The sequence below is a fragment of the Ovis canadensis genome, chromosome 14 (assembly GCF_042477335.2).
Source record: "Ovis canadensis isolate MfBH-ARS-UI-01 breed Bighorn chromosome 14, ARS-UI_OviCan_v2, whole genome shotgun sequence".
Classification (NCBI taxonomy): domain Eukaryota; kingdom Metazoa; phylum Chordata; class Mammalia; order Artiodactyla; family Bovidae; genus Ovis; species Ovis canadensis.
In genome coordinates, this window is record NC_091258.1 from 52,904,209 (window position 1) to 53,480,924 (window position 576,716).

Sequence of the window (576,716 nt, forward strand, 5' to 3'; positions counted from 1 at the left end):
GTTTCTATTTTTAAAAATAATTTTTTAAATTTATTTAGCTGCTCAGGGTCTTAGTTGTGGCATGTGGGATCTGATTTCATGAGCGGTGTCAAACCCCCTGGCCTGCTGCATTGGGAATGCAGAGTCCTAGTTGTTGGACCACCAGGGAAGTCCCTGTCAGTTTCTTTTTTGTTATATTCACTAGTTTAATTTTTAGAGTCCACATATAACGTAACATATAGTATTTGTCTTTCTAACATATTTCACTAAACTTAATATTCTCTAGGTTCATCCATGTTGCTAGAAATAGCAAAATTTCATTCTTTTTTATGGCTGAGTAGAATTCCATTGTGTATATATACCACATCTTCTTTGTCTACCCATCTATTGATGGACACTTAGGTTGTTCCCATATCTTGTCTTTTGTATATAATGCTGCTATGAACTTTGGGGTGCATGTATATTTTTGAACTAGTGTTTTTGTTTTCTTTAGATAAATAACCTAGGAGTGGAATTGCTGGATCATATGGTAGTTCTATATTTAATTTTTTGAGGAGCCTCCATACTGTTTTTCTTAGTGGCTGCACCAATTTACTGTCCCACCAACAACATACAAGGGTTCCCTTTTCTTCACATCATTGCCAACATGTTATATGTGATCATTTTGAAGACAGCCATTCTGATTGGGTGAGGTGAGATCTCATTGTGGTTTTGATTAGCATTTCTCTGATGATTAGTGATAGTGAGCATCTTTCCATGTGCCTGTTCAGTTCAGTTCAGTTGCTCAGACTCTTTGCAACCCCATGAATTGCAGCATGCCAGGCCTCCCTGTCCATCACCAACTCCCGGAGTTCACTCAGACTCACGTCTGTCGAGTCAGTGATGCCATCCAGCCATCTCCTCCTCAGTCGTCCCCTTCTCCTCCTGCCCCCAATCCCTCCCAGCATCAGAGTCTTTTCCAATGAGTCAACTCTTCGCATGAGGTAGCCAAAGTACTGGAGTTTCAGCTTTAGCATCATTCCTTCCAAAGAAATCCCAGGGGTGATCTCCTTCAGAAGGGACTGGTTGGATCTCCTTGCAGTCCAAGGGACTCTCAAGAGTCTTCTCCAACACCACAGTTCAAAAGCATCAATTCTTTAGTGCTCAGCTTTCGTTATGGTCCAACTCTCACATCCATACATGACTACTGGAAAAACCATTGCTTTGACTAGATGGACCTTTGTTGGCAAAGTAATATCTCTGCTTTTTAATATGCTGTCTAGGTTTGTCATAGCTTTTCTTCCAAGGAGCAAGCATCTTTTAATCTCATGGCTGCAGTCACCACCTACAGTGATTTTGGAGCCCAAGAAAATAAAGTCTCACTGTTTCCATTTCCCCATCTATTTGCCGTGAAGTGATGGGACCGGATGCCATGATCTTAATCTTTTGAATGTTGAGTTTTAAGCCAGCTTTTTCACTCTCCTCTTTCACTTTCAACAAGAGGCTCTTTTTGTTTTCTGCCATAAGGGTGGGGTCATCTGCATATCTGAGGTAACTGATATTTCTCCCAGTAATCTTGATTCCAGCTTGTGTTTCATCCAGTCTGGCATTTCTCATAACGTACTCTGCATATAAGTTAAATAAGCAGGGGGACAATATACAGCCTTGATGTACTCCTTTCCCAATTTGGAACCAGTCTGTTGTTCCATGTCCAGTTCTAACCGTTGCTTCTTGACCTGGATACAGATTTCTCAGGAGACAGGTAAGATGGTCTGGTATTCCCATCTCTTGAAGAATTTTCCACAGTCATATCATTTGCAAATATCTTCTCCCATTCAGTAGAACTTTTTTTTCTTGTTGATGGGATTTTTTGTTGTTGTTGTTGTGTAAAAGCTTTTAATTTGGTCCCATTTATTTGTGCTTTTGTTTCCTTTGTAGTAGAAGACAGATCCAAAAATACATTGCTACAATATATGTCGAAGTGTTCTGCCTGTGTTTTCTTCTAGGAATTTTATAGTTTCTGGTCTTATAAATATTTAATTAAAAAAATACTTTATCAGTTTTCAGATAAGTAAGATGGTGTCTTAGTAACTTCAGGGGGTAACCAGTGCAAATTTTTAATAGTTTTTTAAAAAATTATGTTTAGAAACTTCTGGTGCTTATTTAGATGTATCTTAATGAATTACAGTTATTGTTTTCACTCGATGCTCAAGTTATCCTAATTGGCATGGGTGGGTCAGAGAGAGGATCCTTCAAGTTGATACTAGGTCATTTTTTACATAATTCAGTCTCTGATAGTTTCCATACTTTCTGGCACAACTCAGTTCCATCTTTTATATTTTCTGCCCATACCTGCTACCATCCTGACCTTAGTGGGAATGTCTGTAGTACTGTGGTTCTCAAACTTAGTCTCAAGACCCTTTTACCCTTTTAAAAATTATTGAGGAATCCAAAGAACTTTAGTTTATGGGAGTTATATCTGTTGATATTTTCCATATCAGAAATTTAAACTGAGAAACATTTTATTAATTCAAAAATAATGATAAAACTTTTATGTTAACAAATATTTTTTTATGAAAAATAATTCTCAAAACAAAAGTCAGTGAGAAGCATGGCATTGTTTACCTTTTTCCCAAATCGTTTTTTGGTTATGTGTTTTAATAGAAGACTGCTAGGTTCTCATACCTGTTCTTACATTCAGTCTGTCGCAATACACTGTTTTTGTTTTGTTGAAGTACTTAAGATCTGGCCTCACATAGTTATATGGTTGGAAAGGGAGGAATATTAACCCCTTTAGGTAGTTAGGAATGTTCTTTGATGCCACTTCAGAATCTGACAGATGATAGTTTCTTAAAATTCAGTTGCAGTGAACAAATGACCTTTTATACTCTGTTACACTAATATCCATTGGTCTGTCTTGAGCTTTGAGTGGGTCCCTAACCTGTGGTTTTGTAACCCCATGAATTTGTCCTTTGGAAAATACCAGTTCCTTGAGTTTTGCAGATTGCATATGTTGACACATCTGATTATATGGTATCAAAAAAGAATCACATTTTTAAACATCTCAACTAATATCTCCAATGTAATCTAACTACTGAGAAACTGTCATGCTCACGATAGTGAACAAAATTTTTCTTAGATTCTGATTTTCACTTGTGTGCTTGAATGTTATGGCAGCAAATATTGTCAGTTGTTTTCCTTGAAGTGATAGCTCACTTTATCAATTTTTGAGAAAATATCTGTCAAAAATACGTCTGAATAACTACAGTTTATCTGCTGGTTGTCCTTTAAAGTACAAACGGTATTCCATGAAAAGTGTAAAGCTTCAATTAACAACTCAGTTTCACAAATGCTTTTCCTGAAGACAGCCATCGTGCTTGGATATGCGGCAGAAGTGCTTTGTGTATAGTTCCCATTTCTTCTAGAATGTTTAAGATGTGTGCTCAGGGATCGAGACTTAATAAAATTCATCATGTTTATTACTTCTTCAAAGATATTCTTTTTTACAAATATTTTATTTTGTTTATTTATTTGTAATTGAAGGATAGTTGTTTTACAGTGTTGTGTTGGTTTCTGCTGTACAACAGTGTGAATCGGCCATAAGTATGTATATATCCCCTCCATCTTGGAATCCCCACCAATGCAACCCCTCTGGGTTGTCACAGAGTGCCGGCCTGGGTTCCCTGTGTTATATATAGCAGCTGCCCACTATTTATCTGTTTTACACGCGGTAGTGTGTATAGTTAGTGATGGACAGGGAGGCCTGCCGTGCTGCAGTCCATGGGGTTGCAAAGAGTCGGGCACGACTGAGCGACTGAACTGAGTGCCTAAAAGTGTATATATGTCAGTGCCGCTCTCAGTTTGTTCCCCTTTCTCCTTCCCCCTCTGTGTGCGCAAGTTTGTTCTCTACGGCTGTGTGTGTATTCCTGCCCTGCAAATAAGTTCATCGGTACCATTTTTCTAGATTCCATATATATGTGTTATATCAAAGGTACTCTTAGATAAAAATGGCCTCTCCTCCCCCCACTATAATACGGTGATGAAGAAAGACTCTGTATAGTTGCCACTATTGGTGATTTATGCTGACACCAGCAATTTTGCTCGTTGCTTTTGTATTACATTTACTGTTAACATAGTGAAAAAGGGAAATAAATAATGTCTTGGTTTGGGTCCACACACCACACTTTGAGAACTGGGGCTCTTTTCCCCATTATATCAGCTGCTGAGATTTTAAAAATTTATTTTTATTTATATTAATGAGGTAGTAGTTCCTATTTTTGAGGCTTTTAAAAGCATAAATGAGTGTTTCATTTTTCCATTTTTTAAAATCTGTGAAGATTAGCATATAGAATATTTTTCTCTTTGGCTCTACTAATGTGATTAATTGTATTAATGGATTTCCTAATAGTGAACTCTTATTACATTTCTGAAATAAGCACTGCTTTATCTTGATGGATTATTGGGTTCTGTTTGCCTTATAATATTTGCTTTAATATTTACAAATGAGATTGGTTTGTATCTTTGTCTTATTGAGCAGTATTTTTCTGGTTTTGTAATCAATATTATATTTGCTTTATAAAAATAATTTGGATGTTTTCTTTTTCCCCCCAACTCTCTGAAGTAGTTTAAATAGCATTTGCATCATCTTTGAAGTTTAGTAGACTTCTTTGTGAAACAAGCTTAGCTTGGTATGTTTTTGGCAGGGGAACTCTTAATGATTTCCTATATTTCTTTTTCCCAGGTGGACTCTAGTGGTAAAGCATCTGCCTGCCAATGCAGGAGACGTAAGAGATGCAGGTTCGATACCTGAGTTGGGAAGATCCCTTGGAGAAGAACTGGCAGTCCACTCTAGTACACTTGTGTGGGAAATTCCATGGACAGAGGACCATGGATTTGCAAAGAGTCAGCATGTGTGCATGCACACGTTTCTTTTTACAAAATTCATTTGTTTACAGCCTCTGTTTCTTAGTGTTAGTTTTGATATATTTACCTAGAGTTATGTTTATTTCATCTAAATTTTCTCAAACATTTTCTCTTGTAGAATTGTGTAGAGTAGTCTCATAATTTAAAAAAAGTTGCTCTGTTGAGTTTTTCTATTGTGTGCTTATACTCTTTTAACAATCAGGTTAACTCTTTCTATTTTGTTGATTAATTTTCAGAGAACCAGCTTTTTTGGTTTACTTACTGTTTACTTCTATTTTCTAACTCATTCATTTCTGCTTAAATTTTTAAATTGAGGTATAATTTATATATAACATTATTTCAAGTGTGCAGCATAGTGATTCAGTATATGTATATATTGCAAAATGGCCACCACCACTAGTTAGCATTTGTCATCATACATAAGTTACAAATGTTCTTTTTCTTACAGTGAGAACTTTGAAGATCTACTTTCTTGGCAACTTTCAAGATTATAGTATTAACTACAGACAGTTGACTCTTGACCAACATGGATTTGAACTGTGTGGGTCTACTTATATGTGGATTTCTTTCACTAAATACATATTATATACATACACTACACTCTCCACAGTTGTTTGAATTCGTGGTTGTGGAACTATGTATATGGAAGGCTGACTGTAATGTTATACTTGAATTTTCGACTGCATGGAGGGTTGGTGCCCCAATTCCTGACTTGTTCAAGGGTCAGCTGTAACCTCCATCTCTGCAACCACCAAGCTTTTCTCTGTATAGATCATGGGACCTGGGACCTATATTCCCTGTACAGGTCACGGGACCTCGCTTTTACATTTTTAATTTTGTATATTCTACATATAAGTGAAATCATAGATTATTTGTCTTTCTCTGACTTATTAATATTTTACTTAACATAATACCGTTTAGGTCCAACCATGTTGTCTCAAATGGCAAAATTATTTTTTTCTATGACTGAGTAATCCGTTGTATATATGCCACATATCCTTCATCCACTCATCTGTTGAGGGATAGCTTGCTTCCATATCTTGGCCATTCTAAATTTAATGCTGCAGTGAACATTGAACATGAAAGTGAAAGTCACTCAGTCGTGTCTGACTCTGAAACCCCGTGGACTATACAGTCCATGAAATTCTCCAGGCCAGAATACTGGAGTGGATAGGCTTCCCTTCTCCAGGGGATCTTCCCAACCCAGGGATCGAGCCCAGGTCTCCCACATTGCAGGTGGATTCTTTACCAACTCTGCTATGAGGGAAATGCATATATTGAATTAGTGTTTTTGTTTTCTTTGGGTATATACCCTGAAGGGACATTACTGGATTACATGACAGGTTTATTTTTAATTTTTTGAAGGCTGGGGAAGCTGGTTCCTGTTATTGATGAAGGAAGCTTTCTCAGGCTGAGGAGTTTCCTCTTAGCACTGAGCAGGGCCAGCCTGCGGGATGGCAATGATGCAGACAAAATGAAACTATCCTTCCTATCTTTTTTGTGTGGTTATTTTCAATTTTTTGGCTCCATCGTGTTGCTGAGTGTGCTGCAGTACAGGGGGTCACAAAGAGTTGGCACGACTGAGCAACTGAACTGAGCTGAGTTGCTAACACTTCTTAAGTGGACTCCTGAGCTATCCCAGAACTATTTTCATTCATGGATAGGTGTCTAATTGTTGCCCTTTGTTGGGGGTGTTTCCTACTCCACAGTCTTGATGAAGTCACTCTTGTTCAGTCCTTTAAAAATGTCACACTGTTGTTCTTTAGGTGCATGATTTCTAACGAGATGGCTATTGCAATTGTTATTAATACATTTATTTCTCTTTAGTAATTAATATGTCTTTTTTCCTCCTTTAACTACTTTAAAGATTTTCTCTTTATTTTGTGTTTTCAGAGGTTGAATTTTGATATGTATACATCTGACTTGGGTATTTATCTTGGTTGGTAGTTTGATATATGCCATGAATTTTGGAAATTCTTAGCCATTATCCCTTAAAATATTTATTCTATCCCATTCTCTGTCTTTTTTCCTTCTGGAGTTGTAATTGCACATCTATTAGACCATTTGTTGTCTTACAGTTCTTGGATACTATACACTGTTTTTATTTTTAAATGTTTTTTTCTTTGTTCAGTTTGTATATTTTTCAAATTTGCTGATTAAGCTTTGTTAAGTCTACCGAAGAGTCTGTCAGTAACAGTCTTGATCTCTATTACTGTGTTTGTATTTCTAGTCTCTCATTTTTTTTTCCTTATAGTTTCCCTTTCTGCTGAAATGATTCATTTGACAATGAGTATTGTCTGCTTTTTCCACCAGAGCCTTTGCTGTATTTTTCATAGTTATTTTAAATTCCCTATCTGATAGTCCCAATATCAATGTCATATGTGAGTCTGGTTCTCTTAATTGTTTTGTCTCTTGGCATTGTGGGTTCTTTCTCTTGCTTGTTTGAATATCATGTAAGTGGTATTATTACATAAGTGGTATTATTATTTTTTAAATAGGGGAGATAGGGAAGAAGGATCTACGCAGGGCTCCATGGCCTTCCGGCACAGCTGCTCTTGCCTTCCCCTAAGCCTGTACCGTGAGGACTGCTTCTCAGGACTCCTGTCATAATTTTTGTGTGAGTACCCCTTGAAATCTGTTGAAAGAGGGGTGTGAAGTCCCCTTTATTTGCAGCCTTTAGAGCTCCAAATTCTGTCGCCATCCAGGGCTTAACCTCCACCAATACAAATCTAGGTGAATTCTTCTTCAGTTCAGTTCAGCTCAGTCGCTCAGTTGAGTCCGACTCTTTGCGACCCCATAAATTGCAGCACCCCAGGCCTCCCTGTCCATCACCAACTCCTGGAGTTCACTCAAACGTCCATCGAGTCGGTGATGCCATCCAGCCATCTCATCCTCTGTCATCCCCTTCTCCTCCTGCCCCCAATCCCTCCCAGCATCAGAGTCTTTTCCAAGAGTCAACTCTTTGCATGAGGTGGCCAAAGTACTGAAGTTTCAGCTTTAGCATCATTCCTTCCAAAGAACACCCAGAACTGATCTCCTTTAGAATGAACTATTTGGATCTCCTTGCAGTCCAAGGGACTCTCAAGAGTCTTCTCCAACATCACAGTTCAAAAGCATCAATTCTTCGGCGTCAGCTTTCTTTACAGTCCAACTCTCCCATCCATACATGGTATTCAAATGCCCCAAGTAAACAAATGCTTGCATTTCCCACCTCCCTGTAGGCATTTGCCTCTCAGATTTGGGGCTAGTTGACATTTCTTCAACTTTAGCTCTTTGATTGGTTCAGGAAAGGTCATTGACTTGCAGTTTGTTGAATGTTTTTTTTCAATTGTAAGGTCTTTTTCCAGCTATTAATACCCAAGTAGAAACCAGAAACCCCAAACTTACTCCTTCTTTTTATCCCGCTCACCCCCACCCCCATATCTCTACTGGTAGGATGACTCTTTGTCCTGGTTTACACCAGTATAGTCCCCCTTTCACTCAAGAGTTTTCTTCATTTGAATGGTAAATTGTGTGATCACCCTGTCCTTGAAAATATTACATAATGAGATTTCACTGGGAACATATGTTGACTTTTGATGAATTTGTTTATCTTGGATAAAAATCAAATATTGAAGGTCATTTTGGCTATATTCAAAAGGACATGGAGAGAAAAGGTGTAAATGAAAGATGCATCAATCAAATCCAATGTGTAGACTTTGTTTGGGTCCTGTTTTAGCCCAAAATAATTATTTTTACACAATCAGGAGCATTTGAACATGGACTTAGGTATTAGACATTATAAAAATATTGTTATTTGGTTAAGTATTACAAAGACATTATAGTTATTTTTTAAAAATATTATTTGTTATAAATTCTGATGTATTTGGAGGTGAATTATGATAGTAGGAATTTATTTTAAAATGCTCAAAAATAAAACTGAAGGTGAAGGGAGAGAGAAATTTGATAGGTAAAAACAAGAATGACAAAATATTGATAATTACTGAAGCTAGATAATAGGTAATTATTTTATCTCATCTTTATTGTAGTTTTTGTCAACTTTCATAATAAATACTTTAAAAAAGAGGAGCAGAAATATAATCAAGAATCTCTTTTTTTTGAAGGTAATTATTCCAAAATTGGGCTTCCCTGGTGGCTCAGATGGTAAAGCGTCTGCCTGCAATGCAGGAGACCTGAGTTCATTCCCTGGGTCAGGAAGATCCCCTGGAGAAGGAAATGGCAACCCACTCTAGTACTCTTGCCTGGAAAATTTCCATGGACTGAGAAGCCTGGTAGGCTACAGTCCATAGGGTCGCAAAGAGTCAGACATGACTGAGAGACTTCACTTTCTTTCATACTTTCTATCCTAAAATTTAAAGTGGTAAAGGTGAAGTTTTCCTGTGGCCGATCAGAGGTCAGGCAACCCTGCCTTATATCTCATTTGAAAGCTTCCTGTGCTTCAGTGGGTATTCAGGTAATCAGATAATATGTTATATTACAGGTATGCTGCTGTTGCTGCTGCTGCTAAGTCGCTTCAGTCATATCTGACTCTGTGCGACCCCATAGATGGCAGCCCACCAGGCTCCCCCATCCCTGGGATTCTCCAGGCAAGGACACTGGAGTGAGTTGCCATTTCCTTCTCCAGTGCAGGAAAGTGAAAAGTGAAAGTGAAGTCACTCAGTCGTGTCCGACTCTTCGAGACCCCATGGACTGCAGCCTACCAGGCTCCTCCATCCTTGGGATTTTCCAGGCAAGAGTACTGGAGTGATATTACAGGTATAGGGAGGGGGGAAAAAAGAGGTGAAATGCCATGGTTTTAATGTAGTTCAGTCCTGCAGACCTACACTGGACCCAGAGGAGGGAATGAACCTTGCAGGTATCTTATTAATCCTGGTTCAATTTTGTGTGTCTATTTTGTGCAAACTTGAGCTTCCCTCGTGGCTCAGACGGTAAAGAATCCTCCTACAATATGGGAGACCTGGGTTTGATCTCTAGGTTGGGAAGAGCTCCTGGAGAAGGAAACAGCTACTCATTGCAGTATTCTGGCCCGGAGAATTCCATGGACAGAGGAGCCCGCTGGCAGGCCAAATCCATGGGGTTGCAAAGAGGCGGACACAACTGAGCGACTTTCACTTCACTTCGTGTAAGCTTACCTTAGAAGGGGTATGATTTGCTTTGCTTTCCTTTTATCCAGTTTCTCAATGTTGCTCTATTCTCCCCTGTTTTCATAATATGGAGAGACAAATGCCTTGGGAAGGGGATATCAAGGCTATAAACTCCATGGGGGCAAGGACTATTTACTGCTTTGAACTAGGTATACCTAGTACCATTACTGTACATGAAAAGCATTTAATAAGCAATGGGTGATTTATGCCAGCTTCATTTAAAATGAAAACAACATTGTGCAGTTGCATATAGACCACCTTTCTTTCAAATATATTTATGGAAATGATTAGGAGAGGACAGTAATTCTCTCTTCCCCTGTAAAAGTCCTTAGCTCTAGTTCAGCCAAGAAATCAAGAGACTGTAATATCCTGTCTATAGAAAGCTGAAATGACAGGTACCCTTAAATAAACAGGTGTAATTAATCATGGTGCTACTTGTTTTGATGAGCATGTGAGAGTGACAAGTTAATAATAAATCTCCAGCTCCTACAGGGGAGGCGGCTAAGGAGATGCTGTGGTTTAATTTACATCTTTGGAAGGCACCAAAGATTTAATAATCTCCCTGCCTTATATATCAAACTAACACCCCTGAGGCAGAAAAGCAAACCATTTTTAACTGTTAATTTGAGAAGCAATAAAATCTTATCTTAGGTCAAAAATAAATTGAGTTTCTGGTGGTCTCAATGGACCCTTAGGATGTGTGATTTATTCAGATTCTAAAACCACTCAGGACCCCTGGGGATCTGGGTTGCAAAACCAGGCAAGCTGGGAACATTATGGGTGATTGCCAGTCCAGTCAGAAGATCAGACCGAAGGCAGTGACTGATTTTACCTTAGATTTACCCCATAATTTATTTTACCTTCTGTGTCAGCTACAAATAGATTATGGAATACAAACCTTTGTGAATTTGAGATTCAGTTCTAAACGATTGCTTTAGCTCTGTTTATGTTAATTGTCGTATATTGTATAGTCACTCAGTCATGTCCAACTCTTTGTGACCCCATGGACTATTGCCTGCCAGGCTCCTCTGTCCGTGGGATTCTCCGGCAGGAATACTGGAGTGGGTTGCCATTTCCTTCTCCAAGGGATCTTCCCGACCCAGGGATTGAACCCAGGTCACCTGCATTACAGGTGGATTCTTTACCGTCTGAGCCACCAGGGAAACCCTCGCTTATGTTAATACTTGTTCTTAAAAGCTCAAAAACTGTTTTGAGATTTTTTACTGAGTGTAGGATTTTAACCTGACTAGAGAAACTGGGATACAGGAAGGGAAAATAATCCTTCATGGCACAATGAATCACTTGTGAAGCCTCAAGTGTTCAGACTTCCAGCTCTTTGTTTCTAAAGGAGCTAAACTATGGGGTACATTGAATTTATTAATGTGGAAAACCGCCTCCTTACAATACCAGTAGAGAAGATGCCGTCTTCCTTGTTTAAAGAATGGGCTAGAGCTAGTTGAGGATCCCAAGAGAGACGCAGAAACAATTTAGAAATAACTTGAGTCACCTACTCCCTGCCTGAAGGGAGCCAGACTCTTGGTCTTTGGGGAGCCACCCAAATTGACTGAGGGAAGATGGAGGAAAATTCCCTGGATCCCTGCAGGGTTAATTTATTCAAAAAGGAAATTGAAAAATACTCAACATGCAAAAGTCTTGTGAAGAAAATAAAGGAAAACCACAGAACATGCCACAGGCTGAGGAAGACCGCCCTTTGGAAGCTGTACCACAGGAGGCAGAAAGAAATCCTCAACCTTCTGAAGAAGGTGTAAGCCAGGAAGCAGAAGGAAACCTTAGAGGAGGGCTGACTCAGCCTGGTTAGGGGTATAAAGAGGACGGTCCTGTTAAGCATTGAGACCCTGAAGAAATGATAAGAGAAACAGATGAGTTGGAAAGACTTAGGGAAGAAATAAGAAGAACAAGAAGCAAGTTTGTGATGATGCATTGGAAGCAAGGACATCATGCAGCCGTCCTTATCCCACGTGCTTTAGGCCTTGGATTCTTTTTTTGTCCAATATTAAAATCTGGCCCCTGCTTTCTGTTAGCATTTCCTGATGTATCTTTGACTTTTGCTTTATTTTTAATCATCTGGTGGAGTTTTGTTTTAGGTAGTTTTCCTTGTTATCAGCATCTACACTTTGTATTTTGACACATTCTCTAGGTCTATTTTTCGACTGGGAAATTTCACACATATGCATGAAAATATGTTCATTCCAACATAGCAGGTTACAAAGCAGCATGTTCAGCAGCATATTCAGGTATATTCACATACCTGAATGGTCTAGTGGTTTTTCTCCACTTTCTTCAATTTAAGTCTGAATTTGGCAATAAGGAATTCATGATTTGAGCCCAGTCTATTTTTGCTGACTGTATAGAGCTTCTCCATCTTGGGCTGCAAAGGATATAATCAATCTGATTTCGGTGTTGACCATCTGGTGATGTCCATGTGTAGAGTCTTCTCTTGTGTTGTTAGAAGAAGGTGTTTGCTATGACCAGTGCGTTCTCTTGGCAGAACTCTATTAGCCTTTGCCCTGCTTCATTCTGTACTCCAAGGCCAAACTTGCCTGTTATTCCAGGTGTTTCTTGACTTCCTACTTTTGCATTCCAGTCCCCTATAACAAAAAGGACATATTTTTTGTGTGTAAGTTCTAGAAGGTCTTGTAGGTCTTCATAGAACTGTTCAACTTCAGCTTCTTCAGTGTTGCTGGTCAGGCCATAGACTTGAATTACTGTGATATTGAATGGTTTGCCTTGGAAACAGAGATCATTCTGTCGTTTTTGAGATTGCATCCAAGTACTGCATTTCGGATTCTTTTGTTGAATATGATGGCTACTCCATTTCTTCTAAGGGATTCCTGCCCACTGCTGCTGCTGCTAAGTCGCTTCAGTCGTGTCTGACTCTGTGCGACCCCATAGACGGAAGCCCACCAGGCTCCCCGTCCCCGGGATTCTCCAGGCAAGAACACTGGAGTGGGTTGCCATTTCCTTCTCCAATGCATGAAAGAGAAAAGTGAAAGTGAAGTCGCTCAGTTGTATCCGACTCTTAGTGACCCCATGGACTGTAGCCTACCAGGTTCCTCTGTCCATGGGATTTTCCAGGCAAGAGTACTGGAATGGGGTGCCATTGCCTTCTCCGATTCCTGCCCACAGTGGTAGATATAATGGTCATCTGAGTTAAATTCACCCATTCCAGTCCATCTTAGTTCACTGATTCCTAGAATGTCGATGTTCACTCTTGTCATCTCCTGTTTGACCACCTCCAATTTGCCTTGATTCATGGATCTAACATTCCAGGTTCCTATGCAATATTGCTCTTTACAGCATCGAACCCTGCTTCCGTCACCAGTCCCATTCACAACTGGGTGTTGTTTTCGCTTTGGCTCCATCCCTTCATTCTTTCTGGAGTTATTTCTCCACTGATCTCAAGTAGCATATTGGGCACCTACTGACCTGGGGAGTTCATCTTTCAGTGTCTTCTTTTGCCTTTTCATACTGTTCATGGGGTTCTCAAGGCAAGAATACTGAAGTGGTTTGCCATTCCCTTCTCCAGTAGACCACATTCTGTCAGACCTCTCCATCATGACCCGGCCATTGGCACGGCTTAGTTTCATTGAGTTAGATAAGGCTGTGGTCCGTGTGATCAGATTGGCTAGTTGTTTGTGATTGCAGTTTCAGTCTATCTGCCCTCTCATCCCCTCTCTCAGTGTCTACCGTCTTACTTGGGTTTCTCTTTTTTTTTTTTTTCTGCTTTTGTTTTTTTTTATTTTTAGTTTTTTATTTTTTACATTTTAAAATCTTTAATTCTTACATGCATTCCCAAACATGAACCCCCCTCCCACCTCCCTCCCCATAACATCTTTCTGGGTCATCCCCATGCACCAGCCCCAAGCATGCTGCATCCTGCGTCAGACATAGACTGGCGATTCAATTCACATGATAGTATACATGTTAGAATGTCATTCTCCCAAATCATCCCACCCTCTCCCTCTCCCTCTGAGTCCAAAAGTCCGTTATACACATCTGTGTCTCTTTCCCTGTCTTGCATACAGGGTCGTCATTGCCATCTTCCTAAATTCCATATATATGTGTTAGTATACTGTATTGGTGTTTTTCTTTCTGGCTTACTTCACTCTGTATAATCGGCTCCAGTTTCATCCATCTCATCAGAACTGATTCAAATGAATTCTTTTTAACCGCTGAGTAATACTCCATTGTGTATATGTACCACAGCTTTCTTATCCATTCATCTGCTGATGGACATCTAGGTTGTTTCCATGTCCTGGCTATTATAAACAGTGCTGCGATGAACATTGGGGTACATGTGTCTCTTTCAATTCTGGTTTCCTCGGTGTGTATGCCCAGAAGTGGGATTGCTGGGTCATAAGGTAGTTCTATTTGCAATTTTTTAAGGAATCTCCACACCGTTCTCCATAGTGGCTGTACTAGTTTGCATTCCCACCAACAGTGTAGGAGGGTTCCCTTTTCTCCACACCCTCTCCAGCATTTATTGCTTGCAGATTTTTGGATCGCAGCCATTCTGACTGGTGTGAAGTGGTACCTCATTGTGGTTTTGATTTGCATTTCTCTAATAATGAGTGATGTTGAGCATCTTTTCATGTGTTTGTTAGCCATCCGTGTGTCTTCTTTGTAGAAATGTCTATTTAGTTCTTTGGCCCATTTTTTGATAGGGTCATTTATTTTTCTGGAGTTGAGCTGCAGAAGTTGCTTGTATATTTTTGAGATTAGTTGTTTGTCAGTTGCTTCATTAGCTATTATTTTCTCCCATTCAGAAGGCTGTCTTTTCACCTTGCTTATATTTTCCTTTGTTGTGCAGAAGCTTTTAATTTTAATTAGATCCCATTTGTTTATTTTTGCTTTTATTTCCAGCATTCTGGGAGGTGGATCATAGAGGATCCTGCTGTGATTTATGTCTGAGAGTGTTTTGCCTATGTTCTCCTCTAGGAGTTTTATAGTTTCTGATCTTACATTTAGATCTTTAATCCATTTTGAGTTTATTTTTGTGTGCGGTGTTAGAAAGTGATCTAGTTTCATTCTTTTACAAGTGGTTGACCAGTTTTCCCAGCACCACTTGTTAAAGAGATTGTCTTTACTCCATTGTATATTCTTGCCTCCTTTGTCAAAGATAAGGTGTCCATATGTGTGTGGATTTATCTCTGGGCTTTCTATTTTGTTCCATTGATCTATATGTCTGTCTTTGTGCCAGTACCATACTGTCTTGATGACTGTGGCTTTGTAGTAGAGCCTGAAGTCAGGCAAGTTGATTCCTCCAGTTCCATTCTTCTTTCTCAAGATTGCTTTGGCTATTCGAGGTTTTTTGTATTTCCATACAAATCTTGAAATTATTTGTTCTAGTTCTGTGAAAAATGTGGCTGGTAGCTTGATAGGGATTGCATTGAATTTGTAAATTGCTTTGGGTAGTATACTCATTTTCACTATATTGATTCTTCCAATCCATGAACATGGTATATTTCTCCATCTATTAGTGTCCTCTTTGATTTCTTTCATCAGTGTTTTATAGTTTTCTATATATAGGTCTTTAGTTTCTTTAGGTAGATATATTCCTAAGTATTTTATTCTTTTTGTTGCAATGGTGAATGGAATTGTTTCCTTAATTTCTTTTTCTACTTTCTCATTGTTCGTGTATAGGAATGCAAGGGATTTCTGTGTGTTGATTTTATATCCTGCAACTTTACTATATTCATTGATGAGCTCTAGTAATTTTCTGGTGGAGTCTTTAGGGTTTTCCATGTAGAGGATCATGTCATCTGCAAACAGTGAGAGTTTTACTTCTTCTTTTCCAATTTGGATTCCTTTTATTTCTTTTTCTGCTCTGATTGCTGTGGCCAAAACTTCCAGAACTATGTTGAATAGTAGCGGTGAAAGTGGACACCCTTGTCTTGTTCCTGACTTTAGGGGAAATGCTTTCAATTTTTCACCATTGAGGATAATGTTTGCTGTGGGTTTGTCATAGATAGCTTTTATTATGTTGAGGTATGTTCCTTCTATTCCTGCTTTCTGGAGAGTTTTTATCATAAATGGATGTTGAATTTTGTCAAAGGCCTTCTCTGCATCTATTGAGATAATCATATGGTTTTTATTTTTCAATTTGTTAATGTGGTGAATTACATTGATTGATTTGCGGATATTGAAGAATCCTTGCATCCCTGGGATAAAGCCCACTTGGTCATGGTGTATGATCTTTTTAATGTGTTGTTGGATTCTGATTGCTAGAATTTTGTTGAGGATTTTTGCATCTATGTTCATCAGAGATATTGGCCTGTAGTTTTCTTTTTTTGTGACATCTTTGTCAGGTTTTGGTATTAGGGTGATGGTGGCCTCATAGAATGAGTTTGGAAGTTTACCTTCCTCTGCAATTTTCTGGAAGAGTTTGAGTAGGATAGGTTTTAGCTCTTCTCGAAATTTTTGGTAGAATTCAGCTGTGAAGCCATCTGGACCTGGGCTTTTGTTTGCTGGAAGATTTCTGATTACAGTATCAATTTCCGTGCTTGTGATGGGTCTGTTAAGATTTTCTATTTCTTCCTGGTTCAGTTTTGGAAAATTGTACTTTTCTAAGAATTTGTCCATTTCTTCCATGTTGTCCATTTTATTGGCATACAACTGCTGATAGTAGTCTCTTATGATCCTTTGTATTTCTGTGTTGTCTGTTGTGATCTCTCCATTTTCATTTCTAATTTTATTGATTTGATTTTTCTCTCTTTGCTTCTTGATGAGTCTGGCTAATGGTTTGTCAATTTTATTTATCCTTTCAAAGAACCAGCTTTTGGCTTTGTTGATTTTTGCTATGGTCTCTTTTGTTTCTTTTGCATTTATTTCTGCCCTAATTTTTAAGATTTCTTTCCTTCTACTAACTCTGGGGTTCTCCAACTCTTCCTTTTCTAGTTGCTTTAGTTGTAGAGTTAGGTTGTTTATTTGACTTTTTTCTTGCTTCTTGAGGTATGCCTGTATTGCTATGAACTTTCCTCTTAGCACTGCTTTTATAGTGTCCCACAGGTTTTGGGTTGTTGTGTTTTCATTTTCATTAGTTTCTATGCATATTTTGATTTCTTTTTTGATTTCTTCTGTGATTTGTTGGTTATTCAGAAGTGTGTTGTTCAACCTCCATATGTTGGAATTTTTAATAGTTTTTCTCCTGTAATTGAGATCTAATCTTAATGCATTATGGTCAGAAAAGATGCTTGGAATGATTTCGATTTTTTTGAATTTATCAAGTTTAGATTTATGGCCCAGGATGTGGTCTATCCTGGAGAAGGTTCCATGAGCACTTGAAAAAAAGGTGAAATTCGTTGTTTTGGGGTGAAATGTCCTATAGATATCAATTAGGTCTAACTGATCTAATGTATCATTTAAAGTTTGCGTTTCTTTGTTAATTTTCTGTTTAGTTGATCTGTCCATAGGTGTGAGTGGGGTATTAAAGTCTCCCACTATTATTGTGTTATTGTTGATTTCCCCTTTCATACTTGTTAGCATTTGTCTTACATATTGTGGTGCTCCTATATTGGGTGCATATATATTTATAATTGTTATATCTTCTTCTTGGATTGTTCCTTTGATCATTATGTAGTGGCCTTCTTTGTCTCTTTTCACAGCCTTTGTTTTAAAGTCTATTTTATCGGATATGAGTATTGCCACTCCTGCTTTCTTTTGGTCTCTATTCGCGTGGTATATCTTTTTCCAGCCCTTCACTTTCAGTCTGTATGTGTCCCTTGTTTTGAGGTGGGTCTCTTGTAAACAGCATATAGAGGGGTCTTGTTTTTGTATCCATTCGGCCAGTCTTTGTCTTTTGGTTGGGGCGTTCAACCCATTTACGTTTAAGGTAATTATTGATAAGTATGATCCCGTTGCCATTTACTTTATTGTTTTGGGTTCGGGTTTATACACCCTTTTCGTGTTTCCTGTCTAGAGGATATCCTTTAGAATTTGTTGGAGAGCTGGTTTGGTGGTGCTGAATTCTCTCAGCTTTTGCTTGTCTGTAAAGCTTTTGATTTCTCCTTCGTATTTGAATGAGATCCTTGCTGGGTACAGTAATCTGGGCTGTAGGTTATTGTCTTTCATCACTTTAAGTATGTCTTGCCATTCCCTCCTGGCCTGAAGAGTTTCTATTGACAGATCAGCTGTTATCCTTATGGGAATCCCCTTGTGTGTTATTTGTTGTTTTTCCCTTGCTGCTTTTAATATTTGTTCTTTGTGTTTGATCTTTGTTAATTTGATTAATATGTGTCTTGGGGTGTTTCGCCTTGGGTTTATCCTATTTGGGACTCTCTGTGTTTCTTGGACTTGGGTGATTATTTCCTTCCCCATTTTAGGGAAGTTTTCAACTATTATCTCCTCAAGGATTTTCTCATGATCTTTCTTTCTGTCTTCTTCTTCTGGGACTCCTATAATTCGAATGTTGGAGCGTTTCATATTGTCCTGGAGGTCTCTGAGATTGTCCTCGTTTCTTTTAATTCGTTTTTCTTGTTTCCTCTCTGATTCATTTATTTCTACCATTCTATCTTCTATTTCACTAATCCTATCTTCTGCCTCCGTTATTCTACTATTTGTTGCCTCCAGAGTGTTTCTGATCTCATTTATTGTGTTATTCATTATATTTTGACTCTTTTTTATTTCTTCTAGGTCCTTGTTAAACCTTTCTTGCATCTTCTCAATCCTTGTCTCTAGGCTATTTATCTGTGTTTCCATTTTGATTTCAAGATTTTGGATCATTTTCACTATCAATATTCGGAATTCCTTCTCCGGTAGATTCCCTACTTCTTCCTCTTTTGTTTGGTTTGGTGGGCAACTCTCCTGTTCCTTTACCTGCTGAGTATTCCTCTGTCTCTTCATCTTGGTTATATTGCTGCGTTTGGGGTGGCCTTTTTATATTCTGATAATTTGTGGAGTTCTCTTTATTATGGAGCTTCCTCACTTTGGGTGGGGTTCTATCAGTGGCTTGTCAAGGTTTCCTGGTTAGGGAGGCTTGTGTTGGAGTTTTGGTGGGTGGAGCTGGGTTTCTTCTCTCTGGAGTGCAGTGGAGTGACCAGTAATGGGTTATGAGACATCAAAGGTTTTGGGATAATTTTGAGCTGCCTGTATATTGAGGCTCAGGGGAGTGTTCCTGTGTTGCTGGAGAATTTGCGTGGTATGTCTTGTTTTGGAACTTGTTGGCCCTTGGGTGGAGCTTGGTTTCAGTGTAGGTATGAAGGCATTTGATGAGCTCCTATTGCTTAATGTTCCCTGAATTCAAGAGTTCTCTAATGTTTTCAGGCTTTGGGTTTAAGCTTCCTGCTTCTGGTTTTCAGTTTTATTTTTACAGTAGCCTCTAGACTTCTCCATCTATACAGCACCGATGATAAAACATCTAGGTTAAAGATGAAAAGTTTCTCCACCTTGAGGGACACTCAGAGAGGTTCACTGAGTTACAAGGAGAAGAGAAGATGGAGGGGGTAGTTAGAGGTAACTGGAATGAGATGCGGTGAGATCAAGAGAGGAGAGAGCAAGCTAGCCAGTAGTCTCTTCCTTATGTGCGCTCTATAGTCTGGACTGCTCAGAGGTATTTACAGAGTTATACGGGGAAGAGGAGAGGGAGGAAGTAGACAGAGGTGACCAGGAGGATAAGAGAGAGGAATGAGTAGGAGAGAGACAAATCCTGCCAGTAACCAGTTCCTTAGGTGTTCTCTACCGTCTGGAACACACAGAGATTCACAGAGTTGGATAGAGAAGAGATGGGGGAGAAAAGAGACAGAGGCCACCTGGTGGAGAAAAAGGAGAGGCCAGAGGAGGAGAGAGTGGACAAGCCAGTAATCTCGCTCTCAGGTAAACTTGGGTAGTGAAGTTTGGGTTTTTAAATGTACAAAATTGACAACAAAGATTAAAAATCTGGAGTAGAGGTTGGATTTTCAAAGATACAATATTAAAGAAAAGCAGAAGGAAAAAGGAAGAAAGAAAAAAAAAGAATTATTAAAAAACAAACAAACAAACAAAAAAAACCAAAACACCAACAACCATCCAAAGAGTATATATGGTGTTTGCCTTAAAAAAAAAAAAAAGTTTTTTTTTTAAAAAAATAGTAATACTAGGTTATAGAAATAAAAATTAGAGGAGAAATAGAAGACTTAACAATTAAAAAAAAGCTTGGAAAAAAAGAAAAAAAAAGCAAAAGGCAAAAAAAAAATGATTTTAAAAATATTAAAAAATTAAAAATATATCTGGCTCTTCTCTGATGTTATGGGCCGTGTGGGCTCACTTCCAAGGTGGTTTCCTCTGTTTAACTTCTTCTGTTTGCTGGTTTTTAGGCTCACTAGTTCAGTCGCGCTGTGGGGAGGGGGGATGCTGCAAACAAATAGCACTGTCGTGTGTACACAGTATCTCTGCCCCGCTTGACCTGTCCTTTCTCGCAGCGCACAAACCGCTCCAGCTCTACGATGCTCAGCCGGGAACCGTCTGGGGCCGGCCCTAGGCTGCGTGCACTTCCCCGGTCCAAGCCGCTCAGGTTCGGCCCTCAGGCAGCCCTCAGAGGCACAAATGCGGCTGGGACTGCGCTTTGTGCCCTTCCCAGGTCCGAGTAGCTCAGGAGTTTGGCGAGCGCAATCGCCGGGGCTTGTCACCTTTTCCGCCGCTGCTGCTCAGCTTTCTGGGTGGACCGCTGGCGCACCCCGTGAAGCAGACTGTGACTGTCCAGCACCCCCAGAAGTCTTAGCAAAGGAGCCTGCTTGCAGTTAGGTAAGTAAAGTCTCTCCGGGTCTGCAATTGCCCCTTTCCAGTCCTTACGGCTCTGGCTGCCTGTCCCCAGCGGGGAATGGTCTGCAGCCGGCTTTTTCCGCTCCGTCCTTTGTTCTGTGCTCAGTCCTGGCGGTGTCTTATGTTCGAGCTTTTCGCGTGGTAGCTATCCCACAGTCTGGTTTGCTAGCCCAGGTTAGATCGTTCTGGTTGCGCGTGGGGCATTCCTGCCCGATTCTTACAAAGCTCTGCAGCCCGCGCCTCCCGCGCGTCCCTGCCCTGCCCCCACTTCCCAATGGCGGATGCAGGCGTCTGTGCTGCTTTTCCGCTGGGGGAGTTACTGGTGGGCTTGTAATCTCTTGGTTTTAATTATTTATCTATTTTTCCTTCCTGTTATGTTGCCCTCTGTGTTTCCAAGGCTCGCCACAGACTCGGCAGGGAGAGTGTTTCCTGGTGTTTGGAAACCTCTCTTCTTAAAATTCCCTTCCCGGGACGGGCTTCCCTTCCCGGGACGGAGCTCCCTCCCCACCTCCTTTGTCTCCTTTTTCGTCTTTTATATTTTTTCCTACCTGTTTTGAAGAGAATGGTCTGCTTTTCTGGTTGCCTGATGTCCTCTGCCAGCCTACAGAAGTTGTTTTGTGGAGTTTGCTCGGCGTTGAAATGTTCTTTTGAGGAATTTGTGAGGGAGAACGTGATCTTCCCGTCCTATTCCTCCGCCATCTTTCGCAAATACCTTACTTGGGTTTCTCTTACCTTGGATGTGGAATCTCTCTTCACGGCTTCTCCAGCAAAGCGCAGCCGCTGCCCCTTACCTTGATGCGGGGTAGCTCCTCTCGGCCGCTGCCCCTGCCCTTGGGTGCAGGGTAGCTCCTCTTGGCCACGCTCATGTGCCGTTGCAGCGGACAAAGTCTCAAATTGTGTGTGTATGCACGTGTGTATCCATACATGCATATATCAGAAATTTAACTGTGCTTTTTTCTGTGTGATTTTTTTTCTTTTTGCTTATATGCATTTTTTAATGAACACATCGCACACACAAAGAGAAAGGTTTTTTTTTAATTAAATAAGAGTCAATCAAATAATTTGCAGCCAGCTTATAAGGTCAATGGGGGCACCTAAACTCCTGATGATAGAACTATTAAAAAATGTCAACCTCAAAATACCTCTGGATCTCTTAGCCAGAGGAATAAAACTGGCAATTATTACAGGAAAAAAAAAAGAATGGACCGTAATGATCTCAGAGAAATAGGAAGGTAGGATTATGTGCACTTGCTGTATGTACAAGTGTATTCATTGTTCTAATTTGACGTGAAATAATTTTTATAAAGGAATTAGATTGTAAAATATGATTTCATCTTTTTACAAATGCTGCTTATAATTTTAGCTGAATCATTGTGATGTTTAATGCACTGTTGCAGGACGTAGAACATAAAAATACCCAATTCCCCTCATCTCCTACCTCCCTCCAGCCCCCGTGGCTTTAAATTATAGCTGTAAATTAGGGTTGCATTTTGTCCTGTCTTCCAAGGGCACTCTGGCATAGCATGAGCTTCAGACTGTAACTAGCTTACCCATTCAACTTAGCAATTAGAAAACCACATAGTATCTCCCCAGACATACTTGGGCTGCTTCTACCTGCCTCTGTTTGAGGAAGGCTTTATTCTCCTGGTCAGGAGTTTGGCTTGGGCCAGGTGGGAGAAATCTTAGAGGAAGATCTCTTTCTCATTTGTAATGGACTTAGCAAACATCCTTTGACTCCCTTAGGTCATGAGGATGATGGGACGTACAAGGACAGAGGCACAGAGCGCTGTGTCAGTTCTTAGTGTCGTAAGCACAAATTTACTATCTTCCTGTTCTGGAGGTCAGAAATCTAACAGCAAGGTGTTGGCAGGTGGGTCCTTCTCAAGGCTCTAGGGAAAAGTCTGTTTCTTCGTCTTGTCCAGTTTCTAGAGGCTGCCTGCATTCCCTGGTTCGTGGCTCCTTCCTCCAATCACTTCACCTCGTGTTTTTGTTGTCACATCTCCTGCTCTTCAATATGATCTCCTCTTTCCCTCTTACAAGGATTCTTGTGATTACATTGAGCCCTGGATAGTCCAGCATAATCTCCTCACCTTAAAATCCTTATTCATACGTGCAAAATCATATTTTTCATAGAAGGTAATTCATGCATTCCAGGAATTAGGATGTGAGTGTATTTGGAGGTGGCCTTATTCAGCACAGAATTTGGCATTGGATAACTCTGTCACTCTCTCAGTTAGTTTGACTATTACGTGAGTTTCTTAATGTTTCTGAATCTCAAGTTTCTTTTTGAGAAATAAGTAAGTAGTACCATCTCCTAGGTTTGCGTGAAGGTTGAAAGTAAAAGTGAAGTCACTCAGTTGTGTCCGACTCTTTGCGACCCCATGAACTGTAGCCTATCAGGCTCTTCCATCCATGGGATTTTCCAGGTAAGAATACTGGAGTGGGTTGCCATTTCCTTCTCCAAGAGATCTTCCTGACCTAGGGACTGAACCCGGGTCTCCTGCATCATAGGGAGACGCTTTACCGACTGAGCCACCAGGGAAGTCAGGGTTAAATGCCTAGAAACAATTAGCACTGTGTCTGACACGTATTACTAGTTCAATGAATGGGAAGTTAATGGATTATTGTTTTTACTATTCAGTGATGAAAGGGCACAGTCTCACCTCTTTGAGGACTTCTCAGTCCAGTGGAGAAGACCAACAGCTGAACAAGTCTTTATGAGTCAGCATGCGGCAGTGTTACATGGGCTATATTTGTCACAGGCCACAAGGGTCCTTCATACATTATTTCATTCATTCTTTTGTAGATCTGTAACTAACATGAATTTTGGGGCAAAGGAAGGGAAAACATAAAAGGTTGTTCTGAGGCTATGACTGACATGGAATGTCAGGTCCTGGAAGACTGTGCATTTTTATTTTGATGACCTCATATTTTTTCCTAAGGAAACAATTTTTACTGCTCTTGAGATGAAATGGTAACTTTCTTGGACTTGGAGTATGTGCCATTTCACAAGTTAGGGCCTTGGACATCTCAGACTATATCATATGGTAAAAGGAGAGACAACAGTGTAGGTCTGTAAGCCAAAGTTGAAAGTCTTCCTGTTCCTCTCTCTTCTTGCTGCTGACGTTCACACCTTCCCTCCCACAATGGGAAAGAGTGCTGATCTTTCGGAAATGTTCTAGGATTCTGGTTGGGCCATGTGTGCTGGTAACTGGAGTCCCTGTGTGTGAAGAAGTCGCTCTTGAGTGGGTGCCATTTGTGTGTGTCTCATCATTGTGGCTTGGGTGGTGAGGACCAGGGTCCACTCTTTTCCTTCTGTGTGTCAGCTGGCCTGGGCACATGTGCTCTCCCTCTTCTGTCTGGTTTCCTAATTCTGCTGTCATTTCACCTGGCCCTTCAGCCACGGGTGACACCAACTCTTCGTTCAGCTTCTAGAATACCCCTTTCTTATGGCTTCTTCTACCTCATGCTCAGTTGGGTCTTTCTCATTTCCCTGACTTAATATTCAAACTTACCAAAACTCAGTCCCAAGACCTCTTCTCTTTTCTGTCTCTATCCCATTCTATGGATTTAAATACATCTACATATTGATGATGCTGGCATTAGTTTTCCATTGCTGCTGTAACAAATTACCACAAACTTAGTGGCTTAAAACAACACTAATTTATTATTTTACAGCTTTTTAGGTTAGAAGTTTGACACAGTCTCACTGGGCTACAGTAATTTGTCAACAGAGCTGTGTTCCTTTCTCGAGTTGCCAAGGGAGAATCCATTTCTTTGTCTTTTCCATCTTCTAGAGGCCTTCTACATTCCTTCAGTTCAGTTCAGTTCAGTCACTCAGTCGTGTTCAACTCTTTGTGACCCCATGGACTGCAGCATGCCAGGCCTCCCTGTCCATCACCAGCTCCTGGAGCTTACTCAAACTCGTGCCCATTGAGTTCGTGCTACCATCCAACCATCTCATCTTCTGTCGTCCCCTTCTCCTCCCACCTTCAATCTTTCCCAGCATCAGGGTCTTTTCCAATGAGTCAATTCTTTGCATCAGGTTGCCAAAGTATTGGAGTTTCAGCTTCAGCATCAGTCCTTTCAATGAACATTCAGGACTGATTTCCTTCAGGATGGAATCTACGTTCCTTAGCTTGTTTTATTCTTTATCAGAATCTTATATCTCTGAACCTTCTTCCTTTGTCAGCTCTCTCTCACCACAGCTGAGAAGAATTCTCTGCTTTTAAGGTCCCATCTGATAAGATTGGGTCCACTCACATAATCCAGGATAATCTCCCCACCCCAAGGTCCATACCCTAACCACATTTGCAAAGTCTTTTTTTTGCCATGTAAGACAATATTTTCACAACTTTAGAGGATTAGGTCATAGACATCTTTGTAAGAACATTGTTCTGCTTACTGCAGTGTCCAGATAAATGTCTCCAGCCTAGACCATTCTCCTTAACTCTTAAGACCATATATTCAGCCACCTACTTGACATCTATGTTTGGATGTTTAATAGACATTTCAAAGCTATTTGTCCAGAACTGAGCCCCAAGCAACACACATACACATACATATATATTTATGTGTATATATAAGAAAAAAACTTGTGTATATATATATATATATATATATATATATATATATGTTTGAAAAGATTTGTCTCTTGACCTTCATTTTGGTGCATGGTATACATCTTATCCCAAAGGTAGAACTGATAATTGGAGACTTCATAATGTATTCTTTTGTTGACTATGATGGCTATTCCATTTATTCTAAGGGATTCTTGCCCACAGTAGTAGATATAATGGTCATCTGAGTTAAATTCACCCATTCCAGTCCATTTTACTTCACTGATTCCTAAAATGTCGATGTTCACTCTTGCCATCTCCTGTTTGACCACTTCCAATTTGCCTTGAATCATGGACCTAACATTCCAGGTTCCTATGTAATATTGCTCTGTACAGCATCGAACTTTACTTCCATCATTTTGCTTTGGCTCCGTCTCTTCATTCTTTCTGGAGTTATTTCTTCACTGTTCTCCAGTAGCATATTGGGCATCTACCGACCTGGAGAGTTCATCTTTCAGTCTTGTATCTTTTTGCCTTTTCATGTTGTTCATGGGGTTCTCAAGGCAAGAATACTGAAGTGGTTTGCCATTCCCTTCTCCAGTGGACCACGTTTTGTCAGAACTCTCCACCATGACCCATCCATCTTGGGTGGCCCTACAGGGCATGGCTCATAGTTTCATTGAATTAGACAAGTCTGTGGTCCATGTGATCAGATTGGTTAGTTTTCTGTGATTGTGGTTTTCAGTCTGCCTGCCCTCTGATGGACAAGGATAAGAGGCTTATGGAAGCTTCCTGATGGGAGGGACTGACAGGGGGAAACTGGGTCTTGTTCTGATGGAGGGGCTGTGCTAAATAAATCTTTAATCCAATTTTCTTTGATGGGTGGGGCTGTGTTCTCTCCCTGTTATTTGACCTGGGGCCAAACTATAGTGGAGGTAATGAAGATAATGGCGATCTCCTTCAAAAGATCCCATGCATACATTGCTACACTCAGTGCCCCCAGCCCTGCAGCAGGCCACCACCGACTCCTGGACACTCCTGGGCAAGTCTGGGTCAGTCTCTTGCGGGGTCACTGCTCCTTTCTCCTGGGTCCTGGTGCACACAAGGTTCTGTTTGTGCCCGCCAAGAGTTTGTTTCCCACCTGTGTAAATTCTGGTGGCTCTATGGTGGGGTTAATGGCGACCTCCTCCAAGAGGGCTTATGCCATACCCAGGTCTGCTGCACCCAGAGGCCCTGCCCGTGCAGCAGTGCACTGCTGACCCGTACCTCCTCAGGAGACACTCAAACACAGTTCTGTCTCAGTCTCTGTGAGGTCTCTGGGACCTGGTGCGTACAAGGTATGTTTGAGCCCTCTGAGTGTCTCTGGTGGGTAAGGGGTTTGGTTCTAGACGTGATTTCGCCCCTCCTACCATCTTGCTGGGGCTTCTCCTTAGCCCTTGGACATACAGTATCTCCTCAAAGTTGCTCTAGCCCTGCATAGCCACCATGCCAGTACCTACCATCTTGCTGGGGCTTCTCTGGCCTTGGATGTGGGTTATCTCCTTACAGTTGCTCCAGCGCTGTGCAACTGCAGCTCCAGTGCCACTCAGCTACTGTGGGCAGGAATCCCTTAGAAGAAATGGAGTAGCCATCATAGTCAATAAAAGAGTCCGAAATGCAATACTTGGATGGAATCTCAAAAACTACAGAATGATCTCTGTTCATTTCCAAGGCAAACCATTCAGTATCACAGTAATCTAAGTCTATGCCTCGACCAGTAATGCTCAAGAAGCTGAAGTTGAATGGTTCTATGAAGAACTACAAGACCTTCTAGAACTTGCACACATAAAAGATGTCCTTTTCATTATAGGGGACTTGAGTGCAAAAGTACGAAGTCAAGAAATACCTGGAGTAACAGGCAAATTTGGCCTTGGAGTACAAAATGAAGCAGGGCAAAGGCTAATAGAGTTCTGCCAATAGAACGTATTGGTCATAGCAAGCACCCTGTTCCAACAACACAAGAGAAGACTACACATGGACATCACCAGATGGTCAATCCTGAAATCAAATTGATTATATTCTTTGCAACCAAAGATGGAGAGGCTCTATACAGTCAGAAAAAACAGGACTGGGAGCTGACTGTGGCTCAGATCATGAACTTCTTATTGCCAAATTCAGACTTAAATTGAAGAAAGTGGGGAAAACCACTAGGCCATTCAGGTATGACCTAAATCAAGTCCGCTATGACTATACAGTTGAAGTGAGAAATAGATTTAAGGGACTAGATCTGATAGACAGAGTGCCTGATGAACTATGGATGGAGGTTCATGACATTGTATAGGAGGTAGGGATCAAGAACATCCCCAAGAAAAGGAAATGCAAAAAGGCAAAATGGTTGTCTGAGGAGGCTTTACAAATAACTATGAAAAGAAGAGAAGCGAAAGGCAATGGAGAAAGGGAAAGATATGCCCATCTGAATGCAGAGTTCCAAAGAATAGCAAGGAGAGACAAGAAAGATTTCCTCAGTGATCAGTGCAAAGAAATATAGGAAAACAATAGAGTGGTAAAGACTAGAGAACTCTTCAAGAAAATTAGAGATACCAAAGGAACTTTTCATGCAAAGATGGGCTCAATAAAGGACAGAAATGGTATGACCTAACAGAAGCAGAAGATATTAAGAAGAGGTGGCAAGAATACATAAAAGAACTATACAAAACAGATCTTCACAACCCAGATAATCACGATGGTGTGATCACTCACCTAAAGCCAAATATCCTGGGATGCAAAGTCACGTGGGCCTTAGGAAGCATCACTACGAACAAATCTACTGGAGGTGATAGAATTCCAGTTGAGTGATTTCAAATCCTGAAAGATGATGCTGTGAAAGTGCTGCACTCAATATGCCAGCAAATTGGGAAAACTCAGCAATGGCCACAGGACTGGAAAAAGTGAGTTTTCATTCCAGTCCCAAAGAAAGGCAATGCCAAAGAATGTCAAACTACTGCACAATTGCACTCATTTCACATGCTAGCAAAGTAATGGTTAAAATTCTCCAAGCCAGGCTTCAGCAATACGTGAACTGTGAACTTCCAGATGTTGAAGCTGGTTTTAGAAAAGGCAGAAGAACCAGAGATCAAATTCCCAACATCCACTGGATCATTGAAAAAGCAAGAGCGTTCAGAAAAACATCTATTTCTGCTTAATTGACTATGCCAAAGCCTTTGACTGTGTGGATTACAACAAACTGTGGAAAATTCTGAAAGAGATGGGAATACCAGACCACCTGACCTTCGTTCTGAGAAACCTGTATGTAGGTCAAGAAGCAGCAGTTAGAACTGGACATGGAACAACAGACTGGTTTCAAATAGGAAAAGGAGTATGTCAAGGCTGTATATTGTCACCCTACTTATTTAACTTCTATGCAGAGTACATCATGAGAAATGCTGGACTGGATGAAATACAAGCTGGAATTAAGATTGCTGGGAGAAATATCAATAACCTCAGATATGCAGATGACACCACCCTTATGTCAGAAAGTGAAGAAGAACTAAAGAGCCTCTTGATGAAAGTGAAAGAGGAGAGTGAAAAAGCTGACTTAAAGCTCAACATTCAGAAACTAAGATCATGGCATCCAGTCCTATCACTTCATGGCAAATAGATAAAACAGTGAGAGACTTCATTTTGGGGGGCTCCAAAATCACTGCAGATGGTGCCTGCAGTTATGAAATTTTAAGATGCTTGCTCCTTGGAAGAAAAGCTATGACCAACCTAGACAGCATATCACAAAGCAGAGACATTACTTTGTCACAAAGGTCCATGTAGTCAAAGCTATGGTTTTTCCAGTGGTCATGTATATATGTGAGACTTGGACTATAAAGAAATCTGAGTGCCAAAAAATTGATGCCTTTGAACTGTGGTGTTGGAGAAGACTCTTGAGAGTCCTCTGGACTGCAAGGAGATCCAACCAGTCCATCCTAAACGAAATCAGTCCTAAATATTCATTGGAAGGACTGATGCTGAAGCTGAAGCTCCAGTACTTTGGCCACCTGATGTGAAGAACTGACTCATTTGAAAAGACTCAGATACTGGAAAAGATTGAAGGCAGGAGGAGAAGGGGATGACAGAGGATGAGATGGTTGGATGGCATCACCGACTCAATGGACATGAGTTTGAGCAAGCTCCAGGAGTTGGTGATGGACAGGGAGGCCTGGTGTGCTGCAGCCCATGGGGTCTCAAAGAGTCTGACACGACTGAGGAACTGAACTGAACTGAATGTATTCTTGGCTTTGGCTCAGCTTTTTGTGACATTAAAAGATTATTTGGGAGCAACTGCAAAACCTCTTCTTTGTAATCCTGTCTGTGAACTGTCAGTGGTATAGCAGGAGGGGTCAATGCAGACATAAGGACTTCCTTCCCTCACTGGGTAGGGGAGCTGGCCTCTGGCCCTCACAGCTGTTCCCTGCTAGAACAGTCATAGTTGCTGGGTGCCCTTTGATATCCTGAGCAGCTGTGACATCAAGCAATTTAGTGCAGAATAATCCATCAATTAATCTCTTTGTTATTAGACATTTGAGATGCTTGTGCCTTTGTTCATACTATAAATGAGGTGGGATGTGGCATGACTCCTGATTGTCACGCATCTCTCAATGGATGGTTGTCCCCCTGCCCAACCAGTGACCTATGGGGACCTCCAGAGCCCAGAGAAAAATAGCAACGGTGTTAGGAGTTGGTGAGACAGATTGTTGTGGTTCATTCGCTAAGTTGTGTCTGACACTTTTGACCCCATGGACTGCAGCACACCAGGCTTCCCTGTCCTTCACTATCTCCTGGAGTTTGCTCAAACTCATGTCCATTGAGTTGGCAATGCCGTCCAACCATCTCATCCTCTGTCATCCCCTTCTCCTCCTGCCCTCAATCTTTCCAGCATCAGAGTCTTTTCCACTGAGTTGACAGTTCGCATCAGGTGGCCCAAGTAGGTATCCTGTGGATCATACACAACCCCCTCGACACTGGCAGTGATTCAAGACTTTGTCTCACACTATATGAAGTACATTAGAATGATACTGAGTGAGAGCTAACTTTGGGTCCCCTTTTAAAACTGTAACTGAGAAGTACATTATTTGAAAACTTTAATACTGGAAACACTGGGGACAAACTAGTGTCAGGATATCATGGTTCAGGCTTACTGCTCTCTTGGAATACTTCTAATAAATAAAAGAAATATAAAATGGTGTCTATGCACTTCAGCAGAATTGTCCAGAGGCCTGCTTTTGCCAAAGCTGAAAAATCCCTTGGAAATCTTCAGCTTCGCACTTAATTACCACCTCCTTTGGCTGTTTCTCTTTTACTCCTTTTCTCTCTTCCCCCTGTGATTTTCCTTTCTTGTTGCCAAAACACACTTTCTCTTCCAGACACCATCTGTTTTCAGAATATATTTGCATTTCCTTTTTCCTTTCCAAAATGGCCCTATGTTGCTTCCAGTGTTTTCCTCTCAGGGTACTGCTTCCACTGGTGCCCCATGCATTGGTGGGACAGAAAGCTATGGCCTGCTAAATTGAAATATGACCAGTAAGTAACCCAACAGAGACCTTCTGGTCTTGAATGTATGCAGTCACCCTCCTAAGGACCTCAGGGTGCCAGGATTGGTTTGTGGTATGTCTTTAAAACAGCGTTTGTTTTTAACTTCAAAGAGTTCGAAAGTATCAAAAGGAGAAAGTGAAAATAATTCTCTGCTGTGCCAGTCACATTCCTCAGAGGGGCATGATCTCCTCAGCCACGCACAGTGACCCGAGTGACCGCTCAACAGTGCGGCTTGTATCCTTCTAGCTTTTTACTATGCACGTATCAAAATGTGCAATATGAATACATAAAAATGCAAAACAAATTAGATTAATACTATACATATTGTCTGCAACTTGCTTGCTATTATTTTACATAAATGTCATGGGCATCTTTTCATGTCAGTACACATATATTTTCTCCTTACCTTTAACACCTGATATTCTACTGTATGAATGTACAATGATTTATTTACACAACCCATTAATGATACATGGTAATTCCAATATCTTATTATTATTTCCAGCACCTAACACATTTATCTTTATCCTTGTGCAGCTATATTCTGTAGGACAGTTGGAATTGCTGCATCAAAGGGTATGTGTATTTTGAATGTTGCTGAGGACGAAATATATGTTTTAAAGAGTTATGTGTTTTAAACATTGATGTATACCATCCTAAACTTTAAATATAGTCACTAATAGAAGCACAGCATTTTCTCCCTTCAGTTATCAGAGATTATGAGATAAATAATATTAATTTGCAGAGTGTAAAGCATTTCACAGAGTATTTTTATTCAACTTAACACTCACAGATATTCTATAGGGAGATAGTATTGTCTATCAATTTACAGGTGAAGGAACAAGCTCATCAAAATCAAGTGATTTGCCTAAGGTAGTACCTTTGGGTGGCAGATCTGGGCTTGAGTCCATCTTTCATGTCCAAGCCTGAAATTCTTTGGCCAACAGCAGTGCTGGCTTCTCATGGAAGAGCACCTGCTGCTGTGTGAACTGACTGAGCATAGGTGCAGGGGGAGAGGGAGCGTGGAGGCAATACTGGTCCGCCCACCCCTGTGGCATACCCATGGACAGACAGACATTTCTGTCTCTGCCATCACTTCCTTGGTGATGTTGTTTGGTCACAGCTTCAGATACTCCCTGTATATCAGTAACTCCTGAACTTATATTTCCAGTTTAGAACTCTCTCCTTGACATATCCTGTATGGAACTCTTGATCTCTCCTCCTAAACTTGCTCTGCCTAAACTTGGCCACTCCCTCATCCTTTTAGTTTTTCAGGGCCAAGTTCTTTCTTTTTTAAATTAAAGTACAGTTAACTTGCAGTATTTTGTTTCTGGTGTACAGGTGAGTGATCCAATTATACATATATATTCTATTTCACATTCTTTTCCACTCTACTTTATTATAAGATAGTTATATAGTTATCTATGCTGTACAGTAGGACCATGTTTTATATAGTAGTTTGTATCTGTTAATCCTAAACTCCTAATTTATCCCTTTGCTCGCTTTCCCCTTTGGCAACCATAAGGTTGTTTTCTATGTCTGTGAGTCTGTTTCTATTTTGTAAGTAAGTCCATTTGTGTCATATTTTATGAACTTCCCTGGTGGCTCAGATGGTAAAGCATCTGCCTACAATGTGGGAGACCCAGGTTCGATCCCTGGGTTGGGAAGATCCTCTGGAGAAGGAAATGGCAACCCATTCTAGTACTCTTGCCTGGAAAATCCCATGGACAGAGGAGTGTTGTAGGCTACAGTCCATGGGGTCGCAAAGAGTTGGAAGTGTTATCGTCTGTTACTTGTCTTTCTCTGTCTGATTTAACTTCATTTAGTATGAATCCCATGGATGGAGGAGCCTGGGGTCGCTAAGAGTTGGACACGACTGAGCGACTTCACTTTGACTTTTCACTATCGTGCATTGGAGAAGGAAATGGCAACCCACTTCAGTGTTCTTGCCTGGAGAATCCCAGGGACGGGGGAGCCTGGTGGGCTGCTGTCTATGGGGTCACACAGAGTCGGACATGACTGAAGTGACTTAGCAGCAGTATGATAATCTCTAGGTCCATCCAGATTGCTGCAAATGTTCAGGTCCAAATTCTTGTTTATTCTTATTCTTTCATACCCCTCATTCACAGAGAATAGGATGAAGGCTAGATGCCTGTTACTGCCAGGTTTGCAATTAAAATCCAGGCACGCCTTGCTTTAAAATGAACCTCGATTATCTTGCCTTATTCTGATCCCACTAGCCTGAAATGTTCTGATTTGACTCTTAGAATTTGTACTCTAGGTTAGGAATGATATTTAGACATGAGATCACATTCTTAATAAATTCTTTCTCCTGGTTTCTAAGACTACAAAAATTGAAAGTCTGAGTTAAACTTATTGAAAACATAATCAATTTTAGCTCAGGAGATCATTGTGCCTAGCCTCTTGAAAACAAGTCCTTCCTAGGTCAGTTTTTCCATATTGCATGCATACGTGTTGGGGGAAGAAAAAAGGGGATGAGAGGAATTCCAGAGGGAGGCTCTTGCTCTGTTGCTGTTCTCTTCCTATCAAAAGTATGGGATCAGAACGAAGGTCTTCTAAAGGGAAGGCCGCTGATTTAGGGTGTTTAAATCAGGAGCTGAGGCAAAGTGGTGGAGCTTTCTCCATGCACAGTGAAGTGCGAACTCATAAGTAACATGGTGAGAGACTTAAATTATTGATCAGAAAGGGGGATTTATCTTGTTAGGAGTTGTTGATTTTAATTTTAGCATGTACTTTTGGTGTTTGTGTTTTTGTGCATATGTTTTTGTATAGCAAGAGATCATACTTAGAAGGCAAAAGCTGAACAGTATACGTGCTAATTCATTCTAAATGAACTGGGACCTCCCTGGCCTTAGGAAATTTAGGTAAACTTAATTCAAATCCTCAGTTTTCCAGCCTGGTTAGAGTTTGCCTGGGAGAGAGGGAGTTCCTGGAATGGGAGCTTTCCAATGCTAACATTGGAGAAGTCCTACACAAATCAACAAGTTGGTTATTCTGAGCTTGACTGAGTCCAGAGCCCTTGCTTAATTTTTTCTTCTACCTTGTTGTGATTCTTGTATAGAGGCTTTCTCAATTCTGTCCCAGGAGGACCTGCATACAAATCTCAGTTCCTTCATGGATTTCCACAGAAGATTCACTTGGCACTATGAATTTAATGAAGTAAGCACCTTTCCTGAAGACTTATTCCAATGAACAGCCTCTAACCGTTTTTGTTTGTTTGTTTTGTTTTTGTGTTTTTTTTTGTGTGTGTGTTTTAGCATCTTTCTCTTTCTTTCTGTTCCTTTCAACAAAGTAGCAAATTTATTCTCTTATTTTACCCAGAGTATTTCTGCCTCACAAGGTCCTTGGAGGCAGGGGTCCCACCTTTTATTTCATAGGGTATACCAAGAAAGGTGAGTCTCATCTAAGAGGAAGCCTCTTACCCAGCTACTTAGAGAATAAAATCGTGTCCATTATGTTACAGATTGAAGAATATTTTATATGAACATAAGCAAAAAATTTTGACCTGATTTGGAAATTATTAAGCTCCTCCCTTTTTCACTCTTTCCTAAAATCTTGTTAAGATGCAACTCCGCCCCCAATTATACAATGTCATTTTTTCCTTCTCTCCTGGAACTTAGCAGTAAAGCCTAAACTGAGGGTAGAGCTTAACTATCTTCTTGTTTTAGGGACATTATGGAGTTTTTCCCTGAGGTATGTGGCTTTATGCATTAACAAACCCCTCAGGATCCTGGCTATGCGAGGAGAATCAAGTGTGCAACTTAGAAACAAGTGATGCATCTTAACAGTAGGCATTAAAGATTCACTTCTGACTTGGACGTGATCATAAGAAAGTTGTCAAAACCATTCATCAGGAAGGAGCTAGAGGGAAGTGAGGTCAGATGGATGAGACTCTGGGTGGCCTGGAGCCTCTGAGTTAAAGGTTCTTTTTGGTCTTTTTGGAATTGACACACCTGAGCAGGGATGGGAACCTGTTTATATCAGAGGTCAGAAGTCTCACTTGGTCTCCAGTTCCTCCTACTCTGTATGTCTGGACTGAGGGAGAAACAAGGGGTATTACTGTTAGAGAAGTTAGTCAAGGGAAGTGGGAGGCATGGGGCAAGGCACCCACAGAAGATAAACAATGGGTCAAGAGAGTATAAAATGTCTAGAAACTTCTAGAAGTCTGTGCCAATGTTCCTGTTTGAAAAGTTGTGCTTTGGAGACCACAGAATAATAATAATAATAATAGCTAGCATTTATTGCGTGCTTGCTATATGCTAGTTGTTGTTGTTTAGTCACTAAGTCATGTCTGACTGTGACCCTGAGGACTGTAGACCGCCAGGCTCCTCCATCCATGACCTTGGTGTTTAATGCACACATGGAAAGGTATATAACCTGGAAAATGCAAATTGAAACTACAGTGTGATAGTGCTATAAATCCACTAGAATGTCTGAAATGAAGATGTCACAAAATTGTTAGTGAGGATGTGAAGCAACTGAACTCTCATACACTGCTAGAGGGATTTAAATTGGAACAACCACTTTGGAAAACTGATTGGTGATATCTGCTAAAACTGATACCCTTTGACCCAGAGATTCCACTTGAACCAGAAGTGTATGCATGGTTTCACCAAAAGATATGTACAAGAATTTTTGTAGCAGTCCTATTTATGATAGCCCCCAAATGGAAACAGCTGAAATCTCCATCAAGAGTAGAAGGGTAAATAAGTCATAGAATATTTGCAAAGTGGTTTAGTATACAGCAACGAGAGTGAGTGAACTCTATGTGCAGCACAGTGGATGAATCTCATTTGCTCCTCAAAGTAACTTTATGAGGTAGTTATTGTTAATTCCACTTGACAGGTGAGAGAACTGAGCACACAGAGTTAGGTTATTGCCTAAGGTCCACACAATTCGGAAGTGGAGTAACTGGGATTCAGACCCTGGCAATTGAGTTCCAGCCCTTAACCACTACACGCCACTACCCCCCAACCTCTGGCTGTATAATCAGCAGGTACTTGATGTGTGTGCTGCTTCAGTATAACACACCCAGAAGCACAGGGTGGAACTGGTGCAAGTGGGCCCTGCAAAAGGCATCTACCAGCTAATTTTGGTCACCATTTCACAGGCTGTGTATAGGCACTTCATCTAGAATATAATCCTCACAACAGCCCTTGTAGTGTGTACTCTTCTTGTGTCCATTATTACAAGTGGGGAGACAGATATGAAGGTTAACTGGTTGTCTGAGGTCATGTCACGGGCATGTGATGGAATTAGGATTCCAAGCCAAGTCTTTGTGCTAGAGTCTGTGCCCTTCATTGTCCTACCATGTGCCTCTCATCAGCACCAGGAAAGCAAAGCTGCAGGGCCTATATCCTAACAGGAGCCACCACTTCTGGTCACAGAGCTTGAGGTCTTTGAGCCATATCAACTGACAAAAACTGAAAATTTAAGACCAAACTTGAGGTTCCATGAGGCCATGTGACTTCTAAGTAAAGTGTCTGTCACAGGTTATCTTCACCCACCTTCAAGGGAAAAAGAAGCCCGCATTTCCATGGCCTTGACCACATCTTCCTAGAAACAAAAGAGATAGATGGAAATCTCTGCAGTTTTTGAAGCTTTTCCAAATTGCTCCCCTGCATACTGTAAGCATGGCCCCCTTCTAACAGCCAGAGCTGAGAGGACTAGTACTGAGAAGAAAGGGAGGTTACTTAGCAGATGGTGGGGGTGTGTGTGGAGTTCCTTGGTGAATTCTAAAACAGGCATGGGCCTACACCTCAGGGTTCTCTAATGAGAGAAGGCCAACCTCTAGCCACAAGCTGCTCGAGAAACAAATATCAGGCCTTCCTGCATTGCCAAGAGCGGAAGACATCAGGGACTCAGGTTCTTGTGCTTGAAGGTTGCTAGAAGAATGAGAAGTAGGAGGGTTGAGGACGTTTTGATATTTCTTCCTGGTTGTAGAATTTCTTCATCTCCAGCTGGAACCATTACAGTAGCTTCTTACCTGGTCTCTCCAACTCCAGCCCTTCTCCTCCCTGATTGACCTTTCTCACAGATCACAGGGAGAAAGTCCGTATCTGGAACTCTGGCTGCCTTTTCCTCAAGTACACCATACAGTTGAATGTGGCCATGTCTTTGCAAATGCTGAATCCTCTCACTTGACGTGACAGGAGCCTACTTATCTCTGAAGCCCCAGTATTAAGCTCTGTCTTTGGTATGATTCTTCCTTACCATCTCCCTAGGTAAAATTCACTGTTAACTCCTCATCCACTCCCCAAATGATTTTTCTTCCCAATTTTAACATCCCTGCTCTGACAATGTACTATCATCATTTGCCATCCTATCTCTGGTATAGACTGTGGTCATCTTACAGGCAGGAGCTGTGGCATATTCCTCCCCATATGGCTCACACCTAACAGTACACAGCCTGTCTAACCACTCAGTAAATGTCTGTTGGATGAAATCCAAAAGCACAGAGGTTTAAAGTATGTAATCATGGTGTGTTTGCAACCCGAACACAGCCACTGGAAAAGGAAGTGCTCTTCTCTGGCCAGCTTTGCCCTCTCTTGTCACATTGCTACCTCACCCATATATACCCCTTCTGAATTTCAGCATTAGTACTAGAAAGTCTTAGCACAGTGGTAAAGAATCTGCTTGGCAGTGCAGGAGATGCTAGAGATGTGGGTTTGATCCCTGGGTGGGGAAGATTCCCTGGAGAAGGAAATGTCAACCCAGTCCAGTATTCTTGCCTGGGAAGTCTCATGGATAGAGGAACCTGTCGGGCTGCAGTTCATGGGATTGCAAAGAGTTCAATAAGACTGAGCACACTGTAAGTCTAGCTTTTAAGGGTAGGTGATGAGTTTCTTTCCTCCATCGCAGTTTTCTCATTCAGGTGGGTGGTGGGAGAGGTGACAGGGTTATCAAGGATGAGATCTAATGTAATCAAGTATTTGTGGGTGGGGAGCAAGAACTTATTGGTTCAGTGGGCCCCTAGCTCCCTTGCTGCTGCTGTTGCTGCTGCTAAGTTGCTTCAGTCGTGTCCGACTCTGTGAGACCCCATAGATGGCAGCCCACCAGGCTCCCCACTCCCTGGGATTCTCCAGGCAAGAACACTGGAGTGGGTTGCCATTTCCTTCTCCAGTGCGTGAAAGTGAAAAGTGAAAGTGAAGTTGCTCAGTCGTGTCTGACTCGCAGCGACCCCATGGACTGCAGCCTACCAGGCTCCTCCGCCCATGGGATTTTCCAGGCAAGAGTACTGGAGTGGGGTGCCATTGCCTTCTCTGCTAGCTCCCATGATGGGTTCAGTTCAGTTCAGTTCAGTCGCTCAGTCGTGTCCGACTGTTTGCGACCCCATGAACTGCAGCACACCAGGCCTCCCTGTCCATCACCAACTCCCAGAGTTCACTCAAACTCACGTCCATTGAGTCAGTGATGCCATCCGGCCATCTCTTCCTCTGTTGTCCCCTTTTCCTCCTGCCCCCAATCCCTCCCAGCATCAGAGTTTTTCTAATGAGTCAACTCTTCGCATGAGGTGGCCAAACTACTGGAGTTTCAGCTTTAGCATCATTCCTTCCAAAGAACACCCAGGGCTGATCTCCTTTAGAATGGACTGGTTGGATCTCCTTGTAGTCCAAGGGACTCTCAAGAGTCTTCTCCAACACCACAGCTCAAAAGCATCAATTCCTATGGACTGAGGTTCGTGACATTGTACAGGAGACAGGGATCAAGACCATCCCCATGGAAAAGAAATGCAAAAAAGCAAAATGGCTGTCTGGGGAGGCCTTACAAATAGCTGTGAAAAGAAGAGAGGTGAAAAGCAAAGGAGAAAAGGAAAGATTTGCCCGTTTGAATGCAGAGTTCCAAAGAACAGCAAGGAGAGATAAGAAAGCCTTCCTTAGCGATCAATGCAAAGAAATAGAGGAAAACAACAGAATGGGAAAGACTAGAGATCTCTTCAAGAAAATTAGAGATACCAAGGGAACATTTCATGCAAAGATGGGCACTCTAAAGGACAGAAATGGTATGGACCCATGATGGGTTAGCAGATATCAAATGCTAACTTTAATCACCTCATGTGAAGAGTTGACTCATTGGAAAAGACTCTGATGCTGGGAGGGATTGAGGGCAGGAGGAGAAGGGGACGACAGAGGATGAGATGGCTGGATGGCATCACTGACTCAATGGACGTGAGTTTGAGTGAACTCTGGGAGTTGGTGATGGACAGGGAGGCCTGGCGTGCTGTGATTCATGGGGTTGCAAAGAGTTGGACACGACTGAGCAACTGAACTGGACTGAACTGAACTTTAATCAAAGTTTAATAAGCAAACTTTGAACAAATTTTATTTTCTAGAACAATAAGCTAAAGTGTGTCACTTACTCAGATTGCCTTAGTGTTAACCTAATGTCGTTTTCTATTCCAGCATGCCACCCATTAAATTGAGTAATCCTGTTTACGTGGGCTTCTCTCTGCTGCGACAGTTTCTGAGACTTTGTTTTAGATGATCTTGACGGTTTTGAGAAACCCTGGCCATGTATATGGGGCAGAAATGGCAACCTGCTCCAGTATTGTTGCCTGGAAGATTCCATGGACAGAGGAGACTAGTGGGCTACAGTCCATGGAGCTTGCAAAGAATTGGATATGACTGAGATGCTGACCATTCACGCGTGGCCATGTATAATGTAGGATGTCCCTCAATTGGAATTTGTCTGATGTTTTTCTCATCTTTAGACTGGAGTTACAGAATTTGAGGAGGAAGATCACAGGTCAAGTGTCATTTTCATCATGTCATAACAGTAGTATAAGCAAACTTTTAAAAATGTGAGCATATAATTACCCTTCCTTCTCCTCAAACTTGTGTTCTCTTCTGTATTTCCTAACACAATTAATACCATCATCACACACACAAAGACTGGAAACTGTATCTACTGTTTCTTCTCCATTTTCCATCTGACTAGCCATCAATTACTAAGGTGCTTCTACCTCAGTAGCTCTGTACTTCCCCCTTATCTGATTCAAACGATCTCTGGTTAACTGTTATTTTTTTCCATAAACTGTAACCACAGTTCCCTAACTAGTCTCTCTGATTGCATTTCCTTTCCTCTCCACGTCCTTCTTCCTATCAGTTAACTGTTGGTTCAACATCAGCTCCATCTAAAGAAATTTCAAAATGATATTCCATCACATACACATACTATGTTTAAATTTCTTTTAAAAAATTTATTTATTTTTAAATTGAAGGATTATTGCTTTACAGAATTTTGTTGTTTTCTGTCAAACCTCAACATGAATCAGCCATAGGTATACATATATCCCCTCCCTCTTGAACCTCCCTCCCATCTCCCTCCCCATCCCACCCCTCTAGGTTGATACAAAGCTCCTGTTTGAGTTTCCTGAGCCATACAGCAAATTCCCACTGGCTATCTATTTTACATATGGTAATGTAAGTTTCCATGTTTCTCTTTCCGTATGTCTCACCCTCTCCTCCCCTGTCCCCATGTCCATAGGTGTGTTCTCTGTGTCTGTTTCTTCACTGCTGCCCTGCAAACAAATTCTTCAGCACCATCTTTCTGAATTCTATATATATGTGTTAGTATATGATAATTATTTTTCTCTTTCTGACTTACTTCACTCTGTATAATAGGCTCTAGGTTCATCTACCTCATTAGAACGGACTCAAACGCATTCCTTTTTATGGGTGAATAATATTCCACTGTGTATATGTACCGTGACTTCTTTATTCATCTGTCAATGGACATCTAGGTTGCTTCCATGTTCTAGGTATTGTAAATGGTGCTGCAATGAACAGTGGAATACATGTGTCTTTTTTAATTTTGGTTTCCTCAGGGTATATGGCACCCCACTCCAGTAATCTTGCCTGGAAAATCCCATGGATGGAGGAGCCTGGTAGGCTGCAGTCCATGGGGTGGCGAAGAGTTGGACACGACTGAGCGACTTCATGTTCACTTTTCTCTTTCATGCATTGGAGAAGGAAATGGCAACCCACTCCAGTGTTCTTGCCTGGAGAATCCCAGGGACGGGAGTCTACGGGGTCACACAGAGTCGGACACGACTGAAGTGACTTAGCAGCAGCAGGGTATATGCCTAGGAGTCAGATTTCTGGGTCATCTGGTGGTTTTATTCCTAGTTTTTTAAGGAATCTCCATACAGTTTTCCATAGTGGCTTTACCAATGTAATAATGTTTAAATTTCTTGATGTGGAATTCAAGGCTCTTCTGGGGCTAGCTCCAAATGACCTCATTTCCTATATTAAATATTAGTTCCCTTACTCTGTATTTAATGGTTTTTGAGAATTTATTTATCTCAAAAATAAATGGGTGTTTTCTTAAATCTGCCCCCCTCCCCCAGAAATAAATGAAATGATATGTGCGTGTATGTGTGTGCATGCACAAGTGATGTGCACACCTCCCTGGGTGTGTGTACCTCTTCCGGTCATGACTTTAGCTGGGAGAAAGAGCTATGTACATGGCTTCAAGTCTAGAATGAAGAGGACCAGTTCATTTGCTGCATAGTTTGTATCAAGTTAGAAAAGATGAGGGGGGGAAATAAGGTGAGGAGAAAATACCCTTTCCCAGAAGTGTATGTGGGTGGTTAACAAAGCACCCACTCATTTTCCTTTTCTGTTTTTTTTTGTGGCTGAAAACCACAGCATCTGTCGTCTCAGTTTATGTGGGGCAGGGGTGGTTCGGGGTTTCTCCCAGGGCTGTACTCAAGGTATTAGCGTCTCTACTCTTTGTTTGGCACTTCAGTCACAAACCCTTTCTAAATTCACTGACTAAACTTCAACTACTTCAAACTTCTTTACCACAGAGAGCTTTTGTCACACTGTGGGAATGGTGTTTAAATGTAAATTAAGTTCTTCCCTGCCTGGGAGAGCCAGTTATCCATGTCACAAGATGTGAACTGAGTCTATTATGCTTGATTGTATAATATGGCTATCCTAAATTTTAATGAGCAAAAGAAATTAGCTTTCAAATTCCGTTTGCAAATTATTTATGTAAGTCTACAGTCTTCATTATTAAAATTTAAAGTGCATAAGGAATTTGTGAAAGTCTCTAGGGCAGTCTGCTGAGGAATGCGTAAGGCCATCTGGGTCAGGGACCACTTTTGTGCCCAATGCTAGACAGAGAAGGGCTAACAGAGATGGAGAAACAAGAATGGGGAAAGCAGGGGCCACGGTTCTGAGAGTGTTCACACCCAAGACTTTGGATAAGTCCTTGGATTAGTCAATCAGGAAGGCCATTGCTGTTTTTGCATATTTAGGCATATTGAGCTGTTTGCAGCTCTGTTATGGGGAAAGGCAGAGATTGTGCAGAAATTGTCACCACTGGTTTGGAAACTTTTCATTTCCTGATCTCCTAAATAATGAAACTGTTTTATGAGAGTGGAACAAAAACTATGATTCTGGGATGGAAAACAACCGCAGCTCACCTGATAAGAGCAACAGCTGTAACCAAACCACCAGTGTTTCTGCACTCTTTGGGGATCCCACTTGTCCACAGTATAGAGTCCTTCGGTCTCACATGCTTTTGATAACTGTGTCGCCAGCAACAGAGGTAAGGGCTGTTTATTAGGAGTTTAGGTGGTGGTGTGCAGACACTGACAGGCCAAGACAGCTGGTGAGAAACAGGAAGAATACATAGAACACATCATTTATTAATAATTTCACTTAATCCATGCAGACGTAGTCTCTATGTCTTCATCTTCATTTTGGCTTTCAAGAAACACACAACGCACACAGCACTATCCACCATGTATATGTCAGTCATGCTCCTCTACTAGGTTTTGTCCACGTTAGTAGAATAGCTAAGGATATTTCCAAATACTAATTTTTGGTCTATTATCCATGCCATGACTACCTTTGTTAGTGTAGGTGTGCAATATTTGATTATACAAATGGTCAGCCATGTTGCTACTACTCTTCTAAATTTTTGTTTCTCCTGTTTCTGTCGGTGGATTATTTTCTTAAATTCTAGCATAATTTTAGATTTTACCTTGTTGTTTATTCCCCACCAAAAGTTGTTGTCCTCAGTTTTCAAAGTCATAACCATCTCCAGACGGTCAGCAGCTAGGACCAAGTCATGTCAGGGTCATCCTTGGCTGCTATTAACCTCTCTGATATGGCCATCTGCTTTCCTAATGAGGCCTGGGGCTAAGGGCTCTCTGAAGCCTCAGGGTTCGTCTAATGAGAAGACAAGGGCAATGGGTACTTTTAAACTGGACCTTCTTGTCTTGTTTCTTCTGAAGAGTTAGCCTGGACAGCTAATGAAAGACCAGTGTCTGCCTCCTTCTGGCTCCTTTCCCTTCTTCTCATTAGCCTGAAGGCTGTACCCTTTGATGTTTAGTCTAGCTGGAAAATTAACCCCTGAGAATTTTCCTCTCTTGTCCCTAGTATCAGACACAATTAATACAGTCTTGGATACCTAGGTGTTTGAGAAATTTGGGCTTAAATGAATGAATGTATGAGTTCTTATATATTCCTTTCTATTCTGTAAAAGGATATAATTATCAGAACAAAACTTTTAAAGAATTTTTATTGGAGTGTAATGGGCTTTACAATGTTGGGTTGGTTTCTGCCGTACAATGAAGTGAATCAGTTATATGTATACATATATCCCCTCTTTTTTGGATTTCCTTCCCATTTAGGTCTCCACAGAGCATTGAGTGGAGTTCCCCATACTATATAATAGTTCTCATTAGTAGTCTATTTTATACATAGTAATGGATGTATATCAAATCCCAGTCTCCCAATTCATCCCACCTCCCCTTCTCCCCTTGATATCCATATCTTTGTTCTCTACATCTGTGTCTGTTCCTGCTTTGAAAATAAGTTCATCATTACCATTTTTCTAGATTCCACATATAAGCGATATTATTAATATATGGTATTTTTCTCTTTTTGACTTACTTCACTCTGTATGACAATCTCTAGGTCCATCCACATCTCTGCAAATGGCACGGTTTCATCCCTTTTTATAGCTGAGTAATATTCTGTTGTATAACATATCCATTCCGTTGTTGATGGACATTTTAGGTTGCTTTAGGCATGATCTGTTCTAGAGTGAGGATTCAATACAATGTTTGATGAATCCATCAAAGAACCTATTAGTAAGTGAATCAGAATTCTACTTGTCTTTCAACGGCCACTTTAAATTCAACCTCTCTTAACACTTTCATGACAACTACAGCCAACCATCGTCATGCTCTTCTTAACCACTCTTGTGTTTGTTGAATGTTTTTGTAGAATTTTACAGTGCTATTTATTTTATGATGTGTTGTACATTAATATTTGCTTGTCTATGTCCCTTCTCTCCCAGTGATTTTATAGTATAATTTTCTAGAGAGACTAGATAGTTGTTTTTTTTCCCCCTCTGGCATGACTAATGTAAACTGGTATGTTTACTATTGATAGTTGCTGACATATCTATGTGTGCTATCTCACATGCAGACATATTCACTCTTTGTTGTACTGCTTGCTACACCTCTGGATCCTACAAAGACAGGAATTCTATTTTGTGAGATTTTCATCAAAGAAAGGGGAAAAAATACTGCATCTCTAATTGTGCAACTGCATTATCAACTCTTTTCCTAATAGGGGATGATTTTTACTTTGCCAGGATATTGACAAGAAGCAAAAGCTCTGCTTACAATTGATTGTCCATGCCCGATGATAGGAGGAATCTTTCACAGACTAGCTCTGGCTGCACCTCTTTGAAACTGTAGATTGTCTCTGCCGCACACTTTTCCAGAGCCACGTGACACTTACATATCATGAATCAATCCTAGATCCTGGGGATTCTCATCTACTATTTCTTCAATTATGTCTCATGGCCTACAGACACAGCAAGTATCTGCTGTCTTCTCTTAACAAGTGTTGGTCTCTGGGTCTTCTCTTGACAGTTAATCACTAGCAGTATATTTCTGTTGACCGTTCTTGGATTTGCAGTTTTAGGAAGTCCAAGTTAGAATAAAATCTGATTTTAAATTTGCTTCTAACCCAGACATTTACTGTATTGACTAAAGGCATGAAGTCATCCTCAGGACCTGAGGTAAGATATATTTCTCCCCTACAAGCAAAAAACAGTGGGTAATTAAACATGGTGTGGACAGTTTTTTATTCCAAGGCCCTGTAATAACTTTGTAATTGGTCTTTTAATTGTTGAGCTGAGTCTGATGTTCTAGCAGGAGAAGTTCCGTTCTACTAACTGAATAACTATAAATCACTGATATTAAAGGGGCAGGCATTGGAGATGGCATGCCATGAAGAGCCAGAGGGGAAACTGGGAGTTGTGTCATCTTGGTTAAGACTTTAGACCCAAGTCGGACAGACCTAAGTCCTGCCACTTACTACCTGTGTGATTTGGGGCAAGTCACTTATGCTTTGTGAGCTTCTGTTCCTCACTTGTGAAATGAAATAGAATAACCCCATGGGGTTGTGAGAATTCGTGTATAAAGCACTCTGCACAGAAGCACATAGTAAGCACTTCTGAAATGTTAGGTACCATTTATTTACTTCTAATGTTTCTGTCTCTTCTGGTTCTATATATCTAGATAGATATATCTCTCATATCTTTGGTTGTTTAAACCTTTTACCAGAACCCAACTTCTTCAGCTGTTTTTCAAAAACAACTCTTGATAGCAGGGGCCAGGGCTTAGTCATTTTCTGCCTAAATAATGCCTAAAAGCATCCCTTTGCACATAATAATCCCCCCCATTCATTCAGCAACTTACTATTTCCAAGATGTTTTTCTCTGCTGTATAACTCAGTCTTGAAAACCAGTCCCTGGTGTTCTCCGCCCTTCTGCTGCCACTCACCCAGCTGGAGCCCAGCGGAGGACCACACACTAGAGGCTCCTCCTGTGGAGATGCCCGGCTGCCCCTGTCGTCATTCAGATCTTACCCCTGGAGTCACCTCTTCAGAGAGGCCTCTGGCTCATCCCCTCAGTCATTCTCCAGCAGAGCGCCCTGTTGTACTGTTTCAAGTACTTTTCACATCTGATACATTTATTTGTTTGTTTATTTCTTATCCAACTTCTCATGCTAGAATACAGGTTTTGTGAGAGCAGAAATATCCTCTCTTCCCTTAGGGTGTACACTCTCAACAGGGATGATATTATCCCCAGGGGGCAAAATTATCTCACTCTTGAGGAGTCAATTATCTCACTCTTCTTATGTATATAGCACAGATTTATGTGTAGTACACAAACAAATATGCAGTATATATATGGCATTCAAATCTAGGAGGCAGGATTAGGACCAAAAAAGTCTCCTTAGGAGGAGCATGGGCTTCCCTTGTGGCTCAGCTGGTAAGGAATCCACCTGCGGGAGACCTGGATTCGATCTCTGGGTTGGGAAGATCCCCTGGAGAAGGGAAAGGCTACCCACTCCAGTATTCTGGCCTAGAGTATTCCCTGGACTGTACAGTCCATGGGATGGCAAAGAGACATGACTGAGCGACTTTTACTTTCACTTAGAGGAGCATAATGAAATAAAAGGTTGAGAACATTGCTTCACAGGATAGAACAATGATGAACACAGAGTAGGCTCATGAATAGCTTTTTTTTTTCTTCCTCTGAGTAACTACATTACACCCTTTAATAGCTGTAGAAACTGAGGTTCAGAAAGATGAAGCTGCTGGCCTCAGGACATGAAGGTAATAGATGATAGAATTGAGTCTGAAACCTAGGTTTCCTCAGTCTTGTGGTTTTTTTCTTAATGCTCGTTATATGCTTTCTGAGTTGACTTGAACATACTAGACATTCCTACAAGAGGAAACAAATACTTCCTAAGTGACCAATAGACAGTCTCAGAAAGTCAGTCTATTCAGAAGAATCCAGCTAACCTTCTCCAGAGGCATTAATGATGCTTGGCTCATCTTTGAAATGGGAGTTCGTTCCATCTCCTACTCTTGGTAAAATAAGAATGAAAAGTGAGCAATATTTTCGTGTCTTAGTAATTGTTTCACAACATGACTGGGCCAAAAAGAATAACTAACAACTCCCCATTTATTAAGTAAACACATCAAAATAGCTTAATAAGCACTCCTGTTCTAATAATTTAGTGCTTGTTGAACACTGCACACCTTCTCAAGCCTTAGAATCATGTCAGCCACCACCAGTCTTATTTTCTGCTACACACTGATTTTCAAGTGGTGCTTGCTTTCATCACAGCAATTACTAAAAACCATCTTTGAAAAGATTTGTTCTTTGGAAACAGTAAAATAAACTATTATCAAAACTGAACTACCTCAAGCTCTGGCTTCCCTGGTGGCCCAGATGGTAAAATGTCTGCCTGCGGTGCAGGAGACCCTGGTTCGATCCCTGCATTGGAAAAATCCCCTGGAGAAGGCAATGGCACCCCACTCCAGTACTCTTGCCTGGAAAATTCCATGGACTGAGCAGCCTGGTAGGCTACAGTCCATGGGGTCGCAAAGAGTCAGACACGACTGAGCGACTTCACTTTCACTTTCACCTCAAGCTAGCAGTTTCTGACAGATGTTGCTGTGATTTCCATGACGATTTAAAAAAACCTGAGACACCCCTCTGAGTTGATGGTGGCACCTGAGGTGCCTCAGTATATGCTTTCTGAGTTGACTTGAAACCCAGCAAGTACTGTGGCAGCAAACCAGGCAAGATCTGATACTGGCTTGAGACAGAGTGGTGGCAGGGGAGTTAGAAAGAAGCGGGAAGATTTGCAGAGAGGTAGAACTGAAAAGCTGAAGGCAAGGAGAGCTGGTCCAAAAGTGGTGAATGAACGAGATGTGGAGATGAAGGGGAAAATGATCTGAAAACTGAAGTCTGGCACCCGGATGTTTGGAGAACTCGTATGTAGTAGATGGCTTTCTGCCCAGCCCACCCTCACTTCCTGGAGAACTGACAGCCACCCTCCACACAGGAGTGGCCCTGGCAGTCATGTTCATCCAGTGTGATCCATCTCTCTGGCGGAAGTGAATGGGCTCAGTGGACATGTTGTTGTATGTGAGTTAGCCTAAACCAGTTAGATTTTCTCTCCCAGGGACGTGGAATGAAAACTTAGTGCAGTTGTTTCTTATGGCTGCTCCAACAAACCACCAATAACCAGGTGGCTTCCTGCAATAGAAATAATTCTCTCACAGGCTGGAGGCTGGAAGTCTGAAGTCAAGGCATAGGCAGGGCTGCACTTGCTTTGGCAGCTCTGGAGAGAATCCTTCCTTGCTCCTTCCAGTTTCTGATGGCTGTTGGTGGTCTTTGGCTTCCTCGGCCACATTTCTTCAGGCTTTGCCTTTGTGGTCTCACTGCTGTTTCCCTTTTATGTGTCTGTGTCTTCTCCTATTCTCTGTCTTACAAAGTCAGTGGATTTAAGGGTCCACCTGGGTAATTGAGGATAATCTCATCTTGAGACGCTTTACTTAATTACAACTGCAGAGACTATTTCTAAGTAAGATACCATCCACAGGGTCTGGATTTTAGGACACAGGCACATCCTTTTAGAGTTAGCATTTAACCCACTACACTTAGAGACAGAGATGAATGTGAACTGAGAGTATGGGTATGTGGGGCACTGGTTGACTGTTCTGTAAGATTTGGGTAGAAAAGTAGGGAAAGACAAATCTAAGGTAAAGGAGAAAAATGACATACATAGAGAAGCAGAAACAAAGGGACATTTGGGTCCAGAGAGAAATATGTAGACAGAGGAACCAGGCTTACTTTAGCTTCACTTTCTATTTTTGGTTCACTTGGTGTTTGTTCAGTTCAGTTCAGTCGTTCAGTTATGTCCAACTCTTTGCAACCCCATGAACTGCAGCATGCCAGGCTTCCCTGTCCATCACCAACTCCCAGAGCTCGCTCAAACACATGTCCATCAAGTTGGTGATGCCATCCAACAATCTCATCCTCTGTTGTCCCCTTCTCCTCCTGCCTTTAATCTTTCCAAGCATCAGGGTCTTTTCCAATGAGTCAGCTCTTTGCATCAGGTGGCCAAAGTACTGGAGTTTCAGCTTCAACATTAGCCCTTCCAATGAACATTCAGGATTGATTTCCTTAGGATTGGCTGGTTTGATCTCCTTGAAGTCCAGGGAACTCTCAAGAGTCTTCTCCAAACCACAGTTCAAAAGCATCAATTCTTCGGCTCTCAGCTTTCATTACGGTCCAATTCTCACATCCATACATGGCTACTGGAAAAAACATAGCTTTGACTATATGGACCTTTGTTGGTAATGTCATGTCTCTGCTTTTTAATATGCTATCTAGGTTTGCCATAGCTTTTCTACCAAGGAGCAAACTTGTCTTATTTAATCTTCAACAAGCACCTGTTGGGTGCTTGGCCCTATTTGATAGATATGGGAGCTACATAAGCACAGAGAGGTTAAGCAGCAAACTCCACATAAGGAATAAATTCAGAGCTGGAGTCATCTTATAATAGTAAGAAAATTCACTGCTCATGTATGGAGCAACTACTGTGTTCTGAGTCTTATACACATTTTGCTCTAAGGCCTTTTATAATGATAAGTCAGTATTTCTGCAGGTTCTTACCTCTGCATGAGTTCCGTGGGCCAGGACTGCTTGAGTGGGCTTGGTGTCTTGAGGTCCTCAGGGTTACTGTCCTATTTTGCTCTGAAGTCTGAAAAAGCCTCTGTCTTCATAATCTTGTCTGCTCGCTGACCCAATTATTTGCTCACAACTTAGAAAGAACAAGGCCCTAGCCTCATCTCTCTCACTTGATCAAAATGTAAGTTTCCTTGAGGGGTCAGGCAGCTTAAGACAAATGGAGAACTCTTCACACTTCCTGTTAGCCTTTTCGGTTAAAGAGAAGTGTAGGTTAGCAAAAATGATTCCTAAATCTGATCTACTTTTTAATACCATAATTAGCATTCAGCTGGATATCCACTTCTGCATGTTTCTTGTTTGTGTTGGTTTTCCCTAGTGTTTGCCTGCCCCTCCATCTCCCCCAGGCTTCTGTCGTCATGCAGTGGCTGCAGCGGGGCCCTATGGAGGAGCGGCCGTGGTCACTGGCCACAGCTCTCAGCAGCCCTGGCAAGGCCTTTGGGGATGGGGGCTTATATAGTCTCAGGTCTGATGCAGAGGTTCTGTGTAGACTGCATAAATGTTTTCCTCCCCGTAATAGTATATACTTTAACTCTTAACTTTTTTCATCTACTGTCCCATACACTTCAGGTATAACCCACGTTGCTGCCTATATTATAGTCTGTCTCATATATTTTATGTAACCCTAAAGTTGAGCAAGCATGACTTATGGGTCACAGTCATAAAGCTGCTTAACTGTTTTCTTCTAGTCTCCCTTTAAAATGGTCTGTGGGACAAATTGTTTTCCTGCTTTTGGGTGAACTCAGTTGGATGCCAAGACTTTTATGGACACCCTTGGGGGTCAAAACACAGCCTCAATCTGTTTGTCTAAAGGGATAATCAAAACTTTTAACTTGAAATGATGGCTTCTTTCTTTTTCAATTTGGCCCTGATGCAAACAGGAGACATGCAGGTGGGGAATGAGAGAGTGGTCACTTTCTGCTTTTTTTCCTGGTGTTTTCTACTTGGGTTCATCACCAGCCACTGTACCTGTGCCTCCGGTTGAGTCACTTTTTTCTGGCTCCTCTGAGATTAGATCAGAAGGAGGGAATAGAGAAGGCATCAAGGAAATCGTCACTTGTCTGATCCTGCTTGATTAGGTTGATACTTCCTCTTGTGGGGCACTTTCAAGAGTCAGAAAACTCATCCTCGTTACTGGGTGTCTGTACCCTGCATTTCTCTTGGTGGGGGTCAAACTCATTTCTGTTTTGGCTGGTTCTTTGCTTTTCCTTGGTCCGAAGAACCTGACAGTATCCTTAGCTTCCCTGTGCTGAGGCATCCTTGTCTCACCAATTTCGCTCTTAGAAAGGACCCCAAATAACCGTACATATTTCTTAAGAGGAATCTGTAGCACCAGAGAAAGCACTCATGCATGTTTTCACCCGTAATAAGCCCTAGGGGAAGGTGATGGCTTGTTCCCAACCAAGCAGTTCTTCCTTTGCTCTGGTCTCTGCCCACTAGTCTGCTCAGCTCTTGCTCTTTAGGACAATTAGGTAGGATTCAGACACAAGCCCACTGTGCCTCTTAATATGTTAAACTTATCTAGTGGTCCCCCCAAACCTCATTTTGTGGACTAGAGGTTAGGAAGTGGGGCTCACAGCTCTTTGAACAATTCTTCCTTAATCACCCACTCCTGCCCCTCTTACGCACTTCACTTGTTACTGTCTGCTCTTGTGTAGGTATTGTCTTCTCATGCATGCTTAGTTGCTTAGACATGTCCGACTCTTAGTGACCCCATGGATTGCAGCCGCCTGCCTCCTGCCAGGCTTCTCTGTCCATGGTGATTCTCCAGGCAAGAATACTGGGGTGGGCTGCCATGCCCTCCTCCAGGGAATCTTCCAAACCCAGAAATTGAACCGGGATCTCCTGCATTGCAGGCAGATTCTTTACCAGCTGAACTACCAGGGAAGTGTTGTCTTCTCATGTCTCAGCTCAAATACCATCTCCTCAATGTGAACTTCCCTAACCATCGTGTCTAAAGGGCTCATTGTCTTAGACATCTCCATCGTATCACCATATTTTATTACTGCATTGTAAAGTGATCTTGTCTATTCATCTGTTGTGTCCCACACCATAAGGAGAACTCTAAGAAATTAGAGAGGCTGTCTCAATGATTGCTATCTTCCAGGGGCTAGAAAAGTGTCTCTGTGGTAAATGTACAACCCATAATTAGTGATCAATAGATAATTTATTCAATGAATGAATAAAAGTCAAGAGTTAGAGTCTCTGGGAGGTGTCTCAAGGCAGGATTTGAATGAGGCCACAGTCTAAGTGGAATCTGGGAAAAACCGTACTATATTTTTATCTGCATTCTCTGAGAAGAGAGATGGGGGTAAATACGTGGAGTAGTTATTCTCCTGGACTTTCCTGGGCATCTGGCAGCATGGGTTCTGTTTCTGGCTCCTTTAAGACTCGATAGTTATGGACCATCCTACCGTACAGGGACATAAATTTTTGCAGATAACTTAAGGGTTCACAGACCTCCTGAAGAGGGAAAAGAACCCTTAAAAATTTATGGAGAGATGAAGAACCTCGCTGCAACACCGGCAGACAGGCGTTAAATAAGATAATGCATGATGCACTTTTAAAGAACTAGGACAAGTGTCTGGTGAGAGAGGGTGCCTTTGGGGAGAGAAGGTGTCTGATGGAAAGGAAATGGCAACCCACTCCAGTTTTCTTGCCTGGAAAATCCCATGGACTGAGGATCCTGGTAGGCTACAGACCATGGAGTGCAAATATCGCTGCCTGGCGGTTGCTATGGACGCTTGCCTTCTCCAATCATCGAGCGGCTTGCTAAGCTGTGCAGCGCTGCGTGGTTGCTGTGGCAACGGTGGTAACAGCTCAGCTACCAGGCGGCACAGGAGGAGAGCCAGCTGCTTGGAGCCGGGTTGGGAAGCCCTTGCTACAGCGTCTGTGAGTTGGACGCGGGGTCTTGGTGGGGAATGGGGCGCAGAATTGACAAGAGTGTGGAGGTCACCAGGGTCGAAGGCCCTCGCAATGGTCGTGGGGTCTCAATATGAGGGGTATGAGGACTGGCTGGGGCATCCCCTCGACTTCCAGCTCTTTGTCCCAGGGTTCCCTAAGCTTTCCAGATCCCATCTCTCCCCAGCCTCCTCACGCTCTTTCTCCTCACCCTCTCCCCTCAATAGTGGAGCCTCCAGTTTCTGCTGGTTCCCCAGACTACCTGTGTGCACGAGGAGCAGGCATCAGCCCGAAGGACAGAGTTAGAAGCTCACCTTGCTTCTAACTTCTAATTAGCTCGGCCTTGGGCAAGTCATTTTCTATATTTCCTTAACGGGAAAATGGGGGCCATACCCCCTCCTCCCTTATTCTCGGGATGACTCTGAGGATCAGATGCATTCCCGGTATACCCTGATATGATTTACCTGTGTGGTCTCACTGCATAGCTGCGCCTGTGAAATGACTGATGATTAACGGCCCTTTACAGTTCTGCAGTCTGGGTTCATAGAGTGCCCCGTGTTTAGAGCTGTCGGTGTGACTCTTAACCACCTGCTGTCCTGTTCTCTACGTGTCCTCACTTGTTTTACCTTAGATTTCTTGCTCCCTGCCTCTATAGAGTCTTGACCTTTTCTCTTCAGAATACTTAAACCAGTATGTATTTTATCTAGATGATTCTTCCCCACTCTCCTTTGCTTTACTCCTTAAAGTAATTGAGATCCTACTTAATGTTTAGTAGTAACCTAGATGTTTTGCAGGAAAAAAAAGACAGGATTTGTGCTCTTGATGAGCTTATTTAGTAGAGTCATGTTTTACTCCTGTATTAGGTTGGGTATGCTAAAGTCAGCGTTGAAGGAACACCTTCGTTGCTGCACTTGGGCTTTCTCGGGTTGCAGGCTACTCTGTAGTTGAGGTACGTGGGCTTCTCGTTGCTGTGGCTTCTTCTGTTGCAGAGCACCAGCTCTAGACACACAGGCTTCAGTAATTGTGGGCTTAGCCGCTCTAGGGCATGTAGGATCTTCCCGGACCAGAGATTGAACCGGTGTCCCACGCACTGGCAGGCGGATTCTTAACTGCTGGACCACCAGGAAAGTCCCTGTTCCATTATGTCTTTGTTCTTCTAAATTTTGCTGTAGTCTTCATTTCATTCTTCAGCTTCTTCCTTGAGAACATTGAGGAGGCTGTTGCTATTCATGTGGCTACCTGGACATCACTCTGCTTGGTGGACTGCTAAAGCCTTAGAATCATTCATGCATCCTTCTGGGCTCTCCTCAGTCTGCACTGGACTGACTGTTGAGCATTGATTGATGAAATGGACACAAGTATTCTCAGAGCTAATGACCATCTCACCTCATTCTACAGCCCACTGACTAAACAGCAAAGACAATCACCCAGCTATTATAAAGGTTATTTTTTTTGTCTTTTTATTTGGCTGAATTTGAATAAATTGAATTTCCATCATCCCCATTGATATAACTCTTTTGAAGTCTTGTTGTAGAGATTGTACGTGCCCTGCATAGGCGTCAACACTTGATATTATCAGTCTGTTAAAACTTTGTCTTTCTTATGGGAAAATGATGTTTACCACTTTGTTGTGATTTACATTTGCTGGCTTACTAGTGAGATAAAGCAGTTTATGACTATTTACTACTGATAATTGATCTCTGGGTTTTCACTCTTTATCTTTGTCCAATTTAAATCTGAGTGTCCTTTTTATATTGATCTGTTGGGATATTTTACATACCCTTGGTATTGATACTTTGAGATATTGATGCTAATTTTATCCCAGTATGTTCACAGCTGTTTTAAAAAGTCAGATTTATTATGTATAATTTACATACTGTAAAATTCAACTCTATTTTTTCTTCTAGTTTTACTGAGATATATATAATTGACATACAGCACTGTGTAAATTTAAGCTGAGCAGCATAATGATTTGACCTATATTAAGGATGAAATGATTATCACAGTAAGTTTAGTCATCATCCATTATCTCATATAGATACAAAATTAAAGAAATATAAACAATTTTACTTGTGATGAGAACTCTTTAGGGTTTATTTTCTTAACAACTTTCATGTATAACATATAGCAGAGTTAATTGTATATATCATGTACATTACATCCCTGGTACTTATTTATCTTATAGCTGGAAGTTTGTACCTTTTGACTGCCTTCAACAGGTTCCCCCTCCCTCAACCCATTACTACTGGTAACCTGATCTCTTTTTATATGAGTTTGCTTGTTTTTGGAGTATAATTGACCTCCAACATGTTAGTTCCTGTTACACAACACCATGATTGAATATTTCTATGCCTTTAAAAATGATCACTACAATAAATCTAGCTATCTGTCATCACTCAAGGATATTTAATTATTGAATACATTCCCCGCACTGTATGTTTAATACCCATGACTCTCTTATTTTGCAATTGGAAATTCGTGTCTCTTAATCTCCATTACCGATTGCTCTCCTCCCTTCACCTCCTCCCGTCTGGCAACCACCAGAAAAAAAAAAACCATACAGTTTGTTCTCTGGGTCTATGACTGTCTCTGTTGTGTTATGTTTACTCATTTGATTTCACATGTAAGTGATTACTTTTAGTATTCTCTGTCTGGCTTACTTCACTTAGCGCAATACCCTCTAGATCCATCCATGTTGTGCCAAATGGCAAGATTTCATTCTTCTTTATGGCTGAGTAATACTCCACTGTGTGCATATACCACATCTTCTTTATCCATTTTTCTATTGGTGGACATTTGGGTTGCTTCCACATATTGGCTATTGTAATAATGCGGTGAACATTGGGGTGCAGGTGTCTTTTCTATTTAGTGTTTTTGTTTTCTTTGGATAAATACCAAGGAGTGGAATTGCTAAGCCACATTATAGGTCTAGTTTTAGTTTTCTGAGGAATCTCCACACTGCTTTCCATAGTGGCTGCATCAATTTACATTCCCACCAACAGTGCGCAAGGGTTTCCTTTCTTCCACATCCTCACCAAAACTTATTTGTTGTCTTTTGGATCATAGCTCTTCTGAGAGGTGTGAGGTGATATCTCATTGTGGTTTTGATTTGCATTTCTCTGATTAGTGATCTTGAGCGTCTTTTCGTGTACCTGTCGATCATCTATAAAGAACCCAGAAATGAATTCACACTTATATGGGCAATTAATCTATGACAAAGGAGGCAAAAATATATCATGGGGAAAAGACAGCTCCTTCAGTACACAGTGTTTAGAAAACTGGACAGCTACATCTAAAAGAATCAAACTGGACTACTCTCTCATACTATGCACAGAAATAAATTCAAAATGAAATAAAGACTAAAATATAAGACCTGTAACCATAAAACTTCTAGAAGAAAACATAAGCAGTATACTCTGAAAATGATCTTGGAAATATTTTTTGGCCATGTCTCCTCAGGCAAGGGAAACAAAAGCACAAATAAACAAATGGGAATACTTCAAACTAAAAAGCTTTTGCACAGTGAAGGAAGCTGACAAAAGGCCACTTACAGACTGGGAGAAGATATTTTGCAATGCTATGTCTGATAAGGGATTAGTATTAAAATATACAAAGAAATCATACAATTCAACGTCAAAAAAGCAAAAGACCCAATAAAAACGGGCAGAGGAACTGAATAGACCCTTTTCCAAAATTTATTCCTTTTAGAATAAAAGATCAAATCCCTTATGATTATACAGTGGAAGTGAGAAATAGATTTATGGGCCTAGATCTGATAGATAGAATGCCTGATGAACTATGGAATGAGGTTCATGACATTGTACAGGAGACAGGGATCAAGACCATCCCCATGGAAAAGAAATGCAAAAAAGCAAAATGGCTGTCTGGGGAGGCCTTACAAATAGCTGTGAAAAGAAGAGAAGTGAAAAGCAAAGGAGAAAAGGAAAGATATAAGCATCTGAATGCAGAATTCCAAAGAATAGCAAGAAAGATAAGCAAGCCTTCTTCAGCAATCAATGCAAAGAAATAGAGGAAAAGAACAGAAGGGGAAAGACTAGAGATCTCTTCAAGAAAATGAGAGATACCAAGGGAACATTTCATGGACTCGATAAAGGACAGAAATGGTCTGGACCTAACAGAAGCAGAAGATATTACGAAGAGGTGGCAAGAATACACAGAAGAACTGTACAAAAAAGATCTTCACGACCCGGATAATCATGATGGTGTGATCACTCATCTAGAGCCAGACATCCTGGGATGTGAAGTCAAGTGGGCCTTAGAAAGCATCACTCTGAACAAAGCTAGTGGAGGTGATGGAATTCCAGTTGAGCTATTTCAAATCCTGAAAGATGATGCTGTGAAAGTGCTGCACTCAATACGCCAGCAAATTTGGAAAACTCAGCAGTGGCCACAGGACTGGAAAAGGTCAGTTTTCATTCCAATCCCAAAGAAAGGCAATGCCAAAGAATGCTCAAACTACTGCACAAATTGCACTCATCTCACGTGCTAGTAAATTAATGCTCAAAATTCTCCAAGCCAGGCTTCAGCAATATGTGAACCGTGAACTTCCAGATGTTCAAGCTGGATTTAGAAAAGGCAGAGGAACCAGAGATCAAATTGTCAACATCCACTGTATCATGGAAAAAGCAAGAGAGTTCCAGAAAAACATCTATTTCTGCTTTATTGACTATGCCAAAGCCTTTGACTGTGTGGATCACAATAAACTGTGGAAAATTCTGAAAGAGATGGGAATACCAGACCACCTGACCTGCCTCTTAAGAAATCTGTATGCAGGTCAGGAAGCAATAGTTAGAACTGGACATGGAACAACAGACTGGTTCCAAATAGGAAAAGGAGTATGTCAAGGCTGTATATTGTCACCCTGCTTATTTAACTTCTATGCAGAGTACATCATGAGAAACGCTGGACTGGAAGAAACACAAGCTGGAATCAAGACTGCTGGGAGAAATATCAATAACCTCAGATATGCAGATGACACCACCCTTATGGCAGAAAGTGAAGAGGAACTAAAAAGCCTCTTGATGAAAGTGAAAGAGGAGGGCAAAAAAGTTGGCTTAAAGCTCAACATTCAGAAAACTAAGATCATGGCATCTGGTCCCATCACTTCACGGGAAATAGATGGGGAAACAGCAGAAACAGTGTCAGACTTTATTTTTTGGGGCTCCAAAATCACTGCAGATTTGAAATTAAAATGACTCCATGACAAATTAAAGTGACTGCATGACTGCAGCCATGAAATTAAAAGACGCTTACTCCTTGGAAGAAAAGTTATGACCAACCTAGATAGCATATTCAAAAGCAGAGACATTACTTTGCCGACCAAGGTCCATCTAGTCAAGGCTATGGTTTTTCCAGTAGTCATGTACGGACACAACTGAAGCGACTTAGCAGTAGCAGCAGCATTTATGGATGTGAGAGTTGGACTGTGAAGAAGGCTGAGCACCGAAGAATTGATGCTTTTGAACTGTGGTATTGGAGAAGACTCTTGAGAGTCCCTTGGGCTGCAAGGAGATCCAAGCAGTCCATTCTGAAGGAGATCAGCCCTGGGATTTCTTTGGAAGGAATGATGCTAAAGCTGAAACTCCAGTACTTTGGCCACCTCAAGACTTTGATGCTGGGAGGGGTTGCGGGCAGGAGGAGAAGGGGACGACAGAGGATGAGATGGCTGGATGGCATCACTGACTCGATGGACGTGAGTCTGAGTGAACTCCGGGAGTTGGTGATGGACAGGGAGGCCTGGCGTGCTGTGATTCATGGGGTCGCAAAGAGTCGGACACGACTGAGCGACTGAAGTGAACTGAACTGTACAGTTCTGTGGATTTTGAAAAATTTTTATGTATGCATGTAAATATATAGAATGATTCTGTTAATTCAGGAAGTTCTCTTGTTGCTGGTTGTAGTCATTCCCAGAAAAGTCTTTGTATCAACATATGTTATTATAAGTTTTGGATAAATACCTGGGAATGTGATTACTAGGTTCTATGGTAAGTATATGTTTAATTTTATAAGAAACTGTTTTCCAAATTAACTGTAGAATTTTGCATTTCTATCAGCATAGTATGAAAGTGTCATCTGCTCCACATCCATGACATCTAGTGACAGTCTTGTTCAATTTAATCATGTTTGTAGATGTGTAGTGGTTTTTCATTGTTTCAAATTTGCATTTCCGTGATGCCTAATGATGTTGAACAACATGAATTTATCGATTATTTTATCTCTGGTGACGTTTGTGTTCGTATCTTCTGCCCATGTCTTATTCACTTGTCTTCTTATTGAGTTGCCTTTTGGAGTCAAAAGTTTTAAATTGTGATGAAGTCCAGTTTACTGTTTTTTCTATTATGTATTATGTTGTCTAAAATTCTTCACCTAACCCAAAGTAACATAGATTTTCTTCTGTGTTTTTTCCTTGAAGTTGTATAGATTTAGTTTTACATTTTATTTCATGTTTTGTATATGAGCAAATTTAGAATTATTTAGGGGAAGGCCCAACAGTCCCTCTGGCTTGTGTGGGAGAGTGATTCATGTGATCACACAGGATAGGGGAAGTTATTATTTATTATTAATTAGTGGTATAGTTTTACAAGCTTCACAGGAGCTGTAAGAATGTTTTTATATGTTAACATAAAAAAATATTTAGAAGAGGAAAACTCGCATCAAGTGTGAGAGAACCGACATAGCCTATGAGTGAGTATTGAACCTATGTTTAAACTGCTAACTGGGATCTGCATAGAGTAGAGATGCTTGACTCTGGATTTATGTTAATAGGTTTGTTTGTTGTTTGTTATGAGGTGAAAGTTTTTTCAGGGAGGAAACACACTCCATAGACAGATTTTGAACCATCTCAGAAGGCAAGAGAGGCATTAGAGGCACCAGGTTATGGGGTTGTCAATTTTTATAGGGATGGGTAATTTCATAGGCTAATGAGTGGGAGGAGTATTCCAGCTCTTCTGGGGAAAGGATGGGGACTTCCAGGAATTGGGCCACTGCCCACTTTTTGACCTTTATGGTCATGGTGACTGTGGGTGTGTCATTTAGCATGCTCATGTGTTTCAGTGAGTGTATACTGAGACTCAGAGTCTAGTGGAAGACAACTTGTCTGTCATCCTGGACCTTGTCTCTGCTGCTGCTGCTAAGTCGCTTCAGTCGTGTCCGACTCTGTGCGACCCCATAGACGGCAGCCCACCAGGCTCCCCCGTCCCTGGGATTCTCCAGGTAAGAACACTGGAGTGGGTTGCCATTTCCTTCTCCAATGCATGAAAGTGAAAAGTGAAAGTGAAGCGGCTCAGTCGTGTCAGACTCAGCGACCCCATGGACTGCAGCGTGCCAGGCCCCTCTGTCCACGGGGTTTTCCAGGCGAGAGGACTGGAGTGGGGTGCCATCGCCTTCTCCTTGTTGTCTCTACTCGGTTGCACCCTCAGGCTAGGTCATTCTTTTAAAGGTTGTACCCTGCCCACTTTCCCACCTCATTCTCCCTTCAGAGATTTTACTCCCCTAATCTTTTGGGGAATAGAAAGTCGACAGTCTTCTGTAGCTGCTTCAGTGCTGAGTAGTTACTGAAGTGCTGCGTCGACCCTGCCTGTCAGGGAGTAAGCATTTCTGGATGCCTGATCTAGGGCCCCCAGAGGCAGGATGACTTCTTGTTTTGAGTTGGTATGGCTGGAGTCCTCCCATATGGCTCTAGTTGTTATCTTAGGTTTATGTTTAGTTTAGATTTTATGTTTATTTTCATCTATCGGAGAACAGTGTTCATAGCTTTTAACTGATCCCCAGTGGGATTTGAACCTCGGAGGTTAAAGATCACTGGTTTAGGACAACACATTTCAGAGTGCAGGGCGCAGTGACACGCTCCATCACAGTTGCTGTTGTTAAAAGCGAAGAAGCAGCTGTTTCCGAGGGCAGATTTTTTCTTTCATATATTTTCTCCCAAGATCTATTTCCTCATCAACAGTTGCAAAGGAGCTTAGCATTTGGCTGCTCTTCATATAAAATGTCTTGCAAGGGGAAGCCAGGCTTGAAATAAGGCAAAAATCATTGTAGGATCATGACTACAAGAATTCGAGTTGGACACAGCATAAGTGAGGAATTGACATATCGCATAATGCCTCTACCGCAATTTAACTTCAAAAGCTGTGCAGTCAGTCTTTTTACATCTTTGAGGATTTAAAGTGCTTTAGTTCTCTGGTTTTTTTAAGGGTCATATTTATCTGTTGCAGTGGTGGAGGAGAGAGGGCTTTTTAAAAGTCTTTCGTCTGTGACTGAAAGACTTGTCAGAAAGTGTATGGTATTGTTTAAGCGGTGATCTTAATCTTAAAATGAATACCAAAAAGTGAACTCGTCTTACTTTGAGGAAAAATTCGTGTGACATGACTAAGAAAAAAATCTCATGTAATTTCACTGTCAGTTCATAAGTCTCTCCTGAATTTTATTTTTAAATGGCATCTTCTTGCTTTAATAGGCTCTCTAAAATGTCCTAAATATAGGGTTGCTCTATTAACATTATGATCTCACATCATTTATCTCTTTTTATTTTTTTAAACTACTCTTATAAACCCAAGTTAAAAAACTTTGCCCCTAGTTTTGTGTTCTGTATAACTATGTTGTTGATGCTTGTTTTTATTATAAACAATCCACCAGGTTTGCGGCAATGACTTTGAAAAATCCTTAATTAAAATAAATTTCAAGGTTAAGCTATTTTTATTCATGCCTAGAAACAATCACCAATACTTGTGGCTTTTAGAATAATAACAGTGTGGTAAGGATATTTCAAAACCAAGAAGGCTGAAATTTATGTTTATGAAAGCCAAAAAATTAGTCTTGCAATACTTTGGAATGTCCCAGGTAATTAATTATAGGTGATGTGTATTATATGAAAACTCAAAGGTTTGAACAGGAAGTAGAAAACAGGAGCCTTAGGTATTTCATTTCTGATATAATCCCTGTCACTCTCAGAGGGAATTAAAGTTTAATAAAAAGGAGTAACAGAGAAATATAATCCAAGAATACTGATTAATAACTTTAGCACCACCAGAATGAGATTCGGTAATAAATAGTAGACTGCCAGTTGCTAAATCATGAAATATTGCAGAGAGGAAAAAGGCAACACACTCTTTCACTATATGGCTTGTTATGTTAAAACTGTTAGTGGTAGGGAAGTTTTGTACTTGTTAATCATTTGTGTTTTTGCATCGCTGTTTGTAATTACAATTAAACAGATGGTTCCTAAAAAGATCGTGTGCTCTTAGCAATTAAAATCATGGCAGGCAGCTTTTCCTCTTCCCCAACATACAATTAAACTGAATAGAATCACACATCTTGTGGATTCCTCTGAGTAAAAGTTCTGTGCAGATTCAAGTAAATGAGCATTCTCTTCCCCAGCCCTGACATTTTAAGCCCTGCAAGTTGAGAATGGTGAAGCTGGCAGAGAACTTCCAAACTTGGGCGTTAGAAAGTAGTGAGCCCTCTCTGCTTTCTTCCCAAGTCCTATTCTCACCATATGGGGATTAGTAGAATTTGTTTTTAAGTGGGATCTTTGGAACAACCTAACAACCATTGGATGTATTGTTTCTGATACGGCTTTCTAAATTCTGAGAGCTCAGCTAGCCAGTGAAATTTCTCAAGGGCACAGGAAAAATTGTATTTTTTTCTTTGTCAGACAACTAATGTTGACTTTTGCTTGTGAAAAAAAAAATTCTTTAGAGTTTTTCATCTAAAGAAGACAGAATTTACTTTGGGTTCTAGGGAAAACAAATTCTACCTTAGGTTTCTGTTACAACAAATTAACTTCAGGAGATTTTTCAACAAGGACTCAGCACCCCATGAAATATTTCGCTCACTGATGTATGGCTTTGCGCCTAGTGTCCCTTCCTTGAACCAGACCTCAGCAGTGTTAATGGGTCTCCCCCAGAGAGGTGGAGTTGGAGCCTGTGGTGATTTGCTCACAGGTGAAACCTTGGAAATAAGTGTTTTGTTTGCATGAGCATAGATAGGCCCAAGTATACATTTAATGATTTTTAGGTACGGCTTTTGTGCCCACAAGTAAGCAGTTATTTGCTGGTTTAATTAACCATCTGCACCTTATTATGAGAGTGCAGCTGGCTAATTATGCCTGGCACTTGTAGGGCAGGTTAAACTTCTCTTCTCCATAAAAAGTGGATTTTCATCAAAGGACAATGACCTTTACAAATGAGTCCCTAAATTTAACTAGTTCAGTTTGAGGTCGCCACTCATGGGTTTGTTTTGTTTTATTTAGAAGAGAAATTTATATACGGGTAATATTTGGTAAGTAATGAATACAGAGCCATAGGACAGACTTCTATTATGAGTCAGGCACAAATGATATCCCTGCTGAGTTCAAATTATTTTGGTTTCTCACTTTAGAAAAGTTGTTCATTAGTTTGGATTTACAAGTGTTAATGAACTTGTATGAATGACAACTTGGATCATTCATTGGGACTTCACATGGAATGATTTGTGTATTAACCATTTCAAAATCATTTTCAGCAATAGTTGTTCATTTTTCTTGTGACTTATTGGATGGATTGTTTGAGAGAACAGCAGAATGCTAGAGAGCAGAATATAAAATATCAGTGTAGGTTACAGTTGCAGTCAATACCAGTTAACTAAGTTTGAAGTAGATCTGCTATGGGGAATCTTCCCACATTTGTTTATCCAAAATTGTCTTTAATTTACTCTTTTTTTTTTTTGTTTGTTTGTTTGAACTTATTTTTATTTTTTTTTTAATTTTATTTTTTATTTTTTTATTTTTTAAATTTTAAAATCTTTAATTCTTACATGCATTCCCAAACATGAACCCCCCACCCACCTACCTCCCCAAAACATCTTTCTGGGTCATCCCCATGCACCAGCCCCAAGCATGCTGCATCCTGCGTCAGACATAGACTGGCGATTCAATTCACATGATAGTATACATGTTAGAATGTCATTCTCCCAAATCATCCCACCCTCTCCCTCTCCCTCTGAGTCCAAAAGTCCGTTGAAAGATATTTTTGCTGGCTATAGAATTAAAATATGGCTGTTTTTTCTTCCAGTAAATTTGGTTGCATAATTCTACCATTTTCTGTCTTCCGTTATATTGGGAAATTAGCTCTCAATCGAACCATGGCCTCTTTGAACATAATTTGTCTTTTTTTATTGGCCTTTTAAATGATTTATCTATTTTTAGTTTTCTTTACCATCTCTAAGATGATTCTAGGTATGGATTTTCTCCCATCTATCTAGCTTGGGATTTAGTGGACTTCTTGAATCTACATACTGGTCTTTTTCAACATTTCGGTAGAATCCTCAGCTATCATTTTCTTAGATATTGCCTCTGACTCATCTCTTTGCTCTCAAGGCTCCAATGATATCAGATCTTTCTCTTCCATGTCTCTTAACTTCACTTGTATACTTAAGAAACTTCTACTTTTAGCTACTATACCTCTCATTGTTAGATGTTCTATTTGGATCTTATGAAATCTTCTATATGGCTTCCCCCAACAACTTCCCCCTACAATGTTTTGTTTTTAAAAGTTTCCGAATCTAAAGAAAACTTGAAATAATAGTACCTAAATGCCCTTTACTTAAAGTCATTAGTTGTTAACATTCTGCCACATTTGGTTTTGTGTCCTTTCCCATTGCTCCTTTAAATACATGAACAGATACTTTCTAAGAAGAGCAAAATTCTTTCAGGTAATCACAATATTGTTATCACAGTCCATAAGCTTAAAATTAATACAGTGTTAATAAATTCTGTTTTCATTTCCCCTCCAATTTTCAATAGTGTTTCCTTTTTCTTTTTAAATTAAATTCAGGATTCAGTCAAAGGTCTTGTGCTTCATTGAGTTTTTAAGGTTTTTAGTCTCCTTAGTGTAGAATAGTTCCCCTGATGTATTGGAGGTGGGCAGGGGGACGATGTTGGTTTTTGCTATTTAGAATATTAACATGTTTGAAGAGTCCATTTGTTTTCACAGAATTGTTGTATCATTTTGGTTATAGATTGCTATGTCCTAAAGAGATCTTCAGGCTTATCTGTTAGTACTTCAGACCCAGTAATATAGTTATTTCATAGTCTGTATCCATTAAGTACCCTCTATGAAGTCTTTGATGATCTATTGTCTGTTCAGTTCAGTTCAGTTCAGTTGCTCAGTTGTGTCTAACTCTTTGCAACCCCATGGACTGCAGCACGCCAGGCCTCCCTGTCCATCACCAGCTCCGGGAGTTTACTCAAAATCATGTTCATTGAGTTGATGATGCCATCCAACCATCTCATCCTCTGTTGTCCCCTTCTCTTCCCTCCTTCAATCTTTCCCAGCATCAGGGTCTTTTCAAATGAGTCAGTTCACATCATGTGGCCGAAGTACTGGAGTTTCAGAATCAGTCCTTCCAGTGAATATTTAGGACTGATTTCCTTTAGGATGGACTGGTTGGATCTCCTTGCAGTCCAAGGGACTCTCAAGAGTCTTCTCCAACACCACAGTTCAAAAGCATCAATTCTTTGGTGCTCAGCTTTCTTTATAGTCCAACTCTCACATCCATAGATGACTACTGGAAAAACCATAGCTTTGACTAGATGGACCTTTGTTGGCAAAGTAATGTCTCTGCTCTTCAATATGCTGTCTAGGTTGGTCATAACTTTTCCTCCAAGGAGCAAGCACCTTTTAAATTCATGGCTGCAGTCACCATCTGCAGTGATTTTGGAGCCCCAAAATATAAAGTCTGTCACTATTTCCACTGTTTCCCCATCTGTTTGCCATGAAGTGATGGGACTAGATGCCATGATCTTAGTTTTCTGAATGTTGAGCTTTAAGCCAACTTTTCCCCTCTCTTTCACTTTCATCAAGAGCCTCTTTAGTTCTTCTTCACTTTCTGCCATAAGGGTGGTGTCATATGCATATCTGAGGTTATTGATATTTCTCCTGGTAATCTTGATTCCAGCTTGTGCTTCATCTAGCCCAACATTTCTCATGATGTTCTCTGCATATAAGTTAAACAAGCAGGGTGACAATATACAGCCTTGATGTACTCCTTTACTAATTTGGAACCAGTCTGTTGTTCCATGTCCAGTTCTAACTGCTGCTTCCTGACCTGCATACAGATGTCTCAAGAGGCAGGTCAGGTGGTCTGGTATTCCCATGCTTTAAGAATTTTCCACAGTTTGTAGTGATCCACACAGTCAAAGGCTTTGGCATAGTCAATAAAGCAAAAATAGGTGTTTTTCTGGAACTCTCTTGCCTTTTCAATGATCCAACAGATGTTGGCAATTTGGTCTCTGGTTCCTCTGCCTTTTCTAAATCCAGCTTGAACATCTGGAAGTTCACAGTTCATGTGCTGTTGAAGCCTGGCTTGGAGAATTTTGAGCATTACTTTACTAGTATGTGAGATGAGTGCAACTGTGTGGTAGTTTGAGCATTCTTTGGCATTGTCTTTCTTTGGGATTGGAATGAAGACCAACACTTTCCCGGCCTATGGCCACTGCTGAGTTTTCCAAATTTGCTGGCATATTGAGTGCAGCACTTTCACAGCATCATATTTTAGGATTTGAAATCTCTCAGTTGGAATTCCATCACCTCCATTAGTTTTGTTCATAGTGATGCTTCCTAAGGCCCGCTTGACTTTGCATCCCAGGATGTCTGGCTCTAGGTGAGTGATCACACCATTGTGATTATCTGGGTTGTGAATATCAGTTTTGTATGGTTCTTCTGTGTATTCTTGCCACCTCTTCTTAATATCTTCTGCTTCTGTTACCTTCTATATTTTGTTTCTATCTTCTACCGTCTGTAGTTTCTGTTAATTTTGCTCATGGTGTCTTGTTTTCCTATGTGAGGTCTTGTTTTTTTTTCTTCATTGTCCTTGAAATATTATTTGTAGGGATTTTAGTTTTTTAGTGTCTGATAGGATGGTGCCTTCCTCCATAGGAGATTTGTATTTGCTTCTGCCAGGCACCTCAGGATTTGTTAGTTTGGGACAACCCTGAACCTAGCACATGACTTGACGTTCTGTGAACAACTTAAGTGATATGACCTGGACTGCAAATTTGAGTCAGCAGTGACCCCACCTTTATGGATATTTTTCCCCCTTGTTTTTCTTTTTATTCTCTTTTTCTTTTTAGCACCATGGTAGATTTTATTGTGGCTTTCTGGGGGTGGTGATGGAGTCGTCAGTTTTCATTGTGGGCCCCAAGCTAAGGTGAAAAAGATCTCTCATTATACTTCCCATCTTGAGTGGAGTATGATCATTGTTTCATATGTTATTGCCCAGCAAGATCAATAAAACCAAAGCCCAAATTTATCTGGATTAGCAAATGCCCTAGGGCAAAAGTTGGTATGAGTTCTAATGCTTTGCTCACTTCTCTGGTGTTTGATTTCCTTCAGATTTTGGTCCGGAAATTGTTGACTATATTGAAAACTCTTTAATACTTTAAAGGAGATTGAATTTTTTTTTTTTTAAAGATTCCCTCATAGCTCAGTCGGTGAACAATCTGCCTGCAGTGCAGGAGACCTGGGTTTGATTCTTGGGTCAGGAAGATCCCCTGGAGAAGGCATTTTTAGTTGTGTTCATAGGACTTGTTGGCTCACCTGTTAACTGCCGTTACTGGAAATGGAGGTCCTATTTAGTTTTAGAAGAAAGTTTATAGTTGTTCTTATTAGAGATATAGGCTGGATACAGATATTTTTCATACTGTTTATGGGAATCGATCTGGCCAAGCCCTTTGAAAGCACCACACTCAGAATTTTCTAGTCAATATATAACACTGTGATAACTGAAAGAAGAAAAATGGCCCTGTAGTACGCTAGACAGCTTAAGTATAGTGTTTTAGTTTGTAACCAATCTCTGTCATTGGTTTTCATTACTGAATTCTCTTAAGACAGCCATCCAATATGAATTAAAAGAATTCCATTTGACATTTTAATAAAAGGTGGACATGCAGCGTTTAACAAGTAGCTGCTTGTGAGGATGTATGAGACAGTGCTCAGTGTGGAAAGCACTCTTGAGCAGAGTCAGGCAGGCTTGCTGTTCACTTGCTTCTGGGGTTCACCACATCCTTAATGGCCAGTGGAGATTGATGAAAGCATTGGTCCCTTTCTTCACTCATGTTTGTTGAAACCATGGAAGGGTCACTGAGGAAATCCAGATTTGCTCTTATGTGAATGGCTGGCTTTCATTAAGGAGACTCTGTGAAGGAAATCTGATTCCCAGGCATTATTTTTGTCAGAGAATTTGATTAACAGATAAGATCACTTTTAAATAACGTTGCAAATAACTCTAGGTTGTTAGTACTTGGAGAAAATGATGTAAAATGTATCAATTTTCTGTAAAGGATTTTTCTGTGTAGCCCTCTATAGACTTTCATCCTTCAAAGTGTGAAAATGAAATAATTTTTGTTCTTTCTTCTGGACTCACACATTCTGGATGACCAGAATATTTGGATCCATGTGAGCTTCTGCAGAGACCTTGTTACATGCCAGTCATATTCAAATATGGGCTTGGTAAGAGCAGAATAATTTATATATAGAATTCCTATCCTGGGTTTTATAATCCCATATCTGATGATTTTTCATGATTTCCAGATTTCTAGGCATCCTGGAGAGTACATCTGATGGTACAAATGAATTAATCTATATAGTATATGTAAATATATAAAATGTATAAACTTACTCTCTCTTAACCTAATAGAAATGAGGCATTTTCTACTGGTTTTGGAAATAAAACCCATGCCTTTGCATAGTAGTTATTTATAAAATCATCCTTCTAATTGTCAGGAGTAATTTTCAGGTAAATGTAAAAGTCCTAAAAATATAACAGCTATCACTAGAGAGTGTCAGATTTCAAGTGACAGAATCTCACTTCACGTTTCAGTACTGCTCAAACAAGAAATTTATTAGTTTGTGTAGTTGGGACACTAAGACACCAGGATGGCTCGTAAGATCAAAAGATGAGCTGTAGACATCAGGGCCTCAAAGTTTAGAACTGCTTTCAATATGATTGTGATTCACTTATATTCATCTTTGTTCCCGCCTGTCATCCATCCATCCTGCTGACATTTCAGCTTTTATCTACATGGCATTGACCTGCAGAAAACTTTCTCCACGTAGTGGAGAAGATGCCTGCTGATATCTTTAAATTTATTTTCAGCCCAGAAGGTCCAAAGAAAGAACTTCCCTTTCCCAGTGTTCAACTATCACTCAAGAGAAGATTCCAGTTGACATTATTAGGGTCACATTGCTCACACTCAGGAATAGTCAGAGCATAGGAGAACAGGTTACCATGAGTGGCCAGGTCTGCCTCTGCCTCTGGACAGGGCAGTGGGTTCTTATAGAAGGAACAAGAATGGGAGGGGGAAATTAATACTGGACAACTCAAATCCTTTACAAAAATAGATTGTTAAAAAGCATTAAATACTGTTTAAAAGTATTCCTTACTGAGTATGCATTCTTGAATCTAAGTAACATAAGCAGGTTTGAGAAAATGATCCACTAAACCCGTTGTCGTGTCATATGAGAAGATATTTTCTCATGTTAGAAAAATTCTATAGAGGAATTGATACAGCACACTGGAGGAGAGAACGCTTGAATTAGGGATTTTTTTTTTTGGTTAGGAAAAGAAATTAATACACCCAAGATTTTCCTTTGCTTAGCTAGATTTCTTTCACAAAGAAGTCATTAAGAGATCATAGACTGTAGCTTATTTTTAAATTATTTTTTATTTTTGCTAAACCAGCAGGAGTGCCATTTCATCTGTTATTATCAAAATAAGTCTTCATTGATGTAATGGTTAGATCCAAAAAGGGGTTTTAGTTATCAGTAAATGATAATTTCAAAATCTCTTCTTCGCTGCAACAAATTCATAAATAAATATGCATCTGTTTATGAATTTTCTGCAATGAAAATAATATGATTGCCTAGCATTTGTAAGCGTATAAAATAGATTACTTTTGAGCGATGTGCATTTGTATGTGGATTGAAGCAAATTCTCCAAATGAACATTCATCATGTGTTTCGTGAAACCAAAGGCATTCTCAATGTGCTTTTGTGAGCCTACTGGTTTTTAGACTCTGGTGGTAACAGAATCAACGGCATATAAATTAGCAGTTATTTTATTTTAGTAAAGCAAACATGGATTGAAAATGGCTTGTCTGCCATGTTTAAATTAGTATATTTGACAAAATGAACAGGTCTGTCAAAAACTGCTTTTACATGTTATGGTCTGGAACCATAACTCTCAAGTTATTTATGCTATAGTAATACATTACATTAATTAACTGAAGACAGTAGGGAAAACCACTAGACCATTCAGGTATGACCTAAATAAAATCCCTTATGACTATACAGAGGAAGTGACAAATAGATTCAAGGGATTAGGCCTGATAGACAGAGTGCCTGAAGAACTGTGGACAGAGGTTCGTGACGTTGTACAGGAGGCAGGGATCAAGACCATCCCCAAGAAAAGGAAATGCAAAAAAGGCAAAAAGGTTGTCTGAGGAGGGCTTACAAAAAGCTATGAAAAGAAGAGAAGTGAAAGGCCAGGAGGAAAAGGAAAGATATACCCAATTGAATGCAGAGTTCCAAAGAATAGCAAAGAGAGATAAGAAAGCTTTCCTCAGTGATCAGTGCTAAGAAATAGAGGAAAACAATAGAGTGGGAAAGACTAGAGATCTCTTCAAGAAAATTAGAGATACCAAGGGAACATTTCATGCAGAGATGGGCACAATAAAGGACAGAAATGGTATGGACCTAACAGAAGCAGAAGATATTAAGAAGAGGTGGCAAGAATACACAGAAGAACTGTACAAAAAAGATCTTTATGACTCAGATAATCATGATGGTGTGATCACTCACCTAGAGCCAGACATCCTGGGATGCAAAGTCAAGTGGGCCTTAGGAAGCATCACTATGAACAAAGCTAGGAATTCCAACTGAGCAATTTCAAATCCTAAAATATGATGCTGTGAAAGTGCTGCACTCAATATGCCAGCAAATTTGGAAAACTCAGCAGAGGCCATAGGCCGGGAAAGTGTTGGTCTTCATTCCAATCCCAAAGAAAGACAATGCCAAAGAATGCTCAAACTACCACACAGTTGCACTCACCTCACACACTAGTAAAATAATGCTCAAAATTCTCCAAGCTAGGCTTCAATAGCACATGAACTGTGAACTTCCAGATGTTCAAGCTGGATTTAGAAAAGGCAGAGGAACCAGAGACCAAATTGCCAACATCTGTTGGATCATTGAAAAAGCAAAAGAATTCCAGAAAAACATCTGCTTTTGCTTTACTGACTATGCCAAAAGCTTTTGACTGTGTGGATCACAATAAACTGTGGAAAATTCTTGAAGCATGGGAATACCAGACCACCTGACCTGCCTCTTGAGACATCTGTATGCAGGTCAGGAAGCAGCAGTTAGAACTGGACATGGAACAACAGACTGGTTCCAAATAGGAAAGGAGTACATATGTTATCACCCTGCTTGTTTAACTTATATGAAGGGTACATCATGAGAAATGCTGGGCTGGATGAAGCACAAGCTGGAATCAAGATTGCCAGGAGAAATATGAATAACCTCAGATATGCATATGACACCACCCTTATGGCAGAAAGTGAAGAAGAACTAAAGAGCCTCTTGATGAAAGTGAAAGAGGAGAGTGTAAAAGTTGGCTTAAAGCTCAACATTCAGAAAACTAAGATCATGACATCTGGTCCCATCACTCATTGCAAATAGATGGGGAAACAATGGAAACCATGACAGACTTTATTTTTATTTTTACTTTATTTTACTTTACAATACTGTATTGGTTTTGCCATACATTGACATGAATCCACCACGGGTGTACATGCAATCCCAAACATGAACCCCCCTCCCACCTCCCTCCCCACAACATCCCTCTGGGTCATCACCGTGCACCAGCCCCAAGCATGCTGTATCCTGCATCGGACATAGACTGGTGATTCGATTCTTACATGATAGTATACATATTTCAATGCCATTCTCCCAAAGCATCCCACCCTCTCCCTCTCCCTCTGAGTCCAAAAGTCTGCTATACACATCTGTGCATGACAGACTTTATATTTTTGGTCTCCAAAATCACTGCAGATGGTGACTGCAGCCATGAAATTAAAAGACGCTTGCTCCTTGGAAGAAAAGTTATGACCAACCTAGACAGCATATTCAAAAGCAGAGACAGTACTTTGCCAACAAAGGTCCATCTAGTCAAAGCTATGGTTTTTCCAGTAGTCATCTATGGATGTGAGAGTTGGACTATAAAGAAAGCTGAGCGCTGAGGAATTGATGGTTTTGAACTATAGTGCTGGAGAAGATGCTTGAGAGCCCCTTGGACTGCGAGGAGATCCAACTAGTCCATCCCAAAGGAAATCAATCGTGAATATTCATTGGAAGGACTGATGCCGAAGCTGAAACTCCAATTCTTTGGCCATCTGATGTGAAGAACTGACTCATTTGAAAAGACCCTGATGCTGGGAAAGATTGAAGGCAGGAGGAGAAGGGGTCGACAGAGGATGAGATGGTTGGATGGCATCATCGACTCGATGAACATCAGTTTGAGTAAGCTCCAGGAGCTGGTGATGGATAGGGAAGCCTGGTGTGCTGCAGTCCATGGGGTTGCAAAGAGCTGGACACGACTATATGACTGAACTGAACTGGACTGATCATTGAGAAAGAAAACAATAAATGATTCAACTGCCCATTAATCATTAAATGAATATTTATTGATTCCATGCCTGGCACTGTTAATATATTAGGCATATATACTAGTGGTGAGCACAATAGTTGAGGTGTCTGAACTCAGGGAACTTGCCCTCTGGTGAAGACAGATGTAAAAATCTAGTTACACAGGCAGTTTATTCATTATATGAGAAGTGCAATGACTCTGGGAACATACAACACGGGCCCTTCAGGGTGGTCAGGGAAGGCTTTCTAGAGGCAGTGATGTTTCAACTGAGACCTGTAGGATGAGTCTAAGCAGGGGAAAGGGTATAGAATGGGAGGAGACAGTTTCAGAAGTTTTCATCCCCAAGTAACCCTATAGTTGGGTCAGGGGAAATGGAGAAGCCTGAGAACCTAGTCAAAATGGGGAGAGAGTGTACCAGTAGGGCTAATGGACTTGGTAGAAGAGGCTGGATATTCCAGAGATGAGAACAGTGCATTTCACCGTGTCATCTGAGGGTGTCTGTGATAAGTGAGTCTCATAATCCAGATCCATACATGGATCAAGACTCTTTTTGAAAGACAAAGGCCCGTCTAGTCAAAGGTGTGGTTTTTCCAGTAGTCATGTACGGATGTGAGAGTTGGACCATAAAGAGGACTGAGTGCTGAAGAATTGATGCTTTTGAACTGTGGTGTTGGAAAAGACTCTTGAGAGTCCCTTGGACTGCAAGGAGATCCAACCAGTCAACCCTAAAGGAAATCAGTCCTGAATGTTCATTGGAAGGACTGATGCTGAAGCTCCAATACTTTGGCCACCTGATGCTAAGAGCCAACTCATTAGAAAAGACCCTGATGCTGGGAAGGATTGAAGGCAAAGAAGAGAAGGGGATGACAGAGGACGAGATCATCACCGATTCAAGAGACATGAGTTTGAGCAAGCTCCAGGAGTTGATGGACAGGGAAGCCTGGCATGCTGCAGTCCATGGGGTCTCAAAGAGTTGGACACAACTGAGCGACTGAATAACAACAAAGCTCAGAGAGTCTCAATTTTAATATACCTGTTCAAAAATTTTTGCTTTTGGGGGTTCTTAAGGTGAGAAGGAGCTAGAAAAACATGCCTTTGGCTGCTTGATAGACAAATTAAAAATGTTTACTTTCGGGCACTTAAATTCTGCAAGTAGCTATTCAGTGTTAGCTAACGGTAATTGTATCTCAACTTTTACCTGAAATGAGACAATCAAGATGTCAGGATATCAGCTCTGTATATCTTGGATAAGTGGCATGAATGCGATATCCAGGTAATTTCAGACATCACGCCTCTAAGTAGACGTCTTCTTGTCCTGGGTGCTATTTGTATTGTGCTTATTTTATATTTTATCTTCAAAGTTTCAAAAAAGTTGGAGTATTGGAAAATTCTTTAGGTGTGGGTTAGGATTTCTCCCCTTGTACCATCTACACTTAGTGAATGAGGATTTCTGCTTCTAAGAATGGTAGACTAGGTAATACAGGCCCACCCGCCTGCTGAGGGTGACTGGAAAAAGTGGACAGATTATAAACAAAGGCCTGCTTCAATTCACTAGAAGGTTAACAAATAGTGAAGTTATCAGGCCATGTCCAAGGGCAACAGCAACCCAGGGACTATCCTTTTGTAATAAACCAGTGATCTATAAAGTAAAATGTTTCTCTGAGTTCTAAGGGCCACTGTAGCAAACTAATTGAACCTGAGGCTGGGGTTGTGGAAACTTCTGATTTACAGTCAGTGGGTCAGAAGCACACACGCTGGGCTTGCGACTAGTGTCTGAAGTGTGGGAGCAGTCTATAGGACTAAGACTTAACCTGTGGGATTTGATGCCATCTCTATGTAGATAAATTACTTGCTGTTGTGGGGAACACCCCTCCTGCCCCTGCACACCACACACACAAACAGACATGCATGTTGGAATCCGTGACCAGAACAAAATACAAAATACATCTCTATTTTTCTTTTCTTCAGCCCGGTCCAATAAGAGGATTCTTTCTGAAATTTGTCTCTCTTTTATCTGCCTAGGCTATAAGCCACACATCCTGCAGAGACAGATTGTTTTCAGGACGTATTTCAGGGGAAAAGAGCAAAGCCCAATGTGAAACCTATGAAACTGCAGAAATCCAATTTAAAAGAGATCTGACACATAAGAAACCAAGAAGCATAGCAGCTTTAGAAACATAAGAAAACCAGAAGAAGCAGTAGGATTAAAATATGAAAATTAATCCTTTTACTCCAAGTGCCTAGAGAACCCCTCACTGGAAACAAGTCATGTTGCATTTACTTGAGCATTTTCTGCATTTTTTTTCTTTGATATTTTCCTGTTAAAATGGTACTTTGGGGGTAAAGAAATGTTTATCAGCATCCCAGAGTATGTAATGGCCCCTGTCCTCACTTTAGCAGTAGCAGAACTTGAAGACATGTGAGCAGTTTCATAAGATGCTCTTACTTATTTTTAGCAAGCAATGTTTAATTAAATGGAATTTCCATCTTTTCTATTTTTTTAAACCAAACTTTCTGCTAATAACATTAAGAACAATTATATGCCAAGTACTGTACACAGTGACATACAGTTATTATGTCATTTAATCCTCTGCGGGAGTCGGTGATGGACAGGGAGGCCTGGCGTGCTGCAATTCATGGGGTCGCAAAGAGTCGGACATGACTGAGCGACTGAACTGAACTGAATAAACATATGAGATAGATGTGGAAGATGGCTTCCAAGAAGGCTCCCAGTGACCCTTACTTCCTGGTAATTGTGTCCCTGTGTGGCCTCTCTCATATGGAATAGGGCTGATCTGTGTGACTAATAGATCTTGCCTAAATGAGAGTATGTGACTTCTGGGCCACAGAGGACACAGTGCAGCTTCTCCCATTGTCTCTGGGACTACTCTCTGTGGAAGCAGTCAGTCATCATGCCATGAGGACACTTAATCATCCCTGCTGAGAGGCCCATGAGGGAAGGGACTGAAACCAACAGCCAGGAGCAACATGCTAGCCGTGTTGAGTGAGCCACCTTGAAAGTGGATTTTCCAGCCCTAGTCAAGCCTTCAGATGACTGCAACCCTTGCTACCATCTTTGCATCCTCCTCAGAGACTCCAAGCCAAGTTCTATTTCCTAAGCTGGATGAGAATGCATTTTTTTCTGTTTTCTCTCAAAGAAGATACTGTGTCATGCATACTGAGCATGCAACTAGACTGTTAGGTCGAAACCCTGGAAGGAGCTGGAAGTTGATGTTTAAATTAAGGAAAAAGAGGGAAATTGTTCCTCTGTGAAATGTTTTGGCCTAGTAAAAATTCTCTTTTAATGAGTATGATTTAATATTAAATTCAATTCAACAAATATTAACTGAGCCCCTTTGTGGCAGTCACAGATGGTCTGTACAATGAAAGCGCTTATATTCTTGAGGCTTGTGAGCAGATAGTTGTAGTACAATGTATTACATTCAGTAAGAGTCATGTGCAAAGGACAAAGCGATTGGCATTCTTTGAATGCGTTAGGGAAAGCCTTACTTCTGGGGACCCTTGAGGTAAGTGTTATAGGGTGAATAGGAGTTCACAAGGCAGACAGGGATATGAATGTGAAAAGAAAGGATGAGTCTATATAAAGGTATAGAGGTATGAAATAGCCTGGCACATTTGGGGATTGTGAAAGCCATTTCATTGATTAAACGTATTTATTAAATAAGCGTGTGTATGAGGCACTGTGCTGGATTCTGGGAACGCAGTGATAAGAAACAGAAAATCTTTGAACTCAAGAAACTTAACAGTCTCAGGGCAGAAAAGGAGATGAATAGATGGCTATGATAGGGGGAGCATGAGAACCTGTGAGGTCAGTAAACAAGTGGCTGCCCTGGATAGTCAGGGAAGCCTTTCTGAAAGAGGTCACATCTTGATTCCAGAAAGACAAGTTGGATTTAACTGGAGAGAGGAGGGGTGTAGGGGAGAAGAAAGGCATTCCAGGTGTTATGTATAATTCTGGAGGTGTGTGAGCCCCTGAGACTTTGTGAACTGTGAGTTGAGCATAAAGTGCAAGAAAGGCAGGTTCCTGGAATGGATGTCATGCTGAGAACCTTATGGAGTATTCTGGACTAAAGGATTTTAGGCAGGGAAATGGCATTACCTGGTTTTCCCTTTAGAATAGTCACTGTAGCTGCAATGTATAAAGTGACTAGGCTGTGGGGGTGGAGTGGGAGTAGAGACCCAAATCTGGAGGCAGGGAGGTCAGTTAAGCTGTTGCAGTCATCCAGACAAGCCATGAAAGTAACATTAACAAAGGAAGGCAGCAGGGATGAAAAGGCATAGGTGAATTTGTGAGATATTAGGGGATAGAATCTCAGGGTAGAGGCAGAATAGTGTCACCCTTGAGAGTGTGGACTCTGGAACTAGAATGACTCTTCTCCTTGTAGCTCTCCCCTTTCCTAGTGTGGGAACTGGGGCAGGTTACTTACCTCCTCTGTGCCTCTGTTTCCTTATCTGGGATATGGGGAGACTAATAGCACCCACATCTAGGTTGTTGTAGTGATACACAGGTGACTGATAGGTATGTGGTATTATTTAATCATGGTATTAATTTGTGTTTTCCTGATGTCTGCTGATGTTGAACAGCTTTCATATGCTTTTTGCGCTTGATACATCTTCAATGAAATGTCTCCATGTCCTTTGTCCATTTTTTTTTCTGTTTAAATTTATTTATTTTAATTGGTGGTTAATTACTTTACAATATTGTATTGGTCCTTTGTCCATTTTCTAATGGGATTGTGTGTTAGGTAGAATAATGTCACTTTTCCACCAAGTATGTCCATGTTGGGAGAAGGCAATGGCACCCTACTCCAGTACTCTCGCCTGGAAAATCCTATGAACGAAGGAGCCTGGTAGGCTGCAGTCCATGGGGTTGCTAAGAGTCAAATATGACTGAGCAACTTCCCTTTCACTTTTCACTTTCATGCATTGGAGAAGGAAATGGCAACCCACTCCAGTGTTTTGCCTGGAGAATCCCAGAGACGGGGGAGCCTGGTGGGCTGCTGTCTATGGGGTCGCACAGAGTCGGACACGACTGAAGTGACTTAGCAGTAGCATGTCCATGTTGAGTCTTCCAGTCCATGAACATAGATCTCCTTTTACTTAGATACTCTCTGATTTTTTGAATTGGCTCTTTGTCATTTTTAATATACAAATCTTGTATATGTTTTGTTCAACTTACACTTAGTTTTTGAAGGAATCACAGTTACAAATGATATCGTATTTTGGTTTCCACATCTTTATTGTTAGTATATAGAAATATGAATGATGTTTATATGTTTATACTCACTTGTTAGTTCTAGGAGGTTTGTTGTATATTCTCTGGGAATATCTATGTAGACAGTTATGCCATCTGCATCTAAGGAGAGTTTTTTTTCTTGTTTTCTGCTCTATATGTTTTTTATTTCTTTTTTTTCCTTCTTCTAGCACTGACTAGAACTTCCAATACTATGTCTGATAGCCATGGTTAGAGTGGATCTCCTTGCCTTGTTCTTAGTCTTTACGGGGAAAGCATGCAGTCTTTTACCATTCAGGATGATGTCAACTGGGCTTCCCAGGTGGCTCAGTGGTAAAGAATCTTCCTGCCAGTGCAAGAGTTGGGGGTTTGATCCCAGAGAAGCGAATGGCTACCCACTCCAGTATTCTTGCCTGGGAAGAGCCTGGCATGCTACAGCCCATAGTGTTGCAAAGGAGTTGGATATGACTTAGTGACTAATCAGCAACAGGATGTCAGCTGTAAAGTTTTTTGTATATTTTCTTTATTATGTTCATCTATATTCCTAGTTTTCTGGGAGTTTTTTTTATCATGAATGTTGTTGAATTTTGTCAGATGCTTTTACTACATAAATTGATATGATCATATGATGTTTCTTCTTTAGACTGCTAATGTGATGGATTACATTGAAATTTGAGTGTTGAACTAGGCTTATATTCCTGGAATTAAACTATTTGGTCATGGCATATAATTAGTTTTCATATTGCTAAATAACTTGTTAAGATTTTGATAATATTTTGTTAAACTTTTTTTTTCACATATTCATGACAGATACTGGTTTTTAGGTATTTTTTGGGTATTACTTTCTTTGTTTGGTTTTGTCTTAGGCCTCATAAAATGAATTGTAAAATGTTCCCTTCTTTTCCATTTTCTGAAAAAGATTGGTAGTATTGGTGTTAATTCTTCTTGAAATGTTTCCTATAATTCTCCAGTGAAACCATCTATGCCTAGATATTTCTTTTTTTTTGAGTTATAAAATTATGAATTCTTTTTAATAATACTTTGAGTTATTCAGATTATCTGTTCATATTAAGTTGTGGTAGTATGTTCTTTGAGAAATTGAAGCAATATATCTAAGCTGTCGTATTTATGAGTGTGCAGTTGTTTACAGTGTTTTCTTATTATTCTGATATCTATATGGTTTGTCCTTTTTTATTAAATTCCTAATATTGGTAATTTGTGTCTTCTTTCTTTGCTGGAGGTTTGTCAGTATTATTGGTTTCTCCAGAGAATCAGATCTTTGATTAATTTTCTCTATTGATTTTCTGTTTTTAATTTTACTGATTTCTGTTCTTATCTTTATTATTTGCTCTTGTTTGCTTTTGTTTTATTTGGTCATCTTTTTCTTTTTCTGGATTTAGGTGCTTAGATGACATAATTGACTTCTACTGTTTTCTAATCTAAAAAGCCTCTTGATGAAAGTGAAAGAGGAGAGTGAAAAAGCTGGCTTAAAGCTCAACATTCAGAACACTAAGATCATGGCATCCAGTCCCATCACTTCATGGCAAATAGATGGGGAAACAGTGGAAACAGTGTCAGACTTTATTTTGGGGGGCTCCAAAATCACTGCAGATGGTGATTGCAGCCATCATTTTAATTTAATGAAATTAAAAGGTGCTTACTCCTTGGAAGGAAAGTTATAACCAACCTAGATAGCATATTAAAAAGCAGAGATATTACTTTGCCAACAAAGGTCTGTCTAGTCAAGGCTTTGGTTTTTCCAGTGGTCATGTATGGATGCGAGAGTTGGACTGTGAAGAAAGCTGAGTGCTGAAGAATTGATGCTTTTGAACTGTGGTGCTGGGGAAGACTCTTGAGAGTCCCTTGGACTGCAAGGAGATCCAGCCAGTCTTAAAGGAGACCAGTCCTGGGTGTTCATTGGAAAGAGTGATGTTGAGGCTGAAACTCCAATATTTTGGCCACCTCATGTGAAGAGTTGACTCACTGGACAAGACCCTGATGCTGGGAGGGATTGGAGGCAGGAGGAGAAGGGGACGACAGAGGATGAGATGGTTGGATGGCATTACTGACTCGATGGATGTGAGTCTGAGTGAACTCCGGGCATTGGTGATGGACAGGGAAGCCTGGCGTGCTGCAATTCATGGGGTCGCAAGGAGTCGGACACGACTGAGTGACTGCACTGGTTCGATGCAGGATACAGGATGCTTGGGTCTGGTGTACTGGGATGACCCAGAGGGATGGTATGGGAAGGGAGGTGGGAGGGGGGTTCAGGATTGGGAACACGTGTACACCCGTGGTGGATTCATGTTGATGTATGGCAAAACCAATACAATATTGTAAAGTAAAAAAGAAAAAAATAATAATAATAAAAAAATAAAGTCTAAGGCCTGAGGATGAAAAAAAAAAACTTTCAACCTCCTCCAAATTTTGAACTGTTGTGTTTTCATTTTCATTCAATTCAACATACTTTTAATTTTCCTTCTTTGATTTATGTTTATTTAGAAATGTGTTGTTTAGTTTCTAAGTATTTGGAGATTTTGCACTATCTTTCTGTTGTGTGTTTCTAATTTGATTTCACAGTGGTTAACCAGCACCCTCTGTATGATTCCAGTTCTTTTAACTTTGTTGAATTTTATTTCGTGGCCTGGAAAATTATCTATCTTTGTATATGTTGCTTGGATACAGAAAAGCATGTACATTTCTGCTGCTGTTGGGCAGACTGTTCCATAAGTATTGATTAAATCATGTTGGTTGTGTTAAGTTCCCCTATATCTTGTTAATTTTCTGCTTAATACTTACATTAATTTTTGAGAAAGGAATGTTGAAGTCTCCAGCTACAATTGTGGATTTGTATAGTTGTTTTAATTTTTTGCATCATATATTTTGAAGCTTGGTTCAACTCATATATTTTAAAAGTTGTCTGGTGCATTTAAAATTATGATTGTTGTGTCTTTTTGGTAGATTCACCCTTTGACATTACGTAATGTCCTTTTTTGTTCCTGGTCATTTTCTTTGATTTGAAGTCAACTTTATCTAATATTACTATAGCCCTTCTTTCTTTCTTTTGTCCAACATTTGCATGATATACCTCTTCCCTCCTTTTGCTTATAATCTATGTATGTAATTGTTGTTGAAGCGATTCTCTTAATTCATAACTGTCGTCTCCATCCCCTCTCAGGTGCCCATGTTTGCACACAAGCACTATTTACTAGTTTAGTGAAGTGGGTCATTTTCCTGTCACATTTTCTGCATTCTTGATACAGCTTAATTATGTTTTTACACATGTTCCTCCATTTCCTGAACTCCTGTACCCTAGCTGGTAGATCTAGAGATTAATTAGATTTAGGTTAAGATTTTTGTTAATAGTGCTACACAGGTGGTGCTGTGTACTACATCACGTCAGGAGGCACATAATATGTCTGGTTTTCACTCTTTCAGTGTTAAGATTGATGTAGAGGGCTCAGGTGTTGTTAGCCTGTTGGAGCCATTAGAAAGTTCTTTAACAACATTCTTCCTAATGGTTCTGGCATTGATGATCCTTCGTTTCATTAGAGGCTGAAAATGGTGATTATTTTTCTGTCATTTCTTCTGCATTTATTAGCTGGAGTTTGTCTATGAAGAATAATTTTCTCTCATAAACTATTTGGATAACTTATGGTGTAATTTGTACAGAAAGGGACAGGATAAATGGTTGATTCTTCCCTGTTATTATTTCCAAAATAATTAGTTCTGTGTCCTAGCAACTTCCAAAGGTGACCCATGATTTTTTTTTAGTATCTTTTTTGAACTCAGAGTTTTAAAGATGAATCCATTGCACTTTTTGTTTTTCCCAAATTGTCCTGTCTTTGGTGAATGAAAACTCCTTCAAGTTGCTCTGGGCTCCTTAGACTCAAGTAAGCCTTTGATAACATCTTTTGTTTTTCAGTATAGTAGAATGTCCCAAGTTCATCTTATACATTTCATGCCCCAGACCTTGAGTTACTCATTTCTCTAAGGAGTATGGTTTCTTCTAGTGGAAAGTAGTATTTAAAGACCACATTACATCCTGGGACTGTCATCACTTACTGAGCTTTCATTGCTTCTAGGGTCTTTCAGTAAGGCAAGTTATTTAAAAGGAGAAAATAATCATGAGCTGAAACTCATATTTGCAATTTAAATTTAAGATTATAGTATTTCTTAATATAAGAACTTTTATGGCTTTATTTTTTTTTCCTGTGGGTTTTTTAAAAAATTAATTAATTAATTAATTAATTAAATTTTAAAATCTTTAATTCTTACATGCGTTCCCAAACATGACCCCCCCTCCCACCTCCCTCCCCACAACATCTCTCTGGATCATCCCCATGCACCAGCCCCAAGCATGCTGCACCCTACGTCAGACATGGACTGGCGATTCAATTCTTACATGATAGTATACATGTTAGAATTCCCATTCTCCCAAATCATCCCACCCTCTCCCTCTCCCTCTGAGTCCAAAAGTCCGTTATACACATCTGTGTCTTTTTTCCTGTCTTGCATACAGGGTCGTCATTGCCATCTTCCTAAATTCCATATATATGTGTTAGTATATGGCTTTATTTTTTTAATGTTGAAATGCTTGATTCCTAACAATATTGATATTGCTACTTGTTTTTAAAATATTATTAGTAATATTATGACAATAAGACTACTATCCAATGATGATATATAGTCAAAAATCATGTTTTAAGGTTGTTTAGAATAATTGTTTTCTCTTTGTAGTTATGACACCAACTTGATATACAGCAAGGTTTATTTGTTTCACTTTTTAACTTTTTTTTTTAGGATTATATGATGACTTTATTATTTTTTTTAATTTATTTTTAATTTTTATTTTTACTTTATTTTACTTTACAATACTGTATTGGTTTTGCCATACATTGACATGAATCCACCACGGGTGCACATGAGTTCCCAAACATGAACCCCCCTCCCACCTCCCTCCCCATAACATCTCTCTGGATCATCCCCGTGCACCAGCCCCAAGCATCCTGTATCCTGCATTGAACATAGACTAGCGATTCATTTCTTACATGCTAGTATACATGTTTCAATGCCATTCTCCCAAATCATCCCACCCTCTCCCTCTCCCTCAGAGTCCAAAAGTCCGCTCTACACACCTGTGTCTCTTTTGCTGTCTCACATACAGGGTCATCATTACCATCTTTCTAAATTCCATATATATGTGTTAATATACTGTATTGGTGTTTTCCTTTCTGGCTTACTTCACTCTGTATAATTGGCTCCAGTTTCATCGATCTTATTAGAACTGATTCAAATGTATTCTTTTTAATGGCTGAGTAATACTGCATTGTGTATATGTACCACAGCTTTCTTATCCATTCATCTGCTGACGGACATCTAGGTTGTTTCCATATCCTGGCTACTATAAACAGTGCTGCGATGAACATTGGGGTACATGTGTCTCTTTCTATTCACTTTTCAACTTTTAAGGGTTGATTTTTTTTAATGTTTTAAAATATATTTTAACAGCTTTATTGAGATATAATAATTCACATTCAATTCAGGATGCAATTCATCCATTTAAAGTGTACATACAATTCAGTTTTTAGTATATTCACAAATATGTGTAATTATTACCATGGTCAGTTGTAAACATTTTCATTTCAGAAAGAAATCCCATACCTTTTAGTTATCACTCTTCTATCCCTTCATTCCTCCCAGACCTTTGCAATGACTAATCTACTTTTTCTCTGTAGAGATTGTCCTGTTCTGGTCACTTCACGTGAATGGACTCACACAATGTATATTTTTGTGTGTGTGTGACTGGCTCATTTTACTTAACAAAATGTTTTTGAGGTTTTTCCAAGTCTCTGTGATCCAAGGGAGTGGTTCAATCTCACCCTCGGTTCTGGGATATTCACAAAAGTGTCTTGTCTATGGATAATTGCTGTTAATAGATGGTCTTTTTGTGAGTGGGACTGAAGTTGGCAACTACCTATTCTACCATGTTGGTGATATCACACTTCCCATTCATAATAATTATGTACATTGAATGTGATTTATTGTTAGTCTTTATTTAGTATGTCATCTTTGCTTTTTCTAAAATTACTTTTGGTATTTAGGAACATTAATCTTTATGTTCAGTAGTTTTGTTTGTATGTAAACCCTTTTATAGTGCCTATATTTTTATCTATTGCTGTATAACAAATTACCCCAGATTAATAGGTTAAAACAATATTTGTTTTCCCAGTTTCTGTAGGTCAGGAATCTAGAAGATGCTTAGCTGGGTGATTCCTACTTAGGGTCTCTCATGCATCCCCAGTCAAGCTGTTGGCCCAGACTGCAGTCATCTCAAGGCTCAACTGGGGCTGGCAACTCTGCCTTCATTCCCATGGTTGTTGGCAGGCCTTAGAAGATCCACTGCCAAGCCCACTCATGTCACTGCTGGCAGGCCTTGGTTCCTCACCACAGGGGCCTCTCTGTAGGTTTCTCAGTGTCCTTACAGTGTAGTAACTGGGATCTGAGAGAGAGCCAGACAGGGCCCAAGATGGAACCAGTTCTCTTTACAACTGATCTCACATGTGACATCCATCACTTGTGCTGTTTTATATTTGTTACAGTACCTAAGTACAGCCCACACGCAAGGGGAGGAGGATTATATAAGTACCTGAATGCTTAGAAACAGGTATCATTGCTGCCATCATTGGGCTTTCTACCACAAATCCCTTAATTCTTCTTTATTCTATCTCATTAAATGGTTTGATTCCTACCTCTTATACAACTACTACTCATCTTGATCGATTTTTCAGCTTTCTTTTCTTAATTTTCATGTAAAATTGTGTCCTTTTGGTTGGATGAGCCCGTCCTCTAGTATATTCGTCAGGAAGGGAACATGTTTGTAATATTCCCTGGGCTTTGGCATGTTCAAAACTCCTTTTCTGTAGCCGTGAGGATGGAAGGAGAGCTTGGTTGCTTGTAAAATCTCTGGCTCAAGCTTTTTAAAGGTTTTGGAAAATATTCCTCCTCTGTTTGCCCATTTCATGGATTGCTTTCACAAAGGGTATCGACATCCAGTTCTCTTGCTTTCATACATTATTTTGACTTTTTGTCTGGATGCTAATTTTAAAAATTCTTTAACTCTAGTAGTTCTTCCAAGATATGACTCAGAGTTGATCATTTTGGGTCAATCTTCCTGGGTAACCACCAATCCCTTTTGCTTGTTTTTTTTAATGGAAAATTTTCTTGGATTATAGTTTTAAATATTAGTTCTCCTCCAGTACCTTATTTTTCTTCTTCATTGTCTCCAGTTATAGCATGTTAGAACCTTTTGGCTGTTTTCTGTTTCAATCATTTTTTTTGATTATTTTTCTTATTTTAAAATTTCATATTCATTTCTTTGGGTGTTTTATTGCTTTATTTCAGTGAACCTTATTACATTTTCGTTCGTATCTATTTTCCTTCATGCACCACTTTCCCTTCCAGTTTGGTCTGGTAATGCCTTATTGTCTTTTGAACTTTTAGTGATTTTAAGGCTTTTTTATTTGATGTTATATCCAGTATTTCTCCCCCACGGGGTTAAAGAATCTAGCCTGCTATTACTAAAAACAGAAATTCCTACTTAGTCATAAGTGAAAGTGAAATTCACTCAGTCGTGTCCAACTCTTTGTGATCCTGTGGACTGACTATACAGTCCATGGAATTCTCCAGGCCAGAATGCTGGAGTGGGTAGCCTTTCCCTTCTCCAGGGGATCTTCCCAATCCAAAGATCGAACCCAGGTCTCCTGCATTGCAGGCAGCTTCTTTACCAGCTGAGCCACAAAGGAAGCCCCTACTTAGTCATAAATGGATTCCCAAAGTTGCAAATGCCCTGGTAGAAGTATAAGGAAATATATGGAATGGGGAAATGTCATATTTCTTTGATTTGGAGGTATTGGGTGGCTGATTAATGCCTTATTTATTACTATAAACTTCAGAACATTTTCAGAAACTTCTTCCCCATATCGTCTCATGCTGCCTTTTTCAATTCTCTGCCAGCTGCGAAGGCCTGAAGCCTTATATTTATTCTGTTTGAAGGGTATCATGAGAGAGAATTGTCAAATAAGCAGATAAAGTCGCAAACTATGAAGTATATTTATTGAGCAGTTTTTGTTTATCTGGGGAAGATAAAAGTACCAAAATGTAAGAGCTGCTTGCGTTTTCATGTCTTCCCTGGGCTTAGTCCAGAATCACTTGCTTTGTCTAAAAGGGGTCCCAGAGTTTGGGATAAGGCTAACGCTAGACTGGCTCATGGAATAGACTCCTACAGTTAAGGCATTGGTTCCAAGTACTGGATATATTTTTAAAGATCAGTATTTTCTAAACCTTCTTCTATTTGAGAAAGCTTCAAAAAATGTGACCTATATCCAGAAATTAACTGCATTTGTTCTAAAACTTTTTGTTTTTCCTTCTTAGGTAAACAGAGGAAATAGCTAAAAATGACAAGTAGAAGTATTGAGGAGTCCATGGGGGCTGTTCATATGGGGTTAGTCAGAACACTTAAAGGATTCCAAAGCAAGATTTTACCACCCCTGAGTCCAAAGGTGGTTGCAGAAGATGAAGTAAATCGAATGGTAATGTATCAGAGAATTTCAGAGTAAAGTATCTCCTCTGAGAGGAGAAGTATCTCTCAGAAAAATAGCTTTCTCCTCTGGAGAATGACAATGGCTGCCTGGCATTCTCAGAATATCGAACAGAATATCAGATATTCTCAGTTTAGTTAACATGGTAGCTTGCTACAGAGCATAGATACCTTTTAAAGCCTGGGAAGGTTTTGAAATTACATACATCAAAGTAGAGGCTTAAATTGCTTACATTAATCAGTTGAAGTAAGACTATACAGACAAAGCAATGAATAGTAGTTGGTCTTGGGTAAGCCCTTGCTGGGTTATTTAAATGATAAGTAACATTTTTTCTCATAAGATTAGAAAGTGTTAAAGCATTTTATGTTCTTATTTGGGTAAGTGGATGTGACTGACTGGCTATTGTATCTGATGATCAGCTGAAAGCTCTTTGGAAACAAGATATGAATGTGCTCTTAGGATTTCTAAAAAGTTCAAACTCATTCCTAAGCAGCACAGTCACACTTCCCAGATCCTTTACATTTTCTAAGACTGCTCTTTAACCAGGTATAACATGATAAACACCCAAAAGCTTTGCTTGCATGTTGTAACTTCAGTTGAGAAATAGAAATGTCTCAGACTCTTTAGCTCTGAAGCCCTTAAGTGATTTTAGAAACCTAGAGTTTTATGCTCTTCTGAGCATAAATGTTAAGCTCACTGGACATGCTCCTGTGCAGTTTCTTGCCCTTCCTCTCCCCAACCCCATCTTCTTTTGTGAGATTCCTTTAAAATCATAAGGAAACGGCAACCATATGTCATTTCAAATTATTGTGCAAAAAGCTCAGAAGTGCATGGGTCCTTCTCTTATTTGTATTATTTAGTTATTTTAAATGTTTTATAAGGGAACTTAGTGGCATTCCACAATTATCCTGAAAGCTATAAACACAAATTATTCATTACTGGCACTTACGAAAACACTTTTTCAGTATTACCACTTATGAATCTTCAGCTCCTGTTGTTTTCAATTCTAGCTGACACCCTCGGAGTTCCTGAAGGAAATGTCCCTCACCACAGAGCAGAGACTGGCCAACACCCGTGTGATGTGCCGACCGCAGATCATTGAACTTTTAGATATGAGGGAAACAACACACCAAAAGGTAGCTGCTTTCTGTTGTATTTGTGTATCAGGTAGATCCTGGAATAATGTGACTGTTCTAAAACAGTAAGAACTAAGCAGCACTTATTGGTTGAGGGCTAACTAATCCCTTATTCGGAGAAGGCAATGGCACCCCACTCCAGTACTCTTGCCTGGAAAATCCCATGGATGGAGGAGCCTGGTGGGCTGCAGTCCATGGGGTCGCTGAGAGTTGGACAAGACTGAGCGACTTCCCTTTCACTTTTCACTTTCATGCATTGGAGAAGGAAATGGCAACCCACTCCAGTGTTCTTGCCTGGAGAATCCCAGGGTTGGGGGAGCCTGGTGGGCTGCCATCTATGGGGTCGCACAGAGTCGGACACGACTGAAGCGACTTAGCAATTTCTTATCGGATTTGTTTTATATATTCTTTTTCTACCTCTGTTGATGTTGGTATCTATAATTTGATACCAAGAATTGCAGAGTATAAGTAACTTTTGATTAGTTACATTTCTTCCTTAGCTACTTCTGAACACTATGGTTTACAGAGTAAGAGTAATATCCTGAGAATTATATTAGTTAAGCCCAGTTAGGTTATCTTTCTAGAAAAAGAAGTCCCTGCTTAACTGAGCTGTCATTACTAGAAAGGAAAAAGGAGGAATTGTTTATTAAAACAGGCATTTTTGTCTGTTCTGGCTCATTTCCAATAACAAATACATCCTTTTAGTCTGTAAAGAATAGCTATTTTGATGTTTCTGTTTTGAATGTAAACCATATATTCCAGGCTTTAGGAACATGTTTTTAGCGTGGGACTTATTTCCTATTTTTAAATTAATTTCTTGAATTATATGCTTCAGTTTTTATGTACAAATTATGGTATGAGCCTCCCTTAGTTGAACTCCTGGAGACTAGCTCCCTCTCAAAGGGTTCCTAGCTATTCCTGAGGGGTTTTCAGAGTAATTTCCCTCAAGAGGAGTGATTGCCTCAGGCTGTTTTGCTCTCCTTGGCATGCCATTGCTTCTCCTGTCTAAGATATGCGTACAATTTCCTCTTTTTCTGAGCCCTGCCAGCTTTAGTTATTCATTGCTTCTTCTTTTTCCGATGCTGCTGCTGCTGCTAAGTCCTGTCAGTCGCGTCCGACTGTGCGACCCCATAGACGGCAGCCCGCCAGGCTCCCCCGTCCCTGGGATTCTCCAGGCAAGAACACTGGAATGGGTTGCCATTTCCTTCTCCATAGCCACCCTCTAACTTCAAGGCAGGGGACACAGCTTCTTCCAAAGCTAGTTTATCATTATTAAGGGCTATCTGCTTCATTCCTAGAGCATAACTAAAACCAGCCTGTGTGTATTGCTGTGTGTGTTACTGCTTGTGTATGTGTTTTAATGTATTTTGATCGAGGCTCTTAGTGTACCACATCTCATCTTCTTTCATCTTCTGTTAACTTGGTCAGTTATTTTTTTTTACTTTATTTTCCTGAGTTTCATTTGTTTCTTATTTAAATGAGAGTCATACCCTTCTCATTTCCTCAAGAAGAGATTATGGGAACTGTATGTCCTTTATTTTATATGTTTGACAATATTTGCTTATTGCCTCTAGCGGTGAACTGTAGACTTGTTGAATGTACAGTTCTTGGGCCACATGTTTTCCCTATAAGAGCTTTGCAGGCATTTTCTTCACTACCTTCTGGTTTTAAATGATGATATGAGGAAACAGTGAAAGTGAAAGTTGCTCAGTCGTGTCTGACTCTTTGCAACCCCATAGACCTAGTCCATGGAATTCTCTAGGCCAGAATACTAGAGTGGGTAGCCTTTCCCTTCTGCAGGGGATCTTCCCAACCCAGGGATCGAACCCAGGTCTCCCGCATTGGGGATGGATTCTTTACCAGCTGAGCCACAAGTGAAGCCCAAGAATACTGGAGTGGGTAGCCTATCCCCTCTCCAGTGGATCTTCCTGACCCAGGAATCGAACCGGGGTCTCCTGCATTGCAGGTGGATTCTTTACTAGCTGAGCTATAATATTAACTTGTGTGCCCAAAGATTGTTTATTCTTGTTTGATATCCAGTGATTTTATTAGGGAGGCTTCCCATGTGGCGCTGGTGGTAAAGAACCTGCCTGCCAGTGCAGGAGATGTAAGAGATGTGGTTTCAATCCCTGGGTCAGGAAGATCCACTGGAGGAGGAGATGACAACTCACTCCAGTGTTCTTGTCTGGGAAATCCCAAGGACAGAGGAACCTCGTCGCCTACGGTCCATTGGGTCGCACAGAATCAAACTTAGCATGCATGCAGCATGCACAATATTATTAGGATGTGACTAAATTTTTCCTAAAATATTATATATGTTATTTTTTGCTAGAAAGCTTTTCTTGGATTATCAAATATTCATGCCATTTTTTTTCCTTTAGAAATATCAGTAGTGAAGATGCTATATCTTCTTTGCCCTTCTTCACCTTGTATTTCCTCTCTAATCCATTTTAAACTTTGTTCATTCCCATTTCATTGTAATTACATTCGTCAGCATCCTCTGTATCTCTTCTTTGAGGTGTGTGTGTGTCTTAGAATTCATTCTTAAGCTTGATCTGTTCAACACAGTTGGGTCATCTCAGCATTTTACATAGTCAGTGTCTTTTTTGTATCTTTTAATTCACTTGTATCTCAGATATCACACTCCTTTGGCTTTCTGCCTACTTCACTGGTAGCTTTTTTCCTATTTGTTGGCTCTTTCTCCTTTTCCTAATCACTAAACATTGGAGCTCCCCAGTACTTGCTCTTTAAACTTCTTTCCCTTCTGCACTCACTCCTTAGGTGGCCCCTTCTAGGAATGAGGTTTTTAATTTCACCTTTTAAATGATTACTTTCATAATTATGTCTCCTACTGTGGTCTAGCTCCTGAACTCTGGATCATATATTCAGCTCAGTGTATGATTGGCAGCTCAAACTTAAAATCTTGAAGATCTAATTTTTGCATTACATTCTTTCCCTAAAGTCATGATCTTTCCTCCCTCCACCATGTAATACCTCTGTTGATCTGTTTTTTCCAGGCCAAAAACCTTGGTGTTATCTCTCATGCCTCTGTTTTTCTCACATCTTATGTGAAATCCAACAAGGCCTAGTAATCACAAATACATCTCTATAATCAAAACACTTCTCACCACCACTGCCACCACCATCCCGTTCAACCCATCATCATCTAGACTTCTAAAATAGCCTCCCTGTTTCCCTCCAATCACCCCATTATCAGTTCTCCACAAAGAAGAGTGGCTTTTTTAAAAAATGTAAACCAGAACATGTTGCTTCCGTGTTGAAAACTGCCTGGAAGCTTCCTGTTACCCTCATAATGGAAAAGTCCTGCAGCGTCTGAGCCTGCATCCTTCGCAGTCTTTTCCGTTGTCTCTTCCGCAGCTCACTCTCCTCTCACTGCACCTCCATTTGCTGCTCTTCAAACACTCACAGATACTTCTTACCCCAGGGTCTTTGCACTGGTTATTCCTTCTAACTGGAATGCTGTTTTCTCAGATCTTTGCATGACTTACTTCAATTCAAATCATTTCCCTAGAGAGGCCATCCCTTGACTGCCTATCTCCATTCATGCCGTCTCCTTGTCCTGCTTCGGCTGTTTTTTTAATAGCTTTAACACTGCCCGACCTTGTTTTATGTATTTTTATTTTTTATCCATTTCTTCAAGAATTTTATCTTCATGAGGCAGTGGTTTTATTGGCTTTGTTCACTACTGTATGCTCAACATATGGAAAGCATTAGAAATTCAATTAGCATTTATTGAATTAGCACTTGAATTTTTCATCACTTTTGATTGCTTAATCTTCCCTGGAACTCTTGAATATTTGCTTTGTACTCTCTGATTTTTATCTATTATGTTCTCTGAGCTTATGATGAAGTGGTGTAGTTAAGATTCTTATTATTTTCATGGCAACCAGAAAAGTGAATATTCATTTGACGTTTTCTTTGCTTCTCTTTTTCTTTTTTTGGTGAGTGTTTTTGTATAGATCCTGGCTTGTTTGTCATTGTGATTATTATTATCACTCATCTTTGAAATAAGGAAGGGAATTCTTCCTGGACTTGCTGTTTTCAGGTAGTTAATGTTGAGGCAGGGCTGGTAGTATTGCAGTGCAATAGGAATTCGCCATGATTCTGGGGGCAGCTCTTTATGAGAGAGGATTGTTTGTGTGTGTTTATTTGGAAGGGGGATGAGAAGAAGGGAGATGTGACAGAATCGTGTTAGCCTTTTCTTCCCCACAGAGTTCCTCAGCTATGAGTCTTCCAGCCTGTCTAAATGATGGGTTCTTCCTATAAATATGCATATTAGTGTATTTTCCACACACCTGCCAGTGGTTCAGTGTAGATTTTCTTTTTCTTTCTTTTAAAATAAAGTGATTGTGTATTTCTTCCCATTAGGGAAGTCCATAGAGTTTCTTTAGTTTCTCTCAATAATGGTTTGTAGATTTTCCAGATAAAGGTCTTACACATCTTTCATTGGATTTATTCCTATGTATTTTATGTTTTAGAATGTGGTTTTAAATGGTATTGTTTATAAATTTCATTTCCTAAATGTTCATTGCTAGTACAAAGAAATATAATTGATTTATGTTGACCTTTTATTCAGTGACCTTGATAAGTCACTTATCAATTCTAATTTATGGGTTATTTTGAATTTTTTAAAATTAATCAATTTTAATTGGAGGATAATTACTTTACAATATTGTGATGGTTTTTTGTCATACATCAACATGAATCAGCCACAGGTATACATGTGTCCCCCTCATCCTGAACCCCCCTCCCACCTCCCTCCCCACTCTATCTCTCTGGGTTGTCCCAGAGCACCAGCTTTGGGTGCCCTGCTTCATGCATCGAACTTGTACTGGTCATCTGTTTTACATATGATAATGTATATGTTTGAGTGCTGTTCTCTCAGATCATCCCACCCTCGCCTTCTCCTGCTGAATCCAAAAGTCTGTTCCTTACATCTGTGTCTCCTTTGCCACTCTGCGTGTGGGATCATCGGTACCATCTTTCTAAATTCCGCATATGTGCATTAATATTGCAGTATTTGTCATTGTGTTACTCCTTTTAAAGTATTTCCTTGGTTCTTAGTGTTAATATTTATAAGTATGTGTAGTAATTTCTTATCTTTCCCAGTCATTTCTGCCACTTTGTGACTATATGATTAATTTATTTTTTCAACTGTAGTTTCCAGGAATTGACCTGGATCAGGCATTATTCCAGCCCTTTCCATCAGAAATCATATTTCAGAACTACACACCCTGTGAAGTCTATGAGGTCCCACTGGTTTTGAGGAACAATGACACAGTGAGTATGTTTGCTGGGATGGCTGTACCTTTTATGGGTATATATGAAGGGATTAGATAGAATGGGATCCCCTAAGATCTTAGATAAGCTCTTTAATTTGATAGACCTAGGAAAATAGATGAAGACATGCCCTTTGATTATGAGCTTGATGAAGTCAGGACTATACTGGTTGGTTTGTTGCTAAATGCTCAGTCCCAGGGCAGTACCCGCCATGGTAAGCTCCCATGTGCACTAAGTATTCTGTTGAATAAAAGATTAGCTGGACGAGTATCATGAAATTCTCACCAGTGACCATTTGGGAGAGGTTTTCATTTAAGACAGTGCCATTACTATTCATGTTTACATACTCCACATTAGAGCCACTATTTCCCACTATTATAGCCACAAATTCTAGCTGTAATAAAGAAGGGGAATTAAGTGAAGTCTCTGTAAGAATTAAAGGCAAATGGGAAGACTTGCAGTTATAGTCACTACAGTAGCTCATTAAAGGAATCAGTGATGCCTTTCAGAGAAGGTATCAAGTCTACTCATATGAATTGCATTTGTTGAGCCAATGCGTTTAGATTATGCAGATTATATTAGAAAAAACTTCAAAAAAGGAAGTTCCTGTTTTCTCTTTTACATCTCCCCCCTTCTACCTCAGAGAGCCTTCAGAATTTGTCTACAGATAGATTTGGATGGCTTCTCCCACTGTCTGTTCCTTCTTTGTGGTTGCAACTGAGGATTTCTTCTCCATCATGATGCCTTTTCCCTTCAGAGATAAATTAGGGTTTATTTCAAGAAAGAGTATTAAACGACCAAAGATTTTCTTGACATATAACAATGATGAAAGAAAGAATAATGCAGTATGTCAGCATGAAGCACAGTTAAGCATGAAAAGTAATCAGATAGGGAGGAAGGCATTAGGGAGATGCTAAATATCAGGTGTTAAGGACAAGTAGAAATACTTATAGGAGACTTAGAACATTGAGACAAAAATTCTAGGTATAATAAAAGTGGGAAATTAAGTGAAGACTATATAAGAATTCAAGGCAAATGGGAAGACTTGCAGTTATATTTACTACAGTAACTGATTAAAGGAATCAGTGATGCCTTTCAGAGATCAATGAGGTTATTTAGTGACAGCAAAGTCAGACTTTGAAAGATGGAACATTTAGTTCTTCACTGCAGGAGAGTTAGCAAGAGAAGCTCATGGGATGGAAGCTAAAGGGTAGGCAGAGGGAAGAAAAAGAACCCGAGATGTTTACACTTCTGTTCACATATCTCAAGAAGAGATCAGTTACATAGGGCTGCCAACCAGTTTAGTTTCTCACTTTCAGTTCTCTTTTTCCCTTTCTCCACTGCTTTTTGACTCTTGTTCAAGTTTTTTTAGGCTATCAAAGGCAAAGAGGACCTAGAACAAAAGGTACTCCTCCCTGGCCATCAACAAGAAAAGATTGTCAGTGGGTGTAGTGAGCATGTCAAGGATAAGAGGCATGTGTTAGCCTTGTCTACCAAAGCACACTCAGTTCTTGTGGATAAAACCCACACCTCTTGGTCAGATGCTATTGGAGTATTGGACCCCATGAAAAGAAGGTTCTCATCCAAGGAAGTTCAGCTGCCAACAAGCAAACAGTTTCTCTAGGCCAGGCAGGCTTGTTCTTGGTACGTTAATCCCAGGACCCTTGTACGAGGTGCCTGATGTAAGCCTGCTTCTCTCCTTCCTGTTTTATGAAGGAACCACTGAGATAAATTTAGGACACTGAAAAATGCTCTCTGTGTCACTCACCTTTGGCTCCCTCACTGGCTTGGAATTCCAAAGACAGAGCCTGGTTGTTGTTCTTCTCTCTCTCTTGAACACACAAGTTGAAAGTGAGCCATGAACACTCTACAAGCCACAACACAATTCACTTGGGGTACAATTATAAGCACCCAGACTCCAGAGTCAGATTAATCTGGGATCAGATTCCAGGTGGGTGCTCTCCTAGCTGTAGACTTTGGGCAAGTCACTTCACTTCTCCAAGCTATGGGGATAATAATTGCACCCATTTCAATAGGTTGTTTGGAATATTAAAAGAGATAATGGATGTAAAGTATTCAGCTCAGTGCCTGTCATTAGTAAGCACTAAAGCAGTATTAGTATTATTACTAGTGTTGCTGTTGTTTTCCTTTCTAGTTTTTAATCCACAGTTATGATCTTACTGAAAGTATTCCCAGCAAGCTTATATGACATCATTTAACACATCACGAATGCCATTGAACTTTTCTCCTAACAGCAAAGCCAGTTCTATTCCCATCAGATACGCACACATCTCTTTCTTACCTCCCCAGTCTCTAGTCTTAAGATCTGTCTGAATTCTGTCTGCGTTTCTTCTTCCTTTCCACATCTGCGCTCCAGCTTTGAGAGGCTGTGGGGTTCTTGTTTCCTCATTTTTCACCTGAGACTCCTAGGACGGACTTAGCTATAGTTAACTTTCTTCTGCTGCCTTTAAATCTTTTTTTTTTTCTTTAAAACAATCCTCTCAGGTTCCTGTGTCCCTAGAACTTCTACCTCTGACCACCCCTCTTCTCACAGTTACGTTTCCTTTATTGCTGGGGGCTGTCCAAGATAGGTGTGTGTACTCTGGGTGAGGCAAGCAGGGCAGAAAAATAAGAATTTAAAAGGATGGGACTGTTTGAACCTGCTCTGAGACTGGCCTTGCGGATATTCTACTGCCCTCTATGTTCTTGCTTCACAGTAGTGTTGGGTGGGCAATCCTGTAGGGAAGGAAGGTAGAGGTAGGGCAGGATTTGATTCTGAACACCATCGCTTGGTGAAGCTGTAACTCTTAGGGAAAGTGTCTGTTTCCTCATCTGAAGAATGAATTGTAGTGAAGCTCAGAGGTTATTGCGAGGATCAAGTGGTGCCCCGTGTGCAGTGGCTGAGCCACAGCAGGAGTGCGGTGTGATTTCTTCTCCCGGAGCAGCTCTCAGATGTTGGAAAGTCCAGTGCAGCTCCCCAGTGTAGGTGGGGTTTTAGATGATTAAGCAGTTAGTTTTCAAAAAATAGTCACATATAAATAATAAAATAAAAATTTTCAATAACAGTGCCCGTTACTGGGTTTTTCTTGCAGATTCCAAGGATGGTGAAAGTTGTTGAGGAAAGTTCACCTTACTTTAAAGTAATCAGCCCCAAAGATATCAGCCACAAAGTCGCTCCAGGAGTGCCATCCGTGTTCCGAATCCTCTTTACTCCGGAGGAAAACAAGGTAACAGCAGCCCTGGCCAGTTTGCAATTCTGAACGTTCGTGGAGGTGGTGGCGGGTGGCAGTGGTGTTGTCGATGGCGTCATTGATGGTACTGCTGGTGGTGGTGGTGAGAGGAACGGTCAGGGCGGAGGAGAGGAGGGCATGGTGCACCACTGGGAATAGGAAAGAACTGTCGAACAGCGATGAGGGCTTATATGAGCTGCAGGTAGCCAGACTGTAAAGAAGGGTAGCCTTCTGGATGCTTCCCTGGCACCCACCTCAGCATATTCATGTTGGACAGTGCAGCTGGAGAGGCGCCAAAAAGGGAAAGACGTGGTCCAGGCGTTGTGAGCTGAGACAAAGGTAGAGATCACGGCTTCTTGGGAGTTTGGGATCCTAGTTGGTTACATCCTTCCTCCCCACCTTGTAACTAGTTTAGGAGAGAGACCTAAGATTCAAAGGCTGATCACAGTATCGGTCCCATTAATGGCAAAGAATGTGACCAGGACCTGAGGCCCAGAGAAGGCCTCCTTCTGCTCCCTAGTGACGGTGGGCAACCAGTCCTCGGGGAAGGGCTCACCTCACCAGTAGCTCCGCCCAAGCGCAAGTGGGGAAGCTAGAGCCGAAAGCAGAGGCCTGCCTTGTCTTCTTACCCCTGTCTGCACAGAGCCTGAGTTCAAAAAGAAGCCATTTCCGCCCAGCACCACCACAGCCGTCAGGCTCATTTTCAGGCTCTCTCTCCTCTCTCCTCAGTTGTGTAAATTCCAGTTACTTCTGGAAGGAAGAACTAGCTTGAGGGACTGAGGGAGGGTGGCTTCTCCCCACCCCTTCTCCAAGAGTGCAAGATTGCAGGTTGAGTTTTCCTCTGTAAGGGGCAAAGTGGGGACTTGTGTGGAAGAGAAAAGGATTGGGAGCTCGTATACACCCGTGGTGGATTCATATCAATGTATGGCAAAACCAATACAGTATTGTAAAATAAAATAAAGTCAAAATAAAATTAAAAAAAAAATAAAATATGAGGAACAAAAAAAAGGATTTTGCCAGTATGACTGAAAGAACAAGGACAAAACAAAAAAAAAAAAACAACAAAAAAAAACCAAACAAAAAAGACACCCCACACCAAGGCTAAAATAGGCATAACAAAATGTCAGTTTATATGTAATGTTAATAGTGTGTATGCTTATCTGTGCTGTGCCATTACAGATGGAATCAGAACATAATGGAGAGAGTGAACTAGCTTTGAATCCTTTCTTCTCTATCAGTAATACTTTTTAGCTGCTGTAAATGTCATTAGCGGTGTTCCTCTGCTGCTGCTATTGTTTGTACTTTTCTAGAGAGCAGGGATAGAGGATTTAATGTGACCTGCCAAGCATGGATCACTGTACTGAGTGGTTAGAAATTTCATTATATAATACCGCTGTTATTAATTTTCCACTTTGTAGTATTACTGTTTGTTTCTTGGATTGTGTTTATGAACTTTTCATTTTGTTTGGGGTGTTACTGAAATAACCAAAAAGATAAATAGCTCCAGAAGTAGTGCTTTTTGCTGTACATTATTAAGTCCTGATTTTTTTTTTCTCCAGGTTCTATATCTGAATATTATCTGTGAAGAGAATGGTTGGATTTAGTTTGGGGGTCAAATTCCTACACTGTCATTTTATTATAAAAACTGGCTATAGTAAGCCTTTATGCAGCTTGAAATGTAAAGCTTGCTGCATTCGAGGGGTTGGCTTTCCTTAATTTTTTTTTCTGTGCCAGAGGGAAAAAAAAAAAGTCTTCTGTTGAATAAGTATTATTCTACCTGCAGGCAGTCTGACTGAGAAAGGGTACACAGAACTTTCTGAAGAGGTGGAATGTACTGTGTCATCATAGGTGTGTGGGTTCCATGGATGAATTCATTTCTCAAAGTTGTACACTCAGTATTTATGCTTTCTAAATATCTAACTTTTACCTTAAAAACTTAAAAATGTAGTAATAGCAATAGAAAGGCGAATGGATAGAGGCAGATGAACCCCGAAGGACAGAACGTTAGTTTCTGTTGAATCTGGGTGATGAGTACATGGGGTTTGTTATACTCTTCTGTTTTATTTATAAATGTTTTTAATTTCCCCTCATCAAAAACTAAAAGCAAAGGGAGAGATTTTTAGAACTACTTATCTATACAGCAAATAACATATTTTAAGTGAATTTGTACCCACTCTATAAATATGAAATGCCAGCATTCCCACCGAGGATTACTCCATGGCTGTATTTTGTGGCTGCTCCTTCTTATTCCTAGCTCTTTTATTCCCTCTTACCGTTCCATTTCACCAACATTGCTGTGGTCTATTGGGAAAGCCCTAATTAAAAACAAATCAATTAAACGTTGCTTTAGTATTTCTTTTAGGTATTTGAAAGTTATCAAGGGTTACACGCATGTGTGAGAGGAGATGGGCTGAGAGTAGTGGCTGACTATGAGAAATTGATACCATTTTCAGTACATTAGGATTTTGTGTTGGATTGGGCTCTAAGCTGTGAAATGATTGACATAATATGTGTTTCTGAGGACGTGGTGATTTCTCCTTTTACTGACTGTCTAAGACTAATGGTGGCTATTTGGGGAAGCACCTGCTGCTAGTTTTGGTCCCCATTTTTCCACAAAGATCCTGCCAGCCTGCACCATCAGCAGGGCCCCATTGCAGTAGTTTTTCTAGCTGTCTGGCCATCTACATTCACTCTTACTGTTGGAAAACCAACAGGGTGTGCCCAGAACAACCAGCTAGGGTTAGCCCTGCTGTCTTCAGTGCTGATCCATAATGTAGCAGAGCGGTAGCAAGACTAGATTTATTTTAGGAAGAATAAAAGTCAATCTTCTCACCGTGTCACTTTTTCTCCACTTGGCCAAATTGATAGCCAAAATGCATATGCGTTTTTCTTCCTATCCCCTGCTGATCTGAACACACTTCATTCTCATTTACCCTTCTCACATCTGGAGGGTGAGATATGTAAATTGCAGCATGCCACAGTTTAATAAGCCAGTCCTCTTTCAATTGGATTTTCAGCCCCCTTTGTATATTAGCATGTCGAAGATTATAATGCAGTATACATTTTTTCCCCCTGTCATCTATTAATCTAGCTTCCTGGAGATTTAACTTGTTAAAGGATGCCAAATACCCAGATAACAGGTGCAGCAAATTCGTTTCAGCTTTCCTTATCTCTTTTCACATGGACTTGAAAAAAAAAGATTGGATATGTTATTTATCTAATAATCCTAGTGTACATGTCATGGAAAGTAGAAATATAGTGGTCGATGTTATCATAACACTATCAATTTCTGGAGCCTTGCATTTTTCTTGACCTCTTAAATTTGTATCTTTACTATTAAAAAGAATATAAGAAATAGTAGGCTTTTGTAGGAAAGCAAAACTGGGTACATCCTTGGACTTAAGACAGCATCAGTTTGCAATAGTATTGGCATATGAAAATGGCAGCAGTGGTTTAAAGAAAATATGAAGTGATCTATCTTTTTTTTTTTTTTTTTGCTCAGTTGTGTTTTAAGAAAATGCCTAGCTTATTGTCAAAATAGTTTTCTTGGTTTGTTACTATGAAATTTAAAGAACATGACCCAAGAAGAATAGAAAAACATTACAATAATTTGTTATTCAGGTGTACATATTTTTTGAAAAAGTTTTAACATTTTTAATTGGAGAATAATTACTTCACAGTGTTGTGTTGGTTTCTGCCATACAGCAATGCAAATCAGCCATAGTATACTATAGGGCTAGCATTTTGAATTAAAATATAGATATTTTAAAAATTAAATATATTTTAATATAAATATAAAATATTAAAATATAAGATTTGCCACATTCAGCAATTATTGTTGACAAAAATAATGATAGGGATTTAGTTTTCTTCCTGCCTGGAATTCGCCCTCCCTGGTTCTGTCTAGGTTCCCCTTGTAATCCAGGTGCTTAGCATAGGGCCTAACATATAGGAAATTGTGATAAATACTTGAAAAGTGAGATAAGTAAGTTCATCTCAAGAAAATAAAATGTAGTTTCTTCAACTTGAGGATGGCCTAGAGAGGATAAAAGCAAAGGCATAAGAAAAGAGGGCGCAAATATCTTTTTATGCCATCAATGTATTCAGTTCAGTTCAGTTGCTCAGTCATGTCTGACTCTTTGTGACCCCATGGACTGCAGCATGCCAGGCCTCTCTGTCCATCACCAGCTCCTGGAACTTTCCCAGACTCATGTCTATCAAGTCGGTGATGCCATCCAACTATCATTCTCTGTTGTCCCCTTCTCCTCCTGCCTTCAATCTTCCCAGCATCAGGGTCTTTTCCAGTGAGTCAATTCTTTGCATCAGGTGGCCAAAGTATTGGAATTTCAGCTTCAGCATCAGTCCTTCCAATGAATATTCAGGACTGATTTCCTCTAGGATGGACTGGTTTGATCTCTTTGCCGTCCCAGGGACTCTCAAGAATCTTCTTGAACACTACCGTTCAAAAGCATCAATTCTTTGATGCTCAGCTTTCTTTATGATCCACTCTCATATCCATACATGACTACTGGAAAAACCATAGCTTTGACTAGACAGACCTCTGTCAGCAAAGTATTAGATGTGTCAATATATTAGATGTTGACTTTTCCCCTGTCTTTTCAACCAGGAGAAAGATGTCTAAGAAGTCTTCTTTAAAAGTGTTTCTCCCCACTTGGTTCCATATCTTCGTAGTGAATCACATCACTATTTTCTAGCTTTCTGGATTTGATAAATGTCATTTTGTAATACGGCTAATGAGGGTCTCAGGTGTTCTCTTTATTAAGAACTCTTGATAGTGTAATATCCAAATAATGATATTAATATGAATATTATTTCACTCACTGTACACCAGGCTCAGTGCTATAAGCCAGGATCCAGTGGAGAACAGCAGAAGCCTGGCCTTTCTGGGGCTTATTCATTCCACAATGAATAAACAGACATATCATTTAATATCAGATAGTGACATGATAGAGAACAGAAAGTGGTAGAGAATGGAGACTGTTTCCTTTCAGTAGGAAGCTGAGGAGAGACTTCTTCAATGAGGTTACTTTTGGGTCGAGAGCTGAACTGGGCAGGTATTGTTGTCTGGGAGCAGAGCCTCACTCTTGGAGGCCCTGTGACAGAAGCATGCCTGGCAGCAGGTCAGGGAAGTGGGTGGCCAGTGTGACTGGAGGAGAGGAAACTGCTCAGAACATGGTAGGAGACAAGGTTTGTAGAGGGTGAGACCATGAGGAATCGTAGAAGCCGTACAGAGTAGAATAGGAAGCCATCATAAAATACTTAAGCTAGTGTTTATTATGGAAGCTCTCCCCATATGCAGAAGTATAGAGAATGGAATAGTGAATTGTCGTCACCCAGATTTTCAAGCTGTCAGCATATGGCCATCTTGCTTCATCATCCTGTCCCCTGCCCCAGAGGACTTTGCAACAAGTCCCATACATCATTTCATTGTACTTCATTGTTTGTCTCTAAGTGATAAGGTCCTTTTTAAAAGTTAAGTCACAGTATATTTATCACATGTAAAAAATGGACAGTAGCTCCTTAATATCATCAAATATCTGGTCAGTATTCAGATCTGCCCAGTTGAGTAATATATATATGTATATGATGTATATGTATATGTTTTTTTTTGTAGATGTAGATGTGTGTATTGTATATGTAGATTTGTATATATGTATATGTTTATTTTTTAAGTTCATTTTCTTAAATTGGGATCCAAACAAGGTACTAAGTGCATCTTCACCAGATTCCATAGAGTGATCCTCCATCCCCCCTGTTTCCTATAGACCAGTAGTTAGATCTAGAGGTTTGGTTAGATTCATGTTTGATTTTTGAGGGGCCAGAATTCTTGGGTAATGTGGTATGTCCTATTGCATCACATCAAGGCACAAAATGTCTGTTGTTATGCTTTATTTTTGTAACGCTATAGTGAACTTCCTGAGGTACAGTTCATACAGGAAAGATAGAATAAATGCTTGATTCTTCCCCTTTATCTACCCTGGTGAGTTTTGATTAGGAATTACATATCAGACTTACATTTTAAGATCACTCTGGTTGCTCTGTGGAGAATAGACTGAAGGGGGTGTGAGGTGTAATGGCTAGCTGTGTACCCTTGGCATCTATTTTTCTCTTTCCTCATTGGTAAGAGAATCACAAATTTTGATTGGATTCATACCTGCCAGAGATAAAAGGTTGCACTTCCCCAGCCTTCTTTGTAGCTGCTGTGTCTACGTGTTGGCCAGTGACGTGAGCAGCACTTCCAGCACGTGTACTTGATGGAAGCCGACCCAGTGGGAGGAGTGAGGAAGGAAACCAGGAACTCAGTTTTATAAGTTGTTTAAATTTCCCTTTAGACATCCAAGTAGAAATATCAAGGAAGCAGTTGGACACAGTGGTCTTCAGTAAAGGGGAAGTGTTGGGGCTACAGGCAAACATTTAGAAACCACAAGTCATAAATGTAAGTACCACCCTTGGTGGTCAGCAGAGTATGATGCTAAGAAGAGGTAGTTGTGAAGTAGGAGGGAAACCCAGAGACTGCAGTGCTTCATAGTCCAGATGGATTGTTGTCTTTTAGTCACTGAGTTGTGTCTAACTTTTGCAACTCCATGGACTGTAAGCCCACCAGGCTCCTCTGTTCTCCACTATATCCCAGAGTTTGCTCACATTCGTGTCCATCAAGTTGCTGATGCTATCTATCTCTTCCTCCACCCCTTCTCCTTTTGCCTTCAGCCTTTCCCAGCAGGAGGGTCTTTTCCAATGAGTCAGCTCTTCACATCAGGTGGCCAAAATATTGGAGCTTCAGTTTTAGCAACAGTCCTTCCAATGAATTTTTGGGGTTGATTTCCTTTAGGATCGACTGGTTTGATCTCCTTACTGTCCAAGGGACTCTCAAGAGCCTTCTCCAGCACAACAATTCAAAAGCATCAGTTCTTCAGTGTTCAGCCTTCTTTAATGTCCAGCTCTCACATCTATACATACTAGAAAAACCATAGTTTTGACTACACAGACCTTTGTCAGCAAAGTAATATCTCTGCTTTTTAATATGCTGTCTAGGTTTGTTATAGCTTTCCTTCCAAGGAGCAGCATCTTTTAATTTCATGGCTGCAGTCACCATTCATAGTGATTTTGGAGCCCCCCAAATAAACTTTACCACTGCTTCACTTTTTCACCTTCTTTTTGCCTTGAAGTGAAGGGACCAGATGCCATGATCTTAGTTTTATGAATGTTGAGTTTCAAGCCAGCTTTTTCACTCTCCTCCTTCACCCTTATGAAGAGACTCTTTAGTTCCTCTTTACTTTCTGCCAATAGAGTGGTATCATCTACATACCTGAAGTTATTGGTACCTCTCCCAGCAGTCTTGATTTCAGCTTTTGATTCATCCAGCCTGACGTTTCATACAATGTCCTCTGCATAGAAGTTAAATAAGCAGGGTAACAATATATAGCCTTCTTGTACTCCTTTCCCAGTTTGAACCAGTCCATCGTTCCATGTTAGGTTCTAACTGTTGCTTCTTGACCTGCACACAGGTTTCTCAGGAGATAGGTGAAGTGGTCTGTTATTCCCCTCTCTTTAAGAATTTTTTACAGTTTATTGTGATCCACACAGCCAGAGGCCTTAGTGTAGTCAATAGGTAAAGTATATTAAAAAAGAAGCACTAAAATATTTATGACATATTGACTCCACTTGTTTGACTTACTATGACTAGAATGCTAGATTTCTAGTTAAAACAATAGATATGCAACAAGCAACAAAGATTTACTCTATAGCACAGGGAACTGTAATCAAGATTTTGTAATAACCTATCAGTTCAGTTCAGTCGTGCAGTCGTATCCGACTCTTTGTGACCCCATGAACTGCAGCATGCCAGGCCTCCCTGTCCATCACCAACTCCCGGAGTTCACCCAAGCTCATGTCCATTGAGCCGGTGATGCCAGCTAACTGTCTCATCCTCTGTCGTCCCCTTCTCCTCCTGCCTTCAATCTTTCCTAACATCAGGGTCTTTTCAAATGAGTCAGCTCTTTGCATCAGGTGGCCAAAATATTGGAGTTTCAGCTTCAACATCAGTCCTTCCAATGAACACCCAGGACTGATTTCCTTTAGGATGGACTGGTTGGATCTCCTTGCAGTCCAAGGGACTCTCAAGAGTCTTCTCCAACACTACAATTCAAAAGCATCAATTCTTCGGCACTCAGCTTTCTTCACAGTCCAACTCTCACATCCATACATGACTACTGGAAAAACCATAGCCTTGACTAGATGGACCTTTGTTGACAAAGTAATTTCTCTGCTTTTTAAAATGCTGTCTAGTTTGGTCATAACTTTCCTTCCAAGGAGTAAGTGTCTTTTAATTTCATGGCTGCAATCACCATCTGCAGTGATTTTGAAGCCCCCCAAGATAAAGTCAGCCACTATTTCCACTGTTTCCCCATCTAACTGCCATGAAGTGATGGGACCGGATGCCATGACCTTTCATGCCATTCAGTTTTCTGAATGTTGAGCATTAAGCCAACATTTTCGCTCTCCTCTTTCACTTTCATCAAAGGCTGTTTAGCTCTTCACTTTCTGCCATAAGAGTGATGTCACCTGCATATCTGAGGTTATTGATATTTCTCCCAGCAATCTTGATTCTAGCTTGTGATTCATCCAGCCCAGCGTTTCTCATGATGTACTCTGCATATAAGTTAAATAAGTAGGGTGACAATATACAGCCTTGACATACTCCTTTTCCTCTTTGGAACCAGTCTGTTGTTCCATGTCCAGTTCTAACTGTTGCTTCCTGACCTGCATACAGATTTCTCAAGAGGCAGGTCAGGTGGTCTGGTATTCCCATCTCTTTCAAAATTTTCCAGTTTATTGTGATCCACAAGTCAAAGGCTTTGGCATAGTCAATAAAGCAGAAATAGATGTTTTTCTGGAACTCTCTTGCTTTTTCCATGATCCAGTGGATGTTGGCAATTTGATCTCTGGTTCCTCTGCCTTTTCTACAACCAGCTTGAACATCTGGAAGTTCACGGTTCACATATTGCTGAAACCTGGCTTGGAGAATTTTGAGTGTTACTTTACTAGCATGTGAGATGAGTGCAGTTGTGTGGTAGTTTGAGCATTCTTTGGCATTGCCTTTCTTTGGGATTGGAATGAAAACTGACCTTTTCCAGTCCTGTGGCTACTGCTGAGTTTTCCCAATTTGCTGGCATATTGAGTGCAGCACTTTCACAGCATCATCTTTCAGGATTTGAAATAGCTCCACTGGAATTCCATCACCTCCACTAGCTTTGTTTGTAGTGATGCTTTCTAAGGCCCACTTGACTTCACATTCCAGGATGTCTGGCTCTAGGTGAGTGATCACACCATCATGATTATCTTGGTCATGAAGATCTTTTTTGTATAGTTCTTCTGTGTATTCTTGCCACCTCTTCTTAATATCTTCTGCTTCTGTTACGTCCATACCATTTCTGTCCTTTATTGAGTCCATATTTGCATGAAATGTTCCCTTGGTATCTTGGATTTTCTTGAAGAGATCTCTAGTCTTTCGTATTCTATTGTTTTCCTCTATTTCTTTGCATTGATTGCTGAGGAAGGCTTTCTTATCTCTCCTTGCTGTTCTTTGGAACTCTGCATTCAAATGGGCAAATCTTTCCTTTTCTCCTTTGCTTTTCACCTCTCTTCTTTTCACAGCTATTTGTAGGGCCTCCTCAGACAGCTGTTTTGCTTTTTTGCATTTCTTTTTCTTGGGGATCGTCTTGATCCCTAATAACCTATAATGGAAAATAACCTGAAAAATAATATATGTATATATGTATAACTGAATCACCTTGCTGTGTACCTAAAATATTGTAAGTCAACTGTACTTCAATAAAATCAATTTATTATGAAAAAAATAAGTAATCCACTGTGCCCTAAGCTATTAAAAATAGAATAAAGCAAGGATGTGGATTTAGCCTTTGGGTTTGGCAAAGTCATTGGTGACCTTGGTGAGAACAGTTTCTGTGGAATGTTGGGTACAGAAGCCTGATGTGGTAGATAGAAGAAAGAATGGAAAATGAGGAGGTGGTGATATTGAGTATAAATAACATCGTTGAGGAGTTTTGCTATAAAGAGTAATTGGAAAATGGGGCAGTAGCTAGAGGTGGGTGTTGAAATTGAGGGTTGTTTATTAATATTTAAGGTGAGGCTATTTAAGCATTGTTATAAGCTGATGTTTATGAAAGCGATTTAAGCATTGTTATAAGCTGATGTTTATTTAAGCGATTTAAGCATTGTTATAAGCTGTGAATATTCAATGAAGAGGGAAAACTGCTGCTTTGGGAAAATCCTGAGGTGAGTAAGAAGGTTGATCTAGTATTCCAAGCAAGAAGTTGATCTTAGATAAAAACAGGAGTAAAGGCAGAGTATATGGATTTAGATACAGGTAGACTGGTAGATTTAAGGTAACTTAGCAAAAAAGCTCAAGAGGATATTAATTACCTTAAATGGATGATTTGTACATGAATCATGAGGTAACCACATTATTGTTATATACTAATGATAAAAGTGATCAAAATAAATTTGAAATTCCTTGGGTGTCTTCACAAGCCAAAGGTCAGAGGTTATTCCTTTTTAATAGATGGAAAAGTGTAGGTGCCCCTAGGAAGCTGGGACCTCAGCTAAATCATATGAAGACTCAAGAGTGATAGAGAATAAGGCTCATGAGACCTGATTAGTCTTGTTTTTAAACTGATTGGGACTTGAGAACTGATTCTTCCCTTTAGAAAGGTGAATTTCAGATTAAAAATATACTATAAAGTAGTTTTAACTGGATAGGAAATTTATAATGTTTTTCAAGGACAGTGAGTATTAGATGTGCTGAGTCCTAATCATACCTGGTTTTACTGTGTTAGCCATTCCACCTCAAGTTTAGGAGTGGAGAAAAGGCAGAAAGAGGATGGTGAGGGCTTAACCATGGGCTGAGCTCACTCTTGAATGCCTGGGGAGTTGTTTGCTGCAGTAGAAGACATCATTTTTCTTTGCCTAAGACCTTAAAGGACAGAGTTATTGCCACATTTGCCTTCTGTCATGGAGCTAATATAAAATCAAGATTCATTCTTTCCACTTCTCCGAGTCAAATCTGCCGCTTTCGTATTCCACTGCATTTTTTTTTCCCCCAAAGTTTGGAGGATAGGCATGTTGGAAGGAAGGCTAATGGACAAAAAACTGGATTGGAAATTTCATCTGGAGACCATTTAGCATTTTTAGGATGTAAAGTAATTCATGACTAAGTCTCTCATAGTAGAGGAGAAAGAGTGTGGAATAAATATTTTGGTTCTGAATGGTGACCTGGTTGCTCTGAATTTAAGTACAGTGGAAGGAGGTACATCAGCTAAAGCAGTTGCTTAGCTTGCAGGCTGACAAATCCTCCCAAGTCACAACACATGGATTAATTTTAAGCCAACAGAGCAATATATAATTGTATATTATATAATCGAATATAGTCATCTTAAATATAGAACTTTAGCGATTAGAATACATTTTTAAGGAGTTGTGTGAAGAATTCATATTCTTTTATGTGAATTGATTATGAAAAAGTATGTAATCCTGATAAAATTTCAAATCTTCTTCATTAGGGAATTTGAAAAGATTTGAACATATCCCTGTGAATATTTCAACTAGTCTCCTCTACTATTTTCAGCTATCTTCAGTTCCTTATAGAAGAAGACAGAGAAGTATGTAAATATAAAAAACATTACTTGTGGATCACCTCTCTTCGAGGATTCAGCAGCATCTTTTGTTCTCTCTGTCAAAGCCTCAGTTGATATTAAGTTTCCACATATGCCAGCAGCTTTCCAGTTTCTAATTCCCAACAAAACCTTTGCTTGCTGGGTTTGATCTCCTAAGAAAAAGTGAAAACAGTACTTATCTCGTTAGGATTCTGATGTAATCAGACTAGACTGTTTCATTGTTGAATTCTGTGGAGTTTTCTAGGATCAAGTATGCTTCATGTGACTTGTGCTTTCTTATATCTGAATGGCATAATTTTTGAGCCTGCTATTACTGTGCAGAAACCAGAATCAATTGACGAACTAAGAGTCCAATTCATGAAATTTAAATACATTTCATGAATAGTTCCCACTAATTTTCATGACTTGCTCCTACCTTAGGACTGGTATGTTTGCAACTCCCCTCACCAGGAGCACTGCATTTCTAGATCTTACGTGACTGGATGTTTTCCTATTCAGGTCTCCATTCAGAGGTCCCGTCCTCAGGGAGGCCTTGGCTGTTCTGACCTAAAGCAGCCCCTTCCTGTATTGTCATTTCACCATTTTATTTTCTTTGAAGTCCTTGTTGTTTTCCAAAATTATCCTGTTCTAATTATTATCATCATTAATTACCAGGATTACCATTATTATCCTAACAAGTGTACACAAATTGAGTTTTTCCTACATGCCTTATGCAAATCATTGTGTTTTATGCAACATTTTTGTAATGACAGCTAACATTCATTGAACATTTACTACTCACCAAGCACTAGGTTAAGCATTTATTGTACTAAGCCAGGTCAGTGTCATCTCTTGCTTGGACTGCTGCAGTGGCTTTCTAACTGGCCACCCTTTTTTCATCTTAGCTTCCTTATGGTTCATTGCCTACATAGCAGCTAGTCATTCTTCTAAAACACAAGTCAGGTGCATCACGATCAGCTTTTAGCATCATTCAGGTTTTTGGCCATCCTCAGGTTCTCCCAGTGGCTTACAAGCTCCTATGTCATCTGGCCTCCCACCGCTTCCTTGCTGTATCTCTAACCTCTCCTTGCCTTTTTCCCCTCTGGCCACGGTCTCTGAATTATCCTTTGCTCAAATTACCACCCATCCCCATGGTGTCATTTCTCCCTTCACTTAGGTTTCTGCTGAAATGTCACCTTCTCATAGAGGCTTTTCCCCACTCACTTATACCTCATTTCTCTTCACTCTGCATCATATTACTCACTTGTCTGTCTTCAGTAAATACCTGTTGAGTGTTTACTAAATACCAGGTCCTGTTCTCGACACAGGGTATGTGAAGTCAGTACAATGGGCAGAATCCCTGTCGGCATGGAGATATGGGGTAGGCATAAAATAGACCAAATAAATAGGAAGCATGTAAGGTCACTTTGGGAAAGCTAAAGCAAACGAAAGGCTCAGGTTGATGGGACAGGAGAGGGAGAGTCAAGTTTATAGTAGGGCAGTTGGGGGAGGCCTAGGGGAGACAGTGGACATTCTGCAAAGTCCTGAAAAAAGTGAGGGAGCGAGCAATGTGAATAACTACATGGAAGCATGTTCTTCATGGAAGGAACATTGAATTTGAAGGCTCTGAAGGGAGAGCATGTCTAAAATACTCAAGGAGCAGCAGGGAAGGCTGTAGCTGGAAGACAGGAGTCTGTGTGGGAGGGAGGTATGGCTAGAGAAATGACCGAGGTGCCAGATAATAGCACTCAGCGCACCCCACCTCTCTGTTTGGGAGGTTTTGAACAGAGGAACTTCCCGAGCTGACATGTCTGACCCTTGTGTGGAAAATAGACTTTCGGGGAGCAAGGTTTGAAATAAAGGGTCCAGTTAACCCTGAAAAGATTGGAGAGGGTAGAGTGTGGTCAGGATTGCAGAGTAGAGATAGTGAGACCTAATTGTGGTCTAGATTTATTTTGAAGGTCAGTCCTATATGTTTACTAAGAAATTGAGAAATAGAGCAATCAAAGATGTCTCATGCCAAGATATTAAATCCAGGCCTCTGGAAGGATGTGGATGCCAGTACCGAGATGGGGAGGCAGTAAAGGGACAGATTTAAAGTGGAAAGAAGGTCATGATCAGGACCTCAGTCAGCATTGTGGAGCTCTTGTGAGCATGAGAAAAGGCTGCTCCTGTAGACTGATTCAGTAGGCACTGTCAGAGTAAACTGGATTTCAGGCCCCGTTCTTTCCCTTGGCAGGGCCCCTCTGTGCACAGTTGTAGGCAATGGTATTAGTCAGGGACTTTGCTCTGGGCCATGGTAAGTTTGTAGCCATTGAGATGCTGCTGGGGCTGCTGGGTGTGAGTTTGGAGTTCAGGGAGGCAGATTTAAGGCTGTGTCTTCCATGGGGTCGTTTGCGAAGAGTCGGACACAACTGAGTGACTTCACTTTCATTTTTCACTTTCATGCATTGGAGAAGGAAATGGCAACCCACTCCAGTGTTCTTGCCTGGAGAATCCCAGGGACCGGGGAGCCTGGTGGGCTGCCGTCTATGGGGTCACACAGAGCCGGACACCACTGAAGTGACTTAGCAGCAGCAGCAGCAACATGAGACCACTTCCTAGCTGTTTTATCTTTATATTTTTTTTATATATTTGTGTATGTATTACATTGTACATTAGATATTCTTCGTTTACTCATTCATTGTCTCCGCCATCACTGTGTAAGCTTGAGGTGATCTGTGTCTGTGTTTACTACTCAGTTGTACACCCAGACCCAGCTCAGTGCCTGGCACCTGAACACTGATTAACGTGGTTGGATGAATATACTAATTGGGAGTACCACTGCTTTCCACTGGTCCTGTGGGTTTCATGAAATTGAGTGCATGGCCTTAGGGTCTAATTGTCAGTTGGTCAGACATTCCCGTTTTCTGCTCAGTACTTCAAGTCCAAAGAGGTTTTAAAACCCTCACCACTGAAAACCATTTGTTATGTGAATACCAAAAGGAAACTTGAGTTCCAAGAGGCCATAATACTTAATCAGGATTGCCTTGCAGCCAAAAACACATGCTAAAATGATGGGGAAACTTGAAGGAAAATGATTCTGGTTTGGATAGAAAATTCCTTTCACGGTGGTTCTGAGCTTCTGGCCTGTTCTTGAGGGGACTGTTAACACTCTGCTTCCACATTTAGGTTTGCTTGTTGGTGAGCGTTTATGTTTAACTTTGGTGCATTAAGGGTAAGAATTCCAATTTTATGAGAGGAGGTAAAGGGTGACTTAATTCAGTACTTCTGTTAAATTTATGCATTTAAACTTAAGACAGGGGAAGATAGATGCCCAAGACCTCAGCATTTTTATTTGGAATGGTCAGTAATGGCTTTGCACATGAGGTGAGGTTTGAAATGGCTCTGTGTTCTTATCTATTGTTGTATAATGACAGACCACTCCCAAATTCAAGTGTTAAGGCTCATAAGACTGTTGTTTAGCTAAACTTGATGGGATCCAATCATGAGTTGAATAAGCAACTGCTTACTTTGGCTGGGCTCTTTCACATACCTGGTGCCTCAGTCTGGTCTAGCATGGCCCTAGCTGGGATAACTGGGCTGCCATCCTGCAGTAGGCTAGACCAGACTTACTTACGTGGCATGATTTCAAGAGCTAGACCGGAAATGCCCAAAACTTCTTGAGGCTTTAGCCTGGACCTGGCATAGCATACCTTCTACCAAATTCCATTGGTCAGAACACAGTTGAAGAAATAGACTCCACTCATGATGGAGAAGCTGTACAGTCATATTGCAAGAGTGTGGTTAGAGACCATTAATTGGAGCTATCAGTCTAATAGATGGCTTGAAGGATAAGTAGGTAGGGTTTAGAAGGAGGACATGAAGTTACTGGTGTGAACCTCCTCTGGTCTAAAGAAGAATGCACCTCAACTATCCTGCATCCCACCTCCCTAATGTCTGAGAAACACAAGAAGTATAAGCTTCTCTATTGGCTTTCAGGTTTTAATTAATCTCATTGAATTTTAATTAATCTCATTGAAAGTATATCTTTCTTGAGAAGGTTTCATAAAATATATATATATACACATACACTACACTGTTTTCCAAGATGCTTGGCATACAGCCATATTTCTTGTAGTTATCTTGATCATGTTGATGTTTTCACAAGTAATGATTATCTCCTTCTCTTGTAGGATTATGCCCATATGTTGACCTGTGTTACTGAAAGAGAAAAGTTTATTGTGCCCATCAAAGCTAGAGGTGCACGAGCCATCATAGATTTTCCTGACAAGCTGAATTTTTCCACTTGCCCTGTCAAATACAGCACTCAGAAGATCCTGCTGGTACGAAACATTGGCAACAAAGATTCTGTGTTTCACATCAAAACTCATAGGTATGCATTCCTTCAGCTCTTGGTTTTGATTGACTCTAGCTAAATCTAGTCCACACATGTAATTTCCCAGAGTAGCAGTCAAGATGCAACTGCTTATTATAATCTTCAGTTGCAAGGATGGGAGACCTCCTTGATATGGGGCAGACTTCCTCTTCATCCCATGAGAAAACCAAAATTCAAGATTACCTGTTTGGTTAAGGTGGTTTTCTGAAATTCTGGATAAGAGACTGAGCAATAGAGAGATTGTATAACTTGCTCAAGAGCGCACAGCTAGTAAGCGAAGGTGTTCAATGTTAATCTGTTTATTTATTTGGTAGCTACAGTGTAGTAGACAGTGAGACAGTACAAATATGGCTTTCAAGGACCTCTCTTATAAGGCAGGAAAGAACAGTTGTTATGGGACATGAAAATGCTGGCTGATTCAGTTCAGTTCAGTCGCTCAGTCATGTCCGACTCTTTGCGACCCCATGAATCGCAGCACGCCAGGCCTCCCTGTCCATCACCAACTCCCGGAGTGCACTCAGATTCACGTCCATCAAGTCAGTGATGCCATCCAGCCATCTCATCCTCTGTCGTCCCCTTCTCCTCCTGCCCCCATCCCTCCCATCATCAAAGTCTTTTCCAATGAGTCAACTCTTCGCATGAGGTTGCCAAAGTACTGGAGTTTCAGCTTTAGCATCATTCCTTCCAAAGAAATCCCAGGGCTGATCTCCTTCAGAATGGACTGGTTGGATCTCCTTGCTGGCTGATTAGCAGGACCATAATAAGAGTGGCCAGCTTGGGAAGACAGGAGACAGAAAGTCAAGTTCTTTTCTGTGGCTTTTTGAAAACTAGTGCAGATCCTGGGCTGAATCATGAATTCATTTTCATAAGGGCTTTATCTGTGGAATCCTTTGCTAGTTTAAGGATACATCTCTTCAGGCATTTACTTCTGCCTGGTTAGACCACGTAGACTGCCTTTCTGGGAATTTCTTGGCTTAGGGTTTCCTGGACTGAGCATGTATGTCCAAACCCCAAACCTGTAGAAGACACACGTCCAATATGAATTCCCTGGAGTTCCTTTTTCCCTCCCGCGGAACCAAGGTAGACATTTTCCCTTGTGCTAATGTTTTGGTAGCCTTTGACGTTTCTCAGGTTTATATGGGGATTTTGTTACCAGCCCCCCTGACTTCACCATCCCAAGACCTTGTCTCCTGCTTTGGCAGGGCTGTTAAAACCCAGGCTTCAAGGGCTCAGTAGCCTACTGCTCTGGTTCTTATTTTCCTGAGGATTTGAATCCTGTGGATTTGCCTTTTCTTTTCTTATTTTTACACGCTTAGCTTACATAAGTTATTTTTTTTATCCAGACTTCCTAGGTATTTTCTGGTGGGAGAGTTTTCAGGTTACTTGGTAGCAGGGATGCCATAATATAGGTTGAGGCACATCCCACAGGAGGGAGTTTGTGCTTATTCTTACATGTGTCCCAGGAGCATCACTATCTGTAAACCAGTTCATGTAGATTCAAGTTTCTGTCTGGTATCATTTGTTGTGGCTGAAATCTACTTTAATATTTCTTGTGGCACAAATCTAGTGGATATTCTATCAGTTTTTGTCTACCCGAAGAAAAAGCATATTGTCTTCATTTTTGAAAGATTTTTTTCTCTATAGAATTGTGAATTATGTATACATTTGATGAATATTAAATTATATATACATTTTTTAGTACTGGAAAGATGTCACTTTATTGACTTTTGGCTTACATTTTTCTAATGAGATTTTAGAGATTTCTAGCTTTGTTCATCTATAGGTCTACAGGTAATTATATCTTTGTCTTGGGCTACCTTCAAGATTTCTGAAGATATTTGGTTTTAAGCAGTTTAAATGTGATGAATCTAGGTGTGGATTTTGTTTTTGGTTATTTTTTGTTTTAAGAATTTTATTTTGCTTTTATTTTGTTTTGGTTTTAATCCTGCATGACATTCCCTGAGCTTCTTGGATCTTTCACTATTTTTGGGGAATATCAGCTATTATCTCTTCAAATATGTCTTTTGCTCCATCCTCTTTCATCACTTCTTCTGCTTGTAGGAGTGCTCTATCTGCCACAGGTGAACTCCTCGGCACATGTCTCTTCTTAATTAGGAGCAGAGCATTGCCCATTTTTGTTTGCCCTGCAATGTCAGCTCTCTAATGGGTTTGAGAAAAATTGTGATTTTGTGGCTTATCTGTTTTTTTTTCATTGTTAGTGTAGGAGACACACTCTTTCAAGCTTTCTTCCTCCTGGGTGGAAGCAGGGCTCTGACCTACTTTAGATGAATCAGTCAGCAGAAGCAAAGGAAAAACTCTTGTAAATCAGTGTCTGCTGATTTGTCAACCTGATTTGTCAGGTTGTCAAAGTACTTCTAAAGCTTTTGTTTGCATTTTGTGGTAAGACTCATATTTTGATTGAAGGGAAGGGGGCAAGTTGTTCAACTGGCTCACTGTCACTTAGAAAGAACCAATCTCTTTACATTAAGGAAAAAGACCCTTCATGACCGCCATCCATAATACATGTTAAAAACTTCCTGTTACACTGATGATGCTCCAGTGAAAGAGAGAATCCACATAAGGTGGAAAAAGAAACACAGGCAGCGTATCTTCCTGAATTGTTTGGCTGATTCTTCACAACTACACGTAAACGGCAATACATTCATATAAAGTAAAACGAAATCACAGATTTAATAGTATGAAGTTGCAGGAAAAGATCTAAAACTTTTGTATTCATACAACTGAAAGTGAATCATAATATAGAAGCGCTTCTAAGGTAACATGGTGAGCTAACTCAAGGTCTAGCCAGGAATCATAATGACCTTAGAAGCTCAGAGTCCCACATTTTAATTTTACAGATGAAAGAAGTAAGGTCTGAGAAGGAAAATGACTTATTCAAGTTCTCCCAGTAAGTTAATAATAAAACTTGGATTAAAAACCAACATGGGCCAGTTCTGGCCTTGTTTACCTTAAGATCCATTCCTCGCCCTTCCAGGCTTTGTTCAACATCAGTGTTGGGCTGTGTTAGCCCCCCTCGCCTGCAGACCTGCTGGATGCCAGCTGTGTTTGTCCAGGGCGGTGGGAACTAGGAGGAGGTTGGAGAGTGGGAAGAAGTCACAGTGTTTCTCTTTCTCCCTTTCTGACTTCGGTAGAGTCCCCAGCAAAGCAGCTGCATCTCCTCTGCTGTTCTAGCTCCTGTCAGACAGACCTGCCATGGTTCTAACTTCTACCCGGTCCCCAGGATCTGCTAACACTTCCTCCACTCCTTTTGTCTCCAGCCTAGTGATGGAAGTGGCTTACTGCTGTTACCAATCCCTGAGCTAGTTTACCATCTTAAGTTGGGCTTTTCATAGCTTCCATCTTCTATATAATCAAATCTTTCAGTTGAATTTCCTATTCATTTTTGTTTTCCTGTGTAGATTCTGCACCAAATGGTACTTTAATGTTCTTTCCTCTAAATGTCTGTATTACAACCATGATGTCGATTCTGTGAGTTACTTCCAAATCCTTCCAATAAATCCTCTTTCTGTCTAAGTTAGCCAGAATTGGTTTCTGAAGAATGCAGCTGATTTTGTGGTCACATTGTATTACATCCGAATGTCTGGGGAGATCCTCTGATGACTATCCTAAAAACTGTGTAGGTGATTATGTTGCCCAGGCAGGACTGAGGACCCCTCTTTCATTGACAGCATGATTCTCATCAGACATAGTGGAGCAGTAATAGTTTGGGAAGTCAAAAAGTCTTGCTTCTTTTATGGTCATTATACAGTTAGAAATCTCTCTCAGGGAATTGTTTTAAAAAAGCAAATCATATTATTTTCATTGAAATAATAGTTTAATTAATGGCTAAGTTTATAAATAGGTTCATATAAATAACAAAAAATGAAACTCTCTTTATGTGTCTGCTGCTCCCATTAGAATATGAGCTTCTCAAATGCAAGGATTTTATCTCTTTTCATTTGTATGTCCCCAGCATCTAGCAAAGTGTCTAGAATAAATAAGTGCTCAATAAATGTTTATAGGATGCCTAACCAACAGTATATCACAACAGAGCTACAACTATAAACCTCTACAATAACTTAAAATGAAAAACATGCGCCAAGTACCATAAAAGAGGCATAATGTTTTTTTACACTATAAAAGGAGCCTCAATGTGCTGTAAAATATACAGAGAACACAAACAATAACTTTTCAACTTTATTACAGATTTGACCTAAAACTCTTGTAGGTACCAGAATAAGTTTGACTATTAAAGTAGGATTAATTTTGGAAGGTGAAATAGAAAGAATGAAGAAGTAATTTAAAAATCTAAAATCTCAATTTAGGAATCAATTAATAAGATTCTCTAAAGGAAAAAATTATTATTAATATTATTATTATTATAAAAATTTATTTAATTTTATATTCAGTGTTTAATATAATACAATCAATATTTAGTCTTCTGCTAAAATATTGAATCATTTGGATGGGATCATTTTAGTTCTTACGAGCAGTTCCTAGTGAATTGAACAAAAAACTCAAAATCTTTCTCATGGCTCATGATTTTTCACAAACCTGAATTCCCTCCCTGATCAAGTATGCAGTATTAATGAGGATGTGATGTCAAAACCAGACATTCTGGTAGACAGAGCCAGCCTTATACCCTGGAGGAACAGCACCCTTTACCTCTTTGTAAGATCATTTTCTGGTACTTGGTATTCTCTAGCCTTTTCAGTTTGTCTGCCTTTAGTAAAATGAAGTACAGAATCAAATTATAGACATGTTTAAACACCAGAACTTAACACACTCTCTCCAATTAATGTCTGATTTATTGAAGAAGCTTAGGCAGCTCTAAGTAGCAATGGCTCTCCCAGGTGACTTTCTAACCACTGAAGAAGTTTAGTGTAATATAAGCCCAACAATTAGCACAAAAAGGAAGAAACTGTTACCACTCTTTAGAATTAGAATTTCTAGAGGTCCTAAGAAGAGTCCCTTTGTCCATAGAAAATTAACTTAGGTTCTGTAATGTAATACTAATTCATTCCAAAACTGTTATTTTGCTGCTGAGAAATGTTTGAAAAGATAATGAAAACACAGTGTAGGAAGAAAAATATTAGGAACTAGGAAAGCAGAGATAGAAGAAAATACTACAGTGTTTTTCTCAAAGCCAGGAAGCTGGGGCCAGTTCTTGATCCTTTCTGAGCCTTTAAGAAAGGAAAGAACTTTAAAGACAATAAGACTCACCTTCATCTCCCATCAAGTAGAAATTCTTGAGATACCAGAAGTCTGCTCCTTCTGTATTCCACCAAAATGGTAGAAAGAGTAAGTAAAAATTAGATATATTTTAAAGTTCCCTTTAAAAGTTGATTATAATTCAATTCAACATGTTTTGAGAGGCTCTTATGAGTAAATAACTGTGCATGGGCTGGTGAGAGACACAAAGATAAATCTAACCAGGTGGTTTCCACATTCAGGGATAGTCTGGGGACATAGGGAGAACTTGAACTTGAGGGCAAGCTTCCATCCCTGCTGTATCACTCACTAGTTGGTTAGCTTTGGGCTGGTTCATGTGCTTTTAGAGCAAACATTTCTCATGTCTAAAATGCAAATAACAGGACCTGCTTTCTCAAGGTTTTTGAGGACTAAACGAATTGACATATATGAAATGCCTACTGTAGTATTCAGCATAGAGTACATGCTTTTGAAATTTTGTTTGCTTTCTCTTTCCTTTCAAAAGTCTCTAGCTATTGGGAGAGACAGGCATGAAAACTTATTATAGTGCAAAGTAAAAAGTAAAAATAAAGTTACAGCTTCCCCTGAGAGGAAGGAGACTTTATTAATAAGAGGAAGAATCTGGAAAGATTCAATTTAAGAGGTAACTCCGAGTGTGGGCTCTGATGGGTGACTTTGGAAGGAGTATGATCGGAAAACAGTGAATGTTCCTATACAACTCAAGCACTTCTGGAATGTGTATGTAGGGGACACTGCCTGGCTGGAAGGAAGAGGAGATGCAGTGCTGGGGAGGATTATGGGTAAAGAGACTAAAGCTCTCCCATCCTGTGCACCCCAGCCTGATGTGAAATGTGACAGGTATACAGGACATTTGGACAGATGTATCTGTTTCATGAGAAAGCCAAAACTGGTTGGAAACAGATTTCTTGGGACTTTAAATGTCTAGGACTTTGAACTTTATCACATAAATTACGGGGGCCACTGAAGGTGTTTGAACGAGGTGTTATGTCCTCTGTGTGTTTTTCACAATGTCTCTGGGGCAGAGTGAAGGATTGAAAGGACAATAATAAATACCTGATCTTATCTGAATTCTGAAGATCATCCTCTGTCTCCTTTTCCGTCTAAGGGCTGCCAGTGAGGCAGATAACAGTAGCAATAACAAAAATAATGACAAACATCTGTTTAGCTCTTCCTACGTGCCAAATTTATTCTAAGCACTTTACCTATGTCAGCTCCTATAATTCTCACTACAATCCTGTGAAATAGGTGCTGTCATGACCTCATTTTGCAGATGAGGAGACTGAAGGTTGAGTAACTTACCCAAACTCATGACTGATCTGGGTTTTGAACTTATTCAGTTGACTCCAGGCTAGTAACTACTACCTTATGGTACCCCTACAGCAGTGCCTGGAGCTCATCGGAGGATTGGTGCTGAAGGTACAGGAAAAGGACAGACAAAGGAATGGGAAAGTAGTGAAAGAAAAGGGCAATCCAAGTAGAGAGCACCAGAGAAAATTAACAATTGTCCACGGTAGGAAGCACTTGAGATCCTGCGGTGATAATCTGAGGTACCACCAAGTGCTACCCAGACTGTAAGCTCCGTACCCTCAAAGAAGAAAGGTTAGGTTTTCTGAAATTAAGTTCATTATCTAAGGGAAGATTTTAAGGAATGAAGACTCTTAAAAATGCTTGCATTGAAGTAAATAATCAGAAACAGCTTAGCCTGCCAGATACATTGTCTGGCACATTACTTTGAAAAATAAGCAATTTAAAGGAGTGAAGTGGACCATGGAAAGAATTAAATGGGCTGGGTTTCCTGTTTAAAAGGAAGAGCTCTGTAAGTTATTTAAGGTACATCACGATCAGATCCAACTTCTCTCTTATTGCTCCTTTCCAGGGCAATTAAACTCAATTATTTCCTGTCCCCAGATCTACCCTACCTCCTCATAAGGTCTCCTTGCCTAAATTCTATTTTCAAGAGACAGATCTCCCCTTTCCAAATGCTCTCCATCCTTTTCCAGCTTATTCTCACCCAGGAGGCTAACCTATTTAAGAGGTCAGTAGGCTCCTATGCCTTTGGCTTTTGGTTGGGGTCAGTCAGTGGGAGCCCCAGCAGGCAATCAGACAAAGGATATAAGGTCAAGACACTTTTCACCCTAGAGTCTTACGTGTGAGGCCCCCTGGAATGACTGTAACTCTTGACTAAAGCCCTTGGAGCCTTCCCTTAGGCCACTGGTGGGTTTCAAAGCCACTCCTCCTACTTGGCTGTTTGGTTATTTGTGCTCTTTGGTAAGTGTTCTACTGTTAATAACCCTGGGTGATCATATCGTCTCTTGTAGTTTCCCTATATCCCTTCACCCTTTTATTATAAATAGACCCTTTGTTAAACTGCGCTCATCTCATCCTCATGCAATTGTGTGATAATTTTCCTTTTGAGACTTTGATACAGTTTTTCCATTGTCAAACCTTCTCTTCTCTGAACTCTTCCCCAAACTTGGTTTTTATCTCTTTGAAGGTACTGTTCTTTTGCAAATTACAGTATTTGCATACATGTTATAAGTCCATTCTTCACTGGAATCAGTCAGTGAATGTTCAAAGAATGGCTAAATGGCAAGGATACAAACAAGACTATTATGCACCATTTCAGTTTTTCTTATATTTGTTGTTCTATATCTGTTATTTTAATATTAATATAAAGCTTTTCTACATTAAGGAGAAAGTATACTTCTGAATCACTGAATTGTGGTATAGAGTGTGCTCTCTCTGCAGACCTGGAACTCACATTTCCTCTCCCCTTCCCCTCACACTAGTCAGCAGTGTGTTCTGATGGTGTGTGTCTCCATGTGTGTTGCAGGCCCTTCTCTGTAGAGCCATCTGTTGGAACTCTTAATGTAGGAGAGTCCATGCAACTGGAAGTGGATTTTGAGCCACAGACTGTGGGCAATCACAGTGAAAGACTTATTGTGCATTATGACACAGGTATGCATTATCCTTTGGTAAAAGTTCTACCTGTTATGAATGGTTGGATGGAAAACATGATTAAGCAAAATAGGAAATGGTTATTTTGAATGCATTAGATTAAAGCTAAGACCCACAAGGTAAAGAACGAAAGAGTAAATGCCTCCAGCAGAAATAATGTTGAGCCACATATAAATCTCACCTACCAGTTTCTCCAATGCTTGAAAGCCTGAGAAATACAGGGCTCAGAAGAAAGGGAAGGAACCAGTTACCCAGAAGTTACTGAGGTTATTTATATGTAAATGCAAACTTGAAATTAACTTAATATTCCTTGGGCTTTCAATTTACTGCTGCCTTTGTCTAACATTTTAAAAATATAAACTCAAGTTCAAAATGTTCTTCTGCATGGCCTCTAGTCTGTGTAAGATCTGGTTATTTAATCCTTAGAATGTGCAAATATCTTACTTAGCATCTTACTTAAATCTGGGGCTTTGTTGCTGCTAGCATTTTCTTAGAGGCCCTGCCCTGCATAATAACGAATATTCACTTACTATTTTTGCAGCTATTTGCTCTGTGTTCATGTAGATTGCATGTACATTATGCCAGTCTCCAAAATTGGTCTGCAAATTAATATATGTTATCTTGTTGTTGTTGTTCAGTCGCTGAGTTGCATCTGACTCTTTTGCGACCCCATGGACTGTAGCCCACCAGGCTCCTCTGTCCTACTATTTATTATTTCATGATTTTTCTCACTTTTTCTCATTTCTTCTTTACCCATTTATGTTGATTGACCCAGATTGTCTGCATCAGAAGGGCATTGTAGGGAGAAAATAGTGCACAGTCAGGGAAAAATCAGCAAATAACATCTGGGTCACAGTTCAGGATTGCTGGCTTTGTGGATGTGTGTCTGAGCAAGACCAATCAAGCCCTTGCTTAAGGACCTGTGGGTAAGTGGTCCTGGCTCCACAGAGCCCAACATAACAGCATCTCATAACCAGTCATACAGTCTTTATTTATCTTTAAGGAGTGGCGGCTGCACTTTGCTGGAGCAGCCATGAACAGATACCCCACGTCCAAGGTAAGAGAAACCCAAGTAAGACGGTAGGCGCTTAGAGGGGGCATCAGAGGGCAGACAGACTGAAACCACAATCTCAGACAACTAGCCAATCTGATCACACAGACCACAGCCTTGTCTAACTCATTGAAACTAATCCATGCTGTGTGGGGCCACCCAAGATGGACGGGTCATGGTGGAGAGGTCTGACAGAATGTGGTCCACTGGAGAAGGGAATGGCAAGACACTTCAGTATTCTTGCCTTGAGAACCCCATGAACAGTATGAAAAGGCAAAAAGATAAGACACTGAAAGATGAACTCCTCAGGTCAGTAGGTGCCCAATATGCTACGGAGATCAGTGGAAAAATAACTCCAGAAAGAATGAAGGGATGGAAACAAAGCAAAAACAACACCCAGTTGCGGATGGGACTGGTGATAGAAGCAAGATTCGATGCTGTAAAGAGCAATATTGAATAGGAACCTGCAATGATAGATCCATGAATCAAGGCAAATTGAAAGTGGTCAAAAGGAGATGGCAAGAGTGAGCATCAACATTCTAGGAATCAGTGAACTAAGATGGACTGGAATGGGTAAATTTAACTCAGATGACCATTATAGCTACTACTGTGGGCAGGAATCCCTCAGAAGAAATGGAGTAGCCATCATGGTCAACAAAATAGTCCGAAATACAGTACTTGGATGCAATCTCAAAAATGACAGAATGATCTCTGTTTGTTTCCAAGGCAAACCATTCAATATCACAGTAATCCAAGTCTATGCCCCGACCAGTAACGCTGAAGAAGCTGAAGTTAAACAGTTCTATTAAGACCTACAAGACCTTTTAGAACTAACACCCAAAACATATGTCCTTTTCATGATAGGGGACTGGAATGCAAAAGTAGGAAGTCAAGAAATACCTGGAGTAACAGGCAAATTTGACCTTGGAGTACAGAATGAAGCAGGGCAAAGGCTAACAGAGTTCTTCCAAGAGAACGCACTGGTCATAGCAAACATCCTCTTTCAACAACACAAGAGAAGACTCTACACATGGACATCACCAGATGGTCAACACCAAAATCAGATTGATTATATTCTTTGCAGCCAAAGATGGAGAAACTCTATACAGTCAACAAAAACAAGACCAGGAGCTGACTGTGGCTCAAATCATGAACTCCTTATTGCCAAATTCAGACTTAAATTGAAGAAAGTGGAGAACACCACTAGACCACTGTGGTGTTGGAGAAGACTCTTGAGAGTCCCTTGGACTGCAAGGAGAGCCAACCAGTCCATCCTAAAGGAGACCAGTCCTGATTGTTCATTGGAAGGACTGATGTTGAAACTGAAACTCCAATACTTTGGCCACCTGATGTGAAGAGCTGACTCATTTGAAAAGACCCTGATGCTGGGAAAGATTGAGGGCAGGAAGAGAAGGGGGCGACAGAAGATACGGCGGTTGGATGGCATCACCGACATAGTGGACATGGGTTTGGATGGACTCCGGGAGTTGGTGATGGACAGGGAGGCCTGGCATGCTGCGGTTCACGGGGTCGCAAAGAGTTGGACACGACTGAGTGACTGAACTGAACTGAACTGAGCGTGTCCACAGTTCACTGGCTGCTAGCAAGACAGATCTAGCCTGGACTTAGCTTAAGCAGAAGGCAGAAGTTTCAGCCCTGGTAACCCAACGGTGAAAGATTAAGAGCAGAGTTCAGAAGCCATCATGGAAGTCAGTGTTTCAAAGCAGTGCCATTTTAGTGTCCCACTGACAAAGCATGGGCGTTCCACTTGCTTCACACCCTTGCCTGCCCGCAGTGTTGTACTGTTCATTTTAGGCATACTGGATATATAAAGTGATGTCTTCTAGAGGTTTTAGTTTTTATTTCTCTAATGATTAATGATGTTGGGCACCTTTTCATGTGCTTGCTGGCTTTCAATTTATCTTTTAAAATTGTTTCAACTCTTTTGCTCATTCTTATTGTTTTTCCTTTTATCATTAATTTGTAAGAGTACTTTACAACTTGTTATTCTGAATACTAGTCATCTGTCAAGTCTATGTATTACTAATCTTCTGTTCCATTCTGTAGATTGCCTTTTCATTTCCCTAAAGATATTTCTTGACAAGCTGACATTTTTAATTTTGATGAAATCTCTGTTATAATTTTTTTTTCTTTTAAGATGAATGCTTTTTGCCTTCTTGCCAAGAAATCGCTACCTTTTCCAGGATCATGAATATGTTCTCTTATGTCTACTTTTATAAGGGCAGTAGTTTTGGCTGCTTTGTTTAAGTTAATGGTTTATCTTTTATTTCATTTTTGCATATGTGTCAGGTTCAGACCGTACTGCTTTATTTATTTTTACCCTGTGGGTTATCAGCCGATCTCCTTTCTATTAATTTGAAATTCCACAACTACTTACTATATTATTCTCTTACATATTCTACTATTTGTCTATTATTTATTCCTTTTAACCTGTATTTTCTGTTTCCCATCTTTTTGTGTACTTCTCTGAATGCTTCCTATGCATTGTCCCATTCAGTAATTTCTTCTTCAGTGAATACTCATCTGCTGAATTTTAATTTTTCAATTATTTATAATTATTTTAATTACTGAAAGCTTATTTCGTTCTGTCAAATCTGATTGCTCTCTACTCTTATTTTGCATGTTTCCCTTTTATTTCTTTAATATAATAAATATATTGTATATTTGGTAATTCAGACATACTAAGTCTGCTCATCTATTTATTTATTTGTTTATTTTGTTGTTTGCTGTTCCTTATGGTTTTCTATCATGGTATCTGGTAGAGGAGGAAATATGTCTTTCTTCCTCTGTTTTGTTTTTTAAGATGTGGCCCCTGTAACAAAGGACAGATTAACAAGAGAAGAACATAAAAATGTTTTTAATATAAGTTTTATGTGATATGTGAGCAGCTGGTAAATAATTCACTTGCAATGAGGGAGACCAGGGTTTGATCCTTGGTTTGGGAACATCCCCTGGAGAAGGGAAAGACCACCACTCCAGTATTCTGGCCTAGAGAGTTCCATGGCTGTATATATATAGTCCATGGGGTTGCAAAGTGTCGGACGCAACTGAGCAACTTTCACTTGCAACTTACTTGAGCCTCCATAAAGAAATGATCTGAAGAAGTAGTAAAATCTGAATTTCTTTATGCTAGGTTTGCCCTTCAGGGTGGAAAATTGTGGGAAAATGTGACAGGACCAGACAGTGTTTGAACTAAGCATAGTAAATTGAGACAGTAAGGCCTATTGATTCAGATTCCTCTTGGTATCCTTCTGTATTTGGAGGTAAACATACTTTTTTCTACCTGGTATTGAAAGGCACCTCTCACATAGGGGATCTTATTACCTGCTTCAGGGGAGGTTAACAAAGTCCCTATTGCACCTGCCATTTCTTATATTCCTTCAATTTGATATATTTAATATGTCAAGGTGCCTTGTTTGTGGTAGTATGTTATGGATCTCATCATATCTTATGCCTCTTTCTGTTTTATAATTTTTGGATTTAGTGTCATCACTTTGGGCAGGTCCTGGACTTTATGTCCTGTCTTAGGCATCCAATGTGGTAGTTAAAACAGAAGTTCAGTTCAGTTCAGTTCAGTCGCTCAGTCATGTCCGACTCCTTGCAACCCCATGAATCGCAGCACGCCAGGCCTCCCTGTCCATCACCAACTCCCAGAGTTCACCCAAGCTCATGTGCATTGAGTCGGTGATGCCATCCAACCATCTCATCCTCTGTCGTCCCCTTCTCCTCCTGCCCCCAGTCCCTCCCAGCATCAGGCTCTTTTCCAATGAGTCAACTCTTCGCATGAGGTGGCCAAAGTATCGGAGCTTCAGCCTCAGCATCAGTCCTTCCAATGAACACCCAGGACTGGTCTCCTTTAGGATGGACTGGTTGGATCTCTTTGCAGTCCAAGGGACTCTCAAGAGTCTTCTCCAACACCACAATTCAAAAGCATCAATTCTTTGGCGCTCAGCTTTCTTCACAGTCCAACTCTCACATCCATACATGACCACAGGAAAAACCATAGCCTTGACTAGATGGACCTTTGTTGGCAAAGTAATATCTCTGCTTTTGAATATGCTGTCCAGGTTGGTCATAACTTTCCTTCCAAGGAGTAAGTGTCTTTTAATTTCATGGCTGCAATCACCATCTACAGTGATTTTGGAGCCCCCCAAGATAAAATCTGCATATCTGAGGTTATTGATATTTCTCCCGGCAATCTTGATTCCAGCTTGTGCTTCTTCCAGCCCAGCGTTTCTCATGATGTACTCTGCATAGAAGTTAAATAAGCAGGGTGACAATATACAGCCTTGACACACTCCTTTTCCTATTTGGAACCAGTCTGTTGTTCCATGTCCGGTTCTAACTGTTGCTTCCTGACCTGCATATAGGTTTCTTAAGAGGCAGGTCAGGTGGTCTGGTATTCCCATCTGTTTCAGAATTTTCCACAGTTTATTGTGATTCACACAGTCAAAGCCAAACAGAAGTTCACAAGATAACAAAGGCTGGTAGGGCAAAAGACAGCCTTGGCACTAGATTATTTCCTGATATTCTTCATTTTACTTTAATGTCCTTATTTTCCTATCAGGTTAGTGATCAATTTTAAAGTAGTTTGAAAAATGTTTTATTGAGTATTTTAGTTATTTCAATCTCTAGTTTAATATGCTGCTTAAAACTGACTCTAATGTATGTCTTTTTTTCACATTATAAACAGCTATATTTATACAGGAGTTAGATTGCCCATACATCATCAGTAGAATCAAAACTTGACAGAAGACTTCAGTGAGAATCTAATCTAGTCCCTAGCTTCGTTTGCATGTGGAAAACTGACATCCTAAGAAATTAAGTGGCTTGCCTGTAGCTCATAGAAGTAGTCAGAAGCACAGTTAGAACCCAAACTCAGACTCTCAACTCTCACGCAGTGCTTTTTCCTCCATAGTGGATCATCTCCCTAATCTCTTATATTACTACATACACATTTTTACTCCCTTAATCTGTTGACTTTAAAATGCAACTATCTGTACATTCTCCTAGCAGTCCTCAATCTGGATTTTACTTTTATGTAAGTATTTGGATTTGACACACATACTTACATTTATAGTCTCTTGCTAAAGAAAGTGAATATTTGTATATTAAAATTTAGTCATGCATAGAAAAGTTGATTTCTGTACACTGAGGTTCTGGTGTCAGCTTTGATTTTTGAATAAAGTCATTTTCTAAAGATTGCAGACAGAGATAAACTGTCTTGTAGCATTTTCCTTACATGAAAAGAACTGCTGATAAGAATATGTTTTCATCTTTATTGTGGGTTATCAATGACCAGGACTTATAACCTTTCATTAGTGAAAAACAGTAATGACTACCTAAACACAATTAATCACAGAGCTTTTCCAAGCAGCCTTGATCACATTGGCTTGTCATCTCACTAAATAAGCATCTGATTGAACTTTCTGCAGCTGTTTGAAGTATGAATTGATTTGAGGAGGGAAATTTAGCATCATTTTTTCTTCATACTTCTTCAAACAATGTTCCAGAAGGAGAAGCAGGGCTACTCCTCAGCAGGAAGTACTCAATCACTTTTTTAACAGTTGTGTTTATGCCCTTCCACTGCTGGTCCTCCGCTGGATTTAATTATTGATTAAATACAGCTAGGACATGTTGTTTTCTTGACATCTAGAGCTTGAACCAGTGCTCTAGCAATTATGGTGGTCAAGTGTAAATTTTACCAGTATCTAATATTTTACTCATTATCATTTTCCTGAATCATATCTCTCGCCTCCTTTCCTCCTGTGTATGCCCTTCCATAGTGAAATCAAGTTTGTTCAAACAACTGATTGTACCTCAGGGATGATTTAGTTATATTTTTATTATAGTCAAAAACTAAGAAAGAAATGAAGTAACTTGTGGTTTTTACAAACTACAAACCTCCAGAAGAGAATTAGGAATACAGTTTCTCAAAGCTACATTAATAACAGTGAAACAGAACAAAAACCAAACTAAACAGAACAACTAGTAAATGAATTCTATCATTTCATTGAAACTGAGAAGTGAAAATGTTGACTACTGGGAGATAAATAGCTGCAGTAGGAAATGGCAACCTATTTCAGTATTCTTGCCTGGCAAATTCATGGACAGAAGGGCCTCAAGGGCTGTAGTCCATGGGCTTGCAAAGAGTCGGACCCAATTGAGCATGGATGCACACATGTACAGGAGACAAAGAAATAATTGCTTAACTTTCACACTTTTCAACTGGGTATTGAGAAACTTTATATAATCTAAGGGTTCAAAGAAGTATCAGTATTCAGAATAGGCTTAAAAAAGACATAGGTTCTAAGATTTTGGTTACTTGAATGAGCATTAGAAGTCGGAGCATAGCAGTGTTTTTTTCTTTAATGCCTGGTAATGTTGCTATAACTTAGAGCTGACATTACTGGCATAAATAGGAAACAGAGCTAATACACTTATTCAGCATTTTTGAAAATGTTATGTCTTTTACTAAAGTAGAGATAGTTCAATTCAGGGATCAGAAGTTGGCAAATAGGCTCTTTTCCCCAAAGGTGTGATGATGTATTATTAAATATATAAGCAATCATATTAATACCTCACAGAGCAGCTTTATGAACAGTTATATATTTTACCCTAATAAACCATGAAGAAATTATTTTTTTCCTCCTAAAAGCTAATAAATGAGTACCAAATTATGATACAGTAATTGAGTGTGATATGCTATCTTGCAGTTAAAACTGCTAAATAATATACATCTGAATATAACTGTTGCAGGAAGGGGGACCCCTTGCAGGGCCTGAAACTGGGCTCTTGTCTAACACTTGGAAATGAATTGTCTGAGGAGACACATGTGCTGACAAAACAAGAGATTTTATTGGGAAAGGGCACCTGGGTGGAGAGCTGTAGGGTAAGGGAACCCAGGAGAAATGCTCTGCCGCGTGGCTTGCAGTCTCGGGTTTTATGGTGATGGGATTAGTTTCCGGGTGGTCTTTGGCCAATCACTCTAATTCAGGGTCTTTCCTGGTGGCGCATGCATCACTCAGCCAAGATGGATGCTAGCCAGAGGGATTCTGGGAAGTGGACGGACACGCGGTGTCTCCTTTAGACCTTTCCCTAACTCTTCCGGTTGGTGGTGGCTTATTAGTTCCGTATTCCTTATCAGGATCTCCTGTCATAAAACAACTCATGCAAATGGTTACTATGGTGCCTGGCCAGGGTGGGTGGTTTCAATCAGTGTGCTTCCCCTAACATAACCATAGAGAATTCACTGGTGGTCCAGTGTTTAGAACACTGAGCTTCTACAGCAAAGGGCCTGGATTTGATCTCTAGTCAGGGAAAGAAGATTTCCTGCATGCTGCCAGGTTAGGCCAAAAAGAAAAAATAAAAAACCCTGCTAACTGACTATACTCATGCAGATTTACCTGTATGAGCTGTGTGTCAGTTGTGCAATTATTATAATGAATTATAAACATTCTATAAACATAGAATTATGAAATCTAGCAAAACATCATTACTATTTAAAAAAAAGGAAATGTTTTAACATGGCTTTAGAATCAGTGCAAATATTTCTTGACCTAGGAATATTTTTTTGTCTATATTTTTGTCACAGTTTTGTTTTCTTTGCCTCTTTCCACAGTTTAGGATAGGGAATGGCAGAGATTAGATGGTTAGAGATTGTTTAGATAAGTGGAATGTTTTTGAAAATTACATAGCAAGTGAAAAGTCTCAAATCATTAGATGTTAGTGCTTACAGAGAACATCTCTGTAACTGCCTTCTTTTTAAAGGTGAGTAAACTGAGGCCCAGGCTTCTCTGGTGCCCCAGTAGTAAATAATCTGCTGGCCAGTGTAGGAGGCATGGGTTGGTTCCCTGGGTTGGCAAGAGCCCCTGGAGAAGGAAATGGAAACTCACTCCAGTATTCTTGCCTGGGAAATCCCATGGAGAAAGGAGCCTGGCGACCTACAGTCCATGGAGTCACAAAAGAGTCAGACACGACCTAACTAACAAACAACAAACTGAGGCGCAGAGGCATTAAGTGACGGTACATCTAAGTAAAGTTTGAACTTGAACCAGCTCTTTGGTTCCCGCTGAGGCCAGCAAATTTTCTATAATGCTATAATACTTTCTATAATACTATAGTATTAAATTGCAGATCAAATTGCTAATGTCCACTGAATCTTAGAAAAAACAAGAGAATTCTGTAAAAACATCTACTTCTGCTTCATTGACTACGTTAAAGCCTTCGACTGTGTAGATCACAACAAACTGGAAAGTTCTTAAAGAGATGGAAATACCAGACTGCCATACCTGCCTCCTGAGAAACCTGTATGCAGGTCAAGAAGCAACAGAACTGGACATGGAACAACAGACTGGTTCCAAATCAGGAAAGCAGTGCATCAAGGCTGTATATTGTCACCCTGCTTGTTTAGGTGCAAAGTCCATCATGCAAAATTCTGGGCTGGATGAAGCACAAGCTGAATCAAGATGGCTGGGAGAAACATCAGTAACCTCAGATATGCAAATGACACCATGCTTATGGCAGAAAGTGAAGAGAAACTAAAGAGCCTTTTGATGAAGGTGAAAGATGAGAGTGAAAAACCTGGCTTAAAACTCAACATTCAAAAAACGAAGATCATGGCATCCGGTCCCATCGCTTCGTGGCAAATAGATGGGGTCGCAATGGAAACAGTGACAGACTTTATTTTCTTGCGTTCCACAGTCATGGCAGATGGTGACTGCAGCCATGAAATTCAAACATGCTTGCTCCTTGGAAGAAAAGCTATTACCAACCTAGACAGCATATTAAAAAGCAGAGATGTTACTTTGCCAACAAATGTCCATGTAGTCAAAGCTATGGATTTTCCAGTACTTGTGTATCGATGTGAAAGTTGGACCATAAAAAAGGCTGAGTGTTGAAGAATTGATGCTTTTGAACTGTGATGCTGAAGACTCTTGAGACTCCCTTGGACTGCAAGGAGATCAAACCAGTCCATCCTAAAGGAAATCAGTCCCAAGTATTCATTGGAAGGACTGATGCTGAAGCTGAAGCTCTAATACTTTGGCTACCTGATGTGAAGAGCTGACTCATTTGGAAAGACCCTGATGCTGGGAAAGATTGAAGGCGGGAGGAGAAGGAGATGACAGAAGATGAGATGGTTGGATGGCATCACCAACTTGATGGACATGAGTTTGAGCAAGCTCCAGGAGATGGTTAATGGACAGGGAAGCCTCGTGTGTTGCAGTCCATGGGGTCGCAAAGAGTCGGACACAACTGGGCGACTGAACAGCAAAAACAAGACCGTAATACTGTAGTATTATAGTATACTGTAATACTACTAATAATCTGCACACTGCCTTCTGTGCAGATTAAGAATACTGATTTTGGCATTGCCATTGACACTGGTGTGCTGGGTTAGCCCAGATCAAGTTGCATAATTTGTTTCCTGAACCCTTCAGAGAAGGAGCACTTCTGAAGATGTTTGATTCAGCAGTTCACTTGAGAGGTGAATTTGACTTTGCCGTGACCAGGAGATGTGAAACACTCTTTCCATCAATTTGCTGGTTCCCTAGAGAATCTATGGCTCCGCTCATATATTTTATTTACTGTCCTCCATTGTCTGAAAGTAACTGAAACCACAGAATGAAATGTATTGTGGATATAGCTGGCTTCACATTTTGGGGGCAAAATTAGTTTTGCTCATGTTTGATTTTGCTTAATTGATAGTAGCGAAACATGCAAGAAGTAATGAGACATTCCACAAAATACGTCTTTACTAGGACATAATAAATGAGTGTGGTTAACCTCATCTACAGTGACTGCAGAATTCAATCCCTGAAACTGATAAGAAACTACAGTGGTAACAGGCACTCAAGGGCACAAAAAATACCGATGGTGAGGTACAGCAACCTTAACCATTCTCCCAGGCTTAACACCCTTGCCGTCTTTCCTATCAATCGTCTAGCTGGGGAGAGGGACCCTATTTATGGTTGTCTTCATGAAAGTAGATGTGAATAGCAAGTTCTTCAACAGCTATGGAAGCAGGACAAAAGTTATTGCTTCCTTCCCTTTGTGATCTGATGACTTCTGGAAGATAGTACTGAAAAAAATCAATAGTAGATGGCTCTTGAAAAGAATACAGTGGCTTTTGTTATATTTCTGGGAAGGAACGTTTTGCAGTGAGCAACTTAAACTGATGACATTAGTCTGTCTGACCCCTAGATTTGGATGAAATAAGTAAGCCCTGGAATCTTTTTCCTCGGTTAGATTTTTAAACAATGAAATATTTCAAGTAAGTGCAAAAGCACAGAAATAATGTAATCAACAGCCATTATATTTAACATATATCAACACTTTGCCATATGCTTTTCTTTCAGATGTTTTATGGATAACTAAACTGGTTATAGATGTGCAGTCGCTTTGTTACTCTTTTCTAATCTAATTCTCATGTCTTAGTCCTCAGAGGAGCCATACTGGGTGCATATTAATGCCATTCCTGCATATTACTTATTCATAAACCATTGTCTTGAGTAATTTCAAACTCTTATAAATGGTATTATATTGTATATACCATTTCCCATCTTGACTTTTTCATTCGATATTATGGGGTTTTTTGTTTGTTGACATACTTTCTAAATTTATTTGGCTGTGCTGAGTCTTAGCTGCAGCATGCAGGGATCTTTAGTTCTCTGACCAGGGATTGAACCCTGGCCCCCTACATTGGGAGTGTGGGGTCTCAGCCATTGGACCACCAGGGAAGTCCTTCAACATTATATTTTAAAGATTTAAACACATAGATATATAGCGCTGATTCATTTTAACTAATGCAGCATGCTTCAGCATGTGAAAATACTATAGTTTATCTGTACTCCTATTGAATGTTAGATATTCCTAGTTTTTTTGCTATTATAAACAGTGCTGCAATGAGTGTCTTTGTATACGTCTTATGCAGCTGTGTGAGATTATCCTTAGGGATAAATAACTAGAAGTGAGATTGCTGAGTTACAGGGCAAATGTGTCTTGCACTTTCAGTTCAGTTCAGTTCATTTGCTCAGTCATGTCTGACTCTTTGCAACCCCATGGACTGCAGCATGCCAGGCCTCCCTGTCCATCACCAATTCCCGGAGTTTATTCAAACTCATCTTGAGCTTTACTGGATATGAAATTTATTGGTCAAGTGGTTGTACCAATCTGTATTTCTATCAGCAATATATGAAAATTCTTATTTTTCTACCTACTTGTTAATATACTGACAAAACAGCATTGTCAAATGGTTTGATTTTTGTTAATCTAATGATTATGAAATGGTATCTTCTTTTTTTCTTTTATATTTTTCTTATTACTAGTGCTATCTAGCACATTTAAATGTTTCCTGGATGCCCTTTTTTACATCAGAGTTTTGAAGGAGTAATGTAATCAGATAGCCAAAAAATAAAGCAATATTTGAAAAGTACATATTGAAAAGTACTATTTCCATCCTACCACATTCACTTGACCCTTCTTTCATTTTAATGGTTTCTTGTATATCCTTCCAGTGTTTTTATACAAATAGCTGCAAACTTGAATTCATATTCTTATTTTCCCACCTAACACAAAAATAACATACTATTGGGTTGGCCAAAATGTTCATTCGAGTTTTTCTGTGTAATATGTTATGAAAAAAATGAATGAACCTTTTGGCCAAACCAATATGTATATTGTTCTAAACCTTGATTTTTCCACTTAATTGTGTATCTTGGAGCTCTTTTCTTTTCACTAGGTACTTTTTAATACCTGCACAATATTCCACTTTTAGGTGTAACACAGATTTTTTAAACTAGCCTTCTCTTGATGAGTGCTCTGTTTTTTTTCCACTCTGTTGTTATAAGGAACAATACTGTAAGGAATACTCTTCATCGTGTTCTGAATTATCTATAGGATAAATTTCTAGAAGTGGGCTATAGGATAGTTTTGTAGTTTGGTTCTTTGATTCTTTGTGAGTCTGCTTCTATTTTTGTTGTGTATGCTGTTTTTAACTTACAAAGTATTGTTTCTTTGCATGTCTGGTTATGTTTGGCTTTTTTTTTTTTTAAATGTTGAACAATTTGAAATATTAGATCAGGTACTTTAAAGAGAAATGAGTTCTTTTATCCAGGTTTCTGAGGGCAAAACCAGTTCATAACAACCAAAATCAAGGTTTAAAGTCCTCTAAAAGACATAGGCAGTTCCACCATAATACTTTTTGTGTGTGTTAACCTCTCTCTTCAGTAGGCTTAGGACTTGTATTTCTATGTCTCTTGCCCCCTTCAGAATGATATCTTCTTTGATGAATGATGAAAGAATGATATAACACACAAGTATATCTGTGTGTATATAAAATCAATACATGAAAAGACGTTCAACATCATCTATAATTAGTTAGTTATTCAGTCACTCAGTCGTGTCTGACTCTTTGTGACCCCGTGAACTGCAGCACACCAGGCCTCCCTGTTCATCACCAACTCCCAGAGCCCACCCAAACCCATGTCCATTGTGTCGGTGATGCCATCCAACCATCTCATCCTCTGTCGTCCCCTTCTCCTCCTGCCCTCAATCTTTCCCAGCATCAGAGTCTTTTCAAATGAGTCAGTTCTTTGTATCAGGTGGCCAAAGTATTGGAGTTTCAGCCTCAGAATCAGTCCCTCCAATGAACACCCAGGACTGATCTCCTTTAGGATGCACTGGTTGGATCTCTTTGCAGTCCAAGGGACTCTCAAGAATCTTCTCCAACACCACAATTCAAAAGCATCAATTCTTCTGCACTCAGCTTTCTTTATAGTCCAACTCTCACATCCATACATGACCATTGGAAAAACCATAGCCTTGGCTAGATGGACCTTAGTTGGCAAAGTAATGTCTCTGCTTTTTAACATGCTATCTAGGTTTGTCATAACCTTCCTTCCAAGGAGTAAGCATCTTTTAATTTCATGGCAGCAATCACCATCTGCAGTGATTTTGGAGCCCCCCAAAATAAAGTTAGCCACTGTTTCCACTGTTTCCCCATCTAATTGCCATGAAGTGATGGGACTAATGCCATGATCTTAGTTTTCTGAATGTTGAGCTTTAAGCCAACTTTTTCACTCTCCTCTTTCACTTTCATCAAAGGCTCTTTAGTTCTTCTTCACTTTCTGCCATAAGAGTGATGTCACCTGCATATCTGAAGTTATTGATATTTCTCCTGGCAATCTTGATTCCAGCTTGTGCTTCTTCCGGCCCAGCATTTCTTTTTTTTAAAAATTTATTTATTTTAATTGGAGGCTAATTGCTTTACTCAACCCAGCATTTCTCATGATGTACTCTGCATGTAAGTTAAATAAGTAGGGTGACAATATAAAGCCTTGACATACTCCTTTTCCTATTTGGAACCAGTCTGTTGTTCCATGTCCAGTTCTAACTGTTGCTTCCTGACCTGCATACAGATTTCTCAAGAGGCAGGTTAGGTGGTCTGGTATTCCCATCTCTTTCAGAATTTTCCACAATTTATTTTGATCCGTAATTAGGATGCAAATTAAAGCAACAAATTTCCACTCATCAGAATGTTAAATTTAACTCATCAAAAAGCTTAAAAGTTGAGAAGAATGCATATCTTTATTTGGAAAGGAAGTACATGAAAATATTAGTAGTTCTTTCCTCTAAAAAGCAGGCCTATGGTTGAGTAAAGGAGGGGAAGATGTGTTCTTTTCATGGTATGTGCTGTTTAGTACTTAAATTTTTAACCTCATGTATATATTTCTCATGCGAAGAGTTGACTCATTGGAAAAGACTATGATGCTGGGAGGGATTGGGGGCAGGAGGAGAAGGGGACGACAGAGGATGAGATGGCTGGATGGCATCACTGACTCGATGGACGTGAGTCTGAGTGAACTCCGGGAGTTGGTGATGGACAGGGAGGCCTGGCGTGCTGCGATTCATGGGGTCACAAAGAGTCGGACACGACTGAGCAACTGAAATGAACTGAACTGAACTGATATATTTTTTAAATAAAAATGTAACATTTTAGAGGCAAATGCCTAGATACTTAACTTTTTCTTTAAACTTTGGGAAACGTTTTGATGTGGTCAAAGTAATAGGGCCTAAAAAATGTTTGCACTATATAAAGGGCTATCAGTTTACTAAATACCTTTTCAGTTCATATAGTTGTGAATGTAGCAGAAATATTTGCTGAAAAACAGTCCAAGGGATTAGACCTTCTGAGTTCTAATTAAAATGGTAGCAGCACAGATCAACAGACATTCATGATATTTAAGGATTTCCTTTTTCTACCTTGATGTCAGAGTAAGGTACTTGCTGTGACATTGCAGAGATCAGATAAAAGTTTGTAATTTGTGTCTTCTTGGAAGCTTAAGGATATTCATATTCAGTGGATGCATCCTGAATGAAATCAAAACTTAAATTACCATGCTGGATAAAGGTGTTCTTAGCATTAAAACATTTAAAGTTTTAACCAGTACTTTTGTCTTTCTATTTTTTCCTTTTCATGTAATCATTATCCAGCCATAGTATGTATGTATGTGCATCTGTGTTTCATTTCATTTTTGTTTTGTTATAATGACTGTTGTTAGGAATGTGGTTCCTTTTAAATAGTCAGTTTTCTGTTAATGAAGTCATTAATGCTGCCTTTCTGATCTGCTTTGTTTGGACTTAGATCCTCTCATGCTGAGCAGCTCTTCCCAGATGTACTTGGTGCAGTTAATTTAAGAAATCCACTTTATGTTTGGAATAAAGATGAGGCTAATAGTTATAATTCTAGAACTCAGGTGCCCTCATGGTCAGGTTGTTGGATTTTAAACTATTACAAAGAAGTAAAAGATTGGTAGCACTTACCACAATTCATATTTTATGTATTCTTTTTACAGTAATCAAGATAGTTTATTTCTCTATAATTGTACCAAACATAACCTTTGAGATTTCTGATCGCATCTTGTCTCTGACTGACGGGGAAGAGGGGAGAACGAAGTGTCTAATGCTTGTGCGGTAGCCCCTGACTTCACCGGCGGGGAGCATAGCTTAGTAGCGTAGTTCTAGAGTAAATCTAAAAGGGCATTTATACTTTCTTAATATTCTAGGTGAAAAGGTGTTTATATCTCTGTATGGAGCTGCCGTAGACATGAACATAAGGTTGGACAAGAATTCCTTGATCCTTGAGAAAACTTACATATCTCTGGCCAATCAGCGAAGTGTAACTATTCACAACCACAGTAGCATCATTGCCCATTTCCAGTGGAAGATATTTGCTACCCAGGTAGAGGAAGACCAAGAAAAGTACAGGTTTGTAAGAAAAATCACTATCCATATAATTTGAAGGAACATGAAACTTAGTTATGAAAATTCTGTGGCTTTTGTGGTAAGTTTCTAACCAACTCAAACAATGTCAGATATATTATCATTTGGGTCCAGTATGCAATGCCCCTTGTTTCATTTAAAGAACCTAGACTGACCTATGTGGAACACAACATTGTCTGTCCTCAGTTAATCTTATCCTGCTTATGTTAATAATTTATCAGTAGCTGGTTTCCTGAATTTTAGCGACCAAATACATCATTCTTCACTATTCTCTCAAAACAAATCTACATGTCTTTATTTCTTTTCATAACCCAACCAGATCAATCAGTTTTTATAGGGTTTCTAAAAGTCAACTCTTTTGGATTGGGATCGTCGTGGACTACTTTTTTCCCAGTGAAAAGAAACTTTCAGAAAAGACAAAGAATGGGGGAAATGAAGGCTTAGATATAATGGCTTTAATAACTTCAGTTTTAGTAGCATTGTTCAATCCTCACTAACTGTATAATTTAATAGAGGTTTCTTGTTGGTAGTTTAATCTGCTGCTTTTCAAAATGATACTTCAGGCAGTGGAGAAAATTAATAAAATGGAAAGCCAAACTTTTAATTAATCTCATCACTGTTAAATTTTTAATATTTCTCTTTTTTACCGAATCTATCATTGACTCTTTTAAACTCCATTTGCAATTTTAGCTTCTTCCATCCTCCCTGAATTAGCACTTTTGCCACTTTCATTCGAATTTATTTCAATCTTTTTTATTTGCCTCTCCATTTTCATTAAAGATTAGCCCCACGAAGCTTCAAAGCTCTGTTTAACACCAAGTTAGTATGTGATAAAAATAAAAGGTCTTAGGTCTGTGGAGACCAGGCAGAAATCCCCCAGCGAGCTGTCCCTAATTGAATCAGAAGGAGCGGTGACAGTGATAGGACACCGCGGACCAGAGGCTTTGTCATCCAGACAATGAGCTTTAATCACCGCATTGCCACTGCGCCACCTTTAAAAAGTGAGAAAAGAAAAGCCTTTCCTGCCTAAAAACTTCATGTTGCCTCACAGCATAGAAACACCAGTAGTTTAAAAAGGCAAGAGGAGACCTCTCGTCCATTGCTTCATCGGTCCTGATTCTTCAGCTGACATGTATGTACCAACAATCAGAATGGTCTAGGTATGTTCAAAGATAAAAACAGAGCAGGTACAAACGCAGAAACAGCAGTAAAGTAGTGTGTCAGTACCCTCCTTGTACTGTGGGCATAATCTTTGGGGGAGAAAGGAGTATGCGCTATCAGAGAGAAAGTGTCAGTTGGTGGCTCAGTCATGTCCAACTCTTTGCGACCCCATGGACTGTAGCCCACCAGGTTTCTATGTCCATGGGATTCTCTAGGCAAGAATACTGGAGTGGGTTGCCATTCCCGTCTCCAGGGGATCTTCCCAACTCAGGGATCAAACCTGGGTCTCCTGCATTGCAGGCAGATTCTTTACTGTCTGGGCCAGCAGGGAAAATCATCAGAGGGAAAGCCAGCTTTAATTTCAACTATGTCTTTGTGTTTGACCAAATGTATAGGACATGACTGATGCCATGCCTATGTCCAAAAGATATGTAAGGAAGTTATTCAACAGTGAAACTCAGGAAAAATTCAAACCAATTGCTGTCAGAAATTCTAAGAGATTATAATTTTAATCACATGTGAATGGACATTTCTCCCCTCCCCCACACTGCTTGTCCCCCCAGACACTCATGGCCCTATCTGTAATATTATCTTTGAGTCTCATTATTCCTTTTCTTTTGCATTGTCTCTCTTGCTTTTTCTGTTAGATCCTCCTGGCTGTTTTTGTTTTGTTTTGTTTTTGTAGCAAGGAAACAATATAATAGAGCATTTTAACCATCACAATTGGAAGCCCAAATTTATCATCTTGGATCATGCTATGCTAAGTCACTTCAGTCGTGTCCGACTCTGTGGGACCCCATAGACATACCCCTCCCTTAAACAATGAACTTGAAAAGTGGCTTCAGATGGCTAAATAAGAATGCTTTGCTGTGTGTGGGTGACACAGAGAAACATAACTTATTGCTACAAACTGGATTGGTTGATCTAAGTGAAGAATGTATTGAATTTTCTGCCCCATCCCTTCTTCCTTCCCTTCAATTAGGGTAAAATGCCTTATCTCTTATTTGACCAGGTATCTCTTCTCTCCCATGCCTCTCCTGTTCCTTGATACATTCCCAAGCATGCCACCAAGTTTCATATTATTAGCCATGGATTCTTGTCCTAAACTAACGAGCAACAAAATGCCCATCATCTCAAAAACCAAAGAAAGAGGTTTACTGAACATCTGGTTCATATCTTTGGATAGGTGCCCCTTTCATGGGTGGCTGTGCTCTTGCTGTGAGTGTAGATCCTCTCCTCCTCCGTGTAACAAACCCTCAGCTTGTCTTTTAGGCTCACATCAGCAGCAGATCAAGCAGAATGTTCTTGGATAGCTTGCTTATGGGCCAAGGTTTGCTTGTCCCTAAGAAACAGGAGTGAGATCTTTAGCTTCTGGCATAAATTCTCTCTTGAGCTCCCCAGGAAGAACAGTGCAAGAATCCCTGGAATAATCGTTTTATGTTTGACTCTGCTACTCCTAGTGGTGAGCGAGCTCTTTTTTTCTCCTCTTCAGCAACTTCTGTAGTTAAGGTGTAGAGAGAAAGCTTGACTTCTGTCCTGAACTTGTGACACAGGTGATCTAAACGGGCCTTAGGCATACTTCAGGAGATTCGTGTTTCCCATTGCAGCATCCCAGTAACTTAAGATTTTAAAACTTCAGTGTAGATTTTAGGTGAATTCAAGAGTCTTCTCACTGCTTTCCAGTTATAACATGGCTTAAAACTCATCCCAAGGCATTCTTCTAAGGGGCTGAAACTTGCTGCATGATCACTTTGAGAATTCTAACCCCTTCAGTATTATGGACATCCTCAAGGCCCTAGTCCAGCCATCATAGTTTCTTGTTCTCCGCATCTTGATGCTGTGCCTCAGCAAAGGCACATCTGAGCCCTCTGCCTTTCTGGCAGTTCATCACTTCCATTCTACAAAGGAAGTCTTCCTCCCTGCCTTCCAAAGCATGTTGGTGTGAATCTTAGGACACACGTTAAGATTTGGGGACCTCAGGCTAATCTCAGGCTCCAGACTCTGACAGTGGTGATATCATTTCCCTTAGGAAGAAGTTCTGAGCTTATTTTTTTTTTTCAATTTTTTTGAACCTTAGGAATCAGATATAGAACCTTTGAAAATGATCTTTTGGTTCTTTCTCTTTTCTGACATTTTTCTAGGAGTTACAGAAAACTAATCCCTTCAAAAATTGGGACTGAATTCATTCCCCCTTACTTCCTCTATCTTGGCCTGAGGGATTATAAAATATCCTACAAGATATTTCCATCCTCATTCTTATCACAGTTTATTATTTCCAGAGACACAGCATGGGCTTTTGAGGATTTCTGCTCCCCATTTCTCCATCAAGGTCATGGCCATTCTCTCAATAACAGCTGCTCTCGTTCTGGATTCACTGTGTACAAGAACACAGAATCCTCAGTGGAGTCCCCCACCCCGAAAGTGATTAGCATGGATGTGTTCCAAAGCATTACAGTATTGGAGATGACACATTTCTGTAAATAAATCAGTTGTATTTTGGCTTTCAGCCTATCACCTGGGTAGCAATAAATTTAATCTCAGTTGTGTTTGGGGAGCTCTTCCAGGTGGCGCTAGTGGTAAAGAACCCGCCTGCCAATACAGACTAGACATAAGAGACTCCAGTTCGATCCTGGGTCGGGAAGATCCCCTGGAGAAGGAAATGACAACCCACTCCAGTATTCTTGTCTGGAGAATCCCATGGACAGAGGAGCCTGGAGGGCTACAGTCCATGGGGTCACATAGTCAGACACGACTGAAACGACCTAGCACAACACTCCCTTTCCCAGTCATATAAGAACCTAAAGACTTGAGTGGTACTTGGTAAACAGGAAGAGGACCTCTAGTACTTCATTTATGACAGGCATCACAGAGTTATTAATACTGTCTGTCCAGTATCACCCAGTCCATTTGAAGTTGGATGGCTCTATCCTTTCCATACCGGGTGTGGAGGGGAATATTTCTGCCAGCCATGATGGCTGAGGTTCTTAGTTTTTAATCTCGGCATTCAATTACCACCTCTTGGGATGCTGCAAAGGATCAGAGTGCAGGTCTCTAGGAACCCAAGATGAGAGGGCAGTACTGGTTCAACACTACTGTACTTGAGACACACTGTACTCCCCACTGAGAATAGTCCACTGACTGAACCCGTAGTTGATGCCTGAAGGTGATTGTTGTTTGGGCTACCAGACCATTTGCAAAATGAGTAAATCCATGATTTTACTGGAAGGGAAGGCTAGTGTATTGTTACATTCTGTGATGAGAGGCATCTTCAGCTGAAAAACTGAACTCCTCTGAGTGCAGGAGCCAATGAGTATCCGCCAGACGAGATGGCATAACAATAGACTGAGGGATACAGAAGTCCTTGTTGGAGTCAAGCCAGCTCTCAGTGGTATGCCACATTCCCTTCTTACATCCAGCCACGGCTGTAATTCTGCATAGATGGCAGAGAGGATGACATCTGGTGTCCTCACCCCACACCCCCACTTCTCATATAGCTCTCATTGACTCAAGAGTCCCAGCAGCATGGGAGGAAAGCATCCTCCTTTGTTTCTTGGCGTAAGGGTTGAGTCCATCATCCTCCTCAATTCATAAAGCATTATCATCTTTGGTCCACACCCCACTCCCATTAACCCTCATATATAAATGTAATGTCTGAGTCCCATTATTTGTTTAACCAATACTTCAATCTGATACATCAAATTTACTCACATTTTTTGTGTTATTACAAGCACTTTGGTGAACCTCTTTGTTGCTCTTTATTTATGTTCATGATTGTTTCTTTAAGATTTGTTCCTAAGGAATCAGCTCAGTTCAGTCGCTCAGTCGTGTCTGACTCTTTGCGACCCCATGAATCACAGCACACCAGGCCTCCCTGTCCATCACCAACTCCCGGAGTTCACTCAGACTCACGTCCATCGAGTCAGTGATGCCATCCAGCCATCTCATCCTCTGTCATCCTCTTCTCCTCCTGCCCCCAATCCCTCCCAGCATCAGAGTCTTTTCCAATGAGTCAACTCTTCGCATGAGATGGCCAAAGTACTGGACTTTCAGCTTTAGCGTCATTCCTTCCAAAGAAATCCCAGGGCTGATCTCCTTCAGAATGGACTGGTTGGATCTCTTTGCAGTCCAAGGGACTCTCAAGAGTCTTCTCCAACACCACAGTTCAAAAGCATCAATTCTTTGGTGCTCAGCCTTCTTCACAGTCCAACTCTCACATCCATACATGACTACTGGAAAAACCATAGCCTTGACTAGATTGACCTTAGTCGGCAAAGTAATGTCTCTGCTTTAGAATATGCTATCTAGGTTGGTCATAACTTTTCTTCCAAGGAGTAAGCATCTTTTAATTTCATGGCTGCAGTCACCGTCTGCAGTGACTTTGGAGCCCCCCAAAATAAAGTCTGACACTGTTTCTACTGTTTCTCCATCTATTTCCCATGAAGTGATGGGACCAGATGCCATGATCTTCGTTTTCTGAATGTTGAGCTTTAAGCCAACTTTTTCAATCTCCACTTTCACTTTCATCAAGAGGGTTTTTAGTTCCTCTTCACTTTCTGCCATAAGGATGGTGTCATCTGCCTATCTGAGGTTATTGATTGATTCCAGGTTGTGTTCCTTCCAGTCCAGTGTTTCTCATGATGTTCTCTGCATATAAGTTAAATGAGCAGGGTGACAATATACAGCCTTGACGTACTGCTTTTCCTATTTGGAACCAGTCTGTTGTTCCATGTCCAGTTCTAACTGTTGCTTCCAGACTTGCATACAGATTTCTCAAGAGGCAGGTCAGGTGGTCTGGTGTTCCCATCTCTCTCAGAATTTTCCATAGATATGTATTAATAAATTACACCTGGAGGAATACATGATTTCCTTTCTTCTTGTGGACTGAACTGCCTTTAATTTGCCTTGACCTGCCCAGCAGTATAGAATGATGGCTGCTTTGGTTACCTTGTGTCCCATCAAGCAAGAAAAAGGGAGCACACAATGCTTTCTTCATTGGGGCCAGAACACACTGAACCCACTTCTTCGACTTCTTTATGCTGTGTGACTGAAGGACCCTGGACACTGAATTTATTTTAAAAAGAGTTATTTGACATTGCTGAGCATATGGTTTGCATGAGGTCAGTTACAAAATAATTGGGGCTGGGACTGGATTTAAGTGACCCTATCTTCTCACTCAGTATTCACATTACTAAATAATGTCTCTCACCACTGGTAATACCAGAAAAATGCTGGGAAAATGGTCATGTATCCTGGCAGGACTTGAAATTCAGTCTTCAGATGAAGTCACAGATGCAAGTAGTTATGTGAGCATACCTTCAGTAATGAGTAGACGGTCGTGAAGGCTGCTTTTTCACAAGGGATGTGAAGATCTAGAGAGAGAGAGAGAGAGAGAGAGAGAGAGAGAGAGAGAGAGAAAGGACGTGTCTCCACTTGTAGTCTGAGTGTTTTATAACTTGACAGCTTGGCAACTGCCTGCCATTCATATAGAGAGAAAACTGGCATTTCTTGAGCAACTGCTTTGTTCCAAGAATTACCCCATGTCCTTGATCATATTTAATTCTCAACACATCTTTATGATGGAGGATCTCCTATTCTTTCCATTTTGTTGATGAAGGCACTGAGGCTTAGAGGGTTTAAGTAACTCCTGAAGTCATAGAGTGAGTAAATAGAGAGTGGAATTATTGTCAAAACCTAGTCTGCTGGCTCCAGATTGTGTTCTGTAGGTAATAACAACTAGGAAAAATTTCAAGCTAAGCAAGTTTAGAAGAAACAAAAAATTGCCCTTGAAGTATCAGAGGCAGGATAGATGTTAAATATTGAAAAAGCATCCTGGAAAACACAATTACCTAAAGGAAAATATTTGTGCAAATATCTGTAAGGGATCAGGAGTAAGCAAATGAGCATTGAGTAGGATAGGAAGCCTGGGGGACTTCTTGAAGGAAACAAACTGAAGTTCTCGAGAGGATGAGGTATAAGGTCTCTCAATTGGTAGATTAGAGTCTTGGGCAAGGAAGGACCACCCCAAGATCATGGGTGAGACTTCACGAGAGGATGGGCTGGAGGGGAGCCCTTTACTTCATGGAAGTACCAGAATAAATCTCATGTTTCTTCTTCTTTTTTTTTTTTTAGGGTCTGTGATGATCTTAGCAAAAAGGAAAAGAGTGAGACTGATGAGTTTCTTGAGGAGTGCATTATTGATCTTTCTCTCCGACAACGTCTTTCCATTCTCTCCCGAACTTTTGAGAATCAGAGAAAGCTGGTTCAGGCAGACAGCATGCTCTTCTTGAATACCGTTTTCACTATTGAGCCTCTGGTAAGCACATAAATACAGTAAACCTTGCAATAAATGTAGTGGGGAAGAGGGCTTAATGTGATGTGAGTACTCACTCTGAGACTGATAACGGTGTGATTCAAGAGCATAAAGATTCCATCTGAGGGACCTCATTGTCATTATGTGCCAGTGAATGAAGGTTAATTGTTAGAACACTCAGAGGTGACATTTATAGAGGTCACACTCTATGCACCAGTTGCTGATACGCACTTCATACATGATACCTACTTTATCTCATTTATATATATATATTATTATCGGTTATAATTTGTCTCCCATTCTATAGATGAGGAAATTAAGAGTTAGAGAAATCTGATAACTTACTCAAGGTCAAGCAATTAGTGTTAGTAGTTAGAAGTTTATCCCTGATTGGCCTCACCCTAGAGCAGGGTTTCTCAATGTCTTCACTGTTGACATTTGGGGCTGGATAATTCTTTGTCCTGTATACTGTAGGATATTTTAATAGCAGCTCTGACTTTTACCCCTTGGATGCTAGTTGCAAGAATCAAAGCTCCATCCAGATGTCAGATGTCCTCTGGTGGGCACAATCATTTGAGTGGAAAACTGTTTTGTCCTTAATTCATTCAATAAATACTTATTGACTGCATGTTCTGTACCAGGCACTGCGTACTGGGCATTGATGAACAAAACAGACATAGTCCTTGACCTCACTGTCTAACTACTGAGACCTGAGCTAGAGTTAGAACAGAATCTGTCTGATTCCACAGACTAAATTCCCCCCCTTTTTTTTAAGGTATGCAATGTAGTGAATTGATATTTTTATAGATGGTGCTCCATTTAAAGTTATTACAAAATAATGACTATAATTCCCTGTGCTGTGCAATATATCCTTGTTCCTTATCTTTTTTATACACAGTAGTTTGTATCTCTTAATTCCATACCACTATCTTGCCCCTCCCCACTACCTCTTCCTACTGGTATCCACTAATTTGTTTTCTATACCTGTGAGTCTGTTTCTGTGTTGCTGTATATATTTGTTTTATTTTTCAGGTTCCACATGTAAGTGATAATATAGTATTTGTCATCCCCATCTGACTTATTTCACTAATCATAATACTTTCTTGGTCTACCCACTTGTTGCAAATGGCAGAATTTCATTCTTTTTTTTATGGCTGAGGAAAACAGTAGAATGGGAAATACTAGAGATCTCTTGAAGATAATTACAGATACCAAGGGAGAACGTCATGCAAAGATGGGTACAGTAGAGGAGAGAAATGTTCTGGACCTAACAGAAGCAGAGATATTAAGAAGAGGTGGCAAGAATACAGAAGAACTATATGAAAAAGATCTTCATGACCCAGATAACCATGATGGTGTGATCACTCACCTAGAGCCAGACATCCTGGAGCCTGAAGTCACATGGGCCTTAGGAAGCATTACTACGGGCAAAGCTAGTGGAGGTGATGGAATTCCAGTTGAGCTATTTCAAATCCTAAAAGATGATTCTGTGAAAGTGCTGTACTCAATATGCCAGCAAATTTGGAAAACTCAGGAGTGGCCACAGGACTGGGAAAGGTCAGTTTTCATTCCAATTCCAGAGAAAGACAATGCCAAAGAATGTTCAAACTACTGCACAATTGTACTCATCTACACGCTAGCTTCCGGTCCCATCACTTCATGGGAAATAGATGGAGAAACAGTGGAAACGGTGTCAGACTTTATTTTTTTGGGCTCCAAAATCACTGCAGATGGTGACTGCAGCCATGAAATTAAAAGACGCTTACTCCTTGGAAGAAAAGTTATGACCAACCTAGATAGCATATTCTAAAGCAGAGACATTACTTTGCCGACTAAGGTCAATCTAGTCAAGGCTATGGTTTTTCCAGTGGTCATGTATGGATGTGAGAGTTGGACTGTGAAGAAGGCTGAGCGCTGAAGAATTGATGCTTTTGAACTGTGGTGTTGGAGAAGACTCTTGAGAGTCCCTTGGACTGCAAGGAGATCCAACCAGTCCATTCTGAAGGAGATCAGCCCTGGAATTTCTTTGGAAGGAATGATGCTAAAGCTGAAACTCCAGTACTTTGGCCACCTCATGCGAAGAGTTGACTCATTGGAAAAGACTCTGATGCTGGGAAGGATTGGGGGCAGGAGGAGAAGAGGATGACAGAGGATGAGATGGCTGGATGGCATCACTGACTTGATGGACGTGAGTCTGAGTGAACTCCGGGAGTTGGTGATGGACAGGGAGGCCTGGTGTGCTGTGATTCATGGGGTCACAAAGAGTCGGACATGACTGAGCGACTGAACTGAATACACTAGCAAAGTAATGCTGAAAATTCTCCAAGTTAGGCTTCAACAGTATGTGAACCGTGAACTTCCAGATGTTCAAGCTGGATTTAGAAAAGGCAGAGGAACCAGAGATCAAATTTCCAACAACTGTTGGATCATAGAAAAAGCAAGAGGGTTCCAGAAAAACATCTAATTCTGCTTCATTGACTATGCCAAAGTCTTTGACTGTGTGGATCACAATAAACTGTGGAAAATTCTTAAAGAGATGGGAATACCAGACCACCTTACCTGTCTCCTGAGAAATCTGTATGTAGGTCAAGAAGCAACAGTTAGAACTGGATGTGGAGCAACAGTTTGGTTCCAAATTGGGAAAGGAATACGTCAAGGCTGTATATTGTCACCCTACTTATTTAACTTATATGCAGAGTACATCATGCGAAATGCCAGACTGGATGAAACACAAGCTGGAATTAATATTACCACAGGAAATATCAATAACCTCAGATACGCAGATGACACCACCCTTATGGCAGAAAACAAAGAGGAGCTAAAGAGCCTCTTGTTGAAAGTGAAAGAGGAGAGTGAAAAAGCTGGCTTAAAACTCAACATTCAGAAAACTAAGATCATAGCATCCAGTCCCATCACTTCATGGCAAATATATGGGGAAACAATGAAAACTGTGACAGACTTTATTTTCTTGGGCTCCAAAAGCACTGCAGATGGTGACTGCAGCCATGAAATTAAAAGACACTTGCTCCTTGGAAGAAAAGCTATGACCAACCTGGACAGCATATTAAAAAGCAGAGACATTACTTGGCTGACAAAGATCTGTCTAGTCAAAGCTATGGTTTTTCCAGTAGTCATGTATGGGTGTGAGAGCTGTACCATAAAGAAAACTAAGTGCTGAAAAATTGATGCTTTTGAACTGTGGTGTTGGAGAAGACTCTTGAGAGTCCCTTGGACTGCAAGGAGATCCAACCAGTCCATCCTAAAGGAAATCAGTCCTGAATATTCATTGGAAGGATTGATGCTGAAGCTGAAGCTCCAATACTTTGGTCACCTGATGCAAAGAACTGACTCATTGGAAAAGACCCTGATACTGGGAAAGATTGAAGACAAGAGGAGAGGGGGATGGCAGAGGATGAGATGGTTGGATGGCATCACCGACTCGGTGGACATGAGTTTGAGTAAACTCCGTTGTTGGTGATGGATAGAGAAGCCTGGCGTGCTGCAGCAAAGAGTCAGACATGACTGTGGGACTGAACTGAACTGTTTTACACGCCACACCACACCACATCTTCATCTGTTTGTCTGTTGATGGAATTAGATTGTCGTAGGTTAATTGACCATATGTGTGTGGGTTTATATCTGGGCTCTCTATTCTGTTCCATTGATCTATATGTCTGCTTTCTATTCAGTTTTATTGATCTATGTGCTGGTACCACACTCTTTTGATTAGCTTTTTAGTGTGGTCTGAAGTCAGGGAGTGACTTTGAGCTTTGTTCCTTTTTCTTGAGATTGGGTTATTTGGGGTTTTTTGGGTCCCAAATAAGTTTTAGGTTTACTTGTTCTAGTTCTTTGAGAAGTGTCATGGGTATTTTAACAGGGATTATATTAAATCTGTAGATTGTTTTGGATAATATGGGCTTTTTAACATTAATTCTTCCAATCCATGAATACAGGATACGTTTCTACTTATTTGTATCATTTTCTATTTCTTCATCTTTGTCTTTAGTTTTCAGAGGATAGGTCTTTCAATTTTTTCATTAAGTTTATTCCTAGGTATTTTAATCTTTTTAATGAAATTATAAATGGAATTGTTTTCTTGATTTCTTTTAAATTGTTCATTATTAGTGTATAGAAAAGCTACAGATTTCTATATATTAATCTTATATTCTATAATGTTACCAAATTCATTTATTAGTTTGAGTAGTTTTATGGAAGAGATTTTAGGATTCTTTTTATATAGTATCATGTCATTTGCAAATACTGACAGTTTCATTTCTTCTCTTCCAATTTAGATTCCTTTTGTTTCTTTTTCTTATCTGATTTCTGAGGCTGGAACTTCTAATACTGTGTTACATAGAATTGTCAAGCATGGGCATCCTTGTCTTATTCCTGATTTTAGAGAAACAGCTTTTAGCTTTTACCACTGAGTATTATATTAGCTGTGTATTTATTGTAAACGGGCTTTAATGTGTTGAGATATGTTCCCTCTATACCAACTTTGTTCAGAGTTTTTATCATGAATGGCAATCGAATTTTGTTGAATGCTTTTTCTGAACCATTTGAGAAGCGATCGTGTGGGGTTTTAACCTTTGTTTTGTTAATGTGGCATATCACAGTGATTTATTTGTCTATATTGAATCGTCCCTTCATCCCTGGAACAATCCCACTTGATCTTGATATATGGTACCTTTTATATATTGTTAAATTTGGCTTGCTAATATTTTGTTGATGGTTTTTGTATGTGTGTCCTTCATAGATATTGGCCTGTAATGGTCTCCTGTTTTTTTTTTTTTTGACAGTATCTTTCTCTGGCTTTTGTATCAGGGTAATGGACTCATAGATGAGGTTGGGAGTGTTCCCTCCTGTTTAATTTTTTGGATTAGTTTGAGATGGATAAGTATGTTTGATAGACTCTTCTTTATATGTTTGATAGAATTCCCTGTGAAGCCATGCAGTCTGGGACTTTTTTTCTCTTAAAATTTTTTTGATTACTAATTCAATTTTGACACTAGTAATCAGTCTTTCAGATTATCTATTCTTTTCCCGATTCAATCTTAAAAGATGGTATATTTCTGGGAATTTACCCATTTCTTCTAGGTTGTCTAATATGTTAGCATATGACCATTAATAGTATTCTCTTACAATTGTTTGTATTTCTGTGATATCAGTTGTAATTTCTCCTCATTCATTTCTTGTTTTGTTTATTTGCATTCTCCCTCTTTTTCTCTTAATGACCCTGGCTAAAGGCTTATCAATTTTATCTATCTTGGTGTCTTTGATTTTTTTTTTTGTTCTCTATTTTATTTAGTTCCTCTCTCATATTTATTTTTTCCTTCCTTCTACTGATTTGAGGCTTTGTTTGGTCTTTTTCTAATTCATTTAGGTAATGTTATATTGTTTATTTGAAATTTTTCTTGTTTCTTGAGGTACTCTATTGTATTGCTGTAAACATCTCTCTTAGAACTGCTTTTGCTGTATCCCACAGATTTTGGAAAGCTGTGTTTTAATTGTCACTTATTTTGGTGTATTTTGATGCTTTCTTTTTGGATTTCTTCAATGACCCATTGATTTTTAGTAGCATGTTTAGTCTCCATGTGTTTGTGTTTGATCCATTTTTCTTCCTGTAATTATTTCTACTTTTATACTGTTGCAGTTGGACATGATGCTTGATATAATTTCCATCTCTTAAATTTGTTTAGACTTGTTTTGTGACTTAGCATGTGATCTGTTCTGGAGAATGTTGCCTGTGTACTTGAAAAGAATGTATATTGTGCTGCTTTTGAATGGATCGTCCTGTAGATATCTATGAAGTACAGCTAGTCTGATATGTCCTTTAAGGTCAGAGTTTCTTTATTGATTTTCTGTCTGGATGATTGGTCCACTGATGTAAGTGAGATGCTGAGGTCCACTACTATTATTATATTATTGTAAATTCCTCCCTTTATGTCTGTTAATATGTTTTCTGCTTTTATATCACAGAACAAACTCCTGACCACTCTGCCCTACTGCCTCAAAATGAATAACCAGCATCTTCTATATGTGCTAGGCACTATATGTTATTTTAAACTTAGCAAGCATAGAGTGATGTGAGGATAAAGACAATAATAGGAGTTAAGAAAGCCCACAACTAGTTAGAGCGGCTGGATTGTTACCATTCAGACCTGTTGGGCACAAGGACACATTAGAATGAAAAGTCATTTCTGAGAAACGCCACTGACTTATATATAGCAGTCTTCCTTTTATCTGTACCTCGAAATTATGATTACAAGATATAACATAGAAAAGGGATTCCATGGCTAAGTAAGTTTGAGAAACACTGGGTTCCATATTGTTTGAAAGGTTTATTTTGCTGTTAGATGGCTAAAAGTCTTTCATATGATAATGAGCATTATAAATCGCTAAGAGGGAGCCTTCCCCTTGGAGATACCCTTTAGTATTTAGTAGAATTGGCTATGTGAATCACTGGTAAAGATTGTCAGAACACTAATTCAGAGGCTGAGGTGATTATCATAGGCTACAAAGTTAGAGTAGGCTTTTTGAGAGCAGAGCCTTGAGTTGGATCTTGCAGAATGGAACTTTTGGAAAACAAAATTGGGGTTTCATTCAAGGCGTGGTTCGTTTAGAGCTCCATTAATGGTTCAGTTTGCTTGAAGTAAAGGGTTCATGTAGGAAAATAAGGTTGGAGATGTGGATTGAGGCTGAATCTTCTCTCATGTCAGAAGACCATCTAGGGTTCAACTGAGCCAAGGGATCTTCAGATATAATGAGTTAGACCAGAAAGAGGTTAAGTCAAGGTGAAAATATAGTCTTGGAAGGACAGGACATGTACCTGTAAAAGTAAGCCATACCCAGAGATGTGAGAAGCTCAAGAAGGCATTACAAATCCCAAGCATGTAAGTTGCTGAGTGGGACAGAGGCAGGGAGGAGCAATCAGGCAGGGCAATCTTAGACATGGCTGGCAAGGCCCAGAGTGTGGGCAGTCCAGGACTTTTCCCAGCTGGTACAGAGAATCCAGGCTGATGACTGCTGTCCTTTTCTCATAGCCTTCTGGGAATGGGTGACTCTGGGATGGCAAAGATTGGTAGTTGAAAGGAGGTGGGAGGCCCACAGGTAAGGCTTGTACATATTAAATTCAGAAGTAAAAAGACTAGGCTTAACCTCAGATTTTCTTTTCTTCATGCACAAAACCAAAAGCTTCTCATTGCAGATGTTAAATGTGTTAATATGTGGCATTTAATATGATTATTTTTGAATTCTAAAATAGGAACTGAATTGGGCACAAGGCATATTTTTACTATTAGGAAGGAAACCACTTTGTAAGATAGTGATACACAGATATGATATCTTTTAAATAAATGAGACTAATTTTGTTTATGTTGTATGAAAAAAATCTCCAGGAAGGGGACAATATTTGCTTAGTATATAAATGATGCTTATAGCATCTGTAATGATTTTATCTTTTCTGTACAGTATTTAGGTTTTCTTCTCATGAGAGTATTTATTAGCTGATTCTTGATAATTTTTGCAAATTGAAAAATGAAGTCATAAATTTTTCCTAATGTCTTCCTTAGTGTTTTTCTGGTAGGAAGAGCAGAACTCAGTATCTGTTATAGTGAATTATTTATTGATATTAAATTTCCTTTTTTCCTACTTAGAGACCCTGATAGTTTTATAGAAATACAGTTCTTGTGAGTGTAATGCAATCTTACCTTGTAAATTACTTTTGAAGTTATTTGATGGGAAAATTTTATAACATTAGCTTCTTGACTCAGATGTGAGCTATGAGTATTTTGCACCGTTGAGATTTTGGTTTTATGATTACAGGTAAATGAATTCTATGAGGGAGCTGGTAAAAGATTTATAGAAGAGATGAGATCTGACCTGAATGTTGGAGGAAGGGTAAAATTTAAGAAAGGAAGAAGAATGTTTCCAATTGGTAAAGTTATGAAAACAAAAGAGAAAGTGTTAGGTTCACAGCATATTAAATAGCAATGAAACGATCAGTTTGTCTGGAGCTGGTGGTCATGGAGAATATAAAAACTGAGACTGAGAAGGAGAGTTGGCATGTCTGGGCTGCCCTGGCAACCTGTTATGCTACGGCCGACTGTCTCCTACAGTGTGTTTCTGTAAACATTGGGTCTGACAGGTGGCAGTGTATGTTCCCTGCAAAAAGGGAATTTCACAGTCAAATAATTTTGGGAAATACTGGTTCAAGAGACTGTGACTCTCAAAGGGCAAAGTGCAAACAGTATTTCCCCATGACCAGAGACCCCTTTCCCCACAAAATCTGTACTGGAGTCAGTGTTCTATGGATCCTAGTTTGGTAAGTGGTACTGAGGGTTTCTGAGACTCAGTTCAGTTTTGGATCAGGCACAGGGTGTGTTCAGGGTGTTTCAGAAAGATTATCTTAGCATCCGCTTGTGGATCAAGTTGGAGGAGGATGCGCAGAGGTGGGATGGGTAGTGCAGGTCAGGCAGGGGGAATTCACTAACGCAGGGAAGGTCAGGAAACTGAACATCTGCTGACAAGTGGAAGGTGTGCTGTGTGAGGGTGATGCTGACCTGAAACAGCCGGGTGACAGTCGGAAAGCAATGGAAATGGCAGATGTGAGAGATGCTCCAAAGAAAGACACCAAAGTGCTTTTTGGTAGACTGGCCATTGAGGGTGAGACATGGTGAAGAATCACATGTCTTCTCAGATCTGAACTAGAGTGACTGGGAGGATTATGACTTTAATAGGAACTGGCAACCAGAAGTCCTGGGTTCTACTCCTAGCTTTGCCAATAGCAAATGTGACCTTAAGCAAGCCATTTCATCTCCTGTGGCATCAGTTGCCTCGTATACCGGATAAGGATATTTGGGTAGGGCATGTTGATCCTTTTTGGCTAGTAGGTTATGAGTCTCTGGTCTGACAGACTCTGAGCTCCTTAAAATCAAGAAGTGCCTTATCCTTATCTGTACCCCATGCATAGCACAGTACCAATTAATGGGTGGATGAAGGAACAAATGAACAAATGGAAATCAATTTATGATGATGAATTTGGTTCTGAACAGGCTGAATTTGAGATGACACTAGATGTCCAAATAATTTTGAAAATACAGTACTTAATTTGTGGGATAGGAATCAGGTCTGGAGGCAAGCTTTGTGAGTATCCTTTGGAGGTCTTCACAGAAGGGATGAAGAGCAGATGGAAATTCCAAAATAAGAACAGCACAGAAAGAAATTTGCAGCAGGCCTAAGATAGCCCCCAGGTGCTCACCTTTAGAGGCCCTGCAAAGAGGGGAGAGGCTGTTAATTCACAGAGAAGGAAGGCCAAGAGGAGAATCAACTGACTGAGAACTCATCAGGTCATCCTGCATGTCTTTCTACCCTATTATGCCTTGCCCATCACCATTTTCTGCTGAAGGATCTTCTGAATATTGCTCATGTATAAGATCAGTTGTGCCAAATGGCCACTATTTAATTTCTGACAGTTGAGCTATGCATCAGTGATTAGTTTTCTTTATTAGGATGTGATTCTTTTTAATTAGTTTCTTGATATGATCTGAGTTCACAATAGAAGCAGAGATTATTAAAACCAATCAGTGTCACCTACTGATCTAACAGTCAGTCTCTAATTGATGGCCTGTTCAAAAAATAAAATTAAAGATTGATGTAGGGGTTTAGAGACTACCTTGCTTTCTGTTAGGTCCTTCAGTCTCTTTGTCCACTAAGGAAGGATATTTTCTTCAAATGAGGTAAACTTAAAAAATAAGTTTAAAAACCAAAAAGAAAAAAAAAAGGTACTTTAGGGTCTGAAAATAAGTAAGAAATGATATGCCTATTTTCTCAGACCTTTGTCTATATATCTGGTTCTTTAAATGCATCAGCTAAAATAGAGGTTAGTTTAGCCCTTATTGTGTTCCTTGCATATTGAGTGTTTTATGGGAACATTGTTCCTATTTTAGAGGCTCTTTCAATTTAAAGCAAGCAGATTCAAGATTAAGAGATCAATCATTGTCCATAAATTGTCAAAAGGTGGTGAGGGTTTGAATTTAAATCACATTTTGTTTATATGATCTTGAGAAGTAGTTTGACTCAGTGCTGTAAGAATGATCCAGAACTCTGGAACTACAGGTTCTTACTCTATAACCTTTTCACCACTTGACAACTGGTTGGTTCCACTGTCTCAATTCATTTTCTGCTCATCATGCTCATTGAATATCATTGCTGTAGGGTCTGTTGGCAGAATCCTGGGGAGTTATGCCTGGGCATCTTTGGATCTGGTGTGGTCACAGAGTGTAGAAGTGGAAGTTTGTCTTTTGAGAGACCCCAGACATGTTCATTGGTGGAAGAAGGGTATGGGCAAAAACACAAGAAGTAGGCAGTTTTGGGCAAATACATGAAAACTGGATGGAAGGGATTTTTTTCAACTTAGTTTGTAATTTATTGATATTCTAATAGTAATCACTGATATTCTAATAGTAACAAAAATTGTTGTTCTAGTCATTAAAACATGTTGTGTATTACTGCTATTTACATCAAGTTCCTCATGCCAGTTCTTTTGATAAGATCTCTAAATACTAATGTACTTAACCTAAAATTTCCCTTTATTCCTTACCTAGGGAAGGCACTAGGTTCTATAGAATACTGATCATTCTTCAAGTCACCTGCATCCACACAGGTTTCTTTTCCCTTTGGGAAAGAATCACAAAATTGAGTCTATTATGCAAGTTTTGTGCCTTCCAGAAAAACAAGTGAAATGGACTACTTTCAGAAATGTAATATTCTATTTTACTAGATGGACTCTAGCTGTACAGAATTTTGACAGTCTTATTCTCTAATTTCCTTTGCTTATGTCTCTTGAGTACCCTGAGTGAGAGAGATTTAAAGACAAAAAAACACAATTCTGAGGATTGAGAGGCAGAAGAATATTACAGGGCAAAAAGAGAGAATTAAGCTTTGGATTTCCATGGGCGTCTAGGAGTCCTCTGAGAAATCACAGCATAGGTGTGGTAGCCTTGCTTCTGGACTCTGGTCCTGCTAGCTCAGGTCACACTTTTAAAATGCAGCCATTTTCTGAATGTTGAACACTAGATATTTTCTCAAAAAGAAATGTCTGAGAATTTAAAGATATTTGCCCAAACTGGCTCTAACTGATTGACTGACTGACATCAGGGAAAACACTTCTGCTTCTTTTAGCAAGTGTCTTCCATCAAAGCAGACTTCATCCAGTATTCCTAGGAAGCTTCAGCTTAATTTAACTAAGTCTTTTAAAGGGAGAGAAACTTGATAATTTCTTTATTACCATGTAAGAAACAGTAAACCATGCTTTGTCGTCACCTAAGCCTGCAGAAAACAGGGGATTCAGCAATTCAGGCTTTGAAAGCACAGCTCAAATTTAGTTTACTTTATTTTTCTCGAATTGGCATAGCATGTGAGCTCAGCAGAACTAGATTGGGTGGGAGCCCAGATGGCTAGCAAAGAGGAAGGATCGAGCTTTTTACTGCAAACCCCTTCCACTTCTTGTACCATTAGTCGTGAGTCACATTGCAAACATGTGGGCGCTGACATCTTGGAAATGGACACCGGAAAGGAGAAAAGAGGACAGGGATGTGCTGAGAACAAACTGTCCTTGACAAGTCATGGCTCTTCCATCAGCGTGGTTTTCCCATTCTTCACCCTCCCTTTATTATTGTTCATCCTTCTCAGATCTTTGTGCTCAGCTAAATCTTTTCCATTTGTGCTGGTATATTCACTGTTGTATATGAGAACCAGTGGAGGTAGAAAGTCTTAGGGAAGTCTTAGAACCATCAAGGTTCCTCTTGGCTTGTTAAATAAATTAAGACCCTTCTTTGTTGAAAGTGACACAGGTCTGGGTCTTTCCAGAGGAATGCAGGAACATCACCCACAGCTACCTCAGCTCCACAAAATCCCACTGGAGTTTTTGCTGTACATGGATTGGAGTATCTCACCCAAGAGAGATCTTTTGTGAAACATTCTCTGAGAGATGGCCAAATCTTTTTTTTTTAAGGTTTTTTTTTTTTTTAAGATGTGGTGGACCATTTTTTAAAGTCTTTATTGAATTTCTCACAATATTGTTTGTTTTATGTTCTGGTTTTTTGGCTACAAGGCATGTGGGATCCTAGGTCCTTGACCAGGGATGGACCCCACACCCCCTGTGTTGGAAGGTAAAGTCTTAATCATTGGACCTCCAGGGACATCTCCCCAGGATAGCCAGATCTTAAAACCTTGTCTTAAAAACTTTTCTGGTCAGAATCAAAACTTGCCTAAATTCACAGTTTCCTCTCCTAGGAGATATACTGAAAGAGAAAAATCTCTTTGCATGCCATGTGCCAATTCAGTCTTTTCTTTCAATGATAATTAGAATAGTTTGCCTTTAGTTTTTAGCTTCTATTTTTTCTTATTTCTCTTTGAGACACTTCTATTAATGTTTGCCCCAGGTGACAATAAAGAGAAACTTCTATTGATCTGGAAGGTTCTAAGAAGGTCATTGTGGATTATAGCTGCTGATCAGTGCTTCTATTTTTTCTCTTATTGTCTAATAGAAATTTGACTTTAAGGGGATATTTTTATTTCCCAAGAGAAATTCTTTAAATTTTTCTTAAATATGATAAGATAGCAGAAACCATTCTACCAAAAGAATATTTCCATTTTGGTAGAACCTTATGAAATTCATGGCACATTATAGCTGCTCTTGGAGTCATTATTCAGTAACCTTGTTCGGAACTGGCTGTAGCCTGACCCAACCAGGACAGCTTGGTGAAGATCCTCCAGCGCGTTTCTCAAGAGCTGCACCATGCTAATGTTGACTGTGTCATTCATAGGAACCTCCTGCGAGTCACCTTCCAAAGTACCTGAATGTTTGAGTATGCAGCATGTCCTACTATGTCCACTGGACGAACACCAGGTCCCACTGGCTTCAATTAAGCCTGATTGTTGGTTGTAGTGTTTTAAAATTTCTCCTGGCAGTTTTTAAAAGCAGAGGCCTCACGTTTTGTTATGATTGCAGCAGGGTTCAGGAAATTAAAGAAAAAAGTACTACAGAATCCCAGCTCTGCCACTTAACTGTTGATGCAGCCTTAGGTGAGATACTTAACTTCTCCTTGCCTTGGTTTTCACATGTTTAAAATGGGGATAATACTACTTCACAAGGTTGTAAAGACTGATAGATAGGGTACATCGGCACTTAACACAGTACTGGGAACATGAGCTCTCACTTAATAGCAAATATAATGGTTTGAAGTTAAATACAACTCATTCTTATGTTGTGTCTAATCTCTTGCCAGATTAGAGAGTATGATTGGAAAGTGTAACATTTGAGTGGGCAAGTGTTTGGATTATTTTTCTAAATGTAAGTTGAGAATTAAAATGCAGCTATTTTATGATAAATATAGGCAGAGTCATATTGTAAACTACTTTCCAGATAAAACAATGTATCCATGTATGTATGTATGTAAGCTCAGTTGCTCAGTGATGTCCAACTCTTTGCAACCCTATGCACTACAGTACACCAGGCTCATCTGTCCATGGGATTTTCCAGGGAGGAATACTGGAGTGAGTTACAGCCCATTCTTGTACTTTTGGCTTTGATTTTCAAAATTTTTGAAGAAATAATTCTTCATTGGAAAGAAGGAAGGAAAGAGATGGGTAATAGGAGGGGAAAAGGTGATTTTAAAGAATTTATTTTTATCTAAAGATGTTCAGTAGAGGATTTTTAAGTCAGTTCAGTCACTCAGTCATGTCCAACTCTTTGTGAACCCATGGACTGCAGCACACCAGGCTTCCCTGTCCATCACCAACTCCCAGAGTCTGCTCAAACTCATGCCCGTCAAGTAGGTGATGTCATCCAATCATCTCATCCTCTGTCATCCCCTTCTCCTCCTGCTGTCGATATTGCCCAGCATCAGGGTCTTTTCCAATGAGTCAGTTCTTGGCATCATATGGCCAAAGTATTGCAGCTTTAGCATCAATCCTTCCAATGAATATTCAGGACTGATTTCCTTTAGGATTGGCTAGTTTGATCTCCTTGTTCCAAGGAGTCTCCAAGGGACTCTCAAGAATCTTCTCCAACACCACAGTTCAAAAGCATCAATTCTTTGGCGCTCAGCTTTCTTTATTGTCCAGCTCTCATATCCATACATGACTACTGGGAAAAAGATAGCTTTGAAGAGATGGACCTTTGTTAGCAGAATAATATCTCTGCTTTTCAATATGCTGTCTAGGTTGGTTATAGCTTTTCTTCCAAGGAGCAAGTGTCTTTTAATTTCATGGCTGCAATCACCATCTGCAGTGATTTTGGAGCCCCCAAAAATAAAGTCCGTCATGGTTTCAATTGTTTCCCCATCTATTTGCCATGAAGTGATAGGACCAGATGCCATGATCTTAGTTTAATAATGTTAAGTTTTAAGCCAGCTTTTTCACTCTCCTCTTTCACTTTCATCAAGAGGCTTTTTAGTTCCTCTTTGCTTTCTGCCATAAGGGTGGTGTCATTGATATTTCTCCTGGCCATCTTGATTCCAACTTGTGTTTCATCCAGTCTGGGATTTTGCATGATATACTCTGCATATAAATTAAATAAGCAGGGTAACAATATACAGCCTTGATGTACACCTTTCCCAATTTGGAACCAATCAGCTGTTCCATGTCTAGTTCTAACTGTTGTTTCTTGACCTACATACAGATTTCTCAGGAGGCAGGTAAAGTGTTCTGGTATTCCCAACTCTTGAAGAATTTTCCAGTTTGTTGTGATCCACACAGTCAAAGGCTTTGGCATAGTCAATAAAGCAGAAGTAGATGTTTTTCTGGAACTCTCTTGCTTTTTCAATAATGCAACGGATTATGCATATGATCAATAATGCAATATGATCTCTGTTTTCTCTGCCCTTTCTAAATCCAGCTTGAACATCTGGAAATTCTCACTTCAGGTACTGTTGAAGCCTAGCTTAGAGAATTTTGAGCATTACTCTGCTAGTGTGTGAGATGAGTGCAATTGTGCAGTATTTTGAACATTCTTTGGCGTTGCCTTTCTTTGGGATTGGAATGAAAACTAACCTTTTGCCTGTCCTGTGGCCACTGCTGAGTGTTCCAAATTTGCTGGCATCTTGAGTGCAGCATCATGTTTTACGAACTGAAATAGCTCAGCTGGAGTTCCACCACCTCCACTAGCTTTGTTCATAGTGATGCTTCCTAAGGCTACTTGACTTCACATTCCAGGATATCTGGCTCTAAGGTGAGGGATCACACCATTCTGGTTATCTGGGTCATGAAGATCTTTTTTGTATAGTTCTTTTGTGTATTCTTGCCACCTCTTCTTAATATCTTCTGCTACTGTTAGGTCTATACCATTCCTGTCCTTTATTGTGCCCATCTAAGAGGAGAGTGAAAAAGCTGGCTTAAAACTCAACATTCAAAAAACTAAGATCATAGCATCCGGCCCAATCACTTCATGCAAATATATGGGGAAACAATGGAAACAGTGACAGACTTTATTTTCTTGGGCTCCAAACTCACTGCAGATGGTGACTGCAGCCATGAAATTAAAGGACACTTCCTCCTTGGAAGAAAAGCTATAGCCAACCTAGACAGCATATTGGAAAGCAGAGACATTACTTTGCCGACAAAGCTATGGGTTTTCTAGTAGTCACATATGGATGTGAGAGCTGGACCATAACAAAAGCAGAGCACTGAAGAATTGATGCTTTTGAACTGTGGTGTTGGAGAAGACTTTGAGAGTCCCTCGGACTACAAGGAGATCCAACCAATCCATCCTAAAGGAAATCAGTCCCGAATAGTCACTGGAAGGACTGATGTTGAAGCTGCAATACTTTGACCACTTGATGCCAAGAACTGACTCATTGGATAAGACTGTGATGCTGGGCAATATTGAAAGCAGGAGGAGAAGGGGACGACAGAGGATGATATGGTTGGCATCACCAACTCGATGAACATGAGTTCGAGCAGACTCTGAGAGTTGGTGATGGACAGGGAAGCCTGGCATGCTGCAGTCCATGGGGTTGCAAAGAGTCAGACTTGACTAAGTGAACTGAACTGAACTGAACTTGCATGACATATTCCCTTGGTATCTCTAATTTTCTTGAAGGATCTCTAGTCTTTCCCATTCTATTGTTTTCCTTTTTCTCTTTTCACTGATCGCTACGAAGGCTCTCTTATCTTTCCTTTCCATTCTTTGGACTCTGCATTCAGATGGGTATATCTTTCATTTTCTCCTTTGTCTTTGGCTTCTCTTCTTTTCTCAGCTAATTGTAAGGCCTCCTCAGACAACCATTTTGCCTTTTTGCATTTCTTTTTCTTGGGGTGGTCTTGTTCCTCGTCTTCTGTACAATGTCATGAACCTCTGTCCACAGTTCTTCAGGCACTGTGTCTACCAGATCTAATCCGTTGAATCTATTTGTCACTTCCACTGTACAATTGTAAGGGATTTGATTTAGGTCATACCTGGATGGTCTAATGGTTTTCCCTACTTTATTCAATTTAAGTCTGAATTTTGCAATAAGGAACTCACGATCTGAGCCACAGTCAGCTCCCAGTCTTGTTTTTGCTGGCTGTATAGAGCTTCTCTCTCTTCAGCTGCAAAGAATATAATCAATCTGATTTTGGTATTGACCATCTGTTGATGTCCATGTATAGAGTCATCTCTTTTGTTGTTGGAAGAGGGTGTTTTCTGTGACCAACGTGTTCTCTTGGCAAAACTCTGTTAGTCTTTTCCCTGCTTCATTTTGTACTCCAATTTGCCTGTAACTCCAGGTATCTCTTGACTTCCTATTTTGCATTCCAGTCCCGTACGATGAAAAGAACATCTTATCTTGGTGTAAGTTCTAGAAGGTCTTGTAGGTCATCATAGAGACATCGTAGAGAATTTTTAAAGGTCCTATTTAATCATTGCCAATATCATTTTTTAAGGAGATCATTTTAATGGGATAGCCTTCTCATGGTCATATTACTTGCTTATCATGAACCAGTGGCTGTATGTTCATAAATAGCTTTCAAAACATCTCTAAACTGTCCCTGTCAAGACACTTGGTTGTTCTTGTCCCAGAAGTTCCATTCCCAGAAATATTTAATGTTTGGGCCAAAAACACAAACATAGCAAATTAACTAAAGTTGAAAATTCAAAGGTGATTTTTTTCTAGCAGGTCACTTGGTTGATAAGTGAAATGTAGTGGTGGTTCTGAGGGGAAAACAAAAGATTGAGACCAAGAAGGAAGATCATTACAGTAAAACTGAAGGCCATTTTGCCAATTATTTTCAACAAACGAGATAATGGGCATCTGCAGATTATATTCTACATTCTCAGTCTCTCATTTGGAGCAGGAAAATGGACAGCGATGGGAAAGGAGTCATTTGTGGAAGGCAAAGGGGAACAGCAGGGGGTTCTGGGTGATGAGGCTGGTTTCACAGGCCTGAGAGGAAACGATACTGATGTCAGAGCCAGAGGGGAACATTCTGGATGTTTTGGCTGTCAGAACGAAACTTTAGAACTGAGCAATAAAGAAAGAAAAGTTCTTTTCAGAGATGACATAGATGTCATGGTAGTTAACTTCAGAAATGTCTGAAAAGTAATATGAACTGTATCAAAGATACACAAGTAAAAATGGGATCATCTTAGGCTAATGACCTGTTTCCGGTATTTGCACTCTGATTTGGTAGGAAATGCTGTAGTGAGTTTTGCTGTTAAAAAAAAAAATTAAGTTCTTTAACTTTTAATTCCAGCTGAAAAATCAAAGTGTCCTTCTACATGTTCCTAACTCCTTGATATGACCTTGTGTGAGAAGCATCCCTCTGTGACAGAAAACTGAATGACCAGACGTCTGTTTTTACAGATAGCCTCAGCACTCTTAATGCACATTAGCTGCTACATGCCCAGGAGAGGCTTTAGAATAGGATTTGTCCTTGAATTATCTCCTGGGGCTCAGTAAAAGCTGTAAATTACTAGCAGATGTCGTAGACACAATGAAACCACTGCAGCCTAGGATAAGAAAGCAAGGTACCCACAGTCGCATTCGCCCAGTCTGAACACCCGGTGGGCTCAGATTCTCTTGTATTGGTCTTCCCTCGCCAGGCAGAAAGCTTTCTCAGCCTCCAAGCCATCCATATCAGACAGTCTGCTCCTGGATCACATCCAGATGTTACTGCTCCTTCCTCTGGGAGATTCTGATAGCCTCTCTGGAGCATGTCTGTCCCACCTTTTCCCAACTCACCAGTTGGAGGAAGGCAAGGCAGCCCACTCCAATATTCTTGCCTGGAGAATCCCCATGGGCAGAGAAGGCTGGCAGACTCTAGCCCATGGGGTTGCAAAGAGTCAGACATGACTGAATGAGTAAGCACAGTCTGATAATCAGACTTCTTTGAAGATGGGGTGTGCAAAAGTGCCTCTGGGATAATACTTAAGTGTATTCCCTTCTTGTGTGCACATGGGCCCTGGATTGTCTTGCTTGAATAATGTTTTTGAAAGTGGTTCAGACCAGTCTAAACCATAAGACTTGAATTTATCCACAGGTACTGAGCTTATCTGTCTTCTAGCATATCCTTTTTGGGGCATATCCTACCATTTCGGTGAGGCTTTTCCAGTAGAGATTTTATAGGGATCCAAGATGGCCTCTGTGGTCAAGCAGTTCGAATGGGAACAGGTTAGCTGTATCCATTCTACACTTCCAAACAAAGCAGAGCCTGATCCCTCCAGGGGAATGCATTTGTCTTGTGGGTTAGGAGTAAGCCCAGGTCTTCAACCATTCTAAGATGGACTACCTACTGATATACCACTGAATGGGTGAAACATCTTTTCTGCTTGGCCTCTCTGCTCATTCTAGCCACAAACGTTCCCAGCACCCCGTATCACCAGAATCCCCACAAATCAAAATGGGCCAGGTATTAACTATCTATCAAAAGAGAGCAGATACCAGTTACAAGTTTGGAAAAGGGCTACAGTGAGATGCCCAAATAAGCGAAAGTGCTTAGGACTTCCCTGTTCCCTGCATGATCTCAAAAGTCCCTGTCAGATCTAAAACTGTATGACTTTTGGGTTCCAGTTGAGGTGAAAGTGGCAGAAATAGGTTGCAAAGATGAATAGGCAACTGCCAATAACTACACATTGTGCAAACTGAATGGATACAACCAATTCAATAAAAATGTTGAACACGTACTATGAGCCACCTCTGGTTTAGGTGCTGGAGATAGACTAGCACCCACCCTCATGGAGCCTGCATCCTAGTGGGTTGAAGGGATGTGAGAGCTCCCAGGACCCACGTGACCCCCACAGCCCTCACTGCTCCTTCTTGGAGTCTCTGTACCCTTTATTCTCCTGAAGCAGGGGCATACAGCCTGAGAAGCACACTCACCAGACAGTTACCTTCAAAAGCAAACACAAATTGACTCTACTTTTCTCTTCCTTGCCCTCTTAGTTGATATCTGCATTTTAAACCACTTTTGTGTCTGCTTGATTCTTTATTCCAGCATGATGTTCATGTCAAGTCAAAACGGGAAGAGAACATGCATGTGAGATTGTCTGAAACTGGATCCTGATTATTTATCGTCACCTGCCTTAGTTTTTTATTTAGTTGGTAGGACTGTTTATACATTTCTGGAGGTGCTTATCACTGATACTCTACTTGGCCTTATTTATAAAAACCATAGAAAAAAACACATTCTCTTCCCTAATTTTTCTCATATTTTCATCTTAGTCATTCCAAGTGGCAAAAGAATAACATCAATCATAGCAAGCTGTTATTTGCACAGCTCTTACTGTGTACTAAATGTGGGTCAAAAGCATTTGACCTCATGATCCCTCATCATGGAAACCCTTTAAGGCAGCTGCTATAACATGTCCTTTTACAGCCCTGAGAGGTTACATGGTTAGTAGAAAATATTTTTCAAAAGGGTATCTCAAGGGGATTCTGATTTTGTCGTATGTTGCATTACAGTTTCAAACCTCAGTCTTCTTATTACGACTTTTGAGTAGTTTGAGTTAAAATGAGAAATAATATCACACAGGATCAGAACCAGAGTTCTGAGGCAGAATGATTCTGCCTCAGACCATTGCTATTTTCACAAAATAAGAGTATTTCCTCATGCTGTCACTCAAAGGTTCGGAATGTGGTTTCTCCGTCAAGTGAATTAGATACTTCTTTGCATGTGAAAAGCAGTACCTGGATATGTAGCTAAAGAACAGATAGCACTTATCACTATATTTTAAGATATTTGTGTACATTTTTATCATCCCTCTAAGAGATGAGCTCCATGCAATCTTAGACCTTGCCTTTCTTAATCTCTGAAGCCCAATGCTGTACACACATTGGCATACAATGAATGTTAGTTGAATCTACAAACTTTAGAAAATGCCCTAAGTACTCCAGCTTCCTTTAGTAAGTAATTATAAATCCATTTACTCACTGAAATGATCTTTGAAGCTTTTTTTCCCAGCTTTTAACACCTCTTGACAAGTAATAGAAATTTCCTATCTATTGGGTAAAGCTGTGCTTTCTTTTATTTTTTGTCAAAATATTTCCTTCAAATTTCCTAGAGTTATATTAACAGCATTTAAAAGCAGGGTCTTCCCATCATCATATTGTTTTTTAACGATTCTTTCATGGTTTTAGGAAGGCGACGTCTGGCCCAATTCATCAGCTGAAATCACTGTGTACTTTAATCCCCGGGAAGCCAAGCTCTACCAGCAGACCATCTACTGTGACATTTCAGGTAAAGATGTCCTTCATGTGGTAAATTCAGGTTACCAAGTGCCCAGAGCATAAAGTGATAAAGTGCTGTGTATGTGAGAATATTGGGGTTTATGTGCAGTATATGATATCAGGAGGAGAATAATAGAGGCAAGTTATGTACTTCATACTTCTTTCTAGAACAGATCAAACTTTGAAGTACCTTATAATTGTGGTGTGCTGGGTGAAGATGGAAGAGCACGGATCTAGGTTACCCCTTCATTTTTAGAGCAGTAAGCATATTAGTTGGAATTCTCTTGCTTTTTCTGTGATCCAAGCAAGAGAATTCCAGCTAATATTCTTATTGCTCTATAAATCAAAGAATAATTTGGATCATAGAAAAAGCAAGAGAATTCCAGAAAAACATCTATTTCTGCTTCACTATGCTGCTGCTGCTGCTGCTGCTGCTGCTGAGTTGCTTCAGTCGTGTCCGACTCTGTGTGACCCCATAGACGGCAGCCCACCAGGCTTCCCTGTCCCTGGGATTCTCCAGGCAAGAACACTGGAGTGGGTTGCCATTTCCTTCTCCAATGCATGAAAGTGAAAAGTGAAAGTGAAGTCGCTCAGTCGTGTCTGACTTCGCGACCCCATGAACTGCAGCCTACCAAGCTCCTCTGTCCATGGGGTTTGCTAAAGCCTTTCATTGTGTGGATCACAACAAATTGGAAAATTCTTCAAGAGTTGGGAATACCAGAACACCTTTCCTGCCTCCTGAGAAATCTGTATGCAGGTCAAGAAGCAACAGTTAGAACCAGACATGGAATAGCGGATTGGTCCAAATTGGGAAAGGAGTACATCAAGGCTGTATATTGTCACCTTGCTTATTTAACTTATATGCAGAGTATATCATGAGAAACGCTGGGCTGGATGAAGCACAAGCTGGAATCAAGATTGCCAGGAGAATATCAGTAACTTCAGATATGCAGATGACACCACCCTTATGGCAGAAAGCAAAGAGGAACTAAAGAGCCTCTTGATGAAAGTGAAAGAGGAGAGTGAAAAAGTTGGCTTAAAACTCAACATTCAGAAAAATAAGATCATGGCATCTGGTCCCATCACTTCATGGGAAATAGATGGGGAAACAGTGGAAACAGTGAGAAACTTTATTTTTGGGGGCTCCAAAATCACTGCAGATGGTGACTGCAGCCATGGAATTAAAAGATGCTTCCTTGTTGGAAGAAAAGCTATGACCAACCTAGACAGCATATTCAAAAGCAGAGACATTTCTTTGCCAACAAAGGTCTGTCTGGTCAAGGCTGTGGTTTTTCCAGTAGTCATGCATGGATGTGAGAGTTGGACCATAACAAAAGCTGAGCACTGAAGAATTGATGGTTTTGAACTGTGGTGTTGAAGGAGACTCTTGAGAATCCCTTGGACTGCAAGGAGAGCAAACCAGTCAACCCTAAAGGAAATCTGTCCTGAATATTCATTGGAAGGACTGATGCTGAGATTGAAGCTCCAATACTTTGACCATCTGATGCAAAGAACTAACTCATTTGAAAAGACCCTGATGCTGGGAAAGATTGAGGACAGGAGAGAAGGGGATGACATGGGTGAGCTGATTGGATGGCATCACCAACTTGTTGAACCTGAGTTTGAGGAAACTCCAGGAGTTGGTGATGGATAGGGAAGCCTGTCTATGGGGTCGCACAGAGTTGGACATGACTGAGTGACTGAACTGAAGAATATTAGTAGTAACAGTAGTATTTGCTCAGTAATAATAGTATTAGTTGCTCAGTCATATTTGACTCTTTGTGACCCCATGAACTGTAGCCCTCCAGGCTCCTCTGTGTATGGGATTCTCCAGGCAAGAATGCTGGGGTGGACTGCCACATCCTTCTCCAAAGGATCTGCTTGACTCAGGGATTGAACCCGGGTCTCCTGCATTGCGGGCAGATTCTTTACTATCTGAGCTACAGGGAAGTCCTAGAGTAAGAATATTAAGGTGACACAAATTCTCACAATGTTATGTTTTATTCTTTTTATAGTATTTGGATAGTTAATTTTTTTCCTTTTTAAGTTTTTATCAGAATAATGCATGCCAAGTGAGATGGGAAGGTAGCCTGGCAGTGGCCAGAGCCACAAAGAGGGTGTACTGGTAGGGTGGCAACCTGATGGCTTCAGGAGATTGGATACATATAGAGGAATTAAGCAAAAAAGTAAGTATATTGAGGATAACAAGAGCTAGTAATTTTCACTCAGAGAAGGGAAATAGAGATATGGGAAGGAGGAAGCCTAAGATGAGCCCTTTGTTATTGGAATGGAATGGTAGATGTCATCTTAGTTAATACCAGCAGTAATAGAGCAAATCAACCTCATATAGCACCTGCTAGGATGCAGTGGAAACACAGCATCTCTTCAGTGATATTAAATACTTACTTGGGTCTAATCACAAGGAAGCCTCAGACTAACCCAAGTTGAAGGGCAAAACATGATGCCATCTGGGTGCAACATGTAAGCCTGGGTTGGATCTTTTGCTACAAAGGAGATTATTGGGAGCAAAGGAATATATAGAAGTTCTTTGTACCACTAAGGAGAGTTTTATGTATTTTAAAAATGTTTCAGAATTTAAAAAAAGCTGATATCAATAAATAAGTAAAAATACATTTAGTAAGATTATAAAGCTAAATAATAATCTTATTTCTTCAGTACTGCTTTCCAAGAAGTACTTTTAGCTGTTTCTTGCTTATATGGTTATTTGTTGATTTATCAACTTCACATACTACTTTTGAGTCCTCAATATAAAAGATGAAGATTTAGTTCACTTCTATCTTCTCTACCCCTTCCTGGACTTAATAGATTATAATTTACATGCAGTAAAATTCACTTTTTTTGGATAGACAGTTCTGTGAACTATGGCAAATGTAAACAGTGATGTAGCCACCACCAAAAGCAAGCATAGAATATCTCCACCACCCAGTAAAATTTCCTCATGCCCCCCTCTGCAGACAGTTCTATCCCACACCTTAATCCCTGGTAACCCAATTGTTTTTATTATATTTATTTTATTTTATGAGGTTTATCTATGGTCTTAAATAGCCTTTACTTGCATGTTTAAAACCGTAAATTTGTGTCCATCAGCTCTACAATATCCTTGCATGAGCTGTCTATAATTCTCCCTCTTCTGTGAGCTGTTCTGCTTTTGTGTTGTCATGGTTGATAACCACATTCAAGTCTGTTTTGTCTACATAAATTTTATACACTGGGGGGCCAAACTGTACTCTGGGATTACATTTTATCCTCTATTGGTTGAGTGTTCTGACCTTAAGTCACTCAAAGAATGTCCCTAAGGTCTGAATCTTGTAGATTCTCTTTCTTGACTGTCCACCACCTTCTCACAACTATATCTCATTTTAACTCACTTCATAATTGAATTGACGCGTCCATACACTTTTTGGTATTTTTTCCCCTGTGGTTTCTAATTCCTCATTTTTAAAATTTGTATCTAAATTTAGGGTTCATGCTCTTCTTCTCCTTGAAGATATTTCCTCAGAGCCCATCAGCTGTCTGTTCTAACTTAGATCATTTACTTCCTGCACAGTTTATATCCAGGAGTTGTTTTTTTTTTTTTATTTCCATGTGCATTCCATTATATCTTTTGACTCTCATTTTACTCAAGTAATTTCCTCAGAAGGGGTACCTAGATGGGAAACTTTGATCCTTGCATGCAAGAAAATGTCTTATTCTCCCTCCATACCCACTTGATGGGCTTTTCAGGTTGCGCTACAGATAAAGAACCTGTCTGCCAGTGCAGGAGACTTAAGAAACACGGGTTCAATCCCTGGGTCAGGAAGATCCCCTGGAGGAGGGCAGCAAACCACTCCAGTATTCTTGCCTGGAGAATCCTATGGACAGAGGAGCCTGGCAGGCTATGGTCCATAGGGTTGCAAAGAGTCGGACACGGCTATAGCGGCTTAGCATGCACGCATGCACCCACTTGATAGTTCAGCCGACTATAGAATTTTAGGTTCAAAATAATTTCTCCTCAGAACTTTGAAGACCTTGTGCCAAATTTATTATAAAAATTCAGAAGCTTGAAGTCACTCAGTTCTCATTCTTTTATAGGTGGCCTGGTATTTCTCTCTCATATTTTCTAGGGTTTTCTTTCTGTATTTGCGATCTGAAATGTTGTGAAGGTATGTCCAAGAGTGAGTTTTTCTAGTTCATTCTCCTCAGCTTTCTATGGGCCAAGTCTGATTACTTGTATGTTACTTCAGCTCTGGGAATTTTTTTTAACATACTTTCTTCCATCTTTTTCATTTTATTCTTATAGAAATTTTAATGTTCCAAAGGTAAACATACAGAATTGATCACCTTTTGTCGAAGAACAAGATTTCAATCCTCAAACATGAATAGTAAATGATATTAAACACCATTTAAAGCTATTAAATAAGGATCCCTAGAGAAATACATTTCTGACATTTATTAGTCAGAAAAATCCAGGTAGCTTGTATCTTGCATTCATAGGACTCCTTCCAGTGTTTTCTGGTCTGTGATTGTCTATTTGTATATAAGAATAAGAAAATGGGCTTAGTTTTCAGGATAGCTTGTGCTACTTACCTCTTTGTAGGTCTCCCAGGAATATGGCTGTGGTGGTGATTTTAAACTTGGAGGGAGAGTAATAAGAGTGCACAATCATTAGTATCCCCAAGTGCAAAAATCCCACCATTCTGTTATTACCAGCATGTTTCCAGTCCATATCTATACAGTCACTCTTCTCTTTGTGTAGAGGGGTCAGGCAGTTTAGAATGTGGGCTGCCCAACCCAAGACTGTGCCATTTTCCACTTACCCGAGGTGTGTGTCCTTTCCTGGTGATATTTCCCTCACCTCCCCTGGAGGTAGCCATCACCTTGACTTTTATGATAGTCATTTTCTTGTTTTCGTGTATTATCACCTATGTATTCATTCCTAAGCAAAACAGTATAGTTTTACCCATTTTAAAAAATTTTGTGTCTTATACTGTTAGTACTTGAAAGATAAAGCCACTCAGTAAATACTGATTAAATGAATGAGCAGGTAAGTGAGAAAAAAATGAATGAATGAGTGAATGAATCCTAGTTTGACCCGATCTCTCCCTTGTGCATGGACGCAGGATTCTCAAGACAGCACTAGGATTAATGTAGAATGCTACAAATTTCTGGACTGACCTGTTTCCACGCTTCAGAGCGGCATCATCTACCCCAGACCTCTTAGTGGATCTGGAGGAAATGTTGGTACATCAGTGTTCAGACATGGGCTGGAAATGGTCCAGTGGCCCCCACATCACAGGTGCTGGGATCTCCCTCCCATCGATGGCTCCCCTGGGATGTCGTCGTGCTTGGCCTTATTCCAGGGGGCTGGCTGCTCTCCAGGAGGTTCCCAAACATTACATAACTAATTGTATTTATCTATTGTTTTCTTTGCAATCCTGAATTCTGCCACAGAATTCACATCCTGGGTAAAGTGAATGGTGTAATTTTCCATCTGCATGACATTCTTTTTTATTTTGTTAGTGATTTATTTAAAGATATGATTGCCAGGGAAGGGTTTTGTTTGCATAGTAATTCCATATTATCTTCTCTGTAAATTCCATGCAATTCTGTGTGTCTTTTCAAGGGCTGGTGCTGATTCCTTACTATTATCTTCAAAGGGTTGGTGAAACCTCCTGATTTTAGGTCACTAAGAAATACTTCTTAGGCAAATAGAAAAGCTCCTTCCCTTGCTTTAATTTTGTTTTCATACGTGGTTTGAGCACATAAAAGGAGAAACATGCAGATATGCTTTTCCTCATACTGTTTTGCAGAAATGACAGCATACTTTACACAGTAGTTCTAACACTACTTTTTAAATGCTTCTTAGAGATTATTCCACAACACTAACAAGTTTAAAAGGGTCGTTCTTTTTCATGGATGTATAGGAATTCTTTGTATTTATATACCAAATTTTACTTTTAACCTTTTGTCACTGAGAAATAGAACACAGATTCAGAACTGTACATATTGTGTGCTGGGGTAGCCAGAGTAATGGCCTCCCCAAGATGTCCATGTCCCCAGTATCTATGGATATTTTACATTGCATGGCAAAGGGGAATTAAGGTAGAAAATTTAGGTTACTAATGAGTTAACCTTAAGGTACAGAAAATGTCCTGGGTGACTCAATCAATAATAATCACAAGGGTCCTTATATGTTCAAGAGGGAGGCTGAAATATCAGGCTCAGTGTCAGAATGCTGCCCTGCATGAAAGATTATACCAGCCATTTCTGGCTTTGAAGCTAGAAAGGCCAAAGAATTCAGGCAGCCTCTAGGAAATAGGTAAGGCAAGAAAAGTGTTTTCTTTTAGACCCTCTAGAGAGGAACACAGCCCTGCCAACACTTTGATTTTAAGCCAGTGAGACCCAGTTTGGATTTGGACCTACCAAACTTTTAAGAGAATAAGTTTATGTGTTAAGCCTCTAAGTCTGTGGTAGTTTGTTATAGCAGCATTAGAGAACTCATATATATGCAAGTACAGTGTGACAAATAGTTACAGAGCATACATTATGTAATTGCCACCAAGATCAATAATAGAATATTTTGAACCTTCATTAGGCTCCTGTGTGTTCCCTCCCCGTCAGACTCCCTTCACTCCAACTTCCCTCTAGGTAATCATCATTTTCTCCTTCACAATCATTATCTCCTTGCTTTCACTTATAGTTTATATTCCTGTGTATGGTAGCTAAATATTACAATTTCGTACTGCCTGCCTTTGGAATGTACATAATTGGAATCAATCTACGTGTCTCATCCACGTTGCTGCTTGTAGCTCTAGTCGCGTTTCATCTTCATTGTTGTGACGTATTCCATTATGTGAATGTGTGTTCAGAGACAGGAAGTAGCAGGGAAGGCCGATGTCATTGGTCTTGAGGGAGGCCTCTTGGAACACGTGAAATTTAACCCCCATCTCCAGCTGCAACTTTTTCTTCGTTTGAAAGCTTCTATAACTGGGCAGCATGAGTACAAAGATGCACAAAAGCATAGCTCCTGCCCTCAGAAAGCATAGAATGGAGTGGGGGGAACTGACATAGAAACTAACAGTTATGTAATGCCATACAGTGAATGAGTGAAAATTATTGAAAAGAATAGCTCTGTCTTGCAGTTTGCATGGAAGGTCCCAGAGAAAGTGACCCTTGAAATATTTGTTAGTCAAGTGGAAAAAAAAGGAGGGCCTCGGCATGACAGGCAGGGAAACTACTTGTGAAAACACAGAGAAACACTATGTAAAAATATGACGAGCATGAAATGACAAAGAATTGTAAGTTCTTAGGGTGTGAATCAGAGAGAAACCGAAACTTGGGAGGGGACAGGCAGGGGCCGGAAATGAAGCTGTAGGCTGGTGTGTAGTAGGTGGGAACCAGTTCTCAGAGGCCTGCCCTTGACTGGCCGACTAAGAAGCTCAGACTTCATCCTCAGGGAGCAGGGAATCCCTGAAGGGCTCAGACCTGAATATGGCAAATACAAGATCATTAAAACCTTTTCAGTTAATTTGATACTGAATTTTTTTCATTTAAAATTTTCAGATTTTCTTAGAAGTGGTTAAACCTGTATATTAGATATTTATAAATACTTGCTGGTGGTTTGATCTAGGTCTCAAAGCTGATCTTTCATCCATCTTGACTTTCCTGTGGAATGTGAAAGTACCTAATTTAAAGATTACCCTTAAAAAAAAAAAACTCAAAGGGAAACGACACATATTTGGTTTGAATCACCATACGAGAACTTCAAAGGAAGTAACACTTCCTGATTTAAACTGTGAAATATATTGTTAGAGAACATGGTTAATGGGTGCTTCAGAGTCAAATTCAGAAAAGCAGCATGGTGGAAGTGACTCAGAAGTACCCACTTCCTTGAAAGGCCCAGTTACAGTGAAACCTCATTGTCCATTTTCACTCTGTGCATCCCAAGAGAAACATCTGAGTTTTTAGCACAATTTGGGACTTTTGAGGTTTATCCTAATTAAACTAAAGAATGGAGGTTTAGGAAAAAGAACGTTAAATTACTCAAGTCATTAAAAATGTTTGGGGCTTTTCAGAGTATTGGTGGCTCAGTGATAAGGAATCTGCCCGCCAATGCAGGAGACATGGGTTCGAACCCTGTGACAGGAAGATCCCCTGGAGAAGGAAATGGCAACTCACTCCAGTATTCTTGCCTGAAAAATCCCATGGATAGAGGAGCCTGGTGGGCTGTAGTCCAGGGGGGCGTGAAAGAGTCGAACATGACTGAGCAGCTAACACTCTCACTTTCGCTTTCATATGAGTGATATGCTACATAGTTGTAAGTTGGCTTTCTCAAAACTCATCAGATTGCACCCTGATGATAATATAAGGTGCGTTATTCCTATGAATGTGAAATTATTTTCTTAATCAGCTACTTTAAATTACATTCTCAGCTATCAAATATTTCAAACATAAAGAAAAATACAGAGAATAATATACCAGTATCATCTTTTATACTTAACCCAAATTTAAGAAAGCTTGAACAAATAGAAATGCTCATGATTTTGATCAGGAAAATCAAAATTATAAATAAGTCAGTTCCCCCTGTAAATGCAATGTGATCCCAGTGATAATATCAGTAAGGTGTTTTTTTTTGTTGTTGTTGTTGTTGTTGTTTTTAAATTAGGTTCATTCTAAAACTCCTTTAGGGAAGAAATAAATTCCTGATTGCCTAGAAAATTCTACAAGAATAATGTGGGAGGACTAGCTACACTATACATTGAAACTTATGAACACTGGAGTGGGTTGCCATTTCCTTCTCCAATGCATGAAAGTGAAAAGTGAAAGTGAAAGTGAAGTCACTGAGTCATGTCCAACTCTCAGCGACCCCATGGACTGCAGCCTACTAGGCTCCTCCACCCATGGGATTTTCCAGGCAAGAGTACTGGAGTGGGGTGCCACTGCCTTCTCCATTTAAAACCTATAGTAAATACAATTGTATGGTTCATGAACATGAAGAGAAAGTAACCATCAAATCAATGTTTATTTTTGTTTTCATCCTTATTAATCATCATCAGTAACAGCAGCATGTCCTAATCCCCTAAAATCCTATCCTCCCCCAAATCCATATGTCCCAGTGTCCTATGTGAGCAAAATAAAAACCCTCATTTGCTTAAGTCACTTTGCTCTTTTATCTTTTGATGCATAACAGACTACCCTCAATTTAGTGGTTTAAAACAACTAGCAATCACTTATTTTGCTCATAGATCTGTGATTTAGGATTCAGCAAGGGCAGCACTATTTGCTCCACATAAGGACAACTAGGCAAGCTTGAAAGTAGAGGCTGATAGCATTTTTTAGCTCATCCATATCCAGCACTTGATCCTAGTTGTTGGCAGGGCCCTCACCAGGTTCTGTTTGCTGCAAGCCCTGTTGTGGCCTCTCCATGTGGCTGCTTGCTTCCTTGTGATGTGAACAGTGGACTCAGTTGTTGAGATGAGAAATCTCCTGCAGTCTAATTGTCATTTCTTTTGGTTATCTCTTTTTCATCAGATTAATATTAAGAATTACTTTATGCTTTGGTGTTCTACAATTTCACCTAAATGGATTTACCTTTATTTATCCCACTTTAAACTTGATATGCTTCTTTAATATAAGTACCTTTCATCAATTCTGGAAAATTCTCAGCAGTTATTTCTTCAGTGTTTTTCATCTCATTATCTGTTTTCTCCTTCTGGAAATTCTTTTATATATATATGTCTTTCCCATGGAATCAAAAAAATCTTTTCATTTCTCCTTTATTTTTTTTTCTTTTCACCCCCTGCAATGAAAGCACAGAGTTTTAACCACTGGATCATCAGGGAAGTCCCTCCTTTACATTTTTTCCTTGTATGATACATTCTGGGTTTTCTCTAAGATTTTTCTTCCAGTTGACTCTTCAGCTGTTTCTACTCCATTTATTTAGTTTATATTTCATCAGTTTGGCTTTTCAGTTTTAGAAGTTCTATTTGGTTTCAATACTTTCATTTATCTCCTTCACGTGTTTTCTATTTCTTCATCTACATCTTTAAGGATTTTGAGAATGCCACATGTTAGACTTTTCTATTATCTCAAACTTTTGGAATACTAATTTACGTGTTTATGGTAACCACGGATTTTCCTCATATTGAACTGATTCTTCAGATGACTTGAAACATAGGTGTTGTTAGCTCATCTTTAGCATGTGCCGTGGAGTGAATGTTTGTGTCCCTACCCCCTCACTCCCAAATTCATATTTTGAAATATAGTACTCAATGTGATGGTAATTGGAGGGTAGTACATTTGGATGTGATTAGGACATGAGGGCAAACTCTTCATGACTGTGGTTAGTGCTCTTTATAAAAGAGACCCCATAAAGCTCCCTTGTCCCTTCTTCCATGTTAGTGAGAAAATAGCGTCTGTGAACCAGGAAGCAAGCTCTCACCATACGCTGAATCTGCCAGTACCTTGATCTTGGACTTCCCAGCCTCCAGAACTGTGAGAAATAAATGTTTGTTGTTTAATCCTCACAGTCTATGGTATTTTATTATGGCAACCCAAACAAACTTAGCACAGCATAAGTACAAGATCATGAATGGTCCTTCAGAACAATTTTTTATTTCTTCAAGACCTTGCAACTTTTATCTTCTCAGCTTCTAATTCTTTCACTTATGTTGCTGTTTGGTTGCCCAGTTGTGTCCAACTCTGTAGCCCCATGGCACACCGGGCCTCTCTGTCCCTCTCCATCTTCCGAAGTTTGCCCAAGTCCATGCCCATTGGTGATGCCATCTAGCCATCTCATCCTCTGATGCCCTCTTCTCCTTCTGCACTCAATCTTTCACCTATCAGTTCAGTTCAGTTGGTCAGTCATGTCCAACTCTTTGCTACCCCATGGACTGCAGCATGCCAGGCTTCCCTGTCCATCACCAACTCTGAGGGTTACTCAAACTCATGTCCATCGAGCTGGTGTTGCCATCCAATCATCTCATCCTCTGTTGTCCCCTTCTCCTCCCACCTTCAATCTTTCCCATCATCAGGGTCTTTTCAAATGAATCAGTTCTTCACATCTGGTGGCCGAAGTATTAGAATTTCAGCTTCAGCATCAGTCCTTTCATCTATAATAAAGTGTAGATTTGGATCCTGTACTTATACATGAGACTTTGATTTCTAGCAGGGGTGTCTTTCCCTTATTCAGAGTACAGGGTAGAAGACAGGCTTCATCACTGCCTCCCTAGCCCTATAGGTAGAATTTTTCTAGTTCCCTTTTTGGAAAGAGGCATCCTTTCCAAGATCCTGGACTTAGCAGGATCTAAGTTCAGTTCCTCATTCCCAGATAGGAGCATAGCCATATGCCCTGTTTCTGGAGGGTAGTTAAACTGAAGCCATTTCATCATAAGATTGTATATACTTCACAAATCTCTGAGTTCTTTTTTTAATTTCTGGAAGTGAAAATGAAAATCGGTCACTAAGTCATGTCCGACTCTTTGATGACCCCATAAACTGTAGCTTGCCAGGCTCCTCTGTCCGTGGGATTTCCCAGGCAAGAATACTGAAGTGGGTTACCATTCCTTTTCCAGGGGATCTTCCTAACCCAGGGATCAAACCCAGGTCTCCTGCTTGGCACATGAATTTTTTATTTCTAGCACCTGATAAATTCTTCTTTCTTTTTTTTAGACTTGGATAAGTATTAAAGCTACATGTCTGTCATACTTTTAATAAGTTCTTTTTGTATTTAAAGTGAAAGGATGTGCTGAGTCAGCTTACTCTGCCCTCGTGTCAGAAGTTAATGTAGTTAACAGTGTTTATATATTTCTTGGGGTAGCGTTCTTAGAGAATCTGCATTGAGTCACTGGCTGCTCATTAAAAATGTGGGTTCTTGGGTTTCATCTATGTTTTATTGCATCGAAATCTGGAGATGGTGCTAGAAAGCATCTGTTTTATTGTGGACTAAAAAGTAAGTGTGTAGCAAAGTTGCAGGAAATGATTTCTAGAGAGATCAATCAATTGTGTTTCTAGACAGAGAACAATGGGAGATTGAATTTTTAAAAAAAGCAATATTATTTACAACAGCATTAAGAAATACAAATTGCTTAAAGATAAACTTGACAAAAGATGTGGAAAACTATAAAACATTGCTGAGAGAAATTAAAGACAAAATTGAATGAAGAACTGTACCTTGTTAATATAGGTAAATTAAATACTAAGATGTCATTTTTCTCCAAAATTCATTTATGGGTTCAATACAATTCAAATTAAGATCCAAGTTGCTTTTTTTTTTTTTTTTGATAGAAATTGACAAACTTATTCTCAAATTCCTATGGAAATACAAAGAATTTAGAATTGTACCAAAACAACTTTGGGATAGAAGAATAAAATTGAAAGGCTACTATGACTTGATTTCAAGACAACTCTAAGCTATGATAATCAAGATAGAGACTTCCTAAGTGGCTCAGTGGTAACGAATCTGCCTGTCAATACAGGATGCACGGTAGACACAAGTTTGATCCCTGGGTTGGGAAGGTTCTCTGAAGGAGGAAATGGCAACCAGTATTCTTGTCTTTAAAATTCCATGGACTGACTGACCCTGGTGGGTTACAGTCCATGGGGTCACAAAGAGTTGGACATGCCTAAGTGACTGAGCATACACACAGTCAAGATAATCCAGGATAATATCCCCATCTCAAAATTCTTAATCATGTCTTTTGTCATGTGAGATAGTATTCACCCTTTTGTGGTATGAGGTAATATTTATAAGTTCCAGGAATTAGGACGTGGTTATCTTTGGGGCCATTATTTGGCCTACCACAGACCCTGTGTTGGTGCCCAGTTGTTTTAGCTCTTTATACTATGGAGCCCATCTTTCCTACTGATTCTCAGCACCTGCTGTGTCATAAGTCAAGTTTGCATATATGTGTGCATTTATTCTGAGTTTTGTATTCTGTCGCCTCAGTTATTTTGCACTTTTTGCCCAATACCACACTCTCTTAATTACAATCTATTTATAATAGATTTTAGTAGATGAAAGGGCAAGTCCCCTCACTTGGTGTTTCTTTAGAAATGTTTTGGTTAATATTGGCCCTTTAATTTTTACACTTAAATTTTATAAAGAACCATCAAATTATACCTGCTGGCATTTTGTTTAGTAGCACATTAAAATTACAGATTTAGATCAGTTGGAGAAAATTTGACAGTTTTATAACATTGAGTCTTCTCTTCAAAACATAACCTAGTTCTCCATTTATTTAGATCTTTATTAATATCTTTCAGTAAAGAAGTTTTACAGTTTGTTCCTTGAAGGTCTTATGTATATTTTATTAGATTTATTCCTAGGTACTTTATATTTTTGTTGCTATTTTAAACAATATCTTGAAAGTTAATTTTTGACTGTTGCCCTCTATAGAAATGCAGTTGATTTTTGCATATTAATTTAATAACCATCAATCTTACTGTGTCTTATTAATTTAAAAAAAATGTTTATAGATTCTTTAGGATTTTTCAGATAAGATCATCCTAAAATGTGAGTAATGACGGTTTGTTCTTTCTATTTATACATTTTCCCCCTTTTTCTTGTCTCATTGCACAAGAATGGAGCTCAAGTATCATATTGAATATCTAGTATATCTTAGAGGGCAGGTTTTTGAAAGCCCATGGTTACATTTTCTGGTCTTTGATACAATGTAGTCTAGTACATTCACAGATTTTAGGGCAGGGAAAGAGGTTTTACAGCACATCTCCGTGCTTCTTACCTGTGAAACCAGGACACTATAATCATAAATGAGAAGCTTCCCTATTTTAAAAATATTGTAATAGTTTGATCTTCTGTTACGGAATCTATCCTTAGAGCTTTCTAGTTCCTGCAGGCTTTTCCACCTTGCTGCCTTTTGCCAAAACAAGAAAAATCCCTGCTTCGAAAATCTTGTGGAAATGTAGCATTTGTAATGCAACACTAAAATTTAAATTAACTCTGGCAAATGCAAGTCTGGGTATTCCTTTACTCCTGTTCTGCTCTGGGTTAGGGAAATGGCTAGTTACAAATAAGACAGTTACCTTTGAAGTAATTAATAATTCCCAAAGAAACATTGGCTCATGCTTTATTATAACACCTCTCCTCTTTTTTTTTTTTTTTTTTTTTTATAAAGGAAGGCAATGTAACAGATTGGGAAAGCTTTAAGCCTGACAATAATGAATAGGCTTGCAGTTTATTCCACAATACATTTGCAGTTCTCTTTCTCTGCCATTCTGAAAGTTGGATCTCTGTCAAAATACTTTCCTCTTGACCAGGGAGTATGAATCACTGCCTTCACAACAGGTTTGAAGATTAAAACTCTAAAATACTGAAGTAGGGTAATAACGTTTGGGCTGTCTGAAAATTTTACTGATGTTCTTGAGTGTTGTCAAGCTAGCACCTGATCTGTACTTCCAGGGATCCCATGGATTGGGGGAACCCTTTGAATGAATCAACTGTCCCAAATATTACAAAGGTTGCTCTTGTTTGTTGTAATCAAAGCAGTCCTTGCCTGATGACCACTGTGTTGCCAAGTGCTAGAGGGGACAGAGACGAGTGTGTGTGTGCCTGTGTGTATGCTCAGTTGTGTCTGACTCCTTGCGACCCCATGGACTGTAGCCCTCCAGACTCTTCTGTCCATGGGATTTCCCAGGCAAGAATACTGGAGTGGGTTTCCATTTCCTTCTCTAGGGGGTTTTCCTGACCCAGGGATGGAACTCGTGTCTCCTGTGGCTCCTGCATTGGCAGGAGGATTCTTTACCACTGTGCCACCTGGGAAGCTCAGAGACAAATATCCTTGTTTTTAAAAGGATAGTTAGGTTTTTATTTTTCAATTTGTTAATGTGGTGAATTACATTGATTGATTTGCGGATATTGAAGAATCCTTGTATGGAAATACAAAAAACCTCGAATAGCCAAAGCAATCTTGAGAAAGAAGAATGGAACTGGAGGAATCAACTTGCCTGACTTCAGGCTCTACTACAAAGCCACAGTCATCAAGACAGTATGGTACTGGCACAAAGACAGACATATAGATCAATGGAACAAAATAGAAAGCCCAGAGATAAATCCACACACATATGGACACCTTATCTTTGACAAAGGAGGCAAGAATATACAATGGAGTAAAGACAATCTCTTTAACAAGTGGTGCTGGGAAAACTGGTCAACCACTTGTAAAAGTATGAAACTAGATCACTTCCTAACACCGCACACAAAAATAAACTCAAAATGGATTAAAGATCTAAGTGTAAGACCAGAAACTATAAAACTCCTAGAGGAGAACATAGGCAAAACACTCTCCGACATAAATCACAGCAGGATCCTCTATGATCCACCCCCCAGAATTCTGGAAATAAAAGCAAAAATAAACAAATGGGATCTAATTAAAATTAAAAGCTTCTGCACAACAAAGGAAACTATAAGCAAGGTGAAAAGACAGCCTTCTGAATGGGAGAAAATAATAGCAAATGAAGCAACTGACAAACAACTAATCTTAAAAATATACAAGCAACTTCTGCAGCTCAATTCCAGAAAAATAAATGACCCAATCCAAAAATGGGCCAAAGAACTAAATAGACATTTCTCCAAAGAAGACATACGGATGGCTAACAAACACATGAAAAGATGCTCAACATCACTCATTAGAGAAATGCAAATCAAAACCACAATGAGGTACCACTTCACACCAGTCAGAATGGCTGCGATCCAAAAATCTGCAAGCAATAAATGCTGGAGAGGGTGTGGAGAAAAGGGAACCCTCCTACACTGTTGGTGGGAATGCAAACTAGTACAGCCACTATGGAGAACAGTGCGGAGATTCCTTAAAAAACTGGAAATAGAACTGCCTTATGACTCAGCAATCCCACTGCTGGGCATACACACCGAGGAAACCAGAATTGAAAGAGACACATGTACCCCAATGTTCATCGCAGCACTGTTTATAATAGCCAGGACATGGAAACAACCTAGATGTCCATCAGCAGATGAATGGATAAGAAAGCTGTGGTACATATACACAATGGAGTATTACTCAGCCGTAAAAAAAGAATTCATTTGAATCAGTTCTGATGAGATGGATGAAACTGGAGCCGATTATACAGAGTGAAGTAAGCCAGAAAGAAAAACACCAATACAGTATACTAACACATATATATGGAATTTAGGAAGATGGCAATGACGACCCTGTATGCAAGACAGGGAAAGAGACACAGATGTATAGAGTGGACTTTTGGACTCAGAGGGAGAGGGAGAGGGTGGGATGATTTGGGAGAATGACATTCTAACATGTGTACTATCATGTAAGAATTGAATCGCCAGTCTATGTCTGACACAGGATGCAGCATGCTTGGGGCTGGTGTATGGGGATGACCCAGAGAGATGTTATGGGGAGGGAGGTGGGAGGGGGGTTCATGTTTGGGAACGCATGTAAGAATTAAAGATTTTAAAATTTAAAAAATAAAAAACTAAAAAAAATAAAAAAAAAATAAAAGGATAGTTAGGGAGAGAAGGTACTAAAGATACAGAACCTAAATAGCAATAGAAGACAATGAAACATAAAATATCACAAGGAGTTATAATGATGACATTTAGTTAATTAATAACCAGTAATATCACTTGGTTGTTCAAAATGTATTTGCTGTAATACTGAAAATTACATCTAATGTAGCATCAAAATTATTTCAGATGTTTAAAATGTTACAAGCAGAGCAAATACATATTTTTTCCTTAAATAGCTTGAAATTATAATGGTATAAGGAGAACCTATTAAATTTTCAAATATTTAGAGCATTGATTTTTGAGGGAGAACATGGAGAGACAGAAACTATTCAACACTGTTAATACTATCGATGTTTATGTATTAAGTAATGAAACCATTCTGGAAGATAATATAGCCATAGCTGTCAAACTATCAAATGTGCGTCCTTTTGTTCTGGCATTATACTTCCAATTGTGGTGAGCTGGGTAATTTAGATTAACTTCCTCAGTCTCTCTCTCACATGCACACAATCTCAGAGCAATTAAAAGAATAAAAGAACAAGAAAAAAAAAATATATATATATATATATTTTTAACATTTCATTTTTACTATTTTTTTTTAATTTTTATTTTTACTTTATTTTACTTTACAGTACTGTATTGGTTTTGCCATACATTGACATGAATTCACCATGGGTGTACATGCCTTCCCAAACATGAACCCCCCTCCCACCTCCCTCCCCATAACATCTCTCTGGGTCATCCCCGTGCACCAGCTCCAAGCATGCTGTATCCTGCATCGGACATAGACTGGCGATTCATTTCTTACATGATAGTATACATGTTAGAATGCCATTCTCCCAAATCATCCCACCCTTTCCCTCTCCTTCTGAGTCCAAAAGTCCACTCTATACATCTGTGTCTCTTTCCCTGTCTTGCATACAGGGTCATCATTGCCATCTTCCTAAATTCCATATATATGTGTTAGTATACTGTATTGGTGTTTTTCTTTCTGGCTTACTTCACTCTGTATAATCAGCTCCAGTTTCATCCATCTCATCAGAACTGATTCAAATGAATTCTTTTTTTACGGCTGAGTAATACTCCATTGTGTATATGTACCACAGCTTTCTTATCCATTCATCTGCTGATGGACATCTAGGTTGTTTCCATGTCCTGGCTATTATAAACAGTGCTGCGATGAACATTGGGGTACATGTGTCTCTTTCAATTCTGGTTTCCTCGGTGTGTATGCCCAGCAGTGGGATTGCTGAGTCATAAGGCAGTTCTATTTGCAATTTTTAAAGGAATCTCCACACTGTTCTCCAAAGTGGCTGTACTAGTTTGCATTCCCACCAACAGTGTAGGAGGGTTCCCTTTTCTCCACACCCTCTCCAGCATTTATTGCTTGCAGACTTTTGGGTCGCAGACATTCTGACTGGTGTGAAGTGGTACCTCATTGCGGTCTTGATTTGCATTTCTCTAATAATGAGTGATGTTGAGCATATTTTCATGTGTTTGTTAGCCATCCGTATGTCTTCTTTGGAGAAATGTCTATTTAGTTCTTTGGCCCATTTTTGGATTGGGTCATTTATTTTTCTGGAATTGAGCTGCAGAAGTTGCTTGTATATTTTTAAGATTAGTTGTTTGTCAGTTGCTTCATTTGCTATTATTTTCTCCCATTCAGAAGGCTGTCTTTTCACCTTGCTTATAGTTTCCTTTGTTGTGCAGAAGCTTTTAATTTTAATTAGATCCCATTTGTTTATTTTTGCTTTTATTTCCAGAATTCTGGGGGGTGGATCATAGAGGATCCTGCTGTGATTTATGTCGGAGAGTGTTTTGCCTATGTTCTCCTCTAGGAGTTTTATAGTTTCTGGTCTTACATTTAGATCTTTAATCCATTTTGAGTTTATTTTTGTATGTGGTATTAGAAAGTGACCTAGTTTCATTCTTTTACAAGTGGTTGACCAGTTTTCCCAGCACCACTTGTTAAAGAGATTGTCTTTACTCCATTGTATATTCTTGCCTCCTTTGTCAAAGATAAGGTGTCCATATGTGTGTGGATTTATCTCTGGGCTTTCTATTTTGTTCCATTGATCTATATTTCTGTCTTTGTGCCAAACCCTGATGCTGGGAAAGATTGAGGATAGGAGGAGATGGCGACGACAGATGATGAGATGGTTGGATGGCATCACCAACACAATGGACATGGGTTTGGGTAGACTCCAGGACTTGGTGATGGACAGGGAGGCCTGGCGTGCTGCAGTTCATGAGGTCACAAAGAGTCGGACACGACTGAGCAACTGAACTGAACTGAACTGAACTGAACTGAACTGAATGTTCTAAGGTATCTTTTATATATGAGAAATTTAACTTCTCTGCTGTATGTAGGATGATCCTCACTACACACCCTTCTTGGTAGAACGGAGAAAATAGTCACCTCAGTGATTTGGTGCAGGGCTTAATTCTGTCACAGACTCTTGCTGCCAGTGGTTAGATTTGGTTATCTGGGATCACTAATATCCCCTAGTTACCACCCAGTTCCTGGAGGAAGATAACATCTTAATAGGGTTTCAGGTTATATCTACATTTTCTTATGTACACTGACCAGCCAGCCCTCCATCAAAAATAACCAAGTATAAAAGGAGATAATACAATCTGATGGAATATTAAGATAAACAGTGAGAGCAAACCTATAGAGAGCCAAGTAATAGAATTTTTCAGACACAGATTTTTTTAAATGTTCTCACTGAAAACATTGAGCAGAGGTCTGGGAACTACAAAAAATCCAATAGGAAGTCTTGCACTGAAAAGCTATGATGACAAATTAAGAACTCAGTAGATGAATTTAATAGCCTGTTAGGTACAGCCAGAGGTAGATTTTGTAAACTGGAAATTAAATAAAATAACCAGTACACTAAAGCATGTGAGGACATAATGCAGAAAAGAGCATAAGAACTGAGGGGAATGGGGCAAAAAGCGTGTGTGTGTGTGTGTGTGTGTGTGTGTGTGTGCGTGTGTGTGTGTGTATAAAGAAAAGGGAAAATGGAGCATAAGCAGTATTTGAAGAGATAATGACTTTAAAATTCTCTGAATTGTTGAAAGATATTTATCCATAGATTCAAGAAATGCAGTAAATCTCACAAAGGATAAATCCTAACTACAAGAATGTTACAGTCAAACTGCAGAAAAACAAAGAAAATCTTAAAGTGGTCATAGAAAAGACATATTATCTCAAATGAGCAATAAGACAGTCAACTGAATTCTCAATAGAAATGGTAGAAGACAAGAAAGAATAGCTTGATGTCTTCAAAGTGCTTAAAGAAAATATACAGGAAACTGATCATAAATGTATTCAGGGACATTAATTATACTATATGTTGGAATGAGAAGTTGGAAACCACTTAAATATCCACAGAAGGGACTGGTTAAAAGTATTTAGTACATCTTTAGGTGATGATATGTAAAAATGTTCCAGATGTATTCAGTCAGTTCAGTTCAGTCGCTCAGTCGTGTCCAACTCTTTGCAACCCCATGGACTGCAGCATGCCAGACATCCCTGTCCATCACCAACTCCCGGAGCTTCCTCAGACTCATGCCCATTGAGTCAGTGATGCCATCCAACCATCTTATCCTCGGTCATCCCCTTCTCCTCCCACCTTAAATCTTTCCCAGCATCAGGGTCTTTTCCAGTGAGTCAGTTCTTCACATAAGGTGGCCAAAATATTGGAGTTTCAGCTTCAGCATTAGTCCTGCCAGTGAATATTCAGGACTGATTTCATTTAGGATTAACTGGTTTGATCTCCTTGCAGTCCAAGGGGCTCTCAACAGTCTTCTCCAACGCCACAGTACAAAAGCATCAGTTCAGCACTCAGCCTTCTTTATGGTCCAACTCTCACATCCATACATGACTACTGGAAAAACCATAGCTTTGACTAGACGGACCTTTGTAGGCAAAGTAATGTCTCTGCTTTTTAATATGCTGTCTGGGTTGGTCATAGCTTTCTTCCCAGGGAGCAAGCATCTTTTAATTTCATGGCTGCCATCACTATCTGCAGTGATTTTGGAGCCCAAGAAAATAAAGTCTGGATTCCATTTCCTCTACATGAAAGAAGGTGCAAAGTGAGGGTCAGATTAGACTCCTGGACTCAAATCTGTTAATGCCCTGGCTCCTCCTAAATCTATGAAAGATCAGTGTGAACAAGTCTCTTGGAGCCCCATGTCAACTCTCATCTTATGGTCATATTTTAGAGACCATTTCTCTTTGATTTAGAGATATTATTTTCCTTTATAAGAAATTTAAGGATACAGTTAAGATATTGGGTTAAATTCTTTTTTTAAGTTTTTTTTCTGCTAAAAGTTCAGTCTCACTTGCAATATAAGCTGTTCTCTAAAGTTAAGAAAGTAATAGTATTTTTGTTTCTCAAAGATAAGCTAATTATTTAGCATTGGTTAAATTACATTCCCTCAGTCCATTGCAGGGAGCTGCTGCAATAATCTTGACTGTTTTTGCTAATAAGAAGTTGTGGGTGATCTAGGGTAATAGAGCATCATTTAGGGTAATAAAATCTGAGTTGTTTTTACAGGTCGAGAGATCCGTCTGCCCCTCCGAATCAAAGGGGAAGGAATGGGACCAAAGATTCATTTCAACTTTGAGTTGCTGGATATTGGAAAAGTTTTTATTGGATCTGTACATTGTTACGAGGTAAACATTAGGATTGTTCATTGAGACTCAAAAGTATGTGCTGTTTTTGTTTGATTTTATGTGTTTTTATTGATAGGAAATTTTTGCCATCATATTTTTTACTGTTACATCTGTTTGGACCCCAAATGATCAAACTCCTCTTCCTCCGTCCCAGTCTTACTGAAGGAAGCAACTTTTTTCCATCCCTTTCAGCCCTTCTAACTTTATGAAAGGCATCAAATTCATAATTTTATTGATTTTATCAGCATCATTTTATGAATTGCAAAGGGGGACACCATAAATATTATACGTCTCCCTATCTGTTTAATTCTTGTTCTCTGACAACATAAATTCTACAGATCAGAGAATGGAGGACCTTTTGCATTTTCCAGAATGTCCTAATGAGGATAGCTGTTTTCATACTTCCGAGTTTTCTCTAATTTAAAATTTTAATTTAATTTTCTCTGATTTAAAAACCAATCATCCTGATTCCTGGAAGCAATCTCCCTGTGTTATCTTTCCAATTAAATAGAAAATTATTTTTTTCCATGGTGTTCCCATGGGTTCATGAGGATCAAAATTACTGCACTGTCACTTCATCATTAAATTCTTGTCTGGGACATTTGTTTACACTATATAAAACTATAACCTAGAAAGGTTATTGTAGAAAGACTCCTAAATTGTGTTTCCATGTCTATAGATGTAAAAACGAAAGCCTTCATTTAGTGAGAGACAAACAGGCACCAGGTTCCATGCTTTATTATGTGTACATGCCTACATATGCATGTGTCATTTCCATTTTTTACGTACCTATTTTATAAATGAGAAATATGAGGCATAGCAATTAATTCAACATTCTCGCCCATCAGGTGTGTGGGCCACACATGTATTAGTTCTCTTGGTCCTCACAAAACCCATATGAAGTAGATACAATGACTGTTCCCATTTTATAGCTGAGGAAGGTAGATAAGGTAATGCTACATACTATAACAAACAAATACAAGCACATATCTATTTTCTTCCTAACATAAAGTCCCAGACAAGCTTGCTCATCAGCAGAGGGCTCTCCTCCTGCGGAGGATCAGGAACTCAGCCTCCTTCTATCTCATGGCTCTGGCCCCCCTTGCCCCTCACATGTGACTTGCAAGATTGTGGTCTCACGTGTATCACGCTGACAGTAGAAGAAAAAGCATGGAGGGATGCACACAAGAGGTTTTTACAGGAGGCAGCACCAGCAGTGGCACATATCACATTCTGTTAGGGTCTGTGGCTGCAAGGGTGACTGGGAAATGTAGTCTAGCTGTAGGCACAGGAAGAAGAGGATATAGGTCCAGTGAGCAGCCAGCTTGACTCTGCCACATTTGTTAAGTAACTTGGCAAGGTCACATAGCTTGGAAATGTTAGTGAGCAGTGAGTGACTAGGGCCCTACATCCTGGGGGAAGAGAAGGCCCTGGGCTGGCTTGTCCATCTCTTGGCATCTCATGGTGGACAAATCCAGTCTACAGGCAACTCACCTCTCAGCCCAGCCTAACTTGGCATGGAAGGTAAGTGCCCAGCTGATGTTGAGAGCTTCCTGCTGTGTCATTGGTCATCACATTCATCAGAGTTAAGGATAGCCCAAATGGGATGATTTGAAAGGTAAATAGAGATGTTAATGTCATGTTGATGTGGAATATACCTAAGAGCACACTTTAAGTGAAGTAATCAGTTGCGTGACTGTCATAAAATGAAAAGTACACACCCACCATGTTGCGTTGTACTGTATTGCATTCTGAAAAAAATAGTCACTTAGAGGGAAACAGGTATGAATTCTTATTGAGTTGATATTATGCCTGTAATTTATCCAGAATAAATTCCACTTCTACCTTACAGACTGTGTCTTATAGATGCTACAGCAGAAAAGAGCATTTAGTTCTGATGCAAAATGGATAGGGTTTGCCCGAATATAATAACAATTTCTTACAAATTTTAAGAGAAGTGTATTTGAGCCCATCACTTCCCACCCTCCCACATTTGAACAGTAACAAACCACAGCCAGCTAAATATGTGTTAAATGAAGTGTAGCATTAGACTGGACAGTTTTGAGAACTGTGCAGTGCCAGAGAAGGTCATGGTAAGGTGCTTCTTATAGGAATATTTTGCACACACTGCGTATTTAATGCTGATGCCTCATTGCATCTCTGTTTCAATTTATTACGTTACCTACTTGAGACAAATTTGAATAACTAGCTATTGCTCTTAGTCATTGCTGAGCTTAGCAGATACATAAAGAATAATCCCCAAGAGTATACACTGTTCCCCAGTGTAATTAGAAGAAAAACAGATGAGAGGTGAAGTTCTGCTATAAATTTCCCCCTCTCCAAGGAGTTGGACTACTAAGGGTAAGGGCATTACTAGTAAACAGAAGATGTCAGAATTGTGCTGCCAAACAATTTCCTGGATTCCCTATACATAAATAGTTTCTGATTTGTCGGGGGGAGAAGAATGAAATGCATATTCTTTAAAATTGAGTTGGCCCCTTATAGAAAATCTGAGTAAGACAACAGAAAAGGCAGTCCTTGCACCAGCTCAGAGAGGAGAACAATGGTCCTTCAAGTTACCACCAGTATCTTTGAGTTGCCTTCAAGTTACCACTTCAAGTACATATCAGTTGCATCTTAAGCACAGATAAATCTTAAACCCATTCGGCTTAACAATGGGTATATAAATATCAATCACTGTCCTTTGTGAACACTCATTGCCACTCACTAGTTTAAAAGTAATTTAATAAATTTCATTTTCATAGCAATCTGAGAAGTTAGTAGTATTATATTTTACAGGTAGGGAAATAGGCACAGAGACTCTAAGCAGGTTCTACACGGTCATACAGCTTGTAAAGTCAGTGGAAAAGCTGGGATTTAAACCCAGGCATTTGACTTCTGAGACCATGGTCATAATCACTTTTCTACATGGTCTTTTTAAAAGGAGTAAAGAATAAAATGTGGTTCCTATGATCAAGGAACTTAGAACAAGGGAAATGGGAAATAAATGAGTAACATCAAGTAACAGGTATCTTTTGGTGAATTATCCATCTTCTCTTGGCAGGGGCAGTTTCTTCCTTTGCAAGAGCCTCTGTCTCTATCCTACTTATGCTCTTGATTCCTTCTTCTCTGCTCCTCAGGAGGCAGCCTAATCTAGTGGACCCCCTACACCCACCTAACCCTATTACCTTGGTTACCTAGTCCCCTTTTCTTATTACAACATCAAACATCTAGTCTGGGCCTTGAGTGCATTATCTCATTTAATAATATAAATAGACTAGATCTCCTCTACCATACCTTCCTACAGCTATGCCATCCCCATTCTCTTTTACCACTAATATTGTCAAAACAGCAATCTGGAACAGTCAACCACTATTTCCTCTGCACCTGCACACTCCCTAAACATTTGTACTCTGGATTCCACAATCACACTCTTTTGGAATTACTTTCTTCTTTGAGGGCAGGGATGGCCTAATTAAAAATAAAATATCTGTAGCATTTTCTCAAAGCTTATTCTCCTTGACCTCTGTCCACATTCAACCTCTTTTGGAAATTCTCTCGTGGCTTGCTTAGTTCCTGACATGCCTCACATCCCTTTTTGAAGCTCTCTTCATTATCTCCTCTTTTTTTTTCCCCTCGTGTTTGAGTGTAGGTTGAGGGTACTTTCTCCATAGAGAGAATGGCTGTTCACTTGTTCAGGTGTGAACATTGGCAAGGAATGGAGACTGTGTTCTAGAAGTCCAGGAGTAGGACTGTGTGGCAATACTACAGGCTCACGGCAGCACCTGTGGCACGTGGCAGCAGGGGCGGTAGCCAGAGCCAGCGTAGCGGCCTCTAAGTGCCAAGCATGAGCTTTCTGCACACACGCCGAGTGTGCAATCAACTATGGGCAAATTGGTTCCAGAAACTGATATATAGGAATAAAACTTCTCTGTAGTAAAACCGTAGCTTGCATAAGCATCCCCAAACAGTTATCCCTCCATTAGAGTTTGAGATGAAAATATCACAATAGAATGAAATCTAATGGTGCAACAAAGAGAATCTTTGCAATCTGGAATCCACAGTTATGTCTCATCTACATTATTCAAGCTACATTATAAAGATAGGCCTAGATAGTTCTTGCTTCTCTATTCTGACTTGATTTTTACTTTCCAGCATGTCACTTAATCCCAGCCTTCTCATGTGTATAAGAGAAAGACCTACCTTCCCTTGATAATTTCATGGATAGAATAAAAGGTATTTTAAGGTTCTTCTTCAGTAGATGTGATTATGATCAGTCTTTATAGCATAAGTATAATACATATGACTAACTCCATTTTAAAGAGGAGATAAAAACACAAAATTATTTTCTGTCTTGGGACTCCTGTCTTTAAACAGAACACCGTTCATTTTTCCCCTGAAGCTTTTCTTTGGAGCTGTCTTCCTGCAGCTGTCTCTGTATTGGCGCTTATATGAAAATAAATCAGAGTCCCGTTGCCTACTTTTTTCATTCTTGTCTTTTTGATACAGGCAGTGCTATCCAACAAAGGCAGCATTGATGCCCTCTTCAATGTGATCCCTCCAGTTTCACCTCTGGGGGCCTGCTTTGTTTTCAGTCCCAGAGAAGGCATCATCAAACCAAGCGGAGTCCAGGCTGTCCAGATCTCCTTCAGTTCTGCCATCCTAGGGCACTTTGAAGAAGAGTTCCTGGTCAATGTGAATGGGTCACCTGAGCCTGTGAAATTGACCATTAGGTAAGTTGCTTCTACAAGTAATATGGAAACTGAAGTTTTTACCTACTGCGTTCTTAAACTTCAAAACTAGATCACTTCACACATTAATGGAGAATTACTAGGTTGACAGAATGTTTATTTTTTGTTAATAACACTATTGATACCTATCTGAAAATAACAATATGACTCCCTACTGATTACTTTTTAACACCCAGGCACAAACATAAAATGTAAAAATAAAATCCTCTCATAAAATTATTTTAAAAACCAGAACTAGATCATGTCTTGAATATCCATATCTGTCTCTGTTGATATGAATAAGTCAATATATAAGGGTGTTTTAAATTTCTACCAGTGTTTCTGTAGTAGACATGTATAACTTCTTGTAATATGGATGCAGTTGCCCTTTTGGAATTTAGTTTTTCTTTAAATTACAGCCTTATAAAATAAAGACTTAAATTAGTTTCTGCTTACTCTCTCTGTTTTAGTATGTTTAGGGAAAGTAAGTTACTAACATCTGGATAAAATCATCTTCTATGACTAAGCTTTGGCTGTTACCCTATTAATAGTTTTTCTAAACTTTCATCTTTTGTTTTTCTCCCATCTTTTGTTTTTATTTTAAGGAAATTATTTGAATGGTCTTATGCCTAATGCCGCCAGGAATTGTAAACGTCTACTCACAGCATCAGTCAGTCAGCGCTAGACACTTGCAACTTTGGTGCTAGACATCTTTTGATGCCTTCCCTGGCTGCTCTCTTTGTCGTCAGGTTTTAAGAAGTTTTCTGTGACCAGCCCCATTGGCAGACCTATAACTTTGGTTCCTGGTGCTTTAGAAGTTCATGTCTTCAGAATAGATTGCAGATTCCATTTGGATTCCTACAGAAACAGGTTGTTAATTAGTCGATAGTCTCTCTTATTTTGGCTCAGTAGCCTAGCAGGGAGAAGGCAATGGCACCCCACTCCAGTACACTTGCCTGGAAAATCCCATGGACGGAGGAGCCTGGTAGGCTGCAGTCCATGGGGTCACTAAGAGTCGGACACGACTGAGTGACTTCACTTTCACTTTTCACTTTCATGCCTTGGAGAAGGAAATGGCAACCCACTCCAGTGTTCTTACCTGTAGAATCCCAGGGACAGGGGAACCTGGTGGGCTGCAGTCTATGGGGCTGCACAGAGTTGGACATGACTGAAGTGACTTAGCAGCAGCAGCAGCCTAGCAGGACCTCACTCCATCTACAGCTGAGGTATCTCCCTTGGGGTCTAGAGATGACATAGAAAAGAGACAGGCACATTTCTGAGGCTTGAATGATCCTAGAAAAACTTACTGATCTTAAGATATTTACTGAAAATGTAGAATCTTAAGATTGACTCGAAGGTGATTACCACTTCTTCTCAATTCTGTCACCTAACTATGTCTGTTATAGGGTGAATTACATTCTCTCAAAATTCATATGTTGAAGTCCTAACACCCAGTACTTTACGATGTGACTGCACTTGGAGATAAAACTTTTAAAGAACTAATTAAGGAAAAAGGAGGTCATATGACTGGGCCTTAATCTAATATGAATGATGTCCTTGTCAGAAGAGGACATTAGGACAGATACACAAATAGGAAAAGACTGTGGGAAGACACAGGAAGAAGGTACCCATTTGTGAGCGAAAGAGAAAGTTCCTCATAAGAAAGCAACCCTGCCAACATGTTGATCTTGGACTTCCAGCCCACAGAACTATGAGGAAATAAATATAGACACACTTATAACAACAGAGCGCAAAAATACATAAAGCAGAAGCTTACATAATGGAAGAGAGAAATAGGTAATTGAACAGTAATAAATGGAGATGTCACTACCCTACTTTCTTTTTTTTTTTTAACCCTACTTTCAATAATGGATAGAACAGCTCGCCAGAATATCTTAATAGAAGAGTTGAATAATACCGTAAACCAACTAGACCTAACAGACACCTGTAGAACTCGCCACCCAACAGGTACACTTGGAGCGTTTTCCAGAATAGACCATGCATGAAGCCATAAAGCAACTCTCAATAAATTTTAAATAATTTGGGTCATGCAGAGTGTGTTCTTCAACTAGAAAGGAATAAAATGAAAACTCAAAAGTGGAAGAAAATGTAGAGAATTTACAAATATGTGGAAATTAAAAAACACTCCTAAATTACCAATAGGTCAAAGAAAGAAATTACAAAATACTTTGAGATAAATGAAAGCAGAACAGAGTACCAAAACTTATGAGATGTGGTAAAAGTAGTGCTTTGAGGGAAATTGATAGCTGTGAGTGCCTGTATTTAAAAAGAAGAAAGATCTCATATCAATAACCTAAATTTCTACCTTATGAAACTTGAAAAAGAAGAGCCAACTAAATCCAAAGCAAGCACAAGGAAGGAAATAATAAAGATTAGAGTGGAAATTAATGAAATAAAAAAGAAAAACAATAGAGAAAAAATAAAACTGAAAGTTGTTTTTGTTTAACATTGTATTGAAAGTTCTATCCAAGGCAATTAGGCAAGAAAAAGAAATAAAAGACTTTCAGATTGGAAAGGAAGAAGTAAAACTATCTCTCTTTGCAGTTGATGTGATTTTATATGTAGAGTATTCTAAGGATTCCACCAAAAAGCTATAGAACTAGCAATTGAGTTCAGAAAAATTACACAATATAGGCTCATATACAAAAATCAATTGTATTTCTGGAGAGTAGCAATGAAAATTCAAAAATGAAATTAAGAAAATTCCTCTTACAATAGTTAAAAGAATGATATCAGTTCAGTTCAATGCAGTCGCTCAGTCGTGTCCGACTCTTTGTTGTGACCCCATGAATCGCCACATGCCAGGCCACCCTGTCTATCACCAACTCCTGGAATTTACCCAAACTCATGAGTCAGTGATGCTATCCAGCCATCTCATCCTCTGTCATCCCCTTCTCCTGCCCCCAATCCCTCCCAGCATCAGGGTCTTTTCCAGTGAGTCAGCTCTTTGCATGAGGTGGCCGAAGTACTGGAGTTTCAGCCTCAGAATCAGTCCTTCCAGTAAACACCCAGGACTTATCTCTTTTAGGATGGACTGGTTGGATCTCCTTGCAGTCCAAGGGGCTCTCAAGAGTCTTCTCCAACACCACAGTTCAAAAGCATCAATTCTTCGGCACTCAGCCTTCTTCACAGTCCAACTCTCATATCCATATATGACCACTGGAAAAACCATAGCCTTGACTAGACGGATCTTAGTTGGCAAAGTAATGTCTCTGCTTTTGAATATGCTATCTAGGTTGGTCATAACTTTCCTTCCAAGGAGTAAGCATCTTTTAATTTCATGGCTGCAATCACCATGTGCAGTGATTTTGGAGCCCAAAAATATAAAGTCTGAAAACTGTTTCCACTGTTTCCCCATCTATTTGCCATGAAGTGATGGGGCTGGATGCCATGATCTTAGTTTTCTGAATGTTGAGCTTTAATCAAACTTTCTCACTCTCCTCTTTCACTTTCATCAAGAGGCTTTTTAGTTCCTGTTCACTTTCTGCCATAAGGGTGGTATCATCTGCATATCTGAGGTTATTGATATTTCTCCTGGCAATCTTGATTCCAGCTTGTGCTTCATCCAGCCTGGCATTTCTCATGATGTACTCTGCATATAAGTTAAATAAGCAGGGTGACAATATACAGCCTTGATGTACTCCTTTTCCTATTTGGAACCAGTCTGTTGTTCCATGTCCAGTTCTAACTGTTGCTTCCTGACCTGCATATAGGTTTAGTTGGGAATAAATGTAACAAAAAAAAGTGTTAGACTTGCACATCGAAAACTACAAAACCTCATCAAAATGAATTTAAAAGAAGACCTAAATAAGTGACATAGATTAGAAGGCTTAATATTAACCTAAGATGGCAAAATTTGACAAAGTGATGTATAGATTCAACATGATTCTATCAAAATTCCAGCTGTCCTTTTTGCAGTAATTGATGAGCTGATATTAAAGTTTATATGGAAAGGCAAGAAATCCAGAATAGCCAAAATAATTTTTAAAAAACCCTAAATTTGGAGAACTTCTATATCCCATTTCGAAACATACTACAGTTTTGATGCAGAAATCAAGAATGTGTTATACTTGTATTAAGATAAACATGTAGATCAATAGCACAGAATTGAGATTCCAAAAATAAATTCATATGGTTATGGTCAGTTCATTTTTATCAAGAGTATCAAGAAAATTCAATGGGAAAAAGGGTAGTATTTTCAACAAATGATGCTAGAGCATCTGGATATCTACATTTAAAAGAATAAAACTCCATGGAACCCCCCTCCATCTCACACCATATACAGAATTAATATGGACTTCTCTGGTGGCTCAGACAGTAAAGAATCTGCCTGCAATGCAGGAGACCTGGGTTCAATCCCTGGGTCAAGAAGATACCCTGGAGAAGGGAATGGCAACCCACCCCAGTATTCTTACTCAGATAATCCCATGGACAGAGGAGCCTGGCGGGGTATAGTCCATGGGGTCACAAAAGAGTCGGACATGACTGAGCGACTAACACACACATAGACCAAAGACCTAAATGTAACAACTAAATTATAAAACTTTTAAAATAAAACATAGGTGCAAATATGCATGACTTTGGATTAGGCAAAGATTTCTTAAATATGACACCTAAGTATAAGCAATCAAAGGAAAAGTAAGTAAATTAGACTTCATCAGAATTTTTAAATTTTGTGCTTCAAAGGACACTATTAAGAAAATGAAAAAAGCAAACTACAAAATGGGAAAAAATATTTGTAAGTCATATATCTGAAAAGAGGCATCTGCCTAAGATATATACAGAACACTAACACTCAATAACAAAAAGACAACCCAGTTAAAAATGGGCAAACCCTCTGAGCAGACTTTTCTCTAAAAAACTAGTACCATAACTAATACCATATGAATAGACTCTCAGCATCATTAATCATCAAGGAGATGCAAATAGAAAGCACATTGAGATACAACTTCATACCTGTGTGGATGGCTATAACTTAAAAATAGAAAATAGCAAGTGTGGTAGAGAATGTAGAGAAATAAGAAGCCTCATACACTGATGGTGGGAATGTAAAATTTGCAGCCACTTTGGAACAGCCTGACAGATTTTCGAAGAGGTAGGCTTTGAATTACCTTATAATTTAGCAATCCATTCCTAGATACCTACCCAAGAAAAATGAAAATTGAAATCCACACAAAAACTTGCTTGTGAATGTTTAACACTGCATTATTCTTAGTAACCAAAAGGTGGAAATAATCCAGGTGTCTCCCAGCTGATGAATGGATAAATAAAACGTGGTCTATTCACACAATGGAATGTTATTGAGACCATAAAAAGAAATGAGAAAAGAAAGAAGGATGTACCTGCTGCAACATGGTACCTGTTAAATGGGTGATTTTATAGCATATGAATTTTATTTGTATGAGGCTGTTATTTTTTTTTTAATTTCCAAGAGCCTGTAATATTGAATAATAGTTCTGTCATTTCATGGCTGAATTTTTTAAATCTCTCCTATCTTCTCCTAAAGATCCCAAGCATGCACTGTGTAGTGTTGCATGTCACTAGGAGAAGGCACTGGCACCCCACTCCAGCACTCTCCTGGAGAATCCCATGGACGGAGGAGCCTGGTGGGCTGTAGTCCGTGGAGTCTCAAAGTCAGACACGACTGAGCGACTTCGCTTTCACTTTTCACTTTCATGCATTGGAGAAGGAAATGGCATCCCACTCCAGTGTTCTTGCCTGGAGAATCCCAGGGACGGGGGAGCCTGGTGGGCTGCCGTCTATGGGGTCGCACAGAATTGGACACGACTGAAGTGACTTAGCAGCAGCAGCAGCAGCAATGTCTGAATAGATCAGAATGTACTTGGGTTTTCCACTGTGAATAACAGAGTTTAGAAATCTTCTAGGAACCTTCTCACAAGTAAGTTTGGGCTAGTTAATACTCCAGGTATTCTGTGAAGGTGAGGTCTCTTAAGTCTCTGGACCTTACCATTCATACCAGCTCCCATGCTTCTTTTTTTTTTTTTTTTGCATGTTCACTCCTTGTTTCTTGCAAAGGAAAGGAAAATCTGACTGTGGAATGTTTATTTCATCCTAAAACTAATTACAAATTGCTAAGAGAAATATTCTTGTCTAAATTGCATTTGTCCAGAATTGTTCTAGCATGTCATACCGCAAACAGTAATTTTGAAAACTTGGTAAATATCTGGTGTCACAGAAAAATGTCTAATGATAAAGGTTGAAATATGTGTATAATTTATTATTTATTTTTGGTTCCACACAGTGATACTCATTTTACTTATGACTTTGCCAGGGATACTCTCTTGGGCCTTATAGCCCAGGAAGTCTCTATAAAGTTTACACTGTGGATCTGAAATTTTATTTCTTATTCTTTTACCGTCAGGTAATCTCCTTTCCTCAATACCACATAATTTTTGCTGGTATACCTTGAAAGTTATCAAAACTATTGCTGAATTTTTTTCTATTTCTGTTTATTTCTCCAGCTGCATGACATAGTGCTTAAAGTGGTTGGATAAACAACACTGTAAAATTGAAGTGATTTTTTAAAATTACCTATAAGCAATTTTGTACTCTCCTATTTTTACGTATGTGACTTTATGAAGTTTAACTGTAGCATATTTTTCATTTAGTCTGTTTTACATCACATCATAATAATTCAATCACTCTATCTCTTAGTCTTTAAAATTCTAATCTTAAGAGACCACTGCATTGGTGTTGGGTACCATCTTGGCAGAGACTGTCCTAATATTCAGAATCCCTGTTTGAATGGATGTGACAGTGTCTAAGCCCAGTTGGTATTCAGCTGCCGTTCCCTTAGTTACATGTGCCTTTGAACAAATGCAATTTAACTCTGGTTTTTTCTGCTTCACTGATTAAACGACTGCATTGTGCAATTTTGTGATCTTCTTTCCTATTTCTCTATGCTTTTGTGCACCGCAGACACTTTTGATCTATTTGTTACTTTGGCCTCCCCAAAACTTTTTTTACAAGTCAAGTATCTAATCTGTAGGCTCATTTGACTTCATTCTCAGCTGGATCCTAATTCCTCCTGAGTACCAGCAGCTCCTTTTGAAACCACTTTGGATTATTAACATGAAATAGGATAGATGGTCCTGGGAAAGGCTTTTAGAATCGAAACTTCCTGCACTGAGTCTTTGTTGTCATCTCTCCTCCCAGGCTTGCAGGAGCGTCTCAACATATTATAGTCAGATCTCTAGCAGCCGGAAGTATCACTGGGGCACCAGGTGCATTCAGCGTGGTATGACACACCTACATCACCAACATCTGGGTCTGGGTGGATTAGAAGACTCAGGCTTAGTGGGATTTCTGGTATTTGTGTGTCTCTAACTTTTGAAAGCCTGGCACACAAATGGGGAATTATTTCAGTTCTTACCTTTGGTCTAGAGATTTTAGGGACATGGACCATGGGAAAAGGCAAGAATAAGCAAATACCTGATATATTAGTTTTCTATTGCTGCTGTAACAAATTAACCACAAACTCAGTAGCTTAAAGCAATACACATATATTATTCTAAGTCCAACACAGGTCTTACTGAGCTAAAATCAAAGTAATGGCCAGGGCTGTGTTTGTTTATAGTAGCTCTTGGGGAGCATTCGTTTCCTAACCTTGTTCGGCTCCTTGATGCTGCCCAGTCTTTAGCTCATGGTCTCCCTCCTCCATCTTCAAACCTAGCAAAAGCTGGCCGTGTCCTTCTCACATTGCCTCACTCCTACCTTGTCTTCTGCCTCCATGTTCTGATTTTAAAGACCCCAGTGATTACATTGAACCCAACTAGATAATTCAGGCTAATGTGCATGCATATCTTGCATGCATGCCTGCTAAGTCACTTATGTCGTGTCCAACTCTCTGTAACCCTATGGATTGTTACCCTCCAGGCTCCTCAGTCCATGGGGTTCTCCATGCAAGAATACTGGAGTGGATTGCCATGCCCTCCTCCAGGGGATCTTTCTAACCTAGAGACTGAACCCGCATCTCTTACATCTCTTGTATCTCTTACATTGGTAGGCAGGTTCTTTACCAGTAGCATCACCTGGTGAGCCCAGTTTCCTTATTTTAAGTTCAGTTAATTAGCAATTTCAATTCCTTCTGCTACCTTAATTACTCTTTGCCATATAACCTAGTGTATTCATAGATTTTGGGGGTTGTTAGCACATAGACATCTTTGGGGACCATTATGCTATCTACCACACCTGAAGTCAGCTAGAAGCTATGGAATCTCTGTTATTTATTTTAAGCTAGAGCATCACTCCAAGATCCAAGAGCCTTGCATGAGAGGGAAACAGAAAATCAATAGCTAAAGAGTCCCTGAAGCCCACCTATTCCCATCTTCTCTCTTCTGTGTTAGGAAAAAAACTGAAACCTGCAGAGGTAAAGTGGTTGACCAAGATCACAGCTAGTTGGTGGTAGGAACTGGGTTAAAACAGATTTATAAAAGTGTGGGCCAAGGAATGCTGGTATCATTGATAGTCCTTGATGTCTGTACCTGGATTAGACCTATAATTTTTTCTTGTCTGAGTTAATAACTTTTCATGTTGTGTATCTCATCCACATTAACATTTTGTGGCATTAGTTCAGTGATGTGTCTTCTCTGCCTCATCACTGGTAGGAATATGGTGGTAAGTTAACCATAACATCATTTGCTAAAACCCAAAGGTTTGAGAGTTGTAAAGGAATTTTAAGAACCATTGTGATTGACCATCATCTCACAGTTTCTGTGAGTCCTAGATGCTGCTGTAATTGATTAAATGCCAAATTATGGTTTTCAGTGCTCACTCTCTCCCCACTTCTTGAATGTTACCTTGAATTCACTGGGTTCTCTTTCCATTCCCTCAATGTATATTCTTATTTCCAGAGGCTGTGTCATTGGACCTACCTTCCATTTTAATGTTCCTGCTCTGCATTTTGGTGATGTTTCCTTTGGTGAGTACTTTTCCATTTTAAATTAGATATCGAGAAAAATTCCTTTTCCCTCTACATGGGAGGGAGATTTACAAAGAATTTCTCTTACCATTTTGTGTGGGCTATAGCTAAGAGGTTCTAGAATTGTTCTTCCTCTCTAGCACTTTGGTGCCATTTCCTAGTTTTTAGGTGAACATTTTAGCCATGTGCTGGACACTGGTAGTTGTCAGGCCATGAGTGTCCACCCCACTTCCTGCAATAGAACAACAGAATGCTTTTTCACTCCACTATCTGAACATTCTGAGCACTCTTTTTATGCAGATTTTGACTCGCCACTTTGGCTACACAGCCTGTCAACAGAGATGCTCTCAATTTAAAGTGAACTCAATGGTGGTTTAAGTCAGGTGTTTTATCACTTCAAATTGAAGACTCTTCTTTATTGTGGTATAGACTTTTTACTCACTTGCTTCCCTGACTCATTTTCTCCCATCTGAACTTCCCTAATATTACAAATGATAACAACAGTGGAAGCAAATTTACTTATTAATTGGTTCTTTCATGTATTCCAATTGCTTCTAAGTAATAATATGAAATATGACATTTAAGCACTTTAGCAATCCTAGGGGGAGGCTCTCTTTAAGGTCCCCATATTAAAGATAGAAGACCTGAGCACTGGAATAGTTAAATAACTCCCAAAGGTCACACAGCAGTAGCAGAATTAGTATTTCAATTGAGATCTATCTAAATCATATTTTGTCAACTTGGGTGTTGACAGTTGCACCTAGAGAAGCAAAAATTGATTCCTAGGGGTTGAGAAAACTTAGATATAACAATGGTTTGTGTCCAAAGGTCCACCCTACCCAACAGAATCTTTTTCCTTGGTATTTATTTCTCTTGTTGGAGAGAATTGAGTCTAATTTAAATCATGTTTAATTAACTGATTTGATGATATAAAATTAGTTTATCACAAAGGTTCTTTTTAGGAGGTGATAATTTTTTTTTAATTGAGAAACCATAGTCTGAATCTTTATTCCTTAATCATTTCCATTTTGCTCTATTGGTTTCCATTTTGACTTTTAATTCTTTTTTTTTTTTTAAGATAAAATATTTTAGTTTTTTATTTTTTAAAATTTTAAAATCTTTAATTCTTACATGCATTCCCAAACATGAACCCCCCTCCCACCTCCCTCCCCATAACATCTTCCTGGGTCATCCCCATGCACCAGCCCCTTCATTTCAAGTTGGCCCATCTAACTTGGGGAAAAATAGTTCTTAAGAAAAATCATAATGCCTTTATAAATTGCTTTAACATGTGGGTGTTGTAAAAGTTTTTGAAAATTCAGAGCACATTTATTTATACAATGCTCCCACCCTGACCTATGTTATATTGGGTAAGGCACATACCGTAAGAAAGTTTACATAAATGAAGTTGAATGACTCTTCATGTAGCATGTGAAAATGGCTAGAGAGATGTTTACAAATCTGTAGGGCATATTTGAATGATAGACTCCTTTGAAGGAAAATAAAAGTGACCTACAACTTGAAGGGTAACCGTGAAGGGTAACTGACAGAGGCACAATAAGAGGCGATACAGAAGTGAGACCCTTGTGATGTTAGAGGCTAGACGATGCTACAGACCCAAGGCTGCCCAAGTCTGAGATCTGAGAACTTTCTCTCCTGAGTCCACCTTCGAAACCCAAGTTGCCTTTTCTTTGAGTTTGGAGACGGATTCCTTAATCTTCTCTCTGTTATGACAAGAAAGGTTAACAATAGCATACTCTTTTTTCTTGCCAACAGGAAATCTAAGGCTGTTTGATTTTCATAACACTTGGGTCAGTGAATTTAAGCTACTTTTCTGTGCTTCTGGATTCTGCACTGTAATGACCACAGTTAGGAACAGTTTTGTAACAATCTTTCAAAATTATCTTGTGATAATATTTTCAAATTCCAGAATTGGAACTAGAGTCTTCATGACTCCAATACCAGGTATCATGTATTTCTCCAGGTAAATTGGCCTCCTACCACAAGGAAACATGGTTCATTGGAGAATTATTTATTTGAAGCTCTCTAATTATTACCCCACCTATGCAGGTAGGGCTTTGATGAGAGAGATAAAATAAAGCATGTTACTGGCTCAGGGATGAAAGACTAATCGAGGTGTACATTGGTAGTTCCAGATGCAGGAGAGAAAAGAACTGTCACAGAAGCCAGCCAGACATTGGAGGACTTCTTAAATTATTTCAGGATGACAGATATATTGTGTAGAGTTAAGCAAGGTCTGCAGGGATTGTAGTAGGGCTGGGTAGTACATTAGGGTAACTGAAGTTGATAATATCATCCCCTTATGGGCACTAAGGCCCATTCTTGAAGAGGCATCAGTTACGGACTAGTGGTGGAGACATGGCATTTACTTGGTACAGATAAAGATCTAGATTTGGCATCACAGGGTCTGCTGGTACTGATGATATTAGGATAGTGTAATTACCATAAAGTAGGTAAGAGGTAATAGTACTATTGGTTGGCATCTAAAATATTTAAAGTATGGCTATAGCCAGGAGAGATAAGAAAGCCTTCCTCAGTGATCAGTGCAAAGAAATAGAGGAAAACAATAGAATGGGAAAGACTAGAGCTCTCTTGAAGAAAGTTAGAGATACCAAGGGAACGTTTCATGCAAAGATGGGCTCAATAAAAGACAGGAATGGTATGGACCTAACAGAAGCAGAAGATCTTAAGAAGAGATGGCAAGAATACACAGAAGAACTGTACAAAAAAGATCTTCATGACCCAGATAATCACGATGGTGTGATCACTCACCTAGAGCCAGACATCCTGGAATGTGAAGTCAAGTGGGCCTTAGAAAGCATCACTATGAACAAAACTAGTGGAGGGGATGAATTCCAGTTGAGCTATTTCAAATCCTAAAAGATGATGCTGTGAGGGTGCTGCACTCAATATGCCAGCAAATTTGGAAAACTCAGCCGTGGCCACAAGACTAGAAAAGATCAGTCTTCATTCCAATCCCAAAGAAAGGCAATGCCAAGGAATGCTCAAACTACTGCAGTTACACTCATCTCACATGTTAGTAAAGTAATGCTCAAAATTCTCCAAGCCAAGCTTCAACAATACATGAACTGTCAACTTCCAGATGTTCAAGCTGGCTTTAGAAAAGGCAGAGGAACCAGAGATCAAATTGCCAATATCTGCTGGATCATCGAAAAAGCAAAAGAGTTCCAAAAGAATATCTATTTCTGCTTTATTGACTATGCCAAAGCCTTTGACTGTGTGGATCACAACAAACTGTGGAAAATTCTGAAAGAGATGGGAATACCAGACCACCTGACCTGCCTCTTGAGAAATCTGTGTGCAAGTCAAGAAGAAACAGTTAGAACTGGACGTGGAACAACAGACTGGTTCCAAATAGGAAAAGGAGTATGTCAAGGCTGTATATTGTCACCCTACTTATTTAACTTATATGCAGAGTACATCATGTGAAATGCCAGGCTGGATGAAGCACAAGCTGGAATCAAGATTGCTAGGAGAAATATCAATAACCTCAGATATGCAGATGACCCCACCCTTACAGCAGAAAGAGAAAAAGAACTAAAGAGCCTCTTGATGAAAGTGAAAGAGGAGAGTGGTGAAAACATTGCCTAAAACTCAACATTCAGAAAACTAAGATCATGGCATCCCGGTCCCATCACTTCATGGGAAATAGATGGGGAAACAGTGGAAACAGTGTCAGACTTTATTTTGGGGGGCTCCAAAATCACTGCAGATGATGACTGCAGCCAGGAAATTAAAAGACGCTTGCTCCATGGAAGAAAAGCTATGACCAAATTAGATAGCATATTAAAAAGCAGAGATATTATTTTGCTGTAATGTCCATCTAGTCACAAGGGTATGGTTTTTCCAGTAATCATATATGGATGTGAGAGTTGGACTATAAAGAAAGCTGAGCACTGAAGAATTGATACTTTTGCACTCTGGTGTTGGAGAAGACTCTTGAGAGCCCCTTGGACTGTAATGATATCTAACCAGTCCAGCCTAAAGATCAGTCCTGAGTGTTCTTTGGAAGGAGTGATGTTGAAGCTGAAACTCCAATACTTTGTTCACCTGATGCGAAGAGCTGACTCATTGGAAAAGACCCTGGTGCTGGAAAAGACTGAAGGCGGGAGAAGGCAACGACAGAGGATGAGATGACTGGATGGCATTGCCTACTCAATGGAGATGAGTTTGGGTAAACTGGGAGTTGGTGATGGACAGGGAGGCCTGGCATGCTGCAGTCCATGGAGTCGCAAAGAGTCCGACAAGACTGAGCAACTGAACTGAACTGCTGGAAATTGTGATGGTAGGATTGGATGCTGGATGACATATCTAATAATTAATTAGTTTGACAAACACTACAGTATTGAGAGAGTTAAATCATAGAATTTGGGTAGTGACTGTCCCTGAAGGAACACTGGGGCACTGATAACTCCTCAGATTGATCAAGGAATGAAATGGACCAAATCATCAGTGGTATGCCAGGCGATAGAGCAAATGGGGCAGGACAAGTATCTGCAAAGTCACTTTTTCAGGAGGTACAAGAACTTGCTGAATGAGAATAAGAAATTTGGAAGGCTCTGGGTTCTCAGTGGACTTGACCATTAGATAATTTAGACAGAGAAGTTAGGGTTTGAGGGCAGAGTTGTTGGGATAAATAAATATAAGCATCAAAAAATACACATGGCCTAGTATGAACTAGCAGTATTTTACTCAAGGAGAAGTATTTAAGTTAACTTTAGGAAGGTGTAAAGTAGAGCATTATGGGCAAAGCTTAATTGTCGTGATCATAGGAAGTTCTTAGAAAGATTGGCAGAAGAGATTATAGTAGGCATAAGCAAAGCCTAGATTTGAGTAAGGGATCATTAGCAGTAAAGGGAAACACAACAGCAGATATCAGAAGGATTAAGGATGAATATGATCTTAAGGTAGCAATAGAGAATAATATGGCAGAATGATAAGAATGAAAGTATACAAGGTAAAGTGTGAAACTCAGTAATACCAGGTATGTTGCAAAATCTTGTTCTGTCACTCATGAGCAGAATCTTTCAACTTCATGTAGAGTCTGCTGCTTCTGAGGATCTTAGAATAGCAATCTATTGCTGAAGGTCACTGATTTCTGAAAGTTTATTTTAGCAGATTTCCACTTATGATCTCCAGCTGTCAGAACTGAAAATTTTCCTTTTGCAGCCTTGTGATCTTTTGCCCCTAGTTTCCTTAAGTTTCTTCTTCGGGGCTTTCTAGGTCAGATGAAAATGCACATCTTGAATGAGAATCAAACCTCCTAAGACTGCAATCTTTTAAATCATTATTTAAGTACTGGGAGAGATATGAAGGTGTCTCTTTGAGTCTTTGAGGCATTCTGGCCAAGTGTGTTGTTAATTATTTGAAGAAAAGGCACATAGATGTTGATTTTTTAAAATGTATTAGATGTAAAGTACTTGCATTCAGATGGACAAGAGAATAGTAATTCAGATTTGATGCAACCAGAAACCTAGGAATAACATTTGTATTAATGAATGTTTGATCTTTAATAAAGCAATATCCTCTTTTGGGGGGCTTCTACACAAACAATACAGGTTATTATAAGTAGTTGTACAAGGAATTGTTCTAGCTAGAAGGTTTTTTTTAAAATTTTAATATCTTTAATTCTTACATGCGTTCCCAAACATGAACCCCCCTCCCACCTCCCTCCCCATAACATCTTTAATTGACTTTATTCTCAGAAAAACTTACAGATTCAGGAACATAGTCTGGGCAGTGGTTTGGAAAGATACATGTGAACCTTTATAGGATCCACTTCCAAATTACACCATACATTTGAAGAGTGTGTATCCTATAAATGATGAGGTAAAAGAAGGAAGAATCTGTAGTTTTAAGAGTCATTTTGAAAAAGTTCAGAGAAGTCAGATGAAGCAATTATATGATTGTGAAAATGACTTTCTAGCAGTATCTCTGGAATTTCCAAGAATAATCTTTCAAGTACCCTTAATCACACAATTCTTCCATAAAATGTCTCTTCCAAGGAGGTGCGAAATTATAAGGGAGACGTGGATGTGCTTCCTCCAATAGTCCTGATGTGTAGACAAAGGCTCGGACAGGGAGAAGTAGATCAGTTCAAAATATCCCCAGCAGTACTGCAGCAGTTACTCCAGGAGACCAGTTGTATTTTATCACAGTAGGTTTCAACATAGAAAGAGAAGTGTTTACATCCTGTAGAAATATGCATGTTTATTCTCTTGTGGTTTTAGATCATTCTTGTTCTGAAAATGGTAGCAGATACAATGACCTCTCAGGGAATCCAAAATCAGAGTTTGGTTTATTGCTTGCCAGGCAAGGAGGAGCCACAGCTCTTAGGGAAGGAGCACGAGTCTCCCCGAACTGAATGTAGGAGGGCTAGAAATAACACTAAAAAGCAGTTTCGTCTCAGGGAGGTGAAAGCTTTGGCCAGCTCAAAAGCAGACCGTAAAGTCTCTCTCAGGAGAGGCCATTATTCAATTTTGTGTCATCCACCCTAAGAGCAAGAGCCTCAGACAAGTCTAGGATGAATTACATAATGTGTTGGCAGGCTCTGGGTCACACAGCAAGCAAAACTGCGTGGGCTTCTCCTTTCACACACCAGCAGATACAAAGAGCAAATAGACTGCTATTCTTTGGGGGAAATTGTATTTCTATGTAAAAATCAAATGCACAATGTGCTTCTAGAAGATTACTCAACGAACTGATTATAGAGACTGCCTCTGGAGAGGGGTCTGGATGATGACAGAGTGGTTTGTTTAATGTCTATTGTTGTTACATAGTAAGTACACAATAAGTGCTCATTGAATGAATGAGTGAAATGTATTTATTGGTTGTGCAACTGAAAATAATACTGGGGAGAGTTGGAAATAAATAGCAGTGGTGAACTGCCTGTCCAATTCATTTAAGAGGTTTGGCACTGAGAGGGGAGGTTGAAGTTAAAGGGAAGCTATCATAGGGCATTTATTTCTCACCTTATATTTTGTTTTCCAGGGTTTCCTCATACCTTGATATGTTCCCTCAATAATACCTCCTTGGTCCCCATGACCTTCAGACTGCGTGTCCCTGGGGATGGCGTTGGCCAGCAAAGCATTTTAAGTTGTGAGCAGTATTCAGACAACCAAAAACCATTTTGGAACAAGGATGAATTACCTGTAATAAGACCAAAAGAATTCACCATAACCCCCAGCTGCGGCACCATTCGCTCCCAGGGATTTGCTGCTATCAGGGTAAAGTGCTCAGCCTTCCAGCACATGTAGTCATACAGCTGAACTGTCAAATAGATACTGAGACCACATCTAGCGTTTGCTTTATATCCCCAGTGTCAATGAGAGGGAGTGCCTCTAATTCACATGGAAAAGTGGGTCTATTTCTACAAGGAAGTAAACTACTGTGGCAAAAGAAACCAGATACAAATAGATTGGGCCAAAGAACTGACACTGCTTCAGGAGGTTTCCGTCAGTCTGAATGCATTGCTTGTGTCAGAGCAGTGGATTTTAGCAATTTCTGCTGAAATCACTGCTCTGTGCCTAATAATTCACTCATCAATACTAATATAAAAATATTTAAGGGCTCATTGACAATCAGGTCCTCCATTAGACTCAAATCATTTATGCTAGTAAGTATCCAGGTTTATGCCCCAGATGATATCCAGTTTATTCAAATTTTTAACCTGAATCTGAGCTTCCTGGTGAATGTGGACGTGATGTTCCCAGCAGTGCTTTAAGGTCCACAGTGTGATGCTTGGCTTATGGCCTCAGTGCCAGCAGCAGAATTGTTCCAAAGCTAACTGAGAAAGGTTCTCGCTGTCTCCCATCACTTACTTTTGCTTCTTGAAGCAGTTAGGTCTAGCAACACTGAAGGCTGCTAAATTTAAATGATTTTTTTCTTTTCTGGGAAAGAAAAAAAAATGACTTCATAGCTAAGGTGATAATATTCTCTTTAGTCATTATCTTTCAATATTTAATTCAGCTGTGAGTTTTACCACCCCCCAAATTTGCTTTAAATGCTTCATAATATCTCACCATGAATTTATTCATCCTAAATCTATTCTAGGAGGTTTCAGCTTTTCTAAGGGCTTCTTCAGGGATACAGTGAGGTTTGATATCACATATTGTTGTAACTTCCCATTTGGGCTCCTATTACAAAATACCAGAGACAGGGTGGCTTATAAACATCAGAAATTTATTCTTAAAATCTGGAGGCTGGAAGTCTGAGGTCAGAGTACCAGCATGGTAGGGTTCTGGTGAAGGCCATTTTTCAGATTTCACACTGCTGATGTCTCCTGTACCCTCACCTGGTGAAGGGACGAGGGCGCTCTCTGGGGTCCCTTAGAGGGGCACTCATCCTGCTCAAGAGGGCTCCACCCTCATGACCTCATAACCTCCTAATAATCAGCATGTTGAGAAAGGATTTCAGCATATACATTTGGGGTGGGAGGTAGGGAGATCAGCATTCAGATCAGAGCAGATGCTAATTGTGACTTGCCCAAGGAGAGGTGCAGCTGTAATGAATGAATTTATTTTTTACAGAGTAGTGCTTAGCTTACATATTACCTACCATTCCCCGCCTTTTGTGGATCTTCTCCCGTGTAGTTCAGGAAGATTCTAGAAGACAGCATCTATCCAGCAGGTTTCTGCCAGAACCACTTCTTCTAACCAGAGCTCAGAGACAAAAGTCAGGGTTAGAGCCAGTCCAGGAATCTGGACACTGTAGTGGCTGCTTCTCTCCAAAGCTGCCAAGTTTTCCTTCCAAATCAGCAACTCCCTCTTTGCTTTTTTTTTTCCTTTGTATTTCAGAAAGCTTTCTCCAAGCCTCAGTTTTCCCTCCTGATCTGCACTTTAACCACATCTGTCTGGATTCAAATTTGCATCCAACAATTCCCTTTCCAACTGAAAAAATTTTAATTAGTACCTGATGCATAATTTATAGATAGAAGAGCCATAACCTATGCCAGAAGCTGTTTCTACACTTACAAGTATCCCTTCCGATACAAGTCATTTAAAGCAATTAAAAATTGTGACAAGGCTTCAAAAGCCTAAATGTTGAGTTTCACAACAATAAATACAAATATAGGGTAAAATATATTGGTCAGATACTGTCCTTGGATTAACCTTTCTTCAGAGTTTCCTATTTTCTGCTCTAATAGTGAATACAGGAGGTGGGGAGGAACGACAAGGTTTTGGTTAAAAAAAAAAGACTAGTTTATTTCTCACACCATTTCTATCACTGACTTGGTTATATTCATTTATTTTGCCGTTAGTGAAATCTAGCTGTAGTGTTTTATTGGTGTACTGAATTTTCAGAATTTATATAGCCCAGAGGCATAGGGAACACTTTAAATTGCAGTAATTAAAGTTTGTTTGATGTTGATGTCCTTCAGGGCCTGGTTTTCCCTCATACCAGATCTGTGGCTCCTTTGATACTACCCCCTCAGAATTCAGCAGACCTATTATACCAAAAGCCATTTGTTAGACTCTAACCTGGCCTTTGAAACAACTCAGCATGCCCTGACCCTGAAACAAAACCTGTTTAACTAAAAATGTTAAATGCCATACATCCTCTAATAAAGTACTTAGAAACTACACTCATCTGTGTGGTCCTCTCCTGGCCCCCTTCTCCCCTGTGCAGGGGGAGAGCTGGCCTTTTAGAAGAGCAGCTTTTTACCTTTTTCTTTCCAGGTGACCTTATGTTCCAACACTGTGCAGAAATACGAGCTGGCCCTGGTGGTAGATGTGGAGGGCATCGGGGAGGAAGTGCTGGCGCTCCTAATTACAGCAAGGTATCACGCTCACCTGCTCTCTCTTTCCCAGTCTCCCCTAAGCCACCAGCAGTGGGCTGGCTCTCGGGAAGGAAGGCAGCACAGGAGCAAACATCCAGTTCACTGCCTCTCCTGAGAAAGGAAGAAGAATCTGATATTGGAGTGACAAGTTTTATATGAGAAAAAGCACCATTGGTGGAGATATGAGGAGGGATGTGTATGTTAGGTGTTAAGTATAATAGTGCTCTTTAATGGGCCTGATTTTACGTGTGTATACTTGACAAGGTTTTATCAGGAAGAGATGAGCAGTTGCTGGTTTTTATTTTTATCTTTAAAGATAGTACTCCAGAGTTCTGCAGCAGAAAGAGTGGTGCTCATAGCCCTGCTCCAGGACATTGTCAGTAAGACTTACAGGCAGGCTGCAAGTGGCCCCCCAAAACATCCGGAGTCAGGTTAAGATCCTGGCTCTGACATTTGTTGACTGTGTCTCCTTCACCAAATTTACAGCCTTTCTCAGCGTAGTGTGTCACCTACTGATGCTGACCATGGTCCTAAATAAAATCATGGGCCATGCTTTTGCCAAAGTAAACAAGTGTCCAGGTCTGGGGCCTGATAGTGTGTATGAAAATACCATCTGAAGGAAACAGGCAGTGTTCCAGTACCTAGAATGTAGGACCTTCATGAATCTTAGGAAGATGCACCTCAAAGAAGGTACAGGTATGCTGGTTGGTGGGATCATCATAACCAGCACCATTTCCTCTGTCTTGGGCTTGAGTGAAGTCAGGGGGCAGCCCTAAAATACCTTGACTATCAAGTTCGTGCCACAATCTGCTTAATATTCCCTCCAGAGACTTCACTAATCATTTGTTCAAGAACAGTGGAAAAACTCTTTTTTGTTTGGTCTTCTCTATCCCAAAGCTTGACCTTTTGTCTAGGCTTGCATTTCTTTTCGATTTTTCTTTTATTCTGATACTTTGCGATGCCTTTTCCCTGCCGCTCTAAGTAGAAAATCCTGAATTTTAAAAAGGTGGGGGATGGGTTCTAGGAGGCTATCAGTTTTCTAGCATGTATACTCTGTGACCAAGTCAAATGCTATGAGTCCTGTCAGCCCCAAATGTTTCAGGTAGTAAAGGATAAGCTTTACCAAAATCACTGGGTCAACTGACAACTTCCTGTGTATCCCCAGGAAGAGCTGATGCTAATGTCAGTCCCTCGAATTATCTTCTTTCTACCTATGAGCAAAAATGGGACTCTGGAAGGGAGAGTAGCTGGCTCCAGGCTGTGCTTGGTGAGGTCAGTATCTGAACCTGGCTCTGATTGATTACACGCCAGCACTCCTCACCATGACACTATGTTGTGAAAGTGCAGCAGGGCAGGGCAGACCCGGGGACTTAACAGACGCAAAATAAAACCCAGGTCACCTAATAATAGGCCAGTCTGCACACACAGGCCTTCCATGCCTCCCTCCTCTCCCCCACAACACCCCCTTCACACTGAGCAGCACTGTCACAGTGCCAGTTCTGGGTCGAGCAGCTGCCTGAGCCCACTGATCCTTGGCAGCTGTTCCACGTGGAAATTAGAATTATTACCATTATTTAGATGGTGCGAGCTGTTGCTGGTCCTCAGGGGACTCTGACTGGTCCAAAGTGTCACAGCGAGTCAGGACCCCATGCTGGTGGCACGGGCCCTGTTTGTCATGGAAACAGATCCACTACCCTAAGGAACTTGTGCTTTGGGGGCTCCTTGCCAGAGAAAAGGCCAAATATGAAAAACAATGGAAATGTTAGTCATTACCCACAGAAGACAGTGTTTAAGGCGTCCTGCTTCTAGCCCTTTTTTGATTAAAAAGTGGTTATTAGGGGTTCAGAGAGAGGGATGACAGGAGAGAAGACGTGAAAATGATTAATGTAGTTATTAGAGGAAAACTACTGTGTGACAGTGACAAATGTGTTTAGCTTGGGACTCTGTGTCCTCCATGTGTAAACAAGTGCTGCCTTCATCCTTTTGAATTCTCTAATGGGCTCCTTCCCTCGAGCAGGTGTATTGTGCCTACCCTCCACGTGGTTAATACAGAGGTGGACTTCGGGCGTTGCTTCCTGAAGTATCCATATAAGAAAACGATCCAGCTTGTCAATGACGACAACCTCCCAGGATGCTACCGGGTCCTGCCTCAGGCGAGTTACTCTATCCATTTTCAGGGTTGCTTTTCATTCAGTTGAATTCCTTCAGTGAGAAAGAGAAGTCCTTTGAAAGAGCCATATTCCTGACCACATGATCTATGTAATTCTGATTTTTAACTGTGGGATAACCTGGAGGTGGGGTTATAAAGCCACAGCTGGATTGCCCCCTGTATGAGTGAGCAGCTGCAGGTGGAAACAGTTGTTAATTTCTGAGGGAAATTGCCTTTGATAAAGAGGGGAAAGGGTCAATTAGGCCAACATGCAGAAGTTGCACCTGCAAATTGTTGCCTGTGAATTCACCATGCATGGGAAATAAGGCAGAGCTGGGAGTTTTCGTTTATGTCTACGGCTGTGACTTGAACAGAATCACTAAGATATGCTAATATAGTATTTATAAATGAACTTTTTGTACCAGAAAGCTAGAGATAATATATGAAGGAGAAAGGAGGAACTGATCCTTAATGTTTTATGAAATGGATCTATCCACATCCCATTATACCTATCTAGGTGGGAGACTAAGCATTTAAACACACTTGGAAAAACGATTCAAAAATATCTGTATAGACTCGAGTAAATGGAAAGTGACTAATGAGATACAGTTTACCAGGGAAGTGTTTGGATTTAAAACTCATTTCTATAGGTACAACTCTAATAAAAATTCATGCAGAAAATCAAATAGTTTTATTTGGCTACAAGTGCAAAATAAAAAACCAGTGAGGTGACTCCATGGTGCAATGAATAGTGCACTGGGCTTCCAAAAGACCAGTGTTGGGGCCACAAAACCAAGGCAGGTTTAGGCTGCATCAGAGAAACACAGTACTCCACAGCTGAAGGAAGGAGAGAGCCACCTGTCAAAGCAGTGCTGGAGTGCTGTCTTCAGCTCTTGACAGGATGTTTTTTTAATGGAAGCTTGAAAAATAGAGAATCATGTTCAGAGTAACCAGAAGGTCAACCCACATCATCTGAGGAGCAGGCACAGCATCTAACCTGGAACAGATGATTAACTGGAATGAAATAGCTACCCCTAGTCAAAGGACTACTGTATAAAAAAGGGAATTCAAGTTATTCTGTGGGCTTCTCTGAGAAAAAACCAGAAGCTAAGAATGGAGGTGACAGGAGACACCTTTTCTAGCTTTCAGGTGTTCAATAGCAGAACCCAGGCTGGCCACTCACAGCGCATGATCACCTCCAGAGCTCAGAACAGAGCCTGAGTCACATAGAGTGACAGGGAAGCTGTTACTGCACATCTGGGCTGGGAAGGGCGAGACACCAGCCTCAGGGGGACCAAAACAGTAATCAAGATGGACAGTGTTTTCATGCTGCACTTGAAGAAATCAAAAGTATCTCAAGAAGTCCACGATAAATAAGATATCAAAACATTTGGTAAAGGTGGAATCAGTGTTACTGATTTTCCTTTGGCCTCAGGGTCCAGGAAGGCTAGGCAGATCGTTGCCACAGAAGGATGTTGAGTTATGATTAGCTCAAGTTGAACCAGACCAGGTACAGAAAAACCATGGGGCACTCCAGGCAGGTGAAACTGGCACCATCTGTCCTTCCTTCCAGAAGTGGGGGCTCTGAAAAGTGTTTCCCTGAATTATTCAAACCTATTTGACTGTGGGAATTGGTTTTTTTTTAAAATTTTTTATTGAAGGATAATTGCTTTACAGAATTTTGTTATTTCCTGTCAAACCTCAACATGAGTCAACCATAGGTATACATATGTCCCCTTCCTCTTGAACCTCCTTCCCATCTCCCTTCCCATCCCACCCCTTTAGGTTGATGCAGAGCCCCTGTTTGAGTTTCCTGAGCCATATAGCAAATTCTCGTTGGCTATCTATTTTACATATGGTAATGTAAGTTTCCATGTTACTCTTCCCATACATCTCACCCTCTCCTCCCCTCTCCCCATGTCCATAGGTGTGTTCTCTATGTCTGTTTCTCCATTGCTGCCCTGTTCTTCAGAACCATTTTTCTAGATTATGTATATGTGCATTAGAATACAATGTTTATCATTCTCTCTCTGACTCACTTCACTCTGTATAATAGGTTCTAGGTTTATCCACCTCATCAGAACTGACTCAAATGTGTTCCTTTTTGTGGCTGAATAATATTCCATTGTGTATATATACCACAACTTCTTTATCCATTCATCCGTCGATGGACATCTATGTTGCTTTCATATTCTAGCTATTGTAAATAGTGCTGCAATGAACAGTGGGATACATGTGTCTTTTCCAATTTTGTTTTCCTCAGGGTATATGCCTAGGAGTGGGATTGCTGGGTCATATGGTGGTTTTATTCCTCGTTTTTTAAGGAATCTCCATACCATTTTCCATAGTGGCTGTATCAATTTACATTCCCACCAACAGTGCAAAAACATTCCCTCTTCTCCACACCCTCTCCAATATTTATTGTTTGTAGACTTTTTGATGATGGCCATTCTGACTGGTGTGAGGTGATATCTCATTGTGGTTTTGATTTGCATTTCTCTAATAATGAGTGATGTTGAACATCTTTTCATGTGTTTGTTAGCCATCTGTATGTCTTTTTAGGTCTTTTCCCACTTTTTGTTTGAGCTGTTTGTTTTTCTGGCATTGAGTTGTATGAACTGCTTGTATATTTTGGAAATTAATCTTTTGTCAGTTGTTTCATTTGCTGTTATTTACTCCCATTCTGAGGATTGTCTTTTCACCCTGCTTATAGTTTCCTTTGCTGTGCAAAAGCTTTTAAGTTTAATCAGGTCCCACTTGTTTACTTTTGCCTTTATTTCCATTACTCTAGGAGGTGGGTCATAGAGGATCTTGCTTTGATTTATGTCATCAAGTGTTCTGCCTATTAGTATTCCTCTAAGAGTTTTAGAGTTTCTGGTCTTACATTTAGGTCTTTAATCCATTTGGAGTTTATCTTTGTGTGTGGTTTTAGGAAGTGTCCTAATTTCATTCTTTTACACATAGCTGTCCAGTTTTCCCAGCACCATTTATTGAAGAGGCTGTCTTTGCTCCATTATATATTCTTTCCTCCTTTGTCAAAAATAAGGTACCCATAGGTGCATGGGTTTATTTCTGGGTTTTCTATCTTGTTCCATTGGTCTATATGTCTGTTTTTGTGCTGGTACCATTCTGTCTTGATGACTGTAGCTTTGTAGTAAAATCTGAAGTTGGGAAGGTTCATTCCTCCAGCTCCATTCTTCTTTCTCAAGACTGCTTTGGCTATTTGGGGTCTTTTGTGTTTTCATATGAATTGTGGAATTTTTTGTTCTAGTTCTGTGAAAAATGCCACTGGTAATTTGATAGGGACCACATTGAATCTGTAGATTGCATTTGGCAGTATAGTCATTTTCACAATGTTGATTCTTCCTACCCAGGAACATGGAATATCTCTCCATCTTTGATCTCTTTCATCAGTGTCTTATAATTTTCTGTGTACAGTTCTTTTGTCTCCTTAGGTAAGTTTATTCCTCGATATTTAATTCTTTTTGTTGCAATGATGAATGGGATAGATTCCTTAATTTCTCTTTCTGATATTTCATTGTTAGTATATAGAAATGCAAGTAATTTCTGTGTATTGATTTTGTATCCTGAAACTTTGCTAAATTCCCTGATTAGCTCTAGTGATTTTCTGATACTATATTTAGGGTTTTCTATGTACAGTATCATGTCATCTGCAAACAGTGAGAGCTTTACTTCTTCTTTTCCAATCTGGATCCCTTCTATTTCTTTTTCTCCTCTGACTGCTATAGCTAGTACTTCCAGAACTATGTTGAATAATCCTGGTGAGAGTGGACACCCTTGTCTTGTTCCTGATCTTAGGGGGAATGCTTGAGTTTCTCACTATTGAGAATAATGTTTGCTGTAGGCCTATACATGGCCTTTACTTTGTTGAGGTAGGTTCCTTCTATGCCCATTTTTTGAAGAGTTTTAATCATAAATGGTGCTAAATTTTGTCAATGGCTTTTTCTGCATCTGTTGAGATTATCAGTTCAGTTCAGTTCAGTTGCTCAGTCATGACCAACTCTTTGTGACCCCATGAATTGCAGCACGCCAGGCTTCCCTGTCCATAACCAACTCCCAGAGTCTACCCAAACCCATGTCCATTGAGTCAGTGATGCCATCCAACCATCTCATCCTCTGTTGTCCCCTTCTCCTGCCCTCAATCTTTCCCAGCATCAGGGTCTTTTCAAATGAGTCAGCTCTTTGCATCAGGTGGCCAAAGTATTGGAGTTTCAGCTTCAAAATCAGTCCTACCAATGAACACCCAGGACCGATCTCCTTTAGGATGGACTGATTGGATCTCCTTGCAGTCCAAGGGACTCTCAAGAGTCTTCTCCAACACCACAGTTCAAAAGCATCAATTCTTTGGTGCTCAGCTTTCTTCACAGTCCAACTCTCATACCATACATGACCACTGGAAAAACCATAGCCTTGACTAGATGGACCTTTGTTGGCAAAGTAATGTCTCTGCTTTTGAACATGCTATCTAGGTTGGTCATAACTTTCCTTCCAAGGAGTAAGCATCTTTTAATTTCATGGCTGCAGTCACCATCTGCAGTGATTTTGGAGCCCAGAAAAATAAAGTCTGACACTGTTTACACTGTTTCCGCATGTATTTGCCATGAAGTGATGGGACTGGATGCCATGATCTTAGTTTTCTGAATGTTGAGCTTTATCATTTGGTTTGTATCTTTCAATTTCTTAATATGGTGTATCACATTGATTGATTTGGGTATATTGAAGAATCCTTGCATTCCTGGAATAAACCCAACTTGATCATGGTGTATGAGCTTTTTGATGTGTTGCTGAATTCTGTTTGCTAAAATTTTATTGAGGATTTTTGCATCTATGTTCATCAGTGATGCTGGCCTGTAGTTTTCTTTTTGTGTGTTGTCTTTGTCTGGTTTTGGTATCAGGGTGATGGTGGCCTTGTAGAATGAGTTTGGAAGTGTTCCTTCTGTAATTTTTTGAAAGAGTTTTAGAAGGATAGGCATTAGGTCTTCTCTATATGTTTGATAGAATTCTCCTGTGAAGCCATCTGGTCCTGGGCCTTTGTTTTGGGGGAGATTTTTGATCACAGCTTCAATTTCAGTGCTTGTAATTGGGTTGCTAATAATTTCTATTTCTTTCTGGTTCAGTCTTGGACACTTGAACTTTTCTAAGAATCTTTGCATTTCTTCCAGGTTATCCATTTTATTGCCATATAGCTGTTCATAATAGTCTCTTATAATCCTTTGTATTTCTGCATTGTCTGTTGTAACCTCTCCTTTTTCATTTCTAATTTTGTTGATTTGATTGTTCTCTCTTTTTTCTTGATGAATCTGGCTAAAGCCTTGTCAATTTTGTTTATCTTCTCAAAGAACCATCTTTTAATTTTATTAATCTTTACTAGTGTTTCTTTCATTTCTTTTTCATTTATTTCTGCTCAGATCTTTATAATTTCTTTCCTTGTACTAATTGTGAGGGTTTTTTAAATTCATTTTTCCAGTTGTTTTAGGTGTAAAGTTAGACTGTCTATTCGATGTTTTTCTTGTGTCTTGAGGTAGGATTGTATGGCTAGAAACTTCCCTCTTAGAACTGCTTTTGCTGCATCACATAGGTTTTGAGTTGTATTTTCATTGTCATTTGTTTCTAGAAATTTTTTGATTTCCCTTTTGATTTCTTCAGTAACCTGTTGGTTATTTGGAAATGTGTTGTTTAATCTCCATGTGTTTGTGTTTCTTACAGTTTTTTTCTTGTAATTGATATCTAGTCTCATAGTGTTGTGGTCGGAGAAGATGTTTGATATGATTTCAATTTTCTTAAATTTACTGAGGTTTAATTTGTGACCCAAGATATGGTCTATCCTGGAGAATGTTCCATGTGCACTTGAGAAGAAGGTGTATTCTTCTGCATTTGGATGAAATGTCCTGAAGATATCAATGAGATCCATTTCATCTAATGTATCATTTAAGCCTTGTGTTTCCTTATTAATTTTCTCTTTTGATGATCTGTCCACTGGTGTGAGTGGGTGTTAAAGCCTCCTACTGTTATTGTGTTACTGTCAATTTCTTCTTTTATGTCTATTAGAGTTTGTCTTATGTATTGAGATGCTCCTATGTTGGGTGCATAGATATTTACAATTATTATGTCTTCCTCTTGGATTGATCCTTTGATCATTATGTAGTGTTCTTCCTTATCTCTTGTAATCTTCTTTATTTTAAGGTCTATTTTGTCTGATATGAAGATTGCTACTCCAGCTTTCTTTTGCTTCGCATTTGCATGGAATATATTTTTCCATCCTCTCACTTTCAGACTATATGTGTCTTTAGGTCTGAAGTGGGTTTCTTGTAGACAGCATATATATATGGGTCTTGTTTTTGTATCCATTCAGCCAGTCTTTTGGTTGGAGCATTTAATCCATTTAGAGTTAAATTAATTATTGATATATATATATATATATATTCCTATTGCTGTTTTCTTAAATGTTTGGGGTTGATTTTGTAGATCTTTTTTCTTCTCGTATTTCTTAACTATGTAAGTCCCTTTAACATTTTTTGTAAAGCTGATTTGGTGGTACTGAATTCTCTTAACTTTTGCTTGTCTGAAAAGCTTTTTATTTCTCCCTCAGTTTTGAATGAGATCCTTCCTGGATACAGTAATCTTGGTTGTAGATTTTTCCCTTTGAGTACTTTAAATATATCCTGCCATTCCCTTTTGGCCTTCAGAGTTTCTGCTGAAAGATCAGCTGTTAAACGTATGGGGTTTCCCTTGTATGTTACTTGTTGCTTCTCCCTTGCTGCTTTTAATACTCTTTCTTTGTGTTTAGTCTTTGTTAGTTTGATTAGTATGTGACTTGGCATGTTTCTCCTTAGGTTTATCCTGTATGGGACTCTTTGTGCCTGTTGGACTTGATTGACTATTTCCTCTTCAATGTTGGGGAAAATTTCAACTATAATCTCTTCAAAATTTTCTCATATCCTTTCTTTTTCTCTTCTTCTTCTTCTGCTGCTGCTAAGTTGCTTCAGTTGTGTCTAACTCTGTGTGACCCCAGAGATGGTAGCCCACCAGGCTCTTCTGTCCCTGGGATTCTCTTCTTCTTCTGGGACCCCTGTAATTCAAATGTTGGTGTGTTTGATATTGTCTCAGAGGTCTCTGAGACTGTCTTCAGTTCTTTTCATCCTTTTAACTTTATTCTGCTCTTCAGAAGTTATTTCCACCATTTTATCTTCCAGCTTACTGATTCGTTCTTCTGCTTCAGATATTCTGCTATTGATTCTTTCAAGAGTATTTTTAATTTCAGTAGTTGTGTTGTTTGTCTCTGCATGTTTATTCTTTAATTCTTCTAGGTCTTTGTTAATTGATTCTTGCACTTTCTCCATTTTGTTTTCGAGGTTTTTGATCATCTTTACTATCATTATTCTGAATCCTTTTTCAGGTAGTTTGCCTAGTTCCTCTTCATTTATTTGGACTTCTGTGTTTCTAGTTTGTTCCTTCATTTGTGTAGTATTACTCTGCCTTTTCATTATTTTTTTTTTAACTTATTGTGTTTGAGGTCTCCTTTTTCTAGGCTTCAAGGTTGAATTCTTTCTTCCTTTTGATTCTGCCCTCCTAAAGTTGGTCTAGTGGTTTGTATAAGCTTCTTATAGGGTGAGATTTGTGCTGAGTTTTTGTCTGTTTGTTTTTCCTCTGATGGGCAGGGCTGAGTGAGGTGGTAATCTTGTCTGGTGATGATTGGGTTTGTATTTTTGTTGTTTGGATGAGGCATCCTGCCCAGGGTGCTACTGGTGGTTGAATGATGCCAGGTCTTGTATTCAGGTGGTTTCCTTTGTGTGAATTCTCACTATTTGATACCTCCTAGGGTTAGTTCTGGTGGGCTGCAGTCCATGGGGTCGCTAAGAGTCGGACATGACTGAGCGACTTCACTTTCACTTTTCACTTTCATGCATTGGAGAAGGAAATGGCAACCCACTCCAGTGTTCTTGCCTGGAGAATCCCAGGGACAGTGGAGCCTGGTGGGCTGCCATCTATGGGGTCGCACAGAGTCGGACACGACTGAAGTGACTTAGCAGCAGCAGCAGCAGCAGCAGCAGCAGCAGCAGCAGCAGCAGCAGCAGGGTTAGTTCTCTGGTGGTCTAGGGTCTTAGAGTCAGTGCTCGCACTCCAAAGGCTCAGGCTTGATCTCATTCAGGGGTGATTCTTGTTTAAGGAAATGTCCCTCTTGTATGTCTGTGGCTTAGAGTTGTATGTTGTGGCTTCTTTCAAACCTGAACAACTGCGGTGGTGGCTTGGCAGCCTGCTTCAGTGTCCAGGCGGATGACTGGGCACCCCAGGCAGTGGCTTGGGTGTGGGCTCCCAGCAATGTGATTTTTAAAGTTTTATTTGTGTTACATAAAAACTTAATAATGTGCTGCAGAACAGGGTTCTTAGGAACACACACTAGTAAACAATGGACAATGTTCATTTATTCACCTACCTGTTTTTCCATTTAAAAAACATATACTGAGCATGTATTTTGGGCCAGAAAGTGGGCAGGTATTGAGGAGAGAGGCCCAGGTCATGCCCTAAAGATGTTTATAGCCCTTGGAGAAGATGGACATGTTGATAGTGCAGGCTGAGGAAAGGGACTGAGGGATGCTCCCTGAGAACAAAGGAAGTGCCTGGACTTTAGGGCCCAGACACCCCTTGGGGTTTCAGGATGAGTGAGGGGCAGGTCAGAGGGTATGGGCATTGCAGAAAGAGTAACCATAAGTGCAAAGGGTTGGAGGTGAAAGCAGTATCATGCGTTCAGGAAATGCCAGTGGCCTCTACTGATGTAGTGTACAGGGGTGAAGTGGACAGGGATTAAAGCGTGAAGGTGCAAAAGCCCTGTTCAGGGAATTTGGCCATGGGAAGCCGTTGTCCTGAGCTAACTCACTTTGTGGATGGTTCTGCAGTTTTCTGGGTCACACACTTTGGATTTGGGGCTTGTGCACCTCTCTTAGCCAGAGTTCCTTTTGGCTGAATTGAGGCGGTCATCCCCATTTACTTGCCCTAACAACAGTACATTATAAAACCCTCTGTGGATTCAGGACAATGCTTGTTTCAAAAAAATGTAACGTGCTACTGGCTTCATACTGAACCGGAGGCTTGCTTATCCTTCTAGCTTCTCTCCCCCACCAGGTATATCAGGATGTGCCTGCTGTGCTGCTGTCTAGTCCCACGCCCTGTGGGATCATCCCCCCGCACAGCACAGTTCACATACCTCTGACCCTGGAGACCCAAGTGCCTGGGGAATACAGGTCCACAGTTTACATCTCAACCTTTGGGAGCCAGGATCCCCCGATGGTGAGTGCCTGTTTTCAGAATTGCAGTTCTAAGCGCCGTACTTCTTGTGGGGACATTCTAACCTTTGCCTGTAAGGTACTCACCATATTTGCATATCCTCTAGTTGTTGGTCTTCTAGAGTCTTTCATTTTCTCTCTGCAGTGGTAAAATACCAGGGCTGGTACTTCAGGAATCTGTTTTGTGGATATCTCTGAAAATGGTGCTTTATAGCAATTGATTTATCCTCACACATACAGACACACCTGACCTCTCTCCAGACCCATGAAACCAGAATCTCTGAGGACAGAGGACCAGCACACCCCTTCTCAATTGTTCCTACTACAAAGCTGGGTATCCCTAGCTTGCTACATGTGGTCTCTGAGATTGATTTCCTTCACCGCTCACCAGGTCTTTTCCTGTAGATTATTGGATATGTATACACAACTATATGCTACAGTATATCTTATTATATTCTTGGACTTATATCACCGATTAACCTTAATTACTCCAAGCCTGAGAAAAGGGAGACATGGAAAGCTCTCTGCTGCTTGAGCTGAATCAAAGGACGAATCTTGAAGGAAGTTACCCAATAGGCTATTAATTCCTAGACATCGGATTTACTTGGAAGCTGGATGGTGTCAACATGCGTTTGTTTGAAGTGATTCTGATTGCTCAGAGAGTATAATAAACTAGGGTTTTGCTTTTATCTCTTCCATATAAGATCATGTAGATAAGCCATCTGACATAAGGCAGCGTCATTAAGGCAGGCCAGCTGAAAGGTGCCACAGTCCAGGTAACCTGCTAGCCTACACGCCTGCCCTGCACAGATGCAGCACAGATGTACCTTGCTGAGCAGGAAACATTTTATGAAAGAAAAAGACCCCCTTCCTTGGGCAGACAGAGTGCCTGGCCGAGAGCATAGTGGAAAGGAGGGAGAGCAAGGCGAATTTCAGCCCCCAGCCTGCACAGCTTTGCATGGTGGGTGCCCCTGTCGTATTGCTAGTACAGCAAACAGCCACATCCAGCCTTGAAGTGCTGGTCTTTAACCCCTCAGTGCTCCTGAGACTGGAGTCCTGGTGGCACATACCGAACTGTTATTCTGGTTTCCCATCAGTGCACGGCTCTGGGCTGACCCAGGGAAGCAAAGGTTTATTTTAAGGGAGGAATTCCATGCTAGATTCTCAGGTCTGATCAGAGGGGCCATCCCTGTGACCCTTCACTACAGAATATCAGGGAGAAGGACTGTCAATTCTAATAGCAACCTTTTATGTCCTTGCTTTTTATAAAGGGATGCTTAGAAGGTTCCGTTTCAATTTGATTTTAAAGGCCCATCATTTCAGCCATTCCTGTATTGTTTCTCTTGCATGGACTGCAGGTATGTCACTTAAAGAGCATCGGAGAAGGCCCAGTTATCTATGTACATCCCAGTCAAGTTGACTTTGGCAATATCTACGTCCTGAAGGACTCCCTCAGGGTTCTCAACTTGTCTAACCAGTCGTTCATCCCTGCATTATTCAAGGCACACATGGTGAGTAGATTGTGCGCTGTCACATGACGAAAACACAGCTTTGCTGTATCTTGGAGGCAGTGGCCTTATTTCAACAACATGTCTTTGAAAATTATCTACAGAAGCAGAGATTTAATTGCAGAGTTCAATTGCGTTAAACTGTGTTATTCTCATCCCTAGTTCCTCTTTATTATAACCCACTCCTGGGTATGTCTCTTGAAAAAAACAAAAACAAAAACACTAGTTAAAAAAGACACACTCACTCCTATGTTTATAGCAGCGTTATTGACAATTGCTAAGACATGGAGACAACTATGCCTGGCTTTTCATTTTTTCAAAGTATTATCTTTTTTCTGTGTATTAAAGTAAAAGACATGTTTTAACACTTAAACTCATTGATTTATAGTCAAACCTCTTAACTATTTTTATAATGTTTTATATATTACCAGTGAGCACCGACAAAAGACCACTAAAATGTATCTTTATGAGAGAGCAGAGTTCTTACGTCTTAGCCTTAACTGTGAACAAAATCTATAGACTAAACTCATAGGAATAAGGAATAAGAGAATAACATCCTAATTTATCAAGACAGGCATCTTGTCTCTTACCATGTAAAAGTCATAGCCATTCCAAAATGGACCATGCTCTTCCTAAGCCTTACCAAGTGACTCTTTCAGTCACAAGAGGATACCAATGGCAGTGATGTCAAGAGACTTCCAGAAGCAAAGGTTTGTACTTGGCAGACAACTGTAAGCCCCTCATGCCGACCCTCACTTGAGACTGTCTTTACTTTGGCATAACTAAATGTGAAACTCATAAGACAGATTCCAGTAGATCACACTGATTATAAACTACTCTAGGAGAAGGAAAGCTGTTGATTACAAAATGGGTCAGCACCTTCCCTGAATATAGAGTGACAGCTCTACTGATTAAATATGATTAGTTCAAGTATAAGCTCAAGCCAGAATGAAAGGAGGCTTGATTTCTTTGTCATGAAAGAGCTAGCCAGAAAATAAAAGAAAAATATATTGGTTTCCTGCATGCTTTATAAGCCTTTCCATCTTCATTCTGCCTATTCCAGCTCTTAATTAGCTTTAGCCAGTTGTTTTTGCTAATTAGTTATTATTCAGGCATACACTTAATACTTGTCACCACAGAGGGAGATTAAGGCAAAATTTCCTTCATATGGACCAAATGTGGCTTTTTTATTTCAAGTTCTACTTTCCCTCCTCCATACAAATCTATAACTTCTTCCCCATCGCCAGCATCACCATCAGCAGAACTGCAGTGGACTAAGTGTTTGTGTCCTGTGCCACCCCCCACCCCCAGCACCACCAGTTCATGTATTGAAATCCTAACCCTCAGTGTGATGGTATTAGGAGGTGAAGTTTTGGGGAGGTAAATAGGTCATGAGGATAGAGTCGTCATGAATGAGATTAGTGCCCTCACAAAAGAGACCCCAGAGAGCTCTCTCACCCTCTCCGTCACTTAAGGATACAAAGAAAAAAATGGCTATCTACGACCTGGAAGAGACCTCACACCAGAACCTGACTATATTGACACTCTAATCTCAGACTACCAACCAGAACAGTGAGAAATAAATTTCTGTTGTTTGCAAACCACCCAGTATAGTATTCTGTTATAGCAGTCTACATTGACTAAGACGCCAACTCATGTTACTCTTAAGGGACCCATGTTATTGTCATTATAAACTAAAGAATTTATTCTGCCTGTTTGTGCCCTGACAGTAGACAGTCATCCTCAATAATAAGCTAGTACAAAATGAAACACACTTTTATGTAATGAGAAAAGACAGATGCATTAAGGAGCATGGTGTAAAGGTTTATTAATGGTATGAAATCCTGACACGCATACATAAAGATCAGATGAAGTTGATCGGGAAGCAAGTCATATTCTTCCTCAGTGCCATTTTATCTTCTCTGTCACAAGTGAAAGGAAAGAGACTAGAGAGGCATCTGTAACATGGTAGAGCTCTCTGTAGAATGGCATTTGGGATATTTTTTAAAATGTTGGTTGTGATGAAATTGTATGCAGCATTGTTTCATGCTTTGGAAGGAAAAAAATCCTCCTCTGGGATGTTAGGATATTAAATTGAAATGAGCCTGGGAAAGAAGGGCAACATTTATCTGAGGGTGGGCATGGTCATACCCCTTGCACAGTTGTCTTACATATAGTAGTCACTCAGCAAACAGTGGTTGAGTATCTGAGAGCTGCAGTAATATTCTGTACTATCAACGGTATGGGTTCTAGTCAGACACATCTGGAATCAAGCCCTAACTCTGCATGTGCTAATTCTGGGCACATTGTTTAATCTTTCTGAGGCTTTGGTTCCTTCTCTTTCAGTGGAACTAATAATGGCATCTAAAAGATTAAACATGATAATTACGTAGAAAGAGCCTGGTGAAAAATAAACATCAGCATTCAATAAATGGTAGTTTTGATTATTAATGTTGACAGACAAAAAGATCTAGGTGAAATGGCTTATGGAAAGACTTTTTATTTTTTTGACCCTATATTTTAAGATTTTTTTATATTTCTTAGGTAAGAAAGAAAAAGAAATAAGGCATACTCAGAGAGGCCTTAAGATTTCAAAGTTAACTGATCCACACAGTATAGTGCTCTATCAGATGGGAGCACTATTACTGCCTTTTTTCTTACACTTCATTTGTTTCTGTAATTTTTGACAGGGAAGCCGGCTTATAAAGTATAAAACATTTTTGTTGATGAATCCATATGTGTGTTTCTACACCAAAGAAAAGAGATTTATGAGCAAATAACTTACTTTAGAAATTTTAGGTCCATTAGCTTTCCGATCCTCGGAGTTTATTTATTCCTGTATTTGTGTAGATGCTTCCTGGCACCATGTAAATCATGTCTGTGTGCTCAGAGCAGTCCTAGTTCCTGTTATTTAACTGTCTTCATGCCTTGTGTTTGATTGAACACCTTTGACTGAGTCCTGAGAAAGCAGTGATTTTCAGAAAGAACATTATTGTCCCTGTAGAAAGGTACCTCCTTGTAGCCTTAAAAGATTATTGGTAATCTTAAGAGCTGGGTAATCGTAAGAGCTATGTAAGTTACAGAAACCGGCTTCCCTCATATAGTCAAACTCTGCTGGCCTTAAAATTCTCACAGACTTCCCCCTACCCCCTACTCCCTGCAAAGGGGGAAATTAAGAAGTAGGACAGTTGCTTGACCAATAGGAACTCTCAGCATCTCAGTGACCAAGCCCTTTCACTCAATCTGTGATTCTAAACTCCTTCCCTCTAAGAACAGGGAGAAAATCTGGGCACAATATGAAAAATCACAAGTTTAAGGGAATGATGGAGCAACAATGCCAGTGACAACAGCCCAGAAGAGAAAGAAGTTAAGAAATTTAAACCCAGCCTTTATGACTGCTTTTTCTATATAGTACCAAAAGAGGTTGAAAACTAAAAGGAACTTTCAGGAAACTTGTTGATCCAAGAAGACAGACACTGGAATCAAGACAGGCTAGAGAGATAAAAACTGGAGAAGAATGAACTTGGTAAAACTCTCAGACTTTTGGTTCCAACTAGGAAAGCTATATTCTGGAAATAAAAGTGACCTAATGCAGATCTCATAAACTCTGCCTGGATGAAGGAGTTCCAGGATTCTTAGTTCCCTCCACATCTTTCCTAGAAGCAAATATATGTTCTCACCAGAAGACAACAACATGATTCTAAGCCTCAAAATATCTCTACAGTTTTCATATACAATGTCAAACAGTTAATTTTAAAATTACCAAGCATAGGATACAAATTAACATAAAACTACAATGTGCTTAATATACTCAAGGAAATAAAAGATTTAGAATTTTGGTAGAGATCTAGAAAGTGAAAAAGAGAACAAATGGGAATTGAAAACCTGAAAAATGCAATTGAAATTAGGAACTCAGTTCAGTTCAGTTCAGTTGCTCAGTCGTGTCCGACTCTTTGCAACCCCATGAATCGCAGCACGCCAGGCCTCCCCGTCCATCACCATCTCCCGGAGTTCACTCAAACTCACGTCCATCGAGTCGGTGATGCCATCCAACCATCTCATCCTCTGTCGTCCCCTTCTCCTCCTGCCCCCAATCCCTCCCAGCATCAGAGTCTTTTCCAATGAGTCAACTCTTCGCATGAGGTGGCTAAAGTACTGGAGTTTCAGCTTTAGCATCATTCCTTCCAAACAAATCCCAGGGCTGATCTCCTTTAGAATGGACTGGTTGGATCTCCTTGCAGTCCCAGTGACTCTCAAGAGTCTTCTCCAACACCACAGTTCAAAAGCATCAATTCTTCAGCGCTCAGCCTTCTTCACAGTCCAACTCTCACATCCATACATGACCACTGGAACTCAGTAGATGAGTTTAACTGCACATTACATACAGATGAATAGAGAACCGTGAAAGTGAAAGTTCAGAAGGAACTACCCGAAATGAAAATGTAGAAGAGTTGGTAAAACAGACGAACTCAGAGAGAGGGGGAAAGGGAAAAAAGCTGTCATTACCTTCCACAGAAGCAAATGAATAAGGCTCAAACTGCCAAGGCAAGAAGTAACAGTAGATTATAGATGAGAATGTGAACAGCAAAAGAAAATGCTGAAAATAGACAGTGGTTGCCCTCATTAATGAGCAACAGTGGGATTGATAAGGGTGGGACGGTGGGTGCAAGAGACTTCTGTTTTTCACAAAAATGCCTTTTCTAGAACCATTTAACTCTGTAAATTGTGTAATGCATATATCTCATAAAAATAAGATTAAAAAATTTAAATCATGCTGCAAGACAGTACGTAGAAGTATGCTACCATTTATGCGAGAAAAAATATGTAAGAAAAAAATATGAATATGTATATTTTTTAGTTTTGTTTATAAAGTTTCTCTGAAAAGACAGGCAGAAAACTGTAAACAATGGGTGCCTCTGGGAATGGTAACTAGCGGTCCTGTGCAGGAGAGAGAAAGACTCGTTAGAATCCATTTGAATTCAACCCTGGGATATGCATTATTTATTTTTTCAAGAAAAAGCTTCTAAGAAAGAAAGAAACTGGGAATGAAACTAAGAAGAATAAGCAGAGTTAAAATTAAATGGGCTCTAAAGCTGAAGCTCCACTACTTTGGCCACCTCATGAGAAGAGTTGACTCATTGGAAAGGACTCTGATGCTGGGAGGGATTGGGGGCAGGAGAAAGGGACGACCGAGGATGAGACGGCTGGATGGCATCACTGACTCGATGGACGTGAGTCTGAGTGAACTCTGGGAGTTGGTGGTGGACAGGGAGGCCTGGCGCGCTGCGATTCAGGGGGTCGCAAAGAGTCGGACACGACTGAGCGACTGAACTGAACTGAACTGAAAGAGAAGGGTGATCATATCCTTTTAGGATGAGTAATTTATTCAAGACACGAAAGTGTGTCTTCCCTGTTACACAAATTAGCATCCTTATAGAACAAACAGAAGTTAATAAAAGAAAAGTCACTCATATGCCACCCTATCAATAACCACCAAATTTTGGTGTACATCTTCCAAAACTGTACTATGTGTATCTGTCTGTGTATTCCTATCCCCCACCATCAATACTATTTCATTACCAGCTATTTTCATCCAACAGTGTGGTATAGTCAGTTTCTGACATGAATTATTAAGGAATATTCCTATACAGATCATTTACAGTGACTGACTTTATTGCATCATTTGGCTTCACCACAGTTGACTTAGCTAATCGCCTACCAATAGGTGGTTTCCAGCTTTTCACCACTGTAATCAGTGTTCACATCCTAATTGCTGTTCCCATCTTTAACTGTTTCCTTAGACTAAATTCCTAGAAATGCAATTGCTGGATCAAATGACATAAATGTAACTAAGTCTTGGTAAGTCTTTTGAAATTATCTCCTAGAAAATTTGTACCAGTTTATATCCTACCCCCCCTCAGCATTGAAGAAGGTTACCCTGTCCCAGACCCTTGCTGTCATTTTGTTTGCTAAATCTGGTAGATGAGAAAACAAACAAACAAACATATTGCTAGTTAAATTTGTGTTTCTTTGGCTTACTGGTGATACTGAACATTTTTCATGTACTTATTGACTAACAACTATTTCTTAGTATCTTCCCCATGCCTGGGACTAATTGTGCTCGCTGAGGGGAGAGACATAAAAATCATCTCTTAGTTCATAAGATCATAAGAATGATCTCTTTCTTCAAAGAATTTGCAATCTCAAAAAAAGAAATGACTACAAAAACAACACAGTATTACAGTGTGCAATGTTATATATAAGCACAGCATAAGATGCGGCTAGTGAGTGAGTAAAGTGAAAGTCACTCAGTTGTGTTCAACTCTTTGCGACCCCATGGACTGTATTCTCCAGGCAAGAATACTGAAGTGGGTAGCCTTTCCCTTCTCCAGCGGATCTTCCCGAACCAGGATCTCCTGCATTGCAGGCAGATGTTTTACCAACTGAGCTATCAGGGAAGCCTATAAGAAGTAGCTAATTCTCCCACAAAATTAAAAATGTTTATAGATGGGCACATTCGAGTGGAGAGTTGAGGGATAAGGAGGAGGAGGACAGGGAAATGGGGTGTACATTTCCAAAGAGCAGCACAGTTAAATGCAGTGATGGTGTGTAGCAACCTCTGGGGAGATCCAGTGTGGCTGAGGCCAAGGATGCCTGTTGAAAACTGACAGCACCTGGGAAGTAAGCCTACAAATGTGCTCCTTAACAAAGAATTTGAAACAGATCCTCCATACCAGAGGCTCCTATCTGATGTGCCAGTCTTGATTGCAGGCTGCATTTGTTTCAAACAAATTGGACTTCCCTGGTGGCTGAGATGGCCTGCAAATACAGGAGATCTGAGTTCAATCCCTGGGTCAGGAAGATCCCCTGGAGGAGGGAATGGCAACCCACTCCAGTGTTCTTGCCTGGAGAATCCCATGGACAGAGGAGCCTGGTGGGCTGCAGTCCATAGGGTTGCAAAGAATCAAACATGACTGAAGCGACTTAGCACACAGTGCCTTTGTTTCAAACAGGAAAGATGACAAATATCCACTATGTTTGGAGGTCCTTGAGCCCTGGAAATTATATGTGAAGTTTGGGCTATGTATTTAGAGTATGCTTCTATGTGGGAGGTGTGTGTGTGCATGCACACGTTTTTCTTTGAAGAGATTCGATAGTTTTCCCAAAGTGAAAGTGAAGTCACTCAGTTGTGTCCAGCTCTTTGCGACCCCATGGACTGTAGCCTACCTGGCTCCTCCATCCATGGGGTTTTCCAGGCAAGAGTGCTGGAGTGGGTTGTCATTTCCTTCTCCAGGAGAGCTTCCCAACCCAGGGATTGAACCCGGGTCTCCTGCACTGTAGGCAAACGCTTTACCATCTGAGCCACCAGGGAAGCCTAGTTTTCCCAAAGTGGGGAAAAATCAGCACTGCTAGTCCAGATGTTGGAGAGCCATCCAGAATCTCCAGTAGGAGAGGCACAGGATCAGGTCTGTGAAAGAGAGTCCTGTCAACAAGTTAGATTGGGGGGAGTGGGGGACACAAACAGGAAGGAGGACTGGACATGAAATTTTGCATGATAACCTTCTAATAACCACAAGTTACTGAGTATTTATTCTGTGGTAGACAAAGTGCCTGCATCCATTTTATTAAAAATTAGTACGGAATCTCTTGGCTACAAACTGGCAGAGTCTGCAGTTGACCTATCGGTCTCCATGTGACTCTAAAGCCCTCTTTTTTAATCATGACCCTCTGTGCCTCTCTTATAAAACTCTGTCATCATTTCTTTTGTATTTCATTTCCTAACGTTCAGTTAATTATTTTAAGCAGCAAAGTGACTCACTTCAGGGCAGAGTACCATATGGCTAGAGATACCATTTAGAGGATGAAAAAAGAGAAAGGCCTCGGTGACTGTTCATTGTTTTGTTCCACAAAGAATTGATCATCTGCTGAGATAATGGTATAAATCCAAAGAAATCCCTCACTCTGCACTTTGGTTCCCGTTGTTATTTGTGTCCTGTCATCCCGTGGAAGGAAATTCCTGCAGGTTTCAACTGGCAAGCGAGTCATTCTGGAGACAAGTGCACAGTGCTGTTTACTTCAAGCTTCCTAGTCATTAGCTCTGCAGGATAGAAGGTCTGCCTGAGTGTATGCGCGTTCATTTATTGATAAAACGACATGTGCAAACACTTCTGTCTTTGGTGGAAAATATTAAATACACGATAGGGTAACTTATAAAACACTGGCTGCTTTACCTTGGGACCTGAGTGTTGGCTAAGAAGTGTGCTAATGCCCTGTTGTCAAATAAAAAGCAAATGTTAGCCTTAGTTATGTGTAACCTCAGGGAGCAAGGATTAACACTCCTCACCAGTGGGCCTGGAATTCTGAAATGTAAAAGATCACAACTTCTTGTGTTCTGCACAATCATATGCATATATGATACCAACCATGAGCTACTGTAATGACTGAAGCATTTTAGCCCCAGTTCATGGAAGAAACAGAGGCAACTATTGCTGAAATTTTGGTAGAAGCCTTAGGAAAGCTTTTTTTTTTTTTAATCATCTTAGGAACAAATATTTGAAACTCTGTATTAGTTTTCTATTGCTAAGTAAATAATTACTACAGACTTAGTGGCTTAATACAACACAGATGTATTACCTGTTTCCATGGGTCAGAAATCCAGGCATGACTTGGCTGGATCCTCCTCCTAGGATCTCAGAAGGCTGAGATGGAGTTGCTGGCTGATCTGCATTCACTTCTGGAGGTTTGACGAGGGAAAGATCCATTCTGGGCCCCCTCAGATTTGGCAGAGTTTCTTTTCTTGCAGTTGAATGACTGAGGCCCCATTTTCTTGCTGGCTATCAGTCAAGGACCACTGTCAGCTGTTGAGGCCCCTACAGACCCTCTCCTGCTTAGAATCTCCTCATTAGGAAGACCCCATCCCTTCTAAGGGCTCTCCTGATTAAGTCAGGCCCAACAGGGTAATCTCTCCTCCTTAACATCAAGTGACTCAGGACCTTTCACAGTAGCGCTAAGATTGGTGTTTGATTGAATAACTAGGAGAAGATAACTGGACACCAGCAGATGGAGATCTTGGGGCCATCTTAGATGTCCACCTCCTGTGAACCCTTATGAGATGCTTCTCTTCTGACAAGAGTATTGTGTGTTAAATGCTTCTTAGCATCTATCCTTGTTTTATGAGTTTGGTAATACATGTCATGGGAAATACTACTGAGCCCATAATTATATGTCATGTGGAGCATTTCGGCTCTTGGTAAAATGATGACAGTAGCTATTACTTACAGGGGGTTACTATGTGTGAGACAATGTTCTGAGTTGTCTGTGCATCACCTCATTTAATCATCAACTCTTTGCAGAAGTTGTCATCAGTATCATGAGCTACAGGTGGGATAACTGAGGCTGGACACAGTGAAGAGACGTGCCCAATGTGTGAGAGCTGGCAAGTGGCAGACCTGGGACTCAAACCACAACTGTCTCTCTTCCTTTAGAACCCTCCTTTGTAACCATTGGAACCTTTAAAAGGGTTACAGAGTGTCCTCCATAGCCAAGATTATCATTCATCGGTTCCCTCTTTAGTCAGATTTGCCATCTAATAACAGAAAATGTCACATAGACCAAGTCCTCCCTAAAAACAAAGGACACCCCTAAGAGCCAAATACCAAAGAGACACAAGATGAGCATGGTTTAGAGGCTGACTTTTGATAAGGACAGTCCAATACCTTAGCAGCAGGCATTTTATTGTGACTTGTTCTTGGATTCCAGGATGTACTTTGCTGCCTGGTTTTATGCCAAACATTGATTAATAAGCTTCATCAAAAAGAAAACTCACCACTTCAGCCCTGGAGAGCAACGTCAGGTCTTCTTTCCAGAGCAGCCAACCTGTGTCAGCAGGAATCAGAATAGAAATGGTACCCATCCATCTAAAACTAATGTCCCCTGACTTGAAACAGCGCTTGTGCTGGTGACACCCTCTCTTTACTGTGGACAGAGGGTTGACCTGGGTTACTAGATAGGGAGGAAAATAAATGGTTAGAACATGAAAGCTGACATTCACAATGCCCTCTTCTGAAAGGCATTTGTTTTTTTTGATAAAAGAAGAACAAAAATGGCATTGATTTATGTTTTAATTGTAAGCTAAGTCTCAAACTAAATAGAGTGCTCAAAGGCCACATATTTGGGGAGAAGGGCCATCAGAGTGAGATGAGCCTGCCTAGAACATTTTTTATTTTATCTCCTAGCTGCTCCTGCATTTGTCCTAACAGCAGATAGATATGAACTCCAGGCATGAAATTCCCAGAGAAGTTGAAATGTGATACTTCTACTTCTGTGTTCTGGTGGAGTGAACTCTTCACCTTCCAAAATCTACAATCTAAGGCAGTTGGGGAAGACCTAAGAATAGGACAGTAGGCTGAACCCACAAGGTTGTTGTAGCAGACAGTGGCTTATAGTTCACTATGCCTGTCCTCCTTTCCTCTTGAACCAGAGCAGGTGACGTTTCCCAGCCTCCTCTGGAGTTAAGTGTGGCTGCATGACGGAGCTCTGGCCAGTGGAAGTGAGCAGGAGTGATCTGTGCCACTTCGAGGCTTGGTACATAAAATCTTGGCCTATGACCCTCCATTCTCTTTGTTTCTTATTGGCTGGGCAGATGTCAGTCAGTGTCCAGACTGCCAAAGAAGCCATGAATTAAACATGACGTTGTCTATTTAGCTGGGGCTCGTGAATGCCTGAATGGAACAGAAACCCATCCTCACTCCTGCCAGCAACTGGAATGCATGTGAACAGGAATAATAATAAAATAAATGGCTTTTTTTTAAAGCCATTGAGTATCAAGGGTCTTTCCTTTATAGCAGTTGACATTACTTTGTCTAAAATAATCACCTAAACAGACTACTGTGTGTCTTTCAAAGTCAATCTGGACATTAAAATTCTGAAAGACCTCTAGAAATGTGAAAGATTACATCAAATGTTGTCTTTTTATTGTTCTATAGGAGATCAAGCAATTAAATATCTAACTTATTAGCAATTGTATTTCAGCAATTTTTCCTTTCACTGGCTCTATAAACAAGTCCCTGTATTCTCTTTGGAACCAGCTGTATTATTTTACTAATTTTCTCATTAAAGAGATAAAGAAATCTTTGACAAAATAAAATAAAAGCCCAGAATCAAAAGACTGAAAATAAAACAAGTAGTTCTAAGTAAGGAGAAGAGCTGGTTGATTGTGTACCTCAGACTGAAAATGATATGTCAAAGACTCCTATGTACAATAATAAAAACTCCAATGAAATGAAGCTATAATGACTCATTTAAAAGCATCTATCTGCATTTATAGCTCTTTCGAACTCACTTTTGTGTTATTTCCTATGGTTAATATGTTAGAAGTGAAAGTCGCTCAGTCATGTCCAACTCTTTGTGACCCCATGGACTATACAGTCCATGGAATTCTCCTGGCCAGAGTACTGGAGTAGGTTTCCCTTCTCCAGGGGATATTCCCAACCCAGGGATTGAACCCAGGTCTCCCACATTGCAGGCAGATTCTTTACCATCTGAGCCACCAGGGAAGCCCAATATGTTAGAAGGTATTAGTATTTGCACTTTGGGACTGTGTCTTGGTTCAGGCTACTATAACAAAGTACCAGTAGGCTGGATGGCTTATAAACTACCAAAATTTATTTCTGTAGCGTGGTTGAGTTCTGTCAAGGGCCCTCTTCCACCCCAGGGACTCATAACTTGTCACTGTATCCTCAGAGTGGAGGAGATAAAGTAAATCTTTCACGACTCTTGTGCTGTGCTGTGCTTAATTGCTCAGTCATGTCTGACTCTGCAACCCCATAGACTGTAGCCCACTAGGCTTCTCTGTCCATGGGGATTCTCCAGGCAAGAATACTGGAGTGGATTGCCACGCCCTCCTCCAGGGTTCAAGACTAAGGATGACAGTGATCTGGTTCATGAGCCCCACCTCCTGATACCATCATACTGAGGAGAGGGTCTCAACATTAATTTAGGGGGAAACACAAAACATTCAGTTCATAACATTCCATCTTGGCTCCTCCAAACTGATGTCCTTTTCACATGAAAAATAAGTTCATTCCATCCCAACAGCCTTAACTTGTTCTAGTATCACCTCTAAGGTCCAGAGTCTTGTCTATCAACTAAATCAGGTATGAATAAGACTCAGAGTACATTCATCCTAAGGTAAAATTCCTCTCTAGCTGTGCACCTCTGAAACCAAGCAAGTTAACCAAGCAAGTGCTTTGGGGGCTATTTAGATGAAATGGATATATTGTGCATATGAGAACGGCATGGGTTTGGGGGCTCTGGGGCAGAATGTCAGAGACTGGATGTTCATATTCCTCCAAAATTCATATTTGAAACTCTCTCCTCTGATGTGTTGGTGTTAGGAGGTGAGGCCTTTGGGAGGTAATTATGATTAGATGAGATCATAAGAGTCCTCAGGACGGGATTAGTCCCCTGCTGCTGCTGCTGCTGCTAAGTCGCTTCAGTCGTGTCCAACTCTGTGCAACCCCATAGACAGCAGCCCACCAGGCTCCCCGGTCCCTGGGATTCTCCAGGCAAGAACACTGGAGTGGGTTGCCATTTCCTTCTCCAATGCATGAAAGTAAAAAGTGAAAGGGAAGTCACTCAGTCGTGTCCGACTCTTAGCAACCCCATGGACTGCAGCCTACCCGGCTCCTCCATCCATGGGATATTCTAGGCAAGAGTATCCTAGAGTGGGATGCCATTGCCTTTTCCGGATTAGTCCCCTAATAAGGGTCAAAAGAGAGCTACTTCCTCTGCTCTCTCTCCACTGTGTGAGGACACAAGGAAAAAGCCAACAGTCTTCAGTCTGGAAGAGGGCTCTCCGGAGAACTCAACCACACTGGCACCCTGATCTTGAATTTAGTCTTTGGAATTGTGAGAAATAAATTTCGGTGGTTTATAAGTCACCCAGTCAGTCTATGTACTTTGTTATAGCAGCCCCAGCTGACTAAGACAGATACTGATGCTGAGAATGGAGTGCCGCTGTAACAAATACCTACAAATATGACTGTGGTTTTGGAACTGGGAAATGGATTGAAGCTATGAGTTTTTTGTTTTGTTTTGTTTTCTTAAATTTTGTATTGAAGTGTGTATGTTTGTGTGTGTGTATTCTATTTTGGATTCTTTTCCTTTATAGATTATCGCATAACATTCAGTATAGTTCCCTGCGCTATGCAGTAGGTCCTTTCTGGTTATCTCTTTAAAAAAAAAATTTATTGGAGTGTAATTGATTGATAATCTTGTGTAGCTTCTGCTGTACAGCATAGTAAATCAGTTATACATGTAAGAGTTTTGAAGTTCATGCTAGAATAAGCCTACATTGCTGTGACTGGGCTATCAGACACTGTTTTTTGAAAACTGGATACATTAAGAAGTTACAAAGAAGTTATTTCTTTGAGCCTAAACATGAGTAAAATATAGTGATATTCAATCATGTAGTTTATCTTACCAGTAATAATTGATCTATAATCTCCAAAATTAAATTTATGAGAATTATTATTTTTGTTACTAATATTTTAGGATAAAATTATGTAAAAGTACAAGTCAATTTTATGGAAAGACAGACTTTGCTTACTATTTTCTTAATATTAAAAGTATTTCACTGGGGCTAATTTACTATGAGGAGAAAAGTTTAAAAATTTTGGAGAAATAGTTTGTCATACAAACATCAGCATTTCTTTTGGCAAGTGTTCTGAATAGAGATAATTAGCGTACAAATATCTTATCTTAGTAGTTTATCTAGTGTGGTATTTAATGTTTGTTTTCTTTTCTATCTATGTCTTTAGAGATGTCCCATATTAAAAGGTTACAAATAATAATAGGACTCATGACTTAGAGTTAAATCTATAATCTCCATTAATACTAAAATTAAAATTTTCTCATCATTCTTCTACATCATCTTTATAAACAATTTATAATCTTGAGAACTGTTCTTCTTTGCTTCATTTAGTTTATTCGAATTTTTAAACGCAATTTATTAGTTCCCATGCAGACTTGCAAGCCAAGAGAAAATTTAATTAGCGTTCTGATCTGTGAAATAGGATTTTCCTCAGCTGTTAATTGGGAAGTTGGCATTTGGGTTTAAATATTAGATTCTCCTTATTTAAGTACCTGTGACCCTGTTCCCAAGAGGGTGACCATTCAGGGCCCACTGACCAAATCCAGTCTCTGAGTTTACACTGGGGCTAGACGTACCTTATGGTGACGTTCCAAGGCACTGTCATCCTACAAGATTCTGCCTACTGAAATGTCTAACTCTTGCCTGCAAATTGCAAAATACATTCTTCTTATCTACAACGAACATCAATCAGTACAACTCTATTCCAAACCCAGGAGATTTCTAATCTGTAACTTCACATTGAGCCTCAGCCCTCATGGAGCTACATGTGTTTTTACATTTCTCTTTTTCCTTTTGCGAAGAGAAATACACCATAGACATTAAATAGAGGAAGGATAACTTTGGACTGGAATGCTCTCTCGAATCCAGCCCTAGAGTATAGTTTACGTTTGTTTTTAAATTGTTGTTTTCTTCTGTCTGCTTTTTTAAAAGAGAGCTTATTCTGAGCTTCCTTACTCAGAAGAGTACAGGGAGCCAAGGAAGATTCATGAGGGGATAATCAGACTCTTCTTCAGTGGAGTGGAAAGCTTGATTTTGCCACTCCATTATTACCCTGGAAGTTTTGAAATGATCTCTACATCTTTTCTGTTTTCAGCCTTTTCCCAATGCATTGTTAGTCACTGTTAAATATTTTCTATGAATATTTATGCATATAAATATTTCTGAGTAACTTTTTTCTCAAAACAAAACAGTACTGTTAGAATTAATTTAAATAATATAACAATCAAAATAGGGATATGGTGCTTTGTATTAATTTTGAGATACTGTTTACATGTAAAATGAGAGTAGAACAAATTGAATTTTATTAAGCAATGGCATAATATAGTTAAGGATCACAGTCTCTGATAATTAAGCTCAATTTCATATGTAAACAGAAAAGAAAATGTGTCTGGAAATTCATCATACAAAGAATTTCAATATCTTCTGCTCCAAAAATGCAGCTTGTTCTTTATATTTCCCTGAGACACTTGCACCGTAGCCTCCTTCTGACTTGCATTTTTGTTTTGCATGGTCGTCTCTCTGAATGTCATTATCATCAGCTTCCTGGGGGCAGAAACTGTGCTTTTGGACACTTTCGTGTCGCAAAGCGTCAGACACGACTGAGCGACTGAACTGAACAATATCTGGACCTCAGAACCACTGAGCATGTATTTGCTGTATGCACTTAAAAAGTATTTGCTTTTAAGTACATATAAAACAATTTGCTTATCAAATTTGCAGATGACTGGGAAGGATGAGGAAAAGTAGCTAATAAATTGAATGTCATAATCAGAATTTTAAAAGATCTCAAAAGGCTGAAAAATGTATAAAAAGAGAAGTAAATAATAAAACTGAATTCAAAAAACTCTGAAATTAAAATATGCTAGATGTGTTTAGCAGTGAATTATATGCAGCTGAAGAAGGAATTATTGAACTGGAAGACAGCTCAGAGGAAATCATCCAAAATGAAGCATAGGGGGAAAAAGGATGGAAAATGCAGATGAAGCCTGTGAGGACACACTAGGAAAGTCATACCCACATATAATGGAGTAATATAAAGAAAGAAGAAAGAATGAGGCAGAAACTGTAGTTAAACACATAATTGCTGAGAATTTTTCAGAAATAAAGATACCAAACCACAGATTCTGGAAGGGTAGCAAATTCCAAGCAGGGTATACAAATAAACTCATAACTGGACACGCTGTGGTGAAACTGCACCATAATTAATCAAATACAAAGAGAAAAGTCTTAAAAGCAGCTTAGGAAGGTAGATTAACACTAAAGACACAGAGTTTATATTTTTAAATAAGATGCTTATAGCTTGAGTCATTTTTTAAATTATTATTATTTGACACATTAGCCAAATTTTCAACTTACTTTGGAGCCATAAGAGGTTTTCTTCTTAAGATGGAGATGTAATTTGAAGGGCTGTTAAACAAAAGAGGGAGATTCAATTTGTCCTATTTAGCTCCAAGGGAGTGGACCAAATACCAGTATATGGAAGGTCAAAAACAAACAGGTCTCTGCTTAGTGTAAGGAAGACATGCCAGATATTATGGATTGTTAAAAAACAGGGATACATTACCTTAGTTGATAAATGAGTTCTCTGACATCACAGGATTTGATTAAAAGGCAGATATATGAGTTCATCTAACAAATATTTATTAAGCATCTACTATGTACCACGCATAATTATAGATACAAGAACAACTATAACAAAAGAGACGAAAACCCCTTCTACAGAGGGTGTATATTGTAGTGCAAGGACAGCAGGATAATGATAAGTCATCCATGTCCTATGTTAGAAGATGTTTAAAAACGGAGCAGGGTAAAAGTATAAGGAGTACTGGAGGGGGAAGGTTCTCAACTTAAAATGTGACGGTAAGTGTAAGCTTCATTGCAAAGTGTTGTTCAGTCAAAGACCTTGGGGAGGAGAGAGACTGAGCTATGAGGATCTAAGCAGTGAAAGGGAACACATTGGTGGGAGTCACTTCCAGCTCTATTACTTAGTCCTGTAACATGTTTTAAAATAAGTTTGAAATTCTATTGATTATTTTGAAATAATAGAAACCAAGATGATTTTTACATTGTTTTTATTAATGAAAGCTGTTCACCCCTACTAGAACATCACGGAAACTTTGCACTTGAAAAACATTTCTTTTAAAAATTCCAAATTCCAGGAAGGATTTTGTACCTTCTGTTGGTGTCTCAGAATTTGAAGATTAGAGCAGATAATTAGTATAAGTTTGTTAGAGAGCTGAGCTGTCATCTTATGAAAAAGATGTAAAGAATCTTCACAGAGCATTCAAACATAGAATTGTAGGTTTGCTCTTCAGAATCATATTGCTTTTTGAAAAAAGAAAAGCCAACAAACACCCAGCTGCTTTGATTCAAAAAAATAATGTCTGTCTCTGATGTTGAATTCTGCAGCGCCAGGCATCTGAAGTATGGAGGGCTTTGACATGTGCAGAATGAAAAGCCAAGAATATCTTCACAGTTAACTTGTAGTCTTGTTTTACAGGCACACAAAAAGTCCCTTTGGACCATTGAGCCCAAGGAAGGCATGGTTCCCCCGGAAAGTGATGTCAAACTGACACTGACTGCCAACCTGAACGACATACTGACATTCAAAGACACAGTCGTTTTGGACATTGAGAATAGCAACACCTACCGAATTCCTGTCCAGGCTTCAGGAGTTGGCTCCACCATTGTTTCAGATAAGCCCTTTGCACCAGAACTCAATTTGGGAGCACACTTTAGGTAAAGAAATATCATGGACCAATTTTTATACATATCATATATATTGCATAAGCTGAGCACTACTTCTACTTCAGAAACTTATTTTTAAGTAAACAGAACTAGCCTCCTCATCTTCACTTTCCTTCCTCCAGGTGGTTCATCAGCCACAAGGAGACATTTTCTAGTCTTAGTTTGGTTACTGCAAGCTGTGTCCCTCTGCGCTAGAGAAGAGATGGTTTGTAGGAAGGGTGTTCTTCTCTAAAACTTAGAGTAGATTCTCTGTGACAGATTTAGAATCTCAACCATGATTTCTCTTCCTTGATTTCAATACATTGCTAACTTCTCTCCATGAAAGTAGAAAATAAAGATGCAACCTAGTGATAACATAAATAGAATATAACTAGGAAGGTAAAAATATATTGCAAATGTATCTTTTCAGGTATTGCAAAGCCAGTGATTTTTTCCTGTATCATGTCCTCTGCTTGCCTCCTTATCATAGCACCAGCAATTGAAATAATTGTGGTTGGCTTCACCTGATCACTCAGGAAAAGCCAGAGAGCCTAGATATTTAAATAACAGGTGGTACAGTATAGATACCTCTGAGCAGAATGATGTAAATGTAACTCTTAAAATGTGTGGGGTTTGAATATTAACCATGGAGGGTATGTGTGGGAATTTGTTCATGGTTCCTCACAAGAGTCACATGTTGTCACTAGTTGACTCTCAGGAGCCAGCTAAATTGGTGCCTGTTTGTTTCAATACTGTGAACAGATGTCAAAGGTATGCTCTTGCCTTTTGGTCTGATGCCCTGAAACCAAGATGGACACACTGCATTAAGAGAAGGTGTTCCTGACAAAATAATATTAGGAGCCATCTCCTCCTGTCCATTAACCATAAGCCAGGGCATTTTGTCATTGCGTACCATGCCTCTGTTTGCAGATTTCTTTGTTAAGTGCATTCAGATATAATTATAGAAAACATTATACTGCAAACCAGACTTAATTACATGTTCTCCTTAATCAACAAATAGTGTCAAATACCTGAGAAATATGTATGCAGGTCAAGAAACAACAGTTAGAACCAGACATGGAACAACAGACTGGTTCCAAATTGGGAAAGGAGTACATCAAAGCTGTATATTGTCACCCTACTTATTTAACTTATATGCAGAGTACATCATGAGAAATGCCAGACTGAATGAAGCACAAGCTGGAATCAATATTACTGTGAGAAATATCAATAACCTCAGATCCACAGATGACACCACCCTTATGGCAGAAAACAAAGAGAAACTAAAGAGCCTCTTGATGAAAGTGAAAGAGGAGAGTGAAAATGCTGGCTTAAAACTCAACGTTCAAAAACCTAAGATTATGGCATCTGGTCCCATCACCTCATGGCAAATAGGTGGGGAAACGATGGAAACAGTGACAACTTTAGTTTCTTGGGCTCCAAAATCACTGCAGATGGTAATTGCAGCCATGAAGTAGAAAAACGCTTGCTTCTTAGAAGAAAAACTATGACCAACCTAGACAGCATATTAAAAAGCAGAGACATTACTTGGCTGACAAAGATCTGTCTAGTCAAAGCTATGGTTTTTACAGTAGTTATGTATAGATGTGAGAGTTGGACTATAAAGAAAGCTGAGCGCTGAAGAATTGATGCTTTTGAACTGTGGTGTTGGAGAAGACTCCTGAGAGTCCCTTGGACTGCAAGGAGATCCAACCATTCCATCCTAAAGGAAATCAGTCCTGAATATTCATTGGAAGAACTGATGCTGAAGCTGAAACCCAGTACTTTGGCCACCTGATATGAAGAACTGACTCACTGGAAAAGACCCTGATGCTGGGAAAGATTGAAGGTGGAAGAAGGGGATGACAGAGAATGAGATGGTTGAATGGTGTCACCAACTCGATGGACATGAGTTTGAGCAAGCTCCAGGAGTTGGTGAAGGACAGGGAAGCCTGGCATGCTATAGTCCATGGGGTCACAAGGAGTTGGACATGACTGAGTGACTGAAATGAACTGAGCCCCAAAAGATATTCTGACACTTGCCTAGAATTGAAGGGTTAGCTGATAGTTTTCTATGAAAACAGAAGCAACCTGTAGCTTTTAAGTGCCAATTTCTGCTCTGCCTAAACTCTACTGTCCTTCTTTTTGACATAAAATCTTGATGCCAGCAATCTGCAGAAGAGTCATCAAAAGCGAAGGTGGGAAAACTACAGCCCATTGCCTGCTTCTATAAATAAAGTGTCATTGGACATATTTTCAGGGCAGAAATAGAGAAGCAGATATAGAGAACAGACTTGTGGACATAGTGGGAGAAGGAGAGGGTGGGACAAAGTGGAAGAGTAGTATTGAAACACATTCAATACCATATGTGAGACAGCTGGCTAGTGGGAAGATGCTGTACAATGTAGGAAGCTCACCCCAGTGCTCTGTGACCACCTAGTGGGATGGGATGGGGTGGGGGCTGAGAGGGAGGCTCAGGAGGGAGGGGACATATGTATACTATGGCTGATGCGTGTTGTTATATAGCAGAAACCAACATAACATTGTAAAGCAATTATCCTCAGATTAAAAATAAATTTTAAAAAATAGTGTTATTGGAACACAACCATGGCTATTCATGTACATGTATCTTCTACAGCTTCTTTGACACTGCAGTGGAGAGTAGAGTAGTTGTAATGGACCACAAGGCCCAAAAGGTCTAAAATATTTATTATTCAGTCCCTTACTGGAAACATTTGCCAACTTTTGGGGCATGAGATCTAAAGAAATATCCAGATGCCACCTTTTCTGATGGCATATTTTTGAACAACAACTTTCAGTTTTCAGAGCTTCTGTTTCTTGGTCAATAAAATGGGAGTAAATATGCTTATTATTACGGGGTTGCTGTGATGGTTAAAAGATATACTGTGAATAAGTGACAGAGACCCTACCTAGTTTATGGTATTTATTACTTGTTATTTCCCCAAAAGTGTACTTTTAGCCATGAAGTCTAACTACAAAGTAAAGACTCCAATGAGGAAGCCCTGTTGGACATATATTTAGGTAAAAATGGTTGTACCTGACAACTGGCACTCATTTTTTTATCAAGGTTCAGCTTGCTTATTAGATATGACATCTTTCCAAAAAAGGGACAGATGAGATGAAAACTGAAAGTCCCTCAAAATTAAAAATAAATTTTAAAAGTCCTGAGATGAGTTTTTCCCCGAAAAGAATATTTTAAAATAAGCTTATAATCAGTTAAAAAAAAAAACACTCAAAAACACATATAAACCACCTCCAAGGTCTTATAAATCCCTGTAGCTCACAAAAAAACAAGACAATAAAGAGGTACTTTATTTGTGGAACAGATGAATGAATAAGTGAATGGAATAGTAGCATCTTTAAAGCACGTGAGTCTAAGAAAAATGACCAGGCTGGCTGGTGTTCTGATCTATTACAATCTCCTTGACTGTAAGGCTTAGAGCATGTTTTTTCTCTCTTTTAACTTCCCTTCAAATTGAGTCCATCACAAGGCATTTTACTGGTCACTAGAAGTTTTCTCAACACAATTTGAAATAAGCTTCTCTTCCAGGAGGTATTTTACTTTCACTCCTCAGAACGGTTTCTTGCAGATGAAAGTGGTTTCCACACGATCTGTGTCTTTGTGTTCTGTGGTGGCTTCTCCTGATGAGAAAGACTGAGGACGGAGCCACTTTCCACAACCCCTTCCCTGGTGATGGCAACTCAGGGACTACTAATGACCCTGTGAGTAGGTGCTGCATCGTCCTGCTACTGTGGCAGCTCCTAATAGCATCACTGGTTAGCCTTTCTTTGGAAGGAATGATGCTAAAGCTGAAACTCCAGTACTTTGGCCACCTCATGCGAAGAGTTGACTCATTGGAAAAGACTCTGATGCTGGGAGGGATTGAGGGCAGGAGGAGAAGGGGACGACCGAGGATGAGATGCCTGGATGGCATCACGGACTTGATGGATGTGAGTCTGAGTGAACTCCGGGAGTTGGTGATGGACAGGGAGGCCTGGCGTGCTGCGATTCATGGGGTCGCAAAGAGTCGGACACGACTGAGCGACTGAACTTAGCCTTTCTACGTTACCAAAAAAAAAAAAAAAAAATACTGATGTCTATTTTTTTGCTCACTTTTTAAGTACTTCTAGAGGGATAAATCCCAAGGGTGTAGAGCTGAACAGAGCAACCCACAGGGAAGTCCTGTGAATCCCTCCCTTCTCTTTTCCAGCCTGGACACCTATTACTACCACTTCAAGTTGACCAACAAGGGACGTCGGGCCCAACAGTTATTCTGGATGAATGAAGATTTCTGTCCCCGAGAAAAGTTGAGCAAGAGGAGACAGGCCAAGAAGGATCGTGCTAAGAGCCAGCCCCAGGTCCAGTGCTGCCAGGCACCCAGAGAGCCTCATGGCCCCGTGTTTCAGCTCCACCCCGTCAGGATGGAGCTGTCCCCAGGCCAGACGATCGATGTGATACTCGAAGGCTATTCTTCCACTCCCAGGGTAAGAGGACGCCGTGTTTAGAAGCTGTTATGCTCCTAAATAAATCTTTGCTCTGTTTCTTAGGTGAGTCTCTTGACATTTATCTGAAGGAAGGCTATGGTTTCTCAAGGACTGCATACAGCTCTGTGTTACCATGGCAGCACCCATTCCGTTCAAGGTTCAGCACTGTGGAGTTTTCCGTTTGTTTCTGCAGCTACTGTGAACCCAATCTTAAAATGCCATTTAAAGCAGGTTCTCATCCCCAGAGTCAACAAAGCCAGTAGGTCTCTGGTAGAAGGACAACCAGCGTTCAGCCAAAGCTAAGCCCCTTATTAACACTTAGTAGTATTCACTTAATATTTATTTTTAAAAATGTTTTTGTAGTCACTCTTGGCTGCCTCTCCTATCCAGGTATTGGAATGTCTTCACTTCCTTTCCTCTCAGCCTGAGTTGAAAGATTCACATTTATAATCATCACCTTTTATGTAAGGATAAAACAGCCGCATTTATCTTCAGCTCTGATGTTCTGCTATTATTCACATTATCACCATTCTGCTAAAGACATTTAGGCAGATCGAACCATGTGTCTGTTTATTCTTATCACCTCATGGAGGTTAGAAACCATCAAAAACATAAAAATCTGAAATCATTTATAAGCCTCTTCACAAAGACGGACTTTGTGAATGAGAAACGGTGGTTACCTGAGCTTCTGCTCATGTTACCGAATTAGGATGCGATGCTGAACTTTCTCCTCATGCAAAAGGAAACAGTAATAAGTTGTCTCCTAGCAGATGAGGTGGGAAATCTGGTCCACTGCTTAGCTCCTCTGGGGTCACAAGGTCACTTTGTTTCACTTAAATTGTTTCTTCACAGAATATTTTCAGGTAAAACACATCTTCAATTTTTAAAAGACAGTTATTTCCCATGGTGGCGTGTATAATGTGTTCTTTCTCTCTGTTATTGAGGAATTCAGCCACCTTTCACTGAGTATGTACACACGACAGACACCACAGTAGGCACTGGGGATGCAAAGATGAATAGAATGCAGCCCCTCAGCTCAACACTGACGGCCCATTGCAGGAACAGGTTTACAGTGTCATTATCAGGTGCTGACTATTTTTAAAGCCATTAAATCTGAGCTACTGGGGTTCTGAATTCAGGAATAGCCTTACTAAAAGCTTTGCTGAATGTTCTTCCAAGTTCTGCTACATAAATGAGATGAGTCTTGAATTCATTAACATCTGAAACCTTAGCCAGTCTTCAAAAAAGGCTATTCATGACATAAATTCCTTTCTACTTTATAAAAATCTAGGCTTCTTGGGTCCAAAGACGTATTAGTTACCATATATGATTTTTAAATATTCAAATAGGTAAGGCAAAATTCTTCCAGTCAGTTTCCAGCTAGCTTGGTAAGAAATTGTGTAACTACCGTTGAACTCTAAGCCTGTGAAGATTTTTTTTTTAACTGAAGTGTAGTTGATTTACAATGTTGTGTTAGCTTCAGGTGTACAGCACAGTGATAGCCCGTGAAGGATCTTTATCTGCCTCATCCATCACTGTTTTGTGTATCCAGTCCCTAACAGCTCCAATGCATAATAGATCTTCCATAAACATACTGGATGAACTGGATGTAAATTGATTGTGCCCTCAGGGACAGTCAGAAGTACACACAGGATCCACCCTGGCCGTATCTAACCAATGAGACTTTAACTGTGAGAGACCCCTCCCTGACATGCACTGCTCAGAAAACTGCTCTTCCCTGGTGTCCCCAGGCAAGTAGTTGAGAATGTTTGCTGATGGTTGGAGAAGGCAATGGCACCCCACTCCAGTACTCTTGCCTGGAAAATCCCATGGACGGAGGAGCCTGGTAGGCTGCAGTCCATGGGGTCGCTAAAAGTCGGACACGACTGAGCGACTTCACTTTCACTTTTCACTTTCATGCATTGGAGAAGGAAATGGCAACCCACTCCAGTGTTCCTGCCTGGAGAATCCCAGGGACAGCGGAGCCTGGTGGGCTGCCGTCTGTGGGGTCACACAGAGTCGGACACCACTGAGGTGACTTAGCAGTAGCAGCAGCTGATGGTTGAGCATTAAGTGTCCTGAACTATGGAGGGTCCACAAATGCTGGTATATCTTGTCCGCAGGTAGTCAAAGAAAAGCTGGTGTGCCACACCATCATTGGGACACAAAAGGGGAAGAGCCTGGTGATGACCGTGAGCATCATCTGTGAGTTTGTGGCGCCGTTCATCCAGCTCTCCACCAAGCAGCTCGTTTACCGACTGGAGAAGGTCAGTGAGGCTGTGCAGTGGAGGGCCGGGCACTCTCCAGCCAGGGGTCCACATGTTCACACTTTCATGTAGGAAACTAAATCAATGGGAATCCTGTTAGACCCACACCCCACAAGTGTTTTTTCAACTTCAGAGGACAGTACACATTCAACTAAAAATTCCTAATCTAAGCCTACATTCCTTTGAAAGGTGAATTGCCATGGAAATTCTATTTCCATCATTTCTGATGTATAAGACCAAAATGAAGGGATATTCTGTGCACTGAAAATGCATTTCAGTCCATCATTTATTCTACATAGGTAAAATTGACATCATAGTACAGAAATGGTTGGAGAAGAATTTTTGATAATTAAAGTAACCAGTTAGAATAGCTACCCATTTTTGATTGGTATGTACTGGGCATCGAGCCATTCATTACACACATTTCCCAGGTGTCCCTCACAACAATCTATGTGGGAAAGTCTGATATCTTTCCTGTGATATACAGGAGGAAACTGAGAGACCAACTATTTTATCGATCGCCTAATACTGCTTGAAAATCACTGACTTAAACTATTTGATTCACATTCTTTAATTCATGTGCTTATACCTGTGTAAGACTTCATGTGCCATTAAGAGTGAGCAGTAAGTGGAGGAGGCCCAGGACAAGGAAGAGATTGCTGCTCAGGGCAGGGGGCAGGCATGGTTGCAAGGAGAGGGAGATATCACAGCAGGACTCAGCCTACTCCTAGGCAGGTTTCCAGCAGAAAATTATTTACTATTCAAAACAGGTATGTGTGGAGCATCTCTGAGTCGAGGGCTGTGTTGGTGCTGAAAATCTGACATAGTCAAAGCTGAGACACTGGTTGCGGTTACAGACTGTAAGCAAACTATGAAAATGTAATTGTTTAAATGGCAGTCCCAAACAGTACTATGGAGAAAAGACACAAGGCGCAGTGAGAGCATGTGTCAGGAGACATGACCTTATTTGTGCATGAGGTCACAGATGACTTCCTTGAGCAAACACCTCAAGTTGGAACTTGAAAAACAGCAGTCTGGTGATGAGAGAGGGGGAGAGAATTGTAAGGAACAGCACATGCAAAGGGCCTGAGCCAGGAAAGAGCTTGGTCAACATAAAAAAGCTGGAAGTCCACCTTCAGTTCAGTTCAGTTCAGTCACTCAGTCATGTCCGACTCTTTGTGACCCCATGAATCGCAGCACGCCAGGCCTCCCTGTCCATCACCAACTCCCGGAGTTCACTCAGACTTGTGTTCATCGAGTCAGTGATGCCATCCAGCCATCTCATCCTCGGTCTTCCCCTTCTCCTCCTGCCCCTAATCCCTCCCAGCATCAGAGTCTTTTCCAATAAGTCAACTCTTCGCATGAGGTGGCCAAAGTACGGGAGTTTCAGCTTTAGCATCATTCCTTCCAAAGAAATCCCAGGGTTGATCTCCTTTAGAATGGACTGGTTGGATCTCCTTGCAGTCCAAGGGACTCTCAAGAGTCTTCTCCAACACCACAGTTCAAAAGCATCAATTCTTCAGTGCTCAGCCTTCTTCACAGTCCAACTCTCACATCCATACATGACCACAGGAAAAACCATAGCCTTGACTAGACGGACCTTAGTCGGCAAAGTAACGTCTCTGCTTTTGAATTTGCTATCTAGGTTGGTCGTAACTTTTCTTCCAAGAAGTAAGCGTCTTTTAATTTCATGGCTGCAATCACCATCTGCGGTGATTTTGGAGCCCCCCAAAATTATGCCAAGAATGACAATGAAGTCCATCTGGAGAAGTGGGCAGGGGCCAGATGTGTGTGGCACGACTGGGACGTGTGTTGTGAACTTTGGGTTTTGGTCTGGGTGACCATTGGAGGGCTTTGGGGAAGGGATTGACATGGTCAGATGTATTCATTGAAACAGGCCACTGAGTGGAATATGTATCCAGACCTACTGTGTGCCAGGCCCTGTGTTGGGTCATAGAAATACAACAGTGAGTAGTCCCTCCCTGATGAACCTCACAGTCAACAGGGAAGACCAAGCCTTAAGGAAGATCCCACAGGTATGATCTGTGCTGTCACACGAAAGGTCTGGGTGTGGTAGTGTCTACCCAGGTCGTGAGGGAACCAACCAGGATTCCTTTTATTAACAGAGGCTTGAAGGAGAGTGTTCAGAATCATTTGTTCTAGTAGTGTGCTCTGTAAGATTGTTCATATTAAATAAATACCTGTTAGAACACCCACCATGGATAAGGTGCTCTGCCAGAAGATGAATAAGAGAGCTTATTGGCTAGTATGCATGATGAGATGTATTAACACAATTCAATTCAAGTCAACAAATCATGTGTCAGCACTTAGACACAGCAAAAACTCTAACATTTCACAGACTGGTGGAGAATGAAGAAGAAGTAGGATTGTGGTTTCAGTTACAGGATCCTAAACTGACTTGGTATCAAGAGATACCTGAAATAACAGGCAAGTTTGGCCTTGGAATACAAAATGAAGCAGGGAAAAGGCTAACAGAGTTTTGCCAAGAGAATGCCCTGTTCAAAGCAAACACCGTCTTCCAACAACACAAGAGATGATTCTACGTGTGGACATCACCAGATAGTCAATACCAAAATCAGATTGATTATATTCTTTGCAGCCAGAGATGGAAAAGCTCTATACAGTCAGCAAAAACAAGACTGGAAGCTGACTGTGGCTCAGATCATGAACTCATTATTGCCAAATTCAGACTTAAATTGAAGAAAGTAGGGAAAACTACTAGACCATTCAGATATGACCTAAATCAAATCCCTAATGATTATATAGTGGAAGTGACAAATAGATTCAAGGGATTAGTTCTGACAGACAAAGTGCCTAAAGAACTGTGGGCGGAGGTTCATGACGTTGTGCAGGAGGCTGTGTATCCCCAAGAAAAAGAAATGCAAAAAGGCAAAATGGTTGTCTGAGGAAGTCTTACAAATAGCTGTGAAAAGAAGCAAAAGGCAAAGGAGAAAAGGAAACATACACCCATTTGAATGCAAAGTTCCAAAGAATAGCAATGAGAGATAAGAAAGCCTCCCTAAGTGAAAGAAATAGAGGAAAACAAAAGATTAGGAAAGACTAGAGATCTCTTCAAGAAAATTAGAGATACCAAGCAAGGGAACATTTCATGCAAAGATGGGCACAATAAAGAACAGAAATGCTACGGACCTAACAGAAGCAGAAGATATTAAGAAGAGGTGGCAAGAATACATAGAACTATACAAAAAAGATCCTTATGACCCAGATAACCACGATGGTATGATCACTCACCTAGAGCCAGACATCCTGGAGTGCAAAGTCAAGTGGGTCTTAGGAAGCATCACTATGAACAAAGCTAGTGGAGGTGGTAGAATTCCAGCTGAGCTATTTCAAATTCTAAAAGATGATGCTTGAAAGTGCTGCACTCAAAATGCCAGCGAATTTGGAAAACTCAGCAGTGGCCATAGGACTGGAAAAGGTCGGTTTTCATTCCAATCCCAAAGAAAGGTAATGCCAAGGAATGTTCAAACTATTGCACAATTGCACTTATCTTACATGCTAGCAAAGTAATGCTCAAATTTCTCCAAGCTAGGCTTCAACAGTATGTGAATCTAGAACTGCCAGTTGTTCAAGCTGGATTTAGAAAAGGCAGAACCAGAGATTAAATTGCCAACATCTGTTGGATCATAGAAAAAGTAAGAGAGTTCCAGAAAAACATCTACTTCTGCTTTATTGACTATGCCAAAGCCTTTGACTGTGTGGATCACAACAAATTGTGGAAAATTCTTCAAGAGATGGGAATACCAGACCACTTTATCTGCCTCCTGAGAAATCTATATGCAGGTCAAGAAGCAACAGTTAGAACCTGACATGGAACAACAGACTGGTTCCAAATTGGGAAAGGAGTACATCAAGGCTATGTATTGTCACCCTGCTTATTTAACTTATATGCAGAGTAGATCATGCAAAATGCCAGGCTGGATGAAGCACAGCTCGAATCAAGATTGCCCAAAAAATATCAATAACCTCAGATATGCAGATGACATCACCCTTAGGACAGAAAGCAAAGAGAAACTAAAGAGCCTCTTGTTGAAAGTGAAAGAAGAGAGTGAAAAAGTTGGCTTAAAACTCAACATTCAGAAAACTTAAGATCATGGCATCTGGTCCCATCACTTCATGGCAGATAGATGGGGAAGCAATGGAAACCGTGAGTGACTTTATTTTCTTGGGCCCCAAAATCACTGCAGATGGTGACTACAGCCATGAAATTAAAAGATGCTTGTTCCTTGGAAGGAAAGCTATGACCAACCTAGAGAGTGTATTAAAAAGCAGGAACATTACTTTGCTGACCAAGGTCCATCTAGTCAAAGCTATGGTTTTTCCAGTAGTCATGTATGAATGTTAGAGCTGGACCATAAAGAAAGCTGAGCGCTGAAGAATTGATGCTTTTGAACTGTGGTGTTGGAGAAGACTCTGGAGAGTCCCTTGGACTAAAGGGTGGTCAAACCAGTCAATCCTAAAAGAAATCAGTCCTGAATATTTATTGGAAAGACTGGTGCCGAAGTTTCAATACTTTGGCCACCTGGTGTGAAGAACTGACTCATTGGAAAAGACCTTGATGCTGGGAAAGATTGAAGGCAGGAGAAGAGGGTGATGACAGAGGATGAGATGGTTTGATGGCATCACGGACTTGACGGACTGGAGTTTGGGCAAGGAACAGGAGATGGTGATGGACAGGGAAGCCTGGCGTGCTACAGTCCATGGCTTCGCAAAGAGTGGGTCCATGGTATTGCAAAGAGTCGGTCCATGGGGTCGCAAAGAGTCGGACACGACTGAGCGACTGAGCTGAACTAAAACTGACTTGACAGTCTCCCTGAGACACAAAGAAAATACTACAAGAATTCCTGCTGCAGCTATCAAGCTTTCATTGCTGTTTTAAATTCTTCCTGTTTTAAAGTAATCAGGAAGGATATTTACTGGTGACAGCTGTGCCAAATTTGGTGGCATCATATTTTCTCTAAATGTAGCCATTCAGAGAAAATTCAGTGAGGATTTATTGAATAGTTATTCTGTGCCAGACATTGCAGTGTATGCAGCTTAGTTGCTTATTAGATTACTTTTTCCAAAGTGCATAAACATGTGTGGATAGTGTTCCTTTTCTTTATTTTCTTAAGCCTTGTTTTTAGTTAATGCATATTCCTGTTTAAATGTCTTTTGTTTAGATTTACCACTGGAATAAAACAGCAAATATTTTGAATGTGACAGTAACTTGTTGAACTTAAGAAATGAATTGAGTCATAAGGCCCTGTTCGTTTTTGCCTTTCTCTACTTCCTCCCAAATGTCACAAGTTTGCAATCTGCCCTACTACTGTATTTTTCATTGTTCATTTCCTGCTCACATTGAATCCATATCAGGGGCAATGAAGAAGTGTGACTTCATTACCCAGGATGTGCAGAAGACCTGTTAGGTCTTGGTATTCAGGTTGAATTGCATAATACCTGGTTATCCATTCTTGTCTCCTTGTTTTTGGCTCAAGGCAATGTATCTGATTTAGCCCATTAGGCTATAATGATACCAAGCCTGCCTATGAGAAGAATTTGTCTATAACCGTTTCCTCAGTTTTGATCTACTGTGTAACTGTTGTACTATTCATAAGCCACAGAGATGACACCACATCTCTGTGGAATTGAAAAGGTCATTTGAAACTAGCAGTCAAGTTTGCTTCATGAAGTCCAGCAGCAAATCCTGTCTGCTGATATTTGGCGAGACAAACAAGCCAGAAGGGGTCATTTTAAAATAGAGCAGGTTCTCCGTGCATCGACTCTTTCTCAGCACTGTCCTCTAAATGGCCTCTTGCCAAAACAACCGAGTATGGCTTTTTCTCTTCAAAGCTACCTGCAGTGACACAGCAGGCTGGGGGGAAGGTCGAAGGTGCTGCTCCATCCCTCCCCAACTATGCAGTCTGCGAGTGCACAGTGAACCCAGGACCCATGTCACCATGTTAGAGGGAGAGAAACAGGGGCAGCTTCTCTTGGGAGGTTTGAACACTGAAGGAATGTCGGGCATCCGCAAAGGGCTAGTGGGGTGCAATTGAGGCAGAAGGCTCAAGCCAACTTTATGGACTGAACATTGTGTCCCCCCAAAATTCATATGTTGATACCCTAATTCCTTATGTAGTGTTGTAAGTGGGCTTTGAGGGTATAAGATCGTGGAGGTGGAGCCCTCATGAGTGGAATTAGTGCCCTTATAAGAAGAGACAAGGGAGACGATCTCGCTCTCAGCCATGGGAGGACACAGTGAGGAGACTGCCATCTGCAAACCGAGAAATGGGCTCCCTCCAGACACTGGATGTGCTGGCACCTTGATCTTGGCCTGGCTAGCCTCCAGAACTATTAGACATCAATGGCTGCCGACTTAAACCACCCAGTCTATGATATTCATTCCAGCAGCCTGAACTGACTAAGACATCATGGACACTGGTCACGCTAGCTCCCTCAGAAAGCCCAGTAGAGGAAAGACTATGCTGGGCAAAGGAGCAGAAACAGAGAAAAGCATGGAATCAGGGGAATTTACCTTAAATTCGAACAAGAGAAAAAGCAAATCAAAACATTGAGGCCTGGGAAAAATAAGCTGGAGTTGTTGGAGGAGACAGGGAGTGAAAGGGAGCTTGTCGTTGGAGGCCAGAGACTGAGGTTTCCGGTCCCCTCCTACTGATATTAAAGGACCCCCTTTCCAAGATGTGCAAGGAATAATATGGATCCCAGAGTCAGAAGGAGAAAACTTCAGTCTGAACAGAAACTTCCAGTTCAAGATCCATTTCTGATGCTTTCTCGAGTTGAAAAATGAAATTTGATCTAACAGAATGAAAGGTGCTTCTAAATCACCTCTCCCAGTGTTATCAGGAAAATTTATAGAAAACAGTTATGAGCATTTCTGATATAGCAAGGTGAGTATATTTGCAAGTTGGGTGTTTTAAGTATTAAAAAAAATATTGTGTAAGGAAAAAATGTTTTATTCATGATAGTGGTGCATGGATTCTTCCTTAAGATACCACTAACTTTTTAAACTTTTGTTTTATGATGCTGTGGAAGCTTCTGTAGTAGTAGTTCTATTCAGAGGCATGGCTTATATAGGGTTTTTTTTAACCAGGTAACAAGGAAGTAAGACAATCTAATCTGTATTTTCTGGCTTAACGTAGGATCATTTCTAGTGAGACAGATAGATAGATAGATACATACATACATAGACAATTCTATACCTGTGTTTTCATCTATATCCATCCCTTGTTAATGTATGGTAGACCACTGAGACATGAATCTATGTAATATATAGATACATGTTACCTATATTTAGATAGATGGGTAGATAGATGGAGATAATATAAATCCATACATCCATAGATATAAACAGAGAGAAGGCTAAATCAGCTGTTAACAATGAATATCAGACCTTTGTTGCTAAAGGCTTACTGTGGCTTGTTTCCTCTTTTTTTTTTTTTTTTGCAGAAACCTAACACTATCCTAGAACCTGAATACCAGCCCTTGGCCATAAAGAACATTTCCACACTGCCTGTGAATGTGTTGCTCTCCACAGGTGGACCCTTCTTTATCTGCGAGACTGATAAATCCCTACTGCCCTCAACTCCTGAGGTAACTAGACAGCGGGGAGCCATGTGTGTGATAAAGAAAGAGAACAGTATCAGTGCACTGCCAAGTTTCCATCCAGAAAAAAGTGTAAAGAATCTTGGAAACAGAGAGGAAAACTCTAAAATGAGTCAAATTTAGGTTTCAGTTGGTAAGAAAGCTATTATTAATGATGTAAGAACTTCTCACTCTCTATTTTGATCCTTCCTTTCCTGCCTGTGATGATGAAGCTGATCTTTAGAAAATAGTAACTTCCCAGCAATGAGAGGAAAGATCTTAATGTCCCTCAAACTTGACCAAAACTCAAAGCCCAGGCCCTGAACCAGCCAGCCCATCTCCAGATACTGAGAAATGGGAACCAGGCCACAGGAGGAGGCTGTGAGCTCCCCTGGCCCACCGTCTGGGGCTGGATGCGGTATTCCCTGAACAGTCCCACGAGACCATCCATCCTTGGCTGGACATGCGGACACCAGAGGGAATGACTGGGCCCTGCAGCAGGTGGTGCTGCAGAGGGAAGAGGGTTGAAGGAGAGAGCAGCCCCACACTCCATGGTGTTCAGTCTCTCAGGGGGGCAGCTAATGGAGAGATGAGACGGAGGAGGCAGGAAGGGCAGGCAGGGCAGAGGGAGCCTGTGACTGAAGGATATTTGCTGTGGAACACGAGTGGAGATGACTGAGATGTGGAGACGTGCTCGGGGAGACAGGTGTTTGTGGGAGATAGGGGTGAGCCACTGGATGAGAGGGTATTGCAGACAGTGCTGCACCGCCGCCCTCCCCTGCCCTGCCTTCCTCACTGATTCTTGAGGGTCTCATTCAAGCATGACTGCTGGGAGGGGGAAAACAGCTAAGGTCTTTGAACAGAAAAATAAAAGGAGAAGATGATTATAAGCAAGATGCAGATGAAAACCTCCTGCGAGGGAACCTGTGCAAAGAAGAAAAACGCAAAGTACAAACAGGAGTTTTCTACAGTCTCAGAGAAATGACAGACGATATAGCCTGTGTTTAAAAAGAGCTCAAGGACAAGATAACAAGTGTTCAAAGGGGAGAGCAAGAGTGAACTGAGCAGCAGAGGGAAACAAACGGATGAGAAACTGAAAATCCAGAAACGAGCAGTTTTCTCCGCCTTCGGTCAGACCCCATCTTGTCCCTCCTGAAATCTTAATAAGATAAAAGTAGAAATATTCAAAAGGAAAGCCACCCAGACCAGTAAAATGAAAGGAGAAGAGGGTGGTTGTAACCAATTAATGAGAGATTTAAACAAATTCTATAAGATAGAATGAGGAGGGGAGTGGGTAGGCAAAAAGGCAAAGATGTAAAGCATAGGAAATTCTCCAGTGAGGCAAGGCAGTGTTGAGTCCTTCAGCTCAGGTAGCCTGAGCTGAAAGGCACCAGCTGTGAACACAAGGGACCTTGTGTGCACCAGCCAGCTGTCCTGACCAACTCCACTCAGAAGACGTGGGCAGCAGGCTTTCTTCCCAAGACGTAAAGATAAATGTTCTTCAGCAGAAAAACTCATCAAAATGTTCCGGGAATTTAATGTGCCCTGTGTCAATGTCGATACATCAGAATAATCCCTGGTGTCTGAGTTGTGTGCAACTCCTGATCATCCCCTCTCTGACCAAAAAGCTCTTCCAAGGACCCATCCTGCTACCAGAATTGAGAAATGGTAGCCTTGGGACTGTTGGAATGCCAGAGTGGGTCAGGAACGATTGTTTCTTGTAATAAATGGTGTAGTACAGTTCGACCTTGTATATTACTTGCACATGTAACTTTAATAAAAGCATACATAAAATTTTAGAAATAACTCCTACAAATCAACAGGAAAAGTACCAACAACCCAGTGGAAAAATAGGCAAAAGAAATGAACAGAGTTCACAAAAAGAAAAAAGCTCTTAAATATATGAAAGTATGTCCCACTTCACTCATGTTAGAAGAAATGCAAGTTACAATGACTATGAAACACATTTTTTCCTATCAGATTGATAAAGAGCAAAAATTGGATGATGCTCTATGTTAGGGGGCATGTAGAAACACGCACTGTGTTGGGGAAGTATACAGTGGAAGACAGTAGAGCTCTCGCTATCAACATTTTAAATGCCCATACCCTCTGACCTCGTCATTCTACTCCTAGGAATTTATCCTACAGACGTAGAGATAATATATATACAAGGATATTCATTGCAACATTGATTATAAGAACAAAAGACTGGGAGTCAATATCTGTCAATAGGAAATTGCTTAGAAAATGATGGCAGAATTTTATGCTGGAATAAAATGCAGCTATTGAAAAAGAGTGAGGCAGCTCTGTGTGCACTGATGAGTGATTCCCCCAGGGGAAAAAGCAATGTGCAGAACAGGAGTGCATAGTATGCTATCATATATGTAAAAAATAAAGGAATACATGTGATTTTATATTCATGTAATATCTTTACGTTCATACAGGGACAGATAAGACACTTGTGTAATCATAATCGCCTCAGGGGAGGGAAAGAGTTCACTTGAGTAACAGGAGGGGAGATGGGTACATAACATGGTTTTCATTGTCCTGTCTGTTCAAAAATAAAAATGAAATATTGTTTTAAGGATAAAAAAAAAAAAAGGCCACACTTTGTCCTGGAACAAAATGATGTAGAATGTTCAACAGGTAGATATATCTTAGTGAGGTTACCAGTCTTACAATTGACCAAAGAATTCTATGGCTTCTAAAGAGAGGAGACCCACCAAGGAAAGATTTCAGACTTACCTTAGACTATTCCACACTTTCTGATCAATTCTGTTGACCATAAAAGGATGACAGTCAGTTCAGTTCAATCACTCAGTCATGTCTGACTCTTTGCGACCCCATGGACTGCAGCATGCCAGACCTCCCTGTACATCGCCAACTCCCAAAGCTTACTCAGACTCATGTCTGTTGAGTTGATGATGCCATCCCACCATCTCACCCTCTGTCGTTCCCTTCTTCTCCCACTTTCAATCTTTCTCAGCATCAGGGTCTTTTCAAATGAGTCAGTTCTTTGCATCAAGTGGCCAAAGTATTGGAGTTTCAGCTTCAGCATCAGTCCTTCCAATAAACATTCAGGACTGATTTTTAGGACTAACTGGTTTGATCTCCTTGCAGTCCAAGGGGCTCTCAAGAGTCTTCTCCAACACCACAGTTCAAAAGCATCAGTTCTTCGGGGCTCAGCTTTCTTTATGGTCCAAATCTCACATCCATACAAGACTACTGGAAAAACCATAGCTTTCACTAGACAGACCTTTGTCAGCAAAGTAATGTCCCTGCTTTTTAACATGCTGTCTAGATTGGTCATAGCTTTTCTTCCAGGAGCAAGTGTCTTTTAATTTCATAGCTGCAGTCACCATCTGCAGTAATTTTGGAGCCCAAGAAAATAAAGTCTGTCACTGTTTCCATTGTTTCCCTATCTATTTGCTATGAAGGAATGGGACCAGATGCCATGATCTTAGTTTTCTGAATGTTGAGCTTTAAGCCAACTTTTTCACTCTCCTCTTTCACTTTCATCAAGAGGCTCTTTAGTTCTTCTTCACTTTCTGCCATAAGGGTGGTGTCATCTGCATATCTGAGGTTATTGATATTTCTCCTGGCAATCTTGATTCCAGCTTGTCCTTCATCCAGCCTGGCATTTTGTATGATGTATTCTGCATAAAATTTAAGTAAGCAGGGTGACAATACATAGCCTTGATGTACTCCTTTTCCTATTTGAAACCAGTCTGTTGTTCCATGTCAAGTTCTAACTGTTGCTTCATAACCTGAATACAGATTTCTCAGGAGGCAGATAAAGTGGTCTGATATTCCCATCTCTTGAAGAATTTTCCACGCTTTGTTGTGATCCACACAGTCAAAGGCTTTGGCATAGTCAATAAAGCAGAAGTAGACGTTTTTCTGGAACTCTCTTACTTTTTCTATGATCCAACGAATGTTGGCAATTTGATCCCTGGTTCCTCTGCCTTTTCTAAATCCAGTTTGAATATCTGAAAGTTAATGGTTCACTTACTGTTGAAGCCTGGCATGGAGAATTTTGAGCATTACTTTTCTAGTATCTACCAACCTAGATAGCATATTAAAAAACAGAGACATTACTTTGCCAACAAAGTTCTGTCTAGTCAAGGCTATGGTTTTTCCAGTGGTCATGTGCGGATGTGAGAATTGGACTGTGAAGAAGGCTGAGCACCGAAGAATTGATGGTTTTGAACTGTGATGTTGGAGAAGACTCTTGAGAGTCCCTTGGACTGCAAGGAGATCCAACCAGTCCATTCTGAAGGAGATCAGCCCCGGGGTTTCTTTGGAAGGAATGATGCTAAAGCTGAAACTCCAGTACTTTGGCCACCTCATGCGAAGAGTTGACTCATTGGAAAAGACTCTGATGCTGAGAGGGATTGGGGGCAAGAGGAGAAGGGGATGACCAAGGATGAGATGGCTGGATGGCATCACCGACTCAATGGAGATGAGTTTGAGTGAACTCTGGGAGATGGTGATGGACAGGGAGGCCTGGCATTCTGCAATTCATGGGGTCTCAAAGAGTTAGACATGACTGAGCCACTGAACTGAACTGAACTTGCTAGTGTGTGCTGCTGCTGCTGCTAAGTCACTTCAGTCGTGTCTGACTCTGTGCAACCCCATAGACAGCAGCCCACCAGGGTCAGTCCCTGGGATTCTCCAGGCAAGAACACTGGAGTGGGTTGCCATTTCCTTCTCCGATGCATGAAAGTAAAAAGTGAAAGTGAAGTTGCTCAGTCATGTCCGACTCTTGGCGACCCCATGGACTGCAGCCTACCAGGCTCCTCCATCCATGGGATTTTCCAGGCAAGAGTACTGGAGTAGGGTGCCATTGCGTTCTCCATGCTAATGTGTGAGATGAGTGCAATTGTGTGGTAGTTTGAGCATTCTTTGGCATTGCCTTTCTTTGGGATTGGAATGAAAACTGACCCTTTCCCACCCTGTGGCTACTGACGAGTTTTCCAAATTTGCTGGCATATTGAGTGCAGCACTTTCACCTCATCATCTTTTAGGATTTGAAATCGCTCAACTGGAATTCCATCACCTCCACTAGCTTTGTTCATAGTGATGTTTCCTAAGGCCAACTTGACTTCACACTCTAGGATGTCTGGCTCTAGGTGAGTGATCACACCATCAGAGTTATCCGAGTCATAAAGATCTTTTTTGTATAGTTCTTCTGTGTAATCTTGCCATCTCTTCTTAATATCTTCTCCTTCTGTTAGGTGCATAGCATTTCTGCCTATTGAGCCCATCTTTGCATGAAGAGGGCTTCCCTTGTAGCTCAGCTGGTAAAGAATGTGCCTGTAATGTAGGAGACCTGGGTTCCATCCCTGGGTTGGGAAGATCCCCTGAAGAAGGGAAAGGCTACCCACTGCAGTATTCTAGCCTAGAGAATTCCCTGGACTGTATAGTCTATGGGGTCACATAGATCTCCGGTAGCTGGCTGTGATTGTACAGTGGTTAGTACTCTGTGTTGTGGCCACAGCAACCTTGGTTCAAATCTGAGTCCTGGCATTGTGGCAACAATGGTACAGCAAGGGGCCTCTCTTTTCAAATTCCTTTTGGGGCTTCCCTGGTGGCTCAGCGTCTGCCTGCAATGCAGGAGACCCGGGTTCTATCCCTGGGTCAGGAAGATCCCCTGGAGAAGGAAATGGCAACCCACCCCAGTACTCTTGCCTGGAAAATTCCATGGACGGAGGAGCCTGGTAGGCTACAGTCCATGGGATTGCAAAGAGTCGGACATGACTGAGCAACTTCACTTTCTTTCTCATTTTGCATGAAATGTTCCCTTGCTTGGTATTTCTGATTTTCTTGAAGAGATCTCTAGTCTTTCCCATTCTATTTTTTTCCTCTATTTCTTTGCAATGGTCGCTGAGGAAAGTTTTCTTATCTCTCTTTGCTTTTCTTTGTAACTCTGCATTCAAATGGGTATATCTTTCCTTTTCTCCTAACCTTTAACTTTTCTTCCTTTCCCAGCTATTTGTAAGGCCTCCTCAGGCAACCATTTTGCCTTTTTACATTTCTTTTTCTTGGGGATGGTCTTGATTCCTGCCTCCTGTACAATGTCACAAAACTCTGTCCATAGTTCTTCAGGCACTCTGTCTATCAGATCTAATCCCTTGAATCTATTTCTCACTTCCACTGTATAATCATAAAGGATTTGATTTAGGTCATACCTGAATGGGCTAGTGGTTTTCCCTACTTTCTTCAATTTAAGTCTGAATTTGGCAATAAGGAGCTCATGATCTGAGCCACAGTCAGCTCCCGGTCTTTTTTTTGCTGACTGTATTGAGTTTCTCCATCTTTGGCTGCAAAGAATATAATCAACCTGATTTTGGTATTGACCATCTGGTGATGTCCACGTGTAGAGTCTTCTCTTGTGTTATTGGAAGAGGGTGTTTGCTATGACCAGTGCATTCTCTTGGCAAAACTCTATTAGCGTTTGCCCTGCTTCATTCTGTACCCCAAGGCCAATTTGCCTGTAACTCCAGGTATCTCTTGACTTCCTACTTTTGCATTCCAGTCCCCTATAATGAAAAGGACATCTCTTTGGGGTGTTAGTTCTAGGTCTTGTAGGTCTTCATAGAACCATTCAACTTCAGCTTCTTTAGCATTATTGGTTGGGGCATAGACTTGGATTACTGTGATATTGAGTGGTTTGCCTTGGAAACGAATGGAGATCATTCTGTTGTTTCTGAGATTCCATCCAAGTACTGCATTTGAGACTCTGTTGACTATGATGGCTACTCCATTTCTTCTAAGGGATTCTTGCCCACAGTAGTAGATATAATGGTCATCTGAGTTAAATTCACCCTTTCCAGTCCATTTTAGTTCACTGATTCCTAAAATGTTGATGTTCACTGACATGTAATAACTGGCATTTATATACCCTACACTATGTGCCAGGCACTGCTGTGAACATATCACCAATAATATTAACTCATTTCATCCTCTTAGAAAAGAGTTAGGTACTATTACTGCTCCTGTTTTACAGATGGAGAAGCTAAAGGCTAGGAAAGGCAAGCAACTTCGCCCAAGTTCACAGAGTAACTAACTGGCATAGCCAGAATTTGAACCCAAGCAGTCTGACTCCAGAGTCCATGACCTTACAATTAATATCCCTTATATAAGAATTTTTCATAATTTTTAAAGTGCACACATGATTTTTAAATTAGTCTAATTCCATTTTTGTAAAATTTTACTTATCCATTCATCATGTCTGGACTAATGTTTTACCAAATATGATCTCTGAGGAATAATATCTGGTGAAATTTTAGATAAGTTTGTGGCTTCTTCTTTGTGCTTTTGTATTTAAACACTAAGCATTACAATGCCTAGTGCTGCAGGTGCCATGGTCTACAAAAATGGCTTCTAAACTGTGCCAAGCCACCTGTGCCAAGTGGCTGGCAAGGCTCTCAGAGGAGATTAGCCAACTGGGGAGTCATTACCCTCTCTCTGACTCTTCAATCGGGTGATTGGCTTTATCCACTGAAGCCATCTGATCATGTCAGTGAAGTACATGGTTAAATACCTGAACCTTAAAACTCAGTGGAGAGGAAAGTGCTCTGTAAACAGATTGTTCCTGTGCTGTATTCTTCCTGACTTCCTCAGGGCACTTTTTACAAAACCAGGAGCTGGCTTTCATGCTGATTAAATGTGAGGATTAAGGGATTCCTAAAAAAGTGAACTCAGGGCCAGGCTTTCTATGGGGAGGTGTTTCTGTGGCCTTGGTATCAAGGAACACATGGGGATTTGAATCAGAGAAGAGAACAAACACAATCTCCTGAACAAACTCTGTACAGCTCTGGAGTGTCATTTTAAGTTGAATAGAAAACAGCGGAAAGTGAATAACACTGTGCGAAGTGTTAGAATTGCAAACGTTAGAAAAGAAATTAAATTACCTAATCTATCCCTTTCTGGGTCACCGTCTACAAAACTCCTCCCCCAGTCCTTTAGAAAGCCTTTTTAAAATTTTTCTTAAGCAAAGAACATTTCCCACTTATCTAGGAAGAGCGTTTTGCAATCTAATTTATTTTCAGTTTTTATATTATTTTCAGAATATTTTATATTAGCCATTCATTGCAGACTTTCCTTTCACAACTCCTCAATCCTTAGAACCTCACAACGTTTATCAAAATCTCTTCTTTCAAATGATTTTTCTCCAATTTTTTCTTGCTTTCATTTTCAACTATTGAAAAATATGTATGTGCATAGAGATTGAGATGGAGATGGATACATATAGATATTGCTATCAGTATGTCAGCTGTTTATGTAAACTGTGGATGCATGGTTATGGTTAAACTGTGTGTGTGTGTATGTATATATATATATACATATATGTGTGTATGTATGTGTTTCTTGCTAACGTGTGTGTCTATATGTATGTATATGTATGTGTGTGCACATCAGTCAGTTCAGTTCAGTTGCTCAGTCATGTCCGACTCTTTGCGACCCCATGAATTGCAGCACACCAGGCCTCCCTGTCTGTCATCAACTCCCGGAGTTCACTCAAACTCATCCGCATCGAGTCGGTGATGCCATCCAGCCATCTCATCCTCTGTTGTCCCCTTCTCCCCCTGCCCCCAATCCCTCCCAGCATCAGGGTCTTTTCCAATGAGTCAACTCTTCGCATGAGGTGGCCAAAGTACTGGAGTTTCAGCTTTAGCGTCAGTCCTTCCAATGAACACCCAGGAGTGATCTCCTTTAGAATGGACTGGTTGGATCTCCTTGCAGTCCAAGGGACTCTCAAGAGTCTTCTCCAACACCACAGCTCAAAAGCATCAATTCTTCGGTGCTCAGCTTTCTTCACAGTCCAACTTTCATATCCATACATGACCACTTGAAAAACCATAGCCTTGACTTGACGGACCTTTGTTGGCAAAGTAATATCTCTGCTTTTCAATATGCTATCTAGGTTGCTCATAACTTTTCTTCCAAGGAGTAAGTGTCTTTTAATTTCATGGCTGCAGTCACCATCTGCAGTGATTTTGGAGCCCCCCAAAATAAAGTCTGACCCTGTTTCCAGTGTCTCCCCATCTATTTCCTATGAAGTGATGGGACTGGATGCCATGATCTTAAATTTCTGAATGTTGAGCTTTAAGCCAACTTTTGCACTCTCCTCTTTCACTTTCATCAAGAGGCTCTTTAGTTCTTCTTCACTTTCTGCCATAAGGGTGATGTCATCTGCCTATCTGAGGTTATTGATATTTCTCCAAGCAGTCTTGATTCCAGCTTGTGCTTCATCCAGCCTGGCATTTCTCATTATGTACTCTGCATATAAGTTAAATAAGCAGGGTCACAATATACAGCCCTCACATGAAATAACTTTGGTTGCCCTATTTCATATATCAGGTTGTAAATGCATAGTGTAGAGATTGGTAACTCCCCATTATCTTTTTTTTTTTTTTTGTAGCCTGTTAAACTGGAAGTCGGTGAAGTAAAAGACCTGCTGGTCAGATTTGACCCTTCCTACAAAAATGATCTGAACAACTGGGTGGCTGAAGAAGTTTTAGCCATCAAGTATGTGGAGCATCCTCAAGTGGACATCCTGCACCTGCGTGGAGAAGTGAATTACCCCAACCTCACCTTTGAGACCATGGAGCTGGATTTTGGCTGTATCTTGAATGACACTGAGGTGATCCGCTACGTCACAATCACCAACTGCAGCCCCCTGGTTGTGAAGTTTCGCTGGTTCTTCCTGGTGGACAATGAGGAAAATCAGATAAGGTACCAACCAGCAGGGCAATCCTGCAGAGCTCTCCTGTGCTTTCATTTTTTTTTAAATCTCCTTTGGACTTTGCACTGAGTTTGCTGTATTCTGAGTCCCAGTCTTCCATGAATATTCTCCTTTTTTAACTTCTGTTTATTTATCTCTGGCTTTGCTGCATGCAAGCTTTCTCTAGTTGCAACAAGCAGGGCTACTGTTCAGTGGCAACGCCTGGGTTTCTCACTGTGATGGCTTCTCTTGTTGCGGAGCGCAGGCTCCGGGGTGTGTGGTCCTTCAGTTGTTGCAGCTCCTGGTTCTAGAGCACAGGCTTCAGTGGTTGTGGTTTATGAGCTTAGTTGTTCCGCGACACGTGGAATCTTCCCAAACCAGGACTGAACCAGTGTTGCCTGCATTGGCTGGTGGATTCTTAACTGCTGGACCACCAGGGAAGCCCTCAATAATGCTTTCAGTTGAGATAAAGTTCCACAACTAATCACTGACAGAGGAACAAAGAGCCATGGTCCATCGTCGGTTTCACAGGAAAAGCAGAAAAAATATTCTTGAAAGCCCCAATTGCCACTAGATGAACAAAGTGATATCCCTAAGCCTGCTCTAATTTTGAATCTAATGGTTGGATCATTAGAGATTTATCACTGAAAATACTCTTTGTCAAGTTTCCTTAATAAGCATTTCAAACTCAAAGCACAAACTGAGTAGGACAATACATGAGGCGTGTGCTCCCCTGAACTCTACCTTCTGCATGTTTCAGTGGGTTTTGTTCTGACCCGTAAATGTACATTATATGTATAGACATATACTCATACGTGGGAGTGTATGTGAGAGATGGAAAGCACTGAAAGGGAAAAGCTGTCTTCACAATATTTAGGTTTAAAAGTGTCTCTCCTTTTCACTTAGAAGCTAAATCCAACTTAATTTGAAAAACACCCCTTTACAGAAATGGAAACAGCCTATTTCATTCAGGCCTTTTAGTAACAGTTTCATCTGGGTCAAAAGCCACATTGGTGGCCAGGATGAATGGGCTTCTGCATGTTTCCCTGTTGGATGTTTGGACAGCTCAGTTTTCAACACCTGAATATGAACAGCCATTCTTAACTGGGAATATCTCATGTTGTTTCTTGGCTAGTCGATGCTTCCTATACACAGTCCTCATCTTGTGTATGACAGCCATCCTTTCCTTTAGCATGCCTGTTTCCATGGTAACTATGGCTTGCTCTGGATGTCTTCCATAAACATCTGATGATAACCCAGTGTAGCACTGAAGCCGGTTCAGAGCCTGAGTTGATCGAGCCTAGTCATTTAGGTGTCAACGGCTGACTGTCCAGGTTTGGGATGAAATTTTGTAGATGGTGAACGTTTAAAATAATTATGGAAAAATCAGTCAACCTGATCTAATGAGTTCCGACTACCAGATCGTAGAAGTTATTCTGATGCAACACAGCTAAATGAATTTATTCCATCTGGGAGCAGGGGACATGCTTTATTTATTTTTTTGTTTTCGAGAAGCCATTTCCATAATTTAAAATGATGACATTTTGAAAATGTACTTGGCCAGTACTAGAGGTGATACACTTAATTTTTCATTGGCTTAAGCACTCATTTGACCTTTATTTCCCTTTCTTCTTTGTCTTCTAATATCTTGTTGTTGAGCCTCTTGCTTGTATTTCATTTGTTCATTCAGAGAGTCTCTCGGAAACCATTTGATAAGTGACTCTTACACACCAAATGCTTTGTGAGGCATCAGAGATACAGAAGTAAGACATGATCCCTGGACTGAGGCTGTTGGGGAGGCAGGTGTGTAAACCATGGTGGGCACGTGGTGGTGCCAGGCTCTATGAGCGGCCATGGGGATGAGTGCTCACAGGAGTCAGAGAAGACTGCGCTGCAAAGCACAGTTAAATGCTCTAGTCAGAGAAGCCCAGAAACATTCTCAGTTACAGAAATAGCAGGTATAGAAGTTAGGATTCATGGATTCTGCCACAAGTGACAGGAAACCTGGCTCTATGTGAAAACAAAAAACAGAGTTCATTCACTGGTTGCCACAGCTCAGAATTCCAAGTTCATTTTGGCTTCTGGCCTGGCTTAAAGGAAAGACTCAAAGAATGTCCCTGGTGCCAGTCTCCCTGTCTCAGCTCTGCTCTCCTTCACGCGTTAGCCATGTTCTCAGTGCTGCCAGCACGCCTGGGGCCATGTCTGTGTGATTCTGAGCCACTGGAAAGGAAGATAAGCCTTGGTCCCAGAACTTCCAGGAAATTCACCCTGATGGGACCACCTTAAATCACCTTCCCTCCCCTCACCAGTCCCTGTCGGGAGAGGGTGAAGCACTTGATTAGCGTTGACCTGATTGTGTGCCCCATGCCAAGGGCTGCACTGGTGACTCAGAACCATGTGGACTGAAAGGGTGGGAGTGGGGCACGTCTCCAGACAAAAGCTGCAATCTGGGGGGAGGAATGTGGGAAAAGCAGATGGTACACACTTGTCAGTGTCCACAGGGACCACAGCACAGACTTCATTGGTACGGGGCAGTCGGGGAGAGGAGTCTGGGCAGGTGGACTGGCGGAAGCACATGAGAGGCCTGGGATTCCATGATAAGGACCTTAGACTCTTTCTTGGAGGCACTGCTGGGATGTGTAATCAGGAGCGTGATAGAGACAGGTTTTCTTGGAAAAATAACCCTTAGTAGCATTCAGCACAGTGGTTTAACCCTTCCTTCCTGAAACATAATGCCTTTCATGTCTTGAACAGCACCATACTCTCCTGCTTTTCCTCTCGTCCCCTCGACTGACTACCGCTACTCTTGGCCAGCAACAGCTGGAGTTGTGGGGACACAGGGCTCCCTCCTGGGCCTTCTGCTCCTCCTGGAGCCGCCCCACCCACAGCTTCACTTAGCTCCTGTGGCAGAGGCTTCCGAATGGGTATCTCCTCCTAGAACCCTCGGAGCTGCAAGTTTGCCTTCTTGACGTCTCCCATGGCTGTTTAATAGGTGGCTCATGTCCGGTGGACCCCACTCCAAACTCAGGCTCCACCCCCTCCCTGCTTCTCCTCCAGGGCCCCTGTTCCAGTAAATGACTCCACTGTCCTCCTGGGAGGCATCTAGACTTCTTCCTCTTTCTTGTCCCATGTACCCCATCAAATCCATCACCAAATTCTACCTATTCCACCTTCTAAAAACCTCTCATTCCCATGTCCATGGTTGTTACACTAATTGAAGGTACCTTTGCCTCTTCCCTGGACTGTTGTGACAGCCTCTGACCGGGCTCTCTGGCTCTACTCCTGTGCCACAGTCCATCACTCCCTCCGCAGCCAATGATGAGCACGTCACTGCCATGGTTTTAAGCCTTTGAGGACACCCGTGCTTTTTGAGATTAAGTACAAATACTCACTGTGTTCTTCAAGGCTCAACATGTACCACCTCTGCATTCCTCTCCGTTTTCCTCACTTTGCTGTCCGCTACCTCCTTGACACCGTTCTGTTTGCTCACATGCCAGCCTCTTTCCTGCCCAGTGCTGTTGTTGCCTCACGCCTTCTCTCTGCTGGAAGCTCTACCTGCTCACTTAGCTGGCCCTGCTGCCTCGTCAAGTCTCAGCTTAAACTTCCTTCCCTGAGAAGCCTTCTCTAAGACCCTTCCCTACTGGAGGGCCCCTGTCATAGGCACCAGTAGCCCGTCTCCTCCGTGACTCATCACATTTGAACTCTGGCTAAGGTTCAACTCCCCTGCTGGCTCTTAATCCCTGTGAGACTAGGAAGCACATCTGACCTGTGGCCTCTTTATCCCTGGGCCCAGCACAGTCCATAGCACAGAGTGAGTCCTCAAAGAATATTTTGTAATTAATCAACTTCTCTCCCTGCCCCTGGTGTTTGTAGTGAGAGGAGAGTCATTTCATGACTGGTTTAACATTCTTTTCTGTCAACTTCCTGGCACCTGCCAAATGGAGGTTCAAGGCATAAATGTTACCTTGCATAGAAAAAAATGCCACTTGCTGTCCAGACAGACTCTGTCTGGACAGCCCGTCAGGAAAACATGAACCACTCATTGACTAAAGGTCACATTTATCAGATATACCAACACAAACCTTTCATTTCCAATCAGAATTCCTCTAACCCTCACAACTAATAAAAGAAACAAAAGCGCTAAAAGAGGATTTTCTTTTTTATTAGACAGGATATGAGGAGACCTTGACAGTGTAAATATTCCTGCCTATCACAGCACACATATATCACACCCAAGGGAGTGTGTGTGTGTGTGTGTGTGTGTGTGTGTGTGTGTACATGTGTGCAGGCATGTGTCTGTGCATTTGGGAGTTTATGTATATGTGTGAGATTTTGTAGGCAATTCTGACTCAGACATTCAAAGCAGTTCTCTTGTTTGAGCATAATTTTTGTTCTAAAAATTTTTCCATCTCATATCACACATAAAAACAAAGATGTGAAGTGGGCAAGTGTGTTTGGTAAGTACTCTGTAAGCCTGCCATTGTCTGAAACCCACTCATCTAGGTGAGTCCCTGTGCATGACAGGGTTCTAGGCTGACTCTGGTAGATGACAGTCCAGTTGCTCATGTGTAGTGAGGAAGCTGGGGTGACATCAGGACTGGGCACGGCTGCTGGCCTGACCAGTGCTATAGGAATGTACCCTTTCTTTGGCCTGACTGCTCAGCTGGATAAGAATATGATGTTTCATGGCATCTGTGTAGAAGGAGAGCAAAGGAACACCCACACTCAAACCAGGCTTTGCTCTGAAGAGACCAGAGAGAGCCAAGCAGATGCTGGCTCAGCTGGCATCCATGCCCAGACTAAGAGCTGCAGGCTGACGCGATGTTAGAACTTCGAGCATGTGGGCCACATGGTCCCCAAGGACAGCTTTGCCTTTTCATTTCCAAATCAGATTATAAATAAATCAAATACAAGAGCCTAAGGGAGCCCAGCCTGACAGCAAAAGAACATGTATTGTTCTCGCACTGATTTTTCTGTGGTGAGCGTCATTTATCCAATATTGTGATTGTAAGAGGAGAGTGGAATGGCTGGAAGCACGATAGAGAGATGCTCATTGCCTGGAGGCTTCTGTCTGTTTCTTCATCACCCCTCACTCTGTCTTGCCTTGGAAGTGGAACTTTTTAAAGACACGGAGTCAATGGTAGCTGAGGTCCTGGGCTGTGGAATTGGACCTGGCTGGGTATGTCCTCCTAGGTCTGTCCTCCTAAATGTGTGACCCTGTGCCCTGGTTTACTTACCTGTGAAAGGGGGTGATGCAGAAACTGAAAAGAGTTGTTGTGAGCACTAAATGCTTGTGAAGTGCATGTGTCTCCGAGATGACACTCTAAAGAAAAATCTGCAATTGGTGGCTGTTTTCAGGTCTCAAAAGGTTCCTTCGTCTCTGTTCCTTCCCACCAAGGGCTGCTAAGCGAAACCCTCCCCAGGACCCTAAGCGTCAGAACCACATGATCTTTAGACACCGAGATAATGGACTCAGACCCCTTTTCCTTCTAAAGGGTAGAAACTCACTTCCCTGTACCAGGCCACATTCACCAAGGCTGAAGCCGAGCCTTCACAGGCCACAGGCCGAGTGTGGGCAGGATGGCCAGGCCCAGCATGCCTCCCTGTCCTCCCCACCACTCCTCTCCACAGTCAGGTAAGCCCAAACTCACGGTCAAGGACAGGCCCTTGCTTTGCCCAAGGGCCCAATCAAGAAAACAAAAATGTTTAGGGGGAAAATAAAACGAGGCTTTATTTTTCTTTCAGAACAGAAACAATTTTATTGAGTCCCCTGGGGCAGGCACTGGGTATCCTTGCACCCCAGCCTTCCAGGGCTGCTCACTATGCTGAGAGCCTGGCCTCTGTGCAGCCTCCCACTCAGCCACCTGCCCCACCTGACTTGGTGGATGGCTGACAGTCCCTGAGCCTCGGCTTCCTCATCTGAAACGAGGGCGATTGTAATGGCAGCTCCCACATATGGACGTGGTGAGGCTTGACTCCACCCCTATTCAGAGCATAGATCTTTGCCCATCACATAATACATGATCAGGAAGTGTCAGGTGTTATTCCTTTATTGAGGAAATCAGTGGATTGGCACCCCAGTGTAAACACAGGACCTATTTGAGAAGCAGCGTCCCAGAGTTGGCTTGGAGATACCTTCTCCTGAAATCAGTCAGAAGCTACAGAGCCTGAGGGCCACAGGTTATCGCTTGCTGGCCTGAGCATTTATCCCTTTCATAAGTAACCCTGTCCCTTCCCCCGAGGCCCTAAACCTCTCAGAATCCTTTAAACTTCTGCAGTCATGGTTTCTTCTTTGCCACCTTCCAGGGAAGTTTGTAAAAGAAATTATGGAGCCTGAGGGCTAGAGGGCAAGCAGCTCTGTTGAGGGAGCAAGAAGGTCAGAAAAGGGAACAGAAGTGGCCACAGATAGCTTCAGGCAAAGTGCCAAGTCAAGCTCTTAAGCCCCTCCCATACCTCCTTTTTGCCCTAATTCTCCCCCTGCTTGTACTTGAGCCAGAATGATTATTTTACAGCCCAAAGAATGAATCCAGGGCCAACAGGGACTAACCCTTCACCTGTATTAGCTTCCTTCTGCTGCTGTAACAAACCACCATAAGCTGATGCTGGCAGGAAGTAGACAGCACACCTGAAGGATTAGTCTAGATGAGGTTAAGAAAGAGCGCAGAGGCCTGAAGGGATAGGGGGTGAGACTCCTAACCAGAACCTCCGTGACCTCCCTCACCAGTTGCAGGATGTCCTGTGACCTGTCGTGAGTCATGTATGGCTGAGGGTTGAGGGGCAGTTGACCTAAGAATATCCCCTGAGCAGTGGGGCAGAGTACTGGGGGTTAGAACTTCAACATAGTATTTCAAGGGGGACCTTGAATTTAGCTCATAACAGTTTTTAATTAAAAAAATTTAAATCAGCACATGTATGAGTAAACATTCAAAGAGTAAAAAGGTCATGATATCACAAGCTCATGAGCCAGGGAAATGTTAACAATACGACTGGAAGGTTCTGTAGGGCCAGTCAGGTCATGCTAAGAAATTTGACTTTTTTTCAAAATGTAGTGAAAAGCTATGGAAGGGTGTAAAGTAAGAGAGTGACATTGGCTACTGTGAACCAGAAACAGCAGTCCTTAGAATAACTGTAACTGCAAGAGGTCATTATCAGCAGGCCCATTAAAGGAGGGACAGACTCATTAAAGACACTTTCATGGGTATACTTAGGAAAATTATCTGATATAATGTCTAAGATTCAAGAAAGATTTCTGAACTAAGAAAATGGTACATTATGGGTAAACTTTAACTCCATTAACTACATAAAATGATAATAGTAATGTAAAATCTGGGGGATAAATATCATATCAATATAGGACTGAAATAGTGTTCACTATGAAAGAGGAGAAATCAAAGATTTTAGGTCTTTGAATTGTTCCAGAAGAGGGAAAAAGTAAAGGGGACAATTACAGTCAATCCAAAGATAAATTTAAAAATTAGGAGAAGGGGTGACATGGAGAAGATACAGAGAAAATTTTTTTAAATTACAAAATAAAATGATAAATCCAAATGTATCAGTAATTGAAATCAATGTAAATTACACTAGCTAAGAAAATGGCCATGCTTCTGGATTTTACTCACAATTATTTTAAAAAGAGATATCTGAAAAATAAGGACATGGTAATGTAAAAGGATGGGAAAAGATAAAACAGGCATATCTTGAGGGGGAGTTCTGACAAACCTATGACATGTCAGTTAAGATATTCTTAATTTTGTATTATCATTTTTTAAATTTTCATTGGTGAATAGTTGGTTTACAATGTTGTTTCTGTTGCACAGCAAAGTGAATCAGTTATACACATACATATATCTACTCTTGAAAACTTTAGATTCTTTTCCCATATAGGTCATTACAGAGTATTGAGTAGAGTTCCCTGTGCTATAAAATAGGTCCTTATTAGTTATCTCTTTTCTAATGGCAACCCACTCCAGTGTTCTTGCCTGGAGAATCCCAGGGACAGGGGACCCCTGGGCTGCCGTCTATGGGGTCACACAGAGTCGGACACGACTGAAGTGACTTAGCAGCAGCAGCAGCAGTATGTATATGCCAATCCCAATATCCCAGTGTATCCCTCCCCTCCTCCCTGCTTCCCCCAACTCCTGCCCTGGCAACTGTAAAAATAGACTTTAAAACAAACAAAAAAAGCATTGCTAGAGATCAAGAAAGTTGCTAGGTCATTTTTTAAAAGTTCAGTTCACCAGAAAGATATAATAAATCTAAATTCCACATGTCTCAAAACATAACTTCAAAATACTTAAAGCAGATACTCAGAGGACCACAAGTAGAAGTAGACAAATCCACTGTCTTTAATAACACCCTCTCAAGCAGACAGAAAATCAGCAAGACTATATAGTTTGCATTGCCCCATGGAGTAGCCACCAAGGCTCATGTAGCTACTTAAATTAAAAAAATTTTAATTAAAAATGCAGCTCCTTAGTCACACTCACATTTTAAGTGCTGATAACCACATGTGGGTTAGTGGTTATTGTATTTAATACTAAAGATATAGGACATTTCATCACTGCAGAAAGTTTTGTTAGACAACTCTGCTACAGACAACTTGAACACAATTAACAGGCTCAATATAATTGATATATGTTGAACATCCCACTAAGAAAAAACTCGTCCAGCCTTATCGAACATTTGTAAAAAATTACCATATTGAAGAAGGCTGAGCACTGAAGAATTGATGCTTTTGAACTGTGGTGTTGGAGAAGACTCTTGAGTCCCTTGGGCTGCAAGGAGATCCAACCAGTCCATTCTAAAGGAGATCAGCCCTGGGATTTATTTGGAAGGAATGATGCTAGCTGAAACTCCAGTACTTTGGCCACCTCATGCAAAGAGTTGACTCATTGGAAAAGACCCTGATGCTGAGAGGGATTGGGGGCAGGAGGAGAAGGGGATGACAGAGGATGAGATGGCTGGATGGCATCACTGACTCGATGGACATGAATCTGAGTGAACTCCAGGAGTTGGTGATGGACAAGGAGGCCTGGCGTGCTGCGATTCATGGGGTCGCAAAGAGTCGGACACGACTGAGCAACTGAACTGAACTGAACTGAGGGCTTAAATCAATGTGTTATAAATCGATAACAAATAGATATTTACAAGTACATAGGCTTAGACACTTCTGAATAATTTGGGATGAAAAAAATCACAATGAAATTTACTAAATACTTAGATTGAATGACGGGCTTCCCTGGCGGCTCAGCGGTAAAGAATCCACCTGCAATGCAGAAGATGTGGGTTTGATCCCCAGGTTGGGAAGAGCCTCTGGAGAAGGAAATCACAATCCACTCCAGTATTCTTGCCGGGAAAACCCCATCGTCAGAGGTGCCTAGTGGGCTATAGTCCATGGGGTCACAAAGAGTCAGACACAATTTAGTAAATAAACAAGAACAACAGATTGAATGAGATTGGAAAAAAAAATAGTGGTAATAAAAGCTAAAGTATAGTTAAAAATTTTTTTATTGGATTATAGTTGATTTACAATGTTGTGTTAGTTTCAGATGATTCAGTTATGTGTATACATATATTCATTCTTTTTCATCCTCTCACAGAATTTGAGTAGAGTTTCTTATGGCTATATAGTAGGTCCTTGTTGGTTATCTATCTTTTATATAGTAGTTCTGGTTGGTGGTTTAGTCGCTAAGTTATGTCCAACTCTTGTGACGCCATGGACTATAGCCTGCCAGGCTCCTCTGTCCATGGGATTTTCCAGGCAAGAAGACTGGAGTGGGTTGCCATTTCCTTCTCCATTATATAGTAGTATATGTATGTTAATCCCGAACTTCTGATTTGTCCCCCAACCTCCCCATGCTTCCCCTTTGGTTTTCAGTATCTGTAAGTCTTATTTGTTTTATAAATAAGTTTGTTAGTATCATTTTAAAAACTTAGATTCCACATATGAGTGATATCATATGGTATTTATCTTTTGCTGTCTTTAGTGTGATCATCTCTAGGTGCATCCATTTTGCTACAAATGGCATTACTTTGTTCTTTTATGACTGAGTAAATATTCCATTACATGTATATAGCACATCGTCTTTGTCTGTTCCTCTGTTGATGGACATGTAGGTAACTTCCATGTCTCAGCTATTGTGAATAGTGCTGCAGTGAGCATTGGGGTGCATGTATCTTTTCGAAGTATGGTTTTATTCAGATATATATGCCTGGGAGTGAGACTGTTGAATCATATGGTAGTTCTCCAGACTGTTCTCTATAGCGGTTGTACCAGGTTACATTCCCACAAACAGTGTAGGAGGGTCGCTTTTTCTCCACACCCTCTTCAGCACTTACTGTTTGTAGACTTTTTTGATGATGGACATTTTGACTCGTGTAAGGTTATACCTCGTACTTTTGATTTGCATTTCTAGTGATAATTAGTGATGTTGAAAATTTTTTCATATGCTTTTTGGTCATCTGTCTATCTTCTTTGGAGAAATGTCTATTTAGATCTCCTCCCCATTTTTGATTAGGTTGTTTGTTTTTTTGATGTAGAACTGCATGAGCTGTTTGTATATTTTGGCAATTAATCCCTTGTCAGTCAGTCACTTTGTTTGCAAATATTTTCACCCATTCTGTGGGGACAGGCCAGGCATGCTGCTCAGCATTTTTGAATACACAGGACATCCCCCGGCAACAAAGAATTATCTATTCAAAATATTGATAGTGCTTCCACTGACAAACTGTACTTTAGATGCTTATGTTACAAAAGAAGGGAGGCTGAAAATTAAGTTGAACATTTACACCTTTAGAAGTTGGGTAAACAGATAATAAATAAAGTCAGAGAGAATAGACAGAAGGAAACACTAAATGTATGACCAGAAACTGATGAAAGAGAAAATTAAATAAAATACAAAGAATCAACAAAGCCAGGAGAAGAGACTATCAATAAAATTGATAGATTCAAACAAGACTAACCAAAAAAAAAGAAAGACACAACTATTGCTGGGAATACACAAGTGACATAACTACAATTGTAGCAGATATTAAAAGGCTGAAATTTTCATGAGTAACTTTATGGAAAATTTTGAAAATTTGGATAAAATGGATAAATTCCTAGAAAAATATAACTTTTGAAAACTAACTTAAAAAAAAGAAATCCACCATTTCACACCAGTCAGAATGGCTGCAATCCAAAAGTCTACAAGCAATAAATGCTGGAGAGGGTGTAGAGAAAAGGGAACCCTCTTACACTGTTGGTGGGAATGCAAACTAGTACAGCCACTATGGAGAACAGTGTGGAGATTCCTTAAAAAACTGGAAATAGAACTGCCTTATGACCCAGCAATCCCACTGCTGGGCATACACACCAAGGAAACCAGAATTGAAAGAGACACGTGTACCCCAGTGTTCAGTGCAGCACTGTTTATAATAGCCAGGACATGGAAACAACCTAGATGTCCATCAGCAGATGAATGGATAAGAAAGCTGTGGTACATATACACAATGGAGTATTACTCAGCCATTAAAAAGAATACATTTGAATCAGTTCTAATGAGGTGGATAAAACTGGAGCCTATTATACAGAGTGAAGTAAGCCAGAAAGAAAAACACTGATACAGTATACTAACGCATATATATGGAATTTAGAAAGATGGTAACGATAATCCTGTATGCAAGACAGCAAAAGAGACACAGATGTTTAGAACGATCTTTTGGACTCTGTGGGAGAGGGAGAGGGTGGGATGATTTGGGAGAATGGCATTGAAACATGTATAATATCATATATGAAACGAATCGCCAGTCCAGGTTCGATGCATGATACTGGATGCTTGGGGCTGGTACACTGGGACGACTCAGAGGGATGGTATGGGGAGGGAGGTGGGAGGGGGGTTCAGGATGGGGAACACGTGTATACCTGTGGTGGATTCATGTTGATGTATGGCAAAACCAATATAATATTGTAAAGTAATTAACCTCCAATTAAAAAAATTAATTTATATTAAAAAAAAAGAAATCCAAATGGTCTTTAAATCATTGAGGAAATTGAATAGTTTCAAGCTTTTCTATAATAAAACACTAGTCTTGATAGACAAAAGCAAGTTTTTCTAAGCATTCAAGGAACAAATAATTCCAAACTTACACAAATTATTTTCTATATTGCTAATTTTTTATTGAAGTTCAGTTGATGTATAATATTGTATAAATTACAGGTTTATAATATAGTGATTCACAGTTTTAAAGGTTATACTCCACTAATAGTTATTATAAAATATTAGCTATGTTTTCTATGTTATACAGTATGTCCTTGTAGTTTATTTTCTACATTTTACTTCCCTGCCCCAATATTGATCCCATCTTCCCTCTCCCCACTCATAACCACTATTTTGTTCTCTATATCTGTGACTCTGTTTCTTTTTTGTTATATTCACGTTTGTTGTATTTTGTAGATTCCTCGAATATGATATCATATAGTATTTGTCTTTCTCTGTGTGACTTACTTCAGTTAGAATAATGTTGTTATCCATCCATGTTGTTGGAAATGGCAAAATTTCCTTCTTTTATGGCTGAGAAGTATTCCATTACACACACACACGCACACACACACACATATATATATACACACATACACATACACACACACACACACACACATATACACACCACATCTTTATCCCTTCATTTGTTGATTGACACTGAGGTTGCTTCTGTATCTTGGCAATTGTAAATAATGATGCTATGAACACTGAGGTACATGTATCTTTTCAAATTCATGTTTTGGGGTTTTTTTCCAATATATACCTAGGAATGGAATTGTCAAGTCATACTATAATTCTATTTTTAGTTTCTTGAGAAACCTCCATACTGTTTTTTGCAGTGACTGCATCAACTTATGTTTCCATCAGCAGTATTTGAGGATTCCCTTTTCTTCACATCCTTTCCAGCATTTGTTATTTATGTTCCTTTTTATAACTCTTCTGATAGATGTGCAGTGATAGCTCATTATAGTTTCAAAAATTTGCATTTGTCTGATAATTAATGATGTTGAACATCTCCTTCGTGTGCCTATTGGACATCTGCATGTCCTCTTTGGAAAAATGTCTATTCAGGTAGTCTGCCCATTTTTAAATCAAATTGTTTGTTTTTCTGATGTTGAGTTGTATGAGCTGTTTATATATTTTGGGTATTAACCCCTTATTGGTGATATCATTTGCAAGTATTTTTTCTTCCATTTAGTACGTCTTTTCACTTTGTTGATGGCTTCCTTTGTCTACACAACTCACAAACTTACATAACTCTTGAGAAATAAAAGAGAAAATATTACTTGTCATTTTTGGAAACTAAAGTAGCCAAAACCAATTAAGCCAGATCAGAGACATAAATATTTCATGTCATTATCACTCATTAATTTAAAAATGTGAATGCAAAAATCCACCAAAATGTTAGCAAATTGAATCCAGCAGGATAAAAAGATGGACTATCATGACCAAGTTGGGCTTATTCCAGGAGTGCAAGGTTGAGTCAAGATATGAAAAATCTAAACATTCATCACTTTACTATTTTAAAGAAATATGGTCCTTTCAATAGATTAAAGAGAAACCATTTAATAAAGCTAAACAACTGTTCATGGGAGAATTCCTCAACTCAATCAAGGATAACTTGAAAAACAATAATATGTTAAAATTATTTCCTTTAATATCACAAACAAGACAAAGCTGCATTTCTATTCAGTAATTTACTAAAGAGCCTGGCCTGTGCAAGAAGATACAAAAATAAACAAGAGGGGCTAGATTTGGAAAGAAAGAAATGAAACTGCCATGTTATGATTACTTATATAAAAAACTCAAAATAATCCATAGCAGATTATTAGAGTTAGGAAAAGAATTTAGTGAGGATGATGGATGGGTATGAGTTATAAAAGCCAAATGCATTTCTGTGTACCAGCAGCAAATAAAAAAGAGAATGCAAATTTTTAAATGTAGGAATAAACTTAACAAAAATTGCAAATCTCTCTATATATAAAATAACTTTATTAAAACTCATTTTCAAAGACATAAATACAAGGTGAGACATACTATGATCTTTGCTTTAAAAGACTCAGTTTGTTAAAGATATTGTATTTCTCCCCCAAATTATAGTTTCAATGCACTTATAATCAAAATCCCAACAGGTTGATTCTAAAATATTAATATATATGCAAGAGCAAAGGGACAAGATTAGTCAAGTCCCTCCAAAGTGGGAGGTCTTTCTCTACTGGATAACACATTAGTATGAAAATATAGTGATTTTAATAGTGTGGTATTGGTGCACAGATAGGCAAATGGACTAAAGAACAGAATAGAGTCCAGAAACAAACCCATAAATGTATGGAAACATAACTAAGTTTGCCGGGGTCCAGCCCCGATGGATCCAGGGTAATTCAAAGGGGGGACGGCATAGCAAGGAAAAACTTACTTATTTAGAAATATAAAAGAGAGATTAGGAAAGAATAGTGTAGTAGGAAAATTAGTGGAGAAAAGAGGCTGAATAACTTGGTTTACGTGGAAAACTAATAAAACCTCAAGACAAGATGTTTGCACCACCTATGTTAGGCCACCGGCACCTGTTTGAATAGTGGAGGGTGCCCGTCTTAGGCTCCCTCTCTCGTGGGTCTTAGAAGCCAGGGCAAGTAAGTATACATGGTGAGCCTCCCCGCTCCAGATGGGAATTCAGCCTGAAAAGGAGAGGGAGGGAGAGGGAGAAAGAGAGAAAGAGAGAGATTAGACACGGGGGGAGCCAGATTTCCAAGAAACCAGTTCGAGAAGCTGGTCTGAGAAACTGGTCCATCCTTTATTGTTCATAAAGGCTTTTTATACCTTTTCTTGTACATAGAGATCAATGGATAATATAAAATTATGCAGTGTCAACAGCCCTGACTCTTATCGAGACCAGGCTTTCTCTCTGCATACCTAGTTGTATACACAAGTCTTAGGTAACTTACATCATCTTCTGGCCAGAAGGCCAATTAGCATTTTACAGCCCTTTTCTGATAAGGGTAATAGTGTTGTCCTTCCCAAAGTCTGGTGCCACTCTCAGAAAGCACTAAATAAAGTTACATTCTGACATAGCAAGGACACAACAATTTATAACAAACAAAAAGGAGTACAGTGATTTATAACAAAGAGAAAATTAATTAACTCAAAAGTCTAGTGTTGCTAACATCAAAACTACTATATTCCTATTTCTGCATCCCGATTACGTTAATATCCTCCCAGGTGCCTAAAAGATAAAGGATATGGAGGCCTGGCGGCAAACATTAACTCAACAATGGAACCCTTCACCAAACTAATTCTTAGCTCTAAAAGGCTCTATATCTTTAAGATGTTTTAAGCTTCGTGCCTCTCATGGTTGGGGGCTGTAAACAATCCAAAAGTTGTAAAAGTCCGGGCAGACCGGTCAGATAAGTTAGAAACCCATCAAAGGGGTTTAAACCGAGACATTCTTTTTATATGCAGGAGACTATTGGAGCTCTAAGTTAACTTTTTCCAGAGAAAGGTGGTAATGTCAGAAGATTATAGTATAGCAGACAGTAAACAGATTTTGGTTTCAGGGTAGATGCTCAGACAGAGGACCCCTTGAGACCTGACTCGCCTTGCCCATCAGGCTTTTCCGCATGACCTTGTCCTGGGTAGGCTCTCCCGTGCTGGCTCCCGGCATAAGTTGAAATCATAAAGCAAAGGAGAAGGAATGGTATATTCAGTGAATAATCTAGGGACAATCCACTATCTATGGAGGAAAAAAAGCCTAAATGCATCCCTAAACTCACACTATTCAAAATCTAATTCCATATGGGTTAAAGACATAAAAGTCTGAACTTTAAATATGAAAAAAATGTGGGATGATGCCTTGATGATCTCTGAATAAAGGGGAATTTCTTAAGATAACAAAAAGCACAGAACCTTAAAGAAACTTTTCATGGTTTCTGCCTTAAATTTGAGAAATTTTATTCCTTTTTACACCGTAGAAGAGAATGAAAGACAAGTTACAAACTGAAAAAGGTTTCGGCATACACATTACCTTCAAATTATTAGAGTACATAATACATAAAGCATGCCTTTGAAGAAGAAAACATGTAATTCAATTTTAAAAGGGAGGAAATGAACAGTTATTTCACAGAAGAGATCTGAATGGCCAGTAAGCATATCAAAAGATGTTCCATCTTATTAGCAATCTTGAAAATGGAAATGAAAACAACAGCTGGGCACCATTGCACACCCACCATATTAAATGCAGTATGACCGTACTGAATGTTGTTGAGGGTGTGGAGGTTAGAAGCACATGTGTTGATAATAGGCGTGTAAACCAACACAATTACTTCGGAAAGCAACACGTCACTCACTGAGCATTGATCCTGAACATTCCCAAGGCTATGCCTATCTGGTTTTGTACCATCTTTCTTTGGTTCTGCTTCTGTCCTCAGCCCAGTTGGTCAGTACGTGCCATCAGTTTTTCCTCAAAAGTGTTTCCTGGATCGGTCCTTCCTTTTAGCTCCCAGCCAGCCTCTCACTCAGGCATCCCTCCTTCCAGGTTCCTACCACACTGCTAGACAGCTTGCTTCCCTCTAGCCCACACCACATATTGCTTTTCTTCAGGCTACCGCTTTCATCATCTCATTTCCTCCTCCCGACATCTGTTGCTTTTCAAGGCCAGACTTTCCATCTGTGCTTCTCTCCATCAGTAATCTCTGTCTTACCAGAGAGAGAGATTTTTGGCCTCTAGCTTTCTGCCCTCAGCACAAGGGCTCCACAGCTTGAAAAGCCCTCCTCTTAATCCTCTTGTGTCAACCACCATCTCTGTATGAGGAGCCAGAGGAAAACAGTACTCTAGTCACACCTTTCACTCCCTGGTTCGATTTAAGCTGGCTCTTGGCCCGTCGCTTAACTGAAACTGCCTCTCTCAGTCAGTAATGATTTCCAACCCAGTTGAAGCCCTTTCTCACTCCACAATGTTCCTTGGCATTCACTCTTGTTTTATTGTGAAATTACATCCTGTAGGCAAAAGCATGTATAACACATGCACATAGCTTCAGAATAATAATGAAGTCAACACTTACATCTTACTACCCTCATCATGAATACAACACCATTGGTAAATCTGAAGCCCCTGATGAAAGAGAACAATGTGAGGCCAGCCCCCAGCCGTCCTGCTTATCCTCCATGCCGATGCCCCTGGAAGCCCCCCAGGCCTCCCATAGCCCATTTATCTAGAGTCTCCTCTCCTGCTATGATGGGCGAGCTAAAAACAGGGGATCAAATTTGCCTCTGGGACTAATGGGAGGGTTTCACACCATGTTTCAAGTCTGAGCTTCCAGAAATAATTTCCTGCCTTTGTAGTCAACCTGCAAGTGACTCCAGTCCAAGAAAAGGGCGACTTTTCACTCTTCGTATTTAACTTAAAAGTGATCACCATGTGAGGAATCATCCAGTCTGCTTCTGTTTGCAGTTTAATTTAGTCCAATTTCCTGAGATACGTTACCCCATAGGGAAATGAATTGGGCTGCCTTTTCATTTCGAGTGTTATGAAACTTCTAGTACTGTTTTTATGTTATTATAGAAGAATTCTAGTTGCCTTATTTTAGATTCATTCTTTTTAAGGCATCTTCTCAGTTTCTCAAATTCAGTGGAGGGCGTCAGGCTTTTAGATATTCAGTGTGAACTAACCTGGCTTCTAAAGGAATCAATGGAAAGTTACAGGTGCACATCTGAACCTGGGTTAGAATGACATCTGCTTGCTTCATACAGTGATCTGATTTATCCACGTTTGTATTAATTAAGATTTCCCAACTCCCCCAAAGCTAGCTATATCTACTAAGAGCCAGACATTAAAGAAATTGACAATTTTTGAATGTCTGGCCCTTAGTAGATATAGCTAGCTTTGAGGGAGTTGGGAAATCTTAATTAATACAAACGTGGATAAATCAGATCACAAGGAACTGTGTTCAATGTTATATGGCAACCTGGACAGAAGGAGAGTTTAGGGGAGAAGGGATACATGTATATGTATGGTCAAGTCATTTTGTTGTTCACCTAAAACTATCACAATGTTGTTAATTGGCTATACCCTAATACAAAATAAAAAACTTAAAATTTTTTAAAAGAAGAAATTGACTTTAAAAGCTGTCCTGTTTTGGAGACATTTCTGAAGCTGATTGTAAGGGAGATTTCACAGCCCACCTGTTTGGCAGCATGTAGCAGTGGAGACACCTTCTGGAGCTTTTATAGAAGTGGTCATTTATCACAGAAATCCCTCTGGAGAGCTTCAAGGTAGACTCTGGGCACACCCCTCTACTCTTACCTTCCAGCAAAACTGTAGGAAGTCACTTAAGGGGCAGGGTCAACTGTATCTTGCTTTCCATATTTAGATAAAGTCAGAATGGGTCCCTCCTTTTCCAGAGAAAGCTTTTAGACAATGCACTGTATGTTCCTTATGTGGTAGATTCCAATTACTTTTACAATGAAAAAAAAAAAAAGCCTACTTTATGAGTCACTGCCTTGGGCATGGCCTGGCATGAAGTAACCAAGGAGGAGCCTTCTCCTGTTGTCCAGTGAAGTGTGAAGAGCATCAGCTTTGGAACCAGGCTGACTTAGCTCAGCCACTGACTTACTCTCGGAGGTTTGTCATCTGAAGACTAAAGACCATCATCATACCTACCTCATCAACCTGTTGTGAGAATTTAACTAGGCAATCCTTGAAAGGAAAGTGAAAGTATTAGTCATTCAGTCATGTCTGACTCATTGCCATCCCATAGACTGTAGCCCACCAAGCTTCTCTGTCCATGGACTTCTCTAGGCAAGAATTCTGGAGTGGATAGCCATTCCCTTCTCCAGGGGATCTTCCCAACCCAGGGATCAAACCCAAATCTCCTGCATTTCAGGAAGATTCTTTATCACTTGAGCCACCTGGGTCAGGAAGATCCCCTGGAGAAGGGAATGGCTACCCACTCCAGTATTCTTGACTGGAGAAGTCCATGGACAGAGGAGTCTGGTGGGCTTAAGTTCATGGGGTTCCAAACAGTCAGACACAACTGAGCAAATAAAACATGGGCAGTCCTTAGAAAGTGCTTAATATAATAGTTGAGAGAGAGTAAGAGATGCTAATTGTTGGCTACAGTTCCTTTTTAGGGCCTGTCTTAGTCCATTTGGCCTGCTAAAACAACTACCACAGACTGGCTGGCTTAAAACAACAGACATTTATTTCTTACAGTTTTGGGCAGGCAAGTTGTTCTTAAAGAACCACGGGTGATTTGGTGGATAGCTGCAGGGAGATCCACTGTTCTGGAAGCAGCAGCTCCTCTCGAGAACCTTTAAAAGCACAGTATGAGTAACCTGAGGTCTCAGCTGTTCCGTTGTGTCTTCCCAGCTTCCACCTTAGAACAGGTAGGCCAGCTGGAAGCATTCTGGGACATAACAAAGGGCTCAGACAGGCTGCTTTCTGCGTGAGAAAGTGTGCAGGTGCCAGATGGAAGCAGATGATGGTGATGACAGTGATGGAGACTAGAGCAGCAATGAGCTGGGAGTCAGGGCTGCCACAGTGGAGGCACGCATGACAGGGGAGCGGGGACGGCAGCCGCAGCGGCGGGAGAGGTGCTCGTCCTCCTGCTGCTTGACTTGCCTCTTCACTTGCCTCTTCCTCTCGGTATTGGGCAGGGAAAGTTGCCAATTGTGAGGGGAACATAGGTGATTACAGTCCGGCCCCTCCAGCCTCCTCCACTGTTCTCCTATTTCTGCCCCCTCTATCTAGCCAGCCACTCAGCCTTGCTCATGGACAGGCTGGGGAGGCGGCAGCAGTGGGGCTGGACCTTGGGCTGCGGTCTGCAGGATGAGCTCCTCACCCCAGGGCCATGGTCCTGCCATCCCACCTCCTAATCTGCGTCCCGCTCCATCTCCATCTCCATCTCCACCTCCTTGACCAAGGCCGCCATTGTCTTTTGTCTAAATGTCTAACACTGTTTTCTGTGTGGGCTTCCTGATTCTTATTTTGTAAAAAAAAAAAAAAAATCATATAAATACAGAGAACATCCCATTGGGTTATATTTTCCATCACGGTTTACGGCATGGTTCACAGTTTTGGTCGTGCTAGGGCTGTTCCCTTCAAATCCCTGCCCCTTTCTGCAGCCCAGATGAACTTACTGATCTTTTCACTTCCCCATTTAAAACGTTTTAGAAGACTCCCCATTTTCCTGAGGATAAAGTCAGCTCCTTAGTGAGACTTACAAGGCCCTTCAGGGTCAAGCCTTCTGCTCCCCACCCTCCCCTTATTTTGAAAACAGAATGAAAAATGACCCGCAGCAGTCACTGGTGTCCCATCAGTGCTCCTAGCACGGTTTGGAGGTCCAGTTGGAGTTCCAGCAACTCAAGGTTGTGAATGCGTGCTGTTTGACAAGATTGATTTCATTGTCGAGGTGTTTTCTCCTACAATTATACCTCCTATTTCCATTGCTTTAATTTATAATCTGTGCTACATTAAGCAAACCATACATCTTTACTTGTTAGATCTTATCAGCTAGTTTTTTACATTCCCATTCTTCCTCTCAGCTATCTGCCCTACGCTTCTCTCAATTTCTTAAACCACCCTCTCTCTTTCCCTCCTTCCTGCCCTTCCTCCAACACTGCACCTCACAAACTGCCCTAGATTAGATAGGCACCCCCCTCCATTCCTGCTTCTAAAGGGAGCAGATTATAATCATCACTTTAAATCACATTAAAAGTAGGCAAATTTCGGAGCCTCTCTGAGCACAAACACAAAGCCTCAGCCACGTTTCCATATTTGTTGCCCGGCTTTGTGGTCTTACACTTGCTGATCTTTCCACATTGGGAAGCAAATGACAGACGAAACAGATGGGACTTGCTCAGCACCTTCCCCATCGGCACTCACTCTGCCACACGAGTGGGAGAGGCGGACTGCAGACGTGCACACAGGGAAGACAGCTTGCCTTAGCCCTCCATTGTGGCCCAGAAGGCAGGTTCCCACTGGCCACCCGTGCTGAGGTGGGACACAACTGCATAGTTGAGACTGGAGGGGATGAAAAGCATCACCTCCTCGGCAGCTCAGGGCAGGTGAGGCAGCTCCCACTGAGCCAGGGCAGTGCTGCAGAGGAAGGTGTAACCAGCACCCACAGCCCCCAGGGGTGGGTGCGTCATCCTAGCGCACCCAGCCTGCGCACCACCAGCCTCTGCTGTGTCAGTAATTTCAAAAAATATTAAACACAAGCCAAACAAAACATACCTGCAGGACCTTTTTATCCAGCCAGTGGCCATTTTCACCCTCTTATATGGATGCTCCCAGAATCCAAGTTTCGATGAATCAGCAAATTAAAAGTCACTGTCTACTACAAGGGTACCCCTCTTTTTCAAGACCTTGTCTACACCGCAGAGACTTCAGTGGCTGTGCAACATACACCATTCCATCTCCAAATGTGGTCTAAACCACAATACACAGCATTACCCGAAACACCAGCCTGTCGTTTGGGGTTTTGTTTGGATGGAACACTGCATCCGGTGAAGGGAGACCAGGAAAGAAGAGAGGTGGACTTCTTTTAATTTGTAACACAAAAGAGTACATCGATCGTAACTTGCACATGAATTGAAAATAATATATGAAAAGGGAAATCGCTGAGCCCAGACCAGCGTGGCTGAGGGACAGTGTGTCTGACATTCACACAGCCCTGTCACAGCTGAGGGGAGGGTTTCTTTGCTGGCTCCTTTGGCAATCCTGACATGGGCAGCTCTGCAACTGGAGCAGTATTGATTTTCCTTGTTTGCCACGCATTCTCTTTTAAAAATAGCTGAATCTAATCCTGTTTGGGTCAGCATAAGAGGAACGTAATCATCTGTTCCTGAGAGCAAAATGAAATTTGATCCAAAAAACTCTCCCAACATTCTATTTCAATTCTTTGAAGCAGGTTTTCCACTTTAATGATAAGTTAAAGCCTTCATTATGATGAAGCTTTCTCTGTCTGCTGCCTGTTAGCAGTGGGGCAGCTTTACTAGTCTCCTTTGTTTCCAAAAGACCTCTTGCTTCCCTGATTTCCAGGTAGCATTGTCAGCTGAGGTGTTGTTTTTCCTCAGGTCTGCAGACACTCTACAACTTTGTATTTTTACTTTTCAGATAGTCCCATATGCTTTTTTCCCCCATCCAAACCACATCCCAGGGGGGTGCAAATTTTGGATGAGAATGCTGTTATGTGGGGCAGGGACCTGCAGAGTCTCCCCAGAGAGTCTGCTGCCCTGGGGTGATTTAATAAATGCTCCAAATCACCCTCTGCTGGTCTTCACTGTCCCGAGCTGGTTAGGCTGAGTGACAGTCCCACATTAATTATCAGCTCCAGCCCTTCACTGTCCTCTGGCCTTTCCTACCCACAATGGGTCCTAAATTTGGCTCTACATTAGAATCAAATTGGGAAGACATTAAACATCTAACTCCTGGGCCCTACTGAGACCGGAAGAATCAGAATTTATCCAAGGATGAGGTTCCGGAGTCTAATGAGCCTCCCAGCACCCAGTCCCTCTGTCCTTTGCCTAGCATGGTATGATTTCAGCCCAAGATAATGTCAGCCAGAGACACCTGACCTGAAAGGAGCCAAATGGAAACCTGTGGCAGATGAAAAGAGCTTTTCCACGCTCTTAGGAGGCCATCCTGGATGGGGATGGGGGTGGAGGTGGAGGTGCAGAAGAGCCAGATTACCCTGCATGCTGCCTACCTGTTCTTGTTCAACCATCCATCCATCCATCCATCCATCCAATCAGACCTGTATTGAGCTCATGCCCTGTGTCTAAGACCCTGGGCTTTGTGAGTGGTGAAGAGGAAAGACCTTGAACCCTGCCCTCCAAGAGCTCACAATGCTCGGGTGGTGCTGGCCCAGTTTCCCCAAGAGGAAACCGAACTGGTCTCTCTTCTTGAAAAGAGCAAGCGGGAGTCAGCTCAAGTCTTCAGCAGGCAAGAAAGTAATGACATTAGTTTTTCCCATCATGCTGATTTTTCTCAATGTGGTAGATAAAACTAGTTTTTAATTTGCTGTAATGATACAAGGTTTTCCTTGAAAATAAGCCTACTGATTAATACCACAATGTGCCTTCACTTCATACTCATTTGAATAGTTACAATTTAAAATACTGAATACCAAGTATGCGTGAAGATGTGGGTTAACCAGAACTCTCATCACTGTGGGTGGTAATGTAAATTGATGTAAAATCACCTTGGAAAATGGGCACTTTCCTATAATTTTAAACATACATATACCATACAACTCAGCAGTTCCCTTTCTTGGAATTTACCTGAGAGGAATGAAAACATAATGTCCACAGAAAGACATGTACTCATTTGTTCTTAGCAACTTTATTTATAGTATTAAAAGCTGGAAAAAGCCAAGGAATCTTATCAACAAGATGATGGATAAACACTCTGGTCATCACACATACTGTGGAATACTGCTCAGTGATGAAAAAGAAGAGACTACTGCCCCTTGCTACAGTATAGATGATTCTCAAAACCACTATGCTGAGCAGAAGACGTCAGACACAAAAGAGTACATATTTAGGATTTCACTTACATGAAACTGTAGGCACAGCTTAATCTACAGTGGTAGAAAGCTGATGAGTGTTCATCTGGAGCCAGGGTTGGGGGTTGACTGGGCAGAAGACACAAGGGAACTTCTTAAGATGAAGAACGTTTTAAGTGCTGTGTGCTTTAATATGGTAATGATTATACTGGAAAGGTGTGTGTATATATATATATATGCAAAAATTCATGAAACTGTATGTTTAAAGTGAGTGCATTGTGAATGTTAGCTATACCTCAATAAAATGGATTTATTAGGTGATACTCAACAAGGCAGAAATCATGAATTCGGGGGGCAGTGGGACATTTGAAGTTTAGGAAATGGCACTCAGGGGAAGTGGACAGTATCCTAAAAAATGTGCACGTGAAATGCTGTGAAACTTCAGAGGAAGATGGGAAGTAGTAGGAGCTTCATAAAACAGATAACATTTCTCCTGAACCTCTTGAGAAAAAGTAGACAGCACATGGGGTCAGAATGACCCATATGTACTCTTTTGTGTCTGACGTCTTCTGCTCAGCATAGTGGTTTTGAGAAACATCTATACTGTAGCAAGGGGCAGTAGTCTTCTTTTTCATCACTGAGCAGTATTCCACAGTATCTAAGTGAAATTGGGTTGAAATTAATATCAGGGGCCTGAGATGGGAGAGGGGAGGTATCCTTAAAAAAGCCCCTACACCCTGGGAAAACAGTAAGAATGGGGGTGACCCCACCACTTTGGCCTTTATGAGGTCCATTCTGTGAAAACTGAACATAAGACCTGGACATAAGGCCTTTAGTACCAGCTGGTGCAGCCACCCGCTTTCCCCCTCGGCCCTTGGGGGCTCTGAGAACTTGAGTGGTGACAAAGCAAACTGGCCAGGCCAGGACCAGGGTGAGGCAGTCAAGCCACCCAGAGCAAGCATGATGGGAGGCAGGGTCCTACAAGGGCTAAGCCCTCACTAACAGGACCTGAGAGTGTGTGCGTTGCAACCTTACCCTGCTTTCTGCTAAGCTGGGAGCAGGAGCCCGAGTGACTCATTAATTCCTGGCTGTGCCTGCATGCCCCTGCAGGCCACGCACTGTGTTAGAGGGCGTATTAGATACAAGTCCCCAGGGAGCTCACAGTCTAGCAGGAAGGGGGAGAACAGTGTGTCAGGGGAAGCCCGGGGGCCACAGGTTCTCAAGGAAAAGACACTTGACCCATACTGGAAGGGGCTGATCAGCAAACTTTTGGAGAAAGTGAAACCTCAGTTATGAAGTGAGGAAGGTCAGTCCAAGAGAGGGGTGGGGCAGTCCCGTCTCAACCTACCTGGTCTAGGAGTTAGAGTTTGGCCTCCAAGAAAGAGCCCACCAGGCATTGACCTGCAACAGCTGATGTGACTGTGTTCCCCTGTCCACCCTATGTTTTTGTAGGTTTGCGCTGTCCCAGGGGGAGTCCACCCCAGTAACCTTGGCATCTGTCAGCTCGGCTGCAGTCCCAGCAGTAGAGTCCCTCGAGATCGACCCAAGTGATTTTGTTAAGTAAGTGCAAACTCAAAGCCGCAATGTGTTTCTTTAAATAGCGTTCTTTTCTCTACACTGAATTCTATTCTCAAACTCATTCTTCATATCCTTCATTTATTCTTCCAGCAGTTGAATGAGTGCCTCCTCTGTGTTAGTCCCTTTGCTGGGCATCTGGGATCCGGAGTTAAAAATCATCTCTGCTGTCAGAGAGTGTAGCCTCCTGATTCCCGAGGGACTGAGCCCTCCCTGTCACGTTGCCTTCTCCATCTGCCCAAGGTCTGCAGCCAGGGTCAGGTCAAGTTTATTTAGAAGGCAGAGAAGGATATGACAATTGGCCAAACCTGGTAGTCTCACAATAAAAATGTTCCAATAAATGATGAAGCTTAACACTGAGCACTCAGGGGCACATCCAAATTGTCTGAAGGGTTGCCTGAGCTTTTGAGAACTTCTGTAAGTCAGATAAGGGCTCCATAGGCCAGGAAAGAAGGGTTAGGGCCTCTGGGAAATTGACCAGTTTGATGCCGTAGCCTGCGTGTTTGGGGACAGGGAGTAACAGAGCGCTGACCAGCTTGAGAAAAGTGTCTCTTGAGGGAGAACCTCACTTATTTGGGGTGCAGCAGACGAGAGAGGAAGACAGGGCCATCATGCAGCTGAAGACTGCGTTGTGATGGTGGCTGAATGAGTGATTCTCCACATTTCATTAAACTCCCTAGGACTATTGTTGTGGATGAAGATGTTGGATCTGAAGAAAGAGAAAACAAAAAAGCACAAGTGCCCGCCCTGGCCATCTCAGACGTACGGTTTCCTTTCTCTGGGACAAGTGGGCTATGAATCTTTTCCCGGGTCACTTCTCAACCAAACACCCACAGAACCATCACCTCAGTGACAACCCAGACACCACAGCACATAGATTTTCTCTGTAACAGAAAAGCCACTTACCCTTGACCTTGGCCATCATGCATTCTTCCCAGCCCCCAGATAGAGGCTACAAAAGGAGAACTGTCTTACATGGTAAAAAAAAAAAAAAGAAAAAAGAGAAAAAAAGAGCCAGAGAGTTTATAAATTCATACTCTTAAATTCTCCTTCTAGAACGATGGCCTAAGGAAATAATCAGGAATGATTATTACAATATACAGTACAATATGTGTATTATATGTACATAGACGTATATTCAAACACTTTAGAAATAGCACAAAAAAATTGAGAAAATAAATTGCTTTGTGTCCATGATGATCTGCAATCTTTTAAAATAGGATTTGTCTCTATAGTGGCAGAGTGGGGGGAAGAAAGTATTTTCACACTTTGTAGGTAGGGGTGTGAATTAGTGGAGCCTTTATGACAGGCAGTGTTGCAGATGTATCAAAATTTAATGGACAAGGAAATGGCAATCCACTCCAGTATTCTCCCCTGGAAAATCCCATGGATGGAGAAGCCTGGCGGGATACACCATGAGGTTGCAAAGAGTCGGACATCACTTAGCGACTGAGCACATCAAAATTTAAAATACACAGTTCCTCTACTACAGTACTATTCTACACATATACTTTTAGGCTTACATAATGACACATAACTATCCTTGTGCATAGCAGCTTTATTGGAAAAAGGAAGAAAAATTGGAAACAACTTAATTCTCCCAATGAGAGACTGTTTGAATATATTGAAGTCCTTTTTTTTAGAAAATGAGAGCTTTTTTTTCTTTTTACTGATTTGGAGCAATCTCTGATAACATTAAGTAAAAATACTACATGTTCTGTTTTTCAAAGTATTTTAAATTACACTTGTAAAGAATATTTAGTCATATGGGAAGGTGTCAGTCATGCTATAATGTTAACTGAAAAATCAGAATATAAATGTATTTGTATATACTCACACTATGCACACACACACATATATATAAATCTACAGAATAACCTAATGATTGATTTGCATTTTGATCTTTTAACCTTTCTATGTATTTTTAAGATGTCATAGAAAATTTAAGAATATAGAAAAATGAAAGCAAAAATTTTCAAAACCCCACCATTCATAGAAAAATTTTAGCATTTACCTTCCCAGATATCTCTATTTGCATGTGAAAATCTGAGTTAATTTATACACACTCACAGTTGCAGGTGTGATACATAGGCATATGTAATATCACACATATGAGATGAAATGGTTGAATGGCATCACCAGCTCGATGGAATGAGCTTGAGTAAGCTCCAGGAATTGGTGATGGACAGGGAAGCCTGGCATGCTGCAGTCCATGGGGTCTCAAAGAGTCGGACACGACTGAGTGACTGAGCTGAACTAAATATTATGTAAATGGACCTGCTTTTTAACTGATGATATCAGTAATGCACATCATCCTTGGTCCACAAATGCACACTGCATCATCCTCCGCAGATACAGGTACCACACACACTTCACTTAAAGCGACCCCCCCTACCTGCCTAGTGATAGGCATTTAGTTTACTTCCAGAGTTTTGCTATTGCAAATAACACTGAAGTAAATATCCTTGTACATACATCTTGGACACTTGCCCAGTTATCTCGGGATGGGGGGCAGGGGGCAGCGGGCAGGTGGGAGGAAGGGGGTGGGCGGGAAGGGAAAGGTGCTATTTGTAAAATATATGCAACCTACTTCATTTTTCTGTCAGTGAAGGGGAGGAGCACATTGATGACAAATTATGAATGCTTACAAGTTTTTCCTCACACCTTGAATCCCTAGGGATTGAAAATGAACTCTGCTGAAACAGAAAGAATAGACGTGAACCAGAGCCACAGGGAGTTTCAGGAATCCCTGTGGAGCTTTGATCGGGATGAAATGTTTTCCATTGGTGTAGAAGAAGTAAGTTAACACCTCATGGGCCCTAAAGTCATCTGATATTAACTCTTCTTACTGAGCACCTGCCCCCAAGTTAGAAATTGAACATTTCCCAAGCACCATTACTGCCTTATCATCATGTAATTTCAGAGTGCTGAGTTAGTCGCCTTTCATAGAATCAAGCAAGGAAAAGTGAGGAGTCAGTCTGTAAGTTGGCTGAACTTTAGCCTACCCTTTGCAGACCTTCCTGTGGACTGGCTTTCTCTGCAGGTGTTTGATATTTTGCCCCTCTATGGAGTGCTGCAGCCACACAGTAGCCACCAGATATCATTCACCTTCTATGGACACTGTGACATCATTGCACAGGCTAAGGCTCTGTGCGAAGTGGAAGGAGGCCCCACCTATGAGATCATACTGAGGGGAGAGGCCTCCCTGGTCAACTACTCCTTTGACACCAAGGATATTAACTATGGATTACAGGTATTGCCAGCCATCGGGAGGAGATTTTCTGGGTTTGCCTTCAATACTGGTCAAAGTCCTTGTGCTATCATCGCTCCTGGAACCTGCAGTCTTCATAGTCTCCCCATCACCCCTGTCCTTGATCCCTAATCTGCTTCCTAACCCTGATCATCCTTCTACTGCCAACCACGTGCCAGACATTTTCACTTGCTTTTCTTATTGTATCCTCAAATTCTGCATGTTAGACCCTAAAATTTGTATCTTTATTCTCAATCCAAAAGCCCATTCCAGGCTATTTCTTTCAGTAAGACTCCTCCTTTCTCAGCCCCTTGAGTTTACGACCTCTATGGAATTTTCCACTGCACTCTGTCCCTCGCCTCCCCACATCCTTACACCCTCCAGGGTTTGTTCCTTCATCAAGCGTAATTCTTCTGAGCTGGTTTCCCTTTCCCATCACCAATGCAGTTATCACACTCCAGGATCTCATCAAGCTATGCCTAAATTACTACTCAGACTATGATGTGTATACGAATCACCTGGAGTCCTGTTCAAGGGCAAATTCTGATTCAGTAGGTCCATGATGGAGCCTGAGACTCTGCATTTCTAACAAGCTCCCAGGTGATGTCGACGCTGCTGGTCCACGGACCCATGGAGACAAGGGATTACAGTGCATTCCTGGTTTCTACCTATAACCCATCTAAATATCACTGTCAGATAGATTTCCCCCAGATTACATTTTCATGCCATCAATCCCTGAACAGTTAACCCCAGTGGCATTTGGAAAAGCAGCATAGAGAAGAAAACATTGTTTTGTGGTCAGAAGAATTGGGAGATCATCTTACTTTTACTTCCTGCTGACTGTGACTGTCACCTAACCTCTCAAAGTCTCAGCATCCCTCACCTATAAAATGGGAATGGGGTAGCAATTCCTGATTCACCACATGGTTATGGTTTCCTTAGTGTCCGGTCAGTACTGTGCCTGGATCAGAGAATGCATTCAATCATGAGTCACTGTAGATCAGAGCCAGGTTCCTCCGCCTGGGTAAGGGTATCCTAAGTTCCTCTAGTAACTGATGCTCCCTACATATTGAACTTTATTTCTCATGATTTCCCATTATAAACCATTTCTTCATTTATAGTCAGACTGGTTTACCCGCTAGCCCTAAGGCACCCCAGCCCTTCCTGCCTCCATCTTTCCTGTTGTATTATCCCTTTCATCCTCCACTCTGCCAACTCCAAACTCACACATACTGTAAGACCCAGCTCAGCTCCATCCCTCTGTTACCTTCCTCCTATACTACATTCTCTTGGCTATATAATGTACTTTCTAAATCTTGCTTTGGAATAATTGTCAATTCTATGTCTGTACAGCTTCTCTTCCCAATTAGAATTAGTATTATATACTCAGATACTGTATCTCCTACCAAATTTTAATGGGGATTAGACTCCCCATTATATAGCCACTGCATGTATTATTACTGAATTGCATGTGTACATGTATATTAATAAGTTAAAGACTGTGCTAAAAATCAAATTCACCCAACACCTATTGAAACTTTGGGTATCATGTTGACTAAATAGAATTCTCTTTCACTCCTTATCTCCAAGGTCTTCTGGGCGATTGGTTCTGGCTCAGCTCAGAGTACTTCCTTTGAACCAGCTAGTTCTTGCCCTAGTTTATTCTAAGAGCCCCTTAAGTGGCTTCAGTTTGTGATTATTGGACCTTTTGAATTGTGTTAGCAAAATCTCAGGGGGAAAAAAAACCATGTCTGGCCTATTATTCCCATGTCTCTCTGTAAAAATAGAAACATTCACTCTAGAAAATTCTGAACTCAAATCTTATCCAAATCTTCTTAATGTAAAAAAGCTTACTTTAAGATCCTCTAATATGAATTCCTTGTGGTGAAGAGACAGAGGTCTAAGGAGGTTACCCCACAGCTGTACTAAACTAACTTAGTTGCTAGAAGACCCAGGACTAGAGCCAGACTCCAGGGTCCAGTGCCCCTCCCACCCAGGAGGCACCTGGCTGTGATACTAAAATGTGGATTGGCCCGCATCTGCCCCCTGGAGGAGGGCACGGCAACCTGCCCCCTGGAGGAGGGCACGGCAACCTGCTCCAGTATTCTTGCCTGGAGAATCCCATGGACAGAGCAGCCTGGCGGGCTACAGTCCATGCGGTCTCAAAGAGTCAGACACAACTGAACCAACTTCGTACACAGCACACACCTCGTGGAAAATGAAATATGTGTATGTGAGGCATGCGTGTCTATCCACCTTGGTCAGAGTGACGGCAGAATCTCGGAGGGTGGGTGGCAGGGGAGTCACTTGTCTCCTTTTTCTCCTCTCGAGCTGTTCGACCTTGTCACAGAGAATGAAATCACTCTCAAGAACACTGGGAAAGTTGGCTTTGAGTTCAGGGTTCTGACTGACCCCCAGTCTTCACCAGGCAACCTTCTACCAGGAGTGCCGCTCATCCAGCCTCTCTCAGTAAGTAGCCTGCAAGCCACTGATCACGGGAGGAGGGGCCCAAACTCAAACCTGTAAGCCACACCCTGGAGCATATGAAACGGTATATAACAATATAGAAAGTTTCATTTTATGCATTTTTATTTCTGTGTTATTTAAGACATAAGATTTAATGACTATTAAGTGTTCTTCCTGGACTGTATATTTTATCTATTTTAAATAACCACTTTCTTCCCTTTTAATGCTTTTTACTTTGAATTCTTCTTTATTAATATTAATTCACAATATTAATATTGCATCGTTTGAAGTAGCATAGTAGCTGTCTTTCACAAGGTTTGGTATGTTGTTTTTACTGTGATTTGCTTCTATACATTTTATGGTAATCATGAGTATATCTTTTTCTTGGTTATATGTTCATTCCATCATTCTGGCTTGCAATGCAGGAGACCCTGGTTTGATTCCTAGGTTGGGAAGATCCCTTGGAGAAGGGATAGGCTACCCACTCCAGTGTTCTTGGGTTTCCATGGTGGCTCAGACAGTAAAGAATCCGCCTGTAGTGCGGGAGACCTGGCTTCGGTCCCTGGGTTGGGAAGATCCCCTGGAGGAGGGCTTGGCAACCCATTCCAATATTCTTGCCTGGAGAATCCCCATGGACAGAGGAGCTTGGCAGGCTCCAGTATTCTTACCTGGAGAATCCCCGTGGAGAGAGGAGCCTGGCGGGTTACAGCCCATGTGGTTGCAAAGAGGCAGGCATGACTGAATGACTAAGCTCACAGAGCACCTTCATTCTGAGGACCTGTATCTTTCATTTCTTATCTCTTCACGTGTTGCTTCCATCCTACTTTCTCTAGTCTTTCTCTAGTCTTTCTCTAGTCTGCTAAAGCAAGTGTTAGACATATGCTGGACCTTCTCACTCTGCCCATGTTTCTTAACCTATATTTCACATGTGTATCTCTTAACTCTTTATCTCTCTATACTGTTTTCTAGATAACTACTTCAGCTCTTTCAGTTACCTAATTTTCTTTTCAATTGAGTATAATCTACTATTTAACCCTACTTTCTTAATTTCAGAAATTCCATCTGATTCACCACTTTCCCTTGGGATTTTAATTTCTTCACTTATCACTAATCATTTTATACATGCTTTTAAATTTTTCTAATTGAGTTATTATTATTCCTATTTATGTGACTGTTGACTCTCTGTCACTATCAATGCTTTCCCTGTATGATTTGTAGTGTTTGACTTGGGGTCATCTTTAGCTGCGCGTGTTCTGTCTGGGAGAGCCTCATTCACCCTGGATTGTAATGTGACGCTGCCAATAGTGTTGCCCTTGTTTTTGCCAGGTAGCTCAAGGTGGGTCAGATTTTGAGTTAATATTTTGACCTGGATTAACCACAGTGATCTGTCAGTGTACATTAAGACTCTATGAGTTTGCACGACTCAGGCTTTTTCTTATCTTCATTCTCTAATTTTTCCTCAAAGAATATACATCAGTTGTAACATCAAAAGACAACATCAGAAAAACACATTTTATGTGTTTAAAAATTATTAGAGGCCCCTTCAAAGATGACTTTTAAAGCACTTCTAAATGACTTGATTCTATAATAGCATTTTCCCTGGTTTCTATTCTAGGCTGATTTGCCTTTTCTGGTAGTTTTTTACCATAAAATTCTCCCACTTTTATTTTCTGATTACTGATGTAGAGTTTTTATTTTGTGACCTTATTCACAATGTTTAAGATTTATTATATGAAATTTGATGTATGTAGAAGAGACTAATATCACATGTGTTTGACTTACAGAGCATAATAAAAAAATGAATACCCCACCTACCACCCATCTTCAAACTCAGAACATCACTAATACATTTGAAGTCACTTGTGTGTTGGTGCATACGGTTCAACGTACTACAGTCTATCCAGGCTCTTTCTGTCTCTCATACTCCTTCCGGCTACCCCTGGGCCAGCAACCGCTAGTCTGAATTTCATGCTTGTCACTCTCTTTGTAAAATGCAGTTTTATTACTTATGTAGCATCTTTATATCAAGTACTTTTAGCTTATTAATTTATCAAAACTTCTAAGCACCTGCAATGACCAGGTATTTTTCTAGAACTTGTAGTCGAATAGTAAACAAAACGTACAGATATACCTGCCCTCACGGAGATTTCATTTTATGGGATTTTGCTTTATCTTGAGCTTTATAAAAATGTCATCAGTACCTGTAATTTGTGCAGTTTTCCCCCCTAATATTTTGTTTTTAAGGCTAGTCTACATTGTTGCATTGGAGAGGGCAATGGCACCCCACTCCAGTACTCTTGCCTGGAAAATCCCAAGGACGGAGGAGCCTGGTAGGCTGCAGTCCATGGGGTTGCTAAGAGTCGGACATGACTGAGTGACTTCACTTTCACTTTTCACTTTCATGCATTGGAGAAGGAAATGGCAACCCACTCCAGTGTTCTCGCCTGGAGACTCCCAGGGACGAGGGAGCCTGGTGGGCTGCCGTCTATGGGGTCTCACAGAGTCGGACACGACTGAAGCGACTTAGCAGACATTGTTGCATGTAGCTATAGTTCATTTATTTTCACTAATGTGCAATACTCATTTTGTAACTACAAATGGAAAGTAGTTTTCCTTTTCCCTGTCAAAATACATTTGGTGATTTCCCCCCGAGTTTCGCTGTTAAATAATCCTGCTGCAGATACTCTTGTACCCGTGTCCCAGCCAACAGGTGGGAGAGTTTTCACAGAGAATTCTCCTAGGAGCGAAATTTTGAGGTCATAGGCTATGCATTTGTTCAACTTTATAAGGAGGTGCTAATACAGTTTTCATGGTGATTTTCCCTGTGAAAAATCTGGTGATTTCCCACCAGATATAAATAAGTTTCTTTTGGTTCATAGTCTCACTGAAATCTGGCAAAGTTTGCCAATCTTATGGTTAAAATTTTTTTCATTATGATCTTAATTTTCATTTCTCTGATTACTTATGAGAATAAGCAGCTGTCACTGTGCTGACTTGCTGTTCCGCTTTCCTCTTTCATGAAATGCCTGGCCGTATATGCTTCCTATTTTTCTACTGTCTGTCCTTTTCTCACATCTGCATAGGAATGAATCTTGGGAGAGGAGTGTGAGTGGACACTATGGCGTACACTAAGCCCTTGGGATTATTCAGTGCATCAAACTGCTGGAAGCAAGAGTCTATTGTAAATTTTACTTAAAGCTCTCTCTGATCTTTCTGCCGCATAGGGTTTTATCAGTTCCCATAAAGAGCAAGTATTGAAGGTTTATTACTTACCTGGAGTGCCTGAGATCTTTCAAAGAAGTTTTCAGATACAGATTGCCCACCTGGACCCAGAAAATATTACTCTGAGTGGAGAGGGAATCTTTCCCCGAATCTGCCTCGATCTCCCCAGGAACCTCAAAGGTACTTCTACCCCCTGTAATATTTCCCCACTGGATGACAAGATGCATTTTAGCTGCTTATTAAAAGAGTGCTGTCATTCTGCATTATTTGTTTGGCCGTCCTCCCTTTTGTGTTATTCCTCAGTTGCAAAACACATCAAGAGTGGAAATTGACTGGATGACCTGAGATGAGTACAACAAGATATGTCTATGATAGTCCCAAATTAAGACATTCGGCCAGTTTCGCCATCATTAAATTACAGAGTGATCAGGACTTCGTGCTTCCAAATGCCTTTTCTTCCATGGCATGTTCCTTCCAGCTGCACTCTCTCCCTGAGTTGTCACTCATGGCTGGCCATTGAGAAGGCTATGGCTAATTTTACTGCAAGGAGTACAATTCTCAAAATATAAACTGTAAAGAGAAGCAACCAACGTTCCAACCCCTTATGCTGGCATTACTCAATTTGGGTTAATTTAGACTGTTGTTTATTTATTTATTTTTAGACTGTTATTAATTGTCTGCCCACATCCCTAGCTAGCCAAGGCTTTTCTGGGCAACATCCAGCTCCTGGAGCCATCACTCTGTACCAGAGTATTTCTGTCTTAGCAGATTCTGAAGCTCAACTAAGCAGCTTTTTGAGCCATGGACTGACTCTGGCTCTTTCTTCCTGACATGGGCTGCAGGATGAGGAGTCAAGAGAAACTTCTCAGTCTTCAAGCTCCTTGAAACCCACATTACCTAAGCAGCTTCAGACTAAGCTCTCTCCCACCTCAGCCTTTCCTCCTACCCCACTCCCCAAAGTCACTGACTCACCTGTTGATTCATTATATCCCGATTGTCTGCTTCCTGAAAATATGAACACAAATATTAGTAAATCTAAGACCATGTTACTCTCTACCATCTAGAGTTCCAACCAGACATAGGTTAGTCCAGCTCCACATACAATTTCAAGAAGGAAATCCTTTGCCTCATGGCTGAAAACTGGATGCCAATCTGTCCTCTTTATGGCAGTACACAAGTTTAACCAATACAGAGCTTTAAAATAATTTCAATCTGAGTGTTAGTTGGATTTTTCTCTGCTCCAGTTCACCACAGCCTCAGCACTTCCTATGATTTCACAGAAGGTACTTTAATTACTTTGTCTACTTGGGCATTTGAATTTGTACTGGGTTACTGGTGAACTTGGGTGTCTGACATTTCTCCGACCGTTGCCCAACCTCCCTGATTCAAGGGGGGGACTGTAGCTTATTTAGTTGTAGTTAAAGCACCTTGAATCAAATATATTCTTTTAGTTAATAGATAATCAACAAACATGAAGACCAACCTAAGGGTGACCATCCATCTGGGTTTGTCCAACATGGAGAGGTTTCCCAAGTGGTACAGCCGTCTGTGCTTAAACTGGAAAAATATCAAGTAAGCTGGGATCCAGTTGGTCACCCCACAACTGACTCAGGATGTTACTGGCATAAAGTTCTTGAGAACTAGACGGTAGCTCACTAAAGCATAACGTTATAAACTTCAGTGAGGTCTCTGGTACAAAATATCCTCTGAAGCAGAGAAAACGTGGTAGGCGAGGTATCACAAAGTTCACTTCCCTTCTCATTTTATTGACCCCGAGCTTAGAATCTGTGTTTTAGGCATAATTCATATATTTCTAGCCATCCAGATTTACTTCTAATTCCAATCCCCCACAGGATGTGAAAAATATAAAATCTTCTTAAATCAGGCCAGAAAAAACCTAGAGAAAGAGTGCACTAAACGTGAAACGCTTTATCACTTGGAGACACCCGAGGAGAACGTGCCTGACGATGATTCTTCTGAGGTAAGACTGGCCTCACTCGGCGCAGGAACTAGATTCCCAGGAAGCGGCAAGGAAAAAAAAAAGTTTTTCCCAGTGGTGACATCTTATGTAACTATAGAACCATGCAGAAACTAGAAAACTGGCATTGGTACAAGCCACAGAGCTTATTCAGATCTCATCCGTTTTATCTGTACTCGTGTGTGTGTCTGTCTGCATGTCTACATGTGTGTGCATATCTGTATGTGTGTGTGATTCTACCCATTTTTTCCATGTGTAGCTTTGTGTAAACACCACCACAATTAAAACACAGAAGTGTTTCTTCTCCTAAGTATCCCTTGTGCTTGTTAAGGGAAAATAAAAGACAAACAAACTCTCTTTCCAACCCACAAAATCTCTCCACAAAGAAAGAATGCAACTCTATTATTGATAAACATTAAAGTAGAAAGGGCTCCATGTTTCTGCTAGTCTGCTAAGAGATTGCAAAGACAGAAAGAAATCTCAGTCTTTCATGGAGCCAAGCAGATACAATCCCACTATATATAACCCATTATATGCATGTTCTCAAAGTAAACAGTAACTAGTCCTTAAGAACTATAACTAGTCCTCGGGTAAGAGGAGTAGGCAGTACCATTTGTCACACTTAGTTCATGCTGAACTCACGTGGTAATTGGAATGATCATCTGTGTTAGCTAGTTGGCTTAACCCAAAGGAAAAACAAACCTCTTGTGTTTTCATGATAGAGTCCTCTGAAGTTGGACTCTGTCCCTCCACGGAAACTGGGAGATGAGGCTCTGTATTCCTTGATGGTGACACAGAGATGTCAAACCATGTCAAAGAGATGGTTCCGAGGTCCTTGAGAAAGACATTCCTGGGTTATGAAGCTGACTAAAAGCTTCAGTTGAGATCAGTCGCTCAGTCGTGTCCGACTCTTTGCAACCCCATGAATCGCAGCACGCCAGGCCTCCCTGTTCATCACCATTTCCCGGAGTTCACTCAGACTCACGTCCATCGAGTTGGTGAAGCCATCCAGCCATCTCATCCTCTGTCGTCCCCTTCTCCTCCTGCCCCCAATTCCTCCAAGCATCAGATTCTTTTCCAATGAGTCAACTCTTCTCATGAGGTGGCCAAAGTACTGGAGTTTCAGCTTTAGCATCATTCCTTCCAAAGAAATCCCAGGGTTGATCTCCTTCAGAATGGACTGGTTGGATCTCCTTGCAGTCCAAGGGACTCTCAAGAATCTTCTCCAACACCACAGTTCAAAAGCATCAATTCTTCAGCGCTCAGCCTTCTTCACAGTCCAACTCTCACATCCATACATGACCACAGGAAAAACCATAGCCTTGACTAGACGGACCTTAAGTCGGCAAAGTAATGTCTCTGCTTTTGAATATACTATCTAGGTTGGTCATAACTTTTCTTCCAAGGAGTAAGTGTCTTTTAATTTCATGGCTGCAGTCACCATCTGCAGTGATTTTGGAGCCCAAAAAAATAAAGTCTGACACTTTTCCACTGTTTCCTCATCTATTTCCCATGAAGTGATGGGACCAGAGGCCATGATCGTTTTCTGAATGTTTAGCTTTAAGGCAACTTTTTCACTGTCCTCTTTCACTTTCATCAAGAGGCTTTTTAGTTCCTCTTCACTTTCTGCCATAAAGGTGGTGTCATCTGCATACCTGAGGTCATTGATATTTCTCCTGGCAATCTTGATTCCAGCTTGTGTTTCTTCCAGTCCAGCATTTCTCATGATGTACTCTGCATGTGAGTTAAATAAGCAGGGTGACAATATACAGCCTTGACGTACTCCTTTTCCTACTTGGAACCAGTCTGTTGTTCCGTGTCCAGTTCTAATTGTTGCTTCCTGACCTGCATACAGATTTCTCAAGAGGCAGGTTAGGTGGTCTGGTATTCCCATCTCTTTCAGAATTTTCCACAGTGTATTGTGATCCACACAGTCAAAGGCTTTGGCATAGTCAATAAAGCAGAAATAGACATTTTCCTGGAATTCTCTTGCTTTTTCCATGATCCAGTGGATGTTGGCAATTTGATCTCTGGTTCCTCTGCCTTTTCTAAAACCAGCTTGAACATCAGGGAGTTCACGGTTCATGTACTGCTGAAGCCTGGCTTGGAGAATTTTGAGCATTACTTTACTAGCATGTGAGATGAGTGCAATTGTGCAGTAGTTTGAGCATTCTTTGGCATTTCCTTTCTTTGGGATTGGAATGAAAACTGACCTTTTTCCAGTCCTGTGGCCACTGCTGAGTTTTCCAAATTTGCTGGCATATTGAGTGCAGCACTTTCACAGCATCATCTTTCAGGATTTGAAACAGCTCAACTGGAATTCTATCACCTCCACTAGTTTGTTCGTAGTGATGCTTTCTAAGGCCCTCTTGACTTCAATTTCCAAGATGTCTGGCCCTAGATTAGTGATCACATCATCATGATTATCTGTGTCGTGAAGCTCTTTTTTGTACAGTTCTTCTGTGTATTCTTGCCACCTCTTCTTAATATCTTCTGCTTCTGTTAGGTCCAGACCATTTCTGTCCTTTATCGAGCCCATCTTTGCATGAAATATTCCCTGGATATCTCTAATTTTCTTGAAGAGATCTCTAGTCTTTCCCATTCTGTTGTTTTCCTCTATTTCTTTGCATTGACCACTGAAGAAGGCTTTCTTATCTCTTCTTGCTATTCTTTGGAACTCTGCATTCAGATGCTTATGTCTTTCCTTTTCTCCTTTGCTTTTCACCTCTCTTCTTTTCACAGCTATTTGTAAGTTTTCCCCAGACAGCCATTTTGCTTTTTTGCATTTCTTTTCCATGGGGATGGTCTTGATCCCTGTCTCCTGTACAATGTCACGAATCTCATTCGATAGTTCATCAGGCCTTCTATCTATCAGATCTAGGCCCATAAATCTATTTCTCACTTCCACTGTATAATCATAAGGGGTTTGATTTAGGTCATGCCTGAATGGTCTAGTGGTTTTCCCTACTTTCTTCAATTTAAGTCTGAATTTGGCAATAAGGAGTTCATGATCTGAGCCACAGTCAGCTCCTAGTCTTGTTTTTGTTGACTGTATAGAGCTTCTCCATCTTTGGCTGCAAAGAATATAATCAATCTGATTTCGGTGTTGACCATCTGGTGATGTCCTTGTGTAGAGTCTTCTCTTGTGTTGTTGGAAGAGGGTGTTTGCTATGACCAGTGCATTTTCTTGGCAAAACTCTATTAGTCTTTGCCCTGCTTCATTCCGCATTCCAAGGCCAAATTTGCCTGTTACTCCAGGTGTTTCTTGACTTCCTACTTTTGCATTCCAGTCCCCTATAATGAAAAGGACATCTTTTTTGGGTGTTAGTTCTAAAAGGTCTTGTAGGTATTCATAAAACCGTTCAACTTCAGCTTCTTCAGTGTTACTGGTTGGGGCATAGACTTGGATAACTGTGATATTGAGTGGTTTACCTTGGAGACGAACAGAGATCATTCTGTCGTTTTTGAGATTGCATTCAAGTACTGCATTTCGGACTCTTTTATTGACCATGATGGCTACTCCATTTCTTCTGAGGGATTCCTGCCTGCAGTAGTAGATATAATGGTCATCTGAGTTAAATTCACCCATTCCAGTCCATTTTAGTTCGCTGATTCCTAGAATGTCGACATTCACCCTTGCCATCTCTTGTTTGACCACTTCCAATTTGCCTTGATTCATGGACCTGACATTCCAGGTTCCTATGCAATATTGCTCTTTACAGCATCGGATCTTGCTTCTATCACCAGTCACATCTACACTGGGTATTGTTTTTGCTTTGGCGCCATCCCTTCATTCTTTCTGGAGTTATTTCTCCACTGACCTCCAGCAGCATATTGGGCACCTAATGACCTGGGGAGTTCCTCTTTCAGTTTCCTATCATTTTGCCTTTCCATACTCTTCATGGGGTTCTCAAGGCAAGAATACTGAAGTGGCTTGCCATTCCCTTCTCCAGTGGGCCACATTCTGTCAGACCTCTCCACCATGACGCCCGTCTTGGGTTGCCCCGCAGGCATGGCTTGGTTTCATTGAGTTAGACAAGGCTGTGGTCCTAGTGTGATTAGATTGACTAGTTTTCTGTGAGTATGGTTTCAGTGTGTCTCCCCTCTGATGCCCTCTTGCAACACCTACCATCTTACTTGGGTTTCGCTTACCTTGGGCGTGGGGTATCTCTTCACGGCTGCTCCAGCAAAGCACAGCGGCTACTCCTTACCTTGGACGAGGGGTATCTCTTTACTGCCACCCTTCCTGACCTTCAACGTGGGATAGCTCCTTTAGGTCCTCCTGCGCCTGCGCAGCCACTGCTCCTCGGGATGCTCCTCCCGGCTGCTGGCCCTGGCCTGGGGGTGGGTGGCTCTTCCCAGCTGCCACCCCTGGCCTCGGGCTTGGGGTGGCTCCTCAGGTTCACCGCCCCTGGCCTCCGGCGTGAGGTGTCTCCTTCCAGCTGCCACCCTTGGCCTCGGGCTCGGACGCGGGGTGTCTCCTCCAGGCCGCCCCTGACCTCGGATGCAGGATAGCTCCTCCCGGCTGCCCCTCGCCAACCTCGGACGCGGGGTAGCTCCTCTCGGCTGCCGCCCTGACCTCGGACGCGGGGTGTCTCCTCCCAGCCGCCACTGACTTCGGACGCGGACGCGGGGTAGCTCCTCTCGGCCGTTCCTGCGCCGTCGCAGCCTGGCACTCTAGGCTGCTGCCCCTGACCTCAGACGTGGGGTAGCTCCTCTCGGCTGTGCTTAGTGTGCCGGCTCTCGCAGCCGCCAGCGCAAAGCTTACCCACTACAAATATTTATATATATATTTCTAAGAGACAAAGAAAGAACTTGCAAGTTTTCTTAAGTAAATGCTCAAGAAAATTGAAGCTGGAATAAGTCTCCACCCTTATTTTTAACAGGGAGAATTGAACCTCTTTTTTTTTTTTGGCTGTGCTGCACAGCTTGTGGGATCTCAGTTCCCAGATTAAACCTGGACTGCAACAGTGAAAGTCCAGAATACTAACCACTAAGCAACCGTGAACTCCCTTGAGCCTCTTATTTTTAATTTGTTTTTGCCCTTACATGCTTACATTGATGTAGCCATCCCCAGGCTCCCCACCCCTTTCACTTGGCAACCACTATATTTCTCCATCTCTGTACTCTTGATATGAGCATAGAAGTTATATAAATGGAATCATACGATATGCAACCTTTGGAGATTTTTTTTCATTCAGCATAATGCCCTTGAGAACCATTCACATAAATAGCTCATTCCTTACTTCATTGCTGAGGAATAGTCCATGGCATAGATGCACAGTTTGTTTAGCCCACTCTATCCTACAATAAAAAATTTAACCCCATAGTTATACTGTATATCTATTTATGTACTCTAACCCCTTGGAGGGCCACAAGCCATTGTAATATCTAAGATTTTCTGACTTTCCCTCCACATGGAAGTTTCTGCCCCCTTGGGGTGGTATTGCCCCCACTGAGAATGCATATTCTAAGAGTTTATTCACTTGCTCTTCTCTCTTGCTCCAGTTAAACGCTCACCTCCAGATGGAAGTAGAGCGACTTATAGTCCAAGACTATGCCATAGAGCATCAGAAATCAATCGTCCCTGTTTCCGGGGATGACTTCTACCATCGGAGCCGCCGTAAACCGATCAAGTAAGCGACCTTCCCTGTCATGTTTGTTTGAGAATGTAGCAGAGCTGATGGTGTCCTCCACCAGAGTGCTCCTTGAATTAATGGTTGATCATGTTGGGATGAAATCCACTCACTTCACATATCTGCTGTTCTCCAGCAGCCAGCCAGCCAGGCAGGTCTCTGCCTCTTAGAAACCTCCCACTTTGTGTAATAGACAGGCTGGGCTTCAGGTGCTTAAGGACCAGCACTGACTGCATTTCGAGATGAGGGCTAAAGCAGAAGTGTGGTCTCCTGGGGGAGGTGTCTCATCCCTGGCCTCCATTCTGGAGAGTGGTGGTTCTCCCAGAAGTCCCCACAGCAGGGACTTCTGCAGAGGAAACAGACGAGAGCCTCACACTGTCTCACATATGGAAACACGAGTGCTAAGGAGAGCTTGTTCACTGTTTCAGAGTCCAGCTACCAGAATACATCCTGGACTTTGGCTACATCATCCTCGGTGACGTCCAAACCCACATCATCAAGATCACCAACACCAGTCACTTTCCAGTGTCCTTCCATGCAGAGAAGCGTATCCTTCATGACACAGGTGACCAGGCTGGAGACCCTTCCTATTGTATGCTGTCATTTCTGACAAGTTGCCCAGCTGTACTGTCCTGGAGTGGTGGTTATGTTTCTTCCGGGGTCAACTGAAAGAAGTGTTGGGCTATTAGTCAATACTTTGAAGGATTGTCCTGCCTCAGATGGGCTCTCTCTAGAGCAGCTCTTGATTGCTACTTTTCCTTCCCACCAAGAAGTTTTGTTTGTCTTGGTCCAGGCTTTAGCATTGAGCTAGATCGTGTGAAGAATCTGCCTTACTGTGAAACAGAAACATTTGAAGTGCGATTCGACACACAAGGGGGCAACGTTTCTGTTGGCAACAAAGAGGTCATTCTGCCCATCAAGGTAAGACACGCCACTGGGTCCAGCTGATCCTCCCCAGCTTCCAACCCTGCTTGCTGACCACCCTGTGATGATCCACAGCTATTTCAAAGCCACGAGTCTTCCTCCGAGCCTGTGCTACGTGGTAACAGTGATTTTATGCCCACTCTAGGTGGTTGGAGGGCCACCAGTTCACATCTGTCTCCAAGCCAAGGTGACCGTTCCCAGTATGACACTGTCTAGTGGAAAAGTGGAGTTTGCCACAATTCAGTGTGGACAGTGCCTTGTGCAAACTATTCAGCTCTCCAATCATCTCCAAGTCCCTTGTGAATGGTTTGTCCAGAGCCATAAGCAAGTTGTAAGCAAGGTAAGTGAGTTTTGGCCCGTTGTCGCATTTTTTCCATCTCCATTTATGCTAGTTTTATAATTCTAGACTTTCACTCTCTTCGTTTCACCCTCCTGCTCAAAAACTTTCAGTGACAACTGCTGCCTCCTGAATAAAATGTCGGCCCTCAGCCCAACACTCAAGGGCCTATCAGGTCATGCTATCTGGCGAATATCTTATTTATCTTGGTGTCCCTGGTTCCACACATCCCCTTATACCTGGGAGGTAATCAGTAAACACAGGTTGAGTGAATGGAAATGGAATCATTTTCCAAAGAAAATGCTCTAATTGTCTGACATTACTTCACCAGCTGGAGAAACACATGCCAAAATACTTAAGACGCAAACTATGTGCTGAATTAAAGCCAAAGACACGGATCTTTGAGATTCAGCCCACTTCTGGGGTCTTGGATCCTGGTGAGAGGTCCAACGTGCAGGTGAAATTCATGCCCAAAGAGGAGGTAAGCTTTAAAGAAATGTAATCAGACTCCCCAGATCTCTTTGAGATTTACTCGAAGTCCACGCTTAATTGATCTCCAGGGAAGCTTTGAGTGATCTGTCCCTCATTGTTCTGAGTATGACATCCAGTACTCTGGTTCATACAGGAGCTATTGTCCTGGTGGTTAGGAGCACCGCTGCTGCCGATTCCTATCTAACACCCTGACATCTATCAGTAGACCTGGCTTAGTGGCCTTCTTCCTTTGTGCTTGGAGGGAGCATGATTTTGGACAAATTACTCAGCCTCACTAGACCTCAGTTTGCTCACAGATAAAATGAAAAATAATAATATCATATGTCCCCAAATCCCTTATTGCAGTTTCAAAATCCAATAAGATCTAAAAACGGGGGCGGGGCGGGGAGGAATTTCATAAGTTTCAGACCCAAATTCATTTGGCAGAAAAACCTAATCTGAACTGACATGAAACTACTTAACCTTTATTTACCCGCCTTGGTTTGCAGACTCAAACACTATAGCCACAGAAATAATAATGTGCTTGATGCCAGGGGACCCTGCAGAGGATACTTTATAACATAGGGCATGTGGTATGTTTACCTTTTTAAAAATCTGAATTTTTAAAGCATCTGGCCCCTAGGGTTTCAGGTAAGACATTATTGACCTGCAATAGCTACCTCCAAGGGTCATTTTGAAGAGGAAATGAATTCATGTGAATAAAATGCACAGCATTCTGCTCTACATGTACTGGCTCAATATCTGCTTACTATTATCATCAGTAGTTGTGATAATAATAAGTACTTCCTGATAAACATACTCCCTGGGCCTCACAAATGTCTCTTTTGCAAACACCATCAACACAAAGCTACTCCTGACAAAGAACACAGTGAAAAATGATAAAATCCTAGAACCAGAGAGGATCTCAAGAGGTTACACTGTAAAGACTTTTGCTGAAAGCCTAAGGCATTTGGAAGGTGTTTTTCCTCTATTCTTTCAAAAGAAGAAATGGATGTGAGTTTTATAAAACACCTATAGTTAACTCCTGTTTTCCAGGTAACAGCTCTGATGAGATGCTTAAGGATCTAGTGAGAAGAAAGAAAAGTGAATGGTTTCATATCTGATTCTAAAATAGAGTCCCTGTTTCTATCATTGTCAAAATCTCTCTGATCCTTTAAAAGAAAAGAAAACTAACATGTTTGTTGTTCTTAGGAAGTCCTAAGACCAGCAGCAAGGTTACTCAAGATTTTGGATGTCTTACTGAATGAGAGAATTATCAGTAAATATAGTAAAAAACATAGATTTGTTTGCACAATTCCACAAATGCTGAATTAGAATTGATCAAAATTAATAAAGTATTTCCACCAAATGGGAGAGGAAGTTTTTAAGCATCATTTTTATTAAAGTATAGCTAACTTACAGGATACAATGTTGTGATAGTTTCAAGTGCACAGCAAAGTGATTCAGTTATATATAAAAATATATATATATATTCTTTTTCAGACTCTTGTCTATTATAGGTTATTAAAAGGTATTGAGTAGAGTTTACTGTTCTATACAATAGGTCCTTGTTATTTACCTGTTCTGCTAATAGTAGTTTGTATATGTTAACCCGAAAGGTTTTATCTTTGCCCCCACCCCACTATCCCTTTTGGTAATCATGAATTTGTTTGCTGTGGCTGGGTTTATTTCTGCTTTGTAAATGAGTTCATTTGTACCACTTTTTTAGATTCCACATATGTGATAACATATGATATTTGCCTTTGGCTTACTTCACTTAGTATCTCTAGGTTCATCCATGTTGCTTGCTAATGGTGGTATTTAATTTTTTAAATTCCATTGTACATAGATACCCCATCATCTTTATCCATTCATCTTTTGATGGACATTTAGGTTGCTTCCATGTCTTGACTATTGTAAACAGTGCTGTTATGAACATTGGAATGCATCTTTTCAAATTAGAGTTGGGAGAGGAATTTATTGGCTGTGTACAAGGGCTTTCCCAGGTGGAGCTAGTGGTAAAGAACCCACCTGTCAATACAGGAGACATAAGAGAGGCAGATTCAATCCCTGGGTCAGAAGATCCCCTGGAGAAGGAAATGGTAACCCACTCCAGTATTTTTGCCTGGAAAGTCCCATGGACAGAAGAGCCTGGCAGGCTACAGTCTATATGATCACAAAGAATCAGACACAACTGAAGTGACTAAGCTTCAGGAACTGGTTAGCCTTGGAATCCATACGATCCATACCTTTATCTGTACCAGCACCGGGAGCACAGAGAAACTATTGATGTCCGCACTAACAACTCCGAGACATTATAACGTGTTCTGAATACAAGGAGATGAATGAAATGTTTTAGAAATATTTCCCTAAAAAGCAGTTAAAATATAGAAGTTTGGATCACATAAGATGCTAAACCCATAATTAAATAGAAAAGCTTCATAGCCAATAATTCATTTTCTTACTCTCTCCAACAATAGATATTTTTTGAACTTGTATCTACATCCTACACATTCCATCCATCTGATTTTCCCCTTTAAACTAAGGTATTCAAAAGCTCCCCAAAGTGCTCAGTCAATCATGCCATTCAAACCCAAGCCAAGGGCCCAAGTTTCACAATAACCTGGGCATCTGGTTAAAAGTGCAGAATTCCCATCCTTTCTCTGCCAAGTCAAGGTCTCTAGGAATGGGCCTGCGAATATGCATTTTAATAGATTTCTCAGTGAAACCAGATTAGGGTAACCGGTGTCACTGTCACCTGGTATTTGGATTGTAATTGTATGAGATGAATTGATTGCCCTAGCTGATCATCTCTGTACAGTTGCTTAACTGTGTCTTCAAATAATAGAAGCATGATCTTTCAGATTCTCTAAGAAACAGACTTGGAGTCAAGAATTTGAGTGTAAGCTGTAGGAAGTGTTCAGTTAAGTCCAGTTCAGTCGCTCAGTCGTGTCCGACTCTTTGCGACCGCATGAATCGCAGCACGCCAGGCCTCCCTGTCCATCACCAGCTCCCAGAGTTCACTCAGACTCACAACCATCGAGTCAGTGATGCCATCCAGCCATCTCATCCTCTGTCGCCCCCTTCTCCTCCTGCCCCCAATCCCTCCCAGCATCAGAGTCTTTCCTAATGAGTCAACTCTTTGCATGAGGTGGCCAAAGTACTGGAGTTTCAGCTTTAGCATCATTCCTTCCAAAGAACACCCAGAGCTGATCTCCTTCAGAATGGACTGGTTGAATCTCCTTGCAGTCCAAGGGACTCTCAAGAGTCTTCTCCAACACCGCAGTTCAAAAGCATCAATTCTTCAGCGCTCAGCTTTCTTCACAGTCCAACTCTCACATCCATACATGACCACTGGAAAAAACATAGTCTTGACTAGTAGGAAGTTTAGGGGATACTAATAGAGAAGTAGAAAGTGATCAGGAAAAGGAAAGCAGCTAATAGGGTGTGAGAGTGAGCCAAACAAAACAAGCATCCGAGTCTGTTTCTGTTGTGTGTCATGTAAAACTGATAACCACTGGAGAACAAAATGGATTCTGTTTGGATTAAGAAACAAAACTTTTCTTATAAAACATCATGAGAGCAATTTAGATTAGAGTGTTAATGCTGGGAATCTAGCACTACCTTGGACACTGGATCTTAATCCCACTGGAAACTCAGAGAATACAAAATGCACATTTCAGAATTTTCCTTCCCCAGGAGTGAGGGAGCTCAGGTCTTCATACAGTAACTCCCGGGAATTGTTGATTGAGGATTGTTCCCAGAAGGTGTTATTTCTCCGGCATTTCTGCCCTGCCCTGCCCTGCCCTATACTTATGGAACGCAGGGCCCATGAAAGGAGAGCCCAGAGGTGCAGATAATGGCAGTGGGGCATCTGAGCACATTAGAGGTTCTGAAGGGTATGAGAACAACATTCTGAGGACTGTGATAAAGCACTGGTATGGTGCTAGATTCCCAGCATTAACACTCTAATCTAAATTGCTCTCATGATGTTTTATAAGAAAAGTTTTCTTTTTTAATCTGTAAACAAAATCCATTTTGTTCTCCAGTGGTTATCAGGTTTTACATGACACACAACAGAAACAGATTCAGAGGCTTGTTTGTTTTTTTTGTTTCCCAGAAATTCTACAGCCAAACCTTGGTGTTCCAGATTTCCCAGAGCACTCAAAAGCTTACTCTGCTGGCGGAGGGGCAAGGTCTAGAACCACGCTTGGAATTTAGTCCCTCAGTTCTGGAGCTGGGGCCCCTGCTGCCCTACGCAGCTGGAGATGAGGCCGAGGTGGTGGTGAAGAACCCCTGCAGCTTTCCCATTGAGTTTTACTCCTTAGAATTTGACCAGCAATATCTTGTAGAAGAGAAGGTGAGCACAGACCGAAACCAAACTCCATTTTCCTACACATGCTGGGCCCTGCCAAGTACTCTTCTATCTGCTTGGACAACTCCTGACCCTTGCTCCTTCTTCCTAGGAACCCTCCCCTGTCAATTTAAAGACCACTTCACAGTCTTTCCTGACCTACTCCCCTTGCCTTGAGAGAATTCATTGCTTCTTTGTGATCTCATTATACATTTTAAACAACTAATTGAAAGACTGATTCATGCTTATAGTTAAAACAGTAAAGAACATATGCCACAGTCATTGTATCTGAAGTGAGGTTCTTGTGGACAGCATATATTTAGGTTATCTTTTTAATATACTCTGGCAGTGTCTAAATTGGGGTATTTATATATTACATTATATTTAATGTAATCACGTTAGGACTTAAGTCTGCCTTTTTCCCCCCAGTTGGTTCTGGGCTGCATATTTTACAATTTCTCTGCTTTAATCCATTTTTTTAACTTAATTTTTTTAGAGCAGTTTTAGATTCTCAGCAAAATTGAGGGGAAGATGCAGAGATGTCGCATATCTCCCCTCCCCCCACACAGACATAGCCTCCCCTATTATCAACCTCTCTCACTAGAATGGTACATTTGTTACTATTGATGAACTTGTGTGACATCCTAACCACCCAGAGTCCATAGTTTACAGTCCACTTTCGGTACATTTTAGGGATGTAGACAAATGTACAAGTATCCATCATTACAGTGTCATATGAAGTATTTTTATTGCCTTAAATATCCTCTGTGCTCCACCAGCTCATCCCCCCTCCTCCCAACCCCTGGTAACCGTTGATCTTTTTCCTGTCTCTGTAGTTTTGCCTTTTCCAGGATGCCGTATAGGTGGAATCGTATCGTATGTAGACATTCACACTGGCTTCTTTCACTTAGTAGTATGCATTTAAGATCTGCTTCCTCTGGACTCTCCACCAGCTTGGCCTTTGAACATTGTCTTTATATCCAGTGTGTATGCCCTGCCCAATTTGGATTCTGTATCCAGAAATTTTCCTCCAAGTGGGACTCTGTCCCTCTGGAAGCAAGCTTCTCCATTAGGTAATATTAAGTGTTTAATGGCTTGTGTTGGCACGGCAGCCTTCAGTGTGGGCCAGGGTCTGGGGGAAGCAGAATCTGAGGCTCTGAGATTTGCATACAGAAGGTTTATCAGGGAGCGGTCTCAGGGATGATGCTGTGAAGAACAAGGACCGTAGGCCTGGGTAGATGAGAAGATAAACTGTGACGACGTGGCGCAGGGAGTTCAGCTGATCCCACAGGACGCTGTGCACCTGGGCTGGCTCTGTAACGCTGGCCCGGTTGAAGCAAGTTGGCCAGGCCTTTGCGTCTCTATGTCAGCCAATCTTTGGACCAATCCTTCCTTTCCCCACTGATCTGCTGTGCCATCTCTGTCTTGTGTCAAAGCTCTGCATACACATGGGCCTATTCTAAACTCTCTCCTCTATCTCAGTTTGTCTGTCCCGACATCTATACCTCCCAGTCTGTTAGGCTCCAGCTTCATAAGTCCTGATATCTGGTAGGACAGTCCTCTCTGTTTTTCTTCATTAGCGTTTTAACTGTCCTTAGCCCTCTGTTCTTCCATGTAAATTTTAGAACAAGCTCATTTAATATTGGTTTTCAAGCAACTAAAATTGGTGATCTTGGAGAATGGTTACCTAACTGATTTTTCACACCAGTAACTTAGGAAGTAATTGCTTTCTAGGAGTTGACTTTACTGTCTTCTATGCTAAATATACATATACCCTAGAGTAGCTGGATTTAGTAGAAAGAAAAACAGGTTGCCGCAATTAAACTTGACTTCCAGATAAACAATGTGGGACAAATTCATACTTTAAAAATTATCAGTTTTTTATCTGTAATTCAAATTTAACTAGGCATCTTATGCTTCGTCTGATAACCCTAATATACACCTGTCTCTGTGTTTCTCTCTCAAACACACATGCACACACATACACACACACACTTATGCACATACATACCTAATGCCATTGTACCTGTTTTTCTCTATATCCTCTATTTATGAGACAACCATTCTTTTTAATAACATGTCACTCAAAGTGGATAATTGAGTTCCTTACTTTTGTCAATGGGGGAAAAAAAAAAGAAAAACAGTAAATGTTTTTAAAACAAGGAGAAAATTCTTTTCCACATGGGAAATACCCAGACACAAAATCCTATATCCCCTATCTATATCCCCCATATCCAGGACTCAACCTTACAATTTAGACCTCTGCAGAGGACTCTGCCCTTTGAAGTCCAGAAAGTATTTGTGCACACCCCAACCTTGGGTAGAAGTAGGGCTTTCATGAGATGGATGGCAGGCCCACCTGGGGCTGTGGGGAGGAAGCTTCCAGTCAGACCAACAGCAACTCCCATTCTCCTTGCGCAGATCTTGCGAACACTGAAGGGCTATGATTCCTACAACTCTCTGCTGCTGCCTCCTCGCCTTCCGGGGGAGAAGCTGCCCCCAGAGGTATATGAGTACTTCAGGGAGATAAAGCGGTCCAAAGAGGAGCAGATGAAGGTGAAATATCTGGAGAGTCTGGCGCAGGAGAACGGTGAGAACTCAACGGCTCTGGAGCCCCTGGCTTCTTTAAGATATCTCTATTGGGAGATGAACCATTTACTGAGCACCTGCCAGGTGCCAGGCAGGCTTCAGGTGTCCTGGGGATTTCCTTTCTAACCCTTACAGAATGGCCCTGTTGTCCCCATTGTATGGATGCGCACGCTGGGACACATTCTGCTCTCACTGGAGTCTGGTGGGGAGTCGAGGCTTAAAAACAGCTAATGCAGACATAGAAGGATGCTTGCTAGATGCTTGCAAGCTCTGTGCCGAGGGCTTCGCACATACAAATGAGAGAGGAAGCACTGAAACGCCAGGTCGACAATTTTAAGTGGCAGAACCAGCACTCAAGCCCAGATGTCTCTGACTCTGGAGTCCACGACAGTAACCACTCTACTCCACAGCCTCCAAGTGTGTGCCTAGGTGATGCAAGGTGATCCGTCACACATGGCACACATTAGTGCCCTACGAGAGGTAGGGGTGGGAGTTCACATGAGGAAGGACCCTCCATGATCATAACCTCTATCACAAAGCTAGACTGTACTCTTATAAACTTGCCCTTTCTTGCCCAGCAACCCCAAGCTATCCGTCATCTGCCCAGGGGCCCCCTTGTGTACACTTGAACATCAAGGTTCCAGGGTGACCTGCAGGGTGACCTGTAGGATCATGTAGCTTGTTGGGGTGCTTGCTTGTCTTCCCTTCTTCCCTGTGCCCTCATCCTGGAAATTCACCTTCTCCATTCTTTCTTTCTTTCTTTTGCATAATAGTCATCATGTGTATTTTCTTCACACCCATCTCCCCCTCTAGACAAGAAGCTCCCCAAAGGCAGTGACCATGTATTCCCCAGTGTAAACCCAGTGCATGAACCAGCACCTGATACATCGCAGTGCCTGATAAATGTGTGCTGTTAAAGCGAATGAATGAAGCCCATTTCTCCTGCCCTTAAAGCTGGCTTACTGTCTCTCAGGGAGACAGAAGCTAATTGGAGAACATTAGTTTGCTCTAAAAGGAGAGGAGAGAAGAAGGCTGCCTGTCCACCTAGTCTCCTGGTTGTATTCATTGAGCATGTTGTTCTGCAGAACTGCCAGTGCAGATACCACAAACTGGGGGGCTTAAGCAAATGAAACTTATTTTCTCATGATTCTGGAGGCTAGAGATCCAAGCTTAAGGTGCTGGTGGAGTTGTTTTCTGTGACCCTCCCCTCTTCACTAGTAGATGGCTGTCTTCCCACTCTGTGTTCACAAGGACTTCCCCCTGTGTGTCTGTGTCCCAATCTCTTCCTGTAAGAACACCAGTCATGTTGGGCTGTGGATGGACTGGGACACTCACATGACCTCATTTTAACTTAATTACCTGTTTAAAGGCTGTGTCTTCAAGTAGTCACATTCTGGCATACTGGGGTGGGGGTGGGGGACTTAGGACTTCAGCAAATGAATTTTATGAAAACTAGTTAAGTCCATAACAAACACCCATTGTGTTCCGAGCACTGAGCTGACGTGCTGGAAGGGAGATCAGTGAAACCAGTCCCTGCCTTGAGAGCTCACAGTCAGGAAGGGTTGGGGGATGGACCCAGAATTGCCTGGTGGCCCGAGGCAGAGAGCCCCGAGCTTTGGGACAGAGAGGATTTAGTGAGGGTCAGGAAGGGCCTTGTTGCTCTCATCCCCGTCCTCCGCACCTTGCCATTTGGCCCGTGAAAAGTTGGTCTGGAGCTGCAACCTGAAGGCCAGCAAGAGTCCAGGGAAGCGCTCGCCCTGCTCCTCCCCAGCACTTCTCTGAGCTCCTGCTCACTCTGCTGTCACAGAGAGGGTCCCTCCTCTTCTGCTTCCAGCCCATGTCCAGGGAAGGCTAGCAGCTCCAAACTGCACTGCTGCCATTCCCAGGAGAGCTACAACCTCTCTGACTCAAATCCAAAATTAAACAGAGGATGTCTTAGCTCCAGGGCAGAGCAGACCTTGAACAATGACAACCCGATGCACCCACTGAAACTCTGTGGAATCAGGACAGTGAGGAGGGTTCGGGGCAAATAAAGTAGTAGATGTGTTCAGCAATGCTCATGAAAAGGAGGAAAGCAGGCTGCAAATTGGTGTGTGTACAGTATGATCCCATTTCAGTTTGGAAAAATTAAAAATCTGAGAGGCTGCGGGCTCTTCCACTCTGGTATCCGATGAAGCTGCCATTCCTGTATCACCATTTTTTGCTATCTCTTTCTGCAGCTAAATTTTATCATTTTTGCTCTTTGGAATTTCCCAAATTTTCTGGAGCAAATGTATAATTCTGGTATCTTTTTTTTACGTTAAAATGTGGGAACACTCTGGGCAGAGAAACTTGAAGGCTGACTGACTGCAGTTCTTTTCAGTTTGGGTCAGATGGCCCAGGCTGATGGTAACCAGTTCAGTGATTCTCCTCTTTGTCTCTCTTCCCTTCTTTGCCTCATCTCCCTGGTCCTCTTCCTGACTCTTCCTGTGTGCTTCCGCTCTTTTCCCTTAGCAGAAGAGGACGACGGTCCCTTGTCAGAGCAGGGCACTTCGGCAAGCACAAAGAGGACCTCGCTCAGCCGAGGGATCTCTGTGACATCCAACCTGGAAGAGCGGCACATCCCAATGGTCGAGTCCAAGACCTACCCGGAGGAAGAGGAGGATGAGGATAGCCTGGAAAAACTCATGTTGCAAAGTAATCATGCATTTTAATGTTCGGATACCAGTTCCTTCTAAGCAAAAGTGGAAAGTCTGTTCAGCGCCTTTCACCTTTCTCCATAAAACACATTTAACTAGCACAGTCATGCGTTAATTCTACAGTTTGAGTAGGCCATCATTTATTTAGCCGTGTCCGTTATGATTGCAAACACTAGTTTCCAGTGTTATTTTTAAGCAGGAGAGATTCCCCCAAATGGGATTAAGAATCAGAGAGTAATCTGTGTTTTTAATTCTAGTAGCTACGGACAAATTATTAGCCAAAAAGGGTGCTTTCGTCCGCTATGAGGTGAGTGACGCTGGCAGCAACATCTGCAGCAGATTGTGCTGGTCATTTTAAAATAACATGTAGGTTAAGAAAAGTCATCCCATTTTCATCAGAACCCGTGTGAATTGTGCATGTATCCACATGCACGCATATGCGCACGTGTATTTTTAATTTGTAGCTGACAAGATTCAGAGTATTGACAGCCACTCTGCAGAGGAGGTTGGAGAAGTAGAGAACAACCCAGTGAGCAAGGCCATTGCTCGCTACCTGGGCATTGACATCTCTGCAGAAGGCCGCATGGCCAAGAACCGGAAAGGCATCGCCATCATCATCCATGGGACGCCCTTGTCAGGTATGCACAGGCCTAAAGAGTTTCCCCTTTGGGATAGATTTACAGTGAAATTTGCATGTGCAGTTTTTGAGGCAATAAAATACTCTTCTGTTTGAGATTTACGTAACAAAGGATTATCCCTAAATTGTTACATTGCCAACTTTAAAGATACAAAGTTAGAGAAAGAGCAGGGACATCTCATTTTTAATTAATATATCTCTGAATTGTTGGAGCTTGTATTCTTTCAATAATTTAATAGCATTAAAATATTAAAGAAAAATCCAAGACATTAAATCATTTAAGAAGAGTGGTGTGGGAAATATGTGCAAACTCTTTGCTGTTGCTGCTGCTGCTAAGTCACTTCAGTCGTGTCCGACTCTGTGCGACCCCATAGACGGCAGCCCACCAGACTCCCCCGTCCCTGGGATTCTCCAGGCAAGAGTACTGGAGTGGGTTGCCATGTCTTTCCCCACAAACTCTTTGACCTTGCAGTATTATTTCTAAAAATTTATCTTAGGAAAGTAATCATATGGACAAAGACTAACTACATTCGGTGATCTCGGCAACATTGTCGGCCATACTAAAAATGTGGGAGCAGTTGAAGTATACAGTATGAAGTATACGGTATACTAGTATGGGGGACTAGTTAATTAAACCATAGTACGTTCTCTAGGAGATGACTGAAGTGGCTTCATACGCGTGCATGCATGCATTCATGTAGTGAATTATATCACCTTTAAAAACAGTGTCCTGTACACCCATTTTCATGGCAGCATTACTCACAATAGCCACAAGGTAGACACAGCCCAGCTGTCCATTGATGGATGAGTGGATAAACTAAAGGTGGTACAGTGGGATATTATTCACCCATCAAAGGAGGGAAATTCTCACACACGCTAAAACATAGATGAACCTTGAAGACACTATGCTAAGTGAAATAAGCAAGGTGTGAAATAACAATTACTGTTTGATTCCATTTATATAAGGACCCTAGAGTCATTGTATTTATAGAGACATAAAATAGGATGGTGATTTCCAGAGGCTGAGCAAAGGGAGGAATGAGAGCTTATTATTTAATGGTACAGAATTTCAGTTTGTAAAGATGAAAAATGTGGGAGATGGATGGTGATGATGGTTGCACAACATTGGGAATATACTTAGCTTTTCAAGCTGTGCACTTAAAAACAGTTAAAATGGTAAATTTTGTATGTATACTATGACAATTTTAAAAAGTACCATTGAAGTGCATTAAATGAATAGAAAAGTGTTCATGATATATCGTTTTAAGTGGAAAAAAAAGTCATGCTTATAATTTGTCATCTCTGTTCATTTCCTCTTGCTACTGTAACAAATAACCACAAATTTAGTGACTTAAAACTTTCTTAGAGTTCTGGAGATCAGAAGTCTAAAATGGGTCAACAGAGGTGCATCCTTTCTCGAAGCTATAGGGGGAAGAATCCATTGCCTTGCCTTTTCTTGTTTCTAGAAAAGTTATCTGCATTCCTTGGCTCATGGCCTCTTCCTCCATCTTCAAAACCAGCCTCAGAGCGTCTTCTAGTCTGTCTGTTTCTGTCTCTCTTTTCCTCATCACATCACCTGTTCTCACTCTGACCACCCTGCTTCTCTTGTGAGGACCCTTATTACACTGGGCCCACCCAGATAACCCAGAGCCCTCCCCCACATCAAGACCCTTAATTTAATCACACCTGCAAAGTCCCTTTACCATGTAAGGCACCATGTTACAGGCTCTGGGCTTCCCTGATGGCTCAGACAGTAAAGAATCTGCCTGCAGTGTGGAAGACCTGGGTTCGATCCCTGTGTTGGGAAGATCCCCCGGAGGAGGGAAAGGCTACCCAGTCCTGTATTCCTGCCTGGAAAATCTCCATAGACAGAGGAACCTGGTGGGCTGCAGTCCATGGGGTCACCAAGAGTCAGACACGACTGAGCGACGGAGCACAGCACATCACAGGCTTCAGGGATCAGGATGTGGACATCTTAGCGGGGGGGATTATTCAGTCTACCACCTAGCCCACTACTTTTTTTTTAAATAAGAAATGTAAATGAAATATTTACAGATGCATAAATAGCAGCCATATGTTAACTATAATCTCTCTGGATGAGTAAATTATGGATCTTTTTTTCTTCTGTTATTTCTGAATTTTCTGCTTTCTCTTTTTTAATGAGCAGGTATTTTGAATGAGAAAAACAGACATCAACACAAATTATTCTTTAAACCAAAAAAGTCTCTTCCCAGTAGAATGAGGGAAGTAAGAGCTACAAGATTTTTAAAGTTCTTCTTCTAGAATCACTTTTTAAGCGGAGGAGACAATCCAGAGGGAATGTGGATTGCCATAACACACAGCTATTCAGGGGTAGAATTAGGGCCAGAACCCCCAGTTATGACTCCTTGCTCAAGTCTTCCCTCTTTTCTGGGCTGCCACATGAGAGACTTAGAGGCCGGGACCTTGGAGAGGTCACTTTATAGGAGCCTCTGACCTAGAAACTTCTGTTGAGAACAGTGAGCAAATGAGAGCTGTGAAATTCAATCCTCTGACCTTTTTTTGTAGGAAAGTCAGCCACCGCAGTCAACATGGCCAGGTACTACAGCGCTGCCTGCCTGAACCTTGACTCTGTTGTGCTGGAAGCCATCTCTGACAGCAGCAATGTTGCAGGCATCCGCGCCCGGGAGCTCTGCATTCGGGCTGCTATAGAGCAGTCCATGAAGGAGGAGGAGTCTGGTGAGAGCCATTTCCTCTGACTCTTTGTGGCCAACTGGCCCTAATCTCTTTGGCGATGCTCAGTTTACCCTCCCTCCCTGGGCTTTTCTCCCACAGCTCCATCGAAGGCTGATTTATAACCTGTTGCCCATCAGCAGCCCAGAGAATTCTCTCCCACAGACATCCACTGTCCTGGCTGCCCAGTGTGCTTGGCACTACAGCGAGCAGGGCGCATATGGCCCACATCTTTGTGGGTAACCCCTGGAGGGGGGACTGACATGCAGAGCAGAGGACAGTATGTAACAGAAGTACCAGCTTCTGCAACAGACCAAGTTTGAGATAATTGAGTCCCAACAAGCATTTGGGGAAGTTTTCAGGGAAATGGGCTTTGAAGGAGGAGAATGTTGACAGGCAAAGATGAAGATAAGGACATTCCAGACCAAGAGAGCAGGGACGGTAAGTTAGAGGTGGGAAGACAGGTTGCGGGCAGTCACAGTTGACCTTAGTGCTGAGATGAGGCATTTGGATTGTACTTTGAAGGAAAAGAGGAATTGGGCACTTTTCACCCTGTGGGAGAAATAGCCAGAAAGTCACAGGAGGAAAGGCACTCTCGTGGTGTCTTGTAAATAAAGCAGTAGTGAAGCTGAATGTGAGTGGGGCTGAGAGTGACCTGCATGGCAGGGACTTGAAAGAGGGGGAGGCGTTTAAGGTGGCCACACTCGATGACCACTCACAGAAACCAGAAAGAGAGTTATGCCATTTACCAAGTTAGGGAACATGGGGGAGGAGAAAGTTTGCTGGAGAGGAAAATTAGTTTTTTAAATCCCATAGTGGTAGTACTTACTGCTAAGTACTAAGTAGTATGGCCTTACTCATCAGAGGTTAAGAATCCTGACTCCCTCAGATCCTCTGAAGACGTGCGAGGCAGGAGAACAGCTGCTCAGTGTGCAAAAATCTATGGACCATAAAGCCGAGTGCCTGCTGAATGTAGGCTCATTCTTGTAATAGGAATGCTTAAAACAGCATGATGTCATTCCTAATGGAGTCCCACGCTTACTAGTTGGTAGACCTGGCTGGGGCTTTCAGGAGAAATGGGAAATTCTTTGCTGGGAAGATGAGAGAAACAGCTTTCTAGTGGTGTAGGGAAGAAAAAACATAATTTTCTCTCTACTTTTCTGATTTCTTGACTGAGTGCCCCTGTAATAAAAAGCAAATTAACAAGAGAAGAACAAGTTTATTAACATGGATGCTTCCTGTGTCCATGGGCAATACTCGGGGGAAATGAGTGGCTTTTAGAATTCAGGAGTAAATGCCGCCTAATAGGGAAAGGAAAGGGGGTTGTGGTCCTGTTAGGGGAGGGTCAGTGGTTTTTAGGAAAGATGAAGGGGCCTTAGGAGGATGGATGGGAGGTATGATGACTTCTGATGGTTTGGGTGTAGTGTGGACTTGAGTCTTTCTTCTGTGACGAGAGTCCATCTCCCTGGTTGATGAAACTTCCCTGGACAGGATCTGTGACAGTGGAGCTTCTTAGGGAGACTGTCTTCCAGTGGCTGGGGGGAGGTCAGAGAAAGCCACTCCTTGCATTTACTGCTTTTTTCGAGTGCCTACAGCTTAGAATAGCCAGGATATCACAGCAGCATGTTTCGAGGTGGCGTATCCTGAGCTCCTATTGTCTTTCTTTGGGGGTGGCATATTCTGGCACCCTTTAGTGGGAACCCCAAGCTGCATCATAATTCCAGCTCTATTAGATTTTTTTTGATTTCCTTTTCTGTCAAAGTGCATTTCTCAGAGGTCTTCGGAGCTGTGTTGATGTCCCTTGACAAATCGTAAATTTGAACTCCCTGAGAAAGTAATGTCAAGCTAAAGGCTTAATGATTGGGAGAGACTTCCTCAACAAAGTGAGAGATGTGGCTGCTGAAGTATAGGAAATCAGTTCAGAAAGTTCCAGAAAGAGAAGAGAGAGATGGACACAGGGCAGGATGGGACCTTGGAGGACACTTATCTTTTAGGAGGAGGCAGAGGCAGCAAAGCCGGGGAGGTGGAGAAGGCAGAGTGAGGGTCAGAGGCAGGGGCAGTCAGGGGGGCTGCTGGAGGGGGGCCAGAAGGACTTCCATGCCTCTCCAGAACCCTAGTTAGGAGTCTGGGGGACCCTTCCCGCTTTATTTTTCTCATAGCCCTTATCCCTAGTTAACATACTATTTATCCTACTTACTCTACTGTCTGTCTTCCCCCCACCCCGACAGGAATGTGAGCTTCCGAGGCAAAGATTTGAGTTAGTTTTTGTCACTAATGTATTCCTGGCATCTAGAGCAGTGCCTGGTGCATAGTAGACACAGTAAATATTTACAAACATGTATTAAATCAGTAAGTGAATATGATCAGAGATGGCTGAAAGTTCAGACTGAATGATCCCTGAGAAGAGGACAGCTATAGTTCATAGTTCAGAAGTCACTGGTGACTTCATAGAAAGCCGTTTCAGTGGTGAGGGTTAAACCCAAAGCTACATTTGCTGTTTGCTATGAAGTCAGCTGGCTGTACTGAGGTGGAAGTGACCAATCTAAACCCATGGGTCCCACACAGGACCCGCTGGCTGCTTGAAATGTGCCAAGTCCACACTGAGATGTGCTATAAGTGTATGATATGTGCTGGATTTTGAAAATTTGATGAGAATAAAAGACTGTAAAATAGCACAGTAATAATCATGTCAGATTTCCTGGGCAGGCAGTTTCACAAATGATTACCTTCTGGGCTGGAAGAGAAGGTGGGGCAGAGTCTTGCGGAATCCCCTGAGTAGATGGACAGTGTAGGCCGGGGCTCCAGCCCAGACTGGGCACACACCCGCCATCATCACCATCCACCCCCAGTGGCGGAGCCCCTTCTCCCAGCCCTGCTGGGCCAGCCACAGGTGGAGGTGGCTGCACCATCCCCAGAAGAATCACACTAGGTTTCAACTTGCCATCCGCCCTATTATTTCCTTGTTATCCTGAGGTGATTGTCAGTATAAACCCACTCTCTCCGTGTAGCCCAGGAAGCTGCTGCTGTGAGTCAAAATGCCGTGGGACAATTGCGACTGAGCAGTGAGACCCTGGGCAAGTTAACTTCGGAATCCACTCTGCTAACTCCCGAAGTGAAACCTACCAAGCCTGTGCGTGGGAGTGTGCTGCTCACCAAGGGCAAGGCAGAGAGCCACGGCTCAGGGTCTCAGAAGCAGCATCACCAGCACGCGTCCGAAACGCCCCAGGTACAAATCAGGGCTCCCCAGAAGGAGGGTTGGGATCCCCCCTCCTCCTTCCCCCTAATCCCCCTCCTTCTCCTACCCCTCCTCCTCCTAGCATCTCGCATCGGGTCAGCACAACCTCATTCCTACAGGTGCCCTGGCCAGGCAGGCCTGGGTACTGCCCTGTACCACTCCTGGTGTGAAGCAGGTCAGGTCCTGGCAAAGTGAAGATAAATAAAGCAAAACCCTGCACTCAGGCTGAACTAAGAGCCTGATAAGGGTGATCACCACACATTTTATTTGCAATAAAATGAGATTAGGACAAAAGAAGTACGTAAAAAGAATTAGGTTAAACCATCCAAAATTGATATGAAATTGATAATATTCAACCACTTGAGACCTCTGTTGCAACAAGTTCATATGGTTCAACCTACTTCTAAAGGAATGTTAATATAAATTGTGGGAGGGCTAATATAAATTCTGGGAGGGCTGCAGAGGAGTCTTGAAAAGTCATAAAGAAGTCAGAGAGTTTGAGTCATGTGCCGAGGGACTTCAAGAACAATCTCGGCTGAATAGCAGGGGCGGAAGCCAGAGAGAGTGGGTGGCACAATGCATTGTTGGTGGGAACCCGAGTCAGATGAGTGCAAGCTTCTGAGATATTTGAAAGAAAGGGAGAAAAGATCAAGTAGTCGTTAGAGGAGCAAACCCAGGGTCAAGAGAGTGCTTTCTGTGAAAGGAGGTAGAGGAACAAGCAGGTTCTCTAAAGATAGGAACTCCTGGAGAAGTAGAAGGTGATGATCTTCCCAAGAGCGAAAGAGATTCCAAGGAAATGTGGCGGGGGAGACCAGGATTAAGCACAGTTGAAGGAAATTGGTGCCATCTTCCTCTAGAGCCAGTAAAGGTGTGAAAATAGATGCAGCTACTTGTGGGGGAAGCGGGGTGGAGAGTGAAAGTGAACAAATGTTTGAATGAATGAACAAATGTTTGCTGTTCAACACACATAGAAGGCATCTTCCACAGTGTTCCTACTTGAAACTTATAGCAGTTATTCAAGTGAGATAGGAATCTTCCAGTTTACAGTACAACCTGTATTTTATAGATGAGGAAATGAGACTCAGAGATTAGACGATTTTCCCAAGGTCACATGGCCTGTTAAGTGGAGGAGCTGTTGAAACACCAGACTTCTGGATCCTGACTCCTGATCCTTCTCTCTCGAAACAGGTTTCCTCCAGCCCTCTCCCCTCAGGGCCCACGCAGCGTCGACTCAGCGTCAGTGCCAGCGTTGGAGGTGATACTGGGCTCATGAGCTGCGTGCTCCCTGAGGAGCTATTCACTCAGATCCTGGCCGACCGAATTCAGGTACGTCCACACCTACCTACGTGGAGATGCAGGGCTTACACGCCTGTCCCCCTGCTGCAGTGCTGAGGTTCTGAGCCATTGCCCACACACAGCAGCCCAGAACCCAGGGGCCTCGGAGAGGAAAGATGGGTTTCTTCACCCTCTTTTGTCCTTTTGATACCCATCGTCAGTCTCTGACCCTGTCTGTCTGCTGGCTGAAACCACACTCACTTTAAGGACCAGTGAGCAGAAGGTAGCACATTCAACACACACACATATACAGAGTCATGGTACAGCCCTCAGAAGTACGTTAAAAATCATAACGTGGAGCCATGATAAGTTAGAATTTGGAGTGATGTTAATTGTGGTAGAAATAAGTGTTTACATAGCTCAATTGGTAAAGAATTACCTGCAGTGCTGGAGACCCGGGTTGAGTTCCTGGGTCGGAAAGATCCCCTGGAGGAGGAAATGGCAACCCACTCCAGTATTCTTGCCTGGAGAATCCCATGAAGAGAGGAGCCTGGCAGGCTACAGTCCAGGGGTCACAAAGGGTCAGATGTGACTAAACTACCACCACCATGTTAATAACTGAGAAAATCAGATTATTAAATAGTATGTAAACCATAGTTATATTTCTCTAAAAATATTTATAAATGTGTATCATACACATAATAAAAATCCTTAAAACACATGTTAATTGTGGTTATCTTTGGCTAGCAAGATTATAGGTTTTTAATCTTCATACATTTCTGAATTATTTTACAATGATATATGGCTCTTAAAGTCAGAAACACAGTAACTGTTTCTTTTTGTTTTGATTTTTCATTAGTGTTGTTCAGTTCAGTCGTTCAGTTGTGTCTGACTCTGCAACCCCATGAACCACAGCACACCAGGCCTCCCTGTCCATCACCAACTGCCGGAGTCTACCCAGACCCATGTCCACTGAGTCATTGATGCCATCCAACCATCTCATCCTCTTTCATCGCCTTCTCCTCCTGCCCTCAATCTTTCCCAGCATCAGGGTCTTTTCCAATGAGTCATATCTTCGCATCAGGTGACCAAAGTATTGGAGTTTCAGCTTCAACATCAGTCCCTCCAATGAACACCCAGAACTGATCTCCTTTAGGACAGACTGGTTGGATCTCCTTGCAGTACAAGGGACTCTCAAGAGTCTTCTCCAACACCGCAGTTCAAAAGCATCAATTCTTTGATGCTTAGCTCTCTTTATACTCCAACTCTCACATCCATTCATGACCACAGGAAAAACCATAGCCTTGACTAGATGGACCTTTGTTGGCAAAGTAATGTCTCTGCTTTTAAAAATGCTGTCTAGGTTGGTCATAACTTTCCTTCCAAGGAGTAAGTATCTGTTAATTTCATGGCTGCAATCACCATCTGCAGTGATTTTGGAGCCCAGAAGGATAAAGTCAGCCACTGTTTCCCCATCTATTTGCCATGGAGTGATGGGACCGGATGCCATGATCTTAAATTTCTGAATGTTGAGCTTTAAGCCAACTTTTTCACTCTCCTCTTTCACTTTCATCAAGAGGCTTTTAAGTTCTTCTTCACTTTCTGCCGTAAGAGTGGTGTCATCTGCATATCTGAGGTTATTGATATTTCTCCTGGCAATCTTGATTCCAGCTTGTGCTTCTTCCAGTCCAGCATTTCTCATGATGTACTCTGCATATGAGTTAAATAAGCAGGGTGACAATATACAGCCTTGGTGTACCCTTTTCCTATTTGAAACCAGTCTGTTGTTCCACGTCCAGTTCTAACTGCTGCTTCCTGACCTGCATACAGGTTTCTCAAGAGGCAGGTTAGGTGGTCTGGTATTCCCATCTCTTTCAGAATTTTCCACAGTTTATTGTGATCCACACAGCCAAAGGCTTTAGCATAGTCAATAAAGCAGAAATAGATGTTTTTCTGGAACTCTCTTGCTTTTTCCATGATCCAGCGGATGTTGGCAATTTGATCTCTAGTTCCTCTGGCTTTTCTAAAACCAGCTTGAACATCCGGAAGTTCACGGTTCACATATTGCTAAAGCCTGGCTTAGAGAATTTGAAGCATTACTTTACTAGCGTGTGAGATGAGTGCAATTGTGCAGTACTTTGAGCATTCTTTGGCATTACCTTTCTTTGGGATTGGGAAGAAAACTGACCTTTTCCAGTCCTGTGGCCACTGCTGAGTTTTCCAAATAGGTGTTGTACTTATAAAGAAAAGAAAACTAGATCATCAGAATTTGGGAGGGTTTGCTGCTTATGGATTACAGAAAACTAAATTGCTTACCAGGTCCTAGAGATGTGTGTTTGCTTTGGTTTACCAGAATGGGCCACAGTATTAATTGCGCATTTAAGTAAACAAAGATCAGACTTGAGTTTCTCAGAAGAGGAGGAATGTAGTCACCAGCAATGATTCATGTTAACTCACTACTGCGTTAAAGGTACCATTGCTCTCAGCTCATTTGAACACAGTGGTCTAGTAAGTGTGCAGGTGTTTCATACAGCCACAGTAAAGGCTGAGACCACTGGTAAAACCCAAAGTAAGCAAGGAGAGCTGCACTACTCATAGTACTGGCCTATGATGAGATACAGAGTTTGCGCTACTTCCTTTATTGACAAAGTCTTCCCTATGAGGGAAAAAAAATGGCAACTAAACTAAACAGTATATGTACTGATTGCAGTTGTTGATTTTCTGACCCAGATTCTCGTCTCATCAGAAAGTGGTAGTAATCATTCTCTAGCCCATGGTGGCCAGTCTCTGCACTACACTTTAAGTAACACTGCAGCGCAGCCGAGGCCTGTTCTACAGTAGTTATTGTTACCAAAATCATTACGTTCCAAGGCAGGAAAACCACTAGGATAAAAATGGCCCAGCTGCTACTGCTGCCTTTGTTGCAGAGGGACACCTTTTATACACATCTTCCTTCTCTGTATTTCATGGATCTTCCCAGATTCTCACCTTAACATTATTTGTTTTCTTGATTTCTACAGAGACAGAATAAATCCTTTACTCTGCAGATATGTATGGCAAAGATCTTTCATGACTGCTGAAACATTTTTATTTTTCTCTCTTGTTTAATTACAGCCCCATTGAATCTGGCAGGTGGCAAGGCAGTGGAACTTTCATCTGGGCCCAGAACCAATGGTTCTGGGTCTGCAGAACCAATGGCAGCACCTGTAAAAGCAGCAGCGAAAGAAAAAATAGCTTCCTTCTTGGAGAGCAGATGGTCTTGTGGCCACAGTAACTGTTTGTGCTCTGGTTTCAGCTGAGTGACTGCTACCGAGGAGTGGTGTTTGACAGCCTGGAGACACTCTTTGCTCGGAACGCAGCTACCGCTCTCCTCTGCCTGCTGAAGGCCATTGGCAATCGGGAGCACATCTATGTCATCAACATGGCCCAGGATTACACAGCCATGAAGGCCCGGGAGAAAGCCAAAAATGAGCAAGAAGGTAAGGCCATACCCTCCTGTGCTGTCCTTCCAAGCCCTATAGGTCTTTCCTTTAAACAGAGCTCTAGGCTTTTAGGGTCCTTCCCTGCTGTGAGCACCGATAAGGCTTATGTGCAGCGACATCTGCCATCTCACTGGCGCCCCAGCTCTGCCCTGGAGGGTGGCTGGGAGTTCTTACTTCTACTTTGCATGTGAGGAAATTGAGACACAAGTGACCTGCTGAGAGATTATAGAAGGAAGGATGGAACCCAGCTCTTCTCACCATAGGCACCTTCCTCTTTCCCCTGACATTACGTTACATCCCTTCATCTTCTGTAATTACAGCCCACCAGAGTGTATCACAGGGCTTCCAGGTGGCTCAGTGGTAAAGAATCCACCTGCTCATGCAGAAGATATAGGAGACAGAGGTTCAGTCACTGGGTTGGGACAGTCTCCTGGATGGCAACCCACTCCAGTATTCTTGCCGGAAAAATCCTATGGACAGAGGAGCCTAGCTGGCTACAGTCCATGTGGCTGCAAAAACTCAGACATGACTGAGCAACTGAGCACTGACTGAGAGGACCACATCACAGGCCCCATCCTTACTCAGGTGACCCATTCATTAGCTTGTCAGTTTTAAGCCCACTGAGAATTTCCTGTAAGACTAGAGTAACGCTTGTAACTTTAGGAAACAGTTTCTACATTTTAGCCTATTGTGTACCAGGCACTGCAGCAGATTGTGTACACTGAAAATGTCTTTAAAGGACACTTTGGGTCATTTAGTCTTCACAAAGATTATTGCCCCCATTCTACAGATGTGGAAAACGAGGCTCACAGATATCAAAAGTTTTGTGTGAGATCACAGAGCATATTAGTAAGAGCTGTGTAACTCAGTTCTTTGCTTTTTTGTCATTCCAGGGGCCTGTGAAAATTTTTCAATGATTGAATAGTACATACACACATACACAAAGAAAGTAATGTTAGCTTAAATTCCAAGTTTAGACAAAAGCAGACCCAGCAGATCTCAGCCCCCAAGGGAGAGGACGGTGCTACCCCTCAGAGGCAGAATCCTGCTTCAGCCTCAGCTCCGGCCATGTCACTGCCCTTCCTCACTCAGCCTTGCCTCTGTCTTCCAGAACAGTCTGCACCAGTCATAATGCTTTTCCTTTTAAGGAAATATTTACAAACACTGAGCTCTCTTAGTTCATAGTGAAGTGAAAGTCACTCAGTTGTATCTGACTCTTTGCGACTCCATGGATTATGCAGTCCATGGAATTCTCTAGGCCAGAATACTGGAGTGGGTAGCCTTTCCCTTTTCCAGGGGATCTTCCCAACCCAGGGATCAAAGCAGAACTCAAAGACTGCTTCCTTTTATTCTCGTCCAGAGATTGACCAGACATCTCACAGCAATATTTCAACCTCCAGATTCCTAGTTTCCAGAAAACTCATTTCCCCACAACAGTCAACTTTTGAAAGAAAGTATCTTTTTTCATTTTCTCAATTACCTATAGTTTTCACAGTTGCAATATAGGTTCCTATTCCCTTAATCATTTTTAAAAGTCCTGAGGCAGCATACAATATTATTATATTAGAATCTAGTTGTTATTGAACATTTATGAATGTGCCAGGCACTGGGCTAGGTGCCTTACATGATTGCTTATTTGATCCCCACAACAGCCCTGTGAAGGAAGAATTATTATTCTGATCTGTTACTATCCTCTGGTAAGTGTTAGAGACTAAGAACTCAAGATGAAGGTCTCTGAGCCCAAAGCTCAAACTTAGGGAAGCATCAGGCAAGACTGTGGTGCCTGTGACGTGTGCAGAAGCAGCCCAGAGCCTTCGTGCCAAGTGTGAACCACACTTCAGGACCTGGAATCTGCAGGGTGTGGAAGCTGACAGTCCTGTCACCTGAGCACTTTGGTGGCTTGTGTTAGTAATGGGTAAAGTCAGCGGGTGGTATATTACTTTTCTATTTCTCCAGTAATACACTGCTTTAAACTTGATGACTCACCACAGATATGTTCTCTGACAGTTCTGGGAGTCAGAAGTCCTAAAATTGAGGTGTTAGCAGAGCCATGCTCCTCTGGAGGCTCTAGGGGAGAATCCTCCTCACCTTTTCTGGCTCCCAGAGGCCCCTGCATTTCTCGGCTTGTGGGTCCTACCTCGCAACTCTCTCACCTCTGCCTCGTTGTCCCCTCTTCTTCTCTGACCCTGACCCTCCTGCCTGCCTCTGGTGGACCTCTGTGATTATATTGCGCCCGCTCAGATAATCCAGGGTAATCGCCCAACTCAAGATCTTTAATTTAATTACATTTGCAAAGTTCTTTCTGCCATGTAATGTGACATATCACAGGTTCTGGACATTAGCACGTGGACCTCTCTGGGGCCTCTGTTCAGCCTACCACAGATGGAGACCATTGTGGGAACTGTGTGAGTGCGGGAAAGCCCACCAGAGATTAGGAGGCCGCCTGTGGTACCCGCTGCCTCTCCCTGTCACACACGCACCACAGCCTGCTTAGGCAAGAGCTAAACCACTGGGGTCCCCGCAGCCAAAGCTGGTGAGTGAGATTTTCCCACCCTCCTGTTTGTTCCCCCACAGAGCACAAACGCAGGGAAGCGCAGAAGAGAGAGAAGGAGCGTCTCCAGAGCATGGGTGAGGAAGAGTATGATGCCTTGACAGAGGAGGAGAAGATAAGCTTCAACCGAGAGGTCCAGCAAGCCCTGCGGGAGAGGAAGAGGAGGTCAGCGTCCAGGGCTGGTCGGAAGGGAAGCACTGCCCCAGGAGCAGTTTCCATCAGGCACACGGCCCGTCCTGGAGACCAGGGTCATCGGGGCCGGCAGGGAGGCAGCAGTGGTCACGGGAGACCTGGGAGGATGACTTGCTGAGAGCAGAAACAGGTGTCTTGCACAGCCAGGGTGCTGGTTGCCGCAGCCTTCCCAGGCCTCCATTCTCCCGTCCTTCCTTCTTTCTGGGGGACCTGCGGGACCCAGGGCTAGAGGCTGTAGCGTAAAAAGAGGAGGGGCTTCTGGCCCCTGCACGCCTGCTGGCTCCCCTGAGAGCTACGGCTCATCAGCCCCTGTGCACAGGTGTCCACAGATGACCCCGGGGGCCACTCTTGTGATGTGGGCATGGTGGTTGCCCTCCATAACTTAGCCGTTTCTCCTTTCCTGGCCAGCGTCTTGGCCTTTGGTGGGGCCAACCATCCCGAGGTCTGACTGCCACTCCCACTTGCTCCTTGGCCTGGGCAGTTCAGCAGAGACCCTGGGCAGGCTCCCAGGCCAGTGCTCTCAGCCCCCTTCTGTGCCCATCCCTGGGGACCACACGGGACTGACTGAATCCCCTCCATACCACCCACGAGACATGGCCCACGATGTCATGCTGTCTCCGATACAGGTGGGCAGTGTCCTGTCCTCAGATCTTCAGACATGCCAAGGGAGGGAGGGGGGTCTACTGCCTACCCCTCCCTAGGATTCCAAACACTGGTGGGGGAGGGGGCAAGATGCCACCTATAATTTAATCCCCTTTTCTCCTCTCCCCCTACCTCCAGACTCCTCCCACTGGCTCCCAAAGAGCTTTTATGTCCTCTACAGCATCAGTATATATATATACATACCCACATCTCCTGCCTGGTCTACTGCAAAATGCCTGGGCCTCAGGAATCCCAGCTTTGGGATTCCAAAAGAATCGCTTTTTTTTTTTTTTCCCTCTCATTCAGGTCATTTACTTTCAGGCATTCATCTCGCAGTGGACTTAGAAAATGCAAATCTGACTCTCAGAGCTCAGCAGTGACTTGTTTGTAATGCACACACACACAAAGTGATGAAGTAATGAGGAGTCAACTTCAATGAGCAGAGAGCCACAGCAGCCAGGAACAACCAGGGATTCCCAGAGAGGAAAACAAATGGATTCCGTATCTTCAGAAATGCCATCCCCTCCACTCTTTGTTTATACATGGTGCCCAGGCATGGTGCCCTCTCTGCCATTAGCAGCAGGGAGACCCGGCTGAATCCATAGCTGGAAAGGAGAGAAAGAGAGAGAAGGAGAGGAACGTGGCCTTCAGCTGTAGCACCACGGCTCCAAGTGGGCCACAGTGGGGACTGCTGTGAAAAACATCATTTCTTCTTGTCTAAACTTCAGACATAAGTGTAGAAAGCTGGGCCTCATCTGTACTGATATCAGAACAATCTTTGAAAGTTGTTTTTTAAGAGTGATAACATCCAGCTTATTTACAGCCCTTGCCTCGCTCTCCTGTGAAAGGAGACTGGAATAGAGTTAGAGATCAGTCGAGAATTCCTCTTAGTTGAGCTTCAGTTATCAGTTTTACTAAATGACGATTCAAAGGTAGATGTGAGCCATCCTTTCCTCCTTTCTTCCCTTCTTTTCTTCTCTTCCCTTCCATCTTCCTTCCTTCCTATAATATCTAGCTTTCTTTTGTTTTTTTTTCCTGGTTTTTGTGCTGCAGAAAGCTCTGCACCATGTTCCCCCACCAGGTGATTGCAGCAGGGGAGGGGCTCGGGCAGGGCCCTCTGAACTCTTTTCTTCTCTGCCTGACTTAATGAAGGGAGCTGGAGAGACTGGCAAAGGAGATGCAGGAAAAGAAGCTACAGCAGGAACTTGAGCGACAGAAGGAAGAAGATGAGCTAAAACGGAAGAATAAAAAGCCAAAGCAGGGACCCGTAAAGGAGGAGCCGTCCATGAAGAAATCTCAGATACCAAGCCGGCAGGTAGCAACCCGCCCTGGCCCCTCAGCGGCAGGCAGGTGCAGACTGGCCCACCACCACAGCTAGCATATCAGCCCAGCACATCTCCCCTCCAGAAAGCTGGCCTACGACTGTGCAGACTCTGTGGTGGAGCAAAAGGCAGGAGGAGAGGGATCAGCATTTTCTGAGCACTGACTGTGTGTCCCACACTTTCCTGTGCTTCCCATAATCCTGTCCTGTTACATCCTGTCCTTCCTCAGAGGTTCAGAGACATGAGCCCCATCCGGAATTTAACAGGATGAGCTGTGACAGTTGTATGTGTGCACAGATCTGGCTCCTTCTGCTGTCTCCTGCAGCCCCCTGGATGGTGTTAAATCAACTGGTGGTGAAGAGCTGTTTGCAGTGAGCCACCAAGTCAGTGTGTTCAACCAGGAGCTGATCCTTGACCGCAGTCAAGGGAGATGCTCCAGCATAAGCTGTCCTTGTGATTACCAGTCTGCCTGTCACGTCTCTGCCCACTGTGACACACGGTACCCAGGCTTGGTGCAGACTGGCCAGAGCAACGTGCAGGGTGGCGCCAGTGGCTGAGGGGTGGCTCGCTGGGGTGCACAGTGGCCACTCCAGCCCCGAGAGTTCTGAGGGTAGAACTAAAGCCAGACTCCCAGACGAGGTGCACTGGTCCCAGGAGGCAGATGGAAGAGCAGAGGAATCAGTGTCCAGGAGTCCCCATCAGGTAGAGCTCAGGAAGGAGCAGATCTGAGCACTTAAAACTTAGGCACCAAAACAAGGATAAGAAACAGGCTCCTGCAACCTTCCAAATGCAAGCCCTCCCCTCAGTAGGTGTTTCTTCCACACTCAGTCCACTTCCACTTGGAACAGGATATCTAGGCAGAACTCTGTAGACGGGAACATAACAGCAGGCACCCAGTCCTCCCTCCCCCACACAAATAAGGCGATCCACCCACTCCAGGAGACAGTGTTGTCAGTACTGTCGTGTCGGCCCTCTCCAGGCTGTAGAGACGGACATTTAAGGGGGGAGCCGATGCAGTGCAGAGAGGGGGTAACCAGCCTGGGCCTCTCATGCCTCCACACCTGAGCTTAGGCAAGGGAAGAATGTCACTGGGCTGAACTGGACTGTATGTCATCAAAGAACAACCCCCAGACCTGTGAAGCCTCCTGGAGGGTTTCATCAGGAGGGGAGAAAATCAGAACCCACAAAGCAGTAAGAAAAAGAATAAGGTTGGTTTCTCTCTGCAAGGTTCGTTAGATAAAATACAGGTTTGTTTAAGAGGCTGGAGTGTAGCCAGATTCTGAAACCCTGTCTGTCCCCAGCAGCACTGATTAATCTGTATACATAATCTGTATAATTTTAATAACTTGGCACTACGAGAGCTTTTACTCTGTGACAGACACTGTTATAAGCTTTTTACATGTTCTCACACATTTAACTTTCAGTGGGCCTCTAGGGTAGTTATTAATATCACTGTCAACACGATATAGATGGGCCAAAGATGTGGATTGCTCACCCATGGTCACACAGCTAACAATTGTGAGACCAGGTTTGGACCTCTAAATTCAGTGGCCTCTCCGGAGGAAAGGCTCGTCTTGAGCCTCTTTTCCTGTTGATCCTTCAGAGCAGCAGCTGTCAACCAGGAGTGAACATTACAGCTGCTAGGCATAATGCCCGGCCCCAGCCAGCTCCATGACAAGGAAGAACCACAGAGTGAATCTCCTGAGAAAGGGCCCCACACAACCCATAGGCGCAGCCCTGGTGTGTATGTGAGGGGCTGGAATCCTATGAAGCCATCTTACAAAGCAGAATGCCCTCTTTCTCCTTCTTTTGCGATTTGCTCTCCCTGAAAGAACTGTTTTAAGAATGTTTTATGTGTTTTTGCCTTCTAGATTCTTACTTTTTCCAAACTAGAGGTGAAGATTGACGCAATAGAAAGAAAAGCGTCCGTCAGAGAGCAGGTAGCTGTGGAGAAGGAAGAATGGATAAGAGGAGGAGGAACCTCTTGTCAGATATCAACATGCTTTGGTTTCCTCTTGTCCAGGAGCAAGAAGACAGCGAGGGGGACCTCCCGAAGGACACTGACAAGAACATGGCCCAGAAGTTTAAGACCTTCGAGCTGACCCTGAAGGACATCCAGAACATCCTCATGTACTGGGACCGGAAGCAGGGGATTCTGCTGCACCACATCGGCGCTGAGGACATGAGCCATGAGGACGGGGCCGACCAGCGCCAGGTTCCCTCCGGCGGACGCCGAGGCCGCAAGGACCGGGAGCGGGAGCGCGCGGAGAAGGAGCGAGCCGAGAGGGAGCGCCTGGAGCGGGAGAGGGCCGAGAGGGAGCGGCTGGAGAAGCTCCGTGCACAGGAGGAGCGCAGCGACGGAGGCGAGGGCGAGGAGGAGGACCACGAAGGGAAGAAGGATCTGGGTGTGCCGTTCATAAACATCCAGACGCCTGACTCGGAAGGCTCGAGCTGGAAGCAGGCCCTGGAAAATGAGAGGCTTCCTAAAGGGGAACAGGTACAGACTTTCCTCCAAGACAGAGATGTAACGGTCAGGTAGCCAGGCAGCCGTACCGAGCTAGTCCTTGTAGATGTGTTTTTAACACAAATCCCAGATCCCCTTAATTCCATTCATCTCTGATATCCCTTTGTATATAAAACAAAAATGGCTAAAAGGACCTTTTTCTATGTGATGAAGTATCCATAGGAAGTTCCACAGATCTAAACTATTCCATCTAACCTTATAAAAAGCCACGCATAAAGTTAACTTGAGTATTGACAATACTGTGTTATGGGTTGGCAAGGCAGGTATACTTCGGGGGTGATGCAAATGGCTCAATTATTCTAATATTTCTTTCCCATAAGCTTCCCACCATGACAGAAATTATACGACCAGACAGCTTCTTATTCCTAGAAACAAAAGCATCATATTCAGAAACCCCTTTGGCAGTGATTTGGAGGGATGGTTATTATAACCTTTCATCCCGGGACAGACTTTTTTAGTGAAACACCAAAAACAAATATTTGAGGCTACAGGTCATTTAGTCTCCGTCCCGATCACCCACCCCCAACAATGGATAGGACCGGAGATGACTCTGTTCAGATACAGCTTGATTTACAAAAGCAGGTAGCAAGCCAAATCTGAACAGGGGGGCCGCAGTCTACCCACTGGTTTAGTTTTGTATTTATCAGAAACTAGATGCAAACTTAAAAGCAGAGAGCAGAGCCTGAGAGGAACCACGAGTTAGACTTGTTTAAAGAACTTCCTGCCTCTGTTAATTTAATTAGGGGATGCAAATTATTCATCCCTTTCCTCACAGATATTCTGAATCCTGGGCGTTAACTCTAGCTACATGTTAGTCAGGAAGTATCTTCAACTTTCTGACCGAGAGAATTAGCAACACAGGATTATGTGAAGATAGTTACTTGCTTGAGCTAATAGCCTGTTTGGCCCACTCAGGTGGCCTCATGGTTGTGACAACAATTAATCAAGGGATAGCATCCTTTTTCTGAGGGTTTTACAAGCTGAGGAGAAAATTGCTACCAGATTTTCAAGTCATCTGCTCTGGATGGCTCTCATTCATTATGTATCAGAGTAGAATGGGAAATGCTACAGGAATAAGTTGACTCTCTCCAGTTTCTTTTTTAACTTCTCTCTTCATTCCCATCTTTCACCCCATTCCCAGAACTTTGATGCACTTTTTCTTTTCTTTGCTGTATGTGACCTGCTCTAGCCCTAACTCTCTCTTACCTCTGAAAAGAAAGAACACTTAAAGGTGGAAGAACTATTAACAGGGGATCTGAAAATAAGTGAAACAGCTCTACACTATAGACATCAGAATCTTAAGAGATGGTCTCTTTAAACAGAGGTTTGAGCCCCAGCTGTGCACGAGGCCATGTGCTATATCACCCTAGTTCCAGTCCTAATGAACTTTACAGTCCAGTTGCAGAGATAGACCATCAAGCAATCATAATAAAGTAACCAAGGTTATGATAAGAGAGGGAGCCTGAAGCCCATAGCAAGAGCCCCAGCCGGGTCTGGAGGTGTGGGGTCTGGAAAGACCTGCAGAGCTGTGTCAGAGGCCCATTACACACCATCCCTGACACATGCCTATATCAGGGCGTCTCCTGAGAAAGGTGAGAGAAAGGAGGAAGGGGCTCACTGTCCTGTGCTCTTTCAAGGAGGCTGTGAGGGGTAGCGTGCCCTCTACACCAGAAATTCATCTTGATATTTTCCTTTAGATCCTAGACATCTTGGGCCTGGGTTCCTCTGGACCACCTATCCCACCACCTGCTTTATACTCAATCATCTCCTACCCTGTGAAGCGACAGCCTTTGGCCATGACAGAAATCCTGAAGCATTTCGTGTTTGTAACTCCACCCTCTGAAGACTTCTCCCTGATTGAGGAGAAAAGAGAAGTGGAAGCAGAAACAGAGCTTTCAACCACCCCAGGCTCCTCGAAGGTAAATGGAGAAACTTATCCTCCTGACCTTGGTGAGACTTCACATGGACCCTCCATGTGGCCAAAAATTGAGCCCGGGGTTGATGTCAAGCTCACTGGGGTGTTTGCCTCCACTCGCTTGGGATTCCACCCGAGCCTCCCTAAGCTGCACCTTCCCTGGGTCTGACTCTTCCTGTGCCCCCAAGAAGAGACTAAAAATGGCACTTGTTGATTCACGCTGAAGCCCATTTGCAAAAAAAAAAAAAAAGTGAAACTAGCTCTTTTAAAAAGGTAGCAGAATGTATTGTGAAGCTAAGGTAATTCACACGGTGCAGAAGAATACAAGAGTCAACAGACACAGGAAACACACACCATTAGAGAAAGAAAAGACTATTAAGAAATTATATGGGGAAGATTGGATATTTTGGATAAAGTTGCTTTTTATCTCCTTGCCTGACACAGTGCAGTAACAGTAATTCCACCTAGATTAAAAGGATAAGTGAATCAAAATGAAAACATGTAAAAGTAGAAAATTTATTTTTATATATACAGTTAATGGAATAAATAAAAAAAGAAAAATAGATTTGACTAGTAATATGAAGAATGCATGGATATTAAAAATTACAGAGAGCCTTTCTGTTCCCAGAGGAGTAGTTCAGTTCAGTCGCTCAGTCATGCCCAACTCTTTGTGACCCCATGGACTGCAGCACGCCAGGCTTCCCTGTCCATTACCAACTCCCAGAGCCTACTTACACTCATGTCCGTAGCATTGGTGATGCCATCTGACCATCTCACCCTCTGTCGTCCCCTTCTCTTCCCGCCTTCAATCTTTCTCAGCATCAGGATCTTTCTCAGCATCAGGATCTTTTCCAGTGAGTTGGTTCTTCACATCAGGTGGCCAAAGAGGAGTATGGGGGCCAAAATTTGAATCACCTCCTAGCTTTCTTCCTATAAACCATGCATGTTAGCAAAAAAAACAAAATCAGCAGCAAATAAAGTTTTCTGTAAGCCCTGCTTACACCTCAATTAGGTAACAGAGAGCCCCAAACTTCAGTTTGGTAAGTAAATAGACATCAGGTCTATTTACAGGTCTAATAGACATCAGGTCAACATCAGGTCTCAGCACTGGTGGGCAGGCCTTACTTGGGCAGAGTCCAATAAAAAGGTAAAAAAGAAAATATTGCCATCATCAGAGGTGACTATTACACCAACCTCTTTTCTGAAAACTGAACCTTAAGGGGAAAGAGTTTAGCTTTCTTTAACTTACAGTTTTAGAAGGAACTCAGGCTCCTCTCCAGGACATGAAGGAAAGCTCTTCTTTCTAGGAGAATGACAGCTGAAATGATAGAAAGAATGGTAGAGTTAGAAAGGCCCCGTTCGGATATCCCCAATGACGCACTTGATGAAGGAGTGCTGGGGATTCCTGGAGTGCTGGTTTGCTGGAGAACAAGACACTCTGAGCCGGAGCGTCGTCCCATGGGTGGCTGGCTGGCTGCAGAGAGGGAAGTCCGCTTTGCCATGGCCAAGATCTGCGAGCATCACTGCAGCCACACAGACACCCTTTGCATCTGTAATCATGAGTCAACCTGACATCATTTGTCTCCCACTGTGACAGAGTATGATGTGCACAGCATCCTCTCTGAATCTAATCAAGTTTTTAAATCTTTTTTTCAGCTTACATGAAATACAGGAAATAAGTAAGTTTTAAGGGACACTCTGAGAACAGTCAAAAGATTTGCAGACTATGGAATATTCTGTCATGATGCAGATTTGGTCTATGAAAAAAAATCAGTGTGATTGGGAGGAAATGAGAAATCTAGATTAAAAAAAAATACTAAAAAGAAGCACAACAACAAAATGCAGTATGGGAACACATTCCAGACCAGCTTCCAGCTTTCTCTGGAGCTTTGGCCTCCTTTCAGGGAATCGGGTACCAGGGAAAGCCCTAGACTCCTCTCCACACTTCTCTCCTACAGTAGTGTTGTAGTCTGGGCCCTGCCATTCTCAGCAGTTGACAGCATTTTGAACCTGATGAGGTCACCCCAGAATGCAGGCGGCGAGGTCACCCCAAACTGCAGGCAATGTCATGGGCATTCCTGTCTCCTGCTTCTGTGGTCGTAGGATAAATGTTTAAGACCCTGTGCTCATTTTCAATTTAAGACCCAGGAGGAGCAAATCACCTCATCTAAAGGGAGCAAACAGAAAACGAAAGAAAAAGAGAAAGAAAAAACGGATCAGCCACGTGAGACTCAGAAGGAGAAACGTCGAATGGCCTTCAACAGGAAGGGCCTTTCTGCAGGAACTTCCGGAACCATTGCTCCGCTGTCGGACGTAGAGCAAAACAACTTATCTGGGCAGCATTCCCAGGAGAAATTCACCAGGTGGGCCTCGGAACCACCCAGGGAGGGGAAGGCCGAAGCTCCAAATGAGGGTGTGGCTGTCTCAGCCTCAGATGGGAACCAGGTTGTCCTGACTGTTAAGGACCTCCGTGGCGGTCAAGGACTGCCATGCCTAACCGCAGCAGGACCAGGGCTGGACTTCTCCCAGGCAACAGTCCTGTCTTCTCTTGGCCCAAAGGAAGCATCCTCACAGTAAAAGCGTGTGTGGTCATTTTCAGGCTGAATCATTTCCGGTGGATCGTGCCTGCCAACGGCGAGGTGACATTGCGCCTACACTTCTCTTCCAATGATCTTGGGATCTTTGACCAAACATTTAACTTTGAGATCCTTGGAACTCACCGCCAGTACCAGCTTTACTGCCGAGGTGTCTGCACTTACCCATACATTTGCCAAGACCCAAAGTAAGTGTATTTTGCTCTTAAAGAAAAGACTGGCAGATACATTTTTGTTTTCCCCCATGGGACTTTGACCAAGGTGTGTCTTAATAGAAATGTGGAACCTGGGCAGCATCCCAGGCCCTCTTGTACTGGGCTCCAGAGCCATGGACATTGATTGAGTCACAGAAATGACATGGTACCATGTGGCTAAAATAGAATGCTAGCAGATGTGAAGGGCAAGGGGATATCTTCCTGTGGCAAGTTAGTTTATTTAACTTTTAAGCAAATATAAACAGATTTTCTATTTGCTATAGGACTTTTATCCTGTAACCTCAGTATATGTGTATATCTCCACAGACAGATTTTTTTCCTGAGTACCAAACACTGAGCCCCTTATGCACCACATAAAGGTCCCTGGCTTGAGCAAGCCAGGGGAATTTTTATAGCTTGTACACCTAAAGGAGTTTTTCTGCCATTCTCACCAAGGGGCCATGTCAGACAGGGAACTCAGAAGCTGGTTAAGATCCACCAGAACTAGATTTCCTTAGGGTTTCTCAGGACTTTTTCTAGCTAGGCACAGTAGAACAGGAAGTCCAGCTCAGTTTCATCATCAGCCCCATTATGAAAGGCATTACTGGGAATATTTTTTTTCTCAGGTTCAAACTGTACTGTCTTCCCTCAGGGTTGGTTACATAAATGTCCTCAAATTAAGAGTCATTCCAGAAATGTCCTCAAATTAAGAGCTGTTCTGTCTCCAGACTCCTGGACCCTTAGCTGAACAGGGAATGTTGGGTTCATGTATATATCATGTGGAGGCATTCAGACACTTCTCCTCTCCTCTTCCTCCTCTGTGTTCAGGGTGGTATTCCCTCAGCGGAAGATGGACATGAAGGCAAATGAGATCATCTTTAAGAAGTATATTGTGAGCATGGAGAGGTTTCACTTCGGACCACTGCTTTGTGGGAAATCAAGAGATAAGTAAGTGTTCCATTATTTCAAAGCAGATTTCAGGCTCCTGGGTTGGACCCATGAAGAGTACAAGCCAGGGTGCCTGTGTGTTAATAGTAGATCTTACTGACATTGCCTCAGGCAGCCCTGCTCCGCAGATCAGGAGAAGTGGCTTCTTGTGCCCCAAGTTCCTGCTAAGCTCTCAAGTGATTGAGGATGCTGTTTTCCCAGATGGGGTGGCCTGGAGGAAGACCTAGTTTGGGTAGGGGAATGGTAGAATGTAGAGTTTACTTGGGGGTGTGTTCAGTTTGAGATGCTCGAGAGATACAGCTAGAAGCCACAGAAAGCAAGGCATAGTCTATATGGTTTTGGTTCTCAGAGGAGAGTCTGTTTCAAGACAAAAAAAGTGCCATGGGTCTGATGAGATCACCTAAATGAGAGTACACAGGAAGGCGAGAAGGACCGTGGATGAAGCCCTAAAGAATTCTACCGCTCACAAGAGATAAGAGGGCAGGGGCCACTGGCGGAAACCGGGGGAGCGTGGTGTCCTGGAGCCATGAGAAGGGGGCGTGGCCACCCATGTCGACTGTGGCAGGGAGGGTGGAAAGGTGATGACATCAGCGTCCCTGGGGCTTAACAACACGGAAGTCATAGGACCCTCTCAGGGGCTTCCTGAGGATGAAACCCAAGTAGAGTGAGTTGAGGAGTGAGTGGGAGGTGGGAGAATAGGGACAGAGTGTGGAGGTGGGTCTTTGGAAAAGCTTGACTGTAAAGGGAGATGGAGGCCGCTGAGGACAGGAGGGAGACCTGGAGCGCGGGGAAGGCTGTTCGTTTACTGTTGCTCTTGATGTTTAGATGTCAAGGGGGGACGTAGGGAGGAAGAAGCTAGAGTTTCCAGAGAAAGTCAGGGCGGTGAGTGGTGCAGCTCCCTGAAACAACACGAGAGGTGGAGATGCTGGCTTTGCCAGGAAGAGGGACTGGCACCACCTCAGAGGAAGGTGAGATGGCTTCAGGTGCAGGTAGGGTCACAGATTTGGCTGGAATGGTGAGGAGGTTCCCATGCAACCATTTTCTCCATAGTGAATGATGTGAGGTCATCCCTAACAGTGAGGCAAGTGGAAGGAAGTTTAAAATGCTGGGAAAATGGAGAAGGTATAAAACAGGTTTTGTGCAAAGTAGGAGAGGGAGAATATTAGAGAAAAAGATTAAGAATATCTGGCAGAACTGGGGGCCCAGCTAAGGTCAATGGTCATAAATATTTAGTGATACAAGGTTTTTTTTTAGTCATATATACGAAGAGTTGACTCATTGGAAAAGATTCTGATGCTGGGAGGGATTGGGGGCAGGAGGAGAAGGGGATGACCGAGGATGAGATGGCTGGATGGCATCACGAACTCAATGGACATGAGTCTGAGTGAACTCTGGGAGATGGTGATGAACAGGGAGGCCTGGCGTGCTGTGATTCATGGGGTCGCAAAGAGTCGGACACGACTGAGTGACTGAACTGAACTGAACTGATAAGTCATATATATAGGCAGGAAGGTGAGACCAAAAACAGAACTAGGATCTCAACCATGTCTTAATTCCATCTAGCATTTATTGTGATAAGTGGTGAATGATTATTTCTATGCTTACTTGGTGAAATTAATGAGCCAAGTTAGTTCTCCATTCCTTTCATAATCTCCTATTTATTTCCTAAGATATTGGACTAGAAAATGAAGTTGAAGAGAGTTGCCTGTTGATGGAGAGGATCCTTAAGACCCAGTAGAAAAGCTTAGACAAGAGAAGGGGTGGCGGTCAGGTTGATGGATGTGATGTACACCCATCAGCAGCTGGAGGTGGGATTCAGGGAAATGATGGCCAGTTCAGAGAGGCTTGTGTTCAGAGCAGCATTGGAATTAACTAGGGTATGAGGCCAGACAGCCGTGATCCAGGAGGGCAATTGCAGTGGTCCCTAAATGAGTATCATTTATCTTTTAAGACTTGCTGAGCCTCAACATCCTCATCTGCAGAACGGGAAAATAATAGCACCCACTGCACAGTTTTGGAAAGACCGAATCAGAGTACACATGTAACTTTTAGCAAAGTGCTTGGTGATAATTAACAGTGAGATGCGAAGGCCACCACCTCTCTGGCAGTTACACAGAGAAAGCTCTGTCTCTTGGATTTAATCTCTGCCATGCCTTCTCCTTCCTTCCTCCGCTGCAGACTGTCCAGACTGTCCAGAGCTCTTCAGACTGTTTGTGGGCACAGAGGCGCCATGCTTTCCTGACCTGTGCTATCACCTCCAGCGATGTGTGTGTCCGTTGATGTTCCCTGTGCCTTCTCTGGCTGCTTTTCTGTTTGGCACCATTAACTGGGCAGTTTGCGTGCTTACAGTGCTCCATTCAGCGGGTCTCTCCCTAAAGTACTAGGGAACAGAAACAGCCCTGAACAGTGTCAAATGCATCTATGTCGGAACGGTAGCCTCCTGTGCGACTGTAGGAGAAGGTGGTAAATGAGGTCTTCTCTAAGATATGAAATAACAGGTCACTCAAACGATTCTCTCTCTTGAAAGCATAAGCACTGGGAAGGATAGAGCTGCAGATGTCTTAGTTAGAAATCTTTGCCGTAGTAACAACTGCCATTTATTGGGCATTTGTTATCTGCAGCTGTCCTCTGAGCACTAGGTGTTCTATCTTGATATCAAGAGTATCAAATACACTCTTGATATTTCATTTGCTACTTGAAATCCTGAGAGTTTTTATCACTCCGTCTTAAAGATGAGACCAAGGTTTGGGGTGGGTTTGTGGGGGAGTAGTCAGGTCACAGCTGCAGGTCTTTGCCAGAAGGTTTCTGTTCGTAGCCTTCATGCCACTGCCTCTGTGTAGCCACTTTATCCTTTGAAATCGCCTTGCGCCTCACAGTCTGCTTTTCCACCTGAATTCTCAACCAGTCCTCACATCCACATCCCTAATTTTCGTTCACTTCCAGGTACAAGTCCTCCTTGTTCCCAGGCAACATGGAGACACTGACAATCCTGAACAGCTCCCCAATGGCCGTGGAGGTGTTCTTCTGTTTTCAGAATGACATCAAAGCAAATACCTACTTCCTGGAGCCCATCAACATGATTCTGAAACCCAATGAGAAGCAGGTATAGTCACGTGGAAACAAGTCTACCAGGGCAAGGCTCTCCTTTGAAGCCTGAGGCCTTGGCATCCTGGATATAAGTGTTCTTTGTTTTGACTCTCCCATTAGATGCTGAATGTATGGGCCTACCCTACTGCAGTCGGGGTCTTTGAAGACAGCATTGTGTGCTGCATCAAGGAGAACCCCGAGCCAGCTGTCTTCAAGTTAAGCTGCCAGGGTGTCCGCCCAGAACTGGAGCTGGATCCCAGACAATTGCATTTTGACCGGCTCTTGCTGCACAGGTCAGAGTTCTAGATAATTCCAGGACTGGAATGCAATTTAAAGAACATTTAGTTCTAAAGTGACCAACTCATCCTGATCTGCTTGGGACCTGCCTGGTTTTAGTGTTGAAAGTCCTCCATTCTGGGAGACTTCTGGTCCTGTGCAAATCGGGATGGGTGATAACCCTCTGAGTTCACAGGTTGTCGGCCTGGGTTCAGTGAATGGACTGCAGGCTGTTTAAGGACTTGTCTAAGATCAACCGCCAAAGTGTGTGCATATTTGTGTGTTTTTCAGAAGGGCTAGCTTTTTTCAGATTTTCAGTCCATTACCCTAAAAGGTTAAGAATCTTGGCTTTAGAAATTTAGAGGACAAGCAGAAAACACTAAACCAGACCTAGAACTTACACATCATTCATGGAAATTGTATTATTCTAAATAGAGAATGTTTATTTCTGAGGCAGCTAGGTGAGTATATTGATTCGTGTATCCTGCATTCCCTGATCATCACAGGTAGGCCCCGATCCCTGCAATAAATAGTAACAAACTAGTATGAATTGAAATAACCAGAACTTTTTTTCTGACTTGCCATAATAAATCAAAATTGTTTGAAACTGACAGGATTTCCTTTGGTCTCTGCAGAAAAGACTCCAAGGCAGTTCTTCTCCGCAACATCACACTCCTGCCCCTGGCCTGGAGGATCACCAGCCTGGAGCACCTGGGCGAAGACTTCACTGTGTCCACCATGCAGGGGATCATAGCCGCCAAGTCTGAGTATAGCCTTCAGGTGCAGTTCCAGCCCTCCAAACCTGTCAATGTCAAGAAGGCAATCCGGTTGGAGGTGAGGCTTCATATGTCTTCAGACCTGGTCACCCAGATGTGTGCACATTGGGTTCACTGACACCCACACTACCAACTCACTGACACACCAAGGCAACTCTCCATGTTACACGTTCCCTTCTAACCTATGTTTGACAACCCACAACGCCCTGCTCTGCTTCTCTTCCCAGGTTATATTCCTTCAACATCTACACGAGGAAATGCCTTGGTTTTTGGTCACTCTGAAAAGCACTCTGGTGAACTTTATTTGATTTCTGTATCTCTTATATTGTCCTTATTTTCCCCAATTACAAAATTTAATCCCCCCTCCTTCCCCTGCCATCCAGTAGAGTAGCAAAGGAAAGAGGATGCTCTGGGCACTTAGTCTCTATCAATAGAGAAGAACTATATAAATTCTGGATCTGACAACCCAAGTTCTTTGTTTTACCTTCCCCTCCTGCTGCCAGCCCTTCTTGTCATCTCTGTCAGAGGCTGAGCATCACAAGAAAGAAGGTAAACTCAAGCAATCCAATTTGTTTCATGAAACATTGTCAGAATGCTTGATGAAAGGAAAGATGGAAACTCTGAATTAAAACTTGAGTTTGGTGACAGCTACAGATGTCCCCCCAGCCCCTTAATAAGACACCAGCCGTGGGGAGTTGGCCACTTAGCTTTCCAGCTTGGGGCTTCAGCAGAGAGGCAAGTGGTCTCCAGGCAGATACAAAGAGCCATACCCACTGCCCAGTGGCTCTTCCCTTTGAAACACAGACCCTTTACTGCCCCATCGTCAGTCTCAGGAGTCAACAATCAGATCCAGCTAAAGACTGACAGCAGTTCAGATGATCCTCAGGACAGTGAGGGAGGTGCCACCATCAGAGATGACCACAGAGGGGACAGCAATCAGGAGAGGTACCGCCATCAGGGACAACAGAGGGGACAGAAGTCAGCTGGAGGCTAGGAGTCTTGGTTTTAGTTATTTTTTCAACTTTTCCAGCTTTAATAGTAGTGATTTTTTTAATCTGAAATTTCCAAAAGAGAGACATTAAGCACTCATTTAATATGAAAAATCTGACACTTTTATCATAAGTTGAATCAGAAATAAAGAACAAAGCAGTTCAGATTTATAAAATGAATTAAAGCAATTTAGAATATAAAAAGATTTTCATTTCAACTGTCAGAAAAATGCTCTTCAGGTTTATTTGACTTAAAAGTTCAAAGAAGACTTTCCTACTGTGTGTACTCACAACCCAAACTTCAGTAAGGTGATGCCAGTGTTACAGATTATTGAAACCCAGTGAATAGACAAGATGGAAAATGTAGTCCCTCTTCCTCAACCTTTTATTGATTGCCCACCCAGCTTACTCCCTGGAAGGAAAGTTATGACCAACCTAGATAGCATATTGAAAAGCAGAGACATTACTTTGCCAACAAAGGTCCATCTAGTCAAGGCTATGGTTTTTCCAGTGGTCATATTGGATGTGAGAGTTGGACTGTGAAGAAAGCTCAGCACTGAAGAATTGATGCTTTTGAACTGTGGTGTTGGAGAAGACTCTTGAGAGTCCCTTGGACTGCAAGGAGATATAACCAGTCCATTCTGAAGGAGATCAGCCCTGGGTGTTCTTTGGAAGGACTGATGCTAAAGCTGAAACTCCAGTACTCTGGCCACCTCATGCAAAGAGTTGACTCATTGGAAGAGACCCTGATGCTGGGAGGGATTGGGGGCAGGAGGAAAAGGGGACGACAGAGGATGAGATGGCTGGACGGCATCACCGACTCGATGGACGTGAGTTTGCGTGAACTCCGGGAGTTGGTGATGGACAGGGAGGCCTGGCCTGCTGCGATTCATGGGGTCTCAAAGAATCGGACACGACTGAGGGACTGAACTGAACTGAACTGAATACCAGCCCTCCCCCAAAGAATGTTACAAAGAACACTCAGCCTGCACAAATGCTCAGTAAACAAAAACTAAATACATTGCAAAAATGTTTCTTACCATAGCCCCTTCTAAATGATCCCCTCCTACAGGTTCTTTAGTTTCAGACTCCCAAGAACCCTGTGGGTCTTGCCCTCACTAAAGAATATCTCTTACCCTGACAGGTTTTGGACGCAGACAACCTCATTGGTGTCGTTCAGATTGAAAACATCCTGATCTTTGCCGAGTCCTATGACGTTGCCTTAGACATCACCTTCCCCAAAGGTCTGTTGACCCCGCCAAAGAAAGAGTGTTTAGAGGTCACATCTTTTAGGGCAGTGTGTTTCCTGTGTAGAGAAAGACCAGTGATTATTGGAGAGAAAGGCGGAATTGAGGTAAATAGTGAGCAGGCAAATTCAAATGATGTTAGCAGTGTTACTACAAATATTAATCTCTCCAACTGGAGACAATAATGGGTGGTCAAAATTTTAAATTTGACGAGTTCTTTTCTGAGCAGTCATCTGAGAGTAAGTTCTTATCTGCCTGCTTATGTTGCTTTTCTGTCACCACCCTAACAAATTACCATGAACTTTGTGGCTTAAAACAATACAGATCCATTATCTTACAGTTCTGTAGGTCAGCAGTCCAAAATGGCTCTCCCTCGGCTAAAACCAGAGTGTTGCAGGGCTACTGTCCCTTCTGGAGCCTTTGGGAGAGAACCCATTTCCTTGCTTTTTCCACCTGTGGGAGGCACAGACATCCCTCAGCTCACAGTCCCCTTCCTCACTCTTCAAAGCCAGCAATGTGGGGTCCAGTCCTTCTCACACTGCTCTCTCTCTGGTTCTCCCACTTCCGTCTCTCTCTTCTGCCTTTATGAACCATTGTGATTACTTGGGGTCCCCCCAGAGACTCCAGGAAATTCTCCCTTTTTTTAAAGATAGATGATTGCCAATCTTGACTCCATCTAATACCTTAATCCCCCTTTGTCACATAAACTGGCATATTTACAGGTTCTGGGTGTTAGGACATGGGCATCTTTGATGGGGGAGGTGCCAGGCCTTATTCTGCCTACCCCACTGCCCCAACGCCCAGGTTAGGGCCCTCCTTTCTCTGATAGGTCTCCTACTCAGCACTACTCATAGAATGTAAGAGCTACATGTTTGCCTTGATGTCATTGGTCTTACGTACAGCGTTATTCGTAATAATGGAAGATTAGGAATACCCTAAGTGTCTATCTGTAATGGAATATTATTATTGTAGGAATAATATAGTAAATTATGAAATAGCCATATCATAGTATATTGTGCAGCCGTTAATACCACATGGGGATATTTTAGTTACATGGGAAAATAATTATGATGTAATACAAAGTATAACAACATGAATTTATGCATTATGTCCCAACTCTGTACATTATACACGTGATTCGAAAGATGTTTTTTTAAACCCTGGGAGTTTTAGCTAATGAGAGACATGAAAGGAAGACCAGCTGTCCTAGGGTGGAAACTAGAGGGAGCCACCCAGCTGAACCGAGTACAGGAGAAGTGTCTGTTGTTTGTTTGCTAAAACTCAATTCCAAGAAGTTTTTCTAAGCTACAATGTTTTTAAAAAAGAGATTCTCTGAAATTGTCCCCATGGGTTTTCCATGTGAACGTCAATAGGAAGTTCCCTTGCTTCTCGCTCCCATGCTCACTCATCCCTTCCCACCCTGGCCCCTGTCTTCTTCAGGAGCTGAAGGAGGCCTTGATTTTGGGATTGTGAAGGTCATGGACGAGGTGAAGCAGCCCCTGCAGCTGAAGAACCGTGGGAAATATGAGATCATGTTCAGGTAACCTAAAAATTATCGAGCATATGGTCGTCCACATCCTCTCATGGCGAGAGGAGTGTTGCCTGAGAGAGTTTTTTTAAAAAGTCGATCAAGGAAATTCTAAGAACCATCTCTGCTGTTAGCCTCTCTTAGCTTCAAATGAATAGAGTCCCAGCTGCTCTGCAGGTTGAGCCCCAGGAGCCTGGGGGTGGGGAAGAGCCTGGCAGGGAGCTTGGAGGAGGAGATACTGGGGTAAGGGGAGGTCTTAGGGGTTGAGAGAGAGACTGGAGATGGGGCCCCTGCCCTCAAGCCATCTCCTACCCGCCTTCTAGCTCCTCTCTGTTTCATAAGCTGATGGTCTATGTAAGATTTCACGTTAAGAAGGGATTGTCTATTTTTCTTTCTTAATGTTAAGAACTATTATATTATGGATTCCAAATGACAGCCTGGTGGAAGATAGCTCCAGCTTGTGCTCATCTTTAGATTAAAAATAAAACCCCTAAATAAGGAAGGCTCCTCAAGGAGGAAGAGGTGGCTCTGGGGCAGGGAGGGACGAGGTCCCCAGGCAGCGCCAGCACCCGCAGCTGGTCGATGTTATGGAAGGTCGTCCTTCTCCCAGAAGAATTTGAAGTTGATAAAGGGATTTCCCCCGCCACACAGACTTAATAGGAACTCCGTATATTCATGAGTGTTTCATTTCAGTTCAAAGAATGCTGAAACTAGAGAGGTCCCACTGTTTCTTAGAACTAGAAAATGAAATAAGTTAATATAAATAAATGCTAAACAAACCTAGAAGAAAGCCACAGTCACTTTGGAATTAGCGCTAAATGGAATCTTGCCCGTTGTGAGTTTTATTTTATAGATTGTGATAGGTGTTACCCCTGCTCTTTTAGGCTGCGTGGAACAGTCTCCCTCAAGTTGGAGCAGGTGATCAGGGTTCACTGAAAGGATGTGCAGGGAGGTGAGGCAACTCAGGCAGCATGCACGCTGCAGTGAAGGGCCAGATCTCCTGGAGTGAGCATGGGGATGACACGCGGGTCCCTATGGCAACTCCACGCGTGTCGCCTCAGCTTAGGTTTCTTGCTCCAGCTCTAGTCCCCAAGCTTTTCTCTGCGGCCTCTCATCTCACCTGCATTGGGCCAGGCCTGCGCTTCTGAATACCTCGGTTACATGATTTCTGCCCCTGCCTTTCTGTCCTTCCTTAGATCCCCCAGGTTCTGCATCACTGTTCCCTCTATGTCTACTGCATCCAGTCTCAGAGCAAGGAGGGAGACAGAGAGAGAGAGGGAGACAGAGAAGCAGGGAGAGGGAGAAATGAATTGATTTGGTCCTTATCCAATATCACATGTTCCTCTCCTTCAAGGACATCTCTTAACCACAGGCTGGAGATGGCTATCTTTGCCTCAAGCCTCAGTGCCTGGCCTGGTCAATCCTGGCTAAGGAGTAGTCATGGAATAGAGCACAGTGAACACTGCTAGGCATAGTGGTTAAACAGGGCTGGGGACGTGGCAGGCACTTAACCAGTCTAGAGTCTCATCTCTGGTGTCTTGAGCTCCCTAGATAAAGACTAGAACTGACTTTTTCTTCTTGTCACTCAGCTTTTCTGTGGACTCCTTAGGGATTTCTGCAGCCAATATAAGTTCCATGATCACAGTCCAACCCAAGAAGGGCTCCCTGACCATGACAGAAAAGCCCACAAATGTCCAGGTGCTCTTCCATGCGAAAAAGGAAGTGAAAATCGAGAACCAGCCAGTTCTGCGCTGTCAGGTAAGAGAGCTTAAAGGGATGACTCGCACGGTGGCAGGTGCCAAAATGAAGCTTATGTAGTCTAACCCATGCCCTGAGGGGGAAAGGGAAGGCTGACTTGGTAGCCACCGGAAAGGATTCACCAGGGCTTGGGGATTCACAGGCACAGATAGGTCAGGTGGGAGATGTTCAGAGTCATCAGAAATTGAAGCTCCAGAGAAGAAATGTGGCCCCCGGTCTTTGGAAGAGACTGGACCAGAGACAGGGAGGCTGAGTTCAGTCATCAAGTACAAAAGAGAAGGCAGAAGGGAGAATGGGAGGCAGGGTTGGTGCATGCTGACCCATAGCTGGTGCACAGTAAGTTTCACCTTAGCATTTGCTCGTATTATTGATGCAATTATATAAAGAGAATAAAGAATGTGGCTTCGTGTCAATGAAGAAAATAAGGAATGGAGCAGACAGCCATAGAAACTATGCTGGCAACTGTTATTCTGGTAGCTGGCATCTTCCCAATCTGTCTTCCCTTTCTAGATTATTGAGCCTAATATCTCAGAAGGAGGTGAAATGATTGCCAGCATCCCGATTAAGTTTTCTGTGACTGCGGTGTTCTCCAAATACAGCATCAGCCCCTCCTCCATCATCAACTTCGGGGCTTTGATCTACGGCACTCGTAAAAGCGCCTTCTTCACCATAGAAAATCAAGGCATGATCGATTTCAAGTATGCCCTGTATAGGCTGACAGGGGAGAGCCCCATTCATCAGAAGAAAGTGTAAGACAAGTATTTACTTAACTCAAAACATCCCCTGGTTAATTGGTGCTTTTTATTCTCCCATGAGCTTTCATATATTTTATCTAAACTCATCCACCCAATCCCCCTTCGTGGGTGAGGTTACTAAGGTTTAGAACTGGCACATCCAAGATTATAAAAAAAATCACCAATGATTCTCAGTTCTGAACCCGCATCTCTGACTCCAAATTTCACATGCTTTTCAACTGCTGTCCAATATGCGATACATTTTAATTGAATAAATGTCAAGTCTTTTGTGTGGGATTGTGTCTGTTGCCTCGGTGCTCCGAGTATGCGACGTTGCTTACCAGTAAGTCGCTTCCTGTCTGTCATTCTGTAGAAATCAAGGGATGATTATAACAGCAAGCTAAATCAAAAGAAATCATAATGTTTCATGATGAGGGGGTGGCAAAGAGTACCCTGGAAATTTGGGCTAGAGAAGGCCTGGTGAGGCCTCCACCTTCCTGGGGCTATCTTTACCTTGTCCCCATGAAGACACTTAATCACTATAACTAACTTAATAATTGTTCCAACAAAGAACTGTAATTTTCACAAAGTGATTGTCAGTCAACTAACCAAAACAGTTCATGTTTTTGAGTGCTTTTGGCTTTGATCTGATTGTCATATTCTTCTTTTTTTTTTTTTTTTTTGACAAATTAGGGACTATTTTTACCAATTCCCAGGCACTTTTTCTTGACTTTCTAATGAACTGACTTTCTCAATAGTCATTTAAGACTGGCTTTCTAATTAATTGTTTTAAATCAGACACACAGCTTTACATTGTTTGTAATCATTTCATATTTTGGTGGGTCTCCTCTTCCATTTTGGCAAACATTTACAATTATTATTTACTTACAGTAGTTTTAATGTCCTAATGAATCATATTTAATATGCATAATTTCTGCATACTTTTCTCACACTTGTTAAATGAGTTTGGCTGTTAATAAATAAGCTGACCATACTCCCTAATGCCCTCTGGGCAAGGAAAGGCCCTTTCCTCCATTCCAAGAAGAAGGGACCTTGCAAGCAAGCAGGTAGGTGGTATTTCATGATCACCCCACCCTGAGGGTGTATTCCCACTTCTTTAATCAGAGCCACCCATATTAGACATGCAAGATCCCGGGAAAGCGAGAGCTTCTACAAGACTGGACCTTCCAAAACAACCAAGTTCTCTGACTCTGTTCAGAAAGACATGAACGTCACAAGCCAGGTGAGCACCCTTTTCTTTGTTGAACAGAAACCCTGTAAGGCTTCCTGCAAACTAGTTCTTCCAACAGTAACTCCCTAGGATACCAGGATTTGAATTTTGAATGTTCCTACTGTGGCAGGAACATTAACTAGTTATAATGAAACTATCACTTTTATATTAAAGAATTATGGCTTAATTTGGATATCCTCTTTTGTTTTAAAACCTTCATTGGTTCCTCATTGCTTTACAGTTAGTGTCTACTCTTCGTAAGTATTTTAATCAAGAATCTTCTGTTTGACTTCCCTGGTGGTACAGTGGGTAAGAATCCCCCTGCCAATGCAGGGGACAAGGGTCTGAAGATTCCACAGGAAGATTCCACATGCCGCAGAGCACTTAGGCCTGTGCACCACAACCACTGAGCTTGTGCACTACCACTGCCAAACACCACGCACCCAGAGCCTGGACTCTGTAACTGAAGCCACTGCAACGAGAAAGCCGCACGCTGCAACCAAGAGCAGCCCCTGCCCACTGCACCTTGCGAAAGCTCACACAAAGCAACGAAGACACAGCACAGCCAGAGATGATCATTTGTTGATACAAAACAAAAGCCCGTTCAGATGGGCTTAAATAAAAGGAGATTTGAAGACTTTTCCTTCTGGTAATATGAAGATGATTTTTCCCCTATTCTTGCAAATAAGTACAACTGAAAGCCATGAACGTTATGTATAAAACAAATACAGAAGACTGAGAGACAGAGAGAAAAAAACATCACACCAGCTAAGGTTCCTGGGACCCAACAGATATCATAGTGATGAGTTCCCTGAGATTTCTTTTTACTTCATACTTCTCAGATTTGGTACTGAGGGAGCCAGCAATCCAGAAACATCAACAAGCACAGGCCAAAAGCCTATTCTCACTAGCCAAAGAACCAGGAAAAGGGTAGTCCAGCAAGACAGGAATGTTCAAATAAGAGCTGTAATGTCATACTCAAACATGACAGAGAAATCTGGTCCTATACCACATATTTCAAGAAAAGACCCACAGGGAACCTAGACTTCCCACTCAGTTCAGGCCGTAATGAGGTCAAAGTGATGTCCAAGAACACTCAGCAGAGAGCCAGGCACTCATTACCCACCACCACCTCTGCCATTGTCAACAGCGACACCAATTGGGAAGCCTTGGCTCCCACTCCAACCGTGTGGAAATGAGCTGCCCTTCCCCTCCCCCCAGTGGACCTCCTACTTTGTGGAATCAGCAGAACAGTAATGAGACAATATTACCCTTCCCCACTCCCTGCCCTGAGGGTGATACTGGTCTAAGACTAGTGGGGAACTGGAACTCCCACCCTTGCCTGGCAGCAGTAAGAAGTCCAGTGTGGAATCTGGACTCCTGTCCCCACCCAAGAGGTGTCAGAGAAAGCCAGCCCAAAGAGAAGTTTAGTAGAATCCAGAGTCTCATAATATAATATCCAAAGTGTCCAGGTTTCCACTGAAAATCACTCAGCATATCAAGAAACTGGAAGATCTCAAACTAAGTGAAAATAGATAAGCAATAGATGCCAACACTGAGATGAGCAAAATGTTAGTCATATGACAAAGATGGTAAAGCAACCAAAAGAAAAATGCTTCAAAACACAATTACAATAGGGCAAAAAAGGAAGAACGGTCCTAAGACCCAGAGGAGCGCGTGATAACATCCCATTCTTTGAGCAGATTCTGTGCCCATTGCTTTGTTAACTGCTTCTTGCATGTTCTTTCATTGAAGCCTCCGGTGGTCTCAGGGTAAAGGCTTTAGCTCCATTTTCTGGATAAAGCTAAGACTCAGAGAAGTCACTTGACCAAGGTCTAACAGTTAATATACAGGAGGGTATGAAGGCTGTGATTCAAACCCAGGGCTATCTGACTCAAAGGTCAATACTCTTAAGCCCTGCCCCTCTGCTGGGAGCTTCCCATCTGGGTAAGTGTTGTACTATGTGAAATGTGTCTATTTCCTTAACCACCCCCCCCCGCCCCCTACCCATGATTGTTCAGAAGGAATATGTATAAAAAGAAGCGCTGAGAGAGCCTGTTCCTGAAGGACTGCCCCCTCCAGGCCCTCCCTGCCTCCAGAAGCACAGCTGGAGCCCAGAGAGAGCTTGTGGGGAGGGCCTCCCACCCCTGCCACCCAGTCCTTCTTGACACCATCTCATGACTCTGGTGGAAGGGCTCAGACCTTGCCACTTACTCTACCTCCGCCCCTCCTGCAGGCTCGCTTCACCCACGGGATGTTCACCGTGTACCCTGGGTTTGGTACCATCCCTTCCGGAGGGATGCAGGTCATCACTGTTGATTGTGTGGCTGACCCTGTGGGAAGATGTGAAGAGTTCATAGCAATTGATATCTCTGACCGAGATCCAAGAGACCAGCCTGCTGGCATCCCATACAGCCTGTTGGCTGAAGCCTGTCAGCCAGGTACTGAGCGCTCAGATGGGGCAGCATCCCTTAAAAGATCTTCCTCTATAACAGACCCCCCCTCCCCACAGGCACCTAATAGACATCACTAGGCTCCTTCCTTTGGGACCTTAGAACTTCCTGTGGTGTCTTCAGCCATATTTTTCCTTAAGACTTATAGGGCATGTGCACACCTAGAGGAGGATGTGCAGCTTTAAACCCCAGGTCTTCCTGAGTTTGGTCCGGGATTCTCAGATGGACAGTGTTATCTGGGAATCGTGGTGTGATGGGGTGTGGCACAGGGTGACCCAGGAATACTGAATTCTGCTCATCTGAGACCTTTCTGGGTTCGAGTGGCCAGGCCACTCCCTGTGCAAATGTGCACAGAGAACAATGGTCAGTGACAGAGCAAGTCTGGAGCACAGAGACTGCTCCTCTTGCTCTGGTTCCAGGTCCCCAGCAAACTCGCACCAAAGTGAGCTGAATGCCTCCTTCTTTCCTCAGATCACCCCAGATCTCCTCCTCCTTTCTATTGGAAGGAGAAGGTGGTTGGAGTCTGGAGACCAGCAAAAGCAGTCCAAAAAGGAAGAGAAGATAGAATTTGTCCCACCCCTCACACTCCCTTGTGTGAATCCCCCTGTCTCTCCCCTGTGATTGTTCTTTGTCAGAGTCTAAATCTCCAAGTTAGGGATTACAGAGAGTAGAAACCAGCCACTTGGGCTCCATCTCACAGTCTTCCCTCCACTCCCCAGCCTTTGTGACTGACAACAACAGCTTGATATTTGAGGAGCACCAGCTCTGTAGCAGCGCCAGCCTGAACAGCATCCTGCAGACCATAGAGAGTGGGGGCTTGTATGTGGAGGATGAGAACAAGTTCATCTTCTGCAACGTCCTGGTGGGCCATCAGGCCAAGGCTCGGTTCAAGATCTGCAATGTGGGAAAGATCGCCTGTGACGTGAACCTCGTGGTTAAGCCCATCTCCAGCAAGGCAGGTAGCCCCAGTCCACTTGACTGGACTGATACACTCTGGCCCTGGTCCACCGTGGTTGGCGTAAAGCCAGGGCGGGAACTCTTGGAAACCCCTGCTGTGGAGCCTGCATCTCTAGTGGGAATTTTCTGGCTCCCAGCCTCCCTGGAAGTTATGTGAGGGGACATACGTTTGTCCCAGTGGATGTTTCTCTGGGTACCTTGTGATAAACGGGGTCACATGACAAAGCGGCACACTCCTGCATCAGACACTCGCCATGTCCACAGGACAGAGCACGTGGGGAGAGCCAGATGTAGTGCCAGCTCTGGCAGGCTGCTCAGGGGGCACACTGGGCTGGCAAAAGAGGTTTGGGAGATGTCACTCTATAAAGCGTAAGATTTATTGAGCTCCTGCTGTATTCTGAGCACTGCGATGCTGTTCATTTATCTCATTTCACCCTCAGAAGCTTGTATTATCAGATTTTCTCCCCATTTTATAGTTAGGAAAATTGAGACTCAAAAATGCTGCATTCTTCCCCTAGGTCCCAGAGCCTAGGGATATATAGCTTGGTTTAAAACCAAGCTTCGTCCACTTAGTAGCGGAAGTGAGAATCGCTCGGTCATGTCTGACCCTTTGTGACCCCCCGGACTGTAGCCCACCAAGCTCCTCTGTCCATGGGATTCTCCAGGCAAGAATACTGGAGTGGGTTGCCATGCCCTTCTCCAGGGGATTTTCCTGAGCCAGGCATTGAACCCAGGTCTGCTGCATTGCAGGCAAATTCTTTACCATCTGAGTCAATACCAGGTAGAAAATAAGTGCCTATCTTGGGCTCTGCCAGACCAAAACTGCCTTCCCTCTCTGGGTTGGACCACACTGAGACACTGTTTCCTTGCCGTGGAACAGAAAATTCAGGAGACCAAGAGAAAGGACTGAGTCAGTGGGTTTCACTCCCTGTTAATTTCCAATCAGTGTGCTGCAAACGCTGCCTAGTGTCTCTCAGCCACATCAGTTCTCTAGCCAAAGGTAGAGTCTTGACCCAGGTAGTCCTTGTGCCCCAGAGTCACATGAGAGTAAGTTCTTACAGCTGACAGTGGTGGGGAGGTGACCTAGAGGATGGGCCTAGCCTAGAGCTGACAGTATGCATTCTTGGGCAACCGTCACTACAGAGGGCCAGGGGTTGAGAGACTGTCATCACTTTCTGGCCTTCTTGGGACAGGAAAGGGCAGCTTTCTCCATGTTCCATTACTAAAAACGTAAGAAATGAGTGAGCCTGACTTCTAAACAAAGATAGGTTTTTACCAGGGATTTGTGGACATTATATTGTTGTCCTCCTCGGTTTTTTTCTTTTTTTACATGAAGCAAAATTTTAATTTCTGGCTCTTACAAGACCTTTTAGAGTATCTCAAAAATAAAGGGATGGAACCAGTCTTATCATTCCAGTCTACCCAATATAACTAATCAGTTACCCAGGCACCAGTTCCTCTGTATTTCTTCCACCCCTTTGGGAAAATGGACTACAGAGAAGCCTAGCTCCTCTTGAGCAGTTCCATTCATTCCATGAATCAGTAGGCACTGATGTGCTTCACCTTCTAGCCCAGGCTTCAGAAGTTGCACCGTATTAACCTTTGGTGATGGGTGCATCCCTAGCTGAATCTGCCCTCACATGGCCTCAGGGGCCCAGTGACCGAGGCACACACTTTTTTAGACAAATGCATGCTGTCGTCCTTCCTTAATTTGCAGATTATCCTTTGGAACGGGCGAAGAAATTATACTCTCAGCTTAAGAGCAAGAAGGAATAGTCAGTCTTGAATCCCACCTTCCTCCCATGAGAATAAAAAGTTCTTTTGAGGTCATGCCCGCAGTCTTCCCCAAACATTGCTCCCAAACAGGAGCAGATAAAGTGCTGCAGGAGGTGGTTCTAACTAGTACTGTTAAAACTGCAAAGAGCAGAAACCCACTCAGAATGACCCCACCACAAAAAGGTTTGCTTCAGTGAATCCGAGACCTCACGTGCAGGATGGAACACAGCCTGTAGCCAGAGGCCTGAAAGACTGACTGAAATTGTCACCTGAAATCAAACTTTCAGATCATCTGCCAAAGGCCACATGTCTCTCACACATGGTGTCTCCATTGCTCCTTTCTCTCGTCTGGCTTCTAGCCCAAGCTTCACATCAGTAACCACCAGGAGTCTCTGGCATTTTAAATTTATTTGTGTGTGTGTGCATGTGTGTGTGAAAGAGAGAGAAAAGTGGGGGTGGGGTGGGGTGGATTTGCTATCCAAGATGCAGTTTAGTTCATCTAATTGCAGAGACCACAAGTCTGGCCAAGTCCAGCCGATTAATGCTTAGGGTTGGGTCCCCGAGAACCCAGGCCACATCTTCCAGGAGCAGGATTGTCCAAGTAGTGGGACATGCCTGCACAGAGCTTAGAGGAGGGAAGTCACAGCAGGGCCAGTAGAGATGAGCAGCAAGCCCTGTGCAACCATCAAGTGGCATACACACCAGTCCCTGCTCCCCTTCCCCTTTCCAGGTCTTTGCCCGCATCACCGACATCTTTGAAGTGGAACCCAACAAGATGTGTGTTGCTAGCCGCTCACATGCCTTTGCCACAGTGTCCTTCACCCCACAGACCATGCAGACCTACCAGTGCATCTTTGAGGCCACCTTGGATGGCTTGCCCAGGTACAGCTACCCAGCTCCCCTCCTCCAGCAGGGCTGTAGGCCATGCTGTCTGTGGCATGTCCTTCCTGCCTTGCTAGGCTGACAGGCCTCTATCTTCCCATTCCCTGCAGCAACCTGGCCAAGAACCGAAGCCTTGTGTTTGATATCGTTGGAGAGGGGAACCTCCCTCGGGTGACCATCATGCGGCCAGTTCTCTACAACCAGTATGGAAACCTCTTACTTCTCTTTAAGAGGCTTCTGCTTGGTCGTTCAGAGACACTGCCTCTTATCCTCAAGAACAGTGGTGCCATCCCCGCCAAGGTACTGCTGGAGGGTGAGCATGGGGTGAAAAGGGAGAGTCTTCAGAAGCGAGACTTTTGATGTTGAGGTCTCTGCCATCCCTAACTTGTGAGGACTTCTTTCACGTTCCTCATACAGGAACATGGGTAAGACGTGGGTGTGCAGAGGGAGCCAGGGTTGGTCTGATTACTGGGACGCCGATGCATGGCACACTGGAAATGACAGTGCAAGGCGGTGAGCAGCAATATACACCAAGCTGAATGAATAGGATTATGGGTGTTCTGAGTGTCTTTGTTTTTTCACTTTTTTTTTTTTTTCCTGTAATGAACACTGCGTTTGCAATAAAGAAAAAAAAATGAAAGAAACTTCATCAGGGGTGAGAGATATAACATCTGAAGGGACTTTGGGTTCAGCACTTATGTTTTTATTTTACAAAAAAGGTGATAAATCGTGTAAGTATTATTCAAAGAACTGTAGGACTTTTGAAAATGACCTACTCCTATCTAGAAGACACTGGTTTTTAGGAACTCACATTCATGCAAGTCCTCATAAAGTGATGAATATTCATTTCCATTTTATTTTTGTTGTTGCATTAGTTGCTTAGCTGTGTCCAACTCTTTGAGACCCCCATGGACTGCGGCCCACCAGGCTCCACTGTCCATGGAATTCTCCAGGCAAGAATACTGGCCTTTCCCTTCTCCAGGGGATCTTCCCAACCCAGGGAGTGTACCTGGGTCTCCTGTATCACAGGCAGATTCTTTATCATCTGAGCCACCAGGAAAGCTGTCATTCCCACTTTATTAGTCTGCTGTATATTTTACAACTGGTTTGTCAGTAACAGAGGGCTTGGCAGCCCCATTTTAACACTACATAGCTGGGTGTTCCAGAAAGTCTCCATACTCTCTGGACCTCTGCTTCCTTATTTGAATAGCAAGAGCTGAGCTAAAATTTTTATTTCTCCTTTCCAAGAATAATATTTATTCTCTCTCTCTTAATAAGAAACTCACAAAAGTGAGCCCTAGGCACAATGATCTGGGGTTAAGAGGGGTACTTCCCCAACAGCACAGTGTCTCTCACTCAGTTCAGAAAGCATGAGCAACCTGTAAGCTTAACACTCTGTCTTGCCTTCCTTCTGCCAGCTGCACGTTGATATACAGGACCAACTAGGAGTCTTCTCCCTGAAAGGGAAGCCCTCTACCTCCTATATCTATATCACAGAGGAAAACAAACCACAAGCAAAAGGTAAGTAGGGTGAGTATAGCTTCTGGAGAGCAATAGGTGCCGGTAGCTGTTTTGTTAGGAATTAACGTGTACTCAGCCCGAGTCAGATGCTCAGCTTTGTCACCAATGGCCTCTCTAGGCAAGACTCCTTCCCACACGAGGGCTGCTTTCCCTTGAGTCCAGGTCTTTACAGATACATATTCCTTTAAATTGACTCTAGATCATGTCTCTCACTTCTCATTGCAGCAAAGAAACCTCACACAGCTTCCCTGGTTGTTCCTCCTGGAGAAATAGCCGAATTTGATGTTGTTTTCCACTCCAAGAAAGTCGGGAGAATGGCAGGCACCCTTCACTTGTCAGTGATCAACAACCAGTACGAGGATACAGTCATCCACATGGTGGGAGAGGGCTATGAGGATGATATCACCTTGGACAACATCCACGGGCTGGTGGCTTCCTCCAGCCAGGAGTCCTCAGATATCTCTGAGGCCAATGAGGAAAGCAGCATAGAAGACTTGGTGGCAGGTGAGAGGAGCAGCAACGAGGTGTTGGCAACTGTTGGCCCTTGGGTCATTTTTATTATTTTATTTTTTAAGATTTTTTTTTTGATGTGGACTATTTTTAAAGTCTATATTGAATTTGTTGCAGCATTGCCTCTGTTTTATTTGTTGACCACGAGGTGTGTGGGATCTTAGTTCCCTGACCAGGGATCGAACCCTCAACCCCTACATTGAAAGGCGAAGTCTCAACCACTGGACCACCAAGGAAGTCCCTCTTGGGTCATTTTAAATAAGAATGAAATTTAAGTAACAGGTTGGCTAGCTTCCTGGGAGTTTAGGCTGGCGTCTCCTCCTTGTTGGCTAGCTTCCTAGGAGTTCAGGCTGGCGTCTCTTCCTTATTGCCGTTTGCTCGCTCACGCCTGGCCCAGTCTCCGCACCCTCCCTGTGTTCCCTCAAGGAACATCTGTTGAGCATCCGTGTGCATGTGCTTGGAGTTCCAGAGAATAATTAATAAGAGAGTCTACCCTATACGGAGCTTTTTCTTTGAGCTCAAATTCCAATTGAGTTAGTTAATAAGTGAAATTTAAATTCCAGATTAGCTAAGAAGTGAGTACGTGTATCTCTGGAGTTTTCCCTGTCTGTATTTTCAAGCTGGCTTGTGTTGGTATTGTCTGTTTCGTCTGTATCATGTGTCCTAGACATTCTCAAGGAAATGGCCAGCTGGCTGAATTAGAGAATGTGTAGGTCTGTGCTTCCCCTAGACTGTTCCCTGCAGCCTCACTATTAGCATGCTGTCAGGACCTACAGCATCGGCATCACCTGGGAGTCCCTAGAAATGGGAGTTTCAGACTCACCCCAGCACCTCAGACCTATTGAATGAGAATTTGCAGTTTAACAAGATCCCTCGGTGATCTGTGTGTGTATCAGACCTGAAGACGTGCTCTCTGTATTCTGCCAGGCACCACTGCTGCATTTGGTTAACTGTATTCACTGGGCCGGAGAAAACGTACTTCATCATTATTATCAAAAAGCATTCGTTAAAACCCTGACTGTGTGGCTGACTGCTGTGAAGTGAGTTATAAACACAGTCTCACAGTTTTTCTAGGAGCTTAATTCCAGTCCCAGAATGTAGCATCAGGCAGTCCCTACAGCATGGGTTAAAATCAGTGCTCCTCATGTAGCTGGTGTTTTCACCTCTGTTTGCAGCTACACGGTGGCATCTCTCTTATCAGGGGTCAAGCAGAAGCCAGCCATGAACCCTAGGTCAGAAATCAGATTCCCTTTACTTCTAATGGGCTTCCCTGGTGGCTCAGAGGTTAAAGCGTCTGCCTGCAATGCGAGAGACCCAGGTTCAATCCCTGGGTCGGGAAGATCCCCTGGAGAAGGAAATGGCAACCCGCTCCACTATTCTTGCCTGGGAAATCCCATGGACTCAGGCGCCTGGTGGCCTACAGTCCATGGGGTCGCAAAGAGTCAGACATGACTGAGCGACTTCACTTACTTCTAATAGGGTTACCAGGTTTGGAAAATCAGAATACAGCAGTCCCCATTAAATTTTTAGATATTAAACTTGAATTTTAGGTAAACCATGTATAACTTTGAGTATATTTATGTCCCCAAATTTTGCCTCGGACATTACTTATACTAAAAATTACTCGTCATTTATTTGTAATTCAAATTCAGTGGGGACTCCTGCATTCTGTGTGGCAGTTCCAAACCTTAATAGTACTGTTTCAGCAAACAAACGGAGTTGAGGGGGTGGTTGTGTTTTCCTTTGTACAGATGGAGGTGAGGGCCAGGATGGGTGGGTGGATGGATGGTAAATAGATGCTCCCATAGAAGAGAAAGCGTGCTGCCCAGGGACTCTAGGTGTTTGCCGGATGACTGTCCAAGGAGGGTAGGGTTGCATGAGGGTGAGGTGACCATCCGAGGAGGGTAGGGTTGCATGAGGATGAGGTACAGTGTCTTTCAAGTGCTGGCTCCTCAGGGGAAGCGAGCCTGCAGAGACAAGGGGGGGCTCACTGCCCCCTGCTTCTGTTCCCTAGCTGCTCTGGTGAATCATATCCAGTTCGGGGACTGCCACATTGGAACCAGCTATAATGTGAGCTTCACCATCACTAATCACAGCCAAGCGAATGTGATACGGTTTGAATGGCCGCTTTTGGCTACCGTTTCTTTCTCCCCACAGGTAAGTGAAAGATAGTCCTTGTTTTCCACACTCCCTTAGGCCTACACCAACCCTGACTTGACTGTTGACCCAGTCCACAGATACGTGGGATGAGGGGGATGTGTCCCTCACTCACACTTAGTGCCAGAAGTGTCCCCTCTGGCCTAAGAAAAGAGAGTGAGGTCAGCCAAGTCAATGGCTAGGCTGATGTTGAGAATTCCATGGAGACCTCCGTGGATGAAGACAGGCCCCAGTCTTCCCATCCCTGAGTATAGACCGTGTCCCCCTCGGTGTGTATTCTTTTGAGTGTTCATCCTGCAAAAGTGGTTCATCAAAAGCTAAAATGGGGGTGGTGGGTTTTGTGGACAACAGAGATTTAGAAAATATTACAAGTTACATCTTTCTCCCAAAGATTCTCAGTCTCCTTCAGCATATTAAAACATAGTCAACTGTGTTTTACCTGGGATTTCTTCTTTTAGCATCTCACAGCACGCATGTTATGGATTGCTGAGCAAATCTTGACACTGAATAAAGCTGAGGACAACATGGCAGCAGCACCTCAGCGCTGGCCAGCACTTGCTCTTTTTTTTTTTTTTTTGGCCTTGCTGCACAGCTTATGGGATCTTAGTTCCACAACCAGGGATCAAACCCGCACCCTCAGCAGTGAGCGTGTGGCGTCCTAAGCACTGGACCGCCAGGGAGTTCCCCAGCACTTGCTTTCCACAGAGAGTCCGCTTCTGAGTTCCCAGGACTATGGATGTGTCCACGACCTCCTGCTTTGTTTCCCCCACCAAGTCTATTTAAGCACAGCAGTCTAGGAAGGTGGAGGAGGGTTGGGGACCCACTTTATCACTTTAAATATTAGTGCACTATCAGGAAGAAGTGCTTTGCTTCCTGGGAAGATGTAAAGTGGTAGTCAAAGTAGGCAGAATTAGCTTCCCATGATCCATTCTCACGACCCACCCACCCACACACACACACACACCCACACACACCCTGGTGTACACGTGCACGTGCACACACACACACACCCTGGTGTACACCTGCGCGCACGCACACACACACACACACACACACACACACGAGTCATGGCCTTGGGAAGGATTAAGCTTTCTCCTCCCTTCACTTCCCAGAGGAGAAAGAGTTTTAAATTTATTGGAAACATGAGAAAACTACATATATAGGACTGTATATAGTATACATTTGGATATATGTATGTGAATTTATGTGTGCTAAAGCGCAAATGATTTTATTCTACAGACCAAATTGGATTTCCTATATATCTGGACTACTTTAGGAAATCGCAACCTTTTTGGTGTCAGCCCTCCTTTATATGCTTAAACATTATTGAAGACCCTCAAAGAGCTTTTGTTTACATGGATCACGTCTATCATATTAGAAGTTACAACAGAAAATCTTTAAAAATACATATTTATTCACTTAAAATATAACAAGCCTATTACATGTTAATATGATGCCATATTTTTTGAAAATGGCTTTATTTTCAAAACAGTATGTGAGAAGAGTGACATTGTTTTACGTTTTTACAAGACCCTTTAGTATCTGGCCTAGTAGAAGATAGCTGGATTCTTATATTGGCTTCTGCATGCTGTCTGATGCAATATCATAGTTCATATAATCTGTAGGAAGAGAATAGAGTGTATACTCATGTCTCTGAGTATACAGTGGAGAGTATTCCTTTGTATACTCATGAGAAAATGAGAATGAAAAAGTCAAATGTCATCTTAGTATTATGATGAAAATAGTGTTGACCTTGTTGACTCCTGAAAAGGACCCAGGGCCCCCAGGGGTCACTAGATCACACTTGACAACTGCTAAGGTACTGTGTACCTCTGTCCATAATTTGTGTGGATCATATGATTAAGATTTACAGATGGTTAAGAGCATGGTATCTGGCACCATCCTACCTGGGTCTGAATCCAGATATTCTAGTATTAATGGTATGACCTTGAGCAACTTACCAGTTTCCTTGCCTATAAAATCGGGGTTATAGCTGCACATCTATAGGGTTGTCATGGGGGTTCGTAGAATTTTGTTAAAGTTTAGAATAGTATCTGAAGCATGTGGCAGTTTGATAATATTAGTTCCTCATGCTTTCTTCTTATTTCTCATAGTATTGCATTGTGTGAGTGTTGGTTTTTTATTGGAGTATAATTGCTTTGCAGTGTTGTATTAGTTACTGCTATACAATGAAGTGACTCAGCTATATGTATACTTACATCCCCTCCCTCTTGAGTTTCCCTCCCCTCTACCGTCCCACCCCTCTTAAGTCCTCACAGAGCACTGGGCTGAGCTCTCTGTGCTATATAGCTAGCTGCTCTTTTTTTTTTTTTTTTTAGCTAGCTGCTCTTGCTTTTATGATTCTATTTCTAAGAACCTCATGTACATATTTACGATGATCTACATATATGTTCTTGAACGATGCATTTTTGCCGGGACTTCGGTTCTGCCCCTAGAATGGCACCATCAGGCATGAAGAGTCCTCAAGACTGAATTCCCCCAAACACTAATACAAGGCTCTTCCACAGATGGGCCACCTCCACCCTGGCTGTGCCAAGGACGTAGTGGTGACCATGAAGTCAGACGTGCCCATCAACCTGAAGAAGATGGGGGTCAAGTGCAAGGTCTCCAAGATCATGTTTCCGCTCCCTGCAGACCAAGTACCTGACTGGGATGACCGCATGCGGACGGTCAAGTGGGTGGACGTGCCCAGAAACACTCCCGGGACTTTCACTACAAAGCGAAAAGTGAGTAGGGGCACCAAGCCCCTAGTCTGACCAGGCCTGCCACGCTTAGATGCCTACTGCTGTCATCTTCAGCGTCTCATCATTTCCTTCTTTCATGGAAAAAAGAAACAGTCCCCAATCACCTGACCTGGGTTTCCAAAGCGGCAAACTGAACTTCCAAGCATGCCTCCTGCCATCCTCACCACACATACCACACAAACCACTAGCTTCACTGGCAGAGCTTTTGTGTACGTCTCAGTATATAGTTTCTAGCTGAGCAAGGCCCCCACCTTTTTCTATATCAGAAACCTGACAACTAGTCTTTTAGCTGCTTCCTTTTTCCCTCAGTGTCCAGAATTAGGTTAATCTCTTGTTTGGTCCATGCATGCCACTCCTTTAATTATTCCTTAGTTGGTTTCTTTTTAGTAAAATAATTAACAGAGATGAACCCACACCCAACACAGGAAGTATAACCAGGATTACCTGTGTGCTTCTCAGCCGTTCCCTCCCACCAACCGAGAGGTGGTCACTATCCCAGGATCTTGTTTGCTCATTCCCTTGATTTTTGTTTTTAGTTCTTTTTTAAATTACCCTATGTGTTCTGCATATTGTTCCAGTGTGGTTTTGAACTTTATTTTTCATAGGTTATTGCGTGCGGTCATCTGTGTTGCTGCATTTGGCCGTAGCACACCCATGTCACTGCTATGAGGAATTACATTATTATTTACCCATTCTTCTTTTGAAAACTACTTGAGCTTTGCTACCGTGGACAGCATTTCTGTGAGCATTATAGTTCAGGTCACATGGTGTTCATTTGCAAGAGTTTATATTCCTAAAACATGGAATTTATCTTGGAAAAGCGTGATATTGGTTATTTTCATTTTGATAAGCTCTTTTGTTCCTGTGGTGGTGATTTATGGTTTAGTTGCTAAGTCGTGTCCAACTCTTTGCAACCGCATGGACTGTAGCCCACCAGCCTCCTCTGTCCATGGGATTTTCCAGGCAAGAATACTGGAATGGATTGCCATTTCCTTCTCCAGGCGATCTTCCCAACCCAGGAATCGAACCCAGGTCTCCTGCATTTCAGGCAGATTCTTTACCTACTGAGCTATGAGGGAAATATCCTCACCGTATTTATCACTTATCTTTTCACTTTCTTTAGTGTATCTTTTCATGATTATCTCCATACTGTTTTATTCTAAAGTATTTTGATTATTCTTGGCCCTTTATTTTTCTAAATAATTTTTGAATCCATTTAAACAAGTATTATTAAAACCCTGATGGAAACCTGATTGGAATTGGATTGTATCTATAAATCAGTTTAAGAAAAATTGATCATTTTATAACATTAATTCATCAAGGTATATCTCTCTTTCAATATCAGTATCAGTTTAGTCACTCAGTCGTGTCCGATTCTTTGCAACCTCATGAACCACAGCACGCCAGGCCTCCCTGTCCATCACCAACTGCTGGAGTCCACCCAGACCCATGTCTGTTGAGTCGGTGATGCCATCCAACCATCTTATCCTGTCGTCCCCTTCTTCTCCTGCCCTCAACCTTTCCCAGCATCAGGGTCTTTTCAAATGAGTCAGCTCTTCTCATCAGGTGGCCAAAGTACTGGAGTTTCAGCTTCAGCATCAGTCTTTCCAATGAGCACCCAGGACTGATCTCCTTTAGGATGGACTGGTTGAATCTCCTTGCAGTCCAAGGGACTCCCAAGAGTCTTCTCCAACACCACAGTTCAAAAGCATCAGTTCTTTGATACTCAGCTTTCTTCCCAGTCCAACTCTCACATCCATACATGACCACTGGAAAAACCATAGCCTTGACTAGACAGACCTTTGTTGACAAAGTAATGTCTCTGCTTTTGAATATGCTGTCTAGGTTGGTCATAACTTTCCTCCCAAGGAGTAAGCGTCTTTTAATCTCATGGCTGCAGTCACCATCTGCAGTGATTTTGGAGCTCACTGCCCATACAAAACAGTGAAAGTGAAAGTCGCTCTTTAGGTCTTTTTAAAGATTTTTTTCTTTTTGGCTACTGCTCAGTTTCTTTAATATTAATAAGACTCTTTAGGGTTTTTTAAATTTGTTTTTGAGTCCTTTTCTTAGTATTTATTTATTTGGCTGCATTGGGTCTTAGCTGCCTCACGCAGGCTCTTTTCTATGGAATCTATCATTGCCCTATGAGGGCTTCTCTCTAGTTGTGGTGCGTAGGCTTTAGCTGCCTGTGGCATGTGGGACCTTAGTTCCCTGACCAGGGATCGAACCTGCGTCCCTTGCATTGCAAGGCGGATTCTTAACCACTGGGCCACCAGGGAAGTCCCTTGAGTCTGTTTTATTAAATTATTTTTTAGGAATTTTCCCTTCAACTAAGTTTCCGTATGTATCTTCATAAAATTATTCATAACATTTTTTATCATGTTTAAGTATATGTAGGGTAGACAGTGATGTCTCCTTTTTCATTTGATATTGGTTATTTTTATTCTGTCTTTCTTTTATTCTTCTTGATCATTCTCACCAAAGTTTTTCTTAATCTTTTCAAATAAACAGCTTTTAGTTTCACTGATCCTCTCTGGTTTAGATTTATTTTCTGTTTTATTAGTATCTGTTCCTATCTTTATGATTCCTTTTTTTTTAACCTTTTTTGGAGTGTATCTGACCCCAAAACTCATGCCTGTGCAGTCGTCATGCTCTCAGTAATTGTGTGTTATTCACTTTCTTCCCTTCCCGTTTATGAGTCATTTTAGGTGTGACCTCATCAGGTATCCTGGAACTTGGGCTCTTGGGCTGGTGCTCGCTTGCATGGGTAGGATGAAGCACTGTCTCTTCTCCCCATCATTCCTAAGGCAGCTGGCTCTGCATCACTGAGGACATGGCTTGTCTTTGTTGCAGGTGATAGAGACTGATCCCGAGCCGGCTTACTCAGTCCTAGAAGAGAACTATCGAGAACTGCAGCTGCAAATCAGTGCCCACGTGAATTTCGCCTCATATAAGTGCCAGACTACCAACGTGCACTTTAAGGAAACACTGATTTACCAGACTCGAGTGTTTGAGTGAGTCATCAGAAGCCTCCTGACACTCTTAGAGTAGTCCTTTCATTCCATCATTCACTCACGCAAACATTTATTCAGTGTCCATGACAGCACAGACCGGACATAACACCTGCGTGGCAGGCACCAGAGGGTCTTCGTAGGTCCAATGAAACACTCAGACCCACGAAACTATTCAAGTTCAGACTTGAAATCAAGATGTAGACTTGATTCAGCTTCAGTGGGAACAGTCCTTGCAATGGTCCATATCACCACCCAACAACTATTCTTATTGCACACCCCTCTGCCCCAAGTGACAGCTCAGACAGTGTCCATGTTGGTGGGCATAAGGTTCACCTTAGCTTGGAAGGCCGTGACCAACAGAAACCAACATTTCTCACAAGCGCTGCAGGGCCATAGCCTCCAGGATTCCTGCAAGGGACCTGCCCTGTTACCAGAGTCCCTACACTCAGAGAACCCCAGTGCGTGGCTTCCCTCCGGGTGTCATGATTCCTCCCAGCCCCGAAGCAAGGTAGCAATCAGGGCTCATTTTCACTATAAACAAAGTTGTCTCATAACATAGATGATTGATACTTCTCTCTTATCAGGCTTCCATGGACACAGAACTCAAAAACGGATTCAAAGTCAAAACTGTGCTTAGAAGGAGAAGGGGTTATGTTAACCCTTCATTCACACCCAGTTGGTACAAGGATGCATGGGTCCTGCTCTCAAAGAGCTCATAGTGGGTGTTGGGGAAATGGGTGAAAATGGTTGAATTGATGGTTACAGTCCAATGCTCTGGGTTTGCAGTAAGCATCCCAAAGGCAGACCAAGATATGGGGAGAGACAAGTGTCTGGGAAAACTTCCTAAAGTGGTGGACCAGCTGAACTTCGGAGGACAAATAAGAGGTGGCCAGGTGAAGAAGTGAGATAAAGGGCCTTCGGGCAGAGAGAAGGCCTGTGACTCTTCTTTGAGAATTACAAACACAAAAGTGTAAACCACGGACATTTCTACTTTGTAAAAATTGGTAATTAATTGTTCAACTCATTCTGCACTTTGGCCCTTAATGTATCCTCTCAAATTATTACAGAACCAAAAGCTAGGAGACAGGAAGTGGGATCTTCTGCTGGTGCCCATTTCACCTACCGTGGGGGTCACCAAACTCTGGCCCATGGTCCAAACTCGGCAGCTGCTTATTTTTGTAGGTACAGTTGTGCTGTATGTCGTGTGGGCACACAGTCATGCCCGTTTGTCTATTATCATCCAAGGCTGCTTCCCCAGCAAAGGGAGTAGCTACTGCAGAGACCTCTGGCTCCTGATGCCCAAGACCTTTACAGAAATGTCTGTTCACCCCTGGGCCTAAACCAAGAGTGCTTCTGCTGGAAGTATCCTGTGCCACTGAGATTTCTCCCCTTCATAAAAATTTGCTTTAGCCTAAAGACCAGTGCTCATAAATTCACATAATTCATAAATTCACACAAGCCCCTGAGGCCAAAACACTTGACTTCACGCACAGCTGCATAGTCTACCTGGACTGGATATAGGGAATCTAATCCTTCAACCCCTCCCTTGGACCCCTTCCCTCTGCCCCCGAGTCTCAGCTCCCACTTCTCCCCTAAAACTGGGAAGAATGTGTGTGTTTTTCTCTCACTTGCACAACCATTTCCTTGAATCATCCTCTTGCTGTGACTGTCTGTGATCACGTTTAACAGTGACTCCAGAAAAAGCTTCTGTCTCCCAATTCTTACCACAGAGCAGGAAAACTTGAGGCAAGATGAGGATCCGCTAATTCAGGATCTGAGACAAGTCAGTATCTTAGCCAGTGAAGACACTTCAGGTGGGGGTCGAATGATTTCTGACCATGAGGACATTGTTTCTGGGGAAAAGTGATTCAGGAAAGGAGAGGCCTTGGAGTTTGCACCCGAGGGAGATACTGTCTTGTGAATGGATTTTGTTTCCTCTCCCATGGGAATTTTTCAGGATGACTACGATGCAGGCTGAGAGCTCAAGGCACACTGTGCCAGGGGTACACAAGACGAATGAAACATCTGGATTCTTTGGCTTGTAATAGCTATGTATATATTTTTGTGTTTTAAAAGGAACTATAATTTTAAATCACATGCTTGATTTCAAATAAAATTGCCTTTGAAGAAACATTTAGGAAACAAAGTGACTTGACTTTAAAAAAAAGTTAATGGTACAGATGATGTGCAGACAGGACAGAAACCGTCTTCAGCGTGTTTCTCACATCCGATCCCTGATCTGTTTGCAGGTTTGAACTGATTAACTCAGGAAATGTGCAGCTGGAATTCAGCTGGATCTCAGAAGAGACAGCAAAGGCTGTCAGCTTTGCCATGCCAGACAACCAAGGTAAATGAGGTGACAGGTAAAACCCAGGGCTTGAGCTGGGTCCCCAATTAGTAGAAGGGTCTGGTTCATGGAGAAGCAAGCACTGCTCCAACCACCCCCTTGGTAGCAAAGAAGCAGAGCAGAGGGCCCCTAGTGTCTGCAGAGCTGAAGGGGCCCAAGAAACTCCAGAACTGAATTCTGCCTCCCTGGGCCCCACAAAGCTGGTACCCCCTCTCACAGACCCCTCGGAGTCTTTTCTTTTAGATCTTAACCTTCTAGAAATCACAGACTCTTGGAGAAGCTGATGAAATCTGTGAACTGACTCCCCAAGAAAACACACACCCATGCCCAATTTGCAGTTGGTACATGTGAAGAGAACTCAACCCTTGGCGGGCAAATGTCCAATACTACTCTCTCAGTTTGGAGATTCCCATGGACTCTTTCCAATGGACTCTTTTTCATGGACCCCCCCAGATGGTGAACCCCTGCTTTAAAGCAATGATTCTCCAAAAAATTATTTCACAACCCATTATTCTTAAGACAGTTGACCCACAGACATCTACTTGACCCATACCCTTGAGTAAAAAGGAAAAACACTTGAAAACCTGATGTAATTAATAGAAGTCTTTTTCATGAATCTCCTGTGAGACACAGCTAATTCCTTACCCGTGGGGCCCAAAGTTAAGTATACCGGCTAGGAGAGGTGAGCCCACAGACCTCATAGAGGGTGCCTAAGGACCTATATGAGTGGGCTGCCATCACCACCCTCCCACTGCAAATGCAGAACATCACTGGCACTCTTATCTGCCCCCAGGTTTCTCCCAAAGAGACCAGCTTAGCCAGGGCACGCTGCACACAGTCAGCACAGCAGACAGTGCCGTGGACCACTGGAATGAAACTTTCCTGCCACCCTTCTCTGTGGAGCCCGTCTCGGGTATCGTGCCAGTGGGGAAGACTCAGAAGCTCAAAGTGAAATTCTCCCCATTGGAAGTTGGAGACTTCGAGAGCAATCTTTTCTGCCAGTAAGGAGACTCTCTCCTAACCCCTCTTCTGTCCCACCACAACCACCGTTCTTTCACCCCAGCCCCATCTAGAGCCCCACACTAGCACATTTCCCTCTGGAGAACAAGAGGAGTCTGGTCTTTTGTATTGTTCATCAACCCTCTGTGGACCCTGCCTCCTGCCCACCTGCCCCTCCCCTGCCACACACAGGATCCCACTGGGGCACCAGAATGGTGGGCAGCCAGCTGGGCTCCAGTCCTGGGCAAGCATGGCCTTGGAAGAGCTTTCTTTTACCTTTTCTGAGGCTCAGTTTCCCCCTATGTAAAATGCAAATAACAGTACCCACTCTGTAGAGTTGTTGTGAAAACTAAACGAGCTAATTCAAGTGAAGAGCTTAGAACGGTGCCCGGCATACAGCAAGTACAGTTAAACATCAGGTGGTAGTGGCGACGGAGGAGGTGGGCCTGGAACATAGGAAGAGAGGAGCAGATGGAGTCCAGGTCCAGTTAGAGGAGGGCTGATCCAATAATATCTGGCAATGAAAGTCCCTGGGGGCTCCAGGGAGGTCACCTGCCTTAGAGGAAGGCTGTGACCCATGGCATGGGGTGAGACCTCCGTGAGCCATAAGACCTGTGGAAAACGTGCAGTCACACTGCAGGGACCCTTCCCACACCTGGGCCACCTGAGCTCAGTGCTGGGGATAGAGGTCTGCTCACATCTCATCCACTTTCTCCGAGAAGCTCAGGGTAGTTTTTTGTTTTGTTTTGTTTTCTTAAGGATGCCTGGGTCCTTTTTCGTATCCCATTAGATGCCAATGAAAGAGCCCAGAGGGAAAGACTCTGTGCTGACTTTATAGCAGGGAGGTCTTCTCACCATTGGTAAAGGAAGTAACTTGAGGCCAAAATAAGGCACGCTGTTGTTTAGTCACTCAGTCACGTCCGACTCTTTGCAACCCCATGGATTGCAGCGCTCTAGGCTTCCCCGTCCTTCACCGTCTCCTGGAGCTTGCTCAAACTCATGTCCATTGAGTCAGTGATGCCATCCAACCATCTTGTCCTCTGTCGTCCCCTTCTCCTGCCTTCAGTCTTTCCCAGCATCAGGGTCTTTTCTAAGGCACCCAGAAGGAACCAGAATTCAGGCTCCCTGTACTCAGCCCATGCATGTATTTATCCCTGTCACAATTAATTAGTGAATACCTACTATGTATCATGTTTAAAGAGTTAAAAGAGTTAACTGATTAAAGAGTTATAAATAGATCAAAATAACCTTATTTTCTCAGGATTCCTAACCTGCCACCCGGAGAGCATGGCCCAGTCCTGTCAGCCAAAGGGCGGAGTTCCCTGCCCATCTGCCATTTTGACCTGAAAGATTCAGACTACATCATCAGTCGTCGGCGCAACCCAGACCTCCGAGGGCCTAGTGGTGGGGCTCTGGATCCGAACACCCGGGTGATTGAGTTCACCAGTGTGGGCATAGGAGGGAAGAATCTCCGGTGAGTGGTGTGGGTTTGCCCTAGTTGAGTTCATATCAATTCGTGTTTCTAAAAACCCGGAGGAAAAAAATCAGAGAAGCAAGCTAGACTGACACTGAGAAGCACGCTTGCTGTCCTAGGGGTTGACTTTAGAGAGTTGCTCCGGTGAGGAGGCAGATTTCTGTCTCCTTGGTTTTGACACTCAGGAAATTTGAAAGACATAAAACATGATCCCTGACCACCACCTAGACCACAGAGGATCACCGGGACAGAAGGGCCCTTGGTGGTGTTATTACTCCAAAGTCCAGAACTAGAGCCACACTTGGGACCCCCAGGTGAGATGCGCTTTTTGTTTCTACAGTAACAAAGTGGCCAAAACAGTTCTGATCCCCACAGAAGGGGACTGTGCTAGGGAACAGTCTAGAAAGTTTTCTCTCAATCCGCAAGCCCCTCTCTCACTCTCTGCTGTCGCTTCTTCCCCTTGGGCAGAACCTTTACAATATTAAACCCGACCAGCAGTGCCTACACCTTCTCCTGGGTCTCTGAAGAAATTGAAAGTCTCCAGAACCCTCCAGCCTTCACATGCCTTACAGAGAAGGGCCTCATCCTCCCTGAAAAGAAAGCTGAGGTATGTGTGAATGGGGACCACTCGACCCAGGGCTTTATTCATCCCATCCGCCTCTGCAGAGCAGGTGTGCTGCAGAGCGTGGGTAGAGTTAGGGAGAGCAGCCTGAGGGTGTGTCCGTCGACAAGTGTTTCTCGGGTGGTTACCGTGTGTTAGCCAGTCATGAACAGGACAAACCTGAGCTGTCTTTGTTGGCCATAGAGAAACAGAGAGCTCTAGTATTTGAAGTTTTAAAAATTGATATTTTAAAAGCAAGGAAAAGAGAGCTGGACACCAGCGCCTGGGGACTCTAGGACTCATACAATAGCAAGGAGCCGAGTTATTTTTGTCCAGGGACAGCCGTGAAAGAACAGAGATGGATCTTTACTTGGTCAGGCCAAAGGGCAAAAGAGAACAGCAGAGTCATGTCCCACGATTTAGTCCTAATGTCCACACAGTGATTTAGAGCAGAGGGTCAGATTTAAAGAAAGACAAACTTGCTGCCCAAAGCAGCTCTGCGGGCCCCGTGTCCTATAAATTCTACAGAGAATATTGGGGGCAGAAATAAATCCATGAAACAAAGATTACTAATTGAGATGCCTTCAGAAAGATCATAAAAATGGAGAGCACAGGCCAAGGGCCAATGACAGGGAATGGTGGGCACCAGGGTTGGCTGGCCACAGTGCTTCTCTGGGGACAAATCACCACACACAGCAGTGAGCCCAGGGTTGCCAGTTCTCCCGAACTTTTCAGGAAAATTCCGAATTCTACCTGAATTGTTCCATTTTTACATGCCATCCCAAGACATGGAAGCCTAGCCAGCAGAGCCTTAGAAGTAGAAATGAGCGGGGCAGAAGCCCTTAGAAATACCTGGTAGACTGGGCAAACAGACATGGATGTTACTGGAACAGCCAAACTTATGTGCCCTTACAAAGACAGGGGAAAGGAAGTGATGACCTGGTAATGCCACCCGGCACAGCCCCAGGGCTGGCATGCCTTTAAAGTACGTGGAGCAAACACATCAAAGTGCCTCTAACCACTGTGCTCCAAACTGTCTTCTTAGGTTATCTTCCAGTTCACACCTTCCCATCTGGACATCTCGGAGGCATTCTGGACTTTCTTAATCCCCGAACACAACATCACAGTCCCTTTCCTGCTGGTAGGCAAAGCCACTGACCCTCTCATCAATTTGGACAAGTCACACATCAACTTCAGTTGTCTCCTCATGGGTAAGGCTGCCCCGCTGGCATGACCTGTGGGCGAGGGTGTCCCCCCAGCAGGGGAACTCCTCCTGGTATCTTCCAGAAGCATGTCAGAGGGCCTCTTTTTGCTATTCACACGGCCGCAGAATATTTGACCTCTCATTCTAATTTCCATCAAGCGTCTTCTAAACCCACGCACTAATAACCTAAGAACATTGAGGAAGCTTGCTGCAGAGCCTACTCGGAAGATTCCTCTGGGGTCTGGATTGACTGGTTTCACCCCAGAGCCCCGTATCCGCCCCACCCTCCTTGCACGTGCCCCCAGGTTGTGGGCCACGGTGACCACATCCCTCTGCCATCCTTCCACACTCATGTCCAGCTCAGCAAATATTGCTGAGCCCCACACGTGAGCCAGGCACTCTCCTGTGAGCTGGGAACGCAGAGGGCAGCGCCCATGTCCCGATCTTCATGATGGTTACATTCTAGCAGCAGGAGGCAGGCTACCAAGAAATGGAAAGGTGAGATATGTAGCGTGTCAGGTGTGGATAAGTGTTCCAAAGAATAAACGAGGGTAGGGGGAAAAGGAGTGCCAGTGGGCAGTGGGAGGGTGACATTTGAGCAGAGACTTGAAATAAAGGAAATGATGGGCAAGTCCCCCTGTAACACCGTGACTCTATCACATGGATGTGATGTTTTGTGTATGTGTGTGTGTGTGTGAGAAATACAACTGAAGTCAGAGGATTTGTTTTAGTAATTCATTAGGCTAGTTATAAAAGTAGCATTCTTTGTAAGTCAATCAATGTGGTGTTGTATAAGGAAAAATAAAATAATCACTGCTCGCTTCCCTCATTTTTCCCTTTCCATCAGAGGAAACCATTGTGAACAGTATGATGTATATTATTTCCATTCATTTCTTACACTGATACATATAATAGATAGGAGGAGATTGTGGCATTTAATCAGGTTTTGAACAAGTAAGTGGGCAATGTAGCATAAGAATAATAAGAAGACAATTTAGGAATGCGGTGATGGTACATTTCAATATAATTATTACATCGCCAGATTAAAGAAGAACCCGGTATTGGCATATACCAAAGAGTCATTGCTAAAAACTCAGCAGACATTCTCAACAAAAGCTCTAGTAGTAAAATAGGAACAGAGGGAAAAATCTTGACTAAAGATTAACCAAAATCAAGAGGCAAATATTACCTGGTAGTAGACCACTGAAGTCACTTCAATTAAAGTCAGGAATTAGGCAAGAATGGACATTGTCCCTGTCATTATTGGACACTTTGTTAGTGATTTTAGCAAGTACAATAAAATAAGAAAAGTAAATAATCAGCATAAACGTTGGGGGAAAAAAGAGACAAAATTGTCTCATTATGCTATTGCTAATGACGCCATACATAGATAAGCTCAAGAGACTCTAGAGAAAAGCAAAACAAACTTCTAGAATCAGCAGGATAATTTAGGAAGTGGCTGTTTGCAAATCGTATGCAAAAATCAATGGTTTCTCTTTCTTCTAGCAATGAGCACCTAGAAACAAACAGAAAATTCCGTTCAATACTGATAAGACCTATATAATAGCTAAGGATAAATGTAACAAGAGAAGCTCAGGAGCTATATGAATAAAACTATAAAGTCTTATTAAAATGCCCTCAAGCAAAATCTGAACATTTATCCATTCTCCCAAGAATTAAATACAAATTTAATCAAGTTCTCAATAAAATCCCAGCTAGTGTTGTCTAATAAAACACAGGATGCACTGTTTAATTTGAATTTCAAATAACAAGGAGTGATCGTTTAGTATAAGTATGTCCCATGCAATATTTGGGACATACTTATACTAAAAAAAATTGTTTGCTAAACCTGGCAACCTTAGTCCTAAAGGATTGACATGAGGGCAGAATTTGGTAAAATGATTCTAAAGTTTATGTAGAAAAATAAATGCTCCACAGTAGTCAAGGAAAGCAAGAAAAAGCAAACTAGTGACAAGAGATACGTTAGTCAGGGCCCTGTCAGGACACCCGTGACACACCTGAAATCTAATTCAAAAGAGTGCGATGCACAGATGATTCAGAGATACGGGCAGAGCGGAGGGGCCTACAAACCCCCATTAACAAAGGCAGGAAGGCATTGAGTCTAAAGGAGCAAGAAGGATCCCAGGAGAGCTGCAGCCCAGGCTGAGTGGCCGCCTACGAGGAACAGACCGTTGATGGGGTACAGTTCTAGAAGGAAGAGCTGGAGCACCTTGAGAGGAAGAACACTTGTAGAGTAAAAAGAAGGAAGAGAGGTAGCCAAAGGCTGAGGAGCTTGGCAGAGGGAAGGAAAGCTGGAGAGTTCCTTCTAAGCAGTTCTCCTCTCGCCTGCTGAGGTGCGTCAGGAGCAGGCACGAGGCCTCCCCTGAGGGTGGTGTTTCCTCCTCAGGCAGAGAAGCCAGGGAGACTGTGAAGATCATCAACAAGGAGGAGCAGGAGTTCCACTTTGCCTTCCAGGACACCTCCCGGTATTCTGAAGCTTTCAGCAACAGCCTGGTTGTATGTCCCATGGAAGGCTGGGTCCCCCCACTGTCCAGGTAAACAGAAAGGAAGCCCCCAGGACTGCCCTTGCCCAGTGGCAGGGGTCCCAGGCCTACTAGCCAGGAGAATCAGGTTCCTTTAGAGTACCCCATCTCTGAAGTCTCTCCCAGCTCTAAAATTTGGAGCTTCCCAGTGAAGCTAGTGGTAAAGAACCCACTTGCCAGTGTAGGAGACATAAGAGATGTGGGCTTGATCCCTGGGTCGAGAAGATCTCCTGGAGGAGGGCATGACAACCCTTTCCAGTATTCTTGCCTGGAGAATCCCATAGACAGAGGAGCCTGGAGGGCTATAGACCATAGCGTCACAAAGAGTCAGATACTACTGAAGCAGCTTAGCAGAGTGTCCCATCTCTGAAGTCTCTGCCAACTCTAAAACTGAGACGTTACTGTTCCATCTCTGTCCTGCTTATCCCCTGTTGATAAGTTTCATGATGAGTCGTAGAACAACTGAGAACTTTAAGCACTTTTTCTCAGTATCTTCTTATGCTCATATTCTTTTCCACACTGTCCGCTGTGTTTGTGAATCCCTAAAGCAGTGGCCTGCCGTGCCCGACAAACTTTCAGAACTCACCCTGGTGTGGAGTTGGGCTGCATTCCCCTCCAGTGCGTGTTGACCCATGGGGCTTATCTTCTTCAGCTTCTTTAACAGATTGGTCTAGTTACCCAATCTGCTGTCGTCTTCCCTAACCAGGTTCCCAATTGATATTTTCTTCACACCGAAGAAAGAAGGAGATGTGAACTTTAATTTGATCTGCAATGTGAAAAAGAAAGCCCACCCTCTGACCTTAAATGTCAAGGCTGAGGGCTACTCTGTGAACGTGGAGGTCAAATGCAAGGACAGGAACGGCTCCATCACTCTCCTGACCCCCAACCAGACTACCACTGTCAGCTTCTATGAGGTAAAGGTGTGAGAGGGCACTGCTCTCTCTGCTTCTGCACTGGCTGGGGAAAGCAGTGCATGCGAGCATTAGATGAAGCTCTGTTTCAAATGCCAGGGAGATCAGAACAGAAACAAGCCAGCAGCAGCTCCATCCCCAGAATGTATATGGTTTTGATGTGAAAAGAAAGCTTTTCACATGATATAATAAGAAAGCTTTTCTTACTTTACTTTTCAGGGGGCAGAGAGATGGTAGGGAAGGGGAAGAATGCTTACCTTAAACATACAGGAAGGAGGTTTTGCTACCAAGTGAGCTCTAAGAATTCAGCTGTCGCCTTCCTCTTCAGATAGGAAGGACTCCAGCACTTTGTAGCTGCATTATGCTAATGATACTCGCTCAGCTCACTAACGTCACGGGCTGTCGCTGCTTCCCAAAGGGTATTTCCCCCAACACGTTACATACCCTGACCCCAGAAGAGGGAACCATAGTTTGTGCTCACTCAATATACAGCTCTGTTCTCCCTCAGGTGGAATTGAATGAGTGTGTCCAGTGTGAATTCAGCTTTATCAACACTGGAAAGTTCAACTTCAGCTTCCAGGCGGAGCTGTCTGGCCCCAGATCTGCACTACAGTACTTGGAATTTTCACCCACCAATGGCAGTGTGGACGTGGGGCAGAGTGCACACGCCTCCCTGTCTTTCCGGCCATTAAAGAAATGTGTCTTGAAGGGTCTGGAACTCAAAATCAAGGTGAGGCATTTAACATTGTCTGACACTGAACGCACTCACAGCATTCTGTCTTGAGAACTGAGTCTGATGTCCACCCTTAGCTGCAAGGCAGGATGGGAAGTCAAACATGTTTCCCAGGCAAGTTGGCAGCCAATCGGAGTCCTGCTAATGAGGAAGCCCCAGGAAGCAGATGTTGGGTGGGAACTGACAGGTCTCTGCACATCCCTCTGCCTTCGAGCTGAATTATTGCTGCAATGATTCAAGAGCCAATATAGGGCCTGGTTGCAGAGTCATCCACCTTGGTTTCCTTAAAGAAACTTAGAGCCTGAATCAGAATCTCTGAATCAGAACCTCTGCAGAGATTCTGCACATGGAGTCCTGGGACCTGAATTCTTTTAAAGCACATGACTGCTTCCCCCCTTCACCCGAGGGTGTAAGGACCCTTTCGTCTCACTTCTTCCTGTCATCTCCACTGGACATTCTCTCCTCGACAGATCAGCCATGGTCCAACATTTACATGCATCATCTCAGGGTGTGCTGTGAGCCCAGCTGTCCACTTCTCCTTCACCAGCTACAACTTCGGCACTTGCTTCATCTACCAAGCTGGCATGCCCCCATACAAGCAAACCCTGCTTGTCACCAACAAGGAGGAGACAGCTATGAGGTAAGCAGACTTCCCAGAGCTTCCAGATGATTCTGCCACTCCTGTGGGTCCTACAGCCTCCACACACCTGAGGTCCTGCCAAGACAGAGAAAGGATTATAAGAGAGCCTCTAGCACAGATGGGCATGAATCCTGAGTATCCTTTCCTCACTGCTAATACTGATATTTGGATAGCCATGAACTACTCTGCCTAAAAAAAAAAAGAAAATCCTCTTCTGGAAGTGAGGAGGACAATGCCAGGTGACCTGACAAGAGGCTTGATGAATTGCATTTATTTTCCTCACGTAATAAATGTGGGAACTCAGATTTGGAGAGTTAAAAAGTTAATTTCTTGGGCCAGTGACCTTGCAGTAAAAAGCAGATCTATACTGAGCCTTGGAGAAGGAAATGGCAACCCACTCCAGTGTTCTTGCCTGGAGAATCCCAGGGACAGGGGAGCCTGGTGGGTTGCCATCTATAGGGTCGCACAGAGTCGGACACAACTGAAGCGACTTAGCAGCAGCAGCAGCAGCAGCATACTGAGCCTTAGCCCTCTGATTCAAATCCAACCTCTCTGTACCATCCCTGTGTAGAATGTTCCAATCCAGATTTCTGGGCCCTATTCCAGACCTAACAAAACAGAATCTCCCGAGACAGGCCCAGAGACCTGTGTTTATTAAAAGTTCTCTAGATCAGTGCGCTGCAGTTGAACTGAAACTTCAGTTTCAGAAAAGTTGTCCATCTGCAGCGCCCAATATGGCGGCCTGTAGCTACATGTGGCTACGGAGCCCTTGAAATGTGCCTCATGCCGCCAAGGAACAGGGTTTGTTATTTTAATTAATTTTAATTTAATAGCCACATGTCTAGTGGCCAATAGCACAGGTTCAAATCCCAGTTCTTCCCTAGCTATGTGACCTCAAGCACATGTTTTTTGCTTCTTTTTTTAAATTAATCTTTATTGGAGCATAGTTGTTTTACAGTGTTGTATTGGTTTCTGCTGTATAGCAAAGTAAATCAACTGTATGTATATACACATCCCCTCTTTTTTGGATTTCCTTTCCCATTCAGATCCCTGCAGAGCATTTGATGTAGCTCCTTGTGCTATACAGAAGGTTCTCGTTGGTTATCTGCTCTATATATAGTAGTGTGTATATGTCAGTCGGAAGCTCCCAATTCATCCCACCCACCCTTTCCTCCTTTGGTATCCATACATTTGTTCTCTGCATTTGTGTCTCTATTTCCACTTTGCAAAAAAATGTTCATCAGCATCATTTTTCTAGATTCCACACATAATATATGATTTTTTTTTCTCTTTCTGTATGACAGTCTCTAGGTCCATCCACATTTCTGCAAAGGGCACAGTCTTGTTCCTTTTTATGACTGAGTAATATTCCATTGCACCTTCTTTATCCATTCCTCCGTTGATGGGCATTTAGGTTGCTTCCATGTCCTGGCTGTTGTAAGCAGTGCTGCTCTGAATGTTGGGGTGCTTGTGTCTATTTGGTTTTTTTAAGTCCTTATTGAATTTTTCACAGTATTGCTTCTGTTTTATGTTTCGGTTTTTTGACCATGAGACATGTGGGGTCTTAGCTCCCTGGCCACTAATGGAGTCTGCACCCCCTGCATTGGAAGGCGAAGTCTTTTAACCACTGGACTGCCAGGGAAGTCCCTATCTCTCTGAATTATGGTTTTCTCTGTATCTATGCATAGGAGTCCTATGGTAGACCCATTTCTGGGTCATATGGGTAGTTCTATTTTTGGATTTTTAAGGAACCTCTATTCTGTTCTCCATAGTGGCTGTCTAAATTTACATTCCCACCAACAGTGTAAGAGTTCCCTTTTCTCCACACCCTCTTCAGCATTTATTGTTAGTATTATTTTTCGATGATGGATATTCTGGCCAGTGTGGGTTGACACCTCATAGTAGTTTTGATTTGCGCTTCTCTAATAATTAGTGATGTTGAGCATCTTTTCATGTGTTGTTGGCCATCTGTATGTCTTCTTTGGAGAAGTATCTATTTAGGTCTTCCACCCATTTTTTGATTGGGTTTTTTTTTTTATGGAACTGCATGAGCTGTTTGTATACTTTGGAGACTAATAATCCCTTGTCTGTTGCTTAATTCGCGAATATATGCTCCCATTCTGACGGTTGTCTTTTCATCTTATTTAGGGTTTCATTTACTGTGCAAGAGTTTTTAAGTTTAATTAGGTCCCATTTGTTTATTTTTGGTTTTATTTTGGTTACTCTAGGAGGTGGGTCAAAAAAGATCTTGCCATGGTTCATGTCAAAGAGTGTTCTTCCTGTGTTTTCCTCTAGAGTTTTATAGCATCCAGCCTTGCATTTAGGTCTTTATAAACTCTCAGTGCCTCCGTCTCCTTGCCTGCAGTGGGGGATAATAATAGTACCTCCCCAAGGGTTATTAGGAGGATTCATTAGCTCATTTAGAGAGAGTACTTAGTGCCTGGAACATAGGAAATGCTCAGCTATTTTTATCTGCTGCTACTTTTGTGGCAGTGATACTGGTGGTGATGATGATTCTCCTGAATGTTACATTACAGGAGTGTCATGTAATTTTAAATACTAATTTAAAATCTTGTCTGCCTATATTCCTTCCTGCCTAATTTAATTGAATCTGACTCTTCCTTTGTTTTAGGCATTATACTCTATTTACTGCCTTAGCTCGAGTCCTTGTCTACATACTTGGAAGACAGACAAGGAGGGATTGTAATGGAGGTATAGTTGCTTCCCATCCACAGATGCAGGAGGGTGGACTTGATCTTTGAAGGTCCCTTCTAGGTGAGCTATTAATAATAACAATAGCTCACCTTTAGGGATGTTTCCTCTGTGCCTTTAGTGGCTGATTTAGTCACTTTATCTTGTTTAATCCTCACAACAGCTTCATGAGAAAGAGGTTGCTACTCTCATTTTACAGATGAGGCAACAAGGACCCAGACAGGCTGAGTAACTGTCCTTAGGTCACATGGAAGTTGGGGCTGGACCCTGGGTCCACACTCTTGTCTGACTCTGGACACATCCTCCTCCCCACCGTGCTTTGCCACCCAGTTCCTCCAGGAAGCGCACCCTTCTTCCAGGAAGCTACTACACCATGAGCTTCGAGGAAGAGAGGGTGAGAGAGTGAAAGGAGCCCTGGGTAAAAGGTCACGAGACTGCCTTTGAGGCCTGGTTCTGCCAAGGTCTCGGGATGTGATCTGGGGGAAGTGACTCAGTCGTGCCCAGGAGACTGTAGGCTGGACCATTGCTGCAGTCCCTTCCAGCCCTGAAATTCCAACTCCAGGACAACACAGCAGGACATACCGCAGTGGGTCCAGCTCAGAGAAGCAAGGGGCTCATCCCCTCTATGTCAGCCATTCGAGAGCTCACACAGCTTCCTTCTGATTTCCTCCAGCTTGGATTGTTTGTACACCAACACCAACCACCTCGAGGTGAACTTCCGAGTCGATGTGATAAAGCCAGGAAAGACACTGGAGATCCCCATCACCTTTTATCCTCGAGAAACTATCAGTTATCGAGAACTCATCCCCTTTGAAATCAATGGGCTATCACAGCAAGTAATTGAAATCAAAGGGAAAGGAACGGAAATGAAGGTGAGCAACAGCTGGGAGGACCATCGGGCTTGGCACCAACCCCCTCTTGCCCTTCTCAGCCACCTTGCCCACCCGAGCCCACACTCCTCCGACTCCATATCTCCTGCCCCCTGGCTGCTCTGTCAGAGGTCAGCCAGTCCCATCAAGGCAGATCAGACCCCAGAGAATCACATAGATCTTGCCAGTACCAAACATTACTGTATCAAAAGATATAAGTAACCACAAGCGCTGCAGAAACATTCTTTTTTCTTGGAGAAGTTTGAGACTATCAGATGCAGTATCCCAAGCAAGCCCTCTTCCTCCCACATGAGAGCATGTAGTGTTTTCAGATTACAGTCTCAAGGTTTGTTTGAAGCACTGTATGCAGACGTAAGTTTCAGTTATGAGACATCTTCCCTAAGACCACATAGACTGACATTCTGCAGCCAGCCCCAACTCCCAGGATCCCATCTGACTGAGGGCCTTCTTTCTAACCAGGTGCTCCTGGCAGGAAGGGGATGGTCTGGTTCCACTGCTTATCCTTTCTTCTCCATGTCCAGTATACATTTCACGTGTCTGGTGGGAGTTTTTGCATTTATTAGGCAGTTTTAGAAGACTGAAGACCTTCTGCAATCCTCAGCAACGCATGGGACATTTCAGCAACCAAGAGGAAGTGGGAGGGGGGTGTTCCTGGCATCCTTCCCATCAGGGGAGCCACAGGATCAGGCCACCTGGTGTGTCTCACCCAAGCCAGTGGCGGGGTCTCTTCTGAAGTCGTGCTTTCTTTCACGTGTTCATTCATTCACTCACGTCAGGTGCTTTGCGGAGACTCAAATGTGTTCTCTGCCCTCCAGGAGCTTACACGCTGGGGCCAGATACTCTTACCTTTGTAGACAGCATGGAAACCTGTGGGCGGGATGGACAGATCCCATCTTTCCATTAGGGGGAGGCGTGCTGCTTATTGACTGGTCAAGTGACAGTGACCCATGGGTGCTGTTTATGTGGGTCCCACCATCGCGGGGGCAAGGCCCAGCCTGATCTCAGCCTGATGCAGGCCAGCACTTGGATCGGGGCTTTAGATGGGGACTTGAAGGTGTATCTGCTTTTCCCCCCTCTACTGCTCTGGTCATCTCTCTCTCTCAAGGCTCTGTCTCCTGCCCTCTTCCAGTCCCTCTCCACAGAGGAGCGAGCCTGGGCACACTCACAAGATACCCATCTGAGGGGACCGCTCCAGGCTGCACTGGCTTCCCACTTCTCCCAGAAAAACACCCGATCCCCCTCCAAACTACCTTCCTGTGTTCCCCGCCTCGCTGCCAGCCACAGGCCTGACCAGGCCACTCCCTCCAGCTCAGCGCCTTGCCACAGCTTGTCTCCTCCTTCGGGGTGCAGCCCCACGCCACCGTGACTTAAATCCAGCTGCTGCCCTCCAGCAGCTCCCCGTGTGAGCACGCCTTCCTCAGGGAGGCCTCCCTCACCCTCAGACTGGCTCAACCCTTTGTACCCTGAGCCTTTCCTTTTAACGTCTCTGAACCCACCTGTAAGTACGTAATTGCGCAACAAGTTGTTTAGTGCACACTTGTTGCACATAAATGTTTGTTGAGTGAGCGAAGGCGAAGGCCCGTCCAGCGTGAAGAATGGAGGACACAGGAAGAGAGGGAACCGCCCTTGCCTCACTAGGATACACACACCATATTTCTCTTTGTCGTTAACCGCTGACCCCTCCCTCCCAACCCCCCTGCTCTCTTTCTTGTCCACAGATTTTAGTCCTAGATCCAGCCAATAAGATTGTGAAGTTAGGAGCCATCCTACCTGGGCAGGTGGTGAAAAAAATGGTTTCCATCATGAACAACAGCCAAGCCCAGCTCACATTTAACCTGTCAGTCATGTTCTCAGCGGAACTCCAGGAAACCAAGGTTGGTGATCAGGGTCCCAGTGGCGTCTTCATGCCTCCGCACCTCACGCTTCTCAGGCAGCTTCGGTGTGCCAGGCCATTCCAAGTGCTCTCCCTGTCTGATCACCTTCATAAGAAACGGTACAGGGGAGTCCCTGTTACTCTCCTTTTGCATGTAGGGAAACCGCAGCTTGGAGAGCCTCTTCCTCTAGAGGGCGACAGTGACACGCAGAAGTGCCCTTGATAGGATCCGGAAGGTCTATGCGCAAATGAATATATGTACATCCTCATGACAGGAAATTTGAAAAATATGGAAAATCACAAAGAAAAACATTTGGCCTATAATGTCATGTCCCAAAATAGTCACTTAACATTATTGCTGTTTTTCTTTCCCCTGCTTTTCCTACACATTTTAAAAATAAATTACCAACTTTCAGATTGTTTCGAAACCTGCTTCCTACCAGTAACTCCTAAACATTCAGTTTCATTTGTTCATCTGTACCTTCATTATGTAGATGAACCAAGCCTCTATTTCTGCTCATTTCAGGTGTCCCTGGTTTTTAAATTTAATTTAATTTTATTTTATAAGCAACATTGTAATATCCATTTAAACAAACCTTTAAACAAACAAACGAGACTTGTTGTCGTTTTATCCAGGTCATCACCTTGTCACCATTCCGCAACATCACTCTGAAGCCCAGAGAGGTTCGGAAGCTGGAAGTCACCTTCGCCCCGCTGAAGCGTGTCCCTCCCTTCTCCGAGGAAGTGTTCATGGAGTGCATGGGGCTCCTGCGGCCCCTTTTCCTCATCAACGGCTGCTGCCAAGCCCTGGAGATCTCCCTGGACCAGGAGCATCTTCCCTTTGGACCAGTAGTGTGTCAGACACAAGCCACGCGTCGCATCCTCATGTTGAACACGGGTGACGTGGGTGCAAGGTAGGAGAGCCCCCTGGGCCTGGTTTCCCATTAACTATCCCAGGACCCTCTAAAGTGGGTACTTGGTGGTCCCCATGCCACAGATGGAGTTAAGGCTCAAAGTGGCGCCCATCAGCAGGTGCCTGCCCAGTCACCATTCAGCACGTTCCCACAGCTGTGCCTGCTGCACACCACCCACCTGCAGGGGGCGCTGTCCACACCAACCTCAGTGGAACAGTGCCCTGAAGCTGTGGTGTGGCAGCCTTGGCGCTGGAAGCACTGGTCTGCACCATCCTGCCTGGACCAAGGGCCAGACCACAGAGGCGTGACCACAGGGCCAGCAGGCCCCAGGGCCACCAGGATCAGGGGCAGCTCTCATGAGAAGGGATCATCTCCACCCTCCTGGATCAGACCCGAGAGGCAGTGCAGGGATTGGTCATGGCTACCAGCTCGGGAGGGTTCCAGTCCTGGCCTGACCACATCCTAGCTGTGTGACCTCAGGCACCCATTTAAATGTGTTCATGCACATGTCCCCCCAGTGGGTGTCACTTGTGGACAGAAAGATAAGATGCACCACTTTCCACCCTTCTCAGCCCCTAGGGAGAGTGAAGAGGTCGCACCCAGGAATGACTTGGCCTTGGTCGCACACCCCGGCTTTTCCTGGCAGTCTTCCTTCTCCTAGGTCCCAGGAAGGGCACAAGGGGATGAACCTCCCATCTGAAAACCAGACTCAGTCTCTCTTCTCAGCAGCACTGAGGACACCACCAGGATATTAATAAACTGTCCTCCTTCTCTCCTGTCTTGGAAAAGGTTCAAATGGGATACCAGAAAACTTGAGCCTCTGTTCTCCATCAGCCCGGAAGAGGGCTATATCACTGCAGGCATGGAGGTTTCTTTCGAAGTGACTTACCATCCTACCGAGGTGGGCAAGGAGATTCTCCACAAAAACTTGCTCTGCTTCATCCAGGGAGGCAGTTCTCTGAGCCTAACCCTGTCTGGAGTGTGCGTGGGACCACCTTCAGTAAAAGAGGTCAGTAGGTGCTGCCAACAGATGGACCAATGGTGGAGTGGCCCAGCAAGCCCCACAAGAGAACTCAATCAGACTCTGTTCAAACAGTTCTCAGTGCCCACATCAAGCCTGCAGACCTGCTCCCTCCACCACAGGGCCTCTGCACGTGCTCTTCCCACTGCTGACTTACTCCTTTTCCCCTCTCCCTTTAGCTAATTCCTATTCTTCAGCTCTCAACCCAAGCATCTCATTCTCAAGGAAGGTTATACTGACATCTCTGGCTAGATCACATTCTGTCACAAGCTCTGTAAGTAAAGGGTGACACCTGGGTTAACCTCTGCTCACCCTGTTGCTAGAAGCCCTAGCAGTGGAGCTCTGATAGTTCCTGGCAACATTGCTTATGGTCATAATGACACCCGCTCTCCATCTCTCGCTGTTTCCACAATGTTATGCAGAATCATGCAGTATGTTATAAATGTCTATGGACAAGTCTTGGCAAGAATATATACTTTCATTTTCCTGGGTGAATGAATATGTAAGAGTGACACGGCTGGATCATATGGTAGGTACACGTTTGCCTTTTTAAGAGCTTACCAAATTGTTTTCCAAAGTGGTTGTGTCATCTTGCATCCCCATCAGCCACCTCAGACGTTTCTACTTCACCACATCCTTGCCAAGGCTCGATATGGTCAGGTTTTTTAAAATTTTAGTCATTCTAATAGGTACATGATATCTTGTGGTTTTAAATTTAGATTTCCCTAATGACTGATGGTGTCAAGCATCTTTTCAGGTACTTCATTGCCATCCATCTATCTTCTTTATTGAAGTATCTGTTCAAGTCATTTTCATTTGGGTTGTTTGTTTTCTTATTTTACTGTGTTTTGAGAGCTCTGTGTATATTCAGGACATAAGTTTTAAATTTATATCTTCAGTCTGTTTAGAGTTCATTTTTGTATGTAGTATAAGATTATGGATCAAAATTCAAAAAATCCATTTTTTGTACACAGATATCCAGTTGTTCCAGAACCATTTACTTAATAGATTGTCCTTTCGCCACTAAATTGCCTTTGCACTTTGGTAAAAAACCAATTGATCATGTATGTGTGGGTCTTTTGCTAAACTATTCTTATCCTCTTGGTGAACTCTTTAATTCCCTTTATACCAGCACAACATTGTCCATATTGCTAGATTCGGTGGCTAGTTCTCATTGCTCATCTCACTTGACTTGTCAATGGCATTTGAACACCTTGAACAAGCCCCTCGCCCTTCAAGCGCTTCCTTCATCATGTGGCCTCCAGGATACCGCCCTCTCCTCGTTTTCCTCCCACTTTAATAGTTGCTACCTCTCATCTCCCCTTCTGATTTTTCTTAACATTGGAGTGTGTAGAATTTTAAGAATTGGTTCTAAAATTCCTTCTTTTTTTCTAAATACACTTACTTCTTGATGATCTCATCCAGTTTCTTGGCCTTAAAAAAAAAAATTGCTATACTGACAGCTCCCAAATGCGTGTGTGTGTGTGTGTGTGTGCGTGTGTGTGCGCGCAAACTTTCCTTTGCACCCCAGACTTGTAAATTCCGCTGCCTGCTTGAGCATCCGTCTTCTTCCAGGTGGTGAATTTCACCTGCCAGGTGCGCTCCAAGCACACACAGACCATCATGCTTTCAAACCGCACCAACCAGACCTGGAATCTGCACCCCATCATTGAGGGCGAGCACTGGGAGGGGCCCGAGTTCATCACCCTGGAGCCTCACCAGCAAAACAAGCCCTACGAGATCACCTACCGGCCCCGCACCATGAACGTGGAGAACCGCAAACATCAGGTAGGTCGAGCCCACCTCCCGCATCAGTTTCCTGGCCTGGTTGGATGAAGGAGCTGTGGGAGAGAGAATGTTAGGACAAGGAGGGGTGCCTACAAATAATGGGGAAACCACAGGGAACTGTGTCCAAAGCTTATCAAGACCAAGGCTTCCCTTTTTGTCCATATATTTTCATGTTGAGGGGCTTCTCTTGGAACCAGAGGCTCATCTCTGAAATTAAGTCCCGGATGAAGCATCATGCAATTAACACTTAATTTAAGTGCATAAATAACATCAAGGTGACTGTGATAAAGATTAAAAAAAGAAGCCACAATCTTCTACCCTCACAAGAAAAGAACTATTTCTCTCCGTCTTCCTTACCAGTCCTTACTCAAGGACAGCCATGGCTGCCGTCATAGCACCCTCAGCTTTGCGTCCTGTTTACTTTCCCTTTATATCACATCATGGGCATGTTTCTATTTAACTGTGTAATCGTCATGATAACCATTTTTACTGATTGACGAATATTTCATTGAATGACAGTCCTAAAATTTATTTAACTCCCCCAGTTGTTGGATGTTTAAGTTATCTCTAAATTTTCATCAATAGAAGCGATTCTAATATACACGCGTATCCCCGATGGCTCAGTGGCAAAGAACCTGCCTGCAATGCAGGAGACGCAAAAGGCTGGCTCGATCCCTGGGTTGGGACGGTTCCCTGGAGGAGGAAACGGCAACCCACTCCAATATCCCTGCTTGAATAATCCCTTGGAGAGAGGAGCCTGGCGGGCTACAGTCCAAAGGGTCACAAAGAGTCAGTCACGACTGAGTGACTGAGGGCACACGTTTATGTATAACTTTTTCCTCTGCAGGGATTTTTCGTCAGTAAGGTCCTTGGGATGAGATTCCTGGTTCAAATACACATGAACATGTTTATGACTCTTGGAAACATATTATGAAGCTGCTTTCCAAAAGTGTTAAACCTATTTGCATAACTTCGTTGAGCCCGTGTCGCTGCCATGCCTGAGAGGTGGCTGATAAAGGACCCTGTGTGTCTCGCTCACCACAGTTGTTCTTCTCTTAGGGCACCCTCTTCTTCCCCCTCCCAGATGGGACTGGCTGGCTGTACATGCTGCACGGGACTTCCGAGCTCCCCAAGGCGGTGGCCAATATCTACCGTGAAGTGCCATGTAAGACACCCTACACTGAGCTCCTGCCAGTCACCAACTGGCTGAACAAGCCCCAGAGGTGAGAGAATAGGTGGGGGATGAAGAGGGGATGGAGGGAGGACCCACAGTGTCGAGTCTGGCCCTTGGTGCTGCTGCCAGGCATTGCCTGACCTGCGCCCCACAGAGCGTGTCCTGTTCAGGGCTGCCTGTGAGCAGCTGATGCCTTGTAAATCTCCCGGAAGAGCGCCAGGCACAAAATAAGTGCTCAATACATGTTAGCTGTTATTATTGTCAAAATGATCATTGTGGTGGTTATTACTGAGAGCCCTGTTGTATCACATCAGCCCACTGGCCAGATCCTCGGATCTTGTACTTGCAGAGAGTAAAGAAGCTGGAGGAGGGAGGCCAGCCAAGTCCCCTTCTTTTATAGAAAAGGAGCCAAAGGCTAGGAGAAGACAGCAGCTACCTGCTTGGCATAGTGGATAAAGGCCCAGACCCACATTTGAATGCTAGTTCTGCCTATATCTCGGCATTGTTACCTGAGCATGGCGTCTTCCTTCTCCCCACCTCAACTTCTTCCCTAGTAAAATAGAGAGGATAACGAAATATACCTCCTACAGACACTGTGGCAACTGAAAGCCTGTAATGTAACCCATGTGGAGCAGGACTCAGTACCTGGCACGTAATAGGGAGTTGTTAAAGGGTAGTTCCTGTTATTACTAGTGACAGTGTGGAGGCTAGAACCCTGGGCCCACATGCTTCCTGTGAAATCAAGAGTGGACAAGGTGCCTTGCCTTCTTTCCTTTGGGCAAACTTTCTCATTTCGCCCTCTCTTCTTGCACCCCTGTGTTCCCACAGATTCCGGGTCATTGTGGAGATACTGAAGCCAGAGAAGCCTGACATGAGTGTCACCTTAAAGGGCCTTGACTACATTGATGTGCTGTCCTCCTCCAAGAAAGACTACAAGCTGAACTTCTTCTCCTACAAGGAGGGGCTGTATACAGCAAAGGTATCCACACACTAAAGGCACTGCCCTGGGACCCTGGAGGTTTGGCCCTGAGGCTGATGATCCTGGTGTTGGGAGGGAAGATATACCCTCCCTTATCCTGCAAGACTGACCATTTAGGGGGACCAGACCCTTTAAGATGAGACTTAGATAGCCAGCCAACATGCAGGCCCATAACAAGCCCTCAAGGTGGCAGAATCATGAAAACCCTGAAGCAGTAGGTAACACTGGGCATCAGACACCAGACCACAATAATAAGAGCAAAAGATCCCTTTTCTGAGGGTTTAGAGAGTGCCCAGCATCAGGCTGAGCCCTCGACACAGCTAGTGACGTCAGAGCCAGGGTTCATCTCAGAGCCGGTGACTCCAGGACTCCACCGGGTCCTTCACGCGTGAACTGTTCCTCCTGACTTGTTCATCAGTTCAACAAGCATCTCTTGAGCACATGTGCCGTATGCTATACTACGTGCTGATAACGTAGCAGTGATCAAAAACAGGCGCAGTCTCTGTTCTCCTGGAACACACAGTCCAGTGGAGGAGATGAGCGTTCATCATGAAATTGCACTCTGAATGGGTCATTTCCAAACGGCGTAAGTGCTTTGAGGAAAAGGAGTACATGGTTCAGTGGCTCACTGAGAGGTCAGGGCTGAAGAGAACTTACAGGAATTGTCCACCTATAGATAGTGCTTGACACCAAGATGGAGGATGGAATCACCTAGGGAGAGATTTTAAAGTGAAAAAACAGCACATGAGCACAAAGAAATGGCAAGAATGAAGGGAAATAATGACAAGTACTGGCGAGGGTGTGGGGAAGATGGGTCTTTCACATGTTGCTGGTGGGAGTGAAATAGTGAAGCTACTTTGGAAGACAGGCTGGCAGCTCCTCAGATGGATAAACATAGAGTTACCATAGAATTCAGCAATTTATTCCCCAGATAAGTGAAAACATATGTCCACACAAAAGCCTATATATAAATGTTCATAGCAGCATTATTCATAAGAGCTAAGCAATGGAAACAACCTAATTTCCACCCACTGGTGAACCGAGAAATACAATGGAATATTCTTTGGCAATAAAAAGTGATAGGAAGCGAGCAGTGCCGTAGGCAGCACTGCGCTGAGCCCTGCAAACATCACACTATGTGAACAAAGCCAGCCACAAATGGCTGCATATTGTGTGATTCTTTTTTAATATGAAATGTCCAGAATAGGGAAGTCTATAGGAACAGAAAGTGACTAGCAGTGCCTAGGACTAGAGGCGATGGGTTAGAGGGACATGGGAATGATTGTTACTGGATAAAGGGGTTCTTTTGAGGGCGCTGAAGATGAGTGGTTATGGTTGGACCACTTTGTGAATATACTAAAAAAGCACTAAATGGTACACTGTAAACGGGTAGATTCTATAACATGTGAGTTGTATCTTAATAAAGCTGAAAGGAAATATGAGACATAAAGTACAAATCAAGAAGTTCTAATACCCATCTTATAGAAGCGCCTGAAACAGAAAAACACGATCATAAAGGGAAGAAATACTCTTCAAAATGATTGGAAAAAAAAAAATCCAGAGCTATTTGACAAAGTCTGAGTCTTCTAGTTGAAGAAGCCCAGTTTATCAAGTGAGTCCTGTGATTATCCTCTCTGCCTTGGGCCACTTTCCTGATTGCAGTGCAGTGAGCTAGTCTGAGCAAAGCATATCAGGTTTGGTGAACTGAGGAAGAGGAAGTTAACAGTTGGGGCAGTTGGACAGGGAAGAAGATTATTTGAAATAGTAATTGTTGAAATTTCCGTGATTTTATTTTTTAAGAAAACAATTTACAAATCCAAGAAACTTGGTAGAGTTTTAACAGGAGAAACAAAGAAAATCATGCCTGTGCACATCATAGTAAAACTGCTGAAAACCAAAGATGAATAGAAAACAACCAGATAAAAAGGTTCTATTATGTACAGGGAGACACCAATAAAGAATGGCCACTGACCCCTCTTCTGTGGCTCTTCCAGCAGCCCTCTGAACAGTGCTGAAAGAAGAGACTGTCAACCTGGAAATCTTTATTTACTGAAAATATCCTTTAAAACAGACAGTAAAATAGACATTTTCAGATATAAACAAAAAAGGATGAGAGAATTCATTGCCGGCCCTCTGGCCTTGCTGCAAAACATGCTAATGGATATTCGTCAGTCAAAAGGCAGCGATGCCAGGTGGGAACGTGGATATCCACGATTAAAAAATAATAATAATAAATAAAAATTTAAAAAAATAATAAAATAAAATAAAAATAGCAAATAAGTGCATAAATATGAAACATATCTATTTTTATTCTTAGAACTTTCTTTAAAAGACAACTGGCAGTTTATAGTAAATATAATTACATTGTAAGGGGGACGAATGCATGTAGACATAAAAGATACGGCAGCAAAAGCCCGAAAGGTGGGGTGGGTAGGTAAGTGAGGTTATACCTCAGTAAGATTATTGCATCTGTGAAGTAGGATGTGTGAGATCGGAAACAAAGCGCCAGTTACGAAGTGGGAAGTGATAAAATACCAACTCTGCATTAAATGTTGATAAGTTGTCAGTTCTAGAGCAACTACTAAAACTATGTTATTTTAAAATATAGCTAAGAAGCCATAGAGGAAATAAAATGCATTCCAAGAGATTTCACATTGATCCATAAGAAGGCAGAAAAGTAGCAATGAAGGAATTAAAAAAATAAAAGACAAGTGGAAAGGAATAGCAAGAGGGCTGACTTCAACCTAAATGTATAAATGATTGCTTTAAAAGTAAAACAACACTCCTATCAAAACACAGAGGAGGTCAGAGCACTCTAAAGACAAGAAGAGGTCAAAAGTAAAAAGGCAGGTATGTAAGGAACCATTATCTCCTAACAAGATAAACAACTCAAGCTATCAAAAAGGACAAAAAACTGGAATCCTCTACCTCACAGAAGTAAATGTCTGAGTGAGCAAGAAGCACAGGAGAAAATGCTCAATGTCATTAGACATCCAGGAAAAGAGCTGCAAAAGAGGGGCAACTTGGACACAAGTCAGATGTGGGCTACAAGTGTGAGCTCTGGAGTCAAGCCAACCTGGGTTCAAATCCTGGTTCTGATAGTTTTTTGCACAAGACCCTGGGGAAGATAACGTCCTTAGCCTCAGTTTCCTCATCTTTAGAAAAATCAGTGAGGGTAATAGTAATGTTGCCCACAAGCTGTGTGAATTAAATAAGTACCTCCAGTGCTTGTTGTCATTCAGTTGCCAAGTTGTGTCCGGTCCTTTGTGACCCCACGGTTGTGTCCGGTCCTTTGCGACCCCACGGATGGCAGCACCAGGCTTCTCTGTCCTTCACTGTCTCCCTGAGTTTGCTCAGATTCATGTCCATTGAGTTGGTGATGCTCTCTAACCATCTCATTCTCTGCTACCCTCTTCTGCTCCTGCCTTCAATCTTTCCCAGCATCAGGGTCTTTTCCAGTGAGTCGGCTCTTCACATCAGGTGGAGCTTCAGCTTCAGCTTCAGCATCAGTCCTTTCAGTGAATATTCAGAGTTGATTTCCTTTAGGATTGACTGATTTGATCTCCTTACTTTCCAAGGGACTCTCAAGAGTCTTCTCCAGCACCACAATTTGAAAGCATCAATTCTTTGGCACTCAGCCTTCTTTATGGTCCAACTTCCAGTGCCTAGGACACAGTAATCATTAAGCGTTAGACGCCATTATTAGTAGTAGTAGTATTGATGCATTAACTGTTCCAGCAGTAGCAGGAGCAGGGGTGAAACCCACCACAGCATGAACCTCTTGAGGTCCTGCTTGTTCTCCAGGACCACTCGCTGTTCCCACTGAGGACACCTTCCCCCTCAGCCCCAGACCGTGCTGCTCTCGCCTCTTCTAAAGCAACCCATGGAGGCAGTCCTCCATGCCTGCCCACCTGGAAGGAGCCAGAGCAGAGCACCTGAAGAGAAGGGCTGGGTGGCAGGGTTCACGTGGGCTGGGAGGGCCCATGCTTCACATGCCTGGCATTGCTAATGGAGAGAAGGATCCTGTCGAAGGTGGAAGATCCTGAGCTAACCCCTCTGCTCCGCCCCACTTCCTCCCACTCTCTGTGAATCCAGGTGATCTTCCGAAACGAGGTGACCAACGAGTTCCTATACTACATGTTGAGTTTCAGGGTCATCCCTTCAGGCGTCATCAAAACCATTGAGATGGTGAGCCCCGTCCGGCAGAGCACCTCAGCCTTCATCAAGGTGGAAAACCCCCTGCCCTACATGGTGACCTTCTCCACGGAGTGCAGGATGCCCGACATCAGCCTGCCCTCCCAGTTCGTGGTGCCGGCCAACTCTGAGGTATGGCCCTGCCTGTGGGGCTCCCCACTGGATATCTGTGATGGAGACTCTGCCCAGGGGGCCTCTAGACCCACTTCTGCATCCTGGAGTTGGGGCAGCCTGGCAGTGGTCAGGAGGGTGGAGGACGACCGATCCATCACTGTCCTATTCTCTCCCTCCCCCTGCAGCCCAAGTCCTCATATAAACCAGGGCCACATAGAGCTTTGGCTCAGGCATGTTAAAGGAAATTATTTATTAGCCACTGGGGCTTCCCTGGTAGCTCAGACAGTAAAAATCTGCCCTCATTTCAGGAGACCCAGGTTAGATCCCTGGGTCGGGAAGGTCCCCTGCAGAAGGAAATGGCAACCCACTCCAGCATTCTTGCCTGGAGAATTCCATGAACAGAGGAGCCTGGTGGGCTACAGTCCATGGGGTCACAGAGAGTTGGACACGACTGAGCGAGTAATACTGGCTCTCTCTGTGACGTGTTTGTTTGCCCTGCTCAATTTAAATTATTTTTCTTACTTTTCCTAATTATATAAGTCACATGGAATATATGGAGTAAAAAGGATAGCGAGGGACACTTGGTAGTGTTGTTGGGTCAGTTGATAATATTTTTATTAGCTGTTTTGTATGTATGTTCAGTAAGGAAACTGGCATCCAGTTTTTCTTTCTTCTATTAGCCTTGGTGGAGTCTGATGTACAGATTGTGTTCTTTGAGGTAGGTTTCCTCCTATTCTTTTCTATGGGAAAATTTGTGAAATATTAGATTGGTAAAAAGAAGGCTTTGTGATCCTGTAATTGTGTTAAGGGAATTTTTTTTTTTTACTATTGATTAAATATCTTTAATGGTTACAGGACTATATGGGTTTTCTTTATCTTTTTGAGTCTGTTGTGGCAAGTTATATTTGTTTACACATTTGTCCATTTTCATCTGAATTTTTTAATTGTGGTAAAATCATGTAAATTTTAACACTGCATTTTTTTCTGTTAAACATCTACAACAACTTTAATGATATCCTCTTTATTTTTCAATAAGACCCAGTTTTTTAAGAAACAATATCTGTTCATGACAAAAAAGACTAATTTATCTCTATGCACATGAAACAGAAAATAAAAGTCCCAGGACTTCCTGGCGGTCCCGTGGTTAAGACTCCACGCTTGCAGTGCAGGGACCACAGGTACAGTCCCTGGTCAGGGAACTAAGAAGCTGCATGCCACTTGGCATGGCCAAAAAAAAAAAGAATAGAAAAGTCCCCAAAATCTCATTTCCCCCACCCAAAGACAATTACTGGTACAGTTCAATATAGCCTTGCTGTGTCTTTTCTATACACATGTAGACATATTCCTCTCCACAACAATGAACTCATATACATTTCTGGGATCTTCTTTTTTTCCACTTAAAATATTATTACCACCTTTTATTTCAGTGATTAGAGATTTGGTGTTTCCTTTTTAATGGCTACATAATATTCCACTGAAGTGAGTAAAGTGTAATATATTCATCCAGTCTTTTACTGCTAATACATTTGAATTATTGCCCTTATTTTGCTTTCCTAAGCAATACTGTCTGGTTCTTGTTTTGTTTTGCTTTGGATGACAATAGAGGAAGCAGAATGCCTCCCCTAAATGATGGTAGAACCCCAGGAGCTGGTTGAAGATTGTCCATGAGCAGAGAAGGAGCTGCCTGACCTTTAGCCCTCCTGCCTCCCCAGCCTACCCACTCCTGTCTCTGTAATTATGCTTCTCAAGAGAGAATCCAGTACCTATTTTTATATTCAGAGAGATTCCAGATACAGAAATACTCCAACTAGGGAACAATTCCAGGGAGGAAAAGTGGGCTGGTTTGGACAGAGGTTCCCCAGGCTCAAGATCAGTGTAAGCATCTACCGCTAACCTGCGCTGAGGTCCCCAGAGGGGCAGAGGAGGGGCGGACATTCAGCATCACAGGAGCCTCTGTCTTCTCTCGCAGGGAACGTTCACATTTGAATTCCAGCCCCTGAAAGCTGGAGAAACGTTCGGGAAACTGACACTGCACAACAGCGAGCTGGGTTACTACCCATATGAGCTCAATTTGAAAGCCTTGCCAGCACTGCCTGAAAAGCCCGTCCACTTCCAGGCTGTTCTTGGCAGTGGCCAAAGCATCTTTGCCAAGTTCACCAATTACACTCGGCAGAAGACAGAATACTACTGCAGGGTAAGCCCGGCCCCACCCTCTGCCCTCTGCTTTCCAGAAGCCTGGGCTCAGAACCGGAGCAGGACACCGGGGTGCAGAAATATGAAACTCCTACTCAGGGCCTTCATCTAGTTGAAAACTCCCAGCTAGAAACAGAGTATCAGAAAAAATATCAGGTCTGGGTTCTTACTCACAGGCTTTCTAGTTTAACAAGCTGGAGTGTGGTGGCGGGTGGAGGGTTGGGGGGGGGGGGCAGCATTGCTCAGCAGTCGATGCAGAGACAGTTGGTTTTGGGGAGGTTCTGTTTCAGTACTTAACCCTGTATTCACACTGATGTAATAGGTAGTATATATGGAACACTTGCTATGGGCCAGGCTCAGTTTTACACGCATATTTTAAAAATCCTGACAGCTATCCTGTGAGAGTATTGGTAAGTGATTGGTAAGCTCTACTGAGAGCTCAGTGGTCATGAGTATACGCTGTGAAATCCAACAGACCTGGATCTGAATCCTCACTTCACTGTTTCTTCTTTGTATGAATAACTTACCAATACTCTTACAGGATGGCTGTCAGGATTTTCAAATATGCGTGTAAAACAGCCTGGCCCATAGCAAGCGTTCCATATATGCTACCTATTACATCAGTGTGAATATAAGATTAACTACTGAAACAGAACCTCCCCAAAGCCAACAAAATAAAATGTATTCCTTTCTCAGATAGCAGTGTGGACTCAGGGTTAGGCACCGTGACATCAGGCACCCAGACCCCTTTGTCCTGATGCCCTTCCTTCTCTAGAGAGTTCCTTCAGTCCACACGGACCAAGATGGTTTGCTGTGACACCCTCATTGCAGCCAGCTACCATGGGGAAAGCAGGGAGCTGTGGACCTCACTTCCACTCACGCTTATTGAAGAAAACTTGATATGACCACACCCAGCAACCAGGGGCACTAGGAGTATAGCCTTACAGTAGGTGGCCATGTGCTCAGTTAACACTGAAGTCCCATGGCTACGGTCACGAGGCAGAGGCTCTTTTTTTTTTTTTTTTAATTGAGGTATAGTTGTACAATTTTACAAAAGTTTCAGGTGTACAAGATAGTGATTCACAGTTTTCAAAGAGGCATAGGCTCCTGGTCATCCCATCCATCAGGAGAAGCCTAGTTATGCTACAGTAACAAACAGTCCCAGTATCTCAGTGGCTTTAAAACAACAAAGTCTCCTTTAGCGCTTCTCTGTGTAGCCACAGGCCGCAGGGGACTCTGCTCACCCCAGCCACTCAGGGATGCAGGCTAAAGGGCACCCACCATCTCAAGTGTTCCAGTCATAGGAGCAAAGGGGTGAGAGACCCCAGAGGAGCCTGAACTGACCCCTGAACACTCCGGCACAGAAGGGATGCCTTTGCACTTCTGTTCTCAGCTTATTATCCAGAACTTGCTCCCCTCCCCCGCCCTGCCCAGAGTCAGAACGTCCAGTCCTCCCCGCCTGTGCAAGGAAAGGAGTGTAGGCTCAGGGGAGCAACACCAAGGGCCGCTGCCCACACCGCCCTGCCTCAGTTTCTCTTGGCCTTGGTTCTTCTTAGTAAACTAGGGATAAACTAGTAATACCTACTCTTCGAGAGAGCCATGGGACTCGACTTTTGTACAGCCTGCCCTGCCTCACACAAGCCTAGGCTGCTCATGTCGCAGGGTGGGGGGCTGGGGAGGCCCAGAGCTGCAGGCTTGCTCTTCAGGGTCCAGGGTGAGCCGAGCACATGTGTTCCCCTTTCAGACTGACTGTCCAGACTTCCACACGGAAAAGGTCATCTACGCGGCGCCTGGGGCACAGGGCGGCACGGAGGTCAGCGTGGAGGTGTACTTTGAGCCCAGCCACCTGGGCGAGAGCAAGGGCATCCTGACCCTGTCGTCGCTCGCGGGTGGCGAGTACACCATCCCCCTCTTCGGCGTGGCCCTGGCCCCCAAGCCGCAAGGCCCCTTCCTGATCCGAGCCGGCTACAGCATCGTCATCCCCTTCAAGAACGTCTTCTACCGCCCCGTCACCTTCTCCTTCCTCGTGGAGAACAGCGCGTTCTCCATCCGCGCCGCGGACTCTGTGAAGCCCAAGAAGATCAACAACATCACGGTCTACTTCGAAGGAAACCCATCGGGCAGCAAGACGCCCATCACCAGCAAGCTGATTGTGACCTGCCCGCCCGGCGAAGGCAGCGACACTGGGATTAAGTGGGTTTACTACCTGAAGGGGATCACCCAGTAGTGAGAAGCAGGGTTGGCAGCGCCGTCAAAAAGCCATCTCATCAGCCCTTAAGACCTTTGTGTTGTTCTAAGCCCCACAAAGAACAGAGAAAATAATAAGAACTCTAAAGGTACTATCTCCAGTTCAATTATAAGGGCACTTATTTCCACATTATATGAATTCCAAATATCTATATGAAATACAGATACTCCATGTTTAACAAGGTAACTATATAAAGCAGAGCTATATTTTACTTTGCAAGAGCAAGTCTCTAAATTTGGTTTCTTAATAAACCTGCAAAGCCCAGGCCCTGTGTAATAATCCCCACGTTTAATAAGGTGACCTTCCCTCACATGGCACTCAGCAGCACATGACTCTGGGGCCCCGCAGTTTCTTTTAAAACCCACGATGGCTTCAAGAGCCCTTAGCCATGACTCTGTTTTGATACTGTATTTTAGTCTGCTTTCATATGAAAGCCAAACAAGTCACTACTTTCAAAGCAAAGAGCAGATACATCAAGGCAGTTATTGCAGGGACAGAAGTTGGGACGCTCCCCCATCTCTGGGTCCCTGATCTATTTCCCATAGAAAGTTCTCACAGAAGGCGGGATCCTGAAGAGATGCTAATAGAGACCCCAGGTACCCAACCCCACTCAGCTTGTGGAGCAGTGAGTCTCTGCCTAATTCTGGTCCAGACCCCACCTCCCCAAATACTGATTTAATCAGTCCAGGGAGGGACCCGGCATCTTTTTAGCTTGCATAGCAGAGTTGAGAAGCAGTGCTACAGATCAAAACCCACCTGGCCAGGCATGCTGCAGCCAGTCAGGAATCTGCTGCCAGGGGGACCATGTCTCAGGTTGATATGTTGTAACTGCAGCTGTCTTGTGTGCTCGCGAAGGGTGATAGTCTGGTTGGTGCCCCTCTTCAGAGGGAAGGCACCATGGAGGCCCCAGCTCCGGGGAGAGTGCCTCCCTGGACTCTCCTCGGGGCCCTGCAGTGGTCTTACAGAGCCACTCACCTCTTGGCACCACCTGTTGACGTAAAGGTGGTTGAAGACTGGCCCTCGGGCATAGGAGTGGAGGGCCAACAGGCTTCTGCATAAATGCACACACACACCTATGCCTGAGGGTCCCCAGCCTCCACCTCCTCCCCTCTCCTCATCCACTCCACCTGCAAGAGAAGAAGAGGGCATAAAAGAACCTCCATGGCCTTTTGGGAATGGATGCGCCCGAGAGGTGGCACTCAGAAATGATCCCTGGACCGACAGCCTGAGGGTCGCCTGGGAATTTATTAAAAATGCAAGATCTCAGGGCCGGCCCCAGACCTACTGAGTCAGAAGCTCCAGGGGTGTGGCCCAGAAACCTGTGCTTTTAACAAGACCTTATGGCTACTGGAGGTGTTTTCTAATGGACAGAGATTCTTCCACCTCTTTGTACCTCCCTCTGGCCCTCAGCCCATTACACTTGACACACAGCTATACCAGATGGAGCCTCTCCTAAAGAGGCTGCAGACACACGCCTGAGAGCTCATTTTTGTGACCCCTGAAGACCGTGCTGAGAGGAATAAAGTTGAAGAACAAGATGGCAGATACTCCCAGTGATTAAGTGAGCAGCATGCCAAGGGGCCCAGAGTAAGGAGCACGCCCTCCAACCAGCGAGTAGAGAGTCCGAAGAAACTGATGGTTCTCAAGCTCACTATCGGCCAGAATGACCCTGAGGACTTGCTGACCACAGGCTGCCGGGCCCCACCCTCAGAGGGCCTGATTAGTAGGTTTGGGTGGCCCAAGAATTTGCATTTCTGCCAGGTTCTGAGGGACGCCACCGCTGCCCGAGTGAGGATCCCACGTGGTCAGCACAGCTCTGAAGCCTGGGCCTCCTCACATCAGTGGCACCTAGGAATGCAGACTCTCAGGCCTGCCTGGACCTACTGAGCCAGAATCTGCACGTTAATGCCCTCCTGGGTGGGACTGGGGGGTCCTATGCACAATGCAGAGGAGATTGAGGCTGTACAGGCCCCAGGAGAGCTGAAGCCTTTGCTGAGCCCACAGCCCCTAATGCTCTTCATTAGAGCCCTGGAGAGAATCTCACCAGCTCTGCTTACAGCCTAGTGAGTGAGATGGGCACCTCCCCACCCCCAAAGTGCCCCCTCCCACCCATTCCCCAGAGGCAGATCTGGGGTGGGGGGAGCCATTGGCCCAACACCAGCTGCTTTTAAAAGGGTAAACCCTCTCAACACTTTTAAACCCCGTATGATAAACAGTTCTTAAGATTGCAGGAAAGTGGGAGGAAGCTGTGCAGAAGCTGGCTAAAACATCCATGGTCCGAGTGCAGTGAAACTCAAGATTTCTCTAAATGTGAGGGTCAAGACTCAGCTATGTTCCCTTGAGGCTGTGGGGTTCCCAGCCACCACCCTAGACACTAGCTGCTACAGAAACCGGTCACTTCCCAGTATCATCACCAGCGAAACAGTGCCTTTAGGTGGCCAGGGGCAACGCCCCTGCTTCAGTCCCGTCCTGCTCCCACCAGCCACTGAGTCTAGGCCCAAGCCTCATAGGCCTGGAGACACACCTCCCTGGGACCAAGCACCCAGCCCAGACCCTGCCCCGGCATGAACCCGCTTCCGGGATGACTTGAGATGTGGTACATTGCTTTCCTGTACATGGTTCTTACATTTCCTTGGCCTCAAAAAAGGCAATGATGAAAATCATTTCATATTGGTAAGTTTGGAATGGCAGAATAGCTCAACAGAGGGCTGGAGGGGAGGCATGGTGAAAACAAGCATCCTGACAAAAGCTCGTAGAAGCTGCATTTGAAAGAACACTTTCTCAGCAAAGCAGACCAAGGGATGTCTCACTGAGGAGTGCTGAGAAGACATCAGGGCCCAGGTGGCACAGTTCCAGACACCATGGTGCTTGGAAAACGATTGTGAACGCGGCCCCTGACGCCATTCATTCTACACGGAGGCCCTGGTGAGTATGGCATCCTGGTGAGTCTAGACACTTCTCTGGGCTAGACGGGCCTCAGGTCGGAGGTGATTATATTGTGACATCACTAGGGCCTGCCAGACACTAAGAAATGCCAAATGTGGGATTTCCCAAGCCTCTTAGACATATTGCCCTGACACTCCAGTAAAATCACACTGCTGTTGGAGAAGCTGCTTTGTGCAGTTCAAGATTCAGGGACCGTGTCTTACAGTCTCACAAGCCCCTTCTTGCTATATAATACCCATAAGTTCTGTGTCACTAACCAAGTGTCATCACACACGTGCAGATGAGTTGCAACTGTGAAATGATGGCCAATGTGTAAGCTGCTGCTGCTGCTGCTGCTAAGTCGCTTCAGTTGTGTCCCACTCTGTGCGACCCCATAGACGGCAGCCCATGAGGCTCCCCCGTCCCTGGGATTCTCCAGGCAAGAACACTGGAGTGGGTTGCCAGTTCCTTCTCCAATGCATGAAAGTGAAAAGTGAAAGTGAAGTCGCTCAGTCGTGTCCAACCTTCGCGACCCCATGGACTGCAGCCTACCAGGCTCCTCCATCCATGGGATTTTCCAGGCAAGAGTACTGGAGTGGGTTGCCAGCAGACATACTAATTATCCACTAGTCTGGAAAAGTCTGAGCATGGCAGGCCTGGCCAGGACTGGTCCGCATGGACAGAGAAGTGAGTGCACAGAGAAGGCAGTGGAGGCCCCTGGGCTTTGTTCTCAGTATCCCTGCCAAATTACGGGTGGAGAACTTAACTAGTCCACACTTTTCAAGATATCAGAAAAACAACAATAGCAGTTATTTCCAGGAACTTCTGAACTAAAGGTAGGGCAAAACATTGATTTGGGCCTTGAGCAAAAAACTGGTTTCTTAGCAACCTAGGCCAGAATGTGATTTCAGAAGAAAAGAGTTCCTTCTGGTAAAAAACAAAACAAAACAAAACACCACATCTCCTTATTGTTTCAATTATTTAAAAACTCTATCACATTATGACCCATGAGAAATTCAGTTCAGCTTTAAGAAAAAGCCAAACCAAACAGCAAAAGAAACATGGAAAATTATATTAGATATAGGTTTCGTGGAAATGAGCACACACTAGAGAAATAGATCCAAATTTTTCCCATTGATTTTTTTTAATTGTTTTACTTCATCCATCATCAAAATTCTAAAGACATAAACCTTACAAGACATTTAGAAATGCCTTTGTCAGTGCTACTTGGTGTCAGGGCACAGGGAGGAAGCTGTTAAGACACGCATTGTCTTCTGGAGATGAGTCTGCACTTGGAGCAGTTTTCCGATTGTTGCTGCACCCACCTCTATTTGTAAGGCTATATTGGCAGGGGTTTAAAAGCTGTGAAGACCCCACCAGTAAAGGAATGCACAATTTATGTTTTGTAAAAGTATATCACTATTCAAGCCCATGATTTTAAGGCATAAGCAAGGTTGAAACGGTTCTATGAAGACCTACAAGACCTTGTAGAACCAACACCCAAAGCAGATGTTCTTTTCATATAGGGGACTGGAATGCAAAAGTAGGAAGTCAAGAAACACCTGGAGTAACAGGCAAATTTGGCCTTGGAGTACAGAATGAAGCAGGGCAAAGGCTAATAGAGTTTTGCCAAGAAAATGCACTGGTCATAGCAAACACCCTCTTCCAACAACACAAGAGAAGACTCTACACATGGACATCACCAGATGGCAAACACCAAAATCAGATTGATTATATTCTTTGCAGCCAAAGATGGAGAAGCTCTATACAGTCAGCAAAAACAAGACCAGGAGCTGACTGTGGCTCAGATTGTGAACTCCTTATTGCCAAATTCAGACTTAACTTGAAGAAAGTGGGGAAAACCACTAGACCACTCAGGAATGATCTAAATCAAATCCCTTGCAATTATACAGTGGAAGTAAGAGATAAATTTAAGGGACTAGATCTGATAGACAGAGTGCCTGATGAACTATGGACAGAGGTTTGTGACATTGTAAAGGAGACAGGGATCAAGACCATCCCCAAGAAAAAGAAATGCAAAAAAGCAAAATGGCTGTCTGGGGAGGCCTTACAAAAGTCTGGGGAAAGAAGAGAGGCGAAAAGCAAAGGAGAAAAGGAAAGATATAAGCATCTGAATGCAGAGTTCCAAAGAATAGCAAGGAGAGATAAAGCCTTCTTCAGCGATCAATGCAAAGAAATAGAGGAAAAGAACAGAATGGGAAAGACTAGAGATCTCTTCAAGAAAATTAAAGATACCAAGGGAATATTTCATGCAAAGATGGGCTCGATAAAGGACAGAAATGGCATGGACCTAACAGAAGCAGAAGATATTAAGAAGAGGTGGCAAGAATACACAGAAGAACTGTACAAAAAAGATCTTCACGACCCAGATAATCACCTTGGTGTGATCACTCACCTAGAGCCAGACATCCTGGAATGCGAAGTCAAGTGAGCCTTAGGAGGCATCACTACAAACAAAGCTAGTGGAGGTGATGGAATTCCAGCTGAGCGATTTCAAATCCTAGAAGATGATGCTGTGAAAGTGCTGTACTCAATATGCCAGCAAATTTGGAAAACTCGTCAGTAGCCACAGGACTGCAAAAGGTCAGTTTTCATTCCAATCCTAAAGAAAGGCAATGCCAAAGAATGCTCAAACTACTGCACAATTGCACTCATCTCACACGCTAGTAAAGTAATGCTCAAAATTCTCGAAGCCAGGCTTCAGCAATATGTGAACCATGAACATCCAGATGTTCAAGCTGGTTTTAGAAAAGGCAGAGGAACAAGAGATCAAATTGCCAACATCCCCTGGATCATGGAAAAAGCAAGAGAGTTCCAGAAAAACATCTATTTCTGCTTTATTGACTATTCCAAAGCCTTTGATTGTGTGGATCACAATAAACTGTGGAAAATTCTGAAAGAGATGGGAATACCAGACCACCTGACCTGCCTCTTGAGAAATCTGTATGCAGGTCAGGAAGCAACAGTTAGAACTGGACATGGAACAATGGACTGGTTCCAAATAGGAAAACGGGTCCGTCAGGGTGTATATTGTCACCCTGCTTATTTTACTTCTGTGCAGAGTACATCATGAGAAACGCTGGGCTGGAAGAAGCACAAGCTGGAATCAAGATTGCCAGGAGAAATATCAATAACCTCAGATATGCAGATGGCACCACCCTTATGGCAGATAGTGAAGAGAAACTAAAAAGCCTCTTGATGAAGGTGAAAGAGGAGAGTGAAAAAGTTGGCTTAAAGCTCAACATTCAGAAAATGAAGATCATGGTATCCGGTCCCATCACTTCATGGGAAATAGATGTGGAAACAGTGTCTGACTTTATTTTTGGGGGCTCCAAAGTCACTGCAGATGGTGATTGCAGCCATGAAATAAAGACACTTACTCCTTCGGAAGGAAAGTTATGACCAATCTAGACAGTACATTAAAAAGCAGAGACATTACTTTGCCGACAAAGGTCCGTCTAGTCAAGGCTATGGTTTTTCCAGTGGTCATGTATGGATGTGAGAGTCAGACTGTGAAGAAAGCTAACCAGCGAAGAATTGATGCTTTTGAGCTGTGGTGCTGGAGAAGACTCTTGAGAGTCCCTTGGACTGCAAGGAGATCCAACCAGTCAATCCTACAGGAGATCAGTCCTGAGTATTCATTGGAAGGACTGATATTGAAGCTGAAACTCAACACTTTGTTCACCTGATGTGAAGGGCTGACTCATTGGAAAAGACCCTGATGCTGGGAAAGATTGAGGGCAGGAGGAGAAGGCAATGAAAGAGGATGAGATGGTTGGATGGCATCGCTGATTCAATGGACATGAGTTTGAGTGGACTGCAGGAGTTGGTGATGCACAGGGAGGCCTGGCGTGCTGCAGTCCATGGGATTGCAAGGAGTCAGATGCAACTGAGTGACTGAACTGAACTTAAGGTTGAGATAGGAATTTAAGATTTTAAAAAGTTAACTGATTCAAGAAAGTACTTGTTAAATAATAGCACAAGTGGCTAATATGTATCTTCTCTTTCCTCCTGTGCTACACAGTAGGTTCTCATTAGTTACTCATTTTATTCTATTTTTTTTTATTGAAGTATAATTGCTTTACAATGTTGTGTTAGCTTTTGCTGTACAATGAAGGGAATTGGCTATATGTATATCTTCCCTCTTGGACCTCCCTCCCTCCCGTGCCCACTTACCCAGCTAGGCCACCACAGAACCCTGAGCTGGGCTCCCTGTGTTAGACAGCAGGTCCCCACTAGCTATTTCACACACGGTAGTTAGTGTATATATATCGGAGAAGGCGATGGCACCCCACTCCAGTACTCTTGCCTGGAAAACCCCATGGACAGAGGAGCCTGGTGGGCTGTAGTCCATGGGGTCGCTAGAGTCGGACACAACTGAGTGACTTCACTTTCACTTTTCACTTTCACGCATTGGAGAAGGAAATGGCAACCCACTCCAGTGTTCTTGGCCTGGAGAATCCCAGGGACAGGGAAGCCTGGTGGGCTGCCGTCTATGGGGTTGCACAGAGTTGGACGTGACTGAGTGACTTAGCAGCAGCAGCAATGCATATATGTCGATCCTAACCTCCCAACTCGGCTCACCCTCCCCTCTCCCAGGCTCTCCCCCCACCCCCACGTCCATATGCCCACCCTCTACATCTGTGTCTCTTCCTGCCTGGAAATAAGCTCATCTGTACCATTTTTCTAGATTCCACATATATACATTAATATACAATATCTGTTTGCTGATTTACTCTGTATGACATACTCTAGGTCCATCCACATCTCTATAACTGATCCAATTTCATTCCTTTTTATGGCTGAGTAATTTGCTGTTGTTCAGTTGCTAAGTTGTGTCCAACTCTTTTTCACCTCATGGACTGTAGCACACCACGCTCCTCTGTCCTCCGCTACCTACCAGAGTTCGCTCAAATTCATGTCCATTGAGTCAGTGATGCTATCTAACCATCTCATCCTCTGCTGCCCCCTTCTCCTTTTGCCGTCAGTCTTCCTAAGAATCAGGGTCTTTTCTAAGGAGTCAGTTCTTCGCATGGGGTGGCCAAAGTATTGGAGCTTCAGCTTCAGCATCAGTCCTGCCAATGAATATTCAGGGTTGATTTCCTTTAGAATGGACTGGTTTGATCGCCTTGCAGTCCAAGGGACTCTCAAGAGTCTTCTCCAGCACCACGGTTCAAAGACATCAGTTCTTCAGCACTCAGCCTTCTTTTGATCCAGCGTTCACATCCATACGTGACTACTGGAAAATAGCCATAGCTTTGACTAGCGTGCACCTTTGTTGGCAAAGCGATAGCTCTGCTTGTTAATATGCTGTCTCGGTGTATCACAGCTTTCCTTCCAAGGAGCAAGCATGTGTCTTTTACTTTCATGGCTGCAGTCACTATCTGCAGTGATTTTGGAGCCCAAGAAAATAAAACCTGTCACTGCTTCCACTTTTTCGCCTTCTATTCACCATGAAGTGATGGGAGTAATATTCCATTGCATATGTGTTTACCACAACTTCTTTATCCACACATCTGCCGTTGGAGATTCAAGTTGTTCCTGTGTCCTGGCTATTGTAAACAGTGCTGCAAGGAACACGGGGGGATGTGTGTAGTTTTGAATTATGGTTTTCTCAGGGTATATGCTCAGTAGTGGGATTGCTGGGTCATAAGGTAGTACTATTTTTAGATTTTTAAGGAACCTGCATTCTGTTCTCCAAAGTGGCTGTATCAGTTTCCATTCCCACCAACAGTGCAAGAGGGATCCCTTTTTTCTACACCCTATCCAGCATTTTCTGTTTGTAGATTTTTTTAATGATGGCCATTCTGACTGGTGTGAGGAGGTACCTCATTGTAGTTTGGATTTTCGTTTCTCTAATCATTAGTGATGTTGAGCATCTTTTCATGTGTCTATGTGTATGTCTTCTTTGGAGAGATGTCTGTTTAGGTCTTCCACCCATCTTCTGATTGGATTGTTTGTTTCTTTGGTATTTGATTGGGCTGTTTGTTTCTTTGGTATGAGCTGTTTGTATATTTTGCATATTAATCCCTTGTCAGTTGCTTCATTTGCAATATTTTCTCCCATTCTGAGGGACGTCTGTTCTTCTATGGTTTCCTTACATTCACTGAGTCTTATTTGTTTATTTTTATTTTCATTACTCTAGGAGGTGGGTCAAAAAAGGTTTTGCTGTAGTTTATGTCAGAGTGTTCTGCCTGTTTTCCTCCAAGAGTTTTATAGTGTCCGGCCTTACATTTAGGTCTTTAATCCATTTTGAATTTCTTTAGGGAGTGTTCTAGTTTCATTCGTTTACAGGTAGCTGTCCAGTTTTCCAGCAGTACCCACTGAAGAGGCTGTCTCTTCCCCACTGTGTATTCTGCCTCCTTGCTCATAGGTTAGGTGACCACTGGTGCCTGGGCTTGGTCTGTGTTTCTGTTTGGTGCCAGCATCACACTGCCTGGATTCCTGTAGCTTTTTAGCAGAATCTGAGCTCAGGGCACCCGATTCCCCCAGCTTCATCTTTCTTTCTCAAGATTGCTTTGGCTATTTGGTGTCTTTTGTGTTTCCAAATAAACTGTAAACGTTTTTGATTCTAATTCTGTGAAAATGCCATTGGTAATCTGATAGAGGTTGCACTGAATCTGTAGTTGCTTTGGGTAGTATAGTCATTTTCACAATATTGATTCTCCCAATCTGAGAACATGGCATGTTTCTCCGTCTCTTTGTGTGTTTTTTTCATTTCTCTTATCAGTATCATAGTCTTCTGAGTGCCGGTCTTGTTTCCTCCTTGGGTAGGTTTATTCCTAGGTATTTTATTCTTTTTGTTGTGGTGGTAAATGGGTTTCCTTTATTTCTTTTTCTGATCTTTGCTTGCTAGTGTACAGGGATGCAAGAGATTTCTGTGCTTTAATTTTGTATCCTGCAACTTTGCCAGATTCATGGATTAGCACCAGTAGTTTTCTGGTAGCATCTTTAGGATTTTCTATGTACAGTGTCATGTTATCTGCAAACACTGACAGTTTAGCTTCTTTTTCAATTTGGATTTCTTTTATTCCTCTTTCATCTTTGATTGCCATGCCTAGCACTTCCAAAACTATGTTGAATAATAGTGGTGAGAATGGCCATCCTTGTTTTGTTACTGGTCTTAGAGGAAGTGATTTCAGCTTGTCACCCGTGAGAACGATCCTTGCTGTGGACTTGTCATGTAAGGCCTTTATTGCGGGGAGGTAGTTTCCCTTTGTGTCCATTTTCTGAAGAGCTTTTATTACAAATCGTTGTTGAATTTTGTCAAAAGGTTTTTCTGCATCAATTGAGTTGATCATCTGGTTTTTATTCTTCAGTTTGCATCCCTGGGGTAACTCTCACTTGATCGTGGTGTGTGAGCCTTTGAATGTGTTGTTGGATTCTGTTTGCTAGCATTTTGTTGAGGCTCTGTGTCTACGTTCATCAGTGATGTTGGCCTGTGGTTTTCTTTCTGTGTGATATCTTTGTCTGGTGCCCAGCAGGCACTCTGCAAGGACCACTCCAGACCCTCCCCCCAGCACCCTGCTACACCTGCAGACTCCACGTCCCCCTACTCTGCCATCTTGGCCAAAGTTTAATTTATAAACTAGACACAGTAAGAGAATGTCCTCATGGCCAGCATCACTACTCTTGCATTTTAGAATGGTTATTAAGTAAAATAATAGCCTTCCCTGGTGGCTCAGATGGTAAAGAATCTGCCTGCAATGTGGGAGACCTGGGTTCAACCCCTGGGTCAGGAAGATCCCCTGGAGAAAGAAATGGTGACCCGCTCCAGTCTACTTGCCTGGAGAATTCCATGAACAGAAGAGCATGGTGGGCTAGAGTCCATGGGTCGCAAAGAGTCAGACACGACTAAGCGACTAACACAAGGGTTCCTTGAACATAATAAGCACTGCGATACTGGACAGTCGACCTGATAACCCAGACTGTCCAGTATGACAGCTATCAGGTGGGCAGGTATCATGTACAGCATGAGTATACTGGAGGAAGGGGTGGTTCAAGTCCTGGTGGGACAGCACGCGATTTCATCTCAACACTCAGAATGGCATATAGCTTAAAACTTCCAAATCATTTATTTCTGAAGTTTACCATTTAATATTATGGACCTGTAGTCAACCACTGGTAACTGAAACCTCAGTTGCTGGGGAGACCACTGTATGTATCACCATGATCTGACATTCTGCTTTTTTCAGAATCTGCAAGATAAGGTGTTTAACTTCAAACCTTTATTTTTAAGATTCTTCTGCTGTTATTTTACATTTGTATTTTTTTCCAGCCGAACCTTTGTGATAAAGTCAGGTGAGTGGGCAGTTTCAGAAAAGTAGAAAGAGACAGACTGTGAAACTGAAAGAATGCCAGTCTACGTATCAGGAAATAGAAATAGTAATTCTGTCATGTCCAGTACAGTAGTCACCAGCCATGCATGGCTGTTTACAGTTGCATTATCAAAGACAAATAAGAAATTTAAACCAAGTTCTTCAGTCACACCAGCCATATCTCACATGTACCTTTCTGCTGCCACGATGGACAGTGTCGAGTGTAGAACGTATCCATCACTGCAGGATGCTCTAAGCTAGTCTGTAGTGTGACCTTCATTGACTTGGGCAAATTCCTTAACTGAGGGTTTCTTAACCTCAGCACTGTTGACATTTGGGGACAGGTAGCCTTCGGCCATGGTGGGCCGTCTTGACCTGCTTTTCGCAGCATCTCTGTGCTCTGTCCACGAAGCATCATAGCTTTCCAGCAGTCGTGTAACCAAAACTGTCTCCAAACACTGCTGTTTGTCTCCTGGGGATGCATAGTCACCCCGGTTGAAAACCACTGCCTTAACTGCTTTGGGGTTTAGTCTCATCATCGACTAACGGGGGTTTTGCTATAAGCAGAGGACCCTCCCATTCGGCTATAACATTCAGTGTGTCCAGAACACCTAGCTGCTTCTTTCATCAAGTGCTGCTTTCTCGAGTACCGACTTTCTCCACCGCTGCTTGTCGTTACCCTGCCTCTCGCCAGTGCCAGCAAGTTGCACTGAAGAGTATTGCTCTGAGGAGTGGGAGGCCCAGAGCTGATGCATAGACTTGTCTCCCGTGTCTGTGGTTTTACTGGCTAAAGGTACAGTGGCACCTGGTTTTGTCCATCACTAGCTCCGCTTCTCAAAAACACCTGGTTTCATCATAGCCTGAGTTGAGCCCTAAATAGAGGGATTCATCTCAACATGATTGTTGCCTCCTGCACATCCTATGTAGGTTCTTCTGGAAGGATGTTGTCTTCATTGGGATGCATTTTGTATTTGACATTGCCCTTGGCTCGTGGAGTCAGGGAAACCCCTTAGGGCCTTAACTGGACTATGAAGTCCTTAAGAGCAGAGACCCTGTTTTATTAACCCTCAGCACTTGGCACAGTGCTTGACAGCATTGGACAGTTGGCATCTAGATAAATAAATGACCATATATTTTTCATGGGGAAATAAGATGGTAGTCTAAGGACTTTGCTACTCCAAAGTATAGTTGGCAGTATATACGTTCGGATCCCCTGGAGGCTCATTAGGGACAGATTCCCCAGCCTCATCCCAAGCCTGTGGATCGGAATCTGCATTTTAACACCATCCCTGGTGATCTGGACGTGCAATAGAATTGGAGAGCACCGGTCTGGAAGACTCTGCACTGTTAGTAGCCTTCTTCAGGAACAGAGGGACTTAACGCGAGCTTTACCTGAGAGCTTTCTGGTCTCTCTGCTTATAAGGACACTGATCCTGTTGGATCAGAGCAACATCATTATGACTGACTTAACTACTTTCCTTTAGGTCCTGTCTCCAAACACTGCCACCAGGGCTATATGAATTGGGGGGCAGGGGAGGCACAATTTAGTCCATAATATCGATCATTTTAAAAAGTGATCATTGTGAAACGCTGCCTGCCTTAGTTGAGGGGAGGAGGACTTGGCCATCTCACACCCTTTATCTCGTTTATCTTGTGCAGATGCCCAATGAGCTAGGTAGCGCCACCTCATTTCACAGATGAGGAAACAGAGGCTCCTCGAGGTTGGTTCATCTTCCTACGGTCTCACGGCTAGAACCTGGAGTCCAAACATCTGTGCAGGTGACAGGGCTGGTGCTGTGTAGGCTGCTGGTGTGAGGGATTAAGATACCTAATAAGGCGAGGGAGTTTTATCTTCGTGGCAGGCCTCTCAGCACACACTGAAGACACAGAGTCAGATGTCTGGCCCGCCGGAAGGACCCCGGAGTCTAGACTCTCAAGAGCCAACCGTGCCCAGTGCTGAGAGCCCACGGTCCTGGCTCCGGCATGCCCATGGAGCCTTCTCAAAGGTAAGGTCCTGAGGCTTAGGTTTTAGAAGGGCTGGGGCAGGTTCTACGGGCTGTCGGTTTCAAGGGATCTAGTCGCTGATCAGTCCCGAGGACAAGGTTGGTGAGACCCTGGGCCCTGCTCTCCAGGAGAGTCTCGAGCTGGGGAGAAATGCCGCAGGCACTCTGCCCAGCGCAGTGGGTGGTCCCGCAGCGGGGAATCGTGCCCAGCACTGCGGTGACAGGCCGCCAACTGCAGGCTGAGGGAGACGACGCCATTTATGGTGACCTAGGGGTGGGCTCGCTGCCAAGTCTCTGGTGTTCCTGAACTTCGAGTTCCAAAACCTAGCAAGCTTTTGAGGGTGCCCTGAGGACATCAGGGGTTTGCGGGGTGGGCAGGATTAGAGCTCCTGAGAGGTGCATAGCTGCCTGCTGGGAAGGTGGGGTGGGGGGCCAGGAACGCTGGGCTCTGCGATCATATCAGGGTTGAATAGTTGAGTTTGATCTAGATTATTGGAACCTACCACCTCAGTAGGGAGAACTATTTATTGCCAAATGGCCATAGACAGTTTCTCGAGTATGAGTCAGAATTCTACCCACCACTGTTCTTTACCAGCTGTAGGATCACAACGAATTGCCTCATCACAGATGGGCAACCCAGGGCTGTGTCCTGGCAGACCTCGTTGATTTGGCCTTGATCACGGTAATTTAAAAAAATATTTTGTATGTTCTTTTTCTTCCACTTTTGTGAAAGTGTTGGCATTATTTTCATTCTTTGACATAAGCCTGGCTTTGCTATTCCCTTTGTTTTGTAACTTAGGGGTTTCTTGCTCTTTTTTAAAAAATTCATTTTATTGAAATACATACTTTTGAGAGCTGTTCCAGCACAGAGTGCCCTCCATTTTTGAGTGAAAGAGGCTTGGTGTAGAGGGCCTGCCTGGAAGTGAAGACTGTGGTCCAACTAGTGGGAAGCAGGCACGCAGGGTCCTCAGGGGGCTCATTCGCTTGGACATCCTCCCCAGCTCCCTCCACACACACATGGCAGCCTTGGGGACTAGACTGCTCAGTCCTCAGGGGACTGACGCCTAAGGGGAGTAGAGGAGACATTCATTTTTGGCATGGAATTTTTATTCTCTATTGGGACATATTGATTTAGCGTGCTGGGTTAATCACAGCTGTACAGCAAGTTGATTCAGTTAACATATAGATGTGCCTGTCTTTTTAGGGTTCTCTTCCATAGAGTTTGAGAGGGTATTGAGTACAGTTTCTTGTTTATAGAGCACACCTTTGTTCATTATTCTTTTTCTCTTGTCTGTGTATTTATCTGTATAGAAGAGTATATGGGTTAATCCCAAACTTCTCAGTTATCGCTCCATAACCACCTGGTCTCCCCGTTTGGTAAGGAAAGTTTCTTTTCTAAGCATCTGTTTCTGTTTGATCCAAGAGCTCATGTGTATCCATCATGAGATTTGACCTGTATGTGATATCGCGTGCTGCTTTTTGTCTTTCTCTGTCTGATGACATAGTGTGACCATCTCCGGGTCCGTATCTCAGTTGCTGCAGCTGGCACCACTTCGTTCTCTTGCGAGTGTTTCAGCCATAGTCCATGAATGTGTGCGGCACATCTCTAGCCTCCTTCCTCTGTGGCTTGAGGTTCTTGTTGCTTGCGTGCCTTGGCTGTTGTGAACAGCACCGTGAAGAACGTGGGGATGCGTGTGTGTCCTGGAGGGGGTGCGTTTCCTAGGGTCTAGGCCCCAGAGGCAGATCGCAGCATCCTGGGCTGCTTTTTGTTTTTAAAGAAGCCTGCATGCCCTTGTCCATAGTGGCTGTTGTCAAGTGCATCCCCCACCGCAGCCTAGGAGTGTTTCCTGGTCTCCTGGCCTTCCACAGTATTTATTGTTTGTACATTTTCCACTAGCTGCTACCAACCAGAGCTCCTTGTAGTTCTGGTGTGCCTTCCTCTTTCATTTGGGTGGCCCAGGATTTCCACAGGAGGGGGATTTGGATTTCCTTCCTATTTTATTAAGTGTTAGCAAAATTTGCCATTTGAAATTGGCTCATGAAGCTCGGCCTTCTTTTGATTTCTGTTTCTGCTGCCTCCTGCGTGTCATCTGTCCAGCAAAGGGATCATTTAGAGCCGAGCAGCTCTGGTGAATATGAAATGCCCATAGGTCCCGGATTTGGGGTTGTTGTTTCCTAAAACGGCCACACGGGGACAGCACTTATTCGTGCCCCACTCCGCGTATGGGGAAACCTGAGCCCTGGCAAATGTGTGTTCCTGGGAAGACCAGGAGCTGACTGTGGCTCAGATCATGAACTCCTTATTAACAAATTCAGACTCAAATTGAAGAAAGTAAGGAAAACCGCTACACCATTCAGGTATGACCTAAATCAAATCCCTATGATTATACAGTGGAAGTGAGAAATAGATTTAAGGGACTAGAGCTGATAGAGTGCCTCATGAACTATGGACAGAGGTTCGTGACATTGTACAGGAGGCAGGGATCAAGACCATCCCCATGGAAAAGAAATGCAAAAAAGCAAAATGGCTGTCTGGGGAGGCCTTACAAATAGCTGTGAAAAGAAGAGAAGCAAAAAGCAAAGGAGAAAAGGAAAGATATAAGCATCTGAATGCAGAATTCCAAAGAATAGCAAGAAGAGATAAGAAAGCCTTCTTCAACGATCAATGCAAAGAAATAGAGGAAAAGAACAGAATGGGAAAGACTAGAGATCTCTTCAAGAAAATTAGAGATACCAAGGGAATATTTCATGCAAAGATGGGCTCAATAAAGGACAGAAATGGCATGGACCTAACAGAAGCAGAAGATATTAAGAAGAGGTGGCAAAAATACACAGAAGAACTGTACAAAAAAGATCTTCACGACCCAGATAATCACCTTGGTGTGATCACTCATCTAGAGCCAGACATCCTAGAATGTGAAGTCAAGTGGGCCTTAGAAAGCATCACTATGAATAAAGCTAGTGGAGGTGATGGAATTCCAGTGGAGCTACTTCAAATCCTGAAAGATGATGCTGTGAAAGTGCTGTACTCAATATGCCAGCAAATTTGGAAAACTCAGCAGTGGCCACAGGACTGCAAAAGGTCAGTTTTCATTCCAATCCCAAAGAAAGGCAATGCCAAAGAATGCTCAAACTACCACACAATTGCACTCATCTCACATGCTAGTAAAGTAATGCTCAAAATTCTCCAAGCCAGACTTCAGCAATACGTGAACCGTGAACTTCCTGATCTTCAAGCTGGTTTTAGAAAAGGCAGAGGAACCAGAGATCAAATTGCTAACATCAGCTGGATCATGGAAAAAGCAAGAGAGTTCCAGAAAAACATCTATTTCTGCTTTATTGACTATGCCAAAGCCTTTGGCTGTGTGGATCGCAATCAGTCAGTTCAGTTCAGTCGCTCAGTCGTGTCCGACTCTTTGCGACCCCATGAATCGCAGCACGCCAGGCCTCCCTGTCCATCACCATCTCACGGAGTTCACTCACACTCACGTCCATCGAGTCAGTGATGCCATCCAGCCATCTCATCCTCGGTCGTCCCCTTCTCCTCCTGCCCCCAATCCCTCCCAGCATCAGAGTCCTTTCCAATGAGTCAACCCTTCACATGAGGTGTCCAAAGTACTGGAGCTTTAGCTTTAGCATCATTCCCTCCAAAGAAATCCCAGGGCTGATCTCCTTCAGAATGGACTGGTTGGATCTCCTTGCAGTCCAATGGACTCTCAAGAGTCTTCTCCAGCACCACAGTTCAAAAGCATCAATTCTTCGGCGCTCAGCCTTCTTCACAGTCCAACTCTCACATCCATACATGACCACTGGAAAAACCATAGCCTTGACTAGACGGACCTTAGTCGGCAAAGTAATGTCTCTGCTTTTGAATATACTATCTAGGTTGGCCATAACTTTTCTTCCAAGGAGTAAGCGTCTTTTAATTTCATGGCTGCAGTCACCATCTGCAGTGATTTTGGAGCCCCCCAAAATAAAGTCTGACACTGTTTCCCCATCTATTTGCCATGAAGTGATGGGACCGGATGCCATGATCTTCATTTTCTGAATGTTGAGCTTTAAGCCAACTTTTTCACTCTCCTCTTTCACTTTCATCAAGAGGCTTTTTAGTTCCTCTTCACTTTCTGCCATAAGGGTGGTGTCATCTGCATATCTGAGGTTATTGATATTTCCCCCGGCAAACTTGATTCCAGCTTGTGTTTCTTCCAGTCCAGCGTTTCTCATGATATACTCTGCATAGAAGTTAAATAAGCAGGGTGACAATATACAGCCTTGACAGACTCCTTTTCCTATTTGGAACCAGTCTGTTGTTCCATGTCCAGTTCTAACTGCTGCTTCCTGACCTGCATACAGATTTCTCAAGCGGCAGGTCAGGTGGTCTGGTATTCCCATCTCTTTCAGAATTTTCCACAGTTTATTGTGATCCACACAGCCAAAGGTTTTGGCATAGTCAATAAAGCAGAAATAGATGTTTTTCTGGAACTCTCTTGCTTTTTCCATGATCCAGGGGATGTTGGCAATTTGATCTCTGGTTCCTCTGCCTTTTCTAAAACCAGCTTGAAGATCAGGAAGTTCACGGTTCACGTATTGCTGAAGTCTGGCTTGGAGAATTTTGAGCATTACTTTACTAGCATGTGAGATGAGTGCAATTGTGTGGTAGTTTGAGCATTCTTTGGCATTGCCTTTCTTTGGGATTGGAATGAAAACTGACCTTTTGCAGTCCTGTGGCCACTGCTGAGTTTTCCAAATTTGCTGGCATATTGAGTACAGCACTTTCACAGCATCATCTTTCAGGATTTGAAGTAGCTCCACTGGAATTCCATCACCTCCACCAGCTTTGTTCGTAGTGATGCTTTCTAAGGCCCTCTTGACTTCACATTCCAGCATGTCTGGCTCTAGGTGAGTGATCACATCACCATGATTATCTGGGTCGTGAAGATCTTTTTTGTACAGTTCTTCTGTGTATTCTTGCCACCTCTTCTTAATAAACTGTGGAAAATTCTGAAAGAGATGGGAATACCAGACCACCTGACCTGCCGCTTGAGAAATCTGTATGCAGGTCAGGAAGCAGCAGTTAGAACTGGACATGGAACAACAGACTGGTTCCAAATAGGAAAAGGAGTCCGTCAAGGCTGTATATTGTCACCCTGCTTATTTAACTTCTATGCAGAGTACATCATGAGAAACGCTGGGCTGGAAGAAACACAAGCTGGAATCAAGATTGCCAGGAGAAATATCAATAACCTCAGATATGCAGATGACACCACCCTTATGGCAGAAAGTGAAGAGGAACTAAAAAGCCTCTTGATGAAAGTGAAAGAGGAGAGTGAAAAAGTTGGCTTAAAGCTCAACATTCAGAAAATGAAGATCATGGCATCCGGTCCCATCACTTCATGGCAAATAGATGGGGAAACAGTGTCAGACTTTATTTTGGGGGGCTCCAAAATCACTGCAGATGGTGACTGCAGCCATGAAATTAAAAGACGCTTACTCCTTGGAAGAAAAGTTATGGCCAACCTAGATAGTATATTCAAAAGCAGAGACATTACTTTGCCGACTAAGGTCCGTCTAGTCAAGGCTATGGTTTTTCCAGTGGTCATGTATGGATGTGAGAGTTGGACTGTGAAGAAGGCTGAGCACCGAAGAATTGATGCTTTTGAACTGTGGTGCTGGAGAAGACTCTTGAGAGTCCCTTGGACTGCAAGGAGATCCAACCAGTCCATTCTGAAGGAGATCAGCCCTGGGATTTCTTTGGAAGGAGTGATGCTGAAGCTGAAACTCCAGTATTTTGGCCACCTCATGCGAAAAGTTGACTCATTGGAAAGGACTCTGATGCTGGGAGGGATTGGGGGCAGGAGGAGAAGGGGACGACCGAGGATGAGATGGCTGGATGGCATCACTGACTCGATGGACGTGAGTGTGAGTGAACTCCGTGAGATGGTGATGGACAGGGAGGCCTGGCGTGCTGTGATTCATGGGGTCGCAAAGAGTCGGACACGACTGAGCAACTGAACTGAACTGAACTGAACTGGGCTGGAAATTATTGTGGAAAGAGCAGAACAGACACAAAGGGCCAGGGTGTCATTCCTTCTGCCCCTTACCCTTCTCCTCCAGACCTATCCCATCCCCAGCCAAAGTCTTATGCTGAGGCAGCTGTCCTAGGCAGGTGGAGCCTCTCTATGGAGAGAGGCTGGAAGTAGGAACCCCCTGAGCAAAAGAGGGGAAGACAGGGTGACTTTTCAAACCTCTTCCAACACAGAGAGTCCTCTAGGTACAAGAGGCTTGCTTTAAGTGTAGGGGACCACTTGGATTTTAAGGTGGTGGTCTCAGGCAGTCAAGATATCATTGTGCTCCTTGGCTGGCACAACTTTTCCAGCTCCCCCATGAAGACCTCAGTTTGACCTGGAAGTCAAGCCCATTAAGGCCCAGGGAAGAGAGAGCAGCGCAGGGGTCTGAGACCTGAGGAGAATGCAGATGCTGGTTTGGGGGGTTTTCTTCTCGAGTAATTTTTATTTTCTGTTCGAGTCAGTCCTGAATTTAAACCAGAGTCTGCCCTGAATGTGGCGCTCATTTTGGCCGGCCTCTGGTCCACTGAGGACTGAGTCTTCTCAACACTATGGCCTGAATCTATACACGAGGCCTGATGTGGTCTACCACGAGGCCTGACTCTCATCCACACTGAGGCCTGACTGTGTCTAAACTGGGCCTGACCCTGGTCCACACTGGAGGCTGACTGTGGTACTCACTTAGTCCTGACTCTGTTTCACTTTGAGAACTGACTCTAGTCCACGCTGAGGTCTGACTGTGGTCCACACTCACGCCTGGCTCTCGTCCACACTCAGGCCTGCCAGTGTTCCACAGTAAGGCCTGGCTCTTGTCCACACTACGGACTGCCTCTGGGCCACACTCGGGCCTGACTCTAGTCCACACTAATGCCTGCCTTCGCCCACACTACGGACTGCCTCTGGTTCACTTAGGCCTGACTCTGGTCCACACTGAGTCCTGACTCCTGACTCAAACTCACTTAGGACTGACTCTGGTCCACACTCAGGCCTATAGATGATCCACACTGAGGCCTGAATCGATGCACACTGGGGCCTGACTATGTCTAAACTGGGCCTGACCCTGGTCTACACTGAAAGGCTGACTGTGGTACTCTCTTAGTCCTGACTCTAGTCCACGCAGAGGCCTAAGTCTGGTCCACGCTCAGGTCTGGCTCTGGTCCACACCTAGGTCTGACCCTGGTCCACAATCAGGCTTGCCTTTGGTCCATACAGAGGGCTGTTTCTTGTCCACAGTCAGGCCTGGCTCTAGCCAAACTGAGGCCTGACTGTGGACCACACTGAGGCTGCACTCTGGTCCACACAGGCCTGACCCTCACCCATGTTGGGTCCTGAATCTATACACACTGAGGCCTCACTCCAGTCCTCACTCAGGCCTCACTCTGGTCCACACTAAGACCTCACCTTGGTCCAAACAAAGGCTGGACTCTGATCTGGTCCACACTCAGGCCTGACTCTGGTTCATCACTGAGGCCTGAGTCCAGTCCTCACTTAGGCCTCACTCTGGGCCACACTAAGGCCCGACTCCTGGTGAACACTAAGGCCTCACTCTTGTCTACATAATGCCTGACTCTGGGCCACACTAATGCCTGGCCCTGGTGCACACTAAGGCCTGACCCTCATACACACTAAGCCTGACTGCGGTACTCAGGCCTGACTCTGGGCCACACTCAGGCCTGACTCTGGGCCACACTAAGGTCTCACTCTGGGGCACACTAAGGGCTGATGCTGGTCCATACTAATGCCTGACTCTGGACCACACTAAGGTCTCACTCTGGGGTACGCTAAGGCCTGACTGCGGCACTCCCCTAGGCCTGACTCTGGCCCACAGTAGGCCTGATGCTGGTCCACCCTAGCCCTGACTCTGGTCTGCACTGAGATGTGACTCTGGCCAACACTCAGGCCTGACTCCGGTCCTCACATATTCCTGACCGTGGGCCTGACTTATTCTTGACTCTGGTCCTCACTTGGGCCTGACTGTGGCCACACTAAGGCCTGATTCTAGTCTTAGGTCTTACTCTGGTCCACATCAAGACCTGACTCTGGTTGTAGCCAAGGCCTGTCTCATCGTAACGCAGGTCTAACTCTGGTCCTCACAAAGGAAGGCCTCCGTCTGTCCCTCCCTCAGCCTCTGAGTCCGTCTTCTCTATGGCCTATACATCCTAAATCAACTCTACTCAAAAATAAGTTAAAATCACCAGTGGGCTGCAGGTAAGTGAAAAACCATCACAAAATTTCAAAGCTATTATCAACAGAGGACTATACACAGCGTCATCTGTTTAGCTTCCATGCCTAGTGAGAGATCTGGAGAAAGCTACTGTTGCTCTGAAGACAGCTGGACCTGAATGATGCTGGCAGCATGAGGAACAATAACCAAGACAGCTAGGCAGCCTACGGCACGGGGAGAGATGACGGTAAAGAAGGGGCAGTTCAGATACACAGGCAGTGTCGTTCTGCCGTAAAATACGATCAAATAATGCCTTTTCCAGCCACAGCAACTGAAAATCATAGGATCATGATCTTGGAGAGACAGCAGTGAGCGGTCCTGAAGAGAAATCTTAGCTCCCTGCTCAGGAATTGAACCTGGGTAGCCTGTATGAACACCAGGGTTCCCAACCCTGAGACCACCAGTGGCCAGAGGCTAGAAGCAAAGTGACCCTGCGACTTTTCCCCATTTGAAGCCAAGGCTATTTTAAGGAGGCGAGAGGTGTAAATACACATGTGAAGTCCTTTATTATAGACACAGCACCACCTGTGGTAGAGCACGCGGGAGCCCAGTTCACGACAGAAGCAGGACAGAGACACAACCTAGAGACGCTGGGCATCTGGGGGGCACAGGAAGAGGCGGTGCGAGCCCCTCACGTGGGCCAGCCCTTCCGCGCCTGTGGTCACCTCTCACCAACTGTCTCGTTTCTTTCTTCACACACATCTGCCTCGTCTAGGACCCTGCCCGAGCTGTGGGCACGACTTTTTGCTAAGATTGACCCACAGTAGAAGCCTGTGGGTGCACGTCCACACTTATTATGGGGTGGGACCCCCTCCCTCTTTGGCCTCCAAGGAGCCTTCCTGCGCCTGTGCAGACAGGGAAGTCTTCCTTGACCTCAGGCGTAGGCACCTTATCTCTTTATTCCGGCAGAGCTCAGCCTCTGCCATTAGCTTGAATGTCTGGGTGAAAACAAAGCTTCAGTTTCACTCCACTTGACAAACACCAGTGGTCCAACCCAGAGGCCCCTCTATTCCCACCTCAAATCCCTCTGAGAGACATGAAGCCCAGAAATCTTTATTGGAAGGGTGCAGGTCTGTCTTCTGTAGTTTCTTCAAGCTGGCATGGGGCTCATAGGCCCTACCTAGCTGGGCCATGGAGCTCTTGCCCTGTCTCATTTAGGGGCCTCGGAGGGACTTCTGTGGCTACTCCTGAAGGATCTGTTCTGGGGATTCGCTGGAATCTCTGCATCACCATCATCTTGATGTGAAACTGTAGGAATCTGAGACAAATTTAACAAGTAGATTTAAAAAGGCGGGAGCCAAAGATCAGTAAAAGAATTATTTTGACCAGAGGCCCAAGCAGGAGTAAGAACCAGGTTATGTTTTTTACAGATTTCAGTCCTGGTCCAGATATAGAGTCAGTGCCTGTCCACGGGAACGGGACCTTCTGTTGTGGTCTCACATATTTTGGGCATCATTTTTATTAGCCCAGAGTGACTGATGTAGGTGTGACAGGCCACTCAACTTCAGAAGTAGTTGGAGAAGTGACAACCTGAATATTAATATTCAAAATTGATCTCATTTATTTCCAGGAGAATAAGCTTGAATGCCCATTCAAGGACACTTGCAGGCTTGTAGCCGGTTGTCTAGTTTTACCTAAGTTGGTTTTGATGTATTATTAACACTTAAACCAAAGCATCTTCCCCTTGGTCCTTTAATGCAAATTTTTTGTCACCTTCTAGATCTATATTTCTTCTATTTTTCCCCCATTTATAAACAACCAACTGTAGAGCAGAATTATTATCATTACTTTTTTACAACAAAAACAGCTCCAGTCTTTATATCTTCTCTCATTGACAACACATATCTTACTTTATGCACCAAAATCTTTTCCTTGTCACTTTAGTAGCTCCGATTCCATATTATAATTTTTAACCTTTAAAAAACCATAACTCCTAGTGAAAACCAAGAAGAAAGCAATTCTGAACTTTTTATCGTATTGGCATTCTCTAATTAGCAAACTCAGGGACATATTTTAGAACCTCTAAAAACATGTATTTTTCCAAAGTTCAATTTCTTTTCTCAATGTAATACAAGGGATGTGTCTAATAAGACCAAATATCCTTAGTTCTTTTTCTTGTAATTAGAATTATGTGATTTGTAAGTACTTACTTTTCTTTAAGTCAGTTAAATATAGCTCACTTACAAATTAACCTCAGCAATATTATCCAAAGACAGAGACACACCGAGGCATACATAAAGCGAGACAGACAGCGATCTCCTAGTTTTCCGCTTAAGATTTATTATAAAATGTCTTTTGCCCCTTTTCTTTTTCTTGGCTTGATTTTCTAATTTACCCAAGGCTGAAGTCTCAGGTAAAGTGGGCTGTGTATCTCCCGGTCAAGATAAAAGCTTCAGGCTTTTTTCTTGGTATATTTTTATTTTCTCAGGGTCAGAGTTCTAGGGAAAAGAAACAAAAAGTATTTCAACAAGCCAGCTTTTCCTAACTGCACATGCAGAAGGAACCAGTTTTGCAATTTAAAAGAAGTTTCATTTTAACCCATTTTCTCTGGACTGTAAAGAATATCACGGCCATCTAGGGTCAGAAGCTGTCATCTCTCCTTTCTGTAGGCCTAGTCGCGTAGCTAACATACAGACCGAACATGCTCAGCTCGGCCCTAATAGCGGGAGCAGGCCGGCTGATAAAGTGCTGTCCCAGCAGGGACTGTCCCTCTGGCACCTGGGGTCTTAGGTTGATCAGAAGGGTCTGAAGGAATAGGGGACATGCATGAAGAGGGGAAGCTTGGTTCTTTTCCCACTTTCTTCTCTCACTGCTATACATCAAACAGATAAACAAAAAGGACCTACTGAATAGCACAAGACGTCAACTGAACACACTGTGATAATCTATACGGAAAAAAAGAATAGACGTATGTCTGTATATAACTGAGTCAAGTTCCTGTACACCAAAGAGAAACATGACATTGGAAATCAGGTCTACGCCAATAGAAAATAAAAATTTACCAAAAAAGGGGGGGGGGGGGTGTCCTGAAGAAATGCTGCCGCCTTGTGGGCACTTTTGGTAACAACACCTGAAAAGCCTGTGCTGCGGTTGCTGCTGATGGGCACTTATTCTTCACCAGGTCTGCGAGGGCTTCCCCTGTGGCTCAGCTGGTAAAGAATCTGCCTGCAGTGTGGGACACCTGGGTTTGGTCCCTGGGTTGGGAAGATCCCCTGGAGAAAGGAAAGGCTACCCACTCCGGTATTCTGGCCTGGAGAATTCCATGGACTGTATAGTCCATGGGGTCACAGAGTTGGACACAACTGAGCAACTTTCTCTTCACTGTGAGGATATAAGGAAAAAACACCTGTCCTCAACAGCTCTCCTCAGCTTCAATGACGGCTCAGCTCATAAAGAATCCGCCTGCAATGCGGGAGACCTGGGTTGGATCCCTGGGTTGGGAAGATCCCCTGAAGAAGGGAACGGCTGCCCACTCCAGTATTCTTGCCTGGAGAATTCCGTGGACTGTATAGTCCGTAGGGTGGCAAAGAGTCGGACACGACTGAGTGACTTTCACTTTTCACTTTCATTCAATAAATCTCAGGCAGGTCCTGGAAAAAGTATTCAAAATGGAGCAAAAGGTCAAGAAGCCCACGGTGACTTCAGAGGTAAGTGTTACTCACACTCTTTAAAAATAATCACATGAAAAGATTTTATATCTCTAAATCTTATAGAAATGCAAATCAAAACTGCAAACTACCTCAGACTGGCTTTTGGCAAAAAGTCTACAAACAATAAATGCTGGAGAGAGTGTGAAGAAAAGGGAGCCCTCCGACACCAATGCTGGCATGATAAATTGTTAATAGCCAGGATGGAGGACGGGGTGGAGGTTCCTTAAACAAGTGGAAAGAGAATGACATTAGGACACTCCCTAAACCCACACAGAAAAACATACTCCAAATCAGTTAAAGATCTAAATGAAGGACGGATACTATAAACCTCTTGAGAAAAATACAGGCAGAACATGCTTTGCTATAAATCACAGCCAGTTTGTTTTGGATTCATTCTTAGAATAATGAAAACCTAAACCAAACAAATGGGACCTCATTAACCTTAAAAGTATTTGAGCAGCAGTGAAGTTGCTTAGTCGTGTCCGACTCTTTGCGACCCCATGAACTGTAGCCTACCAGGCTCCTCTGTCCATGGGATTTTCCAGGCAATAGTACTGGAGTGGATTGCCATTGCCTTCTCCAGAGCAGCAGGGTAAACCATAAATAAAAGAAAGACAACCCTCAGAATGGGGGAAAAAAGTATTTGCAAATGGAGATAGCCACAACAGGCAAACACTTCATGCAGCTCAATATCAAAAAACAAACAACCCAACAGAAAAATGGGCCAAAGATCTAATGGACATTTCCCCAGAGAAGGCATCCAGGTGGCCATAAGGCACCTGAAAAGATGCTCAGCATCCCTAATCTTTAGAGAAATGCAAATCAAAAGTTCAAGGACATATCACTTCACGCCAGTCAGCATGGCCATTTCAAAAATTCGACAACAATAAATGCTGGAGGGGGTGTGGAGAGAAGGGAACCCTCCTCCACTGAGTGGGAAAGTGAATCAGTGCATCCACTCTGGAGGACAGTATGGAGGGTCTGTGAAACACTCAACCAAAAAGTACCAAGTGACCCAGCCATCTCACACCTGGGTGTGGATCCTCAGAAAACCAAGTGTTCAAAAGATACTGCATGCCAACAATCATGGCAACACCAGGTACAATATCCAAGATACGAAAGAAACCTAAGTGTAGAAGTGCATGGGTAAAGAAGATGGGGCGCGCATACACGAGGCGGCGCTGCCCAGCCACAGAAAGGATGAAAGGCCGCTTCCAGCCACGGGAAGAACTAGAGATGATCGCTCACTGAGACAAGACAAGCATCACACGTTATCCCTCCAGGTGGAATCCAAACATGGGTGCAGTGAACTTCTTTACAAAACAGATTACACAGCTTTACAGACTTAGTAAGGAAACTCATGGTTGCCAAAAATGAAAGGTGTGGGGGCAGGGAGAAATTAGCAGCTTGAGAATAACATACACACACTACTATTTGCAAAATAATCCGCGAGGACCCACTGCAGAGCAGGAGGAACCCTACTCAGCAATCTTTAATAACCTACTGGGGGCGGGAGGAGAAGGGGACGACAGAGGGTGAGATGGCTGGATGGCATCGCTGACTCGACGGACATGAGTCTGAGCAAACTCTAGGAGTTGGTGATGGACAGGGAGGCCTGGAGCGCTGCAGTCCAAGGGGTCACAAAGAGTCGGACACAACTGAGCCACTGAGAAATGCACCCAAAAAGAACGTATACACATCCACATAGAAATTAACCAAGTTGTTACACATAAGAGAAAAGGGGGCTTCCCAGATGGTGCTAGTGGTTAAGAACCCACCAGTGAAAGCAGGCAGACATAAGAGTTGTGGGTTCGATCTCTGTGGTCAGAAGATTCCCCTGGAGGAAGGCCTGGCAACCCACTCCGGTATTCTTGCCTGGAGAAGCCCATGGACAGAGGAGCCTGGTCAGTTACAGTCCATCAGGTCCCAAAGTCGGACACAGACACTGAACCTAATTAGCACACAAATAAAAAAAACCCATAACAATGCAAAATCACCCATACACTGGAATTCAAAATAAACAGAAAAAGACACTGCTGACTCCATTCCCCTCAGGCCTTGGGTACCTGGGCTGGAGTCACGTCCCTGGAGCCTGAGCAGGCTTGGGTCCCCAAGCTGGACTGTGGTGGGGCTGCGGGAGCTGGGGAGGGTGTCCAGGCAATGTGCCCCCTGCCACCCTCCATGGACCTGGACTTCCTGTTCCCCTCTGCACGAGCCCACAATCTCCAGACCCAGGGGGCCCTCCTGCAGCAAAACCAGGCCTAGTGCCCCAAAGGATGGTGGAGTCTCTGGCCTGGAAGAGCTTTGCAAAGTCCCCTGGGCTCCCCGTCTCCTGCTGGCGGGGTCCCCACCTCCAGCCTCCTTCCTCAGGGTCACCCACTTGAGGAGGACACCACTCTCAGCAGAGTGGTGCGGCAATCACTGGGATGTGTCCGGGGGATGAAGACTATGGGGGAAGAAATGAGGTAACACAAGCCTTGAGTGTTTCCATTCTAGCTGACAACCAAGGAACTGGACTTGCCCTAAGTCTCTGGTTGCCCAGGTAACTAGAGTTGGGCATGAGGAAATGCTGCCACCTTGTGGCCTCTTCTTGTAACAACCACCTGAAAACCTGGGCTGCTGCTGCGCTGCTGCTAAGTCGCTTCAGTCGTGTCCGACTCTGTGCGACCCCAGAGACGGCAGCCCACCAGGCTTCCCTGTCCCTGGGATTCTCCAGGGAAGAATACTGGAGTGGGTTGCTATTTCCTTCTCCAGTGTGTGAAAGTGAAAAGTGAAAGTCGTGTCCGACGCTTCGCGACCCCATGGACTGCAGCCCACCAGGCTCCTCCGTCCATGGGATTTCCCAGGCAGGAGTACTGGAGTGGGGTGCCATCGCCTTCTCCGAAGAAAACCTGGGCTGATGGGCTCTTAATACTCACAAAGCCTGCAGGGCTGGAAATGACACCTGCCCTCAAGAAATGCCCTGGGACAAATCACCAGAAAAGAATTCAAAACAAGGCTAGCTTGAAGTCAGTGAGGTTAATTGTACTCACAGGGTAGAAGGTAAAAAGCCCACGGAAAGATACTCAACATCAATAATTATTAAAGAAATGCAAATTAAAACCAGGATGCGGTATCACCTCACACGGCTCAGAATGGCCATCCTCAAGAGATCGTCAAAGGTGAAATGCTGCTGAGGGTGAGGGGAGCGGAACCGTCTTACACTGTGGGCAGGGCTGCAAGTGGGCAGGTGCGGCCACGAAGAGAATATTCGGAGTCTCCTTAAAACACGAAGGAGAGAGCTACCACATTTTTGGGCAACCCCACTCCCTGCTTTGGCCTGGAAAAAATCCTAACTCAAAGAGAACACGTGTACCGCTATTTTCAGGGCAGCACTATTCACAGGAGCCAAGACATGACACTAACCAAAATATCCATCGATAGACAAATGAAGGCTAACTGGGCCATCCGTACACTGGAATACACTCATGAATCAAAAAAAAAGAGACAGAGAGAGAGAGAGAGAGAGAGAGAGAAGGAAAAACGCCAAAAACGCTATAGGCAGCAGCATGGATGGGCCAAGAAAGTATCTAAGTGAGGTTAGAGACAACAAGACAAATGTCCTAAATATTACTCACAGGTGGAAGCCAGAAGTTCATGCAGATGAAGTAACTTGCAAATAGAAACAGATTCAGAAAGGTAAAAAACCAACTCATGATTTTCTTTTTAATTGTGGGGAGGGATACACTAACAGGGATTAAAAGGTACACATTCAGTTCAGCTCAGTTGCTCAGTCGTGTCCGACTCTTTGCAACCCCATGAATCGCAGCACGCCAGGCCTCCCTGTCCATCACCATTGCCCAGAGTTCACTCAGACTCATGCCCATCGAGTCTGTGATGCCATCCAGCCATCTCATCCTCGGTCGTCCCCTTCTCCTCCTGCCCCCAATCCTTCCCAGCATCACAGTCTTTTCCAATGAGTCAACTCTTTGCATGAGGTGGCCAAAGTACTGGAGTTTCAGCTTTAGCATCAGTCCTTCCAAAGAAATCCCAGGGCTGATCTCCTTCAGAATGGACTGGTTGGATCTCCTTGCAGTCCAGGGGACTCTCAAGAGTCTTCTCAAACACTACAGTTCAAAAGCATCAATTCTTCGGCACTCAGCCTTCTTCACAGTCCAACTCGCACATCCATACACGACCACAGGAAAAACCATAGCCTTGACTAGACGGACCTTAGTCGGCAAAGTAATGTCTCAGCTTTTGAATATGCTATCTAGGTTGGCCATAACTTTTCTTCCAAGGAGTAAGCGTCTTTTAATTTCATGGCTGCAGTCATCATCTGCAGTGATTTTGGAGCCCAGAAAAATAAAGTCTGACACTGTTTCCACTGTTTCCCCACCTATTTCCCATGAAGTGATGGGACCGGATGCCATGATCTTCGTTTTCTGAATGTTGAGCTTTAAGCCAACTTTTGCACTCTCCTCTTTCACCTTCATCAAGAGGCTTTTTAGTTCCTCTTCACTTTCTGCCATAAGGGTGGTGTCATCTGCATATCTGAGGTTATTGATATTTCTCCCAGCAATCTTGATTCCAGCTTGTGTTTCTTCCAGTCCAGCGTTTCTCATGATGTACTCTGCATAGAAGTTAAATAAGCAGAGTGACAATATACAGCCTTGATAGACTCCTTTTCCTATTTGGAACCAGTCTGTTGTTCCATGTCCAGTTCTAACTGTTGCTTCCTGACCTGCATACAGATTTCTCAAGAGGCAGGTCAGGTGGTCTGGTATTCCCATCTCTTTCAGAATTTTCCACAGTTTATTGTGATCCACACAGTCAAAGGCTTTGGAATAGTCAATAAAGCAGAAATAGGTGTTTTTCTGGAACTCTCTTGCTTTTTCCATGATCCAGCGAATGTTGGCAATTTGATCTCTGGTTCCTCTGCCTTTTCTAAAACCAGCTTGAACATCAGGAAGTTCACGGTTCACGTATTGCTGAAGCCTGCCTTGGAGAATTTTGAGCATTACTTTACTAGCATGTGAGATGAGTGCAATTGTGTGGTAGTTTGAGCATTCTTTGGCACTGCCTTTCTTTGGGATTGGAATGAAAACTGACCTTTTGCAGTCCTGTGGCCACTGCTGAGTTTTCCAAATTTGCTGGCATATTGAGTGCAGCACTTTCACAGCATCATCTTTCAGGATTTGAAGTAGCTCCACTGGAATTCCATCACCTCCACCAGCTTTGTTCATAGTGATGCTTTCTAAGGCCCTCTTGACTTCACATTCCTGGATGTCTGGCTCTAGATGAGTGATCACACCATCCTGATTATCCGGGTTATGAAGATCTTTTTTGTACATTTCTTCTGTGTATTCTTGCCACCTCTTCTTAATATCTTCTGCTTCTGTTAGGTCCATGGCATTTCTGTCCTTTATCGAGCCCATCTTTGCATGAAATGTTCCCTTGGTATCTCTAATTTTCTTGAAGAGATCTCTAGTCTTTCCCATTCTGTTCTTTTCCTCTATTTCTTTGCATTGATTGCTGAAGAAGGCTTTCTTATCTCTTCTTGCTATTCTTTGAAATTCTGCATTCAGATGCTTATATCTTTCCTTTTCTCCTTTGCTTTTCACTTCTCTTCTTTTCACAGCTATTTGTAAGGCCTCCCCAGACAGCCATTTTGCTTTTTTGCATTTCTTTTCCATGGGGATGGTCTTGATCCCTGTCTCCTGTACAATGTCATGAACCTCCGTCCATAGTTCATCAGGCACTCTGTCTATCAGATCTAGTCCCTTAAATCTATTTCTCACTTCCACTGTATAATCATAAGGGATTTGATTTAGGTCATACATGAATGGTCTAGCGGTTTTCCCCACTTTCTTCAATTTGAGTCTGAATTTGGTAATAAGGAGTTCATGATCTGAGCCACAGTAAGCTCCTGGTCTTGTTTTTGTTGACTGTATAGAGCTTCTCCATCTTTGGCTGCAAAGAATATAATCAATCTGATTTCGGTATTGACCATCTGGTTGATGTCCATGTGTAGAGTCTTCTCTTGTGTTGTTGGAAGCGAGTGTTTGCTATGACCAGTGCATTTTCTTGGCAAAACTCTATTAGCCTTTGCCCTGCTTCATTCCACATTCCAAGGCCAAATTTGCCTGTAACTCCTGGTGTTTCTTGACTTCCTACTTTTGCATTCCAGTCCCCTATAATGAAAAGGACATCTTTTGGGAGTGTTAGTTCTAAAAGGTCTTGTAGGTCTTCATAGAACCATTCAGCTTCAGCTTCTTCAGTGTTACTGGTTGGGGCATAGACTTGGATTACCGTGATATTGAATGGTTTGCCTTGGAGACAAACAGAGATCATTCTGTCATTTTGAGATTGCATCCAAGTACTGCATTTCGGACTCTTTTGTTGACCATGATGACTACTCCATTTCTTCTCAGGGATTCCTGCCCACAGTAGTAGATATAATGGTCATCTGAGTTAAATTCACCCATTCCAGTCCATTTTAGTTTGCTGATTCCTAGAATGTCGACGTTCACTCTTGCCATCTCTTGTTTGACCACTTCCAATTTGCCTTGATTCATGGACCTGACATTCCAGGTTCCTATGCAATACTGCTCTTTACAGCATCGGACTTTGTTTCTATCACCAGTCACATCCACAGCTGGGTATTGTTTTTGCTTTGGCTCCATCCCTTCATTCTTTCTGGAGTTATTTCTCCACTGATCTCCAGTAGCATATTGGGCACCTAATGACCTGGGGAGTTCCTCTTTTGGTATCCTATCATTTTGCCTTTCCATACTCTTCATGGGGTTCTCAAGGCAAGAATACTGAAGTGGTTTGCCATTCCCTTCTCCAGTGGACCACATTCTGTCAGACCTCTCCACCATGACCCGCCCGTCTTGGGTTGCCCCGCAGGCATGGCTTGGTTTCATTGAGTTAGACAAGGCTGTGGTCCTAGTGTGATTAGATTGACTAGTTTTCTGTGAGTATGGTTTCAGTGTGTCTGCCCTTTCATGCTCTCTTGCAACACCCACCATCTTTTACTTGGGTTTCTCTTACCTTGGGCGTGGGGTATCTCTTCACGACTGCTCCAGCAAAGCGTAGCCACTGCTCCTTACCTTGGATGAGGGGTATCTCCTCACAGCTGCCCTTCCTGACCTTCAGCATGGGATGGCTCCTCTAGGCCCTCCTGCGCCTGCTCAGCCACTGCTCCTTGGACATGGGGTTGCTCCTCCCGGCTGCCGCACATTGCTACATATCAAACAGGTAATCTAAAAGGACCAACTGAATAGCACAGGAAGTCAATGGAACAAACTGGGATAGCCTTCATGAGAAAAGACCCTGGAAAAGAACAGACAAATGTCTATATCTGCTTGAAAAAATGTCATTATATGTCTATATCTATTTGAAAAAAATGTCCATTTAGACCTTTGGCCCATTTTTGTTGTGTTTTATTTTTTATTGAGCTGCATGTGCCATTTGTTTTACAGATGAATTACTTGATATATTTGCTTGCAAACTTATTTTTTCCATTCTGAGGCTCTGAGGGCTGGCCTTTTGATTATGCTTTCCCTTGCATAAATTAATGCAAATACAACTTAAACAAATACAACCTTGGAAATCAACTCTATTGGAAAATAAAAATTAAAATACAAAAAAAAAAGAGGGAGAAGAAATGCTGCTGCCTTGTGGCCTCTTTTGGTAACAACTTAAAAACTGCGCTGATGGGCACTTACTTCCGAGGCCTGTGGAAAGTAAGGAAGAAACACCTGTTCTCAACAAATGTCCTGGGGTAGGTCCTGGGAGAAGATTCAAAACTGGGCAGACGGTCAGGAGGCCAATATCAAGAGGTCAGTTTTACTCTCACTGTTTTAAGAAACAATCACATGAAAAGATTTCAACATCGTGAAATCTTAGAAAAATGCAAATTAAAACACAGCGAGGTACCACCCACACTGGTCAGAATGGCCTATTCTGGAGAAAAGGGAATCCTCCTGCACTGATGCTGGCAAGGTATACTTAACAGCCAGGATGGAGGATGGGGTGGAGGTTCCTTAAACAAACTAAAAGAGAATGAAATTACGTCACTCCATAACTGTTTAAAGAAAAATAATTCCAAATTGGTTAAAGAACTAAATGGAGGAAGGGTTATGCCCCACCTCTAGAGGAAAACATAGGAAGAACAAGCCTTGACATAAATTGCAACAAGTTCTTTTTTGATCCACCTCTTAGAATAATGAAAAATAGAAAAACAAAACAAAACCTCAATAAAAGGACCTCATTAACCTTAAAAGCACTTGCACAGCAAGGGAAAACATAAACAAAAGGACAACCCTCCGAGCCTCAGAATGGAGAAAATAAGTTTGCAGGCAAATATATCAGCAAGTAATTCATCCGCAAAATGAGCAAACAGCACATGCGGCTCAATAAAAAATAAAATACAACAGAAAAATGGGCCAAAGATCTAAATGGACATTTTTTTCAAAGAATGCATTCAGATACCTTAAAGCACATGAAATCACTAATGATTGGAGAAATGCAAATCAAAACAACCAGGTATTTGCTCACATCATTGAAAACGACCATCTTCCAAAAGATCTACAAAGATTACACTCCGCCCGTGGGCGCTGGGGCCAGGGAATCCTGCTACACTTCGGGCAGGGATGTAAATGGGTAGGTGCAGAAAGAAAACACTAAGGAGATTCCTTAAAAGAGTAAACACAGACTTCCCGCCCCCTCTCGCAAGCCCACTGAGATCCAGAGAAAGTAAAAATCTTAAATGATACGGTGTGCACCTGCCGTTTCCAGCACAGCGGGTGAGAAAGACCTGAAACGGGGCGAGCGCGTAATGAAAAGACAGACACGTGTAATGTGGCAAGCAAGCGGAGAGTCAGGAGGCCCTCCTGCTCTGCGTGGCAGGAAGACAAAGCGGCCCCTTTCAGCCCGCACGTTTATTGGCAGAAGTGACACGAGATCATCAGGGAATAGCTATGCTGGGGAGTTTGATCAGCGCCCCATAAAGTTAAGGCTCTGCTGTTGACCAGCATCATCTTGTTTTGTTTCCATGGGGACGGAAGCAGGGGTAGGCAGTGAAGCGGAGCAGAGCACGTTCTGCTCCAAGAATGTCCGTTTGGCGTGTTTACCAGGGCAATCACGAGGGCGCAGTCTGTCGCAACCTCGAGCCACGGGCAGGTTCTGGTCTCTGCTCCGCCAGGCTGCAACATGCACCCTTATCTTCAGGGCGGCACTAGCCACAATATCCAAGACAGAACACAGACCAAAACGCCCCTCCAGAGAGAAGCAAAGCGAAACTGGTCCATCTAGACACTGGAATACATTCAGCCACCAACAAGCAGGGAAGAGTGCAGCAGCATGCACGGACTGAGAGATTTAAGAGTCAAGTCGGTGAGAGGGAAAGAGAAATATCACATCACTTATGAGTGGAATCTATAAATTCATTCAAATAAACTGATTTGTAAACAGAAACAGACTCATAGACTTAGAAAACGAATTTAGGATTATTAAAATCAAAAGGCAGGAGAAGGAAGACATTAAAAGGTTGGGATTAACATATACACACTACTTATTAACAGACAGAATATCCCAAAGGACCTACTGTTAGCACCGGGAAGTCTACTGGACCCACTGTAATAAAATAAAAAATTTTTTAAAAATAAATAAAATTTAAAGATATGTGCCTTAAAAAAAATAAATAAATAACCTATGTGGGGAAAGACCCTGAAGAAGAACAGATAATCTGTGTATAACTGAATCAAGTTCCTGTCTTGTGAAACAAACACAACAGAAATCAAATCTACTTCAACAGAAAAAAAAAAAAAAAAGGACTGAGGGGAAATGCTGCCGCCTTGTGTCCACGTTTCATAACAACAACTGAAAAACCTGGAGAAGGCAAGAGTGAACTCAACAGTCTAGGAATCAGCGAACTAAAATGGACTGGAATGGTTGAATTTAACTCAGATGACCATTATATCTACTACTGTGGGCAGGAATCCCTCAGAAGAAATGGAGTAGCCATCATGGTCAGCAAAAGAGTCCAAAATGCAGTACTTGGATGCAATCTCAAATCGACAGAATGATCTCTGTTCGTCTCCCAAGGCAAACCATTCAGTATCATGGTAATCCAAGCCTATGCCCCAACCAGTAACACTGAAGAAGCTGAAGCTGAATGGTTCTATGAAGACCTACAAGACCTTTTAGAACTAACACTCCCAAAAGATGTCCTTTTCATTATAGGAGACTGGAATGCAAAAGTAGGAAGTCAAGAAACACCAGGAGTTACAGGCAAATTTGGCCTTGGAATGTGGAATGAAGCAGGGCAAAGGCTAATAGAGTTTTGCCAAGAAAATGCACTGGTCATAGCAAACGCCCTCTGCCAACAACACAAGAGAAGACTCTACACATGGACATCACCAGATGGTCAACACCAAAATCAGATTGATTATATTCTTTGCAGCCAAAGATGGAGAAGCTCTATACAGACAGCAAAAAAAAGACGGAGCTGACTGTGGCTCAGATCATGAACTCCTTATTACCAAATTCAGACTCAAATTGAAGAAAGTGGGGAAAACCGCTAGACCATTCATGTATGACCTAAATCAAATCCCTTATGATTATACAGTGGAAGTGAGAAATAGATTTAAGGGACTAGATCTGATAGACAGAGTGCCTGATGAACTATGGACGGAGGTTCATGACATTGTACAGGAGACAGTAAGAAGAACTGACCTCTGGAGATTGGCCTCTTGACTGTCTGCCCTCTTTTGAATTTTTTTTTCCCCAGACCTACCCAAGGACTTTTGTTGAGGACACGTGTTTTTTCCTTACATCCATCCCCTCAGGCCTGGGAAGTATTAAATACCCATCAGTCAGTCAGTTCAGTCGCTCAGTCGTATTCCAACTCTTTGCAACCCCATGAATTGCAGCACGCCAGGCCACCCTGTCCATCACCAACTCCCGGAGTTTACCCAAACTCATGTCCATGGAGTTGGTGATGCCATCCAGCCATCTCATCCTCAGTCGTCCCCTTCTCCTCCTGCCCCCAATCCCTCCCAGCATCAAAATCTTTTCCAATGAGTCAACTCTTTGCATGAGGTGGCCAAAGTACTGGAGTTTCAGCTTCAACATCAGTCCTTCCAATGAACACCCAGGACTGATCTTCTTTAGGATGGACTGGTTGGATCTCCTTGCAGTCCAAGGGACTCTCAAGAGTCTTCTCCAACACCACAGTTTGAAAGCATCAATTCTTCAGTGCTCACCCTTCTTCACAGTCCAACTCTCACATCCACACATGACCACTGAAAAAACCATAGCCTTGACTAGACGGACCTTTGTTGACAAAGCAATGTCTTTGCTTTTGAATATGCTATCTAGGTTGGTCATAACTTTCCTTCCAAGGAGTAAGCGTCTTTTAATTTCATGGCTGCAATCACCATCTGCAGTGATTTTGGAGCCCAGAAAAATAAAGTCTGACACTGTTTCCACTGTTTCCCCATCTATTTCCCATGAAGTAATGGGACCAGACGCCATGATCTTAGTTTTCTGAATGTTGAGCTTTAAGCCAACTTTTTCACTCTCCTCTTTCACTTTCATCAAGAGGCTCTTTAGTTCCTCTTCACTTTCTGCATGGAGTATAGTTGATTTATAATGCTCTGTTTCAGGTATATAGCAAAATGATTTAGTTATACATATAAATATAACTGTTCTTTTCCCATATAGGTCATTACAGAATATTGAGTAGAGTTCTCTGTGCTATACAGTAGGTTCTTTTTGATTAGCTACTTTATATATAGGCAGGCTCTAAGGTAGGTTTTTTTTCTTTATTATTTATTTACTTATTTTTTTGTGTTTGGCCACAAAATAGAAAAGCAGGACCTCAGTTCCCCAACCAGGGATCAAACTCATGCCTGCTACAGTGGAAGCATGGAGTCCCAGCCACTGAACCTCCAGGGAAGCCCCAGGCTCTAAGGTTTGACCAGGGTGTTCTATGCCTGAGAATGGGCAGAGGGACAAGAATGATTAGAGACATAGAGGTCAAAGAAATGAGAAGCAAGTTATAGAAAAGATCATCCATGCACAACTGGTGGGAAGCTGCTGTACAATACAAGAAGCCCAGCCTGGTGCTCTGTGATGACCTAGAAGGGATGCGTGCGAGGGAGGCTCAGGAGAGAGGGAACAAATGCGTACTTACAGCTAATTCACGATGATGTACAGTAGAAACCAACACAACATTGTAAAGCAGTTATCCTCCAATTAAAAAGAAAAAGGAAAAATCATCCATGTAGAAATCAAAACCATCCAAAATGACAGGAATAAGTGTTGGCGGGAGAGAAACAAGCCATGTGCTTAAAATATTTAAGGAATGAGAGGCATCCAGGAGAAATATCAGGTGGTATTATCTAAAGGGGGGACTTCCCTGGCGGCTCAGATGGTAAAGAATCCACCTGCCAATGCAGGAGGCATGGGTTTGATCCCTGGGTTGGGAAGATCCCCTGGAGAAGGGAATGGCAACCCACTCCAGTATTCTTGCCTGGAGAACCCCATGGACAGAGGAGCCTGGCAGGTACAGTCCACGAGGTCGCAAAGAGCTGGATGCAACTGAGCGACTCAACAACAAACAAGGATGATTGAAAGGGTACCTGCGCCCGCCAACATCCAGCCATCCCCCTCGTGCACACAGTGAGCATCCAACAGGGAATAACTCACCTCGGATGCTGTGTATGCTGTGAATCGGATTCTCCGAGGCTTCTCCCAAAGGTGAGGCCATCTCTAGGGAATGGGGCACACAGTCCAGGCTCAGGGACATCAGATTCTGCTTGTGAACAATAGACTTGAACACGTCTTCAAACCGGGTACCCCCCGAGACATAGGTCAACCTGCAGAAAGACGAAACGGCAGGAGAGCTGCAGCCTCGGTCCCACACAGAGTATGCGCCTCTTCTCTGTGCCGTTCTTCCTGCCTTCCCTCTTCAGGCCAAAACAGAGTCTCAGTGTTTATCACATGCTGCTCTCCATCTCAGACTCCCTGCCAGGTCAGGGGATGTCTGTTAATTCCAAAGTCAGGTTGTCCAAGGACCTACTGTAGAGCACACGGAACTCTGTTCAATACTATGCATCACCTTAAATGGGAAAAAGAATTTGAAAAGGAATAGATATGTATCTCTTGGACTGCAAGGAGATCAAATCAGTTAACCCGAAAGGAAATCAATCATGAATATTCATTGGAAGGACTGATGCTGCAGCCTGAAGCTCCAATACTTTGGTTACCTGATGCAAAGAGTTGACTCATTGGAAAAGACCCGGACGCTGGGAAAGATTAAAGGCAGGAGGAGAAAGGGATGACAGAGGACAAGATGGTCAGATACCATTGCTGATTCAATGGACATGAACTTGGGCAAACTCCAGGAGATGGTGAGGGACAGGGAAGCCTGGTGTGCTATAGTCCATGGGGTTGCAAAGAGCCGGACATGACTGAGTGACTGAACGATGCCAACGGGGAAAAGAACTTCTCTGCTGATCATCTCAACTTCAGATAACCATTTGTAACATAAGCTATGTATGAAGACTATTCTATTCAATCTATACCAGGCTCTGACAGGAAGCCTTTCAAATATGGGGAGATGGGGACTTCCCTGGTGGTCCAGTGGCTAAGACTGCACTCTCAATGCAGGGGGCCCAAGTTCAGTCCCCAGTCAGGGAACTAGGAAGCACGTGCCATCAGTAAGAGCTCGCATGCCGCAGCTAAGGCTTGGTGCAGATGGACAGATGCGTGCATGCTCAGACACTCAGTCATGTCCAACTCTTTGTGACCCCATGGACTACAGCCCACAAGGCTCCTCTGTCCATGGGGTTTCCCAGGCAAGAATTCTGGAGTGGATTGCCATTTCGTTCTCCAGGCGATCTTCCCAACCCAGGGATGGAACCCACATCTTCCTGCATTGGCAGGTGGATTCTTTACCACTGAGCCACCTGGGAAACCCAGAGATGGAAGGGGGTAACTATTATTCCTGGGGGAACATCTGACGTGGGGTAAACCAGCAGCTGCCAGAGTATCTGAAGGGGACAGCAGGGATGTTTCAGAGCTTTCACAGGATCCGTTCTGACACGTCATCAAGGTCACTGTGATGGATTTCCAGCTCCCAGAGGCTCCCCTTAGTGTGCGGTAGGTTGCAGAGGTCTCTCCAACAGGCAAGGGTCCTCACTTTACTACTTGGAGGAAAAACATCATTCTCTAGAGGAACAAATTCAACTCCAGCCATTTCAAAGATAACACATACTCTAAAATGTCTCTTGAGGGAATTCTCTGGAGGGCCAGTGGTCAGGACTCTGCACTTTCACTGCCGAGGGTGTGAGTTAGAGTCTTTCTTGGGGAACTAAGATCCCACAAGTTGTGTGGCTTGCAGACAGCCAGATAAGTAAGTAAATAAATAAGGGGCCTTCCCTGGTGGTCCAGTGGTTAATAATCCTCCTTGCAATGCAAGTGACATCAGTTCAATCTCTGGTCTGGGAAGATCCCACATGCTGCAGAGCAACTAAGCCCGTGCACGACAACTATTGAGCCTGCGCTCTAGAGCCCGGGAGCCACAGCTACTGAGCCCAAGTGCTGCGACCCCTGAAGCCTGAGCACCCGAGAGCCTGCGCTCCAAAACCAGAGAAGCCGCCCCCTGCACCCAGAGGGGGCTCCCACTCTCCACGAGGAGGAAAGCCCGCACAGCAGTGAAGACCCCGCACAGCCAAGAATAAAATAAATACATAAATCTTAAAAGATAAGTAAGCAAGTACATAAGAAAGCAAATAAAATATCTTTTGAGAGTGCCTGTTACCTGACTCAGACTTAATACTTGGAAGAAATAAAGTATGGTGAAGTGTGAAAGACGATAGACCCACAGAAGAATCAATAGTCACTGAGTCTGTAGGCAGGCAAGATACAACTTACAGAGGGCAGCGTCTCTGAGTGTGAGCATGCTCACTATTAGGAAACATCAATATGGATGACAAATGTTGCATGTTACGTACAGCTGTGAACATCTCTAAGAAATTTGTCAGCATGACTTCAGTTCATCGGCACAACTGAAAAGTGGAGGTCAAACCAGTGATTCTTAAAGAAGGGACCTTTTGGACACTTGGCAATGTCTGAAGATATGTTTTATCATCACCTCCAGAGAGAGGGAATAAGTTCTAGTGTTTTCTTGTGGGTAGAGGTCAGTGTTACTACTGAACAGGACAGTCCCCGACCACAAAGAATTATCTGGCTCAAAATGTCATTAATATTGATGTTTAATCCAGAAGCCCTGAGTTAAACAGAAGTAGAGAGATTTTAAAATCACTGGTTCAATAAGAGCCTAGATAAATTTCTTCACGGCCTTCAGTCTCTTGTTATAGTCAACAAGCAGTAGAATTATGGGCAGGCCTTAGGAATACAGGAATGAGCAACTTTTTTTAGAGGACTCCACCTGTGCCCAGACACACAGACACATGTACCCCAGTGTTCATCGCAGCATTATCCTAGGACATGGAAGCGACCTAGATGTCCATTGACAGGTGAATGGATAAAGAAGTTGCGGTCATACATACAATGGAATATTACTCAGCCATAGAAAGGAATGTGTTTGAGTCAGTTCTAATGAGGTGGATGAACCTAGAGCTATTATACAGTGAAGTAAGTCAGAAAGAAAACAAACAAATATCATATATGAACACATATATATGGATCTAGAAAGTTGGTACTGATGAGCCTATTTGCAGAGCAGGAAGAAAGATGCAGACACAGAGAACAGACTGTGCGCACAGCAAGGGGAGAAGAGGGTGGGACGGACTGAGAGAATAGCATAGAGACATACGTTACCATGTGGAGAATTAGATAGCCAGGGGGAGTTTGCTGTGCGACACAGGGAGCTCAAATCCGATGCTCTGTGATGACCAAGAGAGGCAGGGTGGGGTAGGAGGCGGCGGGGAGGTTCAAGAGAGAGGGGACATATACGTATCTATGGCTGATGCATGTTGCTGTATGGCAGAAACCAACAGAACATTGTAAAGCAATTATCCTCCAATTAAAAATAAATTTTAAATATTTAAGTAATAATTCAGTTCAGTTCAGCCACTCAGTCGTGTCCGAATCTTTGTGACCCCATGAACTGTAGCACGCCAGGGCCCCCGTCCATCACCAACTCCCAGAGTCCACCCAAACCCATGTCCGTTGAGTCGGTGATGCCATCCAACCATCTCATCCTCTGTCACCTCCTTCTCCTCCTGCCCAATCTTTCCCAGCATCAGAGTCTTTTCCAATGAGTCTGTTCTTGGCATCAGGTGGCCAAAGTAATAATTAAAATCCTTAAAAAATTTTTTTAAAAGAAAGAAAGAAAAGAAAACTCACCTGGAAGTTAGCCTTTTTGGCTGTTTGTCTTTAAAGATGTACTGAATACTCAACTCAGTTTTCTGTAGAAGATGGCAATGCTCCAGACGATATAATGAAACCAAGAGATCTTTGCGTTTTTTAATATAAATGGTAACTTCTAAAAAAGAGCCCGTTATCTGTTTCACAAATTCATCCTGATTTTCAACGAGACAACGGAACAAAGGCATGTGGCGCTCCACTGCTTTTGGATTATCACTCAAATTATTTTGTTTTCTCTAGGAAGTACTAATTAAATTTTCCTGTCAAGAGGGGATAGTCAAAGGCTGTCTCAAAAGTTTTTCTCATTAAGAAGACCGAAAACAGAAGTAATTACTGGGCTAAAGTCATTGTGTCTTTCTCTTCTCTCTTTATACAACTTACAGATGGAAGGAATCAGACACTCAGTTAATATCATCATATTCGCTATGGCTGCACAACTCCTGGATTTTCAAGTGTACGAACATGTGATGGTCTTTATGGTTGCTGCTGGGAAAAAGAATCTTCAGCGCCTTCAACTCAGGGACATCAGCAAGAGTAAACCTAACATTCCTGAGGTCCCCATCACTACAGCAACAACCCTTCCAAGGCCAGCCAACACTGGCATTCCAGGAGGACTTGGCGGCACCGACAGGTGCTAACTGCAGCCTTCCACGCCAGTGTGTTGGCAAGAAAGCGGGCATATACGTCAGTGAGCATTTGGCATGAGAGTTTCCCATCATCCCCTGTCTCCATCTGCCAACTTAGGGCCATGCAAGTGACCCAGCATAAGCTGGACACGTGGCACAGGTCCACAAACGTGTCCTTCTCTTGCACCAGCCTGAGGGCGGTCAGGGCCTTCCTTCTGTCCTTGAAGAATAAGGTGAAGTACCTCCTCCTCTTTTCGTTGGGGAACTTCAGGGTCACGGAGTCGTTGTTCTCCTTTGTGAACGCTCTCCTGACAGCCTCATGTTCGGGCCGGGAGGGGACAAGGGATGAGGAGCCCGGCACCATCTTTCTTTTCAACAAATAGGACAGGAGCAGCGGCAGCGGCACCTGCTTTCTGCTGCCACCGCACAAGGCGGATTCATGGTCGACGGTCAGATCAGTCTCCACGTTGTCCACGTCCTTGAGGACGAAGAGGAGCTTCCTGGGATTGGACAGAATGGGAAAGCAAAAAAGCAAAGATCAGAATCCAACGGGAGCCTGGCCACTGGGTCAGTCCTCGGCAATCAGCTCAACCAAGCCGCATGCAGCCATCAGATCTATGTTGTGAGAAGGGAGATGAAGTATGTATAAGAGGACGCCTTCCCAGAAGTCCCCGTGTGTCCACTGTAACAGCATTACTTTACAATCATCATTTTGCTGGCAGCCTTCTCTCCCACCAGGAACACATTCCGGTCCTTTCAGTATCGTTACTAGGATTATACACAGCATCAAGTATGCTGAGACCATTGACTATCATTTCTTGGTAGAACTTTTTGTGAACTTTTTTGAAAAGACATTTTTCCCACTGGGGGAGAATTTTTTTCCTTGAGGAGGACTTCATAGGTTTCTTTGATACCTAAGTCAATGAGCACAGGGCAGAAGAAATATAGAACAGATTAAAAATTCAATGTACAAATATTATATATTTATATGTCCTGTTTTTGGCACCTGGAGCCTCCCCCCACCTCAGGTTCTCATACTGCCCAACCCAGTGTCAGGCTGACTGAAGCCCTCCTCTTGGCTCCTATGGGTAAAGTGTGGAGGCCTCCTTCACAGTCACTGATGCTCCAAAAGCAAAGATCAACAGGCGTCCAAGTGTGTGTTAAAGATGTATCCTCCATCAATACATCTAGCTGCTGGGGGTCCCCACTGAATCCAAAGGCCTGAGACAGAAGCTACTCCAAGCTCACAAAGAGGGCTGCAGCACCCAACCCCCAAGCCCTAACTAAAGACCAGCGCCACGAATGAAGGAGGCCTGGTCACCAATACTTCACTGACAGCTTCGTGAATGTGGGTAATACGCAGAAGATGGAAAACAATTCAGAGTCCAGCCTGAATCACTCTCCTGCTGGCAAGCTCCACGTCCCAGTGCTTCAGATGCCCGAGACTGCTCAGGGGGCCCCTGCCCAGGTAGAGCAACCCTCGGGACCGAGAGCACACAGAGGACCTTTCCAGGACCCGAGTCCTCCAGCGCCAGGTTACACAGGAGCTGAAGAGTCCCCAGGGCTCCTTCAAGCAAAATACAAGGGTCTAGAGAGACCTCGGGGCTTACGCAAGACAAATGTTGATCAGGTGATTTAAAAAGGGTGAACGTGGAACACATTCTCAGTAGTTATGAAAACGTTAAGTTGGAACACGCTTGTAACTGCAATATTGTTGCATCACAGGGAACATGGGAAGTGTTTTTCAGCTCCGAATTCCCACACCTCTGCTGAAATTCCTCATCTTTACACCCATCTTTTCCTCTAAGCTATTTGATGTATTTGTAATAGCATTCCATTTTATGTTTTTATTCTTATTTCTTTGGTGGTGCTGGGTTGTCGTTGCTGTGCACGGGCTTTCCCTAGCTTCAGAGACAGGGGCTTCTCCCTGCGGCGGCTTCTCTTGCTGCTGAGCACAGGCTCGGCTCTAGGTGCTTGGGTTTCAATAGTTGCCGCATGCGGGCTCGGCAGGTGTGGCTCGTGGGCCTAGAGCGCGCAGGCTTCAGTAGTTGAAGCTCACGAGCTTAGTTGCTCTGCAGCATGTGGAAACTTCCCCAGATCAGGGATAAACGTGTGTCCCTTGCTCTGGCAAGTGGATTCTTATCCACTGTCCCACCAGGCAAGTCCTATAATAGTATTTTAAAGGCTGCGTCTTTCAGTTCAAACATCTGGGTCATCTACGGTTCTGGTAGTGGCCATTCTTTTCTCTTGATTACGGTCAGAGTTTCTGCGTGTCCTATATACCGTGTTTTTTTCTTTCTTTCTTTATTTTTTTTTTTACATCTTAAGCTGTATGGTGTATTTTAAAGAACAGAAGAGAGAAGACCACCCCTACTTCCCATAGGGCTTTGAGACTCAATACAAAACCAGGTCTCTTCACTTTCCAGTCCATCCCAATTCATTTGGGGTGATTTTATATCAGCTCCTTCTCCCTCCCGGTTCCCCACATTTTGAACTAGCCTGGACACACACATATGTAAACACACAGCTCTTCAGCCAGGAGCCAATGACAACTTCCCCAAAGCTAAGCACAGGTGAGGAGAAATAGGAGCTGCATGCACCATGCCCCAGGAAGCCCACAGCGGGTTCCCTATAAATCCTTCAAGTGCCTCAAGAGTTACCCACACGTCCACCGAAGGAGACCTCTTAAGACCCCAAAGAGCCTCCTATGTATTCAGAGGTTGTTGTTGTTTAGTTGCTCAATCATGTCTCTTTTGTGATCCCATGGACTGTAGCCCACCAGGTTCCTCTCTCCATGGGGTTTCCCAGGCAAGGATACTGGAGTAGGTTGCCATTTCCTTCTCCAGGGGATCTTCCTGACCCAGAGACCAAACCTGGGTCTCCGGCATTGCAGGTGGAAATCTTTACCGCTGAGCCACCAGGGAATCCCATATAGACACTGCATCATGAAAACAAAAACCAAGCATTTCCCAGGGGGTCCAGCTCAGCGTGAAATTCCTTCAGGGAACTGGGCAGATCTATAAGCGTTGCATTTTAGACCTGTGGGATCAAGGTAGCCGTGAAGTGTGACACCTGGATGTTGCCTGAGTGACCTGGCTTTCAGACACTGCAATTTGACCACACATGACATGTATTATAGTCCTTGCTATTCAAAAACCTAAATGGCTGATCTGAAATTGATTTAGAGCACCGTACTGCCTCTTGACCAGAGAGACTGACATGGCATCCTTCTTTACATGTCAGTTCTTTGCTTCTTGTAGCTAAAACACCCAGTTACCCAGCAGGAGAGGGTTTGCCTGAAAGAAATGTCCAGTGTCAGCGCTAGTACCTTACTGCCCAGTCTCTTCACTCTGCCAGAGTGGGCAGTGACACCACTGAGCCTAAAGAATGGTCGCTGTGTCCAGGTCACCACTGTGTCCAGGTCACCCTGACACCACCACCATTCCCAGCTCCTCTCACCCATATACCACATCTGGACCAGTTTACAGACCAGAGGCAAAGCAGGGCCAGGGATGTTCATAACCTTGAGCCTGAGGGACTTTCAGCTTTGTAGGGATGAAGATAACGATAGCTCTCATTTCTCAAACTGTGCTATCTATGCCACGCCATTGAACATGGGCATCATGTCACTGGGTGCTCACACACACCCTAGGAAGCAGGTACTGCTGCCAACCCACTGCAGGCAAGGCCTTCTTGTTATAGAAAAGCAGCACAGACAGGCCTTATCCCTCTTTAATCATTTAAAGGAAACACAGAAGAAAACTTTACAAATATATGCATAAATGTGTATACACATGTGTACCTACGTATATACACCATATAAGTATGAGCAATATATAAAAATAACATGCTGACCTTTTTGAACTTTGAGGATTACAACTTTCCTTGAAATTAAAGCTTTCCATGCTCTCACTGCAGGTGTGCTGGTATTTCTTCAGGATCATTACCTTTTCTTACATTTAAAGGAATGGCAGAAAATCTACTAGTAACGATGTCTTTCTTTAATCCAAAAGTGGAGGAAAAGGAATGCAGAAAAAAAATATTTTTCCACTTTATTGTCAGAGGCTGTTAGATAAATTATTTCTATTGATTTAGTTGTGTTTATTTACAAGAAGCATCCTAATTTTCATGCATATGTACTTATTTAATAGCTGAGGCTTACTCTTTTTGACTTTACATATGAAATTTCCCTTGAGTGCTCAATCTAATAGCCTGAGTGTCTTAAAGCAGCAATCAAAAGAAACTTGTAAAAATATAACAGAATGTTAACTGTATAATCTAAGAGCATAACAATAGTCACTATAGACTTCTTTCCATTTTTCTGCATATTTGAAGTTCTTTACAATAAGTTGTTCAGGGATAGGGGAAAGTCACCTGCATGATACTAACAAAACTTGACTTCCCATGGATTGCTTGCAAGGTTGCTAGTGGGAAAACGCGTATCCATGTTTGAAAGCTTACCACTGACAGCTATAAAAAAAAAATTAAAGAAGTCTCATTTTCACTGAATAAAATTTAGAAAATGGACAAAAAAAGAATCTCTCATAAGTTCAGTTACACAGGTATAGAAACTTTCAGTATATCATTATAGTTCTTTCCAATCCTTTTTGTGTATATACTATTTGTACTATTTGGTTATATACATTAATATTTTGAACACTTTTAAAAAAATAGAATGTCATTTGATTAATAGCTGCATGGTATTCCATGATATAAGTTATATAAACATACCATACTATAGTTTCCAAACTTATTCAACAAAATCACCTGGGAAAATTCTTTGGGACCCACCAACTAAATAAGAATCTCCAGGGATGGCAAAGATTATGACTTTTTGAGGCTTATCCTGTGATTATAATGCATTTAAGACCCCGTGGAGTGTAGCCTGCCAGGCTCCTCTGTCCATGGGATTTTCCAGGCAAGAATACCAGAGTGGGTTGTCATTTCCTTCTCCAGTGGATCTTCCCAAGCCAGGGATCAAACCCAGGTCTCCCGCATTGTAAGCACATGCTTTTACCATCTGAGCGACCAGGGAAGTCTAATTAGTTAGTACATACTTCATTTGTTTAATCCCTTATTTTCAAACATCAAATAGTTTTCAAATTTCTGCTAAGCGACAATCACAATAACATACCTGTAAGGACAGGTATCTCTCTGCATACGTATACAATTATTTCCTGAGGACAGTTAAGTAGTTTTTTTGCTTTTTAAAAAGAATTTAGTAATCAGGGACTATGGAATAACTACAGTTCAGGGAGTGCTCACCCCACCACAATCAGAGAATTCTACGGGAGATTCATCTCGGGTCAACCGGAACTTAAGACTACTAACAACCCTTGAAAACTCTTAAAAGACTGAGGTTTGCCTTCTCCCTAATCTCTATAGTCACAAAGGTCCTGCTCAAAAGGGCCTCCTTGAGTATGGCACTGAAATTGGCTCTTGCTACCTTCTGCTGTCGTGTGCTGTTTTAAAATACAGATATGTTAGTTCCCTTTATGTGGATCACAACGAAGTGTAGAAAATTCTTAAAGTGATGGAGTACCAGAACATCCTTATTTGTCTCCTGAGAAACCTGTATGTGGATCAAGAAGCAACAATTAGAACTGGACATAAACAATGGACTGGTTCCAAATTGGGAAAGCGGTTTGTCAAGGTGGCATATTGTCACCCTGCTTATTTAACTTATAGGCAGAGTCTATCATGTGAAATGCTGGGCTGGATGAATCACAAGCTGGAATCAAGACGGATGAGAAAAATATCAACAACCTCAGATAAGCAGATGACACCAATCTAACGGCAGAAGGTGAAAAGGAACGAAAGAGCCTCTTGAGGAGGGTGAAAGAGGAAAGTAAAAAGCTGGCTGAAAACTCGACATTCAAAAAATCAGAAGATCATGGTATCTGGTCCCATCACTTCATGGCAAATAGATGGGGAAAAAGTGGAAGCAGTGACAGATTTTATTTTCTTGGGCTTCAAAATCACTGCAGACTGTGACTGCAACTATGAAATTAAAAGATGCTTGCTCCTTGGAAGGGAAGTCATGACAAACCTAGACAGTGTATTCAAAAGCAGAGACATCACTTTGTCAACAAAGGTCTGTATAGTCAAAGCTATAGTTTCTCCAGTAGTCACATATGGAAGTGATAATTGGACCATAAAGAAGGCTGAGCAATGAAGAATTAATTCTTTCAAACTGTGGTGCTGGAGAAGACTCTTGAGAGTCCCTTGGACAGCAAGGAGATCAGACCAGTCGATCCTAAAGGAAATCAACCCTGAATATTCATTGGAAGAACTGATGCTAAAGCTGAAGCTCCAATACTTTGGCCACCTGATGGGAAGAGCCAACTCACTGGGAAAGACCATGATGCTGGGAAAGACTGAAGGCAAAAGGACAAGGGGGTGGCAGAAGATGAAATGGTTAGATAGCATCACCAACTCAAAGGACATGAATTTGACCAAACTCCAAGAGATAGTGAAGAACAGAGGAGCCTGATGTGCTGCAGTCCATGGGTTGCAAAGAATCGGACACAACTTAGCAACTGAACTACAAGGAATGATAGTTCACATAACTAACCCCAAGAGCAGTTTCTTAAACTTAGTCCCAGAGATTCCTAGGTATTTTCAGGGGTCTGCAAGTGCAATACATTTTGGTTTCAATGCTGTTTCCATTTTGGTGGTAATAAACATATAAGGTAAATGCTAGACAAGTCACTCAATATCAGGGCCTGCAGTCTTATGTTTAATATCAACATGATACAAGGTCACCACTCAAAGAAACTTAAGCCAATGTTTCTAAAACTAGGATGTGTGGACATACTCCCAGGGTTCCTTGAGAAAAATTTTTCCTTTAAAGGGAGTTTATACCGTACTGATAGGATACTGAAAGAGGAACTCCCCAGGTCAGTAAGTGCCCAATATGCTACTGGAGGTCAGTGGAGAAATAACTCTAGAAAGAATGAAGGGATGGAGCCAAAGCAAAAACAATACCCAGCTGTGGATGTGACTGGTGATAGAAGCAAGGTCAGATGCTGTAAAGAGCAATATTGCATAGGAACCTGGAATATTAGGTCCATGAATCAAGGCAAATTGGAAGTGGTCAAACAGGAGATGGCAAGGGTGAACGTTGGCATTCTAGGAATCAGCAAACTAAAATGGACTGGAATGGGTGAATTTAACTCAGATGACCATTATATCTACTACTGCAGGCAGGAATCCCTTAGAAGAAATGGAGTAGCCATCATGGTCAACAAAAGAGTCCAAAATGCAGTACTTGGATGCAATCTCAAAAACGACAGAATGATCTCTGTTCATTTCCAAGGCAAACCACTCAACATCACAGTAATCCAAGTCTATGCCCCAACCAGTAACACTGAAGAAGCTGAAGCTGAACGGTTTTATGAAGACCTACAAGACCTTCTAGAACTAACACCCAAAAAAGATGTCCTTTTCATTACAGGGGACTGGAATGCAAACGTAGGAAGTCAAGAAACACCTGGGGTAACAGGCAAATTTGGCCTTGGAATATGGAATGAAGCAGGGCAAAGGCTAATAGAGTTTTGCCAAGAAAATGCACTGGTCATAGCAAACACCCTCTTCCAACAACACAAGAGAAGACTCTACACATGGACATCACCAGATGGTCAACACCGAAATCAGATTGATTATATTCTTTGCAGCCAAAGATGGAGAAGCTCTATACAGTCAGCAAAAACAAGACTGGGAGCTGACTGTGGCTCAGATCATGAACTCCTTATTGCCAAATTCAGACTTGAATTGAAGAAAGTAGGGGAAACCACTAGACCATTCAGTTCAGTTCAGTTCAGTTCAGTCGCTCAGTCGTGTCCGACTCTTTGCGACCCCATGAATCGCAGCACGCCAGGCCTCCCTGTCCATCACCAATTCCCGGAGTTCACTCAGACTCGCATCCATCGAGTCAGTGATGCCATCCAACCATCTCATCCTCTGTCGTCCCCTTCTTCAAATCCCTTATGATTATACAGTAGAAGTGAGAAATAAATTTAAGGGACTAGATTTGATAGATAGAGCGCCTGATGAACTATGGATGGAGGTTCGTGACATTGGACAGGAGACAGGGATCAAGACCATCCCCATGGAAAAGAAATGCAAAAAAGCAAAATGGCTGTCTGGGGTGGCCTTACAAATAGCTGTGAAAAGAAGAGGAGCGAAAAGCCAAGGAGAAAAGGAAAGATATAAGCATCTGAATGCAGAGTTACAAAGAATAGCAAGGAGAGATAAGAAAGCCTTCCTCACAGATCAATGCAAAGAAATAGAGGAAAACAACAGAATAGGAAAGACTAGAGATCTCTTCAAGAAAATTAGAGATACCAAGGGAACATTTCATCCAAAGATGGGCTCAATAAAGGACAGAAATGGTATGGACCTAATAGAAGCAGAAGATATTAAGAAGAGGTGGCAGGAAAACACAGAAGAACTGCACAACCAAGATACTCATGATGGTGTGATCACTCACCTAGAGCCAAACATCCTGGAATGTGAAGTCAAGAGGGCCTTAGAAAGAATCGCTACGAACAAAGCTAGTGGAGGTGATGGAATTCCAGTGGAGCTATTTCAAATCCTGAAAGATGATGCTGTGAAAGTGCTGCACTCAATATGCCAGCAAATTTGGAAAACTCAGCAGTGGCCACAGGACTGCAAAAGGTCAGTTTTCATTCCAATCCCAAAGAAAGGCAATGCAAAAGAATGCTCAAACTACCACACAATTGCACTCATCTCACATGCTAGTAAAGTAATGCTCAAAATTCTCCAAGCCAGGCTTCAGTAACACATGAACCCTGAACTTCCAGATGTTCAAGCTGGTTTTAGAAAAGGCAGAGGAACCAGAGATCAAATTGCAAACATCCACTGGATCATTGAAAAAGCAAGAGAGTTCCAGAAAAACATCTATTTCTGCTTTATTGACTATGCCAAAGCCTTTGACTGTGTGGATCACAATAAACTGTGGAAAATTCTGAAAGAGATGGGAATACCAGACTACCTGACCTGCCTCTTGAGAAACCTATATGCAGGTCAGGAAGCAGCAGTTAGAACTGGACATGGAACAATGGACTGGTTCCAAATAGGAAAAGGAGTATATCAAGGCTATATATTGTCACCCTGCTTATTTAACTTATACGCAGAGTGCATCATGAGAAACTCTGGGCTGGAAGAAGCACAAGCTGGAATCAAGATTGCTGGGAGAAATATCAATAACCTCAGATATGCAGATGACACCACCCTTATGGCAGAAAGTGAAGAGGAACTAAAGAGCCTCTTGATGAAAGTGAAAGAGGAGAGTGAAAAAGTTGGCTTAAAGCTCAACATTCAGAAAACGAAGATCATGGCATCTGGTCCCATCACTTCATGGGAAATAGATGGAGAAATAGTGTCAGACTTTATTTTTGGGGGCTCCAAAATCACTGTAGATGGTGATTGCAGTCATGGAATTAAAAGACGCTTACTCCTTGGAAAGAAAGTCATGACCAACCTAGATAGCATATTCCGGAGAAGGCAGTGGCATCCCACTCCAGTACTCTTGCCTGGAAAATCCCATGGACGGAGGAGCCTGGTAGGCTGCAGTCCATGGGGTCACTAGGAGTCGGACACGATTGAGCGACTTCACCTTCACTTTTCACTTTCCGGCATTGGAGAAGGAAATGGCAACCCACACCAGTGTTCTTGCCTGGAGATTCCCAGGGACAGGGGAGCCTGGTGGGCTGCTGTCTGTGGGGTTGCACAGAGTCGGACATGACTGAAGGGACTTAGCAGCAGCAGCAGATAGCATATTCAAAAGCAGAGACATTACTTTGCCAACGAAGGTCTGTCTAGTCAAGGCTATGGTTTTTCCAGTGATCATGTATGGATGCAAGAGCTGGACTGTGAAGAAAGCCGAGCACCAAAGAATTGATGCTTTGAACTGTGGTGTTGGAGAAGACTCTTGAGAGTCCCTTGGACTGCAAGGAGATCCAACCAGTCCATCCTAAAGAAGATCAGTCCTGGGTGTTCTTTGGAAGGCCTGATGCTAAAGCTGAAACTCCAGTACTTTGGCTACCTCATGTGAAGTTGACTCATTAGAAAAGACTTTGATGCTGGGAGGGATTGGGGGCAGGAGAAGGGGACGACAGAGGATGAGATGGCTGGATGGCATCACTGACGCGATGGACATGAGTTCGAGTGAACTCCGGGAGTTGGTGATGGACAGGGAGGCCTGGCGTCCTGCAATTCATGGGGTCACAAAGAGTCGGATACGATTGAGGGACGGGACTGAACTGAACTGAACTGATACCGTACTGCACTGAAAGTTGAGAACCACCTGCTTAGAAGACAAGTGTCATACTGCTTTTCCTTTCAGAGCAGCACCCAGCCCAGGCTCAGCACTGGCAAAAATTCAGGCTGCAAGATTCTGCGCCCCATCTGGTCACTTGTAAGAGATCTCCACCAGGCCTTCCACCCACATTTCTTGAACCCATCCCCAGGGCAGTAAGAATCCATTCCTTGCCTTTTACCTTATTGTCAGAACCTAACCATCAAGCCCAACCCCACTCACAGCACACGGGAAAAGTGAGGCCCCGAGATGGAAAGTGCCTTAAGCAAGATCACACACCTAGCTAGCAGCAGAGATAAAACAAGAACCTCCTACCCCAACTTCCGTGCCTCCACTGACTCTGTAGCGAGCACTGATTAGGGATCGCACAGAACTCACCTCCTCCACCACCAACACCACTATCCCCAAACCCATTTCCACCCTCCTCGCGTCCCCAACCTCCCTCCGTCCTCTCCAAGGCGACTCGTCTCGGTGTATTCCAGGACTTCACAAACATTCCACACTCCCCAACTTCAACCCTACTGCTTCTGGCAGTCCCTCGCCTACAAAACACACAAACTGAGAGATCCCCACCAGACACTCAGTCACCCCGCAGTACCCCGCGCGCGGAAGTCCGCCCGGAGGCGCAGGCGTCAGGCTAAGTCGGCGCGCGTCGGTGACGTCACGGGCGGCGCCATCCCCGAGCTAGGAGCTCGAGACCCCAGCTCCTAGTAGGAGGTCGTGCGCCTGTCAACCTGCTTCCCGCGCGACTTCGGGCACAAGGAACATCAGCGCCACAAACTTGGACGAGAGAGGCTCTAGTGGTCGAGGGCTGCTGAAGAAACTAGAGACGGGTGAAGCGTGAGCGACGCCCGAAGGAGACGTCAGCACAGCGCACCGGAAGCGGCCCGAGAATGACGAGTAAGCCGGGTCGAGGGCCACGAAACTGGAGAGGGGTGGGGTGTTAGAGAGCCGGAGACTAGGTCTCGGTACTGGTGGGTGACAGGGTTGCAGGGGAGTCTGGATGGAACTGCCATGGGAATTGCTCCGCCTTCTAGAAGTGTGACTGTGGCCCGGAGTCCCGATTGGCCTGGCGCAGTCTCTGAGCTAGAAACTGATGTCGGGTTCTCTGGGCGGGAGGAGGGGGAGGGGGGCTGCCCTGCTCCCTGGTGAGTGGTGCTGGAGGAGGGCCCAAGGCCTTGGTCTGACTTGGCTGCTGTCTCTCGTGGTGGCGTGGTCCCTTTTCCTCGCTACAACCCGGTTTCCCCTTTTGTAACGGTTGAATGGCATCACCAACTCAATGGACATGAGTTTGAGCAAGCTCCGGGAGTTGGTGATGGGCAGGGAAGCCTGGTGTGCTGCAGTCCATGGGGTCGCAGAGTCGGACAGGACTGAGCGACTGATCTGAACTGAAGGTACTGATAATGGTGCCTGACCAGCCACCTGTTCTGTGAACGACCCTTTTCTGGTGTAAAGCACAGAGAGCGCGCTGGGGAACAATACCACTAACCCAAGGCTTTGAGAATTTGAGCATAGAGGAGGTGAGCAAGCACCCGAGGCAATTTATATAGGCGGGGGAGTGATTCCGTTAAAGCTGGATTTTAAGTTCCGCTTCTGCCTCTTAATCTATGTGATCGAGTTAAGTGTCTCAGCACATTTGAACTTCCAATTTTCTCAGTGCATAATAGGAATGTGTGTGTGCGTGCTTAGTCATGGCCAACTCTTTGCAACCCCATGGACTGTAGCCCACCAGGTTCCTCTGTCCATGGGATTTTCCAGGCAAGAATACTGGAGTGGGTTGCCTCCTCCAAGGGATCTTCCCAACCCAGAGATTGAACCCATTTCTCGTGTGTCTCCTGCACTGGCAGGCGAATTCTTTACCACTGGCGCCACCTGGGACTATATAATAGGAATAATAACACCTTTAAAATGGTCACTCAGAAAGTATGAGGTAAAATATACGTAGCTTTTAATTGGGCATGGCAAGTATTGAGGGCTCAATAACTGTTAGATGTCTGTTATAGGAGAAAAAAAAAAGAAAAGGCTTCTGGGTTTGTTGCTAGGCACCTGTGACAGTTGCAGTCATTCCTGGGGTTCTATACCCTGCAAGTTACTTTATACAAGCAGATTTCAATCCCTGTCTTCCAGTTGAGGGAGAATCATACTCTGTATATAAAACTTGTAACCACCTTGGTTTGTTTGTTCAAATGTATTCAGGGACGCACAACAGAGCTGGGATGGAATTTAGAGTGTAGTGTGAACCATATTTTCTAGTCCTTTGGCCCTTAAACCGGGCCTTGTCTCATTCTCTTCATACCCATATTCTGTCCCCAATGCTGTGGTTTTCTTCAGAAGAAATTAAGAAACAAGAGTGTGAAAATTTTTGAAGGTTGAAACCATGTTGAGCAATATGTATTTTGAGCTTGAAGAAAGCTCTATGGTATTTTATCAATTTAGGATGCCATCAGTTGTATGATACATCTCAGCTTCATTGATACTAAAATGTGAGAAGTCTTTTTTTAAACATCTAACAGTAAACAAAATGTAATAGTTTCAAGTATCTTCATCCTGAAAAGCCCTGTCACATAACTTTTAAATGAGATACATTATTAGAGTTCTGGAGCAACAGATTCCAGAGATTCTGACACACATTCATGTTTGAGAAGCTCTGTTCTAAAGCACACCGCTGGGACTGCTAGGATGGACGGATGTGGCTGGAGGGTAGGGCCTTAGACATCTGAGTAAGCTTTGCTGCTGTGCTCTTTGTACCACCCATCTGTCCCTCAATAAGCAAAGTTAGAAAAGTCTTAGGTTTTATAGTCATAGCCAACAGGATTGATCTTTCCATGTTTGTGTGTGTGTGTGTTTTTTACTCCCCTAGGTGTGGCCTACCATGCCTTTTCTCAGAAAGAGGCAAAAGAATTCGACGTTCAGGTACGGTTCTTGGGCAGGGGGTCTGGGGGCAACAGAGGTGATGGCAGAGATGGTTCTGTGACTCCTTAACTTTCCCTCACGTTTACCCTCACGTTTCCAGCAGGCATGTTAGGGTTAATCAAGGCCTGTTGCTCTGCTGGCCTGCTTTCCCAGAGTCAGGTTTGGTAAACTGGGACTTTCATAAGTGTAATTTATGGATCATATCTGGGTGCTACAGACATACTTTGTCAGTTTGGCAAAAGCTTCACTGGTGACTCATAAGGAGGGAGTTACTTAGGAAATCAAGATCTTGAAAGACTGATATACCTTTATTTGGCTTCTGCATGAAAGGTGGGCCACTTAGGTGTTTAAAGAATCAAATGTCCTCTTACAATAATAATAGTGATGATAGTGAATCTTTACTTAGCATTTAAAAGTACAGAGCTGAAGCTGACTGCCCTCCTTACTATGGGGAACCTTGAAGATTGTGTGTATCACATTAATCCCCATCTCCCACCCATCCCCAAGCCCATGTCTGCTCCATGAAATGAGAGCTTGATTACTATTGACACCTGAGCTCCAAGGTGTTTGCAGCCCAGTTAGTGCAACAGAAGTCCAGGAAATGGCCCTGCCAAGAGGGAGAGCCTGAGTAGACCCTCAGTGCTCCCTAGAGCTGTGGCACACATCTGGGCAAAGGCGTTGGAATGAGGAAGAGACTGGTGGCACTTCAACTCGAGGGACAGCAGTGCCTGTTCTTTCAAGAATCACACGCAGTCATGACAGTTGTTTTGCCCAGAAACTCTCTCTAAGCGCAGGTGCTCAGTCACAGCCACATGGTGCTCTGCTGTGTGTGGAAAAGCGTGAATGTGCAGGGCTAAGGCATGCTGACAGTTTCTTCATGCAATGCCAGAACCAACTAGGAGAGTACCAAGCCACGTCTGCACGGCTGAAGACTCAATAGAGTATTAATGATACGGCCAGTGTCAAAATTGCTGTAGCTGGGCCCAACCTGGAGCTCTTGATGATGCTGTTTTTCCCTAGTGTTAGGGTCATTTCCTTTGAGGCCATCACTTGCCTTTGTTTGCTCATGATTGATTAAATACTGTTGCCTTATTGTTTCTTAAGCTTTCCTCCCTTCCAAGGATGAGAGAAGTCTTTTCTTCCAAAACCAGTGTTTTTGTCCATTTGGGTTTTTGCTGTGGCTTTTTGTTTTTGTTCTTAACTAACCTCAAAGAAGTAGAGTAGAAAGTTGGAGTCTGAGGTGATCTGTGTGGCAGTCACAAGTTGACATTTAAATGTGGCTTTCACTTCTGGCCAGCTGGGCTGGCAGACACTCGGCCAACAAGAGGCTGTGTGGGCCTCGGTGGGTAGACAGGTGGGTCAGCGAAGGTGGCCACCTGCTGTTGGGGTGGGTGTGGGAGGGCCCGGGGGCCTGGGTGGCCCCAGCCAGAGCAGCCCCGCACCGTCTTGTCCCCAAGCAGCACCCGGGAGCCCAGCGGGCCAAGGCCTTTGTGAGGGCCTTCCTGAAGCGGAGCATGCCCCGAATGAGCCAGCAAGCCCTAGAGGACCACCTGCAACGCAAGGCCGTTGTCCTGGAGTACTTCACTCACCGGAAGCGAAAGGAAAAGAGAAAGAAATCTAAAGGCCTTTCTGCCAAGCAGAGGAGGGAGCTGCGGCTCTTTGACATTAAACCAGAGCAGCAGAGGTATGGTGAGCTTTTCCTGCCTTTCCACGTGAGCAGTGTAATCTTCCTAGTACTAAGTACAGATTTGGAAAGCTAGGGGATTCCCTGGTGGCTCAGACCGTAGAGAGTCTGCCTGCAACGCGGGAGGCCCGGGTTCGATCCATGGGTCAGGAAGATCCCCTGGAGAAGGAAATGGCAACCCACTCCAGTATTCTCGCCTGGAAAATCCTACGGACGGAGGAGCCTGGTGGGCTATGTAGTCCATAGGGTTGCAAAGGGTCTGACACGGCTGAGCAACTTCACTTAGGGAAGCTAGAAAGCCCCTGCTCTGCTTTAGCTAAGAGAGCCTCTCCCATTTCTGCCACAAGGGGGCAGCCTTCCTTTACCAATTCAGACCTTTTTGGATTTGGCTTCTGTCCTATCCTTAACTATTAAGGCCAGTGCCAAAAGTGAGTCTGTTGCCCATGACAACAGGGCGATGGTTTTCTTAGAACAAAAGGAACTGATACTTCTTAACGTATATCTCTCTGTAGCTTTTAATAGCTCTAGACAGAATCACCCATTGGGGTTTTGTTGCCAAAGAACGTGCTGCCCATGTGTTTCAGAAGTTTTGAGAGAGACATTTCTCTCTGTGGGAGGACATGTTCCTCCCTCCAGCTGACACTCCATCCCTCCTTGGCTACAGTTCTGCATTTGCATGTCTTAGGACTGTTCATATGCTTTGGCTCCAAGATCTGTAGCCAAATAGCTTCCCACATCCCACAAGACAGAATCTGTAACTTTGTTCACGGACCCCTCACAAAATCAGCTGGGTTTTGGGAGGAGGAAGGGGCTGCTGCCTGCCCCTGGTGTGCCTCGCCCATGTCCCTACCAATAGAGTCCACTTTGGGTTTCAGCCTGAGGTCCTCATTTTCTCTAACCAGTAGCTTCATTAAGCGGATTCCTCATGAAGCATCAAGAAGGCCCATTCGGGGTCCTCTCACCTGCTTCCTCCCCTGCACCCCACCACTTCTCACCCTCCAGACAGACCTTGTCACCTTGCACATGGACTTATGACAACCAGCCTCTCCTGTTTACTGAGGGCTTATCGAGGTCCGCTTCCTATAACAGAAGACCTCCAAACAGCAGTTACCTAAACAATAAGCCAGTAGCAGTGGCTTCTTTTCTCTTGGGAAAAGCCCAGTTGAATGCCGTCCTGGGCTGGTGCACAGGCAGCTCCACAGCCATCAGACACCCCGGAGTGCAGCCTGGCGTGCACCCTTGCTGCTGCGCCGTCTCATCTAAGGTGTCTGCTTGAGCTCCAACCATCACGGCTGCATCTAACCAGCAGGAAGGATGAAGGGGCAAAGGAAGGCAACCTCTTTCTCTTCTCCTTAGCACGAACATAGCCTTGAGAGTGTTCTACCAGAGAGGAAACTAAGATTTGAGAGGTGAAAGTACTGGATTTCAGTGCGGTTACAGGAAGTAGAACTAGGATTTGCACCCAGGCCCCCGTGATCCAGGTCATGGTCCTTGGCATCAAGCAGGCTCTGTGCTCTTTGGATGTTATATTGTCATATATTATAAATGTCACATTGCCTGACTTTTTACCTCTATCTGAATTTGCCACAGATACAGTCTTTTTCTCCCTCTACATGAACTCTGGAAACAGTATATCCGGGATCTATGTAACGGCCTCAAACCAGACACGTGAGTCACAACTCTGAAGCCTTGCCCTTTGGAGCAGAACCCAAGGGACCCTGCATTGCCTGGCTGCAGAAGTCTGTAGACCTGTTTGCTCCTTTCAGAATTTATCATCATGGTATACACTGAAGGCTTCTGTTTACCTCTTAGGCAGCCACAGATGATTCAGGCCAAGCTTCTAAAGGCAGACCTTCACGGCGCTGTTGTTTCAGGTAATTTGCCTAAAGAGCACATCCTCCGGATGCCCAGGCCATCCTTTGGTGACAGTTCCTTTCACTGCTGATACCCCATCACCAGCCCTTAGGATAGGAGATGACTACAGACGTCTTAGTCAGTTCTGGCCGCTTGTTGGATACTCTTAAATGGTCTCTGTGTGCCTTCTCCACACAGAGACCCCTGCTGGCACTCACACACAGCCTGCTAACTTGAACAGTCCCGTGGTTCTAAATGTCAGCTCTGGACCGACAGTCCCCAAGTTGTCATCTCCAGCACAGACCTTCCCCTTGAACTCTTTGAATTCAACTGTCTGCTGGACATAGCCACCCAGATGTGCAGTAGACGCTGGAAACTCTGCACATCCAAAGTAGAACTCTGGGCCCCTGCTCAGATCAGCCCTCCCCCTGGTTGTCATCTCAGTTGCCGCTGAGGTCAGTGTCGCTGACGCCACTGAGCACTGCTGAGGGCCGCAGTTCGTAGCGCACTAGTCGCCCTGGCTGTGCAGGCCGGAGACCTCGGAGGCGCCCACGTTTCTTTCCTCATCCCCGCCCCCAAGACATGAGCACACCCTAACATCTGAATCTAAGCCACTGCTCCTCCCCTGGATTATTGCAGAGCCGCCTAACCCTCTTCCTACCAACACACTGCTCCTCCCCTGACCAGGCAGCCAGAGGGAGGATTTTTTTAACTGAAAAAGTCCTGTCCTTTCTGCCTCTTTACTGTGGTCCAAATGGCCTGTGCAGTCTCCTTGGGCAGCAGGTCTAACCACACTGACCAGCTTTCTGCTCACCAGGCCTGGCCCTGCCTCAGGGTCTTAGCATTTGCTTCTTCCCTCTGCCCAGGAGTTCTTTGTGCTCACAGGATTCTTTCTCGTTATTTGGGTCTCTGTTCAGATGTCACTTCCCAGGGGTCTACCATTACTAAAGATGACCTCTCTCCCCCATTACCCTGCCCTTGTTTTTTTTCATAGCACTCATCGCTATCAGAAAATAAAGCTATCTGTATTTGTTACCCTTCCCCCATCAGAACAACAGCTCCCTGAGAGCAGGACCCAGGACTGCCCTTTTCACTGCTGTGCCCAGCACCTGCCTAGGACAGTGCCAGACACACAGCAGGTGTTCCGTGACCATGTACTGGCTACATGGGAGATGGGTTGGAGGAGGTGAGGGGCCTGTTGCCGTGGTGGCAGCTCACTGCTGGGTGACCTGGAGTGGCCGCCCATTCTGGCCAGAGCGTAGGAGGTTACAGGAAGACCATGGTGAACAGGTGTTCACTCAGGTCCTATAAGTGAGACCTGGCCTTGCCAGAGCAACCCAACTGTGGGTCTTGGTGGTATTGGATACATGTGCGACCTCTTGGCTCCAAAATCCTGCCTAGGACCCCTGTGGCAGCAGGCCCTCTGAAGGACACCTTACCAGAGCAGCACAGAGACTATAACGCCCCAGTAAGGGACTGGGAAACCTGGGTTTGTCCATGCCCAGCGGAGTCGCCAACACTTAGGATCGGAGTGCTGCCCCTCACCACGCCCCGCCTGGTGTCCTTTCTTCCTCTGCTGGCTCAAGGTTGGGAACAGAGCCCTCCTCCCCGACAGGTCTGGCTGCCTGTGGCTCGGCTAACAGCACAGAGGCCTGAGCCCTGCACTGCCCTTTTCCTTTGCAGTTACAAAATCCAAGTGCCCCTCCTATGTGGGTGTTACAGGGATCCTTCTACAAGAGACAAAGCATGTTTTCAAAATCATCACTAAAGAAGACCGCCTGAAAGGTACGTGACTGGATGGCCGTGGCTGTGGCTGCCCCAGCCAACTCATTGGCGCTTTCCTCAGGACTCTAAAGGTAGTTTGGCCTTTCGAGTCAGCAGATCCCTGCCTATCGTACGTGTCAAGCCTACAAAGACCATCCTGGCACCCTGGGCTCTCCCTGAGACACTCGTCAGCCCAGCCACCATGGCCAGACATGATCAAGGAAAGGGAGGGTGGCTTGGCTGTGCCTCCAGACACCTGGGTCTGTTTCCAGGACTGGGACCCTCCACCTGCCCAAAGGCTGCTGCCTCCCAGAAAATTATAGCCAGAGAGCTAGTAGGGAGGAAGCCAAGGCAGCGCCTGCCCCTGGAGTTCCCAGAGCCCGCGCCCTGGGATCCGGGGAGGCGAGTCCCCGCTCGTCTGTCTGTTGTGCTCACCACTCTGGCAGAGAAGCGCCTGGCCTGTCAGGATTCCCACCCCCCTGCCTTGCCCACGAATCCAGAGACTTCAAAACCACAGGGGGGTTGTTCCTTTAATTTTTGACCCGTGGGTGTCTTGCAGCTTGCTTCCATTTCCCTATATATTCCTCCGCTGTCATTTTAAACCTCAGAAAGTGGTGTACAGGTTTCCCCAGAAGCATAACCCCATGAGTCTGTCTGCAGGTTATGTGGTAAGACCTGTTTCTGGCAGTTTTTCTAGGAGCTTTTGATTCTGGAAGTTTGGTTCATAGCCTTTCACCCTGAAAACTAGGTGTTGAGTTATATTTAAAATGTGAGTAAATTGGCTGCCTGGTGGAATCATCACCTTCATCCTGGTATTGTTAACTTTGTGGGTTCCTGCATTTCCTAATGTTTTCCCTAGTCGCTTTGTTTATTGTCTAATACAAACATCTTGGGAATAATAGTTTCTGTAAAAGTGAACTTACTGCCAGGATTTTTTTCCTTATCCTTTTCCTCTCACTTTTTTTCAGTTATCCCCAAGCTAAACTGTGTGTTCACTGTGGAGATCGATGGCTTTATTTCCTACATTTATGGTAGCAAATTCCAGCTGCGGTCAAGTGAGCGGTCTGCAAAAAAGTTCAAAGCCAAGGGAACAATTGACCTGTGAGCTGTTGCTGCCTAAGGGGATTATTTATGCCAGCCAAAGACTGGAAACATCCACCTTTCAGGGAAGAGCTGGTCAGGCCAGTTCTGGTCATAGACCACTTCCAGCCAGTTTAAATCAGCGTTAAGGACATTGAGTCATCTGGGAAGACGCACTGTACTGAGCACAGAATTCAGGGACCAGAGGGATGTGTCTTTATAGATGCTCTTGCTTTTATATTACTCCCATGGAGAGAAAAGATTGGCAGAAAGCACCAGGATTAACACAAGTTGACCTAATAGTTTATTTGGTTTTTCTTTTCATACTTTTCTGTGTTTTTAGAATGTTGTTTGATAAATCAGTAGTTTGTGTGATAATAAAATATGCATGTGGGCGTGAACAGGCCACAGGAGTGATTCCTGCAGCACAGCCAGGATGGAAGGGAAGAGAGGCCTGAGGCTGCCCCTGGCCTGTGCCTTTTGCTCTCGGTGCCACGAGGCGCCGAGTGCAGTAGTTCAGAGGTGCCCTGCATCTTCGACGCGTTACTTTAAATCATGCCTTCTGTCAAGCTCTGACCTAACCACGGTTTACTTTGCTGTTTCTAGAAAGCAGAAGAAAGTTCCAGTACAGGGAGCTTAAGCCTATGGAGTGTTCTCAATTCCTGAGTCTGTTAGGCTCCAGAGGAAGGGGGACTGAGGGGAAAATAAGACTACAGCCTTTGCCAAGGTCTAACCTGCAAGGAAGCCTGAGTCCCCAACGGTGCCGCCTTCGGTGACTCTTAGTTCCATTTTTGCTGCCAAAAAGCATGGCTCTCCAGTCTGACCCCAGGCCTGCGGGCAGTGTGCCCGTGGGCCAGTAGCTGGGGCCCTTCTACGCAGGCCTGAGTACAAACCAGCCGAATGAGAACAGGGTGGGGACCAGCCTTCCAGGTCTGCTATTAAAAAAGCCATGTGGCTTAGAAGACCCTGTCACCCCTTTCCTTTGAGCAGCAGGTGTTTGCCAGTCAACAAGGTGAAGGCAGAAGCTTCCTGATGACAAACTGGGGGCACATCCACATGCCTTTTGCTTCCACGCCAAGAGAAGCAGCAGTGCCAGAGCTTTGCTTTCTCAGCACTTCCCGCTCAGTATCCTCACGGGACGAGAAACACGATAAGGGGAGCGTAAACGCTGGTTTCACGTTAACTGGACAGCGAGAAGGCCTAGCTGTGCCTCCTGAAGGCTGAGCCCACCGAGAGTCTCCCACGGTCATTCATGCCTGGCAGCTCGACCCCGCTTCCGTCTGCACGTGCTGTCCCTCACTTACCCGGAGGGTCTGAGTCTCCTGGGGTGTTCTCCACAGTCTAGCCACTGCTGCCTGTGGTTTGGAGCACAGTTCCCAGCACCACCTCAGACGGGGCATCCTGACCCAGTGACAGCTATTGGGTGTGGCCACAAAGACACTCAGAGCACTGGCTTGCCTGGGGCCTCACCACCTGAGAGAGGTGAAGCTGGGATTTGAACCCTATAGTCCAGCTCCAGAGCCATGTGTTTTAGGATGGGAAGATACCTCAAGAGTGCATCCTTTATTACCTGGGTTCCCGCTTCCTGAGGGAATCTCTTCTCTTTCCCGTAATACAGCTTCTGTTCTTCCGGCTGTCTGAAAGTGCCACACTGGTAACAGCATAGGTGCTATCACTTCCTAAATCCCACTGCTCTTACCCACCCCTCTGCAATGTAAAAGGCGGCCAATGTTGTATAAATATACAGTTGCTTTCCAGAAAAGTTGTTGGAACCAATTGCCATGTGAAATCTGTTTTTCATTTGGCGCAGACTCAAGTTTCCATGTGAGTGGCTGTTTAGTTTATATACTTCTCTCCCCCTCCCCAAGGAGACTTGGTGAGAACGCTCACCTGCCACGAAGCTGCTACTGAGCTGCCTGTTTCTGGAAGACCCTTTTGTCCCTAGGGGCCATGAGGCTCTGTGCCCCATGGACCACGCCATCCTTAAAGGCAGAGGAGGGGGTGAGGAGGGCCCAGGCCGGGCTGGGTGCTGACTGTGAGTGAGCAATCCCGATGAAACTGTACTAAACACTGCACAGGCGGGTACACAGGGCTGGCTGTGTCCCCAGGGCTGCAGCACAGGGCTTGTCTTGGAGAGCGCTGTAGTACTTTGCAGTCCAGTCTCTCCCATCTCCGCTGCCCAGGGAGCAGAGCGCCAGCAGAGCTGAGGCCTTGGACACATAGGCTACCTGTGAGACGGTGAAATTTGCCTTGTGTATAAGCCGTCAGGCAGGGGAGAGCCCTGTGCCCCAAGAGAGGCCTGTGAAGCAGCAGAACAGTTAACACCACGGGACGAGACAGGAGACGTGGGTACAGTGACCCACTGTCCCCCTCGAGCGAGTGGGCCCCAGGCCCTTTACATCCCCTAGGGCCAGTTCTGAGAAGGACACAGCCACAGTGCGGGGCCTGCAAGGACAGGCCAGCGCCTCGGGATGAAAAGGAAAAGGATGAAGCACCTGGAGGGTGAGGGGCAGTGTGGACCATGCCTTATTAGCCCAGCCTGCCATAACAATACTGCAGGGAGTCAGCTTAATCAACAGACATTTCTTATCTCATTGTTCTGGAGGTTGGGCGTCCAAGATTAAGGTGCTGTCGGTTGCTGTCGTAAGAGCTTTCTCCTTGGCCACATCACTGTGTCCTCAGATGACCACCTGTGTGCACTCGAGGAGAGGTGAGAGATCGCTGATGTCTCCCTCTTATAAGGACACCAGTCTTACGGAATTAAAGCCCCACCTTCCTAAGCTTATTTAACTTTAATTACCTCCTTAAAGGCCCATGGCTTCAACAGAGGAATCTGGAGGGAACATGATTCAGTCCATTAACAGCCATGGAGATGTCCCAGCTGGGACAGACTAATTGTGCCCTGCACCCTGACCCACATCCTCAGATACTGGCCTGGCCCAGCCTTTCCACACCCCTCTATGGGGTGCTCAGACCATTAGCCAGTTCATCCAACCCAGCTGCTGGACCCTGAGCTCCCATCACCACAGGATTCCAGGATTTGCCCATGGAACTTCGATTCAGCTGCTCCCTCCCTCCAATACCAGGAGCTCAGAGGGTTCCAGCTTCTCTTACATTTCTGCAAACAGCTTCTCTTCCCAAGCCCTCTTGTTGGGGCCAGGCAGAGTCTGGTTGGGAAAGGAAATGAACACGCAGGTGGGCAGGGTGGGCAAGGGCGGCTCCCTGCAAGTGGCTCTGGATCCAGGCAGTTGTGGGATGTGTAAGAGTGCGGTCACATGGGCTCGGCAGAGGCCTGCAGGGCCAACATGGAGAACCCAGGAAATCACCTACCTAGAGGGCCTGGGGCCACCAGAGGAGAGACAGGAAAGGCTGTGGGGCTATGGCTACCAAACTCAGGAGATGCCCAGCAGGCGGGGAGAGATGGCGGAAGCTGCTAGAAAAGTTCTGCATCGGGCAGGCTGTGGAGTTGTGCTGATCCAGTCACCCAGTTCTGAAGTCTTCCAAGGCCTCTGTGTCACCATCTGTCAAGTGTGGTCTTGAGACTAGATCAGGGCTTCCTGAAGTGGGATTCTGGCACTACCTGAGCAAGAATCTGCAGGATACGTGTTAAAAGCAGTCAGATCCTGGGCTGCGATCAGACGCCACGGGTGGAGCCCAGACAGCTTTCTGTTTCTCTAAGACCCCAGCTGGTTCCTCCAGTCGTTGATGTTTGAGGATGCTGGACTCCAGATGGTATCTGAAGTCTTTTCCAGCTCTGACATCTGGACTGTGATTTAAGATTTGGGCCTCTCAGGATGGTGCTTTCTGAATGCTGGAAAAGATTGTCAAATGACTGATCTCTCAGGTTCTGAAGAGTAAACACGAGCATTCCCTGCCAAAGCCATAAATTATGGTAAAAAGCTTGCTTTCTGGACAATGGCTTTAGTTCTAATTTAGTTTGCATTTCTTAACTATAATGTCTAATTAAGACATCTGTTAAATGTCTATAATATTAATTTAATAGAGGGGGCTCTAATAGAACTGTATTGGAATTGTCCATTTAATTAACCTCACGGGCCTTTAATGGATGTCTTAAATAGACATCATTAACAAGAGTGCTAGACAAATTAAAATTAGAGTCAATAACATTCTTGGTGATTTTTCCTGAGCTGTGAAGGACAAGCACTGCTAAGTAGACAGGCATAGAGATGGAGTGTTGGCTCTGTTCATCCCCAGCAGGGTCCGCAATGGACAAGGCCCCAGGCACGGCTCAACCGTTCTGTGTCCTGGTCAGCTCTGCCCAAAGAGGGTCCAGCCATCGGCGGCAGTTCTCAGGAGCACAGTCCTGCTCTGCCCGCTTCGTATACCTTTCACAGAAAACGTTTGCTGACCAGGTCCTTCAGACAGCTCCTGGCTGCAGGAAGGAAATGGAGGAAGGAGGGACTCAGCCAGAGATTCTCACCAGATACCGTAGCTGCGTGGATCAGGAGCGGCAGCACACTCTAGCGAGCAGGACTGGCTGCAGTGGGTGGGCGGAATAGGGTGAATGGGACGAAAGGAAAACATTCTATCACTTTTGGCCCCGCCGCTCCTCTAAACAGCTCCCACTCAAATGAACTATAGCTTTCCAAATCAGTAGTCAGTTCTCTCTTACTTCACCTCTCATCAGCTTTTGTCATGACTAACCATTCCCTGCCTCTTGAAACGCCTCTGAAGCCCCACACTCCCTGACTTTCCTCCTGCCTCCCTGGCCACACCTTCTCAAGAGTTCTTTCATGGTTTCTTGTCCTGCTCCAAACTTTCAAATGTTGGCTAAGCCCTGAACTCCAGCTTTGGACTCCTCTGCATTTGCTCTGTAGCTGGTCTCACCCGCAACTTCAAATGCACTTGACTCTCAAAATCATATCGGCAGCCTAGCTTCCTCCTAACCCCAGACCCCAATCTGTAGCTGTATTGTCTGCCTCCCCGCCCCGTTCCAGTGTGAACTACTGATGGACAACTTTGTGCTGACCTCTGCTGTCTCCCCAGTGATGTAGAAACACTGTCTGAACCCTAACCGGTGCTCCACGAGGGAATGAACGCAAGTGCATGCTGAAAGCTGCGCCTGCAGACCTCATGGCCCCCTCCCCACCCCAGCCTGATATGGCAGTACGCAGAACTACTGACTTTGCTTTGCTCCCACCTCAATGAATGGCCTCATGGCTCTCCCATTACTTAAGCCAGAAACCCAGGCATCATCCTCTCTTGCATTCATGCCCCACAACCGATCTTCCATAAAGTGCTTCCATAAAGGGCCCTCCTTCCAGCCTTCCTTGCTATCTCCCTGCTCCCTCCCACCTGCTCTCATCTCAACCAACAGCCACAGCCCCTCCCTACCATCCCACCCCCCACCACCACCTCCACGTGGGGCCCCCAAGCCACAGCCCACAGCCGACACGACCTTTCTGAAGCATGACTCAGATCTTATCGCCCTTGTGCTCAAACCCGCAGGTAGACTTCCCAGTGCTCTTTGAATGAAAGCCAGCTTCTGACCAGGGTCATCGGGGCCCTCTCCAACCCTGGCCTAGCCCACCTCCCCAGTGTCCCACCCCCATGCCTCCTCTGCATAGCCCTGCCCTACTCTGCGTTGGCACCTGTCACTCAGCCTGGGACGCTCTTCCCTTGGACTTGCAACCACAAGGCAGCCTCTCCTCTGTATTCAGCTCTCCACGACTGGCCTCCCTCGGAGTGGCCTCCTCTGAGCAGCCCCACGCCAGCCCCTCTCGTATGACTCCATCTTGCCGTTTTCTATAGCGTTTCTTAGTATCTAACAATCTTGCCTGTTATTTACTGTCATCTTCTTCCACTAGACTATGACTCCCAGGAACACCTGAACTTTGCCTGTCTCGTTTGCCATTATAACCATTGTTTCCTCAGTGCAATCTAGAACATTAAGTTGCACATAAGTGTTCAGTTAAATAGTTCCTGTCTGACAAAAAAAAAAAAAAAACAACAACAAAGAGCCAAGAGTGTGGCTTGATGATGGATAAAGGTTGACACACAGCAGCTTTGACGCTGGCCATGACCCCCTCCAGCCCAGACAATACCCCCACCAACCACTGCCACAGCCTGTCCAGAGCAGAGCAGAACTGTGTCCTGCGACCCAGAGGCTCCACACCTTCCACGCTGGCAGGCATCCCAGGCAGCAGCGATGCCCTGTGTCATCAGGCCTGCCCTTCCGTCTACTCAGCCAGATGCACTTACGCTTCAGGAACAGCTGTGACAGGCAGTGTGTGTGGCCAGCGCTCCTCTGTCCTTTCCAGCTTCACACGCTGGAGCCCAGGGTGTGAGTGGGAGCAGGTGTGGCTGGTGCAGGTGACCAGGCCCAAGAGGGTGCTGAGCTCAAGAAGTTCAGTAATCAATCAGGAAATTCGAACTCAAGGTCCAACTTACTCTTCACTTGCAGGTTCAGCCACAAAGGATGTGAAAAAAAAAAAAAAAAAACTGTGTTCATGGTAGTTTTATTTAATCTATACAAATTAACGTGCATCCTCTGCCAGAAGAAAGGGAAGGAGAGAAATGATGTTGCAGATGGAGCTGCCTGTGGCCCTGCCCTCCCATTCAGTGGAAGCTTGCCTTGCAGTGGTGTGAAATGGGAAGCATCCTCAGTTGCCCTCTGCCTCCCCAGAATGTGTGTGACTGTGGTGCTGTTCACAACAACACAGACCCTAAGCCTGAAGTGTGCTGGAGGGGCTCCCCAGCCCGGGAGAGTTGAAGCTGGGAGAGCTCTTCCCAGCTTCACTATACCATTCACATCGGCAACTTGAGATCAGCCATGGTGGGAATATTTAGACCACACTACCAATCAAGGCTTGTTCACCATTTTCCAGCTCACCACCCAAAACACCAGTCAGCTCCTCTGTGTGCAGGAGAGGCCGTGATAAGTTCCAGGCCTGTGAGCAGGACCTTCTGAGGGAGGAGGGCCTGTCTCTGCAGGATATGTGACATGATTTGAGCCTGAAGTGCTGTTTGATGCCTAGCCCACAGAAGATGGGACACCGCCGTTTGGGGACTGGAAACATGATTGGCATTTGCTGTCTGATAATTTGCAGGGCTATGAATTTAGGATCTGTGTCCTTTCTGTGTGTGAGTCTATTATGTGGGTGCTATATATGTTTCTGCAAGTTAAACATCTCCCGGAAATCTTGTTTTCTTGATGGTAGCTGGGTTACCCTAACAGCTCTTGCTCAAGAATCATGGATTGAAAGTGAGGAAACTCAAAGTCCCGAGAAATGTGGTGTGTCACCAGCTTTACAGTTTTAATACCTCCCTCTCAAAATATGTGCTCTGGCTCTCTGCTCTGGACCTCCACGACCAAGAAGTCAGCAGTGCTGTTTCTAGGGTGTGATCACCACAGACATCCTCGTCCCCACCCATGAGAAGCTCTAGCGGGTGTGACAGGCAGCGAGTGGTGGGAACGGTTATCATGGGGGCTGCAGAGTGGGGTGGCAGGGGTGGGAAACAGGACCTACCAGGGGAAGCTGGTAGGTCTGGAGGTGGAGCAGGTTTCCCTGGGGACCTGACCTTAAGATGAGGCCAGAGGGCTGAGCTGGAGCCAGGCAGGCAAAGAGACCTCCTACAGAGGAATTGGAGGCAGGCAGAGGGGCGTGGGTAGGGGAAGAGTACTGACTGCAGCTGGAGGCTTTGGACACTGGGCAGGGCGGTGGGAAGCCAGGGTCGGGGGGAGGAGAGGAGACAGGGGTGAGCTGGAGCTGGCTGTGGCCAGGCCTGGAAGACCAGCAAGGAGGCTGTGCCTGTGAGGGAGCAGAGTGCCAGCCTCAGGGATACACATAAGCAGGTTTGAAGGGTGCACGCCACTCCCCACGGACAAGGCCTTGTGTTCCTCCCGCATGAGCCGCCACCTGAGTCTCCATTCACAGCCTCGTGGCCTGTAAGGTGGAGCCTTAAAGGTCAATAAGCAGAGGGTGGCTTCAGCCCTCCAGGCTGTAAGTGGAGGGGCTGGAGCATGGCCAGCAGGGCCAAGGAGGCGGGAGGAGGCTGCAGTTGAGCTGTCTCGGACAAGAAAGGGCCAGTGGGCAGGTGGGGAATGAAGGAGGAACACCTGGGACAGCAGAAAATGAAGAGGAAGATGGGAAAGCTGGGCCAAGAACAGGGAGGGGTGTGGGCACACTTCCGAGATGTCCTCACCTGCTCTGGCTCTGTCGCTTAGGCAAGCCACCACCTCTGCAGTGCCTGTGTCCTCATCTGTAAAACAAACGTCACAAATAAAGCACAATGAGTAAGGGTTACTCTGTGGGACTTCCCTGGAGGTCCAGTGACTAAGAATCAGCCTTCCAGTGCAGGGGATGCGGGTTTGATCTCTGGTTGGAGAACTGAGATTCTCAGTTCTGGAGAGAAGCCCACGCTTTGCATCAAAGAGACCACATGCCGCAACGAAGACCCAACACGATCAAATAAATAATTTTTAAAGATTTACTGTGTATGTGTGTGTGTGTGCTGAGTGTGCTGAGTCACTCAGTCGTGTCTGACTAACTTCGCGACCCCGTGGACTGTAGCCCGACAGACTCCTCTGTCCATGGCATTTTCCAGGCAAGAATACTGAAGTGGGTTGCCATTTCCTACTCCATTTACTGTGCATATCACCCCCAAATTTGGAGAGTTCCCACAATCTATGGTCTCTTCTTTCAAACACACAGGAGCTGTCACTTGTCCAAGCTGCCTCTCTGGGACTACACTCTTGGTGGGGCCTTGGCACTGGTCATCTGTTTGCTGGCCAGGGACACTTGAGATTAATCCACCCAGGATCGCACAATGGTGGCTGGATCACGTGGGTAGGCCTTTCTCCCGACATCAGCTATTCTTTTGGAATTTGATAAAGACTCCCTTTCCCCCTGAATTTAAAGCCCTGGTGTTGCTTGCCAGGGTAAGAACAGGACTGATTTTTACAAAGTAGGAGCCCCTGCCAGCTCCTGGCTCCTGGCAGCGTTTGCTGCAGAATTTACAGGCTGTAATAACTATTGAACATCCTATTATCCGGCTGCCTAATTAATGTAAATGATAGTTACCGTCCGCTCACCGAGGCTGATGTTTCTCGGAGGAGGCTCTGCCAGCCGCCCGGGCCCCATTCCAGGGGCATTTATGGTGGCAGCCCCATTTTGACTTTGTGGAGTAACAGGTAAGTCATGGCCTTAAATAATGAAGACAGAGGGCTAATGGGCCCCAAGAACTGAGGGAGCTTAGTCTCAAGGCCCCAGATCAGATGAGAGAGACACTCCCACCAAGGTTCTTTTTTCTCAGACCCAGAGGCTCAGCTGTTCCCTAAAACCCAGTGGCAACATTTCCTAGGCCTTCCTGCAGGGAGACCAAGGAATGTTTCTCCCAGAAACACTGAACAGAGAATGAAATCCTAAAATTCCTGTCTCCCTCCAGCTTCACATCACCCCCACCTCCAGACTAGGGGACCAACTTGTCCAGGTTTGCCCAGACTGTGCAGTCCCAAGCAAATCTAGCAGGATGGACTTTCCTGTTCACTGTCTGGCTCCTTTTAGCTCCTGGGGGTAGGGAGCACACCAGATGCAGCCATCTCAGGAAGGCCTTCCCAGACCACCTTGCCTCAGTTGATCCCCTTCCCCCCAGTGCTAGGGAACAAAGCCCACAGGTCTGTCCCCACCCTGTAACGATGGCTGGGCCTTGCAGTGGCTGCCCACACTTCCCTGCCCCAGTCATGGCTGGCACACAGGACGGGTTGGGGCTGGCCTCTCTTCAGAAGATCCTGTATCCAGGTCAGTGGCTGCTCGATCCTGGCTGCACATTTCAACCATCCAGGGAGCTTCCAGAACAGTTCCAAAGGCAAGACCTCGCCTTCCCAAAATTAAGCCAGAATTCCTTAGGGGCAGGGCCCTGGCATCTGCATGTTTTTAATCAGTGGTAAAAAAAATCTGGGTTCACATGCCAACTGAGACATTCCCCAGCGGTGTGGCCTTGGGCAAGTCACTTGGCCTCTGAGAGTCAGAACTTCCTCTCCATACAGCAGGAATGTCTCCCCTGTGTTGTAAAAAGTGAAGAGGGCCAGGCACAGTAAGTCTCATTAAGATTTGCTCTGTCCTGGCTCTTTCTGCCGCTGAATGGATAGTTCGTGAGCATCAAGAACCAATCTGGAAAAAAAAAAGAACCAGTCCAAGAGCTGGGGCTTTGGGATTAGCTGCACCTCGGCACTGCAGACATATGGCCCAGGTCTCCAAGGTGACCACAGCTCCACCCAGGTCCGATAGACTGGGCTAGTGCCCCTTAGTCCAGATACCAGGGGCCTGGATTTGTCATGACCCTTCTACAGGTGTTATAAGCACACACCTGCCTCCTTGACTGTGAGCTCTGAGAAACCCACTCTGAGTCCCAGGGCTCAGCACAAAGCAGGCTCCGTGCAGGTGCCTGGAGAGTGAATGGGGGGGGGGGTGTCAGCTAGGGCACTGACAGCACGTTTAGCCAGGTGCTCATGGATCGTCTCAAAGCCATCTCTGTGGCAGGACCGTGCTTCTGAAAAGCTTCTCTTGAACACTTCACCCAGTGACCCACCTGCAGGCCAGCACATGTCCAAGCATGCCTTGCAGAGGACACTTTGGGCAAATGTTTTCAAAAAAAAAGTCTATTCCAAAAACTTCAGTGAATCAATGTTAGCAGGTGGTGACAATCATTCTTTTTCTTTTTTCTCTTTCAAAAAAATAGAATAAACTATGGAATAAAATACCAAAGCAAATTGCACATTTCATTATAATAAAGTCAGGAAACTTTATTTCCTCACATTTTGTTTAGTTCTATGTGAAAATAGAGGTCTCCAGGCACAAGGAACATTGAATTGGGTCCATGTTAGGGAGCTCTGCACCAACACCTGGTACAAGGGACAGTGAAGGCATATAAACAGGAAAATAGTGTTCAGAAGAGTGAGGGATCAAGCAAAGGGTATTACAGATTATCAAGATTGGAGCTGGACTTCAGCTCTGGTTTCTTACTCCATTACCATTCTCCTAATTCATCCACACCTCTGTGGAACTCAGTGACCTACTCTGGCTCAGGAGCACTAAGGTGGGTGAGTCTTCTCCACTTTGGTCCCATGCATACAAGGTCTCTGAGCTGCAGTTCCAGGAATCACTGACTTTGGCCTTCGACCATTGAGTGAGTCAGCTGGGGCTGTTTTGGTTGAAAATAACAGAAAACCCAACTCAAACTGGTGAAACAAAAAGGGAATTTATTGTACCCCATAATTGAAAGGTCAGAGTAGAACTGCCTTCAAGAATGGTTTCATCCAAATGAAACTATGTCTTCAGATCCCTTTCTCTCTTGTCATATCTTTGCTCTGTGCTGTCTGCTTGCTCAGACAGATTCTCCCTTCATAGCAGCAGCGATCCGCACATTCTCTCAGTCTAGCTGAGGTCTAGCTAGAAACAAAAGGAATGTTTCTTTCTGGCAGCCCTTCCTCCAATCCCAGGATCCTTCACCCTGATTTGACCATTTAGACCAGGTCTCTGTCTCCCTATTCTGTGGCTGGGGTATCCAAGGCACTGATTGGCCAGGCCTAGGTCACATGCTTCTGCCCTGGAAACACCTGAATGGATTATGGGACAGGGGATGGTCCTTGAAAGGCATCAAGGAGTTGTTCTTAAAAAAGAAAGGAGGATGGATGCTGGTGTCAATGATAATAGTAATAGATGCCCACTCCACTGAGCTCTTAAAGGAGGAACCAGCTGCAGCACAATGAGGGGCTCTGGGGGGATTGGTAGCAACAGTGCAGCTGAGCTGGAATTACATTTCCCAGCATTCCCTTTCATGAATGGTCTCAGTGTGAGAGGCCACAAGAGGCCTTCTGCCTGAGAGTTGGAGGTGGAAGCGCAGCGGCCACGACTCTTCAGAGCTCTGAGGTTGGTGCTGGTCATGAGGTGCCACTGTTGCTGACATTGGCAGGATCTGCTGGCTCACAGGACTGGTGCAGCTTGCAACCAGGTCTATGGAGCTTCCAGCTCCTGCTGGGTCCTCCTCCAGCTTCTCTGGTCCTGTGCCTTTAAGGAGGATGCCAGCATCTCCTGCAGAACACCCTCATGGGTGAAACTGGAGGTGGGGACACAGTGAGGGCCTGATGCAGTGCCAACCTCCCAGGGCCATTTCATCCTTACATCAGCCACCCCAACACATACACACATGTTGTGTGCTTCATCCCTTCCCAGTCACCTGCCTTGCAGGTTCCCGGTTCCAGGATCAGACACAGAAGTAATGGCCTCATGCTATCTGTTTAACCAACTCCCACAGGAGGATGAGGTCAAGTCCCTATAATAAATCCTTTATGACATATAGTCTCACAGAGGTTGTGCTCCTCTGATGGACCCCTGACACAACAGTGTCTGAGCTTCTGGCTCTGAAATTATCCTGATGAGCTTATGAATGATACATAGGACCAATGCTGGGAGCAGCCTTCTCCCCTTTGCCTACAAGGATTCCTGGGTCACCCCACTTCAGTTAGACATGCAAGTCCTTGGAAGAAGCTTTGGCCCTGGTAGAAAACCTGTATTAGAGTCACCCAATCAGGATATAGGATCATCTGGGTGAAGAATATCTCCCCCACAGCCACTGCCACCTCCCTCCCCTGGCTTATGCCAATGAAAATGCCCTCACCGTGTGTATCTCACTATCTATAAATGTGGTCGCAGATACATTTATAGAGGTAGAGGTCTTTGCAGTTAGCTAGCCAGAACCCATGCCCCATCCATACAAGGCTTTAAGTCAATCATAGTCATCCAACTCTCCTTGGCAGGGACTGGTTTATAAACAGCCCTGTTCTGGCCAACAAGAGCAATTGTGACAATCGTTAGCACTGTTTCCAGTTCTTCCCACTTCTGGCAGGGGAATATTTGTTTCCTGGTCTCCTTGTGGTCAAGTGGGTTGATCAAACTAACCTTAGCTAATGAGTCATGAGACAAAGCTCTGTGTGTCCCTTCTGAGGCACAGCATTTAACTGCTGGTGAGAGCCCTTCGCACAGCAACCAACAACATCCAAGACGGCAGCTATTCCCTCAGCCAGGTATCTGAAAGACTTCAGCGAGACAGCCCTCTGCAGGTCTGCTCTGTTGCGCAACATAAGTGAAAATGAAACTTTGTAGTTTTAAGTCACTAGCACTTTGAGATTTTTTGTTATTGCTTTGAGACAAAATTCTACTAGGGGCTCAGGGACAGTGTTTCTTTCTATGAGGTACATATAGAAAGAAAGCCAATCTCTCCCTTCTTGTTCCTCTAGATGGTGCTATGTAGGGATGAGAAGTCTGGAATTCAGCCTCCATCCTGACAGGGAACCACCACCCTGAAGACCTCACGGCTGAGGAACTGAGAGAAACAGGATCCTGATGGATGTGGCCAAATCACTGAGTCAAACAGCCCTGCAAACTCTCTTACCATTCAACTTCCTGTTACGAGAGGTAATAAAATCCCTTCTTGTTTAAGCCAGTTGGAGTTGGAGTTTCTGCTACTTGTATCCAGCAACACCCCAATTGGAAGGTACAGTTAGGGTGTTTGGGATGGACCTGTACACACTGCTATATTTAAAATGGATAACTGACAAGGATTTACTGTATAGCTCTCTACTGTATATGCAGAGTACATCATGAAAAATGTCAGGCTGGAGGAAGCACAAGCTGGAATCAAGATTGCTGGGAGAAATATCAATAACCTCAGGTAGGCAGATGACACCACCCTTATGGCAGAAAGCAAAGAGGAACTAAAGAGCCTCTTGATGAAGGTGAAAGAGGAGAGTGAAAAGGCTGCCTTAAAACTCAACATTCAAAAACCTAAGATCATGGCATCCCATCCCATCACTTCATGGCAAATAGATGAGGAAACAGTGGAAACAGTGACAGACTTTATTCTCTTGGGCTCCAAAATCGCAGCAGATGGTGACTGCAGCCATGAAATTAAAAGATGCTTTCTCCTTGAAAGAAAAGCTATGACCAACCTAGACAGTGTATTTATAAAAGCAGAGACACTACTTTGCCAACAAAGGTTTATCTAGTAAAAGCTATGGTTTTTCCAGTAGTCATGTATGAATGTGAGAGTTGAACCATAAAGAAAGCTGAGCACTGAAGAATTGATGCTTTTGAACTGTAGTATTGGAGAAGACTCTTGAGAGTCCCTTGGACTGCAAGGAGTCCAAACCAGTCAATCCTAAAGGAAATCAGTCCTGAATACTCACTGGAAGGACTGATGCTGAAGCTGATGTTCCAATACTTTGGCCACATGATGTGATGAGCCGACTCATTAGAAAAGACCCTGATGCTGGAAAAGATTGAAGGCAGGAGGAGAAGATGACAGAGGGCAAGATGGTTGGATGACATCACCAACTCAATGGACCTGAGTTTGAACAAGCTCTAGGAGATGGTGAAGGACAGGGAGGCCTGGCGTGCTGCAGTCCATGGGGTCGCAGAGAGTCAGACACAACTGAGTGACTGAACAACTGTGTAGCACTTGGAACTCTCTCAATGGTAGGTGGCAGCCTGGATGGGAAGGGAGTCTGGGGGAGAATGGATCCATATATATGTATCATTGAGTCCCTTCACTGTTTGCCTGAAACTATCACATCGTTAATCGGCTATACCCCAATACAAAAACAGAAAGTTAAAAAATAAATAAGCAAAAACACCCCAGCTGATAAATGGTGTGGACACACTTTTTCCTCAGGCAACTTTTGAAGGGATTAGTTTCAAACCAACTTTACCTTGAAGAATCTACACACAGAAAGGAGAAAACTCTCAAAGCCACATACCTTCTCCTCCCGATCTGAAAGCTAAGAAGGATGAAAGTATGTATTAGTCAGTTGGAAGTGTCAAAACCAAACTCAGAATTGGCCCCTGTGGGAACAAAGTGTGGAGGGCAGAAAAAATTGGTTTATGTGACTGAAAAGGATGGGGGCATTGTAACTTCAGACATGGCTGGATTCAGGGCTCAAAGATTCTGTTAGGAATATGCTTTTCTCCATCTCTCGACCATGTTTTCCTCCATGTTAGCTTTACTCTCACTGGCATCAACTGATCTTGGGGAATGTTGGTCATATCTGATTGGATATAAGCTTCCCAGTGTCAGGACAGCTCTTTCCCAGGAGCATAGCAACGGGACTGAGTCGGATCCTGGCCTGGCTCAGATCGGGTGCACATCCCTGAACCAACTGCAGGTGGAGGACACAGCTGTCTAGTCCACAGACTCACATCTTGTAACTACCTCCAGGGCCAAGACTGGGGTCAATCCTCTCGGAATGAAAGGAATGATGGGAGAGAAAGTTTCAGTTTCCCCCAAAGAAAACGGGTATTTCTGCCAGAAGGGAGAGAGGACGCCATGCAGAAGAAAACAGTGAATAAAGGTGTCTGTGTAGGCCTGGTGTACTTGGTTTTAATACGGAGGCTGGGCTAGGACAGGGATGTTAGTTGATGTTCACCAGGAAAAGGCCAGAGACAAGGCTTTTAATGCAAGTAGTTTATTTGGGAGGTAAAGACAAACACTGGCAGGGGAGAGAGGAAGTGAGACAGGTAAAAAAGGGCTGCCCACAAAGGGTTTCCAGGCATGCTGGAGCTGTGAGCAACTGCAGGAGACCCCACCTCAAGCATCCTACCTGAAGTGTGAGGAAGCTGGGGTATTAATTCGCCAAAGCGGTCAGGGCTGTCACAGCAGGTTGATTCCTGGAATGTCTGTGAATTTTCTGTCCTGGAATTTACCAGTGTGCTCTGGTAAATAGATCCAGAGACTGGTTGTCGGCGTTCAATTTACAGGGTATAAGTGGGCACCAAGTATCTGTGACAGAATTAACGTTGATTAGGCTAGCACTGTTTGTTATACAAGTAACCACTTCAAATCCTACCAACAACGCAGAGAGGCAACTTTCAACATCCAAGTGCTCTGAAAAGCCTCAGGAAGTGGCCCTCAGCTGGTGAGGTGAAAGGGTACATATTCGAATCCTGGACGTGTGGCTCTGAGACCAATGCTGTCCCCATGAAGAAGAAAGAAGAAAATGTAGTCACTCAGTCATGTCCGACTCTCTGTGATCCCGTGGATTGGAGCCTGCCAGGCTCCTCTGTCCATGCGATTCTCCAGGCAAGAATACTGGAGAGGGTTTCCTTGCCCTTCTCCAGGAGATCTTCCTGACCTAGGGATTGAACCCAGGTCTCCCACATTGCAGATTCTTACCATGTGAGTCACCAGGGAAACTGTCCCCATAGACTCCACAGATTCATCAGGGTTATTTTAAGCCACCGCCAGGCTCTGCCAACTTCTCAGAGAAGGAAAACTGAGCAGCCACTTCAGAGACCCTCAAGGGCCTGCCTTTACCAATAGTCACTTTCTAGGTTGATTCTGGACTCTCTTTGCACCCACTGTGATCACAGTCAAGGCCTCCCCTTCTGTGATAGCCGCTCTTCCCAGAGTCTCTTTTCAGGAATGTTTTTCTGCAGATGCTAATGAATGACCCTTAAATTTCCCAGGAAACGCTGCCTCTTTTTGAAGTGGTTGAAGATCTCCGCTCTTGATTGCAATCTTCCCAGAGCTGATTTTGGCCACTTGGCTCATTTCTGAAGTGATGATGGGGGTGGGAGGAGAAGAGAGTGAGGAGAAGACAAGCATTTGGGGCTCAGCTCTCCTACAGAACTGCAATTTCAGGATGCAGTTTTTCAGTCAATCAGAATTGTGAGATAGAGAAAATAACTTTATTTTCAGTTTGGGGTTCAACTTCTCCCTGGTTTGTACTCCAATCTAAGCCATCCTCATTCCTGTAAAAATCATGACTTGTAAAGATTTGCCACATTTTTGGTGATTTTATTTTATCATATGAACAAAATTATTTCTAGAAGTCTCATCCCTAATTTTAAAAATTAAAGTCTATGGGGAAATGTGGCTTAAGTTGGAGAAATTTGTATTACATATAATTTTTACAAGTCACATCCACACACACATAGATGTCAGAACGCTTATGAAGCATTGCCAGGCAGCGTTGCTTAGATTAACAAATTAAAGCTTCACAACAACCCAAAGAGGTCAATGCCATCATTATTCCCATTTTGCAAATAGGAAAACTGAGGTTTAGAGAGGTTAAGTCACTAGCCCAAAGTAGAGCTGGGATTTGAATTGTGGCAGCTTAGCCTCAGAGTATGGGCCCTTTAATGATATTCTCCATTCACAGATAGATCGTAGGGAGGCACTTGGGCCTCTGCAGACACACTCTCGCCCACCACACACGTGCATACATGCCTCCAGTGCTTCAGTGCACCCGAGCACACACACGATCCCTTCTGCAGCCTCTCTCCCACACTGTGGTGAGTCCTGGCACAGACAATTGAGGGAAGGCTCTGCACTCACAGCCTCATCTGGGTGCTGGGTCCCTCATCTCCTCCTTTAAAGCCCAGCCACCACTCACACTGTCTTCTTCACTCCCCACATGTGAGAGGGCGGCCCCAGCCTCTCCAGCACCACCATCCACTCTGATCCCCTCATCACCTTGTAAGGCAGGTGGGAAACTGTTCACTTGGAGAAACCGAGACCCAGAGGAAAAAAGCAAGTGGCCCAGAGGCATCCTGGGAGCTCTAGGTGCTAGGCCCCAACCACTGGGGTTCCCTGCGCAGGCTCTGAGCAGGGCTGGCAGCTCTTAGGGCTCCTCCAGCAGCCCTGAGCAGGCAAGTTAAGGCCCCAGCTGGGGTTGTGGCATTTTGGAGGGTCTGTCAGAGCACAGGGCTGTCATCCCAACACCGGGTCAAGCCTGAGTGTTGCTCTTGTTTTATAACCCACGTGTCCCGCCCACGTGCCTCCCAGCCCGTCACCCTCCACAGCCCGCAGACCGGCCTCGCAGGATGTTCCTGTTTAGCCTCGACCCTGAATGCCAGCGGCCAGCACAGCAGCCAGAGCTATAAATCTCTGCTTCCTCTTCCAGCTCCTGGGCTCTCCCTCACCCTTTGTGCGGCTGGAGGTTTTATGGGAAGACAAAAAATAAAAAAATAATAAAAACCCCCAAAAATAAATTACTCGGGAATTTGTTTTTAATTAAGCAATAAGGCTCGATGGGGCCTGGCTGCTGCCTCATAAAGCTGCTCCCGGGGTGTGGGGAGGCATTCGGTCCAGATGAGTGCCTCAAATCAGCCTGGAATGTGATTAGATGATTACTCCCCGGAGTTAATACGAGATGATCTTCCCCAGAGTTGTCTTATTGCTATTATAAAAAGTCTGCAGGCAGGAGGGGAGAGGAGTGCCTTTGCTGCTTGGAAAAGATGAAAGCGCCGATTTTAGCTGTCAGGGTGACTTCAGGGCCTGAGCCGCCTGCCCCTGCCTCCCCTCCTTCACCACACCTGCTCAAACGGCGGAACCCACCAAGCTGGATGGATGCGAACATCTTTCAAAACAAATGGGTCCCTATACATGGGAAATAGGATGTGTCATCAGGGAAGTGGGCCAGGGGAATGGCGGGGAGATACAAGGAAATATCACTTTAAGATACTTTCTCCTCTCTTGCCAGGAGCAGCAAGCTGTCCTCTCTCCCAGGGCAGCTCAGAGCATCTCACCAGTGCTACAGAGACTTAAAGTGTTAACGTCTGTGAATTTTCGAACATCTATCCTCATCTCTTTCTGTTTCTCATTTCTCATCTCTCTCTAAGTGTTTTTTAAAATATATTTCATTTTGACAAGATAAAAAATTCATCAAAAAAAAATATATAATAAACCAGTTAACAGCTGGAGAAAATCACTAGATTAGTGACAGGACAGTTGCTTCAAAAGGGAATGATTTGAATGTCAATGGGTTAATAAAATTGATATAATAATTAAATATATATATACTTTTTTTCAAAACTGTCCCTTGTAACCCACAAGAAAGAGTCAGAAGAGGGGCATGTCATATCAAGTGATCACATTTTGTCTGAAGATATATGCCTCCTCCAAACCAACATGACTCAAACCTTTGTTCTTCCTAAGCATGTTTGGGTAGTTGCAAGCATAACCCACATTTTGTTAAATGGAAGCTAAACATTTTCATAATTTTATTTTATTTTTTTAACACAAAGGCACTTTTTTCTTTTTAAATTTTCTTTCTTATTGTGTCCCCATTTGAGCTGACTCACTTTAGGGGGCTTTTCTCTGATAGTGGTTCTCCTCAGATAAAGAGGACATGTGTAATGAAGAGAGGTACAGATGTGTTCTAAGGTTAACTTTCATGCTCCATCAGAAAATTTCTAAGGGAAAGAGCGCTCATAAATAGTAGACATATGCAAGCGATTGTGATGCCGACAGTCAAGAGGGATCCCTCTTAAAGAAAACAAGTTCCGAATGTAATGAGTGTGGCTGAAACTTCAAGCAGAGCTCAACATGTTGGCGCCAGAACATTTCTGGTACATTCCCTAACTCTAGCCTGTGCTCCTACGTGCTTGTGTGCATGCTAAGTCACTTCAGCTGGGTCTGACTCTTTTACGACCCTCAGACAAGGAAATAAAAGGATGAAAATGTTTAGCTTCCATTTAACAAAACGTGGGTGATGCTTGCAACTACCCAAACATGCTTAGGATGAACGAAGGTTGAGTCATGTTGGTTTGGAGGAGCCCACCAGGCTCCTCTGTCCATGGAATTTTTCAGGCAAGAATACTGGAGTGAGCTGCCATGCTCCCAAGGGAGACTCAAGTCAACCACAACAGGAACAGCGTTGCACGTTATGGGTGTGCACATGGGGAGTGAACCCAAGTCACTTGTCCTCTGGGTCTTAGTCTCCAAGGAAGCAGAATCGCAGATCACGCTGCTGGGCAGCAGAGCAGTGAGGGGGATTAGCGAGGATGCGGTGGAGAGAGGAATTGGAGCAGGGGTCGGGGAAGCCTCAGCAGTGGGAGGGACGGTTCACCGGAGGCCTGAAGGCTGGATCTCCCAGGCGAACCTCAGAGTGAAGGGTGTTTTAGGAGAAGAAGCAGCGGAGATTCAGAGATGTGAGAGGGCGACTGAGCACGTCTAGCCGGGCCGCTGACAGCCTGTACACTGGGGAAGAACCAAGCCTTGGGTATTAACTCTCATGAAGAAGAACCGCCCCATATCCAGTGTCAGATCTTTGGTCTTCCAAGCCTCTGAGTGCTGAGGAAGAAGCAGCCTCAGATGGCTGCCGGTATGTGTGGGAGCCCCAGCTTTCTGTGGTCAGCCCTGGATATCCAAGGTGATACCTGGGGAGAAGCCCAGGAGAGGCGGCTGGGCCTTGAAGCTCCTGTCCACGTGTCCCCCTCCCCAAGGGTCCTCACCACCTCCTGCCACCCCTCTGTGAAAAGCAGCAGAGTCCAGAAGGGCCCTGGTCAACCACTGCACTCTGATCTGAGAATGGACACAGGCCAAGGCTCCCACACTGCAGCGAGACCTTCCTCAAAGCTGGGCAGGAGCAAGAGAGAAAAAAGCAAAGCAGCAGTCACTGTGGCTGTGGCTACAGTCAATGAAGCTGGCGATAAGCTGGGCTCTCAGAACTACAACAGGAAAATCTAACCCACTTTATTTGGTAGCTTTGTTCCATTCACTTTGGATAAGGTTTCTCTCCAGAGGCACTGCAGACATTGGGGCTGGATAATTTGTTATGGGGCTGCCCTGTGCATAGTAGGGTGTTTAGCAGCATCCCTGGCCTCTGTCTAGAAGCTGGAACTGCTACCCTCCAGTTGTGGCAAACAGAAATGCTCACAGACCTTACCCAGTGTCCTCTGGGGAGGAAAACCATCCACACTTGAACACCATTGGTTTTAAACATAAATCTTGTGAGGAACATCTTTAGGCCATTCAAGAGACCCAGGGGCCTGACTTGCTCATATAAGCCTGAAGGGTTGTTTTGCTCAATGAGAAGTCCTATAAAATTCAAAGGGGATTGTGTTGTGGGCAGTAGATTTTTAAAAATGACCTCCAAACTCCCCTTCTAGACTGACAACCTAAGAAAAGCGCCCTCTCTGGACTCACGTAGCCTATAAGACACAGCGTGGCAAGTAAAGATTGGATTTCAGCCTTCTCATCTCTGCCGGGCATCTTTGTACAGTGACCAACCTCCCAACTGTATGTAATGACCATAAACCCCATCTGGGTTCAGAACTAGGGGACGCTCAAAACCAAAGGAAAGTGGAAAATGATGCCATCCTGCAGACTGGGAAATTCTGTTTTTTGCTTTACATGATGAATTCAGGAGACGGTAAATTGAATAAGAAGGTTTGGACTCCAGAAATTCAAACAGGCTTTGGACGGGTGAAACCCTATCTTGATACTGACTGTAGCCAGAGGCCCATGTGACTCTGATGCTCATGTTGGCAGGGAGGAAGGGAACAGAAGATTCAGGGCAGTCATAATACCAGAGAATGAAAAGCAGAAGGGACCTACTTTCTTAAAGAGGAAATAGATATTCCCAAATCACTCTCAGATCACAATGCAGAAAGCAGTCATAAAAATAGCTCATCCGTACACACAGCCTGTTATATGCCTGCCCTGCTGTAGACACTTCCTGTGTGTCAATTCGCCCACTCTGAACTTGAATGACCTCCACCTTGGAGAAGCAGAAAATTCAGTCCTTAACTTCATGCTCAGTCCCCTGCCTCAAAGTGCTTGTTGTTCAGTCACTTAGTTGTGTCCGACTATTTGCGACCCCATGGACTGCAACCCGCCAGGCTTCTCTGTCCATAACAATCTCCCAGAGTTTTGCTCAAACTCATGTCCATTAAATTGGTGATGCCATCCAACCATCTCATCCTCTGTAGCTCCCTTCTCCTCTGTCCCTCAATCTTTCCCAGGATCAGGGTGTTTTCTAATGAATTGTCTCTTTCCATCAGGTGACCAAAGGATTGGAGTTTCAGCTTCAGCATCAGTCCTTCCAATGAATGTTCAGGACTGGTTTCCTTTAGAATGGACTGGTTGGATCTCCTTGCAGTCCAAGGGACTCTCAAGAGTCTTCTCCAACACCACAGTTCAAAAGCATCAATTCTTCAGCGCTCAGCTTTCTTTATAGCCCAACTCTCACATCCATATGACTACTGGAAAAACCATAGCTTTGACTAGATGGACCTTTGTTGGCAAAGTAATGTCTCTGCTTTTTAATATGCTGTCTAGGTTGGTCATAGCTTTTCTTTCAAGGAATAAGCGTCTTTTAATTTCATGTCTGCAATCACCATCTGCAGTGATTTTGGAGCCCCTCAAAATAAAGTCTGTCACTATTTTCATTGTTTCCTCATCTATTTGGCATGAAGTGATGGGACAGGATGCCATGATCTTAGTTTTTTGAATGCTGAGTTTTAAGCCAGCCTTGTCCACTGTCCTCTTTCACCTTCATCAAGAGGCTCTTTAGTTCCTCTTCACTTTCTGACATTAGAGTGGGGTCATCTGCACGTCTGAGGTTACTGATATTTCTTCTGGCAATCTTGATTCCAGTTTGAGATTCATCCAGCCCAGCATTTCACACTATGTACTCTGCACAGAAGTTAAATAAGCAGGGTGACAAAATATAGCCTTGACACACTCCTTTCCTAATTTTGAAACAGGTACTTGCGAGCCCTAAGTCCAGTCTGAGATTGACCATCAGTCAGTGTGTGTGCTCAGTGGTGTCTGGCTCTTTGTGACCCCATCGCCGGAGCCAGTCAGGCTCCTCTGTCCTTGGGATTCTCCAGGCAAGAATACTGAGTGTGTTGCCATTTCCTTCTCCAGGCGGGGGTCTTCCCAACCCAGAGATCAAACCTGTGTCTCTTGTGTCTCCTGCATTGGCAGGCAGATTCTTTACCACTGTCTCACCTAGGAAGCACGAGACTGATTATAAAAGCTTTTTAAGAAGCCTAGATGGCTGAGAGAAAATACCTAAATGAGCTCAAAGTGGCTGAGTCGGGGTGAGTAGGACATGTGAAAGAGGTACATCAAGATAAACCTTTGGGTGCAGCGCTGTTTACATTTTTAAACTTTGCAATTCAATTTGATAGAACGTTTAGATTTTGGATTACTCTTTTGTTGTTGTTATTGTTTTTTTGCAGTATTTTCATTTCAGAAAGACACACACACACACACACACACTTTCAGGGATCTTTACACAACACAAGGGCCTCCCTGGTGACTCAGGTGGTAAAGAGTCAGCCTGCAAGGCAGGAGACCTGGGTTTGATCCGTGGGTAGGGAAGATGCCCTGGAGAAGGGAATCACCACCCACTCCAGTATTCTTGTCTAGAGAATTCCACGGACAGAGGAGCCTGGTAGGCTACAGTTCTTGGGGTTGCAAAGAGTCCAACACAACTGAGGGACTAACTCTACTTTCACTAGGCAATGCAAAGGCTAATGCTGACACTAGCCATGTCAAACTCTCTGGGTAATTTCTTCTATTCATGCCAGGCTCTCAGGACTGCCCTGTGAGCTGTTCCGGGGAGGGGGAATGAAGGGAGAGTTGGGTCAGTGTCTCTCCATTAGGTGGTTAAGTCAACCTGTTGCCCATAGCTCCTACAGGCAAAGCTTTGAGGTCTGCTTCCTAGTCACCAAATAAACAATACTCACTCTGGACGGCAAAGCAGTTGAGATGAGAGGCCTGCTAGCACAGATGGGCAGTGTCTTTCCCTCATGGAGAGACACTAACCGAACCCTCCCTTCATTCCCCCTTCCAGGCTGGAACAGCTCATGGGCCTTGTGCAAAGCTTAGTACTGAAATTAGGAAATAGGAGCAGTTTTGCCCTGGGATCTAGATTTTTTTTTTCATTGCAATTAAAAGAAATCAAAGTACAGTGCAGTTCTAGGTGGGGAGATATTTCTACATTTTTTTTCAGCCAGCAGTCATCTATTTTCTGAATCCCTGTGGAATCTGTAGCTGGAGAAAGTTAGAGCAATGGATACATGATTGTTCTGTGCTCCATCCCTAGCTGCACTGCCCCTCAGGAAAAGTCAAAACGAGGAGGGAGAGCAGGTGGCTTCCTACACTGAGATCCAGGGGATGGCAGGGGTGTGGAAGACAGTCATAATTTCTGTCTCTTCCCAGAGTCATGCCTGCTGACAGCCTCAGTCTTGTTTTCTCTACTGGAAGGTATTACTCAGTAGTCCTGCTAGGATTTTGTCCTCTCACTCTCTCTTCTCCCTTATAGCTCTGAGGTTTGGAGACCAGGAGTTAGGGAAGAGTTAAGAACTAGGTTCACTTCTGAAATTTTGTTTCTCTTAAATCTGGTTGCTCACCACCCCCTTTTTTTTTAGACTGCTTGATTGATGTTTAGCTACGCTGGTTCTCGTGGTTGTGCTCAGGCTTTCCCCAGTTATGGCGAGCAGGGGCTACTCTCTAGCTGCAGTTGCCCTGGCTTCTCATCGCAGTGGCCTCTCTTGTTACCCAGTAGGGGCTCCAGAGCGCCTGGGCAGGCTCAGTGGTTGTGGCACATGGGCTTAACTGCCCCATGGCATAGGAGATCTTAGTTCCCAAGCCAGGGGTCAAGCCCATGTCCCCTGCATTGGCAGGTGGAGTCCTATTCATAGAATCACCAGGGAAGTCCCTGGTCGCTCCTGTAGAAACATTTTTGGCAGGATATTTTGCCCTGGGCTTTGTAAGACCATTTCTATTCTTAGGTTGCTTTTTGTTTCGTCTAGTGGTTCTTTATTTCATTTGATATGGGAGGTTTGTGCATTTTGTTATTGCTGTATGTCTTTGATTTTGATTTTGCTGATTTATCTTTATTTATTCAGTGTTCTGCTTGCTAAGATTCAAGAGAGGGAAATTCTGATTTCTTACCTGGAAAATTCCCTGCTGTGACTTTGGAAAAGGGAACGGAAGTTCTAACCCCTGGGCTCCTAGTCAGGAAACAGCTGAAGAATTCTTAGGAGAAGTCTTTTGTTTACAGAAAAATCTGTTAACAAATACTTGTAACAGGTTTATTAATAGAAACAAGAAACTGGAAATGGCCTAAAAATCCTTTATGTGGTGGATGGTATATCAATACAATTAAATGAAAAGGAACTCAGTCAAACTAGGGAATAAACTATTGTAGACCCAGCAACAAGGATAAATCTCAAATGCATCACAGTAAAAAAAAAAATCCCAGACTCAAAGGCTCTTTGCTTCTCTTGAGTAAATATTTATGAATTAGGTTGCTGGGTCACAGGTGAGAGTATGTATACCTTCTTAAGACATTGTCAAACTATTTCTCAAGCTTTTGCACTATTTTGCATTCTTTGTAACAGTGTATGACTGTCCAATTGATCTTCACTCTCACCATCACCCAGTATTACCATTTCGCTTTTTTTTTTTTTTTTGGTTCTGGTTTGATTTTCAGAGACATTCAGATAGGTATGCAGCGGTATCCAATTGTTTCCCTAACGTATAATGATGTTGAGCATTCTGTTGCTGTTTCTTAAGAAAAATTACAGCAGCATCTTCATAAATGCCCCGTGAAAACTCCCTGCTTAGACTCCTTAAAGAAAATAAGGAAGAAGGACAATGTTTTCAACAAATGATGCTGGAATAGCTAGCAAAGAAATGAACCTTGACCTATGTCTTATACAAATATTAACTTATAATAGACTGCTGACCTTAATGTAAAATGTCAAATTATGAAACTTTGAGAAGAAAACAGAAGATCTGTGAGTTTGGGTTAAGCAAAGGATAGACACTGAAATCATGATCCACATAGGTAAAAATGATAAATTACACTTCTTCAAAATTAAACTTTTTCTGTGTAAAAGACACTTTTAAAATAAAAAGAAAAGCCACAGACAGGGGGTAAATACGTACAAATCACATACTTGACAAAGGGATATAGATCCAAAATATATAAAGAATTCTCAAAGCTCAACAAAAAAGGAAATAGCCCAATTAAAATGCAGTCAAACTATGCCAATAGAAGCTTTACCAACGGATATATATGGATTGTAAATACACACATGAAAAATACTCGAACAAAGACTAAAACCACTGCAGGGAATTCCCTGGAGGTCCACTGATTAGGAGTCTGTGTTTTCTCTGCCAAGGCCTGGGTTCAATCCCTGGTCAGGGAATCAAGATCCCACAAGTCATGGATGAAAAAAGAAAAAACAAACAAAACCCACTGTAGCATTTGCATAAAAACAGACATAAAGATTAGTGAATCAGGATTGAGAGTGCAAAAATAAACTAATGAATATATAATCAATTTAGGACAAAGGAGCCAAAAATATACAACGGGGAAAGGGCAGTCTCTGCAATAAATGGTGTTTGGAAAACTAGACATATGATACACAAAATTTCTCACACCATACACAAAAATTTACTCAAAATAGATTAAAGACTTGAATGTAAGGCCTGAAACCATAAAACTCCTAGAGGGAAACATAGGTAGTAAGCTCCTTGACATAGGCCTTGGTGATGACCTTTTTAACTTAAGATCGAAAGCAAACGTGACAAAGACAATAATAAACAAACGGGACTGCATCTAACTAAAAAGCTTCTGCACAGCAAAGGAAACTGTCAGCAACATGAAAAGGTCGAATGGGAGAAAATATTTGCAGACCATGTTTCTGCTGAGGAATTAATATCCAAAAAATATAAAGAACTCATGCAACTCAATAGCAAACAAACAGTCTGATTTTAAAATAGGCAGAAGATTTGAATAGACATGTTTCTAAAGAAGACATACAGATGGCCGTGGATACATGTAAAGATGTTCAATATCACTAACCATCAGGGAAGTCCATATCAAAGGCACAATGATTTATCACCTCATAACCATTAAAATGGCTATTATCAAAAATATAAGAAATAACAAGTGTTGGTGAGGATGTGAAGAAAAGGAAACACTTTGGCACTGTTGGTGGGAATGTAAATTGGTGCAGCCACTTTGGAAAACAGTATGAAGATTCCTCAAAATATTAAAAATAGAATTACCATATGGTTTAGCAATTCAACTTCTGGATGTTTATCGAAAAGAAATGAAAACACTAACTTGAAAAGATATATGCACCTTATGTTCACTGAAATATTATTTATAATAGATAAGATGTGGAAGCAACTTAAGTGTCTATGGGTAGATGAATAATAAACATGTAGTATGTGCTAAGTCACCTCAGTCATGCACCACTCTATGTGACCCTATGAAATACAGCCAGCCAGGCTCCTCTGTCCATGGGCTTCTCTAGGCAAGAATACTGGAATGGGTTGCCATGCCCTCCTCCAGGGGATCTTCCCCACCCAGGGATTGAACCCATGTCTCTTATGTCTCCTGCATTGGAAGGCAGGTTCTTTACCACTAGCACCACCTGGTAAGCCCAAAGACGTAGTATAAATGTAAGTTGAATATATTATACTCCCATAGAAAAGGAAAAAATCTTGCTATTTGTGACAATATGGATGGACCTAGAGGGCATTAAACCAAGTGAAATAAGTCAAAGAAAGACGAATACTGTATGATCTCACTTTTATGTGGAATCCAAAAAAAAAAAAAATCTCATAGATAGAGTACAGTGGTTGCCAGGGGCCTAAGTGAAAGCAGTTGGTTCTCTTAGCAACCTGCCCCCAAACCTAGGTGCATCCCAAAGGCCACCTCATTAACATAACAAGAGACATTTTTATAGCTCTGGACACTTAGGAAACACCTAGAGTTTTAGGAGCTCTGTACCAGAAACAGGGGACTGACCAAATATAAATTTTTTGTAAATCACAATATCACATGTCACATGCATTTTCATTCAGCCTTCACTGTCTGGGCACAGGTAGGAGAGAAAGCCCCAGTTAGACTGCTTGCTCTCTTCTGTCCCTAGTTGGCTGCCCCGCACAGACTCCAGTGCTGCTCCGGGAGAGGCACCGGGAAACACCCTAGACAGCACATCCTGCGAGAACCACACTCAGTCTTCAGAGTCCGAACACTGGGGAGGAGCTGGACTGGGGGATGCATGCCCTCAAATAGCACTCAGAGCAGATTTTTCAAAGCTACATCTATTTCACTTTATTGAGGTATAACATATGTATAATACAGAGGATCAATCTTAAGATTTATGTTCAAACTTCAGTGGATTGTTTTATAAATGTTTATATATGCACGTGCGTTTGCGTGTGTTAGTCACTCAGTCGTGTCTGACTCTTTGCGATCTCATGGACTACAGCCCTCCAGGTTCCTCTCTCCACGGAATTCTCCAGGCAAGAGTATTGGAGTGGGTTGCCATTCCCTTCTGCAGGGGATCTTCCTGACCCAGGGATTGAACCCGGGTCTCCTGCCTTGCAGGCAGATTCTTTACCATTTGAGCCACCAGGGAAGCCCCTTAGGTGTGTGTACACATGTGGAATCATCAGCAAAATCCAGATAGTGTCTGGGACATTCATCCCTATGAGATACATATTTTCTTTTGTATAGCAGTAATTTTATTTCTTGGAGGAGGACATGGCAACCCACTCCAATATACTTACCTGGAGAATTCCATGGATAGAGGAGTCTGGCAGGCTACAGTCCATGGGGTCTCAAAGATTCAGACATGACTGAGCAACTCACACACACACACACACACACACACACAGAGTCTTCTTACTGTTGAGGAGTATCCAATTATATGAATACACCACTGTCTATTACCCATTTTCTGTTGGTGGACACGACTTATATTCACTATGGAGCTATTATGAATAATGTTCTTATAACATTCTGTCAACCACAAGTTGGCGCTTGCCATGGGCACTTGCCATCTACCTCTCCAAGGATTAAATCATGCGCTGTTGCAACTGCTGACCTTTAACACCTTCAAAGTGGAGAGCAGAAATGAGGCTCGGGAAAAAAAAAGGCAAGACAAGTGTTCAGATAGTTAGATATTTTCAGAAGCAGATTTTATGAGCCCAATTCTTGCATCTCCCATATCTAGAAAAGCACTAAATTCCTTTATGGTGACGATTATTCCTCTAGACTAGCAAAAGCTTCACAAGACTAGTAGAAAGCTTTGGAAAAAAACATGCATTCCTCCTTCACCAAAATCACATATATACTGAATTTTCCCCCTTGCCTCTTTGGAGGAGTTTCTCAGAGCTATCTGTGGTGCTGTCTCCCGGGCTACAGCCCACATTTTGCGCCAAATAAAAATGTCACTCCCAACTCTCACATTGCGCACTTTTTTTTAAAGCTGACGATTCTTTCCTTTAATCCGTCAATTATTTATTGCTTTATTTTTGGCTGTGCTGGGTCTTCACTGCCGCATGCATGTTGTCTCCAGCTGCAGTGAGTGGGGGCTACTCTTCATCGCGGTGTGAGGGCTTATTGTGGTGGCTTCTCTTGTTGTGGAGCATGGGCTCGAGGGCACACGGACTTCAGAAGTTTTGGCACAAGGGATTACTTGCTCCATGGCATGCACACTTCCCTGATCCTGCAAGCCACAACTACTGAGGCTATGCTCTGCAACGAGTCGCTGCAATGAGAATCCAGAGCACCACAACCTACAGAATAACCCCTTGCTGTTGTTGTTCAGTCGCAAAGTTGTGTCGGACTCTTCGCAGCCCCATGCGCTATAGCACACCAGGCTCCTCTATCCTCCAGTATCACCCGGAGTTTGCTCAAATTCAGGTGCATTGAGTCAGTGATGCTATCTAACCATCTCATCCTCTGCCACCCCCTTCTCTTTTTGCCTTCAGTCTTTCTCAGCATCAGAGTCTTTTTCAGTGAGTCGGCTCTTTGTATCAGGTGGCCAAGTTATTGGAGCTTCAGCTTCATCGACAGTCCTTTCAAGGAATTTTCAGGGTTAGTTTCCTTTAGGATTGACAGGTTTGATCTCCTTGCAGCCCAAGGGACTCTCAAAAGTCTTCTGCATCACAATTCGAAAGCATCAGTTCTTCAGCACTCAGACTTCTTTATGGTCAAACTCTAATATCCATACATGACTACTGAAAAAATCATAGCTTTGACCAAATGGACCTTTGTCCCTTTGTTGGCAAAGTGATGTCTCTGCTTTTGAATATGCTGTCTAGGTTTTGTCATAGCTTTCCTTCCAAAGAGCAAGCATCTTTTAATTTCATGGTTGCAGTCAATGTCTGCAGTGACTTTGGAGCCCAAGAAAATAAAATCTGTCATTGCTTCCACTTTTTCCCTTCTTATTTGCCATAAAGTGATGGGACCAGATACCATAATCTTAGTTTTTTGTTTTTTGTTTTTTTTAAACAATGAAGCTGGTTTTTAATTGCACTTCCAGTTTATACATGAAGTATTGATCTTAGTTTTTTTAATGTTGAGTTTCAAGCCAGCTTTTTCACTCTCTTCTTTCACTCTTATCAAAAGGTTCATTAGTTCCTCTTCACTTTCTGCCATTTCTCTAATGGCAGAGAGTAGGCCCTACTCACCACAACTAGAGAAAGCCTGCACACAGCAATGAAGACCTAGCGCAGCCAAAAATAAATAATTTTTTTTTAATTTAAAAAGACAAAATCCAATGTGCTAGCCAAGCAAAAAGGGTCTGTGAGCCTGCAGGCAGCTAGTATGAAACCTCTGCCCCGGGCTCTCCATTGCCCCATCCCTTACACACACACCTGGAAGTCAGGTTCTCCAAGCATCCAGGTGGAGTCGCTTCATAGTCCAGGGATCATCACCCAGGCAGTGGTTCCCATCTCTCCACCCCAAATCTACCCAACAGAAATATCCTTGAATTATTGCCCACAAAGTCCATGGTGTGTATTAGGTTATTAATATGATTATGATTATTGTCATCATCACCACCACCATTATTTGGACATGCACAAATGAAAAAGGTGCAGATTTCAAAAGACCTGTTAGTTATCTAGTACTACATAATAAATTAACTCAAAATTCATTGGCTTGAAACAATAAACGTTTATTATACCACATGACTTCTGTGGGTCAGGAATTAGGAAGTGGCTCAGCTGAAAGCTCCTGCCTCAAGGTCTCTCAGGAGGTTGCAGTTAAGATAAGATCCTGGGCTGCAGCCACCTCAGGGCTTCTTTGGGGCTGGATGCTCTCCTTCCAGGCTGGCTTGCTCACATACTTGCAAGCTGGTGCTAGCTGTCGGCAGGAGGGCTCTGTTTCTCACCACAGGATTCCTTGCACAGGGCTGCTCACCATCCTCATGACTAAGCAGCTGCCTTTCCCCAGAGCCAGTGATCCAAGACAGCATGGCAGAAGACACTATGTCTTTTATGACAAATTTTGGAAAAGTCACTTACTGTCATTTCCTATTGGTCACACAGGCCCATAGGTTCACACTATCCAATGTGGACTGTGAACATCACAAGGGTATAAAATGTGAGTCTCCCTCTCATGGGTTTGAGTCACTAATTCTCTCTTCCACAGTCAACCCCTGGGACCAGTTTTCTGTGGATTCTGCCAGCAATATTTTTCATTCATACTCACATAGGAAATCACACTTATTCTTGCACCTTACTTTTTTCACTCAATGTATCTTGGAAATCCTTCCACATCAGGACATAATGACCTGCCTCTTTCCCTTTAAGTGTGATAAGCCATTCTATGGCATGCATAATTTGTTAAACCATTCTCCTATTGATTATCCTCTGGGTTATCCTCACTGCTTCTCCGCTGAAATCAAAGCTGCAATGGATAAATGAGCACAAGTACTTCTGCACTAGAATAAATATCTAGAATTTATTAGACATACATGTCTAGACCGGACTAGCTGGACAGAAGGGTCCTGACCTCTTTCAAGTGGTAGCTGCTGCTACATTGCTGTCCATGGAGGCTGGCTAGAACAACTAACCTTCCCACCAGCAAAAGTGTGGGTTTTACGAAGCACCAGTGTTCTTGCCTGGAGAATCCCAGGGACAGGGGAGACTGGTGGGTTGCCGTCTATGGAGTCATACAGAGTCGGACATGACTGAAATGACTTAGCAGCAGAAGCAGCAGAGAGGTAATGGCCAAAAATGTGGAACCTCTTGGGCAGCTTAGTAAGTAATTAAAATGGAACATCATGTGGAATCTAAAAAGAAATTATACAAACGAACTTACTTGCAAAACAGAAAGAGACTCACAGACTTAAAGAACAAGTTCTGGTTGCTGGGGAGGGGGGGAGGTGAAGAATGCAGGGAAGGGAAGGTTAGGGAACCTGAGGTGGTCATGTACACACTACTTTATTTAAAATGGATAATCAACAAGGCCCTACTGTACAGCCCAGGGAACTCTGCTCAATGTTATGTGGCAGCCTGGATGGGAGGGGACTTTGGGGGAGAATGGATACATGTAAATGTGTGGCTGAGTCCCTTCCCTGTTCACTTGAAACTATCACAACATTGTTAATTGGCTGTACTCCAATATACAGTAAAAAGTTTAAAAAGAAAAAAAAAAAGTGAAGGAAAAAAAAAATGGAATATCACCCATCCTTGCTGTTTGAAACTTTCTCTGGTTGCACTTCTCAGAGGGCTTCCCCTGGCCCTCTCTTGCACCTTGAGCTAGGCCTTTTTCTCTCTCTAGCTTTCTTGCTCCTGATCCCCAAAATTCTTCTTGCCGCAAATGCTTCTGATGAAGAATTCTTTGCCAGCCAGTCCCCCAAAGCTGAATTTTTTAATGCCAAAATAATGCTCCAAGATGTGTTATCCAACCAAGACCATTCTCACCAGAGATGACCTCTGCCCTCTGCTCGGGGCAGAGCAGTTCTCACTCCTCAAGGATAAGCCTGTGTTCACAGGTCTGCCCTTGCTTCACTGTGAGTGCCTCAAGGGCAGAAACAGTGCCTCATTCATCATGGCATCTGCTGCTTGGGGTGACAAAGAATATCCAATAACTGTTTGTTGAATGAATGGATGATGCATTAGAACCTTGTTAAACCAGTACTGGCAGAATCCTCTTAGCTTTCCTCCATTTGAGGAGCTAGGTGTGTCTAAATCACTGTGAAGAATATATTTCGGAGAACGCGTATATTTCCGTCACCTGAAGCATTTTTCAAAGAGCATTGTTTCTTTTCGTCTTTCTTGTTTTCCCGTTTGGCCCAGTCAGAGCCTCATGGAGACACCCATGATGAGAAACAGGAACAAAAATGCCCACAAACGTGAAAAGGATGTGCAGGTTGGGAATGACAAACACGGGGCAAACTTAAACACGGAACAGAATAAATATTGACACTGCAGCGGGGGGAGGGGAGGGGAAACCGCTGCAGTCCCAGTTCCCCGGTTTAGCAGAGTATAGATGTTGTGGTTTCAAATCCAATAATTCAGCAATCCAAAATCCAAACATTTTGAAATATTTTCCTTTGAAATCATAGTTTCCTAATATCTCAGGTGTCCTTCCTTAAAACCAATCTTCAAAACCATTCGAATAGAAATTTTCCCCCAATATCCACATTTCCACAGCCTTGAGACTCAGTCTCAGCTGTGTCACTGACAAAGAAGGCAGCGTGGAGAGTCATGAAAATTTGACTAATTCCAAATCTGCCCGTTATAAGTAGGATGGCCCCTGTTTCCCTTTTGTCTTTGTTTTCCCCCACTTTCTGTTTTGAATATTTTCAAGCCAATGGAAGAGCTGCAGGTAAGGTATGACGAACAGCTGGAGGTCAGGGCTCGGCAAACTCCAGCCTGTCGCTTGTTTTGTATCTTTAGGTGGTTGGAAAAAACTCAGAAGAAACTTTCAAGACGCGTGAAAATAACATGACAATCAGACAAGTGAAGTCTACCGAGGGCTTGTGCACAATGTCCTGTCCCCTGGACAAAGGCAGAGGAGGGTAGTTGCCACAGGGATCCTGGCTCCCAAAGCTCAGAATGTTTACCATTTGACCCTTCACTGACCTCTGACCTAAAGGTCATCAATTGTTACTATTTGCCCCTTCTGTTTTCTCTCCCTCTTGCGGAGACATTTGCACCTTCATCTCAGTAATTCACCATTCCAAGCTTTGGCCTCTGTCTCACTTTTCTCTAGCCCAAAGCTGGGAATGACAGGTCCAGCCTGGGGAGAGATAGGATGTGAAGTGTTTAGCACACACTGCTTGACATTTACATAGAACTTAAGAATTGCTCCAATTAAAAAATTTCTGGCATTTTCCACAGAAGTGATTAATAGAACCCCTAATCTGAGCCTGGTGCTCTTCTGAAAGCCTAGTTCCTGAAGTCTGGAAGCCAGCCTTTCCTGAGAAAGGGCTTCTTACCCGAGGTGCAGAAAAACCTTCAGGCAGACTTCATTTTTTCCACAGCTTGTGGCTTGGCTGACTCAGCCTCTGCCTTTCCCTGAGTCACGAGTTTTTCCTCTTATTTGGAGGAGTCGGCCCTCCACCCGGTCTTCTCCACCCACAGCCCATCCCTGGTGAGAAGCAGCAGACAGCCAGAGGATTGGAGTCCATGCTGCCTCCCGGGGTTTCCTGGTGCTCCCCCCAGTTCTGTAGAAGGTCAGCACCGGAAGGAAGGACAGAAGAGGAGACGGGCCCCCGTGGGCCCTGCACCAGCAGTGAGAAAGGCTAGTTGGGCTCTCCTGACTCCAGAACCAACAGCTGTACATATTCCCTCTGGTTTTCCAGAATCATATAAAGGCCTCCCTTTCCTGGTCACCTGCTCTGTGCCAAGCGCACAGTCAGATGCCAGAGACCTGTTCACAGGGCTTTTCAGTTCCATTCCTACAGCCACCCCACCCCAGGCATGCCCACCTTCCTGGAGAAGCCCCCCCTAGTAAGGGAGGTGGTAGGTCTAGCACTGAGGAAGTCACCAACATGGCCTTGAAAACTAACCTCCAGGTGCCCCCATCCCTGCCCCCTGGGGTGACAAGCATGTATACACTTGGTATGGCATTTCCCAGTGTCTTGATGTCCCAAATGGCCTTCCTGGTTCTAACTCAGTTTCTGGGATCTCGGGGCCTTGTCTCTCCCTCCTCTGTCTGGTGCAGAGGCTTAACTTCACCACCGGAAGTCATAAACTCAAATGCTATTCAATTGCAGGTACATAAGCGGGCAAAGTGGGGCGAGAGGGAAGCCATGGAGAATGGTGGGGACAGAGGTGAGTGGGAGAACACGTGCCCCATTTAAAGGGGGCAGCCCTGAGTGGAGATAGGGGACCAGGTCTTTCAAATCCTGATTTAAGAGGAGCTGAAAATCCTGATATTTGTGTAATCTCTCAAGATGAAGTGCTGGCAATACATTTTATAAGTGTTTAAGTACTTTTGTGAGGCTGTGGCTTCAATTAGGTGAGGGTAATAGCTGGGAAGGTGGAGGAGTTAGGGATGCTGTGGTGGGGTACGTGGACTCTCCAAGGTCACAGGTGGTGGCCCTCTTACTTGCCCATCAATCACCTCCACTTCCCCTCTTTCTCTTAGCCTCTCCCTGCTCTCTCGTCCCCTCACTCCAACCCCTTCCCCTGTGGGAATGTGCCCATGTCCTGGCCCCACTCCACTCCGGCTGGCAAAGGCAGATCCCCAGCACTGGGCCCCACCTCACAGCCTCTGCCCACACCACCCAGGAGAGCAGGTCAACCCCCTATCAGCTCATGCCTCCAGCACCAGCCCTCCAGGCCCCAGCCCTGGGCAGAGTCTGAGGTCTGGACCCAGGCACCTGGAGCTTCCTCCTGCGTTGGTCCTGGCCCAGCGGGCACTGCCCTGGCCTGCGCCAGCCCCTCTTCACAGTTACCCCGCTCTGCCCTATTTGGCAAGGCAAACTCATCCGTGCCACAGACATTTACTAAAGGCTGAACTCCGCTCTCAGCACTGGAGAAAGGAATGAACAAGATGGGTAGAGCTCAGCCACAGGGCTCACAGTCTAGGTGGGGCAGACAAGCTATGAACATGTAAACAAGCGACCTAATTGGATGACTTCAGGTTGGGAGATGTGGTTTACAAAATAACAAAACGGGAGTGAGGCAGATGAGGGTGACCTCAGAGGTCAGGGAAGCCTCTGAGGAGGTGACAGTTTGAGTTGGATCTCAATGCCAAAAATGCAGCCATGAGAAGATCTGGCGGCAAAAAGGAAGTGCAAAGGCCCAGAGGTGAGAACAACCTTGGGGTTTTGAGGAACAGGAAGAAGCAGCTGGTGTGAAACGAAGTGTTGAGGGAGGCCAGAAGGAGGTTAAGACAACCCCCCAGGAGTGATAACTCTGAGGCTTGGACTTGCATTTCAGCTCAGTGTTGCGGAGTGGGTGGGGGAGGGTGGAGAAAGAGGGCAAAACTGGTAGATAATGTTGGAGTTAGGCGATGGATACATGGAGTCCATTAGCCTATTTCCTTCAGCATATGTTTGAAAGTTTCCACTATACAAGTTTAAAATATAAAACATAAAATGCTAAAGAATTTTAATATTATGATTATCAATCTCTCGATTGCTGAGACAGGACTATGCCAGCCAGCAGCAGGGAGTCCCACCAGCGGCGGCGGAAGGCACAGTAATGCCACCGCCTCCCTCCCCAACCCCTTCCCTGGCCCGAAGGCCCCAGTTGGGTGAGTTCGAAGTCTTCTGTGGGTCCGGCGTGCGGAGCGCGGTGGCGGAAAGGGAGACTAGGGGGCTTGAGTCTGGGTTGCCAGTCCCGGGAGAGAGCGACAAGGAAGCCCCCCGCCCGCACCGCCTGCAGCGCCAACACACCCAAACGCACTCCGCTCGGGACGCTCACATTTCTCTGGAACTCCGACTCCGAGAGTTGGCGTCCAGGCTCCGCCCCCGCCTCGCGCCCAGGCCCCGATAGGCGGAGCCGCCGGGGTAGGGGGGCGTGTCCAGGAGAGTTGGAACGCGGCGGCTTGGGCGGCGGGGGTTGGCCCCCTCCGCAAGCGGAACGCGGCAGCCGAGTGCGGTCTGTCTGGCCGGCTGCCTGGTGGGGCGCGAGACGCGAGGGCCCCCAGCTGAGGAGGTAAGGGTCACCAGCCAGGCCGGGGCGCCCGGAGCAGGCGGGCTCCCTGCCGACTGCCTCCCAGCTACCCCGGGCTCCTCGTCTAGGTGGCCCCTGGACTCGGGCGGGGCGGTCGCGAGGCCGGTGCCATCTCGGACTCTGGCCCTGAGCAAAGGCACGGACCAAGGCGCTTATTGCTGGCTGGTGGGGCTGGAGGAGGGGCGGGGGGCTGCTAGGAGCTCCAAGGACAGCGGGGTGAAAACAGGTATGGGGGTCTCCGATGTCGAGGCAGGGTGCCCGGGGGGGATGCACGAAGTGAGAGCAGAACGGTCTGGAGACGCCTGTGGACGTTGAAGCCCGGGACAGCAAGGATCTCAGCGCTCCTGCTGTCTGGGGAGGGTTCGGGGATTCCTGACTCACGCCATCGTGGGGGCCGCCACTCTTGGTCCCAGTCTGCAGGGTGTGGAGCAGTGGGCAGGGATAGTTTGGCCCAGGGAAGCGGGGAGGAGAGGCAGGGTGGTAGCGCTTTCCGGGTTGCCTGGGTGCTCGCTGGCCCTTAAAGCCTCTGAGTTTGTGACTTTTGGTGGCAGTTGTCAAAGGAAACAAGGCCAGGCTTAATCTCCAATTTCACAGAGGAAGTACTGAGGCTGACCCAGAAAGAGGTGGCAGTTCCCAGCCTGGAATCACCCGGAATCTCCTTCCCTTTCTCTCTCCCTGAACACCTGAAGAGCTGTGCAGGGGAGAGTTGTCATCCAGCCACTTTTTCAGATAGGAAAGTGGATTCCCTGAGTCACTTTGTAACTTGATCAGGGATATGTTCGTTTGGAATTTGAACAGCATTGTTATCTCACCACCAGGGAGGTCAGAAGCCAGGGAAGAGGGGAGGATGATTGCTGGCGAATTTCCACTCAATGCTGGCATGTTCCTGGGCCTGCAGTTTCCACTGGGGTTGTCTCTGACTTCAGTCTGTGTCCCTGCAGACATCAGCCCCCAGGGCTGCCAGGATGGGCAACTGAGGCAGCCCAGCTGAGCTAAGGGACTTGTGCAGCCCAGCCCGCTACAAGAAAGGAAGGGACTGGGCAGCTCAGCCAAGCTAATGGACATGCCCAGGCCACCCCTTGACCTGGGTGGAGAGGGTTGAGGGTTGGAGATCAGGCATTTGGAGAGGAGCCCTGCCCTCTGAATCTGAGGATTTCGGATTCTGTCTTCAGCAGCTCATGGTTGTCTTGGAGCTGGGACGTTGGGCAGTGACTTTGGATGATGGAGGTGGCACCTTCCCCCATGGGGCTTTTGTGAAGAGTCGGTATGATAATACTTGCAATGTGCTTACCGTTGTGCCTGTAAGCTGTAAGCTCTCAGTTAATGGCACCCCTGGTTTATTTTCCTTATTACTATTCTTTTCATGGAGGAGGGCTTTCCAGGAAGCATAGAACTGGACAAGCCTGAGGGGTGGCCCCTCTGGAAGGAAAGGACAGTTGGATTGTGCTTGGAGAGAAACTCAGATCCTCATCTTGGCCTGCGGACCTGCAAGACTGGCTCCTACAGCACCTTTAACCTTACCTGTTACTCCTCCTGTCTCCATAGTCAGGTCTTTGAGCTGTTCCCTCAGCCCAGAACTTTTTCCCCCTCAGGCCTTTGCATGGCTAAAATCCTTCACATTCAGGCTGGTGCAGGGTCACTTCCTCACCAGGCCTTTCCTGACTACCACCCTCACCCTAGCCTTGCTCAGCACATCAGCCCTTTTCTTTGTGGCATTCACAGTCAGAAATCACCGTGTTGATTTATTGATACTTTCTAGTCTGGCTGTTGCACTAGGCTGTGTGATACTGAAAGGTCTGGTCCCTAGCTCCCAGCTGTAACCTGGTGCCTAGTCCTGCCTAGTAGAACTGTGCCAGGCACACAGTAGGACTTTAGTAAATATTTAGAAGGTAAAATCAGGTAGGCATGAAGACAATGTGGGCCAGGTTGGGACTGGAGGGAATGAAGGTCAGGTGGTAAATCAGCCCTGTCCTAAGGGGAAGCCAAGGGGTAGTCCAAAGGGCCAACACCCTGACTCCTTCTGTGACCTTGACCAGGTAACGTCCTCTCTGATAAGCAATGTCCCCAACTGTAACTCTTAATGGGAGGGTGGACCTGAGTGCCCCTCCCAGGTCCTACTATACAGGGTTCCCAGGTCCTACTATACAGGGTTCCCAGGTTGGGGCCCCAGACAGCTCTTTGAATCTCAAAGGCTGTGTCCAAGTGGAGGAGACTAGCTCCATCAAGACATGGCCCCATGTCAGGTGTGTCCCTGGAGCAGGCACATTATGCATGTGGGGGGGGGGGGTATAGATCAGGGGTCTGCACACTTTTTCTGTGAAGGGCCAAATGGTAAATACTCTAGGCTTTGCAGGCCAATCACTGTTGCATATGGCTATGTTCCAATAAATTGTTTTTAGAAAAGCTGGCAGTGGTTCGGACCTGGTGTAGATTTGCTGCCTCTGGTGTAGGTCACGTGTGACACCTCAACTGTCAGGCATAGAACCCTGGCCACCCAGTGACACCTGGAGCATGGCTTACTCACTGAGAGAGCCGTTGGCCTAATTCAGATGGTGGGATCCCTGGTGTTCAGGAAGGCCAGCCCTGGAGCCTGCCCCACTTCAAAAACATGCAAGAAAGAGCTGGCCTGTTTACTTCTTTGCTCCCAGACACTGGCCCTTCATGAGTGTCCATCTTCTGTCAGCACTTGGGGTACCACACAGGGGTCAGCACAGGCTGTCCTGGGGCAGACAGCCACAAAAGGAACGGGCACAGGCTCGGCTCTCCCTCCGCCCTGTCCTAAGGGAGGGTAGTTCACTTCTTTAGTGAGAAAAGGAGGATTTCTCATCTGCTGGGAGGGGTGGGGAGTGGGGAGGTGGGGTTGCTGCCACATTTACCAAGAAAAGCTCCTGGGGCTTTCCCTGGGGGTCCGGTGGCTAAGACTCCACATTTCCACTGCAGGGGGGTGCAGGTTGGACCCCTGATCAGGGAAATAATTGACATGGCCAAGAAAACAAATCTCCAGGCCTTGTTAAACCAGGTGTGAAGTGAAGTTCTGGTTGTGGTGGCAGCTGTGGTGGGCGGATGTCGAGGAGCTCCCCAGGAGGACGCCATCTGCTGGCCCCTCACCCCAGCTGCTGCTTGCTGGAGGCCCACGGAGGAGGAGGCCTTCCCGCCTGTGTGTGGGCTCAGCACAGAGACCAGACCTCTTCCATGGTCGCCAGGTACTCCCCATCCTTCCTGGGCCATGTTTTGCTGCCAACAGCTGAACGGGGCCTACCAGGGCCTGGAGGGGGTCTGTAAACCACTGACAAGGGACCCAGCAGCGTGGGGCCTCCTGGGGCCTCCTACAAGGGACAGGGAGACAGTGTTACAGGCCTTCCCCTGCCCAAAGCTCTCCCCTTCATGGGCACTGCCCCTCACTTCCTCTGTGCCGCCCACCAGGGTAGCATCTAGTCAGAGGTGGATTCTGGGCAAGTGTGCCTCCAGAGCTCACCCAACCCCACCAGGCCAGGGTTGCGGTGGGGAGGGGGCGCGGTGGCGGGGGGGGACACCTGCTCTTCTCTCCACATAAAGTCCATCTGCCTTGGCGCTGTGTCTTAGGCCTCGGTGTGTGGCTGCAAGATTGGGGTTCCACCCACTTCTGCCAGGTGGCGACACCCAGGAGTTTTGGAGGGAACAGGTGGTGTTCCATCCTGAGATGTTCATCCTAGCATGTCCTGCAGCCTGGGCCCTGCTGCTGTGTGCTCAGGGGAGGCCCAGCCAGGTCACTCACTGCAAGTCCAGTAGAACCTACAGCTGTTGACCCAGACATTATACTGTAATTCTTTTCTCTTTGAGGACCTTATATTTAGAGAGAGAGAAAGAAAAAGCTCATGTTCCCACTTCCCAGAATTGATTGGTACTGGGACTTTATCACATATGCTGCTGCCTTTTTTTTTTTTAATGAAAGAAATAAAATATTGTAGATAAAGCTGAAATCTTTGATCTAACATGCCTAATGATATTCAGGTGTCCTCCCCTAGCCCATTTTTCTCCTGATCTTGCTTTGTGTCCATCTCTTTTTGTAAACCATCTTGATCATTTTTAAGCTTACAGTTCAGTAGTATTAAGTATACTCCTGTTGGTGTGAAATATCTCCAGAATTCTTTCCATCTTGCAAAACTGAAACGCTAAACCCATTAAATAACAACTCTCCTCTCCCTCTCACCCCTCCTCCCCTGCTCTTCCTCCTTCTCCACCCCTAGCCCTGGTAACCACCTTGCTACTTTCTGTTTCTATAAGTTTGACTACTATAGATATATCATATTAGTGGAATCGTGGTATTTGTCTTTTTCTGACTAGCTTATTTTAGTTGGCATAATGTCTTCAAGACCCATCCATGTTGTAGCGAGTGATGGGATTTCTTTTTAAGGCCGAATAATATTCCATTGTGTCCATACCACATTCTGTTTATCCATTCATCCATCAGTGGACACTTGGGTTGCTTCCACTGCTTGACCATTGTGAATAATGCTGCTATGATCATGAGTGTGCAAATACCATTTGTAGATCCTGCTTTCAATGCTTTGGATAAATAATCAGAAGTAGATTGCTGAATCATATGGTAGTTCTATTTTTAATTTTTAGAGGGACCTCCATACTTTTTTCCCCAGTGACTGCACCAGTTTACATTCCCACCCACAGTGCATGAAAGGTTCTAACTTTTCCACGTCCCCCTGCCAACACTTATTTCCTGTTTTTGTTTTTTTATATAGCAGCCATCCTCATGGGTGCAAGGCTCCATCCTGTCCACTTTTATTTACAGATATAGTTTGTGAACACTTCTTAAATGCAGAATTTCTGCATACAGAAATTCTGAATACAGAAATTCTGCAGGGCGCTTTTTCCACTCAGCATTTGGTGTCTATTGTCGCTCCATGTTGACCCACGTGGATTGGGTGCTGACAGTAGCCCATTGTGTGAATGCACCCAGCTCACCCTTTGTTCTGCCCTTTCCCTCTGCCAAGAATCTCTGTTGTCGCTGCCACGGGTCCCAAAGTCACTGCTCTTGTGCCTCTCCTTTGGCTCTGCTCTGAGCTTCTCCAGCGGAACCCTCATCTAGCCCGTCCCAGGGATCCTGGGGGTGGCCTCTGGAATGTTGCCAGACTGTGCACAACAGGGGCATGGCGACTGGTCCTCACAGGATAGCCCAGGGCTGTCACTGATAATCAGCTGGGTTTGCAACATGCAGCCCAGTTCAGCAGCCTAAAAACAGTGGTTCTTACATAAGGTGGTGTGGACAGCTCTTCTCAGCACAGCTTGTGGTCTGAGAGGGGCAAGCGATACGTGCCTCAGGGCTGAGCACCCCTGTTGTGTAACGCCTCCAGCCCCTGCATTGGCCCCACTCCAGCCTCCCACAGGTGGCCAGACTTACGGAACTGCAGTGTGGTGACCTAGAAACTCTGTGAGTGTGATCGGTTTGGTCAGGGGCGTGCTCTCTGCTTGTATGCACGTGGTGGTGGTGGTGGTGGCGGCGGCTGTGGGGTCCGCTCTCTTCTGCTTCCTCTTCAGAGACAGGAGGTGGAGGCTCATTCCTCCCACACTGGGCCTGAGGGAGCTTTGGTTCAGTCATTCACTAACCTCTCAGGAAGCACCTACTGTGTGCTTAGCACTGTTCCAGGTATTGGGGATACAGTGAATAAGAAAAGAATCCTGTTCTGATGGAATTTAGTAGTGGGTGAGGGAAATAGAAAACATGGAAGCAAATGATGGATAGACAAGAAAATATCAGCTCCTGATAAATCTTGTGAAGAAAAAGCAAAATAGGGTAACATCCTACAGAAGGGGTTTGCAAACGCTCTCTGTAAAGACAGTAAATGTGGTCTCTATCACAGCTCTCAGCTCTGTTATTGCAGCAGGAAAGCAGCAGCGACCACTGTAAATGAATGACGTGGCTCTGTTCCAATAAAGCTTTATTCACAATACCAGACTGAGGGCCAGATTTGACCTTCAGGCCATGATTTGCCAACCCTTTCCTGGGTTGGGGGAGAAGCTGCCTGAGCTGGAGTCAGAGAGACTCTTTCGGAAAGGGAGATAGCCTTGCTGGAGTTGTGGTGAGAAGTGTGCAAACTAGGGCCAAGTGTGAGAGAGAAAAATGATGGAGCTTGCTCACTGGTTGAATGTTGGGAGTACAGGAAAGAGGAGATTCAAGGATGAGTCCTAGATTTCAGGCTTCCACAACTAGGTGAATGGTGGTTTGTTTCTGAAAAGAAGAGGAGCTGGTGGGAGGTCACAGGGGCAGCTCAGGGGAGAGCTGGGACTGCAGGCTTGACCTGGGTCAGCAGTGTTTGGGTGTCTTCAATGCTGTGAGTCTGGTGAGTCAAGGGGAGTAGGTGTGGACAGAGCAGAGGAGGCCCAGGTGAGAGCTGGGGCTACCATGTGGAGTGCTTGGCAGAGGAGGATAGAGGCCTCTTGCTCCTTGCGGGAGGGCTCTGGGCAGTGTGGTCTCCAGCGGTGCAGGCTCTGGGCTGCCTGATTCCTAACAGAGCCTCAGTTTCCTTCTGTTAATGGAAATTCTACGAGCTAGGGTTGGTGTGAGGACAAGTTGAGATAGTCCTGATTGACATGGAAGCACTCTGCAGTGGTGCCTGTGATGCTGGTGTTGGTGGTGTTCCATCAGAACAGGAGCCTTTTCTTATTCACTGTATCCCCAGTGCATGAAACGGTGCTAGGCACACGGTAGTTGCTTCCTGAGTGGCTCGTGAATGGGTCCATGGGCTGAGTGAGTGGGTTGCAGGGTCTGTGATGCTTTGGCTTGGTAGACAGGGGAGTCAGTGACCTTTGGGTTTGCAGCACTCCATTGTCTGGCATTCCCCAGAAGGCTCCTGCACCCTTCTGCCTGAGACAGGCCCAAAGCACTGGGTAGTTGGTGCTTCCGGAAGCCCCTGATGGGAGTTGGGGCTCAGTGTCCTTGTCCCTTGGGTGGTGGATGGTGTTGAGGCTTGTTCTACCCTGTCTTCCAAGGCTCCCCAAGGGTTGAGCCCCCACCACGCTGCCCGCACTCAGTCATACATCTTTAGTACTGCTTTCCCATCCTGGACTGGCTTCCACACACCCCTCACCTCCCAGTAACTCCACCTGTAAGGGGTGGCTTCTGGAGCAGCCAGTTGCCTTGGTTGAGTGGCACATCTGGGCCTCCTGGGTTACAGAGGGGGTAATTAGTGGGTTGTCTGACCTATGGGTTGGGGAACTGGGGGTTGGGGGTGGTCTTGACCCCAAGCTATGTCTGAGCAAGCTGACACCTCCTCTGCCGCTCCTCCCACAGCCGAGTGGCTGAAGATGGTGGACTACCTGGCAAACACGGAGATCAACAGCCAGCGCATCGCGGCTGTCGAGAGCTGCTTCGGGGCATCCGGGCAGCCACTGGCCCTGCCGGGCCGAGTGCTGCTGGGTGAGGGCGTGCTGACCAAGGAGTGCCGCAAGAAGGCCAAACCGCGCATCTTCTTCCTCTTCAACGACATCCTGGTGTACGGCAGCATCGTGCTGAACAAGCGCAAGTACCGCAGCCAGCACATCATTCCGCTGGAGGAGGTGACACTGGAGACGCTGCCGGAGACTCTGCAGGCCAAGAACCGCTGGATGATCAAGACGGCCAAGAAGTCCTTCGTGGTGTCAGCCGCCTCCGCCACGGAACGCCAGGAGTGGATCAGCCACATTGAGGAGTGCGTGCGGCGGCAGCTGCTGGCCACGGGCCTGCAGCCCAGCACGGAGCACGCGGCGCCCTGGATCCCCGACAAGGCCACGGATATCTGCATGCGCTGCACGCAGACGCGCTTCTCGGCGCTCACGCGGCGGCACCACTGCCGCAAATGCGGCTTCGTGGTCTGCGCCGAGTGCTCCCGCGAGCGCTTCCTCCTGCCGCGCCTCTCGCCCAAGCCCCTGCGCGTCTGCAGCCTCTGCTTCCGCGAGCTGGCCGCCCAGAAGCGGAAGGAGGACGTGGAGGAGCAGGGCCTCGGGTCCCCCGGGCCGTCGGCCTACCTGGCGGGGGCCGTCTGCGGGGCGTCCAGTGGAGACGACGATGACTCAGACGAGGACAGGGAGGGCAGTGGAGATGGGGACTGGCCCAGCCACGTGGAGTTCTACGCCTCGGGCGTGTCCTGGTCATCCTTCCACAGCTGACCCCAGGTCTGCAGCCATGAGGGAGGGCTTCCCTTGTCACTTCGGTCCAAGCAGATGCCTCTGCCCGAACCCCTGAGAGGGCAGAGTTCCCCAAGCTGCCCAGCCTTCCGAAGGGCCCTCCCTACCCCAGGGGACCCTACCCCATGGGTAGAGGGCACAGCGGAAGTGGCTTCTTTTCTCCGAAACCCCAATGCCTCTTTTTGGATATTGGCATCCTTCTAGTTCCGCTTAAGGTGATTATCTTTTCATTTAGCAAGCCCCAAATACCTAGGCCTCTTGGGAACAAATGTCCTTTCTCAGCCCTTTGAGCTGTAGCTCTAGAATTAGACGATCCCCGGCACTTTTAGGGACAAGAGAGAAGGTAGGACTGGAGTGAGGTCTCTGTTCTGAGGCCTTCAACCAGCACACCTGGCCCTGCCCCCTTGCAGAGAAGACTGTGGGTCCAGAGAGGCTTCCAGGAAACCAGCATCTACCCACCCACCTTGCTGATGCCCACCTGTTTGGCTGGTTGGGCCTTGTCAGGCCAGGCATGTGAGCTCACTCAGAGCAAGGCAGGAGACTGCCATCCTGTGCGTGCCGGCCAGCCCCAGGGACTGCAGTCTGAGCTCTCCATGGTCCAGGGCGGCCTGCCCAGGCCTCTGGTCCAGTCTGAGCTCCCTCTAGGTATCTGATGCCTCTCAGTCCTGTTGTCCTCCCTCCCTCTGCTGGGGAAAGCAGTGTTTTCTGTTAAGACTGTTACTGCAAGTGACAGAAACCCTATCCAGACTGACTTAATAATAAAAAGGTTTATTCACTCGTGGTTGAAAAGTCCAGAAGTATTCTTACTTCAGATGCAACTCTGTGATCAAGGACTGAAACCATGCTAGGTGGCCAATATCAACAACTGTCCACCACGCTGGGCATTCCTGAGAAGCCTGGCAGTTCCAGTGGCCTCAGATGTTAGCACCTCACCATGGCTGGTTCCCAGGAATGGAGCCCCGGCCATCCAGGCACTGTGACTATGGCCTAGCACCTGCAGCCCTGTTCACCTGGTGTGAGTTATCTAAACAGACAGGCAGCAAGTAAGGAAAAGGAGCCAGCTCTGTATGAGCCTTCCAGGTTTAAAGCTCTCCCATGTGGTCTCCTGCCCAGGCCTGCCCCTGGGTATGGTGCCATCGAGTGGGGAAATCCCAAGTGCAGCAAGCTGCCTTGCTCAGCAAATGTGTGTTGGGGCTAGAGCTTGAATGGCAGCCTCCTGATGCCTGGCCCGCACCCAGCCATGGAGTTGTGGTCCTTCAAGACAGTCTCCTGTACCAGCCCTTCCCCCCATAGCCTGGCTGGCCTTAGCCACTGTGGCAGAGAGGGGGTCACTGTCAGCTAGAAGTGGTGACTTTGGGGGAAGGAAAGCTCCCCTAGCCCACACGGTGCAGTGCCTGAAACCCCAACATCGGCTCCAGTCCCTGGGTGAGCAGTTGTCCTTCCGGCCCCATTCTCAGTCATTCACTTGCAGACAGAACCCTGGAGATCTCCTTTGAGTGCTAACTCTGATTCAGCAGGCCAGGCCTGCTGCCAGGGGTGGCAGCACTCCAGCCGGCTCTTGAGTGGAGCCACGGCTGTGAGGGAGAGCAGGAAAGGCAAAGTGTGAGGCACCCAGGGCCTGCCTATGGTCTGACCCACAGGGCAGAGGGACTAGGTAGGAAGGGTCAGAAGTGCTTCCAAGAATTTACAAGCCCTTGGCCTCCCTGAGCCTCCCAAACTGGTTCAGGCGGTTCTGCCCGGACAGAGGGCTCAGGGCAGGTTCCAGGGTGCAGGGCAACTAAAGCTGGATCAGCTCGGAAGGCCTGGCCAGGCAGTTCTGTCCCTTCACCCAGAGTCGGTGCCCAGGCAGGGAGTGCCCAGCTCCAGCCACCAGTCTCTCGGGCACTGCCCCACCCCCTGAGAACCTCTCTGGCCTGGTAAACAGGGAGGAGAAGCACCAGGACAGCATTCCTTTGGACAGGAGAAGATTTCCACAGCTGATTCCAGGTACCAGCAGCCTCTTCATAGCTGCCTGCCAGAGGGGCACAGGGCACTGGGGCAGGTGAGGCCATGCCCTATTCACCACCCTGGGCAGGGGCTGGCTCGGCCCTCAGCCTTCCACCCTCAGGTCTGCTTCCCTTGTGACCCCAGCCACCAGACTGCGGCTTCCCTGAGCCCTGAGCCGTTAGGTCCTGGGGGGAGCCAAGGGCTCGGGTGGCCAGTAATAGCCTTTAGAGGGCCTTCATTCACGCAGACTCACTCATGGGCGTATGCGGCCCCGGGGACTAGAGACAGCCTGAGTGAAAGGCTCAAGTTCTCAGCTCTCAAGGAACGTGCAGCCTGGCAAGGGAGACCGAGAGGTCCAGAAGGAGGTGTCATTGGTTCTGGTGTGAACTGTGAGGGGGGCATGGACTGGGGCAGGCAGCATGTGGGAGGAGAGCAGTAATCGCAGGGGTGAGCTCACCCCGAATGGTGAGATGAGTGAGTGAGGCCACGGGGCCAGGATGGCATTCCAGACTCCATTAGGTTCAGAACAGCAAGTGCAGAGGCCGTGAGGAGGGGAGGAGCCCGGGTGTTCTGGAGCAGCTTGGCTGGACTGAAGCCAGAGAGTGAGGGGGAAGTGGGGGACCAGGTGGGATGCACTGGAAGCTACAGGAGCCTTCAGCAGGGTGGCAGGTCTGCTGTTTGCTTTCAGGAGCTTGCTCTGGTGGCTGCATACAGATGACTGAGTTGGGAGAGTGTCTGGGAAGACTCCTGCTCCCCCTGAGGTCCTCAAGGGGTGGGCATGGCTTCTGTAAGGCCACATCTGCCTCCCACAGTAGATGGCAGAAGGCATGCCTTGGTTGCCCTCAACTTATCCCAAAGGGCTGGCCCATGCCCTGTTCTGCAGGATGCTCTGATGATAACAGATGGTGCTCTTGGAAGCAAAGTAAAATCCCTGGGCAGAATGCTTGCCCTGGGTCAGCACATAAGGTGGAGCAGTGATCGGCCGCAGCCACTGAAGCGTGGAGAGGAATGTACCTGAGGAGTCAGGACCTCCGGAGAGGGAAAATGTGGGTCCAGGAAGGGAAGGCACCACCTTTGGAGACCCCATCTCTGACTCCTTTCAGTTTTGTTTCCCTAAAGAGACAACCTCGTCAGCCTGACTTGGGTCAAGGGTCAGGCCAGGTCCTGGCTCCACCCTGCTTCACACCCCATCCGTCACCGCCCATCCCCCACCACTGTTCTTAGAAGGGGCCTGCTGCCCAGCCAGGCCGCAGGGGTCTGTACCTTCCTCACCCGTCTCCCCAGCAGCAGGTGTTGTCCAAGACTCGAGCTGCCCTCAGTCAGGGTCACACAGCTGACCCTTGCCCTTGGCCACCAGTGGAGGAAGAGGTCAGGAGCTCTCAGGCCGAATCAGTGCCTGCTGCTCGTGGATGTTCTCTCCCCAGGATGATGCCTTAAGTCTGGCTGCAGGGCTGGGTCTGCTGGGCCTCATCCAGGCCTTCACACTCTCTCCTGGGGCTTCACTTACAGGCCTGGCAAGGGCACAAGAGCCAACGGTCCTGCCAGCCAAGTGCTCCAGTTCATCACCCAGGAATCTTTCCCCTTAGCTGAGCATGGACTCCCTGTCCTTGCCAGCAGCTAAGGATGCTAATAGGCTTTGAGCCCTGGGAGGGCCTGCCCTGCCCCTCCTCCTCAGAGGGGCAAGATGGATGAGGGTCTGAGGACCAGGCCCATGCATTTGAGAGGGCTTGGAGCCCCCACCACCTTAGTGTTGTCTGAAGTGCCCTTGCTGGAAGCAGCCCTGGTGGAAGTCGCTCCAGGTGGAAAGTGAACTTGCAGTGGTGACCTCAGGCATTTTGGGACTGACACCCCTAGGTGCCATGTTCCTGCAGTACTCAGCTATTAGGGGAGGGCTCCTCAGGGGTGAGCCTGTGCCCTCTACCTGTAAGTTTTGGCTGTTGGGATTTTTAGAGCTGAGTTTTCTTGAATAGGGCCCACTGCATGTGTGCTGATAACATTTGGGTACTCTCTGCCACAGGCAGGCAAGGGATTGACAAGACCCAAGGAATATGATCTCTCGTTGATGATGATGATGGTGGATACTGGTGCTGATGGGAGCTGGGCTGCCACTTATTGAGACCTACCTGTGCACTGGTTCCAGGGAAGCAGACCCAATCACACAAGGCTATCCTAAGGTCCCAGGACAGCTGTGTGGTCAGGGAGGGCTTCCTGGAGGAGGTGGTGTTTGGTTGAACCTCAGAGATGGGCAGGACTTTATCAGAGACGGTGGTAGTCCCCATGAGGTCTAGGAGTCTGGGTCTTTTTGTTAACCATACCCTCGTCCCTGGCATTAAACATTTGTTGATTGAATAAATGAATCAAGTAAGAAATGGGCTGGGGCGTTGGGGCAGAGGGGATGACAAGGAAATGGGAATTGGGTCTCACTCCTGGAGCCTCCAGTCAAGCTCTGGGTGAGAACCTTGGCCCCTTTCTGGAGGATTGAGGACTAGCCCAGTGTCCCCCAGGACTAGCCCAGTGTCCCCCAAGACACTGACTGTTGCCCTCTCAGGAAGGTCAGGAAGTGCTCACCCACCCCTACCCAGGCAGAACTTTCTGGAAAGCTGTCATCACACCTGTTTGTAGAGGTCCAGTGGCTCCACTAGGGGTGTCATCCAGGTTGGCATCAGAGGATTTCTGGCGGCCTGGTCTTTCTCCTGCCCCAGCCTGTTCCCTGGGACACAGACAGAAAGAGGCTGCAGGGGAGGCCAGGGCCTCTCTTGGCTTCAGCTGCTGGGCAGGGTGTGAGTGAGTGGGAGGTTGACCCAGTTCTCAGCCAGAACCCAGGGTCTCTCAGGCCACACTCGCAAAGCAAAGCAGTCACTTCCGCTGGCCCACCTCTGTCCCAGGCCTGCAGGAAGTGGCCTTTCTGAGGGCTGCAGGCAGGGCAGGGCCCCGGCTGTGTCTGGGGCTTTTCCCATCTGATCAGCAGGCTCTCTGGGTTCCCCAAGCCTGTCTCCTCAGAGCCTGTAGGCTGGCCCTGCCTCTCCCAGTACCTGGGCCGCCATCTGTGAAGGGTCCCCACCCTCCCATGCCCGCCCTGCCTCAGCCCTGAGCAGATTCAGTGGGACCTGTGCTTAGAGGGCAGAACATAGGGCCAGAGGTGAGGGGGAGGGGTCTCTCTCACCAAGCCCAGCAGAGCCAGGCTCTGGGCTTCTCGGGGCTTGCTGGCTCTGTGCCCACCATTCCACCTCCGCCCGTGGACTTAGCTCCCCTGTGAACCCCCGGTGCAGCTGCACCTCCACTCTGCTGCCTTCCTGGGATGCCCGGGGTCAGCATGGCTGTCCCATTTGTGCTCCCAGAGCACCTGCAGCCCTGCTCCAGCTTCCCCACCCTCCAGGAGGTGCCTGTGTGGGCTTGTGCCCATCAGAGCCAGCCCTCAAGCCTGAGCCACTCAAGGTCAGGGGCAGCTCAGTCATCATTCATCTGTGGCCCCCCCACAGTTCCCAGCCCGGGCCCTGTGCCACTGCCCATTCCGTAGATGCTTCTCTTCTAGGAGGAGATGGCCTTGACCTCTCCTAGCTCCTGGAGGCCATTGGCAGGATGCTGGGTTTGCAGGGACAGCCCCTGTGGTCACAGCCGCCCCCATTGGCTTTGCGTAACCTGCTTGTCTGGCCTCCATTGGCACCTGCGCTCAGGCCTTCTAGCCAGACACCGAGGTGTCTCCGGGCCCTTCCCTTGCCTGTCTCCCATCCTCCTATGCCCATCCAGGCAACCCAGGTCCAAACGGGGCCTGGGGGGTGGCCTTTGATGCTCCGAGGCACTGAAGGAGCTTCCTTAGGACCACGGAGGGAGCAGTTCCCACGAGGCCATGGGGGTGAGTGTGGGCCAGGCTGTGCCCTCTCCCCAACACCCACCCACCCCTTGTCCTGCCTCCCACTTCCCCCCTTCTGGGCTCCCCATCTCAAAACCTCAGGCTAGCTTTGGATCAATCTAGAAGGGAGGAACAGGCAGTGAGGACCCGGGAAGGAGAGGAGAGTGAAGCCCACAGGAGGCTCTGAGAGCTCTTCCCTCTCCCTTCTCGGTCCCTGGGGGCAGGCGTATCCCCAGCACTCGGGAATCAGGGTAAAAGCCTCATGAGAAGCCGCGGCCAAGCAGTGTCCTGAGTCCTCCAGATCCTATCTCCTGCTGGCTGCCCCACACCACGGAGCCCAGCTCTTACTAGAATGTTCCAATGTAAAGACAGAAAGGCAGGCTGGTAGGCGGGGGCAGGGGGGTGGGGGCGGGGAGGACAGAGCGAGGGCAGACCAAGCCAGATGTTTCTGGGCAAAAACAAGAGGAAACTTCAATCCTTGGAATGTCAGCTTAGGGATCCTGCCAGATATTCTGACCCCGAAGAAGAGGCTTCCCAGAGACTAGTTCCTGCCCACTGTGGCTCCCAAGCGGGGTGATGGGGGGTTGGGGAGGCAATGGGTGCCAGAGGCCACCCATCCTTGCTGTCCATTCTTTCTCAGTGCCGGGGGTCCTCTAGATGCCCACAGCAATGCCCAGGGCTGTGGAAATCAGCGGTTCCAGGATTCTGGAACACACACACGGATTTTATGCAGTTTGCAAATTACCAACATTCTAAAATGCCAAATGCCTTCCTTGGTATCCCAACCAAGTCTCAGCCCGCACCCAGGAAGGGGAGAAACGAGTCAGCCCTGGGCCAGGACCAGCCACTAGCTGACACGTTCTTTCCCAAGACCTGAACTGGAATAGAAGTCAGAGTTGAAACAAAGGCACTCAGTGGGGGTGGGTGGGGCCTGGGGGCCACAGCAGAGGCAGGGCTCACAGGGGGCCCAGCCCTGGGTGGGGCTGGGGTGCAGATCATCACCCCAGGAGAGGCCCAGGCTCCTCAATGCTTTCTTTTCTGCACTCATGCTGTGTCCTCACTTGGATCATCAGTTTGCTCACTGCTCCCTACCCCCGACTGCTGGAGCAAGTTCATGGGGTGGTGGGCACCTGTGGCTCACCTGACTGCATGTTCCTTCTGTGGGTGGTCACTCTCTGGTATTCCTTGGTGTGAAATAATACAAAAATTACATATTGGTCTCTGTCCCCGGTTCCTGGCACAGAACTCCTAAAACCTTTGTAATTTCCCAAGTGATAAGAGCACTAAGAGAAGCATTTGTGAAACAGGTGCTGGGAAGGTGATGGACCGGGAAAGGCATCTGAGCTCCGCCTCTTTCTGCACTCATCACTTCCTCGGGCTGTTCTTTATTAAATCCTTTATAATAAACCAACAGATGAGTATTTTCCTGAATTTTGTGAGCTGTTCTAACAAATTATCAAACCCAAGGGGGAGGGTCAGAGAAACTTCCATTGATAGCCATTCTGTCCGAAGCACAGGTGACAACTTGGGACTTGGGGTTGGCATCTGAACTGGGGACAGCCTTCGGGACTGAGCCCTTCACCTGTAAGGTCTGCACAAACATCAGTTTGTGCTAGAACAGAACTGAGTCATAGGACCTCCCGTTGGTGTGGCAGAGAATTACTTGGTGCGATGTGTGGGAACCCTCGCACATCTGGTGTCAAAAATGCACGTGTTGAATTAGCGTGAGAGTAAAGAAATCTGTGGTTTCCCCTTGCCCCTGGGGAAGCCCTATTCCTTGCCTTCAGCCACACATTTTGGTACAGCTGACTCACTCACATCTTGGCTTTAGAAACAGGTAGAGTACAAGGGTCTGGACAACCAGTGCAACTGTGGAACTAAGTAAGGGGACCTACTGAGAGTTTCGAGGGTCCACGGCCACATCTTCTACCTTTGCAGAGAGCAGAGTGGTCTGGAGTCATGTGACAGGGGGTCTCAGCCCAAGAGAAGAGGACCAAGGAGTCTAGGGAAAGGGTCTAGGTGAGGGTCTTGGGGCCCTGATTTACACCCAGTATGACACTGTTGCCAAGACATTGTTCAGATTTCAATCCAATTAGGGAGAAATCCACTGAATGATGAACTGCTCCAAGATATGAAAACAGAACATTCACAGTGATTGTTTCCTTTATTCAAGTCAAAAACAATGCAACATCTCAGGCAGTCTTGCTGTCTTGCAAGCTGATTATCACATGAGTGGGGGAACAAACATAATTCAGATGAAAATCTGATTTTGGGCAACAAAGCCTGTCCAGCCCTCCTCAGGTTAGGAGAGTAATGATGCAGAGACCAAGCTCTTCAAGGATGTATTTTGTGAAAGCACCATGTCTTCCAGGGTTAGGTCCAAGGTATTTTTGCACATCGACCTCCTCTCCAAAGGTCAAGGAGTGCACAGGTAGGGAAATCAACAAGTCTCCAGAGCATTACAAGGAGGAAATTAGCGTAGGGTCAGTATATAGATAGAGCAGATGTCTGGGTTACCACCCTGGGACTTCGGTTTCTTTTTTCTTTCTTTCTTCCTCCCTTTCTTTCTTGTTGATGTCTAACATCCCTTCAGAAAAGTGTACAAATTTCAAATGTGCAGCTCAGTGAGACTATGCACACTGTCACACACACACCTATTAACACCACCCAGGTGGAGATACAGAGCATCTCCAGCATCCAGAAGCCTCCCTCAGTCCCTCCCAACAGTACCTGCCTCCAAGGGTAACTGATGTTCTAATTTATGTCACCACAGATTTTTTTCCTATCTCTTTAAACTTCATTTGATGAAATCAAATTCATATTTAATGGCAAGACAAGAAAAATTGAAATATGAAAATGTTCTCTGCCCATTTGAGCCTCCTCCCTTTAATGTGAGTTTTGCATCTGGATTAACCAGACCACCTTAGGAGACAACATTCCTCCTTAATTTCATCAAGGGTCACAACTTTTTAGAAGATAATCTTCCTTCTCAATCTTGCAAGGGGCCATGATGACCCATTACCCTCTACTCACTTTGTCCTCAGGTCTGGATTGTGTCAATAATACCTCATTTAATGCCCTTTGTCTCAAAAATTTATGTAACTATGCTTTGATCTCTAACAAGCGGAAAAGTTCTTAGAGCTTTCTAAACGGCCGTTCTCAGTTTATAATCCTGTTTGGTTCAAATAAAACTTTCTTTCTTAGATTGACTGATTAATTTTTTGTCGACAATATAAATAGAATCACACTGTATATATCTTTTTGTTCGGGTTTCTCTGCTCAACAGCGTGTCTGTGAAATTCCTCCCTATCATTGTGGGTGTTTGTGGTTGTTTTTCATTGCAGTATTCTACACTGCTGTAGAACTGTGGTGCTCAAGACTCTTGGGAGTCCTTTGGACAGCAAGGAGATCAAACCAGTCAATCCTAAAGGAAATCAATCCTGAATATTCACTGAAAGGACTGATGCCGACGCTGAAGCTCCAAAGCTTTGGCCACCTATGGAAAGAGTCGCTGCATTGGAAAATACCCTGATGCTAGGAAAGATTGAAGGCAAAGGAGAAGTGGGCAGCAGAGGATGAGATGGTTAGATGGCATCAGCAACTCAATGGACATGAATTTGAGCAAACTCTGGGAGATAGCGAAGGACAGGGAAGCCTAGCATGCTATAATACATGGGGTTGCAAAGAGTTGGACATGGCTTAGTGACTGAACAACAACACTGGGAACTCTCCACGGTTGTTTATTCACTCTGTTGTTGGGCATTTGCAGTTGGGGTTATCATGAATGAAGATTCATGACCAATCCTATCGATGTCTGTTGGTGCACATAAGCCCTCGTTTCTCTTAGACACGAACTAGGAGTGGTGTTGCTGGGCCATGGGATAGATGTATGTATCTAGCAGATGCTACCCAGCAGCTTTTGGCAGGAGGCAAACCACCAGCAGTAGATCAGAGTTCCGGTTGCTCCACGTTTTTACCAGCAGTTGGTGTTGTCTGTCTTTCCCACTGCAATCCTTCTGGAAGATTACTTGCACGCAGGCCTCAGACACTGTCCTGACATTAGAGCCAGCATCCCCAGGTACACGGGAGGCAGCCTTTTCTCTCACCCTCAGGTGGAGGGGGTGTGTGAGATGGACATGGTGTGGGAGTTAGGTCTGGTCTGCAAAATGTCTGCATATGGGATGCAAAATGAAAGAGGAGGAAATCTGCCTGCTAGCTTTTAAATTTTTATCTGTTCATTCAGCAAGTATTGATTGAGAACCTGTAAGCACTGGGAATACAGCTGTGAACAAATTGGACAAAAAGCCCCATTCCCAGAATTCATCCTCCAGTGAAGAGACAAATACAACTTTTAAAAAGTACATTACGCTCTATCTCTGGTATCTTTTCCAGCACTAGGGTGATTTCCAGCCAAGAGGGGCCACACTCTTTGGAACTGCTCATGCCTGTTTCCTTGTTCATTCAGCTCTGCTAATGTACTTTTTGTTTTTTGAAAAGATTATCTCAACACTCTTCTTGATATAGATCATCTTGGTGGGGGGTGGGGGAGGAACCTCTGTAATGGAGTAAATTCATAGGTACTGAGTGCTATAGACGATGATAGCACAGAGAAAGGGACAATGCAGGGTAGGGCTGGGCAGCTACAGTTTCAGATCCAGTGGCCAGGTAGGGCTTCACTGAAAAGGTGGATTTGAGTCAAGACTTGAAGGAAATGAGGCAGATGTTCGGGAGAAGGAAGCAACAAGTGCAAATACCTTGGGTTGGGAAGGTCCCTGGCCTGGTCGAGCAGCATGGAGGAAACCATAGTGGCTGGGCCAGAGCCAGTGGCCAGAGATGAAGAGATGAAGAAGAAGAAGGGGTAAGGGGAAGGGAGGTGAAATAGGGGCCTGGAGGCACTGTAAAGACTGGCTTCTCTCTAGAGCTGGACAATGGGAGTCATGGGAAGGCTTTCAGCTGAGAAGTGGCACATGCTGACTCACTGGCTACAATAAGCTTGACTAAAGGGATGGGGAGGGCGGCTGGGAGACCATCGAGGAGGGGGAGATGATGGTGGTCTGGTCCAGGGCCCAAGTGGAGGTGCTGAGAAGAGATTAAATTACAGATATATTTGAAGGAAGAACCAACAGAATTTGCTAATGGACTGGATATGGAATGTGAGAGAAAGAAAGACATCAAAGCATCTAGAGGCATAAAGCTTCTGGTTTCTGAGATCCAGAAGGCTGAAGGAGGAGCTGTTCATTGTTGTTGTTATTAGTTGTGGGTTTTTTGAGGAGTGGGGAATCTGGTATCGGGAACTCAGTTTCCGGATGTAAAGTTGGGAAGACTGCGCGGGCAGTTGTACTTAACGGACTAGATTGCAGGAAGAAACTCTGAACTCACGGACACTTGGGAATCTTCAGTGAGTGAGCAAGTTGTGCACAGGTTGAGAGCCATGAGGGAGTGATGTAGATAGAAAAGAAAAGGGGTAAGTGCAGATATGGCAGCAATCTAAGTGACCGTTGATGGATGAACGGATAAAGATGTGGTGCACACATACAATGAGACACTACTCAGCCACGAGAAAGAGTGAGACCTTGCCATTTGCAACATCCACCATGGATGGACTGTGAGGATAAAATGTTGAGTGAAAAAAGTTGGAAGGTGAAAGAAAAAAATCATATGGTGTAATATCGCTCGTATATAGAATCTAAAAACAAAAATTAAAAAAAAACCCACACAAGACTCTGAAAATGAACAAAAACAAACTCGTAGACACAGGAAACATATTGGTGGTTTCCAGAGGGGAAGGGGGTTGAGGAGGTGAGCAAAATATGGATGAAGGGAGTCAAGTGTAAGGTGATGGATGGTAGCTAGACTTTTGGTGATGACCATTTTGTAATGAACACAGATGTTGAATATAATATTGTATACCTGAACCTTATATAATGCTATATACTAGTGTTACCTCAATAGAGAGGGGGAGAGGTCAGGAAATGAACCTCAGACATTTCAGTGTTTACAAACCAGGACTGGGGGTGGAAGCAGCAAAGATCAAGAAAGAGCCAACAGGGAGGCCGGAGGAGGCCAGGAGAGTACAGGGTGAAGGAGGCCAAGTGGGGCAGGGGAAGGCCAATGGGGCCAAGGGCTGCTCAGGGGTCAGGTAAGATGAGGACCGCTGGGCTTAGTAACATAGAGGACAGTGATTGGCAGGAGATCGTTTAGTAGGCGGGTAGGGGCAGATGCCTGCTAGAATGAGAGGCAACAAACTGCTGACGGTGAGTGTGGACAACTCCTGGGAGGAATCCCACTGCAAAGAGAAAGAGAGAAATGGGGCAGTGGCTAGATGGGGCAGCAGGGCCAGAGAATTCTTTCAACAGCTTTATTGAAATATAGTTCACACCCCAGAAAAGACACTTCCCCTCTTTAAAGTATGCAATTCAGTAGTTTCAGTACAGTCACCAGATTGTGCAACCGTCTCCATTACCTAGAGTCAGAACATTCTTGTCACCCCAAAAAGACACCCCATGTTCATGAGCAGCCAATCCTCCCTTCCCCCAGCCCCTGAATCACTGTCCTATTTTCTGTCCCTGCGGAATTAACCTATTCCAGACCTTTCAAATAAACAGCTAGCTAGCTAGTGAAGTCGCTCAGTCGTGTCCAACTCTTTGTGACCCAATTGATGTAGCCTGCCAGTCTCCTCCATCTATGGGATTTTCCAGGCAGGAACGCTGGAGTGGGTTGCCATTGCCTTCTCCAGGGGATCTTCCCAACCCAGGTATCGAACCCAGGCCTTGTGCATGGCAAGAAGATTCTTTACCATTTGCGCCATCAGGGAAGCCACTTCAATCATCAAATATGTGGTATTTTGTGACTGGCTGTTTCACATAGCATATTTTTTTTTAAAGTTCATCCATGTATCATATATAAAATATATCATTATACACAAAATATTCTTCTTTCATTGTATGCTATATACAATACATACGCCACATTTTCTTTATCCATTCACCAAGTGATGAACATTTGGGGTGTTAACACTCTTTAGCTAATATAAAAAATGCTGCTAATAAACATTTATATACAAGTTTTTGTGTGGCCATGTTTTCAGTTCTCTTGGGTATATACCTAGGAGTGGAATTGCTGGATCATATGATAACTTTATGTTTATATACTGAGGAATTCTCAAACTTTTCCAAAATGACTGTACCATTTTACATTCTCAGCAACAGCATATAAGGCTCGATTTCTTCCCAATCTCATCAACATTTGTTATTGTCTTCTTTATTTTTGTTATCCGAGTAGGGGAGAAGTGGTATCTCACTGTGATTCTGAAGACTACTGATGTTGAGCATCTTCTCATATGCTTACTGGCCATTTGAATATATTCTCTGGAGAAATTTCTGTTCAAATCCTTTACTCATTTTTAAATTGGGTTATTTGCCTTTTTATTGTTGAGTTGTGAGAGCTCTTTATATATTCTATTGATTCCTTCTAGTGTATTATTCATCTCTGTTCACTTGTTCTTTAGTTCTTGTAGGTCTTTGGTTAACATCTCTTGCATCTTCTCAATCTTTGCTTCCATTTTTTCCTGGGTTATCTTCACTATCATTATTCTGAGTTCTTTTTCTGAAGGGTTGCCTATCTCCACTTTATTTAATTGTTTTTCTGGGATTTTATCTTGTCCCTTCATCTGGGACATAACTTTCTGCTTTTTCATTGTGATTAACTTTCCGTAATAGGTTTTTGTGCAACTGTGCTTCTTCTTCTGTCTGCCCTCTGATGAGTGAGGCTAAGAGGCTTGTGATAGCTTCTTGATGGGAGGGACTGGCAATGGGAAAAACTGGGCCTTGCTCTGGTGGGCCAGGTCTTGCTCAGTAAGACTTTAATCCAATTATCTACTGATGGGTGGGGTTGCATTCCCTCCCTGGTAGTTGTTTGGCCTGGGGCCTAGGGCTGTGTGGTAGGGTTAATGGCAAACTCCAAGACAGTATCACTAAGGGAGACCTTCCAGTGCCCCTATCCCTGTGGTGAGCCACTGTTAGAGGCCCTCCAACACTAGCAGGTAGTTTTAGTTCAGTCTCCTATGGGGTCACTGCTCCTTTCTTCTGGATCTTGGTGTGTGCAAAATTTTGTTCACTCCCTCCAAGACTGGAGTCCCTGTTTCTCCCAGTCCTCTGGAAGGACTGGCCTTCAAGGTCAGATTCCCAGGGGATTCCCAGTCCCTTTGTCGGATCACCAGGCTGGGAAGCCTGACATGGGGTTTAGAACCTTCACAACAGTGGGAGAGCTTCTTTGGTATTATTGTTCTCTGATCTGTGGGTCACCCACCTGGCAGGTATGGGATTTGATTTTATCGTGATTTTGCCCCTCCTACCATCTCACTCGGAGAAGGCAATGGCATCCCACTCCAGTACTCTTGCCTGGAAAATCCCATGGACGGAGGAGCCTGGTAGGCTGCAGTTCATGGGGTCGCTAAGAGTTGGACACGACTGAGCGATCATCTCACTGCAGCTTCTTCGTCTCTGGGTGTGGGGTAGGTTTTTTGGGGTAGGTTCTAACATCCTCTTGTCGATAGTGGTTCAACAGCTAGTTGCAAATTTGGTGCTCTCACGGAGGAGATGGGAGCACATCCTTCTTCTCTGCCATCTTGAACCTGAAGCTATATAGTCTAGATACTCGTCCCCTGTCAGATATATGATTTGCAATTACATTCTCCCAATCTGTGGCTTGTGTTTTCTCTTTTTTGATGGTGCCCTTTTGTTAGGGAATAGGAGTCCAGAATGGTGGCTAAAAGATAAGGAAGAGAAAAGCCCTCAAAAATAGAACAAAGAAAGGTCTGAGGACCTGAGTGAGGACCTCCTGGCTAACCCAATTTACATAGGGCAGGCCCAGGGGGAAAGAGAGAAAAACAAGAACATATAAAAAGAGGAGCCAAAGGGCTGAGTCTCTCTCCCACGCACTGGGGCGCTCTTCTCTTCGCATCTTTGGGTTGACATGCCCTCACCTCTCGAGGATGGATTTTCCTGTTATTATCTAAATAAAATAGAGCTGTAACACTGATTTGTCTAAGAGTTATAACACAGTCCGTTCCAGACCTGAGAGCTATAACACTGTCCAAGACCTGAGAGCTGCGACACACCGAGGGCTTTAATGTCCGTCACTCCAAATCTTTGTTGTGACGAGACAGAACCGAGGACTATACACTCGCCTGACACCTTGAAGCGCAGAAGTTTTTAATCTTAATGAATTCCCATTTATCTATTTTTTCTTGTGTCACTTATGATTTTGTGTCTTATCTAAGAACCCATTGCCTAATCCAAGGTCATAGAGTTACTCCTGTTTTCATCTGAGAGTTTCAGAGTTTTAGCTCCTCTGTTTAGGTGTATGATCCATTTAAAGTTAATGTTTTATATGGTAAAATGTAGGGGGTTATCCAAGTTCACTTTTTTTACATGTTGTCCCTACACCATTTAAGACAATTCTTTCCCACCAAATTTTCCTGGTATCCTTGTTGAAATCTGTGTTGTTTTTAATATGGAAGAAATCATTCACATGTGCCCACTGACGAGAAAGTTCTGTGCAGAGGGGGATGTGGTGATGAAGAGGAAGAAGGAGAATGACTGGACCAGCGCCCTCAGGAGGGAGGGAGTGGGATCCAGTGTCCAGTAGAGGGGCCGGCCCGAGTCAAGAACAAGGGCAGTTTGTAACACCAGGAGGAAAGGTGGGCACAGTCTGTGGGGAGTGAACATTCTCTTCCGGTTAATCCCTTTTCTCAAGGAAACAGGAACTAAGGTCATGACCTGAGGGATGACAGAGGAGGAAGTGTTGGCAGCTGAAAAGAGGCAGAGGGAGAGGAAGTGGATGGGAAAACACAGCGATGCTGAGTGAGACCAGCGGCGTGGGCAGGTGTTTTCTTTAGCCACATCCAGCTCAGCAGGTGCAGGCAGGCAGGGGGTAGAGATTGAGGGGTGCCATCCTCCAAGACCTCTGAGGGCCACCGGCACCTGGGACAGAAGGTCAAGGCTGGTTCTTAGTGTCTGAGGATGTTCAGTTTCATCCAGGGGGGGTCTACACCCACACACTGTTCAACTTGTCATTTCCAGGCAGGAGAAAAACGTTGTTGCCCCTAAATCAGGTTAGAATTCAGGGATCCAGGAAGCCCCCCGTAGAACCACCCTGCTCCCCACCTGTCCCAGTCTGCTCTGTGTGCCATAACAAAGCGCTGCAGGCTGGCAGCTTAATCGTACCCATGTATCGCTCACAGTTGTGGAGGCTGGAACCCCAAGATCAGGGTGCCGGCATTGCCAGGTTCTGGTGAGGGCTCTTGGCTTTTGGATGGCCCTCTCCTCTCGGTCTTCACACGGCAAAGAGAGAGACAGACAGAGAGGAAGCTCTCTGATGTTTCTTCTTGTAAGGACACTAATCCCATCATGGGGGATTGCTCCACCAGGGCCTCATCTAACTCTAATTACCTTACAAAGACTCCATTTCCAAATGCCATCACATTGGGGGTTAGGATTTCCACATATGAATTTGGGGGAGACACAATTCCATCCATAGCATCATCCAGCCTGACCCTGACCTCTAATGAGGACCCCAAACAAGTTCAGATGCTGAACTTCAGAACAGAGAAAGCACTGAAAGAGGTTGCTGGCCCTTACAGTGATGTGTCTGTATCACTGGCAACCCAGGTGGAAAAGAAACATCTTTCATCTTTTTGTTTTCTATTGTGTATCTTATGGAGTGGTGATGCCTGATGAGGTCCCCACTGGCCACAAGTGACTTGACATGTGTCTTTTTGACAAATCTCAAAACACAGATTTGAGATGTGTTGTGTAACATCTACACTGAGTTTCAAAGAGATAACATCAAAAAATTGGAAAATATCTCAATAATCTTTTATATTGATGATATTTGAAATGATAATATGCGGTTAAAGTATACTACTAAATTTATTTCTTACTTTTAAAAAATGTAGTTACTAGAAAATAAAATATATTTGCGGCTTGTATTATATTTCTACTGGACAGACCTTAGAGAAAAGACCCTATGTCTGAACAGCTCCCATGCAGCCGGCCCTCCTGCCTTGGTCAGTGGCAGATGGACCACCCTTCGGGGTTGTGCTCTGGAACCCTGTGCTCTGGTGGCACCTCCCCTCTGGAGGGGCAGCTCCACAGTGGGTTCGTGAGGTGGCCTTGAACTGTTGCTGGCAGCAACAGCCCCAGGGAGCTGGGCACCAGGCTGGTTCTTGCCTGGTTTCTGGACTGGTATCTAATTCACATGTTTAAACACTAGATTCCCCTCAGGCACAAGATGCTCACACTCAGATTCTCCTGCACCTCTCTTGCTTCCTGTGAGCCACAACCCTGGGGCGCTGGAAGGCCTGGGATCATCGCCAGCACTAGTACAGCTTGTCTTTTTCTTTACTTCCCCCTAAGCACAGACATATGAAGTTGCCACAGGCAAATAATGCATATGGAGAAATTCCACTGACTTTTATATACCCACCCCTAATTACTACTTATTAAAATTGCACTCATTTCACATGCTAGCATGGTAATGCACAAACTCAAGCTAGGCTTCAGTAGTACATGAACCAAGAACTTCCAGATGTACAAGCTGGGTTTAGGAAAGTTAGAGGAACCAGAGATCAAATTGCCAACATCTGTTGGATCATAAAGCAAGGGAATTCCATAAAAAAACATCTACTTCTTCTTCACTGACTACGCAAAAGCCTTTGACTGTAGATTACAATAAACTGTGGAAAATTCTTAAAGAGATGGGAATACCACCTTACCTGTCTCCTGAGAAACTTGTAGGCAGTTCAAGAAGCAACAGTTAGAACATGGAACAATGGATTGGTTCAAAATTAGGAAAGGAGCACATCAAGGCTGTATATTGACATCCTGCTTGTTTAACTTCTATGCAGAATATATCATGCAAAATACTGGGCTGAATGAACCACAAGCTGGACTCAAGATTGCCAGGAGAAATACGACAGTGACAGCGAAAGTCACTCAGTCGTGTCTGACTCTGCGACCTCAGGACTATACAGTCAATGGAGTTCTCCAGGCCAGAATACTAGAGTGGGTAGCCTTCTCCCTTCTCCAGGGCATCTTCGCAACCCAGGGATTGAATCCAGGTCTCCTGCACTGCAGGTGAATTCTTTACCAGCTGAGCCACAAGGGAAGCCCTGGAGAAATATCAAAACCTCAAATATGCAGATGATACCACTCTAATGGCAAAAAGTGAAGAGGAACTAAAGTGCCTCTTGGAGAGGGTGAAAGAGGAGAGTTAAAGAAAACTGGCTTAAAACTCAGCATTGAAAAAACTAAGATCATGGCATTCAGTCCCTTTACTTCATAGCAAATGGAAGGGGGAAATGTGGAAACAGTGACAGATTTTATTTTCTTGGGCTCCAAAATCACTGTGGATAGTGACTCCAGCCATGAAATTAAAAGACACTTGCTTCTTGGTAGGAAAGCTATGATAAACCTAGACAGCATATTAAAAAGCAAAGACATCACTTTGCTGACAAAGGTCCTTATAGTCAAAGCTATGGTTTTTCCAGTAGTCATGTAGGAATAGGAGAGCTGGACCATAAAGAAGGCTGAGTGCTTAAGAATTGGTGCTTTTGAACTGTGGTGCTGGAGAAGACTCTTGAGAGTCCCTTGGACTTCAAGGAGGTCAAATCAGTCAACCCTAAAGGAAATCAATCCTGAATATTCACTGGAAGGACTGTTGTGGAAGCTGAAGCTCCAATACTTTGGCCACCTGATGCAAAGAGCTAACGCATTGGAAAAGGCCCTGATTCTGGGAAAGATTGAGGGCAGGAGAAGGGGATGAAAGAGGATGAGAAGGTTGGATGGCATCATCAACTCAATGGACATGAATTTGAGCAAACTCTGGGAGATAATAAAGAACAGAGGAGCCCGGCACCCTGTAGTCCATGTGGTTGAAAAGAGTCGGACATGATTTAGCGACTGAACAATTTCATCATATTGCCCATGTACAGTTTATATTTCCGTTGTTCAACATTGGGATTGCTTTCCTTTTTTCTTGCTATCACAAACAGCACTGCTATGAATTTATCTTTTTGCCATGTGAATTATTTTATTGTAATGTTTTCCCTGAAGTGAAATTTGTGGGCTGGAAAGTATATACAGTTTTATGATACCTATGACTTTTTGCCTTCAAATCACTCTCCCCAAAGACTGTATCACTGTGTATTTCCTCTGGTGGAGTGTATGTGTGTAGGTATATACATTGTTTACCCACAGTCCTGCCCATTCTGGGTTTGATCATTTGTATTCACTTATACTAATTAATTGGCATGTAATAGATATCTCCTAGATATTATCCTTGTATTTGTTTAATTCGAATGAGAGTAAAGTCCTCCCCTGAAAACCCACGAAAATTAAAGAAATAGCCACCACCTTAACAGCTGAGAAAAACACTTCTCAACTTCCTCCACTTGCCAGCATTTGGGGTACCATAGCTGCCTGAGCCTGCGACGCAGGGAGCCAGGCCCGAGCTTTGACTCCTGACCCACTGTTACTGAATGGTCTGAGAAGCCACCTCCGGCTAATAAAGTCATTTATCTCCTCCCAACAAGCTGAAAACACATCAGACAGTCCCTTTCCCCTGTGTGGTTTAGATGAATCCTGGCATTGCTTAATTGCCATATGTTGATTGTTTGGGATTGAGAGACATTCTGGTTTATATGCAAAAAGGTTGCAGGAGACATGGTTGATGTTCGCTCACAGCTTATTAAAACCTCAGGAAGGCCGCAGCCCCGTCCCGAGGGGAACTCATAAAACAGCATCCTTGCGGAGCAACATCCTGGCCTGGCTGGGGACTCAGAGAAGGCTCTCTAGGCCCGGCTGAGGGAAGAGGAGAAAGGATGTGCCCGCTTGCCCGCTAGATGGCGCCTCTCAATAAGTAATGGGGAGAGGACCCTTCCTCCACACCCTGCACGCCAGTCCTCCCAGCCTCCAGCATTGCAACACACCCTAGTGTTTACTTCCAAGCCAGACATCTCAAAAATAAAAATAAATAAATAAAAAAGTTCATTCTAGCTAAAAATATACCATCTGCCTGAGAAAAATCTTGCCCGGCACTGTCACAGCAACACTCGAAGCAGGTTAATAACCAGCCCAGAGCAGATGGTTTCTTTTTATAATTACTGGGTCCCCCACCAAGGCTTCCTCCTCAGCTGCCTCCTTACCCCGCTGGCACTCTCCTGCTGCTTCCTGACCACTGCCTGGCCAGCCGCTGCCCCAGCCGGCTGTCTGCTCACACCAGGACCCCCTCACCCTCTGCTAGGCCTGGGCTCCAGGGTCCTGGAGCTCTCAGCACCACCTGGGCAGGTAGCCCCCAGGAGCTCACCCCAACCTTGTCCACCTCACTTATAATGCAAAGATAAATGAATCAAACCAAGATGTCAGTAATCACTCATCACATTCATAAAGCTTTAAGACACTGTCATTCTATTTCCTGGTGAGGATGTGGTAAGATGCACATCTCCAAAACTTGCTGTTGGAAGGACAAATTATTGATACTGCCTCTCTGAAAGAATTTTGGCTGAATATAACAACAGCCTTAAAAATATTGTTGTTGTTCAGTTGCTAAGTTGTGTCCGGCTCTCTGAGACCCCCATGGACTGCAGAACACCAGGCTTCCCTGTCCTTCACTATCTTCTGGAGTTTGCTCAAATTCATGTCCATTGAGTCAGTGATGCTATCCACCCATTGTAAAAAAAAAATTACATACTTTTAAATGCAACAATTTCACATTGAGGAATCTATCCTACAGACTATCGTAATCTCAAATATGAACAGAATATTAACACAAAAGTGTTCATAAAAATGTTAACACTATAATAGTAAAGACCTATAAAAGATACTATAGCCAGTATATGGTTTATGCAAAGGAATATTATAAAACCATTACATATGTTCACAAGGGAGTTCAAATTACATCACAGGTGTTATTTAATGTTAATTGGTAAAAGTGTTCAAAGGGTCTAAACAGTAAAGATGTAAATAGGTTAGAAACATACATACCATTAAAAAGTTTGCACAAAGTATGCCAAATGTGTTAACAGTAGGTTTTATTGGGGTGGTGATAATTTAATGGTTTTTATTTCATTGTACTTTTCTGGATCTTTCTGTTTTCAGCAATAAATACTGACACACAAAAGACTATCTAAAAACAGGAATACAGAAGAAATTGGTAAGTGGCTGCATCTGGAAAGGGGCTGGAGCAGCAGGCAGCAGAGGAGGATGCCTTCATTTTCCATTTATACTTTCTGGTGTCTTCCAAGTTTCAAAAATAAATAAGTCAAAAATTGTCAAAGAAGATGAAGAAATACTAAGCCACAGTCACTGTGAGGAGAGCATGAAAGGAAAGCAAGGAAAGTGTTTTCAGCTCCTGGGAGAGATGAGACTCAAGGTCTGGACTCCTCTTGGGCCCAGAGTCCACCACAAGTCACCCGGGACCTGGCTAGGCCAGTGGCTTCATTCTGTAAGGCCTGCTTCATCTGACACCTCTGGTTGGGAATCAGGCCATCTCCCCAGAGTGGCTTCCCCAGGGGTAAAGGCAGGCAGGCCAGGGGAGGGATCCAGTGGACACTGGTGTAGAACCTTTAAGCTGGGACCACCTGTGTCCCCTGAGCCTGGCAGAGTAGGACCCAACACAAGCAATGAGTGGGTGAGATCCCCCCAAGCTCTGCAGTCACCTTCTATGAGTCAGGAGAATCATCTAAAAGGGCCCTGCCCTGCTCCCTCATCAACCCAAGCAGGGCAAATGACCAAGTGGCCTCATCAACCCCAGGGATTTGACCTGTGAAGGGCACCTGATGAGTATTAGATGAGGCCAAAGAGCAACTTTTCTGAGATAACAGCCTGATCCTTCCTTAATCACCAAGGGTTCAAATTTGCCCTGAAGTTTTCTTGACCCACAAGAAGGTGAGGGATACTATCTCTGCTCCACACAAATGCCTTCCACTGTGTCCCAGGGAGGCCAGTGAAGCTTCGTTCCAGCTCCCTGGAGAGACCCAGGGGATGCCTGTGGTTGCCAGGGGAGGCCCGGGCAGTGTGCACACACTGGCAGCACAGGGAACCACAGCAGCCTGGAGGCTCAGGTGTCGGGCCCAGGAATCCACAGCTTTCATTCACTCTTTAAAGCCACAAATCCGTTCTCTTCCTTGCATTCCAAGCACACGACTTTGAATCTTAGAGACCCTTTACACAAAATAGGTGGAGAAAAGGACTATTCAGAAAACATTTACTGTAATCTGATGACAGTCAAGTTGTGGTGCTGAAAGCAAAGCAAAAACAGCATTAGGGAAATTTAGGATGGAGACATTTCCTGTGTCTAGGTAAGTTTATGATCCTACCACTTCAGCCAGCCCCCCGGGAGGGTGAGAAGCCAGCCCCCCGGGAGGGTGAGAAGCCAGCCCCCCGGGAGGGTGAGAAGCCAGCCGCCCGGGAGGGTGAGAAGCCAGCGCCCCGGGAGGGTGAGAAGCCAGCGCCCCGGGAGGGTGAGAAGCCAGCGCCCCGGGAGGGTGAGAAGCCAGCCCCCCGGGAGGGTGAGAAGCCAGTCTGGCAGCTAGTGGGGGAGGATCTGAGTGCCACTGGCGTTCTTGGCTTCACTCAGCAGGCTGACTGCCCCCTCCCTGAGGCCACTCAGAAGTCACTGGGTGGTGAATGGATAATCAAGAGGCAAACAGGATTCCAACAGGGGCCAGCCCCCCAGGTCCCAAGAGGCGGGGTGGGGTGGGGGAGGTCCTGAAATGGGTGCCTGGACAGGCATCATCTTCTTGTGATGAGATGAGAAACTGAAGGTGATGACCTTCTTCTGGCTCATGTGTGAGCAAGTGTGGATTCAAAAAACTGCCACCCCACGGCAGCAGGCACAGCTTTGCTATTCACCAGCCTCCCCTTCAAAGGCTGTCAGGACACACAGGTGCACACGGCCATAAAGCGCAGCATCTTCTCCAATAATTTCCACAACGTGACCTAGCACAGCAGCAGCCTCTTCAGCAGGAGGTGCTGCTGCGGTTCAGGTGACATTCTGATGATGCGGGCTCCCCGTAGCTCCCCGGTCACCTCCCACGAGTCGGGGGACTCATCCAGAGACCCCCCTTCCCAGGGCAGAGGCCTAGTCGTCGTACTGCACTTCCGCCCGCAGTTCCCTGGTGACGTAGTTGGCCAGCATCGCCAGCAGTTGCTTCTGCAGGGCCTCACTGCCCATGACCAGCATGGTCAGCTGCATGGCGTCCGTCCACTCCAGGTGCCTGATGATGGCAGTGGCTTCGTTAAAGAGCTTCTGCTGCTCGGCAGGCGGTAGCTCCATTAGGATCTGAGGAACTGGCTTAAACTGTCCACTCGTCATCCATGCACCTAACAGACCCCCGACGGCCCCCCCTAGAAAACAGGAAGGGCTCAATTAGTCGGCCTTATTCATAAATGATGGCCGCAGGTTCTCGCTGAGCGCACGTCCACCGTCATGACGAGTGAGCACATTCATGAGCGGGTCAGGACGGGCTCAGCTTCGTGTCTGCTCCACCAGCAGGGCGGAGGGCAAAGGTTTACGTGGTCTTTGATCCATTTGGCTCAGATAATTGAAACTCACACATGCCCTCTCCTAAGCTCTGTGCTCATGGTGCAACATGAAGCATCTCACCCCCTGAGACCTATGCTAGCTAAAATCCTCTTCATGGGCTGAAGGTTTCCATGCTTCCATAAAAATCTCTCTCATCTTAAAGGAGAAGGCTGAGAAGCAAAATGCATTTTCAGGGAGAACCATCTCAGTGGTGAGGCTGAGTTTCCTCCACTGGGTGGCTAACATGTGCCTGAGCCCTGAGCTTTGAAATTTCTAGTGGAACCACAAGGTTCAAGGACCCCGGGGAGGGCAACAGACGACAAGGCATCTTCTCTTGAAGCCATGTTTTTCATACAACCCTTCCAAAGTTGTATGATGATAAATAACAAATTTAATATATTCAACTATTTCTTTTTCTGCTACCCCAAAAGGGCACAAACATTACTTTTATATGTGAATTTATTATTATCAAAGTTAAAGCATGCTATCTTGGGACCAGAAGAGTCCCAAGTTCAATGGAAAGTTATATTTAAGCAGGTCAGGTGAAGCCTGCTACAGGACGATGTCTTAGGGAAAGGGTCTCAAACCTACAGGGCCCAGGCAGGTAACTGAAAGGAGTGAAGTGGGCTGAGTGGGACCAGGGTGGCCTGGAGAGTTAGGTACATGGCTAAAGGAGGAATGGCCGCCCCGTGCCAGCCAACTGCTGCCACATGGAATACCATGTTCGTATCTTTTAGAAGTCTCACAAGTTAAATATTGGTGAGCAGATACTGAAAAAACGCAGGCTGGCTGGACTTGGTGACTTTCTTCAAAAGAGAAGAGTAGGAAAGGGGAAACGGTGACTCTGTAGTGGAGAAAACTGGCAGACACGCCACTAGTCAGGTGATCACGTTGAGCATCTCGAGGAGGTCCTGTGGGTGCCGCGTGTCCCTGGAATGTGTGATGAGAAGCGCCACGGTATTCTGCCCAAAGATCCCCAGTCTACTCATGAGAGGGACATCAGGCAAACCCAAACTGAGAGGAATTCTCCAAAACACCTGACCAGTATTCCTCAAAAGTATCAAAGCAGCAGAAAGCAAGACTGGCGACACCCTCAGAATGGGAGAAAGCAACCGACAAGGGATTTGTCTCCAACGTATACCAACAGCTCATGCAGCTCGTTATTTAAAAAAAAAAAAAAAAAAAACCCAAACAAAAAGTGGATGGAAGATCCAACTAGGCATTTATCCAAAGAAGATACACAGATGGGTAAAAAGCACATGAAAAAATGCTCAATATCACAAATTATTAGAGAAATGCAAAATTAAAACTGCAAAGAGCGATCACCGCACATTGGTCAGAAAGGCCATCCTCAAAACATCTACAAACAATAAACACTGGAGAGGATGTGGAGAAAAGGGGACCCTCCTGCACTGCTGGTGGGAACGCAAACTGGTACAGCCACGACGTGCTGTGTGCTGCGCTCAGTCCTGTCTGATTCTTTGAGACCCCATGGACTGTAGCCCGCCAGGCTCCTCTGTTTGTGGGATGTTCCAGGCAAGAATACTGGAGTAGGTTGTCATCTCCTTCTCCAGGGCATCCTCCCGATCCAGGGATTGAACTCGCATCTCTTGTGTCCCTGAGATGTGAGTTACCACTGTGCCAAATAGTCACTGTGGAGAACAGCATGGATGTCCCTTAAAAAACTAAAAACAGAGTTACCATATGATCCAGCAATCCCACTCCTGGGTATATACCTGGAGAGAACCATAATTTGAAAAGATACATGCGCCCCCGACGTTCACTGCAGCACTATTTACGATAGCCAGGACATGGAACAATCTGAATGCCCATCAACAGAAGATTGAATAAAGGAGATGTGGTACTATATACAGCGGACTACCACTCAGCCACAGGAGAGAACAAAACAATGCCATCTGCAGCAACGCAGATGCACCGAGAGACTGTCGTACTGAGTGAAGTCAGCCAGACAGAGAAAGACACACATCATACGATACCGCTTACACGTGGAGTCTAAAAAAAAACGTACAAAAGAACTTATCTACAAAACAGAAATAGAGTTATGGGGGTTTTCTACTACAGAAATAGAAAAGAAACTTATGGTTACCAGAGGATGAGGAGAGAGAGGGATAAGCTGGAAGACTGGGATTGACATAGACACCCTACTCTCTACAAAACAGATCATAAGGACCTACTAGTGTAATGGCCTACATGGGGGGGGGGAGGAAATAAAGAGTGGAAAAAATAATAATAAAACTGGAGAGACTAAGGAGACATGAGGATTAAGTGCAATGTGTTGTCTTGAGCTAGACCTGGGGCAGAAAATGACCTTGGACGCAGAAACTGATAAAATCAAAGCACAATCTGAGGAATAGTTAACAGTAATGTTAGCGTGGGTTTCTTAGTTTTGACACGTGTGCTGTGGTTAATATAAGATGTGAACATTAGGGGAACTGAAACTGGATGAGATACACGTGGAAATTCTCAGCATTATCTTTGTAACTTCTCTGTAAATCTAATATTATTCCAAAATAAAAAGTTTACCCAAAAGAATGCAGCCTGAGCCAGAGAGAACCCATCTGCAGGCTGGACGCAGCCATCAGGAAGTTAAATCTGGCAACGTTTCAGGAAAGCAAGTGTGGAAGCACCGGGTCGCGCACACCTCCTAAGATGCAGGGGACTGGCCAGCTTGATGTCTTGGAGGCTGAACACTGCCCTGGACAGACTTCCCCCCACCCTGAAGGGCAAGAGCATTCCAGGGAGGGAGGGTCAGTCACTTACAAGTTTCAGTGAACTTTCCCCCACGACACCAGCGAAACGCTTAGTGCTGACAAGAGTTGCTCTCATCTGCACTAAACTTTTATGAGAACATCAATATTTGATTTAGAGCAGCACTTAATGCAAAAAGTCGCCAGGAAGTATCGACCAAGAAATCACCAACTCTTTGGAGAGGAGAAAATTCCTTTGTTTTCTGGGTAAAATGATGCTCCTGCCCATGACCTAGGGGCTGCAAGTAGCCAATCCCCAGGGTTCCCTTTGCTGACAGCTTGTCCTCTACCAGCTTTTGCTCAATCTGAATAGAATATGCGCTCCCAAAATGGTATCTGGGCACAGCTATGTGATAAATGATCCCAGCTAGCCCTTTTGGGACGGGGGAGCCTGGTGGGCTGCTGTCTCTGGGGTCGCACAGAGTTGGACACGACTGAAGCGACTTAGCAGCAGCAGCAGCAGCAGCCCTTTTTGAGCACATCAGATGGGGTGGGACAAAGATATAAAGGATGTCACTGAGGAAGGTGGCAATGGCTTCGTCTCCTCCCCCAGGGGAATACTTCCTGGATGGCAAGAAGCTGAAGACAGGACTCACTAACTCACAGAGTTTGGAAATGGAAATGTACAGATGGAAGATCTAGGGTCACCCACCAGCTGATTTTTTTCTCCTCAGTGTGGCCTCAGCTTGAAACAATGTCCTCGAATGTCAATCCTGCTCCAGGAGGGAAGAGGAGAGCGGGAAGCCTTTCTGGTGAGCTGGGACACAGAAGCCAACCTCAGAAGAAAAGCAGTCATCTCTCTAGCCTGTATTCATGTGGAGACTACAAGCCACATAGAAAGGGCTTCCACCAGCCTGTGAACTTTCTCAGGCCCTGTATCCCCAGCATAAGGAGGCATTCAGTAAATATTTGCTGAGCCCAGGGTAGCAGACCTAGCCCTGTTTGCAGGGTCCATGGGACACACCTCAAGGGAAACCTTATCTGGCCCCCCTCCACAGGTCAGGCCTGGACAGCAGCCAGCTCTTTGACAACACCCCCAACCCACAGTTCAGACCACACAGGAATTCTTTCTGCTCCTAATCCAAAGGAAAAAGCTTCATTCTAGCTACAAAGAATGATGGGAAGATCAGTCAAACTTTCATTTACTGCCAGAAACAAGTTCCCAAAGAGAAGCAGGTGGTAACAGAAGGGGCAGGGATGATGACCAGCTAGGAGCTAGCTTGTTGCTTTCCTGAGCTGGACTGCTTGCTTTCGGACTAGGGACACACTCTGTGAATGAGTTCATGTCCAGTGGCTCTATAGCCTCACCCCTCAGTAGGTGCGCGGCAAATCTCAGCTTCCTCTCTGGATGTCTAACAGTGATGGGGGGAGGGAGACTGTCCAAAAGCCGGACACCCTGAAATCCTCTGGTTCTAGGACACATTCCAGGAGAAGGGTGTCCACCAGCCTTTATGACACAGACGCCTTTTTGCCCTGCACTTCTGAGACATTCCCACAGAAGCTGGTGTTGTTAACAGGACTGATTATGTGCCCAAAGATCGCTTCACAGAAGTGACCTCAACTCGACAAACTTCTCACACAGGACAGAGGCTTTTATGATGTCTCTGTGGTTTCAAAGGCCTTTTCCCAACAACTGCACTGTCCCTGTGAGGCATCTGCACTTACCAACGGCTAGTCCTGGTGGACCGCCCACCAAGCCACCAACGAAGGCCACGGCCCCGGTGACTAGGGCGCCCCTCCCGGAGTGCTTGACGGCCGCCTTCATCTTCCTCTCCTCGGAGATGGAGCACAGCAACCTCATGATGTCCTCCACCGCAACGGGCATCACGGCAGACCTCGGGGTAAGGGTTCCTAAGGACAGTTGCAATGAGTGAAGGGCCTTTCCACCCAAATGCTACTGTTCCTAAAGTTTTAAGGAGGGTTCCCCATTTGTGGTAGAGAACAGGATCTCTGCCATGTGCAGGATGGACAGCACCCCCAGTCGTGTGGCAAATCCTTTGCCAAACAGAAAGCAGGGCAGCCTTCAGTTATTAAGTAGACAGGATCAGCAGAGTGGGTGAAAGGTCTTCTCTGCCCTCTAACTTCTGATTTATGACAGATTAATGAACAACCCTGCCCACATGCTCTACCAGTTCATCACGAGTGATGCAATTCTGAGCTAGCCCAGGCAATCCCCACGCACAAAGCCGGGCAGAGTACACAAGTCCCAGCGCTGGATCCACTTCTGTGTGACAGGGTACCTCAGCTCCCGCCAAGCTAGAGAAGGGGGAAGCACAGACTCTGTAACCACACAGTCTTGTAGCCACGGGATGACCCAGCAGAGTGGCAGGTTTCTCACCTAAAGATGAAGAAAAACCACCTACAGGCTGGATTCCTACAAGGTATAAGCAGCATGGATGCAAAGTCTCACCTGGAGCAAGACTGTTAACACGGCAGACTCTCAGACATGATGATTCTAAATGAACATTCTCTTCCTAACATATACCAATGGCTTCAACAAGCAATCACTCAGAGACAATCCAGTTCTACTCATGGGACAGCAAAGGCAGGGGCAGGATGATATGGTAAGATGAAACGACCAGAGAATAAAAGAAATCAATTCCATATGGATGAACAGATGACAGATGGATGGACAGACTTTGGAACAATGACCTTTAGAAAAATTCTCTGGGGTCAGGAAACTGTTTGCCACACTAGAGGCAAAAAACAGGCAGGGGCAAGGGTGGAGGTAGGGCAAGCACTAACTACCCCAAGGTTGGTGGGAATGGAGAACCTTGGCACTGATGGGCCACAGGGCAGGACAGGAAGTAAAATCAAAACAGCAGTGAGTGGTGCTTCTTTTTCCAGCTTTGGCTGGACCCAAGGCTTAGGTGGGCACCTTCCTCTCTCACCACCACTTCCCTTTTCAATCAAGGTTGTGAGACACAGACATTTACGAGGAATTTGATTATGGAAGTTTGGAGCAGAACCTATTGTTCAATATCTTTTGGATATATGAGTTGTTTTTAAGCCCAAGGAAAATCCAGAATTACCCTAATGTAAAATTATCCTCCCAATTCGGAGAGAGAACTCTGAGCCTTTAGAACAAATTTGTGGCTCTACACCAGTCAGAACTTCTTCGTAGACCCAGGGGAGGTCAGTGGGATCCTCTTCTCCAGGCCCTGAAAATTTCTGCTCTTTTTCTTTTTAATATACTTTTTATTTTTTGCCCATGCTATGTGGCATGGGGAATCTTAGATCCCCAACCAGGGATTGAACCTGTAGCCCCCTGCACTGGGAGCTCAGACTCTTAACTACTGGACCATCAGGGAAGTTCCTCCTTTTGATATTCTTGATATCAGTGATTTTCCACCACCAGCACACAGGAGTCACTGAAGACCTTGTTAAATACTACCCATATAGGTAGGGTGAGATTCTGTATTTACAAGCCCCCAGCTGAAATTCTGCCCTCACTTTTGGACAGCAAGACTCTATGGCAGAATGACTGAAGATGTCTGATATCTGCTACTCAGTCCTTGAATTCAGAATGCAAGAGGCTCCTGCAGGGCTGCCCAAGGGACGAGAGGAAAACTCAGTCGTGCTTGTCCTTGCTCTGGCTCCCAGGTGTCCTGGATCTGCTAAAATGCCTCCTGGCTTCCAGGCCCTTCTGCTCACCAGCGGTGACCACGTGTAGGCATAGCACGTGCCTCAACCCCCTCCTACCTGCAAGAGAGCCCCCTTCCACCCTTCCAGAAGTCAAAAATTTTCCAGGCACAAACGTCAAGATAGCATTATAGCATTATGACAGCAAAGGAATTGCACTTAGGGATGGGAGGAGGGAGGAAGTAACCTGATTTACCCAATAGCCATGGGCTTGTAAAGCTATGCAAACAAAATGTTTAATTTCAGATACCTATTAAGATAACCAAAGGAATTAATCTCATGATAAAACCTTTTAAAAACGTAAAAATCACCCTGTAAAATACCTAATCACCTTCTAGCTTAGCTCTGATTTACATCTAGCTTTTTTATCTGTCAGTTTTGCAGAAAAAAGGGAGATGAAACTCAGGTCCTGGGAAGGCCCCTTGCATTCCCAGAGGCATGAAGACCCTGAGCCTTGCCATGCTTGATCTGCAAGGCTTGTTTCCAGGCCAGCACATTCTGCCCATATGCCAGGTTTTCTGCAGAATTACAGATCTGTATTATCCAAACAGTTTCTGCACAGCAAGAAAAGGCATGTAAAAGGGGCTGGAGATATATACCCACTTCACCCTCTATGGTCTATTAAAAACAAAACAAAAGCAACCAAAATCAGCTTCCAATCTGCTCTGAATGACTTTAAGTCAAAACCCACTGGGACTAATGAGGCATCATTGTGCAAACACCACTTTTAACCTCCACTTAGCCCAGTTGAGCCAGCACAAGGTGCAAGTCCAGAGCTCTGTATGACTCGTGGGCCAGCAGGTGTCATGGTGTGTGGGAGGGTGGGAGAAGTGGCCCAACTCCAGCTGGGTTCAGTGGATCCATACCATGAGTAGACCAGTGGCATTGTGACTGCCTCCATCCAAGAGACTGCTGGTTTAATGTCCTTGTAAGAATCATTTTAGAAGCTGGAGCATCAACAGATTCTTGTTGTGGAACAAAAGTTTGCAGCACCATCTCCTGCTGCTGCTACTGCTAAGTCGCGTGTCTGACTCTGTGCGACCCCATAGACGGCAGCTGACCAGGCTCCCCCGTCCCTGGGAGTCTCCAGGCAAGAACACTGGAGTGGGTTGCCATTTCCTTCTCCAATGCCTGAAAGTGGAAAGTGAAAGTGAAGTCACTCAGTCATGTACGACTCTTAGCGACCCCATGGACGGCAGCCTACCAGGTTCCTCCATCCATGGGATTCTCCAGGCAAGAGTACTGGAGTGGGTTGCCATTGCCTTCTCCGACCATCTCCTGAGCCCCTGCTAAAAAGCTCAGCCTCCCAACTTCTCCAGGGTTGCCTGATTGAGGAAGGAAGCCAGTCCCGTTTTTCCTTCTCCCACTCCAGCTACCTTAGTCAGTACGTGGCGGAGAAGCGGGTGAAGAAGGACGAGGCAGCATTCTGTTGGGACAGACCTCAATGGGGTGGGAGGGTGGCCCCCTCCACAACCATATCACACCTATTTCAGAATCAGATTTGTCCATGAAACAGACTCGGGTCACAGGAAGTCCATCTGCCAGCCACAGGGAAGGCAAATGCCAGCGGGAAGCCCTGATTTCTTGCAAGCACCCAGGCTGGTCTGCTGATTATAGCACAGATCTGGGGGAGAGGGAGATGAGCCTGGCCCTGGGACTGCAGCCTGGCTTTCTGAGATGGACCAGATTGTGAGAGATGAGGAGAGGAAGGCTGCAGAGTTAACACAGACCTCCATGCACAGAGCTCTTTTTAAAAATTAAAAAAGCAGGGCCTTTTAAGATTCAGTGATGTTGTTCACCTGCAATCCTCAGTACTTTTTACTTCTCTGGTGGACTTTATTATAAAGCTCCAGTGTGCCCTCTGGCTCCTATAAACTATGTCTTTCCATCTCTCTATGCCCCAGTACAGACATTGGATCCCATCAGCAAACACAGTCAGATTAGACTTTTTAAAAATGAATTAGGGACTTCCCTAGTGGATCAGCTGGTAAACAATCTGCCTGCAATGTGGGAGCCCTGGGTTCGATCCCTGGGTTGGGAAGATCCCCTGGAGAAGGGAACAGCTACCCACTCCAGTATTCTGGCCTGGAGAATTTCATGGACTGTATAGTCCATGGGGTGGGAAGAGTCAAACACCACTGAGACACTTTCACTTTCTGGCAGTCCAGTGGTTAAGACTTCACTTTTCAGTGCAGGAGATGAGGGTTGGATCCCTGAGGGGGGATCTAGGATCCCACATGAATTGAGGCCTAATAAATAAAATAGTTGCTAGAATTTTAAAATCATGAGATTTCACAAACACCTCAGATTTCTGATTCTCCTGAAAAATCAAAAGTAAAAGGCACACAGGATCCGCCTTCTGCAGCAATCCAGGCCAGAGCTGAGCAGGGTCCTACTGGAGCACACCTTATCTACCTACTTGGCCCTTGAGCAACACTCTCTCAAATTATTCCTATTTCTTTAAACAAACAAACAAAAAGGATAAAGAGGGACTTTCCTGGAGGTCCAGCGGTTAAAACTCCCCGCTCCCAATGCAGGGGGCACAGGCTTGATCCTGGGTCGGGGAACGAAGATCCCACATGCCCCACAGTGCAAGCAAAAAAAAAAAAAGGACAAAGAAGCTATCAGTCCCCACAAGGCTAATCTCCCCGCCCCTAAATCACTAACATCCCTTCCTCATCATCTCTAATCTGGCGTCCAAATTCTCTCCCCAGAGGGCAAGGCCAGGAGTGCCCCACCCTGCGGATATAACACCCGCTACACGCGCACCCCGGTTCCTTCGGGAAGCGACACGCGGGCGCGCACGCACACACAGGAGTTCCTGCGGGCGGAGACAGCACACACATCCCTTCGTTCCCCCGTTTCTGCATAAGGAAAATAAATGGACTAAGACCGGCTGCCCTGGCGCTGCTCCGGGAGCCCCCTTGGCTCCGGCGGCGGCTCGGGGCCCTTTACCTGCGGAGACGGCGCCGCGAGGTCACAGGCCGGCAGGCGCGGGGACACCAGGCCTCCCCGCCCGGCGCGCAGGCCCCACCCCGCCGCCTTCCGGCTCGTCCGCGCGGGGCCTTCCGGGGCGCCGCCCACCGGTAGCTCCGCCGCCGCCCCCGCCGCTGCGCTCGCGGCCGCGGCTCCGCTCTCCGAGCGCCTGCCGGGATGGGGCGCCTGGAGCGGGATCGCTGGGGCCCGGAGGCCGCGCGCAGCCCTACCCTCCACCCGCTCACACCCACACTAGGTCGGAGTTCCTTTAGTTCTTGCTCAAGCCCGGGGCCTCCTGGGAGGCCCTCTCTCGCTTTGGCCTTTCACTCAGGACCGAGACACACCCCCACCCCTCGGGTCCCGGCTCCGGAGGGAACACCGCGGTCTCGGCGAGGGGTCTGAGTTAATATTCGGTGAATGTACCCGGCAAAGTCAAACGTCAGCCGGCCGCAGTGCAGACACCGGCGGCATCTGGGGCTGGGGGTTTGAAAAGATCTTGCGCCCCTTTGCTCCTGGGGTTCCAAGGAAACAGAAGGTCCAGCTTCCAGGGAAAAGCTGAGGTTGGGGAGCCTTCTACCCATCTCCTCCAACCCCCACATACAAGGGCTGGCCTGGAACCATCTCAAAGCTGAAAAAGGCTTCTGGGGGATTTCTGTGGGCTATTTCCTTCAGTCCTGCAGCGTAGGCCTGGTTCCCATTGCCATATCACAGACAGGAGAAAGGAGGCATCAAGGCTCAAAGAGGATGATCTACCCAAGGCCACCAATGTAGGGAGTGTCAGGGTCCAGACTCCATTTTGGGTCCACCTGGCTCAAAGCCTCGCTTGTAACCTGCCCTCTGGCTTGCCTTCCTGAGTGCTGTGGGCACGCAGAGAGTCGACCTCTTTCATACTACCAGACAATTTAAAAATTTTTTTCTGAATGGGAAAGTCCTTTGGGTGTGGCAACCCACTCCAGTATTCTTGCCTGGAGAATCCCGTGGACGGAGGAGTGGGGCGGGCTACAGTCCATGGGGTCGCAAAGAGTTGGACACGACTGAGGGACTTCACTTAGAGATACATAGATAGGTATTTCACTTTACTGAAGTGTGATTTTCGTACAAGAAGCTGTACATATTTGATGTATACAAAAGTTGAGTTTGGGGATGAATTTAAATCTGTGAAATCACCACCACCATCAAGGCCATAAGTATATACATCACCTCTGGGTGTTTCCTTCCACCGCCTTTATTATTACTATCTTTTGTGTGTGGGGATGTGGTAAGAATACTTACCATAAGATCTACCCTCTTAGCACACTTCAGTGTACAATAAGTATTGTTAGCTACAGATACTATTCTGTATAGTAGATCTCTTCTGCTGCTGCTGCTAAGTCATTTCAGTCGTGTCCGACTCTGTGCAACCCCATAGACGGCAGCCCACCAGGGATTCTCCAGGAAAGAACACTGGAGTGGGTTGCCATTTCCTTCTCCAATGCATGAAAGGGAAAAGTGAAAGTGAAGTCGCTCAGTCGTGTCCGACTCTTAGTGGCGTCATGGACTGCAGCCTACCCAGGCTCCTCAGTCCATGAGCTTTTCCAGGCAAGAGTACTGGAGTGGGGTGCCATTGCCTTCTCCAAGTAGATCTCTAGAATTTATATATGTTAAGTTAGTTAACTGAAACTTTGTATTCTTTATTATTTTGTTACTTCTGTTTCCATTCTGTCCCTAATGTGAGAAAGGGCCTATAGTATTAACCAGAGTTCCCCTGCCACAAATAAGTTCCCCTGAAATAACTCCTTTTGTTCCTGAACAGGAGCTTTATGAGTTTGGGTGACTTTCCAAAACTGAAAGTGAAAATTAACCAAGGTAAAAAATAGCCCAGCTCCCTGGGGTGTCTCCAGGCTTGGGCCTGGATAAGATTCTCCTGTTTCTCCGCAGGCCAGCTCCCTCTGGTGGCACATTAAGGAACTGGGCCCTCTCACTCCCGGAGAGATGGTGAGGAAAGGACAGGGTTGGAGGAAAATGCTGGAAGGGAAAGAAACTTCCAGGGCAGAGCCTGCTAGAGAAGGTTAGCTATAAGAAGTCCTGCAAACATTGAACCCATCAGCAACTTCGGACCTTCATTCTGATATGAATAAAGTCATATGCACATACCAAAGCCCATAAATGTAACACACCGTCCCATGTTATAACAGCAGCCGAGCCTCCTGCAAAGTGGGTTCCATGAATGAGGAACACAGTGGGGTCTCCATCATGGTGTGGTGACTTTCCACTGGCCAAGCATCCATTTAGTGCTTTCATAGTGCTTATGATCTTAAGGTCTGGCTGGATGATCTTGGGAAAGTTATTCAACCTCTCTGTGCCGCAGTTTCCTCATTTGGCCAATGACAGTAATAATAGTGCTTGTCTCATAAAATTGTTCTGAAGATCAAAGGAGATAATGTGTAGGAATCTAGAATGTTCTTGATTACATCATAAATTATGAAAATGAATGTCCAAATTCCCCAATATGAGCCTCATATGCCCAGAGTGGTGAGAAATGCAATTCTACCCCAGCCTTCACAATGCACCCTCTTCCTGATGGTCCCAGGATGCTAGGTTGTGTTCAAAGAGGCTGCCAGAGTCAAAATTCAGGTGGGATCCCCTGAGGCCAGCAACCCCATCCTCCCCTTTTTTGAGAAGATGAGTGAGGGGCTCCGAACTTACACAACTCTTTCAGGATAAACCCACCCAGACCCAGGGCTGGATGTTCCACACATACATAAACTCCTGCAATCTCTTAATAACAGCATACATATAAACCAGATGTCACTTTGAAAACTAAATCATGTTCTTTAAGTTACCTCCTTGGGTGTCCCTGGTGGCTCAGACAGTAAAGAGTCCGCTTGCAATGCAGGGAACTTGGGTTCAATCCCTGGGTTGGAAAGATTCCTTGGAGAAGGGAATGGCAGCCCAATCCAGTGTTCTTGCCTGGAGAATTCCATGGACAGAGGAGCCTGGTGGGTTACAGTCCATGGGATCGCAAAGAGTCAGACATGACTGAGTGACTAACACTTTCACTAAGGACACCATAGTCTGTCTGCTGATTAGGGATGCTGGGGATCTTGATCTAGCCTTGAAGACAGTCATTTATCCCAAGGTACTCACTGAGCCAAGGTTTTGGGTCAGGAGAGGTACATGCTGTGTCCACGGCACCTTTCCTAAGAACCCCTGAGTCTTTAGCCCTGGAGGCAAAGGAAGTCTCGTCATCTCCCAGTCCTTCCCCCAAGGTTGCACTCACCTTCACCTGTGAAGTGTTCAGCACACTTTTTGGCACATACCGGGTGTATTAGCTTGCAGGGCCCGGTAACAAAGTCCCACAAACTGGGTGGCTCAAAAGAGAAATTTATTGCCTAACAATAATGTACATCTTTGTTTACTAAATATGTACACCGTAGAAATCACAATTCTCAGATCATTATAATAGAAGAAAAAGAATGTTTCTGAATTCTTGTAATCTGAATTTTGATTGAGGATCATATGATGGGTTGTGAAAAGCTTTGCTTAGACTCTATGTGTACTTAACATGTTTATTCATAAAAGTGAATGGTTTTTTAAAAAAAGAAGTCCAAGGGGTTGGGAGGCAGTGCTCCCTCTAAAACCCGTAGGGGAGGACCCTTGCTCGACGGCTCTAGCTAGCCTCTAGTGGTGGTCACCAGTCCTTGGGATTCCATGGCTTGAAGCTGCATCTCTACCTTTTTCGTCTCACGACGTTCTCCCTCGTGTCTGTGTGTGTTCGAATGTCCCTCTTATTATATGGCTCCAGTCATACTGGACTAATGTGTGTGCTCACTCAGGCGTGTCCGACTGTCTGTGACCCAGTGCTCTGCAGCCCACTAGGCTCCTCTGACCATGGGATTTTCCAGGCAGGAATATTGGAGCGAGTTGCCATCTCATTGGAGTAAGGGCTCACCCTAATGACATCATCTTAACTTGATTACAACTGCAAGGACCCTATTTCCAAATAAGGTCATATTCATAAGTACGAGAAGTCAAAACTTTCACATATATTTTGGGATGACGCAATTGAATCCATAATACCAGGTAGTCAGCAAATGCCAGCTATGATGATTATTATCCAAATAGGCACATGGGGACCTGCAAGCACGATAAAAATACCTTTCTCAGGGACTTCCCTGGTTGTCCAATGGCTAAGGCTCCTCGCTTCCAATGCAGGGGGCCTGGAGTCTATCCCTGGTCAGGGAACTAGATCCCGCATGCTGCAACCAAGAGTTCTCATGCAGCAACCAAGACCCGGTGCAACCAGATAATTTAAAAAGAAAGATTTGTTAGAGAGAAAAAAATACCATTCTCAGCCATGCCTTGTGTTGAGGTTGATGTGTGCAGGGGGCCATCCAGCTGCCTGCTTTTAGTCTTGGGAGAGCTTAATTCCAAAAAGGTTGTTGAGGGATGAGGTGGCTTTGGGATTGGTAATGAGCTCCTCCTGGGCTTCCTCGTTGTTCTTCTAAATAATTAATTCATCTTCTTCCTTAGTGTTTACATCCTTCAAATATTTGTAGATGGTTATCATGTCCCTTTAGTCATCACTTAGCACCACTCTACATATTTGCCATGGTGTTGAGTGTGTGTTATCCTCATTGTCATAATTATTATTATTATTTCCTCGTGACACACTCCCTTAGTCCCATAGCCACCATCATTGCTATGTGAATTTCCTCCAGGTCTCCAGCCTCTCAAGTGCCAAGTTCCCTGGCATGAAATTTTAGAAATCAGTAGCAGTGACAAGAGATGACTTGCAGGTCCCAAATCCTTTGTCATTTTTGCCAGTTTCCCTAAAGCCACATCAAATAAATAGACAAGCTAAGTAAAAAGAGTGTGTTTACAGTGCAAATATTTTAAGTTTCCAGTCAGATCTCCCTGCCCCTGCTTCCATCCAGGTACTCTCAATTTCCTCAACTATAAAATCAGGCTGAGATCCCCCACTCTCAACAACCTGGGGTTACTATGAAGGACTACACGAGGAACAGAGTGGAAAAGGGCTCTGTAAACCACAAGCAGGGGGAGTGGCAGTACCAGCCATGCCTTCAACATACGTTTTGATATCTGCAGAAAGTTCCAGGGGTCAGCTGTTCGAAACAGCTACAAATTCCAAGTTAGAATTTACAAAATGAACTTGATAGAACTGAGATTCACCCTAAAATCTGTTTGTTGAAAGAATATAGAGATGCCCTACTTCAAAATCTACTATTAGATTTTAGTATTCCAAATAAAGTGTGGAACTCAGAGCTGGATGGGCCCTTGGAGACATGTTACAGACGGCCCTGAGGAGGCTTTGGAAGGTTATGCTGCTATAAAAGATTTAAAAAAAAAAATCCACCTTGTCTTCCATTTCAGATCTCACTGAAGAGTTCTTCTGTACCCGGAAGACTTATTTTCAGCCTGAGAACAATGATTTTCAATGGTTCTGTTGAACATGCAATTCTCACGCAAGTATTTCTATAATTATCCTGTTTCAGTTATAATACAGTTTCTGGAACAATAGGACTTTTATTGTATTGCCATATCTGTTATAATAGATGTTTTATTACAGAAAATTATAGTAGAGTCACTATTATGATTCTGAAGTTTTTATTTCAAATTGCTCATAGGATGGAAATTTTTTCTCCCAAGTAGTTTTTACTTTAATAGTGCTTTGGGTTTTGTTGGTTTTTTATTTTTCAAACTGTGGTCTGCTTGGGACTTTGTTCAATGGCAGAATGTTTTCTTTTGCTCCAATACATACTGTGCCTGAAAAGTTACCCCTGGTGTTTGTTTGTTTGTTCTTGGCATGTAGTGCACAGGATATTTTTTAATGCCATCTAGATTGTTCTAAATATATCTGAATACATTAGCCTATTCAGGCTGCCATAGCAAATACCATAGACTGAGTGGCTCAAAGAACAGAAATTTATTTCTCAGGGTCTGGAGACTGAAAGTCCAAGAGTATGGTGATGGCAAGGACAGGTTTCATACTGAGGCCTCTCAACATTCAGAAAACGAAGATCATGGCATCTGGTCCCATCACTTCATGGGAAACAGATGGGGAAACAGTGGAAACAGTGTCAAACTTTATTTTTTGGGGCTCCAAAATCACTGCAGATGGTGACTGCAGCCTTGAAATTAAAAGACGCTTACTCCTTGGAAGGAAAGTTATGACCAACCTAGATAGCATATTGAAAAGCAGAGACATTACTTTGCCGACAAAGGTCCGTCTAGTCAAGGCATTGTTTTTCCAGTAGTCATGTATGGATGTGAGATGTAGACCATAAAGAAGGTTGAGTGCTGAAGAGCTGGTGCTTTTGACCTGTGGTGCTGGAGAAGACTCTTGGGAGTCCTTTGGACGCAAGGAGAGCCAGCCAGTCAATCCTGTTGTTGCTGTTGCTGTTCAGTCGCTCAGTCCTGTCAGCACGCCAGGCCTCCCTGTCCTTCACCATCTCCCAGAGCTTGCTCAAACTCATGTCCATTGAGTCAGTGATGCCATCCAACCATCTCATCCTCTGTCATCCCCTTCTCCTCTTGCCTTCAGTCTTTGCCAACATCAGGGTCTTTTCTCAAGAGTCAGCTCTTTCTATCAGGTGGCCAAAGTATCGGAGCTTCAGCATCAATCCCTCTAATGAATATTCAGGACTGATCTCCTTTAGGATGGACTGGTTGGATCTCCTTGCAGTCCAAGGGAGTTTCCAACACCATAGTTCAAAAGCATCAATTCTTCAGCACTCAGCCTTTTTTTATGGTCCAACTCTCAGTTCCATACATGAGTACTAGAAAAACCATAGTTTTGACTCTATGGACATTTGTCATCAAAATAATTTCTCTGCTTTTAAATAAGTTGTCTAGGTTTGTCATAGCTTTTCTTCCAAGGAGCAAGCATTACAAAAATCTTTTAATATCATGGCTGCAGTCACCATCTGCAGTGATTTTGGAGCTGAAGGAAATAAAGTCTGTCATCGTTTCCATTGCTTTACCATCTATTTGCCATGGGGTGATGGGACCAGATACCATGATCTTCGTTTTTTGAATGTTGTTGTTTTTTCTTTCATAATTGAGATTTTATTGATTGTTTTGAGGATCACTACAAAGATATTCCAATTTATATACAATTCTTCATACATATGAAAAATCTAAAAAATCACATAGTTGTGATTCTTAACAGTTATTCCAGTGACTTTCCAGCTTAAAATTTGGAGGACATTTTCCTTAACGGGATAGCATCAATATCCTCAAATATTGATATGTTGTTACATCATAAGTCACACTGATTCACAATTTAATATCATATACACTACATACTTAAACTGTCAATCATTCACAGCACATCAACCAAGTTATAGGAAAACTGGGCTACCATGACCGAAGATATTAATGGAGTGCACAAAATTCTGACCGGGGAAGCCAAGATCAAGGAATGGTTTGCTGTAGGAAATAATTCTACCAAAACAATATGGGAAGAGAAGTACTTTAAAGTGTTTAAGACATTAAATGCACAACTGACTCCAAATTGCCATTTAGTATGCTTTTGTATTATAGGATATAAAAGCTCCCCCCCGCCCCGTCCCGATCTGTGGACTGTTAAGCTGGCACCCAAGACAGTCAAAGCCTCCTATATTCAATATCCCACTATTTTCTGGTTGTACCAAAAAATAAACAACCAGCATATTACTTCACTTCTTAAAAAAAAAAAAGCATTTACACTTAAAAAATGGGATGAGATGGGATTCCTTCCTTTTTAAAAATGTTTCTAGAGCTACTAAAAAACTTGCATTTACAAAATAGTTGATAAAAATCTTCCTCTGAACTGTACAAGAAGGGAAACAGGGGCCACTGACAGGACTGGGTGTGTGGTATTAATCTAACTTGGCTTCTTTCTCTTCTGCGACACCAGAGGCCATTTTTAGTCTCTCTATTTTCTGCAGGTAAGTCTTCTTTAGTCTTTTGGTTGGCCATTTCCTCCTGTTTTCCCTTTGCTCCTCTCTTCCCTTTTGTTTGCACTGTTTTGCCTGAAGATGTATCCTTTCCCATCGCCATTTTTGGTTTCCACTTTTGCAGGAGCCAGTTTAGCTGACAATCTCGCAGATCTCCTCTTGGGCTCCTCCTTCACCACCCCCCCAGCAGAGCTGACCTTCCTCTTGGGCACCCTGGTGGCAGGACGGGCGAGAGCCGGGTGCCTGAGAGCCATGGTCAGCCAAGAACCTTCCAGAAGATGAATAGCCTGACCACTGTCTCTCCTCTTCTCTTCCGAGCTGCTGGGACCCACAGTGGGTGGGGGTTAGGGGAATGGGCTGTGGGAGAACTGGATAGAATTGGATTGGGAGCCCGCCCCCTCTGGATGTTAAGTTTTAAGCAAGCATTTTCACTCTCCTCTTTCACTTTCATCAAGAGGCTCTTTGCTGCTGCTAAGTTGCATCAGTCCTGTCCAATTCTGTGCGACCCCATAGCAGCCCACCAGGCTCCCCCGTCCCTGGGATTCTTCAGGCAAGAACACTGGAGTAGGTTGCCATTTCCTTCTCCAGTGCATGAAAGTGAAAAGTGAAAGTGAATTCGCTCGGTTGTGCCTGACTCTTAGTGACCCCATGCACTGCAGCCTACCAGGCTCCTCTGCCCAAGGGATTTTCCAGGCAAGAGTACTGGAGTGGGGTGCCATTGCCTTCTCTGAAGAGGCTCTTTAGTTCTTTGCTTTCTGCCATGAGGGTGGTGTCATCTGCATATCTGAGGTTACTGATATTTCTCCCGGCAATCTTGATTCCAGCTTGTGCTTCATCTAGCCCAGCATTTCTCATGATATACTCTGCATAAAGTTAAATAAGCAGAGTGACAATATACAGCCTTGACATACTCCTTTTCTGATTGGAACCAGTCTGTTGTTCCATGTCTGGTTCTAACTGTTGCTTCTTGACCTGCATACAGATTTCTCAGGTGGCAGGTAAGGTGGACTGGTATTTCCATCTCTTTAAGAATTTTCCACAGTTTGTTGTGATCCACAAAGTCAAAGGCTCTAGCGTAGTCAGTGAAGCAGAAATAGATATTTTTCTGGAATTCTCTTGCTTTTCCTATGATCCAGCAGATGTTGGTATTTTGATCTCTGGTTCCTCTGCCTTTTCTAAATCCAGCTTGAACATCTGGAAGTTCTCAGTGTAGGTACTGGCTTGGAGAATTTTGAGCATTACTTTGCTAGCATGTGAAGTGAGTGCAATTGTGCAGTAGTTTGAGCATTCTTTGGCATTGCCTTTCTTTGGGATTGGAATGAAAACTGACCTTTTCCAGTCCCGTGGACAGTGCTGAGTTTTCCAAACTTGCTGGCATATTGAGTGCAGCACTTTAACAGCATCATCTTTTAGGATTTGAAACAACTCAGCTGGAATTCCATCACCTCCACTACCTTTGTTTGTAGTGATGCTTCCTAAGGCCTACTTTACTTTGCACTCCAAGATATCTGGCTCTAGGTGAGTGATCACACCATCATGGTTACCTGGGTCATTAAGATATCTTTTGTATAGTTCTTCTGTGTATTCTTGCCACCTGTTCTTAATCTCTTCTGCTTCTGTTAGGTCCATACCATTTCTGTCCTTCATTATGCCCATCTTTGCATGAATTGTTCCCTTGGTATCTCTGATTTTCTTGAAGAGATCTCTAGTCTTTCCCATTTTATTGTTTTCCTCTATTTCTTGGCATTGATCGCCGAGGAAGGCTTTCTTATCTCTCCTTGCTGTTCTTTGGAATAGTGCATTCAGATGGGTATCTTTCCTTTTCTCCTTTGCCTTTAGTGTCTTTTCTTTTCTCAGCTATTTGTAAGGCCTCCTCAGACAGCCATTTTGCCTTTTTGCATTTCTTTTTCTCGGATGCTTTTGATCACTGCCTCCTGTACAATATCATGAACCTCTGTCCATAGTTCTTCAGGCACTCTGTCTATCAAATCTAATCCCTTGAATCTATTTGTCACTTCTACTGTTTAATTGTAAGGTATTTGAATCAGATCATACCTGAATGACCTAGTGGTTTTCCCTACTTTCTTCAATTTAAGTCTGAATTGGGCGATAAGGAGTTCATGATCTGAGCCACGGTCAGATCCTTGTCTTTTTTTTTTTTGCTGACTGTATAGAGCTTCTTCATCTTTGACTGCAAAGAATATAATCAATCTGACTTTGGTATTGATCATCTAATGATGTCCATGTGTAGAGTCATCTCTTGTATCATTGGAAGAGGGTGTTTGCTATGACCAGTGCAGTCTCTTGGCAAAACTCTGTTAGCCTTTGCCCTGCTTCATTTTGTGCTCCAATGCCAAACTTGCCTGTTACTCCAGGTATCTCTTGACTTCCTACTTTTGCATTCCAGTCCCCTATAATGAAAAGGACATCTTTTTTTGGTGTTAGTTCTAGAAAGTCTTATAGGTCTTCATAGAACTGTTCAACTTCAGCTTCTTCAGCATTACTGCTTGGGGCATAAACTTGGATTACTGTGATATTGAATTGTTTGTCTTGTAAACAGATCATTCAGTCGCTTTTGAGACTGCACCCAAGTACTGAATTTAGACTCTTTTGTTGACTATGAGGGCTATTCCATTTCTTCTAAGGGATTCTTGACCATTATAGTAGATATAATGGTTATCTGAATTAACCCACTCATTCAAGTCCATTTTAGTTCATTGATTCCCAAATGTCAGTGTTCACTCTTGCCATCTCCTGGTTGACCACTGCCAATTTACCTTGATTCATGGACCTAATATTCCAGATTCCTATGCAATATTGTTCTTTACAACATCTGACTTTACTTTCACCACCAGACACATCCACAACTGGGTGTTGCTTCCGCTTTGGCTCAGCCTCTTCATTCCTTCTGGAGCTATTTTTCTGCTCTTCTGCAGTAGCATATTGGGCACCTACTGACCTGGAGAGTTCATCTTTCAGTGTCATATCTTTTTGCGTTTTCATACTGTTCATGGGGTACTCAAGGATAGAATACTGAAGCGTTTTGCCATTCCCTTCTCCAGTGGACCACTTTTTGTCAGAACTCTCCACCATGACCTGTCCATCTTGGGAGGCCCTACACGGCATGGCTCATAGTTTCACTGAGTTAGACAAGGTTGTGATCCATGTGATCAGTTTGGTTAGTTTTCTATGATTGTGGTTTTCATTGTCTGCCCTCTGATGGATGAGGATAAGGGGCTTGTGGAAGCTTCCTGGTGGGAGAGAATGGCTGTGTGTAAAACTAGGTCTAGTCAATCCTAAAGCAAATCAATCCTGAATATTCATTGGAGGGACTGATGCTGAAGCTGAAGCTCCAGTACTCTGGCTACATGATGTGAAGGGCTAACTCATTGGAAAAGACCTTGATGCTGGGAAAGATTGAAAGCAGGAGGAGAAAGAGAGGACAGAGGAAGAGACGGTTGGATAACATCATTGACTCAATGGATATGAGTTTGAGCAAGCTCTGGGAGATGGTGAAAGACAGGAAAGCCTGGCCTGCTGCAGTCCATGGGGTTGCACAGAGTCGAACACTGAGCAACTGAACAACAACAATAAACTCCTTATGGCCCCATCTCCAAACACAATCACTTTGAGAATTAGGGCTTCAGCATAAAATTCTGAGAGAGATGGGAATACCAGACCACCTGACCTGCCTCTTGAGAAATCTGTATGCAGGTCAGGAAGCAACAGTTAGACCTGGACATGGAACAACAGACTGGTTCCAAATAGGAAAAGGAGTACGTCAAGACTGTATATTGTCACCCTGCTTATTTAACTTATATGCAGAGTACATCATGAGAAACGCTGGGCTGCAAGAAGCACAAGCTGGAATCAAGATTGCCAGGAGAAATATCAATAACCTCAGGTATGCAGATGACACCACCTTTATGGCAGAAAGTGAAGAGGAACTAAAAAGCCTCTTGATGAAAGTGAAAGAGGAGAGTGAAAAAGTTGGCTTAAAGCTCAACGTTCAGAAAATGAAGATCATGGCATCCGGTCCCATCACTTCATGGGAAATAGATGGGGAAACGGTGGAAACAGTGTCAGACTTTATTTTGGGGGGCTCCAAAATCACGGCAGATGGTGATTGCAGTAATGAAATTAAAAGACGCTTACTTCTTGGAAGAAAAGTTATGACCAACGTAGATAGCATATTCAAAAGCAGAGATATTACTTTGCCAACAAAGGTCCATTTAGTTAAGGCTATGGTATTTCCAGTAGTCATGTATGGATGTGAGAGTTGGACTGTGAAGAAAGCTGAGCGCCAAAGAATTGATGCTTTTGCACTGTGGTGTTGGAGAAGACTCTTGAGAGTCCCTTGGACTGCAAGGAGATCCAACCAGTCCATTCTAAAGGAGATCAGCCCTGGGATTTCTTTGGAAGGAATGATGCTAAAGATGAAACTCCAGTACTTTGGCCACCTCATGTGAAGAGTTGACTCACTAGAAAAGACTCTGATGCTGGGAGGGATTGGGGACAGGAGGAGAAGGGGATGACTGAGGATGAGATGGCTGGATGGCATCGATTCACATGAGTTTGAGTGAACTCCAGGAGTTGGTGATGGACAGAGAGTTCTGGTGTGCTGCAGTTCATGGGGTCGCAAAGAGTTGGACATGACTGAGCAACTGAACTGAACTGATATGAATTAAAGGGTACACAGTTTAGTCCATAACAGTACATAAATTTTATTATTACTGTGGAAGACATTACCAGAGCCTGTGTATTAAATAAAGTTAATAAACTATATTTTGAGAAGGAACTTGAGACTGCAAGCATAGTTAGGTTAGGTAATATCCTATTTCAGAAGGTAGCCCCACTGGGGGGGAAGGGAGGGGCTGGAGTTTTTCTTGGTTAATTCACTGACCTCAGACCCCCTCAGCTAGTGCACCCCAACTGGGGTCTGGAAGCATGTTTATTGACTCTTCCATAGGAAGATCCCACCTCAGGAGAAAAGGTGATTTTGCCCAGTGGACCCGTCTACATGAAAGGTCCCCCAAAATCTGCCCACTGGTCTAGCACCCTCAGGACCTGCCTCTAAGGTTAGCCATTATTTCCACGTGTCCCTGGTAGAACACACTCCCTAGCGTAGAGTCCAGAACTATGGATGGAGGTGCCCTGGGAAAAACAGAGGATCCCCAGTCAGTCTTTAACTAGACAGACCTCAAATTATCTAGGCACTCAGGTTTCCAAACGATTTCTTAAGTTTCCCAAGAAACAGAGAGGAGGGGACTTCCCATGGTTACACTGAGTAACAGAATCATGGTCCAAACCTCTTGGCTTCCCAGCCTCTCTTCCTCCCACAGCACACTCTCCAGCAGGAAAGAGAGGAGACCCTGGAGGGTACTGAGGGTGGGGGTGCTGAACGTTGAACATCTCCTTGGAGACTGGCAGGGTGGTGGATAAACGTACACACACAGTAAATATGGAAAAATTGGAAAGGAGAACTGTTCAGGGAATCTTCCAACATAGAAAGCAATCTGGTAGTTTGAAGTTCCCAGAAGAGAGGGGACTTTGGAATTCAAGGCAGTCTTCTGAGGCTCAGAGGCACTGGGAGATGGGATCCAAAGATCTTGCCTCCTCCCCTCCCCACACTCCTATCCCACAGTGTTGTGTCCACTGCAAAATGCCAACTGCCTTGTGGGAACACAGTCCTGACTTCAGGATAGACACCGGTGGGGAAAGGGATCTCCTTTGTACACATTTGGCCCCTTTGCAAGCCACATCCCTGTTAGGAAAGCAGAGACTTTTCCTCTGTTCTGTCCCATGCTTATCCACCTGTGGACCTCAGGTCAATGATGCTCCGTTGACCTCAGTGTTCAGGCCCTGATAAGGCAAACTTTGGGTGATGGTCTGGGGAGATAAGCGTGTATTGTCTCTGGCAGTTTCCATAGGACAGGATTTCAGGGATGCAGAGGGCACCAGTAGCTCTTTCTACCTGAGACCCCCTCCACTTGCCCAAGGCCCCAGCAGGTATTAGGCCCTAGGCCCTCGCCCTCCTTGCTTGAATCCCTGCCACCTTTCTCAGCTGCCATCATGCTTTGCTGTTGTGGCTCAGGGCACACGTGTGGGCTGGGATCACAGACCCGTGACTTGGTGATGGCCTTACCTGTGCCAGCGACTCGTGGAGACTGATCCTAGCTAGCCAAGAGATTTCACTTAAGTAAGCTCCTTAAAGCAGCTCCTGAAACCTCAGAGATTACAGCGCCCACAAAATGCAAGCAAAGCGGCTTCGGATAATGCGGCAGACTGCGGGCCGCGGGGCCGCGGGGCCGCGGGGCACTCTAGGTCTACGTGCGGGCCCAGGCCGGCAGAGTGCGGGCTCACCCATGGCGTGGCTTCTCCCGGAAAACAAAGGCTGGAGGCCTGTCGGGGAAGGGAGGCGTGCAGGAGGGGGCGGTGCAGGGTGAGGGGGTGGAGAGCTTTGCTGGCTCCACGCGCAACAAGCAGAGCAGCCAGACAAACGGCGCAGCAGCCGGAGGGTGTGCGGTGGGAAAACAGGGCGGACCGGATGGAGTGTCAGGTGTGGGTTTGAGACCGATGGGAAGCGCTCCAAACAATGCCTATTGTTTCCTCTGGGCTGACTTTTGCTCAGTTCCATCAAGTAATTTGCATAGTATTTCAATAAAATAAATGAATTATGGCCGAGTTTTTGTTTTATTTGCATTAAATGAGGGCTTTCTTTCCTTTATTATTGAGATAATTTGTCCCGAGCTAGGTGCACCGTGGGCCAGAGGGAAGGTCTCCCGCGCAGGCCAGATCTCAACTTCCCGTGTGCTGAGCGGGATTGCTGATTCCTGGGACGCCCGTCGTTTGTTCCCGCTGTCCCCAGTGGCTCTGGGAATAAACTAGAACGTCAGCCCTTTTCTGTCTTAGCCTAAGTTTCTTGAGGTGGAAACTCCAAAAATCTCAGTGTAGGAGGGGTTCCCGGGAACAATGCAGTAGGAAGGAGCTGGGGGGTTAAAGGGCTTCTTTTAAAGTTGAATTTGCAAACTAAGCACACCCTAAGTTTCCTAGGGTTTTAAGTTTCATTTTTTTTAAGACAATATTTTCTAAAACTTGCTTTCTAAAATTTATGCAAGACTGAGGAAGTGTCAATAGTTGGATTTTAGAACAGGGTAACATCACTGTATTTGTTATTATTGCTGCATAACAAATTGCTTCAAAACTTAGTGGTTTCAGACAGCTGTAAACATCTAACATCTCTCACAAAACTCTTGAGTGCTTTATCTGGGTAGTTCTAGCTTGGATTATCTCATGAGGCTGCAGTCATTTGAAAGCTTGACTGGGACAGGAGGGTTCATTTCCAAGGCCTCGGTTCCTTGACACCTGCGCCTATCTGCCTATCCACATCCACACCTATCCTGTCCACCCTTATCACTAAGCAGCGGGCTTCAGAGCCCATGATCCAGAAACAAAGCAGAAGCACAATATCTTTACGATCTAGCTTTGAAAGTGACACAGCATCACTTTCTCAACATCCTACTGATTACATAGTCTAGCATTTGTCAAGATGGAAGCATGTGCATGGTCATGTCCAGCTCATTGTGACCTGGTAGACTGTCGCCTGCCAGGCTTCTCTCTCCATGGGATTTCCCAGGCAAGAGTACTGGAGTGAGCTGCTATTTCTTTCTCCAAGGAATCTTCCTGACCTAGGGATCAAACCCACCTCTCCTAAGGATTGGCAGGCATATTCTTTACTGCTGAGCTACCAGGGAAGCCCCTGTATACTTTGATCCTCCCCAAATTGGAAATCTCCAATAACCCCGGCATCGCATTAAGGTGGCTGCCAGCTAAACCTTTTAGGAGAGTAACAACCTAGATAAAATGGACTTTTGATACAATCACAGCCCTCACGGACCACCCCTATTATATACAACACTCTCCCTCCCACAGTGTGATAACCACAGGAGAGGAATTCTGTCTTATTTACCCCTGGATCTCTAGTGCCTAAAGAATGACTAGTATGTAACTGGCATTCACTAATGACTACCGTTAGTAATGATTATTTAATAGCTATTAGCCAGTTGGTTCCCCAGGTCTTTCAGGCTTAATGGAAGTCACCCTAAACATTAATAAATGAAAGTGACTCAAGCTTTCAATCCACTTACAGTAGAACATCCGCACTGAATCCCAGAGACTGCTGATAGGTGCAGTGAAAACAAACTCCATTTCTCCTGAGCGGAAGTCCCTGGAGCCTGACTTCCTGGCTCCTCTCCTAGCCTCCCTTGCCAGCTCCTATATCAGCAACCCTCTCCCTGCTCAGCCTGCCTGGACTGAATGAATGGGGGAACTCTAGAGCATCCCAGGCACTTCCCCAAAGCATCTCTAACACAGATGCCTTGTGCTGCAGACTTTGGCTGCGGACTTGCAGTGTCTAGAGAGACTTCCATGGAATAACATGACCCATCAAGGAGCATGAGAGGGGATATTGAGTTACTCAGATTCTTTAAAGTTAGTGAGGCCCAGCCAGCCTCTCCTAAGTGTTTTTTGGGGGGCCTCTTACAAGTCTCTTCCCGATGGGCCAACATCAACTCACTCCCACCCTCTGCCTGGGTTCCTGTTCCCATAGCCAGTATCATTAACATGCTCATGTGGGCCTCAGTCCTGGGAGTCCAAAGCTCTGAACTGAGACCTTGCCTTTAGCATGGCCAAAATTTTAGGCTTCATATCTAACCTTCTTCTAAATGGAGAGAAGCAGTGGGTATAAGAGTTTACTCTGTTCCCATAATGAATTAAACCCCCACCCCTGCCCCGCCAGCTTCTCTTTGGAAGACGCAATCACTATAGTCAATATTTCTGGGTTTTTTTCTAATAGCAATTTTTCATTCTGGTGATATGTAGATACACATACATACACTCAAGACTGAGGCTAATTATGTTTCTTTAAGATCTTCTGAGCTATTATATACTGTCATTTTGCAAAACAATTTGTTGTCCATGTAGTGACTTTAGGGGCTTTCAAAGATTGTGTGGTCTCAAAGACTGTTTATCAGAGAAGTGGCAGAACTGAGTGAATCCCAGACATTCTGTGGACAGGTGGACTCAGGGAGAAGTTCAGAGGGCATTCCTGAGTGATTTGCACTGTCTCAAACAGAAATATAACATCTTCTTTCATCCTCTGCAGAGTCTGGAGTGAAATTCACACCTTTTTTTTTCTTCCCGTCACTTAAAATCAAATTCTCGCCCTTAATACTTCCTTTCAGAACTGCACCAAAAAATGATGATATCTTCTCATGCATATGAATTACCCAAAGTGTGTAAGAATCAACCCCATTGGAGTGTGCTAAAGCCTTAACTTAACTACATTTAAAGCTGCTAAGCCCTGATTAAGGCAAAGGTGTCTTTTTATTTTATAAGACATTTAAGATAGTTCACATCCCCTTGCACAGATGTACTGAAATTGATTGTGGGAGGAACTGTAAAGAGAGCATATGCTCCCTGTTTCTGTTCCTGAGCCAGGTAGGATGCTGAATTCTGATGAGAAATTGAGGCAGACAGCGGCATCTGTCTCCCCGCAGCACCTGTTTGGACACTGGTCTGGCACCCTTCCTCACTGTTCATCCCAGGAAGGGGGTGGATTTTCAGTTGAAACCTCATATTCAGTCATGGTGTCTTCTATAAACTACACAGACCCGCAACAATGATTTGCTGGAGAAGCAAAGCATAAAACATGACACTTTATTTTACACATAGAGGTGGAACAGATTTATCCTCCAAACAGTCAAACACCTCATGACCTCTCCTTAGAGAAAAGGCAGTGAAAGTAGCTTCTCCTGTAACAAATTTCCACTAATTCAGCTTTTGCAGAAGCCAAATTCCAGGCTTCATTGCAGAGCTCAGGACATGAATTGAAGATACCACTAGGGGATGCTCGAGATCAGGAAATCCAGGAACTGTTGGCTGGAGAGAACTCAAAACGCACCCAATTTAATCTTAACAAACTAAGCATTTCACTTTGTGAGAACTGTACACTGAAATGGCCTGTGTCTTCACTATTTATGCTACAATGAAATTTTTCTATATGTTCTCAATTTGATAAATGTATGTACCCTTGTGATTACATGGAATTTCAATACTGGCTCCAAATTAAAGAACCAAGGTTGTATGATAAACACCAAGTATTTTAAGTACTTTATGCTCATGGTCAAAAATCCCACTTACAGATTTTAGTTCTTTCCCAGGGCAAATTGGAGTTTGCAGACACTGTCTTAACCTGGGTCCTTCCCAAAAGCAGAGCTTGAAAAAAAAGACTTGAAGCAAGCATAGCTTAAGAGGTGATCCCAGAAACAGAGGGGGCTCCCAGGTGGTGCTACTGGTAAAGAACCTGCCTGCCAATGCAGGAGACATAAGAGATGCATGTTCGATCCCTGGATCAGGAAGATTCCCTGGAGAAGGAAATCCAGTATTCTTGCCTGGGAATGAAATTGCTGGTTTGTACGGTAATTCTATTTTTAATTTTTTGAGGAGACACCATGCTTTATTTTCAATGTCAACTGTATCATTTTACACCACCATCAATACTGTACAAGGGCTCCAATATCTCCACATCCCTGCCAACTCTTGTTCTTTTTTTTCTGTTCAGTGGTAGTCATTCTAATAGGTGAGAAGTGGTATCTCATAATGGTTTGATTTGTCCTTCCCTCATGATTAGTGATGGAGAAGGCAATGGCAATCCACCCCAGTACTCTTGCCTGGAAAATCCCATGGATGGAGAAGCCTGGTGGGCTGCAGTCCATGGGGTCGCTAAAAGTCAGGCATGACTGAGCGACTTCACTTTCACTTTTCCCTTTCATGCATTGGAGAAGGAAATGGCAACCCACTCCAGTGTTCTTGCCTGGAGAATCCCAGGGACAGAGGTGCTTAGTGGGTTGCCATCTATGGGGTTGCACAGAGTCGGACACGACTGAAGTGACTTAGCAGCAGCAGCAGCATGATTAGAGATGTTGAGCATCTTTTCATGTGTTTTGGACAATTGTTTGAGTTGCTTCTCTTTGTTGCTGTTTTGTAAGGGTTCTTTATATATTCTGGATATTAAACTATTGGGCTCCCTTGGTGGCTTGGAGAGTAAATAATCCGCCTGCAATGCAGGAGACGTGGGTTTGATCCCTGGGACAGGAAGATCCCCTGGAGAAGAGAATGACTACCTATTCCAGTATGCTTGCCTGGAGAATTCCATGAACACCTCTGGTAAGGGACAGGGAGGCCTGGCGTGCTGCAGTCCATGGGGTCACAAAGAGTAGGACACAACTTAGAGACTGAACAACAGCGTTAAACTATTACCAGCTATATGAGTTGCAAATATTTTCGCCTTTCCTTAGGTTGTATTTTTAATTTCTTGATAATGTCCTTTAATGCAGAATAGTTTTAAATTTTGGTGAAGTTCAGTTTATCTTTTCCTTTGTTTCTCATGCTTTTGGCATTGTATCTAAGACTCCATTGCCAAATCCAAGGCCATAAAGATTTACCCCTATGTTTTCTTCTAAGACATTTATGATTGTAGCTCTCATGTTCAGGCCGTCGATCCATTTTGAGTTAAAATTTGTATATTGTGTGAGGTAGATAATTAATTCTTAATTCTTCTGCTTGTGGAAACCCAGTGGTCCTAATCACTCCTATTCTGTCCTCCCTTCTGCCTCACTTACATGAGAAGTTCAAGGTGATCACGCAGTAATGTTTTGAAGTTCAGTGGAATTTGTGATGTCCCTTAGTAGAATAATCCACCTTCCCTCCGTTGCCTCCACTCCCAAGACTGCTCATTTGCCAGAACCCAACCCAAGTAGGGGCACAAAGCACACATTTCCCAAGTGGGCCACTGAGAGCGATGGGGAAAGGAGCCCAGACCCATATGTTCAGCTGTTGGGAACAGAGGCTCAGTATGCGGCAGAGCACACACGCTATAGCCTAGAGGGTAGCACCCCAACTGTACGAGGTACTGTCCCTAAGCTTTGCCTGCACACAGCCCTGAAATATGCCATTCTGGCGTTCTCTAAGGCCAGCTGCTTTTGGCTGAATCTTGTTGTCATGAACCCATTGTCTACTGCCTTTGCTGTGAATCAAAACAGATCTCTTGGCTTGCAGTAAAGTTGCTTGATCTCATGCCAATCAACTAGGCCTGTGTAAGTCCTTGGATAGTTATGCTGGTGAAGGCACTATGGTAGCGAAGGGACTCCTTGTCTAGAGTAAGTGTCAGTTCTGGTGAGAACCACTCACTGAGTCCTCTATGGTGGAAGGGATCTCAGGTTATTAACTTCTCACCAGTGGCTGCCTGGTCTCCTTAAGAAATGGCGTCATATTAAGGACACAGTATTGGTCTATATTAATGGCAAGTAAGGTATTCGGCAGTGGCAGTGGCCAGATCATCCTTAATAAGAGAGAACTCTGATGCTGGGCCCGTGCACAGCCTGATCTTTGACACCATGGCTACACCATTCATGAGACTACTTATTGCCCAAGCGTGAGGTGACTGATGCTGGCTCTATAGGATGAATCATCTTGTCTACCTAGCTACTAAATGTCTCCTCTGCAGGAGATGCTTTTTAAGGGGACTTTGCATAAATCCAAAAGTTTGGCCTGCAGGTGCCCATTTTCCACAGATGAGTATCACTGATTCTCCTTTTGCCTCAGGGTGCAGTGTGGCTCAGCATGGCACTGTTACTGATGTTGTCTTTATCTAAAACTTTGATATTTTGCTCATCATGGATTTTTTGCATTAATTTTGACTTTTTAAATATTATATTAACATATTTTTTATCTTGACTACTGATAAATTTTTTCACCCAAGATGAGCCCTGCCCTTGTTTCAGCCCCGAGGGCAGCAGTTATTCTTAGCTCAACTGGGCATAGGGACACCTCTCCCCCTCCCCTGCCCATAAGGCCACATCTTAGTCCTTTCAGGCTGCTATAACTAGGTGGCTTTTATAAACAACAGATGTTTATTTCTCACAGTTCCGGAGGCTGGGACGTCTAGTATCATGACGCTGGCACATTCGGTGCCTGGTGACAGTGCTTCTCGGGGTTGTAGACTGCCAGCCTTTCCCTGTGTTATCACATGGGGGAAAGGGCTAGGGAGCTCTCAGGGGTCTTTTAGAAAAAGAGCACTGATCTCGTTCCAGTGGACAGGACTATGCTCAGTAGATCTTTAATCCAATTGTCTGCTGATTGGTGGGCTATGCTTTCTCCCTGTTTGTTGTTTGGCTTGAGGTGACCCACTTCTGGAGTCTACAGGCCCTATGGTAGGGCTACTGGCAATCTCCAGAAAAGATTTATGCCAACACTCATCTCCCAGGACTGCTGCTGCCAGTGCCTCTGTCCTTGTAACGGGCCACCACCGATCCACGCCTCCTCAGGAGACCTTGAAAAACTATGGAGAAAGTTCATAACATTGTACAGGAGGTGGTAACCAAAACTATCCCAAAGAAAAAGAAATGCAAGAAGGCGAAGTAGTTGTCTGAGGAGGCCTTAAAAATAGCTGAGAAAAGAAGAGAAGCAAAAGGCAAAGGAGAAAGGGGAGGATATACCCAACTGAATGCAGAGTTCCAAACAATATCAAGGAGAGATAAGAAAGCCTTCCTAAGTGAACAATGCAAAGAAATAAAGGAAAACAATAGAATGGGAAAGACTAGAGATTTTTTTCAAGAAAGCTGAAGATACCAAGGGAATATTCCCTGCAAAGATGGCCAAAATAAAGGACAGAAATGGTATAGACCTAACAGAAGCAGAAGAGATTAAGAAGAGGTGGGAAGAATACACAGAAGAACTATAGGTCTAAGAAAAGGTCTTAGTGACCTGGATAACCACTATAGTGTGGTCATTCACCTAGAGCCAGACACCCTGGAGTGTGAATCAAGTGGGCCTTAGGAAGCATTACTATGAACAAAGCTAGTGGAGGTGATGGAATTCCAGCTGAGCTATTTCAAATCCTAAAAGATGATGCTGTTAAAGTGCTTCATTCAATATGCCAGCAAATTTGGAAAAACTCAGCAAGGCCACAGGACTTGAAAAGATCAGTTTTGATTCTAAACCCAAAGAAGGGCAATGCCAAAGAATGTTCAAACTATCTCACACGCTAGCAAGGTAAGGCTCAAAATCCTTCAAGCTAGGCTTCAACAGTACATGAACCAAGAACTTCCAGATGTACAAGCTGAATTTAGAAAAGGCAGAGGAATCAGAGATCAAATTGTCAACATCCACTGGATCATAGAAAAAGCAAGGGAAATCCAAAAAACATCTTCTGTTTTATTGACTATGATTAAGACTTTGACTGTGTGGATCACAACAAACTGTGGAAAATTCTTAAAGAGATGGGAATACCAGACCACCTAACCTGCCTCTTGAGAAACCTGAATGTAGATCAAGAAGCAACAGTTAGAAATGGACATGGAACAGTTGACTGGTTTAAAATTAGGAAAGGAGTATGTCAAGGCTGTATATTGTCACTCTGCTTATTTAACTTATGTGCAGAGTATATCATGCGAAATGCCAGGCTGGATGAATCACAGGCTGGAATCAAGATTGCTGAGAGAAATATCAACAACCTCAGATATGCAGATGATACCATTCTAATGGCAGAAAGTGAAGAAAAACTAAAGAATCTCTTGATGAAGGTGAAAAAACTGGCTTAAAACTCAACAGTAAAAAAAAAAAAAAAAAAAAAGCCATGGCATCTGGTCTCATCACTTCATGGCAAATAGATGGGGTACAAGTAGAAAAAGTAGCATATTTTTATTTTTTGGTCTCTAAAATCACTGCAGACTGTGACTGTAGCCATGAAATTAAAAGACATTTGCTCCTTGGAAGGAAATCTGCGACCAGCCTAGACAGTGTATTCAAAAGCAGAGACATCACTTTACCACACTGAATATTCATTGGAAGGACTGATGCTGAAGTTGAAGCTCCAATACTTGGGCCACCTGATGGGAAGAGCCGACTCATTGGAAAAAAACCCTGGTGCTGGGAAAACTTGAGGGCAGGAGGAAAAGGGTGCGAAAGAGGCTGAGGTGATCGGATGGACATGAGTTTGAGCAAACTGCGGAAGATAGTGAAGGACAGGGAAGCCTGGTGTGCTGCAGTCCATGGGGCTGCAAAGAGTTAGCAGCTGAACAACAAGCAACAAATCTCATTCTAGAGGTTTGTTGGGCTCCACCCTCATGATTTAACCACCTCCAGAAGGCCCCACCTACTAACACCATCACTTTTAGGCATTAGGATTTCAATGTGTGGATTTGGGAGGACACAGATACTCAGAACATAGCAGGCCCTGAGTGTGAGCTGAGGGAGAAACGTCACTGCAAAGATAAATGATCATGAGGGTCTAGGCCACCTGTTCATATAACTTGTATGTATGTTCCCAGTGGACTTCCCCGGAAGAAAAGAAAAAATTTGTATTTAGTTGCTCAGTGTCCAACTCTTTGCAACCCCATGGACTGTAGCCCGCCAGGCTCCTCTGTCCATGGGATTCTCCAGGCAAGAATATTGGAGTGTATGCTGCTCCTAAAGTCACAGGGGCTGGGTGCACCAAGCCCTGTGTTTCTTTCTTGGTAGCAGATGACACAACATTTCTGCTACATGTGCTTTAGCTTAGAAGAGACATCTGGCTTGTTCCAGACCAGTGGGGCCTCTGAAAACCTTGCCAATGTGGATGCACCCTGAATGCCTCTAGGCTTACTTTCTACCCTTGGCATGTAAGTGGCTTCTCACTAGGACCTCCAGTGCTTGCTGCTCTCCTCGGCACTCAGCAGGTCCTCTTGGCATAATGTCATAATAGGGCACCACTGTGCTGTTCAGACTATACTGCAATGAAGAGCACACAAGTATTATTTCATACATGACATTTTGATTCTTGGTTTAAATAGTCATTTTAAGGAGAAGGTCTATGTAGGAATCCTTTCTGAGCCCCCTTGCTACTCCCCCCACCCACCCCGCCACCAACACAGAGTTCCAGACACATGGCAAGGGGTCAGTGAATGTTGGATGGATGGATAGATGAACATATGAATGAATTTCATCTCCTTCGAATTCTTCCCAAGACATCAGTCAAGTTGCCACGTAAAGTAGATTCCCACAGGGTAAGAACAGCGACTCATGGTGAAATCTGAATAAGACCCATAGATTAGATTATAGTACCAAATCAGTGGTTATTTCCTGATTTTGATAATTGAACTGTGGTTGTATAAAATAAGGGCTTTCCTGGTGGCTCAGATGCTAAGGAATCTGACTGCAATGCAGGAGACCTGGGTTTGACCCCTGGATTGGAAAGATCCCCTGGAGAAGGGAATAGCTACCCGTTCCAATATTCTTGCCTGGAGAATTCCATGGAAGATAATGTTCTTGTTTTTAGGAAATATACACAGAAATATTAAAGAAGAAAGGGAATTCCATCTGCAATTTATTCTCAAGTGTTTCAGGAAGGAAATTTTCTATCTATCTATCTATCTATCAGGAGAGAATGTTTTGTTTCAAAACAATTTGGAAGTATGAAAACATTTGGAGAATCTGCGTGAAGAATATATAGGAATTCTTTGTTTTATTTTTGCAATTTTTATGTAAGTTTGAGATAATTTAAAAATATAAGCTAGAAATTAATACATTAATAGTTTTAAATAGCAATGTAACAATTTATAGTTTTATTAAAATCAAAAACAAAAAACAAATTCAACAAAAACGAAGAACATACCCTTGAAGGTGGATATAGAACACCTTCATTTGCTGAGAGCTAGAAGCTAGAAGTGGACAAAAAGCCCCAAAACAATCCACTTAACATGAATACAAAACATGATTTGGTTTTTATCTTCAAAATTAAACCTATCAACTACTGAAAATAAGTTTATTTTCGATATTTTCCTTAAATTAAAATCTAAATTATACCTCCACTCTGTTCTAAATTTTAAGACAAAGAATGAATCAACTATGATTTTTTATTTTTTATTTATAACCTTATTTATCTTGCTATATATTTATCTCATATACTATTTACAACTTTTATATTTTTATTTCTGTTTCATTTTAGGAGTAGATATGTGAGGCTTCAACTATTTGACATACAAATAATTCTCTTTTGAACTCCTATCACATTAACATCCTTCTTTTGATCCTTATCTGGTCTAACTTAGCCAAATGCTTGAAGGCTTTTCACATGATTCCAGACTCTCCCTACCATCATTTTCATCAACTTCATGAAATCCTTCATCTTTGCCAGAATTTTCAGTCTCACTTCCTAAATTATTTGCATCCCATGTTAATTTTACTGGTGTACATTTAGAACATGCTACAGTCAGAGCGAGGTGCTGACATTTGGCAGGGACTCTGGTGTTAAGAAAAAAAGAAGTTTGAGTGGTGTGTGTGTGTTTATGTGTGTGTGTGTGTGTGTGTTTATATGTGTGTGTGTGTGTGTTCTGTTCCCTTGTAGCACATATCTGCAGAACTCTGGGGTCAGGAGTGCTCCTCTCCCTAAGTAGATCGAGCCTCAGGGCTGTGGAATAGTGGAGGGGACTTCTCTTCTGAGGAGTCAGTAGGAAGTTTAGCATTCACCCAGTTTCCTTGTAATTCTAACTGGAATCAGGGACCCTTAGGTCTGACGGCTTCTGTTTTCTGCTGGAGGTGATAGGGGAGAGAAGTGGAGATGATTGAAAAGGCGAGTGGCTTCTCTGATCTGACAGCTCTAATTGTGTAGTTTAAAATCCTCCTAATTGGTTCCTGGGAGTTCTTCAATTTTTAACACTCAAAAATTTTTAATGCTCAAAATAAGTGAAGGTTGGGGCTTTTTAAAAGGTGGTTTTTAAAAAGGAGGCCACAGAGGGATGAATAGCCAGAGCACAGAGGATTTTGAGGACAGTGAAAATACTCTATATGATACTCTAACGGTAGATACATGTCACCAAACATCTGTCAAAGTCCTCAGAATGCACAACACCAAGAGGAAACCCGAATATCAACTGTGAACTCTGAGTGATAGTGATGTTGAAAGGACCACACTGCTGCTGATGCTGATGAAGGGAATGGCTGTGCACATATGGGGGCATGGGGTACGTGCTTCACTCAATTTTGCTGTGAACCTAAAACTGCTCCAAAAAAATCATCTTAGAAAATGGAAGCACATTTTAAAGTTATTTCAGTGTTTGAAATTGGAGACAATCAACAGAGCCACCTCTTACCGTGAGTTTGCCAGCTCTGGGCTGTGAGCATTCTCTGTGATTACTTCTCTATGCCATCTCATCTCATGAATGGAAAAAGTAAAATTACTTTATTTTACCAAGTACTGCCTTTGGCCATTTGATGTCGAGTTTCTCCTTCCAATCCCTTGTGGATATTGCTACAGTGGACAATTTGTCAACATCACCCTGGCCCCTTCTATACTTAAAGACTCTTGAGGGGTAACCTAGGATACTTTCTGCCCCATCAAGGTCTGTCTTCTAGCTACACATCCATCCCAGGCCGCTTGCCCTCACCATCGTCCATGTCCCTTTCCCTGGTGCCTTGGGACTTGCTGAGGTCCCCGTCCTCAGAGGGCAACAGGGGACTGGGGTGGGCATGTGACCCCATCTTTCTTTGCAGACTTCCTCCACTGCTCAGGACGCACCAGCATCCTCCACCTTTAGGCAAAGATTGCAGTCCATCTCTGTGTTCATGTCCACAGACACCCCTGGCTCCCAGGAATACACACCAAGCCCTCAGAGGGGATGTCAGCTTACTTCCTCTGCTGGATACAGTCTTGAATTCAGCCAGCACTCAGTGGAAACGAGGTGGGGGCCCCCTTTTCCTGCCAGCATCCTGATCCCTACATGGAACGTGCTCTGCTAGAGTTTGGGAGGGCTGGGTGAAGCATCTCCCTCTGCCTCCTCCCACCAGAAGAGGGGAGCTTTACCCTCTCACCAGGGTCTCACTCATGACTCACTGAAGTCTTACTCTTAACTCCTAAGCTCAGTACCTGACAGATGAGCCTGGGGCTTACAGCGCAGGGCCAAGGTCCCAACTGGGCAGCAGGGAAAGAGCCATCTCACAGATCACAGTCCTTGAGTGGTCAGTGCCCTTTCTCCTGGACAGAGACTTGCCTGGAGGCCAAATCTTCTTCTTTACCTTTTGAACAACGAGACCTCCAGGTAACAGGATGCTTAATGGCTTCTACCATGTCCTTTTGGCCCCCGGTGACACTAGAAATTGTCCTACGTGCAATGACTAAAGCGACTACAGCCTATATTGTCTGCTCTGACTCTGGGGCCACCCTCTTCCGTGCCCTGGGGCTGACTGGCCCCTCTTCCCTTTTCACCCTAAGCAGCTGAACAGGTGGCTGAGAGGGAAGTCTTCTCACCCAGAAGCCTGCTGCACCCCAGTTACAGATGCTTTCTCAAGGGACAGGCTTTTGTTGCTTGTTTTGAGAACTTGGAGATTGCTGTTCAAAGCCCAGGAGAACAGGCAGGAAGCATGTTCCTGCTGCCTCGCCTTGCTCCTTGTACAGAGGCAAAGATGAAGCCTGGGTGGGCAGGGCTTCCCTGGTCACTGGTTAGAGAAGCTGCTGCAGTGAGGTGTCACTGAGGCCAGTTTCCTGATCGCCTGCCTGCCTCCCCCTCCCCACGCAGGTGCGTGTCCACACACAGCCAGTGCCCTTCAGGTGCAGACCCCAAGGTGGAGGCTAGAGACGGCACCACTAGGGACCTGAGTGAGTCGTGACAAGGGCCAGCCCTGTCGTTAGGCCAGCTTTCCTAATACATGCTTAGGGGCAAAGGTCTCCTTTCATTATTTTGCTTTAAAGTAACGGAGATCAACTTCAGCTATAAGCAGTTACTAGAGAAATACCTTTTGATCAAGATAGCACCCCCTCCACCCAGTTGAGTCTGATGTGTTGTCCAAAACCCCACCGTTTTGCAAGTACTTTCTTGTAAAGATCTGATAGCTCCCTACAGTCCTATAGATCTGACCTGAAGAAGGCAGCACAGTCACCCAAAGGGCCCCTAACAGCCTGCTAGCCTGGATTGTTTACTTGACTAGATGCCTGTCTCATAGGATCCTAAAAGTGCTGGACACAGGAAAGGTGCTTTCCATGGTGTGGAAAGAGGTGGGATCTGTAAGTGGCTGCTTCCCAGGGAGGACAGAGCCTCCAAGCCCAAGGAGGGAGCTCTGCCAGAACTCATGTGCAGGGTTGCCCACTGTGGCTGGAGAGGTGGGGACTGGGAGTGGTGAAGGCCAGGAAGGACAAGGCCTCATTCATTCATTTCTTCAGCAACATCCCTTGTTACCAGCTGTGTGACTGTAGTAAGTCTCTCAAACACAGTACCTCAGGCTCCCGAGGTCCAGGGAGAGTCAGGGCAGCTGGGGCCAGGTAGTGGACCAGGCTAACAGGGCCTTCTGGGCCACAGGGTTGGGGCTGTGCTGTGCTTAGTTGCTCAGTAGTGTCCGACTCTTTGTGACCCCATGGACTGTAGCCTGCCAGGTTCCTCTGTCCATAGGGATTCTCCAGGCAAGAATACTGGAGTGCATTGCCATACCCTCCTCCAGGGGATCTTCCCAACCCAGGGATCAAACCCAGGTCTCCCACACTGTGGGCAGATTCTTTACCATCTGAGCCACCAGGGAAACCAGGGTTGGGGTTTGGGCCTACAAAAAACAGATCAGATAAGACTTTTAAAACATGGCCCAGCTGTGTGAGGAGCAGGAACTGTAAGGAGTAAAGGACTGGGGTGAGTGTCATCCATTGAGTGGATGATTGTATTTCCCTAGATTCACTGGTTCAGGTCTCAGCATGATAGTATTAGGAGGCTGGGCCTTTGGGAGGTGATGGGGTTAGAAGAGGTCATGAGGGTGGGGCCCTTGTGATGGGGTTTGTGCCCTTATAAGAAGAGGGAGAGACATGCTGTCTCTCTCTCTTTCTCTGCCTTCCTTCCTTCCTTCCTTCCTCCCTTTCTCTCTCAGCTACATGAGCAAGAAGGTGGTGTCTGCAAGCCAGAAAGACAGTCCTCAGCAGAACCTGACCACAGCATCCTCATTTCAACTTCCAGCCTCCAGAACTGTGAGAAGTACAGTTCTGCCCTTTGAGACCCCAGCCTGCAGTGTGATGTTGCGGGAGCTGACTGAGACAGGAGGCTGGGGGTCTGGTTGAGTGAGAGATAAGGGAGGCTTGGGGCTGCAGGGTGGGGAGGAGAGCAGATGGGGTACAAGACACACGCTGTAGGGTGTACCCACCTGGTGATGGTTTGGGTGATGGGAGGGGAGGAAAGGGGTGTCAGGAGTGACCCCTGGCTTTAGGCTGGGGCTGTAGGGGAGTAGACATGCCATGTTCTGGGGAGGGCAGCAGGGGCTGTGGGATCTGTTGTGCAGGGTTTGGCTCAGGAGCAAGGAGGAGCCTGAGAGGTAGGGGGCTGTCAGGAGGGTGGGGAGTCACTGAGGCTACACAGAGGCTCTCCGGGAGAAGGCAGCAGTCAATCACCACAGTGAGGCCTTGCCTGTCAGCCTGCTTGCTCAATGCATTTCCCCCACCTGCCTTCCCCCCGACCCGCGTGGCTGCCCAAGTAGTCCCTCTGGGCCAAGGGACCCTCTTGGCTGCCCTGCCTATGAGGAGGGGCCTCAACGTTGAGCCACTGCCCCCAGCTCCGCAGATGCAGGCTGCATTCTGGAGGCTTTCCTCAGTGTTCCCAGTTCTTTACTCTGCATCCCCCGCCCCTGACACAAGAGCTGAGTGTGTTCCTGTCTGTTTCCCCAGGAGGTGAGGTTCTCACCACCCAGGGGCCATGCTCTGAACAGAAGGTTTTGCCTCTGAACAAAGGGTCAGGTACCCAGTAAATGAGTGAGGAAATTTATTGAATGGCTATATGAACGCATGCTGTCAGCACACAAGATGGGCAGATGGGGCTAAGTCACCTGAAACATCCCCTGCCAGTCAGAACAGCCCCGCCAGGCAATGCTTTCTGCCTCTGAAGGTGGTGAGCAGCCTCTCAGGGTTGGGAAATGAGTGAGGCAATTCTTTCAATGGAGGGAAGTCAGACTGCACACAGGCCCTCCCACTCTGGGGCCTCCTTGCATAAGGACAAAGCAAGAACAATGATGGCGGAAAGCTGAAGGATTCACTGACATAATTCCAAAGTTTGGCACTCAATCTGAGAATATTTGCCAACCTATCATGGATAACAGTATTTGCAGCTTAAGGTGCTTACCCTCCACGCTCCAGAGTGTGAAGATGAGCCTCCACCCAGACAAAGATGCGCTCGTTGCCATCAGCGCAGATTGACACGGGGTGGCAGTGGGGGTGCTGACTGGGACGTCTCGGTCCCACTGCCTCCCCCGGGACCACTCTGAGAACCTGGCTGACAAAGACAGTGGGATGCAGGTACAGGAAGATTCACAGGCCAGAGGGCCTGGTGTGCCTGGGTGTGGGGTGCTTTCTAGGCCCCCGGCTCTTCCTCAGGCCAGCCCACACACATCCTTTTCATAGTCAGGCCCCTGGACCTTGGGAACCTAGAGGTCAGGACATCTTTACAGCCCCACACCCAGGGTCTAGCAAGGCTCTGTGGGTACACAATCATGGCTGCTGGCTAACGTGGGTGACCAAGGTCACCAGGGTCCTTGGGTACAATCACTCCACATACCTGTGGAGCTGGGGGTCTCTTCCATGCAGCTCTGTATCCACAGGACATGTCTGCACAGGACATGGGACAAGGGCCTTTGGCAGCATGTGGCAGAACTTGCTTGAGCATGGTAGGAAGCTCACTGTCCTAAAGGGCTGAGGCCCAAGCTGGGCTGCCTCAGGGCCTCGCCCCTTCCTCTGGGCACCGACTCCACGTGTCACAGCCGGCGTTCCGCCCCCAATGCCCAGGACAGGCAGAAGCCAGAGCCCGTTCCTGTGGCTCCAGTTCAGATCCTGGCGGCTCCCCTCTCTTGGGCCCAGTCTGTGGCACCTCCAAACCTTTACTGTGGCCGGGGGCGGGCACGGAATGTGACAACTGGCCCCCGGGGCAAGGTCTGGGAGTGGGAAGAAGGCTTCCTTCCCCAGGAAAGCTGGCGCGCTCTTGTCAGAAAGAACAGCAGAGACCGGGTAGCAAACCTGCTCCATGAAGGGAGGAGAAGGAAGAGAAGGCTGGCTGCCTCACCCAGGTCAACCAGCTGGAGTCCAGGGCTGGCCGACCTGTCAAAGGATAGGCACACAGAGCGAGAGAGACCCGAGCGCTTGGAGCCCAGAGAACGAGAGAAGTGAGGCAACCACAATGAATATGTGTCTTAAAAACTACCCTCTACTCCACCCTTATCCTTCAATCAACTAGATTTTTTTTTTTTTTTTTTTTTTGAGGAATTATGAGAGCAATCTCGGGAAAGCATCTCTGGGGGTGAGGCCAGGGGAGGGCATGTAACTGTGTAACTGTCCAGTCTCACAGCCTGGAACCTTGGTGTCTTGGCTCAGCTGCGGGCTCAGCATGGCCCGTGTCTAAAGCAAGTCTCTCCTTCATCCTGCCCATTCCACAGACAGGGACCGGCTTCCTGCTGTGGGTGCCGAGTCCTGTGCTTACCATTGTTCTGAGCGGAAACTGCAGGGAGAGGTCCCTTCTGTCACAGCACCTAGCTTCTGCTCTGGAGAAGAGACGGCAGGAAGAAAAATGGTAAGCCCCAGATGATGATACCGGCAGGGAAGAAAAGAAAATAAGGTGAGAGGGCCGGGCGCTTAGGGGCAGGAGGTCTGGGAGGGCCTCCTTGCGGAGGCAACATCTGTACTAAGCACCAGATGGCAACAAGGAGCCAAGAAAGGATCTGGGAAGAGGGAACGGCCAGAGTGAAAGCACCTCAGGCAGAGGCACTGGGCTGGAAGGTGGGGCGTTCTGGGGTGGCCCCTCCTGGGTCTCTCTCAAGGACGTCTCTGGCCTTTGGCTCTCCATCCCAATAGGGGCTCCCTGAGCACACAGGGCGCCCAGATCTACACGTGGTGGGGAGGCGGTCAGAGACAGAGGCTGGGCCAGCTCCCCTGATACTGTCCTGAGAACACACACACAATCATTTCCGTTGCTGTTCCTCAAACAAGAAAGTAGATGTGTAAGGCAGACACACAATACACCACTGCAGCGTTGTCAAGCTGGCGAAGTTTGTCGTTTCTTACTAGTCCATCCCCTTTAAATCCTCGGCAGGCAGGGCAGGAGGAGCCTGGGAGGCTCGTTGATTCTCTGATTTTAGGAAAGAATCTGACCACCCCAGGCTCACCAACAGGCTTGAAAGTGACCTCTGGTCAGGCCAGCAGTGGGGCGGGGGTGGGAGGTGACCATCGTGATGTTTTCCATGTGTTGTTGCTAATTATAACCTGTCGGATGTTTTGATGCACACGTGGAACAAAACTGCTGAAAGGTTTAAAGCGCAACACAACCATGGTTCCTAAGGGAGAGAGAGGGAGAGAGAGAAAAAAAAAAAATTAGAAGCAGTCTTCTGAAAACGAAGAGGCCTCCATGACGGCCTGAAAATGAGGAAGTACCATGATGGAACAGGCTGGAGGGTGGATTTTAAGACATCGGTTGGTAGGCAGGCAGGGAAGGGCCTGGGGGTCACAGAGCCTTGTCCAGGCCACTGACATCCGCTTCCTGGCCTCTGCTCACCTCCTCAACGCTGAAGGTCGTGCCCACGTACAAGCCTGCCTTCTGCTCAGAGAAGGCCTGGACTTGTTCTCAGGGCCCTCCCAGCATGCTCACCTGCTCAGGAAGTCCCATTACCTAAGGAGTCACCAGGCGCAAGACCCAAGGCTCTGGAACATGGGCAGAGATTGCGGCGATGAAGGCAGAAGTTGTACAGGGACACAGAGGGCTGCCGAGCCTTGTCCCGGGCCACCTGGAAGAGATGTGGAGCCCAGCCCTGGTCAGCAGGCTCTGCGGTCCTCAGGGCAGAGCCGGGCCGCTGGGCCGGGGCCACTTTGCAGGTGTCCTACACAGCTCTTAGCATGCCTCTGCTTGCATATCTGTGAAGCGGGCATGCGCTCTGTGCCCTGCCTGTCTCACTGGGTCTATCCGTCACTCAAAACTCAACAAAGAACACCTACCATGCGCCCAGCCTGAAGGCCGAGGGAGAAATGGGTGGATGCGTGCTGTGAAGAGGCGCCATGGCCTCCCCAGCAGTCGACAGAAACTGGCTTGTGACAGTGTTCCCGCCTTCTCACCGCCACTCTGTTCATTTCCCCCAGGTCCTGGACCTCACTTTATGGGTAGTGGCTGAGCACAGTTTGAAAAAACTGTATCACCCCCAAGCCAGCACAGGGCCTGTCACAAGCTTAAGCATGTATTTCTTTTATAAAGGATGTCAGTGTTTGGGGAATGCGAAGGTGTGAGGAGCAGGTACAGAGCCTGTGCTCCTAGGGGAGACCCAGGAGTTCAGGAGGAAAGAGGCTCTGATGTGACGCCAGGCTCTTCATGATGAGCTGGGCTGGGTCATTGTGTTTGGGCCAGCAAATGGGTCTCCTCTGCTCACCAGCCTCTGCTGGGCAGGGCCTTAAAAAAAACAGGAGACCTCACAGGTCTTTCTGGAGTCCAAAGATACTCCAAGATTCCTTCACCTTTCCATATCCACAAAGGCTCCTGATGGTGACGGCCCAGCCTTGTCCACTTTCCCCCAGGAAAGCTCCAGGCCACAGTCATCCACGTAGCTCTCAGCCCCGTCCCTGCGGACAGAGTTCCTGTTTCCTAGGAGGTCACTGGATCTCTGGCCTCTGTCCAGGCTCACTACCCACCCAAGCAAAGACAGAGAAAGAGCGGGACTTAGAAGACAGTGAGCTGTTCCTGGGGTGCTTTTTGCCCCTGCAGCCTTCTCCTGGTGGATTTGGGCAGCCTGGGCTGGGAGGTTGGGGGTTGGGCGGGGGCAGTGAGCTCACCCAGCTTGTCTGTGTGGGGGTAGGACCTGCATCGCACACTCTGGTCAGGGGCCCCTCCGATTTCTGTTCTGTGTTTTTACATCCTGATTATTTCATATACGGCCTTCTGATGGACTCATTTACTGGGAAGCTAAAGATACTCTTATGCCTAAAAATAAACCTGAACTGCTAAAAATTCAGCACTTCTCTCCCTCGCCTCCACCAGCTGGGCCTGTCTGCTTTTACTCCAACACCATCAGGAGCTACAAACAAGATTTACAAAAGTGAACAAGTTTACATGGGCCTGATTAGCAGATTCTCTTTTATCTTCAATTTGCCAAAACATTTTAGAGATGTTATTACTGAGACTCACTCTTTCTCTCCCTTCGGTCTTTTCTTTCTTCCTTCTTTCCCCCTTTCCCCTAACCACTTCAGTTTTGTGACTTGTGCTCTTTTATTTTAATATGTGGGGTAAGTTTTATATAAATTCAGCCTTCCAAAATTCCCTCCCTCTGGTCAGCTGCACCTCCTTTTCTTATTTCAATTATTTTAAGAGACTCTTCTGGTTTCTATGAATACTGTGCTGATTGCCTGAAGGCCAGTTAAGAATAAACCTGCTAAACCAATAAATTACACTCACCCTCATTTCCAGAGAAACCCTTTTACATAAATATCTGCCATAGAAATAAATCAGATAAATTAATAAGGACTCCCTCCTCCCCCCAAACCAAACAGTGAACAGTAATGGTTATCAGACCAGTTAAAAGAATAAACCTATTAAATAAATAAATTTGCGCTACACCAATTTATGTCACCAATGTACTTAAGGGGAAACCTTTTAAAGGAATAGATTTACAGTGCACACACACAGATCTCCACTGGGCATGTGTAATTACGCATAAGAAAGGCATTACTTTTAAAGTGGATGAATGGGCCATACTTTTTTGATTTACTGTTAGAAACAGAAAAATGGTAATGGCATGAAATAAGCGTTTGCAAACCCATTTCGGAAGACAGGAAATGCTTGATTTACCTAGGGTACCCATCATGTTCTGTATTTCAGATCGAAGTAGATAAATGGCAAGGCAAATGGATATTTGGGGGGAAATCTATAGCCTTTCTGTCAACTCGGCAAGTTAAACGTTTGGAATGAAAATGCAGAGAGTGTCTATGTGTGAGGAAGAAGCCATGATTCATCAGCAATCTGGCAAGTGGAGTTGGGGAGTGCTTACCTGGGAAGGTGAGGATTTCTCGAATGGGAGGAGCCCCAGGCCTTTTCCAATCCCTGATGTCTTCGGGTATGAAATCTTGTGTCTGACTCATCCCACCTTCCCTCCTGGCCACCTGAACACAGCCCCCACTGCTGTGCCTGCTCTGATCTTTTTCTTGCACTTGAAAACCCTGCCTGCGCCTGCACCCCGTCTGAAGAAGGGATGGACTCCCTGTGCCGTAACTGGGCGTTGTTTTCAGGGAGGCCACGTGGAGCCATGGGCCTCACCGATCAATGCCGTACCCAGACTTTTATTGAATGCCAGCTGCGAACATTTAGCTCTGTCGGTTGCTGCTTGTGAACTCCTACACATTTTCTGCATTTCATACAGCTCACTATTTCCCAAGGCAGAAATCAGCTTTCTAGAAACTAGCCCAGGACCTCAGGAGCCATGTCTACACTCAGAGGGTTGAGACTAGAGTCCGAATCCTAAATATTTCCTAAATAGCAGCCTTCTCTTCCTGAATTACCCAAGTCGCTTCAGGAATTATTTCCTCTGTTTGTTTTTCCCTTTGGCTCACAGCCTCAGAGGAAGACCTTCAGGCTGGGCAGGATGGAGGCCCTCATTTCAGTCTTAGCTTGGCTAGTCACTGGCTGATCAAAGTCTCTCTGAGCCTCAGTTTCCACATCTCCAAAATTAGTATAACCACCGCACAGCCTCTGGTGTTTAAATGAAATCAGGATTAAATGAACTTACCGTGTTGGGCAGGCAGTAAATGGTGACAATATCTGTTTGTTGGTTTTCATCATCAGAGAAATAAAAGGTATGACCAGGTGACAGGCCTAACTCTGTCTTAGCTGCTCAGAGGGCCAAGAAGATCTAGCCTCCAGGCTCTGTCTCAAGGAGGGTATACTAATAATCCTCATGCACAAGAAAGAAAGAGATGTATGGTGGTATTGTTAGTGCCTGGGTGGCTTAGAGAGAAGGATGGAGTTGAGTCAGAGAGAGTCAGGGCAGAGAGAGGAGGGCATTCCAGGCAGCGGGTACAGCCGGGCAAAGGCAGCTGGGAAGGAACAAGGGAAGGAGCAAAGGATGGAGGGTGTCTGGAGGTGAAGCACCTGACTGTCAGGGAGCCTCAGGGCTTTGGCTCAGAAGACACTCTTGAAAGAGTTAACGTGAACCTTCTCTCAGCCACCGGAGGAAGCTTGGCCTCTTCCAACTTGGCCGCTTCCATCGAGCAGTCAGATCAGCTGACTCCCCCTTTCTCTCCCTGCCCTGGGACCACCCTGTGTGAAGGTTTTCCCTTCACTGGGCCAGAGCTTGCCCTGGTTCTGCCTGTGAGATTCAGCCCCCAGGAAGGTGCCCCACTCGTGCTCAGGGTCGGTGGTCCAACTAGGGGGGTCCTGCCTGCCCACACCCCCATGGAAAGGCGTGCTGAGGGCACGAGAGGGTTCAGGAGCTGGCAGATTTACACAGTCAGAAGCACTAAGATCTTTTGACCGGCTTAAGAATAAATATAGCCCAACATATTGTCGTTTTTATGGATATTTACAACCGAGGCACTTTGTAAACCCAAGAACTAATATTTCCCAGAGGAAATCTGGCTCTCAATTCTTGATAAATTATTGGAAATTCAAGCCAGCCCCAGCCTAGGAGTTTCTCTAATTCTTTTTGGCTCCACAGGTGAGGCCTAAGACCAACTTAGGCTTGTCTGGGGCTGAACCACTGGAGGGGATGAGCAGCCTCGAGGCATCTAGATGGTAATTTCAGTGGTAACAATCACAGCTCTCCTGTAGCAATGATTAAGTCCCAAGGATTCTTCTAAGCCCTTCTTCAAGTCTTAACTCATTTAATTGTCACAACGAACTATGTTGTGGGTGCTGGTATCATCTCCATTTCGCAGATGAGGAAACCGAGGCAGTAGGTTACAGTAAGATTCAGGGAGAGCAAAGAATAAACAGGAATGCAAGTTCAGTGAATTGGTGGGTATGCTTTCTGCTGTAAGCTAGAAAGCCCAAATAAAACTGACATTTAAGCAAAAAGAAAGAAACATATTAGCTCTTGTAAATAAGTGCCTAAGGAATTTTGCCTTCAGGCAGTTTGGGGCAGGAGCTCCGCTAATGTCATCAAGTTCCCTAATGCCTCTCGGCTCCCTGTATGCAGGTCAAGAAACAACAGTTAGAACCAAA

At 43.6% G+C, this 576,716-nt stretch overlaps 5 protein-coding genes, 1 long non-coding RNA gene and 1 pseudogene across 12 annotated transcripts; 4 read left to right on the top strand and 3 right to left on the bottom strand.

Moving 5' to 3' along the window:
* Window positions 1–11,562: 11,562 nt before the first annotated feature.
* Window positions 11,563–12,077, top strand: LOC138419515 (transcription elongation factor A protein-like 8; annotated as a pseudogene).
* A 40,226-nt stretch (window positions 12,078–52,303) lies between these two features.
* On the top strand, window positions 52,304–400,278 carry HYDIN (HYDIN axonemal central pair apparatus protein). Its single transcript, XM_069548980.1, is given in 87 exon segments — window positions 52,304–52,393; window positions 85,791–85,948; window positions 86,968–87,093; window positions 92,275–92,394; window positions 95,487–95,621; window positions 111,493–111,692; window positions 119,761–119,885; window positions 136,023–136,224; window positions 143,530–143,713; window positions 164,326–164,425; window positions 185,482–185,600; window positions 190,110–190,333; window positions 199,225–199,292; window positions 206,325–206,560; window positions 209,012–209,112; window positions 211,130–211,265; window positions 220,403–220,567; window positions 221,922–222,074; window positions 239,225–239,463; window positions 243,684–243,957; window positions 246,081–246,224; window positions 253,713–253,856; window positions 263,275–263,588; window positions 288,551–288,658; window positions 289,354–289,435; window positions 291,351–291,470; window positions 291,717–291,926; window positions 294,255–294,392; window positions 297,614–297,791; window positions 299,465–299,592; window positions 305,098–305,225; window positions 305,654–305,790; window positions 306,019–306,146; window positions 306,295–306,489; window positions 306,818–306,967; window positions 311,078–311,317; window positions 313,733–313,901; window positions 316,397–316,576; window positions 317,043–317,216; window positions 319,763–319,933; window positions 322,936–323,153; window positions 324,351–324,488; window positions 327,733–327,916; window positions 330,494–330,635; window positions 332,457–332,619; window positions 334,498–334,585; window positions 334,588–335,123; window positions 336,848–337,069; window positions 339,208–339,428; window positions 339,665–339,847; window positions 340,682–340,801; window positions 343,745–343,904; window positions 344,009–344,181; window positions 344,800–344,998; window positions 347,074–347,173; window positions 348,617–348,716; window positions 350,294–350,462; window positions 350,973–351,211; window positions 352,322–352,439; window positions 354,664–354,868; window positions 355,600–355,835; window positions 358,344–358,495; window positions 358,606–358,795; window positions 359,914–360,016; window positions 360,242–360,520; window positions 362,541–362,683; window positions 365,212–365,430; window positions 368,302–368,462; window positions 370,712–370,809; window positions 371,603–371,810; window positions 373,070–373,282; window positions 373,751–373,889; window positions 374,929–375,094; window positions 377,495–377,642; window positions 378,337–378,544; window positions 379,050–379,271; window positions 379,745–379,914; window positions 383,300–383,498; window positions 385,235–385,390; window positions 386,026–386,303; window positions 387,093–387,312; window positions 388,900–389,112; window positions 390,172–390,335; window positions 391,115–391,265; window positions 395,361–395,591; window positions 397,543–397,767; window positions 399,511–400,278. Coding segments are annotated over 86 exon segments (15,333 nt in total). The 5' UTR covers window positions 52,304–52,393; window positions 85,791–85,813; the 3' UTR covers window positions 399,994–400,278.
* On the bottom strand, window positions 390,519–396,558 carry LOC138418086 (uncharacterized). The gene is made up of 2 exons (XR_011248406.1): window positions 394,485–396,558; window positions 390,519–391,976 (listed from the first exon to the last, which is right to left on the bottom strand). It is a non-coding gene; the product is annotated as an uncharacterized lncRNA (long non-coding RNA).
* Window positions 398,776–453,463, bottom strand: LOC138418084 (NACHT, LRR and PYD domains-containing protein 11-like). 4 transcript variants are annotated; one of them, XM_069548979.1, is made up of 4 exons: window positions 453,173–453,427; window positions 441,586–442,732; window positions 437,920–438,089; window positions 437,024–437,460 (listed from the first exon to the last, which is right to left on the bottom strand). In XM_069548979.1, exons 2-4 carry the CDS (start codon window positions 441,792–441,794, stop codon window positions 437,456–437,458), a joined length of 384 nt encoding a protein of 127 aa, XP_069405080.1. In that variant the 5' UTR covers window positions 441,795–442,732; window positions 453,173–453,427; the 3' UTR covers window positions 437,024–437,455. The 4 variants fall into 4 exon arrangements, 2 of the variants coding, with proteins under 2 accessions (XP_069405080.1, XP_069405079.1); XM_069548978.1 differs by having other exon boundaries at window positions 437,027–437,460; window positions 441,586–443,146; window positions 453,173–453,463; XR_011248404.1 differs by lacking the exons at window positions 437,024–437,460; window positions 437,920–438,089; window positions 441,586–442,732; window positions 453,173–453,427 and adding exons at window positions 398,776–399,829; window positions 400,771–401,002; window positions 401,088–401,815.
* On the top strand, window positions 453,203–462,270 carry POP4 (POP4 homolog, ribonuclease P/MRP subunit). Of its 2 annotated transcripts, none has more exons than XM_069548976.1 (7): window positions 453,203–453,474; window positions 455,435–455,487; window positions 456,948–457,171; window positions 458,762–458,839; window positions 458,984–459,045; window positions 460,709–460,810; window positions 461,758–462,270. In XM_069548976.1, exons 1-7 carry the CDS (start codon window positions 453,468–453,470, stop codon window positions 461,892–461,894), a joined length of 663 nt encoding a protein of 220 aa, XP_069405077.1. In that variant the 5' UTR covers window positions 453,203–453,467; the 3' UTR covers window positions 461,895–462,270. The 2 variants fall into 2 exon arrangements, with proteins under 2 accessions (XP_069405077.1, XP_069405076.1); XM_069548975.1 differs by having other exon boundaries at window positions 453,219–453,474; window positions 456,945–457,171.
* Window positions 462,271–498,157: 35,887 nt separating this feature from the next.
* Window positions 498,158–507,523, top strand: PLEKHF1 (pleckstrin homology and FYVE domain containing 1). 2 transcript variants are annotated; one of them, XM_069548981.1, is made up of 2 exons: window positions 498,158–498,559; window positions 505,863–507,523. In XM_069548981.1, the coding sequence occupies exon 2, from the start codon at window positions 505,877–505,879 to the stop codon at window positions 506,714–506,716; it is 840 nt and encodes a 279-aa protein (XP_069405082.1). In that variant the 5' UTR covers window positions 498,158–498,559; window positions 505,863–505,876; the 3' UTR covers window positions 506,717–507,523. The 2 variants fall into 2 exon arrangements, with proteins under 2 accessions (XP_069405082.1, XP_069405083.1); XM_069548982.1 differs by having other exon boundaries at window positions 498,428–498,803.
* Window positions 507,524–527,644: 20,121 nt separating this feature from the next.
* Window positions 527,645–539,850, bottom strand: C14H19orf12 (chromosome 14 C19orf12 homolog). Of its 2 annotated transcripts, XM_069548983.1 has the most exons (4): window positions 539,522–539,796; window positions 537,433–537,697; window positions 534,590–534,775; window positions 527,645–529,978 (listed from the first exon to the last, which is right to left on the bottom strand). In XM_069548983.1, the coding sequence occupies exons 2-4, from the start codon at window positions 537,560–537,562 to the stop codon at window positions 529,713–529,715; spliced, it is 582 nt and encodes a 193-aa protein (XP_069405084.1). In that variant the 5' UTR covers window positions 537,563–537,697; window positions 539,522–539,796; the 3' UTR covers window positions 527,645–529,712. The 2 variants fall into 2 exon arrangements, with proteins under 2 accessions (XP_069405084.1, XP_069405086.1); XM_069548985.1 differs by lacking the exon at window positions 537,433–537,697 and having other exon boundaries at window positions 539,522–539,850.
* Between the last annotated feature and the right edge of the window lie 36,866 nt (window positions 539,851–576,716).

Bases quoted from the DNA above. Each gene is read 5' to 3' on its own strand.
- LOC138418084 (XM_069548979.1), bottom strand. From the start codon at position 441,794: ATGCCTTTGTTCCGTTGTCTCGTTGAAAATCAGGATGAATTTGTGAAA. The intron at 438,090-441,585 runs GTGAGTTTTCTT...GTCTTTCTGCAG, and splicing joins CCAAAAAGGCTAACTTCCAG to GTTGACCTATGTCTCGGGGG.
- POP4 (XM_069548975.1), top strand. The intron at 455,488-456,944 runs GTACGGTTCTTG...CTTGTCCCCAAG, and splicing joins CAAAAGAATTCGACGTTCAG to CAGCACCCGGGAGCCCAGCG. The intron at 460,811-461,757 runs GTACGTGACTGG...ACTTTTTTTCAG, and splicing joins TAAAGAAGACCGCCTGAAAG to TTATCCCCAAGCTAAACTGT.
- PLEKHF1 (XM_069548981.1), top strand. From the start codon at position 505,877: ATGGTGGACTACCTGGCAAACACGGAGATCAACAGCCAGCGCATCGCG.
- C14H19orf12 (XM_069548983.1), bottom strand. From the start codon at position 537,562: ATGGTGCTGCAAACTTTTGTTCCACAACAAGAATCTGTTGATGCTCCA. The intron at 534,776-537,432 runs GTATGGATCCAC...AACTGTCCTTAG, and splicing joins ATGCCACTGGTCTACTCATG to GAACCCTTACCCCGAGGTCT. The intron at 529,979-534,589 runs GTAAGTGCAGAT...CCTGTTTTCTAG, and splicing joins TCCACCAGGACTAGCCGTTG to GGGGGGCCGTCGGGGGTCTG.